This window comes from Phyllobates terribilis, unplaced genomic scaffold (genome assembly GCF_046119375.1).
Source record: "Phyllobates terribilis strain yellow unplaced genomic scaffold, ASM4611937v1 Scaffold_1__5_contigs__length_1240528914, whole genome shotgun sequence".
In the NCBI taxonomy this organism is placed as follows: Eukaryota; Metazoa; Chordata; class Amphibia; order Anura; family Dendrobatidae; genus Phyllobates; species Phyllobates terribilis.
Window position 1 is genome coordinate 501,938,102 of NW_027362761.1, and position 576,716 is coordinate 502,514,817.

The 576,716-nt window shown below is 44.5% G+C and overlaps 1 long non-coding RNA gene across 1 annotated transcript; it reads right to left on the minus strand.

Annotated features, from left to right (window-relative positions):
• Positions 1-93,017: 93,017 nt before the first annotated feature.
• On the minus strand, positions 93,018-448,598 carry LOC141168376 (uncharacterized). The gene is made up of 5 exons (XR_012252118.1): positions 448,478-448,598; positions 354,474-354,785; positions 351,370-351,523; positions 348,295-348,494; positions 93,018-93,528 (listed from the first exon to the last, which is right to left on the minus strand). It is a non-coding gene; the product is annotated as an uncharacterized lncRNA (long non-coding RNA).
• Positions 448,599-576,716: the final 128,118 nt, after the last annotated feature.

Sequence of the window (576,716 nt, forward strand, 5' to 3'; positions counted from 1 at the left end):
CGTCTGCTCCTTTCTGCTGCTTGGCGCCAAAGACCCCTCAGGTTTGGCGCGCTGGCTTCTTATCTCCCGGAACTCCTTCCTGGAAGTCACCTGATCGGGTCCAGCGTCTAAATCTGCTCTCCCTTCAACTTCCCTTGCATATCTTGGTTCCGCTTGACTGTGTCTGGCCAGCAGATGGCAGCCTCTCTCCATCTTTGAAGCATCATGTAGGAGTTCCCTTACAAGCTCTATCGCCTTTGCTACACATGCTGGGCCCTATCTGCCTTCCAGACAGGAAACTGTCTCTGTCCCTTAACTTTAGTCCTTCCCACTCTGGGATAGTCCCAACTATTAACCCTAACTGTCCCTAATAGCTCCCTACTGATGGGCAGAATGCAATCTATCACTAATACCTTGTCACAAAACACATTACACATTGAAACGCATTATGACAATACACGTTTCTTTCAGGGGAAACATGGGCAGCACTTCCATCTTCTTACATTTCCCCCTTCTTTAATGATGGCTGTCATGCACGCAGGTGGTGCACGTGGTTCAAGGACTTACTGTGGTTCGAGAACTTTCCTAGGAGGGGCATAGCTAAACGGCTACCTGGTGTTCGCTGGACCTCCTGATGGTGGATTCAGACTTGAACTACAGGCAGCCGCCAGGTACCAGTCCTATGCAGTCCCTGGTGATGGAGCTGCGGACCCAAAGGGTCATGTACGCTGACATGGACTGGGCTCGGAGTAACTTGGCCAGACAGGATATGGACTCTGTTTAGACTGTACAGTTTCTGGATCCTCGAGCAGAATGGATATTGACGCAGAGTCACAGACAGGCTGGATTAGGATTCTGGAACAGGCTCCAACAGTACGGACTCTGGAACTCTAACTAGGACTGACACATGTGCAGGTTTTAGTACTGACATAACGGCTACAGGTTCAGATACCCCCGATGTGGCTTCAGACTTCAGGTATTGCCGGAGCAGCTTCAGGGTTCAGGTACCACTGGATGTGGTTTCAAGATTCAGCTACCGCCGGATGTGATTTTAGGTTCAGGCCATGGCCACACAAGGACCTGTGGTTCGAGTTCAGGCTCGAGCCACAAAAGGACTAGGGGATTCAGGTATAGGGACTGGGACCTGGCAACTAACTAGCTGCACAAACACTTACTAATAGGAGAACGTGGGTTGCGGGTTGCAAACCAGGCCGGTGTAAGAGGTTCAGCACTCCGCGCCATCCACACAGCTCATCGGTCTTCTAGGACCCGGGTGGCCTTCTCCGCCAGACCACTTGGCATTCCACCGCGATGAGGTCTCAAGCCTCTGGTATCTCCAGTTCTGCGGCTTTCGGAACCTAGGATAGTATTCCTCCTGGCAATATCGACTTGTCGCTCAGGTGGTTCCTCCTCTCCTTGCTGCACCTTCTCGATCAACTGGCGCTGACGCCCACATCCTACTCGAACACTGGATGACGGGCCTACATCCATCCTCTCTGCTCCCGAGTCGCTTTCAGATGCCATGATAATACCAGGGTCTTCCTGCTGCTATCTCTCTGGCCTTCCTCCATCATCATCAAACCGCTCATAGACACAGGACCGCACACTTCACTCTCCATTCCCTAAGAAGCTAATGGCGTCTGCTTCCTCGTCGCTGCACTCTCTCCGTCACTGCTCAACCTTTCACTGGGTGCTGTTTCCTTGTATGCACCATCCCGTTTTCCTGGCGTCTCCACCCGTTTTGCTTCATCATACCTTGATGGGTGGGTCTTTTCCATCCACTTCACTCTCTTTAGGCAGGCATCTTTCACTGTAGGCTGGCATTTCCTGTTATGACACACCCTTCTGTAGGCGTAACCTCTGGGGGGCTCGACGGTTCTTTCTTGTCTTCTACGCCCATGATAGTCCTTCTTGTTGTGCTGTGCCACTAACCGCCATCTTAGAGTTCGTGCTTGGCACCATTTTAGACCACATCGTGGTTGCCAACTTCCATGTGACTCGAGTCTTCCCCACATTCTTTCGTTCTTCTGGTTGCTAGACTTGATTCTGCTGACTACACCAAGTGTAACGTGGTGTGGGTTGGTAGCCATGGGTGAGGTACTCATCTTCCATGCCCTGGCACTCTACATGAAAATGGGGGTCCTGGCTGGGTGTATGGACTTTAACTCTTGAGGCGCTAAACCCTTGCAGGCCGCATGATGCCGGTAACTTTGGCTGGCCAGGACCAGATGTTGAAAAAGTTCAATGAGGGAGACCACCACTTAAAAATAAACTGTCTTTTACTGAACCATTACATGGGAAAGAGTATGTACAGTGGATAGCGAGTACAAATCTTCATGGACGTTTATCTTAATGCACGAAACATCTTTATACACATTCTTTCTTTACTTCCTAAATTCACACAATTCTACCTCAGTTAGTTCCTCTGACTTCACCACAACCCAGCACAGTGCTTTGGGAGCTTCCCATGTCCCCAGTAATGGCACTACAGTTCAGTAAGCAGGAGTCCTATTTCTCAACCCGCGGTTCTGAGTCCTTTCCCCTTAGGGGAGCAACTTCTGCCACTGTTAACAGGTAGACGGATGGAACAGCACAGACAATGAGGAGACAGTGGTACTTAAACAATCAAACACAATCAAAGGGAGTGCCTTTGGCACAATAACAGGGGATAGCGCAAATGGGGTGGCTGAGGGCTGGTCTTATTAGGCTAGAAAGGGGCAAATATCCATAGACCTTCCCAGGCTATTAATATCAGCCCACAGCTGTATGCTTTGCCTTAGCTGGTTATTAAAAATAGGAGGGACTCCACATCATTTTTTGGGGGGTTCCCCCATTTTTATTAACCAGCAAAGGCAAAGCAGACAGCTGGGGGGCTTATTTTAATAGGCTGGGAAGGTCCATGGATATTGGCCCTTTCCCAGCATAATAAGGCCAGCTCACAGCTGTCTGCTTTCCCTTGGATGGTTATTAAAAATAGGAGGTACCTCAATTCTTTTTTTCATTTATTTATTAACAAATACAGTAAACTACATATGCAAGGCACAGCTCCACTCCTCCACTTGGACCTCCGCCTCCTGGTTGAAGAGCATTATTATTAATTTTTTGTTAATCTATGTTATTTTAAGTAAATTCCCTATCTACATTTGTTTTCAGGGCAATTGTCCTGCTCTTACCCTCATTTTGCTTCCTTTTGAAGCCCCTATCCCTTACTATGACCATTTTACAGCCATTTTACAGCACCAATGTTCGGGTCCCCATTGACTTATATGAGGTTCGGGGTCAAGTTCTGGTACTCGAACCGATCTTTGGAGTAAAGAATGGCTGAACCAGAGCTTCCACTGGTCCGCTCATCCCTGCTGTAAATCCGCATGAAGTCAGCAGTCATGGCCTATTGACAGAGCAACCTGGAAGAAGAGTTGTTTATTGACGTGGAGCAGCTGCATAGCCGGCAGAAGTGGTCGGTGACCGCTCTCAGGTGGCGCCGGGTAGAACAGTCGGTAGTTGCCTTTGTTACCAACTGCCTACCTACCTGTTAGTTTTTAGACCCATAGTAAAAAAAAAAAAATGACCACAATTTGGTCCCATCCATAAGCACAAGTGTTATTCCTTGGGATATAGTAAAGTAATAATTGTCATATTTGTTTGGCACTGTTGTATTATTATTCAGATGCACTCCCTTGGGTGGTGTAGACCATGAACTTTATGAGTGGCCAGTGTAAAACGTAACTCCTATTAAGCCGTCCCTTCCTTCAGTTTCCATCAGCTGTGAGTTATACGCCTCTTAGAAAGCTATTAATAATTCAGTTTCCCTTGGGAAGACCTCTACAGCTCTGCCTTAATGGATGAAGGAAAGATTAAGAATAAATCATCAACATAACGATATCAAGCGGTGGAACTTTTATATAGAAGTGGAAGTAGGGAAGACTAGATTATGATTAAATTACCTTTCTTTCAAAGGTCATGCCCGCAAAATTAACTCCAGCATGTGAAAAGTCTCAAGGACCTTTCAAATAATGATGTCATTTTACTAAAATCAGTGATGGGATACAGTTATTTAACTCCAGGTAAAGATGATTATGTAATTAATTCCAAAAAAGTCTGTCTAATAATCTAAAAAAACCCAAACATTTTATAGTTGTTTTCTCAAAATCATAAAATATAATAAAAAAAATCAAATCAACTGCTGTATCAGTGGTAGATGAAATTAACAATTAAAGGAAATCTGTCACCAGGCTTTTGCTCCCTCATCTGAGAGCAGCATGATGTAGGGACAGAGACCCTAATTACAGCGATGTATCACTTACTGGGATGCTTGCTGCAGTTTTGATTAAAAATTGTTTTATCTGCTGCAGATCTCCAGTTCTCCTGAATGCTGAGCTCTGTATAACTCCGTCCACACCACTGATTGGCATATTTCTGCCTATGCTCAGTGTATGCAGAAAGCTGCCAATCAGTGGTGGGGGCGAGGTTGGACTACATGGCAGCAGGCCAAGTAGTCCTCCAGTGATAATCTCCTGCTTATAAAATACTGTTTTTATAAAACCTACAACAAGCAGCCCAATAAGTGATACATCGCTATAATCAAGGTCCCTGTCTCTACATTATGCTGCTTTCAGATTATGTAGCAAAAACCTGGTGACAGATTCCTTTAAAGAAGTTGTTTAGGGATCTAATATTAATGATTTATCCTTAGAATATATCATCAGTATCAAATGTTTGGGGGTCCAACACCAGGCATCCCCATGATTAGCTATTATTAGCTCTGGTTGCCACAGAATTGACACCTTTAACGGAGACGTACAGCGCAGTATCTGTGTAGCGTCTGCTGACAAGACATGTATATCAGCTCCTATTCTCTTAGATATGCCTACAAATATCCCCAGTCTATAGGTGGCTTGAAAATTAAATTAGCCATAAACATTAGACTGACCATTAAATCTGCTTATTTGGACTTTTTATATATTTTTGGTATAGGGGTATAAGCTACTGTCACATGACAGATTTCGGGGGACTGTTAGGCTGCCCCCGTGTACATAGAGACCATGGACCTTTGATGCTGACATTGCTAGGTCCAGCTGACTTTAACATGTATGACCAGCGGTACAGAATGTATAGTCCTGACCTTCTCTTTCACACATCTCCAAAACATGATCCTCCTTAACCACTCCACACACAAACCTCATCCCGATGATTACAATATCCTCCTGTCTGCGCTTTTCTCAACAGACTTTCACCGTTACAATATTTATATTCGGTAAATTGTACTCAGTGATCTGTACCCAACTTTACAACTCTACGTCTTCTGTTCTGCCTGGCAGTTTCTTCATTAGAATCTATTTAAAGGGCTTATCTGGAACTATTTTAGTTTTCTCTTATGGATCTAAGAGCTTACAGACAGGTAGCTAATAACGACTTGCCTGTTGAGCCCGGCATCGATCTCTTCAGCTTCCAGTGATGTGATGTCAGAGCAGATGCTTATCTTCACCTCTGCTTTGTTAACGTGGTATGACTTCCGATGTCATGCTGATTGTCAGCCGGCTCCCTACTGCATAACTGTGGGGAGCCGAATGTCAATCAGGATGATGTATGTAGTCACGCCCAGTCAATGGAGCAGACCAGAAGAGCTGCTCTGTTGATGTGAAGCAGCAGAATCGCCAGCAAGAGTGGTCTGTGAATACTCTGAGCCGGCAGAACAGGCAGGTAGTTAGCAACTGGAAGTTTCCTGTAAGTTCTTAGACCCATAAGACAAAAATAATATAGTCCTAGATAACCCCTTTAACCTAAGAATAAAAATAGACTATTGTGCTATACCTTTAAATCATTTATGCCATTCCCTACATGTTTCTCCTCCTCCATAAATAATCCCCAATGGACCTATCATAATTTCCCCCCATTCATAATTTCAGAGGTTCTCTTGTGCTGATCTAACCTTTTTTTTCTCACATTGTTATACTAGATCTATCACCAGATCATAAGCGGACAGTTTCTTTTTTTTAAATTCCTGCCGGTCCCTTGAGTTTCTTTTTTTTTTGTTTGTGTTTTTAACTCTTCTATATGGTTCCAAATATATGGGCATTTTTATTTAATTTTACCATCTTTTATGATCTTTACCAAAGAGGCATTGTCCTCAATAATGTAGAGCAGCCTGGAGTCACACCCCCGAGGAGTCATGAGTGCCACTTCCTGTTGGAAAAGAGCAGACCATACAAATTAGCACTAAGCAAAAAAGCCCATATGCTTAGAACAATATGGTGGATTTACAAAAAATGTGGATTATTCAGGGGAGCAGGAATAAAAGATGAGTGAGTTTCCCTTTTTATTGCACCACTGAATGAAGTTGACCTATTTTAATAAATATTTCTTGGATCTCCTATCTACTTTATTTTTAAACAACTGTCCACTTTTGACTTGATGACAGATCCATTTTAAACTTCTTTAACTGTTCCATGCTCTACTCTCAGATACTTGTTAAATCTTGTAGTCCCCTCTCAATCTGCATTTACTGTGTCCCCTGGTGAAGCAAAGGAAAGTTGAAACGTAACAGTCCAGTATACTTGTTGAAATTGGGGGTTCAGCTCATATTTTTGAAGGGTTATTCTCATGATATATACTTGGGAGCTCAGTGCTGCCCAGCTTCCTGGCTTCCTGGCTTCCTAATTCACAGTTCAAGATGGCGGCATTGTGGAGCAGCTAACCTGAAGTGTGTGCACTCTGATGCTACAAGCTGAGACACTTTTGTCTTTGCAGCATACAAGGACTGCAATGGAACTAAAATTGGCTGGATCCAGTGATCTAGACAGTTTAAGAACAATCCTAGGAGACCACTGATAAACTGCAGCTAGGCAACAAGCAGTAAACTATATCATTAAAAATCTCTCTATTCTTGAGACCAAACAGGATTTTTAAGAAAAGTAAATTGTGTTTACACGCACTTTGCATTGTACCCATACAAGAAGTTGAGACAACTCCTTTAAATCAGGTTTTTTCTGTTAATTTTTTTGTATTTTTGTTGTTTTTCTTTTTTTCTATCAGTCACTATCACTATGTATATTTAAAAAACATTCCGAAATCTTGCACTGTTCACACTGGCCAGTAAACAAATTCCTGCTTCTTGTAAAAGAATAGGTAATTTTGGATGACACATTTTTTTTAAGACTCTTATGGTTTTTGTTACTCTGGGCCTTTTTCCTGTGCTTGAGTACATTAAAGGGAACTTGCGAGGCAGTTTATGCTGCCAAAACTACAGGCAGTATGAATCAGAGCCTGGCAGCACTATTGCAGCCAGGTATAATATTCTCCAAATATTCTGGTGTTTCAGAGAAAATATACTTTGAAGATCCAGCCTGAGACCACAGCCAGAGACTGCACTAGTCCGACTCCGCCCTTGGCTCTTCTCAGGAATGCTGCAGGTGACTGACAGGTCTCTCCCAATGCACCAACAATGGAGAAACCTGTCAATTACCTACAACAGTGCTGGAAAGACCCGCCTGGTGGCAGTGCTGGACTAGTCTGGTTTCTGGCTGTGGTCCCTGGCCGATTCCTGCTTTCTGCGATATGAGCATGAATTACTTGACAGGTTCCCTTTAGCTACTATTAGGTAAAGTGCAGCACAATGTTATATATGAAATAATAAAAATATTAACACTTATTAGCACATATTTTGGGGGGAAAAATGTAAAATGTTATGTAATGTAAGAGAGAACTTAACCCCTTAAGCCCCGCGGGTGGTTTGCACGTTAATGACCGGGCCAATTTTTACAATTCTGACCACTGTCACTTTATGAGGTAATTACTCTGGAACGCTTCAACGGATCCCCCTGATTCTGAGATTGTTTTTTCGTGACATATTGTACTTCATGATTGTGGAAAAATTTATTCGATATCACTTGCGTTTATTTGTGAAAAAAACAGAAATTTGGCGAAAATTTTGAAAATTTTGCAATTTTCAAAATTTGAATTTTTAAGCCCTGAAATCAGAGAGATATGTCACACAAAAGAGTTAATAAATAACATTTCCCACATGTCTACTTTACATCAGCACAATTTTGGAACCAAAATTTTTTTTTGTTAGGGAGCTATAAGGGTTAAACTTTGACCAGCGATTTCTCATTTTTCCAACAAAATTTACAAAACCATTTTTTTAGGGACCACATCATATTTGAAGTCACTTGGAGAGGTCTTTTTGACAGAAAATACCCCAAAGTGACACCATTCTAAAAACTGCACCCCTCAAGGTGCTCAAAACCACATTCAAGAACTTTATTAACCCTTCAGGTGCTTCACAGGAATTTTTTGAATGTGGAAGAAAAAAATGAACATTTAACTTTTTTCACAAAAATGTTACTTTAGACCCAATTTTTTTTATTTTCACAGGGGTAACAAGAAAAAATGGACCCCAAAATTTGTTGTGCAATTTCCCCTGGGCACGCAGATACCCAATATTTGGGGAAAAAACACTGTTTGGGCGCACGGCAGGGCTCGGAAGGGAAGGAGCGCCATGTGACTTTTTGATTGTAAAATTTGCTTGAATAATTAGCGGACGCCATGTTGTGTTTGGAGAGCCCCTGTGTGCCCCAACTTTGGAGCTCCCCCACAAGTGACCCCATTTTGGAAACTAGACCCCCCCAAGGCACCTTTATAGATGCATAGTGAGCACTTGGAACCCCCAGGTGCTTCACAAATTGATTCGTAAAAATGAAAAAGTGAAAAAAAAAACACTTTTTCATTTTTACGAATCAATTTGTGAAGCACCTAGGGGTTCCAAGTGCTCACTATGCATCTAGATAGGTGCCTTGGAGGCTCTAGTTTCCAAAATGGGGTCACTTGTGGGGGAGCTCCAATGTTTGGGCACACAGGGACTCTCTAAATGCAACATGGTATCCGCTAACAAATTGAATGGAAAATCGGCTCAAATTGTTAGCGGACACCACATTGCGTTTGGAGAGCCCCTCTGTGCCCAAACTTTGGAGCTCCCCCACAAGTGACCCCATTTTGGAAACTAGACCCCCCAAGGCACCTTTATAGATGCATAGTGAGCACTTGGAACCCCCAGGTGCTTCACAAATTGATTCGTAAAAATGAAAAAGTGAAAAAAAAAACACTTTTTCATTTTTATGAATCAATTTGTGAAACACCTGGGGTTCCAAGTGCTCACTATGCATCTAGATAGGTGCCTTGGGGGGTCTAGTTTCCAAAATGGGGTCACTTGTGGGGGAGCTCCAATGTTTGGGCACACAGGGGCTCTCCAAACGCAACATGGCATCCGCTAACAATTTGAGCCGATTTTCCATTCAATTTGTTAGCGGACACCATGTCGCGTTTGGAGAGCCCGTGATGTGCCTAAACAGTGGAGCTCCCCCACAAGTGTCCCCATTTTGGAAACTATACCCCTCAAGGATTTTATTAAGGTGTATAGTGAACATTTTGAACCCAGAGGTACGGCACAGAATTTGTTTACATTAGGTCATCATATTGAATAAGTTGTCATTATTCTTGAGCGCAAGTGCTCGCTACTTGAGTTTGCATCGGGTACTCAGGTATGCACCATGTACAACGTGTGCTTGAGTGACATGCTCGAGTCTCTGCTCCGCATGTTTCACGGTTATTAGACACCCAAAAAAAACATGCGGGGATCGCTCATGCATGGCAGGCAATCCCCGTAAAGTTTTTTGGCCGTGAAGCATATGGGGCAGAGACTCGAGCATGTCACTCAAATACCCACGATACTCAATGCATACCAGAGCACCCGATGCAAACTCAAGTAGCGAGCACTTGCTCTCAACACTAGTCGCCATATCGTCATCTTTTTTTCTTACTTTTGAAAAAAATCCCAACCCCAGCCCTAACCCTAGCACAACCCTAGCCCTAGCACAACGCTAGCCCCAGCACAACCCTAGCCCCAGCACAGCCCTAGCCCCAGCACAACCCTAGCCCCAGCACAACCCTAGCCCCAAACCCAGCCCTAACCCTAGCCCAATCCTAACCCAAGAGTTTATTTTTGACGCCGTTCCTTGTGCGGTATAAGTGACTAGACGACTTTATTCTTCGGGTCGGTGTGATTACAGCAATGCCAGAATCATATGGGGTTTTTATGACTGACAGCTGTCACACACTAAAAGACGCATTTTTTGTAAAATCTAGTTTTTGCATCGCCATATTTTGAGAACCTTAATTTTTCCAGATTTTGGCAGACAGTCATGTGACGGCTCGTTTTTTGCGGGATGACTTGTCGTTGTTATTGGTGCCATTTTCAGGCACGTGACATTTTTTGATCGATTTCTATTCCGATTTTTGGGAGGCAGAATAAACAAAAACCAACAATTCAGGAATTGTTTTTTTTTTTTTTTTATTCTGTTCCGCGTGTGGTAAAATTGATGAGGTAGCTTTATTCTTCGGGTCAGTACGTTTACAGCGGTACCACATTTGTATCATTTTTCTATGTTTTGGCGCTTATACACAATAAAAGCTATTTTATAGAAAAAAATATTTTTTAGCATCGCTTTATTCTGAGAGCTATAACTTTTATATTTTTCGGCTGATGGAGCTGTATGGCAGCTTGTTTTTTGCGGGACGAGATGACGTTTTCAGCGGTATCATTTTTATTTATATGCGTCTTTTTGATCGCGTGTTATTCCACTTTTTGTTTGGCGGTATGGTGATAAAGCATTGTTTTTTGCTTCGTTTTTTTTTTTTTACCGTGTTCACTGAAGGGGATAACTAGTGGGACAGTTTTATAGGTCAGGTTGTTCCGGACGCGGCGATACCAAATATGTGTACTTTTATTGTTTTTTTTTTATAATAATATTTATTGATGGGTACATTATATTTTTATTTTTGGTGTATTATTTTTTTTATTTTTTTATAATATTTTTGCACATTTTTTTTTTTTTTTCCCCACTTTCACACAGTTTATACACTTTATTACTTTGTCCCACTCTGGGACTTTCACTTTTTTTTTTCTGATCGCCTGCATGGCACAGGAATGAAGCACCATCCCTATGCCATGAAGGCTGTCAGAAGTGCACAGTGTGAAGATTGCTTGGAGATGCACTGCGCATGCCCAAGCAATCTTCCTGCTCTCTGGTGACCCGGATGTTGTCATGACGACATCGGGTCGTCATGGCAACACCCGGGAAGCCTTTGCAGACTGCGCTGGAAGCTGGAAGAGGAGGTGAGTATCGCCGATCACCTCCCCTTGCCCCCGCAATGCCGACTTCGATCGCAGCATCGCGGGGGTTAATGTGCTGGGAGCGGTGCAGGACCGCTCCCTGCACATAGTACCGGGTGTCAGCTGTGACAATCAGCTGACACCCGGCGGCGATCGCGCCCGCACAGCCTGTGTGCGCGCGCGATCGCCATGACGTACTAATACGGGTCTGGCTCTTAAGTCCCAGGGCACAGACGCGTATTAGTACGTCAGATGTTATTAAGGGGTTAAAGGGGTATTTCCACCTCCAAGATCCTATCCCAATATGTAGTAGGTGTAATAATAATAATATTGGCAAATACCTCCGATTAGTAATGTAGTCTAGTTCTTCTGATTCGCTATGTCTCTTACCAGATGTGCAGGGCATTGCAGTAGCTTAGGCTAGGCTTAGTGGCTTTTTGTAATGGCTAAATGCAAAAGCCTTCATCTAACTTGATGATTAGATACAGTCCACGTTGATTACAAAGTACAATCATTCTAGTTCTAACACAATAATTATAAACAGAGAACTTTTGCCCACTCACTCATGTGTCTACTCGTAGCATTAACACATCTAGGTCAGTACCTAATTCACAGCTGGAATATTTAACTCTTAGTGAAATACTGTAGGGTTATCGAAATATTTCCAAAATGGAGAATGAATCTCACTGTATTACTGCAGATAGTAACTGCTTGTGTCATCTTGGGTCCGAGAATCATGGAAAGGAAATCTCAGATCACCAACAAAAGGAATCGTTTAGGAGAACCAAAAATACTTAATACAGTAATTAAAGAGGTTGTCTCATGATAGACATTTGACAAGACAAAAGTTGCTGAGCTTTTCTTCATCGTAAGCCCACACATGCATGGATACGGCTTAATTATAAAGAGGAATTTCAGCGTCTTGTTTTTGAGATTGCTGGGGGTCCCACTGGTCGTACCCTCCAGTGAACTGCAAGTTATTACCTAACCTATTGATAGGTAATAACTTTCCAACTTAGGTATAACATCTTGAATGGGTTGTCCAGTGTTTCAATATTGCTGACCTATCCTTAGAATAGGTCATCAATATAAGATCGGTGGTGGTCCAAGATCCGGTACACTCACCGATCAGTTGTTTTCACCGTCAATGGCTGCCGGAGATAAATAGTGCACGGAGCAGAGCATCAGAGCTCTCTATATTGTGTAGTGGCTGTTGCTGGGTACTGCAGATTGGCTCATATTCAAGAGAAGAGATTACGGAGTGATCTGCAGTGGCCCCTAAACAGTGTATAGAGCTGTTCCAATGCGTATTCTGTTAACTTCCTGCCACCACCTGAGGTGATGCCAGCAGATGTGTGGTTGTAGCTGGTGTTGGACCATCACCGATCTTATATTCATGACCTACAGTGTCCTAAGGATAGGCCATCAATATAAAAGTAGTGGACAACCCTTTTTTTACAATAGAAATGAGAGTGGTTGCTGAGGGGAAACATACATGTGTCTGAGGGATACATGTAACTCGCAACCTAATGCCATGATATGCCCGAATGGGGAAGGTCAAACTGGTGTGACCTCCACTGATTTCGAGATTGAACCATTCAGGTGCTCTAGGAATGACCAGAGACCACACAATCAGCTCATTATTTTCCAAGCATCACTGCCACTTCAATTCAAGCAATCGATGCGAGTCTTGGCACTTGCCCCAACCCCCACTAATGGGACTTTAATTGCATTTATTTCTTATTATAGTGTAATAAAAACAGAACAAAATAAGAAGCTATATATTCTAAATAATTACTGTTAGATAATAATAAAAAACTTGATGCTACAAATTGATAGATTCTTCTTTATTTATCACGTTACATTGAGCGAACACTGTTTTAGATTATCATGTTAGGACGAGGTGTTTGCATTTTCTGTTGAGTTGTTTTAGTCTTGTTTTTTTCCCTTTGTGGTTTACCCAGAAAAGCACCTGGCACTAGGTATCTTGCATTCCAGCCATGCTGGTATTTAGCTGCTTAATTTCTATTTTTCTGTGTGATCCTGTACCCCCTAACCCTCCTAATGATTCAATTATTTCTGGCCGAGATGCACTGTATTGTGAATATGCATCCAAACAATGTGGTTATTAAACACTAGAACTACTGATGGAGTCATTTTGACTCCTTTCGTTTTTTATTTCTCTTCTGTGACTACATTTTTCAGAATTCCGGCTTGAAACTCGGTGACTTTTCCTCAAATATGATGTGAAAAAAGATTTTGTGAGAATAAATAATTTTGGTGAAAAATTTGCGCGTTTTTTTCAAAATTTACCAAGAACTACTGAAGGGAGTCATTTTGACTCCCTACTATATTTTGAGGTCCTTTTGTCACTAAATGTTGCTATAAAGTTTTGTGCATAATTTTTTCACTCTGTTTTATTTACCCTGATGTTCATATAGATGTAGTTCAATTTACATGTCAACTTTTCACATTTTCCTTGTGTTTTACCTGCTTGTATTACTGTGTAATGCTGAACAAAATAGCTTGTTTACTCTAGGCTCTTATCTTATGCTAATGAAGGGTGGTGTTTTTCTAAGGTCCTAGCAGGAGACAGTATTCTGGATAGTAACTTTACTTTCAGTTCAGCTGAAGAGACAAAGAGAACAGACGCAGACATACGAGCTCTGAAGACTGATACAGGTATGAATTGTTATGAAATAGTTTAGCTGTCTGTCAGCTGATTCAGCCCACCTACTTTTGAAGGTGGCAGAACAGTTATTATTTCTTTTAGTTTTCATTTCATTTCTATTTTTCAGCAGGGAACTATATAGAATTATGGAATTTGTGAGGAATATGGAGAGAAGACGTTTGATAAAGCCTCAGGATATTCTGGCTACTTTGCAATCCATACCGGAGGATGAATCGGAATCCGAATTGCAGGAACATGTATTTGATTCTGACAGTGATGAAGATTTCATTCCTCAGAACATATCAAGTGAATCTGAAGACTCAGAAGGAACAAATCCAGAAGGTAAGTAGTTATGTGTATTTATTTGTTCTTCCACACACTGAGTTAGGGCCTGTGCACACTAGCAGAATTCTGGCTGAATAGCCATCTGGATATTCTTGCCGCAATACAGGCCGTACCTGCCCGCTCATGCCTGAAGCTCCGCTCCGAACCCCGGGCTGGAGCCGCTGTCAGGGACAGAGCAGCGCTTGCTTACGCGCGAGCACGGCTCCGTCCCAGACAGCGGCTCCAGCCCGGGGTTCGGAGCGGAGCTTCAGGTATGAAACTCCGCTCTGTACCTGAGCGGGCAGGTACGGGCCGGATTGTGGTGAGAATATCCGGTCGGATATTCCGCCGCTAATCCAGCCAGTGTGCACGGACCCTTACAAAACAAAAATTCTAAATATTCATCAACTTTTTTCCAGATATTCCAAGCACATCAACTGGGGATCGGGCTCATGCAGTTATGTTGCCTCGTGACCATCCTCCTGGTCGTGGACAGAAAAAATCAGCAAAACGTCCCAGAAATGAAAGAACAACAGATAACGATGGCGGCGAAGGTAATGCAACAACAAACACCAGAGAAGGCGAATCTGAAGGAATACTAGTTTCAGCGGATGGTATTCAATGGAAACCTGTTGAAATTGGAGAACACTTGCCTGGTAGGCGTGACAGCCAAAATATTCTTCGAGAAGCACCTGGCCCTACAGGATACGCCAGAAGAAATATCATTATCGATAGTCCTTTGAGCGCATGGCGTTTATTTTTTGATTCATATATATTGACACATATAAAGAACTGTACGCTTGCAGAAGCATGCAGGAACAATAATTTACAGTTTACTCTATCTGATGAGGAGCTAGATGCATTCATTGCGATATTCTATGCTCGTAGAATATCTGGCACGAACCGTCACTCGATTAGCAGTATTTGGTGTAATGACTGGGGAATACCGTTTTGCAAAGCGACAATGTCTAGGGACCGCTTTGTTGAAATTATGAGGTTTCTCAGATTTGATGAGAAATCTACTCGATCGGAGAGACTGCAAACGGACAAGTTTGCTCTATTTTCTACTGTGTGGGACAGGTTTATTGAAAATTGTATTGCGTGTTACAAACCTGGCCCATACATAACGGTGGATGAGCAACTTTTCCCAAGCAAAACTAGGTGTCCATTCACGCAGTACATGCCTTCCAAACCAGATAAATATGGCCACAAATATTGGCTAGCTGTTGATAAGGAGAGCAAATATCTGGCAAATGGCTTCCCTTATCTAGGCAAAGATGACACACGCCGTGCTGAGGACCGTTTAGCTGACCATGTGGTAATGAAGTTATTGGACCCGTTTTTGAAAAAAGGTCGCAATGTTACAACCGATAATTATTTTACTTCAGTAAAATTAGCTAAACAGCTAAAAAGCAAAGGAACAACCATCGTGGGAACACTGAACAAGATAAGGCGAGAAGTGCCTAAAGAAATAAAATCCATGAAAGAGGAATTGTACAACACTAAAGTGTTTAGAAATGAAGACAATTTTACACTTACAGTATATCAAGGAAAGCCCAACAAAAATGTTGTCATTTTGAGTTCCGTCCATCCAGATGTTGTTGTTGCGTCTGATTCCGCTAAAAAAACTCCAGAAACGGTAAAGTTTTACAATGAAACAAAATATGGAGTAGATGTAGTGGATCAGATGGCACGAAAATATACCACACGAACATGCACAAGGAGATGGCCTGTTCATGCATTTGAAAATGCCTTAGACTTTGCGGGTATAAATGCATGGATAATATTCAAGGAGATTACCCACCAAAAAATGTCACGCAAGGCATTTTTGCAAACGCTTGTGAGAGAGTTGAGTGGTCCTTATGTCACAGATAAGGAAAAGGGTTCCACGTCCCAAGTTTCTACATGCTCAGAAGTGATGATTCAAACAAAATTTTGCCAGATCAAAGAAAAGTGCAAGAAAAATAGATCTGTCGGCAATTGTAAGACTTGTGGTAAGTCTTTGTGTGGGCAATGTACTGCCATAAATCAAAGGCAATGCCTAAAATGCGAAACACCAAATGTTTAGAAGGTGAATTCTGCGCCATATTTTCATTTTTATGCTCCTCCACCTACATTTTCTCTGCTTTTTGTTCTTCAGTTGTTGTTTATATGTGTGCACTTGAATAAAAAAAAATGTTTGAAAAACGTCTATTATAATTATTGTTATTTTCTGTAGAAAAATAAGAAAAGCAGAAAAAAAACAATCAAAAGCATTACTGTTGGATCTCACAATAATAATACATTACAAAAAATATAATTATTAATAAATAACCACAAATGAAACTCTAAAAATAAACGAAAACAAGCAAGGAGTCAAAATGACTCCTTTCAGTAGTTCTAGGCGGGGTCACGAGTCCAGTAGTCCTAGTGTTAATCAGTAGATTGTTTTCTTTTGTATTCTAATGTATTTAGCCAGTCAAACTTAATCCAACCCCCCCCCCCATCATAATTGGACTGTACCCTGTGAAGAAGCCACTGCTGGGGCATAACACGTGGGTTTATGCTGCCCTTTGCCTCCATGTATTATATTGGTTTTCTGTTTGTATTCACTTGCTGTGATGGAGTTACAGTCAAGTTTCCTGAAATTCACACTTGAAAGCCTAATTGCGATTAGCCCAATATAAAGAAAAACTTGCCCGGCACCATCACTGCCCTGCAGACTTATAGGATTTTCATACCTTGAACTTTGGTGAGCAGAGGTCAGCGTTCCCAGTTGGCAGTGCTCGCTCCCCAATAATACCCTGCAGACTAAGTTTGCATCACGAAATACCTCAATTCCGCAGGTAAGTGGAATATATATCTATCATATTGAACGTCACTGGAATTCAGTCCCTCTTGCCCCTCTCCATCGCTGAGCCGTCTAATGTGGTTTTGCGTGACTGTGTTCGGTTTCCAGCAATACTTATCTCTCTCTCGCCCCTTTTCCTGTATTGAAAATTGTGTGAATTTCAAATTAAAATTTTGGGGAAAATTCTTCGAACCCCAGAAATTTGAATTACAAAGGATCTGCTCATCTCTAATTACTTTGCCTTAGGGCAGGTGTAGATGACTGTGTATTTTCTCATCCAAGAGAATTGGGCCAATTATGCAAATCACACTCTGATCAAACTCTGCTCAGCTCAGCATAGTGCAATCCGAGCAATCCGATTCTCTCAGACGAGGATAAGATGGAGAAAAAAAATTCTCCATCTTCTCTATTCTGTCAGTGCGTGGAAATCAGAATGCATTCAGATGTCATCCGAGTGCGGTCCAATGTTTTCCATGCACTTATTGACTTACATGGCGGAATGCGATCTGAATATCAGATCAAACTCTGGCATATGCACAGCTCCATAGACTAACATTGGTCCGACTGCAATCCAATATTTTGTTGGATCACACTCATACTGAAAATAAGCTCATCTGCATCTGCCCTTAGGTATACTTATATGCTATTTTTTGCTATCTTATTAACTATACAGCTTTAGGGGGTCTCATGCTTCATATTGCACGTGTATGGGAAGAAGAATGTCAGCACAGTGCACTTATCAGGTTGTAACCCCATCCATATCACTGAAGCTTATACACAATTTTTGTATTTATCTCACAGTTTGTGTAGTGTACTCCTTTTGCCTGTGTTCATATCACACATCTCTAAAATTCAACTTTTTCTTACCTTTAACTCTGCAAAAACTCTTACTGTTGCTCTTATTCATCCTGGACTATTGCAACTCTACTAATTGGCCTCCCTCTTACTAATCTCTCCCCTCTCCAATCCGTCCTGAATGCAGCAGCCAGGATCATATTCCTTTCCAACCACTACACCGATGCCTCTTCCCCGTGCCAGTCATTGCACTGGTTGCACATCCGCTACAGAGTTCAATATAAACTTCTCACTCTCACCCACAAAGCGCTCCATGGTTCAACACCACCCTGCTTCTCCTCCCTTCACTCATTCTACCACCCTTCCTGTGCCCTCTATTCTGCTAAAGACTAACATCCTCAATAATTCAAAGCTCAGACTCCTGCCTCCAAGACTTTTATGTTGGCGCTATGGAAATAAAAATTATTATTATTATTATATTATATATATCACACACCCATTTTTTTCTCTAGTTTTGGCTCTTTAAACTCTGCAGACAAGTCGTGGCTTGAAGAAGTCTTCATGACGGTCTAGGCCAGATGATAGAGATGGGAGAAATGAATGACTATAATCAGAAAGAACATTTCCTTTGAGTCCATGGATTTACCTATACTTTTATGATCTGTAGAACTGGTATTTACTACTATATAGTGGTAATATTTGTCTTGGCATTTTTGTAGTAGTTTTATTAAACTCCCACTGGGGTGCTTATAACCACTTTCTTTAGGATTTTCAGTTGTAGATGTTGTGCTACCAGATTTGGGGGAACACTGAGATGCGTTTTGCTTCCCCCTGAGCTAAAGCCCTTGCATACGCCTCTGACCGAGTTTATTTGCTATTAATGAAGCTTTTTTTTTCAGCAAAACCTAGAATTTAAGGTGTAAATCTGTTTTCTAGTTTCAGCTATGAGTACAAAAACATGTTCTTTATGGAATAATGAAATCAATGTCTTCTTAGCACCAATATTTTGGAAAATGTGATATTAGATTTCTCATCTTGGGTCAGTCACCTTAGATTTGGCAGAAGAGGAAGCAAATATGCATTTATAATGTTCCAACTCACCCTGATAAGTTGTTAGTGAGTGAGATATTCGGGAATGTGACTGCTGCTCTGTCCATATCTTACACCAGGCGTGTTTATACTCACATCTAGCAGCTCTCCGTCTGTTCGTGGAATTTCTTCTAAATATGCCCAGTTAAAAAAAAAAAAAAATTAGGAATTTGTGAGTTTCTGTAACAGAATGCAACTTTTCATTTTGCAGGCTTTCAGCATTAAAACCTCTGAGCAGTTCTGCAGTGGACTTTTTGTTAATACTACGGCGCCATAGACAATTATCGTGCCTCTGTATAGCATCATACAATGAATATTTGTTTCCCTAAAGGCTCATTCACATGTCACTTTTTCCCGTACAAATGTTATCTGTTTTTTTTTCACAGATAGGGCTAGTACCTGTGACAGTCTAAGGAGTATTTCACATGTCTTATTTTTTCCTTGGACCGAGTTTCCATGCAAAATTGCAGGGATATAAAAGATATTGATCCGGTGTCCGATCAAAATTTGCATTGTGAGTTTATGAGTCCGTGACAAACTCCGACAGCACTCAGATGGCATCCACGTGCTGTCTGTTTTTCACTGACTGTTAAATAGAATAAGATGGAAAAAACTTTTATTTTCATCAGTGAAAAAAACTATTGAAACTTTGACCAAACTCTGATGAAACTGACATTCTGTTGAAAATAACGAACGAAACTAGGTCCGTTTTTCTCGTACGACAAAATAACTAATGTCTGAATGATGCCTAAATGTGGTATTCTGCTCTCGGAGATTGGATTTTAGAGCTTATGTAGACATCTTTTTTTTTAATGTATGAGAAAAAGGGACCATCACTTATGAGAAAAAAAAAGTTTCCCCACCTTCTCCCATCTACTGTATCAATCAGTGAAAAACGAATAGCACATGGGTGGCCTCCGAGTGCTGTCCAACTTTTTCACGGACACATAAACTTTCATTACCCAGTTTGATATGACACTCAGATCAATATCAGACATGTCTCCGCTATTTTGCATGGATCACTCAGTCCAAAAAAAATCACGGACATGTGAACAGTCCCATAGATTGGCATAGGTACCGGAAAAACATGAACATTGTGATGTAGCAGACATCCCTTTAATGGTTCAGTGTGTTTGAAGGACCATGTACCTTCCCCTTTAACTGACTGGTCACATGACCGTGACATCACACAGGTCCTTATGCACACAGTTAAGGTCCTATCTGTGTGTGTGTGTGCGCTGCAGGATATATAAACCCTGTGTGTTCCGGTGTGTAGGAGTTCCTGTGTGTTGGGAGCTCCTGTGTGGGCACCGTGGGAGAGGCACGAGGCTGTTCCCTGTGTGTGTGGGGGAACACCGCTTGTGTGAGGCCTGGAGTGGCCTGGTGGCGTATGAAATGGACTATTACAGCTGAAGCCGGCAAAAGGTAATACTCTTGCGTTATGGACATTTACATGGACATTGTTTAGTACTACCTTGCGGAAGGCTGTAATAAGAGCCAAGTGGGCTGGTCTGCCACTTGGGCTCGTGGACTTTATCAGTGTGTCGGCGGGTCACGGAGTTGGACCCGGAAATAAGCTGTTTATGATGTATAATAAACTGCTGAGAATTGTTGGAAAACGGAAAGCTTATCATATGTGAGTTGATTGACGCAGCGAAGCGAGTATCCCCCAGGATAATAAGTAGCGCTGCCTTACATGTGGTTTGAGAGTGCGGGCAGCTGCAGTCTGGTTGCTAGGGGCACTCTGCAGTCTGGTTGCTGGGAGCAATTGCAGTCTGGTTGCTAGGGGCAATTGCAGTCTGGTTGCTGGGAGCAACTGTACAGGTCGACGAGTGTGGTGGAGCATCTGGCTGCAACTCGGCGGGGTTGTGAAGGTCGTCGTCGCACTCAAACCTGGTTTACTGTGGCTCGGCGGGGCTCACGAAGTTCAAAGCATCTTGCTGCAACTCGGTGGGGTTGTGAAGATTGACATCGCACTCAAATCCTGTTTTGCGGTGGCTCGGCGGGGCCACGAAAATTTTTCGGGGAGAGCGGTGAAGTTCAAGTGTGAACAGTGTACCGTGATGGCTGTGAGCAAAGCAACAGAGGTGTCTGGAGCTATTGAGCGTTTGAAGGGCCGGTTGGGACCGGAGCAGGTATTTGAGAAACTCTTACAGGACATGGTGCGGGAACCGCAGGAGCTGTGGGCACCGTATAGAATGGTGGCCGTGGACCATTCTATGGACTCTCCGGGGGCGCCCGTGTTGTCCCAGAGTGCCCGGGGAGGTGGTAAGAGATCTTGTGAACTGAGTCCTTGGACAGTCGCTGATGTTTTGTGTAAAAATTCCCTTACAGGTGTGGTTGTTAAAAAGGGGGCGGAGTCTAAAAAGGGGGCGGATTTTCACAAGAGTGTGGAGTGTAAAAAACTGGAAATTGTTGATGATTGTGGGTGGGTACCTCCTAAAAATGACAAGGTGACCATTGATAACGGGGTAGCTCCAGTGGAAGGGGGTGAAGTCAAAGGGGGAGGTGACCTGGTAGTCCACAACATCATGGGGAGTGACACAGACCCCATAGCTGATGGTGACACTACGGAAGTAGAAGGAGAGGTCAGTCAGGAGGGGAAAGATGAGGTGAGAAAGTCAACCTCGCGTAGACGGCGCAAGGGCCACAAAAAGGTTGCTCCTGTAGTCTTGACTAAAAGTGAAAATAAAGAAAATGTAATGGTGTGTGCCGTTGTTACAAGGGTGGATCCTCCTTCAGAGGCAGAAGAGGAGGTGACGTACCTGGAGAACGTGTCCTCAGACCAGCGGAGCCTGGTGTCTGAACGGCAGAGGGTATACCAGGTTGTGAAGAACTTACAGCGAGATCTAAAGGGAAGCAACGAGGAAGTTGTCCAGTGGAAGGAGATGTTCCACGCAATTAAGGAGGACCGCCGCAAAATCAAGGAAGAGGTTTTGCAGTTGAAGCTTGAGAAGGAGGCGCGGCAGGATGGTGTTTCTGGACGTGAACAAATCTTAGAACGACTGCGCAAACAGCTCAGCCAGGAGCTGTGTGACTCCAAGAAGGAGTGTGATGAACTCATGAGGGAGCTGCAGCAGTTCCAGGACCAAGTAAAGCCTCTAATGCAGGAGAAGGAGCGGCTGGAGGACTCTCTGTACCAGCGAGACCAGGAGCTATCCACCCTGAAAGAGGCAATAAAAGTTGAAGTGTCTGCTCATGACCATGAGGCAGAAAAGAGGTATGGAAAGTTCAATGAGGAACTGCAACAGAGTAAGAGAGATTATGAGGATCTCCTCAAGGTGAAGGAAAAACTAGAGGAGGATAAGGTGGATGCAGAGCAAGAGCGCCAAGTGGTTGAGACCACTCTGCAAGATATCCGTGAGGAGAATGATGATCTCCGGGGAAAGACCCTAGATCAGGAAGCTCAGGTGAAGGAGCTACAGATGTCCTGTGATACTCTCCAGAAGGCGGAGACATACCTTAAGGAAACAGTCAGCAAGATGGAAGCTGAGCGAGAGAAGATGGAGGAGTCCATCGGAAAAGCCACAGACCAGGGCCAGGAGTTGACCGCTGGTGATGAGAGGTATGAAGCAGATACCTCCTCGAGTGATGTGGGCTCTGAGGATTCGGTGGATGTCGGAGCCGAGATCAAGCAGCTCAAGGAGTTGCTACAAGCCCAGTGGACGCAAGAGAAGCGTGAGAGACTGGCTATTGAGAGCCGAGCGGGCGCATTGGAGACGGAGAGGTCTGAGAGAGCTCTGCTGCTGGAAGAGCAGTTGAAGCAGGAAGAGCTTCAGAGATGGACTGCTGAGAGGCGAGTAACTGAGCTGGAAGGAGAAGTTTTAGAGCTTAAAGGTCGCCTAGCTAAGTGTCACGTGGTGAACGAGGTCTCCTTGGAGAAGGGAAGAGGCAAACAAGTTGCACTTACTCCCTTAGACCATGAGAAGGTGGACCTGAGGAGAGCTAAGAGTATGGTGTTGGAAGATAAAGGTGAAGTGGAGGTGGTCAAGACGAAAAGTTGTGACACCATTCATTTTATCATATCATGTACTGGAATGCAATAAAAAAATTCCAAGCGAGATAAAATTGTGAAAAAAAAATAAAATTTCCATATTGATTTTCAGGTTTCGTTTTTACGGTAAAAACCTACAAGAAGCAAAATGAACATAAACCCTTCTGTAAATAAATAAAAAGTAAAAGTGCATATAAATAACTTAGGGTTCTTAGTACACACTGCCTTTGATCAAAAATAGCACAAAAGCCATCCCACCATGGCAAGGCGACCCTATTCGGGATGGTCCTACTCTGTCTAAATCTGAAATTTGTGAAAAAGTAATTTGTGTCGCCATTTTCTGAGACCTATAACATTTTTTACTTTTCCATTCACGTAGCCATATTACAGCTTATTTCTTATAGGTCGACCTTTTGGGTACATATCATATAATGATCAAATTTTGAGGGGCAACTGTGGTGACAGGAAAACAGGCTTTTTGACTTTTTGGAGTTTTTGGTGCTCAACATATCTTTTAAATAATTTAATATTTTGATAGATCGGACTTTTATGGACACAGTGATACCAATGATATGTGTTATTATATTTTGTTTCTTTATTTTCAAACTGTGAAATTTATATTTTTTTATAGATCTTTTAAAAAGATGTATCTTATTTTTTTAGTTCCCCTAGAGGACTTAAACCTGAGATCTTTTATACTATATACTGCAATACTTCAGAGAAGTAACAAGATGGCAGTGATGAGGTCTTTCAGAAGGCTTCTGGCTGTCATGTTAACCCATCAGTTTCCCATGATCGCGTAATGGAGGGGAGGTGGGTGCTAATGAACATGTGCATTGGTAATTGCGCTATTTATGTGGCTGTCAGTTATTGACAGCAGCATTTAAATCGTTAAACTGACGTGATCGTAGCAAGTGACGACTGCTGCTGCTGCTGTTACTGGTAGATGCCGGCTATGTATTACAGCCAGCATCTGCCCTGTATGGAGCGGGCACAGCTCCTGAGCCTGCTCCATTCTGACCATGACATACATGCATGGTAGGGTGCCCAAAAGAATTACTCTCCATATGAAACTGTAGACATTTAAAGTTACTGTATGGGTACAGAGACTTCATGTCTGCAGTAATCCAGCTGATCATATGTGCAAATATTTACCATGGATTCTGCAGACTTTTTTAAGATCTATATACATTATATATATATATATATATATATATATATATATATATATATATATATATATATATATATATATATATATATATATATATATATATATATAGTGGGTACAGTATATATATATCATTCTTGGGAATGATGCAACAAGTTTTTCACACCTGGATTTGGGGATCCTCTGCCATTCTTCCTTGCAGATCCTCTCCAGTTCCATCAGGTTTGATGGTGAACGTTGGTGGACAGCAATTTTCTGGTCTCTCCAGATGGGGTGCAGAGTGTACTTTAATGAGAAAAAAATGAACTTTTTAGAATTTACCAAATGGCTGCAATAAAACAGAGTGAAAAATTTAAAGGGGTCTGAATACTTTCTGTACCCACTGTATATATATATATATATATATATATATATATATATATATATATATACAGTACAGACCAAAAGTTTGGACACACCTTCGCATTTAAAGATTTTTTTGTATTTTCATGACTACCTCTTGAAGCTCATCAAGAGAATGCCAAGAGTGTGCAAAGCAGTCATCAGAGCAAAAGGTGGCTACTTTGAAGAACCTAGAATATAAGACATACTTTCAGTTGTTTCACACTTTTTTGTTAAGTATATAATTCCACATGTGTTAATTCATAGTTTTGATGCCCTCAGTGTGAATGTACAATTTTCATAGTCATGAAAATACAGAAAAATCCTTAAATGAGAAGGTGTGTCCAAACTTTTGGTCTGTACTGTGTGTGTATATATATATATATATATATATATATATATATATATATATATATATATATATATATATACACTGCTCAAAAAAATAAATGGAACACTCAAATAGCCCATCCTAGATCTGAATGAATTAAGTATTCTCATTGAATACTTTGTTCTGTAGAAAGTTGAATGTTCTGACAACAAAATCACACAAAAATCATCAATGGAAATAAAATTTATTAACCAATGGAACCCTGGATTTGGAGTCACCCCCGAAATTAAAGTAGAAAAGCACACTACAGGCTGATCCAACTTGATGTAATGTCCTTTAAAACAAGTCAAAATGAGGCTCAGTATTGTGTGTGACCTCCACGTGCCTGTATGACCTCCCTACAACGCCTGGGCATGCTCCTGATGAGGTTGCGGATGGTCTCCTGTGGGATCTCCTCCCAGACCTGGACTAAAGCATCCGCCAACTCCTGGACAGTCTGTTGTGCAACGTTGGTGAATGGAGCTAGACATGATGTCCCAGATGTGCTCAATCGGATTCAGGTCTTTGGAACGGTCGGGCCAGTCCATAGCTTCAATGCCTTCATCTTGCAGAAACTGCTGACTCCAGCCACATGAGGTCTGGCATTGTCCTGCATTAGGAGGAACCCAGAGCCAACGTACCAGCATATGGTCTCACAAGGGGTCTGAGGATCTCATCTTGGTACCTAATGGCAGTCAGGCTACCTCTGGCGAGCTCATGGAGGGCTGTGCGGCCCTCCAAAGAAATGCCACCCCACACCATTACTGACCCACTGCCAAACCGGTCATGCTGAAGGATGTTGCAGGCAGCAGATCGCTTTCCACGGCATCTCCAGACTCTGTCACATCTGTCACATGTGCTCAGTGTGAACCTGCTTTCATCTGTGAAGAGCACAGGGCGCCAGTGGCGACTTTGCCAATCCTGGTGTTCTGTGGCAAATGCCAAGCATCCTGCACGGTGTTGGGCTGTGAGCACAACCCCCATCTGTGGACGTCGGGCCCTCATACCACCCTCATGGAGTCGGTTTCTAACCGCTTGTGCAGACACATGCACATTTGTGGCCTGCTGGAGGTCATTTTGCAGGGCTCTGGCAGTGCTCCTCCTGTTCCTCCTTGAACAAAGGCGGAGGTAGCGGTCCTGCTGCTGGGTTGTTGCCCTCCTACGGCCCCCTCCACGTCTCCTGGTGTACTGGCCTGTCTCCTGGTAGTGCCTCCAGCCTCTGGACACTACGCTGACAGACACAGCAAACCTTCTTGCCACAGCTCGCATTGATGTGCCATCCTGGATGATTTGCACTACTTGGGCAACTTCTGTGGATTTTAGAGTCCGTCTCATGCTACCATGAATGTGAAAGCACAACCAACATTCAAAAGTGACCACAACATCAGCCAGAAAGCATTGGTACTGAGATGTGGTCTGTGGTCCCCACCTGCAGAACCACTCTTTTATTGAGGGTGTCTTGATAATTGGCAATAATTTCCATCTATTGTCTATTCCATTTGCACAACAGCATGTGAAATTGATTGTCAATCAGTGTTGCTTCCTAAGTGGACAGTTTGATTTCATCGAAGTTTGATTTACTTGGAGTTATATTCTGTTGTTTAAGTGTTCCCTTTATTTTTTTGAGCAGTGTATATTATATTATATATTTATATACTGCATGTATATAATTATATATATACACATGCAGTATATAAAGCTTGCAACATGAAAACTTAATTTTGGAACCATTGTTCCTCAAAGGTTTTAGGTCAATTACCCCCTGTCCACACAAAGTCCAGGTCCATCAGTAGCTGTGCTCATGTGCTTTGCTATTTAAAGCGCAGTGCAGAGACAGTGTGAATACCCCCCAGAGACATTTCATGAACACCCTGGAGTTCACATACCACAGCCGGAGACGCTGATGTCTAGACTACAAGTGTGGATAATACACGAAGAGTGACAGATGGTTATTACTTAGCACTTACTAATTTTGGTTAATGAAGGTAGAAGAAACATTATACACGCAATACAGAGGTGAAATGGGTGATCTAAATGGTTAAAAAAAATCTGCTTTATATGATAAATAATATATACAAATATTGGATCGAAGTTTGAAAAAAATAGATACAATTTTGATCATCTACGCTGCCTTATGTTTTATGTGTAATATCAGAAGTGTATCTAGGTTTTCTGGCACCCCGAACAGTAATTCAGTTTGGTGCCCCCCCCAAGCGGTTTGTGTAATCATCATGCAACTGCTCATTCATATGCGATTTGCACACTTACAGTCATGTGCAGGTGAGCTGCTCTTCCTAATTCTCTCAATGTTCAGTGAAAAACTGAGAGAAGCAGGAAGAAAAGCTAGTTGTCACAAGACCTTAAGTATGAAAATCACATATGAGTGAAGTGGCCATGTGATGATTGCTGAAACCAGCAAACAGAGCTGAATCCTGACAGTGAGTATATTACACACTGTTAGGATTGGGCATATTACAGTGCTTCATTTTATAATTAAAAGACTTGTCCAGGTTTTAGAATAAAGTCTGCACACATTTAGGACTCTCACTTGACGGTGGCAAGAGTGGACGGTCATGTCAGCACAAGTTTGAGATGTGTATACTTCTGGCCACATTCCGACTAGATGTGTTCGGCCTCACTCAAATAATTTTCATTGAGTGAGGCCACACATATCTAGTCGGCATGTGACCATATGTATGCAAATCACATATTTGCGGTTTCATGACCTCCCACTCTCCGCGGCCGGCACGAGAGAATCCTGACAGCGTGCAATGCATGCTGTGAGAATTCAGAAGTCTGCAGTCACATAGAATGACAAACTTGGACAACCCCTTTAATGCTCCTAACATTTATAAAAACATAGTAACCTTTAACTTGTCAGATGGCACAACACTAGAGGTGAGCGAACCTAAACTGTAAAGTTCGGGGTTCGTACCAGAACTTAGTGTCCAGTGCTGAACTCCGAACACGGACTTCTCCTGGAAGTCCGTTTTACAGTTCAGGAGCCAAGGGGGATAGAGAGAGTTTTTTTTTTTCCAGCTCCAAAGTTCGGGTCCCCATTGATTTCTATTGGGTTCGGGTTCAGGTTCATGTTCAGGTACTGCTCTGATACCCGAACCGAACTTTGGTCTGAAGTTTGGTCGAACCAGACAACCCGAACTCTGACGGGTCCGCTCATCTCTATACAACACTTTATTAACATAGCCATGTATCACATTATTATTATTTTTTATTACTATAGCGCCATTTATTCCATGGTGCTTTACATGTGAAATTTACATAATAAAAACAAGTGCAATAATCTTTAACAATAGAAGTCACCAGGAGGAGAGAGGACCCTGCCCGCGAGGGCTCACAGTCTACAAGGGATGGGTGAAGATACAGTAGGTGAGGGTAGAGCTGATCGTGCAGCAGGATGGTGGAACGAGGGTTACTGTAGGTTGTAGGCTTGTCGGAAGAGGTAGGTCTTCAGGTTCCTTTTGAAGGCTCCACGGTAGGCGAGAGTCTGATGTGTTGGGGTAGAGAGTTCCAGAGAGGGGAGGATGCATAGGAGAAATCTTGTATGCGATTGTGGGAAGAGGAAATAATGGGGGAGTAGAGAAGGAGATCTTGTGAGGATCGGAGGCTGCGTGCAGGAAAGTACCGGGAGACTAGGTCACAGATGTATGGAGGAGACAGGTTGTGGATGGCTTTGTATGCCATGGTTAGGTTTTTGAACTGGAGTAATTGTCACAATTCCTCTGCACAGTGTGTCTTGGACACAGTGAGTGAAAGCTCAATCATCCAATCTAGTGCAGAGACGTGCTGAGCTGTCGATATTTTGATAGACAGCTCAGCCATCCAATCTGAGACTAGGAGGTGCTGAGCTTCCTTCAGGTGTTCCCTGTTCTTAGTGATTACCTAGCTACTTAGCTAAGCTGTCAGTCTCAGATCTCTGCCAATCATAGCATTTGCTCGGTGGTGCACATTTGTATTGTATTCCTGTGCTCTGTTTGTTGATCTATTGCTGCCTAACCTTGGACCATCTGTTTGCCTAGACCCTTTGCTCTGATACTCCTGGTATTGTGACCTCGATCCGTGACCTGACTACGCCTTTGCCTTTCCCTTTTAGTTTAAATGTACTGTCTTTGTATCTGACCCCAGAACGTTTGACTACCCAGTCTCACGGATTGTCCCTGAATAGTGACTAGCGGCACAGTAATATTACAAGCTCTGGATTGTTACATGTGTACAGAATCAGAACCAATAAAAGCACAAGAATCCATCACTAGAATGCCCAGCAGTACAGAAATACATCCCTAGAACTCCCATAAGTACAGAAACACAGCATCACAACCCTCATTGTTGCAGAATTATATCACCAGAACCACCAGCAGTATAGAAATTCATAATGAGAGCCACCAGCAGTACATGAATTCATCATCAAAACCACAAGCAGTACATAAATACATGTGTATAACCCACATCAGTACAGAAACACAGCATCAAAATGCTCATCAGTACAGGAATACATCACAAGAACCACCATCAGTACAGGAATACCTCATCAGGACCACCTTCAGTACGGGAATACATCACCAGGACCACCATCAGTACAGGGATACATCACTAGGACGACCATCAGTACATGAATATATCACCAGGATCACCATCAATACATGACTACATCACTAGGACCACCATCAGTACATGAATTCAGCACCAGACCCACCATCGGTACATGGTACATCAATTGTAATATCCAGTCAGACCCAAATACAGTACATTTGTATCACGTGAATCTACAAGTTCCAGTACATCCTTAACAATGGTAAGGAGATACTGGCAGTTATTGCTATTTGTTATCATCAGGCTGCGGACCATACAGAAATCACAGTACTGATGAGAATTAGTCAGTATCACTGAAAGACATTTACATCCAGGTACCTTATAGATGACGTTGTCTCTAATTTGAGTCGTTCCCTTTGTTTTCTTACTCTTGTCCAAAGTACAGATGCCATGATGACTTTTCACAGCCATAGCTCATCTCTGCAGACTTCAAAATTATCCTGTCTTGTGCAGCACATCCCCACATGATACCCTTAAAAATAGCAGTGTCATTATAATGCTTCTGAATAAAAATATCTGCCCTATTCTGTGTCCCTGAATGAATTGCTCCTCATTGTGTTCCCTATACAAAATATGACCCACACACCGTCATAATTCCTGTTGTCCTTCTACAGTTTGACCACTAGCGGCTGCTATTGTTCACCTTAATTGTGCTGCAATCCCACTCATTACCACTGGAGGCTGCTGTTGTGCAATTGCCCTTTACTAAGATGGCAGATTATGAACCTGTGGAATCCATCTTGTTTCCTGTTTGGGCCTACTTAAAGCCACATGGATTTCTCACTTATTGCTTGAGTATTGTGTCTAGCTGTTAGCCTAGTTCCAGTCTCCAGCTCCTGGACTGTCTTACCCAAACTGTTCTCACCTATCTACGGATTGTTTCTTACAACTCCTCTGTTATATCCAAGTACATATATAACCGCTTGCTGTTCCTGTTCGTGCGTCTTCAGCCACTGGTTTTCAGCAGTATTATGCCAGTATCGTAACACACTGTCGCTCATATGGTACACACCCCCCTCTCGCTGCCCATACTGTATACTAATACAATTTCCCCACCCTCTCTCCTTATACTATGTACTCAAATTTCTTTCCCCTTCCCCTAATTATAATAAATCTTTGGTGTCTTCAACTCCATTGGAGTACTTACCACTCCAAACTTCTGCCACCTATATGGCAATGAGGAGTGTCTGCAGTGTGATCACATGACCTGATCTTTCTGCTGACATTGCCTTGACCTGGAAGTGGGGGCAGTAAGGACTTCAATTGTACTCACACCTGAAAAACACGAATACAATTGATCACTGGGAGCAGACGAGCTACACCTTCTCTGAGCTGGCTGTCAGCTTGACAGCTGGCTCAGAGAACGGCCGACTCCCACATAGGGCGGCAAAATGTAGCCCCCGGGAGGCACCTTGGACCGCTGCATCAGGCTGCCTAACGGCGCCCCCCCATGCCCAAGGATAATGACAACCTGCCACCCCTAGTTACGCCCCTGGTAATATAGCCAATATATTAAATGAGATTCCAGAAAATATTTCACCAGGGGTTTGAGGCTGATAAAAGAGACCATACACATCAGATGACTGTGAGCCATATGCTTGTTTGACCTAACCAACAGATACCTCTCTTGACCTCTATACATGTGTGCTATGATCAGCCGAGTGTTCATGTGGTCTACATGGGGAAAGGAAGTGACCCACGGCCAAATACGTCCTATCACTAGGGAGATTAAATTGATCAAGGGGCGATTCGATTTAAGGTGTTTACAGCAGAATCCTGTGCAGGAGTAAGAATGAATTAGGCGCAACTTACTCCTGCACACCCCTTTATTAAGACTGTGGTGTATAACAGTGGTCTTAATGAATCAGCCCCTAGATATGTACATTTAAGATGACCAATTCTTATTTCCTCTGCCTTCATCAATGACAGAAATCGGGAAGCCCTCATACACATTAGATGGTTGACAATCGTTATTAAAATTGGTGAATTTACTTATTTATGGAGGATTGAAGAATGCATGGATGACATGGTCCATAAAAAGGCAGCTAGCTCGTGAATGTTAGAAGCCGGCACCATTAATATTCTCCCTATTAGTTTGCAAAAAAGAAATGTTTATTGCAATATAACAAAAAAATAATTTTTCCATAGCCCCCAACTCTTATAACTGCAGATGCATATCCTAATCATAGTTGTTCTAAGCTCCCAATGGTCAGTGAAACCAGAAGATTCTACTAAGACCAAGGCCAATATTACATCCACATTTGTAGATAACAGTCCTGCAGATCATATAGGAGATTACAGTGTAGTTAAATGCAAAGACTTGGGTGACATTCTCTCAGATTGTAGTCATTAATTTTTCCCATCTTTTCCATCTTAATCAGACAGCAATGAAGATTTGTTCCAACCATGACTTTTCTGCAGAGTTTTTAACACAGACACATTTGACTCTTCATATTTCTAGCACTTTATCTTTTATCAACCAAAACAAACTCTCCACCCTACTGCTATCCACCATTTCTGTTCCTTTTCCACTTGCCCCTATTTTTGCACCTGTTGTGTGGCATGGTGCTCCCCAATTACTGCACCTCTGAAATACTCATGTAATTATTATAATAACCCCCCAAAAAATAGCAAACAAACAGAACCACTAAAAACAATAGTGTCCCAAAAAGTGACCCATGTTTCTACTCAGAAGCGCACATCAGGGTCACGTTCCTGAGATCAAAGCACATCTCAGTGGTGAGATCCACATTTGCAGTTGTGCCCAATAGTTTTGAGACTGACACACTTTGGTTTCACACAGTTTACTGCTTCTGTGTTTTTAGATCTTTTAGTCAGATGTTTCTATGGTTAATAAAGTACAAATATCAGCATTTCATACATTTTAAACATTTATTGACAAATCTATTAAGGTTATATATCAAGTCCCAAACAAATAACTTTAACTCAGTCTTCTGCAGTTCAATCCCTGTATTACCTGCAAAGGGTTTTCTCTGATGAAGCCCCCTTCAGGCTGTTTGGGACATCTGGAAGAATGATTGTCCGGAGAAGAAAAGGTGAGCTCTGCTATGAGTCCTGTGTCATGCCAACTGGAGCATTCATGTGTAGGGTTATTTTTATCTATGGAGGAAGTTCACTCAGAATTTTACTTAAGAAAACTGCTATGAATAAACAATGTATCTAAACATCCTCCAAGAGTAACTTCTCCCTACCATCCATGAGCAATTTGTTGATGAACAATGCTTTTTCCGGCATGATGGAGTACCGAAATATAAGGCAAGAATCATACCAAAGTGGCTCGGAGAACAAAACATTAAGCTTTTAAGTCCATGACCATGAAAATCCAAAGATCTTAATCCCATTGAGAACTAGCAGTCAATACTCAAAAAGTGGGTGAGCAAACAAAAACATCAAAATCACGATAAACTCCAAGCACTGATTAGGCAAGAAGAATGGGCAGTCATTAGTCAGGATTTGGCCCAGAAGCTGATATCCAGCTGCCACGGTGAAGGGCAGAAAGATTGAAAAATAAGAGTCAAGCACTGTAAATATTGAGTGTTTGGCATCAGTCTGTGGCTGGATTTGAAATGGGTCCAGGACCTTCTATGGTCTCCCATTTTGGTCCAGCTGGGGCTGAAGCTGCTCAGCATCATCATCAGCCCCAACGCCTAGCTGGTCCACAAGACGTACAGATTGTCTCCTGTATTTTGGTTCCTAGCAATCTTAAGCATAGGTTGCAGAGGGAGACAGGGTGCTTAGAATCTAAGTCCAGGATTCGTCGCACTGAGTATGCCCGTGACCTGGCAGATCGTGATTGGTGGCTTGGCACCCACCTGACCCGGTAACCTGCACCGCCTGATTGGTCCACGGGTGGCGTCACCAATGGCGCGTTGGTGGGCAGGGCTTAGTCTTTAAAAGGCCCGCCCAGAAACATGGCGGCGCGCTCTGATCATTTGAGCAAGTGATGCTGCTTTGTGGACAACTGTGTTCCACGTCCTCCCTAGCTGTTCGCTCTGTGACCTGCCGATGCCAGAGTTCGCTCGGCTAATTAGCACAGGTTGCTTAGGCAGGCTAGTTCCATAGAGGCAGGTAGTTTTGTCTAGCAGTCTGGCTCTGCCAAAGGGGTCGCCTAACACCCTGAGCAGCCTGCAGACGTCCTATCCTCGGCTATCGCCTGTCAGCCACGTGGAGTAGTACCCTTCAGTCCAGTAGCACGCCGGCTGGAGGCACGTGTACCCGTTGGCGTAGTCACACACGCATCCTAGCGCCGCCACTGTAGTCCCTGTGCTGTAACAGGACTACAGATAGGTTTTTCTCCGCCTATCTCCCGTGCTGTTAACGGAGATAGTGCGATTTGCTATACCCGTTCCAGTGTGCAGAAACACGGAAAGGTTTTACATTTAAGTTAGTTGCTTTCCTTTCCACCCGGAAAGTGTTCGGCAGCAGTCCACCAGGCTGCACCGCGGACCCCGGGGTCGGTTGCGTTCCATTATATTAAAGTTGTCTGCAACCGCCCTCCTAACAGTTTGCATAAATGTGATGTATTTTTCAATAAAAGTAAAAAATTTATGAAATGCTGATAAATTGTACCTTGGTAATGATAGAAACATCTTACTAAAAGATCTAAAAACACTCAATCAGCAAACTGTGTGATAAACAAAATTTATGTCAGTAATGTATCAAAACTTTTGGCTAAAGCTACATTTAATATACATCCCTTTAAATATAAGCCTACAAATCCTGAGCTTTCCAATAAAACTGCAATTCAGCGTATCTCGAGCTTGTAGAAAAACAACTAGACGTCCAACAACTACAACAATGTGATAATTTTTAGTAAAAGTAAACTATATTTTGTTTAAATTGAATGCAATATTAAATATTTACACCCAAACTCTCTGTACTGTGATTCGCTCTACTCTGCTATGTATCAATGTCATATTCTGCAGTAATATATTTAGAAAAAGTCTCATTTCAATGACAGTTTTGGTCATCAAAAATTTTAATAAAAAAAAAATGCCAAATCCAGAAATGTGTCCCAGCTAAAAAAATAAATGAAATGTTGTCTTCTCTCTAAAGAACCACTTTACAATGTAAATATTAATCTAAGTTTTAATTTCCTGGCTAATGGCTTTTTACTGCACATAATGTTGAATGCGCTTTATAAATTAGACTAATTCTTGTGGCTTGTTAACTCATCTCCCAAACTGAAAACTGTCAGCCCCCGAGAGAAAAAGCAAGAAAAATAACAAATATACACAAAGAAGCTCAAAGTTTTTAACACAAAACCTTAGAAAAGCATTGTACTGATTTCTTTATCACCAACAGTCAGTTAAACCTGCATTGGTTTCAGGAAATGTCCCAATTCTCATTCTCTTTCTTTATCTCTGAGTGCATAGTTCCTCTTCATCAATATTCTGTGAGGACTATATGTACTGGAACTTTCTTTCCTTCGATTCTTGTCACTGCGCTCACTACTGCCTTTAACTAGCTTGCCCAAACTAAAAGCCCACCTCTCTGTTATGGCTGTATGAAATTTGACAGACTGGAGAGCAGGAGCAGATAATAATCTGAGTGGGTGTCTCTGCTGCTAGAGACTGATTGCACTTGACAACAGGCAGTGAACACAAAGTTTAACAGAAGGGAGACACCTTGATACTTTGGAGTATTTTTTTTTTAAGAAACTATATTATAAAAATGTCTTACTATATGGCAGAAGGGCTGTAGGCCCCTCAGGCACCAGGTTACAGATGCCATTACTACTCCTTCTCCCCTTATGTATATACCCATCATACATTGTTTAGTTTTTGTATTATATTTCTGTTATGTTTCTTTAATTATCTCCATCATGTTGACTTTAATCTTTGTTGCATTTGATTAGTTTTTCTCTGTGTTCTTCTTTTCTTCACTGCATCTGAAACAAACATAAATGTGTCTTGGAAGAAACTCGAGAATGTTAATGAAGTGTTAAATACAGAGGTGAGAGTCTTTGCATTCACCACAAGATGCAGAATTAACTCACACATAACCTCTGAGCCCTTCTGGCATTTTAAAGAAATGCGGGGGTCTTACACAATGAATACTAGGGCCATAAATTTGCCTGGTTTCTCAGAGGAGTGGATGCTTTTTGATGGAGTCAGACTGGCTGGAGCTAATGCAGTTATCTTAAGTCACTCTTCAACTATTATACGAGCCTTCAGAGATTTCAGGGCTATGATATCAAGGCTTGTTGATTTGTCATAGTTTATAGATCGAAACAAAGTGACCTATGATTTACTTGGTCAAGTAACAGCAATAAAGATATCAGGCCTGAAGAAGTCTCTGGATCAGTTACAAGAGTGTATCTGATGCGTCTGTATCGGTATTATTGGGTATTGCTCATTACATCATCATATTGGCCATATGTCCTTAGCGCTGCTCAGAAATCATCTGTTTCAGTAGTTGAGTCACTACTTGCCTCATTATTTTCCGATTTCTGCACATCTTTACAGAGAGCTAATTAAATAAGGGGATTGAACATATTTTCGGTGACATCTGCTGCATTTAATTTGGGAATAGAAAATCTTGTCTATATTGATAAACGATGTAAAGAAAGGCAGTAATTCAGAAGCAAAAATAAACAGTGTTATATTATCAGTTAATTACAATGGGACATATTGTAGGAGATGGGGGAGGGGTGCCAGGACAAATGGCTTGTTGTATATTCACTGTTTCGTGTAATTGAACATATGGAGCCGGAAGGTCAGTGCTGAAGTGCAGACTAATCTGTAAATGTAAAACGGAACATGGGAAGAAAGGTATACCATTTACCCAAATCCTAACTCACAATTCATTGAAAGCATGAATTACAATAAAATTAACCCCTTCATTACCGGATGATTTTCCGTTTTGTTTTTTATCGTTTTTGTTTTTTCCTCCCCATCTTCCTACAGCCATATATTTTTTCCATCCACATAACTGTATGAGGGCTTATTTTTTGGAGGATGTGTTGTACTTTTGAATACCTCCAGTATTTTTCAGACTATAAGATGCACTGGACCATATGACGCACCTAGCTTTTAGAGGAGGAAAATAGAAAAAAAAATTTAAGCAAAAAATGTGGTCACGATGCCCTGTTAAGGGGGAGGGGCTCTGCTGCTGACACTGTTATAGGGGTAATGTCCCCCAATTCTGTATCTATATCTCCTATCCTGGTATATATGGCCCCCTCCTTCCTGTTATACTTAGCCCTCATCCCCATCCTGATATGCATGGCACCCCAATCCACCATCCTGGTAGGCATGGTTCCCCTTATCCCTCTTCCTGGTATGTATGGCACCCTTCATCCTGGTATGTATGCCCCACTCATACCAATCCTGGTATGTATGGCACCTTCATTCCTCTTCCTGGTATGTATGGCACCTTCATTCCTCTTCCTGGTATGTATGGCACCTTCATTCCTCTTCCTGGTATGTATGGCACTCTTCATCCCTGTATGTAAGGCACCCCTCATCCTGGTATGTATGGCACCCTTCATCCCTGTATGTATGGCCCCCCTCATGCCTCATCCCTGTATGTATGGCCCCCCTCACCCCTCTTCCTGGTATGTATGGCACCTTCATCCCTCTTCCTGGTATGTATGGCACCTTCATCCCTCTTCCTGGTATGTATGGCACCATCATTCCTCTTCCTGGTATGTATGGCACCTTCATTCCTCTTCCTGGTATGTATGGCACTCTTCATCCCTGTATGTATGGCCCCCCTCATCCCTGTAGGTAATGCGCCCTTCATCCCTGTATGTATGGCCCCCCTCATGCCTCATCCCTGTATGTATGGCCCCCCTCATCCCGGTATGTATGGTCCCCCTCTTCCCTCTTCCTGGTATGTATGGCACCTTCATCCCTCTTCCTGGTATATATGGCACCTTCATTCCTCTTCCTGGTTTGTATGGCACTCTTCATCCCTGTATGTATGGCCTCCCTCATCCTGGTATGTAAGGCACCCTTCATCCCTGTATGTATGCCCCCCTCATCCTTCATCCTTGTATGTATGGCCCCCCTCATCCTTCTTCCTGGTATTCATGGCATCCCTCATCCCTGTATGTATGGCACCCCTCCATCCTGGTAAGTATGGCACCCCTCATCCCTCTTCCTGGTATGCATGGCACCCCTCATCCCTCTTCCTGGTATGTATATTGCCCCCCTCATCCCTCTTCCTGGTATGCTTGGCCCCCGTCATCCTGGTATGCTTGGCCCCCTGATTCCTGTCACGTTGCACAGAAAAAAATAAGCAAATATACTCACCTCCTCTCTCCTCCAGCACTGTGTCCCTCTGCTGCCTACAGGGTTAACACTGTGTGAGCCACGCATGGCATAACTGCCTTGCGCCCTCAAACAGAGAGATGCTGTGCTGGAATAGTCACTGCTTGCGTGGTAAGCAGTGACCATTCATTCTCCCTAATATCACGCACACTGTAGCCACAGCACGGCTCTTGCTGCACTCAGCTGTCAGCGTGCCCGCTATTAAAGTCCATGAATATTCACAACACCCTTGAGTATAATTGTTTATTTTCTTCTCTGCAGCACGGGGATCAGGGGGTGCCAAGAATACCAGGATGAGGGGGGGCATACATACAGGGATGAAGGGTACCATACATACCAGGAAGATGGATGATGGGGCCCTACATACCAGGAAGAGGGATGAGGGGGGTCCTATTATATAGGGATGAAGGGTGGCATAAATACCAGGAGCCGCGCTGCTATTAAGGAAAATGAATAATCACTGCTCCCCAATCCCATGTGCGTGGGGAGAAGTGAATATTCATTTTCTTTAGTAGCGAGCACAGTGTAGGCTGCAGCAGGCTGCTGCTGCCTCCTGTGCCCCGCTACTCCCCAGCTGTCGCTTCTCCCACATCCTCCACCACCCACAGCCACAGTATTTATGTATATCAGGCTATAAGATGCACCCCCCACTATCCTCCAAAATTTTGGAGGAAAAAAGTGCGTCTTATAGTCCGAAAAATACGGTATGTGATGGTTTTGAAAGCATGAAAAAAATTCCAAGTGCTTTGAAATTGCAAAAAAAGGGCAATTCCACAATTGTTTTTTTTTTTTTTTATTTATCATGTTCACTATATGGTAAAACTGATCTGGCAATTTGATTCTACAGGTCAGTACGATTATACAGATACCAAACATGTATAGGTTTTTTTGTTTTTATTTAAGTGGTAAAAAATTTTGGGGGGAAATTTGTAAAAAAAAATAATTTTGCTTGTGTTGCTATTTTCCAAGACCTGTAATGTTTTCGTTTTTCGGGATTTAGGGCTGTGTGATGGTTTATTTTTTGTGCCCTGAGCGGACATCTTTAATTATACCATTTTGGAGTAGATACGATGTTTAAATAAAATAGGGTACTTGCATTTTTCGAAAATACGCAGAGTAAAAAACTCACCGAAAACTCATCATAGGAAAGCAGCCTTTTTATTTTATTGCAATTTTGCAACAACCAAAGATTTGTAATTCTGACGTTTCGATTTTTTTCTTGTTATGCTGTTTACCGATCGGATTAATTTATTTTACAATTTCATAGTTCAGACTTTTAGGAACTCAGCAATACCAAATATGTGTATATTTTTTGTTTTTTTTAATTGTACTATTTTTAATGGGGCAAAAGGGGTGTGTGATTTTTTTCATACTTTTACAAATATTTTTTTTAACTTTTTACTGTATTTAATAATTCCCTTAGGAGACTTGAAGCTGCGATCGTCTGATCGCTTGTGCTACACATAGCAGGGCTTCAGCACTACTATGTATTGCAGAAATCATGATGTCCTATGAACGCCAGCTACAGGCATAAACAGTGCGGTTAGTCTCACAGCATGGTGGTACCGTCCTTGACACAAACAAGATAACCTTGATGAAGGCCTAGGTGGCTGAAACGCTGGTTTTTGTTTTCACCAATGGTCGTAAATTAATAAGCTGTCACTTGAGCAAGCATTAGTTTTCATCTCTTCAGTGCCGAGGTTATCCTTCTACATTTTTGAATTTACGTCATTCTTCTGGCACAAACTCTAAACAGTCAAGCAGAACAATATCTTCTTTAACATATTTTCACAGGAGTATTGTCATGACAAGCACAAAGGTCTTCAGCTGACTCCTAGCTGTGATGGCAGCCTCACGGAGCCCAGTGATCACGTTAAGGTTGCATTGGGTGCGTTGGTGGGCAGGTAGAATGACCCAACTCCCTGTCGGCGCATGTTAAATGCCACTATCCCACTGTCAGAGATTGACAGCGGAATTTAACAGGTTAACAGTCATCGGTAAGGAACGCGTTCTGCTCCACCTGAAGCTGTTAGAGGGATATGCCGGGAAAGCTGTGGGCTTGGAGTGCAAGAAGGCAATCAAAGTCAGCGAAACAACATAGAGTATGACGTAAATATATGTCATATGTCGTGAAAGGGTTAAAATCCGTGTACTACCAAATCCAACCCATACAGTATATCCCTATTAGAAAACCGACTGTCGCTTTTAAAGAAATTTTCCCATAAACAACATTTATTCCCTCTTTAGAGGACAGTTAATAAATTTATGATTGTTGTGGGTCCAAACAATGGTACAGCGACAATCTCTGGAATAGGAAACTTAAATGTATGGAACAATAATGCACTTCTTTATCAGTCCTAAAGAAGTAAATGGAGCAGTGTCCATGCCTGCAAACTCTGACTAATGTCTGCCGAACCCCTCGATATCATAGACTTAAACTTCAGCCTTAAAAACTATGAAACTATCAGGTTCAACCTATAGCCTAACATACGGCAATCAGACGAGGTCCCTTGATCAATGTTCCTTGGATCAAAGTATTATATATATATGTGTATGGAAATGTTGGTTAACTGATCGTTGGGGGACATATCGATTGGCATGACTAATTTCGGACCACCAATCTCTTAATTCTCCCATAGATAGGCTGATGGCAGAGATGTCTGAGGGCTGATTTTTTTTTTATATAGAGAACACAGGAGTGGTTGGCAGAGAATACGCTCCTGTGTATGGGAGAGATGCCGAGAAGACTACCAGACAATTGATCGGTCGGACAACTGTTTACTCTATTTTATGTATGGAGTACGTAAGTAACCCTTTTCAAATGTACAGCACCCTGGAATTAATGGTGCTTTAAAAATAAATAATAATAACAGAGATGAGCTGATTGATCTGTGGGACAGTGATGATCAGTGGCATCTGGCAGCTAGACTAGAGGCCCGTGAATCTCTTACCGTCTGAATTCCCCGGCGCAGCATTTAATCTGTCAGGGATGACATGACATCAACTGTGCGACATGATGCATAGATGACATCACACCAGCCCTGACTAATCAAAAGCCACATTGAGGACACCAGAAGGTAAGAGATTCCCACAAATTGACCAGCTCATTTATAATAATAAAAATAGTAATAATAATATGGTGTTTTTTTCCTCTAATCGCCAGAAAAATGTTCAAAATATTACAAAATATTAAATGTCACAAAAACAATTATAAAACATCCATAAACAGAGCTACAAACTGTTGGTTACAGTGTGGCATTGCTGTATTTATGACCTTAACAGCATACATTTTTGGCTAAAAATCGTTATAGAGTTTTATAAGAAATGTGACATAGCAGAATAAGATAACAGTGAATCTGTCAATTAGCCTAATGGCAGGTACTATAATCTAATCTCTCTTCTTCTGAACAATCTTCTAAGCTGATTTATGATCAAATCAAAGATCAGTTGCAATTTGATGTGATCATAAATCAGTTTTGATGAATTTAAAAAGAATATGAGAGAGAGTTACAGACACTGTCACTAGAACAACCCACTGACTGATTCACTGTTAACTCATTCTTTTGTCATTCTGCACACATTGTAGAAGCCAAGCAGTCCAAAAATTTGAAAGAAACACTATTGCAAAAATTATTTTAGCCAAAATACACTGAAGATGTCCATATCTTCTAAAGATAAAGTGCTACAGTCACAGTAAATATTTTGAAGGTGGCTTTTTGTGTAATTTTTTGAAGTTTTGAAAACCCTTAAATGCATAATTTTTGCGGGGACTTGCATTGAGACGCATAGAATCCGTGTCTGTACATTTGTACAAGCGGATAACATGCGTCTCAATGTGTGGATGGTAACCAGTTCTGAAGGAGAGGAGACTCTCATCCAGACCTGGGTACCATTGTACCGGTAAAAAAAAGAATAAAATAAAAAATAAAGTTTATATTCACCTGTCCGGCGGCTTCTCTCTGCTTGCCGGCAGCGCTTCTCCTTCCAGGACCTGAGATGACGTCGCAGTCATGTGACCGCAGGCTGTCTCACGATGTGCCGGCAACCCGGAAGAAGCCAGGACGTGCGCTACAGCACACGCCGGGGCATTGGGGGTGAGTATAGCTTTATTTTTTTTATTTTTACGGTCACACTGTTTAAATCCATGCCGTTTGCATGGATTTATATAGTGTGACCTAGTTTTCAAGCACTTTCCAAGTGATGCTATCGCCTGGAAAGTGCTTGTCAGTCCACATGCGGAAACACATGCGTTAACACATATGGATATGCATGTGAATCCGCATGTATTCTGCAGAAAAAACGCATACACAATCTGCATGCGTTTTTTCTGCCAGGGAGATGCAGAAATGCTGCAGAAATTTTTTGCTTCATTTCTGCATCGTGGGCACATAGCCTAACATCCTTTAAAGATACAGTACTAGTAGACGCTATTAAAATATCAACCTCAAAAAACTACCCATAGCTAGTGTTGAGAGAATTTGTTTGGCATTTCAAATTCATGTTCGTGTTCGGGGTTCCGGCTTGTTCGCGCCAAAAAAAAAGGCTCCGCCCACGAACATCCTTGATTTGCCATGCTGTTATGCAGATGTTATCACTCAACACTACCCATAGCGTACAATGTAAATAAAAAAATAATGCCAATATTAAGTGAATAAAATATAAAAACTTCACAGCTGTTCCTATTTTGTAAAATTGCTTTCTTAAAATAAATAGCAAAAATGTTCTGAAAGAAAAACCAGCTGGAAATAAAATACAGTGGGTACGGAAAGTATTCAGACCCCTTTACATTTTTCACTCTTTCTTTCATTGCAGCCATTTGATAAATTCTAAAAAGTTCATTTTTTTCTCACTAAAGTACACTCTGCACCCCATCTTGACTGAAAAAAACAAGAAATGTAGAAATTTTTGCAAATTTATTAAAAAAGAAAAACTAAAATATCCCATAGTCATAAGTATTCAGACCCTTTGCTCAGACACTCATATTTAAGTCACATGCTGTCCATTTCCTTGTTATCCTCCTTGAGATGGTTCTACTCCTTCATTGGAGTCCAGCTGTGTTTAATTAAACTGATAGGACTTGATTTGGAAAGGCACACACCTGTCTATATAAGACCTCACAGCTCACAGTGCATATCAGATCAAATGAGAATCAGGAGCTCATAGGAACTGCCCAAGGAGCTCAGAGACCGAATTGTGGCAAGGCACAAATCTGGCCAAGGTTACAAAAGAATTTCTGCATTACTCAAGGTTCCTAAGAGCACAGTGACCTCCATAATTCTTAAATGGAATAAGTTTGGGACCACCAGAAGTCTTCCTAGACCTGGCTATCCAGCCAAACTGAGCAATCATGGGAGAAGAGCCTTGATGAGAGAGGTAAAGAAGAACCCCAAGATCACTGTGGCTGAGCTCCAGAGATGCAGTAGGGAGATGAGAGAAAATTCCACAAATTCAACTATCACTGCAGCCCTCCACCAGTTGGGCCTTTATGGCACAGTGGCCCGACGGAAGCCTCTCCTAAGTGCAAGACATATGAACGCCTGCATAGAGTTTGCTCAAAAACACATGAAGGACTCCCAGACTATGAGAAATAAAATTCTCTGGTCTGATGAGACGAAGATAGAACTTTTTGGCAATAATTCTAAACGGTATGTGTGGAGGAAACCAGACACTGTTCATCACCTGCCCAATACAATCCCAACAGTGAAACATGGTGGTGGCAGCATCATGCCATGGGGGTGTTTTTCAGCTGCAGGGACAGGACGACTGGTTGCAATTGAAGGAAACATGAATGCGGCCAAGTACAGAGATATCCTGGATGAAAACCTCTTCCAGAGTGCTCTGGACCTCAGACTTGGCTGATGGGTCACTTTCCAACAAGACAATGACCCTAAGCACACAGCTAAAATAACAAAGGAGTGGCTTTAGAACAACTCTGTGACCATTCTTGACTGGCCCAGCCAGAGCCCTGACCTAAACCCAATTAAACATCTCTGGAGAGACCAGAAAATGGCTGTCCACCTACGCTCACCATCCAACCTGATGGTACTGGAGAGGGTCTGCAAGGAAGAATGGCAGAGGATCCCCAAATCCAGGTGTGATAAACTTGTTGCATCATTCCCAAGAAGACTCATGGCTGTACTAGCTCAAAAGGGTGCTTCTACTCAATACTGAGCAAAGGGTCTGAATACTTATGACCATGTGATATTTCAGTTTTTCTTTTTTAATAAATTTGCAAAAATTTCTATATTTATGTTTCTTTTCAGTCAAGATGGGGTGCAGAGTAAATTTTAATGAGAAAAAAAAATTAACTTTTTAGAATTTACCAAATGGCTGCAATGAAAGAAAGAGTGAAAAATTCAAAAGGGTCTGAATACTTTCCGTACCCACTGTAGCTGTAGAAAATGTAAGAAGAATTATTACCTTCAGTTTAAAAGCATTTTTCTTAAGACAGTGCCAGGGAAATGATATTGGTGTGCAGTATATGCAAAAGGGTAATTAAATTAATGATATCTGATTACAATCTAGGTCATTTTCTGGCTCCAGGCTTTGTTACTACTCTTCTTTTGCAAGTCAAACATTTACAATCCCAGTGTAAACAGCACAGCAGTGTTATTAGGAATAGGCTGTTATTATAATTATAAACTTTAATGCTTTGGATGAATTGTGTTTTGATTGCTTGAGTTTATGTAATACTCATTATTATAATGTTGGCAGCAAAAAACTGAAATAAGGAAGATTTGTGGTTATTATTAATCATGGAGTCAATTAAGGGTGCAGTGTGGTGTAAATATTTAACATAGCATTATTTGGGGAAAGTTTCATTTCTTTTAACTCTCCTGCAATAAATATTCCACAATATCAAAACTGTTCCAAGAATTGTGCTCAATCTTACGTTTGTGAAGCCTTTTTTTTATTAGAAATATGAGTTGTACTTTAAAGAAGTTTGTTCACAGCTATGATATTGATGGATATTGATTAATAACATATCGTTGGGAGTCTGAGACCTGGCGTCCTCACCGGTAAGTTCCTTTCAGCTCCTGTGGTGGCCAAATGTAAACAGTGTACAGAGCGTGAAACCACAGCTCCATATACTGTAAGGCTATGTGCCCACGATGCAGAAATGTTCTGGATTTTTCCTGAACGTTTCTGCATCTCCCTGGCAGAAAAAACGCATGCGGATTGTACATGCGGTTTTTCTGCCAGGGACAAGCATATGTCACGCGTTTTGCACACGCGATTTCGCATACGGGTTGACAAGCGCTTTTCCAAGCGATTTTAGCATCACTTGGAAAGTGCTTGACAACTTGGTCACACTATATAAATCCATACAAACGGCATGGATTTATGTTGCGTGACCAAGTTAATAGTTACAAAAAGAATAAAAATGGTAAAAAATAAAAAAAACCATTATACTCACCTTCCGATGGCCCCCGGTCTCCTTCTCCGGTGTGTTCGGTGTCTTGGGCGGCTCACGGTGGTGTAAAAGGACCTTCCATGACATCATTTAGTCATGTGACAAGTCACGCGACCGCCGACGTCAGTAGGATTAACCCTCCTAAGCTGTCTATATGGGCATGTGATCCGATGTCTTGTTCCAGAGAAAGCAACATTTTTCTTAATATGTAAATGAGCTGTTCAGATCTATTGGCCGGACATAGATCTCCCTGAGAATCTACTTCCAGCGATTATTTTTTCAAAAAGAGGGCGTTACCAGTGTGAGGCACGTTAGTTAGGAGAGCAGACTGTCAGTCATTACATGTCTCACACTGATAAAGCCCACTTTCATTTAAAATAATCTCTGGAGGCAGATTCTCCGGGAGATCTACTGTATGCCCGGACCATAGATCTTAACAGCTCATTTACATATTAAGAAAAACGTGGATTTCTCTGGAATAAGACATCGGAATTCAGATATCACAATATCATTTTATTCACCTTTCCATGACCTGCAGGTCATTGCTATAAATCTACGGAAGCACTAAGGCCATAAGGTGATGTTTGGGGATGAGGAAAAGGGTGTTAAAAGTAGTTTTTATATTCATATTACTTCTATCCCGAAATCTGTGATCAAGAGATACAAATGAAAGTCAGGAGAAGAACTACAGGAACCCAATGCCTGAAGAAGGAGACACGGTCATATGCCAGGAAAGAGGCCAAGGTCAGGATGGGAGTCAGTGCAATTGGTAGGAACAATAGGAGCACATATTGACATAATTCATATTATGACATATGGGGTTGTACAGTTGATGCACAGGAAAGTCAGATATTTACACTGCCGCATTTTATTAGTTGCTAATAGTGTTTTTTTCCCCTGATATATTGTTATCAATGTTACTCCTTTACTTGACCTTTTTTGTAGCTATCATGTCTCACTGCAGAAAATATGGTTGTTATATTTCAGAACAAATGGATATAATAATAAATTGACTGAGAAATGAAGAAAAGTAGGTCTGAATATGGAGAAGAATAATGACCGGTAAATCTGGAGCTGCCTCTTAATCTCAATGACATTGTAATTACTATAATTATTAATGTGCTTATTGATGGTAATTGGTGGCGTAGAACTAACATCTTCATTATCACCAGACAGAGTGACAGATAGTACAGAGATTACATACAATTAACATTTAGAAGTAGGGATAAGGAGGATCCCAGAAGAGATCTAATACACCACAGGAATGCTGGCTGGGCAAGTAACAAATGTAGGTTAGTGCCGTACTCCATGATGACCCACAGAAGATTCCAATTGACTTAATTTTCTTACCTCGGAAGCAGTAATAAAAGTGTATAACATGCTGATGGTCAACTAGCAAGATGCTCATTCATTAGGTGACCAGATCTTTTATGACAGCCAAAAAGTCATTATTTGATTCACTAAACAGTCCAATAGTAAATTCATATGCACCATTGACCAATTTTTGGTAAACTGGGAGGGGCCTCCGACCAAGTCCCAAGGCAATATAGAAATTCAGGAAAGTTGATCCACCAAACAGCAGGATCTTGATAAAAAGATTGTTTTTTATTCCATGTCAATTAAAAAAACATAATAGGAAGACACAGCATGTGTCTTGGCTTTCCAAAATTTCTCGATTCACTAAACAAGTACAAGGATAATATAACTTTACAAGTTATGGGCACTAGATTGTGTAATGGGATGTTGATACATATGTGGAGTTGATAAATAATTTTTCCCTTAAAATAGGACATACAGTATTAGCATTTGCCTAATGGGGTTTTTGCTTCTTTCTAAATCAACAAAGAATTAAAGGTTGAATTCAATGGACTTCTGTCTTCTTTCAACCTGAAAACTATGAAGGATGATGAGGTGCTGATAAAAATTCAAAGCATGGCGATTACATAAGTCACAGAAGTTTATCAGTCCAGACACTGTTGTACCATAAATAGTATGGCCCAGTCAAGGGAAGGCTATCAGATAGAAATATACACTCCTCAAAATCGAAATTGAAACACCAAGAAGGAAAAGTCATGGAATTATGGAAATCACAGGATGGATAGGCATGATAGTGATAAGCAAATGATTAAAAATTGGAAACATTTTAAAATCGTCTGAATATATTCAGTATCAAGTATGAGCATCAAATGGAGAAAACCCTGCACTTACTAGCCTTCGCTGCTATCTATGAGGTTATTAATGCTTGTCTGAGGAATGTTTTGCCACGCTTAATGCATTTGGGAAAATCATCAAGATCTGCTGCTGGCAGTGTTATGATCTGCAACATAAACTAAGGAAAGATAGGGGAAAGCTGTCCCTACAGTAAGACTAAGCTGAATCCCTACGATGTAGCGGGCTGCCTGTTCCTTGTGAACAGACCCGCCTAGTCCTCGGCTAGTCTGAACGAAGACCTATAGAGTTAAGGGAGGGGTCCCTAAAAGAACTAAGGACTGGGACAAAAATGGGACACTTCCTAAACAGAAGTAGATGCAGAGCACAAAAGACAAACAGACAAAACGTACTAGAGGTCCCAGAGGACCAAGCGAACTAGACAGAGATAGGCACCGAAGCACCTGGCTAGAGAGACAGTCAAACAACACTGAAGTCCAGCAAAGCCAGAAGGGCGGAGCTGGAATAAATAGGCAGATGGTCACGTGACCGCAAAACACAAGACAGCAAAAACTAACAGGAGGGTTCTAACAGTACCCCCTCTTCTATGAGGATACTCCGGATCCTCCAGGCCCAGGCCTATCAGGAAACCTCCTGTGGAAAGAATTAACAAGCCTAGGAGCAGAGACATCATCCGTCCTTACCCAGGAGTTGTCTTCGGGACCGAAACCCTTCCAGGAGACAAGATACTGCAATCTCCCTCTATGCCATCTAGAATTCAAAATACGAAAAATTTCATATTCGCCGTCTTCCACCACAGGAGGAACTGTGACAGTGGCGTCCCTATTAGATACGTCAGCCTTTTTCAACAAGGAAACATGAAACACAGGGTTAATCTTCCAGGAAGTAGGGACATCCAACCTAACAGCAGACTGGTTAACAACCTGAAGCACTTTAAATGGACCCACAAACATAGGACCCAGTTTTTTAGAGGGAATCCTCAACCACAGGTTCTTCGAGGACAACCAAACCATGTCACCCACAGTAAACAAAACCTCTTTACGTTTCCTGTCAAAATACTTCTTGGACTTCTTGTTAGCCTCTTGCAGGTTACAATGTACATTAGTCCAAATTCTCTCCAAATCACCGGAATTCTCCTCCTACTGCACCGCCGACCCCAATTTGGAGAACGAACCAAAAGACGGATGTCTCCCAGTACAACAAAAAAAAGGAGAACACCCAGCAGAGGAGGATGTATGATTGTTAAGAGCAAATTCTGCGAGCGGCAGAAACTCAGACCACACCTCTTGATTGTCCACCACAAAACAACGCAAAAAATGTTCTACATCCTGGTTCTTTCTTTCAGTCTGTCGATTCGACTCAGAATGATAACCAGACGAAAATGACAAATGGACTCCCAACCTGTCACAAAAAGCACGCCAAAAGCGAGCCACAAACTGAGGTCCTCTATCAGAAACAATATCCGTGGGAACGCCATGGAGCTTGACAATCTCCTTAACAAACGCCTTAGCGAGTGTCTTGGTGCAGGGCAACTTAATGAATGGAACCAAATGACACATCTTACTAAAACGGTCCACGACCACCCAGATGACAGTAAAACCCTCGGACACAGGAAGATCAGTAATAAAATCCATTGTGAGATGCGTCCAAGGTGCACTAGGAACCTCCAGAGGGCAAAGCAACCCCGCAGCAGGAGTATGCGAAGCCTTTGACCTTGCACACACAGTACACTGACGCACCCACTTGATGACTTCCTTCTGCCATCCAGGCCACCAAAAACTGCGACTGATAAGTCTTTTAGTCTCCGAAACTCCTGGATGACCTGCCAACCGAGAGTCATGACACTCCACAAACAAATCTCTCCTAAAGGCTCTAGGCACGAACAATCTCCCATGGGGAGTGTTAGATGGAGCATCATCTTGAGCATTCAGAATCCCATTCTCTAAAACGGAGTCCAAAGCTGCCACCCCAACTCCTTTCTGCAAAATGCTCTCCTCCTCCTCGGCACCGACCGTAGGAGAGAAGCGGCGAGATAAAGCATCGGCTTTAACATTCTTAGTACCAGGGATATAGGTAACAGAAAAATGAAACCGAGAAAAAAAAGTGCCCACCTAGCTTGACGGGCATTCAAACGCTTGGCAGCATCCAGATAGATCAAATTCTTATGATCTGTGAAAACCTGAATAGGAAATCTAGCGCCTTCCAAAAAATGACGCCAGTGTTCAAACGCAAGTTTAATAGCCAGCAACTCCCGATTTCCAACATCATAATTCAGTTCGGTTTCCGAAAAATTTTTCGAAGAAAAGGCACAAGGATGTACTCCACCCTTGTTCTCTTGAGACAAAACTGCTCCGACCCCCACTGATGAAGCATCGACCTTTGACCAAAAAAGGCTTGGTCTCATCAGGCTGCATAAGCGTAGGGGCAGAACTGAAACTCTCTTTGAGATACTCAAATGCTTCAATGGCCTCAATAGTCCACTGGGCCGTATTCGCACATTTCCTGGTGAGATCGGTTAGAGGTTTAACAATTACAGAAAAAATCTTAATGAATTTCCTGTAATAATTGGCAAAACCCCAAAATCTCTGTATAGATTTCAAACCAATAGGCCTAGGCCATTCCTGCACAGCCTGAACCTTCACAGGGTCCATCTCAAAGCTCTCGCTGGAGACAATGTAGCCCAAAAAACTAATTTTCTACACAGCGAATTCACATTTCTCCAGCTTAGCAAAGAGTGAATTATCACTCAATAACTGCAAAACTTCAAGTACACTCTGCCAATGGGACTCGAGATCTGGTGAATAAATCAAAATGTCATCCAAATACACAACCAAATTCTTTCCAATCAAAGGTCTCAGGATGTCATTAATAAAGTTCTGAAAAAAATGCAGGTGCATTGGTAAGACCAAAAGGCATCACCAGATTCTCAAAATGACCTACAGGAGTGTTAAAAGCAGTTTTCCATTCATCACCCTCCTTCACACGTAACAAATTGTATGCCCCCCAGAGATCAAGTTTGGAGAACCACTTGGCCCCCACTAACTGGTTAAACAAGTCAGGAATTAACGGCAATGGGTAGGAATTGCGTACGGTAATCTTATTAATTTCACAAAAATCCAGACATGGACGTAAACCGCCGTCCTTTTTTTTAACAAAGAAGAATCCAACTGCCACAGGTAATTTAGAAGGTCTAATGTGACCAGCAGCCAGGCTAGTCTGTATGTACTCCTCCAAGGCCTTTCTTTCAGGGATAGTCAGATTAAACAAGCGACTTTTGGGAAGAGTAGCACCCGGAACAAACTCAATGGCGCAATCATAATCCCTATGAGGAGGTAAAACTTGCGACTCCTCCTCCGAAAAAGATCTCCAAAAATCTTGAATTGGTACAGGTAATTCCATTTTTTCCACAGCCGCAATTCGACCATTACAACATTTATCATAGCACTTCGGACTCCAAGACTTAATCACATTAGCAGACCAGTCCAATAAAGGATTGTGCAGTCTTAACCAAGGCAATCCTAGAACAACTGGAGAGGGCAAATTATCCAAACAACCAAGTCCAAAATTTCTTGGTGCTCTCCATTGATAGTAAGAGGAAATGCAGCAGTCTTGTGAGGAATACATTTCAAGGGAGTGTTATCAATTGCAACCACAGAAATAGGTGATGACAAAGGTTTGGATTTCAATTTAAGGTTTTCCAAAAACCCTTTATCAATCACATTAAGTGTTGAACCACAATCCACAAATACCTGAAATTCAATCAAATCTCCCTGCAGAGTAGTACTCCCAGAAAGAAACATTCCAGCAGAGCGTAAACAAGCTATACGGGCGTAACTGACCTTTTTTTTTTTCTTTACTTAAACGACGCTCCCAATACTTAATCAAATGATCATCTTTACCACAATAAAGACATAAACCTTCGGCGAATCTCCGATCTCTTTCCTGAGAGCGGAGTGACATCGCCCCAACCTCCATTGGTTCTCCGCTGTCAGAGCAGATTTTCTGGGAACTAGAACCTGAAGTTAAAGGAGTTTTTACATCATTAACCCTGGACCTCTGTCTCCTGTCCACACGAACAGCTAACTGCATAGCTTCCTGCAGAGTCTCAGGTGCAGGAAATGCAATTAGCAAATCCTTAACCCTTTCACTCAGACCAGCAAGAAATAAACATCTTAGCGCAGAATCATTCCATTTAACTTTTGAAGCCCATCTCCTGAAGTGTGTGCGATAATTTTCAACATAATCTGACCCCTGATTCAAACGTCTAAGTTCTGATTCAGCAGATGAGATTCGATCAGGATTGTCATATAATAGCCCCATAGCAGAAAAAAATTCTTCAACAGAACTTAAACACGTATCATTAGGCTGGAGAGAAAAGGCCAAACCCTGTGGTTCTTTGCGCAAAAGTGACATAATAAAACCAATGTGCTGATTCATTCCCATAGGATCTTGTCTCAAATGAAAATATAACAAACAAGCATTTTTAAAAGGAAAAAAAATCTTGCTGTTTACCATAAAAAAAAATCAGCCAGTTCTACCTTGGGTTCAACAAAATGCGCTCCAGGACAGCTACTCACGTGTTGCTGAAGCTCGGCTACATCCAGAGACAATCCCTGCAGGCGTTGAGCCAACTCATGGACAGAAACCATACTGATCCCCGAATTTCATTCCTTTTAGTTTTTTGTTTTTTTTTTGGGCTGGACTTACTGTTATGATCTGCAACATAAACTAAGGAAAGATAGGGGAAAGCTGTCCCTACAGTAAGACTAAGCTGAATCCCTATGATGTAGAGGGCTGCCTGTTCCTTGTGAACAGACCCGCCTAGTCCTCGGCTAGTCTGAACGAAGACCTATAGTGTTAAGGGAGGGGTCCCTAAAAGAACTAAGGACTGGGACAAAAATGGGACAACTCCTAAACAGAAGTAGATGCAGAGCACAAAAGACAAACAGACAAAACGTACTAGAGGTCCCAGAGGACCAAGCGAACTAGACAGAGATAGGCACCGAAGCACCTGGCTAGAGAGACAGTTAAACAACACTGAAGTCCAGCAAAGTCAGAAGGACGGAGCTGGAATAAATAGGCAGATGGTCACGTGACCGCAAAACACAAGATAGCAAAAACTAACAGGAGGGTTCTAACAGGCAGCACCCTTTTAATTGCCGACCAATGATATCCCAGATGTATTCGATGGAAGACAGGTCTCGAGATGCTGCAGGCCATGGTAGCACCTTAAGGCAACGCAGGCTGCTCTCAGTACCATGAGCAACATGTGGCCTGGTGTTGTGTTGAAAAACAACACTTTGGAGAAATGTCCAACTCACTAGTTTCACCACCAAATCAATGTAATGCAGAGCTGTTAATGCACCAGGAATGAACACTAGATGATACTGTACATTATGCCACCCTACACAATAATCTCAGGAGCAGAACTAGTGTGAGGTTCCCTCATAAAGGCCTTTTCTTTCCAGAGGCTGGAATGGAGCAAGTGAGGTCTATCCTCTTCTCCTATGAGTTCCCCTTTTGTCTTGGATGCAATGATAGCCGGAGATTGGAAGAAATGGTAAGAACAAAAAACATATCACAAAGTACAATGCAATAAAATATATATTCCTTTAGTAATATAACAGGAGAAACAGCTCAGATGAACCATAATTTGCACAGACCACAGTGAAAAGTTAGGTGACCAATGTAGACATCTCTATTATGTTGAAAACATCGAAGAGTTTTGTTGAGCAACTTGAGTCGTTGATAGGTGTGTCAAGAACACAACCAGCAGGGACCAGGTAAGTGCTAGAACGAGACCAACACAGGATTGGTGAGGATGAGTATTGATTCTTTTATTATTTTGAGCCAATTTAATAACTACAGGAACTCATTATTATTTTTAGTTCTTGCACTTGTCTCCCCCCTTAACAAAGGTTGATTACATTGTTCAAGAAGCCCCAATATTTTATATTGCTCATTTATTTACAGTAGCACCATTAATGCCACAGTGTTTTACAGACATGATCATCATCACTATCCCAAAGAGGCTCACATTCTAAATTCCCTATCAGTATGTGTTTGGAGTGTGGGAGGAAACCAGAGAACCTGGAGGAAACCCATACAGACTCCTTGCAGATGTTGTCCTTGTTAGGATTTGAACCCAGGACCCCAGTGCTGCAAAGCAACAGCACTAACCACTGAGCCACCATGCTGACTTTGTGTTTTCATTGGCTGTAAGCCATAATCATTAACATTAACAGAAATAAACACTTGAAATAGATCACTGTTTGTAATAACTCTATATAATATATGAGTTTCACTTTTTTTTTTTTTACTGCCCAAATATTCACTACATAACATATATTTAAGAGTATTTTATCTTCATGACTGCAGTGCGTACAACTATATTTACTAAAAATCATAATACCTGACCATCAAGCATGTGAAATGTGAAGAAACAAAGACTAATTATTATTGTCCATTTGCGCATTAATGAACAAATTGCTTTGCATGAACCGTCCATGAGGCGCAATGGGAGACCTCTTTCCTAGAGCTGTGATTTGCTCATAAGTAAAATGCTCAGACAATCCTTATCAGTGTGACTGAAGTCATAATTGAGTGTCTGTGCCATGAAATCCTTGCGTCTCAAGCTGCTGCAGATGATCTTGAAAGAGCTTAAGTGAAATTAACACCCTCAGTCCAGACACCCTGTTATAATAATCTGTAAAACTGCTTCTCATGATTCACATAAGGTCACTGATTATAATGTCTTTTCTGAGCTTCCAATCTAGAAGGCAATTACTGAGAGACGACCAGCGGAGAGCAGAGAGTATAAAAACAATGATAGTGACGGCACTTTTAGGGAAATTGAAGTCAAAGCTGATATTAACGTTACCAGGGCCATAAACGTTTTAAGATTATTGGCCAGGAAAAAATCTAATAGATATAACTATTAGTATTAATTGTTTTTTTTTTATTCAAAATGCAATTGCAATGATATTTTGGGGTCATGCACTGAGCTGAGCCATATACATGGGGACTATGTAGCACCATAGGAAGTTCCTATCGTTCCTTAGAATTCACCCACACTACTATTCCATAAGACAATATTATTGACATATCTGTATATCATGTTTGTTTACAAAAAATTGTATTTCTCCAACTGGGAAGCAAATTTTATGCAGAAAACTTCTGCTACAGATTCAAAATGATAAGTGTTAATGGGGTTGTCCCCTTGATGCAAAAGCTCAGGGGTGCAAAAACCCCAAATAGAGTTCTTACTTTTCTTTCCATGGGTCTAGCGCTGCCTGATCTTTGTCAATTGGCTGCAGCGGTAACATCACATGACCAGCACTGCTGCTATCAGTCTTTTTGCATACTAGAACAACTGATGAAATCTGATTGTATGAACTGGTAAACGGACCAAACTCTGATGGAACTCTGATAAAAAAAAATTCTGCTGAAACTTGGTGGAGAAAAATCACTAACGTCTGAATGAGGCCTAACGCGCTGGCCAAACATCTCTGATGATTGTTTTTCACATGTGACATATGTACCATGTGATACCATCAGTTTTTTTCAGAACTTATATTATCTTTGTGGATAGATCAAAGACCCATTACAATGAATGTGCCTTTTCATGTGTCCTATTTTTTTGCAGACCAATTGTCTGAAAAAAGAAAAAACAGCAACAACAAAAAAATAAACGACAAAGACATGTTCAATTTAAATCTGCTTTGTAGGTTAAACTCGCCTATCCAAGCCAATGTCATCCATGCACTGTACGGATTTTACTGTTTAAAAGGGTTGTCCACTACTCAGACAATCCCTTCTCATTCCCTATGGCTTCCATCCAGTAAAATAATAACACTTATGCTCACCTCCGGTGCTGGCGCCGTTCCAGCAATTTCAGCACTGGCTCTCCCAGGGCTCGCGTGACACTGTTAAGTCATGCTATCCCTGCACCCAATCAGCTTCACTCTTCTATGGACATAATTGACATCTGGAGGAAGTGAGAGTAGCCACAGCTCTGACTTCTTCCGGGAGAGCCAAAAAAAAGCTGTCTAATCAACTCTGACAGTGCCAGATTACATAGGGACACACCCCTTTGACAGGAAAAATAGTACTGCCCAAATGTTAATTTACTTGTAAATATTCAGGGGGAATCTCTTTCATGGATGATGTTTTTTTGGAAGAGGGTATGACATCACAGAAAAGCACTCAGAAATAAGTCAATGATGTTACATTGATTAATTGTAGGGTATTATAAAATATTTATAATGTTATGATTATTTATTTTGCAATAAAATTCATTTTTAAGTGCAAATAATATGTTACTTAACTGCACTTATTGATCTTTATAGTGATTGGAGCTCCTGTTTTCTTATACAGAGCTCTAAATACATTACATAAATTTGGCTGCTGGTGGCCACCACTAGAGAGAGCTTAGCAGACAACTGCATACATTGTACTTTAGGACCCTTTGTTTTCAGAAATGATGGCTGCAGGCCAGGCAGTATTTTCTCATTTAAAGTGAATCTGTCAGTAAAATCAACCCTCCTCAGTCGTCTATATTAGCATGGAGGTCATAGAAAGTTGAATAAAATGATACCTTGATTTATGCGATCTGTTGTCTTTTTATAGAGAAATGTTTGTTAATCTGTGAATGAGATGTTAAGATTTATGGGCCGGACACAGGTCTCCCCGAGAATCTGCCACCAGAGCTTATTTTAAATGAAAGGAGGCGTTACAAGTGTGAGATATGTAGATCAGGAGAGAAGACTGTCAGTCATTACATGTCTCACATTGGTAATGTCCTCTTTAATTTATGATAAGCTCTGGAGGCAGATTCTCAGGTAGATCTATGTTCAACCCATAGATCATAACAGCTCATTTACATATAAAAAAATGTGAGTTTAACTGGAATAAGACATCAGATCGAAGATATCAAAGTATCATTTCATTCAGTCATTCAGCTTCCTATGACCCATATGCCCATATAGATGGCTTAGGAGGGTTGTTCCTACTGACAGATTCCCTTTAATTCTTTGTAGTGAATATAAAAATAGATCTCTAACTTCTTCAACAATTTATTAAGAAAAGTAACAGAATGCTAAACTGAAATAGTGTTAACTTCTTTTTGGAGGGATAACCTTTTTAGCTGCTATCTATGAACTATCTATGACAACTCTGTTGTCGGATTATCTGGGGCCAGGGGCTCCTGCCCTGTCCCTAACGCTAGGGTCACCGTAGCTACCCTTGTTCCCAGGATTACTTCTGATGGTGAAGACGCCAGGGCCATGTACCTTGCTGAGCTCCTGAATGCACCCTATATCTGTCCCCTCCCCCACCCAGGGAAGTGAGGAGTAATAGTGTGTTAATATACACAAACCAGACTAACAAGGGAGGACATAAAGGGATAAATGAAAATACCAATCATACAAATATGAACTCCAAGCAATAGTCACAGATCAACACTCCAAACACTTCTACTAACAACCAACACCTCCACTCCACACCAGGCTGTATGAAACTAATGCTGGCAGTCCAGATTTCCAGAGGCGAGTATATACAGTGGAGGAAATAAGTATTTGATCCCTTTCTGTTTTTGAAAGTTTAACCACTGACAAAGACATGAACAGTCTATAATTTTAAGGGTAGGTTAATTTTAACACTGGGAGATAGAATATCCCAAAAAAATCAAGAAAATCACATTGTATAAATTAGATAATTTTTTTTTGCATTTTGCAGTGAGAAATACGTATTTGATCCCCTACAAACCATTAAGAGTTCTGGCTCCTACAGACTAGTTATACGCTCCTAATCAACTCGTTACCTGCATTAAAGACAGCTGTCTTACATAGTCACCTGTATAAAAGACTCCTGTCCACAGACTCAATTAATCAGTCAGACTCTAACCTCTACAACATGGGCAAGACCAAAGAGCTTTCTAAGGATGCAAGAGGCAAGATCATAGACCTACACAAAGCTGGAATGGGCTACAAAACCATAAGCAAGACGCTGGATGAGGAGACAACTGTTGGTGCAATAGTAAGAAAATGGAAGAAATACAAAATGACTGTTAATCGACATCGATCTGGGGCACCATGCAAAATCTCACCTCATAGGGCATCCTTGATCATGAGGAAGGTGAGAGATCTGAATAAAACTACACGGGGGGAACTTGTTAATGATCTCAAGTCATCTGGGACCACAGTCACCAAGAAACCCATTGGTAACACATTACGCCTTAAAGGTTTAAAATCCTGCAGTGCCCACAAGGACCCCCTGCTCAAGAAGGCACATGTGTAGGCCCGTCTGAAGTTTGCCATTGAGCACCTGGATGATTCTGTGAGTTATTTGGAGAAGGTGCTGTGGTTAGATGAGACAAAGATTGAGCTCTTTGGCATTAACTCAACTCACCGTGTTTGGAGGAAGAAGAAGGATGAGTACAACCCTAAAAACATCGTCGCAGCCGTGAAGCATGGTGGGGGAAACATTATACTTTGGGGGTGCTTTTCCGCAAAGGGGACATGACGACTGCACTGTACTGAAGGGAAGATGGATGGGGTCATATATCGTGAGATTTTGGCCAACAACCTCCTTCCCTCAGTAAGAGCATTGCAGATGGGACGTGGCTGGGTCTTCCAGCAAGACAATGACCCAACATACAGCCAAGGCAACAAAGGTTCAAAAAGAAACACAGTAAGGTCATGGAGTGGCCTAGCCAGTCTCGAGAGCTTAATCCCATAGAAAACTTATAGATGGAGTTGAAGCTCCAAGTTGCCAAGTGACAGTCTCAAAATCTTAATGATTTAGAGGTGATCTGCAAAGAAGAGTGGACCAAAATTCCACCCAACATGTGAGCAAACCTCATCATCAACTACAAAAAACGTCTGACTGCTGTGCTTGCCAACAAGTTTTGCCACTAAGTATTAAGTGTTCTTTGCCAGAGGGATCAAATACTTATTTCACTGCAAAATGCAAAAAAATATCTAATTTATACAATGTGATTTTCTTTATTCTTTTTGTATATTCTATCTCTCAATGTTAAAATTAACCTACCCTTAAAATTATAGACTGTTCATGTCTTTGTCAGTTGGTAAACTTACAAAAACAGCAAGGGATCAAATACTTATTTCCCCCAATGTATAGGAGAGGGGAGTGGCCAACACTGAACAGCTGAGATCAACCAAGCATGGAAGCTTCAGAGACTCTAAGCTGAACAGTTTAACCCCTGCACTGTTTAATATGATGTTGAAGTGCTTCTGACAGTGCAAGAGTATGTGAAATCAGACACTGCAGTCTTCTGGCCCCTCTCTATCGTGGTAAACCCATGACAACGGGGCTTTAAAGCTGTGTCTTGAGGTGCGCACTCTCGATCTCCAGCATTAGACTGGTGAAGAAAGATAAATGCTGTACTCAGCTATTTCTGGCATTCCCATTAATAAAAAATGGAGTGCAATCTGAAGTGGTCAGATCCTCAGCAATCAGTAAGTTATCCCCTATCCTATGGGGAGAACTTATTTTTTCATATATTTTTTTTATAACTCTTTAAAAGTGGACATTCACTTTAAGGGTACACTAAGTGCTATGCATCTATAATTATATTTTTTAGAAATAGCATTTCCATTACAAACAAATAGCTATTTTTAATCATTATTACATCAAAAAAATGTTGATTTATTTTGGCTGCTGCATTATAACTGCTAAATGCTGATACTAATGCATTTGGACACCTGGCTCGATTTACAGGGTCACATTAAATTGGAAGCCCCCTCACGGAAGCTTAGAACATCGCTCATTCATAATGCATGTGCTGCTTGGGTTTTTTTTAGCATTCACTTCATGCTATAAAGGCTAATGTGCAGGGAAGCTTCTGTGGCACTGTGCTGTCGCTGCTCAGCCAAGCGTAAAGCTGTCCAGAAGATGTAAGGGACGTACATCAGTCTTCTGCTCTGGGACCATTTCTCTGATTTGTATATTCCTTTCATTCCAAAAGAAATCTACAAAGTAATATATTCAAAGTATTTACTTATCTTCTACAGAAAGTCAATAAACACAGGGATGGGAGGATGCATATGTGTGTAGCCATTACCATCAAGTCTTGCTGTGAATACTTGTCAATCACAGCCAAGTTCTGTCGTGGAGAAAGATTTCATTATTAAATACAATATAATATTAATTAACTTTGTAATAGGATCAGCCATTACAACAGACCGGCATCGAAGCTTTGACATCTTATTCACTCAGGAATATAAAGAAGAAATAATTGAACTTTATTGGAATTTTTTTTAGAGCATTTTATAAATACAAGCTGCAGACAACCTGGGAGAGGAGCGGCTATGCCTGTGACGTCTGACAATACCTTATCATAAAGAAACTGGACTTCAAGACAACCAGGATTTTATTCTAGTTTTTTAACAATTGCTTGTAAATAAAAAGACAAATTTATTAAGATACAAACTTTAAGGCTATGTTTACACATTGAGTTTTTGCTGCGTTAATTTACGCAAATTTAAAGCTGCTCTTTACAGTACCAGAAAAAGCTATGAGATATCAGAAATCTCATGCACACACTTGCTTTTTTTTTTCTTGACTGAATTGGAAAACTGCTTCTTTTTTAAAATCTGCAGCATGTCAATTCATTCGGTGTTTTTTTTTAGTGTTTTTTCACCCATAGAAAGCAATGAGTAAATGCAAAAACGCAAACCTGCATTTTTGTTGAATTTTTACTGTGTTTTTGGTGAATAAAACTAACTTTTATTAAACAAGTACTGTAGACTAAGTAATTAAATATGTAATCTGCACCAAAAAAATGCAGCAAAAAAAAGCACAAAAAAGCAGCAGAAGTGCACTAAAACCTGCTTTTTGTAAGAAGCTTCTGTACTGCCAAGAGAGCAGATTTTGACTGAAAAAAAAATGCAACGTGTGAACATAGCCTTATCAAGGATTTAATATTTTCCAACCAAATTATTTCTCACTAAAGTCCCCCTATGCTAAAGAGAATCCGTCAGCAGGTTTAGAGACCCCAAACCAACGTCATTCATCTAAATTGCCTGTAGTGTTGATGACATCCATTCCATCGTTTTACAGAAATCCATTGGCAAATTTTCATGCAAATGAGCCGCACGTGCAGCTTTCCAGTCACTCTCCCTTTTTCTATCTTCGGCCTCCTGTCAATGGTTGAAGGGCACTCTTTTTTGCAACCTGCTCTCCACCCGAGATTTTGCATAAGTGACGTCAATCCCATGGGCAGCGAATGAGCAGATCGATAGTCTGACTCTCTCGTACATCATCAGGATGTTACTGTGCATACTGCCAACAGGAATGAAGGCGCTTGTGCATGATCTTGAGTGGGAAGCAGAGTGGCCTGTCAGTCAATGACAGGAGGCCATCAGCAGGCAGGGGAAAGACGGAATGAGTCCAGAAAGCTGGAAGTGCAAGGCAAAGCCCCCTGTATTTTCGGACTGTTTACATGAAAATTCACCAATGAATTTCTATAAAACGGAGGCATGAACTTGTAAAGTAAATGTATGGATGTCATAACATCATAGGGACTTTACCTTGATGATGATATTCTGGGGTCTACAAAGCTGCTGACAGGTTCCGTTTTAAAGTATATTGTTGGTTAAAAGATTGTTAAAGCGTATATTTGGTCCAAGCGCTGTCCATGGAAAAAAGTGACATCATATGGGCAGCACTAGGACAGAGGTTATTTTATTTGCCTGTTCAAATGACATTTTTTTACATGGATGGATATCTGGGTAAAAAAAAAATGGCAGCATGCCCTAGTGTTTTCCATATTTCAGATAAGACTCACCTATTTAAGTCCATTCAATTCACATGGATCCCATATGGATCAATAGCATCTGATTTATACTGATACATTGCAATTCTTCACATAAGAAACTTTATTGGTCTGGTATAGTGATGAGCGAATGCGCTCGTCACTGCTCAGTACTCGCCTGAGCATCACTGTGCTCAGCGAGCTCGGCAAGTATTTCCGGGTTGCTCGGTCGGGAACTCGGGTCCCCTCCCTGCATGTTTGGCGCTCTTTAGAGAGCCAATGAACATCCAGGGATTGCCTGCTACACACTGTAATGCCGTAGTCATGTTTGTTGGTGGCATTACAGTGATTGGCTGGCTGCACAGCGTCATCAGGTGTATATAAGACCGGGCGCTGCCATGCTTGTCACAGTCTACCCCGGAATCAGGCTGAGTAGGGAGAGCTGCTGCTGAGTCAGGGAGAGATTTGCGTGTTAGTAGTTAGTATAGGTATTCCACAACATAAATCTATATCCATCTGAACCAACAGTCCTTCTGGGGACTAATCCAGCTGCATATAATCAGTGCTAGGCAGGCAGTGAGTGTAGGTAGCGGACGGCAGTGTATAATACAGCACAAGAGGGTCCATTGAATGTCCTGTCTGCTGATGCTGTAATAATTACAGATATTTCTAGACACCTCCAGATATCAGGGGTGAGGGCAAATTTTTTTATTTTATCTTAACCCTGGTTATTTGCTTAAAAAGCAATCCAGAGTACATATTTCTTTCATCTTCATTCCGTTGCAGTGTGTCGGTGAAGCTATTCACACTAGGTCTCCGTGTAGAATAATATTTGCAAATTACAGGCCTACAATTTAAAGCCGTGGTTCTCTGTCAGACATATCACCAAAAAAAGCTTCTAAAAATGTACATTTCTCCCATTTTCATTCTGTTGCAGTGTGTCGGTGAAGCTATTCACACTAGGTCTCCGTGTAGAATAATATTAGTAAATTACAGGCCTACAATTTAAAGCCATGGTTTTCTGTGAGATATATCACTGAAAAGACTTCTAAAATCATACATTTTTTCTATTTTCATTCTGTTGCAGTGTGACGGTGAAGCTATTCACACTAGATCCCCGTGTAGAATAATATTAGTAAATTACATGCCTACAAAATAAAGCCGTGGGTTCTCTGTCAGACATATCACCAAAAAAAGCTTCTAAAATCGTACATTTCTCCCATTTTCATTCCGTTGCAGTGTGTCGGTGAAGCTATTCACACTAGGTCTCCGTGCAGAATAATATTGGTAAATTACAGGCCTACAATTTAAAGCCGTGGTTCTCTGTGAGACGTATCACTGAAAAGATTTCTAAAATCATACATTTCTTCCATTTTCATTCCGTTGCAGTGTGTCGGTGAAGCTATTCACACTAGGTCTCCGTGTAGAATAATATTAGTAAATTACAGGCCTACAATTTAAAGCCGTGGTTCTCTGTCAGACATATCACCAAAAAAAAGCTTCTAAAATCATACATTTCTTCCATCTTCATTCCGTTGCAGTGTGTCGGTGAAGCTATTCACACTAGATCTCCATGTAGAATAATATTAGTAAATTACAGACCTACAATTTAAAGCCGTGGTTCTCTGTCAGACATATCACCGAAAAGACTACTAAAATCGTACATTTCTTCAATTTTCATTCTGTTGCAGTGTGTCGGTGAAGCTATTCACACTTGGTCTCCGTGTAGAATAATATTAGTAAATTACAGGCCTACAATATAAAGCCGTGGTTTTCTGTGAGACATATCACTGAAAAGACTTCTAAAATCATACATTTCTTCCATTTTAATTCCGTTGCAGTGTGTCGGTGAAACTATTCACACTAGGTCTCCGTGTAGAATAATATTAGTAAATTACAGGCCTACAATTTAAAGCCGTGGTTCTCTGTCAGACCTATCACCAAAAAGACTTCTAAAATCATACATTTCTTCCATTTTCACTACGTTGCAGTGTGTCGGTGAAGCTATTCACACTAGGTCTCCGTGTAGAATAATATTAGTAAATTACAGGCCTACAATTTAAAGACGTGGTTCTCTGTCAGACATATCACCAAAAAAAAGCTTCTAAAATCATACATTTCTTCCATCTTCATTCCGTTGCAGTGTGTCGGTGAAGCTATTCACACTAGGTCTCCGTGTAGAATAATATGAGTAAATTACAGGCCTACAATTTAAAGCCTTAGTTCTCTGTCAGACATATCACCGAAAAGACTTCTAAAATCATACATTTCTTCCATTTTCATTCCATTGCAGTGTGTCGATGAAGCTATTCACACTAGGTCTCCGTGTAGAATAATATTAGTAAATTACAGGCGTACAATTTAAAGCCGTGGTTCTCTGTCAGACATATCACCAAAAAAAGCTTCTAAAAATGTACATTTCTCCCATTTTCATTCTGTTGCAGTGTGTCGGTGAAGCTATTCACACTAGGTCTCCGTGTAGAATAATATTAGTAAATTACAGGCCTACAATTTAAAGCCATGTTTTTCTGTGAGATATATCACTGAAAAGACTTCTAAAATCATACATTTCTTCTATTTTCATTCTGTTGCAGTGTGTCGGTGAAGCTATTCACACTAGATCTCCGTGTAGAATAATATTAGTAAATTACATGCCTATAAAATAAAGCCGTGGTTCTCTGTCAGACATATCACCAAAAAAAGCTTCTAAAATCGTACATTTCTCCCATTTTCATTCCGTTGCAGTGTGTCGGTGAAGCTATTCACACTAGGTCTCCGTGCAGAATAATATTAGTAAATTACAGGCCCACAATTTAAAGCCGTGGTTTTCTGTGAGACGTATCACTGAAAAGACTTCTAAAATCATACATTTCTTCCATTTTCATTCCGTTGCATTGTGTCGGTGAAGCTATTCACACTAGGTCTCCGTGTAGAATAATATTAGTAAATTACAGGCCTACAATTTAAAGCCGTGGTTCTCTGTCAGACATATCACCAAAAAAAAGCTTCTAAAATCATACATTTCTTCCATCTTCATTCCGTTGCAGTGTGTCGGTGAAGCTATTCACACTAGGTCTCCGTGTAGAATAATATTTGCAAATTACAGGCCTACAATTTAAAGCCGTGGTTCTCTGTCAGACATATCACCAAAAAAAGCTTCTAAAAATGTACATTTCTCCCATTTTCATTCTGTTGCAGTGTGTCGGTGAAGCTATTCACACTAGGTCTCCGTGTAGAATAATATTAGTAAATTACAGGCCTACAATATAAAGCCGTGGTTTTCTGTGAGACATATCACTGAAAAGACTTCTAAAATCATACATTTCTTCCATTTTAATTCCGTTGCAGTGTGTCGGTGAAACTATTCACACTAGGTCTCCGTGTAGAATAATATTAGTAAATTACAGGCCTACAATTTAAAGCCGTGGTTCTCTGTCAGACCTATCACCAAAAAGACTTCTAAAATCATACATTTCTTCCATTTTCACTACGTTGCAGTGTGTCGGTGAAGCTATTCACACTAGGTCTCCGTGTAGAATAATATGAGTAAATTACAGGCCTACAATTTAAAGCCTTAGTTCTCTGTCAGACATATCACCGAAAAGACTTCTAAAATCATACATTTCTTCCATTTTCATTCCATTGCAGTGTGTCGATGAAGCTATTCACACTAGGTCTCCGTGTAGAATAATATTAGTAAATTACAGGCGTACAATTTAAAGACGTGGTTCTCTGTCAGACATATCACCAAAAAAAAGCTTCTAAAATCATACATTTCTTCCATCTTCATTCCGTTGCAGTGTGTCGGTGAAGCTATTCACACTAGGTCTCCGTGTAGAATAATATGAGTAAATTACAGGCCTACAATTTAAAGCCTTAGTTCTCTGTCAGACATATCACCGAAAAGACTTCTAAAATCATACATTTCTTCCATTTTCATTCCATTGCAGTGTGTCGATGAAGCTATTCACACTAGGTCTCCGTGTAGAATAATATTAGTAAATTACAGGCGTACAATTTAAAGCCGTGGTTCTCTGTCAGACATATCACCAAAAAAAGCTTCTAAAAATGTACATTTCTCCCATTTTCATTCTGTTGCAGTGTGTCGGTGAAGCTATTCACACTAGGTCTCCGTGTAGAATAATATTAGTAAATTACAGGCCTACAATTTAAAGCCATGTTTTTCTGTGAGATATATCACTGAAAAGACTTCTAAAATCATACATTTCTTCTATTTTCATTCTGTTGCAGTGTGTCGGTGAAGCTATTCACACTAGATCTCCGTGTAGAATAATATTAGTAAATTACATGCCTACAAAATAAAGCCGTGGTTCTCTGTCAGACATATCACCAAAAAAAGCTTCTAAAATCGTACATTTCTCCCATTTTCATTCCGTTGCAGTGTGTCGGTGAAGCTATTCACACTAGGTCTCCGTGCAGAATAATATTAGTAAATTACAGGCCTACAATTTAAAGCCGTGGTTTTCTGTGAGACGTATCACTGAAAAGACTTCTAAAATCATACATTTCTTCCATTTTCATTCCGTTGCATTGTGTCGGTGAAGCTATTCACACTAGGTCTCCGTGTAGAATAATATTAGTAAATTACAGGCCTACAATTTAAAGCCGTGGTTCTCTGTCAGACATATCACCAAAAAAAAGCTTCTAAAATCATACATTTCTTCCATCTTCATTCCGTTGCAGTGTGTCGGTGAAGCTATTCACACTAGGTCTCCGTGTAGAATAATATTTGCAAATTATAGGCCTACAATTTAAAGCCGTGGTTCTCTGTCAGACATATCACCAAAAAAAGCTTCTAAAAATGTACATTTCTCCCATTTTCATTCTGTTGCAGTGTGTCGGTGAAGCTATTCACACTAGGTCTCCGTGTAGAATAATATTAGTAAATTACAGGCCTACAATTTAAAGCCATGGTTTTCTGTGAGATATATCACTGAAAAGACTTCTAAAATCATACATTTCTTCTATTTTCATTCTGTTGCAGTGTGTCGGTGAAGCTATTCACACTAGATCCCCGTGTAGAATAATATTAGTAAATTACATGCCTACAAAATAAAGCCGTGGGTTCTCTGTCAGACATATCACCAAAAAAAGCTTCTAAAATCGTACATTTCTCCCATTTTCATTCCGTTGCAGTGTGTCGGTGAAGCTATTCACACTAGGTCTCCGTGCAGAATAATATTAGTAAATTACAGGCCTACAATTTAAAGCCGTGGTTCTCTGTGAGACGTATCACTGAAAAGATTTCTAAAATCATACATTTCTTCCATTTTCATTCCGTTGCAGTGTGTCGGTGAAGCTATTCACACTAGGTCTCCGTGTAGAATAATATTAGTAAATTACAGGCCTACAATTTAAAGCCGTGGTTCTCTGTCAGACATATCACCAAAAAAAAGCTTCTAAAATCATACATTTCTTCCATCTTCATTCCGTTGCAGTGTGTCGGTGAAGCTATTCACACTAGATCTCCATGTAGAATAATATTAGTAAATTACAGACCTACAATTTAAAGCCGTGGTTCTCTGTCAGACATATCACCGAAAAGACTACTAAAATCGTACATTTCTTCAATTTTCATTCTGTTGCAGTGTGTCGGTGAAGCTATTCACACTTGGTCTCCGTGTAGAATAATATTAGTAAATTACAGGCCTACAATATAAAGCCGTGGTTTTCTGTGAGACATATCACTGAAAAGACTTCTAAAATCATACATTTCTTCCATTTTAATTCCGTTGCAGTGTGTCGGTGAAACTATTCACACTAGGTCTCCGTGTAGAATAATATGAGTAAATTACAGGCCTACAATTTAAAGCCGTGGTTCTCTGTCAGACCTATCACCAAAAAGACTTCTAAAATCATACATTTCTTCCATTTTCACTACGTTGCAGTGTGTCGGTGAAGCTATTCACACTAGGTCTCCGTGTAGAATAATATTAGTAAATTACAGGCCTACAATTTAAAGACGTGGTTCTCTGTCAGACATATCACCAAAAAAAAGCTTCTAAAATCATACATTTCTTCCATCTTCATTCCGTTGCAGTGTGTCGGTGAAGCTATTCACACTAGGTCTCCGTGTAGAATAATATGAGTAAATTACAGGCCTACAATTTAAAGCCGTAGTTCTCTGTCAGACATATCACCGAAAAGACTTCTAAAATCATACATTTCTTCCATTTTCAGTCCATTGCAGTGTGTCGATGAAGCTATTCACACTAGGTCTCCGTGTAGAATAATATTAGTAAATTACAGGCCAGCTATTTAAAATCGTGGTTCTCTGTAAGACATATCACATATAACTGCATTCCAAAATCAGCCATTTCTCGTGAACGTGGAAAATATTGTCCTCTATTTAAAATGGGCAAGGTGCGTGGCAAGGGACGGGGAAGTGGACATGATGGTGATGGTGCAGGCAGAGGACGTGGCCGTGGGCAAGGTGAAATTGTGCCACAACAAACACCCACATTGTCTCGCTTGACCTTCCTGTCCCAATTACTAGGGGACCGCAGAGAACCACTATTGAACATAGAGCAGTGTGAAAAGGTTATTGGTTGGATAGCAGATAATGCTTCCAGTCACTTGGCCACCACAACCTCCACCCTGTCTTTCACACGGTCAAGTCTCAGTAGCCGTGAGTCTGGACTGCATATTCCTCACCCTAATCCTCCTTCCTCCCACCATGCCGAGTGCCCGGAGACAACTGATCCCCACACTTGGACACACAGAAGAGCTGTTCACTTTTCCATTTGTAGGCTTGGGCCTCTTGCCCGGCCAGCTTCAAGCGAGTCAAGAGGAGAACGCGTGTAGCGATGCCCAAATATTGGAGCAGCCATGGTCACATGAAGGTGATGGTGGTAAAGTGCAATTACTGTCGCAAGAGGTGGATGATGATGATGAGACACAATTGCCAGAAAGTCAGGAGGAGGACCAGGGTGCGGAAGTGGAAGATGAGGTTGTAGATGATATAGTAACTGATCCAACCTGGCAGGGGGACACACAGAGCGAGGACAGCAGCACACAGGGGGAGGGAGGCGTAGCACCACAACAGGCAGGAAAAAGCAATGTGGTGGCCTTATACATAAGGCGGGAAAGCGTTCCTCGTAATGCCAACAAGACGGAAGTTGCCAGTACAACTGTTAGGTCTTCCCGAGTCTGGTTATTTTTTAAAGACTCTGCAGATAACCCCAAAAAGGCCATTTGCACCACCTGCCAGGTCAGCATCAGCAGGGGTAGCAAAACTAGCAGCCTGACCACCACCAGCATGATCAGGCACATGGCGGCAAAGCAACCGACTAAGTGGGCCGAACCCCAGGGTCCAGGAACAGTGTCTGCGGGTGACACCACTGCTTGTTCCGCTGTTGTGTGTACACATCAATCCCCTGTCCATGGCGCATGTCAAGATGCCTCCTGCCGTGCACCTGTCGTTGCACACTCTCAAGTAGCACCATCAGCAAGCACATCCATGTCCTTCTCCCAGTGTAGCATTCAATTCTCCCTACCCCAGTCCTTGAAACGCAAGCGCAAATATGCAGCTTGCGCCCCACAGTCCACACTACTAAATTTACACATTTCACGAATGCTTGCTTTCGAAATGTTGCCTTTTAGGCTCGTGGAGACAGAAGCTTAATAAAGCGAACAACAAAGCATAGCTGATGGCTCTCTACCAACCGATGACCCTATAAAAACAGGATTTGTGACTTTCAGTGTCCCTCCATAATAAATGAAAACAGGATGTGTCTGGTTATGTGTCACACACCACATGGCCAGATAAGGTTGTAAAATGTTAAAATGACATTTCCCGGTGAATGCAAAAAAATAAATAAAAACACAGTAGGATATTTGTTTTGTATAAAAACCAGACTCGCCAATGTAACCTCAATGTAATCACATTGTTCAGCTCCTGAACCTCCTCCTCCAGTTCAGCCTCCATCTCTGAAATGACCACATCAGTCACAAGCTGAAAGCACTGCAGCACTGCCTTGGCCAAGCGGCAACAGGCTGTGCTGAAGATAACAACATGCTTAATGCTTAGGTGTCAAACCGCCCACCGCTCCAGAGTTGTTAAAAGCTGTAACACATCAGCCTGATGAGGGCTCACCTTTCTCACCCGCTCAAGAGCCCCATAGCTGCTGCAAGGTTTGCGCTATCATGAACTCTCCTGATGGAGAAGCCAGTCCTGGCTAAGAAAAGTGTGTGGGAAGGTTCCTGGACACTCTATGACTCCTTTTTTACTGAGGTGGAAACCCATGCAAACACGGGGAGAACATACAAAATCGTTGCAGATGTTGTCATTGCTGGGATTTGAACGGTATGGACACCCGGCCGCCGCCTCCATGAGGTTGTGAAAAGCTTCCGCCTCCACGAGCCTAAAAGGCCACATTTCCAGTGTAAGCAGCTGCGAAATATGGAAGTTTACTATTGTGGCCTGTGGGTGGGTGGCTGGCTGCATATTTGCGCTTGCATTCCAAGTAACAGAAAACTAAGCAAATGGTGGCCTCTATCATCATCATGGCCTCACCGAATCTCTGTTTTTCTGGTGGGCCTGTCCAAGCCTGCCGAGAAACAGCCCTGGCAAAGAAAAGTGTGGGGGAAGGTTCCCAGACACTCTATGGCGGCATTTTTAATGTGGACTAACTCCAAACCATCCCTGGTCTCATTCACCTGTCCACGTGTTTGTTGATAGGCGGTCCTTCCCAGTAAGTGCACTAGGGAGGGCACGGGTAATGTTCTGGGACCCGCGCTTGTGGAAGGGGGAGACGACACCGGGAGAAATTGTGGCGGCTGGGGACCGAGTATGGACAACCGGCTGCCGCCGCCATGAGGTTGTTTAAAAGCTTCTGCCTGCACGAGCCTAAAAGTCCACATTTCAAGTGCAAGCAGCTGCCCATAAATCTGGCAGCTTAGTATTGCGGCCTGTGGGTGCGTGACTGGCTGCATACTTGCGCTTGCATTCCAAGTAACAGAAAATTAAGCACATGGTGGCCTCTATCATCATCATGGCCTCACCTCGGCACTATGAACTCTCCCAATGGAGAAGCCAAGGCCCACTGGAGGAGTCTCCGGTTCTCTGGTGGGTCCATCCAACCCTGCCGAGAAGCAGCCCTGGCTAAGAAAAGTGTGTGGGAAGGTTTCCGGACACTCTATCTTCCACCGATCTAAAGAATATGGCTGTCGTTAAATACAACTCTCACCGTCAAGCTGTGGACTGACTCCGTACCGTCCCTGACCACATTCACTTGTCCATGTGTTTGTGGCTAGGCGGTCCTTCCCAGAAAGTGCACTGTGGAGGGCACAGGTAATGTTGTGGGACCCCTGCTTGTGGAAGGCAGAGATGACACCGGGAGAAATAGTGGTGGCTGGGGACCGAGTATGGACACCCAGCCGCCGCCTTGAGGTTGTGGACAGCTTCCGCCTCCACGAGCCTAAAGGGCCACATTTCAAGTACAAGCAGCTGTAAAAAAATTTACAGTATAGTATTGCAGCCTGTGGGTGGGTGGGTGGCTGGCTGCATACTTGCGCTTGCATTCCAAGGAATGGAGTAGGGACAACTGAACGCTGTGCTTTGACAAGAACGTGGATAGTGATTGTTGCAAGTCTGCAACGACAGAGGCATCTTCGCATGCGCCAAGGATCACTTGTGATAGGCACACTTATAGGCAGTGACCTGGGAGTCAGAGATGCTTCCAGGGGTCTTCCAAATGCTGTTCCCATATCTTTTCAGCACTGTATGCATGTGTCTGATAATGTCTCACACACCACATGGCCAGATAAGGTTGTAAAATTTTAAATGACATTTCCCAGTGAATGCATTTGTCTTGGTTGAAAGCAATGCAAAAGTGCAAAAACGCATCAAAAATGCTACATGTGAACATAGTCCAAGGTGTGGAGGAGCATTTTTGTTTTTGGTTATTTATTTTGCCTTATATACAAGTCATTACCCTGGAAAGGATGTTCCTGAATATTTTACCCAGGAAAATCCATTTGGGTTTCGTTTTTGCATGTTTTATTGTGAGTCCGTAAAAGTGGCATAATACCTCTGACAGCATTGTTGACAGCAGTGACCTGGGCATCCGAAATGCTTCCAGGGGTCTTCCCCATGCTGATCCCATGTCGTTTGAGCACTGTTCCCATTGATTTGGGCAATTTTTAGGCCCTCTGCAAACCGCCGGGGGAGCCGCTGGAAAAATGCTCTAGTTTCCCATAGGGCTCATTACTTGGTCTCAAGCATTCCAATTTACTCAACCCGAACGAGTACCCGATCATTTTAGTGCTCGCTCATCACTAGTCTTGTACATTTTTTTCACTGCTGATAAATAAAAATTAATGTCATGTAACATGTTAAGTCCATATATTGACTGGTTTATTCATTCAACATGGCCACACATGGTCAATACACTGGGCAACAAACGAACAATCCTCCTAAAAATATATTTCAATGAAAGCCCTTTTGTCTAACGTTTATCTAAAAAAATCAAAACGCAAACAACTTACGGTAATTTCAAGCGATGACAGTCTGTGAATATTCAGTAAAGATGATTGCTTGTTCTGATCTCTTCAAACCACAGAGATTGGCTGATTGCCTGGCTTACATAGGAAGGGCAAATGTATAATGTATACACTACCGTTCAAAAGTTTGGGGTCATTTAGAAATTTCATTATTTTTGAAAGAAAGGCACATTTTTTTTCAATGAAGCTAACATTAAATTAATCAGAAATACACTCTATACATTGTTAATGTGGTTAATGACTATTCTAGCTGCAAACGTCTTGTTTTTATTGCAATATCTACATAGGTGTATAGAGGCCCATTTCCAACAACCACCACTCCAGTGTTTTAATGGTACATTGTGTTTGTTAACTGTGTAATAAGGCTAATGGATGATTAGAAAACCCTAGAAAACCCTTGCACAAGTAAGTTAGCCCAGCTGAAAACGGTTTGGCTGATTTGAGAAGCTATAAAATTGACCTTCCTATGAGCTAGTTGAGAATCTGGAACATTACATTTGTTTGTTCTATGAAACTCTCAAAATGGCCAGAAAAAGAGAACTTTCATGTGAAACTCAACAGTGTATTCTTGTTCTTAGAAATGAAGGCTATTCTATGCGAGAGATTGCCAAGAAACTGAAGATTTCCTACAACGGTGTGTACTACTCCCTTCGGAGGAGAGCACAAACAGGCTCTAACCAGAGCAGAAGGAGAAATGGGAGGCCCCGCTGCACAACTGAGCAACAAGACAAGTACATTAGAGTCTCTAGTTTGAGAAATCGACGCCTCACAGCTCCTCAACTGGCAGCTTCATTAAATAGTACACGCAAAACGCCAGTGTCAACATCTACAGTGAAGAGACAACTCCGGGATGCTGGCCTTCAGGGCAAAGTGGCAAAGAAAAAGCCATATCTGAGACTGGCTAATAAAAGGAAAAGATTAATATGGGCAAAAGAACTCAGCCATTGGACAGGCGAAGATTGGAAAAAAGTTTTATGGACAGACGAATCAAAGTTTGAGGTGTTTGGATCACACAGAAGAGCATTTGTGAGACGCAGAACAACTGAAAAGATGCTGGAAGAGTGCCTGACGCCATCTGTCAAGCATGGTGGAGGTAATGTGATAGTCTGGGGTTGCTTTGGTGCTGGGATTTTGAATAAGGAAGGCTATCACTCCATTTTGCAATGCCATGCCATACCCTGTGGACAGCGCTTGATTGGAGCCAATTTCACCCTACAACAGGACAATGATCCAAAGCACACCTCCAAATTATGCATGAACTATTTAGGGAAGAAGCAGACAGCTGGTATTCTATCTGTAATGGAGTGGCCAGCGCAGTCACCAGATCTCAACCCCATTGAGCTGTTGTGGGAGCAGCTTGACCGTATGGTGCGCAAAAAGTGCCCATCAAGCCAATCCAACTTGTGGGAGGGGCTTCAGGAAGCATGGGGGGAAATTTCTCAAGATTACCTCAGCAAATTAACAGCTAGAATGCCAAAGGTCTGCAATGCTGTACGTGCTGCAAAGGGAGCATTCTTTGACGAAAGCAAAGTTTGAAGGAGAAAATTATTCTTTCAAATAAAAATCATTATTTCTAACCTTGTCAATGTCTGGACTATATTTTCTAATCATTTTGCAACTCATTTGATAAATAAAAGTATGAGTTTTCATGGAAAACACAAAATTATCTGGGTGACCCGAAACTTTTGAACGGTAGTGTATATAAAAGGGCAAATATTGGAGAATTTTTATTTAAAAGGGTTAATGTAGGAAAATTTTTGTAAATCCTTTAAGACAAGTTATTCAATTTTGGGCACCTACACTATGATGTAGTATAATAAGTTCACTGAAAAAAGTCCAATCCTGCACCTCTACATTTATATGCCTATATGATTTGGACATAAATAGTATATTTAAAGAGTCCCTGACACTTAAAAAATGTAGTCAAATACACTGTAAAAAAACTGATTCTGCTGTTGTTTTCTATTTTGCACTGCGTCACTCCTTTGCAGAGATATTGACATTTTTTACTTTTGGTGTGCAGTATGTGAAATCTCTGCTATTAGTGCAACTGGGTGTTTCTTTACAGTCTTCTCGGGGTTTGTGCATTCACCACTTCCTTCCAGACATTGCCATTCACAGCTCAGCAACTGTGCAGACAGTCTATCAGGCTCAGATGCTGCTGAGCTGTGATTGGCAGTGTCTGGGAGGGAAGGGGGAAAGTGCACGCCCCCAGGGAAGACTATGAAGAAATGCCTAGATACAGTACAAGCAGAGATTTCACATACTGAGCTCTAGAAAAAAGAAATGTGAATATTTCTGCAATAGAGCGACACAGCACAAAATGGAAAACAGCGGCCGAATTGGGGGAGCTCAGGGATTCTTTTTTACAAGGTATTTAAGTGACAGGTCCTCTTGATTACAGATTTAAAGAAAAATTCTGTACTGACCATTCAATGTATGCCTGTAATTTGCTGATGTTACATTCTTTTATAACTAATTAGCTGTTTTTTTATTATTGCATTAATAGCACATATTATAAAACTTTGTCTATATTAATTTTAATATTTGAAGAAGAAATTATCCACTTGTGTCGCAGTTCTGTCAGCAGTGCCGAGAACTAATCAGTAACAGACTATTTGCTGTGTGTCTCTAATACTGTGTGCAAAAATCACTGACCAAGAAAATTAGCTTGGAGAGGCAGAGAAAACCTATCACAACCTATCCAATCCATAATGCGCTCATTGTTTGCTTTGTCCACAAGATGGCTGGTATTAGCCCCAAAAAAAAGGAATTTTTCAAGATTCCGTGGGAAATTTTACATAAAATATCTTCTTTTCTTGAAAATTCATCTGTACAGAAATGTGAATATGTACAGGAATTCTTGACTACGGGAAGGATATAACAATACATTATTGTAGAATGGAAACAGTTGTTTCCGACCATTTCTAATCTATCTGATAAGGTACAAGGTACAAAATCACTCAACCTTCAATATACCTTGACAAATCTTCACAAGTCTCAACACCTTATATACAAGGATATGAAAAGGGTTTCACCTCTTAAAACGTATTCTATCACTGCGCGTTGATCACATTGAATGGATAAATTGAGAACATACAGTAACTGGCACCATGACTTCCATGTTTACCGTCTTATGAGGTACTGTTTCTTCTTGTAGGAAGCAGGCTTACAAACAAGGAAAATCTCTATGGTACAATATATGCAAATTAGCAGTCACCCAAAAAGAAGATATGACTAAGGGCGCTTCTGTTGCACCAGAAATGCATCAGGCGTCTTTTAAGTTTTTAGCATGATTTTTGAATAAAAATTTGTAATTTTACCTGAACGGTTGCTGCCGGATTGTATCCTCCCTTGCTTTTCCTCACTATGGCTGTGCTCACCAGCTAGATCGGCACCCACCAGTGACACATCTTCCAACCACAGCTCTGCATAGGACGTTACGTGGAGCTCCCAGCCCTCCTCTCCTCCCTAATAGAAGATAGTTGGCTCTCTAGTGCTACTTATTGTAGATAACCACCCTATAAGTCAAAGTCTGATTCTCTAAAAGGCAAGGCCACATAACTTAATATGTGTAGCCAAACCAGAGCATACTTCAAAGCAAAAAGACATCTCTTTTTGGAAAAGACTCTGGTTTGGAAAGTATTTTAAATCATGTGAATGTGAGAAGGCCTAGAGTGGGACATTGACTTTAAGTGCATAGGTCACGAGTTTCAAAGTAGGCAGTTTTTACAAATATTTTATTCTTTCTGAATTCTTGAGTATTCTTTTTTTATTATTTTTAAAATCCGTCTGTCACGGGTGTGTCGCCACGAAGATCGTCACGATTACACAGCCTGACTTCTCGCAGCTGACTTTTTGGTGCTTTGTGTTTTTCGGCAGTGAGGGAGTTAATTCTCTCTCTCTCTGTGCTAGACGAGGTCCAGCCTCGCCCAGCTGCAATCAATGCTGCTGTAGTGAGACTCCTTCAAATGCCTGCTGGTCTGTTAGGGAAGTGTCAGTGAAAGCATTTCATGCAGACTAACAGAGCGGATCGTGGTATTTGGAGTTTCAGAGATAAGTGTATTTGGAGTGTTTTTTCCCTTCCTCGCTTTATCATTTATCTCCTTTCCCGTTGGTGTTCCCTCTGTTGTAGTTGTGTAGTTTTTGTATGCAAGGTGGTTTTGGTTTTTCCCTTGTACTGTCTCGTTCGTCTAAGTACTGTGTGTGGGCATATTATTACTTGTCCCCTTTTGTTGTGATCGGGGTCCTTCTCAGGACTAGATTACTTAGGTGCAGGGATCCTCAGGAGGTAGGGGTTACGCTGGCGGCCTGGACCTCTGTACCTTTAACAGTACCTTCAGGTTGAGGGATTAGTCAGGGCCCCAGCTTAGGGTCAGCTTAGGCCCCCTACCTCCAGTATACAGAGACAGCGTGACATTTTCACCGACCACTTAGTTTTTCTCCAGCTACCATGGATCCAGTAGCCGGTCTAGCTCGGCAGTTGCAGAGTTTGTCCATGGAGCTGGCGGACGTTAGGTCCAAGGTTTTGTATCCTCAGGAGCAAGCCGGACCAGAACCTAAAGTAGCTCTCCCTGACAGGTTCACTTGGGGGCGGGACAAGTTTTTTGTTTTCCGGGAGGCATGCAAGTTGTACTTTCGGCTGCGGCCTCGGTCATCGGGGAGTGAAGAACAAAGGGTGGGAATTGTCATCTCGCTCCTACAAGGGGACCCACAATCTTGGGCGTTCTCTCTTCCCCCGGGCTCCCCAGCTCTCCAGTCAGTGGATAGGTTTTTCGCTGCTCTGGGACTCGTATATGATGACCCAGATTGGATCTCCCTTGCTGAATCTAAGTTACGTAGGATCCAGCAGGGAGATCGTCCGGCGGAGGAATTCTGTTCGGAGTTCCGTAGGTGGGCCACGGACACCCAGTGGAATGACCCGGCTCTTAGGAGACAGTTTTGTCAAGGTTTATCCGACAAATTACAGGATGTGTTGGCACAGTATGACTCTCCCGCGTCACTGGAAGCCGCTATGGCCCTTGCTATTCGCGTTGACAGACGGCTTCAGGAGAGGTGCGGGATAACTCTACCCCCTGTGATGACTCCACCTCCTACAAGGTCCCCTCATATGGTGGTTCCCCTGGTCAGTCCAGAGGAGCCTATGCAATTAGGAGGGACATCATTTCGGGGGAGGGGACCAGTGGTGCGCCATAAGACAGGAAGGTGTTTCTTCTGCGGGAGAAAGGGACATTTTATTGGGGGGTGTCCATCCCGTCCCTTGCAGAGTGAAGAGTCGTCGGAAAACTGTTTATCCCAGGTTGTGTGGTGGACGGCAATCTGGGAGTAGGTATTTCGTCCCTAGGTTCGTCTCAGTTTCTCGTACCGGCGGAGGTGGTGGTGGGTACGAGAACTGAGAGGATATCTGTTCTTCTGGATAGTGGGGCCGGGGCTAATCTGGTTGATGCTCGGTTTGCCCGGGTTCAAGGTATGCGATTGAGTGAGTTGGCTAAACCCATCCCCATATTCTCGATCGATGCCAGGCCTCTCGGTCAGGGAAGCTTTTTGCAAGCTGTGCATGACGTAAAACTTCAAGTGGGGGCGATACATAAAGAACTGTTGTCTTGCTACGTGTTGGAGGGTCTTCCCACTCCTATAGTGTTGGGCCTTCCTTGGTTAACTAAGCATAACCCGGTTATTAATTGGCAAACCAGAGAGATAAGCCAATGGAGTAAATTCTGTAATAAAAACTGCATGAACACGGTCATCGGTGCGGTTACTCCTTGGGTCTTACCTCCATTTCTGGCGGACTTTGAGGATGTATTCTCGGAGAAAGGGTGCCAGGAACTACCTCCTCATCGCGAGTATGACTGTTCTGTAAAACTGCTCCCTGAGGCCAAGTTACCTAAAGCTAGGTTGTATAACCTTTCTGGTCCTGAGAGGCAGGCCATGAAGGATTATATTTCAGAAAGTCTGGCTAAGGGGCATATTAGACCTTCATCTTCACCGGTGGCTGCGGGGTTCTTCTTTGTTAAGAAGAAAGATGGAGGCCTACGCCCTTGCCTGGATTTCCGTGAACTTAATCGGATTACGGTCCGAGATCCGTATCCGCTCCCACTTATTCCCGATCTCTTTAATCAGATCGTGGGCGCCAAATGGTTCTCTAAGTTGGATCTCAGGGGGGCGTACAATCTGATTAGGATGAAGGAGGGGGATGAGTGGAAGACGGCGTTTAACACTCCGGAGGGGCATTATGAGAACCTTGTCATGCCATTCGGTCTGACTAATGCCCCGGCGGTGTTCCAACACTTTGTTAATGACATTTTTCGCCGCCTGGTGGGACAGTTTGTTGTCATATATCTGGATGATATCTTAATTTACTCGCCGGATCTGGTGTCTCATCAGGAGCACGTTAGGCAGGTGTTACAGATCTTGCGGGATAATAAACTGTATGCCAAATGGGAAAAGTGTGTGTTCGCCGTACAGGAACTCCAGTTTTTAGGCTTCCTGGTTTCAGCGTCCGGTTTTCGTATGGACCCTGGGAAAGTGCGGGCAGTTCTTGAGTGGGATCGGCCTGAGAATCTTAAGGCACTACAACGTTTCCTGGGGTTTGCTAATTATTACCGGAAGTTCATTCGTAATTTCTCATCCATGGTTAAGCCTCTCACAGACATGACTAAAAAGGGGACGGATTTTTCTAGGTGGTCTGATAAGGCTTGTCAAGCATTCTCCTCCTTGAAAAAATGTTTTGCCTCGGCACCCATACTCATTCAAACTGATGCGTCACAGCCATTCATTGTAGAGGTAGACGCTTCCGAGGTAGGGGTGGGAGCAGTATTGTCACAAGGTTCGTCCCCTGGTAAGTGGCATCCGTGCGCCTTTTTCTCTAAAAAATTGTCATCCGCTGAGAGGAATTACGATGTCGGCAATAGGGAACTCTTGGCCATTAAGTTAGCTTTTGAGGAGTGGCGCCATTTTTTGGAGGGGGCAGTCGATCCGGTCACCGTCATCACTGATCACAAGAACCTGCTATATCTGGAGTCCGCGAAACGTCTGAATCCCAGACAAGCTAGGTGGTCATTGTTTTTTACCAGGTTTAATTTTGTCGTTACATATCGTCCTGGGTCAAAAAATGTAAAGGCGGATGCCTTATCTCGTAGTTTCCCTGGGGCCGGGAATACGGACGACCCGATTCCTATCCTTCAGGAGGGGGTGGTGGTTTCGGCAGTATGCTCTGAGCTGGAGGAGGAGGTATTGGAGGCTCAGGGGGACGCCCCTGTTGGACCTCCGGGGAGACTGTTTGTTCCAGATCAGTTGCGACAAAAGGTGATCGAGGCACACCATAACTCAGTTTTTGCAGGACACCCGGGGAGTAGAGCAACTGTGGATCTCCTCTCGCGTTGGTTTTGGTGGCCTAACTTACATAAGGAGGTGGTAACTTTTGTCGCGTCCTGTGGGGTTTGTGCGCGCTCTAAGACCTCACATACCCGTCCGTCTGGGGCCCTCTTACCTTTGAAGATCCCGGAGCGTCCTTGGACTCATCTGTCTATGGACTTTATTACGGACCTCCCTCCGTCTTCGGGTAAAACGGTCATACTCGTTGTAGTGGACAGGTTCAGCAAGATGGCACATTTTATCGCTCTTCCGGCTCTCCCTAATGCTAAAACTCTTGCGCAGGTGTTCATTGGGGAGATTGTGAGGCTTCACGGGGTACCCTCCGAGGTGGTGTCTGATCGGGGGTCTCAGTTTGTGTCCAAGTTCTGGAAGGCGTTTTGTGCACGGCGGGGGATGCATTTGTCGTTCTCATCGGCTTTTCATCCTCAGACCAATGGTCAGACGGAACGTATGAACCAGAGCTTGGAGACATATCTCCGGTGTTTTGTGTCGGAGAACCAGGAGGACTGGGCTTCTTTCTTAACTCTGGCAGAGTTTGCTCTTAATAATAGGCGGAGCGAGTCCACTGGTAAGTCCCCATTTTTTGGGGCATATGGTTTTCACCCCCAGTTTTGTACTTTCAGTAGGGGGGGCTCTTCGGGGGTTCCTGAGGAGGAACGATTTTCCTCATCACTCGCTTCAGTATGGAGAGGGGTGCTGAAGAATCTCAATACTATGGGGAACCGATACAAACGTATGGCTGATAGGAGGAGAGTGTCTGGTCCGGACCTAAGTGTGAACGATCGGGTATGGTTGTCTACCAGGAATATAAAACTTAAGGTTCCCTCCTGGAAACTGGGTCCCAGGTTCATCGGGCCGTACAGAATCAGTTCTATTATTAATCCGGTGGCATTCCGTCTTGACCTCCCCCCTACGTTTAAAATTCACAACGTGTTCCACAGATCGTTGCTTAAGAGGTATGTGGCACCGGTGGTACCGTCACCTTTACCTCCCCCTCCAGTGGTGGTCAAGGGTAACTTGGAGTTCCAGGTATCGAGGGTCATCGATTCACGCTTTAATCGCCGGTCCCTTCAGTACCTGGTTCATTGGAAAGGGTATGGTCCTGAGGAGAGGATGTGGGTTCCTGCGTCGGATATTAACGCAGACTGATTAGTTCGGGCCTTCCACACAACTCACCCGGATAAACCTGGCCCTGAGGGTCCGGAGGCCCCTCGTAGAAGGGGGGTACTGTCACGGGTGTGTCGCCACGAAGATCGTCACGATTACACAGCCTGACTTCTCGCAGCTGACTTTTTGGTGCTTTGTGTTTTTCGGCAGTGAGGGAGTTAATTCTCTCTCTCTCTGTGCTAGACGAGGTCCAGCCTCGCCCAGCTGCAATCAATGCTGCTGTAGTGAGACTCCTTCAAATGCCTGCTGGTCTGTTAGGGAAGTGTCGGTGAAAGCATTTCATGCAGACTAACAGAGCGGATCGTGGTATTTGGAGTTTCAGAGATAAGTGTATTTGGAGTGTTTTTTCCCTTCCTCGCTTTATCATTTATCTCCTTTCCCGTTGGTGTTCCCTCTGTTGTAGTTGTGTAGTTTTTGTATGCAAGGTGGTTTTGGTTTTTCCCTTGTACTGTCTCGTTCGTCTAAGTACTGTGTGTGGGCATATTATTACTTGTCCCCTTTTGTTGTGATCGGGGTCCTTCTCAGGACTAGATTACTTAGGTGCAGGGATCCTCAGGAGGTAGGGGTTACGCTGGCGGCCTGGACCTCTGTACCTTTAACAGTACCTTCAGGTTGAGGGATTAGTCAGGGCCCCAGCTTAGGGTCAGCTTAGGCCCCCTACCTCCAGTATACAGAGACAGCGTGACACCGTCATACGGTTCCAGAGATGTGGGCTGCTTTTTATTTAGTGTTAACTATAATGGCCTTTCATAAGAAGGCATGGCTCACATGATCCTCTGGGGCAGGTCTATAGGCTGCTTTGCATAAATACCCTGTGAGACACACCCCCTTGAAAAATGCCATAAACATTTGTACTATATTAAAAAAGCCCATATCTCTTGAACCATTTGGCAGACTTAAAAACAATAAAAAAAAGAAAAAAAAAAGAAAACCCAGGCATAGTGGGTATAAAATGAAATAAAAAACTTCTCTCTTTTGACTTCGTGACAGGGTCCTTTGTAAGGGGTTGCTATATCCTAATGGTGGCACTAGTGAGCCCATGATCTTCTTGTAGAATGAGAGCTGACATGGCAAACTCTTCACAAGGCAAATATAGAGTTATTTGGTCACAGTACCAGAGGGACTTTAGCTATGAATTGTAAAGAATGGTGGAAAAATGTGGAGGTGGCTGGGCTACCCACATTTATCAAATCTGCCATGATTTTTTTTTATCAGAGGGGTCTGGAGGATAATGAGAGACCATCTGTCAGAAGATTTGAGCTCAGTCAACAGCTGACCTTGTAACATGTCCCTAAACTTACCAGTAAATCCAAGTCAAAGCTCCAATTCAAATCCCACAGAAAAAGCTTTAGGAAGATTTAAAGTGACTGTGAATGTAAGAAACCTCTGAAACATCTCTTTATGGCAAAAATTGTCTCCTAGGCGATGTGTTAACAAAAACACCTGTTGGAGGCTGTTTTACCCAAAATACCAAAAATTACAGCCATAAAAGGTAACGGCAATACTGTGTTGTTTTTTTGTTAAATAAATGATTACAAAGTGAATGTTCAGTTTTTTTTTCCATCTGTGGTGTTTTACCTAAAGCATCCTATTTGGAGCATTCTGGGTAAATCTTGCGGCAGATTTTCCGCCAATGTCTTTTGTAACTGTATATAAACACTACATTTCACACAGAAGCCAAATAAAGGATGGTCAGGTCACTTTTTTTAGCCGCTTTATTGCTTTCGAGGCATGAAGCAGTTAAAAAGAGCTAAAGAAAGAATGAACATGTGCACAGCAAATCGTTTTGACATTGCAGTGCAAATGTTAATTCTTTTTACCATTTTTTAAATGCTCTTTTTCATGTGGATTTGAGATGGAATCAAAATCATCCCATAAAATGAACATCATGTACAGCAATGTCAAAACAACATTGCTGTGCACATATTCAGTTTAATGTCACTTCTTTTAAACAGTTTAGCAGTTAAGAGAAGTGAAGTGCTCGTTCTTTGGGTGGCCTCTCATAGAAAGTTCCCTGCTCTCTATACTAAACAGTACAAAGTTAAAGACGCCGACAGCTGAGCCACCGCAAGAACATCTGCAAAGTTACTGGAGAAGCCACCTCAGGAAGGCAACTGCCAGCATTCTCTTGAAGTGGCTTAGCCCCGGCCTAGGACAATTCTGCCACTGTGTTGGCATTTAACCCTCCGTCACATACAATATCGGTTCTAACGAGTTCACATACAATGTGACTGTCAGGCGCAGGTTAGAAAAATACCTATAATATCTAATATTTGCAATTTCAGTGCTCTAAAAGTGATCAGTGACCTTCATAGGGATGTAATAAAAGAGACTACACATAATCAGGTGCAAAAAAAAACCATTTACTTAACATAAAACTAATAACTCTGAAATACAAACATTTCAAAACTCCCGCCAAATAGTCCCCAGTTCGACTGTCAAAAAACTCTACAAAGAAAATTTATGGAAACAAACTTAATTTTAAGGTACCTTAAGTACTATTAAATGCATATTCAATCAGAATTAGATCCTGAAGTTTCCCCAGAAAAATTACACTTGCAGAGCAAAGAGCAAGAATTACACATCATTTTTGCATGTGTCAGGCAGATTGCATTATGACATTTGTGACATTCATAATTAGAAAGCCTTCTGATTCTGCTTTCCGTGGTGCATCTCCTTCTTTTGGGAGGTGGTGCAGGTGGTGAATTTTCACTATCATCTTCTGGGCGGAATCTTTTGAGCTGAACTTGAAGGCGAGAGGGGATACCGATTGTTTTCATACTTCTCCTGCGTAGCTCTCCAAGCACTAGTTCATGGGCCAATTTTTTCAGATAGAATCGTCTACGGAGTGGTTCAAGCTTGTTTTCAAGGTAAATGACTTGTGAATTTATACCACCCAAATTCAACATAGCAAAAAATATGACCATTGGCCAGCGTTTGGTGTTTCTGCTGACGTTGAAAGTTGAGCACATCTGATCAGCTGTATCAACACCCCCTTTGGTTGTGACGCGCCCCTGGGCCTGCTGTGTCACGCAGCGTCTCGCGCTCGGGGGCTTACCCGGAACCGGATCAGATGAGGGTTGTAGTCTCCGAGTGGCGGGGACCCGGTCCGTGCCCAGGGAGTCAAACTCAGTGTGTGGCAGTCTTGATAGGTGTTATTTGAGTGTCGACTACGCCACCCGTTGATTTGCAGCTATGGAGCTGCCGCTGCAGGGCAGACCGCTGAGGCCGATGTAGAATTGTGCAGCGTGATAGTATAACCCCCAACGGGAAGGGTATGGCCTCAGGGCAGCCGACGTGGAAGATGGGGGTAGCAGGAACCACTCAGAGACGGTGCGGTGTAATTCAGGGTCTTTACTGGTAGCAACGATAGACCCTCCCGGAGTACTTGCTAGCGAACGGGGCCTGGTCAGTCCTTGAGCAGATGGGATCTCCCCTGGCCAGGCGGAGTTGTAGGCCTCCCAAACTAACTGTACTCTTCTGGCTACCTTGCTAGAAGCGGATATAAGTATCCCACGTCCCTGAGTGTGCCGTGTGGTGCTCACCCGTATGGCCGGTGACTCGGGGCCTTCTAATGGCTTCCGCTCCACGATGGCGGTGCTGGTCCCACGTGTGTGACCTGGCCTTCGGGTTTCTGGGCCTGAGGACCTGAAATCCCCTGCCGGTCGGCTTCTGCTGCTGGGTAAGAGTTAGTCCCCACAGCCTCGGACGCCGGGTCCGGTAAGAAAGCTTCTCAGTCAGGGCGAGCTCTGCAGCTGCCAGCCCCTGACTCGTAGTAGTATTGCTCCCACTGAGCTTCTGCTGTTTCTTCCTATGACTGTTTCTTGTCTCTGCTTCTTCTCTACTCCTAACCCTGCCTCAGCCCCGGGTTTATATAGGGGAAGTTCTTCCCCTCCCAAGACTGGGCAGGAGGTGTGGCATGCACAGGATCCCTGACCAAAGGACCTCCCACCTGCTCTCAGACATAACATTACATTACTGTGGAAACCAGACCCCTGGGGTGCCACATTCCCCCCTAGTGAAATTTAGTACTCCGGGACTAAACATATTTTAGAAAAACATAACAAGATATAACAACAATAATAGTACAATAAGAAGAAACACATAAAGGTGGTCACGGATATCCGTAACCGGGTGCAGTCTTTGAAGAAAGCAAGGTGTCCATTTCACCAAAACAGGGAGACGTAACCAGGTAGGGGTCTGTTCTGCCCCGAGTCCTTAACAGTCTTTAGTCCGTCCTGGGTTACGCTCCAACTATGTACACAGGATTCCCGGTAAATCCACCAAAGACTCCGCCGGAGAGTTCCACCTGTTGCCGTCGCATCAGTGCCCGGATCTCTTTCTGGAGCACTCGCTGCTCGCGGAGCTGGCGTTCTTGGCAACCTGTTGTAAAAGGAAAATCACCTCTGCAAGACAATTTTCAATTACATTAGTTCCTAGCGTTATCTTTGGGTGACTCTCGTGTTTGTCAATATCTACAATAATCAGTCCCTGTGCTGCCAGTTCGACTCTACCAATTTTAATGGTCGCCTCTTTCAATCCGATCTGTGGCACGGGCTGACCATTGCTGGCGATGATACTCAAGTCGTCGTCAGGGTAGCGGGTTATATCCGAGTCATTCCAGTACTGCTTGAAAAGCACGTACGGGATGGTGGTGACCTGTGACCCGGTGTCCAGTAGGGCACTCATAGGGATGCCATCCAGTACCACAGGCAAGACTGGACGCCCTCCGACATATTTGTCGCGCCAGTTCGATGGGCCTTGTGGTCTTTTTCCTGGGGGTTGGCCCTCTACCCCCAGGTTGTGCCAGTTTAAAGGACAGTACCTTGCCATATGTCCGGGTTGATTGCAGCGGCGGCAGATGGGTCATCCGTCCTCGTTGTACCGGTCACTGGGTCTTCCTCTGGCCGGTGGGGTCCTCCTTGGTCGACGCCACGGGATGTTCTCCGGTCCGGATGCCAGCTGGATCTTCCCTGGAGTGGAAGCCTGTAAAGACTGCACAGTTCGGGTTAACGCAGCAACGCTTTTAGCTAGCTCTTGGACCTGATGGTGCAGGTCTGGAGCCGGGTCATTGTTCAAAGCCTGCGCATCAGCCCCTACAGGCCCTGCCGACAAGGGCGCCGCCTCCTGGTGGTAAGTGATAGCTGGGCGCCTGTGGGTCACAACGCCATCCGGTGCCGGTTCTCGGAGCACCCGGATGGCTCTGTCCTTGAACTGTGCAAATCCCAGATGAGGGTCCTGTAGGGCCATTGCCCGCAACTGGGTTCGGTGGGCATTGCAATATAAACCCTCTATAAATTGTTCAGTCAACAGCCTGTCCTCGTCTCCCACGCCGTCAGGGTCGGTCTGCTTAACGGCTCTCAGGGCCTCTTGTAGGTTCAGGGCATAGTCCCTTATACTCTCATGGGCCCGCTGTTTGCACCCGTAGAATCTAAGCTTGATCTCGGCTGAGGTGCGGGTATCAAAGGTGTCCCTCAGCCGGGTTAGTATCCCTGCGACAGTCCTCTCCCCAGGTGGCCAGGACTTTACCTCCCTTCGGGCTGCTCCGGTTAATTGGGCCACCAGGATGCTCACTTTTTGCTCTTCTGTGAGGGGGTACACCTGGAAGAGGCTATCCAGCCTTTCTCTAAAGTCCTGCAGGGTATGTGACTCCCCTGAGTACTGGGGTAGCCAGGCTGCCCCCGGGATATAGGGCATGGTGAAAGGCATGACCGCGACAGCGGTGGCGCTGGCGGGGGTTGAAGCGGTGAAGCTCTCCTCCGTATCCGACATCCTTCTCCCCCCTAGTGGACCGTGGCCTACCTTGCGATGATCCTCTTCTGTAGGCCGCGGCTCCGCAGTGGATCGTCAGGGTTGAGAACCTTCCGTCGCGCTCCGGTGACGTCGGCGTCTGCTGGGCTCCTTCCAGGACCTTACGCAACGTCCGGACGTGAGGCGGGGCTTCAGTTCTCGCGGGCTTTTCGGAGTCCACGCCCCTCTTCTTCCCGCGCGGCGTCCTCAAGATGGCGTCCAACGGCGGGAAAACTCCACGGATGGCGGGAAGAAGGCTGAAGATGGCGCCGGATGGCGGGAGTCTTCACAGATGGCGGGAAGAAGGCTGAAAATGGCGCCGGATGGCGGGAATCTTCACCACAGGTGAGTTTGAAAGTCTCTTTTTCAGGCACGCAGTACCCGGTGGTTGCGGGCACGAAATCCTGCCGACTACGCCAAAGTTGACGCGCCCCTGGGCCTGCTGTGTCACGCAGCGTCTCGCGCTCGGGGGCTTACCCGGAACCGGATCAGATGAGGGTTGTAGTCTCCGAGTGGCGGGGACCCGGTCCGTGCCCAGGGAGTCAAACTCAGTGTGTGGCAGTCTTGATAGGTGTTATTTGAGTGTCGACTACGCCACCCGTTGATTTGCAGCTATGGAGCTGCCGCTGCAGGGCAGACCGCTGAGGCCGATGTAGAATTGTGCAGCATGATAGTATAACCCCCAACGGGAGGGGTATGGCCTCAGGGCAGCCGACGTGGAAGATGGGGGTAGCAGGAACCACTCAGAGACGGTGCGGTGTAATTCAGGGTCTTTACTGGTAGCAACGATAGACCCTCCCGGAGTACTTGCTAGCGAACGGGGCCTGGTCAGTCCTTGAGCAGATGGGATCTCCCCTGGCCAGGCGGAGTTGTAGGCCTCCCAAACTAACTGTACTCTTCTGGCTACCTTGCTAGAAGCGGATATAAGTAGCCCACGTCCCTGAGTGTGCCGTGTGGTGCTCACCCGTATGGCCGGTGACTCGGGGCCTTCTAATGGCTTCCGCTCCACGATGGCAGTGCTGGTCCCACGTGTGTGACCTGGCCTTCGGGTTTCTGGGCCTGAGGACCTGAAATCCCCTGCCGGTCGGCTTCTGCTGCTGGGTAAGAGTTAGTCCCCACAGCCTCGGACGCCGGGTCCGGTAAGAAAGCTTCTCAGTCAGGGCGAGCTCTGCAGCTGCCAGCCCCTGACTCGTAGTAGTATTGCTCCCACTGAGCTTCTGCTGTTTCTTCCTATGACTGTTTCTTGTCTCTGCTTCTTCTCTACTCCTAACCCTGCCTCAGCCCCGGGTTTATATAGGGGAAGTTCTTCCCCTCCCAAGACTGGGCAGGAGGTGTGGCATGCACAGGATCCCTGACCAAAGGACCTCCCACCTGCTCTCAGACATAACATTACATTACTGTGGAAACCAGACCCCTGGGGTGCCACAGTTGCATTATAAAATGTAATTATCTCCGGGTTTTTTTGTGCCTCAGTCCCAGGATCGATGGCGTCATCATCATGAAGTGTTGATAGAAGACGTACAATTTTTTTTGCTTGTGGTACATAGGAAACCAAAACCTTTCCATTATGGAATGCAAACATACTGCTGTACTGTTGTCTCCCTTTCACACTTACAAACTGTGTAGGCAATTCTTTTTTATTTTTTCTTACAGTTCCGACATATGAAAGCTTCTGCATTTTCAGATAATCAATCAGATCACAATTTGAAAACCAATTCTCAGCTGTTATATTGCGACCCGATCCAAATAAGGGCTCAGCCAGTCTTTTTACAACATCACTGGGTTTGTTGCTGACACAGTAAGGACCTTCTGGTTGTTTTCCTGCATAAACTTCCAGGTTGTAAGTGTAGGTCTTGCTGGCATCAACAAGGGCATACATTTTTATTCCATATTTGTTAGGCTTTGATGGAATATATTGACGAAAGGCACATTTACCACGAAAACCAGGGAGCATTTCGTCAATAGTGAGAATCTCCCCAGGGCAATAGCTTTTTTTACAGTTTTCAACAAATTTTTGGAATATATCACGAATTGGAGCAAGTCGGTCATGTGTTTTACGTTCGGTTCGGGTAGTTCTGTCGTCAAACCGAAGGCAACGAATTAGAAGCTTGAATCTGTTTATGGACATAACAAGGCCAAATTTTACAACTCCATCCCCATCTTTACTCCAAAAAAAGCACGCAGTTCTATTTCATTTGTGGCCTTGATGGTTCTGTTGCAGATGAACTTGTCCTTTATAATGTCTATATATTGGTTGGTATATGTGACAATAGAGTCCAGAATGTCATCTGTGAATAAACTATTCCAGCATTCAACTGCAGTTTTTGCATTACTTGCAGTTCCTATAACTGCAGGAAGGTGAGTAATAATTGTTAGAACCTTGCTCTTAGTTTTTTTTTCCTTTGCTGGTCACATGACCTTGTTGGCCTATTTAATCCTGCTCCGCCCTTCTGGCTTTGCTGGACTTCATTGTATATCTACTTTCTAGCTAGCCTGTGCTCTGTGTCTTGCTCTGTTAGTTTGCTTGGTCTACTGACCTCTATGTTCTATATATTTTGTTTGTTCGTCTGTCTGCTACTATTTCTGTTAGGAGGTGTCCCATATTCCTCCCAGTCCTTAGTACTTGTAGGGATTCCTTCCCCACATCTATAGGTCTCCGTACAGACTAGCTTAGGACTTTAGCAGGTCTGATCGCAGGATCAGGTTCCCTGTTACATCGTAGGGATTAAGCTGAGTTCTATCGTAGGGACAGATCTCCTCTCTTTCCTTAGCTCTGGTAGCAGAACATAACAGTAAGTCCAGCCAGCAAATTCTCTAAGGAAAGATTTTTCTGTTCCATCATGGTGTCGGTTCAGGATTTGGTTCATCGCCTGCAGGGACTCTCTCTGGAGGTAGCCGAGCTCCGTCAGCACGTGAGTAACTGTCCTGGAGCACATGTCTTGGAGCCTAAGGTATGTTTGCCGGATTTATTTTTTGGTGAACACCGAGAATTTTTTTTCATTCAAAAATGCTTGCTTATTGTATTTTCGTTTGAGACCTAAGTCCTCTGGGGATGAATCCCAGCGCGTAGGGTTCATAATGTCACTTTTGCGCAAAGAGCCTCAGGAGTGGGCCTTTTCTTTGCAACCTAGTGATACATGCTTCAGATCAGTGGATAGTTTTTTTTCTGCTTTGGGACTATTATATGATGATCCTGACCGTGTCGCATCAGCTGAGACTGAATTGAGACGTTTAAAACAAGGATCAGGTAATGTGGAAAAATATTGTACTCATTTCCGTCGTTGGTCTACTCAAACAGGGTGGAACGATTCTGCTCTGAAAGTCTATTTCTTGCTGGGCTCAGTGAAAGGGTTAAAGACCTGCTAATTGCTTATCCTACACCTGAAGATTTGCAACAGGCTATGCAATTAGCTATACGGGTGGATAGAAGACTGCGTGCAAGGGTTAATGAGAGCAAATTCTCTGCTATGTCAGTTTCTGGTTATGAGAATGTATGTACTAACAGTGGTGAACCGATGGAGATTGGATCGGTGGCACCTCGCTCTCAAGAAAAAGACCGTCGATTTTTTGAAGGCTTGTGTTTCTATTGCGGAAAATCTGGTCATTTGATTAAAGGCTGTGAGCTTCGTATGAAGAAAGAAAAAAAAATGGTCAGTCATGCCCGTATTGCCTGTTTAAATTCCAAGGGTGTATTTTTAGCTGCTTCCACGATTGCTCAGGAAAAATTAATGGAATTTCGGGTGTTTGTCGATTGTGGGTCTACTCTGAATGTTATTGATGGGGGATTCGTGGAAAGACTCAATTTAAAACCTGAACCTTTATCATCCCCCATTGCTGTGGTTTCTGTGGATGGTTCCCCTTTGAAGAATATTACTCTCAAGGTCTGTGAATTTCCTCTCACTATTAATGGTGTTCACCATGAGAAATTGGATTTGGTAGTGTTGAATAACTTGCCTTCTCCAGTAATATTGGGATTGCTCTGGTTAAAATTTCACAATCCTGTACTGGATTGGTCTACCAGTGAAATTAAATCCTGGAGCCATAAATGTTATGACAAGTGTTGTAATGGGCGTATTTCAGCTTTGGATAGGGGAGAATTGCCTGTTCCTATTCAGGATTTTTGGAGAGTTTTTTCTGAGAAGGAATCGCAGGTTTTGCCTCCCCATAGAGACTATGATTGTTCTATTGAATTTGTCCCTGGAGCGACTCTTCCTAAAAGTCGTTTATTTAACCTTACTATTCCTGAGAGGAAGGCTTTGGAGGAATACATACAGACAAGTTTGGCCGCCGGTCACATTAGGCCCTCTAAGTCTCCTGTGGCGGTTGGATTTTTTTTTGTAAAAAAAAAGGACGGCGGTTTACGTCCTTGTCTGGATTTTCGTGAGATTAACAAAATTACTGTACGCAATCCTTACCCACTGCCATTGATTCCTGATCTGTTTAACCAGTTAATGGGGGCCAAGTGGTTCTCTAAAATTGACCTTAAGGGGGCATACAATCTGTTGCGCATGAAGGAGGGTGACGAATGGAAGACTGCTTTTAACACTCCTGTGGGTCATTTTGAGAATCTGGTTATGCCTTTTGGTCTTACTAATGCTCCTGCATTTTTTCAGAATCTGATTAATGACATCCTTAGACCTTTGATCGGTAAAAATGTGGTTGTGTATTTGGATGACATTTTGATTTATTCGCCGGATCTGGAGTCTCATTGGCGGAGCGTGCGTGAGGTATTACAGTTATTAATGGACAATTCGCTTTTTGCTAAGCTGGAGAAATGTGAGTTCGCTGTACAGAGAATTAGTTTTTTGGGCTACATTATCTCCAGCAAAGGTTTTGAGATGGATCCGGTTAAGGTTCAGGCTGTGCAGGAATGGCCTAGGCCTATTGGTTTGAAATCGATACAGAGGTTTTTGGGTTTCGCCAATTACTATAAAAAATTCATAAAAATTTTTTCTAGTATTGTCAAACCTCTGACTGATCTCACCAGGAAAGGTGCTGATGCGGTTCAGTGGTCTTCTGAGGCCATTGAAGCTTTTGTGTATCTCAAGGAGAGGTTCACCTCTGCTCCCATCCTTATGCAGCCTGATGTTACTAGGCCGTTTTTGGTTGAGGTTGATGCTTCCTCTGTGGGGGTTGGCGCAGTATTGTCTCAGGATAACGGGGATGGATTACATCCCTGTGCCTTTTTTTCAAAAAATTTTTCGGAGACTGAACTGAATTACGATATTGGTAATCGGGAATTATTGGCTATTAAACTCGCATTTGAACACTGGCGCCACTTCTTGGAAGGTGCGGAATTTCCCGTTCAGGTTCTTACGGATCATAAAAATCTGATATATCTTGATGCTGCCAAACGCCTGAATGCCCGTCAGGCTAGGTGGGCACTGTTTTTCTCGCGGTTTAATTTCTCCGTTACTTACATCCCTGGTACTAAGAATGTTAAGGCGGATGCCTTGTCTCGCAGTTTTTCTCCCATAGTCGGTGCTGAGAAAGAGGAGAACATTTTACAAGAAGGTGTTGTGATAGCTGCTTTGGACTCCGTTTTGGAAAATGAGATTCTTAAAGCACAGGAGAATGCCCCTTCTAACACTCCTCATGGGAGGTTGTTTGTGCCTGGGACCTTTAGGAGAGATTTGTTTGTTGAGTGTCACGAATCTCGGTTGGCAGGTCATCCCGGAATCTCTGAGACCAAGAGACTGGTGGGTCGCAGTTTTTGGTGGCCTGGATGGCAGAAGGAAGTCATTAAGTGGGTGCGTCAATGTACTATATGTGCTAGATCTAAGTCCTCACATACTCCTGCTGCGGGGTTGCTTTGTCCTTTGGAGGTTCCCAGTGCTCCTTGGACACATTTGGCTATGGACTTTATAACTGACCTTCCCCCCTCTGAGGGTTTTACTGTCATCTGGGTGGTCGTGGACTGTTTTAGCAAGATGTGTCACTTGGTTCCTTTCGTCAAACTGCCCTGCGCTAAAACTCTCGCTAAGGCCTTTGTCAAGGAAATTGTCAGACTTCATGGCGTTCCTACTGACATTGTTTCTGATAGGGGTCCTCAGTTCGTGGCTCGTTTTTGGCGTGCCTTTTGTGATAGGTTGGGAGTTCATTTGTCGTTCTCGTCCGGATATCATCCTGAATCTAATGGCCAGACAGAAAGGAAAAACCAGGATGTTGAGCAGTTCTTGCGTTGTTTTGTGGCAGACAATCAAGAGGGGTGGTCTGAGTTTCTGCCACTTGCTGAATTTGCTCTGAACAATCATACATCTTCTTCTGCTGGTTGTTCGCCTTTTTTTTGTTGTTCTGGGAGACATCCGTCGTTTGGGTCGTTCTCCAAGTTGGGATCTGCCGTGCCTGAGGAGGAGAATTTTTCCGGTGATTTGGAGAGAGTTTGGACGGATGTGCGTGGTAATCTTCAGGAGGCCAACAGAAAATCTAAAGACTACTTTGATAGGAAACGACAGGAGGTTTTGTTCGCTGTTGGTGATATGGTTTGGTTGTCCTCTAGGAATCTGCGGTTGAGGATTCCTTCAAAGAAATTGGGTCCCAAGTTTGTAGGGCCCTTTAAGGTGCTTCAGGTTGTCAACCAATCTGCTGTTAGGTTGGAGGTTCCTACCTTCTGGAGAATTAATCCGGTATTTCATGTCTCTCTGGTGAAAAAAGCTGTTGTATCGGATTGTGACGCCTCTGCCTCTGTTCCTCCGGTGGTGGAGGACGGGGAATATGAAATTTCTCGCATCCTTAACTCTAGACGGTATAGAGGTAGTTTGCAGTATCTTGTGGCCTGGAAAGGTTTCGGTCCCGAGGATAACTCTTGGGTGAGGTCGGATGATGTTTCCGCGTCCAGACTTATCAGAGCGTTTCACAGGAGATTTCCTGATAAGCCTGGTCCTAGGGGATCCGGAGGATCCTCTTAGAAGGGGGGGTACTGTTAGAACCTTGCTCTTAGTTTTTTTTTCCTTTGCTGGTCACATGACCTTGTTGGCCTATTTAATCCTGCTCCGCCCTTCTGGCTTTGCTGGACTTCATTGTATATCTACTTTCTAGCTAGCCTGTGCTCTGTGTCTTGCTCTGTTAGTTTGCTTGGTCTACTGACCTCTATGTTCTATATATTTTGTTTGTTTGTCTGTCTGCTACTATTTCTGTTAGGAGGTGTCCCATATTCCTCCCAGTCCTTAGTACTTGTAGGGATTCCTTCCCCACATCTATAGGTCTCCGTACAGACTAGCTTAGGACTTTAGCAGGTCTGATCGCAGGATCAGGTTCCCTGTTACATCGTAGGGATTAAGCTGAGTTCTATCGTAGGGACAGATCTCCTCTCTTTCCTTAGCTCTGGTAGCAGAACATAACAATAATGTTTTGAGGTTCCCTACGATTTTTCTGGAGTGGCTTCTTGTTCCATTGTTTTTTTTTTATCTTTTCCCATATAATAAGATTCTACATCTTCATCCTCATCACTCTCACCATCTTGCTCGGTTTCAGAATCCACTTCACATACTTCCACCTCATCATGCGAATCAATCTCACTTTCCTCTCCTAAATCCTCATTCAGTGTGGGGTCTGCATCATCTAACAGCATGTTTGTTACTTCCTCAACATCAAGGTTTTTTGATAAATTGTACATTTTTCTCTCCATTTCAGCAGATAATCTGAAGCAAGAGAAGGAATATGTGTTAGGGAACTACTGTATATGCCTGAGCAGCACACTTTCTTTTTTAATCTGCCTTATTTCTATGAAATATCCTCACACTTTGTGCTATACATTCATAAAACAAACTAAATAAACAATTGTGATGAATAAAAACATAAAATACCAACCTTATTGAGTGTGACGTGTTCACATACAATGAGCCTGAGAGATTAGCGCAGTTATATCTGTCCTCCTGAAGCTCTGCATTCCAACTGTGGTATGAGGTTTCACAGAGCTGCTAGAGACAGGAGACTACCTGGAGGGAGGGGATTTCCTCACAATCTGGTGAGGAAGGAGAAATGAAAGTAAAAGAGATGTGCCTGTCAGGCCTATTGTATGTGATGGAGGGCTAAGAGACACATATTCAAAAACGCTTTTCCCGTGCCAGAGCTAATTTTCGGCAGCACTGTATCATGCCAAATTTTAGCAGTGTGTAATAAACATAATGTGCCTGATTCATTAAAATTGGTGTTGTGCATGCCAGTCTTATTAAAAGTTGTTGACTACTCGGACAACTCCTTCTGAATCCCAATGTTTTTCCTTTGTAAAATGATTACACCTATATCCACCTCTGGTGCTGTCACCATTCCAGCGCGTTGTGGGCACTGGCTCTAAGTCACACAATCCCTGCAGCAAATCAGCGCTGGCTTCACCTTCTTCGCCTTCGGACAAATCACATGAAAATGAGAACTCTCCCCAGGAGAGACAGTGCCGGCACCACTGGAACGGCGCCGGCATCGGTGGTGAGTAAAGGTGTTATTATTTTACAAGGGGGAAACAGGGATTGAGAAGGGGTTGTCTGAGTAGTGGAGAACCCATTTAAAGGCATCACTGGAGTAAGAAAATGAATTTAGGCACATGTTACAACCACCATGCTCCTCCTTCAGGGACTGGAGTTCATTTCTGGTTCCATTTACGCAGCTAAAGCGGAGTGAATTTTGATGAATTTGCAAGTGGACAAGCTTCGTCAAGCCACGTACTGCCCAAGTTCCATCATATTTGGTGTAGTTGGCCAGGGCCACACAAAAAGGCGTAATATATTTGCCCAACTTTGAGTTCTGCAAACATTTTGCAACATTTCATGTTGTTTTATGACATAAAAGTTGCCAAAATATTGATGAATCGGTGCCAATGTTTATTGAACTAGTAGAAAGAAAAGCTAGCCGGTACATGTCTGCAAGTATGCAGATCGTATATGAGCGACCACGTGATGACCACTTGAACTGGTAAGACAAGCGGAAACCTAATATTATGTACCCAAAATGCTGTTAGGATTCGGCATGATACAATTCCTGCAGAACATAAGACCGGGTCTGGAAACACCCCTTTAATTGTCCAAGGCAAAGGGCCTAAATATAGGAAAGTGGGGAGCTTTCTAGCTAGCACAAGACAGTATGTAAAAAAAATAGCTCCTAAGTATTTTGGTCCCCAAGGTCACATCTTGAAATCCTTATTTCAATCAATGTTTTATCACCAGAGTTTTATGATCTTGCAGACTTACAGAAGAGCTCCTATAATACAGACTTGTAAAAAAGAGAGAGAACAGGGCGCAATGGGTGACTCAGTAATAAAATTTGTAGGGGTGTGTGGGAATGGCTACTAACCTTATGGAGTTGTGCACCTCTGCAGCCTGCTGCCAAATAGTCCTCCTTCAATGTATAACCAAGCCCCCACCACTGATTTTCAGCTTTCTGCCTATGCACAGTTTACACAGAAAGCTGCCAATTAGTGGTGTGGACGGGGTTATATGAGCTAAGCATTCAGAGAACCGATAGATCTGCAGCTGAGAAAACTATCAAAACTGGATTGTTTTTTCACCAGTTAAATAAAAAAGAACCTATACATGTTTGATATCTTCGAATTCGTAAATTTGTAATGACCCGTAGAATCATAATGGAAGGTCAGTTTTAGCATATAGTGAACATGGTAAAAAATAAAAAAATAATTGTGGAATTGCACTTTTTATGCAATTTCACCACACTTTGAATTATTTTCTCATTTTCCTGTACACGATATGGTAAAACCATGGTGTCGTCATTAGTGTTGAGCCACCCCCGTAGTGTTCGAGTTCGGTTCGGTTCGTCGAACACACGTGTGTTCGCCGAACTGTTCGTCGAACTGTTCATCGAACACCTTCGAACACCGTTAAAACCAATGGCAGGCAAACAAAAACACATAGAAACACATAGAAAACACCTTCAAAGGTGTCCAAAAGCTGACAAACTGCTCAGAAGACACAACTAACACATGGAAAAGTGACAAGTACATATAGTCATGCGAAAATAAAAGAGGTGGAGGAGTAAAAGGAGGGGGAGACACAGATATAGGCATGTCATGCCCTTCTAAAATCCAAAAAGTGAGAAGCCGACACGGCCAGTCCGCTCCTGCCCGTGCCACCTCCGTGTCGCCGGGTTTGTGCCAGAGCCGCGGTGAACCCTGATGGCCAGCCCCCCTCTCCCAATACTGGTGCCTGTCCGCTGGTGGGTCGAGCGAGCCCCCCTGTGGTGGAGGCAGCTCTAAGCTTTTTAATTTAAATTGTCTCTCTAATTTGAATGAATACACTTTAAATCCATTTACAAGGATCTATTGGAGGGCAAGTCTCATGCCAGCAGCCACGTAATTCCAGCTCCAGTAGCGTCCACTAAAGCTGCTGCAGTTAAAAAGCTTTTATAAGGATCGAGCTCGGCTGTCCACCGCAAGGCATCCTACTGCCAGTCCCAGCCCCTATGCCTTGGGGTGCCTCCTGATGCTCTTCACTAAGTATCCCATGGTCCCGAAGCATTTCCTTTGAAAAAATTAAGTGTCTAAACTACAGGTGGTGCAGCTTGCTTAACAGCCGGGATAATCCGCTCACTAGCAGACACTGCTACTAGGCACAAAGTATTTCCTGGGCTAGATGCAGTTAAAAATTTGTAATTAGATACTCTCGTTGGATGCTGAGAAAGCATTCCATAGAGTCTCCTGGCACGCCATATATGATTCTCTTAAAAAGCTTGGGGTAGGGGTCTAGGGGACCCTTTTATAGCCAAAATCACGGCCCTGTATCGCAATACGTCACCTAGGCTGAAGATAAATGGAACTGTAGCACCCTGAGGGCTCGGTTGCTACAGACGTATTGCACCTCACCCAGAGGTGTGATATCTCACTCTCAGGTAAGGATGGAGTGTGGATCAGGACCCGACACCTGCATGCATTACACCACATTGCCGTGGGGCAGGGCGACCAATATGCCCCTGAGATGGGCACGACAGTCCCTGTCCCTGGCTGGAGTGGGGGGAGGGAACACTGAGGAAGGGGAACCCTGTAGTGCAGGAGCAGGGAGGAAGCAGTTCCTGGGTGCATTGAGAAGGGAGTATAAAAGGTGGGCACCATCTTAGTTCAGTGCAGAGAAGTCTGAGCAGAAGTGGCAGGGAGCAGGGGCTCTGCATGAGCTCTGCTCCGGAGGCGGGCCTAGTAACAGAGGCCCAGGCCTGGAAGAGGGAGAAGGAAGGAAGAGGAGCGGAGAAGGCTCCAGGAACGAGGAATGAAGGGATCCCAGGGGTGCGGACGGGCGAGTCGCCACCGCACGCCCGAATCCACCTGCGTGGAGGGGTCAGGCCAAAGGGGGAGACCGGTCCCCGAACTAGTGGAGGCAGGAAACGACCCTCAGCTAGAAACCGGAGGCTGTGACATTTTATGTGGCGCAGCCCCTCGCTACACCCGCTAGGAAGGCACCACATAGGGTCAGGGAAACTGGCGCCAAGTTTACCAAGAGGAGGCCCGAGGCAGCCGGACAGAAGTGTTGGTAAGAAAGGCCAGACAAAGGACACACAAAGGGGGTCCTGTGAAGTGCTCCAAAGTTATCTGGGAGTTGTCTGAGCCCCTCACCTGGTGAGCACAGTACGACGTGGGCAGCCGTTACCTGCAGACGTGGTCTGGATAATAAGAACTGTGAGTAAAGGCCCTGAACTGCATCACTGACTCCGTGTCGTTACTGCTGCTGCCCTGCACCATCACCCCCATCCTCCGCATACACTGCCCTGAGGCTATACTCCTCCCGTGGGGAGTTATGCTACGCTCTGCTGCACCCACAACACCAGCCTCAGTGGTCTGCCCTGTAGCGGCGGTTCACTCTGACCGCAATCCACGGGTGGCGTAGTCGGACATTTAAACATGAAAACCACATAAATAGTTCCGCCACTGGTTTGACCGCCCTGAGCCACGGAACTGGGTCGCCGCCACGAAGACTACAACCACCAGCATCCACCAAAAAGGGTCCGGCTCCGGGTGTCCCAAGGCCCAGGGGGTGCGTCAGAACATTTTCATCACCTTTCACAATCACCAATGGGACAAGGCAGTGATGTCCTCTGTCCCCTCTCTTATACATCCTAGTGACGGAGCACCTGCTCTCATCAATTCGCCATAACCCCAATATTAGGTGGATTGAGGTGGGAGGCACCGAGTACAAGTGCTCTCTATTTGCTGATGATGTCCTAGTATATATCACTCAATCACATATATCCATCCATGCTGTTATGGCTGAAATAGATCACTTTGTTACATGGTAAAATTTTAAAATCAATGCAGCGAAGTCTGAGGCCCTCGATGTCTCCCTCCCCAAATCCATATAGGATTCCATCCAGTCCAACTTTCCCTTTGCCTGGCCCTCACAGGGTATCAAATACTTAGGAATTCCTATTCATAGAGACCTCTCCCATCTATGTTATCTTAATTTTGGGCCCTTTATTGAACAACTCCATACAGACCACGGTTGGCAAGTTAGAACTGTAAGATTCACTACGTGAACCACTGGTGTTTTGTGGAAAAGCACATGTACACTGCGTTCCAAATTATTATACAAAAAGTGTTTAGGAGTGATAAGGGAAGAATTTGTTTGTTTGTCAGTTAAACTCATTGATGGTGATGTGTGTCAGGGCTCTTTATATCACTGTAAGCAATTGCAGACACCTGTGCTAATTAGTTTGGCAGGTGTGTCCAATGAAAGGCAAGACTACTTAAGAAGGCTCTCTCACATTATTAAGCAGCCTACATTTTCTGCCAAAATGGGAAAGAAAAAGGATGTGTCGGCTGCTGAGAAGCAACAAATTGTGGAGTGTTTAGGTCAAGGCATGACTACAATCAACATTGTGCGATGATCAGGATGAAGTGTCTTGGCAATCAAGAAGTATGTAGCTGATTCACAGTACACACGTGTGCGTGCTGATAAGGGCAAATTGAGGACTCTTTCCTACAGGCAATTACGTCAGGTTGAAAGAGCAGCGGCAAAAAAGCCTTGTCATAGCAGCAGACAAGTTTTTGAAGCTGCTTGTGCCTCCAACGTCCCCCGAACAACAAGATGCAGGGTCCTTCAGAGGTTTGCAGCTGTGCATGCGCCATCCTGTCGACCTCCTCTATCCACTTCACACAAGCAGAAACGGCTCCAGTGGGCCAAACATTACATGAAGACTGATTTCAAAACTGTTTTGTTCACGGATGAGTGCCGTGCAGCGCTCGATGGTCCAGATGGATGGAGTGGAGGATGGCTGGTTGATGGACACCCCACGCAAACACGGCTACAGCGCCAACAAGGAGGAGGTGGAGTAATGTTTTGGGCTGGAATCATGGGGAGAGAGATTGTCGGCCCCTTTAGGATCCCTGAAGGCGCTAAAGATGAACTCCATAATGTATGTGGATTTTCTCAAACAGCACTTCCTGCCATGGTTCAAGAAGAAGAACCGTGTATTTCACAGCAAGATCATTTTTCTGCATGATAATGCACCATCTCATGCTGCACATAAAACATCTGCATCTCTGGCTGATATGGGCATAAAAGGGGACAAACTTATGGTGTGACCCCCATGCTCCCCTGACCTCTACCCCATTCAGAACCTTTGGAGCATCATTAAAAGGAGTGTCTATGATGGCGGGAGGCAGTTCACATCTAAGCAACAGCTCTCTGAGGGTATTCTGTCCTCATGCAAAACAATTGAAGCAGAAACCATCCAAAACCTGACAAATTCAATGGACGAGAGAGTTCAGAAGCTCCTTTCGAACAAGGGGTCCTATGTGAAAATGTAACATCACCTAGAATAAAGTTTTGAGTTGAAAACTGTTTGATTTCAGTTTCTAACAACCTGCTAATGCTTATAATTTCAAAAATGACCATTTTTTTGGTCTTTATTAAAATGAAAAGGTTGATCGAAAAGTTTGGGGGATCTAAGAGTGTGGCAACCCAGTAGTCATGATTACTTCGAATTCTGACAATATGAGGGTCATGCTGCAGGTAGTGCAGCAAGAAGGCACTTATGTGCCTTGCGCATCTCGGAGCCCCAAAATTATTTTCCGGGCTAGATGCAGCTAAAAATTATTTTTAATTTTAAATCTGGTGAAGCTTTAGTATAGATGGCCTAATAGGATCAGTGCTGCACACTGCTACAAAGCCCAAATTATTTTCCAGTCAAGATACAGATAAACATGATTAGTAATTTGAAAGCTTAAAACGGTTGGTAGGGTGATTTTAACCAATCATCAAGCTTTTACTCTCCCCAGGATGACACAGGGGTAGAAAAGTCGTTTCGGATCCATGATTTGTTCATCTTTATGAACGTGAGTCTGTCTACATTATCAGTGGAGAGCCACGTGCGCTTATCTGTCAGCACACCACCAGCAGCGCTGAACACACGTTCAGACAGAACGCTGGCTGCGGGGCATGACAAGATCTCCAAGGCGTAAGTGGCTAGCTCCGGCCATTTATCCAGATTGGAAGCCCAAAAAGAGCAAGGGTCCAGTGACACAGTCGTGGCTTCAATGTTTACTTGGAGATACTCCTGTACCATCGTCTCTAGGCGTTGACTATGTGTCAGACTTCTTGTCTCCTGTGGCCTTGCAGAGGATGGGCTAAAAAAGTGGTGAAATGATTCCGCAAAATTGATGTTACCAGCAGATACTGTGGTTCTGTTACGGTTTGAGTGCTGAACACTTGACGGTCCCACGGTTGGCAAGTTGGAACTTTGAGATTCACTACGTGCACCACTGGTATTTTGTGGAAAAGCACATGTAAGATTCTGCAACAGTCTCTGCTGATACTCCTGCATGCGTGCATCCCTTTCTATGGCAGGAATAATTTCTGCAAATTTACTTTTGTACCGGGGATCTAACAGTGTGGCAACCCAGTAGTCAGGATTATTTCTAATTCTCACAATTCGAGGGTCATGTTGCAGGTAGTGCAGCAAGAAGGCACTCATGTGTGTTGCGCATCCAGTAGCACCAAGTCCCTGTTGTGTTGGTGGCGAGGTAACAATCATGCTTCCTTCCTCTGTCCTCTCCCCCCAACCTCGCACAACAGAAATGTGATCAAGGTCTCCCTCATCTGATGAGTCTTCCATCAGTTCGTCCTCCACTTCTTCCTGGGCTCCTGCACCTTCCTCACTAGTTTGGCTGCTACCATGCGCCCTGGTAAAACCATCTCCCCCACCCTCACATGCCTGCCACCTTGGTGCTGCCGACCGTCTGGACCTTGCAGATGTTAGCCCTTCCGCATACAACTCCTCCTCCTCTACTTCCTCCACCTCCTCTTGTGCCACCACCTGACTCCGAATTCTGTTTAACATGTGCTCCAGCATGTAAATCACCGGAATAGTCATGCTGATAATGGCATCGTCAGCACTAAACATCTTCGTCGCCATTTCAAAACTGTGCAGAAGGGTGCATAGGTCCCTGATCTGAGACCACTCCTCCAGCGTGATTTGCCCCACCTCTGAATCTCGTTGGCCCAGGCTATACGTCAGAACGTATTGCACCAGGGCTTGTCGGTGCTGCCACAGTCGCTGCAACATGTGCAGAGTTGAATTCCACCGGGTAGGCACATCGCATTTTAGCCGGTGAAGTGGCAGGCCCAACGACTTCTGTAGAGATGTAAGTCGCTGAGCTGCGGAATGCGAACGGCGGAAGTGAGCACACAGCGACCGTGCCCTCTGCAGAAGGCCATCTAGTCTGGGATAGTGGGCTAAAAATTGCTGGACAACCAGGTTCAACACGTGAGCCATACAAGGCACGTGTGTGACATTGCCCCGGCGAAGGGCCGCACCCAGGTTTGCAGCATTGTCGCACACGGCCTTCCCTGGTTTCAGGTCCAGTGGAGACAACCATTCATGAAATTGGTTCTCCAGAGCTGACCACAACTCCTCAGCTGTGTGACTCACATTTCCCAGACATTTCAATGTAAAAACCGCCTGATGACGTTGAGCCCTACTGCCAGCATAGTAAGGAGGTGTGCAGGATCCCTTCTGCGCAGTTAGAAAGCTTGTGGCATGACCAGACAGGCTTTGGGTGCAGGTGGAAGACCGAGAGGAGGTTGAGGAGGCAGAAGCAGTGGAGGAACTTTGACATAAAGAGGATTGACGCACAACTCGTGGGGACGGCAAGACTTGGACAGCAGCCCCTTGTCCTGCTGTCACCATAGTTACCCAGTGCCCAGTCAGCGACATGTAACACCCCTGTCCATGCCTACTCGTCCAAGTGTCTGTGGTGAAATGCACCCTGTCACACACAGAGTTTCTCAAAGAAGCGGTGATGTTGTGTGCGACATGCTGGTGGAGCGCAGGCACACCTTTCTTTGAGAAGTAGTGCCGACTGGGCATCTGGTACTGGGGCACTACGACGGACATAAGGTCTCGAAAATCCTCTGTGTCCACCAGGCGGAAAGGCAGCATTTCTGTAGCCAAGAGCTTGCCGATGGTGAAATTCAACCTCTTAGCTTTCTCATGGCTAGGAGGAAATGGTCTTTTACTTGTCCACATCTGAGGGACCGAGGGCTGGCTATTGTGCTTAGACGGGGTTGATAAGGGTGTCTCCGGCAAACTGCCGGTCTGTGAGGAAGATGCAGGCGGACATGTTAGGTTGCCTTGATCCAAAGGTGGTGCTATCGATGTCGGACAGCGCTCAACACCAGCTGGTGTTACCACCTCCAAAGAAAATGATGACCTGCCAATCACGCTGGCTGTTGCGGGTAAAGAGGTGGCAGGTCTGCGCCCCAAAACAGGTGTGACTGCTGTCCCCCCAGTCACAGAGGATGAAGAGGCCGCGGATGCACAAGATATGGCAGACGGTGATTGGCCCGGCCGGCTAGGCCGCATTGTAGCACACTGAGCTTCCCACTGCAACTTATGCTTCATGTCCATGTGCCGGTTCATGCATGAAGTACTCAAACTATGTATTTTTTGGCCTCTACTTAGCTTTTGCTGACAAATGTTACAGATAACACGAGTTGGGTCATCTTTATCGATCTGAAAAAATGCCCAGGCTATGCAAGGCTTAGCACCCATGCGACCTGAAGAGCCACCACGACTTGTGGTGAGAGGCAGAGTTGTGTTTGAGGATGCAGTTGTTGACGTGCTTCCAGTACTACGTCTCTGTCCAGGAAGGCGCAACCTGACCTCGTCGTCACTAGCATCTTCCTCCACCTCCTCTGCTGACCTCATCTCTTGGCTGACTGTGGGTTGACAGTAAGTGGGATCTCCGACCTCATCATCATCACCCTGTGCGTTATCACACCCGTCGTCCTCAGAGCCAACCTGTTCCTGCCCTGACAAAAAACTAAAGTTGTCGCTCCAATCAGGTATTTGAGTCTTATCATCGTCTTCCTCATTGTCTCCACCAACAGGAGTTACAGTTTGGGAATGAGGGTCTACATTATGGTCAGAACCTTCTGCGTCTGGTCCTGGATCCGACTCATAAAGATTCTGGGCATCAGTGCAGATCATTTCCTCGTCTGGATTCACAGAAGCGCTGGAGTCGACCTCTGATTCCCAGGCTATAGTATGAGTAAACAGCTCTGCAGACTCAACCATCTGTTCTACCTCATACTCAGACGGGCAGCTGGAGATTTGGGAGCTGTGAGGAAGCAAGTGCGATTTGGGTGACACCTTTGAGGACTGGAGTATTTGTGATGTTGAAGTTGATGTGGAGGAGAGCCCACTTAAAGGAGCACTTGATATCCGTTGAAGCACCTGCTGTTTTTGTGCCTCATCTGGAATTTGTAGCGATTGGCGTGGCCGTAAGAAAGGGATCTTATCACATTGTCCGCTAAAAGAAGTAGACATTTTAGTTTGGCTGGAAGATGGTCTTTCTTCTGCAGATGTTACTGTTGCTTTAACACCTACCCCATGGACACAACCTTTTTTCCCCTTCCCAACACGCCTATTCCCCTTTCCACCAGCAGCAGGCCTTTTTCCACTCATTTTGGTGGTTAACTAATTCACAACTCTGGAGTTGTTTGCACAAAAAAACAATGGATGGTAACCGAGCAGAGCTGAGTGGCCAAACTGTGGTATTAGGCCAAAACTATTGGCTGGGTTAGATGCAGAAAAAAATTATTTTGAATTTGCAACCTGATGGAGGTCAGTATAGATGGACTAATACAAATAGTCCCACACACTGCTAGAAGCCCAAATATTTTTTCAGAGGTACTGTAGATGCAGATAAAAATTATTTTTAATTTGCAACCTGATGGAGGTCAGTATAGATGGACTAATAGACCAAGTCCCACACACTGCTAGAAGCCCAAATATTTTTTCAGAGCTAGATGCAGAAAAAAATTATTTTTAATTTGCAACCTGATGGAGGTCAGTATAGATGGACTAATAGACCAAGTCCCACACACCGCTAGAAGCCCAACTATTTTTTCAGAGCTAGATGCAGAAAAAAATTATATTCAATTTGCAACCTGCTGGAGGTCAGTATAGAAGGACTAATAGAACAAGTCCCACACACTGCTAGAAGCCCAAATATTTTTTCAGAGCTAAATGAAGAAAAAAATTATTTTTAATTTGCAACCTGATGGAGGTCAGTATAGATGGACTAATAGACCAAGTCCCACACACTGCTAGAAGCCCAAATATTTTTTCAGAGCTAGATGCAGAAAAAAATTATTTTTAATTTGCAACCTGATGGAGGTCAGTATAGATGGACTAATAGACCAAGTCCCACACACCGCTAGAAGCCCAAATATTTTTTCAGAGCTAGATGCAGAAAAAAATTATTTTTAATTTGCAACCTGATGGAGGTCAGTATAGATGGACTAATAGACCAAGTCCCACACACTGCTAGAAGCCCAAAATATTTTTTCAGAGCTAGATGCAGAAAAAAATTATTTTTAATTTGCAACCTGATGGAGGTCAGTATAGATGGACTAATAGACCAAGTCCCACACACCGCTAGAAGCCCAAATATTTTTTCAGAGCTAGATGCAGAAAAAAATTATTTTTAATTTGCAACCTGATGGAGGTCAGTATAGATGGACTAATAGACCAAGTCCCACACACTGCTAGAAGCCCAAATATTTTTTCAGAGCTAGATGCAGAAAAAAATTATTTTTAATTTGCAACCTGATGGAGGTCAGTATAGATGGACTAATAGACCAAGTCCCACACACCGCTAGAAGCCCAACTATCTTTTCAGAGCTAGATGCAGAAAAAAATTATATTCAATTTGCAACCTGCTGGAGGTCAGTATAGAAGGACTAATAGAACAAGTCCCACACACTGCTAGAAGCCCAAATATTTTTTCAGAGCTAAATGAAGAAAAAAATTATTTTTAATTTGCAACCTGATGGAGGTCAGTATAGATGGACTAATAGACCAAGTCCCACACACTGCTAGAAGCCCAAATATTTTTTCAGAGCTAGATGCAGAAAAAAATTATTTTTAATTTGCAACCTGATGGAGGTCAGTATAGATGGACTAATAGACCAAGTCCCACACACTGCTAGAAGCCCAAATATTTTTTCAGAGCTAGATGCAGAAAAAAATTATTTTTAATTTGCAACCTGATGGAGGTCAGTATAGATGGACTAATAGACCAAGTCCCACACACTGCTAGAAGCCCAAATATTTTTTCAGAGCTAGATGCAGAAAAAAATTATTTTTAATTTGCAACCTGATGGAGGTCAGTATAGATGGACTAATAGACCAAGTCCCACACACCGCTAGAAGCCCAACTATTTTTTCAGAGCTAGATGCAGAAAAAAATTATATTCAATTTGCAACCTGCTGGAGGTCAGTATAGAAGGACTAATAGAACAAGTCCCACACACTGCTAGAAGCCCAAATATTTTTTCAGAGCTAAATGAAGAAAAAAATTATTTTTAATTTGCAACCTGATGGAGGTCAGTATAGATGGACTAATAGACCAAGTCCCACACACTGCTAGAAGCCCAAATATTTTTTCAGAGCTAGATGCAGAAAAAAATTATATTCAGTTTGCAACCTGATGGAGGTCAGTATAGATGGACTAATAGAATGATGCTATGCCCAAAAGATTTTACTTCACTAGGTGCAGTAAAAAAATTGGTATTCTATACACAGGTGGTATATCTTGCAACACAGATAGGCTACTCCACTGACTAACACACTCTGCAATAGGCCAAAAAGGATTAGCTTTGCTAGATTCAGCCAAATGCTGTGAAAAAAACTTGCACAGCACTGGCACAGACCTGCCTGGCAAAAACTGATAGGAACTCATGTAACCTAGTCCTGAAAAGGACTCCAATTACAAATAGTCTTTACTCCCACAACCTATCTATTTAAGAGCACAGACCTCCCTGATAACAGTCGTAGGAAATGCTGTAACCTAGTCCTTAAAAGGACTGCAATCACAACTATTCCCTACTCCCAAGCTATCTGTATATTTGTGCAAAAATTGGCTTGAAATTAACAAGGTATAGCGCACACAGCAACAGCGGTGCCGTCTAACACGCAGCTGCAGCAGTGAGAAAATGGTGGCGACGGGGAAAATGGCTTGGTCTTATAGGGCAAGGACATGTGACATACACTGCCAATGACACATGCCCTTGCTTGTGTGAAAAAAAGCACTTCGCTCCGTGTGTGCGCTGCTGATAGGCTGACAGATTGCACCTCCCCACTGCAAATGCGGGAAAGAGAAAAAAAAATGGAGATCTTCATTGTTCCTGCAGAGATCCATCCCCTGCCCCTCCCCCCACCCCGCTGTACACTCAAACTGCGTATTAACATTAATTTTCATCATTACTGAGAAAAAATCCAGTTATGATTTTGGTGCACGAACAGTTATCGAACATAACCTCGAACAGCCGAATTTTTCTCAAATTGTTCGTGTTCGCCGAACGGCTCGAACACCGCCCAAAACAGCTCGAATTTGAGATTGGCGAACAGTTCGAGTAGAACAACGCTCATCTCTAGTCGTCATGCAAAAAACAAGCCTTTTATGGCCATATTGATGGAAAAATAAAAAAGTTATGGCTCTGGGAAGAAGGGGAGTAAAAAATGAAAGCACAAAAACGGCTGCGGCGTGAAGGGCTTAATTGAAATGGTGGAGATTCGGGTAGATGAGTTTTTATTTTTTCCTTATTACAAAGACATCAGGTGCAAATGTAGGTTTGTGATTTTGGAAATGGAAATAAAATGTTTGTGAAGGAACTCCAGTTTCCTGGATGCTCAGATCCAGGGAAGGCTAGTTAGGTCAATGATGCTAGAGGCGGGATATTCTTGCTCTAGCAGACCTTGGCCGAGACCTACTGTATAAGGATCATCAAATACTGAAGTCCAAGGACCTTTTCTTTCCTTCAAAGAAATAAATGAAACAAATTGCTAATTTTTAAAAATGTGGGCAAAAGAAAGGCTTGGGGAGAGGAGAGAAGGCGAGAAGAGGGAGAGAGCCATAAAAGAAAAGTGAGGAAGAGGAGGGAAGAAAAGTGCATAATTGATTCCTATTGCTTGGTTTTGGCAAAGAGAAAAAGATCTCTGATGCAAGTTGCTGATTTGGAAGCATGGTAACTAGTGATGAGCGAGCATACTACTTGGTGCTCACTGTTACGCAAACGCCCGGATTGACTGGAGTGAGCATGGTTAGTGATCCCACTGGACAATGAACCGAGGAGTGCCTGGAGGGGCGTGACTAAGTATCAACTCGGTCCGACCAAGGTCGCACGGCGGCTCAGTTGACTCCGTGAACCAGAGAGGAACCTAGCAGAGGGACCAAGTGCTACTCCATGTCAGACCCCAGTCACAGCTGTTGTTAGGCTGGCATACTGACAGGTGGGTACTGGCAGGCACGGTTGCTATGCAGACAAGTGGGTACTGGCAGGCAAGGCTGGTATGCAGACAGGTGGGTACTGGCAGGCACGGCTGGTATGCAGACAGGTGGGTACTGCAAGTAGGAACGCAGGCAGGATAGGAACCAGTACAGACTGGGATACAGGAACAGAGCTGCAGGTGCGTCAGACAAGCAGAGCAGAGCAAAACCCGCAGGTGCGGTAAACGAGCAGAGCAGAGCAAAACCCGCAGGTGCAGTAGACAAGCAGAGCAGAGTAAAACCCGCAAGTGCGGTAGACAAGCAGAGCAGAGCAAAACCCGCAGGTGCGGTAGACAAGCAGAGCAGAACAAAACCCGCAGGTGCGGTAGACAAGCAGAGCAGAGCAAAACCCTCAGGAGCGGTAGACAAGCAAAGAGGAGCAAAACCCACAAGTGCGGTAGACAAGCAGAGCAGAGCAAAACCCGCAGGTGCGGTAGACAAGCAGAGCAAAACCCGCAGGTCCGGTAGACAAGCAGAGCAGAGCAAAACTCGCAGATGCGGTAGACAAGCAGAGCAGAGCAAAACCCGCAAGTGCGGTAGACAAGCAGAGCAGAGCAAAACCCGCAGGTGCGGTAGACAAGCAAAGCAAAGCAAAACCCGCAAGTGCGGTAGACAAGCAGAGCAGAGCAAAATCTGCAGGTCAGAAGGTGCAGGCAGACAGGACAGGGTTCTGTTCTCATGGAACAGACTGGGAAACACAGGAAGATAGTTAGAACACAGGAGGCAGATATGGAGGCAGGGAAATGGGATAAGCAGAACCAAATACACACAAGGTACTTACAATGAAGTAGCGAGTAGACACAAAACTCACAAACAGAAGTACAGAGACAACGAGTTGGAGTTAGGTGCAGGTTCAGACACTGCAGGTACGGACATAGAGACAAACAGGTAATGGGCTAGGACACAGTTCAGACAGGAACTGAACCCGGAACAAGATACAGGAACGAGCCTGGGAACTCAGCCACCAGGGTGGCGGAAACAGACTAGAAGTCACAGATACAGGTAACGGGCCTAGGTATACAGCCCCCAGGGTGGCGGAACAGACTAGAAGTCACAGATACAGGAAAAAGGACAGGGTATACAGCCCCCAAGGTGGTGGAAACAGACAAGGTACAGGACAGGACCTGGCAACTCAGTTGCACAGAACACACTGAAAGAAAGTGTTGCTCAGGCACCTCCTACTGGGTGGAGGGGGTTTAAGTATCCAGTAACTCACAACAATAGGCTGGGGACGCATTAGGAGTGTGCACACAGTAACTACAAGAATCAGACAGTAACCGTGCCGCCGCCCTAAGCAATCAGACAAGAGACATGCACACAGCAGATACTCGAGAAAAGTGTGCAGCCAGGACTGATAGGTAAGATGGCGGTCTTGCATGGTGGGAGGTGGTAAGCCATGCCAGCATGCTGCCAGGGATGTTACACTCGCCCGAGCATCTCTCTGCTCAAGATGCTTGGCGCTCGCCAAATATTTCCGGGGTTGCTCGGTGGCAGCTCGGGTCCCCTCCCTGCATGTTTGGTGTTCTTTACAGAGTCAATGAACATGCAGGAATTGTCTGCCACACACTGTAATGCTGTAGCCATGTTGGTTGTGACATTAAAGTGATTGGCTGGTTGCACAGAGTCATCAGTTCTATATCAGACCTGGAGCCACAGTGCTAGTCACAGTCTGCTCCGGAATCAGGCAGTGTAGGGAGAGGTGCTAATGAGCTAGGGAGACATTTGCTTGTTTCTCAGTTAGTGTAGGTGTACTAAACTATATTAGAGACACATATCCATCTCATCAAACAGTCCTTCTGAGGACTAATCTAGCTGCACAGATATGAGTGCTAGGCAGGCAGGCAGTGTATGTAGCAGACTGCAGTGCATATAGCAAGAGAGTCCATTCCAGTTCTGTCTGCTGCTGGTGCTTTTACAGATATTTCTAGAAATAGCCCCAGGTATCAGGGGCCAAGAATATTTTTTTTTATCTTAATCCTGATTATTTGCTTAAAAAGCAATCCAGACAACACCGTATTTCTGGTCCATTTGCTTGTTGGCACTGCAGAATACAGCCAGGTCCTTTCAATATTACAGGGCTAAAAATCCATCTATTTAAAACGTTGGCTAGTCCGTAACATGGATCACATATAAGTGCGCTGAAAATTCTTCCATTTCTGGCCTCCATTGAAATTTTGTTGCAGTGTGTTAGCGAAGTTATTGACAACAGTTTGCTGTTAAAAATTGTTACCTACAGGCCAGCTATTTAAAACTGTGCTTTGTCCGTCACACGGATCACATATAAGTGGGCTGAAAATTCTGCCATTTCTGGCGTCCATTGAAATTTTGTTGCAGTGTGTCAGTGAAGTTATTGACTCGAGGTCGCTGTTAAAAATAGTTACCTACAGGCCAGCTATTTAAAACTGTGGTTTGTCTGTCACACGGATCACATATAAGTGCGCTGAAAATTCTGCCATTTCTGGCCTCTATTGAAATTTTGTTGCAGTGTGTCAGTGAAGTTATTGACATGAGGTCGCTGTTAAAAATAGTTACCTACAGGACAGCTATTTAAAACTGGTTGGTCCATCACACGGATCACATATAAGTGCCCTGAAAATTCTGCTATCTCTGGCCTCCATTGAAATTTTGTTGCAGTGTGACAGTGAAGTTATTGACACGAGGTCGCTGTTAAAAATAGTTACCTACAGGCCAGCTATTTAAAACTGTGGTTTGTTCGTCACACGGATCACATATAAGTGCGCTGAAAATTCTGCCATTTCTGGCCTCCACTGAATTTTTTTTGCAGTGTGTCAGTGAAGTTATTGATACGAGGTCGCTATTAAAAATAGTTACCTACAGGCCAGCTATTTAAAACTGTGATTTTCCATCACACGTATCACATATCACTACGGTTCAAATCCAGCCATTTGTAATGAACGTGGAAAATATTGTCCTCCATTTAAAATGGGCAAGGCTCGTGGCAAGGGATGGGAAAGTGGACGTGATGGTGATGAAGGTGCATGCAGAGGACAAGGCCGAGGCCGTGGGCTAGCTGAAATTGTGCCACAAAAATTGTGCCACTGCATAGACAAACACTATTGGGGACCCACTTCCTAATAATGGGAACATTTTTTCATGAAGCCCTCTATGTCTCTTGCAAGGGGCATTGGAGTTTCTCCAAATTTTTGGCAGCTTTTGCATTCATTGCATAGGCTAACACAATGGGAGAACCACTTCCTAATAATGGGAACATTGCTTTTAGGAGGCTCTCCGACGTTTACGTCTCTTCTAATGGGCATTGGAGTGTCTCCAAATTTTTGGCATCTTTTGCATTCAGCGCATAGGCAAACACTATGGGAGTCCCACTTCCTAATAATGGGAACATTGTTTTTAGGATGCTCTCCGACCTCTACGTCTCTTGCAAGGGGAATTGGAGTTCCTCCAAATTTTGGGCAGTTTCTGCATTCATTGCATAGGCAAACACTATGGGAGACCCACTTCCTTATAATGGGAACATTGTTTTTAGGAGGCTCTCCGACCTCTACGTCTCTTGCAAGGCGCATTGGAGTTCCTCCAAATTTTTGGCAGTTTCTGCATTCATTGCATAGGCAAACACTATGGGAGACCCACTTCCTTATAATGGGAACATTGTTTTTAGGAGGCTCTCCGACCTCTACGTCTCTTGCAAGGCGCATTGGAGTTCCTCCAAATTTTTGGCAGCCGTTGCTTCACTGCATAGGCAAACACTATGGAAGTCCCACTTCCTAATAATGGGAACATTGTTTTTAGGAGGCTCTCTGACCTCTATGTCTCTTGAAAGGGGCATTGGAGTGCCTCCATATTTCTGGCAGCCCTTGCAGTCACTGCATACGCATTAATAGTATAGGAGACCCACTCGTTAATAATGGAAACAACAAAGCATAGCCGGCTGATGGCTCTCTAACAATAGCGAGGGCCGACTGCTGGCCCTTTAAGAATAGTAAGGGCTGCTTGATGGCGCTATAAAAACAGGCTTTATGACTTTCAGAGTCCCTCCTTCATAAATGAAACATTATGTGTCTGATGATGCGTCACACACCACATGACCAGGTAAAATGTTAAAATGACATTTACCAGTGAATGCATTTGTCTTGGTTGAAAGCAATGCAAAAGTGCAAAAACGCATCAAAAACGCTACGTGTGAACATAGCTCAAGGTGTGGAATATTTTTGGTTTTGGTTATTTATTTTGCCTTATATATAAGTCATTACCCTGGAAAGGATGATCCTTAGCATATTTACCAGGAAAATCCATTTTGGTTTCATTTTTGCATGTTTTATTGTGAGTCCGTAAAAGTGGCGTAATACTCTGACAATGTTGATCACAGCAATGACCTGGGAGTCAAAAATGCTTCCAGTGGTCTTCCTCATGCTTTTCCCCTGTCATTTGATCACTGTTCCCATCGATTTGGGCAATTTTTAGGCCCTCTGCAGACCGCCGGGAAAAGCCGCCTGAAAAATGCTCGAGTTTCCCATAGACTTACATTGGGCTCGTTGCTCGGGTCGAGCACCCGAGTATTCCAATTTGCTCGACCCGAGCATCGAGCACCCGAGCATTTTAGTGCTTGCCCATCACTAATGGTGACATTTCTGTTAGGGTATATGACAAATTTAATTTACTTTGCAATGAAAACATAGTTGCAAGAAAGGAAACAAGGTATTTAATGTATACATTATTTAGTCTGCCATCTAGCAACATGAAGTCATTCTCTTGTTAGCTGGGGAGCTTAATGGCATGCACAATTCTTTGTAAGTTGAAAAGCAATAACTGAATATGATGGGTTAGATTCAGGCTGTCCACAATACGTAGCAGCATCGTGCGGCTGACAGTGGGCGTACATCTCATTTACCAGCTAGCGTCTTCTCTTAGAACAAAAGGTTATACAGAGCGCTCTGGAAATGAGACTCCGGGTGTGTCAGAAATACATCTATTATGGGAAAAATGCGAAATTATCCATCTAGTAACAGCTTGTCAATGGTTACAGGACAATCTGATGCTGCAGGTGACTCTTATACCATTACATTGTATAGCAGGGGATGATTACATTGTAGAAAAATCACCACAGCCATATGAAAAGTTGGTCTCGGGGAACAGTGAACATGAGAATAGCCCAAACTATAGGGAATGTGGTGCCTTATGGACAGCAAAAAACAGTCTCAGGCAATTGATATAATTCCTCATATTTAGCAACTGTTGGAAATGAATTAAAGGTTTGATAAGAAATTATTTTGAGCAAAAGCCATGCTCATTTTTGAAAACCACATGTCTTTTTACCAACTTTTTTTGGGTTCCTCACATTTGAAAGAAATCCACACATTATGTCCTCTGGATATAATTCCACCACTCCAAAATAACAACCTAATTAATTTTTTTCGCAAACTCCAGTCCTCACAGCCCCCAACAGTTCATGTTTTCAGGATTTCCTTAGTATTGTACAGGTGATGGAAGTATCATCAAGGCATTAGGAATTCTCTCATCTCTGCAACACTTTGGAGATCCTAAAAACATGACCTGTTGGGGCCCTTGGGGACTGGAGCTTGGGAAACATTGCCCTAATTAGAGACTAGCTTCATGCTGCAACCACTGAACAAAGAAATTAGTCATACTGCTCCCAGACTGTATGACCATGGCATGTAAGAGATTGAAAATAGGGGGTCATGTCCCTGCTGACACCATCGACCCTCCACAATATGATTTCTGTTATGATCTGCAACAAGTACTAAGGAAAGATAGGGGAAAGCTGTCCCTACAGTAAGACTAAGCTGAATCCCTACGATGTAGCGGGCTGCCTGATCTTAGCGAACAGACCCGCCTTAGTCCTCGGCTAGTCTGAACGAAGACCTATAGCATAAGGAGAGGGGTCCCTAAAAGAACTAAGGACTGGGACAAAAATGTGACACCTCCTAAACAGAGAAGTTGTTGCAGAACACAAAAAGACAAACAGACAAAAAGGTACTAGAGGTCCAGAAGGACTAAACGAATTGACAGAGAAAGGCACAGAAGCACAAACACTGAAGTCCAGCACAGCCAGGAGGGCGGAGCTGGAATATAAAGGCAGGTGGTCACGTGACCGCAAAACACAAGATGGAAAAACAAACAGGAGGGTTCTAACAGTACCCCCTCTTTTATGAGGATCCTCCGGATCCTCCAGGCTCAGGCCTATCCGGAAACCTCCTGTGGAAAGCTCTAACAAGCCTAGGAGCAGAGACATCATCTGCCCTTACCCAGGAGTTATCTTCGGGACCGAAACCCTTCCAGGAGACAAGATACTGTAATCTCCCTCTATGCCATCTAGAATTCAGGATATGAGAAATTTCATATTTGTCGTCTTCCACCACAGGAGGAACTGTGACAGTGGAATCCCTATCTGATACATCAGCCTTTTTCAATAAGGAAACATGAAACACAGGATTAATCTTCCAGGAAGTAGGGATATCCAACCTAACCGCAGACGGGTGAACAACCTGAAGCACTTTAAATGGACCCACAAACTTAGGACCCAGCTTTTTAGAGGGAATCCTCAACCGCAGGTTCTTTGAGGACAACCAAACCATGTCACCCACAGTAAACAAAACCTCCTTACGTTTCCTGTCAAAATACTTCTTGGACTTCTTGTTAGCCTCTTGAAGGTTGCAACGTACATTAGTCCAAACTCTCTCCAAATCACCGGAAAAATTCTCCTCCTCCGGCACCGCCGACCCCAATTTGGAGAACGAACCAAAAGACGGATGTCTCCCAGTACAACAAAAAAAAGGAGAACACCCAGCAGAGGAGGATGTATGATTGTTAAGAGCAAATTCTGTGAGAGGCAGAAACTCAGACCACTCCTCTTGATTGTCCACCACAAAACAATGCAAAAACTGTTCTACATCCTGGTTCTTTCTTTCAGTCTGTCCATTAGACTTAGGATGATACCCAGACGAAAATGACAAATGGACTCCCAACCTGTCACAAAAAGCACGCCAAAAGCGAGCCACAAACTGAGGTCCTCTATCAGAAATAATGTCCGTGGGAACTCCATAAAGCTTGACAATCTCCTTAACAAACGCCTTAGCAAGTGTCTTGGCGCAGGGCAACTTAATGAATGGAACCAAATGACACATCTTACTAAAACGGTCCACGACCACCCAGATGACAGTAAAACCCTCGGACACAGGAAGATCAGTAATAAAATCCATTGTGAGATGCGTCGAAGGTGCACTAGGAACCTCCAGAGGGCAAAGCAACCCCACAGCAGGAGTGTGTGAAGCCTTTGACCTAGCACACACAGTACATTGATGCACCCACTTGATGACTTCCTACTGCCATCCAGGCCACTAAAAACTGTGACTGATAAGTCTCTTAGTCTCCGAAATATCTGGATGACCTGCCAACCGAGACTCATGACACTCCACAAACAAATCTCTCCTAAAGGCTCTAGGCACGAACAACCTCCCATGGGGAGTGTTAGATGGAGCATCATCTTGAGCTTTCAAATCCCATTCTCCAAAACGAAGTCCAATGCCGCCACCACAACTCCTTTCTGTAAAATGCTCTCCTCCTCCTCGGCACTGACCGTAGGAGAGAAGCTGCGAGATAAAGCATCGGCTTTAACATTCTTAGTACCAGGGATATAGGTAACAGAAAAATGAAACCGAGAAAAAAAAGGTGCCCACCTAGCTTGACGGGCAATCAAGCGCTTGGCAGCATCCAGATAGATCAAATTCTTATGATCTGTGATCTGAATAGAAAATCTAGCGCCTTCCAAAAAATGACGCCAATGTTCAAACGCGAGCAACTCCCGATTTCCAACATCATAATTCAGTTCGGTTTCCTAACATTTTTTCGAAAAGAAGGCACAAGAATGTACTCCATCCTTGTTCTCCTGAGACAAAACTGCTCCGACCCCCACCGATGAAGCATCGACCTCGACCACAAAAGGCTTGGTCTCATCAGGCTGCATAAGGATAGGGGCAGAACTGAACCTCTCTTTGAGATACTCAAACGGTTCAATGGTCTCAGTAGTCCACTGGACCGTATTCGCACCTTTCCTGGTGAGATTGGTCAGAGGCTTAACAATTACAGAAAAATTCTTAATGAATTTCCTGTATTAATTGGCAAAACCCCAAAATCTCTGTATAGATTTCAAACCAATAGGCCTAGGCCATTCCTGCACAGCCTGAACCTTCACGGGGTCCATCTCAAAGCCCTCGCTGGAGACAATGTAGCCCAAAAAACTAGTTTTTTGCACAGTGAACTCACATTTCTCCAGCTTAGCAAAGAGTGAATTATCACTCAATAACTGCAAAACTTCACGTACACTCTGCCAATGGGACTCTAGATCTGGTGAATAAATCAAAATGTCATCCAAATACACAACCACATTCTTACCAATCAAAGGTCTCAAGATGTCATTAATAAGGTTCTGAAAAAATGCAGGTGCATTGGTAAGACCCAAAGGCATCACCAGATTCTCAAAATGACCTACCGGAGTGTTAAAAGCAGTTTTCCTTTCATCCATTCATCACCCTCCTTCACTCGCAACAAATTGTATGCCCCCCGGAGAGCAATTTTAGAGAACCACTTGGCCCCCACCAACTGGTTAAACAAGTCAGGAATTAACGGCAATGGGTAGGAATTGCGTACGGTAATCTTATTAATTTCACAAAAATACAGACATGGACGTAAACCCCCGTCCTTTTTTTTAAAAAAGAAAAATCCAACTGCCACAGGCGACTTAGAAGGTCTAATGTGACCAGCAGCCAGGCTAGTCTGTATGTACTCCTCCAAGGGCAGTGGCGTACTGCCAATGGCGGCAGACCACGCGCCTGCTATGGGGCCCGTGAGCCGGGGGGGGGCCCCATAGCAGTCCAGGGTCGGACATACCGCCGGTGCAGCTGCACCGGGGCCTGGAGGGTCAGGGGGGCCCTTGCCGGGCGGCTAATATTGAGCGGTGGGCAGGGAGCAATCCATGCAGCTCCACTGTGGAGCTGGAGGGATCCGTCCTCTGCTTCCTGCCTGGCGCTTCCTCCCTGACACAGACACGCGCAGCTTGATGACGTCGTCATGCAGCGCGCACCTGGGTCAGGGAGAAAGTTGCCCGGAACGAGGAGGATGCTGCAGGGGAGTGGGCTGAGAGGTAAGTTGTATTTATTTTTTACTGAAATGCTGGGGAGAGTAACAGGAGAATGAGGGGAGGTGGGGGACAGCAATGATGGGGCTGGTGGCAATGGGGACAGCAATGATGAGGCTGGTGGCAATGGGGACAGCAATGATGGGGCTGGTGGCAATGGGGACAGAGCAATGACGGGGCTGGTGGCAATGGGGACAGAGCAATGACGGGGCTGGTGGCAACGGGGACAGCAATGATGGGGCTGGTGGCAATGGGGACAGAGCAATAATGGGGCTGGTGGCAATGGAGACAGAGCAATGACGGGGCTGGTGGCAATGGGGACAGAGCAATGACGGGGCTGGTGACAATGGGGACAGAGCAATGATGGGGCTGGTGGCAATGGGGACAGAGCAATGATGGGGGTGGTGGGACAGAGCAATGATGGGGGTGGTGGGACAGAGCAATGATGGGGGTGCTGGGACTGAGCAATGATGGGGGTGCTGGGAGAGTGCAATGATGGGGGTGCTGGGACAGAGCAATGATGCGGGTGCTGGGACAGAGCAATGATGGGGGTGCTGGGACAGAGCAATGATGGGGGTGCTGGGAGAGTGCAATGATGGGGGTGCTGGGACAGAGCAATGATGGGGTGCTGGAGCAGAGCAATGATGGGGTGCTGGGACAGAGCAATAATTTGGGTGCTGGGAGAGAGCAATCATGGGGGTGCTGGGAGCGAGCAATCATGGGGGTGCTGGGACAGAGCAATTATGGGGGTTTCACTTTGCTTGTACTGTAAAGCCTTGTATGTTTTCAGTGTGCACATAGCCTTACAGTTAATTGGGGAGAGTCACAGAGACTGAATAATTTATATTATTGGCCGGAGGAGATTATAGTTAATGGGGGGCAAAGTGCTGCTTATCACTTTACATTTTGATTGCTAAGTTTTTAATAGTATATTAATCGTGGGGGGTACATATCTCTATTCAAGGGCGCAGTGTGGGGGAGATACATGTATATATACAATATATGTGACCTTGTTATTTGCTAGGCTGGAGATCATCGTGACAAGACGAGTCGTGGCTGGAAGATGTCGACATGAAGGTCTGACCAGACGGAGAAGAAACAGCAGAAACCGTCTCTGATCAGATGAGACATCAGTGGTAAGTTCCTGGATGGAAATATTATTCTGTATCTGCACTGTGTGACTTGGAGTGATAATGCTGTCTGTAAAATCCCTTAGGCTGAATTCTCACATTTGTGTGAGAAATGTCCAGATTTTTTTATCGAATGGCCCATGGACTCGTAGAGTTTTATAGATCCATTCACACATCCATGAAAATCATGGATCTGAGAATGAGATCTGTGAGGGTCAGAGAATGTCCTGTTCTGATCCGATTTTGAGGATTAGAATAGGACATGCTCAATATGTCTGTAAAACAGGGCAGCACACCAACACTGCACACAGATACAAGAATGTAGCCTTATTATGTATAGCACAGTCCCTTAGAATATAGTAACATAGTTTTTAAGGTTGAAGGAAGACTAAGTCCATCTAGTTCAACCCATAGCCTAACATGTTGATCCAGAGGAAGGCAAAAAAAAACCATGTGGCGAACACTAAGCTCCACATTGGGGAAAAAAATTCCTTCCCGACTCCATACGACAATCAGACTAGTTCCCTGGATCAACGCCCTATCAAGGAATCTAGTATATATAACCTGTAATATTATACTTTTCAAGAAAGGCATCCATGCCCTTCTTAAATTTTAATAGTGAATCACTCATTACAACATCATGCGGCATAGAGTTCCATAGTCTCACTGCTCTTACAGTAAAGAATCCCCGTCTGTGATTATGATTAAACCTTCTTTACTCCAGACGTAGAAGATGCCCCCTTGTCCCCGTCTCTGGGCTCAGAGTAAAAAGATCAGTAGAAAGGTCTTTGTACTGTCCCCTCATATACTTGTACATAGTAATAAGATCACCCCTAAGCCTTCTTTTTTCCGCACTAAATAACCCCAAGTGTAATAACCAGTCTTGGTATTGCAGACCCCCCAGTCCTCTAATAACATTGGTCGCTCTTCTCTGCACCCTCTCTAGTTCAGCTATGTCTTTCTTATACACCGGAGACCAAAACTGTACACAGTATTCTAAGTGTGGTCGCACTAATGACTTGTATAGAGGTAAAATTAAGTTCTCCTCATGAGTATCTATGCCTCTTTTAATGCATCCCATTATTTTATTTGCCTTTGCAGCAGCTGCCTGACACTGGCCACCAAACGTGAGCTTTTCGTCCACCAATACACCCAGGTCTTTTTCAGTTACACTTTTGCCCAGTGTTTTACAATTAAGCATATAATTATACATTTTATTTCCTCTGCCCAAGTGCATTACCTTATATTTATCCCCATTAAAGCTCATTTGCCATTTATCAGCCCAAGCTTCTAGTTTACATAGATCCTCCTGTAATATAAAATTGTCTTCCTCTGTATTGATTACCCGATTACCCTGCAGAGTTTAGTGTCATCAGCAAATATTGAAATATTACTTTGCATGCCCCCTACAAGGTCATTAATAAATATGTTAAAAAGAAGGGGGCCCAATACTGACCCCTGTGGTACCCCACTGTTAACTGAGACCCAGTCAGAGTGTTTTCCATTAATAACCACCCTTTGTTTCCTATCACTGAGCCAATTCTTAACCCACATACATATATTTTCCCCTATCCCCATTGTTCTCATTTTATGTATCAACCTTTTGTGTGGAACCGTATCAAAAGCTTTTGAAAAGTCCATATACACAACATCCACTGCATTTCCTTGGTCCAGTCCAGAACTTGCCTCCTCATAAAAATTGATCAGATTAGTTTGACAGGAACGGCCCCTCGTAAACCCATGTTGATATTGGGTCATGAGGTTATTCTTCTTCAGATACTCCAGTATAGCATCTCTTAGGAAACCCTCCAGGATTTTACCCACAGTAGAGGTTAAGCTTACTGGTTTTTGTCCCCTTTTTGAATATTGGCACCACATTTGCTATATGCCAGTCATGTGGTACAGACCCTGTTATTATGGAATCTTTAAAGATTAAAAATAATGGTCTATCTATGACGTTACTTAATTCCTGCAGTACTCGCGGTTGTATCCCATCCGGGCCCGGGGATTTGTCAACTTTAGTGGTTTTTAGACACCGCCGTACTTCCTGCTGGGTTAAGCAAGTGACATTTAATGGAGAATTTTTGTTGTCACTGATCATGTTTTCTGTCATGCGATTTTCTTGTGTAAATATTGTTGAAAAAAAAATAATTTAGCATACTTGCTTTTTCCTCATCCTCATCCACCATTTCACCCAGACTATTTTTAAGGGGGCCAACACAATCATTTTTTAGTTTTTTACTATTTATGTAGTTAAAGAATATTTTGGGATTATTTTTACTTTCTCTGGCAATGATTCTCTCTGCTTCAATCTTTGCTGCCTTGATTTGGTTTTTACAGAATTTATTTCATTTTCTATATTTATTTAATGCCTCATCACTACCTACTTGCTTTAGTTCTCTAAATGCTTTCTTTTTGTCACTTATTGCGCCCCTTACAGCTCTATTTAGCCATAGTGGTTTCCTCCTATTTCTAGCATGTTTATTCCCAAAGGGTATATATTGTGCACAGGTCCTATTCAGGATGTTAATAAATGTCTCCCATTTGCTTTGTGTAGCTTTATGTCTCAGGATATCGTCCCAGTTTATTGCACTAAGATCATCTCTCAACCGTTGGAAATTTGCCCTCCTGAAGTTTAGTGTCCTTGTAACCCCTCTACTACACATCTTATTAAAGGTTACATGAAAACTTTTTATATTGTGATCACTATTACCCAAGTGACCCCCAACTAGTATATTTGATATGCGGTCTGGCCTATTGGTTAATATTAGGTCTAGCAGTGCCCCCCTTCTTGTTGGGTACTGAACCAGTTGTGAAAGGTAATTGTCTCTCATAGTTGTCAAAAACCTATTACCTTTGCTTGAACTACATGTTTCTGTCCCCCAATGTATTTCAGGGTAGTTGAAGTCTCCCACAATAATGACTTCTCCTTGAGTCGCTGCTTCATCTATTTGCTTTACGAGGATATTCTCCGCTACTTCCATTATTTTTGGAGACTTATAACAAACCCCTATCGGTAATTTATTATTTTTTCCCCCTCCCCTTATCTCCACCCACAGGGACTCTACATTTTCATTAGATTCACCTATATCCTCCCGCAAGATGGGTTTTAAGGATGATTTTACATATAAACACCCCCCCCTCGCTTGTTTGTACGGTCATTTCTGAACAGACTATAGCCCTGTAAATTAACTGCCCATTCATGGCTCTCATCCAGCCACGTCTCAGATATCCCTACCATGTCATAATTATTTTCCAACAAAATTAATTCTAATTCCTCCATTTTGTTGGTGAGGCTTCTGGCATTAGTGTACATGCATTTTATGTATCTCTCTGTACCTCTATTCCGTCTTACTTTATTGACTGTTCTAACCCCACCCCCAATTTCTTTATTTGTGCCCCAGGTCACTATCTGCACTATCTTCCCCACCTAGAAAATGAATACCCCCCCCCCAATCTCTAGTTTAAACACTCCTCCAACCTTCTAGCCATTTTCTCCCCCATCACAGCTGCACCCTCCCCATTGAGGTGCAGCCGGTCCCTAGCGTTGAGTCTGTAGCCAACTGAGAAGTCGGCCCAGTTCTCCAGGAACCCAAATCCCTCCTTCCTACACCAGTACTTGAGCCACTTATTTATCTCCCTAATCTCCCGTTGCCTCTCTGGCATGGCACGTGGTACCGGTAGTATTTCAGAGAATACCACCTTGGAGGTCCTTGCTTTCAGCTTGCAGCCTAATTCCCTGAAATCATCTGTAAGGACCTTCCACCTACCTCTAACTTTGTCATTTGTGCCAATGTGCACCATGACCGCTGGGTCCTCACCAGCCCCTCCCAGTAATCTGTCAACCCGATCAGTGATGTGCCGGACTCGAGCACCAGGTAGGCAGCACACTGTTCGACGATCCCTGTCTTTGTGACAGATTGCCCTATCTGTTCCCCTAATAATTGAGTCCCCCACTACCAGCACCTGCCTGGCCTGCCCTGCTCTCCTATTTCCCTCTTTACTGGAGCTGACACTCCTCCGGCTTTCAGAGGACATGCCTTGCTGCAGCAGTGCTACCCCTGTACCGTCACTCCCCTCATCTGCCAACTTTGCAAACTTATTGGGGTGTGCCAAATCAGGACTAGCCTCCCTGGCACTCTTCCCTCTACCCCCCCTTCTAACTGTCACCCAACTAATGGCCTCACTGTCCTGCAGCTCCCGACTACCACCCTCCCTCACATCTACCCCAGTGAGCTGCTGCTCAGTGAGCAGCAGACTCCTTTCCATATTGTCAATGGATCTCAGTGTTGCCAGCTGCTCATTTAGATCCAGTACCTGGGCTTCCAAACGCACAACGTGCACACATCTCGCACAGCAGTAAGCAACCCCGACCGGCTGTTCAAGGAATGCATACATGTGGCAAGATGTACACTGGATAGCATTGTCAATAATGGAGCTCATTTCCTAATGGGGATTGCAATAGACAGAATGTTAAGTAAAAAGAAAAGTAAAGAATTAATAAAATACAGACAGCAATTCAGTCCAGAGTCCTCCCTTCCAAACTCCCTGAATCCAAAGTCACTGAAAAACAAGTCACACATTTACTTTCGCTCGCACTTACGCTCCGGTCACACTCAGCTCGTTCACACTCGCAAACTAAGATTTAAAGAGGTTTTTTTTTTTTTTCCCCTTTTCCAGCAATGCACCCTACAGCTCAATGCACTTCCAAAAGGCAAGTGTACTCACTTATTATGTATAGCACAGTCCCTTAGTATATAGTGTACTCACTTATTATGTATAGCACAGTCCCTTAGTCTATAGTGTACTCACTTATTATGTATAGCACAGTCCCTTAGTATATAGTGTACTCACTCATTATGTATAGCGTTGTCCTTACTTATTTAGTTTCATCTTTTATTATGTATAACACCCTCCCTTATTACCTTATTATGTATAGCACAGTCCCTTAGAATATAGTGGACTCACTTATTATATATAGCACAGTCCCTTAGTATATAGTGTACTCACTTATTATGTATAGCACAGTCCCTTAGTATATAGTGTACTCACTTATTATGCATAGCACAGTCCCTTAGTCTATAGTGTACTCACTTATTATGTATAGCACAGCCCCTTAGTATATAGTGTACTCACTCATTATGTATAGCGTTGTCCTTAATTATTTAGTTTCATCTTTTATTATGTATAACATCCTCCCTTATTACCTTATTATGTATAGCACAGTCCCTTAGAATATAGTGGACTCACTTATTATGTATAGCATAGTCCCTTAGTATTTAGTGTACTCACTTATTATGTATAGCACAGTCCCTTAGTATATAGTGTACTCACTTATTATGTATAGCACAGTCCCTTAGTCTATAGTGTACTCACTTATTATGTATAGCACAGTCCCTTAGTATGTAGTGCACTCACTCATTATGTATAGCGTTGTCCTTAATTATTTAGTTTCATCTTTTATTATGTATAACACCCTCCCTTATTACCCACCATCCTCTCTAGCTCTAGGGGGTCACAGTTAGGGGATCATACTGTGTTGGGGACAGCATACTTTGCCCTGGGAGTTGAGATGGGGTACAGTAGGGTCATTATACTGCGCATGTGGAGCAATTCAACCTGGGCGTATTACTGTGTTTGGGGGGGGGGCACTTTTGTTGGCATCATACCTTATGGAGGGATTTTTTTTTTTTTAGGGGGTGGCCCAATTAGAACTTCTGCTATGGGGCCCCATGATTCCTATGTACGCCCCTGTCCAAGGGCTTTCTTTCAGGGATAGTCAGATTAAACAAGTGACTCTTGGGAAGAGTAGCTCCAGGAACAAACTCAATGGTGCAATCATAATCCCTATGAGGAGGTAAAATTTGCGACTTCTCCTCTGAAAAAACCCTCCAAAAATCTTGAATAGGTACAGGTAATTCCCCTTTTTACACAGCCGCAATGTGACCATTACAACATTTATCATAGCACTTCGGACTCCAAGACTTAATCACATTAGTAGACCAGTCTAGCAAAGGATTGTGCAGTTTTAACCAAGGCAAACCTAAAATGACCGGAGAGGGTAAATTATCTAATACAACCAAGTCCAAAATTTCTTGGTGAACTCCATTGATAGTGAGGGGAAATGCAGCAACTTTGTGAGTAATGCATTTTAAAGGAGTGTTATCAATTGTAATCACAGAAATAGGTGATGACAAAGGTTTGGATTTCAATTTAAGTTTTTCCAAAAACCCTTTATCAATCATATTAAGTGTTGAACCACAATACACAAATACCGGAAATTCAATCAAATTTTCCTGCAAAGTAGTACTCCCAGAAAGAAATACTCCTGCAGAGCGTAAACAAGCTATACGGGCGTACCTGACCTTTTATTTTTCTTTACTTAAACGAAGCTCACAATACTTAATCAAATGGTCAGCTTTACCACAATAAAGACACAATCCCTCGGCGAACCTCTGGTCTCTTTCATGAGAGGGGAGTGACTTCGCCCCAACCTCCATCGGTTCTCCGCCGTCAGAGCAGATTTTCTGGGGACTAGGACCTGGCATTACAGGAGTCTTTACCTCATTCTGTCTAAATCTCAGTCTCCTATCCACACGAACAGCTAATTGCATGGCATTCTGCAGAGTCTCAGGTGCGGGGAATGCAATTAGCAAATCATTAACCCTTTCACTCAGACCAGCAAGAAATAGACATTTCAGAGCAGGATCATTCCATCTAACTTCCGAGGCCCATCTTCTGAAGTGTGTGCAATAATTTTCAACATCACCTGACCCCTGATTCAAACGCCTGAGTTCTGCCTCAGCAGATGAGACTCGGTCAGCATCATCATATAATAGCCCCATAGCAGAAAGAAATTCTTCTGCAGACCTTAAATATGGATCATTAGGTTGGAGAGAAAATGCTCACCCCTGTGGTTCTTTGCGCAAAAGTGACATAATAAAACCAATGCGCTGTGATTTATTCCCAGAGGACATTGGTCTCAAACGAAAATATAACAAACAAGCATTTTTAAAGGAAAAAAAATCTTGCTGTTTACCATAAAAAACATAAGGCAGTCCTACCTTTGGTTCCACAAAATGCGCTTTAGAACAGCTACTCACGTGTTGCTGGAACTTGGCTACCTCCAGAGACAATCCCTGCAGGCGTTGAGCCAAATCCTGGACGAAAACCATACTGATCCCCAAATTTCTTTCCTTTTAGTTTTTTTTGGGCTGGACGACTTACTGTTATGATTGGCAACAAGTACTAAGGAAAGATAGGGAAAGCTGTCCCTACAGTAAGACTAAGCTAAATCCCTACGATGTAGCGGGCTGCCTGTTCCTAGCGAACATACCCGCCTTAGTCCTCAGCTAGTCTGAACAAAGACCTATAGCATAAGGGGAGGGGTCCTTAAAAGAACTGAGGACTGGGACAAAAATGGGACACCTCCTAAACAGATAAGTTGTTGCAGAACACAAAAAGACAAACAGACAAAAGGGTACTAGAGGTCCCTGAAGGACCAGACGAACTGACAGAGAAAGGCACAGAAGCACCTGGCTAGAGAAACAGTCAAACATGGAAGTCCAGCACAGCCAGGAGGGCGGAGCTGGAATATAAAGGCAGGTGGTTACGTGACCGCAAAACACAAGATGGAAAAACAAACAGGAGGGTTCTAACAATTGCAGGTTGTCAATGGCATTGTCATAGCAGCAAGGAGCCTGCTGAAAGGAAATCTGTCAGCAGTTTTTTTGCACCTAATCTGAGAGAAGCCTGATCTAGGCAAAGAGACCCTGAATCCAACAATGTATCACTTATATTACTGGGTGCAGTGGTTCTGACACAATGAGAGTTTTTAGATTTAGCAATACAGCAGAGCTGAGAAAGCTGCCCTGCCCACATTGCAGCTGACCTAACCCACACCAGGCTCTGCATATACAATGGCTATAGACAGTGAGCTGCTTATCACAGGAGGGGGCGGAGTCAGACTACCAGGCATGCACTGCTGTGTCCCAATAATGATAAGCTCCTGGTGCTAAAACAAGCATTACAAGTAAACAACACCATGGAGCTTGATAAGTGAGGCATCACTGAAATCTGTATTTTAAGCAATATAGCATTACACAACAAAACCCTGCTGGCAGATTCACCTGAAGTGTCTGCTATATTTGTACATAGAAGACTGGTAATTTTACTATCCACTGCATTACAGTATTGCAGATTATTTTACCAACAATCAAGTGATCTCACAGTCAAGTCCCTTATAGGGACTAATAAAAATGAGTAAAAATATATATATATACATACAGTACAGACCAAAAGTTTGGACACACCTTCTCATTTAAAGATTTTTCTGTATTTTTATGACTATGAAAATTGTACATTCACACTGAAGGCATCAAAACAATAAATTAACACATGTGGAATTATATACTTAACAAAAAAGTGTGAAACAATTGAAAATATGTCTTATATTTTAGGTTCTTCAAAGTAGCCACCTTTTGCTTTGATGACTGCTTTGCACACTCTTGGCATTCTCTTGATGAGCTTCAAGAGGTAGTCATCGGAAATGTGTGTCCAAACTTTTGGTCTGTATTGTATATGCGAACCCGAACTGTAAAGAGAGAGAGCATTTTACAGCCCTCTTACAGCACCAAAGCTCCGGTCCCCATTGACTTCTATGGGGATCCGGCTCAAGTTTGAGTAGAGTTCTGGTACCCGAAGAGAACTTTGGACAAATGTTTGGTCAAACCTGACGAACCCGAACATCCATGGGTCCGCTTGTCCCTATATACAGTGGGGGAAATAAGTATTTAATACACTGCTGATTTTGCAAGTTTTCCCACCTACAAAGAATGGAGAGGTCTGTAATTTTTATCATAGGTACACTTCACCTGTGAGAGACAGAATCTAAAAATAAAAACCAGAAAATCACATCGTATGATTTTTAAATAAGTAAATTGGATTTTATTCATGAAATAAGTATTTGATCACCTTCCAACTAGCAAGAATTCTGTCTCTCACAAACTTGTTCGTTTTTCTTTGAGAAGCCCTCCTACTTTGCACTCATTACCTGTATTAATTATTTGAACTTGTTACCTGTATAAAAGACACCTGGCCACACACCCAATCAATCACACTCCAACCTCTCCACCATAGCTAAGACTAAAGAGCTGTCTAAGGACACCACGGACCTGCATACGCTTTGGATGGGCTACAGGACAATAGGCAAGCAGCTTGGTGAGAAGGCAACCACTGTTGGCACAATTATTAGAAAATGGAAGTAACACAAGATGAAAAAAAGTTGAAGAAACCAGCTTCCAAAAGTGCAAATATTTATTGAAGCAAATCCACGCAGTTTAAAAATTTCCAAATTACATCGGGGAATCTCACAAGGAAAAAACGTAACGTGTTTCGAACACAGAGCTGTGTTCTTTGTCAAAGCTGGAAATTTGGAAATTTGGAAATTTTTAAACTGCGTGGATTTGCTTCAATAAATATTTGCACTTTTGGAAGCTGGTTTCTTCAACTTTTTTTCATGCAAACACGTGAGGCCACATGTACCCGTGCTTCCTTCCAAAGCCTTCAAAGCAATCAGGTGAGCTGAATCTACTTTTCTCTTTTTTCACTTTGAAACACAAGATGACTGTCAATCTTCCTCGGTTTGGGGATCCATTCAAGATTTCGCCTTGTGGGGTAAGGATGATTCTGAGAAAAATCAGGAATCAGCCCAGAAATACACAGGATGACCTGGTAAATGATTTGAAGAGAGAAGAGACCACAGTCTCAAACATTACCATGAGTAACACACTACGCCGGCATGGATTAAAATCCTGCAGGACACGCAAGGTTCCCCTGCTCACGCCAGCACATATCCAGGCCAGTTTCAAGTTCTGGATGATTCAGAGGAGGCATGGGAGAAGGTCATGTGGTCAGATAAGACCAAAATAGAACTTTTTGGTATCAACTCCACTCGAGGTGTTTGGAGGAAGAAGAAGGATGAGTACAACCTCAAAAACACCATCCTGATTGTGAAGCATGGTGGGAGAACATCATATTTTGGGGGTACTTTTCTGCAAAGGGGACAGGATGACTGCACCATATTGAAGGGAGGATTGATGGTGTCTTGTATCCCAATATTTTGGCCAAGGAGTGGCTCCATAAGAAGCATTTCAAGGTCCTGGAGCGGCCTTGCCAGTCTCCAGACCTGAACCCAATAGAATATCTTTGGAGGCAGCTGAAACTCAATATTGCCAAGTGACAGCCCCGAAACCTGAAAGATCTGGTGAAGATCTGTATGAAGGAGTGCGCCAAAATCCCTGCTGTAGTGTGTGCAAACTTGGTCAAGAACTACAGGAAACGTCTGACCTCAAGAGAAATGTGCTTTCTTCCAGGTGCAAAAATTAAAGATGTGTCTGACAGGATATCAAGACTCTTCAGACCTACAGATCACTACCCATTCCTGCTAATACATGTGGGGACAAATGACACAGCAAGAAAGGACCTGGAAACCATCTGCAGTGACTTTGAAAACTTAGGCAAGAAAGTGAAAGAATTGGGAGCGCAGGTGGTCTTCTCATCCATCCTCCCAGTGGATGGCCATGGAACAATGAGGTGCAATAAGATTCTACAGGTGAACAACTGGCTACGTTGATGGTGCCGTCAACAAGGATTTGGATTTCTGGATCACAGAATGAATTACCTATATGATGGACTACTTGCTAGAGATGGGGTGCACCTTACGAAGACTAGAAAACGTGTATTTGGAAGTCACCTTGCTACACTCATCATGAGAGCTTTAAACTAGAACAATGTGGGAAGGGAAGCAAAAGGCCAGAAAAAGCTATACAGCTGACAAATACTATTGAGATCTCTGCTATTGGAAGTGGAAAGAAAGAACAAAGAAAAGAAAATCTAAATAATAAAAATATCGGAGGAAGAGAAACCAATCACAAACTAAAATGTTTTTATACAAATGCACAAAGCATGGGCAACAAACAATGAGAATTGGAACTACTAACGCAGGAAAAGAAATATGATGTCATTGGAATCACTGAAACTTGGTGGGACGATACACATGATTGGAATACAAGGCTAAAAGAATACAACTTATTTGCAAGAAACAGACTTGATAAACGAGGAGGAGGTGTCGCATTGTATGTTAGAAAAGCCTATATCTGCACAGAGATTGAAGCTTCAGAGACTGGGAGTTCTGTGCAAACTGTTTGGTCAAGAATACAAGGAGAGAACAACGGAAAGGACACCATTGTAGGTATTTACTACAGGCCACCTGGGCAAACTGAAGATATGGATGAACTCTTTATGTATCAAATGACCAAGTTCTCTCTCAAGTAAAACTAACATGTCAAGCAAATTCTTATCCTCTCTTGCTGACAACTTCATCTTCCAAAAGGCAGGGGAGAAAACAAGGGGATCTGCTACTTTGGATCTAATCCTTATAAACTGCAGGAAATGGTTGAGGAGGTAAAAGTGGCTGGGATGCTAGGAGGCAACGATCATGCTATTATAGAATTTTGGATAACTAGAGGAGGAAGACATGTGAAGACTCAAACTTCAAGGTTAGATTTCATAAAGGCAGATTTTAAGCGACTCAGAAAGAGAATAGGAGGGATCCAATGGCTGGATGTCCTTAAGGACAAAAATGTCCAGGAAGGATGGGAAATTTTTAAAACTGAGATTCTCAAAGCACAATCGTTAACAATTCCAAAAAAGTAGGAAAAATGGGAAGCATTTAAAGAAACCAGGATGGATGAACACAGAACTTAAACACATGCTAAAAAGAAATAAATAAATGTTTATCAAATGGAAAGATGGAGGCATAGCTAAAGAAGATTATAATGCAGTCTTCAGAACCTGTAGGGCACTAATTAGGTTAGCTAAAGCTGACAATGAATTAAGGCTTGCAAGAGATGTCAAAAGCAATAAAAGACGATTTTGGGGGTATGTCAAAAGTAAAAGAAAAGTCAAAGATGCTATATTATTTTTACAGGATGAAAATGGTGAAATGGTAAGAAAGGATGTTGAGAAGGCAGAACTTTTTAATTCCTATTTTGCATCAGTTTTCTCTCAGAAAGAAAATGTAACATCAACTGATGTTCACTGTCCTATTAAAGGAATATAAGAATCCAGGTTATCTGTAAACAGAAAGATTGTGAGGGAATATTTAGCTAACATAAATGAGTTCAAGTCTCCAGGTCCAGATGAATTACACCCCAGAGTACTGAAGGAGATTGTAGAAGAAATTTAAGAACCACTCTCCATAATCTTTGAAAATTCTTGAAGAACAGGAGAAGTCCCAGAAGACTGGAGAAGAGCAAATGTTGTTCCTATCTTCAAAAAGGGGAAGAAGGTGGACCCAGGGAACTATAGGCCGGTGAGTCTGACTTCTATACCAGGAAATATATTTGAACAAATTATTAAACAACATGTATGTAAATACCTGGATAAGAATGAAGTGATTAACCAGAGTCAGCATTGGTTATGTAACTAACAAGTCATGTCAGACTAACTTAATTTCCTTCTATGACAGAATCACTGACTGGGTGGATCAGGGAAATGCTGTAGATATAGTATATCTTGACTTCGGCAAAGCATTTGACAAAGTATCTCACACCATCCTTATTGAAAAAATGACCAAGTATGGAATGGACAAGGCAACTGTTAGGTGGATTCATAACTGGCTTAGTGATCGGACTCAAAGAGTGGTCGTAAATGGCTTCACATCAAGTTGGATGAATGTCTCAAGTGGGGTACCACAGGGCTCTATCCTGGGACCTGTATTGTTCAACATCTCTATCAATGATTTAGATGAAGGAATTGAGGGTAAACTGATTAAATTTGCTGATTACACAAAGCTAGGAGGGATAGCTAACACCAGAGAAGAGAGAGAGATGATTCAAAAAGACCTAAATAAACTGGAGCAGTGGGCAGCAACTAACAGAATGTTTTTTTAACAGGGAAAAATGCAAAGTACTACATCTTTGCAATAAAAATGAAAAAAGCATATACAGAATAGGAGGAATAGAGCTAAGCAACAGTACATGTGAAAAAGACTTAGGTATACTAATAACTCATAGACTGAACATGAGTCAACAGTGTTTTGCAGCAGCAAAAAAAGCAACTACAATTCTGGGATGTATTAACAGAAGCATACAGTCCAGATCACGTGAACTCATTATCGCACTTTACTCCTTTTTGGTCAGACCTCATCTGGAATACTGTGTTCAGTTTTGGGCACCACGTTTTAAAAAAGACATCGACAAACTGGAGCAAGTTCAGAGAAGAGCGACCAGAATGGTGACCGGTCTGCAAACCATGTCCTATGAGGAAAGGTTATAGGATTTGGGAATGTTTAGCTTGCAAAAAAGAAGACTGAGAGGAGACTTAATAGCTGTCTACAAATATCTTAAGGGATGTCACATTGTAGAAGGATCATCTTTATTCTCATTTGCACAAGGAAAGACTAGAAGCAATGGGATGAAACTGAATGGGAGGAGACACAGATTAGATATTAGAAAAAACTTGTTGACAGGGTGATCAATGAGTGGAACAGGCTGCCACGAGAGGTGGTGAGTTCCCCTTCAATGGACGTCTTCAAACAGAAGCTGGACAAACATCTGTCTGAGATGATTTAGTGAATCCAGCTTTGAGCAGGGGGTTGGACCAGATGACCCAGGAGGTCCCTTCCGACTCTACCATTCTATGATTCTATGATTCTGTAATTGCAAACGAAGGTTTCTGTACCAAATATTAAGTTCTGTTTTTCTATTGTATCAAATACTTATTTCATACAATAAAATGCAAATTAATTATGTGAAAATCATATAATGTGATTTTCTAGATTTTTTTTTAAGATTCTGTCTCTCACAGGTGAAGTGTAGGTGGGAAAACTTGCAAAATCGGCAGTGTATCGAATACTTATTTTCCCCAGTGTGTGTTTATATATATATATATAGTACAGACCAAAAGTTTGGACACACCTTCTCATTTAAAGATTTTTCTGTATTTTCTTGACTATGAAAATTGTACATTCACACTGAAGGCATCAAAACTATGAATTAACACATGTGGAATTATATAGTTAACAAAAAAGTGTGAAACAACTGAAAATATGTCTTATATTCTAGGTTCTTCAAAGTAGCCACCTTTTGCTTTGATGACTGCTTTGCACACTCTTGGCATTCTCTTGATGAGCTTCAAAAGGTAGTCACCGGAAATGGTCTTCCAACAATCTTGAAGGAGTTCCCAGAGATGCTTAGCACTTGTTGGCCCTTTTGCCTTCACTCTGCGGTCCAGCTCAACCCAAACCATCTCAATTGGGTTCAGGTCTGGTGACTGTGGAGGCCAGGTCATCTCGTGTAGCACCCCATCACTCTCCTTCTTGGTCAAATAGCCCCTACACATCCTGGAGGTGTGCTTTAGGTCATTGTCCTGTTGAAAAATAAATGATGGTCCAACTAAACGCAAACCGGATGGAATAGCATGCCGCTGCAAGATGCTGTGGTAGCCATGCTGGTTCAGTATGCCTTAAATTTTGAATAAATCCCCAACAGTGTCACCAGCAAATCACCCCCATACCATCACACATCCTCCTCCATGCTTTACGGTGGGAACCAGGCATGTAGAGTCTATCCGTTCACCTTTTCTGCGTCGCACAAAGACACGGTGGTTGGAACCATAGATCTCAAATTTGGACTCATCAGACCAAAGCACAGATTTCCACTGGTCTAATGTCCATTCCTTGTGTTCTTTAGCCCAAACAAGTCTCTTCTGCTTGTTGCCTGTCCTTAGCAGTGGCTTCCTAGCAGCTATTTTACCATGAAGGCCTGCTGCACAAAGTCACCTCTTAACAGTTGTTGAAGAGATGTGTCTGCTGCTAGAACTTTGTGTGGCATTGACCTGGTCTCTAATCTGAGCTGCTGTTAACCTGTGATTTTTGAGGCTGGTGACTCGGATAAACTTATCCTCAGAAGCAGAGGTGACTCTTGGTCTTCCTTTCCTGGGGTGGTCCTCATGTGAGCCAGTTTCTTTGTAGCGCTTGACGGTTTTTGCAACTGCACTTGGGGACACTTTCAAAGTTTTCCCAATTTTTCCGACTGAGTGACCTACATTTCTTAAAGTAATGATGGCCACTTGTTTTTCTTTACTTAGCTGCTTTTCTCTTGCCATAATACAAATTCTAACAGTCTATTCAGTAGGGCTATCAGCTGTGTATCTACCAGACTTCTGCACAACACAACTGATGGTTCCAACCCCATTTATAAGGCAAGAAATCCCACTTATTAAACCTGACAGGGCACACCTGTGAAGTGAAAACCATTTCCGGTGACTACCTCTTGAAGCTCATCAAGAGAATGCCAAGAGTGTGCAAAGCAGTGATCAAAGCAAAAGGTGGCTACTTTGAAGAACCTAGAATATAAGACATATTTTCAGTTGTTTCACACTTTTTTGTTAACTATATAATTCCACATGTGTTAATTCATAGTTTTGATGCCTTCAGTGTGAATGTACAATTTTCATAGTCATGAAAATACAGAAAAATCTTTAAATGAGAAGGTGTGTCCAAACTTTTGGTCTGTACTGTATATATATATATATATATATATATTTTTTTTTTAACATATATAGTTAAAAACAAATAAAATGAAACATCAAAGTTCATATCACACCCTCTTTTCCTTGAACATGAATAATTGCTAAAAAGATATGAGAAAGTCATATGGATGAGCCCCAAAATTGTAATCCATAAAAAATAAGCACTCATAAAATTCTATCTACTGAAAAATAAAGAAGTTTTAGATCTTGGACGTTGTGGAGGAGAAATAGAAAACTAACAGGGGCTCACTGGGACTCTGTCAACCAAGGTCCCGCATAATCCTGGAGCCGGCCCTTCCTGCCATATTAATATTTGTACCCGTGTCTTAAAGAAGTTGTTCACTATTTTCACATTGATGCCCGTCAATGTATGATCGGCCGGGGTCCCGCACCTGGCATCCCTGCCGATCAGCTGTTATTGGTGCCGGCAGCGAGAGCCGCCGGCCGGAAGTCCTTACCTGCAGTGCTTGGCTGTCCATCTGTAGTGGCCGCCTCGGGTACTGCACATCGGCCTTCCATTGAGTTGAATAGGAGGCGGATGTCCAGTAACAAGCACCGGCCACAGGCAAGCACCGCAGGTAAGTGACGTGCCCCCTGGGCCGTGTGTGGGGGAATACCCGGAGCCGGGTCTCTGTGTAATGCTGGGGGTTTGTAGTCTCCGTGGTGGCGACCCGTTCCCGTGGCTCAGGTTGGTCAAACCAGTGGCGGATCTGTTTATTTGGTTTTTAATGTTTAAATGTCCGACTACGCCACCCGTGGATTGTGGTCACTGAGAACCGCCGCTGCAGAGCAGACCGCTGAGGCTGATGTTGTGTGCGCAGCAGAGGGTAGTATAACTCCCCACGGGAGGAGTATAGCCTCAGGGCAGTGATTGCAGATGATGGGGGTGATGATACGCGGGAGCAACAGTAATGACTCAGAGTCCAGTGATGCAGTCCAGGGTCTTTACTCACAGTTTTACACTCCAAGCCACTTCTGCAGGTAATGGCTGCCCACGTCGTGCTGTGCTCACCAGGTGAGGAGCTCGGCCAACTCCCAGGTACCTTTGGAATGCTTTTCAGGACCCGCTTCGTGTGTCCTTTCTCTGGCCCGTCGCACCCCACAATTGACCACGTTTCTGTCCAGCTGCCTCGGGCCTTGGCGGGCAAACGTTTGCTCCGTTTCCCTGGGCCCTATATGGTGCCTTCCTAACGGGTGTAGTGAGGGGCCGTAACACGTGCAATGCCACGGTCTCCGGTTACTAGCTGAGGGTAGTTGCTCTCCTCCACTAGATGAGGGATCCAGTTCCCTTTCTTGGCCTGACCCCCCTACTCTGGTAGCGGCGGGCGTACGGTGGCGACTGGCCGGTCCGCACCCCTGGGGTCCCTTCACTCCACTCCTGGAGCCTCCTCCGTTCCTCTCCTCTCCTTTCTTCTCCTCCAGGCCCAGGCCTTGTGACTTGGCCTGCCCGCGGAGCAGAGCTCGTACAGAGCCCCTGCTCCCAGTCTTCTTCTCTCTTCTCCCTAACTCTAACTCTCAGACTCCAAGATGGTGCCCACCTTATATACTCCTCCTTTCCAGTGCACCCTAGATCTACTCTCCCCACCCACACACTACCGGGTTCCCCCTTTCTAGGTGTTCCCTCTCCCCACTCCAGCCAGGGACAGGGGCAGTTGTGCTCACTCTTGGGAGCATTGTCGCCCTGCCCCCCGGAAATGTGGTGTAGTGCATGTGGGTGTTAGGGTCCTGAGCCACACTCCATCCTTACCTGGAAGTGAGATTTCACACCTCTGGATGAGATGAAATACCTCTGTAGCGACCGAACCCTCGGAGCGCTACATAAGCACCGATAACAGCTGGTCTGCGGGGGTGCCGGGTGGGGGCGGGGGTGATCAGACATTGATGCCCTATCCTATGGATAGGGCATCAATGTGAAAGTAGTGGACAACCCCTTTAAGTACATGGGTACAATTGATTACAGAGAAGATGCGCTGCAGATATTCTTGTGGAACCAGGAATAAATACTTTAATAAATAAGAGCCATGCACCAGGCAAGCATTATACATGAGGAGAAGGAATGAATTATGGTGTGATCACTCTGTATGATAGATTGTGACTTTATTTAGCCATGTGTCAGTGCAATGTTATTTTTCCTTATTTTGCCAACATTTGGAGAAGATTTTCAGGAAGTTGAATATCTGCACGCCCCGTAGTGCCCATTCATATAGTCTCCAGTTATATTAACACTGAGATAAATGCACTCAGAGAAGCAAAGCAGTGGAAATTAAACTGAGTCTATCATTTTCATGCGTTGCACTGAGGGATACTTTCAGTTTTAGAGAATTTGCTGAGGAATGAAAGCCAGCAGCTCTATCTCAGGCTGTGAAAAACGCCAGTCAGCATAGGGACATAATGGTTTACAAAACTCAGCTGTTCGCTTAAGCCACTGGATTTCTGTACAAGCATAATAGCCTGGATAATCAAGCATTCCTGGATAGTACCATTATCCCTCCGCAACCCCAAATACTTGAATTCCCAACAAGGAGCCTCACTGTGCGAACATGTGCAAGGAAGTATCTGCACACGCTCCTTAAAGGATTCTGTTTTTGTTAAAATGCAGATGCTCCGAGATTTTCTCTGCAGATATTCTACATTTATTCGCATAAAAATGTTATTTTAACATTATTATTTTTCTCATCATGGAGAAAAAAAGTTATATCTCAGCAGAAAAGAAGTTATGTCTCTGCAGTATACCTATTCACGATAAAGCACTGAACTGTTTAAAGGGTGAGTAGTTCTAAAACTTCATTTTAAAGTGGAGGAATTCTTAAAAAAAATTACTGTGCCCTGTAGCAAATATAGGGCACCTTCAATATTGCCTCCATTTTACCCAGAAGAAGAAAAATGTACTTTGCTGTTCAGTGAGTACAGCGATTGCAGTCACACCTGGGCCCGGAAGGTATGATTGACCCTTATGAGAAGGCCAATACTATTAAAGACCCGTAATAGTTGGCTACCATGTTACAGATTGGATTTGCATTGGGCTGAGAAATTTCAAGTTACACCACTGCTTTTGCTGTAGGCAAGACAGAGGTTGGCGTGGAGGTGTGGAGGTGAAATGTGGGCAGCAATAATCACCAAGAGACATTTCTTCCTTTAGGGGAGAGTCAGACGGGTGTATAAAGCGAACGAGGATCGCAATGCAATGCTCGGACTGGCCTTCTGCTCTCCCGACCGGAGAGTGACAGCATGTATTTCTATTCAGCTATCCCAATTCGATTTAGAGAGCCGACTGCCAGTCTGAGCATTACGTTGCGATCCTCGTCCAAATTATACATCCATGTGACTCTCCCCTTTCGAGGAGCTACGGAGCCAGGAGGATCCAAAAATAAATGTCTCTTACTCAAATAAAGGCTTATGGGTGGTCTTCTTACAATATTCAAAACATGAATGGACACTATGGAGAACTGATGATCTACACCAGTGTTCCTCAAGTCCAGTCCTCAAAAGCCACCAACAGATCATATTTTCAGTATTTCCTTCGTATTGCACAGGAGATGGAATTATCACCTGGGAAATGCTAAGGAAATTCTGAAAACATGGACTGTTTGTGGCTCTTAATGACTGGAGTTGGATAACATTAATCTACACCTATGTATGCAATGATGACCACAATGACACTACGTCTAGAAGAAATAAGGTTTAATCATCATCACAGATGGCAATCTTTTACTCTGAGAGCAGTGAAACTATAGAAATATCTGCCACATGTTGTTGTAATGGTGGACACAAAGAACAGTTTGGATCAAGTTGGATGCCTTTCTTGTTAAATATATAACAGGTTATGGATACTAGATTCTGTGATGGGACGTTGATCCAGATAACTAGTCTGATTGTCGTATGCGTAGTTGAGAATGAATTTTTCCCAAAATGTGGGGCAATGAGCCTCTGCTTCATGGGGTTTTAGCCTTCCTCTGGATCAACAATTTAGGATATTAGTGGAGCTTGATGGTCTTGTATCTACTTTCAACCTAATAACTATAAAAGAGTGGCTTGCAGGTAGATGTGGGGACAAGCATAGTTCACACTGGTCTGTCCTTACCTATCTGCAGTGATTATGTGGGGTCTTGGTCAATCAATGGCCATAACAATCTTATGTCGTATACAGTGGCATCACTGCTGTAGCCACTATAGAAGACCATTGTTATTATTCTGATAAATAACATTTTTAGTGTATCCATAGAGAATAATCTCATTAATGAGGTCCCAAAGGTGCAACAGTATCAGGCAAAAATGTCAATGGTGGCTGAAAAAAAGAACAGAATCAGGTTAAAGTCATAGCAGTGGCCATGTTGGCCTCAACTAAAATGCTACCTGGGTTCTCCTAATTGCTCCTATTCATCAAATTTATGACATCTGAGAGCAGCATAGTATAGAGAAAGAGACCCTGATTCCAGAGATGTATCACTTAGTTTACTGGGTGAAGCAGTTGTGATGCAATCAGAGTTTTTAGATGTAGCAGAGCTCAGAAAGCTAACCCCGCCACACCCCTGATTAGCAGCTTTCTATGTACATTGTATATTGACAGTTAGCTGCCAATCAGTGCTGAGGGCGTGCTTGGACCAGGAAGCACACAGACACCTTGTCTGGTAGTGATAATCTCCTGCTGATAAAACTCTCATTGTATTGAAACATCAGCACTGGGCCTAATAAGTGACACATCGCTTAATTGATGTCTCAGCCCCTACCTCATGCTATTCTCAGATAATATAGCAAAAACCTGCTGACAGATTCCCTTTAAGACTAATTATGTAAAGTAAGCCACACCCCAATAAGCCATTTCTCCTCCTGTTCCATGAACATTTTCCGCCTCGCTGACACTTCAGCCCCTCCCCCCACCCCTTTCCAAGAACTTGGGAAGACTGCGCTGTGTTAACGAGGTCTCATCCAGAAGTGACCCGATTTCTAGAATCTTTCTAATTGAACTGATCTCCCTTGCGACATATCAGCAGCACATTTATTTGCTTGTAGGACACATTATATTACATCAAGTCACATTGGCTATTGACTACTTCACCAATAATTTTCCATGCACTTTTCCTTCTGATGTGCTGAAGTTCAACGCAAGATGCAAAGTACTTGACATGAGACAGCGAGTAAAAAAAAAAAATTATTATGAATAACTCATGAGAACTTCGATAAATATTTTATAAATGCTGCAATGTTCTTTGAATTCCAGAACAACCTCCGAGGAGAAATATGGAAACAACCAAGTTGGATATTCTCCTGCGAAATGTGCAAGAATAAATAAATCCAAATGGGACATTTGTTATCTATAATTCACCAGATCGATGACAGCTTTATGATGTCTGTTTAGAAAGTTCTGCAATTAATTTATTTTCGTAACATTTAGTAAGTATTACTGCCTGAGAGTCAAGCTGTCAGATCTAGCAGTGCTGGCAGATATTATAAAATCACCATCTATAATTGAAGCACTAAAATGCTCTGGGTCTACAGTAACCTCATTACAACTTCTTCATTTGTAATGAATGTTAAAATGAATAAAATTACATGTCAATCACTTCCTATTTCATAGTACAGTGACATAAAAACAGAGATGAACATTCAGGTAAGGTCCCATGACATCGCACGGCTCCATACTGCTTCTAGGGGCAGAAAGATCCGTAATGCAACATCCCATGCAACATGCCTTGATTTATGTTAGCTATATAATGATTTGTATTAGATCGGAGGCAACAAATCTGTTTCAAGTGACTATAAACATATCCATACTGGATACAAAGTGTCCCCCCTCCCATCCCTGCTTGCCAAGAGTAACCTTCATTTTAATTTTTATTTCATAAATTAATAGTACATATGAAGATAACAAACTTTGTATTATATCTTATTAGAGAAATCTGCTTCTTTGTCCTGGTGCTAAAGTTCTATGGAGAACCGTAGGCGTATGTTCACACGTTGCATTTTTTTGCAGAGTTTTTTTTATGTGTTTAGTACCAGCAAAACCAATCAGATTTCAGAAAACTCATGCACACGATCGTTTTTTTTCCTGATTAAATTGGAAAACTGTCTTTTTTTTAAAAACTGCCGTAAGTCAATTCTTTTAGCGTTTTTGCTGTATTTGTAAGCCAAAATCAGGAATGCAAAAATCAGAGGAAAAATAGAATAGAAACATGTGCACCACTACTGTACTGTCTGCTATTTTTTTGGTGTATCCGAGAACAGGCTTTGAACACAAGACTAAACAAATAAAAAAGTTTCCATAAACTAAAACTCTGCTAGCAAAACTACATGTAACATAATAATAACAATAATCTTTATTTCTATAGCACCAACATATTCTGCAGCACTTTACAATTCAGAGGGGACTTGTACAAACAACAAGTTGTGTGAAGGATTTCAATGTGGGAGTATCATACTATGTGTGGAGGCATTTTGGTGGACATTGTACTGGCCATGAAAGGGGTACCGTAATGGTTGAGAACACTAAGGCCGGCGTCACACTACCGTATAAAAAATCGGTCCGATGTTGATCCAGAACAGTAAGACGAGTGTAATGCGAGTACAATGTGATTTTTCTCAACTAGCATACGTATGACATCCGTATGCAATGTGTTTTTAACATCATCTTTTACATACTGTAATTCTCTATGTAATTTAAAGCTAGTTTTAAAACTAATAAAGCAATCTTATATACATATATAGATAGATATAGATATCCTGTAGACATATAATTTCACAAGCCCCCTACATATAATAAACTTCCACCCTTTAGTGCCTTTCATGTGGCACTAAAGGGTGTTTAGCCTTATTTAACCTATTAAATAAATTTTAAAAAAAAGTATGGTCCCCCCTATTTTTGATAATCAGCCAAGGTAAAGCAGACAGCTGCAGGCTTGTATTATAAGCCTGGGAAGGTCCCTGGCAATTGGGCCCTTCCCAGCCTAAAAATACAAGCCTGCAGCCACCCCAGAATTGGCGCATCAGAGATGAGCCAATTCTGGGACTTCGCTGTGGCTCTTCCTGATTGCCCTGGTGTGGTGTCAATCGGGGTAATGGTTTATGGGGCTAATGTCAGCTTTGTAATGTCAGCTGGAATCAAGCCCAGGGGTTAGTAATGGAGAGGTGCCCACCCCCATTGCTAACCCAGTAACTTAATAAAAAACACTCAGAAAAAAAAAATATTAAAAAAAACACCCCCCTTACCTCATTCACCAATTTATTAAAAAAAAATCATGAAGATCTGACCTAGTCCCCCAAATCCGAAGTAGTCCGAAAATGGAAACCTGAAAGGCACAAAAAGAGGTAAAGAATTAAAAACAAGAAACACTCCCTCATTCACCAATTTATTAACAAAAAAAATCCTCTCAGCTTCGATATAATCCATGGCGTTCCCACGACGTCCAGCGATTCAGTACTGCAACCTATGGAGAGTCATTCTGAGAACGTCTTTTCATAGGTCACCCTGGTCATGTCTCATGCTTGATGACGTCAGTAATGTAGTAGCGTGAGACATGACCGGGAGTAACCTATGAAGCGTCGATCTAAGAACAGCGCTCCATAGGTGCAAGGATTTTTTTTTTCTTAATAAATTGGTGAAAGTTTATTATATGTAGGGGGCTTGTGGCATTAAATATCTACCGGACATCTAGCGATTCTATATATTCTTTCAATCTATCTATTCTATTCATCTATTCTGACAGTTTGGGCTGTGAATTTACTCTACTTGGCTGATGAAATGTCAGGTTTCCTTTGAGATGTGTGATGCAGTTCATGCTGTGCAATTTTTTTCTCGCACCCATTGACTTGCATTGGCGAGTGTGATCCCAATATAGCATCCACTCGGAGCATGCTGTGATTTTTTTCCTCAGTACGACTAGAGCGGAGGAGATGAGCACCTCCTCATTTACTAACATTGGTCAGAGTGCAATGCGATGTTTTCTTGCATTGCACTCGTCCGATTTATACTCTAAGGGGCTTCAGTTTAGGCACTATTTCTGTCAATATGTGCGGCATTACATGTCATTCTCTCTGTAAAAGTTGGGAGGAATGCCCTCTTGTGACTGCGACTATGCACCATGACCCCACCTTCTATGCCAAATATTTTTTTTGGGGGGAAGGGTCAATTAGCCTTTTGCTATAGGGCCCCACAATTTCTATGTACACCCCTATAGTGCATAACAGTATATGTAGGTAACAGCTGGTGAGCTACATACAAGGGGCACAAGAATCACATGTGGCCCCCAACTAGTTGAGGATCACTGGCCTAAAGGCCTATACCATGTTCAGATTTTTTGGTCTCTAATCTGACATCTTGTGTGATAGTGTGGAGCAGAACTTAGATCATCAAGTTTCTTGCTAAGAGAAGCACATAATTCTTGTGAAAAATAGAGCTGATGTCATAACAGAAGCACTAGACCCTTTACCAAAAATTTTCTATGGGTAAAATTTTCCTGCATTTCTCTGATGAGAACAGCTACGGTATTTGAAAATAGACACTTTGAAATTTTTCTAGATCTCCAAATCCAGTGGTAAATCTGGATATTCAGATAATTACTATGCACACAGGCATGGGGCATATCACAGTTCAATTTGGCCTGTAAGGGCCCATTTAGACAGGCCGATAATTGTGACCGAATGGTCTTAACAAAGAACTCCTTCATTGGGTGAAATGAAGCGATTGACGATGCATGGAAGTGCGGTCGGCCAATCTAAACAGATCATTAAACGAATGCCGATTAGCATGTAGCTGATCAGTGGTCATTTAACGGTCTCAGTTGTCCTATCTAATTGGGCCCTAAGTTTAAAGGTTAGTATCAATTTGATAAGTTTTTGACCTATCCTGATAACTTTGTGTCCAACTGCTCAGGACCCATACAATCTTCAGAGTACCGTCTGAATAAAGCAAAGATCAAGCATGCCCACCATGGCTCCATTCACTGTCTACAGGACTCTGGAAGATCTCTGGCAGTCCCAAAGACAGTAGATGGAGTGGTGGTGCCCAAGCTACACCTCTGTTTCCTTCAGAAGAGACTCTGTGGAGCCTCTTTCTTGAGGATCAGCAGCTGCCCCAGCAGTTGAATCTTCAACAATCAGTGTCGAGTAGTGTTGAGCGAGAATACTCGACACTGCTCGGTACTTGCCCGAGCATCTCACTACTCAGGATGTTTGGCATTTTTGGGTTACTCGGGCGGGAGCTCGGGTGTCCGCCCTGCATGTTTGGCACTCTTTACAGAGCCAATGAACATGCAGGGATTGCCAGCCAGTCACTGTAATGCCGCAGCCATGTTGGTTGTGGGCATTACAGTGATTGGCTGGCCGCACAGCGTCACCTCAAGTATTTAAAACCGGGCGTCGCCATCTTGTACACAGTCGCTCCGGATCAGACAGAGTAGGGAGAGTGCTGCTGAGCTAGGGAGAGATTTATACTGCGAAATAGGTAGTGTAGGGTCTCTAAAGTTTGCAAAATCAAACAAACAGTCATTCTGAGGACTAATATCCATCCCGGATATCAGACAGGCAGGCAGGCAGGCTGTATAGGAGACGCAGTGGTTATACCAACAAACACTGCATTACAGTCCTGTGTGCTGCTGCTGCTTCTCAAATTGCTAGACTTAGCCCCAGGTCTCAGGGGCAAGGAAAAATCTTTTTTTTTTAATCTAAATCCTCTTTTTTTTTTTCCCTCAGTCAGACTGTACAAATAACCGTCTTATTTTGGCATCCCCACCAAAAAAAAAATTTGTGTGTCTGTGAGTGTTCAGACACAAATATATCTGTTTAAAAGAGTCTGGATTCGGCCAGATAACTAGAACTGTGGTTTTGCATTTCCGAGGTTCAAATCTCTGTAATATCCACTTTTTTGCCTTTTTTCCATAAAAAAAAAACAGTTTGAGTGTCTCGCTGACTGTTCAGACACAAATATATCTGTTTAAAAGATTCTGGTGTAGGCCAGAGAACTATAACTGTGGTTTTCCTCTTCCACGGTTCAAATCTGGGTGTAATCCACCTTTTTGCCTTTTTTACATAAAAAAAAACAGTTTGAGTGTCTCGCTGACTGTTCAGACACAAATATATCTGTTTAAAAGATACTAGTGTAGGCCAGAGAACTAGAACTGTGGTTTTCCTCTTCCACGGTTCAAATCTGGGTGTAATCCACCTTTTTGCCTTTTTTACATAAAAAAAAAACAGTTTGAGTGTCTCGCTGACTGTTCAGACACAAATATATCTGTTTAAAAGATTCTGGTGTAGGCCAGAGAAATAGAACTGTGGTTTTCCTCTTCCACGGTTCTAATTTCCTTTTAATTACCATTTTGCCATTGATAGTGCGAGTGTAAGCTATTTTACTTCATTTACAATGGGCAAGGCGCGTCGCAAGGGACGTGGAACTGGACGTTCTGGTGATGGTACGTGCAGAGGACGGGGCCGTGGCCAAGGTGAAAATGTGCCACAACCAACAGCTACATCTTCTCGCTCCCAGTTCTTGACCGAATTACTAGGGAAGCACGGAACAACACCACTATTGTGAACTGATCAGTGTGAACAGGTTATTAATTGGATAGCAGATAATACTTCCAGTCACCTGGGCACCACCACCTCCGGTCTGTCTTCCACACGGTCAAGTCTTAGTAGCCATGAGTCTCGGCCGCATACTCCTCCTCACCCTGATGCTCCTTCCTCCCACCACGTCGAGTGTCGTCAGACAGCAACTGATCCCACACTTGGACACTCTGAAGAGCTGTTCACTGGTCCATTTCTATATTTGGGCAAGTCGCCTGCTCCGCTTGAAGTGGTGGAAGAGGAGATCCCATGTAGCGATGGCCAAATATTTGAACAGCCACGGCCACAGGAAGGCGACGCTGGCAATTTGTCACAAGAGGTGGACGATGACGAGACACAATTGCCACAAAGTGAGGAGGAGGACCGTGGTGCAGAAGTGGAAGAGGAGGAGGTGGTGGATGATCTAGTAACTGACCCAACGTGGCAGGAGGACACGCAGAGCGAGGCCAGCAGCACACAGGGGGAGGGAGGAGAGTACCCCAACAGGCAGGAAGAAGCAGTGTGGTGGCCGCAGACAGAAGATGGGCAAGTGTTCCCCGTAACACCAACACGTAGGACGTTGCCAGTACAACCTGTAGGTCTTCCAGAGTCTGGAATTTTTTAAAGACTCTGCTGATAACCCCAAAAGGCCAATTTTACCACCAGCCAGGCCAGGATCAGCAGGGGTGACAAAACTACCAACCTGACCACCACCAGCATGATCAGGCACATGGCAGCAAAGCACCCGACTTTGTGGGGCGAACCCCAGGGTCCACGACCAGTGTCAGCGGGTGTCACCACTGCTTCTTCCGCTGTTGTGCGTGTAAGAGAACCCCCTGTTGTGCATGCAAGGCAATCCCCTGTCCATACTGCATGCAAAGATGCCCATCTCAGTCTTCACTTGTTATGGCAGTTTCTCAAGAAACAGCATCAACGTCCACGTCCACGTCCCACCGCAGCGTTCAATTGTCCATATCCCAGACCTTTGAACAAAAACACAAATTCGCAGCCAACGCCCCACAGGCCACAGTCCTAAATTCGCACATTTCACGACTGCTTGCGTTGGAAATGCAGCCTTTTAGGCTGGTGGAGTCTAAATCCTTCCGCAACCTAATGGCAGTGGCCGTCCCTCGGTCCCCAGCCGACACTTTTTTGCCCGGTGTGTCATCCCCACACTACACAAGCACGTGTCCCAAAACATCTGCCGTGCCCTCAACAATGCAGTTACTGGGACAGTCCACCTGACAACGGACACATGGACAAGTTCTTGTGGCCAGGGACGGTACATCTCCCTGACGGTACACTGGGTAAATATATTGGAAGCCTGGACCCAATCGGACCTTGGGACGGAACACATCCTCCGCACACTGAGGATTGCGGGCCCTATGTCAGTCAGAGTTGCCTCCACAGTGTACAGCTCCTGTGCATCATCCTTCTCCTCCTCCTCATGTTCAGCCTCCATCTCAGATATCACCACATCAGTAACAAGATGGAAGCACTGTAGTACTGCCTCAGCCAAGCGGCAACAGGCTGTGCTGAAACTCATAAGCTTAGGTGATAAACCTCACACTGCTTGTGAGTTGTGGGCAGCTGTGAAAGAGCAGGCAGATCTGTGGCTGAGACCGCTGAACCTACATCCAGGCTTGGTCGTGTGTGACAATGGCCGTAACCTGGTGGCGGCTCTGAGGAGAGGCGAGATCACACACCTACCATGCCTGGCTCATGTGCTTAACCTTGTAATTCAGCGGTTTCTTAAATCGTACCCTGAGTTGCCAAATCTGCTTGTCAAAGTACGCCGCCTGTCAGCTCATTTTCGGAAGTCTGCTACCGCTTCTGCCGCCCTTGCTGTGTTGCAGCTGCGTTTGCAGCTTCCGGCACACTGGTGTGTTATGTCCCCACACATTGGAACTATACCCTCCACATGTTGCAAAGGATTTGTGAGCAGAAGAGAGCAGTTGTGGAGTACCAGCTGCAACAAGGTCGTTGATATTCAGGTCAGACTCCACACATAAGACTTCAGGAGTGGACCTGGATGTCTGACATATGTACCATCCTGACAAACTTTGAGGAGTCCACCAAGATGGTGAGTGGCGATGACGCCATCATTAGCATCAGCATCCCACTTGTCTGTCTTTTGCAACGCTCTCTGCAGAGAATTAAAGAGGAGGCAATGCAGCCAGAGCATGATGAGATGGATCAAGAAGCCATAGTGGGCGATTACACACAGCCCAGCCTCATCTCACCCCAACGTGCATTGGAGGACAATGAGGGAGAGGAGGAGGAGGAAGAACAGGAGCTGGTATCATGCGCTGTAGACGGTAGTATCTGTACACCTGTCATACCGTCGGTTCAGCGTGGGTGGCCTGAGGACAGGGGGGAGGAGGAGGAGGAGAGCATGGTCAGTTGTCATCTTGGTGTGGACACGGAAGTCTTGTCCGTTACCAGTCTGGCACGCATGGCTGACTTTATGTTACGCTGCCTTAACCGTGACCCTCGCGTTGTCAAAATGTTGGGTGACAGTCATTACTGGTTGGTGACACTTTTAGACCCCCGCTACAAGGAGAACTTTCACTCTCTTATTCCTGAGGTGAAGAGGTCTACAAAAATGGGGCAGTACCAGAAGGCCCTTGCTGCAGAACTGTTAAAAAAATTCCCATCTGAACACGCTAGCGGCAGAGGTCACAGTTCGTTGCCCAACCAAGGCGTACAGGTGAGAGAGATGCAACTCCAATCCAGCAGAGGCAGGGGAAAAATGTCAATGTTCAGGGACAGTTTTCTGAGACCCGCCCAGCTTACAGGCCCTGAGGCGCGGGGTACTCTCACAAGGAGTGGAAAGTTTCAAAAGATGGTGAGGGAGTACCTTGCCGACCGTACCAGCGTCCTCCTTGATTCCTCTGTGCCTTTTAATTATTGGGTATCCAACCTGGACACTTGGAATGAACTCGCTCTATATGCCTTGGAAGTCCTGGCCTGCCCTGCCCCTAGCGTGTTATCGGAGCGTGTTTTTAGTGCCGCTGGGGGAATTATAACTGATAAGCGCACTCGCCTGTCAACTGACAATGTTGAGAAGCTGAACCTTATCAAAATGAACAAGGGCTGGATTGGGCCAGACTTCTCATCACCACCAAATGACAGCAGAGTAACATAAAGTCAAATCCACTGTGTTATTTCGGAAGGTGTATTCCCATGCACCGCTTCACACCCACACATTGGTATACGCTTCCTCATTTCGGCTGTTTTTTGCTCTTCTCCTTATCCTCAGCCTCCACCACCACTATACCACCAGTGTGACCATGGTCCATGTTGCCAGCATTGCAAGTTCCTCCGTCCTAATTTTTGGCAGCTTTTGCTTGGAAGGCATAGGCAAAGACTATGGGAGACCCACTCCCCAATAATGGGAATAATGTTTTTAATATGCTGTACTGCATGGCTGTTGTAAGGGGCATTGCAAGTTCCTCCATCCTAATTTTTGGAAGCTTTTGCTTGGAAGGCATAGGCAAAGACTATGGGAGACCCACTCCCCAATAATGGGAATAATGTTTTTAATATGCTGTACTGCATGGCTCTTGTAAGGGGCATTAAAATCGTCTTGTTAAGCTACTGTGACCTCCACGTCTCTTCCAAGGGTCATTGATATTGTCTTTTTATTCCACTGTAACCTCCAGCACTCTTCCAAGGGGCATTGATATTGTCTTTTTATTCCACTGGGACCTCCACCACTCTTCCAAGGGGCATTGATATTGTATTTTTATTCCACTGCAACCTCCACCACTCTGCCAAGGGGCATTGATATTGTCTTTTTATTCCACTGGGACCTCCACGTCTCTTCCAAGGGGCATTAAAACTGTCTTGCTAAGCTACTGTGACCTCCACGTCTCTTCCAAGGGGCATTAAAACCATCTTGTTAAACCACTCTGAACTCCACGTCTCTTCCAAGTGGCATTAAAACCGTCTTGTTAAACCACTCAGTACTCCACAGCTCTTCCAAGGGGCATTGAAATGTTGTTTTTAATTACCTCTAACCTCCACGACTCTTCCAACGGGCATTGTATTTTCTCCTAATTTTAGTCAGCTTTTGCATTTCAATGCATAGGCGAACACTAAGGGAGACCCACTCCCCAATAATCGGTAGAAGGTTTTTAGTACGCTGTAATCCACGTCTGTTTCAAGAGGCATTGCAGTTCCTCATTATTTTTGGAAAGCCTTCCATTCACTGCTTAGGCCAACAGTGTACAGGAGACCCAGTTGCTATAAATGGAAAAAAAGGTTTAGTTAAGGCCCTCTGACCTCCATGTCACTTCCAAGGGGCAGTGGAGTGCCTCAAAATTTTTGGTAGGCATTGCACTCACTGTATGCCCTATAACTGTGTAGCCGAACCGCTCCTTTTGGTGCAGAAACATATCCTACAAGACATGTGTGGTTGACTAGCCTGATATTGATGTGAATGGTCCCTGTTCCTCCTGGTCTTTCTCCTTTGCCACCACCTCATCCATCATTCATCACCTGAAGCTTTGTTTTAACTGAAGTCATAGAACTGGGATAGTAGCAGGAAAACATCCAACAATCCTCGGAGGAGGTAGGATATGCGCCAAAACGCTGACCACCTCAGGCCTAGCAGCTACTACATACATGCACTTGCATTCCAAGGAACAGAAAGCTAAGGAGATGGATGGCCTCATGATCATGAATAATTTACTCGTTGTGTAGGAGGCCGACCACTGCTGCTGTCTACCTTCTGAACTTCGTGTTGAAGCCTGATTGACCCAGGAACCGCAATCCTCTATGTCTGGAGGACGTGTTGCATCCCAGTGTCCAACTGTGTCCCGGCTTCCACAATATTCACCCAGTGTGAAGGCATCAGTGAGATGGACCATCCCTGGCCACATTCACTTGTCCACGTGTTTGTGGTTAGGCTGTCTTTCCCACTAAATGCACTGAGGAGGGCACAGGTAATGTTTTGGTATGCTCGCTTGTGTATAAGACGCACCGGGACAAATATGGGCGGCTGGGGACCGTTTATGGACACCCGGCCGCGGGGCGGCTGAGGACCGAGTATGGACACCCGGCCGACCCCTGGCGGCTGAGGACCAAGCATGGACACCCAGTCGCCGGGCGGCTGGGGACTGAGTATGGATACAAGGCCGCCGACGCAGCCATGACGTGGTGGCCAGATTCTGCCTCCACATGCCTAAAAGGCCCAATTTCAAGAGCAAGCAAGCAAGCAGTATGGTATTGCAGCCTGGGGGTGGGTGGGTGGCAGGCTGCATACTTGTGCTTGCATTAAAAGGAATGGGGGAGGTACAATTGAACACTGCCCTGGGACAAGGACTTGCACGGAGATAGTTGCAAGTCGGCATCTTCTGATGCGGAAAGGATCACTTCTGATGGGCACACTTTTACACAGTGACCTGGGTATCAGAGATGCTTCCAGGGGTTTTCCCCATGCTGTTCCCATGTCTTTTCAGCACTGTATGCATGTGTCACACAGCACATTGCCAGATAAGGTTGTAAAATGTTAAAATGACATTTCCCGGTGAATGCATTTGTCATGGTTGAAAGCAATACAAAAGTGCAAAAATGCATAAAAAATGCCACTTGTGAACATAGCCCAAGGTCTGGAGGAGTATTTTTGTTTTGGGTTATTTATTTTACCTTATACACAAGTCTTTACCCTGGAACGGAAATTCCTTAACATATTTCACAGGAAAACAGTTTCAGTTTTGTTTTTGAACGTTTTATTGTGAGCCCGTAAAAGTGGCTTAATACCTCTGACCATGTTGTTGACAGCAGTGACCTGAGGGTCAGAAATGCTTCCTGGGGCGATCCCCATGCTGTCCCCATGTCATTTGAGCACTGTCACTATCGTTTTGGGCACTTTTTAGGCTTTCTACAGACTGCCGGGGGTGCCGCCGCAAAAATGCTCCGGTCTCCCATAGACTAACATTGGGCTCGTTGCTCGGGTCGAGCACCCGAATATCACGGTGAGCTCGGCCCGAGCTTCGAGCACCCGAGCATTTTAGTGCTCGATCAACACTAGTGTCGAGTTATCATCTATCTTAAGAAACCCTTTAAACTAGGAATCTTTAGGGACTTTGCGTGCATAAGGTTACTTTCACACAGGAGTAATTTGGTCAGTATTTTAAAACAGTATTTTAAGCCAAAACCTGGAGTGGAGCATACACAGATAAAAAGACTAATGGATGGATTTGCAACTTTTATGTGTTTTACACCCACTCTTGGCTTTCACTTACAATTACACTGCCATGTGTAAGAGACCTAAAGAAAAGTTTTATGTCTTTTTTGGCAAACAATACAAATTTTGGCTAAAGAAATGATGCAAAATCTGTACTTGGGTGAAAACACCTAATTGATTTCAGACAGCTTGGCAGCATTGAGTAAGGCATAACCATCTCTAAAGGAGTCGATAATGAGACAGTTGTAAAATTCATCTTTCATCTATGAAACCTCTTAACACGTGTTGCCAATGATCACCACTGGGAATAGGAGATACGTCACTGCAACAATTACTTATCTTGCCATGAAGTTATAAGTTTATAAAAATACTATAAAAGTCATCTATGAAGAATGCAGCAGGCAGGATATCACAGCTTTTTGTTTATGAATATGGAGGAAAGTTAATCAGCTTATAATTGAAGTTTGCGTTCACCAAGCTCACTATTTGGTTTTGGATTGTTTAAAGCAGATAATGGTGAAATGATGGAAAGAGTGACTTAGTCCAAACTTGATCTGAGTTTACTGGAACTTAACTTTAGGTTGATTGTGTATATCTGTCTATTTTTTTTCTAGGAATGTGGCCAGATACATAATGAGAAGAAACTGTAGTGATGGCTGATGGGATAAACAATGAAATATGACAAGAATATAACCCATTCTCCCTAAGGGAAATTCAACTATACTGGTGCCTAAAATAAAGGATAATTCTGAGTGTCGGAGAAATGTTGTTCTACGCTGCATGGTCACCAGAGTTGACATAGCTATAGAACACAGGGCATAGTGTGCTTGGCTTTGACGTGACAGTGGTTGTTGCCAGATGGCTTGTTGAACCCATGTTAAGGAATTTATGGTGGTTTGCTTAAAAGAGAAACCCAAGGCTGGTGAAGTCTATAACAATATGCCTAAAGATGAAAGGATTGATTTGCAGAGTTTCATTCAAATTTCCTGAAATTCATGTTAATGTAAACACTTTGAGGTTCGATTTGCAGCACCATTTCCAACACTCCAGAAGCATCAGAGAGCAGGCAAATTTCTTTTTTTGTGGCTGTTCTGGCTTCTCCATAATGCCCTGCAGTTATGATAGCTAGCAGATTATCATATTTTGTACAGTGGTGGTCAGTGCCTGGGATATCACAGATCAGCGGTTCCCAGTGGAGAACAGTTTGTACCGCAAAGTCGTTTTCCATCTCCAAAGTGACTGGGCATGTCTCTCTCGTCTGTATGCTCTTATGATCAGCGGGGTCCTCTCTCTCTTGACTGTAGAGTGTAAGCTCTTATGATCAGCAGTGATGTCTCTCTCTCTCTACTGTAGAGTGTAATCTCTCTCCCACTCTCCTCTCTTTCCTATGTGTATTTTCCAAGCAATTCCAAGCTTTCTAATGTTGAGATTCGTGTGAATTTATTCGCTGCAAAACTAATTTTTGGGGAAAATTTGTCAAACTTGGTGAATTCATATTTCAAAAGATCTGCTCATCTCTATAAGTTCCCATTATGTTGGTTAGGGTATTGTGTGGAAGTTTATTTTGATGCTTGCTTATATAACACCAAAATATTCTTCAGCACTTTATAAACATTGCCCCCATTGGGGCTCACAATTGAAATTCTCTATCAATATGTCTTTGTCAATATGTTCTCTAGGAAATCCCTGCAAACACAAGTAGAGAATACAAACATCATTCAGATGTTGCCCTTGATGGAACAAAAATGAAACAATGCAACCACTGAACCACCATAACATATATGTAAATCTAGAGAATTAGGATGCATCACAGACCCTCAAGAATGGACTGGTGGCCAGTGCCACGCATTCTTGGTTCTCTCCATTTGCTTCTATGGAAGTTCAGAAATTTGGCAAGTTAGCCTGCATTGGGACCAACATCTATTGGACTTTTATTGTACATCCTAAGATATGCTATAATGTCTGAGATGGACCAACTGTGACGATACCGCCTGTAATCTTAATAAGCCAGACGATTAGATTTGTTAATCCAATAAAAATACAATATTATCATTGTGTGGACTTCTATTGGTCTGTGGAACAATGAATGTTTACTAATTATGTTGATTAACCTTTGTGGATCCTGTGACTTATTGACTCACAAGACAGGAGGACAAACTAAGCAAATGCATTAAATGCTCAAACAATGAGACATGAGGCTGCCCTTTCCCCTCAACCCGTGGATGTATACTTAAAAAGGACATGTGCTTCTGTAGCAAGGGAGACATGAAACAGAGATTGAAAAGAGACTTTATAAGGAGAATCAAAGATCAGACTCTTTTCACACCATCAGCTTGGTAGTATGGCTATACTGAAAGAGACACTGATTTGGATTCTACATGATTCCAGCCCCAGGGTATGGCCCTGACTGGAAAGATACGAATCTGCTCCACTGACCATTAGAGAGCCCATGGATATGTTTGGGGAGACCAGGTTGGGACGATGAAGTCACCTGGCCCGATGGATATGTTATTTGGGGTTGCCAGGAGGGACCGTCCGATTGCCTGGAACCCATGGAGACATTCGGAGAAGCCAGGTTCGGACCAGCCGGTCATCTGGCCCCATGGAAACTCTTGGAGAGTCCAGGGTGGGATCATTGGGTCTCCTGGCCTTGTACCTTGATGGAAAGCTAGCGTCCTAAACTTGCCACTACCTTCTCCCTGTGGGGGCCTGCCAGAAGCGGGGGGCCACTGGTTGAGGAAGTTGGCCCTGGAAGTCCCAAAGTCGCAGCTGTTCTATCCCAGGCAAGTGGAGTGGAAGTGTGAGAACTGTGTAATGTTGTACCATCTTGGGTATTTTCTGGGACTTTTCTGTATATTTATTGTCTGCTTTGTGATTCAATAAAGTATTTCCATGCTGTTTTACCATCACCCGGTGTTGTCTGAGTAATGGTATGCCCACGGAAGACCCCGGGTCTTCACACCAACCCCTTTAATTTCATGTACACCCTGCTATGTTTTAGAATGAGATCAAGAGTTGTCATACTTTAAAGGGAATCTGTCAGCAGGATTTCACCCTTAAAACTATTTCTATGTGCATGTCGCTCTTTCAAAATCATTCCTACGTCAAATCAGTGTTTGAATTGATATGTAAATGGATATTTTAAATCCGAAGCCTCTGTCACTCCAGCTCTATTCCCGACCCTGCGCAGTCTCCTTCTTCTTGACTCACAGCCTCTATGCTGTGTGACTTCAGGCAAAGGACACATTAGTCAAGCAGGAGGAGGTGGTGCTCGGTTGGGAATAGAGCTGGAGTGACAGAGGCTTTCGATCGTATTTGCATATGAATTCAAACTCTGACTTCTCAGTAAAAGAGGAATGGACCGGCCATGTAAAGGTATTGCTTGACTTGTCTTTGAAAGAGTTACAAGCGCATCTACAAAGTTTGAGGGGTGAAATTCTGCTGACAGATTCTCTGTAATTGGCAAACCAAAATCCATAAGAACACTGGTCAGTCATTAAATATTCATTATTAATAAAACATCTCTCCATGTAAACAGGGGATGTGCTGCCGACAACATGCATACTATATGGGGACAGAACAATTGTGTTAACACTCACCTTTACAGTGGTCTCTTCCCCATGTGGACAAGCCATAAACTAGCACAGACCTACTTGTACGCAGTTGATCTACGCTTGTTTATGGGCAGAAATTTGCCTGGGTTAAATGGCTTTACGTAGTTCTAGAAGCCCTTTGACATGTAGGTATGAAATTAGTAATCGCAATTGCACTGTGTTTTGAGTCAACATCTCAACACCCATTACAGGTCGAGAAAAGGAACAGTAGTAAGGCAGGGGTATAACAACAGTTTAACTATAATCAGTAAATGGTGGAGGTGTAGTCAATACCGATTGACTAAAGTCCAAAAACAGAAGAAGTATAGTTCACAACTAGTGATGAGCGAGCATACTCGTTACTCGAGATTTATGAGCATACTCGGGTGTTTTCCGATTATCTTCAGCGTGCTCGGCTGTTATGTTTGAGTCACGCCATGCGCATGATTTGCGACTGTTTGACAGCTTTAATACATGTGAAGAATGCCTGTTTCTTAGCCATTCCTCATATGTATTAAAGCTGTCAAACAGTCGCAAATCATGCGCACAAAGTGACTAAAACATAACAGCCGAGCACGCTGAAGATACTCGGCGAGCACTCGAGCATGCTCGCCGAAAGGGTTAACAGAGCATACTCGCTCATCGCTATTCACAACCTTTCAGCTAATACATAATAAAGGAGTAATCCATGGCAGATGATAAACTGCAACTATCTTCAATACAAAAAGGGCTTACATTTACAGTAAATCAGTGAGAAAAGAGTTAAACTGTAATTCATGGCATAAAATAATCTGTAACTAACCAGAGTTAAGAGGATTAAATGGTAATCCATGGCAGATGATGACTATTGCAATCCACAGCAAAGACAATACGGGGTGACTTTTGCCATATAGTGACCCTTATCCCATGTTATTTACGTTGTCTTTGAAAAAAATAAAAGAAGCTAACCAGCACCTCCTAAAACAACAATCCAAGTGTGAACAGGAGCAAATTATTAGGTCTGCATTATATACAAACAGAAGAATACAGCAGACAGATTATTTGCAAAATGTATACAATCACTTAATATACAAAATCTAAACTGTATAGAATATACTTATAAAATTTTACATACTTCGTTTTATAAGTATATTTTATATATCAGTAATGCAGTTTACATTTCATATATTTAATGCTTGCATCCTTTTTAGCATATACAGAGGGCTGCTGTATTCTTATGTGTGCTCACTTTGCAGCACTGTATAATCACGCCACTGGCACCTATGGGCAGCTTTCTGTGTACCCTGTGCATAGGCAGAAACTTGCCAATCAGTGATGTGGGCGGGGTTATACAGAGCTAACCATTCAGAGAATTGCTAGATCTGCAGCAAAGAAAACAAGGATTTTATCAAAACTAGAGCAAGCAGCTCAGTAAGTGACATATCGCTGGAATCAGGGTCTCTGCTCCTACATTATGCTGCTCTCATATTAAATAACAAAAACCTGGTGAGAGATTCCCTTTAAACATGTTGTGTATATAAGTTTCTACAACTGAATCACCTCCGATGATGACAAGAGTAGGTTTTGTGGGGGCTGTAGTAGGGCAGACATAGATCACATTTTATGAGTTATTTTTCCTGTGTTGACTAGATCTGCACAGTATCTTCCTGCATGGAAAATTAACATACTAAGCGTTTTACAAGCAATGAGGGTGCATTTTCATATGAGCTTCTGGCAACCTCCCAAAAAGGACTGAAAAGCATCCTATGATACGATGGCATGCTCACAGGACCTCTTCTCAGCTGAAATGTTTTTAATTAGCATATTTTATGCCAAAATAATTCACATTGCCTAGTATAGAACAGTGTTCCTCTGCCTGTGATTCCTAAAATGTTGCATAATGAACATTCCCATCCTTCGGCCTTCAGAGTATGCTGCAAGTTACTTTTTTGAAACAGCCTGAGATCCACATATTGGGCATCACTAGAATCGATGATTAAATAAGTAGATAGTAGTTAAATCATTTATTAGTAAAAATTAAGAAAAAATATTTGATTAATTTAACACATAAAATAAACAGCCCTACTTGCTGGGGATGACCATTGCTAAGTGAGGTCCTATTTTTCTTTTTTTTTTTTTTTTGCTTCGAGGCCCCATTATCAGGTTACCCCCTGCACATTAAATCCCAGAATATCTGGCCCCTTTAAGAACACGAGCAGCAAATCTAATTTCTCCTCTGCGTGTGTTTACGAGTCAGAAGTTGAAAGCTTTTAGCAGGGAAGTATATACATCTGTATGCCAATACCATTCACTGCTTGAGGTGGGAGTGAAATTCTTTATGACATTTTTTTTGCCCAGTCCAATAGTTCATCCCACTCACTGACATTTCCAAACACTGCTCTTAAGTCTGCTTGCCAGTTCTTGTTTGCAGCCTCTACTGATTAGAAATACATTTTCTGTTCTGATTAAATGCACATTAAATATAGCGCTCATAAACAGGCAGAAAACCTTTCCAGAAGTGTTTAAACTTGTGCAATGCTCTATCCTCATAATCTAAGCAAAGAGGTTTGACTTTTTATTTTTTTTAGCTTCAGGTCAGGTTTACACACGTATCTCAAAAAACTGCAATACGAAAATAATGTAACTGAAATGTACTCCTTGTAGCATAATTGTGCTGTTTAGTTTGGTACTAGTGTTTTTGTGACATGTTTTTAACATACCAAGACCAAGAGGGAGAGTGATGGGGTGCTATGCCAGATGACCTGGCCTCCACAGTCACCAGACCTGAACCCAATCGAGATGGTTTGGGGTGAGCTGGACCGCAGAGTGAAGGCAAAAGGGCCAACAAGTGCTAAGCATCTCTGGGAACTCCTTCAAGATTGTTGGAAGACCATTTCCGGTGACTACCTCTTGAAGCTCATCAAGAGAATGCCAAGAGTGTGCAAAGCAGTCATCAAAGCAAAAGGTGGCTACTTTGAAGAACCTAGAATATAAGACATATTTTCAGTTGTTTAACACTTTTTTGTTAACTATATAATTCCACATGTGTTAATTCATAGTTTTGATGCCTTCAGTGTGAATGTACAATTTTCATAGTCATGAAAATACAGAAAAATCTTTAAATGAGAAGGTGTGTCCAAACTTTTGGTCTGTACTGTACATTGTTAAATCTGAGTTCCACATTTATATACATGTACACTGGGGAAAATAAGTATGTGATACACTGCAAGTTTTCCCACCTACAAAGAATGGAAAGGTCTGTAATTTTTATCGTAGGTACACTTCAACTGTGAGAGACAGAATCTAAAAATAAAAACCAGAAAATCACATTGTATGATTTTTAAATAAGTAAATTGCATTTTATTGCATGAAATAAGTATTTGATCACCTACCAACCAGCAAGAATTCTGGCTCTCAAACCTGTTAGTTTTTCTTTAAGAAGCCCTCCTACTCTGCACTCATTATCTCTATTAATTGCACCTGTTTGAACTCATTGTCTGTATAAAAGACACCTGTCCACAGACTCAATCACACTCCAACCTCTCCACCATGGCCAAGACCAAAGAACTATCTAAGGACACCAGGGACAAAATTGTAGACCTGCACAAGGCTGGGATGGACTACAGGACAATAGGCAAGCAACTTGTTGAAAAGACAACCACTGTTGGCACAAGTATTAGAAAATGGAAGAAACACAAGAAGACTGACAATTTTCCTCGGTCTGTGGCTCCATGCAAGATCTAGTCTTGTGGGGTAAGGATGATTCTGAGAAAGGTCAGGAATCACCCCATTACTACATGGGAGGACCTGGTCAATGACCTGAAAAGACCTGGGACCACAGTCTCAAACATTACCGTTAGTAACACACTACGACGTCATGGATTAAAATCCTACAGGGCATGCAAGGACCCCCTGCTTATGCCAGCACATGTCCAGGCCCATTTGAAGCTCGCCAATGACCATCTGGATGATCCAGAGGAGGCATGAGAGAAGGTCATGTGGTCAGATGAGACCAAAATAGAACTTTTTGGTATCAGCAAGACTCGCCGTGTTTGGAGGAAGAAGAAAGATGAGTAAAACCCTAAGAATGCCATCCCAACTGTGGAGCATGGTGGGGGAAACATCATACTTTGGGGGTGCTTTTCTGCAAAGGGGCAGGACGACTGCACCGTATTGAAGGGAGGATGGACGGAGTCATGTATCGCAAGATCTTGCCCAACAACCACCTTCCCTCAATAAGAGCATTGATGATGGGTCGTGGCTAGGTCTTCCAGCATGACAATGTCACAAAACACACAGCCAGGGCAACTAAGGAGTGGCTTCATAAGAAGCATTTCAAGGTCCTGAAATGGCCTAGCCAGTCTCCAGACATGAACCCAATAGAAAATCTTTGGAGGGAGCTGAAACTCAATGTTGCCCAGTGACAGCCCCGAAACCTGAAAGATCTGGAGAAGATCTGTATGGAGATTTAGGCCAAAATCCCTGCTGCAGTGTATGCAAACTTGGTCAAGAACTACAGGAAACGTCTGACCTCTGTAATTGCAAACAAAGGTTCCTGTACCAAATATTAAGTTCTGTTTTTCTATTGTATCAAATACTTATTTCATGCAATAAAATGCAAATTAATTATTTAAAAATCATACAATGTGATTTTCTGGTTTTTATTTTTAGATTTTGTCTCTCACAGGTGAAGTGTACCTACGATAAAAATTACAGACCTCTTTATTCTTTGTAAGTGGGAAAATTTGCAAAATCGGCAGTGTATCAAATACTTATTTTCCCCACTGTATATATACAGTACAGGCCAAAAGTTTGGAGACACCTTCTCATTTAAAGATTTTTCTGTACTTTCATGACTATGAAAGTTGTACATTCACACTGAAAGCATCAAAACTATGAATTAACACATGTGGAATTATATACTTAACAAAAAAGTGTGAAACAACTGAAAATATGTCTTATATTCTAGGTCCTTCAAAGTAGCCACTTTTTGCTTTGATGACTGCTTTGCACACTCTTGGCATTCTCTTGATGAGCTTCAAGAGGTAGTCACCAGAAATGGTTTTCACTTCACAGGTGTGCCCTGTCAGGCTTAATAAGTGTGATTTCTTGCCTTATAAATGGGGTTGGGACCATCAGTTGTGTTGTGCAGAAGTCTGGTGGATACACAGCTGATAGTCCTACTGAATAGACTGTTAGAATTTGTATTATGGCAAGAAAAACGCAGCTAAATAAAGAAAAACAAGTGGCCATCATTACTTTAAGAAATGAAGGTCAGACAGTGCGAAAAACTGGGAAAACTTTGAAAGTGTCCCCAAGTGCAGTTGCAAAAACCATCAAGCGCTACAAAGACACTGGCTCACATGAGGACAGACCCAGGAAAGGAAGACCGAAAGTCACCTCTGCTTCTGAGGATAAGTTTATCCGAGTCACCAGCCTCAGAAATCGCAGGTTAACAGCAGCTCAGATTAGAGACCAGGTCAATGCCACACAGAGTTCTAGCAGCAAAGACATCTCTTCAATAACCGTTAAGAGGAGACTTTGTGCAGCAGGCCTTCATGGTAAAATAGCTGCTAGGAAACCACTGCTAAGGACAGGCAACAAGCAGAAGAGACTTGTTTGGGCTAAAGAACACAAGGAATGGACATTAGACCAGTGGAAATCTGTGCTTTGGTCTGATGAGTCCAAATTTGAGATCTTTGGTTCCAACCACTGTGTCTTTGTGCGACGCAGAATAGGTGAACGGGTGGACTGTATATGCCTGGTTCCCACTGTGAAGCATGGAGGAGGAGGTGTGATGGTGTGGGGGTGCTTTGCTGGTGACACTATTGGGGATGTATTCAAAATTGAAGGCATACTGAACCAGCATGGTTACCACAGCATCTAGCAGCGGCATGCTATTCCATCCTGTTTGCGTTTAGTTGGACCCTCATTTATTTTTCAACAGGACAATGAGCCCAAACACACCTCCAGGCTGTGTAAGAGCTATTTGACCAAGAAGGAGAGTGATGGGGTGCTACACCAGATGACCTGGCCTTCACAGTCACCAGACCTGAACCCAATCGAGATGGTTTGGGGTGAGCTGGACCACAGAGTGAAGGCAAAAGGGCCAACAAGTGCTAAGCATCTCTGGGAACTCCTTCAAGATTGTTGGAAGACCATTTCCGGTGACTACCTCTTGAAGCTCATCAAGAGAATACCTAGAGTGTGCAAAGCAGTCATCAAAGCAAAAGGTGGCTACTTTGAAGAACCTAGAATATAAGACATATTTTCAGTTGTTTCACACTTTTTTGTTAAGTATATAATTCCACATGTGTTAATTCAAAGTTTTGATGCCTTCAGTGTGAATGTACAATTTTCATAGTCAAGAAAATACAGAAAAATCTTTAAATGAGAAGGTGTGTCCAAACTTTTGGTCTGTACTGTATATACTGTATATATATACATATATATATGTGTGTAACATATATACATATATATATATAAATATATGTGTTTTAACATATTATAATAAATAATTTTATTTTTATGCATTTATGTGGTTACTATGACTCCAATTAATAATTTGGGATTTTTTTTCCACTTTATTTCTTAAATGTAATACTGAGACGTAGTAATAATATTTTTTTTCCTAGCCCAAATAACTACTTGGGGTCTTGTGAATATGGTGATTGATTAAAGAGAACCTGTCAACAGATCAAAAGTGATCAGTTTCTGCTCTTATTTTATTACATTCGCTTCCCTGTGACGCGCCCCCTGGGCCGTGTGCGCAAGCGTGTGGGCTACCCGGAGCCGGGTCTCCGGGGCTGTAGTCTCCGCGGCGGCGACCCGGCCCCGTGGCTCAGGGTGGTCAAACCAGTGGCAGTCTTTATAGGGTTTTTTATGGTTTTAATGTCCGACTACGCCACCCGTGGATTGCGGTCAAGGTGTACCGCCGCTGCGAAGCAGGCCGCTGAGGCTGGTGTTGTGTGCGCAGCAGAGAATGGGATAACTCCCCACGGGAGGAGTATAGCCTCAGGGCAGTAAGTGTAGATGATGGGAGTGATGGCGCGAGCGTCCCAGCACTAGTAGTGCTGGCGCGGCGATGAAGCACAGAGACGTGGGATCGCAGCTCAAAGGCTTTACTCACAGTTCTTTATATTTCAAATCACTTCGGCACCGGTAGTGACTGCCCAAGTCGTGCCGCGTACACCAGGCAAGGGGCTCGGTCAACCCCCTGGCAATTCCAGAGTGTGGCACAGGACTCCCTTCGATTTCTTTCTCTGGCCATGCCCCACCAGTGACACTACTTTTGTCCAGCTGCCTCGGGCCTTCTCTTGGGATGTTGGATGTCCACTTCCCTGACCCTATGTGGTGTGCCTTTCTAGTAGGTGTAGTGAGGGGTCGCACCAAGATGTGATCACGACCGCCGGTCCTTGGCTGAGGATTAGTCGCCTCCACCAACTTGAGATCCGGTACCCTGTTCTGCCAACCCGTCACCCGCAATCTCCTGGGCCTTTGGGGTTCCTTCTGCCTTCGTGTCTCTGGGCCTCTCTTAGTGTTCCGTTACTTTCTTCCTTTCCTTTCTGTTCCTCTCTGCTGGTCCTGTCCTCTCTGCTGTTTCTAGCCTTCACTCCAGGCCTTCCTCGTGGAGCTGGGCCCAGACTGAGTCACAGCTCCCTGTCAGCCCTCTCTGGCTGAGCTCCTTCTCTCACTCCTCCTGACTGAACTTCTCCTCTCTTCCAGTGCTGGCTGGGCCTCACAGGCTAGGCCCGCCTCCGGAGCAGAGCTCCACAGAGGCCCTGCTCTGTCACTTCCTCTCTCAGACTGAACACTGATCTAAGATGGTGCCCACCTTTTATACCTCCCTCTCTGTGTATGAGCCCAGGTGACTTGCAACCAATGGGCTCCTACCTATGCCCAGAAACCGTCCCCTCTTGCTCCTACATCACTGGGTTTTCCTCCCCCCTCCCCACTCCAGCCAGGGACATGTTCTGTTGTGCCTGCATTACTGTACTAATGGGAGCACCGTTGAACTGTCCCCCGGAAATGGGGTGTGTGTGATGCATGCAGCTAACTGAGTCTCGGTCCACACACCATCCTTACACGGGAGAGGGATATCACACCTCTGGTTGAGGTGCAATACCCGTGTAGCGGCCGAACACTCGGGGCGCTACACCTGAGTATGCAGGTTTTTTTTTTTTTAAACCGCCATACGGTTCCATAGATTATTATTTTTTGTATCTAGTGCTACCTTTCATTGCTGCTCAGCATTATTACCCTGTGAGCCACCCTTCTTTAGTAAAGAGCATAAAAATTAGCACTAAGTAAAAAGGTCCATACTTCTAGAACCATACGGCAGATTTTTTATTTATTTATTTTTAAATCTGATTATTCAGGGGAGCAGTTGGAGTAAAATAAGAGTGAAAACTATTCACTTTTGATCTGGTGACTTTTGTTTCTAATTCTAAGAATGAAGATAATAGGGATAACCTCTTAATAAATTTTGCTCTTTTGAAACTTTCTGAAAATAACAAAATTAAATCTATATCTGCCATTTTTTGACAAGATATATGTATATTTTTGGCTTTACTGAACTTGGAGACCATGTTTGCTTTCACATTATTTTGTTATTTCACATCACATTTACGGTGCCTTAAAAAAATGCTGTAAAGTGTCCTTTGTGAACACAGACTAATGCTTCATGCATATGCCTGTATTACGTCTATAATTTGTACAGAAAAAATTGAGATGTTGCCCATTCAAATCAATATTTGGGAAGAAAAAGACAGCATGTGGATTTGTTTTGTTTTTTTCATTTGAGAAGAGCAGATGCGACACTGAATGTAAAATGGACGCACTGACCAAAAAAGGATGAAAATCGGATCCAAAATATATAAAACAAACCCCCCCACGTCTGAGTGAGGTGTAATTTTGTATGATGGGTACAGATATAATTCCCTCGAAAAGACAAGCAATACACATATCTGACGCATGAAATCAGACAGAGCCGGAATGGCAGTCTACAAAGTTGGTGCGGAGTTTTAAGGCCTCCGTGCGCTGCCCATCAGTGTACGTGCCTGTCTGCATGAACCTTACATACCTATGTAATAGCTGTCATTATAATATTATCCAATGATTAATCAGGGGAACCTGTAATGTTTATTGCCATAACAAGTGTGCTTTTGATGAATATTAGTGTGCAGCGTTACATAAACTGTGAAGGAGTAATCAACAGAACTGAACATGTCACTGAAATGTGTTGGGAACCTCAGATATACAGTATAAAAAAACCAGACAATTGATTCCAAAAAATACATCAGTAACAAGGCATATTTTTAATGACTGTCAATCATATTTACCCCCTGTAGTTTGAAGTACTTTTATGATGTTTGTTTAACATGCTAATTTTGTTGTGACATTTTGTGTAATAATTTATTTTAGGTTTTTTATAGTTATGTTGATAAGCCTATGGAGAGTGCAACAGAACAAACTGAAGCATACAGAGGTCCAGTTGAGGGCTCATAGACTTTTTATGGGAAAGCCTACAAAAGGATTATTTCCATAATCACCATATGGTCATACATATATATTTATTCAGTTGTGCCAATATAACTTATTTTTAAATCAGCTTCGGTTTGCACATACCACCCCTAAAGATTATCTCTCCAGACTCTCCATTTGCCGTTGCATCCGTCCTGCTGTAGCTCCAGTGCTCCTGGCTGATCATGCAGGGTACAGTGTCTCCCAGATGATGTCCTTGTCTGAGCTCCTCAATCCGCCCTCAGTCTGTTCCCTTCACCCACCCAGGGAAGAGGTGAGTAGTAGTGTATCGCAATACACCAACCAGACTAACAAGGTAATACAAACAGGGCCAAAGGAAAATACCAATCAGACAAATATTTGCACACAAACAACAGAGGATAACACCAGGGAGTGGAGGATTGTGAAAAACCAAAGTAAGAGAAGCAGGGGATTAACACACAACCAAAACCACACAACAGTCTTAGCTAAATCCACCAATTGCCTTCTCAAATAGCAAACCACCAAACTCCTGGAACCATGCAGCATGAAGCTAGCTCTGGCTATGACTGCTAACCCAAGCCCAGTAAATATAGGAGCGGGGAGTGGCTAACAGAGAACAGCTGTGAGTGCATTAAGGAAGGTAAGCCTCCAGGAGCTCTCAACTGAGCAGATTGACCCCTGCACTGCTAAAATAAACCTGCACCATTTAAAACGAAGGTGAAAGACTTCTAATGAGTGCAGGAGTAGGAAAAATCAGACGCTGCGGTCTTCTGACTCCTCTCTGTAGCAGTAAACCCATGACTAGCTGCCTGTGTGTTTTACATTATTGCTCTGTTAGCTTGTTTCCAGTAGAGCTCAACTCTTCTTCACTCCGCTCTGCTATGCCTGCACAACAAAGTTTGTGTTAACTAGGCAGCGCAGAGCTGTGACACAAAAGCAGAGCTGAGTTGTGTTTGATGTCTGCAGCAGATGGATCAGTGATGTAAAACTGCAATTGCAGTTCCATTATTGAATATGAAGACAAAAGAGCAATGATGTAAAAACACACAGGCAGCCATACTGATGTGCTTGGGAGATGGCAAAATAAGTCAGACAAAGTTGTGCACAGAGCCATACAGTGTACAGAAGAACAGAATCAATATATCTTGATAATATGTCACATATTTGTCAACAGAAGCATAATTAGAGTAAGCCCCCCATAAAAAAGAATACAGATAAAATATATAAATTACACAGAAAACACGGCAATAAGATCATTTTCTAAGTAATTCTTCTAAATAGTAGTCATACAGTTACCAAATAAGAAATATCACCATATTGTTACTGAACAAGTCCGTTATACCAAAACTAATATACCAGTAATAAACCACATAAGGAGAAAATAACACACACAATAACCATATATTTTCACCACATAGTGTCTGAGTATAACACCAACCTGACACTGAACAAAATCCATTATGGCTATAATGTTCCATATCCTATAATAATGTCTTCTGTCCTGGCCCCCATCATGTTATAATGTCCCCTATATTGCAATAATGCCCAATATCAAATGATAATGTCATCCATCCTGTAATAATATCCATCATCATTTTCCCCATTCTGTAGTAATGTCCTCCATCCTGTAATAATGTCCCCTATCCTATAATAATGTCCTCCGTCCTGTAATAATATCCCCCATCCTGCCCCCTATCCTGTAATAATGTTCTCAGTCCTAGTCCCTATATTGTAGTCATATTCTCTCTCCTGGCCCCATTCTGTAATGATGCCCCCCATACTGGCCCCCATCTTGTAATAATTTCCTCTGTCCTATAACAATGTCCTGTCCTGGGTCCTATCCTGTACAATGTCCTTTATCCTGTAATGATGTCCTCTGCCCTGTCCTCTATCCTGTAACAATACCCCCCAATTCTGCAATAATTTCCCCTTCCTGTAATGAAAAGGCAGCCCATTCAGCGCGATAAACAGAAGGGCAGATAGAGATAAATGAGGCACAAAAGTGTAAGAAACATTATGTTGGGCTTAGTCTGTATATTAAAAATAAGTACACAGTTACTGTACTTTATGAAAAATAATGCAATTGTGGGAATAAACCTTTAAAGGGGTTGTCCAGTCTCAATCGATAAGTCTGCAGTCATTCTATGTGACTGCAGATTTATGACTCACCCCCCATCTCTCACACTGTGCTGCGGGGATTTGCCAGTTTCTGAGCCAGGACCGTCCACGCCCCGTCTAGTTACACAGTCCTATGGATGTGGCTGATTAGAGGGCACGGCCTCGCTCCATACAAGTGTATGAAAGCGAGGCAGCGCCCACTGGACGAGCTCTGGCCGGGAATATGTATAACTCATACATACCCTCCAGCCCCAACTCAGAAACCGCCGAATCCCCGCAGTGCACAGTGCGTGCGCTTAGAGGATTCATAAGTCTGCAGTCACACAGAGTGACTGCAGACTTATCGATTTGGATCAGACAACCCCTTTAAGGCTTTGTACAAAGCAAAGACCTAGGTGGCCATGTGCAAAAAACACTTTTACACTGCCTATTTTTGACAAAATTATGCTTCCAATACACTCCACCATCACTAACTGTTGTTATGATTTATGCTTGAATCCCACCAGCTTCCAGTGTATTATTTCTGTTTTCCCAGCCCACTGTACATCTGTTGTTTTTCAGCTTGAACTACCCTAGCGTGCCTAGAGTGCTGTACATCAGTAATTCCGCCAGTCTGCATTAAGCTACCTTACATGTTTAATCCCCTTCATCCATTGTATTATCGTCATAATTCATTATACAGATTGTGCTGCAGACAAACATATCCCACCAGATCAATGTAATAAAACACACAGACTTCACCCTTGAACTCCTTTTTTACTTTAACATGTTTCTATATTCTATATTTAGTTATGTATATTTTTTTAACCTTTCTTCCATTTACAATTTCTATCTTTCTTTCACATTTTCCTTACATCTCTACTATCTCTGTTCTCCGAATCTTTCCTTTCTTTGACCTTTTCCTTTCCTTTCCCTTTCTTTTTTTGCCTCACTAGGACCTTAAAGGATTTGACTTCTTCTGGGGCAATTTTTTTATATATACGTGCATGTATTTTAGAATAAAAAGAACATTTTGCAATTGGGTTTCATTCAAAATGTTGCAGTGTGGCTTTTACAGGCTGTTTGTTTTCCCACTACGTTGCTGGCTGCAGAATGAGTTAACTGAGAATTCATCACTGACTTCTTCGGACAGAGAGATTGCAATGCTTTAATATGTCTCTTGAGCTCCTATGAGCTGATATCTGACCACATCAAAGCACAGTTGAACTTTGATGTGGTCTGAGGTCAAAAATCAGCACAGGAGGTAGATAAAGGACAGATAAGCATGGTGGCTCAGTGGTTAGCATTATTATCTTTCAGCACTGGGGTCCTGGGTTCAAATCCCATCAAGGACAACATCTGCAAGGAGTTTGTATATTCTCTGTGTTTGCATAGGGGTTCTCTGGTTTCCTCCCACACTACAAAGACATACTGATAGGGAATTTAGATTGTGCCCACAATGTCTGTGAAGTGCTGTGTAACTATTGGCGCTATATAAGTGAGTAAAATAAATAAATGATCCCCATCCAATGGAGCTGACTGACAGATGCTCAATCTGCTGACAGCACTGTGCAGGGAAGCAAAGAGCCTGTTAATCTTAGGTAGTGCAAAAATTTTCATGAAACCAAAATTGTAAAAAGAAATATATTCAAAATTACATGCATTAGAAAAAATGCATTGCCCCTGAAGATCTCCATATCATTTAAGAGGGCATATGTGCTTTTAGTCATGTGCAGTCTACTTGCAATAAAACTCTGTTTTCGATTCCCCTGTTCAGTTTAAGTGCAGCTTTTGATGCATTTTTTTTTTAGCCAAGCCAATATTTGATCCACAAAGACATACATGTGCAATATTGCTATGAGCTGCATAAAGTGACAACTTATCTCTGCTGCTTACATCAAAATCCTTGATACTACTTCTACATTTTCTTAATGCCTCAGTATGTTGGTGTTTAGTGTGTAATGTGCACGTAGGTGGTCCCCTTTAGGACGATTGGGCTCCAAAAATTGAAATGACAACAATTCGCAGCACCAGAAATTCAAGGTTACTCAGGAATTGTAGGTGGTGAGCCTTCTGGAACAAGAGAAGACCGGACTTTTTTTTGACGATCAACACAATTGTCTCCTATAGCGAGGCAATGCTTGTTAATGTTGCAAACGCTGTACAGCTAATGAAGGTGCAACATAACAATTGCTCCATAATATCCTTTATGTAGTTAAAGCCGCTTACTCCCATTTGGCTATAATTTAACACATGACTCCTGTAAAGATTGACGAGTGCCCTGTATAACCTTTGAGGGTCACCTATGGGGAACCTTTTGATACCTTCTAGCACTTTTTGCACCTCCTACATGTTTTGCCAAAATAACTACCCCTTTCTTTCTTATAGTCATGGCAAACATGGTCTGTTGCCAATCCTGAGCGTATGAAAAGCAAAACATACAAAAACAATTTGGATTTTAAAAACAATACAAACTTTTAAAAAATCAGGCACCCATTAATTAGGACGAACTCTCCGCTCCTTGCAAGAACATATGCAATTGTGGTGCATGTGGAAATGTGAGTTGTTCTAGTTTCAAGCTATCAACTAATATCCTTTAATCTACCCACTCCCATAATAAACAGCTTGACCTCACACATGAGAAAGTAATAAAATATGAGTTTAACAAGGTAATAACAAAGTTCAATGCAACTCTCTTATTAAGATCTATCAATATACAGAAGTGATATCAACATATTTACTACTGCGCCTCTTAGGTTTGGATCATCTAGTTGAAAGCTGAATGTTTGAATTATTGTTTTGTAGTTATAGTTGTATGTACTAACATGAAATGTCCAGCTTCTGAAACCTCCCCCAAAATCAATGGAGTAGATGAGTGAGAACTACCATTAGGCTACGGCCCCACTATCCTTATTTGGTTAGTACTCGGTCAGTATTTTTTCTCAGGAGTGGGAGCCAAAACCAGGTGAGGAACAATCAGAGAAAAGGTATAAAAGAAACAAGTCACCAACTCTGCATTTATCACCCACTCCTGGTTTCGGATCCCACTCCTGAAAAAATGCTGACTGAATACTGACCAAATACTGATAGTGGGGCTGTGGCCTTACAGTGTGAACAACCCTCTTTACCTTCGTTACTGGAAGGTGGTACACCCATCTATGATACCAAAATATTAATTCATTACCATATTTTAAAGAGAGCTTGTCACTTGCCATGAATATATAGTATGTTACCTGATGTAAATGCCACTGTTCTCCTGGATCTAGCATTATTTTTCTTTGTTGTTGCACCTCCCCATTCCTGAAATATGGCCCCCTCTTCCCTGTTTATTAAGCTAGTAATTTTATCTAAGTGGGTGTGGTCCTCAACTCCTCTCTACAGGAATTTCCTTGATGATTATGCCCAGTTGGCTAAAAAGCTCAGATTTATGTAGAGAAGAAAGGGCAATATCTTAGGAATGGAGAAGAGCAGGAACAAAAAATAAACAATGCTAAATTCATAAGAACAGTGGCAATTATATCAGATAAAAATACATATTTATGGAAAGTGACAGGCCCTACTTACATTGTCAGAATAAAGCTAAGTCAGAAAATGCCCGATTGGCATTTAAGGAATAATACTTTAAGCATGCTCTGTGACTCATTCACAAGTTACCGTTAAAGGGAATCTGTTAGTAGGATTTCACCCCCAAACTATTTAGATGTGCATGTAGCTCTTTCGAAGACAAGTCCAGCAATACCTTTATATGGCTGGTCTGTTTCTCCATTACAGAGAAATCAACTTTTAAATTGATGTGCAGATGAGACTGTGAATCTGAAGCCTCTGTCACTTCAGCTTTATTTGCTGCCCATCACCGTCTTCTTCTGCTCGACTGACGATTCATTTGCCTGAAGTCACACAGCATAGAGGCAGTCAGCCAAGCAGGAGGCGTCAGTGCTGATGGGGAATAGAGTTGGAGTGACGGAAGCTTCAAATCTAAAATAGTCCTTCAGCCTGTAACATCCCTGGCGGTGTGCTTGCATAGTGCACCACCTCTCATTATGCAAGACCGCAATCTTACCCATCAGTCCAGCCTACAAACCTTGCTCCAGTTCATGCTGTGTGCATGACTCTTGTCTGATTGCTTAGGGCGGCGGCCCGGTTACCTCCTGATTCCTATAGCTGCTGTGGGCGCGCTCCTAATGCGTCCCCAGCCTATTGCTGTGAGTCACTGGATTTTTAAACCCCCTCCTCCCAGAAGGAGGTGCCTGAGCAACACCTTCACTCAGTTTGTCTTTGCAACTGAATTGCCAGGTCCTGTCCTGTATCTTGTCTGTTTCTGCCACTCTGGGGGCTGCATACCCATACCTGTTACCTGTGACTTCTAGTCTGTCTATGCCACCCTGGGGGCTGCATACCCAGGCCTGTTATCTCTGACTTCTAGTCTGTTTCTGCCACTCTGGGGGCTGCATACCCAGACCTGTTATCTCTGACTTCTAGTCTGTTTCCGCCACTCTGGGGGCTGTATACCCAGGCCTGTTACCTGTGACTTCTAGTCTGTTTCTGCCACCCTGGGGGCTGTATACCCAGGCTCGTTCTTGTATCTCGTTGCAGTATCAGTTCCTGTCTGAACTGTCTCCTAGCCTGTTACCTGTTTGTCTCTATGTCCATACCTTCCCTTTTCTTGCAGTGTCTGAACCTGCACCTAACTCCAACTCGTTGTCTCTGTACTTCTGTTTGTGAGTTTTGTGTCCACTCGCTACTTCATAGTAAGTACCTTGTGTGCATCTGGTTCTGCTTATCCCTTTTCCCTTCCTCTATATCTACCTCCTGTGTTCTAGCCATCTTCTTGTATTTTCCAGTCTGTTCCATGTGAACAGAGTCCTGTCCTCTCTGCCTGCACCTTCAGCCCTGTTCGGCTCTGCTTGTCCACCGCACCTGCGGTTTCGGTCTGCTCTGCCTTGTCCACCGCACCTGCGGTTTCGCTCTGCTCTGCCTTGTCCACCGCACCTGCGGTTTCGCTCTGCTCTGCCTTGTCCACTGCTACAGCAGTTCCGCTATGCTGTGCCTTGACCACCGCTCCGGAGGTTCCTCTCTGCTCTGCCTTGACCACCGCTCCGGCGGTTCCTCTCTGCTCTGCCTTGTCCACTGCTCCGGCGGTTCCGCTCTGCTCTGCCTTGCCCACCGCACCAGCGGTTCCTCTCTGCTCAGCCTTGTCCTCTGCTCCGGCAGTTTCGCTTTACTCTGCTTGTCTGCCGCATCTGTGGCTCTGTTTCTGTCTCCAAGTCTGTACTGGACCCTATCCAGCCTGCGCTCCAACCTGCTAGTACCTCCCTGTCTGCACTCCAGCAGTGCTTGCCAGTATCTCCCTGTCTGCACTCCAGCCGTGCTTGCCAGTATCTCCCTGTCTGCATACCAGCTGTGCTTGCCAGTGCCCACCCGTCTGCATACCAGCCGTGCTTGCCAGTGCCCACCTGTCTGCATACCAGCCGTGCCTGCCAATACCCACCTGCCTGTATGCCAGTCTAACCTGCCTATTCCTGCATTCCCCGGTGTGGGTCAACAGCTGTGACCGGGGTCTGACCTGGAGTAGCACCTGGTCCCTCTGCTCGGTTCCTCCTTGGTTCACGGAGTCGACTGAGCCGCCGTGCGACCTTGGTCGGATCGGGTTGATACTTAGTTACCCCCCTCCAAGCACTCCTCGGTTCATGGTACAGTGGGATCACTAATCACGCTCACGCCAGTCAGTCCGGGCGCGAGCGTAGCACAACCTCATTTGCATATGAATTCAAAAGCTGATTTCTCAAAAACAGAGGAACGGACTGTCCATATAAAGGTATTGCTGGGTTTGTTTTTGAAAGAGCGGTATGTGCATGTAAATAGTTTGATGGTGAAATCCTTCTGACAGATTCCCTTTATGTCACGCAAGGTGTAGGAAAGACTAAGTGCAACACAAAGGGAAGGAGGAAAAGGGGACCCAGACTCTGTGGAAAGTGGGTAGTGGAGACCTCCTAGGCTGACCTTATATCAACCTGTCTTCCCTAACATCCCTATATGGGTTCAGTACCAATCGCCAGACAGGAACCTCGCCCTGTCTTTTCCTGGCTTTTTGGCCCTGGCTATGGAAGGAAGGGGATGAGCGCTAGTCGATCAAAGAGATTTCCTGCAACCAACTGCAGGGTGACTGTCTGTCACTTATGACACACCCGTGCCGTTCACCCCCCTCTACGAGTGGCCTCCGAACACACAGGACCTGGTTTCTCAGGATAAGAGGTGTGGAATAAACGAACCAACCTGGGTGTGTTCATCTCTGATGCTGAAACCCACATCCTCTCCTCTGGACCATAATCCTTCCAGTGCACTAAGTATTGTAGAGAATGACGTTGGAGACGAGAATCTACAATCCTCGAAATCTGGAACTTCAGATTACCATCAAAAATTACTGGGGGCAGTGGTAGAGGTGAGGGCTCAAGAGGTTCCACATACTTCTTGAGTAAGGACCTGTGGAACACGTTATAAACCTTAAGGGCCTGAGGAAGTTCAAGACGGAGCGCTGCTGGGTTAATGACGGCGGTTATTTTATAGGGACCAATAAACCTAGGTCTCAGCTTCCAAGAAGAAAGTTTCAATCTTATATTCTTGGTAGACAACCATACAAATTCATTCACAATCAGGTCTGGACCTGGCAAACGTTTTCTGTCAGCCATACGTTTATACCTGTCTCCCATGATTTTTAAATTACTCAGAACATCCCGCCATACCGAGGAGAGCGACGAAGCAAACCGTTCCTCCTCAGGAACTCCCGAAGCTCCTCCCCCAAGTAAAGATACCAAACTGTGGGTGGTAACCATATGCACCAAAGAACGGTGACCTGCCAGTGGATTCTTGTCGATGATTATTAATGGCAAATTTTGCCAGCGGTAAGTAGGATGCCCAATCCTCCTGATTTTCAGAGACGAAACACCTGAGGTAGGTCTCCAAATTCTGATTGACATGATCGATCTGTCCATTTGACTGAGGGTGGAAGGTAGAGGAAAAGGACATCTGCACCCCCAGTCGAGAACAGAATGCCTTCCAGAACTTGGAAACAAATTGGGTTCCCCGTTCTGACACCACATCGGAGGGAATCCTGTGAAGCTTCACGATCTCATTTATGAACATCTGAGCAAGTGTCTTGGCATTTGGAAATGCAGGTAATGCGACGAAGTGAACCATTTTACTGAACCTATCTACAACCACCAAAACCATAATTTTGCCTGCAGAAACCGGTAGGTCATTAATAAAATCCATGGACAAGTGTGTCCATGACCCACTGGGGATAGGTAGCGGAAGAAGAGTACCAGACGGACAGGTATGCGAAACCTTAGAACGCGTGCAAATACTACAAGCAGATACGTGTTCAATAACATACCGATGCAACCCCGGCCACCAAAAACTACGAAAGAGGAGGTCTGCGGTTGCCTTACCACCTGGATGACCAGGAAGCACAGAGTTATGATGTTCTTTAATAACCTTACTGGGCAGATTGAATGGTACAAATAACTTTCCTGGAGGGCAGGAGGCAGGGGCGTACCCCTGAGCCTCCAACATCTCATCCTTCAGTTCAGGATATAATGTCAAAATGACTACCCCCTTCTGTAATATCGGGGCAGGGTTCTCATGGTCACCGCCACCAGGGAAGCTTCGGGACAAAGCATCAGCCTTGACATTATTGACCCCTGGATGAAAAGTGACAACAAAACTGAACCTAGTAAAAAACAGGGACCATCTGGCTTGCCTAGGGTTGAGATGTTTAGCTGACTGGAGATATGACAGGTTCTTATGGTCAATAATAACAGTAATAGGATGGACAGCCCCCTCCAAACAATGTCGCCATTCTCCGAACGCCAATTTGATCGCCAAGAGTTCCCTATTATCCATGTCATAATTTCTCTCAGTCTAAGACAATTTTTTAGAAAAGAAGGCGCATGGACACAATTTACCTGGGGACGGACCCTGAGACAAAACAGCCCTAACCCCGCAACCAAATAAAATAAAATAAAAAAGCGGTCTATAGGGCGCTAAAATAATAAACACTAGAGGCGGCTAAAAAATAAATTTAATGAGCCCTTTCCACAACGCATTTCGATAGTAAACTATCTTCCTCAGGTGGTACCTGAGGTGTTTATTCTTTTAGCGCCCTATAGACCACTTTTTTATTTTATTTAATTTGGACCACTTTCAGTCCCCCTTTGGGGGTTAGCGGCAGGAGCAGCTTCTAGTTAAACATTCTTAAATCCCCCCACTTTAAAATTTCCCTTTGGCTGCTCAACTCAGGACCTGCGGTTGGGGGCTGCACTCTCCTAACTTTCAGGACCTGTGGTGATGTACATCTGATCCTGAGTCACGTGATCTGTGGGCGGACACGTGGCCTGTAATTTTGGAACCTGGAAGCGGTGAGCACGTGCGGCGGTCTGCAGCACACGGCACGTGGTGTGCGAAACTACCTGTACCTTGCGGTGAGACGAGCCTGCTCCTTCCATCCTCACACTAACACTGGAGTTGTGCAGGGGTGCACAACTCCAATAGGTGAGTGGCCTTTTGGCTGTTTCCTTCACATCTACCTATCAGGTCCTTCACATAGCGCGCTTTTTCTCCCTTTCTCTTCCAACCCCACAACCGACGCATCAACTTCCACAATAAAAGGCTTTGAAACATCGGGTTGACTGAATATAGGTGCAGTAGAAAAATGATTCTTTAAGGAAGAAAAAATTTTACCTCTTCTTAGTCATTTCAGTAAGGGGTTTCACGAATTTCCGATAAAAATTAGTAAAGCCCAGAAAACGTTGTAGAACCTTCAGGTTCTCAGGGTGGTCCCAATCAAGGACTGCATGGATTTTCTCTGGATCCATCCGAAAGCCCAAAGATGACAACAAGTACCCCAAAAACTGCACCTCCTGAACGGCAAAAACACATTTTTCCAGTTTGGCATAGAGTTTATTATCCCTTAATATCTGGAGCATCTGTCTAACATGCCCCCGATGTGTCTCAAAATCAGGTGAATAAACCAAAATATCGTCCAGATAAACCACCAAAAACCTCCCCACCAAATGATGGAAAATATAATTTATGAAATGCTGGAATACCGCAAGTGCGTTGGTCAAACCAAAAGGCATAACCAGACTCTCAAAAGGTCCTTCAGAGATATTGAATTCTGTTTTCCATGTGTCCCCTTCTCTGATTCTAACCAGATTGTAGGCTCCCCTTAAATCCAATTTGGAGAATACCTTTGCTCCTACAACCTGGCTGAACAAATCAGGAATCAAAAGAAGAGGGTATGGACCTTGGATGGCAATCTGATTTAATTCCCGGAAATCGAAAACAGAGACGTAGGCTGCCATTTATTTTCTTCACGAAGAAGAACCCTGCCACCACGAGGGAAGATGAGGGTCTGATATGTCCCTTCTCCAGACCTTCCGCAATGAAATCCTTCATGGCTTGTCTCTCAGGGTCAGAAAGATTATACAGTCTGGACTTCGGTAGTTTAGCTCCGGGGGTCAGGTTAATAGGACAGTCATATCCACGATGAGGAGGCAATTCCTGACACCCCTTCTCAGAAAAAACGTCCTCAACCAAACAGAAAAGCAGGTAATATTTCCGTAGAGTCAGTAGCAAGGGAAATATCTAAACAGTTCTCATGGTAGTAATCTCCCCATTCAATGATTTCCATGGCTTGCCAATCCACCAACAGATTATATTTCACCAGCCAGGAGAGACCTAAAACGATTGGGGTGGGATGACTGTCCAGGACATAGCAAGCGATTATTTCACAATGAACCGACCCCACTCTCAGGTTTACTTTATGTACAATGTGAGTAAATGCTTTCTGTGCAAGTGGTGCCGAGTCAATGGTGAAGATGGAAATATGTTTAGCTAAAGTACAGCAAGCAAGACCATGAGTTTTCACAAACTCAGCATCAACCATGCTGACTCTGGCTCCACTGTCAACAAACACAGAAATTTTCTCGGTTTTGCTCTCTAGCACCACCTCTGCTGTCAGGACTAACCGGGAACTGCAGATTGGCAACAAATGCACCCCTTGCTTACTCAACTCCAGACTACCAAGAGTTAATTGAGTTTCCTTTTGTTTAGGAATTGAAGGACACACAAAAAAACATACACCTTTTTTCTTGCGAATCTCCGGGGAAATGTATGATGTAAAGGCCCCCCCTAACTGCATGGGTTCATCCACCTCCCCCAGTACTGGTTCATCACCAGACCGCTCCCCAGGCAGAAGTACATAACCCCAACAAGAAGGCCTGGAGGAGTTGGTCTCACCTGCCTATCCTGAAGACGTCTATCAAGACGTATGGCCAATGACATGGCAGTCTCCAAGGACTGAGGGGTTTTGTATACTGCCAAGGCATCTTTCAACCTTTCAGTAAGACCCTCACAAAATTGGCTTGCAAGGGTTGAGTCTTTCCATTTAGAATCCGTTGCTCATCTATGGAATTCAGAACTATACATCTCCACTGACCGATTCCCCTGCTGAAGGCGACGTAGCCTAGACTCAGCCAAGAGGACTTGATCAGGATCATCATAAATTAGGGCCAGAGCCCCAAAAAAACCCTCCACAGACTGGAGACAAACCAAATTCTGCGGTAAAGAAAACACCCACGACTGAGGATCTCCCTGCAGTAGAGAGATCACAATTCCGTTGCTCCTCATTTCTGGAGGAGTAAGGATGAAGTTTAAAATACAGTTTGCAGGCCTCCTTGAATACAAAAAACTTGTCCCTTCCTCCTGAAAACCTGTCTGGGAGGGCAACCTTGGGTGCAAGCTGGACAGGCCTACCTGCAGAAAGCCCCACATTGGCGACCTGATGCTTTTGCAGAACCTCACAGCAGAGGTCATTCACCTCCAGAGACAGACTGCGCAGCCACTCTGCGAGCTTTGAAACTGAACCCATACCAAGGGAGAAAAGAAAAAAAAAAAATCCACGCCCAAAAAACACCCACAATAAAAAAAAACCAAAGTGTTATTTATTTTTTTTCTTTTCAAAATGTGCACGGCCAGTGATAATGTCACGCCAGGTGTAGGAAAGACTAAGTGCAACACAAAGGCAAGGGAGAAAAGGGGGCCCATACTCTAGGGAAAGGGGGTAGTGGAGACCTCCTAGGTTGACCTTATATCACGCTGTCTCCCCTAATGTCCCTATATTGGTTCCACACCAATCGCCGCACAGGAACCTCGCCCTGTCTTTCCCTGACTTTTTGGCCCTGGCTATGGAAGGGAGGGGATCAACGCTAGTCGATCCCTACTGACAACTAAAACCAACAAGGGGGAACAAACAAGGGAAGAAAGCTTAGCTTTAGTCGACTTCAGAGAGATGAACACACGTGCTCTTAGTACCAGAGAGGAAGAAGTAATGCACTTGCTCCAAGCCTTGAACAAGGGGTCATGTGAGTATCGCCGGCACCTCCCTCTAGCAAACAGCAGGTATTTATATACCCAGGCCAGGGTGTTAATTAGCAAGAGGAAGGTAGTCGCTGGGTCCTAGAGAGACAGCTTCTAAGAAGGTGTCTGTAATGCCAAACGAAGAGATCTCCTGCAACGAACTGCAGGGCAACTGTCTGCACACTTTTGACACACCCGTGACACTTTAAGAAGGTGAAAAAGGGAGGAGGAACGAATATATATATTTTTAAAGTTAAGTGTGCCTGTCTACTCACACAGAACCCGTAGAAAAGAATAGTCTTGCTGCTCTCATTTCCCACATGTTAAAACTTTTTCAGTGCACATAACAGTGAATTATGTCCAGGAACTGTCCTGATTCTCATGACCTGTAACTTGCCATCTTTCGAGTGGATAGTTCCTCTTAACTAGCATTTTGTCAGCACTATAGGAGCTGGAACTTCCTTCCACTCACTTCCCAGCATACATTTCACCTGTCTAATAATGGCTTTCCTGCCTGAAATTAAAAGTCGTGGCTACCTTGTGGTCAGAACTTTGGGAAGATTTTTTTTTGGTGGGGGAGAGGGGAGAGAGGAGACAAAACATATTTTTTAAATAAGTTATCTGTAACTTGTCTATTTATCACATTATCTATGAAATTGGTTCCAGCTGTTCAATAGTGGGATGACCATAAAAAGAAATAATGAAGATTACAAAAATTAACCAAAAATGCACAATTTAAACCAAATGGGATTTCCTCCACTTTATTTTGTTTCTGTTTAATATCAGTAAAGAGGAATTTTCTATTTTTTTTTTCCTAGACCATAGGATTTTTGACTTGAAGCAAAATGAATAATTGTGCACTGACTTGCATGTGACTGTGTTTAACAAAATAATACATATACAGGATCCATGTGCAATGCTTTAAAGAGAAATAAAAGGGAGCGAGATTAACAAACTATAGCATTTATTAAATATTAATATGCTTGTCTAGACATGCTGAAATAAAGAGCACATTATAGTCACGGGTTGAGGATTATAATACATAATCTATGCAGGTCAGAGCTGTAGAGAGGCTTGACATATGTCCAATATGATTCTGGTACATATTCGTTGACAAAGGCGGATTGTAATCTGTGTTTAATCAGTGGAAAGTAAATATTACGGGTGAGGCAAGACTCAGCAATATTCAGACTTAAGAAATGTGTGAGAAGAGCTTGTAAAGACGGGAAATTAGGAATGGTACGCATATACTTTTGTGGTTTCTGGTGAGTATGCAGACAATCCATGGTGGTGGCTCAGTGGTTAGCACTACAGCCTTGCGTCTCGGGGGACTTGGGTCAAATATCAATAAGGACAACATCTCCAAGGAGTTTGTATGTTCTCCCCGTGTTTGTGTGGGTTTCCTCTAGATTCTCCGGTTTCCTCCCACACTCCAAAGAAATACTGATAGGGAATGTAGATTGTGAGCCCCAATGGGGACAGTGCTGAAAATATCTGTTAAGTGCTGTGGAATTAATGGCGCTATGTTAGTGAGTGAAATAAATCAATAAATCCATAGATAATTCAGTGTTTTCTGAGAAAGAAAACACTCCGAATAATGTTGCTGAACCCATGATATGGCCCCTTTAGCCCATCATTTTATAAAGGAGAGAATAAATCATAGAATGCATTTGTTATGCTAAGTAGTCACATTAACAGTATTTTTTTATTCTGGTTTTCTTTACATGGTTATGGCCAAGCCATTTTCCATGAGCTGCACTGCCAGTGATATGCTTTCCAGTAGCCTCATGGATGTGTAAACTAAATCAGAATACGACTCACTGACTTCTACGGGAAAGTGTTGTAGGGGGGCATACACCGTCCGTGACCTATGCAGAAGTGAATGGAGACTCTTGTTTTATCAGCCTCAAGCTTTATAAAAGATCTGCTAATGTTTATTGTAACCCTGTCTGTGCTGATTGCTAATGAGTTGACTATGTGATCACCACAGAACCGGAAGTCTCAGTCTGATACGAGGCTCAGTGGTTATTGTGAAAATTGCAAAATTTCAGAATTGTTGAAATCATGGAAAAGTAAAAGATAATAAAAAAATGTTTTAAAAATGGCCTTAAAGGGAACCTGTTATATAAAAAAAAGCTATTATCATGCAGATGTGGGGTTAATGTGCAGGTTAGTAGCGTTCTGAAGCTGGCCAGAACTTGCACTGAGAGCCCCACTGCCAGGAGGAAATTAACTAGCCTAGGGCTTTCAGTCATAGAGGCGCAGTCGGCACGGCTTCAGTCACCGCTCTGTGCTGTCACCATGACTGACAGCTGATTCAGCATTATCAGCATGCACCAATATAGCTAAGCTCTGCGGTAGTGCGGGGAGACATCTCCCTGCACTACCACTTTCCGTTCTGTAGACCACAGGTCTCTTTAAGTCTGTGGTCTACAGAGCAGCCGGTCGATGCACTGGATGAGGTCGGGATGGTGCAGCGTGGTGATGACGTCACTACGCCGGGACTCTGATGTTGTGTGCATATGCTGACAAGATGACATCAACGCGTTGGTCGGCCCACCTTTTGCAGGTCGACTTCTCAGGATCCTGGATTAGGTGAGTATATGATGTTATTTATTTTAAGTAATTCTTGTGGTGTGACTGTTGCAGTAAAAAAATTATGTGCCAGTTGTTGCTCAGGATAGATCACACATTGATGACCTATCCTTAGAATAGATCATCAATGTGAAAGTAGTGGAGAACCCATTTAAATTAGATTCATACCACAAGAAAAAGTGAAAAGATTACATTTCCCGTATGTCTACTTTTCATCAGTATCATTTTTCGAACCTCCTTTTATTTTGTTAGGATGTTATAAAGGTTTAAAGTTAAACAAACATTTTTCATATTTTTACAAGGAAATGTACAAATCCTGTAAATTTTTTACGAATCTATTCAGTTTTTAATTGATTTTGAGGGGTTTATATTTTGGAAAACCCAAAACACAATATCATTTTAAAAACGGTACCATTCATATTATTCAAAACTGTTATCACTAAGTTTGTTAACTATTCGAGTGCATCTCAGTGATGAATGCAAAGTTGAATGAAAAAAATAAAAATTACATTTTTTTTTCTACTAAAATATTGCTGTAGCCAAAAATGTTTGATTTTCACAAGAGTTAATAGGTTAAAATGGACCCGCAGTTTGCTATGCAATTTTTAACGAACGCAAAAATTCCCTAAATGTGGCCAAAACTGCTGTTTGGGTACTCGGCAAGGCTTGGAAAAGGAGCACTGTTTGATTTTTGGAGTACAGATTTGGTTGGAAGATATTGCGGACGTCATGTTGTATTTGCAGAGCTACTGAGGTGCAAAAGCAGGAGAAGCCTCATCCGTCTTCCCCAAGTGACCCCGTTTTGAAAACTAGACCTCTCAAGGAATTCATCTAGGGGTAGGGTGAGAATTTTGAATGAACAAGTGGTTCACATGAGTTTATAACATTTAACCTTGAAAACAAAAAGTTTGTGTTTTTCCATTACATTTTTATTTTTTGCAACAAATTTGTCATTTTACAGAGGATAATAGTATCAAATGTAATTTCTCCTGAACTTGGTGACATTCTACAGTATGTCTGGTCGAAAACTACTGATTAGGCACAGGTGCAAATTTGGCTGGAATAGATTGCGGACACCATGTTGCATTTGTAGAGCTTCTGAGCTGCCAAAATAGCAGAACTCCCTCACCTCTATTCCACTTTTGAAAACTACATAACTTAAGGAGCTGTTTGTTCTAGAGGTGTGGTATGAATTTTGAATCCACGGGTGCTTCATAGAATTTTATAACACCGGGCAACGAAAACAAAATTTTTTAATAAGGGGTAATAAGAGAAAATGGAACATATGTGGTTGTATCATCATTTGACTTTTGGAATGCAGATATTGTTGGAATAGATTGTAGGTGATAATAACAAAGTCCCTGAGCTCCAACAAGCAAAATAATGGACCTCTTTATAGGTCGGGATGTCCCATATGTGGCGATACCACATTCAACTCTGAGTGGTGTGGGGTGCGGCGCATCCTCTCCCGACACTGGGATATATTGGGTACGGAGCCCTCCCTGAGGGAATATATTGGGGAGTCTCCATGCATGACACCTCGATGATCCAACACCCTAGCTGATCTTCTGGTTTCCAGTCACTACCTTCCTTTGGGGAGAAACCCGTTTGGCTCCCGTGGTCCCACCTTGGGGACCTTTCCTTGCGGCCATTGTGCCGACTGCACTAATGTCCCACGCACTACCATGTTCGCGAACTCTGATGGCTCCCATAACTTTAACATCCGCCACCATATTTCTTGTAGCACTACACATGTGATCTACCATGCTACATGTGGCTGCGGACTTATATATGTAGGTCTTACATCTCGGGAGCTGAGAGTCAGAGTTCGCGAACATGTTAGGGACATTATTGCGGCTAGGGTGACCCCTGATCCCCGGGAGCTCAAGACCTTGCCACGACATTTTAAATCTGCCCATAACTGTGACCCTCGATCTTTGAGGGTTTGTGGCATTGACGTGGTGCATATGGGCTCCCGGGGAGGGAGCGCCAAACGCCTTTTGGCGGAAAAGGAAGCCAGGTGGATCACTACCCACTCTTGATACTCTTTCACCGCGGGGGCTCAACGAACATCTTGGTTTCTCCTCATTCCTATGATTTTTCCTTATTATTTTCTCTTATTACTTTAGTTTTGAATAGATGTTCATTTATCCTTGTGGAGTCGATCCATTTGGGTAATTTACGTTTTCTATGCTCTGGCCTTCACGTGTTCGTTTTCTGCGCCTGACTTGACCCTGGGCTATGTCTCGCTCCCGGTGTCCTGGGGCATCCTTCCTTTCCCCCTAGAGGTTTATTCCTAGGGGCTAAATATCCTCCTTTTTGGTTTTATTCAACTTTTAATTGTCCGTGTGATCTGTTATTTATTTTTGCTTTTGTCTCTATGTTTAGATTTCCTGACCGTTATCTTCAGCACCTTGTATATCTCTGATGTGATCAGCCGCTCTGCATATCTTCATATGACGACGGAATGGGAATTGAGTATTTCCCCCAAGAAGATTGTTACATATTACTTTCTTGTAATGTATGGGGGGAAAATTAGTTTCTCTCTATATATAAATCTCATGTTCATTTATATTTGATTTTGTATTTTGTTCTATTTATATGTATTGTAATCACTCTTCTTATTAGTGATTCCTGTCTCTATATTTCCCTTTCCTTCTTGTCTATGTTGCTTGGCTATTCTCTCTCTCCCCCCCTTTTTTCTTTAATACTGGTCGCATTATGGATATCCTATAAACTAGTAAGGGACACATTGTGGCGCTGTGGCGGTGGCCGGCGGTGCGCATGCGCTGGGTAATCGCGGCCGGCACCCGCGAGTGTCCATCTCCATGGCAACTTCGCACCCCCGGATGTTGTCAGTGACACTTCCGGCATGTGCGCGTGCTATGATGGATGACGCGCGACTGCTGTTGCCGCTGTGATCCTGGCGCATGCGCCGTAACGGCCGGCCCTCGTCACAGCTACATGAAAGCGATCACATGATCGCTCACGTGACTGTGTAAGGTGACGCGCCCCCTGGGCCAGTGCTGTTAGGGGGATACCCGGAGCCGGATCAGATGGGGGTTGTAGTCTCCGAGTGGCTGTGACCCGGTCCGTGCCCAGGGTGTCAAGCTCAGTGTGTGGCAGTCCTTATGATGTTACTAGATGTTCTTTTGTGTCGACTACGCCACCCGTTGAATTGCGGTCAATACGGCCGCCGCTGCAGCAGGGTCCGCTGAGGCTGGTGATGTATGTGCAGCTCAGGTAGTACAACCCCCAACGGGAGGGGTATAGCCTCAGGGGGTCAGTTGCAGAGGATGGGGGTTGTGGTGGTGCAGCGAGGATGGAAATGAGACTCAGAGTCGGGCTGTGCAGTTCAGGGTTTGTTTACTTACTGCAGTTGTTCTGGTCACTCCGGCCTTAAGTGACCACCCGAGCCGTGCTGCGTCCACCAGGTCCTGGACTCAGCCAACCCCCAGGTGATTCTGGAGCGTGGTCCTGAGCTCCCTTTCTGTCCTGTCCTCTTCTCTGGCCTTCCCCACCAGGGATCCACCTATGTCCGGCTCCCTCGGGCCTCTTGGTGGTAAACCCTTGTCTCTGGGTTCCCTGACCCTATTCCTGGTCTGCCTTCCGGGTGGATTTAGTGGGTGATCGTGGCAGATCGGTCCTGCCCACGACCTCCGGTTCCTGGCTAAGGTGTGCTGTAGCCTCTGCCAGCTTGGGATCCGGTACCCTGTTGCCAACTCTTCACCCTCTGGTCTAATTTGGGCTCTTGGAGTTCCTTCTTTCTCCCCCTCTGGGTCTTTCTTTCTCCTCTCTCTCTCTCTTGGCCTTGGAGCTGCTCTTCTCCTCTGCTCTGCTTCTCTGACTCAACTCTGACAGACTGACCTCACTCTGCAAAAGACCCTGTCCTAAGATGGTGCCCACCTTATATACTCCCTCTATGTGTGAGCTCAGGTGACCAGCACCCAATGAGCTCCTAGCACTACCCAGACTGCTCCCCCTATCTGCCCCTACACTACTGGGATGTTCCACCCCCCTCCCACTCCAGCCAGGAACAGACACTGTCGTACCTGCACATTTCTCTAGTGGGAGTACCGTCGGTCTGTTCCTCGGAAATGGGATGTGTGTAGTGCATGCAGCTAACTGAGCTCAGTTCCACACTCCATCCTTACCCGGGAGTGGAATACCACACCTCTGGCTTGAGGTGTAATACCCCTGTAGCAGCCGAATCCTCAGGGTGCTACATTCCCCCCTGGTAAATCACAGCACGTCCTCGGGCTGTAAGATATAAACATCCACAAACATACATTTTTTTTTTCATAAAACATAAACATATAAAACATCATATATTATCAGCATAAACTTTTCATATAAAACTTATCATAAATAACACTCTTGTTCCTCCGGCCACGGTGCAACTTGTGACCGGGTAAAGTGCGACAGTCTCTCTTGGAATAAAACAGTTCCCTATAAAACCGGTAGGGGGCGCTTTAGGAAGCGCAACTATATACAAGGGAATATGGCCGCTCTCAGTCCTCGGCCAGGTATTAGGAACTAGGGACACACGGGGTTAACAGTTCACTCTTGGCTGGTCCCAACGGGGAACATATTTTAAATAAGTAACAGTTCTTGGTACCCCGACGGGCAACTTTATACAGTCTCTCTCTACCGTACTTCAACGACGGCGTCCTCCTGCTCCTTCTTTAGATTCTTCAGACCCGTCCGGGTCCTCTTGCTCCTCCTCACACCGCAGCTCCTCCTCCGTCAGGCGATGCACATGGAGGGCGTAGGGTCCTTTGGCACATTTGTGCCGGGTGAAGGTGACCTCGTCCCCTACATACAGGTCACGACCTCTGTGTCCCTCCGGCAGATGGCTTTCTACGTCTCTGCGGGTCACAAAGACGTCGCCGGGGGTATGATGGTCTCTAATAAAGCCCCATCCGTGCTGCATGTTGAATTTTATCACAGTCCCGGTGGAAGGGGGACCATGAGCTGCACGGGGATTCCTCCTGGTCCGGCTCTTCTGCTCCGCGCTCCTTACCTGCGCTTGCTGTTCCCGGACCCGCCTCTCTCCGCTCCCTCTCGAAGACCTCGAGCTGCTGCCGGCAGCACTCTGCACGCTCTGCTGCGGCCGCCCGAGTCTCCTGAGTGAACCCCATGAGGTCTTCTCCGGTGGGGTCCCACTCGAACTGTGCCTCCTCCAGCGGGGGCGAGGTCCTCTTTACGGGCTTCGGAGCCGGAATCAGGGGCTCGCACATGGGCCTTGCTCTCTGGAGTTCCAGCTGAATGTACTCCTGGGGCCATACAAAGGGCTGCCCATCCGGGCACGTATGCTGGGCGAATAGATCTTCACCCAGGTGCGGCACTCTAGATGCTGAGGGCGCGTTGATGGTAGCGGCGCCCGGGTTAACCAGGCCTTGCGACCAGGCCAGGGGCACCTTAAAGGCAAAGGGCACCGTAAGAACGGCGGCGCCCTGGGTTATTCGGCCCTGCGACCAGGCCGGTGGCTCCGCGGAGGTAGGGGGCGCTGTTGGTATTGCGGCGCCCTGGGGTACTAGGCCTTGCGACCAGGCCGGTGGTATTTCCTGCTTGGCCACGCTCGAGGTCGAGGCGTGTGACGTCACAGGGGTCGCGGCCGCGGTTTCCGGTTGAGGCCTAGTCTGCGGCGGTGACGATGCAGCGACGGGCACGGCAGGGGAAATTTCGGGCTCTGCGACGGGGAGCTGGGGCAGGCACGCGGTTTCCCGGTTCGGGGTAGAGACGTCCCCTTTACCTGCCTCCGTCCGTTCGGCTCCCTTCTCGGCGCCGTCTCCTGCCTTCATTCCTCCTGCGCCATCCTCAGAGGCGGTCTGTCTCCTCGTCTCGGGCGGCGTGCTCCGCTGACGGGTTTCGGTCTGCTGGGCCATCTCTCGGCTCCACTCCGCCAACGTCTCTTGCTGCACCCGGGCCATCCTCCGTGCGAGGCCCTCCAGCGGGGTCTGTGCACACTCCCGGTCTCGGGGGAGCTGTGCTAGGATCTCCAGCAGGCCTTCTGGAGTGGCGACCTGCAACAGGCTCCTGACCACTGGGTCGGTGCTGCCTGACTCTCCCTCCATCTCCGGGTACGCTCTCTCTGGACTCTCTTCCAGACGTCTTGTCTCCGGGTGCGCTCTCTCCAGACTGCTCCAGGCTGCACCCATCTTCGTTCTCTTCTTCTGTCTCCGCCCACATCGAGGGTGGTCCCGGGGCAACTTCAGTTCCAGGGGCAGTTCTCTCACGCTGATGGACACTTCCAGCATCACAGTCTCTGTTGGTGGGCGCGGTTTCCGCTTTTGGCGCCATTCTTCGACCTGGCCCACGATGGGAGGTGGCCTCTTGCCACCCTCTGGCACGCCCATAATGGCGTCCGCTCTTCCAAGGCGGGAAATCTTCGGAAATGGCGGGAATCGTCTCCCAGTGGCGGGAAACTCCATGGATGGCGGGAAAAAGCTGCAAATGGCGGACAACCGGCGGGAAACGACCTGTGATGGGGCCCGATGGCGGGGACCCTCCGGAACCGGCAGGAGACTTCTTTTTGAGGTAACGGTGTACTTTTCTTCAGGCACGCAGTACCCGGTTGTTGCGGGCACGTTATCCTGCCGACTACGCCAAAGTTGACGCGCCCCCTGGGCCAGTGCTGTTAGGAGGATACCCGGAGCCGGATCAGATGGGGGTTGTAGTCTCCGAGTGGCTGTGACCCGGTCCGTGCCCAGGGTGTCAAGCTCAGTGTGTGGCAGTCCTTATGATGTTACTAGATGTTCTTTTGTGTCGACTACGCCACCAGTTGAATTGCGGTCAATACGGCCGCCGCTGCAGCAGGGTCCGCTGAGGCTGGTGATGTATGTGCAGCTCAGGTAGTACAACCCCCAACGGGAGGGGTATAGCCTCAGGGGGTCAGTTGCAGAGGATGGGGGTTGTGGTGGTGCAGCGAGGATGGAAATGAGACTCAGAGTCGGGCTGTGCAGTTCAGGGTTTGTTTACTTACTGCAGTTGTTCTGGTCACTCCGGCCTTAAGTCACCACCCGAGCCGTGCTGCGTCCACCAGGTCCTGGACTCAGCCAACCCCCAGGTGATTCTGGAGCGTGGTCCTGAGCTCCCTTTCTGTCCTGTCCTCTTCTCTGGCCTTCCCCACCAGGGATCCACCTATGTCCGGCTCCCTCGGGCCTCTTGGTGGTAAACCCTTGTCTCTGGGTTCCCTGACCCTATTCCTGGTCTGCCTTCCGGGTGGATTTAGTGGGTGATCGTGGCAGATCGGTCCTGCCCACGACCTCCGGTTCCTGGCTAAGGTGTGCTGTAGCCTCTGCCAGCTTGGGATCCGGTACCCTGTTGCCAACTCTTCACCCTCTGGTCTAATTTGGGCTCTTGGAGTTCCTTCTTTCTCCCCCTCTGGGTCTTTCTTTCTCCTCTCTCTCTCTCTTGGCCTTGGAGCTGCTCTTCTCCTCTGCTCTGCTTCTCTGACTCAACTCTGACAGACTGACCTCACTCTGCAAAAGACCCTGTCCTAAGATGGTGCCCACCTTATATACTCCCTCTATGTGTCAGCTCAGGTGACCAGCACCCAAACAGCTCCTAGCACTACCCAGACTGCTCCCCCTATCTGCCCCTACACCACTGGGACGTTCCACCCCCCTCCCACACCAGCCAGGAACAGACACTGTCGTACCTGCACATTTCTCTAGTGGGAGTACCGTCGGTCTGTTCCTCGGAAATGGGATGTGTGTAGTGCATGCAACTAACTGAGCTCAGTTCCACACTCCATCCTTACCCGGGAGTGGAATACCACACCTCTGGCTTGAGGTGTAATACCCCTGTAGCAGCCGAATCCTCAGGGTGCTACAAAGGTCCTATATATCTAGGTCCTTGTCTACCACATACTACGTTTCTCTTGATAAAGCTCAACGCGAAACGCGCGTCGAGGCCCCTAGTGGATGTCTACTGTTTGCCTCCCTGTGCCCTATACATCTGTGAGAGCTATCAATCAGCTTGGTGAGTGCCCTGATTCACTTTCAACTCCGGTATCTCGGAATTACATGTAAGGGGTATTATACTCCAGTTATCTGATTGTGACTATATGCTCTCCCTCTGATTCCACCTTTCTTATGCTCTCTCTTCTGCTTTATCCCCTTTTCTCTTTTCTCCCTCTCTCCCCCTGTGGACTTTATCTGCACACAGAGCACTTTGTAATACAGTCTTATGAGGGGTTTTGAAGATGTTATGGGGTTTTCTTTTCTTTGTGATCCAATATTCACCTATTGTCTATATATTTATATATGTCTATCCATTTTGCATTATCATTTTTGTACAATTTTTAATTGACTAATAAACTTTAACATTTTTATGCCATCTATACTCATTTTCGCGGTTTTTCACCATGTTGCATTTGTAGAGCTTCTGAGCTGCCAAAATAGCAGAACTCCCTCACCTCTATTCCACTTTTGAAAACTACATAACTTAAGGAGCTGTTTGTTCTAGAGGTGTGGTATGAATTTTGAATCCACGTGTGCTTCATAGAATTTTATAACACCGGGCAACGAAAACAAATTTTTTTAATAAGGAGTAATAAGAGAAAATGGAACATATGTGGTTGTATCATCATTTGACTTTTGGAAAGTAGATATTGTTGGAATAGATTGTAGGCGACAATAACAAAGTCCCTGAGCTCCAACAAGCAAAATAATGGACCTCTTTATAGGTCGAGATGTCCCATATGTGACGATACCAGTTATGTGTACTGGGTTTCTTTACATATAAAACGTGCATTTTTAGAGGTGAAACAGTTTTTCCTGATTTTTTTCCTACTTTTTTGTGTATTTTTTATATTTTTACAAATTTCATTAATCTTTTTTTTTTCTTTTTCACTTATTCCCACTTTCTCCAGACAGTGCAGGACTCCGCATGTCTCATGCTGGGGAGGCCCAATGATCACTGTTCCCCTCATCTGTTTTAAGCCCTCCTCCAGTGCATTCTCTGATGAATCCATGTAATAGCAGAAGAAACATCCAGAAGGTCATTTGGGTACTGAATGACGTTACTGGCAGTCCTACACTTAGGGACTGTCCTTGTAAGGTGGGAGCAAACATATGGGGCACAACTGGAATGTTTAGAAAATGTATAGACCAGTATTAACCTTCTAGATTCCTTCTAGATTCCCTATGTGTTCCTGGACGTCACAGATCTATTCCAGGAAATCGTGGGCAATCAAACCATTTATTATCATGCACTGTTTTTCATGAGCACCTTTTTGCATATTGTTGGACTGCAACTAGTAGCTGCAATTTATTATGTGAATCAACCCCTTCTGGATATTCTGGTTGAATAACTTTTAAAGAAGCAAGCTCATCAAAGATTCCTCTTAATATATTGCAATCATCCTGTTATACAGCACTGTGTACTAACATTTGCTCATTTTGCCTTTCTACCCAGTTAATTCTTCTCTTTTCTCTGCTCTATGTAGAAACATGAAGTGTCTTTTCCCTACATGAATCATCTCCCTCTTCAAATTCTGACCTAACTGCTCCTCCTCCCTTCTGCCAGGTACTTTTGCAGTGATGACTCATCCAGGGTAAATTGACCTCCTGTTTCTACATAGAGCTTAGAAGGATTCAGCTAGTCTGTAATCATGTGATGTCATAGACTTAATGGAAAAAAGAGAGGTATTAACTGGGTAGAAAGTACACAGTGCTGTATAATATGACTGCAATAGAGGATACACATTTTGATGGGAGTGCTTTAACTATTTCGGTATCTCTTAATAGGCTTTTGTAGTTTTATTTTTATCCTACAATAAAAGTTATATTTTTAAAGAGAATCTGTCACAAGGTGTTTACCACCCAATCTAAGAGCAGCATGATATACTGTAAGGGAAGAGACTCTGATTCCAGCTATATGTCACTTACTGGACTGCTTGTTATCATTTTGAAATAACCCCTGTTTTATCAGCTGCAGATTTAGCAGATCTCTGAATGCTGAGCTCTGTATAACCCTGTCCACATCACTTATTGACAGCTTTCTGTGTATACTTTACTTGGAAAGAGTGCTGCCAATCCGTGGTGGATGTGGGGTTATGCAGAGCTCAGGAATAAGGAGGACTACATGGCAGCAGGTTTGCTAGGCCTTTAATAACAATCTCCTGCTGATAAAACAGTGATTGTATCAAAACTACACTAATCAGCCCAATAAGTGACACATCAATGGAATTAGGGTCTGTGCTGATGATATTAGATTAGGTGGCAAAAACCTGGTAACAGATTCCCTTTAATCCTTCTCTCTTGCTACATTTACACTCCCAAAATGTGACATATACTTTACACTTTGATTGTTGGTTTGATACATTGCAATACTTTTATACCTCAGTGTGTCAGATCTGTCAGTTTTACACTGACTCTTGGCCTGTTAGTCCTTGCCCGTGGCAGGGCCTAAAAGGTTATCAACTAATTTGATATTGACAGCCTGTCCCAATGATCTCCATGTACATTAGACTAAATTCTGCTGAACCCACTGATGTTGTATGGTGTATATCAGGGCTTCCCAACTTACCCCTAACAGGAGATGTCAGAGGAGAGAAAAATCCAACACACCGGATTTCTAACAACTGATCCTTTTGTTTCCAGGTAAGCCGCTGCCAGAGAGAATACAGGAGCGCTCGGCCGAGCCTAGCATCCCCATCTAGGGGGGACTTGGGAGAGATAGCTGTCCACAGCTATCTAAGATGTATGGAGGGACTTAAGAGTAAGCCGTCAATTTTTTAGTCCGGGAAAACTCCTGTAAGTTTAGGAAAACTAACAGGGACACTTACAGTTCTCTGGTGGAAAAACAATAATGCTGTCCTGAGAAAACCAGGACATATGGGACCTCGAGATAAGACTCAATGTAATCTCCTGGTTTACTACAGATGCACCTGAGATTCTCTTACTAAGATCAAGTTTCAAGAACACAATGATATTCATCTACAGAGCAGGTGCTTTGAGGGCAGATTGTCATAGTAACCTGGAAACATTCAGGGCCTGATCTACTCATTTCATGTATTTGTATAATTCATAATTGTGTGTTTTTACTGCACGGCAGGTGTTTGTTACTTGCGGTGTAATAATAGTTGTGTCCAGTGTATTCTCACTACTCTATGTCAAATGCTGTCCTTAGTCATTATCTATATACATATTACAGGAGGCTAAATACAGAGACAAACAAAAGACACAGATGGATGACTGTTGTGTACCAGTAGCCACTCACCCTTTTTTGAGCAGAAAATAATTTTCACAACTGCAAATCGCCTAATGGTTGAATAATACATTTGGGAAACATAACTTGATAATTTTCATTTTCATAACAGTTTATTGGAATTAAAGGGGTTTACTCACTTTGTTAAATGGATAAAAGTGGAAACTGCTTGTCAAAAAAGCATCTGTGTAATTTCCTGCTTATTAACCCCTTGTCTCTGCAGCCAGTTCTTGATTTCACACTTTAATTTTTCATTTTTCACTCCCCAATATATGATATTTTGATCACTGTTTATTGTATTTAGGAAAGTGTAATGACCGAGCCACAGTTCTGGATTTTTTAAATATATTTTTCTCTTTACAGTGTTTACCGTATGGCTGCCACAGTAACTAGTGATGAGAGAGCGTGCTTGCAACTGCTTGGTACTCGCCCGAGCATCTCACTGCTTGAGATGCTCGGTGAGTACTTCCGGGTTGCTCGGGTGGGAGCTTGGGTCCCCGCCCCGCATGTTTGGCTCTCCTTAGACAGCGAACAAACATGCAGTCATTGCCTGCCACTCACTGTAATGCCATAGCCATGTTGATTGTGGTATTACAGTGACTGGCTGGCCGCATAGCGTCATCGGGTCAAAGTCTACCTCGAAACAGGAGAGGTGCTGCTGAGTGAGCGAGAGAATTGGCGGTTTATTAGTTAGGTATAGGTATTCCATAGCAAGATTTATATCCATCTGAACTAACAGTCCTTCTAAGGACTAATCCAGCTGCATTTATTACTGGTGATAGCAGGAGTTAGGCAGGCAGAGTTTGTGGACACTGTATACAGCAGTTTATGTTCATTTCGCTTCTTGTAGGTTTTACTGTATACAGCTCAATAGAGTCCATTGCACGTTCTGTCTGCTGTTACAGATATCCATAGCCCTAGATATCAGGGCTATTTTTTTTTTGCTCTTAAGTCTTAATCCTGATTATTTGCTTAAAAAGCAATACAGTACACCATTTTACTGCTACATTTGCTTGTTAGCAGAATACAGCCAGATTTTTTTGATTTTACTCCAATTGCTGCATTGTGGAAGCAGAGAAACTTGTCCATCATCAGATGTGATCCCATATTACAGCTGTAATAATCGTGACATTTTTTGGAGCGTGCCACATATTACACTCCAGTTAAAGTCTGCCAGTTGTGTATTGTTCAACCTATTCACACTTAGTCACTGACCAATACCATATCTGTAATGCCACTGTCTAAAACCATGGTAATCAGACGGGATCAGATATTATTGCGCTAATAATCCAGAAGTTTTGGTAGCTTGACAGACATTACACTCCATTTAAAGTCTGGCAGTTGTGTGTTGTTCAAACTTATTTACAGTTGGTCACTGACCAATAGCATATCTATGAACAATGTTGTCAGAGTATTACGCCACTTTTACGGACTGACAATGAAACATACAAAAACGAAGCTAAAATGGATTTTCCTGGAAGAAATGTTAAGAAACATTCTTTGCAGGGTCATGACTTATGTATAAGGCCAAATAAATAAATAAATAAAAAGTTATGGACTGTGGAAGAGATTTATGCTACCAGAATGAACAGTCATCTCGAGTTATGATACCAGCGAGCAGCACCTGTCCCTATTGTAAATGCACCTAACAGCAGTATTGATAGGGAATAGAATAGATTTGTATTTTTTTTCTGCAGCACCAGCAGCACACAGTATAAGGCAATAATACCTGGCTGGATCAGTGTAATATGCTATCCATACTGCGATCGCTCACCGGTAAATGAATTTCAGATAAGACAGGTAATATTCTAGAGTATAAAATGTATTTAAATTGTCCTTCCCATTATTGAGGAGTGGGTCTCCTATACTGTTATTGTGTATTCAGCAATTTCAAAGGGCTGCCGAAAATTAGGATGCACTTCAATACACATTTGAAGAGACGTAAAAAAAACTATAAAAACACAGCAGAATCTTTAGTATAAAAACAAGACTCACCAATGTAACCTCAATGTAATCACATTCTACAGCATAATGTTTTTTTTTCCTGTTTTTATGTTATATCACATAGCCCTGTTTCAGAAATTGACTTTATGGTTTCTTGGTGACATTAGAGATTTTACAAAGAAAAATAAAATTTCCTATATTACCTTTGTGCAGCCAAATGTAATACAAATGTAATACATTAATGTATTAAAGTAGTAGATTAGGCAGATGGAAATTATTGAGTTATATCACTGGTACATTAATTATGTACATTCCTCAGAGTTTGGCAGTTTTATGGTACTTATATTGGATGCACTTTATCACCAAGGCCAGATGAATCAGCTGCAATATGTGCAAAGTACCAGGAGTTTTACATTAATCATACATAGCAAGGCCTTTTTAAAGCATTAGATTTTTTTAACTTATTTTTCCTGGAAGAAAGCAGGCATGTTCTCTAATGCCTTATCATTATTATTAAAGTCCCCAATTCATCAAGACCCGTGATTTTAAAACCAGTCTTGATTATGGGGTGGAGTAGAGTCTAACACTTCTGATTTATTAAGAGGCACATACCTCTTAATGAAGTAGGTGCATCTGACAAGTAGTGTCCATGCACTGCACCACATATCTTACTCCAGTCAGTGATTGGAATAAGATTTATGACATATGGAACATCACAGGTCATCATGAATTAAACGAATTGTGTCATCATGCCCTAGCACACCATTTTGGCAGAGCAGGGCAAAACTTTCAGAAAAAATGGTTTTGGCTTACAAATACTGATGTAAAATACTGACCAAATATTGAATGTGTGAATATGCCTTAGACTAGTGAAGTAATTTGATAAACCTTCCTGAACAGATATGTTTTTAGGTGCCCAGATTTAAATCTGTGGACATTGGGAGCTAGACTACGGCCCCACTATCAGTATTTGGTCAGTATTTTTCCTCAGCATTTGTAAGCCAAAACCAGGCGAGGAACAATCAGAGAAAAGGTATATTAGAAACAAGTGCACCAATCCTGCATTTTTGACCCATTCCTGGTTTTGCCGTACAAATGCTGAGGAAAAATACTGACCAAATACTGATAGTGGGGCCGTAGCCTTAACCTAATTGTCTGGAGTGGTGCATCCCAAAGAAATGGTTCAGCACAAGTAAAGTCTTAGAAATGGAAGAGGAAGGTTTATATTATGGAGGATGCTAGTCTTACATTATTATCAGAACAGAGAGCATGGGAAGGGTGGTAGATGGATATGTGGAGGCATTTTAGGGTGGTGGAGCATGGAGAGCTTTGAGGGCAAGAGTAAATTGTATTCTGTAGTGGATAGGGAAACAGTGCAATGACTGGCACTGGGAGGGAGCATCTGTGTAGCTGTTGGACTGAAATAGAAATCTGACTGCTGCATTCAGGTTAGCTTGGTAAGGGGAGAGTTTACTGAGAGGAAGACCGATGTGTTGCAATAATCAAGACGAGAAGGAATTAGAATGACAATAAGAGTTTTTGTAGTTTCCACAGTAGGAAAAGGTTGGATTCTGGAGATGTGTTTAACATATAGGGGACATTAGTGTGCCAGCAATTAGAAATACTAAGTGAAAGAAAAGATCTGTAACCCAAAGACAGCCAGCCTAGGAGATTTGGTAGTGCCTCACACTAAAATGAGAATATCAGGTTTAGTTAAAGTTAGTAGAAGGACGATTCACAAGAAGTTTCATTTTGGATAGATTCATTTTAGATGGAAAACTTAATGGTATAGACAGTGAACAGACAATCCATGGTGTTTTGTAATAGTATGACGGTTATGTCAAAAGAAGTGTAGAATTGGGTCTTATCAACAGAGAGATGGCAATGGAAGCCAAAATCTGCTGATAGATTGTCCAGTAGCTGTTGTATAGAGATAAGAAAACAGGTGACCTAGGATTGAACTTTGAGGAAGCCCAACAGTAAGGCTTGGTTCACAGAACATTTTTCTCTATGTATAGTGGCCTTGTCAGGGCTTACGTCCGAATCCCCTGCAAAATGGGATTCAGGCGTACGAATCGATGAGGCTATTGACTATAATGATGTAGACAGAGTTGTAATGACCGGAGGTCCGAGACAGATCCAGTGAGTCACAAACTGAGACAGAAATAAACAACACTTTCTTTACTAAAACAGGGATTAGACTAAAATTCAGTATTGCATGAATCAGTCTCAGGTTCTACCTGGGACACTGTCTCTACTAAATACACACAATCAGCAAGCTTTCCAGTTTATGTGAATTATTCTAAAGATCTGGAACAATTTTACCTAAACACTGTGTCAATCTAGTGAGGGTGTTCTATAGGGACCCCTGAGATGGCACACTGAGTACAATCCTACCACTATTAACAATAACAATGCATGAAACTATACCAATTGCTCTTATTCCACTAGTATAGGGATACCCGGGTATCTTAAAGTTACGGTACCGTTAACCTCAGATGTGGTCTATCACAGGCCTGTGAATCGCGGTGGCTGCAGCTAGTCCTGGGAAAACTTTGGCGTCAAATAAAAAGCAGCGTTCACAAAAACAGCAAAGGTTTCTTGTCTTGTCGGCCGATGCCGAGCCCACACACCAGGGACTTTAGTCCTGTAGCCTCAGGTTAAGGTCTGGGAAGAACTCTTCACAAGGCTTGTCAGTATCCTCTCAATGTGAATGGCACCGGACCCATTCTCTCCTCTCCAGTCACTCACTGTTTTCCAGACCACCGACCACGCGCTCCGTCACAGAGATGATATCTTCAGTCTCTTTCACTCTCCCTTGACACTTGGCTCATTCAGCACAAAGTCTCTAGTCCACTCAGCATGGACTTCCACAAAACTCCAAAGAGCCACACAGCTTTCCCCAGCTCAGCACTTGTTCTTAAGCAGGGACACAGCTTCACCAGGGCCAGGGGTTATCAACCCCCACAGGAAAGCTTGTAGAGAGAGAGTCTTGTTGCAGTTCAGTCCTTGCAGTTCTCCTAAGATGCCCCGTCCAGCGTCTCACACAGCAGACCCCCTCAGAACACACAGGGTCTCCTGCTCTGCCCCTGCTCTGAGCTCAGCCAGGCAAAACACACAGCGTCCTATTGCTCTCCTGCTGCTGACTCGCCCCCAGGGGCCGGTGGCAGATCACTGGGGTTATCACGGTGGCTGGCCCGGGGCGGTCAGGGCACAAAAGGGGCTACCTATTATTAGTTAATGTTCAAAGAGTTCGTGACGCCACCTGTGGTGTCTGGTGAGGACCACCAGTGCTGCAACAGTCCTCTGAGGCAGATGTCAGGGCAGCTAAAGATAGTACAGCTCCTCACAGGCGGAGCGGGCCTCAGGGCCATGTAAAGATAGATGAAAGGTGCGCTGGGCGTTGTGGTGCGGTGAGGATTAATGGCGCAGGTGAAGAAACAGACAGAGGCTGTTCGATGCATTCGTCCAAGGTTTTACTTACAATTCTCAGGCAATTCACAAGTGCACTTTACAGGTGAAGGCCTCCCTCGTCGCGCTGCATTCACAGGGCAGGGGTTCAGTCCTTCTTCAAGCAGCTTAGGAATGCCTGGCGGAACCCCACTTTCTCGTGTTCCTACTTTGACCGTCTTCACACTTGGTCCTTCTCACCGCTGCCCTACGCTGCCCACTCTCAATCCCACTCGGGTATGCTGAAGTCCTTCCTGTACGTCGGATCCGGGACCAACCTGACCCCCTGGAAATTAGAATGAAGCAACCGATCCCTCCTGACACCTGGCAGGAGCGGGGCGTACGGGTGCCGTCCTGCACGCGCCGTATCCCCTGGGATCCTTTCCTTAGAACGGAGACTACTCCCTGCTCCCCATCGGGGCCTCTATCCTAGGCCCTAACTTGTGGAGCAGAGCTCTGACTGAGCCTCTGCACCCGGACTGTTCTCCAACTACTGGACCACCACCCTAAGATGGATTCTCTATTTTATATCTACTGTATCAGTGCTTCCTGTATCTGCTTCCTCCACCCACACCCACTATTGGTTCCCCCTACCTCTGGGTTCCCCCCCACTCCAGCCAGGGACAGGGCTCAGCAGCTGCGCTCTGCATGTTGCCCCTCCAGCCAGCCTGGAGCAGTGTGGTGTTGGATGCAGGTGTTTTGGGGTTCCGTGCAGCACTCCCATCTTACCTGAGAGAAGGGAGACACCACACCTCTGGGTGAGGTGCAGCATCTCTGTGGCGACTGAACCCTCAGGGGCGCCACATTCCAAAGAGCCACACAGCTTTCCCCAGCTCAGCACTTGTTCTTAAGCAGGGACACAGCTTCACCAGGGCCAAGGGTTATCAACCCCCACAGGAAAGCTTGTAGAGAGAAAGTCTTGTTGCAGTTCAGTCCTTGCAGTTCTCCTCAGATGCCCCGTCCAGCGTCTCACACAGCAGACCCCCTCAGAACACACAGGGTCTCCTGCTCTGCCCCTGCTCTGAGCTCAGCCAGGCAAAACACACAGGGTCCTAATGCTCTCCTGCTGCTATCACAGTTTACACTCTCACAGAGTCACCATGTTCTCAGTCATGCATATTTTCGGACAGAAAGATGTAGTAGACTACTAGGAAGAAACACTGTGTGAACCCAACTGAAGGGGAGAAAGAGGATGTTAATTTATATACTGAAAGACCAGTCAGCAAGGTAGGAAGAGTAAGTACCAAGACTGAGTTATATATTAAAGTCCGAGAGTTTGCAGCATACTGAGTAGGAGTAGTGATCAATGGTGTCAAATGCCTCAGAGAGATCCAGAGGAATCAGAGGAGAATTTGCAATATGATTTACTGTTAGTAGATCATTTGAGATTTTAGTAAGGGCAGTTTCTGTACAGTAAGATAACCAGACTGTAAAGGGTCAGGAAGAGATTTATTACAAGGGATGGTGGATATAAATATTTTAGTTTTGTGAGTAGTAAAAGCGTTGAAGAGGGACTGGAGCTTATGATAGAGAATAGTACAGGTATCAGGCCAAGAAGAGAAGAGGAGCCTTCAGATTTCCTCTGTAACTGGGTCAAAGGATGAAAATGAACGAGATGATGCACATGGGTGATTTCAAGATTTTTATTCTGAAAAATACTGCATATTGGCAACAGTTATTAAGATTTTCTTCTTCCTTAACCCCATACGGACATAAGACATACTTGTACATCATATGCCGGCTCCCTAATGTTAACCTGTTAAATCCTGCTGTCAATCTCTGACAGCGGCATTAAATACATAGGCGGGGCTGGGGGGCACGTCATTCCACCCGCTCAACGGTACTCCCGTGACGTGTTTGCGGGACGCATTGTCATGACAGCTGGGTGTCTGTCTGCTGAAGACCCCCATTCCTGTCATTCTGTTCCTCCTGTAGAAACCAGTCTGTGGCTGGCTTTAATAGTTGATCGTGATTTGGCTTACGCACTGCTATGTATAGTACAAGTGATCAGACAGTCACAGCTTGAAGTCCCCCTAAAATAACTATTGAATACTATAAAAAAAAAAGTTTTTAAAAATATGAAAATTTTTTAGAAAATACGAAAGTTCAAATCACCCACTTTTGCCCCTTTAAAAAACATACAAAAAAAATACGCATATTTGGTATCGTTGCATTCGTTAAAGTCCAATTTACCAGAATACAAAATAAATTAATCCTATCGGTAAATGACATAATGAGAAAGAAAATCGAAAAAACGCCAGAATTAGATTTTTTTGACTGCCGCAACATTGGAATGAAATCCAATAATAGACTATTAAAACACCATATGTACCCCAAAACGGTATCAGTAAAAACATCATCACAGGGTGCAAAAAGTAAGCCCTCACATAGCCCTATGTCCACAAATTAGAAGCGCTACGGGTCTTGGAAAATGGCGACACAATACATTTTTTTTGCAAAGTTCCGAATTTTTTTCACTACTTACAGTATATAAAAGAAAAACATGCATATTTGGTATCTGCGGACTCGTACTCACCTGGATAATCATATTGCTTGGTCAGTTTTACTGTATGGGGAACATGGTGAATATAAATAAATAAATACATTTTGAAATTGCACTTTTTTTGCAATTTCAACGCACCTGGAATTATTATCCCGCTTTCCAATGCATCACATGATAAAATGGAAGGTGTCATTCAAATGTACAAATTGTCTGGCAAAAAACAAGCCCTCATACGGGTATATTGACAGAAAATTTTAAATCAGTGCATGAAAAAAATTGCAGCATGTACTAGCTTCTTCCATGTGATGGTTGAAATTCACCTATTCAAGTCTATAAAAGCATAGAATAATTCAGACTGAGCCACCGTATAGCATCTGAATTTTATGGATATATGACAATTTAACATAGGAAACTGCATATATCCTTGTAAAATTTAATTATTGCTGCTGTAAAAAATGGATTGCATACAGAATGGGCTGGTTTTAGACAAAGAGGGGCCCTAGGCAAAAGTTTAAAGTGGGGCCCCAAATGCTCACATATTGCAGCATCACACAGAAACATTTTGGTTGTATTTACATGTTGAATTCAGGTCGTTAAACGAGCGTGATCGACAGTATTGAAGTCGTTCAGCGCTCGTTTTCCGGCTTCTTTAGACCAGCTGAGGAAGAATGATGGGGACAGAATAATCACTAATAGATCAATCTGTCCCCATACAGTATTATGTTGTCAGCAGCATAGCTGCAGTTTTCACCGGGCGATGTGCTGCTGAGAACAATCATTTTTGTTCTGGCATAAACAATACAATCACCCAATGAATGAGCAGCATTTTGCTAGTTTAGTATAATGCACACCATAGTCCTCCATATAGTAAATGCACCCCATAGTCCTCTATATAGTATAATGTGCCCCATAGTCCTCCATCTAGCATAATGCACCCCCGTAGTTCTCAATATAGTATAATGCACTCCCCATAGTCCTCCATATAGTGTAATGCACTCCTCCATATTGTATAATGAACCCCCATAGTCCTCCATGCAGTATAATACACTCCCCTAGTCCTCAATACAGTATAATGCAACTGTGGCGCCCCTGAGGGTTCAGTCGCCACAGAGGTACTGCACCTCACCCAGAGGTGTGGTATCTCCTTCTCTCAGGTAAGGAGGGAGTGCTGCCCGGAACCCTAACACCCGCATTCAACACTACACTGCTCCAGGCTGGCTGGAAGGGCAAGATGCATGCGCAGTGCTGAGCCCTGTCCCTGGCTGGAATGGGGGGAACCCAAAGGTAGGGGGAACCAGTAGTGGGTGTGGGTGGAGGAAGCAGTTTAGGGGAACACTTTGACAGTAGGTATAAAAAGGGAAGCCATTTTAGGGTGGCAGGAGTTCAGTCAGTGAGAGGAGAGAGTGAAGACAGTCTGGGAGCAGAGTCTCTTTAGGAGCTCTGCTCCACAAGTAGGGCCTAGTGCTAGAGGCCCAGGAGGGGAGCAGAGGAGTAAGCTCCGTTCTGTTGAAGGGGTCCCAGGGGGTACGGCGAGTGCAGGACGGCACCCGTACACCCCAAATCTGTCAGAAGACAGAGGGATCAGGCCGCAAGAAGGGGACCAGCCCCTGGACCAGCCGTGTTACTCCAGGTCTAGGCTGGAAAAACCGGAGGCTTCTGGCTTTTATAGTTCAGTTGCCAAAACCTCATTCTAATCACCGTGAGGGTCAAGCAGCTCTGGGAACTCCAGTTTGACAGGAGGGACTTCAGAGCACCCGAGCGGGACTGTAAGTGGGGAAGCGCAGGGCAGGAGGGAGAAGACCCAGCGTGAAGTCGGTCTAGAGAGGAACATAAGAAAGCGGGGTTCCGTCTGGTGCTCCTAACCTATTTGAGGACGAGCTGAACCCCCAGTCTGGTGAACGCAGTGCGACGTGGGAGGCTGGCACCCGCGCAGTGTATCAGTGGAACGTACATGAGAACTGTGAGTAAAGACTCGGATGACTGCACCGCACTGCCTCCGTCCATTATTTCAGCTGCGTCATCTTTCCCCCTGCACTACAATGCCCAGCACAACCAACAACCCCTACACTGCCCTGGAGCTAGCTCTTCCTGTGGGGAGCCATACCATCCCTGCTGCAGTAACATCAGTTTCAGAGGACTGCTCCGCAGCGGCGGCTTCCTTTAGCCGCATTCCACAGGTGGCGTCACGAACACTTCCTAAAACTACAAACCCCTTACAAATAACATTCCCCTTTTTGTTGACCGCCCTGGGCCACGGACCGGGCCAGCCACCGTGATATCCCCCACCAGCATCCATAGGCCCGGCTGCCGAGTACCCCACGGCTCTGGGGGCGTCACATCCCATAGTCCTCCATATTGTATAATGCACTTCCGGTAGTATATTGCATCTCCTTAGTCCTCCATACAGTATAATGCACTCCCCTTAGTCCTCCATACAGTATAATGCACCCCAAATTCCTCAATACAATATAATGCAGCCTCCATAGAGTATAATGCAGTCCCAATACTGTATAATGCAGCCCCATACAGTATAATATAGCGCCTCCATACAGTATAATGCAGCCATATAGAGTATAATGCAGCCATATAGAGAATAATGTAGCCCCCACACACTATAATGCAGCCATATAGAGTAAAATGCAGCCATTAAGGGTATAATGCAGCCCCCATACAGTATAATGCAGCCATATAGAGTATAATGCAGCCATATAGAGAATAATGCAGCCCCCATACATTATAATGCAGCCATATAGAGTAAAATGCAGCCATATAGAGTATAATGCAGCCCCCATACAGTATAATGCAACCTCTTGAAGCTCATTAAGAGAATGCCAAGAGTGTGTAAAGCAGTCATCAAAGCAAAAGGTGGCTACTTTCAAGAACCTAGACTATAAGACATATTTTCGGTTGTTTCACACTTTTTTGTTAAGTATATAACTCCACATGTGTTAATTCATAGTTTTGATGCCTTCAGTGTGAATGTACAATTTTCAAAGTCATGAAAATATAGAAAAATCTTTAAATGAGAAGGTGTGTCCAAACTTTTGGTCTGTACTGTACATTAATATCACCTACACTCACCTCCGGTGATGGTGCTGTTGCGGTGTCGGCACTATCACTCCAGGGGATCACGTAACATTGTTATGTCACACAATTCCTGCAGCCAATCAGCAGCTGCATCACTTTCCCCGCCTTCAGATTAAATACATATGTGGCACCCCAGGGGTCTGGTTGCCACAGTAATAGAAATATTATGTCTGAGAGCAAGTGGGAAGTTTCTCTGGTCAGGAGCCCTAAGCATGCAACACTGCCCACCCAGACCTGGGAGGGGAGGAATCTGCCCTCATAAACTGGGTCTGGGGTGGGATTAGAGAGTCAGAGCTTGGAGAGGGAAAGATACAGCAGGAGCTCTGTAGGAGCAAGAGTGAGAGCCAGAGGCTGGAAGCTAGATAGCTCGCCTTGGCTGAAGACACTAAACCCGGACACGGAGTCCGAGGCTGTGGGGACATCCAGGTCCAGCAGTAGAATCCAACCGGCAGGGGATTCCAGGTCCTCTGGCCTTAGAAGCCCGGAGGCACGGTCACAAGCAAGGGACCAGCACCGCCGTCGTGGAGCGGAGGCTAACAGAAGGCCCCAAGTCACCGGCCATACGGGTGAGCACCACACGGTATACTCAGGGATGTGGGCTACTTCTACCCGCATAGAGCAAGGTAGCTAGGAAAGAGTGCAGATAGACGGGGAGGCCTACAACTCCACCTGGCCAGGGGGAGATCCTGCTTGCTCACAGACTGACCAGGCCTCTACTGCTAACCATAACTCCTGGGAGGGTCTGCTTTATACCATCAGTAAAGACCCTGAACTGCACCACACGTCTCTGTGTTTCATCGCCGCACCAGCACCATTAGTACTGGGACGCTCACACCATCACTCCCATCATCCACACTAGCTGCCCTGAGGCAATACTTCTCCCGTGGGGAGTTATCCCATACTTGGCTGCGCTTACAACATCAGCCTCAGTGGCCTGCAGCGCAGCGGCGGTCCCCACTGACCGCAATCCACGGGTGGCGTAGTCAGACATTTGTTATTACACTAAGACTGCCACTGGTTTGACCACCCTGAGCCACGGACCGGGTTGCCGCCACACTGAGACTACCACCTCCAGCATCCCACCAGAGGCCCGGTTCCGGGTTCCCCACGCGGCCCAGGGGGCAAGTCAACTTTGGCGTAGTCGGCAGGATTTCGTGCCCGCAACCACCGGGTACTGCGTGCCTGAAAAAGACTTTTGTACTTACCTGTGGCGAAGTTTCCCGCCGTCCGGAGTCGTTTCCCGCCATCGGACGCCATCTTGGGTCGTCTCCCGCCATCTTCTGCCGTCTTCCCGCCATCCGCAGCCGCTTCCCGCCATCGGACGCCATCTTCAGGACGCCGCACGGGAAGAAGAGGGGCGTGGACGCCAAAAGCGCGCAAGATCCGAAGCTCCGCCCCACGCACTGACGCTGCGCAAGGTCCTGGAAGGGAGGAAGAGCGACGCTGACGTCATCGGAGCTCGACGCCAGGTCCTCTACCCCGACGATTGACTGCGGAGCCGCGGCCTATGGAAGAAGAGCATCGCAAGGTAGGCCACGGTCCACTAGGGGGGTAGAAGGATGTCGGATACCGAGGGGAGCTCCACCGCCACACCGGCCGCCAGCGCAACCGCTGCAGCGGTCATGCCATTCACCATGCCCTATATCCCGGGGGCAACTTGGCTACCCCAGTACTCAGGGGAGTCACATACCCTAAGTGACTTTAGGGAAAGACTAGATAGCCTCTTCCAGGTATACCCCCTCACGGAAGAGCAAAAAGTGAGCATCCTGGTGGCCCAGTTAATCGGGGCAGCCCAAAGGGAGGTAAAGTCCTGGCCACCTAGGAAGAAGAGGACTGTCAGAGAAATACTAGCCCGGCTGAAAGACACATTTGATACCCGAACCTCAGCCGAAATAAAGCTCAGCTTTTACGGGTGCAAACAACGGGCACATGAAAGTATAAGAGACTATGCTCTAAACCTACAAGAGGCCCTGAGAGCCATTAAGCAGGCAGACCCTGACAGTGTGGGAAATGAAGACAAGCTGTTGACCGAACAATTTATTGAGGGTTTACTGTGCAATGCCCACCGAACCCAGTTGCGGGCAATGGCCTTACAGGACCCTGACCTGGACTTTGCACAGTTCAAGGACAGAGCCATCCGGGTGCTCCGAGAACCGGCACCAGGTGGCGCTGTGACCCACAGGCGCCCTGCTATCACTTATCACCAGGACGCGGCACCCTTGTCTGCAGGGCCTGTGGGAGCTGATGCGCAGGCTTTGAACAATAACCCGGTTACAGACCTGCACCATCAGGTCCAAGAGCTAACTAAGAGCGTTGCCACGCTAACCAGAACTGTGCAGTCTTTACAGGTCTCTTCTCCAGGAAAGATCCAGCTGGCATCTGGACCGGAGGACGTCCCGTGGCGCCGACTGAGGAGGACCCCACCGGCCAGAGGAGGACCCAGCGACCGATACAACGAGGACGGACAACCCATCTGCCACCGCTGCAATCAACCCGGACATATGGCAAGGTACTGTCATTTAAACGGGCACAACCTGGGGTAGAGGGCCAACCCCCAGGCATAAGATCATCAGGCCCATCGAACTGGCATGATAAATACGTAGGGGGACGTCCGGTCTTGCCTGTGGTACTGGATGGCATTCCTATGAGTGCCCTACTAGACACTGGGTCACAGGTGACTACCATCCCGTACGTGCTCTTCAAGCGGTACTGGAATGACTCGGACATAACCCGCTACCCAGATGACGACCTGAGCATTATTGCCAGCAATGGTCAGCCCGTGCCACAGATAGGATTTAAAGAGGTGACCATCACGGTTGGTAAGGTTGAACTGCCGGCACAAGGACTGATCATTGTGGACATTGACCGTCGCGAGAGTCACCCAAAAATAACCCTAGGTACTAACGTAATTGAAAACTGTCTTGCAGAGGTGATTCTTATTTTGCAGCAGGTTGCCAAGAACGCCAGTTCCAGCCAGCAGCGTGTGCTCCAAAAAGAGATCCGGGCACTGATGAAGCGGCAACAAGTGGAACTATTTGGTGGTGAGATAGGCAGTGTGAGAATGTGTGACCCGTTCCCTATTGCCATGCCCCCAAAAAGTGAGATGATGATTTGGTGCCGGGCAGCTATTGGTCTAAGAGGTAGAGACTACCAAGCAATGGTAGAACCCGTCTACTCAGACAGTAGGCCCACCATTTTGACAGCACGGGGGGTGGTCGATGTAAGTCATGGGAGGGTGTCCGTCCGCATCATAAATATCGGGGAGAGAGAAGTATACCTGCCCCGGTATGCCACGCTAGCCAAATTGTTCACCATAAACCAGAACTCTGTACAGGCCGTGGAACCCTTGCCTCCATCTCAACCAGAGGAAGGTAACGGCTCTAAGAAACCAATGGAGGACTGGTGTCAGCAACTGCATTTGGGTACTGACTCCACTCCCTCACACCAAAAACAGGGAGTCTACCGGGTGGTTCAAGAGTACGAGAGAGTGTTTAGCAAACACCCGCTAGACTTTGGGCGAGTGAAGGGGGTGGAACATCACATCCCAACGGGAGACCATCCTCCCATAAAGGAGAGATACCGACCCGTACCCCCTGCACACTATCAGCACGCCAAGGGGATGTTAAAGGACATGAAGGAGGCTGGGGTAATTAGGGACAGCTGTAGCCCCTGGGCAGCTCCACTAGTCTTAGTGAAAAAGAAAGACAACACCATGAGAATGTGTGTAGACTATAGGAAGGTCAACCGTATCACACACAAAGATGCGTACCCGTTACCAAGGATAGAAGAGTCCTTAGCTGCATTAAAATCTGCTAACTTCTTCTCTACTTTGGACCTCACTAGCGGGTACTGGCAGGTTCCTGTAGCAGAGTCGTACCGGGAGAAGACCGCATTCACCACCCCGATGGGACTCAGCGAATTTAACTGTATGCCGTTCGGGCTCTGCAACGCACCAGGAACCTTCCAACGGTTGATGGAATGCTGTCTGGGACACCGGAATTTCGAGACGGTCCTGTTATACCTGGACGATGTCATCGTTTATTCCAAGACTTACGAGGACCACCTGAAACACCTGGCAGAAGTGTTTGACGCCCTGGCAAGCTACGGGCTAAGGGGTGAAACCCTCCAAGTGTCATCTCCTGAAACCAAAGGTGCAATACCTGGGACACGTGGTGAGTGCTGACGGAGTGGCTCCCGACCCCGATAAGATCACCGTGATTAAAGACTGGCCAAGACCCTACAGCATAAAGGAAGTGCGGCAGTTCCTTGGGTTGGTAGGCTACTACCGAAGATTCATTCCCGGTTTCACCAAAATGGCAGCCCCTATGCAGGTCCTCCTGATAGGTCAATCTCGGAAAGCTAAAAACCAGAAGCCGCCCTTCAGGTGGGAAAAGCTGGAAGAGGAGTCCTTCTGCCAGCTGAAGATGGCCCTCACGGGGGATGAAATCCTGGCATACCCTGATTACAGCCAGCCCTTTATCCTCCACACGGACGCAAGCAACATCGGGCTAGGAGCCCTACTGTCCCAGATCCAGCAGGGGAAAGAACGGGTAATCGCTTACGCCAGCCGAAAGCTACGGCCCACGGAGAGGAACCCTGAGATTTATAGCTCATTCAAGCTGGAGTTCCTGGCAGTGGTGTGGGCAGTGACCGAACGTTTCAAGCATTACCTTGCCTCTTCCAAGTTCACCGTGTACACGGATAACAACCCGTTGACACAACTGGACACTGCAAGGCTCGGTGCCCTGGAGCAGAGATGGATGGCCCGCCTGTCCAACTATGAATTCACCATCAAATACCGGTCGGGACGCTCAAATGCCAACGCGGATGCCCTGTCTAGAATGCCAAACTTACCGGATGTAGGGGAAGATCCAGAAGATCTGGAAGAAGTCGAGCTCCCTGCGTTCCACCGTCATGGGATTACCCTGTATTCCCACCGTGTGAAGGACAGGCGCTCTGTGACGTTCAATCCCTTGCCCCACTACAGCTGGGCGGAAACGCAAGACAGTGATCCTGCAGTCCGTCTGGTGAAGGAAATGCTGACAAAGGCCGATGCCCGTCTTGACCCAGACGCTCCGGAGGAGACCAAGCAACTGTGGAAGGAGAAAAGTAAACTGTTCCTCTACAGGGAGAAGCTGTGCCGGAGAATGGTTAACTCTCGAACACATGAGTTGACCTGGCAGGTAGTGGTCCCAAGACGAGACGCGGCTATGGTTCTGGAGGCATACCACAACGGAGCAGGACATTTTGTATGGAAGAAGCTGGAGTACTTGTTGCGTGAACGGTTCTACTGGGTAGGCATGAGAGGAGCCATCGAGAGGTGGTGCAGAGACTATGGCCCGTGCAACCTAAGAAGAAAGGACCGTGCCAGCCAGAAGACTCCCCTGCAGCCCATCATCACCAGACAGCCACTGGAACTGGTAGCCCTGGACCATGTGAAACTGGCTCCGAGCAGATCTGGGTATGTCTATGCCCTCACAATCGTAGATCACAACTCCCGGTTCCTGGTAGTGGTTCCCGTCAAGGACTTAACGGCTCAAACAGCAGCTAGAGCCTTCCAGCAGCACTTCTGCCATCCTCACGGGTACCCAGAGCAAGTGTTGACAGACCAAGGACCAGCCTTCGAAGCAGAGGTCTTCCAGGAGTTCTGCAACGTGTATGGCTGCAAGAAGATAAGAACAACGCCCTATCACCCGCAGACCAACGGACTCTGCGAAAAGATGAACCAGGTGGTGATAGATCTGCTAAAAACAGTGCCCCTGGAAGAACGCAGCCTGTGGCCTGAGAAACTGCCCGATCTGGTGGACCTGTACAACCACATCCCGGTAGGTTCCACCAACTGTACCCCGGCTTACCTAATGAGAGCAAGACCTGGTAAGCTGCCTATTGACCTGGATATGGGAGTCCTGACACCTGAGGACACCTCGCCAGAGGCAGACTGGGATACAGAACGGCAGCAGCAGTACCGGAAAGTACAGGAGAGCGTCGAGCGAAGTCTCTGTCAATCAAGAGAAAGGCAGGAGAAGACTTATAACCAACATGCTCCCGCTGTTCCCCTGGTACCTGGAGAGCAGGTCTTGAAAAGAAAAAGGCGGCTCCATAAGTTGGACGACCAGTGGGAAAAGGACCCGTACACCGTACTGCCCTCAAGCCACAATAATCCAAAGGTGTACGTCATCAGCAAGGATGGAGGAGAGACCACAGCCACTGTCTCCAGAGACCACCTGAAAAAGTGCCCCGAGAAGTTGCAAAGCATGGATGAAGATCAAGAAGACCCTCAACCCGTAGAGGAAAAGGAGGAAATGATCAGCACCGTACTCGGAGACTTTCCCCGGTCCTGGACACAAGTAAACAACGCTATCGTGGTGCCCATCCTCACCTTTCTCCAGCCAGCCCCTCAAGTGCCTACAGAAGACCAGGTAGAGCTGGAAGAGCAGCCGACCCAGGAGGCAGAAGAGTCCACACCAGCAGCGCAGGAGGATCAACCCTCTGCTAGTAGTGAGCCTGCCGTGCCCCTAGTGAGCCAAAGAGTACGTAGACAGCTGCCCAGCTTACCCATAACACCTCCTACACTCTGTAGTGCAGGACCAGTTAGTGAGCTCCGTAGGTCCACTAGAGTCACTAGAGGTCAGATGCCCGCTGGAAAATATAAAGTAATGCACTGTAAATTTACCTGTTTCTTGAAAATGTTTATGGTTTTTGTTGTTGCCTGTTATTAATTATGTTTCTCAGTTACCCTGCAGATTTATTTGGACTAACAGGTTATGGACGCTGGATAACCAGAACAATCTTGTAGATAGTTGCACACTGTGCCTCTTGCGAAGATGGCCGCAGAAGAGAAAACCTGTCTGGCGTGGCCTCCTTGCGGCCCAAAGTAGCTAGCTTCAGCCTTGCAGTCACGCCCAAGGCCAACGCAAGGGGTTTGCTTTGGACAGGTCCCCTACTTCGCTTAAAGCTTCACCTTGGGTGACTTGGACGCCCTCTTGTTTCACAAACTTCACCTTGGGTGATATGGACACCCGGTTGCGGACACGCCGTGACCTTTAAAGAACTAAAGCTTCTTGTAAATATGATATTGTATTATCGTTTATACCCTTGTATTTATGTTTCTTTAAAAATATGTTTAGTCCCAGAGTAGTAAAATTTATTAGGGGGGAATGTGGCACCCCAGGGGTCTGGTTGCCACAGTAATAGAAATATTATGTCTGAGAGCAAGTGGGAGGTTTCTCTGGTCAGGAGCCCTAAGCATGCAACACTGCCCGCCCAGACCTGGGAGGGGAGGAATCTGCCCATATAAACTGGGTCTGGGGCGGGATTAGAGAGTCAGAGCTTGGAGAGGGAAAGATACAGCAGGAGCTCTGTAGGAGCAGGAGTGAGAGCCAGAGGCTGGAAGCTAGATAGCTCGCCTTGGCTGAAGACACTAAACCCGCACACGGAGTCCGAGGCTGTGGGGACATCCAGGTCCAGCAGCAGAATCCAACTGGCAGGGGATTCCAGGTCCTCTGGCCTTAGAAGCCCGGAGGCACGGTCACAAGCAAGGGACCAGCACCGCCGTCGTGGAGCGGAGGCTAACAGAAGGCCCCAAGTCACCGGCCATACGGGTGAGCACCACACGGTATACTCAGGGACGTGGGCTACTTCTACCCGCATAGAGCAAGGTAGCCAGGAAAGAGTGCAGATAGACGGGGAGGCCTACAAATCCACCTGGCCTGGGGGAGATCCTGCTTGCTCACAGACTGACCAGGCCTCTACTTCTAACCAGTACTCCCGGGAGGGTCTGCTTTATACCATCAGTAAAGACCCTGAACTGCACCACACGTCTCTGTGTTTCATCGCCGCACCAGCACCATTAGTACTGGGACGCTCACACCATCACTCTCATCATCCACACTAGCTGCCCTGAGGCAATACTTCTCCCATGGGGAGTTATCCCATACTTGGCTGCGCTTACAACATCAGCCTCAGCGGCCTGCAGCGCAGCGGCGGTCCCCACTGACCGCAATCCACGGGTGGCGTAGTCGGACATTTGTTATTACACTAAGACTGCCACTGGTTTGACCACCCTGAGCCACGGACCGGGTCGCCGCCACACTGAGACTACCACCCCCAGCATCCCACCAGAGGCCCGGTTCCGGGTTCCCCACGCGGCCCAGGGGGCGAGTCACATACATCCAGAAGAACTGTGCTCTGCTGCTCTCTTACTCTCTCAGGATGTATGTGATACATGCAAAGGAAGGCAGAGTAAAGCCAGTGCTGATTGGCCGCAGAGATTGTGTGACATAACAATGTTAGGCAATCCCCGGGAGAGACAATGCCGAATGGAACAGGGCGGACACGAAGGTGAGCATAGATTATATTAATTCATAAGGGGGAAACATATGGATTGAGAAGGGGTTGTCCTAGTAGTGGACAACCCCTTTAAAATTGCTCATCTGAATAAGACCATGGACTACAATATGGTCAGTGTGGAGTCTGGATTTACAGAGGTTGCATATACAATATGGACTGAAATCCTGTAAAATCCCCTTCAAATTATGGCCGATTAGAATACAGGACTGTTAGCGCATATTGATAGGCATGTACTATTTGTCTAATCCTATATAACAATATAAGAGCAAAATCATTTAAAAAAAACCCCAAAAAACAAAACATAAAATTGATTTTTTTAAGTGATTATTTGATATATTAAAAGAGTAAAAAACATCCAATGCCAACTGGTCCCCGGACTCCTGTGTGAATATATAATTGACCTCTGTGTGCTCTCCGAATATGTCTGTCCTAGAAGATGCTTGCATTCTACATGTGAAAAATTACTACAGTTGACCTTTTCTTGGAAATTTACTTTGTGCCATTCTTCTGTTATATTTCTATTCCTCTTGTTAAAGGTCCATGTCTCTACATATTCCTACTCTATCCAATCAGTGCTGACAGGATCAAAAAGTGTAAAAAATCTGCAGTGAACTGATCATTGAAATCTGTGGCCAAATGCACATGGATTTTGTTCCAGATATTGTGCTCCCTTCCCAGGAATTATTCCAAATTTACTGAAAGTGGTGTATATTATGTTAGTCTAAGCTAAGAAGATAGGTGCGGTTATTTGCAGAAAATGTTCAGTAATGCACACACTTCTCTATAAATTAGAACAGAAAATACAGTTTGCGTCTGCAATATTTGAATTATTTTCAGGATTTCTTTAATGAATTTGACTAAAACTGCACCTCCTTTGAAAAAACACACTTTCCTGATCACATTACAAATTTGGAAACAAAACAAAAAAATTGCAATTTTACAAATTTTTGGGTGATCGGCAGCCTGTTTACACTGCAAGATAAACGTGAAACGAGCATTTTTACCAATGCTCAGTCACAATTATCTTTCATTGTAAATGCCCCTTTAGACTACAAATGAAGAGCACTTGAAAAATGAATGCATTCATGTTTGTTGTTTGCTTTATTCCTTCTCTTACATTTCCCTTATTCCTGTTCTGTGACATCATGGCATTATATTTTTCGCTTTTTTTTTTTACTGTGCTATGATGTCATGGTGTGCATTATCCCTGTACTGTAACATTTTTGAATAATTCCTGTTCTATAATTTCACTGAGTACATTTTCCATATACTGTGACATCACTGTGAATATTAAAGAGTTAGTCCCATCTTTTGAAGTTATCATCTATCCATAGAATAGGTGATAATTTGCTAATTGATGGGGGACTGATTGAACTCCCACTAATCAATGAATATAGGGCACTGACATGCTCCAAATGAATGGAATGATGCGCACATTTAGTTCTCTATGGGACTACCACAAAAAGCCAAGAGTTGTACTCAACTACTATTTCATTGTGTCTAGGCATTTCTGAGTCCTGCTCTCGGGATTGGTGGGAGTCTCGCCAGTTGGAACCTCACTCATCAGCAAGTTACCATCTGTCTATGGATAGGTGATGACTTCTAAAGATGGGAAAACCCTTTAATCCTGTGCTGTATTTCTAATATGCACATCTTCCCACTATTGTGACATCACTGTGTGCAATACCCTGATATTCTGACATGGGAGAAAAAGGAATTGATGGCACATCCACTGAAGGATATAAAAAATTTAATCACCATTGATTGCAGGCTTATGCATTTCTGGCCTACACAGCACCCTTATAATCATGATTTAGCCTTTATTTATTAAATTTCATAGTACTCGTCTATTTCTTTTTTTATAAATGTACCCATATTTGTCTAACGAATTTTGTATTATTTTGTATATATTATGTCTTGTTAATTAAGGGGTTAATATATGCTTTAATACCATTGGATAGTGTTTGTTCTAAATTGTTTCCCATGGTTCAGTGTGTGAAACTATGACTAAGAGAAGTAAAAAAACTGACCAGCACCTTCAAACAGTATAAGACAAGTGCAAGCAGTCACGACTATTCAATAGAACCAAAAAAATGCAGCTGCACTCTGAAATGCTATTACATGCAAATATTTCATATATGAAATTGGACCTGCAATACTGCTATAGAAAATATGTTAAAAAATGAAGGTACTTAGCTTACAAATTACAAATTGGCAAATTCATGAGAGCCCATCAGCTGCAACAAGGCGTACCCCTATGATGGGACCCTAACCTTATATGCCTCTCCTGGGCTGAAAGCTTACAATTTAAGGGCAAGCAGGATCCAGCTCTAATTAAAATAGGGTATGACTTGTCGCAGCTGATGGGCTCCCATGAATTGGCCAATTTGTGTGCTAAGTACCTTCATTTTTTAACATATTTTCTATAGCAGTAATGCAGTTCCAATTTCATATATTCAAGGTTTGCATATTATAGCATTTCAGAGTGCAGCTGTATTTTCTTGGTTAGACTTTGACTAAGGGCACTGTGTACACCAGAAATGTGTAAGTCTGTAACCAATGGTGATTACATTTTTTATAGCCTTTTAATGGATTTATAATAAATAAACTTTTGTATTTTCAGTGGTTGTGCTGTCAATTACTTTTTCTTCTATTGTTTAATGTTGCTGGACTGCAATGGAACTGGCACTAATGATTACAGAGGGTTGTTTTTATATGGACTGTTTTTGATAACGTGGCTGTTTTCTGAATATTTCTATTCTGAAATGGCTTTGTGCATTATGTGCAGGCGTGCAGCTGAAAACTGCTGAAGGTACCTTGATGCAGTGGCCCGTATTCCACATCTTTCTGTTGGACTCTATGATTGCTTATTACTCCACTGTTAAAGAAGCACCCCTCCAATCAAAGTTTTTATCCTCTTAATATATTGCAGCCATCATATTCTATATCACTGTGTACTTACAATTGCTCATTTTGCCTTTCTACCCAGTTAATTCTTCTCTTTTCCATTAGCTCTATGACATCACGTGATTAAAAACTGACTAGATGAATCCTTCTAAGATCTATGTAGAAACAGGAGGTCAATTTTCCCTGTATGAGTTATGAGTTAATGCAAAAGTCCCTGGCAGGAGGAGGAGGGAGCATCTGGATCAGGAGTTGAAGAGGGAAATGACAAATACAGGGACAAGAGACTTCCTGTTTCTACATGGAGCACAGAAAAGGAAAGAATTAGCTGTGTAGAAAGGCAAAATGAGCAATTGTAAGTACACAGTGGTATGTAATATGATGATTGCAATATACTAGAATAAAACTTTGATTGGAGTGCTTTTTTAAAGTTGTATATATCTTCTGTTTTTAGAAGGTCTTGCTTTAGTTTTCAGCATTAATTTGTTTTTTAACTTTTGTCACTTTCAGTCCTACTTATTCTAGCTGTACATTTCCAATGACATGTAACTATACGCTGGCTTATAGAAATGCCGAGAGCTATAAACCAGTAATTATGCCGTAATAGTTTTATGCAATTGTAGTTTTACGGCTTCTCTTTTACTCTGATAGTGATTGTTAAATACACGGACCTAAGACTTCATTGTTTACAATGTGACGTCAAAGACGTTTATAATGAGTTTTTCTATTAAAGCTCTCGTCTGTGAAGTAAATGGGAACTCCGGAAAAGGTAGGTCTAGTTAAAATGATAAAGTTAACAACCTTTTTATACAGCTAACTATGCATTTCCTATTCATTCTATGTCATTATGGGTTTGTTCATCAGGAAAACTACCACTGGTAAAGTCATGGTGAATGGTTTGCCAATATTGTACCGTATTATTATCTAGGAATAGAAAACAAAATCATATATATTTTAGGAAAGTTCAAATGAAAATGTAGAGTGTTGCAGCTACAGGATATTACTTATAAACAAGCTCTTTAGAAGCCCATATTTATATGTAATTTCACTACATTAACTTTATGTTCTGTACGTATGTGTTTAATTTATTCAAAATATGTCATTTAATTTTAGTTTGGTATGAAAAATGAATTAATGATTTACTATTCATTTTTTTAAAGAAATGTCCATTGTCGGCCATATTGCACTTTCCTCCTGATTTTTTTGTATAAAGAATATGTACTTTATGGCAGCTGCAATAAATAAGAATTAATGGTTCGGAAAGAGTCAAAAGACTAAAAGAGTCTTCTCTTCAGTAAAACACAGAGTACATCCACTTTTCTCAGAGACCAGAGGAGATATTTGTAGATCCCTATATGAGTATGTATATTGTAAATATTTCTGATATCTTGCCTTAGCTTGACATCCAGCAGTACATTTCAGCCATTAAAGCCCTCCAATGATAAAGAGATGACTCTGATGACCCTGCCAATCAGTACATCTAAGCACAAAGTGAGCTGCAGAAAACAATAAATGTTAGGAAATTGAGTGTTCTTCATGGGCTATTGTGATTTCTAAAATATTTTCATTTTTCTATAAATATTTACATAAAAAATGAAAAAACACTATTTTTTCTCGAATATGTTTAAAGGGCACCTGTCACTACGAAAATGCATCCAATCTACAGGCAGTATGTTATAGAGCTGGGAGAGCTGAGCAGATTGATATACAGTTTTGTAAGAAAACACTTAGTATAAGGCTGTGTGCCCACGATGCATTTTTTAAGCGTTTCCACAGCAGCAAAAACGCTGCAAGAAACGCTTAAAAAATGCATGGTAGAAGGCCTGCGATGTTCCCCAATGATAATACGCATGTGCTGTGCACATGCTGCGGAAATTTCCGCTGCGGATTATCATTGCGGAAAAAAACGCAGCATTACCAATTATTTTGCGGAAGCGCGGCGTTTTCGCCGCCATTGACTTTCATTGGAACGCATGGAATCCGCATCACTGGATCTGTAGATGCGGAATCCAAACGTTTCAATGTGGGAATGGTACCCGGGTGTGGAGGACAGGAGACTCTCCTCCAGACCCGGGTACCATAGAACCTGTAAAAAAAAGAATAAAATAAAAAATAAATATTATATTTACCTTCTGATGTACCCCTGTCTCCTTGTCTTAACTTGCCGGCAGATCGCGGTAGACTGAAGGACCTGCGCTGACGTCATAGTCATGTGACGGCAGGTCCTTCAGTGTATGCGAGCTGCCGGCAAGCCAGGACGGAGCGAAGCAAGACTGCGGGGGCCATCAGAAGGTAAGTATAAATTTATTTTTTATTTTTTAGCATTCTTTAAGGTCACACTATATAAATCCATGCCGGTTGCGGAAAAGTATGTGAAGAACGCTTCACATCCGCATGTACAATCCGCATGCGTTTTTTCTGCCAGGGAGATGCATAAACGCTCAGGAAAAAATCCTGGCATTTCTGCATCGTGGGCACATAGCCTAACATGTTTTTCATCATTTAAACCTCTGGTCTTTCTGGGATTTTTTTTTTTCAATGGGCGTTCCTATCAGTGACTGACAGCCATCTCTATATGCACAGCTAAATAAAGAAAGCTGTCATTCACTGATAGGACCGCCCACTGAAATCAAAATCCCAGAAACAGCAGAAGTTTAAATTAGTAAAACACAGGTTATACATCTAGTTTTATTGGATGGAATTTAGACTATCTGGCCTTTTTGGGGGAGAACTGATCTGTGTTCTTTAGGCCTCATCTGGGAACACCTTTTTCATAATGCTGTCCTTGCCTCTTCTCTTTATGCTTCTTCTTCTGCTGTTCTTCTTTTCTGCTTTTCTCTTTATTCTTCTTTCTTCTATGTTTACTTTTATTTCTGATTTGCTACAATCAGCTTAAGCAATTTTTAACCATGTATTTCCATAGCCTGCTCTTTAATGCTCGAATGGTGTTTTTACTTACATTTAACTGTGTTGGTTGTTATTTCCATATCTCAGTAATTGTTTCTTTGTATATATCTCGGCATGGTTTATGCCTTATGATTGTATGTTTTTTTTATCTCTCTGTATATTCAATAAATAAACAAAGTAAAAAAAAAAAAACAGGTTATACTAAATGTTTTCTTACAAGACTATATATCAATCTACTCTGCTCCCAATGCTTTAAAAGATGGTGTCTGCCAGTTGGGTTGTATTTTCACGGTGACAGGGTTCACTTATCATGTATATATAGTGTACTTATTTCTGTGCAATTCAAACCCCTGTTTTCTTCTGTTCAGACATTATCTTAAATATCAGATTACACTCTGCTTCTCTTTCCTCTGTGCTCTGCTATCAATCTCATGATGGATGAGCACAGCATCACATGACCAGCTAGAGCCAGTATCATCATTTCTACCTGCTGTGTTAAGAGAAATGTATCAAGTTCTTAAATTGTTACAATTGCAAAGTACTTCTTAAAACAAAAAAAATGTACAATTTGTCTATTATCAAAATCCTTTCCATTATCAATAATGAGAGAGTTTTCAGTTCGGACCAGGGGAGCAACCATGTCACTGGTCCGAACTGTCAATCTTCAGGACCGGAACTCCACTGGCAACTATGAAGCTGGGGAGCGGTGCACCCCCTGATTTTTCCCGTCTAACTGCACACAAGATGATATAGTGGCTGCAAAGCAGAATAAAATGTGTTCGTTTTTTTTTATTTCGCCTCTCTGTTCTGGAAATATTAGCAATCAAAGTATATGGCACCTAATTAATTACTCCAATAAAACTGACCAAAGACCAAGTAGACTACAACAAATAATCTGCATTGAAACATATATAAGAAATGTAAAAACATGTAAAAAATGAGGCAGCAAACAGTGAGGCTGGAGGTGGGAATACCTGTACATCTATATGTATATCCCTCATCATTCCACAAAATATATCATATATTGTGAGGCATATAGTGACATCCATCTGAATAATAAAATGAGCTAAGAGCAATAATAGTAATAAGTATAAATGCCACAGAGGGAATAATCAAATATAAAACTAAACAGCAAGGAGATTTGTGCCTAAAAGAAGTAAAAAAGACAAGGCTGTGGAGGAGAATGCTGGGGAACCCACCCCTCCTGACGCACGTTTCTGCAGCTGTTGATTGGCTGCAGCGGTCATGTGACACAACGTCATGTGACACACCAGGAATAGTGACGTAAAAACTGAGCCACTGTGAAAGGTGAGTATAGATTATTTTTATTTTAAATGGGACCATGAAGGAGCTAAGTAGGGGTTGTCCAGTGATGGATAACCTGTAGACCTGAGAGCTCTCGCGGGCAGGGTCCTTTCTCCTGTGACTCTTTTTTGTTCAACATTACTGTACTTGTTTTTTTATTATGTATACCCCCTTTCACATGTAAAGCGCCATGGAATAAAAGGCGCTATAGTAATAATAAATAATAATAACTCCTTTAACTGTAGCAGATGTCCAGTTTAGAGCTGGAGGCAGTGTTTAATTAAAGTCTATGGAAAGCATGTGTTGCATGCAGTGGTGAAATATGGTATTACAGCTAAATTGCAAGAAGAAATAAAATAATCATGTTAACAAATACCATTGTACACAATGTAATACATGTAAAACGTGAGCATTTTCATTAGAAAACCAAATATAGATACAGTATGTGTATAGATGCGGTATTTTACAGTATACAATTCCTTTGATATTCATATGTTAATTTCTAATCCTATCACAACAGTATGGTTGTTATTACTATTATTATTATTATTATTATTATTATCTAGTTTGTTGTTTTGGAGCTGAGTTTTTTCTCATTATTATTGAAATGCTGCAATACAGCCAACAGTCCCACACAAAAACAAGGATAAAATTTATGAAATTACTGATAATGCATTGAATAGATAAGATTGTGGGAGGACTGTACTAGCATTTCCAAGAAATACTGCTTGTGGGAAATGTTACAGAGGCAAAGCAGAATTTAGCTATTGTGCTTCCACATTTGTAAACTTGTTGATACATTACATAAAACAATTTAGACTACTGATTTTCATTTATTAAATACATTTTCACTTCAGATTTATAAGTCATAACTTCTGTTCAGTGGCATAGCAAAAAGTTTGCAGAGGCTGAAGTTACATTTACCAAGCACAGAAGACTCTATTAACTATTATAGGAAAGCAAAATATGAAAAGCAGCAGAGACAAAATGATCTATAATGTTTATTGACAAATATAAAAATATTTTGCCACTATGCAAGAAAAAAAGTGTAATTGGGTGTCTACTACGTGATGTACAGTTACTAGAGCTATTATACTTCAGACATCTGGGGGTGAAGACATAACATTCTTTTTTTTTTTTTTTTTCATCATTTCTGCAGCTGATTTTCAGGTCTTTTGCTTTTAAAGAGACCTGCTAATTACCTCTAGTAGGGCTGGAAGAAGACGGCAGGGGTGGAGCCAGAATAGTCTCACCTCTGGCTGTGGCGCCTCTATGGATCTTTAAAGTATGAGTGTTTCAGAGAAAATATGACTAACTGCAATGGTGCATCCAAGCTTTGATTCATAGCTTGCGGATTTGGCAACATGAACCAGGTGACAGGCTCCCCTTAAAGTGAGTGAGCTATGGATATAGCTTTTGTGGCAGCATAAATGTGTAAGGTGCCCCAGCGAGGTATTCGTGGGTGAGCTGTAGCCCCCTCTCGCTCTGGCACCCTACAGACAATTCGTGTCCTCCCTCTGATGTGTGGCTGTGTTTGTGGGGCTCTCCACTTACTTCAAAGGATGCACCAATTCTGGCACTTAGCCTCGCTCTTTCCACTGCCCTGTAGCGGTGGCAGTGGGGTAATAGGGTTGGGGTTGATGTCAGCTTATAATACAAGCTGACATCAAGCCCAGGTTAGTAATGGAGAGGCGTCTATAAGACACCCCCATTACTAACCCCATAGTCAAAGTAAAAAAAAAACACAAACACCCAGAATAAATTCCTTTAATTGAAATAAACGCACAATTCTTTATTGTTCTAAATTAAACCATACTTACCGTCACGCCCATTCCAGCTGAAGCCAACGATCTCCTGCAATAAAAGAAAAATAATAAAGAAACATCATCCTTACCTTTCCATGGTTCCCAGGACAGCTCCAGCTCTGCTACATCGAGATGACAGGCTGGACCGCAGCAGAAAGCTGCCATCCAGCCTGTCATCCCGCAGACACTGAGAAGCGCAGGCTTGCTTGCGCTCCTCAGTGTCAGGCTGTGACGGCATTCAGATGAGCCGAGGTCAAGTCCAATGAACTCAGCTCACCTCATGCACGTCACTGACAGCGTGGGAAAATTCTCACGCTGAAGCGCTGAGTGCAGGAGAATTCTCCCACGCTGTCAGTGACGTGCATGAGGTGAGCTCATGTCCAATGAACTCAGCTCACTTCATGCACGTCACTGACAGCGTGGGAAAATTCTCCTGCACTCAGCGCTTCAGCGTGAGAATTTTCCCACGCTGTCAGTGACGTGCATGAGGTGAGTTCATGTCCAATGATCTCAGCTCACCTCATGCACGTCACTGACAGCGTGGGAGAATTCTCACGCTGAAGCGCTGAGCGCAGGAGAATTTTCCCACGCTGTCAGTGACGTGCATGAGGTGAGCCGAGTTCATTGGACATGACCTCGGCTCATCTTTATGCCGTCACAGCGAGACACTGAGGAGCGCAAGCATGCCTGCGCTTCTCAGTGTGTGCGGCATAACAGGCTGGATGGCAGCTTTCTGCTGCAATCCAGCCTGTCATGTGAATGTAGCAGAGCTGGAGCTGTCCTGGGAACCATGGAAAGGTAAGGATGAGGTTGCTTTATTATTTTATTTTTATTGCATAATACATTGGCTTCAGCTGGAATGGGCTTGATGGTAAGTATGGTTTAATTTAGAACAATAAAGAATTGTGTGTTTATTTCAATTAAAAGACTTTATTCTGGGTGTTTGTGTTTTTTTTTAACTTTGACTATGGGGTTAGTAATGGGGGTGTCTTATAGACGCCTCTCCATTAGTAACCTGGGCTTGATGTCAGCTGGCATTATAAGCTGACATCAACCCCTGCCCTATTACCCCACTGCCACCGCTACAGGGCAGTGGGAAGAGCGAGGCTAAGTGCCAGAATTGGCACATCCTATGGATGCGCCATTTCTGGGACGGCTGACGGCTGGTGTTTCTAGCCTGGGAGGGGGCCAATATTCATGGCAGCCTTCCTGGGCTATTAATATAAGCCCCCAGCTGTCAGCCTAGCCTTTGCTAGCTATTAAAATAGGGGGGACCCCACATCATTTTTTTTGGGGGGTCCCCCATTTTAATAGCTAGTAAAGGCTAGGTATTCAGCTGGGGGCTGATATTAGTAGCCTGGGAAGCTCCGTGGGTATTACCCCCTTCCCAGGCTTCAAACATCTGCCCCAGCCGTCTGGTTGACCTCCGCTAGAGACTAAAATTACGGGGAACCCCACACCAATTTTTTTTTAAATAAATCCTTTATTTTAACACTAAATGACAAGTACAGTAATCAACACTATCACTGTACTTCTTATATATGTGACTGACATGTTTCTATCTATCTAATCTATGTGTGATTCTCTATTCCTTCTATTCTAAATTGTCGGGTACCGCTGCTGAATTTCCGGCCGGCTTTTTTAAAGAGACGGTGCATGAAAACACTATTATTTTTTTTAATAAATCCTTTACACTAAATGACAAGTACAGTAAGCAACACTGTCACTGTACTTCATATATATGTGACTGACATGTTTCTATGTATCTAATCTATGTGTGAAGCTCTATTCTTTCTGTTCTAAATTATCGGGTACCGGTGTATGCCGCTGATGAATTGCCGGCTTTTCATGTTTCACTGTGAGCACTGTTCCCATCGATTTTGGCAATCACTGTAATGCCACAACCACCATGGCTGTGGCATTACAGTGAGTGGCAGACAATCCCTGCATGATTGGTGCTCTAAATAGCGTCAGACATGCAGGACACGCTTTTGGTGCACGAACAGTTATCGAACATAACCTCGAACAGCCGAATTTTTTGCAAATCGTTCGCGTTCGTCGAACGGCTGGAACACCGCCCAAAACAGCTCGAATTTGAGATTGGCGAACAGTTCTAGTCGAACACCGAACTAAATCCAGGACAATTGGGAGTTGTGGAAAAAACACTTTAAGTCAGCTGTCAACTGTATACCTTGTTTACTTGATAATTAATTAATTAGCCAGCAGTTATGTTTTTTAATACAAAATTTTCTTAATCAATCAATCGGGTCCTTACTGTTTTGTAGATATCACTTTTGGTGATGGTGAGATTATTCCCATTATCATCACAGGCAGGATTGCAATGAATGGTATCAGCCAGGGCCAGACATATCATTGGTGCAACCTGTGCAGACACACAGTGGCTCAAGAGGTAATGGGGCCCATTTCCATCTCCAAAGCAGGTGGAATTGTGCATTATGATGAGCTTTTGAACTACAGAGGGCCCATATACTGTTATTACACAGGGGCCATCTGATGACTGTCTCTGCCAGTGGAATCACGTATATACACATGACGCTGGATCCACCATTCATAAATGCTCACACATCACGCTCGCAATTATCTTTATGACGCGCCCCCTGGGCCAGTGCTGTTAGGGATACCCGGAGCCGGATCAGATGGGGGTTGTAGTCTCCGAGTGGCTGTGACCCGGTCCGTGCCCAGGGTGTCAAGCTCAGTGTGTGGCAGTCCTTATGATGTTACTAGATGTTCTTTTGTGTCGACTACGCCACCCGTTGAATTGCGGTCAATACGGCCGCCGCTGCAGCAGGGTCCGCTGAGGCTGGTGATGTATGTGCAGCTCAGGTAGTATAACCCCCAACGGGAGGGGTATAGCCTCAGGGGGTCAGTTGCAGAGGATGGGGGTTGTGGTGGTGCAGCGGGGATGGAAATGAGACTCAGAGTCGGGCTGTGCAGTTCAGGGTTTGTTTACTTACTGCAGTTGTTCTGGTCACTCCGGCCTTAAGTGACCACCCGAGCCGTGCTGCGTCCACCAGGTCCTGGACTCAGCCAACCCCCAGGTGATTCTGGAGCGTGGTCCTGAGCTCCCTTTCTGTCCTGTCCTCTTCTCTGGCCTTCCCCACCAGGGATCCACCTATGTCCGGCTCCCTCGGGCCTCTTGGTGGTAAACCCTTGTCTCTGGGTTCCCTGACCCTATTCCTGGTCTGCCTTCCGGGTGGATTTAGTGGGTGATCGTGGCAGATCCTGCCCACGACCTCCGGTTCCTGGCTAAGGTGTGCTGTAGCCTCTGCCAGCTTGGGATCCGGTACCCTGTTGCCAACTCTTCACCCTCTGGTCTAATTTGGGCTCTTGGAGTTCCTTCTTTCTCCCCCTCTGGGTCTTTCTTTCTCCTCTCTCTGGGTCTTTCTGACTCAACTCTGACAGACTGACCTCACTCTGCAAAAGACCCTGTCCCAAGATGGTGCCCACCTTATATACTCCCTCTATGTGTGAGCTCAGGTGACCAGCACCCAATGAGCTCCTAGCACTACCCAGACTGCTCCCCCTATCTGCCCCTACACTACTGGGATGTTCCACCCCCCTCCCACTCCAGCCAGGAACAGACACTGTCGTACCTGCACATTTCTCTAGTGGGAGTACCATCGGTCTGTTCCCCGGAAATGGGATGTGTGTAGTGCATGCAGCCTACTAGCTCAGTTCCACACTCCATCCTTACCCGGGAGTGGAATACCACACCTCTGGCTTGAGGTGTAATACCCCTGTAGCAGCCGAATCCTCAGGGTGCTACATTTACATAGGTCATGCCCACAACGCTCTGTCATGGAAGTTAATAAGCAACTCCAGACTATCGCTTTGTATTGTCCGTGTGGCTGCTGTAAAACGTATCTAGAAATACTTTTGACAGCACTTAGGTAAGATAGTCTTTATAATAGTCATGTAAAGAAAATAAAAAAATTACAATCTGAAAATAAAGTCATGTTCTACCAAGAATATGTATCAGTATCTAGTTTTAATTATTCAAAATAACATGGGTGAAACATTTCCTGTAAGCTTCTTGCTACAATGTTCACAAGTGAGGGAGATGAAAGCTGGTTATAGACTGACAACCAATTAAACAATGATTAATTAACGTGATTTGCAATGCTTCTAATTGGACAATAAATTGTTGAATAAACAAAGTAATGAGAGAAAAGATAAGTACCAGGTGTGGACTAATGCCATGAGCAAAACTGGCACACGTTGCTCTTCTGCCCACATACTGTATGCTACAAGGTTAATATTGATTTGAGTTAATGACCTAATGAACAATCCAGGTTCTAGCCGGGCAGCGTGCGAGACAGGCTGGTTGAGCGTAAGACTCAGACACTGTAAGGGCTTCCAGGGGTTAAATCCACACTTGCATCATTTTCTCATAAGGAAACATCAGTGCTAATTCCCTGTGCTGTGATATCACTGTTTAATATTCCTGTACTCTGACATCATAGTGTGCATCATCATTTAGCTTTCATGTTTCTTACCCTAGTGCTGTGACATCAGTCCAATAATCACTCCTGTACTGTGACATACCTGTGAGTAATAACAATTTCTTATGATCTCAGCAGAGGAGGCTACAGAGAGAGGAAGGCCCCTGTGCAAGAACAATAATGGCCCCCCTTACCTCTTGTGCCCCTAAGCAGTTACACCAATGTCCACATGGGCCTCAGAATATTAAAGAAACCCTCCTGCCATCAAAATTTTGATCCTCTTAATATATTGCAATCATCACATGATATAGCACTGTGTACATACAATTGCTCATTTTGCCTTTCTACCCAGTTAATTCTTCTCTTTTCCATAAAGTCTATAACATCACGTGATTAAAAACTGACTAGCTGAATCCTTGTAAGCTCTATGTAGAAACAGGAAGTCTCGTTTCATGCATGAGTCATCACTGCAAAGTCCCAGGCAGTGGGGCAGAGAGGAGCAACTATGTCAGGAGGTGAAGAGGAGGTGAAGAGGAGGTGAAGCTGGGCTGTCAGGGACTTTGTAGTGATGTAGAATTGTAGTTCTAATAATGATTCATGCACGAAAAAGAGACTTCCTTTTACTACATCATGCTTAGAAGGATTCAGCTAGTCAGTTTTTAATCATGTGATGTTATAGACCTAATGGAAAAGAGAATAACTGGGTAGAAAGGCAAAATGAGCAATTGTAAGTACACAGTGCTATATAATATGATGATTTCAATATATTAAAAGGTTGAAAACCTTGATGGGAGGAGGAGGGCTTCATTAATGTTGACCTGTCATCAGGTCAAAAATGGACAGTTTTTGCTTTGATCTTCTTCCCGCTGCTGCCCTCAGTATTCCATCTTTAAAAAAAAAATTGCAATACATTTACAGAGAGCTGAACTTTTATATTTAGTGCTAAGTTTCATGGTCTTTACAAAGAGGCAGTGCTTATAGGATTCTCTGGGGGTGGGGGGGTGGGTGTCTTTAGGCTCCCCTGCTTTATTACCCTATGAGCAACGCCCCTTTGGTAAAGACTATAAAATTTATCCACAGATGTGGAAAGCAGAATAATTTTCAAAAACAGTTTTTCATTATGCAAAACACACAGGAAAATAGCTACATTTCAGTACAGGTACTTGACACCTATAGTATTCCTGTATGGGGGGTCTGCATGTCTGTTCGTGCATAATAAGGAGGTTTTGAAAAGGATAGTTCTGCTATCACTATCTGTGGATATATATGGTGGGGATTGAGTGTTACACCATTTTTTGCATAGTTGCATCCTCTAGACCAGGGATGTCAAAATTAAACACACAGAGGGCCAAAATGAAAAACGTGGACAAAGTCGCGGGCCAACCAGTATACAGTATAATGGGCACCACAAAGTCCTCCATAAAGAATAATGGGCCACATATAGTCTGTCATACAGAATAATAATAATAATTTTATTTTTTTATAGCGCCAACATATTCCGCAGCACTTTACAATTTTAGGGGGGCTTGAACAGACAAAAGACGTTACAGAATAAGTATAACTCAGATATTAATAGGAGTGAAGGCCCTGCTCGCAAGCTTACAATCTATAAGGAAATAGGGGAGACACAAAAGGTAAAATGTACATATATTGTATAATACAGCCATAATATGCTAAATAGGGTAAGTACATTATACTACATGAACATGTCGCCAGGCAGTATGTGTACAGTCCAGACAGAGGCTATTCAGTGCATGGATGGTATGAGCATGAATTTGAAGAAAATTTTAATATGGGCCAAACTTTGACAGATAAGTGTGTTGAGGTGATAGGCCAGTCTAAAGAAATTGGTTTTTATGGCACGCTTAAAACTGTGGGTATTGGGAATTAATCGAATTGTCCTGGGTAGTGCATTCCAAAGAATTGGTGCAGCATGCAAGAAATCTTTGAGACGTGAGTGGGAGGTTCGGATTATAGAGGATTTAGTTTTAAGTCATTAGCAGAACAGAGGGCATGGGAAGGGTGGTAGACTGAGATGAGGGAGGAGATGTAGAGTGGTGCTGAATCGTGGAGAGCTTTGTGGGTGAGAGTGATAAGTTTATATTGAACTCTGTATTGCATGGGTAACCAGTGCAATGACTGGCACAGGGTAGAGGCATCGGTGTAGCGGTTGGCGAGGAATATAATTCTGGCTGCTGTGTTCAGGATGGATTGGAGATGGGATAGTTTAGAAATAGGGAGACCGATGAATAAAGAGTTGCAATAGTCCAGACGAGAATGAATAAGAGCTACAGTAAGAGTTTTTGCTGAGTCAAAGGTAAGAAAAGTTATGACTCTAGAGATATTTTTGAGGTGTAGATAACACGAGCAAGCAAGCGAGTGATTTGATGTGAGGAGTGGGGCCCTAATATTAAGCTCCACATAGTCCTCCATACAGTATAATGGGCCCACATAGTTTCTCCTTACAATATAATGGGCCCCACATAGTTCTCCATACAGAATAATGGGCCCCACATACAGTGTGTACGGAAAGTATTCAGACCCCTTTAAAATTTTCACTCTTTGTTTCATTGTAGCTATTTGGTAAATTCTAAAAAGTTCATTTTTTTTCATTAAAATACACTCTGCACCCCATCGTGACTTAAAAAAACAGAAATGTAGAAATTTTTGCAAATTTATTAAAAAAGAAAAGCTGAAATATTACATGGTGATAAGTATTCAGACCCTTTGCTCAGACACTCATATTTAAGTCACATGCTGTCCATTTCCTTGTAATCCTCCTTGAGATGGTTCTACTCCTTCATTGGAGTCCAGCTGTGTTTAATTAAACTGATAGGACATGATTTGGAAAGGCACACACCTGTATATATAAGACCTCACAGCTCACAGTGCATGTCAGACCAAATGAGAATCATGAGCTCAAAGGAACTGTCCAAGGAGCTCAGAGACAGAATTGTGGCAAGGCACAGATCTGGCAAAGATTACAAAAGAAGTTCTGCATTACTCAAGGTTCCTAAGAGCACCGTGGCCTCCATAATCCTTAAATGGGAGAAGTTTGGGACCACCAGAAGTCTTCCTAGACCTGGCCGTCCAGCCAAACTGAGCAATCGTGGGAGAAGAGCCTTAGTGAGAGAGGTAAAGAAGAACCCCAAGATCACTGTGGCTGAGCTCCAGAGATGCAGTAGGGAGATGGGAGAAACTTCCACAAAGTCAACTATCACTGCAGCCCTCCACCAGTTGGGCCTTTATGACAGAGTGGCCCGACGGAAGCCTCTCCTCAGTGCAAGACATATGAAAGCCCCCATACAGTTTGCTCAAAAACACATGAAGGACTCCCAGACTATGAGAAAGAAGATTCTCTGGTCTGATGAGAAGAAGATAGAACTTTTTGGTGATAATTCTAAGCGGTATGTGTGGAGAAAACCAGGCACTGCTCATCACCTGCCCAATACAATCCCAACAGTGAAACATGGTGGTGGCAGCATCAAGTTATAGGGGTGTTTTTCAGCTGCAGGGACAAGACGACCGGTTTCAATTGAAGGAAACATGAATGCGGCCAAGTATAGAGATACCCTGGATGAAAACCTCTTCCAGAGAACTCAGACTTGGCCGAAGGTTCACCTTCCAACAAGACAATGACCCTAAGCACAAAGCTAAAATAACAAAGGAGTGGCTTCAGAACATCTCTGTGACCATCCTTGACTGGCCCAGCCAGAGCCCTGACCTAAACCCAATTGAGCATCTCTGGAGATACCTGAAAATTACTGTCCACCAACGTTCACCATCCAACCTGATGGAACTGGAGAGGATCAGCAAGGAAGAATGGCAGAGGATCCCCAAAATCCAGGTGTGAAATACTTGTTGCATCATTCCCAAGAAGACTCATGGCTGTTCTCAGGGGTGGATTAAGAGTAGCCAGGGCTCCGGGCAATTTAGAAGCAGTTTATGTACCTGATGTGTCACGTCGTGACATGTCACATGATCCTCTTTGATAAATCATGTGATAGGTCATGTGAGCAACACACAGGTGGTTTGGTGCATATCTGTAGATGGAAAAAAAGCAGATAGCGCAAATTTTTCTCTTGTGTACAGCATTATACATAACATAGCGTTATATAAAATAGAGCAGGAGTGGGAAATCAATTTTCCCAAGGAGCCACATGAGAGACTGTGACTGTTGTGGAAATTCATTGTGCTCAATATTAATATTAACATATTAATTATAATTATTTGTTTACATTAATTGTATAACTTAATATTGAGCACTATTAAGTGTTCTGACATCCCCCTATATACAGTATGAACCCCCCATAGCTGGTTATATACAGTATGAGCCCCCATAGCTGGTTATATACAGTATGAGCCCTCATAGCTGGTTATATACAGTATGAGCCTCCATAGCGGGTTATATACAGCATGAGCCCCCATAGCTGGTTATACAGTACAGACCAAATATTTGGACACACCTTCTCATTTAAAAATTTTTTCTGTATTTTCATGACTTTGAAAATTGTACATTCATACTGAAGGCATCAAAACTATGAATTAACACATGTGGAATTATATACTTAACAAAAAAAAGTGAAACAACTGAAAATATGTCTTATATTCTAGGTTCTTCAAAGTAACCACCTTTTGCTTTGATGACTGCTTTGCACACTCTTGGCATTATCTTTATGAGCTTCAAGAGGTAGTCACCGGAAATGGTCTTCCAACAATCTTGAAGGAGTTCCGAGAGATGCTTAGCACTTGTTGGCCCTTTTGCCTTCACTCTGCGATCCAACTCACCCCAAACCATCTCGATTGGGTTCAGGTCTGGTGACTGTTGAGGCCAGGTCATCTGGCGTAGCACCCCATCACTCTCCTCCTTGGTCAACTAGCCCTTACACAGCCTGGAGGTGTGTTTGGGGTCATTGTCCTGTTGAAAAATAAATGATGGTCCAACTAAACGCAAACCGGATGGAATAGCATGCTGATGCAAGATGCTGTGGTAGCCATGCTGGTTCAGTATGCCTTCAATTTTGAATAAATCCCCAACAGTGTCACCAGCAAAGCACCCCCACACCATCACACCTCCTCCTCCATGCTTCACGGTGGGAACCAGGCATGTAGAGTCCATCCGTTTACCTTTTCTATGTCGCACAAAGACACGGTGGTTGGAACCAAAGATCTCAAATTTGGACTCATCAGACCAAAGCACAGATTTCCACTGGTCTAATGTCCATTCCTTGTGTTCTTTAGCCAAAACAAGTCTCTTCTGCTTGTTGCCAGTCCTTAGCACTGGTTTCCTAGCAGCTATTTTACCATGAAGGCCTGCTGCACAAAGTCTCCTCTTAACAGTTGTTGTAGAGATGTGTCTGCTGCTAGAACTTCGTGTGGCATTGACCTGGTCTCTAATCTGAGCTGCTGTTAACCTGCGATTTCTGAGCCTGGTGACTTGGATAAACTTATCCTCAGAAGCAGAGGTGACTCTTGGTCTTCATTTCCTGGGGCGGTCCTCATGTGAGTCAATTTCTTTGTAACGCTTGATGGTTTTTGCAACTGCACTTGGGGACACATTCAAAGTTTGCCCAGTTTTTCGGACTGACTGACCTTCATTTCTTAAAGTAATGATGGCTACTCGTTTTTCTTTACTTAGCTGCTTTTTTCTTGCCATAATACAAATTCTAACAGTCTATTCAGTAGGACTATAAGCTGTGTATCCACCAGACTTCTGCACAACACAACTGATGGTCCCAACCCCATTTATAAGGCAAGAAATCCCACTTATTAAACCTGACAGGGCACACCTGTGAAGTGAAAACCATTTCCAGTGACTACCTCTTGAAGCTCATCAAGAGAATGCCAAGAGTGTGCAAAGCAGTCATCAAAGCAAAAGGTGGCTACTTTGAAGAACCTAGAATATAAGACATATTTTCAGTTGTTTCACACTTTTTTGATAAGTATATAATTCCACATGTGTTAATTCATAGTTTTGATGGCTTCAGTGTGAATGTACAATTTTCAAAGTCATGAAAATACAGAAAAATCTTTAAATGAGGTGTGTCCAAACTTTTGGTCTGTACTGTAAACAGTATGAGCCCCCATAGCTGGTTATATACAGTATGAGCCCCAATAGCTGGTTATATACAGTATGAGCCTCTATAGCTGTTTATATACAGTATGAGCCCCCATAGCTGGTTATATACAATATGAGCCTCCATAGCTGGTTATATACAGTATGAGCCTCCATAGCTGGTTATATATACTATGAGCCCCCATATCTGGTTATATACAGCATGAGCCTCCATAGCTGTTTATATACATTATGAGCCCCCATAGCTGGTTATATACAGTATGAGCCTCCATAGCTGGTTATATACTGTATGAGCCTCCATAGCTGGTTATATACAGTATGAGCCCCCATAGCTGGTTATATACAGTATGAGCCTCTATAGCTGGTTATATACAGTATGAGCCCCCATAGCTGGTTATATACAGTATGAGTCTCCATAGCTGGTTATATACAGTATGAGCCTCCCATAGCTGGTTATATACAGTATGAGCCCCCATAGCTAGTTATATACAGCATGAGCCGCCATAGCTGGTTATATACAGTATGAGCCTCCATAGCTGTTTATATAAAGTATGAGCCACCATAGCTGGTTATATACAGTATGAGCCGCCATAGCTGGTTATATACAGTATGAGCCTCCATAGCTGGTTATATACAGTATGAGCCCCCATAGCTGGTTATATACAGTATGAGCCTCCATAGCTGGTTATATACAGTATGAGCCCCATAGCTGGTTATATACAGTATGAGCCTCCATAGCTGGTTATAAACAGTATGAGCCCCATAGCTGGTTATATACAGTATGAGCCTCCATAGCTGATTATATACAGTATGAGCCTCCATAGCTGGTTATATACAGTATGAGCCTCCATAGCTGGTTATATACATTATGAGCCCCCATAGCTGGTTATATACAGTATGAGCCTCCATAGCTGGTTATATACAGTATGAGCTTCCATAGCTAGTTATATACAGTATAAGCCCCCATAGCTGGTTTTATACAGTATGAGCCTCCATAGCTGGTTATATACAGTATGCGCCCCCATAGGTGGTTATATACAGTATAAGCCTCCATAGCTGGTTATATACAGTATGAACCCCCATAGCTGGATATATATATATTTATAATTAAGAAAATAAACACAACACATACTCACCTCGCTCCCATACCCCCGACGCTGTGCTCCAGATGGTACTCCGGGCCATTCCCGCCTTTGCCTGATGTCATGAGGCAGGGCGGGCCCAGCATCTGCACGCGATGGAGACAACATGAGGCCGTGGTGGCCGGCTAGGAGAGGCCGCGTCGTGACGTGAGTGGGCATAACTGTTAAATAGACGCGCCCAGCCGCCCGCGCTGTGTATGCTGGGTCCGCTCTGCCTGACGTCATGCGGCAAGGCGGGCTCAGCATCATTCAAGCCGCCCGCGGTGACAACACATGGGATTGCGAATTATAATGGGAGCAATTCATGGGCCCCCTGAAGTCTCGGGCCCCGGGCGGTAGCCCAGATTGCCCTCATTATAATCCGCCTATGGCTGTTCTAGCTCAAAAGGGTGCTTCTACTCAATACTGAGCAAAGAGTCTGAATAATTATGACCATGTGATATTTCAGTTTTTCTTTTTTAATAAATTTGCGAAAATTTCTACATTTCTGTTTTTTTCAGTCAAGATGGGGTGCAAAGTGTACTTTAATCAGAAAAAAATGAACTTTTTAGAATTTACCAAACGGCTGCAATGAAACAAAGAGTGAAAAATTTAAAGGGGTCTGAATACTTTCCGTTCCCACTGTAGTCCTCCATACAACTTAATCCTCCACTAAGTATGACAAATCTAACCCAAGCTGGGGTACAGAAACGCCTCAGTAGCATTAAAATAAACAAATCACCAGGACCTGATGGCATACACCCACGGGTACTAAGGGAACTAAGTAATGTGATAGACAGACCGTTATATCTTATATTTAAGGACTCTGTTGAGACTGGGTCTGTGCCACTTGATTGGCGACAGGTGAATGTAGTGCCAATATTCAAAAAGGGAGCGAAAAGTGACGCCGGAAACTATCGGCCGGTGAGTCTGACGTCCGTTGTGGGCAAAATTTTTGAAAGCTTCATTAAAGAGGCAATTACGGAGCATCTTGATGCTAATAATCTTTTAATCCCGAACCAACATGGATTCATGAGCAATCGCTCCTGCCAAACAAACCTGATTGACTTCTACGAGGAGGTTAGCTCTCGAGTAGATCAGGGGGAACCAGTGGATGTTGTGTATCTCGACTTCTCAAAAGCGTTCGATAGCATGCCACATAATAGGTTGGTATACAAAATGAGAATGATGGGGCTGGGGGAAAATGTCTGCAAGTGGGTAGCTAACTGGCTAAAGGATAGAAGGCAGAGGGTGGTTATAAATGGAATATACTCAGATTGGGTAAGCGTCACTAGTGGGGTACCACAGGGGTCTGTACTAGGCCCAATGTTATTTAATATCTTTATTAACGACATAGTCAACAGGATAAATAGTAAAATATCAATATTTGCAGATGACACAAAGTTATGTAAAACAATTAATACAAAAGAGGACAGTGCAGACCTACAGAGGGATTTGGATAAGCTGGGTAGGTGGAGAATTAAATGACAAATGAGGTTTAACGAGGAGAAATGTAAGGTCATACATATGGGAAGGAAAAATGGAAGTCACCAGTACTCACTGAATGGGAAATCATTGGGGAATTCAGAGATGGAGAAGGACTTGGGCATCTTGATTGATAGCAAACTAAATTGGAGTGCCCAAAGTCAGGCCGCTGCTGTAAGGGCAAACAGGGTAATGGGATGTATCAGAAGAGGTATAGCTGCAAAGGATGAGAACATTGTTCTTCCACTGTACAAAGCACTGGTCAGACCACACTTGGAATACTGTGCTCAGTTATGGGCCCCAATATATAGAAAGGATATAAATGAGCTTGAAAAGGTACAAAGGAGGGCAACAAAATTAATAAAGGGAATGGAGGGACTGCAATACCCAGAGAGGTTGGCAAAACTAGAACTATTCAGCCTGGAAAAGAGAAGGTTGAGGGGGGACATAATAAATGTGTACAAATATGTTAGGGGACAGTATAGAGATCTTGCCCGGGATTTGTTCAAAAGGAGGGATATTACGGTAACAAGAGGGCACTCACTAAGACTGGAAGAGAAAAGGTTTCAGCACCAGCATAGGAAGGGGTTCTTTACGGTAAGAGCAGTGAGAATATGGAATTCACTGAGTGAGGAGACGGTAATGTCGGATTCACTACACCAGTTCAAGCGGGGACTGGATGCATTTCTAGATACCAGGCAGATTTCAGCATATACTTAAAAATAAAATAAAATAGTAGGTTGATACAGGGATTTATTCTGACTGCTGGTTTCAGAGTCGGGAGGGAATTTTTCCTCAGGTGAAGATTGGCCAAATCATTTGGGGTTTTTGCCCTCCTCTGGATCAACTTTAGCAATTACAGAACTAACAGGTCGAACTTGATGGACGCAAGTCTTTATTCGGCTTTACAAACTATGTTACTATGTTACTATGTTACAATATAATAGGCCTCTCATAGTCCTCCATGCAGAATAATGGGCCCCACATAGTATATAGTCCTCCATACAGAATAATGGGACCCACATAGTCTTGTATACAGACTAATGGTCCCACATGGGTGTGACGGTTCTGGTGTTGCGGGCCAAATATAACCACCCAGCGGGCCAGATTTTGCCCCCGGGCCGGAGTTTGACACATATCCTCTAGACCATATAAGGAAGTCTGTAATCAAAAAATGACTGTTCTGTTCAAACCTTGCACAACAAATTGCAGGGGACATTGCACTAAGAAAAAATTCTTCTTTTAGTTGCCAAATCTGTTTCTGCATTAATAATAATTAATAATATGCGCCAACATATTCCACAGCACTTTACAATTAGTATTAGGTAGGAATATTTGCTAAACTTGCTCAACCATGCAAAGGGCACAATTACCAAAAGATTTGGGCAGTAAAGGTACAATTTTATTAGGACTATGACTTACAAGGTGCTGTGCTTAGTTTGAACAGTCATTTTCTGCAGACTCCCTTTAAAGGCTGTTGCTTTCTCAATTGGTTGTTTATGCTGTGTTTATGCTGCACTGTTACTTAATTTTGACATGAGCAATCAAATCAATGCAAATTTAATTATTTCAATTGCATTTTTTTTTGATTCTTCATGCACAAGAAAGCAGCAGCAAGGCAGCTCAATGATTTTTTCAGAAAAAAATTATCTGAAATGAGTGTCAGTTAAATATGTTGTGCTTGCTTATTATAAGTGACTTTACTGCATTTCTTGTGCAATCCTTTTTGCGAAGTGGAGAACATTTGTTTTTCAAAAATCCGAAAAAAAGTTCCCCCAAACTCAGACATTTAACAGACATTAACAATTTTTTTTTATACATCTGTTTTGCAAATTTTACATCCATACAGCCACAACAGTACACTGCAGGGTTTTGGATGTTGAAGTTTTGGACTAGTACCTACCTAGCATTTCTAATAACGAAATTTTTTGAAGGAAGTGTGGAGCTTAGTGTTTGCCACATGTTTTTTTTTTGCCTTCCTCTGGATCAACATGTTAGGCTATGGGTTGAACTAGATGGACTTAGTCTTCCTTCAACCTTAAAAACTATGTTACTATGTTACTTACTATGCTGAATTTTGTTACATAGAATTTTTTTGTTTGTTTTAAAAAGGGGGGATTTCCACTGTTTAGGCACATCAGGGGCTCTGCAAATGCGACACGACGTCCGCTATGTATTCCAAGCTATTTTGCGCCCCAAAAGTCAAATGCCGCTCCTTGCCTACCAAGCTGTGCCATGCACCCAATTAGTAGTTTTCCACCACATATGGGGTATCTGTGTACACAGGAGAAATTGGACATCAAATTGTATGGTCCAATGTCTCCTGTTACTCTTGTGAAAATGCAAAATTTGGGACTAAAGTAACATTTTTGTGGGAAAAAGTAAAATTTTCATTTTTTCTTTTCACGTTGCTGTAATTTCTGTGAAGCACCTGAAGGATTAATAAACTTCTTGAATGTGGTTTTTAGGACTTTTAGAGGTGCAGTTTTTAAAATGGTGTCACTTTTTGGTACTTTCAAATGTAATATGCTCCCTAAAAAAATTGGTTTTGTAAATTTTGTTGGAAAAATGAGAAATTGCTGATTGCTGAACTTTTAACCATTCTAACTTCCTAACAAAAAATATATTTCAAAACATATGATGATGGGAAATGTTATTTGTTAACTATTTTGTGTGATACTAATATCTGGTTTAAGGGCATAAAAATTGAAAGTTGAAATTTTACGAAATTTTCTCCAAAATTCCGATATTTTCACAAATAAACGCAAAAAATATTGAACTACATTTAACACTAACATGAAGTACAATATCTCATGAAAAAAACAATCTCGGAATCTCTGGGATACATTGAAACGTTCCAGAATTATTATCTCATAAAGTGACACTGGTCAGAATTAAAAAAAACTTGGCCTGGTTAGAAAAGTGAATATAGGCTCTGGCGCAAAAGGGTTAAATAGATGGCTCTGGCACATACTAAATATGATTGGTAAATGAATGGTTATGCTAGGGTACTTATAAAATCCTATAAACAGCAAAATCATCATCGGAGACTTGGTAAATGCTGCACTACAGTATAGTACAATAAATATTATATAGGAATAATTTTCCTTAAAATTGTTACATTTTCTTTGTCATATATTTAAAAATATTTCAGGATTATTTTAACATTTCAGAATGATAAGTTACTGGATGTGAAGTAATGTAGAGGGCAAATACACAATTTTTCCTAATGACATTGAAATTCATAGCACTCAGAGAGGGATAAGATACAGTTCTACATTTAGCCTAATAGTCTGTTACTTGCATTAATTATTACTGTTTACTGATTCTGACATTTCTGCACATAATTTGGCTCCCAGGCAACTGAGTTGACTCAAAGATAAAGTAGTCGTGTTTATATAAGGCAGACATTTCATCCAGACGTCATCTTACGTGTGTAGTTCATTAAATTGATGCAAGACCTTAATCACTTTAATTTTCCACTCTTAAGGTGAAATAACGGATAAAATGTACAGTACAACAAGACATAAGTTTTACATTACTTCAAAAGATTTTGTTCTTCAGATCTTTGATAAATTAAAGCTATGACTTTTTGATGCAGACATCTTAACATCTTCACCCCAACCCTGTTTTCACCAGTGTCACTTTATTAGGTAATAACTCTGGAACGCTTCAACATATCCAAGTGATTCTGAGATTGTTTTTTCGGTATACATTGTACATAAAAAAAGTGAAAATTTCACAATTTTCAAACTTTGAATTTTTATGTCCTTAGACCAGATAGTTATACCACACAAAATAGTTAATAAATAACATTTATCAGATGTCTACATTACATCAGCATCATTTTAAAGATAATTAAAGATAATCTATTTTTATTATGAAGTTAGAATGGTTAAAAGTTAATCAGTAATTTTTCATTTTTCCCACAAAATTTACAAAACCAATTGTTTTAGGGACTACATCACATTTGAAGTGACTTTGTGGGGTCTATGTGCCAGAAAATACCCCAAGATAACACTATTGTATAAACTTCACCCCCACTGTGTTCAAAACCACATTCAAGAAGTTTATTAACCCTTTAGGTGCTTCACAGGAATTAAAGCAATATGGAAGGAAAAATTGAACATTTTAATATTTTCCACAAAAATGTTGCCTTTGCCTCAAATTTTTCATTTTCCCAAGAGTAACAGGAGAAAATGGACCTCCTATTTGTTGTTTAATTTCTCCTGAGTATACTGATACCCAAAATGTGGTGTTAAACTGCTGGGTGCACGGCAAGGTACAGAAGAGAAGGAGCACTATTTGAATTTTCAAGCACAAAATTGGCTGGAATAGATAGCGGATGTCATGTCGTGTTTGGAGAGCCCCTGATATGCCTAAACAGTGGAAACTTCCCACAAGTGACCCCATTATGGAAATTACACTCCTCAAGGAATTTATCTAGATGTGTGGTGAACACCTTGAACCTGCAGGTGCTTCACAGAATTTTATAATGTTGAGCCGTGAAAATGAAAAAAAATCTAATTTTTCTCCAGTGTTGCTTTAACCCCAAATTTTTCATTTTCACAAGGGTAACAAGAGAAAATGGACCATATGTGGTGGAAAACTACTGTTTGGGCACACGGCAGGGCTCAGAAGGGAAAAAGTGGCAATTGAATTCTAGAAAGCAATTTTGTCTGGAATAGATTGCGGTTACCATTTTACATTTGAAGAGCCCCTGGCATGCCAAAAGAGCAGAAAGTGACTCCATTTTGGAAACTACACCTCTCGAGGAATTCATCTAGGCATGTAGCGAGCATTTTTAACCTTCAAGTGATTCACAGAATTGTATAACATTGGGCTGAGTAAATGAAAAATTACCATGTTTTTCCACTAAAATGTTGCTTTGGCACCAAGTTTTTAATTTTAAAAAAAGATAATAGGAGAAAATGAACTGTACAATTTGTTACACCAAAATCCCATATGTGGTTGAAAACTACTTTTGAGGCACTGTGCAAAGCTATGAAAGGAAGCAGTGTAATCTTGTAGTGAAGATTTTGCTGTTATGGTTTGTGGGTGCCATGACCCACTGGATGTAACATACCTGGCGGCGTCCTTGCATGGTGGTCCATCTCCCACTGTGCAAGAGCGCGCACTTGATCTCCAGTCCAGAATGTCTCTCTGGCTTCCCTCCTTGCTGTCTGTTTGTCTGTTTTGGCTGCATAGGGCGACGCCCGCTGAACTTCCTGTTTCTTGTACCTTCTGCGGACACGCCCCTGTTGCACCTTCAGCCTATTGCTGTCCATCTTTGGGTATTTATACCACCTTCTTCCTCAAGATGGCGCCTGAGCATTGTGTCCTGTCAGTCGGCTTTTTGTCTCTGACATGCCAGGTCCTATCCTGTTTTCCTGCCTGTTTTCCAGTTCTGTGTCTGAACTGTGGTCTGTTCTTGTGAACACGCTTCTTGCCTGTTCTTTCGCCTTCTAGGGGCCGTATTCCTAGATCTGCCTGTCTGTGCCTTGCGGTATCTGTTCCCGTCTGAACAGAGTCCTGTTTGTGTCCCTGCCTTGCGGTATCTGTTCCTGTCTGAACTGAGTCCTGTCTATTTCTCCTGTCTTGCAGTATCTGTTCCCGTGTCTGAACTGAGTCCTGTCTATGTCTCCTGCCTTGCGGTATCAGTTCCCGTGTCTGAACTGAGTCCTGTCTGTGTACTCTTGCCTGCTGCCTTTCCTGGAGGCTGTATTTCCAGGCCTGTCTGAACACGCTCCTAGCCTGTTCCTCCCGCCTTCTAGGGGCCGATTACCTAGATCCGTTCCTGTATCTTGTCTGTCCTGTCTGAACACGCTCCTTGCCTGTTCGTCCCGCCTCTCTGGGGGCCGTATTCCCAGACCCGCTCCTGTATCCCGCTGCAGTGTCGGTCTCTTCCGTACACTCAGTTCCAGTCTGAACTCTCTCCTATCCTTTACCTGTTTTGCCTCTATGTCCGTTCCTTTCCTTTTTCTGCAGAGTCTGAACTCGTACCTAACTCCTGCTTGTTGTCTCTGTACTCCCGTTTGTGAGTTTGTGGTCCCCTCGCTACTTCACTGCAAGTACCCTGTGGGTATCTGGCTCTGCCTTTCCCTTCCTGTCTGTTCCGTGTGAACAGAGCCCTGTCCGTCCTGCTCTGACTCCTTGCTCACTGCTCCGGCAGCCTTGCTCCGCTCTTACCCTTTTGCTCACTGCTCCGGCAGTCCTGTCCTGCCCTGCTTCTGCCCGCTGCTCCGGCAGTCCTGTCCTGCCCTGCTTCTGCCCGCTGCTCCGGCAGTCCTGTCCTGCCCTGCTTCTGCCCGCTGCTCCGGCAGTCCTGTCCTGCCCTGCTTCTGCCCTCTGCTCCGGCAGTCCTGTCCTGCCCTGCTTCTGCCCGCTGCTCCGGCAGTCCTGTCCTGCCCTGCTTCTGCCCGCTGCTCCGGCAGTCCTGTCCTGCCCTGCTTCTGCCCGCTGCTCCGGCAGTCCTGTCCTGCCCTGCTTCTGCCCGCTGCTCCGGCAGTCCTGTCCTGCCCTGCTTGTGCTCGCTGCTCCTGCAGCCCCGTCCTGCTCTGTTCTTGCCCACCGCTTTGGGCGTTCCCTCTCTGCTGTGGTTGTCTACCGCATCTGCCGTTCTGTGACCCAGTCTGTACTGGGTCTTAACCTTTCTGTGCTCCAGCCCGTCCTTTCGGCCAGTACCTCCCTGCCTGCATACTCGCCTGTATCCACCCCTCTGCATACCTGCCGTGTTTGCTTACATCCACCAGTCTGTGCCAGCCTAACCTGCCTGTTCCAGTAATTCCAGTGTGGGTCAACCCCCGTGTCCGGAGTTTGACCTGGAGTAGCACCTGGTTCCTCTGCCCGGTTTCTCCCTGGTGCACTGGCGTCGTATGCCGTCGTGCCACCTTGGTCGGATCGGCCAGATACTTAGTCACGCCCCTCCAGGCACTCTCCGGTCCATGGTCCAGTGGAACCACAACACCCGCACACGCCAGTCAGTCCGGGCGTGTGCATAACAGCATGCTCAGGCCATGGTTCCCGTTGAGCCCCACGGCCTTCGCTCTCTGAGAAGTTTTCCAGCGAATACATGCATTAAAAATAAATAAATTTTTTTTTTTTTTCTCTCAGCTGAGTTCCAGGCGAATTACGCACCTGTCCAGATGGATCTATCTGCTCTCGTTCCTGCGGATCCGCCACGTTACTATGGGGATCCAAGACAAAGTCGTGCATTTGTGGAGCAATGCATGCTACACTTCAAGTTCTACCCTCTATGTTTTCCCACCGATCGGGTTAAGGTGGCATTCATTATGTCTTACCTGGCGGGTGATGCCTTGGAATGGATCAACCCCCTATATGAAACACAGGATCCGATCCTCCTGGACCTAATGGCCTTCCTGGTGGCCTTTCTAATGGTCTTCGATGATCCTAACCCGGAGGCTCCTGCTGAAGCTTCACCTCCCAATATCCCGGAGCAGCCCCGATGGGTAATGTGTGTGGGTAGCGCAATAGTCCTCCAGCCCAATGAGACTACTGCCCACCCAGAATCCTCACAGGGTGACTACGCTTTCCGGAATACTTCTCCCAACCTCAAGAGGCAGTCCAGACGTGCTAGACGTAGAGGCAAGCCGTCACGCCAGGGTCTGTCCTCCCTGAGACCTCCTGACCCCAACCTTGAAGTCCCTACTGAAGCTTCATCTCCCTGTATCCCGGAGAAGCCCCAATGGGTAATGTGCATGGGTAGTGCTCCGGTTCTCCTGCCCGAAGAGACTTCTGCCCATCCAGACTCCACACAGGAGAACTTCCTGCACCCGGCATCAGATGCTTCACCCACTTTAACCGGTGTGCATGTCCAAGGATGCTCCAAAGCTGTGGTTACCTCTGAGTCTGTGCACCTCTACTACCTGGCGGAGGACCCCCTGTTGCCTCCTGAATCCTCCGGGATACCACTCGATGACAAATGGAGAGAGACTTCTCTACACTCGGTACTCGATACTTTGTCCGCTTCGTCCTGTGAGCCTGACAATCGGTACCCCAAAGTGGTAGTTACCCCCGAGTCTCTACACCCCTCCGACCAGGTGGAGGACCTCCAGTTGTCTACAGAACCCTTCGGGGTGCTACCTGGTAGCGAAAGGACAGAGACTCTCCTATACTCTGTACCTGATACCTCGCTCGCTTCGTCCAGTGAGTCCAACCTAGTGTACTCCGAAGCAGAGGTTACTCCCGAGCCTCTACACCCCTCCGACCAGGCGGAGGACCTCCAGTTGTCTCCAGAACCCTTCGGGGTGCTACCTGGTAGCGAAAGGACAGAGACTCTCCTTTACTCTGTACCTGATGCCTCGCTCGCTTCGTCCAGTGAGTCCAACCTAGTGTACTCCGAAGCAGAGGTTACTCCCGAGTCTCTACACCCCTCCGACCAGGCGGAGGACCTCCAGTTGTCTCCAGAACCCTTCGGGGTGCCACCTGGTGGTGAATGGACAGAGACTTTCCTATACTCGGTACCCGATACCTCGCCTGCTTCCTCCAGTGAGTCCGACCTAGTGTACTCTGAAGCAGAGGTTTTCTCTGAGCCTCTGCACTCTTCTGACCCGGCGGAGGACCTCCAGTTGTTTCCTGAATTCTCCGGGGTACCACCAGATAACAAAGAGACAGTGACTTTTCCTCATTATGTACCTGATAACCCGTCTATTTCTTCCTGTGAGTTTGACAAGATGTACCTCGAAGCAGAGATTACCCCCAAGTCTCTGTCCCCCTCCAACCTGGTGAAGGACTTCCAGTTGTCTCCTGTACCCTCTGGGGTGCCACCTGAAAATATGTGGAGAGAGACTTCCTTGTGTGCTGTTCCTGGTACTCCACCCGTTTCGTCTGTTGCTGAGGATGGCTGGATAGGAGGTAGCATCCTAGCTAACCAGATGAGATCAATTTTTCCTGTGGACAGTGGAAGTGATCTCCTTGAAGTGAACGACTGGTCCTCGAATTCCCTGCGGAAGATTCTGGCAGGCCTGAAGAAGAGGGGGCGTAAGGGGGGGGGTACTGTAACATACCTGGCGGCGTCGTTGCATGGTGGTCCATCTCCCACTGTGCAAGAGCGCGCACTTGATCTCCAGTCCAGAATGTCTCTCTGGCTTCCCTCCTTGCTGTCTGTTTGTCTGTTTTGGCTGCATAGGGCGATGCCCGCTGAACTTCCTGTTTCTTGTACCTTCTGCGGACACGCCCCTGTTGCACCTTCAGCCTATTGCTGTCCATCTTTGGGTATTTATACCACCTTCTTCCTCAAGATGGCGCCTGAGCATTGTGTCCTGTCAGTCGGCTTTTTGTCTCTGACATGCCAGGTCCTATCCTGTTTTCCTGCCTGTTTTCCAGTTCTGTGTCTGAACTGTGGTCTGTTCTTGTGAACACGCTTCTTGCCTGTTCTTTCGCCTTCTAGGGGCCGTATTCCTAGATCTGCCTGTCTGTGCCTTGCGGTATCTGTTCCCGTCTGAACAGAGTCCTGTTTGTGTCCCTGCCTTGCGGTATCTGTTCCTGTCTGAACTGAGTCCTGTCTATTTCTCCTGTCTTGCAGTATCTGTTCCCGTGTCTGAACTGAGTCCTGTCTATGTCTCCTGCCTTGCGGTATCAGTTCCCGTGTCTGAACTGAGTCCTGTCTGTGTACTCTTGCCTGCTGCCTTTCCTGGAGGCTGTATTTCCAGGCCTGTCTGAACACGCTCCTAGCCTGTTCCTCCCGCCTTCTAGGGGCCGATTACCTAGATCCGTTCCTGTATCTTGTCTGTCCTGTCTGAACACGCTCCTTGCCTGTTCGTCCCGCCTCTCTGGGGGCCGTATTCTCAGACCCGCTCCTGTATCCCGCTGCAGTGTCGGTCTCTTCCGTACACTCAGTTCCAGTCTGAACTCTCTCCTATCCTTTACCTGTTTTGCCTCTATGTCCGTTCCTTTCCTTTTTCTGCAGAGTCTGAACTCGTACCTAACTCCTGCTTGTTGTCTCTGTACTCCCGTTTGTGAGTTTGTGGTCCCCTCGCTACTTCACTGCAAGTACCCTGTGGGTATCTGGCTCTGCCTTTCCCTTCCTGTCTGTTCCGTGTGAACAGAGCCCTGTCCGTCCTGCTCTGACTCCTTGCTCACTGCTCCGGCAGCCTTGCTCCGCTCTTACCCTTTTGCTCACTGCTCCGGCAGTCCTGTCCTGCCCTGCTTCTGCCCGCTGCTCCGGCAGTCCTGTCCTGCCCTGCTTCTGCCCGCTGCTCCGGCAGTCCTGTCCTGCCCTGCTTCTGCCCGCTGCTCCGGCAGTCCTGTCCTGCCCTGCTTCTGCCCGCTGCTCCGGCAGTCCTGTCCTGCCCTGCTTCTGCCCGCTGCTCCGGCAGTCCTGTCCTGCCCTGCTTCTGCCTGCTGCTCCGGCAGTCCTGTCCTGCCCTGCTTCTGCCCGCTGCTCCGGCAGTCCTGTCCTGCCCTGCTTCTGCCCGCTGCTCCGGCAGTCCTGTCCTGCCCTGCTTGTGCTCGCTGCTCCTGCAGCCCCGTCCTGCTCTGTTCTTGCCCACCGCTTTTGGCGTTCCCTCTCTGCTGTGGTTGTCTACCGCATCTGCGGTTCTGTGACCCAGTCTGTACTGGGTCTTAACCTTTCTGTGCTCCAGCCCGTCCTTTCGGCCAGTACCTCCCTGCCTGCATACTCGCCTGTATCCACCCCTCTGCATACCTGCCGTGTTTGCTTACATCCACCAGTCTGTGCCAGCCTAACCTGCCTGTTCCAGTAATTCCAGTGTGGGTCAACCCCCGTGTCCGGAGTTTGACCTGGAGTAGCACCTGGTCCCTCTGCCCGGTTTCTCCCTGGTGCACTGGCGTCGTATGCTGTCGTGCCACCTTGGTCGGATCGGCCAGATACTTAGTCACGCCCCTCCAGGCACTCTCCGGTCCATGGTCCAGTGGAACCACAACACCCGCACACGCCAGTCAGTCCGGGCGTGTGCATAACACTGGAAGAGCCCCTGAGGTGCCAGAACAGCAGATTCCCTCCATAAGTGACCTCATTTTACAAACTACACACCCAAATGAATTCATCTAGGGGTGCAGTGAGCACATTGACAATACATGTGCCTCACAGAACTTTATACTATTGGATGGTGAAGAAAGAACAATTACATTTTTACCACTAAAATGTTGTTTTAGTTTCAAGTTTTAAATATTTATAAGGGCTGACAAGAAAAAATGGGCATTACATTTTGTAATGCCATTTCTCCTGAGTGGGCTAATATCCTACGTATAATCGGGAAATACTTTTCAGGCACAGTGGAAAGCTTAAAAGCTAAGGAGCGCCATATTGTAGTGCAGATTTTACTTTTATGGTTTGCGGTTGCTATGACCCACTGGTAGAGCCCCTGAGGTGCCAGAACAGCAGAACCTCCCCATAATTAACCCAGTTTTACAAGCTACACCTTTCAATAAGTTCATCTAAGGGTGAATTCATCATATTGACACCACTGGTTTGTCACAGAATTTTATACAATTGGGTAATAAAGATAAAATAATTATGTTCTATCACAAAAATTTAGTTTTAGCCCTAAATGTTACATTTCCACATGGGGAAATCAGTATTAATGGCACCAAAATATGTCACTCAATTTCTGCTGAACATGGTAAAACCCCATACAGTATGTGGCTGTACAGTACTGCTTAGCCACACGGCGAGACTCGGTAGGGAAGGAGCACTAAATGACTCTTGGAGAACACATTTTTGTAGAATAGTTTGCAGACTCCATATACACAGCTCTTATGTGCAAGAAGAGCAGAAATTCCCCTCAAATGACCCCATTTTGGAAATTACACCCCTCTGGAAATTTATCTACAGGTGTGGTGAGGATTTTGACTCCATGGGAGTTTTCCAGAAACAAGCAGCAGTGGATGTTGGTGCGCGAAAATTGAAAATCTGCCAGTGTAGTACCCAGTACACTGTAGTGCAAATACATTATGCTTGGCTTGTGCTTCGGGAGAAACGCACCCGTAAATTAATTGGGCTCTCATCGCTAAAAAAATGCCAAACGTGGACCCTAAATGTGGTTTAGGCACATTGTGGGGCTCAGAAGGGAGGGTAAGTGTTTGGATTTGGGAGCGCAGAATTCGTTGGATTTCTTTTGAGTGGTGAGGAGCCATAGCGCTTTCCCAGAGCCTTTGTGGTACTAGTAACAGGGAAGTTACTTATATTTCCATTGACAGATGATGGACCTGAGTGGGAGCTTTTTTGTGGATTAAGTTGAAGCTTTTATTGGGAATATCTTACATAACATTTGGTATCACATTTATCCTGTGCTTTACCATCAGGACTTACATCAGGGTTTCTATCTCTGAATGACGTGATTCAGATGAAACCCCTCACAGGTTCATTCACTATAATGAGTTAGCAGAATTACTCTTGGCTACATCTGGCCTCTGTTCAGCATTGTTCTTCTTTTCAGAGGTGCACAAAACTGTGGCCGACTGTGTTTTTATGCACGCCTGAAAAGACGGACATGGCCAAATCACAGGTCAGACAGTGTCCACCGTGCCTCCATCTTCCTCATTATAGGGAACCTTCCATCAAGGATTCTGTCTGAATCGCGTATTTCAGAGATTTACACAGAAACCCCAGTGTAAGTGCTCAGTTTAGAGTGCAGGATAAATGTGAGCCGAGTCTTACCGTGATCTTTGGGAGGCAGAATGAACAATTTAACAGCAGGTCAAGAATTTGTTTGATTTATTTTTTATGCCATTCACTTTACAATATATGTAATTAGATGGCTTTAGTCTTCAGGTCGGTGCGTTCACAGCGATATCAGATTTATATAGTTATTTTATGTTTGGCTGCTGTCACAGAAAAGAAGTTTTTGGATCGCCATATTTTGAAAGCTATAATTTTTCTATATTTTGTCCGACAGAGTCATGTGAGGGCTTGTTTTTTGCGGGACGAGTTTATCTTTTTATTGGTACCATTTTTGGGCACATGACTTTTTTTGATCGCTTTCTATTCTGATTTTGAGAGGTCAAATGAACAAAAAACAGCAATTCAGGATTTTTTTCTTGTTTTTTTTATGCTGTACACCTTGGGGTAAAAGTGATATGACAGGGGTCTGTGCATGTTTGGGAGCTATCGCAACATGTTCTTTGCTCTCCCACCAGGCGTAGACTACCTTGATATCCAAGGGCTTGGTATAATATTTTTTTAAATTTATTTTGTGATAATTTTGTTAAATATTTTTATCATTTTTTTTAACTTTGTTTAACTATTTTACTTCCTCCCTCTATGGGACTTTAGCTTTTATTAGTCTGATTACTGGTATAATGCATTGCAATGCACATGTACTGCAATGCATTATACCTGTCAGTGTTACACTGACAGAACACCGTTTAGACCATGCTTCCTGCATGGTCTAAAAGGCCCCTCCATCTCCCCATAGCTGGCTGACCCAAAGGTCATCATTTGACCTCTGGCTGCCATGACTACCATGGGCAGCCCTTGATTACATTGCTGGGGTGCTGATCGCATGGGAGAGTAACCGCTGCTATCGCTATTGATCACAGCATTTAGCAGATCAGTTATCACTTAAGCCAAGCTCCCCGAGGCGATCGTGTGGGCTTAACTCCTAGGCCCCACACAATCGCCATGACGTAACTCTACGTTATTGGGCGGTAACCCCTTCCCGACCATGACGTATAGGTATGTCAAAGGTCATTGAGTGGTAAATAAAATGGTGGAATTCTCACAATCTCTGCTGTTCACTGCAGATGAAAGATACAATAATAATAATTTCTGTAATGTCAACATATTCCGCAGCACTTTACAATTCAGAGGGGACATGTACATACAATATCAGACATTACAGACTAACATATAATTCAAAAGATATGAAGAGGAGTGAGAGCCCTGCTCATAAGCTTAGAATTGATGAGGAAATATGGGAGACACAAAAGGTAAATGGTAAGAAGTTTTTGTATTTTATGGTCCAGCCATCAATATAATAAATAGAGTATTTAAAAAATGCTGCATGAACCAGTCACAAGCCAGTATGTGTGCAAGTACAGACACATAGGGCTATTAAGTGCATGGAGGGTGTGTAAACAGATGCTACAAGGGAGTAGATTCAAGGCAAAATTTAGGAAGGGCAAAATAAGAATAGTTCGATTACTGAGGTGAGGTGATAGGCCAGTCTAAAGAAATGCATTTTTAGTGCACACTTAAAACTGTACTGATACTGGGAATTAATTGAATTTTCCAGGGTAGTGCATTCCAGAGAACTCGTGCAGCACTAGAGAAGTCTTGGAGATGGAAATGGAAGGTTTGGATTATTGAGGATGTTAGTCTTAGGTCATTAGCGAAATGGAGGCCACAGGAAGGGTGGTAGGTAGAAATGAGGGAGGAGTTGTAGGGCGGTGGAGAACTCTGGAGAGCTTTGTGGGTGAGAGAAGTTTATATTGGACTATGTTGCAGATGGGAAACCAGTGCAATGACTGGTACAGGGTGGAGGCAGGGACGGATTAATAGTAGCCAGAGCTCCGGGCAGTTTACAAGGCTTGGGCCCCCCATCCCCCAATGTATCATGTGATATGTCACATGGTCCCCTTTGATAGATAATGTGATAAGTCACGTAATTAACACACAGGTGCTCTGGTGCGCATCTGTAGATGCAAAAGAAAAGAGATAGCAGCACGCTATTTGCATCACGCAAATTTTTTCCTTTATGTACAGCACAATAAATAATATATCACTATACATATTAGAGTAGAGGTGGGAAATTAATTTTCCCAAGGGGCCACATGAGAGATCATGACTGTTGAAAAGGGCTGAACCAATAGGCTGGAATGAATTCTGCTCTATATTAATATTGACATATTAATTCTAATAATTATTTTAAATTAATATTAATTCAACTGCTTAATATTGAGCAGAAATAAGTTTGCTGATATCCTCCTATATAATGTATGAGCCTACACACAGCCCCCCTATATACTATATGAGCCCACATACAGCCTCACTATATACAGTACAAGCTCACACACAGCCCCCTATATACAGCATGAACCCCCACCTAGCTTCCTATATACAGGATGAGCTCCCACATAACTCCCTATATACCGGATGAGCCCCCACATAGCCTCCTATATACAATACGAGCCCCCACATAGCCTCCTATATACACTGATGAGTAAAAGAGTAACAATGTTTTGAACTTTTGACTTTCCGGCTCCAAATCTCACCATCCACTACTGCTTCGAACGTGAGACTACCATCATTTTATAGACAATCATCTTGGCTATCTCATACTAGTTGGAATCTAGGAGCAAGCATAAAGAAGATTTCCCAAGAAAAGAGAAACAGCATCATCCAGCTCATCAATAGTGGTCTCTCGGCCATGAAAACTGTCAAGCTGCATCATGTGAGTGCCATGATAGTTGGACAAATATGAAATGAAGTCCGTTCATCCATTCAAAAGCACAGAGGTGGACGTCCAGGCAAAATATCGCAGTCACCAAGTTGGCTCATCACAAGGTATATCAGTTCGGACATGACAAAGACGGCAGTGGAGGTGGCTCGTATGCTTCGTAATTGTGAGATCATAGATGTCCATGCAAGCACTGTGCGACGCACGTTACACAAGTCTGCAATGGTGGCTCAAAAAAAAGTGACTAAACATTTTGATTAAAATTATGTTAACTAAGTACCCTGTATTATTATTTTCATACACTATTGATATCTATTTATTTACTGCAGGGTATTTGCTTATTTTGTTTTTATCTTAGGTTTGTCCATTTAGTTGCCAGTGTGAACATCAACCTACATGCTGCATGCACTAAAACCTATATTCCAGTTAATCTCTTGTGACAGAATCTCTTGTGTCACTCCGGCTGCTAGCTTGTGTGAACTGAAACCTACAAACTTTCCTCCAGCATGTTATATGTTGGGGGTTTAATTCCCTAAAGGGTGTGGTTTTATGTGAATGCCAAAGAGGCTGGGAAGTCATTCACCCTAACTCCCCTCAGGGTGTGGCTGAGTAAGTTTAAATGCTCAGTCACTATTTTTTTTCTGTTGTTGTGTTTGGAGAGGTAAGGTCTCCAGACTGGGAGGCCATAGCTCAGGAAGAAGCTGAAAGCTGTGATACAACCAGTGTGGGCGAACCCCACAATCCTATGGACTGTGCTATCATTTACCTTTTGTTTTGTTGTTTTGCCAGTAAGGCCGTGTTTGTTTTTGCTGGAGCTGCAGAGCTTTATGCCACATAATAAAGCCTGCAGAGAAAACCAGGTTCCTGAGTCTACTTCCAAAAGCAACCGAGTGGGTTGTCTTACCACACTCTTTAGATTTTTGTTTCAGGTTTTTTGCACTCTGTGCAAATAAGAGTGTGGCCTCCCTTTTCCTTGAGCTGGACATTACATTCAAATAGTTCACCATGGCTGGGTGTCCATTAGACAGGTCTCAGTCTGTCTCAGCCCTTATTCACATTACATCACTTTTCATATGGTAAGATTTTAATACTAGAGCTTAGGACCATCCCGAAAAGGGTCACCTTGACGTGGTAAGATGGCTTTTACATTTTTTTGATCAAAATTATGTTTACTAAGTACTAGTGATGAGCAAGCATGCTCGCAACTGCTCAGTACTTGCCCAAGCATCTCACTGCAAGAGATGCTAAGAGCAGGGTGAGTACTTCCAGGATGCTTGGGCGGGAGCTCGGGTCCCCGCCTCACATGTTTGGTGCTCTTTAGACAGCGAATAAACATGCGGGAATTGCCTGCCACTCACTGTCATACCATAGCCATGCTGGTTGTGGCATTACAGTGATTGGCTGGCCATATAGTGTCATCGGCTCTATATAAGACCCGGGACCCTATACTCATCACAGTCTAACCTTCAGACAGGCAGAATAGGGATAGCTGCAACTGAGTGAGGGAGAGAATTGGTGGTTTATTAGTTATGTATAGGTATTCCACAGCATATATATCCATCTGAACTAACAGTCCTTCAGACTAATCCAGCTGCATATATTAATCCTGGTGATAGCAGGAGTTAGGCAGGCAGAGTTTGTGGAAAGTGTATACAATACAACAGAATAGAGTCCATTGCACGTTCTGTCTGCTGCAGCTGTTACAGATATCCATAGCCCTCGATATCAGGGCTAATGTTCTTTTTGCTCTTAATCCTGTTTGTTTGTTTAAAAAGCAATATAATACATCATTTTAACTGCTCCATTTGCTTGTTAGCAGAATACAGCCAGATTTGGTTGATTTTATTCGCATTGCTATATTGTAGAAACAGAGAAACTTGTCCATCATCAGACGTGATCCGATATTACTGCCATAATAATACAGACATTTTGTGGAGCATGACAAATATTATACTCCATTTAAAGTCTGCCAGCTGTGTGTTGTTGAACCTATTCACACTTGGTCGCTGATTCGAGATGAGCGAATTTTTTCATGTTTGGGTTTGGCGAATAAACTTGAACATCAAAAAAAGTTTGTGCTCGGGCTCCTGATCATGAACCCGAACACGAACATGGCCCCGAACATCCCTGGTTTCCCATACTGTCATCTGCGTGACAACACGGGAATCAGCGGCAGTGACCCGCGGTAATATAGCTACCGCCGGTAACAGCGCTGCGGGGACAATACTGACAGCTGTCAGCATGATCCCCGCAGCTGTGACAGTGTGACAGTGACCAGCAGTAATATAGCTCCTGCCAGTTACAGGACTGTGGGGACCATACTGACAGCTGTCAGCGTGATCCTCGCAGCTGTAACAGTGACCCGCGGTAATATAACTACCGCTGGTCACATCACTGCGGGGACCATACTGACAGGAGCTGTGACAGTCACCCGGGAATCATGTGCTGTGACCAGCGGTAAATCACTACTGCCGGTCACAGCGCTGTGGGGATGATACTGACAGCTGTAAGTGTGATCCCGCAGCTGTGACAGTGACCCACGGTAAAAAGCTTACCCAAGGACACAGGCACCAGCTGATGGGACTACTAGCCCCATCATCCGGAGCCTCCTGTCACTGTACACAAGCGCAGCTGATGGGAGAAGTAATCTCTCATCAGCGCGCTTGCTCAGTAAAAGTGAAAGTAAACAAAAAAAAAGTGAAAATAAAAATTTAATTAAAAATAATAAACAAATCATACTCACCTATCACTTACCTGCCCCTTCACGCCGATGTTCTCGTCCACTGTACAAAAATAAAAAATAAAAAAAACTAAATACTCACCTTACAGCTAATCCCCGAAGCCCATGATCACCTGTAATAAAGGTAAAATAATAAAGCAGCCTCATCCTCACCTGTCCGCCGCAGTCCATATAGCAACGGTCCCACGACGATCCCATGAATAGAATGGACACTTTGTGAAATGTGACCATCCTCTCCGGCAGCCGGCGATACACTGATAGGAGCTATGGCTCCCGCAGTATATTGCGAGAAGCTGCTGGGGTCACCGGAGTTCAAACAGCTGATGATCAGCTGAGCTCTCCGGGACCTGATTTACGCCGTTAGTGCTGTGTGGGAATTTTTCCCAGCAGCACTACCATAAGTGACGTCACTGGAGCTCTCAGCTGATGTTCAGCTGTTTGAACTCAAGTGACCTCACTGCAGCACAGCCCTATACACTGACAGGAGTGATTACACTCCTGTCAGTGTATACTGTGCTGTCTTCTACTGCAGTGACATCACTGATTGCTTATGTCACTGCTGTAGAAGTGACCCGGATCACCGTGGGACACTTGGATTACGTCATGATGGTGGACAGGTGAGGGATATGGTTGTTTTTTATTTTTGTTCTTTTACAGAAGATCGAGGGCTTCAGGGACTGAGTGAACAATAAATATATTATTAAAACTGTGTGGAATTTTATTTAAATAAAATACTTTATTCTGGCAGTGTCTTATTGAAAAAGTGTCGTAAACCTTTACTATGGGGTTAGTAATGGGGGCGTCTAATAGACGCCTCTCTATTACTAACCTGGGCTTCATGTCACAAGGCTGACATGAACCCCAGCCCTTTTACACATATTAGAAATAATGGGTGGTGAAAAAAGCTGGAAAAAAATCACCAAAAATGCAGGTGTCAGTTTTTTCAGCGTTTTTTGTGCCAAAACCTGAAAAAAACGCACAAAAACTCTGCAGCAAAAAGCAAGTAAAATCCTGAACAAACTTTCCTGGCAAGACATCAGGATTTGCTGCAGAAAAAAAATGCAGCAAGAATGCAATGTGTGAACATAGACCTATTCTGCCAAAAAACATGCAAAGCACAAAATCCTGATAAAAAAAAACAAGATGTGTCCATGAGATTTCTGGAATCTCAGACTTTGCTGGTACTGTAAAACGCAGCAGTAAATTAGCATAAAAAAAAGCATACAAAAATGCTGAAAAAATGCAATGTGGGAACATGTCACTTCTTCCAGTGTTTTTTTTAGTGTTTTTCACCCATTGTAAGTAATGGGTGGTGAAAAAAAGCTGGAAAAAAAGCACCAAAAATGAAGATGTCAGTTTTTCAACGTTTTTTGTGCCAAAACCTGATGAGATTTTTTTTTCCCACTTCTACGTCCTTGTCCCACTGCAGCATTCAGTTGTCCCTACCCCAGTCCGCAGCCAACGCCCCACAGACCACAATACTAAACTCCCACATTTCTCGAATGCTTGCACTTGAAATCTTTCGGAATCTTTCCGCAACCTGATGGCAGCGGCCGTCTCTCAGTACTCGGTCCCCAGCCTCCACTATTTCTCCCGGTGTGCCGTCCCCGCCTTACGCATGCACGTGTCCCGGAACATTAAATGTGCCCTCAACAACGCAGTTCCTGGGAACCTAACCACGGACAAATGGAGAAGAGCTTGTGGCCAGGGACGGTACATCTCGCTGATGGCACTCTGGGTTAATATAGTGGAAGCCGGGACCCAGTCGGACCCTGGAACGGAACACGTCCTCCTGATGCCAAAGATTGAGGGCCCTGGGTCAATCAGGGTTGCCCCCACATTCTACAGCTCTTGCACCTCCTCCTCCTCAGCCTCCATCTCTGAAATGACCACATCAGTCGGAAGCTGGAAGCACTGCAGCATTGCCTCGGCCAAGCGGCAACAGGCTGTGCTGAAGCTAATGTGTTTAGGGGACAAACTGCACAACGCTGAAGAGTTGTTGACAGGTATGAAAGAACAGACAAATCTGTGGCTCTCACCTCTGAATCTACAGCCAGGCATAGTCATGTGTGACAAATTGCCAGAACCTGGTGGCGGCTCTGAAGCTAGACAAGCTCACACACGTACCATGCCTGGTCCATGTGCTCAACCTAGTAGTTCAGAGGTTTCTAAAAACCTACCCGGATCTGCCTGAGCTGCTTGTCAACGTACGCCGCGTGTCTGCCCATTTTAGAAAGTCACTTACAGCTTCGGCCGCCCTCGACGTGTTTTAGCAGCATTTGCGTTTTCCAGCTCACTGACTGGTGAGCGATGTCACCATGCATTGGAACTCAACATTGCAGATGTTAGGGAGGATTTGTGAGCAGCAGAGGACAGTTGTTGAGTACTAGCTTCAACACGCCCGTCATTATTCAGGTCAGCCTTTTCACATTAGAGCTGATGAGTGGGCATGGATGTCAGACATCTGTGCCGTCCTCCAAGACTTGAGGACTTCACCAAGATGGTGAGAAACGATGACGCCATAATTAGCGTCACCATCCCGCTTCTTTGTCTACTGAAACGCTCGCTGCTCACAATTAAAGCGGAGGCATTGCAGGCGGAGCACGATGAGATGGAGCCAGGAACCATACAGGGTGATGCCACACAACCCAGCCTTATCTTATCCCAACGCGGATTGGGTGATAATGGGGAGGAGAAAGAGGAGAAGGAAGAAAAGGAACTGGTTTCCAGCGCTACAGACGGTACTACCCACACAACTGTCATACCGTCTGTTCAGCGTGGATGGCCTGAGGAGAGGGAGAATGAAGAGAAAGACCAGGAGAAGCATGAGGATGAGGGCATGGACAGTCATCCTCTTGGTCATGATAGGGAAGACTTGGCTGTTGGCAGTCTGGCACACATGGCTTACTTTATGTTCCTCTGCCTTTCCCGTGACCCTCGCGTTGTACACATTTTGGCTGACAGTAATTACTGGTTGGTCTTCTAGACCCACGCTACAAGGAGAACTTTCTATCTCTCCTTCCCGTGGCAGAGAGGTCTAGTAAAATGTTGCAGTACCAGAAGGCCCTTGTTGAGGAATTATTAAAAAAATTCCCAACTGAAAACGCTAGCAGCAGAGGTCACAGTTCCTTGGACAACCAGGGAGTACAGTTTAGGGAGACACAAATACGATGAAGCAGAGGCAAGGAAACACTGTTAAAGGTGTGGGACAGTTTTCTCAGATCTTCCCAGCGCCCAGGCCCTGATGCATGGGGTACTCTGACAAGGAGGGAAAAGTTTTGGAATATGCTGGAGTACCTTGCCGACCGTACCAACGTCCTCTGTGATTCCTCTGTGCCTTATAACAATTGGGTATCCAAGCTGGACACGAGGCATGAACTGGCCCTCTACACCTTGGAGGTCCTGGCCTGCCCTGCTGCTAGCGTTTTGTCAAAGTGGGTTTTTAGTGCCGTCGGGGGCATTATAACTGATAAGCGCATCCGCTTGTCAACTGAAAATGCTGACAGGCTGACTGGGCCAGATTTCTCAACACCTCTGGATGATAGCAGCGGAACATAAAGTCAAATCCAGTGGCTTTTTTTGAGGGAGGGGGTCTATTCCCATGCACCTCTTCACACCCAGATATGGGTATACGCTTCCTAATTTTGTCTGTTTTCTGTTGTCCTTCTCCTCATCTTCCATGACCATATCACCAGGGTGACTGTGATGCAACAACCACATAATTGAGTGTTTATGATGCCCTCTGGAAATATTTTTAGGAGCCTACCTCTAACATTCTGTATGTTATACAGTATGTTCATGTATACCCCCCAGGGGTAAATGTTTTTCAGCCCATGCACTTAGTGTATGGGCATTACCACTATAGGAGGCTCACTCCTTAATAATGGGAACAATTTTTTCAATGAGGACCTCCTCTACATCTATTCAAAGGGGTATTGGAGTGCGTCCAAATTTTTGGCAGCCCTTGCAGTCACTGCATGTAATGGGAAACATTTTTTTACTGAGGTTCTCCTCTATGTCTCTTCAAAGGGGTATTGGGGTGCGTCCAAATTTTTGGCAGCCATTGCAGTCACTGCATATGCAATAACAGTATAGGAGACCCAATCAATTATAATGGGAACAACAAAGCATAGCCAGCTGATGGCCCTTTAACAACAGTAAGGGCCACCTGATGACCCTGTAAAAATAGGCATTTTGACTTTCAGAGTCCCTCTTTCATAAATGAAACAGGATGTGTCTGATCATGTCTCACACACCACATGGCGAGATAAGGTAGTAAAATGTTAAAATGACATTTACTGGATGATATATTTTTCACAGTTGAAAACAATGCAAAAGTGCAAAAACTCATCAAAAATGCTACATATGAACATAGCCCAAGGTGTGGAAGAACATTTTTTTTGCCTTATATGCAAGTCATTACCCTGGAAAGAATGTTCCTTAACGTGTTTTCCAGGAAAATCCATTTTGACTTTGTTTTGTATGTTTTATTGTGAGTCCGTAAAAGAGGCGTAATACTCTGACAACATTGTTCACAGCAGTGACCTGGGAGTCAGAGATGCTGCTAGGGGTCTTCCCATTCTGTTCCCATGTCATTTTAGCACTGCTCCCATCGATTTGGGTAATTTTAATCCCCCCTCCAGACCTCCGGGAGGGGCCGCGGGAAAAATGCTTGAGTTTTCCATTGACTTACATTGGGCTCGTTGCTCTGGTCGAGCACCCGAGCATTACGATTTGCTCGACCTGAGCACCCAAGCATTTTAGTGCTCGCTCATTACTACTAAGTACCCTATATTATTTTCATGCACTATTGCTACCGTATTTATTTATTTACTGGAATATGAAATATGAAATATGGCCATGGGCCCCCTGGAGACCCGGGCCCCAGGCGGTAGCCCAAATTGACCTCATCATAATCCGTATATTGATGGAAACATCGGTGTAGCGGTTGGAGACGAATATGATCCTGGCTGCTGCATGCAGGACGGGCTGGAGAGGGGAGGGTTTAGTAAGAGGGGACCGATGAGTTGCAATAGTCCATACGAGAATGAATAATAGCATCAGTAAGAGTTTTTGCAGGGTCAAAAGGAAGAAAAAGTTATATTCTAAAGATGTTTTTGAGGTGAATGACATGAGCGTGCAACTAATCGAATGTAAGGAGTAATGGAGAGATCTGAGTCTAGTATATCCCCAAGGCAGGGAGCATGCTGCAGGGAGTGATGGTAGTACACACAGAAGTGGCAATATTGGATTTATGTTTATTAGTGGAGGGAGGAAACATAAGGAGTTCAGTTTTTGACACATTCCGTTTCAGATAGAAGGGGGACATGATGTTACAGACAGTGGACAATCACTGCTATTTTGTTTTAAGGTGGGAATTGTGTCAGGAGAAGATGTGTATAATTGAGTGTCATAAACATATACAAGTGCATCTCACTAAATTAGAATATCATCAAAAAGTAAATTTATTTTAGTTCAATTTCAGTTTCAATACAAAAACACTTAAAATAGATCACTCTGTTTGTAATTACTTTATATAATATATGAGTTTCACTTTATTTCTGTTAATGTTGATGATTATGGCTTACAGCCAATGAAAACACAAAAGTAATTATCTCAGTAAATTAGAATTATTAACAAAAAACACCTGCAAAGGCTTGCTAAGCGTTTAAAAAGGTCCCTTAGTCTGTTTCAGTAGGCTCCACAATCATGGGGAAGACTTCTGACTTGACAGATATCCAGAAGGCAGTCATTGTCACTAAGTAAATGCAAAATAAATTTTGCATTACATTTGGAAATCAAGGTCCCAGAGTCTGGAGGAAGAGTGGAGAGGCCACAATCCAAGCTGCTTGAGGTCTAGTGTGAAGTTTCCACAATCAGTGATGATTTGTGGAGCCATGTCATCTGCTGGTGTAGGTCCACTGTGTTTTATGAAGACCAAAGTCAGCGCAGCCGTCTAACAGAAAATTTTATGCTTCCCTCTACCGACAAACTTTGTTTCTATTATACCTTTGTCTGATTTTTCCTCACTGGGTTTTGGCTCCCACTCCTGAGAGAAAATAGGCCGCCCCGAAGCACGAGCATCTCATTATGTGAGAAATGAAAATAAAGATTATATAAGAACCACTGGATGGATTTCATCAACAAAGGTATCATTTTACTCAGTGTAACGGTGCCCACCTGACAGTGTATGTGGTTACTATGCACAATCTTGCAGACAGGTGCGCTTTAAAGTGATGCATTTGGCTCAAAATACTGTATGTGCAATAATTATCTAATGCTCTTCTTTTTCTCACTGGTGGATCAGTAAAATTTTTGCCATTGCCTTAATTGAAATTTGGATTTTATGTAGTGATTTATTGGTGAGATTGTAATGGGACAGCGGCCAATCTCAGGAGGGAAAGTGCAGCACATTTTAAGTTATATCAGATAATTTTACCACCTGGATTCATAAATCTGTTAATACTTTACTAAGTTTTATGACCTGTAGATGTAGTTGATACATATAGTGATACAAATCTGGATGCTGACTAGTTTAGAGAACAGAACACCTGCTATATGATTCTGCTTCTGGGGAGCAAAGTATCTCCATGAGGACACAGCCAAGTCAGCATACAGAGACTTATACTACAGGCAATGCTCGCTGGGGAAAAAAGTGTGCAAATAGCCTCTTTAGAGAGGAAAAGAACAGGGTCTCTAGTGCCACTTATTGAAGGTAGAAATCATACAAAGTAAATATTGACCTTTTAAAGGAACTTGCAACATGACTTAGGTTAAGAAGCCAAATCAGAAACTCCACTTCCAGACACGGTTTGATGTGATTTCCCCTCATCAATATAAAGCAGGAGAGCTTATTTGACTCAGTGAGAGGCCTCTGACAGGGTCTAAGTGGTAAAGTTTCTCATTGTGGACAGTGCCAAGTCAGAGTAGAGAGCCTTATAGGTCATGCAATGCTCCCCTGAGTATAGGATAGGATATAAAGCTAAAACTAAACCTCTACAAAAGGAAAAGATCCCAATTGGCAGTCAGCTGTAGGGATGAGCGAACCCGAACGGTAAAGTTCTGGGTTCGTGCCAGACACTTAGTATCCGATATCTAACCCCGAACACAGACTTTTTACCGGAACTCCTGTTTACTGTTTAGGTTCGGATGCCGAATAAAGTTTGTTGAAAAGCTGCACTTCCAGAGCCATCACAGCCATGCCAAATATTGGCATAGCTGTGATTGGGTGGCGCATCGTATGACCCGGACTGTATAAATGCTGGATCACGCATGCCACCGCCATTCTGCTCTGCCTAGCGTAGAGACAGGACGTAGCTGGAGTGAGGGACAGTATTAGGTGTGTATGCACAGTTTTCCACAAAGCCTGCAATTCTGCAAAAGTGTCTGTGGGAGTAGTGTGCCTACAACCAATTTTTTTCTACTCTGCACGCATGCCTGTGGAAGTTGTGTGCCTAATTATTTTTTTCTACTCTGCACCTGTGTCAGTGGGAATAGTGTGCATAAAAATATTTTTTTCTAATCTGCACCCATGTCTGTGGGAGCAATGTGCCTAAAACAAATTTTTCAACTGTGTACCCATGTTTGTGGTAGTAATGAGCCTAAAAATGTTTTTTTCTACTCTGCACCCTCGTCTGTGGTGTTAATGCGCTTAAAAACAAATTTTGATACTCTGCACCCGTGTCTGCGGGAGTAATGCGCCTAAACAAAAATTTGCTACTCTGCACCCGAGTCTATGGGAATAATGTGAGTAAATTTTTTTGTTTTTTAATCTGCACCCTAAAACATTTTTTTTTATACTGCATCTGTGTCTGTGGGAGTAATGTGCCTTAAAACAAATTTTGATACTCAGCATCCGTATTTGTGGGAGTAATGCGCCTAAATACAAATTTTGCTACTCTGCACCCGAGTCTATGAGAATAATATGAGTATAATTTTTTTTTCTAATCTGCACCCGTGTTTGTGGATGTAATGTGCATAAAAACATTTTTTTTACTCTGCACCCATGTCTGTGGTAGTACTCTGAAAAAGCCTCTGTGGGGGTGCTCTGCAAAAAAGCCTTTGTAGGGGTACTCTGCAAAAGAGCATCAGTGGGGTTAGTCTGCAAAACAGCCTCTGTAGGAGTACTCTGAAAAAAGAATCTGTGGTGGTACTCTGCAAAAAATCCCTGTGTGGGGGTACTCTGAAAAACAGCATCTATGGGGTTACTCTGAAAAACAGCCTTGTTGGGGGTACTCTGAAAACAGCCTGTGTGGGTGTACTCTGCATACCAACTTCATTGTTTTTTTTGTTTTTTCATTTTAATTTTGGGAGGCCCCAAACTGTGTGAATTTTGGGAATGGCAAACTGGTGTAGTGTAACATTGGCTGGGTGTGGCTGGTATACAAGTCCTGTGGGACAGATGCCTGGTTCATTTTATTGAATGGGAGTTTGTCCATATTGGCTGTTGGCTGATCACACCACCTGCCGTGCTAAACACACTTTCCAGCTGTACACTTGCCCCAGGGCAGGCCAGCACCTCCAAGGCGTAAAGAGCATGTTTAGGACATGTGTCCTATTTGGAAACCCAGATGTTAAATGGGGCAGACCTATCATACAGCATGTGGAGACGTGTGGACATATACTCTTCCACCTTGTTGTTGAAACTGTCTTGCTCCTGGATTTGGTCCCTTGAGCTTGTATTCTGTGGTCGACTTCTCTTTCTACTACTCCACAGGAGAAACACCCTTTCTCTTGGTGTTTGGGTTCTGTTTTCTGGCTGCAGTCTGTCTAGCTTACCACAGGTGTTTTCATTTGTCCGCCTATCACCTTTTGGGTGCAGCTTTATATTCTGTCTCACAGCGGGCATTTCCTGCTTGTAATAAATTTATTTAGATGTTCCGACATTCTATTTATGTTTGGAGCCAGTCTGTGAGCTTTCAACTAAAGATTTCTGCCTTGCTGCTTCTTTGCTATGACGCGCCCCCTGGGCCTGTGCTGTGCAGGGGGATACCCGGAGTCGGATCGCTGGGGGTTGTAGTCTCAGTGTGGCGGTGACCCGGTCCGTGCCCAGGGCGGTCAAACCAGTGGCAGTCTTAGGTAATAACAATGTCCGACTACGCCACCCGTGGATTGCGGTCAGTGGGGACCGCCGCTGCGCTGCAGACCACTGAGGCTGATGTTGTTTACGCAGCCGAGTATGGGATAACTCCCCACGGGAGAAGTATTGCCTCAGGGCAGCTAGTGTGGAAGATGGGAGTGATGGTGTGAGCGTCCCAGTAGTAATGGTGCTGGTGCTGCGATGAAACACAGAGATGTGTGGTGCAGTTCAGGGTCTTTACTGATGGTATAACGCAGACCCTCCCGGGAGTACTGGTTAGCAGTAGGGGCCTGGTCAGTCTGTGAGCAAGCAGGATCTCCCCTGGCCAGGTGGAGTTGTAGGCCTCCCCGACTATCTGCACTCTTTCCTGGCTACCTTGCTCTATGCGGGTAGAAGTAGCCCACGTCCCTGAGTATACCGTGTGGTGCTCACCCGTATGGCCGGTGACTTGGGGCCTTCCGTTAGCCTCTGCTTCACGATGGCGGTGCTGGTCCCTTGCTTGTGACCGTGCCTTCGGGTTTCTAAGGCCAGAGGACATGGAATCCCCTGCCGGTTGGATTCTGCTGCTGGACCTGGATGTCCCCACAGCCTCGGACTCCGTGTCCGGTATTAGTGTCTTCAACCTGGGCGAACTCTGCTCAGCTCCAGCCCCTGGTATTCAGCTACTGTTCCTACAGAGCTCCTGGTTCTTCCTTTCCCTGTGTCTGCTGTCCTCCAGACCAGACTGCGTCTCTGTCTGGGACTTCACTCACTAATCCCGCCCCAGACCCAGTTTATAAGGGCAGATTCCTCCCCTCCCATGTCTGGGTGGGCCGTGTTGCATGCCTAGGGCTCCTGACCAGAGAAACTTCCCACTTGCTCTCAGACATAATATCTCTATTACTGTGGTAACCAGACCCCTGGGGTGCCACATTCCCCCCTAGTAAATTTTAGTACTCCGGGACTAAACACATTTTTTAAAGAAACATAAATGCAGGGTATAACAATAATACAATAACATATTTACAAGAAGTTTTAGTTCTTTAAAGGTCACGCCGTGTCTGCAACCGGGTGTCCATATCACCCAAGGTGAAGTTTTAAGCGAAGTAGGGGACCTGTCCAAAGCAAACCCCTTGCGTTAGCCCTGGGCGTGGCTGCAAGGCTGGAGCTAGCTACTTTGGGCCGCAAGTAGGCCACACCAGACAGGTTTTCTCTTCCGCGGCCGTCTTCGCAAGAGGCACCAAGGTGCAACTATCTACAAGAATTGTTCCGGTTATCCAGTGTCCATAACCTGTTAGTCCATAGAAATCTGCAGGGTAACTGAGAAACATAATTAATAACAGGCAACAAACATAAACCATAAACATTTTCAAGAAACAGGTGAATTCACAGTGCATTAGTTATATTCTCCAGCGAGCGGGCATCTGACCTCTAGTGACTCTAGTGGACCTACGGAGCTCACTAACTGGTCCTGCACTACAGGGTGTAGGAGGTGTTATGGGCAAGCTGGGCAGCTGTCTGCGCACTCTTTGGCTCACTAGAGGCACGGCAGACTCACTACTAGCAGAGGGTTGATTCTCCTGTGCTGCTGGTGTGGATTCTTCTGCCTCCTGGGCCGGCTGCTCTTCCAGCTCTACCTGGTCTTCTGTAGGCACTTGAGGGGCTGGCTGGAGAAAGGTGAGGACGGGCACCACGATAGCGTTGTTTACTTGTGTCCAGGACCGGGGAAAGTCTCCGAGTACGGTGCTGCTCATTTCCTCCTTTTCCTCTACGGGTTGAGGGTCTTCCTGATCTTCATCCGTGCTTTGCAACTTCTCGGGGCACTTTTTCAGGTGGTCTCTGGAGACAGTGGCTGTGGTCTCTCGTCCATCCTTGCTGATGACGTACACCTTTGGATTATTGTGGTTTGAGGGCAGTACGGTGTACGGCTCCTTTTCCCACTGGTCGTCCAACTTATGGAGCCGCCTTTTTCTTTTCAAGACCTGCTCTCCAGGTACCAGGGGAACAGTGGGAGCATATTGGTTATAAGTCCTCTCCTGCCTTTCTCTTGATTGACAGAGACTTCGCTCGACGCTCTCCTGTACTTTCCGGTACTGTTGCTGCCGTTCTGTATCCCAGTCTGTCTCTGGCGAGGTGTCCTCGGGTATCAGGACTCCCATATCCAGGTCAACAGGCTGCTTACCAGGTCTTGCTCGCATTAGGTAAGCCGGGGTACAGTTGGTGGAACCTACCGGGATGTGGTTATACAGGTCCACCAGATCGGGCAGTTTCTCAGGCCACAGACTGCGTTCTTCCAGGGGCAATGTTTTTAGCAGATCTATCACCACCTGGTTCATCTTCTCGCAGAGTCCATTGGTTTGGGGGTGATAGGGCGTTGTTCTTATCTTCTTGCAGCCATACAGGTTGCAGAACTCCTGGAAGACCTCCGCTTCGAAGGCTGGTCCTTGGTCCGTCAGCACTTGGTCCGGGTACCCGTGTGGGTGGCAGAAGTGCAGCTGGAAGGCTTTGGCTGCTGTCTGAGCCGTCAGGTCTTTGACAGGGACCACCACCACTAACCGGGAGTAGTGATCCACGATGGTTAGGGCGTAGACATGCCCGCTTCTGCTTGGAGCCAGTTTAACATGGTCCAGGGCGACCAGTTCCAGCGGCTGCCTGGTGATGATGGGCTACAGGGGAGTCCTCTGGCTGGCACGGTCCCTTCTTCTTAGATTGCACGGGCCACAGTCTCTACACCACCTCTCAATGGCTCCTCTCATGCCTATCCAGTAGAACCGTTCACGCAGCAGGAACTCCAGCTTCTTCCATCCGAAGTGCCCCGCCCCATTGTGGTAGGCCTCCAGCACCATAGCTGCGTCCCGTCTCGGTACCACCACCTGCCAGATCAGCTCATGTGTCCGGGAGTTGACCATTCTGCGGCACAACTTCTCCTTGTAGAGAAACAGTCTGCTCTTTTCCGTCCACAGTTGCTTGGTCTCTTCCGGAGCGTCTGGGTCCAGGCGGGCGTCAGCCTGGGTCAGCATCTCCTTCACCAGACGGACTGCAGGGTCACTGTCTTCCGTCACCGCCCAGTTGTAGTGGGGTAAGGGGTTGAACGTAGTGGATCGCTGGCCCCTCACATGGTGGGAATACTGGGTAATCCCATGATGGTGAAACGCAGGGAGTTCGATCTCTTCCAATTCTTCTGGATCCCCCCCTTCGTCCGGTAGGTTTGGCATCCTGGACAGGGCGTCCACGTTGGTATTGGAGCGTCCTGCCCGGTATTTGATCGTGAACTCGAAATTGGACAGGCGGGCCATCCATCTCTGCTCCAGGGCACCCAGTCTTGCAGTGTCCAGGTGTGTCAACGGGCTGTTGTCCGTGTACACAGTGAACCTGGAAGAGGCAAGGTAATGCTTAAAACGTTCGGTTACTACCCACACCACTGCCAGGAACTCTAGCTTGAACGAGCTGTAATTCTCAGGGTTTCTTTCCGTGGGTCGCAGTTTTCGGCTGGCGTAAGCAATTACCCGTTCTCTCCCCTGCTGGATCTGGGACAGTAGGACTCCTAGCCCGATGTTGCTTGCGTCCGTGTAGAGGATAAAGGGCTGGCTGTAATCAGGGTACGCCACGATTTCATCCCCCGTGAGGGCCATCTTCAGCTGGCGGAAGGACTCCTCTTCCAGCTTTTCCCATTTGAAGGGTGGCTTCTGGTTTTTGGCCTTCCTGGACGGGCCTATCAGGAGGTCCTGCATAGGAGCTGCCTTCTTGGTAAAACCGGGAATGAATCTTCGGTAGTAGCCTACCAACCCGAGGAACTGCCGCACTTCCTTTATGCTGGATGGTCTTGGCCAGTCCTTAATCACGGTGATCTTGTCAGGGTCGGGGGCCACTCCGTCAGCACTCACCACGTGTCCCAGGTACTGTACCTTTGGCTTCAGTAGATGACACTTTGAGGGTTTTACCTTTAGGCCATAGTTCGCCAGGGCTTCAAACACTTCTGCCAGGTGTTCCAGATGGTCCTCATAGGTCTTGGAATAGACGATGACGTCATCCAGGTATAGTAGGACCGTCTCGAAGTTCCGATGTCCCAGACAGCATTCCATCAACCGTTGGAAGGTTCCTGGTGCGTTGCAGAGCCCGAACGGCATACAGTTAAATTCGCTGAGTCCCATCGGGGTGGTGAATGCGGTCTTCTCCCGGTCCGCCTCTGCTACAGGAACCTGTCAGTACCCGCTAGTGAGATCCAAAGTAGAGAAGAAGTTAGCAGATTTTAATGCAGCTAAGGACTCTTCTATCCTTAGTAACGGGTACGCATCTTTGTGTGTGATACGGTTGACCTTCCTGTAGTCTACACACATTCTCATGGTGTTGTCTTTCTTTTTCACTAAGACTAGTGGAGCTGCACGGGGGCTACAGCTGTCCCTAATTACCCCAGCCTCCTTCATGTCTTTTAGCATCCCCTTGGCGTGTTGATAGTGTGCAGGGGGTACGGGTCGGTATCTCTCCTTTATGGGAGGATGGTCTCCCGTGAGGATGTGATGTTCTACCCCCTTTACTCGCCCGAAGTCTAGCGGGTGTTTACTAAACACTCTCTCGTACTCTTGAACCACCCGATAGACTCCCTGTTTTTGGTGTGAGGGAGTGGAGTCAGTACCCAAATGCAGTTGCTGACACCAGTCCTCCATTGGTTTCTTAGAGCGGTTACCTTCCTCTGGTTGAGATGGAGGCAAGGGTTCCACGGCCTGTACAGAGTTCTGGTTGATGGTAAACAATTTGGCTAGCGTGGCATACCGGGGCAGGTGTACTTCTCTATCCCCGATATTTATGATACGGACTGGTACCCTCCCGTGGCGTACATCGACCACCCCCCGTGCTGTCAAAATGGTGGGCCTACTGTCTGAGTAGACGGGTTCTACCATTGCTTGGTAGTCTCTACCTCTTAGACCAATAGCTGCCCGGCATCAAATCATCATCTCACTTTTTGGGGGCATGGCAATAGGGAACAGGTCACACATTCTCACGCTACCTATCTCACCACCAGATAGTTCCACCTGTTGCCGCTGCATCAGTGCCCGGATCTCTTTTTGAAGCACACGCTGCTGGCTGGAACTGGTGTTCTTGGCAACCTGTTGTAAAATAAGAATCACCTCTGCAAGACAGTTTTCGATTACATTAGTACCTAGGGTTATTTTTGGGTGACTCTCGCGACGGTCAATGTCCACAATGATAAGTCCTTGTGCCGGCAGTTCAACTTTACCGACCTTGATGGTCACTTCCTTAAATCCTATCTGTGGCACGGGCTGACCATTGCTGGCTATAATGCTCAGGTCGTCATCTGGGTAGCGGGTTATGTCCGAGTCATTCCAGTACCGCTTGAAGAGCACGTACGGGATGGTGGTGACCTGTGACCCTGTGTCTAGTAGGGCACTCATAGGAATGCCATCCAGTACCACAGGCAAGACCGGACGTCCCCCTACGTATTTGTCACGCCAGTTTGATGGGCCTGATGATCTTATGCCTGGGGGTTGGCCCTCTACCCCAGGTTGTGCCCGTTTAAATGACAGTACCTTGCCATATGTCCGGGTTGATTGCAGCGGCGGCAGATGGGTCGTCCGTCCTCATTGTATCGGTCGCTGGGTCTTCCTCTGGCCGGTGGGGTCCTCCTCAGTCGGCGCCACGGGACGTCCTCCGGTCCGGATGCCAGCTGGATCTTTCCTGGAGAAGAGACCTGTAAAGACTGCACAGTTCTGGTTAGCGCGGCAACGCTCTTAGTCAGCTCTTGGACCTGATGGTGCAGGTCTGTAGCCGGGTCATTGTTCAAAGCCTGCGCATCAGCTCCCACAGGCCCTGCAGACAAGGGCGCCGTCTCCTGGTGATAAGTGATAGCAGGGCGCCTGTGGGCCGCAGCGTCACCTGGTGCCGGTTCTCGGAGCACCCGGATGGCTCTGTCCTTGAACTGTGTAAAGTCCAGGTCAGGGTCCTGTAAGGCCATTGCCCGCAACTGGGTTCGGTGGGCATTGCACAGTAGACCCTCAATAAATTGTTCGGTCAACAGCTTGTCTTCATTTCCCACGCTGTCAGGGTCTGCCTGCTTAATGGCTCTTAGGGCCTCTTGTAGGTTTAGAGCATAGTCTCTTATACTTTCATGTGCCCGTTGTTTGCACCCGTAAAATCTGAGCTTTATTTCGGCTGAGGTGCGGGTGTCAAATGTGTCTTTCAGCTGGGCTAGTATTTCTCTGACAGTCCTCTTCTTCCCAGGTGACCAGGACTTTACCTCCCTTTGGGCTGCCCTGATTAGCTGGGCCACCAGGATGCTCACTTTTTGCTCTTCTGTGAGGGGGTATACCTGGAAGAGGCTATCAAGTCTTTCCCTAAAGTCACTCAGGGTATGTGACTCCCCTGAGTACTGGGGTAGCCAGGTTGCCCCCGGGATATAGGGCATGGTGAATGGCATGACCGCTGCAGCGGTTGCGCTGGCGGCCGGTGTGGCGCTGGAGCTCCCCTCGGTGTCCAACATCCTCCTTCCCCCCTAGTGGACCGTGGCCTACCTTGCGATGCTCTTCTTCCGTAGGCCGCGGCTCTGCAGTCGATCGTCGGGGTTGAGGACCTGGCGTCGCGCTCCGATGACGTCAGCGTCGCTCTTCTTTCCTTCCAGGACCTTGCGCAGCGTCGGAGCGTGGGGCGGAGCTTCGGATCTCGCGCTCTTTTGGCGACCACGCCCCTCTTCTTCTCGCGCGGCGTCCCGAAGATGGCGTCCGAAGGCGGGAAGCAGCTGCGGATGGCGGGAAGAAGGCAGAAGACGGCGGGAAACGGTCCAAGATGGCGTCCGATGGCGGGAAACGGCTCCGGACGGCGGGAAACTTCACCACAGGTAAGTATAAAAGTCTCTTTTTCAGGCACGCAGTACCCGGTGGTTGCGGGCACGAAATCCTGCCGACTACGCCAAAGTTGACGCGCCCCCTGGGCCTGTGCTGTGCAAGGGGATACCCAGAGCCGGATCGCTGGGGGTTGTAGTCTCAGTGTGGCGGTGACCCGGTCCGTGCCCAGGGCGGTCAAACCAGTGGCAGTCTTAGGTAATAACAATGTCCGACTACGCCACCTGTGGATTGCGGTCAGTGGGGACCGCCGCTGCGCTGCAGACCACTGAGGCTGATGTTGTTTGCGCAGCCGAGTATGGGATAACTCCCCACGGGAGAAGTATTGCCTCAGGGCAGCTAGTGTGGAAGATGGGAGTGATGGTGTGAGCGTCCCAGTAGTAATGGTGCTGGTGCGGCGATGAAACACAGAGACGTGTGGTGCAGTTCAGGGTCTTTACTGATGGTATAACGCAGACCCTCCCGGGAGTACTGGTTAGCAGTAGGGGCCTGGTCAGTCTGTGAGCAAGCAGGATCTCCCCTGGCCAGGTGGAGTTGTAGGCCTCCCCGACTATCTGCACTCTTTCCTGGCTACCTTGCTCTATGCGGGTAGAAGTAGCCCACGTCCCTGAGTATACCGTGTGGTGCTCACCCGTATGGCCGGTGACTTGGGGCCTTCCGTTAGCCTCTGCTTCACGATGACGGTGCTGGTCCCTTGCTTGTGACCGTGCCTTCGGGTTTCTAAGGCCAGAGGACATGGAATCCCCTGCCGGTTGGATTCTGCTGCTGGACCTGGATGTCCCCAAAGCCTCGGACTCCATGTCCGGTATTAGTGTCTTCAACCTGGGCGAACTCTGCTCAGCTCCAGCCCCTGGTATTCAGCTACTGTTCCTACAGAGCTCCTGGTTCTTCCTTTCCCTGTGTCTGCTGTCCTCCAGACCAGACTGCGTCTCTGTCTGGGACTTCACTCACTAATCCCGCCCCAGACCCAATTTATAAGGGCAGATTCCTCCCCTCCCAGGTCTGGGTGGGCCGTGTTGCATGCTTAGGGCTCCTGACCAGAGAAACCTCCCACTTGCTCTCAGGCATAATATTTCTATTACTGTGGTAACCAGACCCCTGGGGTGCCACAGCTATACTTTGTACTTATCTTTTTTTTTATTTTTAGTAAGTAGGCTGTATATTTGTTAACAGTAATTGCTTTATTCTTTGTTTGGTATTTCATTATTTACTTTATTCACTGTAAGGTCTTTTCTTTGTTCAGTACACTTCTCCTGTGGTAGTTAATTCAAACTCTGCTCTACCCTCCAGTTCTTTAGGAGGGACGTGAAGCAACTCGACGGCCTTTCAGTCAGGTTAGGTCCGAGTTGCCATCTCCTAGTTCTGTGGTTAGGGCTATCTCAGTACCCGCAGGCACCACTAAGGACTGCAGTGTCAGGATATCTAATCTGTACAGGAGTTAGCTGGGTCAGTTGCAGTTTTTTGGTGTGTAACCTAATAATCTTGAGTGAGTTACTGTACAGTCATAACAGAAACACTGCCTCCTGCTATTACGGAGTGTATCAGAATGTGGCGCTGCATGTTGGGGCATGCTGCAGAAGGTTTTCCACATTTTGGCCATGCTTACCCTTTCTTCTGAAGTGGTGGCAACTTCCTCCTCCTCTGTCGTGTGCTTTCACTGAGCCCCCGCTGTCAAGTGAGGATGCCGTCTTCTAGCATGCGCTTGTATTCCTGCATTTTCTGATCACGCTCCAGTAATTCTATCACTTTGCTCTCCCCACTGCCCTGTGGCGGTGGAAAATGGTGCAATATTTGTGGGGTTGATATCACCTTTGTATTGTCCAGTGACATCAACCCTACGGGTTAGTAATGGAGAGGTGTCTATAAGATGCCTATCCCTTACTAATCCTATAGTTATATTGTAAATAAAGACAAACACCCACAATAAAGTATTTTATTTGAAATAAAATGCACAGTTTCACTTTTTTATTTAAAAATAACAGACACAATTATACTTACTTAACACTCATTCCACTGAAGCCAATATCACCTGTAAAAAAAAAAAATCAAAAACAGAAAGCAACAACAACCATCACCTGGCCAAAGTTCTGTCCCATGCCATATTTCATGTCTGGGATACGGGCACAGTTGACATAAGGGAGAGCATTTCCTGTTTTTGGATAGATAGGGAGAGATATAGATAAAGTTGGAGATGGTACTGAATGGAGCAAGATAAGAAATAATACAGGAGGAGTTCAGGACCAGTGCACTGAAAGTCACTCAGGACACCAAGAAAGCAAAAGAAGGAAAAGCAGCAACAGGAGAACGGCAGCGACCAATTTCAGTGAATCATCCCTTAACATCCAAAGCCTACAGCCTGGAAAAGGTATGGAGAAGCCAGCCTTGCTTTTGTTCCCTAGGGGAAAAACGGCCAGGGGTTCACAGGCAGAAGTCAGGTCAGCGGTGTGGGAGGTAGCGGTGCCTTGTGAGATATCCCAGGGGCAAGAAGTGCCAGGAGAGAAAGGGATAACGGAGGTGTCAGAAACTGTTACCCCTGTAACATGCTGTACGGTGTCCATAACTAAAACTGAACTGAACGCTTTAAGTAAAGTTGGATTGCTGGAAACGGATAAAATGTCTGGTGTGAACTGTGTGGCTGGATCCGCGACTGTGGAAGAGACGCAGCGCCCAAGAGAAACCGTGAGTGTTATCCAAAACACAGGTCACATGAAGGACAAGACATTATTTTTTATTTGTGGGAAGCCAGGGTGTGGGAGAACAGCAGCCCCTCACCACAACTACCACTCTGTGCTCCTCACACTAGTCTGATTGCCGTATGTGGAGATGGGAAGGAATTTTCCCCCTATATAGCGCTATTAGTGTCTGCTTCATGGAGTTTTTGCCTTTCTCTTGATCAACAAGATAGGCTATAGGTTGAACTCGATGGATTTATGTTTACATTTAACCTTAACCCCTTAATGGCCTAGGGCGTATTAGTATGCCACAGGCCATCACCCTCGGTTCAGCGGGGGCTCCGGCGCTGAGCCCGCACTGAACCGGGCACATGTCAGCTGATTCTTACAGCGACATGTGCCCGCAACAGCTGCGGGTGGAATCGTGATCCACCCGTGGCTGTTAACCAGTTAAATGCCGCTGTCAATCTCTGACAGCGGCATTTAAATGCACCGCACCTGAAGCGCAGCATTAGCCCCGCTGATCGGTGACCCCGTCACGTGATCGCAAGTCACCGATGTGTGGGCATGACAACCCGAGGTCTGCAGCAGACCCATGTGGTTGTCATGTCTCGCTTGCTATGAGCGCCACCCAGTGGTCGGCGCTCATAGCAACTGAGCATTTCTGCTACACAAAGGCGATCTGCTCATCGCCTCGTAACAGAAACGATCAGATAACTGCAGCTTCTAGTCTCCTATAGAGACTATAGAAGCATGCAGAAAGTGGGAAAAAAATGTTTTAAAAATTAAAAAAAAACCATAAAAGTTTAAATCACCCCCCTTTCGCCCCATTCAAATTAAAGTAATAAAAAAAAAACACATACACATCTTTGGTATCGCCGCGTTCAGAATCGCCCGATCTATCAATATAAAAGAAGAATTAATCTGATCGATAAACGGTGTAACGAGAAAAAAATTCTAAACGCCAGAATTACGTTTTTTTGGTCATCGCAACATTGAAATAAAATGCAATAACGGGAGATCAAAACATCACATCAGCCCCAAAATAGTATCAATAAAAACATCAGCACGACGCGCAAAAAATAAGCCTCATCCGGCCCCAGATCCAGAAAAATGGAGACGCTACTGGTCTTGGAAAATGGCGCCATTTTTTTTTTTTTAGCAAACTTTGGATTTTTTTTCACCGCTTAAATAAAAAAGAACCTATACATGTTTGGTGTCTGCAAACTCGTAATGACCTGGAGAATAATAATGGCAGGTCAATTTTAGCATTCAGTAAACGTGGTAAAAAAAAAACAACAACGGTCGAATTGGATTTTTTTTGCAATTTCACCGCACTTGGAATTTTTTTCCCCGTTTTCCAGTACATGATATGGTAAAATCAGTGATGGTGTGCAAATGTACAACTTGTCCCGCAAAAAATAAGCCCTCACACGGCCATATTGACCGAAAAATAAAAAGGCTATGGCTTTGGGAGGAAGGGGAGCAAAAAATGAAAACGCAAAAACGAAAAAACCCAAGGTCGTTAAGGGGTTACCTGCTGAAGTGTATTGCTCAAACCTCAGGTCCATGATGGTGCAAGATCAGTGATGAGAATGAATAACTGGCTAGTCACTACACTGTGCCTTCCACTTGGTCTCATTCACATGACCCTACTATGGCTCTGTCCATTGCATTGAGCTTTATTAAGGCACTCAATTAGGAAGATGCATTGGGATTATTTTTTGTCTTAAATTCTGTATTCCTCTCTTTGTGTAATATGGTACTGTTTGTGCTAGGGGAGAAGAGTCTTCGCAAAAAACCCAAAGGTGCATTACATGGCAGTACATGGAGCTGAAGGGGTTCCGTGCGATGATGAACAAGCCCATGCACATGGGAGTCATCCTCATATTACAAGGAAAAACATTTATCAGAATGGCTGGCATGTAATAATGTTCCCTCCAGTAAAATTAGCCAGGAGCAGTAAAAACGGAGAGTAGTTGATTGCCCCGGTAGCTGCATTTTGAAAGCGGATGCCTCTGATGAATCAACCCCTTTAAATACGCATAAAAAAAGTGGAAAAGAACAAACGCATCTTTATGGAAAAAGCATAGGACTCTACAAATATAGGTGAGCGTAAGACGCCAAGCTCACATACATAATCCATTTTAACTTAAAGCAAGTTCTGCAGAAAGACTCACTTGTTTGAAGTTGGAACTGCAGGAAATTACATTCTCAGCCAGTAATATTTTGACAGATGGATGAAAAAGAAAGAAAACTTGTAATTCTTTTAAGAGAAACAAGAGATTTTCAGCTTAAATGTGAAGTGAATAAAATGTTGCTTTTCCAAAGGAACTCCGCTTTAAGGAAAAGGTAGTAAAATATGTTTTCTGTACATAATTGTAGTCACTGATCCACACAAGTTGCCCTTTCAACCTGCATCCAAGAGGAGTAACCAACCTCCAAACCACATATGTGCAGTTCATCTACAGGGCAGGACAAAATGCTGTAGCCTCTGGGTACACTCTACCAACCCAAGCTGCAGTGATTCAAGCCTGTAACATGATACAAGCTTATATAATAAATCAGCCACAAAATAAATTAACTTCAGCTGGCTAAGGTGAATCATCAAAATAATTTGAATGATTACTGTGGTTAATTTTACTTTTTTTTTTAAGAAATCCACATTCTGGCAATGTTAATGTAACAAAGGGGCACTATATGTTAATTTTCTGTCTTCACAGTTTTCTACCTATTTATACTACATATACAGTATATTTGGATCCAGAAATTTCTGGACAGTGACCCAATCTCCATGATTTGGGTTCTGCATGGCATTACTTTTTATTTTAAATTTTATTTTAAATTAAACAACTGAGATGCAATTGATGTGTAAACTTCTAGGTTTAATTAAAGGGGTTGAACAAAAATATCCTGTGAAACATTTAGGAAATGCAACCATTTTTCTACAAGCTTCTTCACTTCCGGGGCTCAAAGTAATTGGACAAATTAACTTTACCATCTATAATATAATCATTAGTGTTGAGCGAGTATGTTCTTTTAACCCTTTTGCCGAGTATGCTCGGGCCGAGCTCTGAGTATTTATAGCTGCTCGGTGATATGGTTGAATCGCTCCCGTGTGCATGATTTGCGACTGTTTGACAGTTTTATTACATGGGAGGAATGTCTATTTCTTACACATTCCTCACATGTAATAAAGCAGTTGCAAATCATGCACACGGGAGCGATTCAACCATATCACCGAGCAGCTATAAATACTCGAAGCTGGGCCCGAGCATACTCGGACAGAACATACTCGCTGAAAACTAATAATCATACAAGCGTCCCTCTGTCTGAAGCCTCTATAGACTAGGCAAGCGCAACACGCCTGCACAGTCTGGACCCCACAGAGGAATGCAACCACATCCTAAACGAGGAGTACGCGGTATGCGTAAGCACTGAACGCATACCGCGATCTCCGGACCCCTAACTACTCACCTATCGGGGAGACCGCGCTGTGTCTTCAGGCCGGTAGCCGGGAGAGGAATGCGCCATTGGAATCGGCACATGCGCATAGCGCTATCCGACGCCATTTTACTGAACACACATTTGCAGTGTGTCCTCAGCAAAATGGCACTGTACAGCATGGTATGGGTGCGCGCGTACTCCGGCGCTACACTCCTCCCCCGGCCTCCGGCAGAACAGGACACCGCAGAGCTGGAGCACAGGGTAGAAAGGTGAGTATAAGTGTTTGTTTTTTTTTGCATGTGTGCAGCGTGAAAGGGATGAGAGGGGCACACATACCAGGTTGATTGGGGGATGAGGGGGTCACACATACCAGGGTTGGGGATGAGGGGGCCACACATACCAGGATTGGGGGTGAGGGGGCCACACAAGTCAGGATTGGGGGGTGAGGGGGTCACACATACCAGGATTGGGGGATGAGGGGGCCACACATACCAGGATTAGGGGATGAGGGGGCCACACATACCAGGATTGGGGGATGCGGGGGCCACACATACCAGGATTGAGGGATGGGGGGCCACACATACCAGGATTAGGGGATGAGGGGGCCACACATACCAGGATTGGGGGATGAGGGTCCACACATACCAGGATTGGGGGATGAGGGGTACCATACATACCAGGATTGAGGGGTGAGGGGACCATGCATACCAGAATTGGGGGATGAGGGGTACCATACATACCAGGATTGGGGGATGAGGGGTACCATACATACCAGGATTGGGGGTGAGGAGTACCATACATGCCAGGATTGAGGGTTGAGGGGTACCATGCATGCCAGGATTGGGGGATGAGGGGTGCCATGCATACCAGGATTGGGGATGAGGGGTGCCATGCATAACAGGATTGGGGATGAGGGGTGCCACAGGCCCCTCCCACTACTGTCCTGGGCATTGCGGTGGTGAAAGTGCGTGCGCGCACCCTTAAATGGCCCGCGACCACTGTTTTTTTTTTTTAATTCTCCTCTGTCTCCTCTGCAGGGGGCCCGGGGCCCACTGGGAAATTTCCCAGAACCCCGCCAGACCAGTCCAAGCCTGGTCACACTTTACGTGGCACTGATCCCCTTTGGCCCCATGATACGGAAACCTCACTAGCTCAAGAAAACAAAGTCCTTTTTACTGATAACCAAGCTTATATATAGAGAGTAGCAGGAAGTTAGCTCGCCATGTTCTTCTTTACAACAGAGAGGCACATTCCCAATGGTTATGGACAGCCTCACAGTTGGTGAAGTAAAGGTTACTGTAGAATTGCAGGGTAAGTTGAGGACTTCCATCCTTCCCCAGTGTGCACCATTTTAAGCAGTGCTGTTCACTGTGACCACTATATTCCTGCTACACTTCTCGAGAATCATACAAGGATGCACCTCCGGCTGTCATCTTACTAAACGTGCACCAGCTTTGCTGACTGTCTCTCTGACCGCAGCGTCCAAGGTATGGCCAACACTAAGACATTCCCAAAAGGTTCTTGGTTCTTGCTGTAGGTCCCTTGACTTGCCTGTTTAGAGAAGCACACTGCCACCACTGGAATTCTCTTGCCCTGGCTCCCTCTTCATGATTTTTTCACACACACACACACACACACACACACACACAGTTATGATCACCTTTCTCTCTGGGTGTCCTTTCTTCTTCCTCTCCTGCTAACAACCAACTAGCAAAAGCAGGAACTGACACACAGGTCCCAATCCTCCTCCCTAACTATGGGCTGGTCCTACAGTTAACCACGTCACCCCTGACTAACAAGAACTGCAGCCTACCTGAGGATAATGCATACAACACAATACATTTTCATACATTAAAATTCAGAGGGGTGCAATGTCATCCTCTCCACCCCTACACTTCTCTCATCTGAGAGAATCTGATCACACTAAGCTGACACTCTGATCAAACTGTAATCAGAGTTTGATTGGAGTGTCATACCATAATGAATCAGATTCTCTCAGAGGAGAGAATCTATGCTCGTGTGACCCTACCCTTAATAAAATAATCATACCTTGGCCACAAGTAATGATGTATTTAATGTCAAACCCACTGCACAAGAAATTCTCAAAGCCCATAAAATTGGGAGCAAAAGGTTTAGTGTTCCCATGCCTTTTGGAAGTGCATTGAGCTGTAGGGTGCATTGCTGGAAAAGGGAAAAAAAACAAAAACAAAACTCTTTAAATCTCTTAGTTTGCGAGTGTGAACGAGCTGAGTGTGACCGGAGCGTAAGTGCGAATGAAAGTAAGTGTGTGACTTGTTTTTCAGTGACTTTGGACTCAGGGAGTTTGGAAGGGAGGACTTTGGACTGAATTGCTGTCTGTATTTTATTAATTCTTTACTTTTCTTTTTACTTAACATTCTGTCTATTGCAATCCCCATTAGGAAATGAGCTCCATTATTGACAATGCTATCCAGTGTACATCTTGCCACATGTATGCATTCCTTGAACAGCCGGTCGGGGTTGCTTACTGCTGCGCGAGATGTGTGCGCGTTGTGCGTTTGGAAGCCCAGTACTGGATCTAAATGAGCAGCTGGCAACACTGAGATCCATTGACAATATGGAAAGGAGTCTGCTGCTCACTGAGCAGCAGCTCACTGGGGTAGATGTGGGGGAGGGTGGAAGTCGGGAGCTGCAGGACAGTGAGGCCGCTAGTTGGGTGACAGTTAGAAGGGGGGGTAGAGAGAAGAGTGCCAGGGAGGCTAGTCCTGATCTGGCACACCCCACTAAGTTTGCAAAGTTGGCAGATGAGGGGAGTGACGGTACAGGGGTAGCACTGCTGCAGCAAGGCATGTCTCCTGAAAGCCAGAGGAGTGTCAGCTCCAGTAAAGAGGGAAATAGGAGAGCAGGGCAGGCCAGGCAGGTGCTGGTAGTGGGGGACTCAATTATTAGGGGAACAGATAGGGCAATCTGTCACAAAGACAGGGATCGTCGAACAGTGTGTTGCCTACCTGGCGCTCGAGTCCGGCACATCTCTGATCGTGTTGACAGATTACTGGGAGGGGCTGGTGAGGACCCAGCGGTCATTGTGCACATTGGCACAAATGACAAAGTTAGAGGTAGGTGGAAGGTCCTTAAAGATGATTTCAGGGAATTAGGCTGCAAGCTGAAGGCAAGGACCTCCAAAGTGGTATTCTCTGAAATACTACCGGTACCACGTGCCACGCCAGAGAGGCAACGGGAGATTAGGGAGATAAATAAGTGGCTCAAGTACTAGTGTAGGAAGGAGGGATTTGGGTTCCTGGAGAACTGGGCCGACTTCTCAGTTGGCTACAGACTCTACGCTAGGGACCAGCTGCACCTCAATGGGGAGGGTGCAGCTGTGCTGGGGAGAAAATGGCTAGAAGGTTGGAGGAGTGTTTAAACTAGGGATTGGGGGGGAGGGTATTCATTTTATAGGTGGGGAAGATAGTGCAGATAGTGACCTGGGCACAAACAAAGAAATTGGGGGTGGGGTTAGAAAAGTCAATAAAGTAAGAAGGAATAGAGGTACAGAGAGATACATAAAATACATGTACACTAATGCCAGAAGCCTCACCAACAAAATGGAGGAATTAGAATTAATTTTGTTGGAAAATAATTATGACATGGTAGGGATATCTGAGACGTGGCTGGACGAGAGCCATGACTGGGCAGTTAATTTACAGGGCTATAGTCTGTTCAGAAATGACCGTACAAACAAGAACAAACAAGCGAGGGGGGGTGTGTGTTTATATGTAAAATCATCCTTAAAACCTGTCTTGCGGGAGGATATATGTGAATCTAATGAAAATGTACAGTCCCTGTGGGTGTAGATAAGGGGAGGAGGAAAAAATAATAAATTACTGATAGGGGTTTGTTATAAGTCTCCAAAAATAATGGAAGTAGCGGAGAATATCCTCGTAAAGCAAATAGATGAAGCAGCGACTCAAGGAGAAGTCATTATTATGGGAGACTTCAACTACCCTGAAATACATTGGGGGACAGAAACATGTAGTTCAAGAAAAGGTAATAGGTTTTTGACAACTATGAGAGACAATTACCTTTCACAACTGGTTCAGGACCCAACAAGAAGGGGGCCACTGCTAGACCTAATATTAACCAATAGGCCAGACCGCATATCAAATATACGAGTTGGGGGTCACTTGGGTAATAGTGATCACAAAATAATAAATTTTCATGTAACCTTTAATAAGATGTGTAGTAGAGGGGTTACAAGGACACTAAACTTCAGGAAGGCAAATTTCCAACGGTTGAGAGATGATCTTAGTGCAATAAACTGGGACGATATCCTGAGACATAAAGCTGCACAAAGCAAATGGGAGACATTTATTAACATCCTGAATAGGATCTGTGCACAATATATACCCTATGGGAATAAACATGCTAGAAATAGGAGGAAACCACTATGGCTAAACAGAGCTGTAAGGGGCGCAATAAGTGACAAAAAGAAAGCATTTAGAGAACTAAAGCAAGTAGGTAGTGATGAGGCATTAAATAAATATAGAAAATTAAATAAATTATGTTAAAAACAAATCAAGGCAGCAAAGATTGAGGCAGAGAGAATCATTGCCAGAGAAAGTAAAAATAACCACAAAATATTCTTTAACTACATAAATAGTAAAAAACTAAAAAATGATAGTGTTGGCCCCCTTAAAAATAGTCTGGGTGAAATGGTGGATGAGGATGAGGAAAAAGCCAATATGCTAAATGATTTTTTTTCAAGCGTATTTACACAAGAAAATCGCATGACAGAAAACATGATTAGTGATAACAAAAATTCTCCATTAAATGTCACTTGCTTAACCCAGCAGGAAGTATGGCGGCGTCTAAAAATCACTAAAGTTGACAAATCCCCGGGCCCGGATGGGATACACCCGCGAGTACTGCAGGAATTAAGTAACGTCATAGAAAGACCATTATTTTTAATCTTTAAAGATTTCATAATAACAGGGTCTGTACCACACGACTGGCGTATAGCAAATGTGGTGCCAATATTCAAAAAGGGGACAAAAACTGAACTTGGAAATTATAGGCCAGTAAGCTTAACCTCTACTGTGGGTAAAATCCTGGAGGGTTTCCTAAGAGATGCTATAATAGAGTATCTGAAGAAGAATAACCTCATGACCCAATATCAACATGGGTTTACGAGGGACCGTTCCTGTCAAACTAATCTGATCAGTTTTTATGAGGAGGCAAGTTCTGGACTGGACCAAGGAAATGCAGTGGATGTTGTGAATATGGACTTTTCAAAAGCTTTTGATACGGTTCTACGCAAAAGGTTGATACATAAAATGAGAACAATGGGGATAGGGGAAAATATATGTATGTGGGTTAAGAATTGGCTCAGTGATAGGAAACAAAGGGTGATTATTAATGGAAAACACTCAGACTGGGTCTCAGTTAACAGTGGGGTACCACAGGGGTCAGTATTGGGCCCCCTTCTTTTTAACATATTTATTAATGACCTTGAAGGGGGCATACAGAGAAAAAAATTTCAATATTTGCAGATGACACTAAACTCTGCAGGGTAATCAATACAGAGGAGGACAATTTTATATTACAGGAGGATCTATGTAAACTAGAAGCTTGGGCTGATAAATGGCAAATGAGCTTTAATAGGGATAAATGTAAGTTAATGCACTTGGGCAGAGGAAATAAAATGTATAATTATATGCTTAATTGTAAAACACTGGGCAAAACTGTAACTGAAAAAGACCTGGGTGTATTGGTGGACGACAAGCTAACGTTTAGTGGCCAGGCCAATGTCAGGCAACTGCTGCAAAGGCAAATAAAATAATGGGATGCATTAAAAGAGACATAGATGCTCACGAGGAGAACATAATTTTACCTCTATACAAGTCATTAGTGCGACCACACTTAGAATACTGTGTACAGTTCGGGTCTCTGGTGTATAAGAAAGACATAGCTGAACTAGAGAGGGTGCAGAGAAGAGCGACCAAGGTTATTAGAGGACTGGGGGGTCTGCAATACCAAGACAGGTTATTACACTTGAGGTTATTTACTTTGGAAAAAAGAAGGCTTAGGGGTGATCTTATTACTATGTACAAATATATGAGGGGACAGTACAAAGACCTTTCTACTGATCTTTTTACTCTGAGGCCTGAGACGGGGACAAGGAGGCATCTTCTACGTCTGGAGGAAAGAAGGTTTAATCATAATCACAGACGTGGATTCTTTACTGTTAGAGCAGTGAGACTATGGAACTCTCTGCCGCATGATGTTGTAATGAGTGATTCACTATTAAAATTTAAGAAGGGCCTGGATGCCTTTCTTGAAAAGTATAACATTACAGGTTATAAATACTAGATTCCTTGATAGGGCGTTGATCCAGGGAACTAGTCTGATTGCCGTATGGAGTCAGGAAGGAATTTTTTTCCCCAATGTGGAGCTTAGTGTTTGCCACATGGTTTTTTTTTTGCCTTCCTCTGGATCAACATGTTGGGCTATGGGTTGAACTAGATGGATTTAGTCTTCTTTCAATCTTAAAAACTATGTTACTATGTTACAAATAAATGATACCGCTTAGGTCTAGCCAATTAAACAAAACAAGAGCTCCAAATATGATATGATAATTAATGTCACAATCCACCACCCCCATAAAAATGAAATAAAAGATCAGAGCTCACTCAGCTCAACAATAAAAACAGATGCATAACAAAGTCTAATTTTTAATGAATTTGGCGTATCTTTCAGCTCCAGGGCCTTGAAAACATTTTTATCATCATTTACACAGTGTAAATTATGATGAATTTTTCAGCTCACGCTTTACCAACCCCTTTTTTCTCCCTTCTGTTAAGCTTTGCATATTTTTCAAAAAATGATGAAACTAGTGTAAAAATGCCAAAAGTTGCAAAATAATTTTATAATTGTGAAATTTTTGGTACAAACTGTTTGATGAATGGGTTCCTATGTGCTAATGCATGCTTAGATAGAGTACTGACAGTCTTTATACTGATTAAAGGGAATCTGTCAGCCAGATTTTGCTATGTAATACTGCAGAACCATGAGGTAGGGACAGAGACTCTGATTCCAGCAACGTATCACTTAGTCTACTAGATGCAGCAGTTATGATAGTCACAGTTTTTTCTGCTCCAGATCTCAGTGCTAATCAGTGCTGGCATTGAGATTGGACTAGAAGGCACGAGGCCAGTTGTCCTGTAGGGATAATCCCTTGCTGGTAAAATACTGATTATATAGAAACAGCAAAAAAAGTCCAGTAAGTGACGCATTGCTGGATTCAGGGTCTCTGCTCCTACATTATGGTACTTTTAGATTACATAGCAAAAACCAGGTGACACATTCTCTTCAATGAGATAGTTAATGAACTACTTTAATTGCAGTCAAACAGTGGCATTCTACAGTATTAGGTTACTTTAAGGGTTACAAAAAGAGAGAGTGTCCAAACTTGGTTAGACCCATGCACTTTAATACTGGATGGCAAGAACTTCCTCTCTAGAGGAATTTCAAGGCTAACAAACAATGAGGTGGGCAATTGGCCTCAGTGTTATGGTAAATATCAGGCTTAAAGGGGTTGGCCACTAAATTTTTATTGATGCTTTCTAGTGAAGAGTGAGCATGCTCGCTACTGCTCGGTGCTCGCCCGAGAATCTCACTGCTCGGGATGTTCGGCGCTTGCTGAGTATTTCCGGGGTTGCTTGGACGGGAACTCAGGTCCCCTCCCTGCATGTTTGGCCCTCTTTAGAGAGCCAATGAACATGCAGGGATTGCCTGCCATGCACTGTAATTCCGTAGCCATGTTTGTTGTGGCATTACAGTGATTGGCTGGCCGCACAGCGTCATCAGGTCTATATCAGACCTGGCTCCGCTGTGCTCGTCACAGTCACTCCGGATCAGACAGTGTAGGGAGAGCTGCTGCTGTGTCAGGGAGAGATTTGATCGTGCATTAGGTAGTGTAGGGAGAAAAAGCGTACATTACACATATCCATCTTAACAAAGAGTCCTTCTGAGGATTAATCCATCTGCAGAGATATCAGGCAGGCAGTGCATATAGGCAGGCAGTGTATATAGCAGACTGCAGTGCATATAGCACAAGAGGCTTCATTCCAATTCTGCCTTCTGCTGCTGTTAGACATTTCTATACAAAGGCCCAGGTCTCAGGGGCCTGGAATACTTTTTTTTTGGATCTTAATCCAACAATTCACCGCAGTTTGCTGTTCAAACTACTTACCTACAGGCCATGTATTTAAAACTCTGTTTTCTCCGTCAAACGGATCACATATAAGTTGTCAGAAAATACTGCCATTTCTGGCCTCCATTAAAAATTTCCTTTAGCATGTCATTGAAGCAATTCACCGCAGTTTGCAGTTCAAACTACTTACCTACAGGCCAGGTATTTAAAACTCTGTTTTCTCTATCACACGGATCACATATAAGTTCGCTCCAAACTCAGTCATTTGTAGTGAGCGTGGAAGATACTGTGCTCTATTTAAAATGGGCAAGGCACGTGGCAAGGGACGGGGAACTGGACGTGATGGTAATGGTGCATGCAGTGGCCGAGGACAAGGCCGTGGGCAAGCAGAAATTGTGCCACAACAAACACCCACATCTTCTCGCCTGACCTTCCTGTCCCAATTTCTAGGGGACCACAGCACACCACTATTGAACCCAGAGCAGTGTCAAAAGGTTTTTGGTTGGATAGCGGATAGTACTTCCAGTCACTTAGCCACCACCACCCTGTCTTCCACACGGTCAAGTCTCAGTAGCCATGAGTCTGGACCGCATATTCCTCGCCCTGATCCTCCTTCCTCCCACCATGCCGAGTACCCAGAGACAACTGATCCCACACTTGGACCCTCTGAAGAGCTGTTCACTTTTCCATTTATAGTTTCGGGCCTCCACCCGGTCCACTTGAAGCGGTGTAATAGTGGGGAAGGACGTAGCCTTCCCTAGGCACTGAAGTAGTTAAGGAAAGTGTTCCCTTAATTAATCCTCTCTGAACTGTGGTAGACCAAGCTAAGGGGTTAGATCTGGCATAGTTCCTTGTGGGCTGCAGTACCTGTAATCAGCCACAAGATGCCACTGTCCTAGGTGCAGATGTCAGGTTGAGTTTGCCAGCAGTGTTACAGACAGTGATGGGTTAATACTGAGTGATGACAGCTCACAGAGGGTGGGCACTTTAGGAAAATCCCTGCTTAGTTTCCAGAAGCAGGAAGAGAAGTTCAGTTAGAGATAGGACAGTGACCATTACGGGCAGCCTGAATATTTGTGGCTGCTAGGGTAGACGGGAGCTCCATACCCTCAGACACTGGGATCAATAGTGCAAAAGTCTACCTACGCAAGAGCAAGAGTCCTGTTAGCCGGCCGCAGAAACTCAAAGGAAGTGTTGAGGACCCGGGGCACTTCTAGTCTGCAGGAAGCAGAAGAAGATAAATAGGACTCCAGGCTAAGACGTGGGGGAAAGATTGGATCCAGATCACTGTTAGTATTTCAGAAGAGTCTCTTGGGCTAGAGATAGAGTCACAGAGATGCTTCACTCAAAGAGGGAACCAGGGCTGAAGATGTTGCCAGCGCCAGTGAGAGAGATGATAACCTGTCGGGCCTTATCCATTATATCTGCCTGTAAATATTGTATATATTCCTCTTCCCCAAGTAAAGTTCAAGTTCTGGTTAAGAACCTCGTGTCCTCTGAATTTATTGCTGCCCTGGTCCCAGAAGAGAAATGCCTGGAGACAGCCGCGATCGGATGTCTTGAAGTAAGTGAAGAGCACCACATACACAGCCACACGTCAGAGGAAGGACACGTATTGTCTGTAGGGTGCCAGAGCGAGAGGGGGCTACAGCTCGTCCACGACCACCTCGCTGGGGCACCTTACAGCGGGGCAAGAGGAGATCGCGTGTAGCGATGCCCAAATATTTGAGCAGCTACGGGTCACATGAAGGCGACGGTGGGAAAGTGTCACAAGAGGTGGACGATGATGAGACACAATTGCCAGAAAGTCAGGAGGAGGACCAGGGTGCGGAAGTGGAAGACGAGGTGGTGGATGACATAGTAACTGACCCAACCTGGCAGGAGGACATGCAGAGCGAGGACAGCAGCACAGAGGAGGAGGGAGGCAGAGCACCCCAACAGGCAGGAAGAAGCAGTGTGGTGGCCGAAGACAGAAGGCAGGCAACCATTCCCCGTAACACCAACACGAAGGAAGTTTCCAGTACAACTGTTAGGTCTTCCCGAGTCTGGTTGTTTTTTAAAGACTCTGTCGATAACCCCAAAAAGGCCATTTGCCTCACCTGCCAGGCCAGCATCAGCAGGGGTGGCAAAACGACCAGCCTGACCACCACCAGCATGATCAGGCACATGGCAGCAAAGCACACGACTTTGTGGGCCGAACACCAGGGTCCAGGAACAGTGTCTGCGGGTGGCACCATTGCTTTTTCCGCTGTTGTGCATGCAAGCCTATCCCCTGTCCATGGTGCATGCGAAGATGCCTCCTGCCCTGCACCTGTCGTTGCACACTCTCAAGTAGCAGCATCAGGAAGCACGTTCATGTCCTTGTCCCAGCGCAGCGTTCAGTTGTCCATACCCCAGTCCTTGGAACTCAAGCACAAATATGCAGCCAATGTCCCACAGGCCACACTACTAAATTCCCACATTTCATGACTGCTTGAGCTCGAAATGTTGCCTTTTAGGCTCGTGGAGACAGAAGCATTCGGCAACCTGATGGTGGCGGCCGTCCCTCGGTACTCGGTCCCCAGCCGCCAAGATTTCTCCCGGTGTGCCGTCCCCGCATTACACAAGCACGTGTCCCAAAACATTAGCCGTGCTCTCAACAACGCAGTTACCGGTAAAGTCCACCTAACCACGGACACGTGGACAAGTGCTAGTGTGCAGGGACGGTACATCTCGCTGATGGCACACTGGGTTAACATAGTGGAAGCCGGGACCCAGTCGGAACTTGAGACGGAACACGTCCTCCCGGCGTCAAGGATTGCGGGCCTTAGGTCAATCAGGGTTGCACCCACGATCTACAGCTCCTGCACCTGATCCTCCTCAGCCTCCTCTTCCTCTTCAGCCTTCATCTCCAAAATGTCCACATCAGTCACAAGCTGGAAGCAATGCAGCACCGCCTCGGCCAAGTGGCAACAGGCTGTGCTGAAGCTAATATGCTTAGATGAAAAAACGCACAATGCTGAAGAGTTGAGGACAGCTCTGAAAGAGCAGGCAGATCTGTGGCTCACACCGCTGAACCTACAGCCAGGCATGGTTGTGTGTGACAATGGCCGAAACCTGGTGGCGGCTCTGAGGCGAGCTTACACATGTACCATGCCTGGCCCATGTGCTTAACCTCGTGGTTCAGCGGTTTCTCAAATCCTACCCGGAGCTGCCGGATCTGCTTGTTAAAGTACGCCGCCATTGTGCCCATTTTAGAAAGTCAGCTACAGCCTCCGCCGCCCTTGTAGTGTTTTAGCAGCGTTTGCAGCTTCCGGCTCACAGACTGGTGTGTGATGTCCCCACGCATTGGAACTCTGCACTGCAGATGTTGGGAAGTATTTGTGAGCAGAAGAGGGCAGTTGTTGAGTACCAGCATCAACAAGGCCATCGGCATTCAGTTCAGACTCCACACATAAGACCCCAGGAGTGGACATGGATGTCAGACATATGTATCATCCTCCAAAACTTTGAGGACTCCACCAAGATAGTGAGCGGCGATGACACCATAATTAGCGTCACCATCCCGCTTCTCTGTCTTCTGAAACGCTCTCTGCTCACAATCAAAGAGGATGCATTGAAGGTGGAGCACGATGAGATGGAGCAAGGAACCATACAGGGTGAATACACACAGCCAAGCCTCATCTCATCCCAACGTGGATTGGGTGACAATGAGGAAGAGCAGGAGGAGGAGGAAGGACAGGAGCTAGTTTCATGCACTATAGACGGTACTACCTGCACAGCTGTCATACTGTCTGTTCAGCAACGATGGCCAGAGGACAGAGAGGAGGAGGAGGAGAGCATGGTCAGTCATCCTCTTGGTGAGGACACGGAAATCTTGCCTGTTAGTAGTCTGGCACGCATGGCTGAGTTTATGTTACGCTGCCTTTCCCATGACCCTCGCGTTCTCAAAATTTTGGGTGACTGTCATTACTGGTTGGTGACACTTCTAGACCCACGCTACAAGGAGAACTTTATATCTCTTATTCCTGAGGCGGACAGTTCTACAAAAATGGGGCTGTACCAGAAGGCCCTTGTTGCGTAACTTTTAAAAAAATTCCCATCTGAAAACGCTGGTGCAGAGGGCACACTTCGTTGGACAACCAAGGAGTACAGGCGAGAGAAACACAACTTCAATCCAGCAGAGGCAGTGGAACACTGTCAAATTTCTGGGAGAGTTTTCTCAGACCCTCCCATCGCACAGACCCTGAGGCGCGGGGTACTCTCACAAGGAGTGCAAAGTTTGGGAAGATGCTGAGGGAGTACCTTGCCGACCGTACCAACGTCCTCCGTGATTCCTCTGTGCCTTATAATTATTGGGTATCCAAGCTGGATACGTGGAATGAACTGTCTCTCTATGCCTTGGAGGTCCTGGCCTGCCCTGCCACAAGCTTTTTATCAGAGTGGGTTTTTAGTGCCGCTGGTGGAATTATAACTGATAAGCGCATCCGCCTGTCAACTGAAAATGCTGACAGGCTGACTCTTATAAAAATGAACAAGGGCTGGATTGGGCCAGACTTCTCAACACCACAGAATGATAGCAGCGTAACATAAACTCAAATCCAGTGTCTTTTCTTGGGAGGTGTATTCCCATGCACCTTTTCACACCCACACATGGGTATACGCTTCCTGATTTTGTCTATTTGCTCTTGTCCTCCTCCTTCTCCTCATTCTCCACCACCATATCACCAGGGTGGCCGTGGTCCGTGATGCAACACTCACATAATTTTTTAAAGGGTGTTTACGATGCCCGTAAAAAAATTTTTTTATACACTATGTTCATGTATACCCCCCACAGGTAAATGTTTGTCAGCCCATACATTTAGTGCATGGGCATTACAAGTATAGGAGGCCCGATCCTTTCTAATGGGAACATTTTTTTATGAGGCCCTCCTCCACGTCTCTTCCAAGGGGCATTGAAGTGCCTCCAAATTTATGTCAGCCCTTGCATTCACTGCATAGGCCAACCCTATGGGAGACTCTCTCCTTTCTAATGGGAATTTGTTGTTACTGTGGCCCTGCTCTGTGTGTCTTTAAATATTGGTCAGCCGTTGGACTCATTGCATACCCTATAACTGTATAGTAGACCCTCTCCTTTCTAATGGGAACATGTCGTAACTTGTTACTGTGGCCCTGCTCCATGTGTCTTTAAATTCTTAGTGGGGTTTTTCGTAAAATTAGTCAGCTGTTGGACTCACTGCATACCCTATAACTGTATAGCAGACTCTCTCCTTTCTAATGGGAACATGTCGTACTTGTTACTGTGGCCCTGCTCTGTGTGTCTTTAAATTCTTAGTGGGGTTTTTCCTAAAATTGGTCAGACGTTGAACTCACTGCATACCCTATAACTGTATAGTAGACCCTCTCCTTTCTAATGGGAACATGTCGTACTTGTTACTGTGGCCCTGCTCTGTGTGTCTTTAAATTCTTAGTGGGGTTTTTCCTAAAATTGGTCAGCCGTTGGACTCACTGCATACCCTATAACTGTATAGCAGACCCTCTCCTTTCTAATGGGAACATGTCGTATTTGTTACTGTGGCCCTGCTCTGTGTGTCTTTAAATTCTTAGTGGGTTTTTTCTAAAATTGGTCAGCCGTTGGACTTACTGCATACCCTATAACTGTATAGCAGGCCCTCTCCTTTCTAATGGGAACATGTCGTACTTGTTACTGTGGCCCTGCTCTGTGTGTCTTTAAATTTTTAGCGGGGTTTTTCCTAAAATTGGTCAGCCGTTGGACTCACTGCATACCCTATAACTGTATAGCATACCCTCTCCTTTCTAATGGGAACATATCGTATTTGTTACTGTGGCCCTGCTCTGTGTGTCTTTAAATTCTTAGTGGGGTTTTTTCTAAAATTGGTCAGCCGGTGGACTTACTGCATACCCTATAACTGTATAGCAGGCCCTCTCCTTTCTAATGGGAACATGTCGTACTTGTTACTGTGGCCCTGCTCTGTGTGTCTTTAAATTCTTAGTGGGGTTTTTCCTAAAATTGGTCAGCTGTTGGACTCACTGCATGCCCTATAACTGTATAGCAGACTCTCTCCTTTCTAATGGGAACATGTCGTACTTGTTACTGTGGCCCTGCTCTGTGTGTCTTTAAATTCTTAGTGGGGTTTTTCCTAAAATTGGTCAGCCGTTGGACTCACTGCATACCCTATAACTGTATAGCAGACCCTCTCCTTTCTAATGGGAACATGTCGTACCTTGTTACTGTGGCCCTGCTCTGTGTGTCTTTAAATTCTTAGTGGGTTTTTTCTAAAATTGGTCAGCCGTTGGACTTACTGCATACCCTATAACTGTATAGCAGGCCCTCTCCTTTCTAATGGGAACATGTCGTACTTGTTACTGTGGCCCTGCTCTGTGTGTCTTTAAATTTTTAGCGGGGTTTTTCCTAAAATTGGTCAGCTGTTGGACTCACTGCATACCCTATAACTGTATAGCAGACTCTCTCCTTTCTAATGGGAACATGTCGTACTTGTTACTGTGGCCCTGCTCTGTGTGTCTTTAAATTCTTAGTGGGGTTTTTCCTAAAATTGGTCAGCCGTTGGACTCACTGCATACCCTATAACTGTATAGCAGACCCTCTCCTTTCTAATGGGAACATGTCATATTTGTTACTGTGGCCCTGCTCTGTGTGTCTTTAAATTCTTAGTGGGTTTTTTCTAAAATTGGTCAGCCGTTGGACTTACTGCATACCCTATAACTGTATAGCAGGCCCTCTCCTTTCTAATGGGAACATGTCGTACTTGTTACTGTGGCCCTGCTCTGTGTGTCTTTAAATTTTTAGCGGGGTTTTTCCTAAAATTGGTCAGCCGTTGGACTCACTGCATACCCTATAACTGTATAGCATACCCTCTCCTTTCTAATGGGAACATATCGTATTTGTTACTGTGGCCCTGCTCTGTGTGTCTTTAAATTCTTAGTGGGGTTTTTTCTAAAATTGGTCAGCCGGTGGACTTACTGCATACCCTATAACTGTATAGCAGGCCCTCTCCTTTCTAATGGGAACATGTCGTACTTGTTACTGTGGCCCTTCTCTGTGTGTCTTTAAATTCTTAGTGGGGTTTTTCCTAAAATTGGTCAGCTGTTGGACTCACTGCATGCCCTATAACTGTATAGCAGACTCTCTCCTTTCTAATGGGAACATGTCGTACTTGTTACTGTGGCCCTGCTCTGTGTGTCTTTAAATTCTTAGTAGGGTTTTTCCTAAAATTGGTCAGCCGTAGGACTCACTGCATACCCTATAACTGTATAGCAGACCCTCTCCTTTCTAATGGGAACATGTCGTACCTTGTTAATGTGGCCCTGCTCTGTGTGTCTTTAAATTCTTAGTGGAGTTTTTCCTAAAATTGTCAGCCGTTGGACTCACTGCATACCCTATAACTGTATAGCAGACCCTCTCCTTTCTAATGGGAACATGTCATACCTTGTTATTGTGGCCCTGCTCTATGTGTCTTTGTATTCTCTGTGGGGTTTTTCCCAAATTTTGGCAGCCCTTGCAGTCACAGCATGGGCATTACCACTATAGGAGACCCGCTCCTTTATAATGGGAACATTTTTTTACTGAGACCCTCCTCTATGTCTCTTCAAAGGGGTATTGGGTTGTGTCCAAATTTTTGTCAGCCCTTGCAGTCACTGAATACATAATAACAGTATAGGAGACCCAATTGTTAATAATGGGAACAACAAAGCATAGCCGGCTGATGGCTCTCTAACAATAGCTTGGGCCGACTGCTGGCCTTTTAAGAATAGTAAGGGCCGTCTGATGGCCCTATAAAAATAGGCTTTATGACTTTCAGAGGCCCTCCATCATAAATAAAAAAGGATGTGTCTGATGATGTGTCACACACCGCATTGCCAGATAAGGTTGTAAAATGTTAAAATGACATTTCCCGGTGAATGCATTTGTCTTAAAAAATAACGTAAAAAACCCCAAAACAATAAGATCTTTTCTTAGTATAAAAAACAGCGTCACCAGTTTAACCTCAATGTAATCACATTGTTCAGCTCATGCACCTCCTCTTCCATTTCCGAAATGACCACATCAGTCACAAGCTGACAGCACTGCAGCACTGCCTTGTCCAAGTGGCAACAGGCTGTGCTGAAGATAACATGCTTAATTGACAAACCGCTCAGCGCTGCAGAGTTGTTGGAAGCTGTAACACAGCAGCCTGATCTGTGGCTCTCACCGCTGAACATACTGCCAGGCATGGTCGTGTGTGACAATGGGCGGAACCTGGTGACGGAGAAATGACAGCCAGGGTAGATATGGTTTCCCTCTATGCCAGTCCTTTCACTGAGCTAAAGAATATGGCTGTGGTGAAATACAACTCCCACTGAGAAGCTGTTTCAGATTGAAAAACATTGTGTCCACCAGAGGATTTGATTCTGAGGGCTAACCTTTCTCACCCACTCAAAAGCCCTCTAGCACCTGCAAAGTTAGTGCTATCACGAACTCTCCTGAGGTAGAAGCCAAGGCACACCAGAGGATTCTCTGGTAGGACCGTTCAACCCTGCCGAGAAGCAGTCCTGGCTAAGAAAAGTGTGTGGGAAGGTTCTCGGACACTTTATGGCTGCTTTTTTACTGAGGAGGAAACACACGCAAACACGGGAAGAACATACAAAGCCAGATATTGCAGATGTTGTCCTTGCTGGGATTTGAACTCAGGATCCCAGTGCTGCAAGGCTTCAGTGCTAACCACTGATCCAATGTGCTGCCGTTCACCCTCTAATATCTAACAGGCTGGAGAAACTTGCACCTACTGCCACTCTATCTTCAGCTCCTTTGTGAGAAAATGTGTTTGGGCAGCCACACAGTCTACCAAATAAAATTCCTGAGAAGGAAATTGGGGATGGCTTCGCTGCTGGTACTGGGGGCAGTGCTAATACCATGGCTTCGTACCATAGTTTGCTGGAAATATTCCAGGCTGGTAGGAGGCCAGCAAATTCCCACAGAAAAGTACCAGCAGTAATGTTCAGGCCACATTTCAAGTGCAAGCAGCTTTAGAGGACTTCCTGGGAGAAATGACACGCAGGGTAGATACGGTTTCCCTCTATGCCAGTCCTTTCACCGAGCTAAATACTACTCTCAGCAAAAAAAGTTGTAGACTGGCTTCGTACCGTCCCTGGCCACATTCACCTGTTCACATGTTTGTGGTTAGGCGGTCCTTCCCAGTAAGTGCACTGGGGAGGACACGGGTAATGTTGTGGGACCCGTGCTAGTGGAAGGCAGAGGTGATACCGGGAAATATAGTGGCGGCTGGAGAGCGAGTATGGACACCCGGCTGCCGCCGGCCTGAGGTTGTGAAAAGCTTCCGCCTCCACAAGCTTAAAAAGCCATATTTCAAGTGCAAAGAGCTGCCCAGAAATCTGACAGTTTAGTGTAGCGGCCTGTGGGTGGCTGGCTGGCTGCATACTTGCACTTGCATTCCAAGCAAACAGAAAACTAAGCAGATGGTGGCCTCTATAATCATCATGGCCTCACCTGGGCACTATGAACTCCCCTGAAGGAGAAGCCAGGGCCCACCGGAGGGGTCTCCGGTTCTCTGGTGGGCCCGTCCAACCCTGCCGAAAAGCAGCCCTGGCTAAGAAAAGTGTGTGGGAAGGTTTCCGGACACTCTATGGCTGCTTTTTTAATGTGGATCGGCCATGCTTATGCATTTTATTTCTCAAAGCGCATTACAGATCAGGCCATTGTCAGAGCACGGGTAATGTTGTGGGACCCGTGCTTGTGGAAGGCGGAGGCGATACCCGGAAATATAGTGGCGCCTGGGGACCGAGTATGGACACCCGGCCACCGCCGGCATGAGGTTGTGAAAAGCTTCTGCCTCCATGAGCCTAAAAGGCCACATTTCAAGTGCAAGCAGCTGTCAAAAATTTGGCAGTATAGTATTGCAGCCTGTGGGTGGGTGGGTGGCTGGCTGCATACTACTTGTGTGTCACCCTGACCTGGATGCCACAAGTGTAATTAAAGCTGTGTCTGAGAGCAAGGGGGAGGTTCTCTGGTCAGGGGAACATTAGCATGCAATGCCTCCTGTCTCAGGCCAGTAGGGGGAGCTGGCTGCCCCTATAAAAGCTGGTACTGAGGGCAGGGTTAGAGAGAACTGGACGACCTGCCTCAGCACTGAGAGGTGTCCCAGAGCAGGGACAGAAAGTTGCACTGCACCTAAGAGGAAGTGTGGCAGTAGGAGAGCCACAAGCCAGAGACAAGAGGCGAAGAGAGCCTGTCTTGGCAGAAATAGGACTTAATCTACCAGACTTTGGTGTCTGAGGCTGGAAGGATTCCACATCCCCCAGCAGAGAACCAGTCCGCAAGGTACTGTACATTCCTTGGCCTAAGAAGCCTGGAGGCCCTGCCACAACCGAAGGGACCAGTAAAGCCGTACAAGGCTGGGAGCAGAAAGGAACCCACGTCGCAGGCCACACAGGCGAGAATACACGGAAAGCTTGGAAACGTGGGCTGTTACCTTATAAAGAGGAGATAGCCAGAAGGAGCGCAGAAAGCACGGTAGGCCTACACCCTCACCCTGACCAGGGCCAATTTCCCCGTTGCTCTCAGACATCCAGGTCCCCTCCTAGCTGGAACTGTTTGTGGGTCAGTTTGCCTGTTTAGTAAAGACCCTGGACTGCAACCTGTTGTCTGTGTGCTTCTTGCTCCTCCAGCACTATCAGCACTGGGACTCTCACTACCATCACTCCCACCATCCACTATACTGCCCTGGGGCCACACTACCATAGCTGCACACCTCATCAGCCCCAGCGGTCTGCATGCAGCGGCGGTTCCTAATAACCGCAAATCAATGGGTGGCGGAGTCGGACATAATCAACAACACATAACGGACTACCACTGGCCTGACCACCCTGAGCCACGGAACCGGGTTGCCACTACTACTCCCATCGTTTCCCTAATTGCCCGGATCCGAGTGCCCCACGGCCCAGGGGGCGAGTCACTTGCACTTGCATTCCAAGGAATGGGGTAGGGACAACTGAACGCTGCAGTGTGACAAGGACTTGGATGGTGATTGTTGCAAGTCTGCAACGACAGGTGCATGGCGGGAGGCATCTTCGCATGCGCCAAGGATCACTTATGATGGGCACACTTTTAGGCAGTGACCTGGGAGTCAGATATGCTTCCAGAGGTCTTACCCATGCTGTTCTCATGTCTTTTCAGCACTGTATGCATGTGTCTGATGATGTGTCACACACCACATGGCCAGATAAGGTTGTAAAATGTTAAAATGACATTTCCCGGTGAATGCATTTGTCACGGTTGAAAGCAATTAAAAAGTGCAAAAACGCATCAAAAACGCTACGGGTGAACATAGCCCAAGTTGTGGAGGAGTATTTTTGTTTTTAGTTATTTATTTTGCCTTATATACAAGTCATTACCCTGAAAAGGATGTTCCTTAACATATTTCCCAGGAAAATCCATTTTGTTTTTGTTTTTGTATGTTTTATTGTGAGTCCGTAAAAGTGGTGTAATACTCTGACCACGTTGCTGACAGCAGTGACCTGGGAGCCAGAAATGCTTCCAGGAGTCTTCCTCATGCTGATCCCATGTCATTTGAGCACTGTTTAAATCGATTTGGGCAATTTTTAGGCCCTCTGCCGACCGCTCGTTGCTCGTTGCTCGGGTCGAGCACCCGAGTATTCCAATTTGCTCGACCCAAGCAACGAGTACCCGAGAATTTTAGTGCTCGCTCATCACTAATGCTAACCAATATCTAATAGGTGGGGGTGCGTCACCTGGCACCCCTGTCAACTAGCTGTTACCAGGATTGTTGGCGGTCGGCAGGTCTCGAATGCTGCCGTAACACAGCAGCTTCATGAAATAAATAGGGGATTTATCTGCAGTACCCGGCCTCGGCCATTATAGTCTTAAAGAGCTGCAGTGTTTCAGCAGCATTCAAGAACTTCAGCTGATTGACCAGAGTACCGGGTGTCGCACCCCCACCGGTCAGATATTGATAGCCTATCCCAAGGATAGTCAATCACTAAAAAAAGTAGGGCCAACCTTTTTAATGATGGTGGCCTCTCCCCTCTCACTCCTATGTACTCCTCCACAGTCTATGACTTTCCATTTTGTTACTTAGAATCACCCCTACATGCAAACTTAGCTTTTATTTTATGTTTTCTCCCAACGTTTTGTAACATTAAATGGAAACAGATACCTGAAATGTGTTTAATAGCGGCAGACGTGCTCATGTTCATGAAACTCCCATGAGATATAATCAGGAATTGCTCATAGCTTTGGCTTCCAGTACATTGATTCCTGAAGTGCTGTAACATTATGTAATTGATCAGATATATGCAAAACACAGTGGAAACAACCAGGTAAATTTATTCTGAAATTATTCTATTTTCAAGAGCATATTTAGGTTTAACCCATGAAAATATGATTAGTGCTTACTGATCTAATCTTCATATTTCCAGTCTTTGTAGGTTACAACTAAATCTGTGTACAGCTCAGTAATATATACTTGGTCATCAGTATTAAAGGGATTTAGCAGTGGATAAAAATTACTTTTAAAGGAATCTGTCAGTAGGATCAACCTTCGTAAGCCATCTGTAATGATATGCAGGTCACTGAAAGTTCAATAAAATGATTCATTGATATTTGTGATCCTATTTTTTCTTATATATAAATAAGCTCTTAAGATTTATGGAACAAACACTGATCACCCTGAGAATCTGCCTCCAGAGCTTATTTTAAAAGAAAGGAGGCATTGTGAGACATGTAATGACTGACACTTTATTCTCATAACCGCAACTCTGCAGTGGGATCAGAGCTTTTACAGTACAACAGAGCTAACACAGTATAGCAGAGCTAACACAGTACAGCAGAGTATAGTAGAATTAACACAGTGTAGCAGAGCCAACATAGTACAGCAGAGCTAACACAGTATAGCAGAGCTAACACAGTCAGCAGAGCTAAGACAGTATAGCAGCGCTAACACAGTATAGCCGAGACAATATAGTAAAGCAGACCTAACAGAGTATAGCAGAGCTAACACAGTACAGCAGAGATAACACAGTATAGCAGAACTATCATAGTACAGCAAAAGGGAAGTTTGTCTCATTACAAACATTTTCAGCAGCATTTGTCCTCTAACAGTGCTGCAGACTCTGCTGTAAAGCTGTGTCTGACTATAATTAACAAAGTACAGCAGAATCAAACTTTGTCTCATTACAAACACAATGAGCACATTTGCAGTTGTCTTCTCACAGAGCTGTCAGCTCTGCTGTACTGCTTTTATCCCACACTGACTGCCTGTTTGATGGAAGCTGGAGCACTGTGAGAGGACAATTGCGAATGTCCTTGCTGTGTTTGTAATGAGGCAAAATTCAACTCTGCTGTACTGTGTTGGTTGTAATCAAGCACAGTTCTGCAACAGAGCTGAAAGCACTATGAGAGGACAACTGCAAATGTGTTTTTAATGAGACACTTCTGTACTATTTTAGCTCTGCTGTACTGTCTTAGTTCTGATCTCACTGCAGAGCTGAGTGTGATTATGAGAGGAAAGTGTTAGTCATTACATGTCTCCGATTGGTAACACCCCACTTTATTTAAAATAACCTTTAGGCTATGTGCCCACGATGCAGAAATGCTCTGGATTTTTCCTGAACGTTTCTGCATCTCCCTGGCAGAAAAAACGCATGCGGATTGTACATGCGGATTGTACATGCGTTTTTCCTGCCAGGGACATGTGGATGTAAAGCGTTCTTCACATGCATTTCCGCATGCGGGTTGACAAGCACTTTCCAAGCTTGGAAAGTGCTTGTCAACTTGGTCACACTATATAAATCCATGCAAACGGCATGGATTTATATAGTGTGACCCCAAAGAATGGTTAAAAATAAAAAAATTAAATCTATACTTACCTTCCGATGGCCCCCGGAGTCTTGCTTCTCTCCGTCCTGGCTGCCGGCAGATCGCGGTACACTGCCGTCACATGACTATGACGTCAGCGCAGATCCTTCAGTCCATCGCGAGCTAGCGGCATGAGAGGACGAGCACAGCGGGGGGCCATCAGAAGGTAAACATAACATTTATTTTTTATTTTATTCTTTTTTTCACAGGTTCTATGGTACCCAGGTCCGGAGGAGAGTCTCCTGTCCTCCAGACCCGGGTACCATCCACATATTGGAACGCTTGGATTCCGCATGTACAGATGCAGTGATGCGTAATCCATGCGTTCCAATGCAAGTCAATGGCGTCGAAAACGCAGCGCTTCCGCTAAATTAATGGACATGCTGCGTTTTTTTCCGCAATGATAATCCGTAGCAGAAATTTCCGCAGTATGTGCACAGCACATGCGGATTATCATTGGGGAACATGGCAGGCCTTCTACCATGCATTTTTTAAGTGTTTCTGCAGCGTTTTTGCCGCTGCGGAAACGCTTAAAAAACGCATCGTGGGCACACAGCCTAAGGCTACGTTCCTACGATGAGCTTTAGGTGCGTTTTTGATGTTGCAGAATTTCTGCACCATTTCTGCAACTGTTATTTTAATTAGATCACTTGCTTTTTTTCATTGCGTTTTTGATGCTGCATTTTTTGTCTCTGGTGTGTCATACTATAAATAAAACTGCTTTGTTTTTGATACTTGCTGTTTTTTTGCTTTGACAAAACTTCATGGACATACTTAAATGCAGATTACATGCTTTTGATGGAAACGCACTAAAAACACATGTGCGTGTATTACCTGCGGAATTTCCGCACCTTATGCAAGTCAATGGTGAAATTCCACACAGAAAACTCACAAGAGAAATTGACATGCTGCGGATTTGAAAAATGCACCGCAAGTCAGTTTACACAGCGATAAAAAGAAGCACATGGGCAGGAGATTTCTATAAATCCCATTTACTTTGCTAGAACTGTAAGATGCTGCATTTGTACTCAGCAAAAACACGCAGCGTCAAAAACGCACCCAAAGATCATCATGAGAACGTAGCCTTAGATGCAGATTCGCATGCAGATCTACAGTATGTCCAGCCCATAGATCTTAACAGCTTATTTGCACATAAGAAAAATGAGGATTTCTCTGAAATAAGACAATCGGATCGCAGATATCAAGGTATCATTTTATTCAGCTTCCTATGACCTACATGCCCATATGAATGGCTTAGGAAGGTGGATCCTACTCATGGATGCTCAGAAGACTAGTATTGAAAAATAAAATAAAAAATATTCACCCATATAGTCTGCTGGACAGCCCCTTTGAAGTAGTTTTTACTCCCTTTAAGTATCAGAGTTGAGTTTGCATGGACACCAGGAGCTATCAGTCTTTGGTCAGATCACCCACTTGTTGGAACCCTGGATACTCCAGTCTGATAACACTTTAAGAATCTATAGCTCAAGAATCTCTATGAAACCTATGATTAAATGAACACAAAGAGGTCTCATCAGCTCTTCTGACATTTGATAAACACTGGCATTCGCCCAACAAATTCTTGAGCATCTTTTCTTAGAACTTGGCACTGTGTTATTTCTTTTGGCATTGTCATTCTCCTTGTCAATGGTAACTGTTCATACAAACCTGAAACTTCCAGCACTGATTATAAGGTGCCAGGTTATATCAAGGTTATGCTTTAGTGATAAGTTGCCAATCGATGGTAAGACACAGTTGCCAATGTATTCATCCATTTCCCGGAGCAATAACAGAGGGATAGCAAAACAGTTCTATGAAAAAGATTATCATTATCAAGAAGTGATATTTTATAAAGAGTACAACTATTGGCTGAAATAGAAATATCAGGAGAGCTATGTTTTCCCATAAATAGTAATAAAAGTCAAAATGATGACTCCTTAGAGTTCAAATCAGGGCTACAGATTTAGTCTAGACCTACCCATATAAGAAGTTGTGCATATTTGACCAGATGCTAACATTATAACTTTATGTAGCTAGAGAACAAAACAGGAGACCGAAACACAGGTGCAACCAGAGAATGTGGGATCATGGAATTGTCATGTCTGCTGGTAGCCACCATCCATTGCCCATCATGCTACACTAAGAAAATAATAAGGTAGGTCCATCTGTAAGGAAGACTACCCTCAATTTTCTCCCTTGTTTTAAGCTTTGTGGATATTACTGTAAAAGTTTATTGTTCACCTGTTGTGTGCCACATTGTTCTTCACATTGGTTGTCCTTGTTTCTGAAGTCACTAGCCTCCCTTCAACCTTCCCTCTGCCATTTGCAATCTGAGCTGACACTTAGATGTAAGATTGTACAATAAAATGAAAGTAGGAAATTCAATAGTGAATAGCTGAAGATGTTAGAAAAGATTTCACTGCAAATTCTTTTAGAAAAAACTTCTACTATGTAAATGATGATGATTGGACTATTAAAAAAATTATCTTATTTTGTAGCTTCTGAAGAGCACCATTCCTGTTCCCCAGCTTCCTCTTTTGCCGGGGGGCGGTGCACTCAAAAAGATTGAAAGTTCAGACCAGCAGTATGGTCATGCTACTGGTCCAAACAGTGATCTCTCCCAGGGTGCTAGTAGAGGTTGCCTTAGCTCTGCAGCATGGGAGAAGTGTAGGGGGATCCAGCTTCAGCTTCAGAGAGGCATGAACAGGCTATAAAGCATTTAGCTTGCTTACTCCTTATGTAGGTGACCAGCCAGGCTAGAACTGCAGAGCTGTTGGCAACCTAAGCAATGAACCCACTATAAAATTAAAAATTTCTCTTTCTTGAGAACAGAGAGGAATTTTAATATGAAGTTAATGAAAAGTTGCTTGTTTTTACAAGCACTTTGCAATTTTACCCATTTACGATTTTGAGTTAATCTCAAATTGCCTCTTCAGAGAAAAAGAGGACTTGAACTCTACAGCGTCACCTATTGGAAGCAGCAATCCTACAAGTCACAAACAACCCTTTAACGAGTTGTGCAATATGACTTAGGATAAAAGCCAAATCAGAATCTCAATTTGCAGACACGGTGTTTCAGGCTGTTAGCCCTCATCAGTGCAAAGCATGAGATCTGATTTGGCTAGGTGAGAGACTCTGGACTGAGGTCTAAGGGATAACGTTTCTCCTTGTGGAGAGTGACACACCAGCTTTGGCATGCCAATGTAAGGAGGCTTATTCGCCGTGCAATGCTCCTCTGGGAAATTTAATATGCAAATTGCCTCTTCCTGTTTCCATTCTGCACCCAATGTGCCACATTCTTCCTCCATGTTTCCATTCTGCCCCAATGTGTCACATTGTGCCTCCATGTTTCCATTCTGCACCCAATGTGTCACATTCTGCCTCCATGTTTCCATTCCGCCCCCAATGTGTCACATTCTGCCTCCATGTTTCCATTCTGCCCCCAGTGTGTCACATTCTGCCTCCATGTCTCCATCCTGCCCCCTTTCTCTCCATAATTAGCCCCTACAGTAATAATGTCCCACATGCTGCCCCCATGTCTCCATCCTGCCCCCCATGTCTCCATTCTGCCCCCCATGTTTCTCCCATTCTGCTCCCATGTCTTCATTCTGCCCCCAATGTCTCACATTCTGCCCCTATGTTTCCATTCTGTCCCCAATGTCTCACATTCTGCCTCCATGTTTCCATTCTGCCCCCAATGTGTCACATTCTGCCTCCATGTTTCTATTCTGCCCCCAATGTGTCACATTCTGCCTCCATGTTTCCATTCTGCCCCCAATGTGTCACATTCTGCCTCCATGTTTCCATTCTACCCCCAATGTGTCACATTCTGCCTCCATGTTTCCATTCTGCATCCAATGTGTCACATTCTGCCTCCATGTTTCCATTCTGCCCCCAATGTGTCACATTCTGCCTCCATGTTTCCATTCTGCACCCAATGTTTCACATTCTGCCTCCATGTTTCCATTCTGCACCAAATGTGTCACATTCTGCCTCCATGTTTCCATTCTGCCCCCAGTGTGTCACATTGTGCCTCCATGTTTCCATTCTGCACCCAATGTGTCACATTCTGCTTCCATGTCTCCATCCTGCCCCCATTCTCTCCATAATTAGCCCCTACAGTAATAATGTCCCACATCCTGCCCCCATGTTTCCATCCTGCCCCCCATGTCTCCATTCTGCCCCCCATGTTTCTCCCATTCTGCTCCCATGTCTTCATTCTGCCCCCAATGTCTCACATTCTGCCTCCATGTTTCCATTCTGCCCCCAATGTCTCACATTCTGCCTCCATGTTTCCATTCTGCCCCCAATGTCTCACATTCTGCCTCCATGTTTCTATTCTGCCCCCAATGTGTCACATTCTGCCTCCATGTTTCCAATCTGCACCCAATGTGTCACATTCTGCCTCCATGTTTCCATTCTGCCCCCAATGTGTCACATTCTGCCTCCATGTTTCCATTCTACCCCCAATGTGTCACATTCTGCCTCCATGTTTCCATTCTGCACCCAATGTGTCACATTCTGCCTCCATGTTTCCATTCTGCCCCCAATGTGTCACATTCTGCCTCCATGTTTCCATTCTGCACCCAATGTTTCACATTCTGCCTCCATGTTTCCATTCTGCACCCAATGTGTCACATTCTGCCTCCATGTTTCCATTCTGCCCCCAATGTGTCACATTCTGCCTCCATGTTTCCATTCTGCCCCCAATGTGTCACATTCTGCCTCCATGTTTCCATTCCGCCCCCATGTTTTCTGCCCCCAATGTCCCCCATGTTTTCATCATGCCCTCATGTTTTCTGCCCCCAATATCCCGCATGTTTTCATCCTGCCCCCATGTTTTCTGCCCCCAATGTCCCCCATGTTTTCATCCTGCCCCCAATGTTCCCCATCCTGTCCTGGTGCGGCTTTAGAAAAAAAATCAAAATCCTCTGCTGAATGAGGGAACCCCAGTGTGTGTAATATATGGTGGGGGGTGGACGATAGGATGGATCTAAAGGATAAGGGGAAAAGCACTTATAGGGAGCCATTGTGATAGATGGGTACTGACAAGGGCACCAGGAGGCCCCTTGCCAGTCGTGCTCACCTTAAGGGGTCGCATGGGGAGTAAGGTGATCGTGGCAGTGGATGGGAACCCTGCAGCCGGCTGTGCTGCCATTTCCCCTGGGGCGTATGATCACATACATATCACAGATGCTGCAGACACCAGGATAACCTGACCGGGGGCCGTGGACACCATGCACCCTCACATGTATTAGCACAGATATAGATAATATTTCGGAATCCAGCACAGTCAAGTCCATATTCATCATGGAGCATGGGAGCCCCGTCTGCAGTGGCGACAGCCGGCAGGCGCCCCATAACATAGCATAGGTCCCCCACAGAGCAACCTCTCCTGATTGGTGGGATTAGTCTGATGACATCATCTCTGGCCCAATCCTCAGGTGTTCTCCTGCCTTATCATTAACCCCGAAGCCCTCTGCACTCACCTTCCCTGGGGCAGTGCGGCACATGAACAGCAACATAAGGGGTTTTCCGATCACGAAATATTTAGACCGACCCTTTAAAAAGCTGAAATGGTCCATTAAAGGGATCCTTATGTATAAATATGTCCTGCTGGGGTGGCGAGGAGGGGAGTGATCGCTGGGAGCTGTAGTTTCCCCTGCACAGTACTGAGGATTAGATCTGGAGATCCTTCTAGCCAGAGGTCTGATAATCTGGCACATATGATCCCACCCTGGACTACTAGTGACCATGCTGGACTCTGGGTCCATCCCCCTCTGCAGAGGGGTCCTGCAGGCTGGGCCCCCACTGGGCACTATATGTGGACTGCCCCCAGGATCTGCTGGAACTTGTTGTCCTACAAGCCGGTGCCTCACCCTGCCGTGCCCGGGAGGTGACCAGCAAGAAGGACATGTACGTGCTGCGGTGCAGGGAGAGGACACTCACCAGGTTCAGTGGGCTTTCCATCACTTCCATACAGCCCGGCAGGACGAGTGTGCGCGGGGCCCGGGGGAGAGCTAGGCCAGAGTGCGCGCTGACGTCAGCCGCCAGGGAATCACTGTGATTGACCGGCGGCTGTTAACTATTGCCATGCGGGAAGCTTCCTGCACGGTAAAAGATTTAAAGTGAACCTGCGTTCGAGGACGCAGGTTCACTGAACTGGCAGAATGATGCCGCTCGGGCCCAGTGAGCAGAAGAACGGGGCCCCGACCGGGCCTTCTCTGCTCACCGAGCCCCATAAGCCAGTAAGGGCAGTAATGCCCTGATGGCTGCCTTGGGTATCATCACACACAGCTCTGCAGTGAGATCAGGAGAGCAGAGAGCGGCCATTACACATCATACTGGTAACCATTACACATACTTTCCAACTTTTGAAGAACAGAAAGAGGGACTAATTATGCGGCAAATTTTGGCCACGCCCCTGGCCACACCCCAATCCATGCCCATTTACCATTATCTTTCTCTGCTGGCAGGAGGAGTTGTCAGAGGAGTGCTGGTAGTGAGGGAAATTCAGCAGATTCGAGACTGCAGGGCGCAGACCCAAATCCAGGACTGTCTGCTGTATCCGGGACAGTTGGGACTAGAGATGAGCGGATGGATTCCCGGGTCTCTGGTCCAGCTTCCAGATCAGTGCTACCTGGCAGCTGGACGGAAGGCCGCGGATCTCTTATCTTTCAGGGCAGCGTGACTGTCTTCCTGCTCATCTCTTGTTGGGACCTGTAGATTATTTTTTGTTCCTCATTCACAGTCGGAGCCGCCAGAACTTTCTCATCATTATGTAGCCGTGTTCACACATTGCAGAAATACTGTGTTCTTTGTTTTCTGCAGATGTCTGCATCAAACTACACGATAACAATCTTCTTCCCCTTATTTGATGCGTTTTTGATGCAGATGTGATGTCGCATTTTTATGGTGCTTTTTATAGTACAGAAAAGCTTTGATTTTTCACTTAATGAAGTATCTGCATTTTTTTAGGCTCCACATAGAAGCATCTAAAGAAGCTGCTGAACTCTGCGGTAGTGATGAGCGAGCATGTGTTGTTGACCCTTTCAGCAAGCACGCTCGGCATTTATGTTAGTGTCGCCGCGGCTGCATGTGTCACGGCTGTTGGGCAATCCCTGCATGTGTCACAGCTGTCTAACAGCCGCGACACATATAGCCACCGTGGCACAAACATAGATGCCGAGCATGCAGAAAATACTCGGCGAACACCCAAGTGTTCTTGCCGAAAGGGTTATCAATACACGCTCGCTCATCACTACTCTGCGGTTTTGGCGCATTTTCTCTGTATAGGCTTCTTCTGAAAAAAACACATGGAGAAAAAAAATCGGCTGCATTTTTAAGTGCAGAATCAAAGCTTTTCTGTACTATTAAAAAGAGTTAAAAACTCTGCATCATATCTGCCCCAAAATCGCATAAAATAAGCAGGAAAATGCATAAAAGAAACGCAGCAAACACACAATAGTCAGAGAAGATTGTTACTGCGTTGTCTGGTGCTGCAGGAAAAAGCAGCAGAAAGAACGCAGAATTTACGGTGCGTGTGAACACGGCCTCAGCGGTACCGTTTTATTACATTTTTTATGGGTGTAATAAAGAAATAATATCAATTACTCCATTTTTTTTTACACCATTTACCGATCCTCATAAATAATCTGATAGCTGTGTTGTGCGGGTCATTACGATTAAAGGGACACCAAATATGTCCTTGTTATTTGCTGATTTGTGATGTTCATTATTTTTTACAAAACGCATTAAAAATTACAATCTTTTTTTCATTATGAAATGTTTTTCTTTATTATTTTTTGGAAATTTTATAGGTTGAAAAAATCTTGTTCTCCATGTAGAATAAAAATACATAGAAATACACTGCTGTGTACTATGTATCAGTGTATTTGTAGCCTAGGCAGATCCTGCAGTACAGATCAAGTAGACAGAATTCTAGCAGCTACTTCAGTACAGCTTGTGGCTCTGCAGGTTAACTGTCTGTATCAGCAATGTTTTAAGGTTGTGGGTTGAAGACCATGGATTCACAGAAAGAAAAAATGTTGTAATTGCTCACAAATTTACTCCTTTTATTTATAAGAACACAAAAATAATTTTCTTATGCTCAGTATACAGTCACCATAAAAACACATTTCTATACACAATGTATTTCTATGGAGATATTTACTATGCTTCTGGAGTCATGGACTGCATTGTAGAGTCAAGACAACTAAATCCTCCTATGTTTACCATTGAGAACTGTAGCTCAGTGGTTAGAGCTGCAGCCTTGGGATACTGAGTTCCCAGCTTGAGTCTGGGCAGATGTGGTCACAGGATAAAGAAGAGGTGAGTAATATAATTTAATTTATTAACTGACCAGTGAGCAGTCCTGTCCCCCCCCCCCCGAGGAGGAGGAGCTACGGAGTGTCCTCGGAGAGGTGAGTATAAATAGTACCCGGGAGAACAGCTGAAATGGGACAGTCCTGCAGAATACGGGATGGTTGGGAGCTATGCCATTACACATCACACTGGTAACTCCCCTTTCATGTTAAACAAGCTCTGGAGGCTGAATTATCTTCCAGGCAACGTCCTCCCCATAGCCTGGAAGAGGTCATTTACATAAAGTGAGAAAAGATGATTTCTCATCAATAAGGCATCTGATATGAGGAATACGGTTAAAACTTTTTTTTAGCATTCTATAGCCTGTATGCCCATATTAACCCCTGGTGCATACTATTACTGACCAGGTCGGAAAGGCTGGTTCAGCGGGGGCTCCGGCGCTGAGCCCGCACTGAACTGGGCACATGTCAGCTGATTCTTACAGCTGACATGTGCCCGCAACAGCCGCGGGTGGAATCGCGATCCACCCGCGGCTGTTAATTAGTTAAATACCGCTGTAAATTTCTGACAGCGTCATTTAACTCGCGCTTCCGGGAAGCGCATCCTAGGTCCCGCCCATCGGTGACCCCGTCATGTGATCGCGGGTCACCAATGGGTGGGCATGACTACCCAGGATCTGCAGCAGACCCCTGTGGTTGTCGTGCCTCAATTGCTATGAGCGCCACCCAGTGGTCAGCGCTCATAGCAAGTGAGCATTTCTCCTGCATACAGGCGATCTGCTCATCGCCTGTATGCAGTAGAAGCAATCAGACAATTGCTGCTTTTAGTCTCCTATGGAGACTATTGAAGCATGCAGTAAGTGTAAAAAAATGTTTTTAAAAATATTAAAAAATAAAAATAGTCTAAAAGTTTAAATCACACCCCTTTCGCCCCATTCAAAATAAAATAATTAAAAAAAAAAAACCACACACATATTTGGTATCGCCGCATTCAGAATCGCCCGATCTATCAATATAAAAAAAGAATTAATCCAATCGGTAAACAGCGTAACGAGAAAAAAATTCTAAACGCCAGAATTACATTTTTTTGGTCGCCACAACATTGCAATAAAATGCAATAACGGGCGATCAAAACATCGGATCTACCCCAAAATAGTATCAATGAAAACGTCAGCTCAGCGCGAAAAAAATAAGCCCTCACCCGGCCCCAGATCCCAAAAAATGGAGACGCAACGGTTCTCGGAAAATGGCGCCATTTTATTGTTTTTTTTTTTTTTTTTTAAGCAAACTTTGGGTTTTTTTTCACCACTTAAATAAAAAAGAACCTATACATGTTTGGTTTCTACAAACTCGTAATAACCTGGAGATTAATAATGGCAGGTCAGTTTTAGCAATCAGTGAACGTGGTAAAAAAAGGACCCAAAAAACAACTGTGGAATGGCATTTTTTTTGCAATGTCACCGCACTTGGAATTTTTTTTCCGTTTTCAAGCACACGATATGGTAAAACCAGTGATGTCGTTCTAAAGTACAACTCATCCCGCAAAAAATAAGCACTCACATGGCCATATTGACCAAAAAATAAAAACGCTATGGATCTGGGAAGAAGGGGAGCAAAAAATGAAAACGCAAAAACAGAAAAACCTAAGGTCGTTAAGGGGTTAATAGTTTAGATAGATGAAATTTGGTGACAAATTCCCTGTAACCAAAGATGGAACTCTACTTCCTCCAAATCAGATAATGAGGACTGAAATGTAGTATTTCATCACGTCAACCGTTATTGTCCTATATACAGAACTGTAATAGGAAATTTGAAACTGGGTGAAAAGCTGTAGAGATAGTTTTCAATATTTATTTTCTCTTATAGTGAACATAAAATGTAGGAAAGTTTTACATCTTATATAGTTTAATATTACTTCATATCTCTGCGAATTACTCACTGTTGCCTTTTCCAAAGACAATTTCAATGATGCAGCAGGCTGTGTGGGAGTTGTTATTTTGTGCATCTCTTCATTAGTCTGTAGAGGGTATCTAAGGAAAAATATCTCAGTACTTTGCTAGTAAGGAGATAGAAAGGATAACCTTAGAGTCCCACTCCCTAGTAGTTGATAACTTTTAATGGCTAACTAAAAAGAAGAGACAAGACTACTTAGGTCTCTTCTTGAAGCTTTTCTTACTAAACTCCTGAAAGTTTCTTTTTTGGCATAAAAGTGTTTACATAAATTTCGGAATAAAATCTTCTGCTCTCACAGATGGAGAAAATGAGGGACGTTAAGGGAATTTGTCAACTATAGTGGTAATCTGCAAGTAAATAGTGTTTTTAACCCCTTCACGCCGCGGCCCTTTTCCATTTTGCATCTTCATTTTTTGCTCATCTTCTTCCCAGAGCCATAACTTTTATATTTTCAGTCAATATGATCGTGTAAGGCTGTGTGCCCACTATGCATTTTTTAAGCGTTTCCGCAGCGGCAATTCTGCTGCAGAAACGCTTAAAAAAACGCTTGGTAGAAGGTCTGCCATGTTCCCCAATGATAATCCGCATGTACTGTGCACATGCTGTGGAAATTTCCACTGCGGATTATCATTGCGAAAAAATCCGCAGCACTACCAATTATTTTGCGGAAGCGCGGCGTTTTCGCCGCCATTGACTTGCATTGAAACGCATGGAATCCGCATCACTGCATCTGTACATGTGGAATCCATGCGTTCCAATGTGCGGATGGTACCCGGGTGTGGAGGACAGGAGACTCTCATGCAGACCCAGGTACCATAGTACCTGTAAAATAAAGAATAAAATAAAAATATACATTATACTTTCCTTCCGATGGCCCCCGGTGTCTTTATCCGATGCGTCTCGGCTTGCCGGGAGCTCGCAGTGGACTCAAGGACCTGCCATGACGTCATTTAGTCATGTGATGGGTCACGCGACCGCTGACATCGGCAGGTCCTTTAGTGTACTGCGAGCTGCCGGCAAGCCGAGACGCATCAGATATAGACACCGGGGGCAATCAGAAGGTAAGTATAATGTATATTTTTTATTTTTTACCATTCTTTCGGTCACACTATATAAATCCATGCCTGTTGCATGGATTTATATAGTGTGATCAAGTTGTCAAGCACTTTCCAAGTGATGCTAAAATCGCTTGGAAAAGCGCTTGATAACCCACATGCGGAAATGCATGTGAAGAACGCTTCACATCCGCATGTCCCTGGCAGGAAACGCATATACAATCCACATGTACAATCCACATGCGTTTTTTTCTGCCAGGGAGATGCAGAAACGCTCAGGAAAAATCCAGAGCATTTCTGCATCGTGGGCACATTGTACTTTTGAATGACACTATTGATTTTACCATATCATGAACTGGAAAACAGGGAAAAAAATGTGCGGTAAAATTGTAAAAAAAAGTGCAATTCCACAGTTGTTGTTTTTTTTTACCAAGGTCACTAAATGCTAAATCTGACCTACCATTATTATTCTCCAGGTCATTACGAGTTTGCAGATACCAAACATGTACAGGTTCTTTTTTATTTAAGTGGTGAAAAAAAAATCAAAGTTTGTTAAAAAGAAAAATATGTCGCCATATTCCGAGACCCGTAGCGTCTCCATTTTTTGGAATCTGGGGCTAGATGAGGGCTCATTTTTTGTGTGCCAAACTGACGTTTTTATTGTTAGCATTTTGGTATAGATACAATGTTTTGATCACCCATTACTGCATTTTATTGCAATGTTACGGCGACCAAAAAACTGTAATTCTGGCATTTTGATTTTTATTATTGCGACGTTTACCAATCAGATTCATTCTTTTTATGTATTGATAGGGCGATTCTGAAACGCGGCGATACCAAATATGTGTATATTTAATTTTTTTTTATTGTTTTATTTTGAATGGGGCGAAAGGGGGGTGATTTGAACTTTTATATTTTTTTTATATTTTTAAAAACCTTTTTTTTTCTTTTCACATGCTTCAATAGTGTCCATGGGAGAATAGAATCTGCGATCACCCAATCGCCTGTGCTACACACAGCAGGGCATCAGTTCTGCTGTATGTAGCACAAATGCTCACTTGCTATGAGCGCCGACTGCTCGGCGCGCTCATAGCATCCCAGCAATGACAACCGCAGGGGTTGTCATGCCAACTCATCGGCAACCCGCGGTCATGGGACACGGATGCTGATGGGCGGGATTAGTGATGCGCTTCCGGCGACGTGGATCACGATCTCACCCCCGGCTCTTAGGGGCACATGACAGCTGATCAGATCAACTGTCATGTGCCGGGAAAGATGCGGACTCAGTGCCGGAACCCTCATCAAACTGGAAGACACCCCATGCGCCGTACATGTACGGCACATGTCATGAAAGGGATAATGCTGAATAGTGTAACTGGAACAGTGGCTACAGGGAGAAAACAAAGTTATCGTCTCCCTCCAGTCATTGAGGCTGTGCAGGGAGCTGTAAGTCACCACTTAGTACACAGTGAGTACACTGTAATCAGTCCCCCAGCACCGCGACTAACAGCTTCCTCTGCTCACATACACTGGATACAGGGTGAGAAATAACACACGCTCGGTGTGTATTGAGAGGCGACTAATACACCTCCCTGCACCGCCCCGATGACTGGAACCGAGCAGCTTCAGGGAGTAGGGACGGATTCACATATTTCTACACCCTAGACAAAAGCACATAATTCTGAAGCCCCTCTTAAAAAGTTGATTAGAACTGTATTGATTCTAAAGTTGTCACGCTTATTTAAACTTCACCATCACGTGTCTCATCAGATTGAAGTTTCCTGAGAATCGAACGCTTTTCACCACCCTCATATACTTTCTTTTCAGAAATATTGAGAACTTTTTTCTTATATAAATGAAACTGTTCTCGCAGTTCCATACTAGTGATTGGAAAACTCCAGCCACTTCCAAAACATCAAATTCCACACGTTGCATATACTTCTTCATTTGGTGTAATCTGAGCACCACTGGTCTCTAAAACTGTGCCATGAACGCCGTTTCAAGTCTTTGCAGCTTGATAAGTATACCTTTAGTTTCTGCCCGAGTTCTTGATTTTTGGGTATCATCATTTTCAAGATATTTTAGAGCATCTATGATGGCAGTAAATATGTAGAAGTCAAACGAAATGAGTGTAATGAATCACTTGGAATCACTATTGTAACGCCAAATCTGGAATTTTCCTTTAACACATGTTGTACGCTGAACGCGTGAGAGAGAGATGGCAAATGCTCTTTGCCCGTGACTGAGCAAGACAGCGCAAGCTGTAGATATGGGCAATGTAAATGTACCGCTCAATTTATTTAATGTATATGAGTGTAAATTTAAAAACAGCATTTTATATGGCTTTTTCAAAATAATACTGAAAAATGTGTAAATATTTGGTTGTTATTTCTTCTGTATATACGCCCCCCTGACTGTTGCACCCTAGACCATGGTCTAGATTAGCCTTATGGGAAATCCGACCCTGGCAGGGAGCTGTAACAGTAACCACCCAGTGCACAGTGAGTGTGCTGTAATCTGTCCCCATACACATTGACTAACAGCTTCCTCTGCTCACATACACTGCAAATCAGGCTGTCAGTCAGGGTGAGAAATAACAGGCACTCAGTGTGTATTAAGAGGTAACTATTACAGCTCCCTGCACCACCCTGATGACTGGAAGCGGGCAGCTGAAGGGAGAATAAAACTTCATATCCTCCCTGTAGCCACTATTCCAGTTACAATGCTAATCATGATAAAATTGCTATTTACTTTGCAGATTAAAAATTTTGTATATCTGTAGGTTATTAGCATTATAAAGGTGACAAGTTCCCTTTAAATTAGGCAAAGTCTCTCAAACAAGTTCTTATCTATTATAACAGAATATTTCCTCCGAGCGGTAAACATTACTGACAGAAACCCGGAGGAGGATTGGCTGTTTGCAAAAGCTGTGTAAGCAGGTATATTTTTGGAATTTGTGGTATTGTACCACTTTAACCACAGCTGTTAGTGCCATAATGACCATTTCATTCCCTGAATAGGGGCTGTAAATATAAATTTCTATATACAAAGCAAACAGCCTATAAAATGTATCCAGCCAGCATTCCAACGTACACATACTGTGTGATTTACGTGAATTCTATGCAGTATCTGGGGTCATGCTCTCACACTGGCAAGCAAAGAAGTCAAACAGTATGCGTTGTGCTGAGCCAGGAACCACGCTGCCACTCTCATATACCGTAAGCCGCAGTCTAATTGAAGGTGCTTTAAACCAATTAACCTTAGTCTATGTTTTTCATACTTTAAAGTGAAGAACTAGAGTACACTTTGTGCACTGTTTAGTGATGTTTGACTGCGCTATAATTATTGTATTGCACTGACTGGCATTATTTTACTGCTGTTTCATAGATATAAAATAAACTATACAATATTTACGTATCACATAATAGAGTATTAATGATGATCTGCTCCTGTCTAAGGTGAATTAGTTCACATCAGTATAACTGTCAATTAGGTACAGTATTAGTGAATATTGTGGTAGTAGTTTTTAAAGTTTATCTAGTATTACTGCATTAATTAAATATGGATAATTTCTAATAAGTAGACCTTTCTAGTTGACACGATATGAATGTCAATAACATGACCATTTTATCGTACAGTAGTATTACCATTTACCTACAGTATGCTGGTATTCAAGTGGTATTCTGATGACAAACAGCGGTATTAGACCACTGGTGTGTCAAATCTTGGGGCCCAACACATCAGGCTTAGGCCGGTTTCACATGTCCGGATATTTCCAGTACCAGAAAAACCCATATTGGAGATATCCGTGTCCGTGTGCACCTGTGTGGCACACACGTGCTACCCGTGTGTCGCATCAGGAGCATACATACTGGTGCTTGGGAATCAGCGGTACAGTTAGTGCTGTTCCCAAGCGCTGGGTACTGAACGCTGCCCTCATCATAGTGCCCTGCCGGCGCTGCGATCAGCACCAGCAGGGGACCATGATGAGAGTAGTAGTCTGCTCCCTGTGTGTCCACCTTTAAAAATAAGACTAAAATAAAAAATACTCCATATACTCACTTGTCCTAAGTGTCCCTCGCTGTAATCCATGCGACCGCTCAGAAGAGGAGAATGATTACTGCAGCAAGTGGCCCCGGACCTCCACTGTTCTCAGTGAGTGACAGGACACTTCTTGCTGGGCGCAACTCAGGTGCCACTCGCTGCAGGAGTCATTCTCCCCGGCTCTTCTGATGAGCGGTGACATGGATTACAGCGGGGGACACTTAGGACAGGTGAGTATATGGATTTTTTTTATTTTATTTTTATAGGTGCAGACACTGGGAGCAGAATGCTACTCTCATCATTGTCCCTTGCTTGCCCCGATCACAGCATCGGCAGGGGACTATGATGAGGACAGCGATCAGCACCCGGCGCTTGGAAACAGCGCTAGCTGTACTGCTGATTCCCAAGCGCCGGTACGTGTCACACGGATGGCATCCGTGTGTGGTACGTGTTTATACTGACCCATTGTGACAGTGTGATCCGTGCTGCCGGCCAAAAATGGACAAGTCTACATGTGGATCACACGGACACACAGTCCATGGAAACACACTGACATGGGTAGCCTGGGAAGCTCCGTGGGTATTACCCCCTTCCCAGGCTTCAAACATCTGCCCCAGCCATCTGCTTAACCTCCGCTAGAGACTAGAATTATGGGGGACCCTACACCAATTTTTTTTTTAATAAATCCTTTATTTTAACACTAAATGACAAGTACAGTAACCAACACTGTCACTGTATTTATTATATAAGTGACTGACATGTTTCTATCTATCTAATCTATGTGTGATGCTCTATTCTTTCTGTTCTAAATTGTCGGGTACCGATGTCTGCCGCTGATGAATTGCCGGCTTTTCATGTTTCACTGAGCACTGTTCCCATCGATTTGGGCAATCACTGTAATGCCACAACCAACAAGGCTGCGGCATTACAGTGAGTTGCAGACAATCCCTGCATGATTGGTGCTCTAAATAGCGCCAAACATGCAGGACGGGGACCCGAGCATCCGCCCGAGCATCGCGCAAGTACTCGGCGAGCTCCGAGCATCTCGAATACTGAGATCCTGGGGCGAGTACCGAGCAGTGGCGAGCATGCTCGGTCATCACTAATCAGCATCAAAATTACAGCTGTGTCATTTGTTTCTTCCCAGGTCAGTTGAATCCATACATTTTGGACTTTGATCAGAAACCCATATGATAGAAAAATATAAAACATATAATTTTATTGAGTACCGAAATAATATTAACAGCATCAAAAATTAAAAACAATTTGGTTCAGAAGATATCCTATTTTAGCTTTCCCTATGCAAGAAGTGACTATCATGACGTGACCATTTTGCTTCTCCACTCATGGACATCTCCTTGTGTGTCTTTTTTTTTATGTTGTTATTATGTAAATATTTTCTTCTTTTTATTTTTTTGTATCTTCCATATATGATAATTTTCTGTATTATTGATACACACTTATATATATATTATAATGTATTAATTAACTGTTAGTGACGAGCGAACGTGTTCACCACTGCTCGGTACTCGCCCGAGCATCACTGTGCTCGACGAACTCGGCGCTCGGCGAGTATTTCTGGGTTGCTCGGGCGGGAACTCGGGTCCCCTCCCTGCATGTTTGCCTCTTTTTAAAGAGCCAATGAACATGCAGGGATTGCCTGCTATGCACTGTAATGCCATAGCCATGTTGGTTGTGGGCATTACACATCAGGTGTATATAAGACCGGGCGCTGCTATGCTCATCACAGTCTACTCCGGAACAGGCAGGAGTAGGAAGAGCTGCTGCTGTGTCAGGGAGAGATTTGCTTATTCGTAGTTAGTATAGGTATTCACAAAATATATATAGAGTAGAAAATGAACTTTGGCACTCCAATCATGGAATTTTCAAATGCTTTATTAAATAAATCATATACCCCTTCTGTTAACAGAGCTTGAGCCCAGAGCATGTACCAATGTTTCGACCGTTTTACCAGTCTTTTTCAATGCAAATTTATCTCTATCGTGGCCACAGGGAATCCTAAGTGGAACAGGGTAGAGACCACAGAAATCATGAAAGGAGCTCTGTTGCGTCCTGTGCGCGGGGTGATGGAGGAAGGTGTGTGGTATATCACCTTTCATGATTTCTGTGGTATCCACCCTGTTCCACTTAGGATTCCCTGTGGCAGCATTAAAGATTAATTTGCCTTGAAAAAAACTGGTAAAATGGTTGAAACGTTGGTACATGCTCTGGGCTCATGCTCTGTTAACAGAAGGGGTATATGATTTATTTAATAAAACATTTGAACATTTCTTGATTGGAGTGCCAAAGTTCATTTTCTACTCTGAAGTTTGTATTTCTTCTGAGCACCTGACTAGCAGTGAGCGACCCCTCATTTGAGTAGCACAATATATATATATATATATATATATATATATATCCAACTGAATTAACAGTCCTTCTGAGGACTAATCCAGATGCATATATTCAGTGGTGTTATCAGGAGTTAGGCAGGCAGGCAGTGTATATGGCGGACTGCAGTGCATGATACAGCACAAGAGGGACCATTGAACGTCCTGTTAGTATGAGTACTCCACAACATATACAGTATATATATCCATCTGCGTCCATGGCGCATGCCAAGATGCCTCCAACCCTGCACCTGTCGTTGCACACTCTCAACTAGCACCATCAGCAAACACGTCCACGTCCTTGTCCCAGCGCAGCGTTCAGTTGTCCCTACCCCAGTCCTTGGAACGCAAGCGCAAGTACACAGACAACGCCCCACAGGCCACACTACTAAATTCACACATTTCGCGAATGCTTGCGCTCAAAATGTTGCCTTTTAGGCTTGTGGAGACAGAAGATTTCCCCAACCTGATGGCGGCTGTCCCTCGGTACTCGGTCTCCAGCAGCCACTATTTCTCCCAGTGTGCCGTCCCCGCATTACACAAGCCCATGTCCCACAACATTAGACACGCCCTCAACAACATCGTTACTGGGAAAGTCCACCTAACCACGGACACGTGGACAAGTGCTAGTGGGCAGGCTCTGGTGCATCTTGCTGATGGCACACTGTGTTAATATAGTGGAAGCCGGGACCCAGTTTGACCTTGAGATGGAACACGTCCTCCCGACGCCGAGGATTGCGGGCTCTGGGTCAATCAGGGTTGCCCCCACATTCTACAGCTCCTGCACCTCCCCCTCTTCTGCCTCCATCTCCGAAACGACCACATCAGTCGCAAGCTGGAAGCACTGCATCACTGCCTCGGCCAAGTGGCAACAGGCTGTGCTGAAGCTAATATGCTTAGGTGACAAACCGCACAATGCTGAAGAGTTGTGGACAGCTCTGAAAAAGCCGGCAGATCTGTGGCTGACACCGCTGAACCTACAGCCAGGCATGGTCGTGTGTCACAATGGCTGGAAACTGCTGGCGGCTCTGAGGCGAGGCGAGCTCACACATGTACCATGCCTGGCCCATGTGCTTAACCTCGTGGTTCAGCGGTTTCTCAAAACCTACCCAGATCTGCCGGATCTGCTTGTCAAAGTATGCTGCCTGTGTGCCCATTTGTGCCCAGTGCTACAGCTTCCGCTGCCCTTGCCGTGCTTCACCAGCGTTTGCATCTTCCAGCTCACCGACTGATCTGCGATGTCCCCACTCATTGGAACTCTGCATTGCAGATGTTGGGAAGGATTTGTGAGCAGAAGAGGGCAGTTGTTGACTACCAGCACCAACAAGGCCGTCGATATTCAGATCAGACTCCACACATAAGACCTCAGGAGTGGACATGGATGTCGGATATATGTACCATCCTCCAAAACTTTGAGGACTTCACCAAGATAGTGAGCGGCGATGACACCATAATTAGCGTCACCATCCCAATTCTCTGTCTTCTGAAACACTCTCTGCTCACAATTAAAGAGGATGCATTGCAAGCGGAGCACGATGAGTTGGAGCAAGGAAACATACAGGGTGATTCCACACAGCCCAGCCTCATCTCTTCGCAACGTAGATTGGGTGACAGTGAGGAAGAGGAGGAAGAACAGGAGCTAGTTTCCTGCGCTGTAGACGGTACTACCTGCACAACTGTCATACCGTCTGTTCAGCGTGGATAGCCTGAAGACAGGGAGGAGAAGGAAGCAGAGGAGAAGAGCATGGTCAGTCGTCCTCTTGGTGAGGACACAAAAGTCTTGCCTCTTTGCAGTCTGGCACACATAGCTGAGTTTATGTTGCACTGCTTTTCCCGTGACCCTCGTGTTCTCCAAATTTTGGGTGACAGTCATTATTGGTTGGTGACACTTCTAGAACCATGCTACAAGGAGAACTTTCTGTCTCTTTTTCCCTTGCAGGACAGGCCTAATAAAATCGTGCAGTATGAGAAGGCCCTCGTTGCGGAATTATAAAAAAAATTCCCATCTGTAAACGCTGGCGGCAGAGGTCACAGTTCGTTGGACAACCAATGAGTACAGGCGAGAGAGACACAAATGCAATTGAGCAGAGGCAGAGGAACACTGTCAAAGTTCTGGGACAGTTTTCTCAGACCCTCCCATCACACAAGCCCTGATGTGCGGGGTACTCTGTCATGGATGAAAAAGTTGAGGAAGATGCTGAAGGAGTAGCTTGCCGACCGTACCAACGTTCTCCGTGATTCCTCTGTGCCTTATAATTATTGGGTATCCAAGCTGGACACGTGGCATGAACTGGCTCTCTATACCTTGGAGGTCCTGGCCTGTCCTGCTTCTAGCGTTTTGTCAGAGCGGATTTTTAGTGCCGCCGGTGGAATTATAACCGATAGGCGCATCCGCCTGTCAACTGAAAATGCTGACAGGCTGACTCTTATAAAAATGAACAAGGGCTGGATTGGGCCAGACTTCTCAACACCACCAAATGATAGCAGCATAACATAAACTCAAATACAGTGTCTTTTTTTTGAGAGGTCTAACTCTATTCCCATGCACCTCTGTCTTCACACCCAGATATGGGTATACGTTTCCTGATTTTGTCTACTTGCTCTTGTCCTCCTCCTTCTCCGCATCCTCCACCACCATATCACCACCATATGTACCATATCAACATATCTACGTCTCTTGCAAGGGACATTGGAGTTCCTCCAAATTTTTGGCAGCTGTTGCTTCACTGCATAGGCAAATTGTATGGGAAACCCACTTCCAAATAGTGGGAAAATAGTTTTCAGGAGGCTCTCTGACCTTTACGTCTCTTGCAAGGGGCATTGGAGTTCCTCCAAATGTTTGGCAGCCGTGGCTTCACTGCATAGGCAAACAGTATGGGAAACACACTTCCTAATAATGGGAACATTGTTTTCAGGAGGCCCTCCGACCTCTACGTCTCTTGCAAGGGGCATTGGAGTTCCTCCAAATTTTTGGCAGCTCTTGCAGTCACTGCATACGCAATAACAGTATAGGAGATCCACTCGTTAATAATGGGAACAATAAAGCATAGACGACTGCTGGCCCTTTAAGAATAGTAAGGGCCGCCTGATGGCCCTATAAAAATAGTCTTTGTGACTTTCAGAGTGCCTCCATCATAGATTAAACAGGATATGTCTGATGATGTCTCATACACCACATGGCCAGATAAGGTAGTAAAATTGTAAAATGACATTTCCTGGTGAATGCACTTGTCTTGGTTGAAAGCAATGCAAAAGTGCAAAAACGCATCAAACACGACGCTATGTGTGAACATAGCCCAAGGTGTGGAGGAGCATTTTTGTTTTAGGTTATTTATTTTGCCTTATATACAAGTCATTACCCTGGAAAGGATGTTCCTTAACATATTTCCCAGGAAAATCCATTTTGGTTTGGTTTTTGTATGTTTTATTGTCCGTAAAAGTGGAGTAATTCCTCTGACAACGTTGTTGACAGAAGTGACCTGGGAGTCAGAAATGCTTCCAGGGGTCTTCCTCATGCTGTTCCCATGTCTGAGCACTGTTCCCATCGATTTGGGCAATTTTTAGGCCCTCTGCAGACCGAAAGGGGGGAGCCGCCGGGAAAATGCTCGAGTTTCCCATAGACTTACATTCGGCTCGTTACTCGGACCGAGCACTCGAGCATTCCAATTTGCTCGACCCGAGCAACGAGTACCCGAGCATTTTAGTGCTCGCTCATCACTATTAACTGTCACTATCTGAATTTCGCTCTGTGATAGATTATTCCATATACACTTTTATCCATTATTTATATCTCTTTATTTTTTATATATATATATATATATATATATATATATATATATATATATTCACACATATTCATGTATTGAGGAGTAATTGTATATATGTGAATTATCACTTTTTATTCATGGGTATTTGTAGTCCTTCACACACACATACCTCCTGTCACACCTTTTTCACTGCTCTAATTGGTTGTCCTTATATCTAATGCGGATGTCTGTCCTTTTACTTATACTGCCATTTATTTGACCTTATTATAGATGGCCATCACATGTGTTCATGCTCATCAGGGCATGTCTGCCCTGTGCATCACTTTTGGCATTCTTCAGGTAGATAGGTGGGTCTATGATATCATAGGAAACTTTTCTTCTGACCCACGGAGTCACCCGCACTGCCAGAAGTGATGCACGCTGAGCACAGGAGCTGGAAAGCATGGGCCCACTTTGTGCAGATTATTCTCAGCTGTGGGGTAGGATATATTAGGCTGGCTCACATGTCTCTGAACACAGCCCCCTGAGGAAGCCCACGCTAAATTTGCATGATTATGCTCTGGTGCATTTTAATGTTTTATATTTAGAATATTTATCACACCCTATCAATATGGCTGTTGCCTCTCTGTACCAGGTGTCTCTATGAGCCCTGTACATACCTGAGCCCTCATTGCTGAACCAAATTGTTTTTAATTTTTGATGTTGTTAATATTATTTTGGTACTCAATAAAATATGTGTTTCTGACTCTAACTTTCTATAGGATCTATATTTACTTTGGAGTAGTTTCCCCTACCTGTGAATGATTTCCCTTAGGGCACATGGCCCCTTACTACACTACTCAAAAAAATAAAGGGAACACTCAAATAACACATCCTAGATCTGAATGAATGAAATATTCTCATTGAATACTTTGTTCTGTACAAAGTTGAATATGCTGATGACGCGCCCCCTGGGCCGTGGGGATACCCGGAGCCGGGCCTGTAGATGCTGGGAGTTGTAGTCACCGTGGCGGCGACCCGGTCCGTGACCCAGGGTGGTCAAACCATGGTAGTCTGTGTGTATAGGTTATATATAGTCCGATTACGCCACCTGTGGAATGCGGTTATTGGGAACCGCTGCTGCGGAGCAATCCGCTGAAGCTGGTGGTATGTGCAGCTGTAGCACCCCGAGGGCTCGGCTGCTACAGGGGTATTGCACCTCAGACCAGAGGTGTGATATTCCACTCCCGGGTAAGGATGGAGTGTGGACCAGGACTCGTTTAGCTGCATGCACCACACACACCCCATTTCCGAGGGACAGCTCAACGGTGCTCCCACAGAAGTGCAGGCACGACAGCTTCTGTCCCTGGCTGGAGTGGGGCGGGGAAAGGAATACCCAGTGGTGTAGGAGCAGATAGGGGTGGGTCTCTGGGCATAGATAGGAGCCCATTGGTTGCTAGTCACCTGGGCTCGGGTGTCAGAAGGAGGTATATAAGGTGGGCACCATCTTAGAACAGAGTTCAGTCCAGTCCAGTTCAGTTCAGTGGAGACAGTCTGAGGAGAAGACGGGAAGCAGAGCCCCTGCATGGGCTCTGCTCTGCAGGCAGGCCTTGTCAGGAGGCTGGAGCCTGAGAGAGAGAGAGAGAAGAAGGAAGAGAAAGGAAAGTAGGAAAGGAACTGGAACAGAGGAGAAAGGAAGCAAGGAACACAGAGAAAGGCCCAGAGACACGAAGGCAGAAGGAACCCCATATGCCCAGGAGATACAGGGTGAAGGGTTGGCAGAGCAGGGTACCGGAACCCGAATTGGTGGAGGCGACTAATTGTCAGCCAAAACCGGAGGTTGTGACCACATCTTGGTGCGACCCCTCACTACATCCACCAGAAAGGCATACCGTATAGGGTCAGGGAAACCGGAGAGAGGTTTCGCCAACAGAAGGCCCGAGGAAGCTGGACAAAGGTGGGTCCCTGGTGGGGACGGCCAGTAGAAAGGAAGAGAGGGGAGCTCTGAACCACACTCTGGAATTGCCTGGGAGTTGACCGAGTCCCTTGCCTGGTGAACGCAGCACGGCTCAGGCGAGCCCTCATGTGCACAAGTGACCAGAATAACAACCGTGAGTAAAGCTTTGAAAACTGCAATTACAAGTCTCTGTGATTCCTCGCCGCACCAGCACCATAAGTACTGGGACGCTCACACCATCACCACCATCATCCACATTAGCTGCCCTGAGGCAATACTCCTCCCGTGGGGAGTCATCCCATACTCAGCTGCGCAAACAACATCAGCCTCAGCGGTCTGCAGCGCAGCGGCGGTCCCCACTGACCGCAATCCACGGGTGGCGTAGTCGGACACTTATTACCATACAAATAGACTGCCACTGGTTTGACCGCCCTGGGCACGGACCGGGTCACCGCCACGGAGAACTACAACCCCCAGCGATCCGGCTCCGGGTATTCCCCCTGCACAGCACAGGCCCAGGGGGCGCGTCAACTTTGGCGTAGTCGGCAGGATCATTACCAACCCGCCACAAGCAGGTATTGCGTGCCTGAAGAAAACTGCACATGTACCTTAAAAGGAAGTCTCCCGCCATTTCCAGAAGTTTCCCACCGTCCGGAGTCGTTTCCCGCCATCCGGAGCCGATTCCCGCCATCAGACGCCATTTTGGACCGTTTCCCGCCATCTTCATCAGTTTTTCCCGCCCTGGCAGAGCGGACGCCATTATGTGCGCACCAAAAGACAGCAGGAAGCCGCCTCCCATCGTGGGCCAGGTCCCAGAATGGCGCCAAAGGAGGAGCCCGCCCCCACCAGCAATGAATGCAGCAGTGGGGATGTCCATCAACGTGGGGGGCTGCCCCTGAAGGTGATTGTCAGCAGATGCCCCCAAGACCAACCCCCATGGGGGCGGATAGAAAAGAAAACTGAGGGGCTGGGTGCGGCCTGGATCAGTCTGGACCTGCTGCACCCGGAGATGGAGGGAGCAGAGAACTCCACCAGCACCCTGGCCCGCAGCCTGCTGCAAGCGGAGCCACCTTGCAGCCTGACAGAATTGCTGGCCCAGCTGCCTAGAGACCCGGACAGTGCGCGCGCAGCGCTGGAAGATTTGAACAGACGGATGGTCCAGGCGCAGCGGAATGTGTTTGCCGGGTGGAGAGAGGAGATGGCCCGGCAGCACGAAGGCAGCCAGTGGAGGACCCCGCCGGGACCGGGCAGCGCACTTACCGCTGGGCGCGGAGAAGAGGGACCGGCAGCTGCAGACGACGCCGCGGAGGAGGCCACGGAGACCGAGGCAGGTAATGGGGACGCCACCACCCCAAGCCCTGGGAACACCAGCCTGCCCTCACCCTCCGTTGCGGGACCCGAAGCCCCGGGGACCGTCCCTGACACCACGCCTCCACCGCCGCTAGCTAGGCCTCAGGCAGCAAGAACCGTCATCACGTCCCGCCCCGCGCTGTGCCCTCTGAACCCGGGCGCCGTAAAGCAGGAGACGTCACAGGCCGGGACGCAAGGCCCAGCACACCCGGGCGCCGCTGCCTCACCAGCGCCCCCTACCTTGGCGGTGCCACCCCCGGGCGCGACCAACAAGCGACCACCGGCCTGGTCGCAAGGCCGAGTGCCAAGAGGGCCCGGACGGGTCTGAAGACTATGAGGAAGGAGCATCAGGAGGACACCGTTACCAGTGAATGGAAAAGTGGAACTGTATATAGTTACCCGTAAGGGTATGAGAACTTGCTGAAACTGTTAAATGATTGAAGTGTGGTCCCCGTTGGGACTAGTGTGGAGTTATTAAAGGGACTGTTACCTGTGTGCCCCTAATCCCTAACCAGGCTGAGGACTGTGAGCAGCCATTCCCCTATCCCCACTGGCCGAGGACTGAGAGCGGCCATCCCTTGTATATAGTTGCACTTCTTAAAGCGCCCCCTACTGGTTTTATACAAGAACTGCAACGCCTACCTCGGAATTAAATGGACTGTTGCACCTTTACCTGGTCGCAAGTTGCACAGTGGCCAGTGAAGAAGAGAATCTACTAAAATGTTTTACCAGAAAAAGTTTGATATGCTGAATAGTTTTATATGCTGCTAGAAAATGTTATATGACAAAAGAGTTCCAGTAATATTAAAAGTGCAGTATAATGTCTAGTAAAGAGAAAGTGTTTCCCATAAAGGGAAGTTGAATAATGCCGGCCGATTTCTAATGTGAAAAGTTTTGAAAAAGTATTGCATGTTTTTGAATTGTCTTTGCTCTTTTCCAGCCCGAGGACATGCTGTGATTTACCAGGGGGGAATGTAGCACCCCGAGGGCTCGGCTGCTACAGGGGTATTGCACCTCAGACCAGAGGTGTGATATTCCACTCCCGGGTAAGGATGGAGTGTGGACCAGGACTCGTTTAGCTGCATGCACCACACATACCTCATTTCCGAGGGACAGCTCAACGGTGCTCCCACAGAAGTGCAGGCACGACAGCTTCTGTCCCTGGCTGGAGTGGGGGGGGGAAAGGAATACCCAGTGGTGTAGGAGCAGATAGGGGTGGGTCTCTGGGCATAGATAGGAGCCCATTGGTTGCTAGTCACCTGGGCTCGGGTGTCAGAAGGAGGTATATAAGGTGGGTACCATCTTAGAACAGAGTTCAGTCCAGTCCAGTTCAGTTCAGTGGAGACAGTCTGAGGAGAAGACGGGAAGCAGAGCCCCTGCATGGGCTCTGCTCTGCAGGCAGGTCTTGTCAGGAGGCTGGAGCCTGAGAGAGAGAGAGAGAAGAAGGAAGCGAAAGCAAAGTAGGAAAGGAACTGGAACAGAGGAGAAAGGAAGCAAGGAACACAGAGAAAGGCCCAGAGACACGAAGGCAGAAGGAACCCCATATGCCCAGGAGATACAGGGTGAAGGGTTGGCAGAGCAGGGTACCGGAACCCGAATTGGTGGAGGCGACTAATCCTCAGCCAAAACCGGAGGTTGTGACCACATCTTGGTGCGACCCCTCACTACATCCACCAGAAAGGCATACCGTATAGGGTCAGGGAAACCGGAGAGAGGTTTCGCCAACAGAAGGCCCGAGGAAGCTGGACAAAGGTGGGTCCCTGGTGGGGACGGCCAGTAGAAAGGAAGAGAGGGGAGCTCTGAACCACACTCTGGAATTGCCTGGGAGTTGACCGAGTCCCTTGCCTGGTGAACGCAGCACGGCTCAGGCGAGCCCTCATGTGCACAAGTGACCAGAATAACAACCGTGAGTAAAGCTTTGAAAACTGCAATTACAAGTCTCTGTGATTCCTCGCCGCACCAGCACCATAAGTACTGGGACGCTCACACCATCACCACCATCATCCAGATTAGCTGCCCTGAGGCAATACTCCTCCCGTGGGGAGTCATCCCATACTCAGCTGCGCAAACAACATCAGCCTCAGCGGTCTGCAGCGCAGCGGCGGTCCCCACTGACCGCAATCCACGGGTGGCGTAGTCGGACACTTATTACCATACAAATAGACTGCCACTGGTTTGACCGCCCTGGGCACGGACCGGGTCACCGCCACGGAGAACTACAACCCCCAGCGATCCGGCTCCGGGTATTCCCCCTGCACAGCACAGGCCCAGGGGGCGCGTCACAGCAAGGTAGTGTAACTCCCCACAGGAAGAGTGTAGCTTCAGGGCAGCGTGTATAGATGATGGTGGTGATAGTGCCTGGATCAGTAATGATAACACGGAGTCTTTGCAGTGCAGTCCTAGGGTCTTTACTGGTGGTAATTATAGAGGCCCCAACGGGAGTGCTTGCTAGGGATGAGGGCCTGGTCAGTCTGGGAGCAATCCTAGAATTCCCCTGGCCAGGTGGAGTTGTAGGCCTGCCTTTCTGACTGTACTTTTGGCTATCCCACTTGTAGTCGTGTTGTAGCCCACGTCCCTGAGTGTGACGTGCTGTGCTCACCCGTATGGCTGGCGACTCAGATCCCGTGTATTCCTCGCTCCTCTGTGGCGGTACTGGTCCTTTCGTGTGGCTGAGCCTCTGGGCTTCTGTGGGCCAGCACACCTGCAATCTCCTGCCCTGCGGTATCTGCTGCTGGGCTTGAAGGGTCCCACAGCCTCGGACTCCAGTGTCCGGTCCTCTGTGTGCGGTCCAGGACGAGCTATCTCCAGCTCCAGTCCCTGGCTTCTTACTCCTGTGTCCTCAACTCGACTACTGGCCCTGTCTGAGCTAACCCCGCCTCCAGATCCAGTTATATAGGGCAGGATCCTCCCCTTTTCTGGTCTGGAGCAGGAGGTGTTGCATGTAGTGTGTTCCCTGACCAGGAAACTCCTGTTTTGCTCCCAGACATGGTATTACTACCACTGTGGCAACCAGACCCTCTGGGGTGCCACACTGACAACAAAATCACACAAAAATCATCAATGGAAATCAAATTTATTAACCAATGGAGGCCTGGATTTGGAGTCACCCCAAAAATTAAAGTGGAAAAACACACTACAGGCTGACCCAACTTTGATGTAATGTCCTTAAAACAAGTCAAAATGAGGCTCAGTATTGTGTGTGGCCTCCACGTGCCTGTATTACCTCCCTACCATGCCTGGGCATGCTCCTGATGAGGTTGCAAATGGTCTCCTGTGGGATCTGCTCCCAGACCTGGACTAAAGCATCCGCCAACTCCTGGACAGTCTGTGGTGCAACGTGACGTTGGTGGATGTGTGGCGCCCCTGTGGGTTCAGTCGCCACAGAGGTACTGCATCTCACCCAGAGGTGTGGTATCTCACTCTCAGGTAAGGATAGAGTGCTGCCCGGGATCCTAACTCCTGCATCCAACACTACACTACTCCAGACCAGCAGGAGGGGCAAGATGCGTCGCTTTCCTGCTGAGCCCTGTCCCTGGCTGGAGTGGGGGGAAGCAAAGAGAGGGGGAACCATGTAGTGGGTGTGAGTGGAGGAAGTAAATCAGGGTAGCATTGGAAGAAGTGATATAAAAAGAGGGTGGAACATTCTAGAGGAGTTCAGTCAGAGCAGTCTGAGAGGAGAAGTAGACAAAGCAGGAGCTCTGCTCAGGTGGAGGAGAGGAGAGCCGAATCTGCCAGGCGGTGGAGTGATCGAGCCGCAGAGGGGACCGGCCCCAATCAGTGAGAATTACAAAGTTCAACTGGAAACCGGAGGCTTTTGTACTTTCAGGGTACAGTTGCCACATCCGCACTCAAGTCGCCAAAAAGGTAACCACATAGGATCCAGGGAACTCCAGGTTGCCCAGAAAGATCCAAGGATACCAGCTTGGGACATTGTTTGGCAAGGTGCAAGGCAAGAAGGGTGAGGGCCAGCGCAGGAAGAAGGCTGAGAAGGGCATATAGAACGGGGTTCTGTCAGGCACTTTTGAAACACCTGGGAGTTTGCTGAACCCCTGCCTGGTGAACGCAGCGCGACGTGGGAGGTCGTAATCCATAAAGTGGAACCTGAGGAACTTAACAACTGTGAGTAAACTCTGAAGACTGCACCCCACTGTCTCTGTCAATTATTACTGCGCCATCAGCCCCTGCACTACACTGCATCACAAGTGCTTCTTCCATAACAGCAACATCTACACTGCCCTGGAGCTAAGCTATACCTGTGGAGAGCTAAACCAACTCTGCTGCATTAACAACAGCTCCAGAGGACGTGCTCCACAGTGGCGGCTCCCTTTAGCCGCATACCACAGGTGGCGTCACAAACTGTATATAAAAACTATAAATCCCCTGTAAATATTCCCCTTTTGATTGACCGCCCTGGGTCACGGACCGGGTCACCGCCACTGTGACATCTCCCCTAGCAACGACCGGCCCGGCACTGACTACCCCACGGCCCAGGGGGCGAGTCATCTTTGGCGTCATGAACAGGATATGAACTCACCCGTTATCACCGGGTATTGTGCGCCTAGAGACTGTGTTCTATACTGAATGTGGCGCCCGCCCCAGGAGAACGGGCGCCATTATGTGCGAGACAAAAGACAACAAGAAACCGCCTCCCATCATGGGCCGGGTTCCAGAATGGCACCAAAAGCAGGGCCCGCCCCGAGAATCAGTGACCATGCATGTAGATGTGTCCATCAAGCTGGAGGGGCCGCCCCAAGGTGTGTCCGACAGCAAACTGCCATGGAGAGGAGAGAAGAAACCTGGGAGACAGGGCGAAGTCTCCAGCAGTCTAGACAGACCACACCCGGCAGGCAACATGGAGGAGAGTCCGGAGCAAGCTCCCGTCCATGGCCTGCAGCTATCAGAAATGCCTCTCACCCCGGAGAAGGCAATGGCGAAATTATCCCTGAAGGATACCGAGTTCCATGCCGAATTCCAGGATCTATGCCGGAGGATGGAGAGGGCCCAGCAGGATGCCATCGCCATCTGGAAGGAGGAGCTGTTGGGGAAGATCGTGACCCGGCAGCAGCCAGCGCTGCAGTCCACCAGCAGCGCCCCAGCCCCGGAGGAGCCTGAACAGAGCCAAGAGGCAGAGGACGGCACAGGCATGGCCACGGGAGCAGCTAAGAGGAGACTCCCTGTCCCGGGCGCTGAGAGTGCAGACCCGCTCCTGGGCTCCCCGGCAGAGCCTCCGATCCCGGGAGCCTGCTCCGCCGACCTGCTCCTAGGCCCCCTACCAGAACCACCTGTCCCCGCACCCGAGTGGGTGTACGGAAGCCCCGTCTACGACTGGTCCACTAAGTTCGAGGACCAGCAGGGACTCCCCCTGACGCCCACACCTGCACCCCCTGTTACCTGCCAAGGAGGAGAGGAGTTTCGGTGGGCAACCGGGAGGGGGATCTCATGGGGTTCCCGTTGGAGATCCAGGCCCTCAGGAGGGAGGAGCACTGCAGACGGGAGCTCCTGCAGCTAGAGAAGGAGCGGCACGACCGGCAGGTGCGATGGGAACAGATGGAGGCCCGGAACATGGCTGCCAAAACCCGGGCCCGCAAGGCGAGGTCTACCACATCCAGTCCCCGTCTAGTGGGGATAGTGGTGAAGTTCGACCTGGACGCCTTGTGGGGCTTCGTCAGAGAGCCGCAGATGGATCGGGACGTCTTTGTCAATCGGCGGGACGTAGAGGCCCATCTCCAACAGGGGCATCCCGGCCGAGACCTCTACCCCGGTGACCGTGTCACCTTTACCCGCCACAAGGGCGAGTGCAGGTGGTATGCCCTCCAGGTATACAGAGTGGTGAAGGAGAGGAGGGACATTCCCCCGCAGTACAAGGCTGATGCCCCGGCTGGGTCAGCCTGTAGAAACCAGGAGTTCCCCCGGAGGGAGCCCCACTGTTAAACTGTTTTAGTGAACTGAACTGTATATAGTTATCCGGAAGGGTACAACACTGCTGCAAGTTTAAAAAGTTCTGTGTGTGTGCATAATTACCCGGTAAGGGTACCAAAAACTGTCAGGCTGAGGACTGTGAGCAGCCAAAAACTTTACTGTAAATAGTTGCACTTCTTAAAGTGCCCCTTATTGGTTTTATACAACAAGACTGACCTCAGAACAAAAACCCGTTTGGCATGGCCGAAGACGTGGTCCAACACCTGGATCACCTATGCCCTGCAGCCACGCCCAGGGCCTACGTTGAGGGTTTTCGGACGGGTCCCTCATGTTGCTCAAAGTGCACCTTACCAATGAAAAGGACATTCGGCAGTAAAATTTCACTGTATTTGATTGAAAATGTTTTGATATGAGAAGTGTTTTACCTGCGTGAAAAATGTTTTATGAGTATAAAGAAAAATGTGTTCTTTAAAAAGTTTTATATAGTAACCTGCAACGTACCTCCCATAAAGGGAAGAAAAGTTGTTTGAAAATTCTTCTATTTGATGCATCTAAAAATTGTATGTCTAAAAATGTGGTTTTTACTCTATTCCAGCCCGCGGACGTGCTGTCTTTTACCAGGGGAGTATGTGGAGCCCCTGCGGGTTCAGTCGCCACAGAGGTACTGCATCTCACCCAGAGGTGTGATATCTCACTCTCGACTAAGGATAAAGTGCTGCCCGGGACCCTAACACCTGCATCCAACACTTCACTACTCCAGACCAGCAGGAGGGGTAAGATGTGTCGCTTTCCTGCTGAGCCCTCTCCCTGGCTGGAGTGGGGGGAAGCAAAGAGAGGGGGAACCATGTAGTGGGTGTGGGTGGAGGAAATAAATCAGGGGAGCATTGGAAGAAGTGATATAAAAAGAGGGTGGAACATTCTAGAGGAGTACAATCAGAGCAGTCTGAGAGGAGAAGTAGACGGAGCAGGAGCTCTGCAGGAGCTCTGCTCAGGAGGAGGAGGGCCTAGCCAGAGAGGCCCAGGACAGACTGAGGAGAGGAGCAGGAGGAAGGCTCCAGGAACGAAGAAGGGATCCCAAGGGTACGGGCAGTGCTGGAGGCCACCCGTACGCCCGAATCTGCCAGGCGGTGGAGGGATCGAGCCGCAGAGGGGACTGGCCCCTAATCAGTGAGAATTACAAAGTTCAACTGGAAACCGGAGGCTTCTGTACTTTCAAGGTGCAGTTGGCACATCCGCACTCAAGTCGCCAAAAAGGTAACCACATAGGATCCAGGGAACTCCAGGTTGCCCAGAAAGATCCGAGGATACCAGCTTGGGACATTGTTTGGCAAGGTGCAGGGCAAGAAGGGTGAGGGCCAGCGCAGGAAGAAGGCTGAGAAGGGCATATTGAACAGGATCCTGTCAGGCACTCTTGAAACACCTTGGAGTTTGCTGAACCCCTGCCTGGTGAACGCAGCGCGACGTGGGAGGTCGTAATCCGGAAAGTGCAACCTGAGGAACTTAACAACTGTGAGTAAACTCTGAAGACTGCACCACACTGTCTCTGTCAATCATTACTGCTGCACCATCACCCCCTGCACTACACTGCACCACGAGTGCTACTTCCATAACAGCAACAGCTACACTGCCCTGGAGCTAAGCTCTACCTGTGGAGAGCTAAACCAACTCTGCTGCATTAAGGCTATGTGCCCATGATGCAGAAATGAAGCAGAAAATTTCTGCAGCATTTCTGCATCTCCCTGGCAGAAAAAACGCATGCAGATTGTGCATGCGTTTTTCCTGCAGAATACATGCGGATTCACATGTGTATCCACATGCGTTAACGCAGGTGTTTCCGCATGCGGACTGACAAGCACTTTCCAGGCGATAGCATCACTTGGAAAGTGCTTGACAACTAGGTCACACTGTATAAATACATGCAAACGGCATGGATTTATACAGTGTGACCGTAAAAATTAAAAAAATAAAGCTATACTTACCTCCGATGCCGCCGCGTGTGCTGTCGCGCTCCTTCCTGGTTCCTTCCTGGCTTGCCGGCATCTCGCGAGACAGGCTGCTCATCTCAGGTCCTGGAAGGAGAAGCACTGCAGGGGCCGCCGGACAGGTGAATATAAACTTTATTTTTTATTTCATTCTTTTTTTACAGGTACAATGGTACCCAGGTCAGAATGAGAGTCTTCTCTCCTCCAGAACTGGGTACCATCCGCACATTGAAACGCATATTATCCGCTTGTACAAATGTACAGACACGGATTCTATGCGTCTCAATGCAAGTCAATGGCGGCACTTCCGCAAAATTAATGAACATGCTGCGGATTTATGAGCGCTGCAGAAACGCTGCGGAAAAATCCGCAGCATGTGCATTGACATTGCGGAATGCCATTGGGGACCATGGGGTGCGGATTACCATGCGTTTTTGATGCGTTTCCGCTACGGAAATTCCGCAGCGGAAACGCATGAAAAACGCATTGTGTGCACGCAGCCTAACAACAACTCCAGAGGACCTGCTCTGCAGCGGCTCACCTTTACCGGAAACCACAGGTGGCATCACGAACTGTATATAAAAACTATAAATCCCCTGTAAATATTCCCCTTTTGATTGACCGCCCTGGGTCACGGACCGGGTCACCGCCACTGTGACATCTCCCCTAGCAACGACCGGCCCGGCACCGACTACCCCACGGCCCAGGGGGCGCGTCAGATGGAGAGAGACATGATGTCCCTGATGTGCTCAATCGGATTCAGGTCTGGGGAACAAGTGGGCCAGTCCATAGCTTCAAAGCCTTCATCTTGCTGGAACTGCTGACACACTCCAGCCAGATGAGGTCTGGCATTGTCCTGCATTAGGAGGAACCCAGGGCCAACCGCACCAGCATATGGTCTCACAAGGGGTCTGAGGATCTCATCTCGGTACCTAATGGCAGTCAGGCTACCTCTGGCGATCACATGGAGGGCTGTGTGGCCCTCCAAAGAAATACCACCCCACACCATTACTGACCCACTGCCAAACCAGTCATGCTGAAGGATGTTGCAGGCAGCAGATTGCTCTCCATGGCGTCTCCAGACTCTGTCACGTCTGTCACATGTGCTCAGTGTGAACCTGCTTTCATCTGTGAAGAGCACAGGGCGCCAGTGGCGACTTTGCCAATCCTGGTGTTCTGTGGCAAATGCCAAGCGTCTTGCACGGTGTTGGGCTGTCAGCAAAACCCCATCTGTGGACGTCAGGCCCTCATACCACCCTCATTGAGTCGATTTCTAACCATTTGTGCAGACACATGCACATTTGTGGCCTGCTGGAGGTCATTTTGCAGGGCTCTGGCAGTGCTCCTCCTGTTCCTCCCTGCACAAAGGCAAAGGTAGCGGTCCTGCTGCTGGGTTGTTGCCCTCCTACGGCCCCCTCCACATCTCCTGGTGTACTGGCCTGTCTCCTGGTAGCGCCTCCAGTCTCTGGACACTACGCTGACAGACACAGCAAACCTTCTTGCCAAAGCTCGCATTGATGTGCCATTCTGGATGAGCTGCACTACCTGAGCAACTTCTGTGGGTTGTAGAGTCCGTCTCATGCTACCACGAGTGTGAAAGCACAACCAACATTCAAAAGTGACCAAAAAATCAGCCAGAAAGCATTGGTACTGAGATGTGGTCTGTGGTCCCCACCTGCAGAACCACTCCTTTATTGAGGATGTCTTGATAATTGCCAAAAATTTCCATCTATTGTCTATTCCATTTGCACAACAGCATGTGAAATTGATTGTCAATCAGTGTTTCTTCCTAAGTGGACAGTTTGATTTCACAGAAGTTTGATTTACTTGGAGTTATATTCTGTTGTTTAAGTGTTCCCTTTATTTTTTTTAGCAGTGTATATACATAATATTACCTATGTTCGGATAATTGGTTTTTATCAGTTGTGTCAAGCGATCCCATTGTGACAACGAGTCCATTGTACGCTCTTTTGTACAGACTCTGACTTTCTGTGAACTATGGGATGAGATAATTCTCCATCAAACCCCTCCTAGTAGCTCTCAGACCACTCTTCTCTGCATTCAGCTTTACATTCCTTATTTTTCTTTATGTCCTCCATGCAGATGAAAATATAATTTCTGCTTTATAGAAGATGGCAGTGAGAATAGTAAGTGAGCTCATTTTAAGGGTAAATGTAATTTCTAGTAGTTTATCAGAATAAACAGTCCTGTGTCTGTACATGAAGAATAATACTTTTTCTATCCGTAATATGACTTAGAGCTTACATGGGATAAAACTGGTGAAAACGCACAATATCTCTCTTGATTTGCAGCTGATTCTGGGTTGGAGGGAGGAGAGTAGCTCACAGCACCCAAGTAATCTTGCTCCTTGTTCCTTATTTAACACACATGTAGAAGCAGTAGAGGCACTGAGAAAATTATCTAGCAGTACTAAGCAGTGTAGATGTGAATCCAGGCTTGGTATAAGATAACTGACCTGTTAGGAATCTCAGCACCATCTTTCTGATTCTCCCTTTGTTTGTTTTCTTAAATACTCCTCCCCCCTCTCCTCCTAATAGCTTACTATGTGAAGCATAACCTGACATCTCACTGTGCTAGTCGTCTGCCTGTACTAAGTTGAGCTGTTTGTCAGAGGGGATGATAAATTTAGGAGACAAGACAAATGGGAACATGTGGCTTATAAGTGACTCTGATAATATATATGAAAAAGTTTCCTATATACACCTGTGTCTTTGATTTATTCAAGTTTATTGAAAATACAGTCCCCATTTATTGATTAGCTGCAGTTATAAAACATCCCTGATTACACTACCTGTCTCTGTGTGGTGCTGTGAGTGCTGTGAGTGCTGTGTTCTCCAGTGTATCCTATGAGGTGGAGATTTGTTTTGTGTCCCTTGTCGTCTGCTTGCAACAGCTGACATGACACAAAGTTATCACAAGGAGGAGCCAGGGAAGACTGGCCTAAGCTGTATCGCAAATGAACACAAAGATTCTCTAACATCATATAGGATACACATAAAATAGGACAAATATGCATTAATCATACAAAAAAACCTCTTTATTGTTCTTTATTACTAGCCTAATATCGACTACATAATAAAAAATAATGCTAGAGTGTTGCTTTAATTCTGATTATAATGTTTATTTAACCAGTTCAAGACCAGGCCATTTCCCCCCAATTTGGACCAGGCACATTTTCCATATTTTCAAATCTGCAGTTTTAACCCCTTTACGACCTTGTCAGTAATAGTACGTAGCTGTGCCCTGGGACTTATGGACCAGCTACGTACTATCACACAAGCTGCGATCGCGCCCTCACACAAGCGGTGCGGGGTGATTGCCGCCGGGTGTCAGCTGATTGTTACAGCTGACACCTGGTGCTATGTGCAGGGAGCAGTCCCTGCACATTAACCCCCGCAATGCTGCAATCGAAGTCGATCACAGCCTTGCGGTGGCAAGGGGAGGTGATCGCTATACTCACCTCTCCTGCCGGCGTCCAGCAACATGACATGACAACATCTGGGTCACAAGGAGGCAGGACATTACTTTCGTCATGTGCAGTGCATGACCAAAGTAATGTCTCCCTGTGTGCAGCGCTGACAGGCTGCATGGCATAGGGAGCTGCTGCTAAAAACAAATTTAAAAAAAGAATCCACAAAAAATAAAAATATATTGAACCCATAATATTTATTTATTATGAAAAAAAAGCAAAAAAACAATAAAAGTACACATATTTAATATCGTCGCATCCGGAACAACCTGACCTATAAAACTCTCCCACTAGTTAACCCCTTTAGTGAACATGGTAAAAAAAAAAGAAAAAAAGAAGCAAAAAACAATGCTTTATCATCATACCGCCAAACAAAAACAGGAAAAACACGCAATCAAAAACACGAATGTAAATAAAAATGGTACCGCTGAAAACGTCATCTTTTCCCACAAAAAACAAGCCACCACACAGCTCCATCATCCGAAAAATAAAAAAGTTATCGCTCTCAGAATAAAGCGATACAAAAAAATAATTTTTTCTAGAAAATAGTTTTTCTTGTGCAAAAGTGTCAAAACATAAACAACTATATAAATGTGGTACCGCTGTAAATGTACTGACCCGAAGAATAACGCTGCATTATCAATTTTACCACATGCGGAACGGAATGAAACCCCCCCCAAAAAAAATTCCTGAATTGTTGCTTTTTGTTTATTCTGCCTCCCAAAAATCGGAATAGAAAGTAATCAAAAAATGTCACATGCCCTAAAATGGCACCAATAAAAACGTCAACTTGTCCCGCAAAAAACAAGCCATCACATGACTCTGTCGGCCAAAATATGGAAAAATTATAGCTCTCAAAATATGGCAATGCAAAAACTAGTCTTTGCAAAAAAAGCGTCATTTCGTGTGTGACAGCTGTCAATCATAAAAACCCGATATAAATCTGGTATCTCTGTAATCGCACCGACCAGAAGAATAAAGTCGTCTAATCACTTATACCACATGAGGAACAGTGTAAAAAATAAACTCTAGGGTTAGGGTTGGCCTAGGGTTAGGGTTGGGGTTAGGGTTGGGCTAGGGTTAGGGTTGGGCTAGGGTTAGAGTTGGGCTAGGGTTAGCGTTGGGGTAAGGGTTGGGTTAGGGTTGGGGTTGGGGTTAGAGTAGGGGTAGGGTTAGGGTTAGGGTTGGGCTAGGGTTAGGGTTGGGCTAGGGTTAGGCTTGGGGTTGGGGTTAGGGTTGGGGTTGTATTAGGGTTGGGGTTAGGGTTGGGATTTTTTCAAAAGTAAAGGAAAAAAAATGATGACAATATGGCGACCAGTGTTGAGGCAAGTGCTCGCTACTTGAGTTTGCATCGGGTGCTCGGGTATGCACTGAGTATCGCGGGTGTCCGAGTGACATGCTCAAGTCTTTGCCCCATATGCTTCGCGGCCAAAAAAAACGTTGCTGGGATCACCTGCCATGCACGAGCTATCCCCTCATGGTTTTTTTTGGGTGTCTAACAACCGTGAAATATGCGGGGCAAGGACTCGAGCATATCACTAGAGCACTCGTGATACATGGTGCATACCCGAGTACCCAATGCAAACTCAAGTAGCGAGCACTTGCGCTCAAGATTAATGACAACTTATTCAATATGATGACCTAATGTTAGCAAATTCTGTCGTACCTCTGGGTTCAAAATGTACACTATACTCCTTGATAAAATCCTTGAGGGGTTTAGTCTCCAAAATGGAGTCAATTGTGGGGGGGTTCCACTATTTAGGTACATCAGGAGCTCCCGAATTGCGACATGGCATCCGCTCTTGATTCCAGCCAGTTTTGCGTTCAAAAAGTCATACAGTGCTCCTTCCCTTCTGAACCCTGACGTGCATCCAAACAGTGTATTTTCACCACATATGGGGTATTGGCGTACTCAGGAGAAATTGCACAACAGTTTTTAGGCTCCATTTTCTCCTCTTACCCTTGTGAAACTAAAAAATTTGGGGCTAAAAGATCATTTTTGTGGAAAAAGTTAGATTTTTTTATTTTCATGGCTTCATGTTCTAAACTTCTGTGAAGCATCTGGGGGTTAAGGGTGCTCACCACACATCTAGATAAGTTCCCTGAGAGGTCTAATTTCCAAAATGGTGTCACTTGTGGGGGTTTTCCACTGTTTAGGCACATCACGGGCACATCCGCTAATTATTCAAGCAAATTTTACATTCAAAAAGTCAAATGACACTCCTTCCCTTCCGAACCCTGCTGTGCTTCCAAGCAGTGTTTTTTACTCACATATGGAGTGTCGGCTTACTCAGGAGAGATTGCACAACAAGTTGCATTGTGCAATTTCTCCTGTTACCCTTATGAAAATGCAAAACTGGGGGCTGAAAAACATTTTTGTGGGAAAAATGTGAAAATTTTATTTTCACAGATCCATGTTATAAACTTGTGTGAAGCATCTGGGGGTTCAAGGTGCTCACCAAACATCTAGATAAGTTCCCTGAGGGGTCTAGTTTCCAAAATGGTATCACTTATGGGGGGTTTCCACTGGTTAGGCACATCAGGGGCTCTCTAAACGCAACATGGCGTCCGCTAATTATTCAAGCAAATTTTACATTCAAAAAGTCAAATGGCTCTCCTTCCCTTCTGAGCCCTGCCATGCGCCCAAACAGTGTTTTTTCCCCACGTATGGGGTATCTGCATGCTCAGGGCGAATTGCACAACAAATTTTGGGGTCCATTTTTTCCTGTTACCCCTGCAAAAATAAAATAATTGGGGTCTAAAGTAACATTTTTGTGAAAAAAGTTAAATGTTCATTTTTCTCTTCCCCATTCCAAAAATTCCTGTGAAACACAGGAATGGTGTCACTTTTGGGTATTTTCTGTCATAAAGGCCCCTCAAAGTCACTTCAAATGTGATGTGGTCCCTAAAAAAATGGTTTTGTAAATTTTGTTGGAAAAATGAGAAATCGCTGATCAACTTTTAACCCTTATAGCGCACTAATAAAAAAAACTTTTGGTTCCAAAATTGTGCTGATGTAAAGTAGACATGTGGGAAATGTTATTTATGAACTATTTTGTGTAACATATCTCTCTGATTTAACGGAATAAAAATTCAAATTTTGAAAATGAAGCACAATATGTCATGAAAAAACAATGCCAGAATCAGGGGGATCCGTTGAAGCGCTTCAGAGTAATTACCTCATAAAGTGACAGTGGTCAGAATTGTAAAAATTGGCCTGGTCATTGACGTGCAAACCACCCTGGGAGGTAAAGGGGTTAAATAGCTGTTAAAATGTTTTAAACATTCAAATAATTTTTACATCTATTTTTCATAACATTTGGGCAATATTGGTGTGAAAATAAAAGGAAATATATCTGGTTTTCACATTTTTTTAAAATTTTTCATGATCACAATGGATCACTTAAATACATTTTAAACTTTGTTCTCCTTTCCGTAACAATTATTTTTATATATCAAACATGTTTCTTTTTTTGTTGTTTTTTTTTTAAACGGGCGGAACTAGTAACAACAATTTGGATTGGTGGGAGCTTTTACCGGCTTTTTATTTAGTTTTCATTTCTTTCACACATTTTGCTCCCCATTAAGTTATAAAAGACTATTAGAGGACATTTCAACATTTAAATATTTTTATATTGGTATGGTATATTAGCCCCAGTAACAAGACAAATTCATCCTCATGCCCCCAAACCAAAGCTGATCTGAGTCTGTTAGGTCTAACAGCATCTGTTTTTTCCCTATACCCAGTGATCAGTGCTGTCAGCACCTCCTATACTGTATACACAGCATTTGTTCCACGCTGTGTATACAGTGATCAGGAAGGCAGGTACAGTAATGATTCCTCTCTGCCTTCTCTATAGGGAATTTAGTTGTGTCCGACAGCTGGCTCCCTGGTGGATACACAGCTGATAGTCCTACTGAATAGACTGTAAGAATTTGTATTATGGCAAGAAAAAAGCAGCTAAGTAAAGAAAAATGAGTGGCCATCATTACTTTAAGAAATGAAGGTCAGTCAGTCCGAAAAATTGGGCAAACTTTGAAAGTGTCCCCAAGTGCAGTTGCAAAAACCATCAAGCGCTACAAAGAAACTGGCTCACATGAGGACCGCCCCAGGAAAGGAAGACCAAGAGTCACCTCTGCTTCTGAGGATAGGTTTATCCGAGTCACCAGCCTCAGAAATCGCAGGTTAACAGCAGCTCAGATTAGAGACCAGGTCAATGCCACACAGAGTTCTAGCAGCAGACACATCTCTACAACTGTTAAGAGGAGACTTTGTGCAGCAGGCCTTCATGGTAAAATAGCTGCTAGGAAACCACTGCTAAGGACAGGCAACAAGCAGAAGAGCCTTGTTTGGGCTAAAGAACACAAGGAATGGACATTAGACCAGTGGAAATCTGTGCTTCGGTCTGATGAGTCCAAATTTGAGATCTTTGGTTCCAACCACCTTGTCTTTGTGCGACGCACAAAAGGTGAACGGATGGACTCTACTTGCCTGGTTCCCACCGTGAAGCATGGAGAAGGAGGTGTGATGGTGTGGGGGTGCTTTGCTGGTGAAACTGTTGGGGATTTATTCAAAATTGAAGGCATACTGAACCAGCATGGCTACCACAGCATCTTGCAGCGGCATGCTATTCCATCCGGTTTGCGTTTAGTTGGACCATCATTTATTTTTTAACAGGACAATGACCCCAAACACACCTCCAGGCTGTGTAAGGGCTATTTGACAAAGAAGGAGAGTGATGGGGTGCTAAGCCAGATGACCTGGCCTCCACAGTCACCAGACCTGAACCCAATCGAGATGGTTTAGGGTGAGCTGGACCGCAGAGTGAAGGCAAAAGGGCCAACAAGTGCTAAGCATCTCTGGGAACTCCTTCAAGATTGTTGGAAGACCATTTCCGGTGACTACCTCTTGAAGCTCATCAAAAGAATGCCAAGAGTGTGCAAAGCAGCCATCAAAGCAAAGGGTGGCTACTTTGAAAAACCTAGAATATAAGACATATTTTCAGTTGTTTCACACTTTTTTGTTAAGTATATAATTCCACATGTGTTAATTCATAGTTTTGATGCCTTCAGTGTGAATGTACAATTTTCATAGTCAAGAAAATACAGAAAAATCTTTAAATGAGAACGTGTGTCCAAACTTTTGGTCTGTACTGTATGCTTGAATAAGATCTTGAATTTAAGAAGAGATAAATAAGAATATGAGAAGGCGAGAAGTAATGCAAATAATGTAATATATCTTTTCATCGCAGCATGTACTTTATGAATGTGCTTTTCAGCCACGCTAGGATGACATTATTAGCTGGAGGCTTTGCCATAAGAGCTGAACAGCAGAGAAATAAGTTGTGTATTCACTTTAGGACTGGCAGTATGATGACCTGTCCAACAAGCCTTAACATGAAGAACACTTAACACATATTTCTAGCATTCTAGGAAACTAAAGTCTTGATAGATACTTAGAAATATACCTGATTTATTGCACAAGTGTAATGACAATGGTGTTTAAAACATATGGGTAATAAAAAGAATCTATCATCAAAAAATGGGCAATTGTTTAACACCACAATAACAAAGCCAACTTCATGCCTAGAGGCTTCAAAACTCAGGTCCCCATTCATCAAAAAGTTTTTGCCAGAATTCTGGTGTGAAACTCATTGAAATACAGCATCATTCTGTGCATCTAGTAATTGTGCAAACATATTCTGTTTTTTGGGGGTTTTTACACCACAGTGAGAGGAGGTGGGGAGAGATGGATTGTATTGAAGCCCACTTGATCATAATTTACACTACAAGAGAGGTGTAAATTATACCAGAAATGTATGCCAGCCTCTAGCTGGAGTAACATTTTTGGTAGAGGAACAAGCCAGTTGTAAAATGTGCCAAACTCATTAAGAAGCAAAGGGCTCTTAAATGAATTTGAAGCATCTTACTCCAGAGCTATTTTCACTAAGAACTCATGTTCTGTTCATCATAACTACGTATTTTATGTCTGTATACTGGTGTAGCAACCACCAATATAATGACAATGCAAAGTTTAGCGAAAGTGTACAGCTATTTTTGTAGTATTCTGCTCATTCAAAGATAATGAGAATGGCTGAACTCCACAAATGGCAAAGTGTTGTACTACACTATTACTGTATGATGTCCATGGTCATGTTGACGGGTGCTACATCTATAACTGTAGTACTACCTAAAACTTTTGGCCTCCTTTAACTACTTTAAGTGAATTAGTGGGAAGGAAGTGAACAGCGTTATGAAATATAAGGCAAATTACTCATCTCAGTCACATCAGGGTGATATTACCTCTGACAGCGACACCATCATTTCAAGTCAGTGTTCTGCAAAGAAAGGTCACTAAAAAATGCAGTAAAAAGTGAAAAAGAAGTTTTTAAAAACGTGAAAAAATTAAAAAAGCAAGTTCAAGTAACACCCCTTTTGCCCCATTAAAAATAAAACAATTGCTGCATTCATAAAAGTCAAATCTAAAAAAATATAAAAATAAATTAATCCAATCAGTAAATTGCGTAAAGAAAATAAATTCTAACTGCCAAAATTCAGATTTTTTTCGCTCATAACATTGCAATAAAATCCAATAAGAGGTGATAAAAACATCATATCTACCCCAAAATGGTATCAATAAAAACGTCAGTTCAGGGCACAAAAAATAAGCAATCACACAGCCCAATATTCTGAAAAATGAAACCCTCATAGTTCTTGGAAAGTGGCAGCAAAAAAGAAATACTTTTTAGAAATTTCCAATTTTTTTTCCACCACTTAAATAATGGAAGACTATACATGTCTGGTATCTGGGTACTCGAACTGACCTGGAGATTCATATTGTCAGGTCAGTTTTACCATATAGTGAACATGATAAATAAAACCCCCCCAAAAAAATTGTGGAATTCCAGTGCATCACATGATAAAATTAATGATGTCATTCAAAAGTACACCTTGTCCCACAAAAAACAAGCCCTCATAGAGCTATGTGAACGGGAAAATTAAAAGGTTATGGCTCTTGGATTAAGGGAAGGAAAAAACAAAGACAAGAAAGACGGAAAATCGCCCGGGGGTGAAGAGGTTTAAGGGAATCTGACAGTAGGATCAATCGTCCTAAGCCATCTGAAGCTGAATAAAATTATACCTTGATACCTGCTATTCGATGTCTTATTCCAGAGAAATCTATGTTTTTCTTACATATAAATGAGCTGTTCAAGGCTATGGGCCGGACACTGATCTGCATGAGACTCTACCTCCAAAGTTCATTTTAAATAAAAGAGGCTGGCAGATTTCTTTTAAGAATGGGTTGTCCGAGTACTGGACAACTCATTTAATTTGCTGCCGTAGTATGACCTAAACATAGAGCACACATGTCAAACTCTGGCCGGTGGGCCAAATCTCGCCCGCAGGGTGGCTATATTTGGCCCCCGACAAGAGAACCACCACCCCTATGTGGGGCTATTATTCTGTATGGAGGACTATGTGAGGCCCATTATACTGTATGAAGAACTCTGTGGGGCCTATTATTCTGTATGGAGGACTATGTGAGGCCCATTATACTGTATGGAGAATTATGTTTATTCTGTATGGAGGACTATGTGGGGCCCATTATTCTGTATGGAGGACTCTGTGGGGTTCATTATTCTGTAAGAAGGACTATGTGGGGCCCATTATTCTGTATAGAGCACTATGTGAAGCCCATTATACTGTATGAAAAACTACGTGGGACCTATTATTCTGTAAGGAGGACTATGTGGGACCTATTATTCTGTAAGGAGGACTATGGGAGGCCCACTATTCTGTATGGAGGACTATGTGGGGCCCATTATACTGTATGAAGAACTATGTGGGGACTATTAATCTGTATGGAGGACTATGTGAGGCCCATTATACTGTAAGGAGAACTATGTTTATTCTGTATGGAGGACTATGTGGGGCCCATTATTCTGTATGGAGGACTATATGGGGCTCATTATTCTGTAAGGAGGACTATGGGGACCCATTATTCTGTATGGAGGACTATGTGGGGCCCATTATTCTGTATGGAGGACTATGTGGGGCCCATTATTCTGTATGGAGGACTATATGGGGCTCATTATTCTGTAAGGAGGACTATGGGGGCCCATTATTCTGTATAGAGCACTATATGAGGCCCATTATACTGTATGAAAAACTATGTGGGACCTATTATTCTGTAAGGAGGACTATGTGGGACCTATTATTCTGTAAGGAGGACTATGTGGGGGCCATTATACTGTATACTGGTTGGGCCACAACTTTTTCCAAGTTTTTCATTTTGGCCCTCTGTGTGTTTAAGTTTGACATCCCCGGCATAGAGGTTTGTTGCTGGCACCCCCAAAGTCAGCCAGTGCCTGTAGTGATATTGCAGACACTTTTTTTTTGTTGCCTTGCACCTATTTATCTCAGCAGACATATGACATTCTGACAGTAGCCTGGTGCAGTTCTACTTTATGCCCCTTTATTTTTAGCATCCAAAAAACTACAGATGCTATTTTTTTTTCCATTAAAAGCTGTTTAAATCATCATGATTCTGCAATGTTGGCTTCAGGAACTCTCCAAGCTCTTTGATAAATAAAACCTGACACCTGGATGTCGAGATCAGGACTGATCACGGTGTGAGTTAGCGAGTAGTGTTGAGCCACCCCCGTAGTGTTCGGGTTCGGTTCGGTTCGTCGAACACCGGGATGTTCGAGGAACTGTTCGTCGAACTGTTCGTCGAACACCTTAGAACACCGTCGAACACCGTTAAAACCAATGGCAGGCAAACAAAAACACATAGAAACACATAGAAAACACCTGCAAAGGTGTCCAAAAGCTGACAAACTGCTCAGAAGACACTCTCTTTAAAAAAGCCGGCCGGCAAATTCAGCAGCGGCATACACCGGTACCCGACAATTTAGACAAGAAGGAATAGAGCATCACACATAGATTAGATAGATAGAAACATGTCAGTCACACATATAAGAAGCACAGTGACAGTGTTGGTTACTGCACTTGTCATTTAGTGTAAAGGATTTATTAAAAAAAATATTAGCGTTTTCATGCACCGTCTCTTTAAAAAAGCCGGCCGGCAATTCAGCATCTGTACCCGACAATTTAGAACAGAAAGAATAGAGCTTCACACATAGATTAGATAGATAGAAACATGTCAGTCACATATATAATAAGTACAGTGATAGTGTTGCTTACTGTACTTGTCATTTAGTGTAAAGGATTTATTTAAAAAAATAATAGTGTTTTCATGCACTGTCTCTTTAAAAAAGCCGGCCGGCAATTCAGCAGCGGTACCCGACAATTTATAACAGACAGAATAGAGCTTCACACATAGATTAGATAGATAGAAACATGTCAGTCACATATATATGAAGTACAGTGATAGTGTTGGTTACTGTACTTGTCATTTAGTATTAAAATAAAGGATTTATTATTAAAAAAATTGGCGTGGGGTTCCCCTTAATTTTAGGCTCTAGCGGAGGTTAAGCAGACGGCTGGGGCAGATGTTTGAAGCCTGGGAAGGGGGTAATACCCACGGAGCTTCCCAGGCTACTAATATCAGCCCCCAGCTGAATACATAGCCTTTACTAGCTATTAAAATGGGGAACCCCCCCAAAAAAATGACGTGGGGTCCCCCCTAATTTAATAGCTAGCAAAGGCTAGGCAGACAGCTGGGGGCTGATATTAATAGCCCAGGAAGGGAGCCATGAATATTGGCCCCCTCCCAGGCTAGAAACACCAGCCGTCAGCCGCCCCAGAAATGGCGCATTCATAGGATGCGCCAATTCTGGCACTTAGCCTCGCTCTTCCACGCTGCCCTGGTGCGGTGGCAGGGGGTAATAGGGTTGGGGTTGATGTCAGCTTATAATGCCAGCTGACATCAAGCCCAGGTTAGTAATGGAGAGGCGTCTATAAGACACCCCCATTACTAACCCCATAGTCAAAGTTAAAAAAAACACAAACACCCAGAATAAAGTCCTTTAATTGAAATAAAGACACAATCCTTTATTGTTCTAAATTAAACCATACTTACCGTCACGCCCATTCCAGCTGAAGCCAACGATCTCCTGCAATAAAAGAAAAATAATAAAGCAACCTCATCCTTACCTTTCCATGGTTCCCACGACAGCTTCAGCTCTGCTACATCGAGATGACAGGCTGGACCGCAGCAGAACGCTGCCATCCAGTCTCTCATCCCGCAGACACTGAGAAGCGCAGGCTTTTTTGCGCTGCTCAGCGTCTCTCTGTGACGACATCCAGATGAGCCGAGTTCATGTCCAATGAACTCGGCTCACCTCATGCACGTCACTGACAGCGTGGGAAAATTCTCACGCTGAAGCGGTGAGTGCAGGAGAATTCTCCCACGCTGTCAGTGACGTGCATAAGGTGAGCTCATGTCCAATGAACTCAGCTCACCTCCTGCACGTCACTGACAGCGTGGGAGAATTCTCCTGCACTCAGCGCTTCAGCGTGAGAATTCTCCCACGCTGAAGCGCTGAGTGCAGGAGAATTTTCCCACGCTGTCAGTGACGTGCATAAGGTGAGCTCATGTCCAATGAACTCAGCTCACCTCCTGCACGTCACTGACAGCGTGGGAGAATTCTCCTGCACTCAGCGCTTCAGTGTGAGAATTCTCCCACGCTGAAGCGCTGAGTGCAGGAGAATTTTCCCACGCTGTCAGTGACGTGCATGAGGTGAGCCGAGTTCATTGGACATTAACTCGGCTCATCTGGATGCCCTCACAGAGAGACACTGTGGAGCGCAAGCAAGCCTGCGCTTCTCAGTGTCTGCGGGATGACAGGCTGGATGGCAGCGTTCTGCTGCGGTCCAGCCTGTCATCTCGATGTAGCAGAGCTGAAGCTGTCATGGGAAACATGGAAAGGTAAGGATGATGTTGCTTTATTATTTTTCTTTTATTTCAGGAGATCGTTGGCTTCAGCTGGAATGGGCGTGATGGTAAGTATGGTTTAATTTAGAACAATAAAGAATTGTGTGTTTATTTCAATTAAAGGACTTTTTTCTGGGTGTTGTGTTTTTTTTAAATACTTTACTAGAAATTCATGGTGGTCATGTCTAATATTGGCGTGACCCCATGAATTTCGGGCTTAGGGCCAGCTGATAATGCCAAGCTGGCCCTAACCCCTTTATTACCCAGTGAGCCACCGCATCAGGGCCCTGGATGAGTTGGGTACAGCGCCAGAAGATGGCGCTTCTATGAATGCGCCATTTTCCGGGGTGGCTGCGGACTGCAATTTGCAGCGGGGGTGGCCCAGAAAGCTTGGGCCTCCCTGCGCTGCGGATTCCAGCCCCCAGCTGCCTAGTTGTACCTGGCTGGACACAAAAACAGGGCGAAGCCCCACGTCAATTTTCTTTAAATTATTTCATGAAATAATTAAGAAAAAAAGGGCTTCCCTATATTGTTGTGTCCGGCCAGGTACAAATAGGCAGCTGGTGGTTGGGGGCAGCCCGTTCCTGCCTGCTGCACCTGACTGGACACAAATATAGTGCGAAGCCCCACGTCAATTTTTTTTTAATTATTTCATGAATTTCCTGAAATAATTTAAAAAAATTGAAGTGGGGCTTCGCACTATATTTGTGTCCAGCCAGGTACAGCAGGCAGGAACGGGCTGCCCCCATCCACCAGCTGCCTATTTGTACCTGACCGGACACAACAATATAGGGAAGGCCTTTTTTTCTTAATTATTTCATGAATTTCATGAAATAATTTAAAAAAAAGTACGTGGGGCTTCGCCCTATTTTTGTGTCCAGCCAGGTACAACTAGGCAGCTGGGGGCTGGAATCTGCAGCGCAGGGAGGCCCAAGCTTTCTGGGCCCCCCCCCGCTACAAATTGCAGTCCGCAGCCACCCCGGAAAATGGCGCGTTCATAGAAGCGCCATCTTCTGGCGCTGTACCCAACTCATCCAGGGCCCTGGTGCGGTGGCTCACTGGGTAATAAAGGGGTTAGGGCCAGCTTGGTATTATCAGCTGGCCCCAAGCCCAAAATTCATGGGGTCACGCCAGTATTAGACATGACCGCCATGAATTTCTAGTAAAGTATTTAAAAAAAACACAACACCCAGAATAAAGTCCTTTAATTGAAATAAAGACACAATTCTTTATTGTTCTAAATTAAACCATACTTACCATCACACCCATTCCAGCTGAAGCCAACGATCTCCTGCAATAAAAGAAAAATAATAAACCAACCTCATCCTTACCTTTCCATGGTTCCCACGACAGCTTCAGCTCTGCTACATCGAGATGACTGGCTGGACCGCAGCAGAACGCTGCCATCCAGTCTGTCATCCCGCAGACACTGAGAAGCGCAGGCATGCTTGCGCTCCTCACTGTCTCGCTGTGACGGCATCCAGATGAGCCGAGGTCATGTCCAATGAACTCGGCTCACCTCATGCACGTCACTGACAGCGTGGGAAAATTCTCACGCTGAAGTGCTGAGTGCAGGAGAATTCTCCCACGCTGTCAGTGATGTGCATGAGGTGAGCTCATGTCCAATGAACTCAGCTCACCTCCTGCACGTCACTGACAGCGTGGGAAAATTCTCCTGCAATCAGCGCTTCAGCGTGAGAATTTTCCCACGCTGTCAGTGACGTGCATGAGGTGAGCCGAGTTCATTGGACATGAACTCGGCTCATCTGGATGTCGTCACAGAGAGACGCTGAGCAGCGCAAGCAAGCCTGCGCTTCTCAGTGTCTGCGGGATGACAGGCTGGATGGCAGCGTTCTGCTGCGGTCCAGCCTGTCATCTCGATGTAGCAGAGCTGAAGCTGTCGTGGGAACCATGGAAAGGTAAGGATGAGGTTGCTTTAATATTTTTCTTTTATTGCAGGAGATCGTTGGCTTCAGCTGGAATGGGCGTGATGGTAAGTATGGTTTAATTTAGAACAATAAAGGATTGTGTCTTTATTTCAATTAAAGGACTTTATTCTGGGTGTTTGTGTTTTTTTTAACTTTGACTATGGGGTTAGTAATGGGGGTGTCTTATAGACGCCTCTCCATTACTAACCTGTGCTTGATGTCAGCTGGCATTATAAGCTGACATCAACCCCAACCCTATTACCCCCTGCCACCGCACCAGGGCAGCGTGGAAGAGCGAGGCTAAGTGCCAGAATTGGCGCATCCTATGAATGCGCCATTTCTGGGGCGGCTGACGGCTGGTGTTTCTAGCCTGGGAGGGGGCCAATATTCATGGCTCCCTTCCTGGGCTATTAATATCAGCCCCCAGCTGTCTGCCTAGCCTTTGCTAGCTATTAAATTAGGGGGGACCCCACGTCATTTTTTTGGGGGGGTCCCCCATTTTAATAGCTAGTAAAGGCTATGTATTCAGCTGGGGGCTGATATTAGTAGCCTGGGAAGCTCCGTGGGTATTACCCCCTTCCCAGGCTTCAAACATCTGCCCCAGCCGTCTGCTTAACCTCCGCTAGAGCCTAAAATTAAGGGGAACCCCACGCCAATTTTTTTAATAATAAATCCTTTATTTTAATACTAAATGACAAGTACAGTAACCAACACTATCACTGTACTTCATATATATGTGACTGACATGTTTCTATCTATCTAATCTATGTGTGATGCTCTATCTTTCTGTTCTAAATTGTCGGGTACCGCTGCTGAATTGCCGGCCGGCTTTTTTAAAGAGACAGTGCATGAAAACACTATTATTTTTTTAAATAAATCCTTTACACTAAATGACAAGTACAGTAAGCAACACTATCACTGTACTTATTATATATGTGACTGACATGTTTCTATCTATCTAATCTATGTGTGAAGCTCTATTCTTTCTGTTCTAAATTGTCGGGTACAGATGCTGAATTGCCGGCCGGCTTTTTTAAAGAGACGGTGCATGAAAACACTATTATTTTTTTTAATAAATCCTTTACACTAAATGACAAGTGCAGTAACCAACACTGTCACTGTGCTTCTTATATGTGTGACTGACATGTTTCTATCTATCTAATCTATGTGTGATGCTCTATTCCTTCTTGTCTAAATTGTCGGGTACCGGTGTATGCCGCTGCTGAATTTGCCGGCCGGCTTTTTTAAAGAGAGTGTCTTCTGAGCAGTTTGTCAGCTTTTGGACACCTTTGCAGGTGTTTTCTATGTGTTTCTATGTGTTTTTGTTTGCCTGCCATTGGTTTTAACGGTGTTCGACGGTGTTCTAAGGTGTTCGACGAACAGTTCCTCGAACATCCCGGTGTTCGACGAACCGAACCGAACCCGAACACTACGGGGGTGGCTCAACACTATTAGCGAGCAAAGATCTAATGAAGGAATTTCAGTTTGGCAGACTCACTGAAAACTCATGCACTGTATTTCAAACACTGCAGACAAGTCAGCAAAGATTTAAAATGTTTTACTAACCCCTGTTAAAGGCATATGTAAGCAAAGCAATGCCCAACACATAACTTATGGCTTTTCTTCTAGACGGGAGTGTTGTAGAAAATATTTTGGCATCACTTTTTTTTACATCAAAAGGTTTTTCTGGTTTCATTTAAACAAACATTAATCATTGTGAAATGAAATGAGTTTTTCCTTCTCTCTAATATACCCGCCATTTTCAAGATATCCTATTGCTTTCTATGAGTGAGAACATTCATGTTTAGTTTTTTCTTGATCATGACTAACTGACACAAGCACACACATTTATAAATGGCAGAGCTCCTACCTCCTCCTGTCTACACATAATCTTATCATTAGAGCTTGTGGCTCAGCGCAATAAAGCTCCCATCTATCTGTAATGGGAAGGTTGTGGGTTCAAGACCTGGGTAGACTTGTAGAAGCTGCCATCTCTTATCTCAGTGATGGGAAAATCTGTCTTCACTGAATACAGATTTTACCTCAGAATTGAGAATTTTGATAATGGCTGATCAACTCTGTCAGAGAAAGAAGCAGATTTCTCTGATAAGATATATTGCAAAGTTGCTTATTTTCATGTGTACTATATTGATTTATGAAATAAAGATTAAAACATTACGCTTTAAAGTTATAATTTTGCAATGATTGAAGATTTGGTTGGAGATCACTGCTATGGACCACAACCTCTGCAGCCATCAGCAATTACAAAAGCAAGGGACCACCAAGTTTTATTAACATTTACCTCCCATATAAGTAACATTCATGTGCATAACGCTAATAGAATAATTTGGTGTTTCTCTTGCTTCACATACACAGAACTTGTGGTGTTGGGGTACATGGCTGAAAAGCATGGATGGTCCAAAGCAATGAGGTTTGCTTTATACATGTTTATGTCTTAGTGGTTTGTCCTACATTAAACTGATTTAGATATTTATAATGTGTAAAATTGTTATTACATGTTGCTTGTATACTGCCTTAGAAAAAGTCTTTATGCCCCGTGAACTTTTCCACATTTTTTCATGCTACACCTACACATTTAAATCTATTATTGTGGGATTTTATGTCATATACCAACAAAAAATAGCATGTATCTGTGAAGTATAAAGGAAATGATACATGGTTTTCTAAATATTTTAGAAATATAAATCTGAAAATTATGATGTGCTTTTGTTTTCAGCCCCCCTGAGTCAATACTTTGTAGGAACATCATTTGCTGCAATTACTGCTACAAGTCTTTTGGGGTATGTCTCTACCTGCTTTGCACATCTAGAGCCTGAAATTTTTGCCCATTCATCTTTGCACACTCGCTTTTGCTCAGTGAGATTGGATGGAGAGCATTGTAGGGATTCACTCTCTCTGGTAGGCATTTGGCTGTCGGTGTTAGGTGGCTTTCACACAGACAATGCAGTTTTGGTCCAAGCATTTGCAGTTTATTTGCTTTTCACAGGTTGCACAGCACCAAAACAGACATGAACATAAATTCCTAGCTTTGTCCAGGTGCTAACTAAACAAAACAGACCCTGGTTACTCATACATGGCTTAGCTGGTCCCAATTCAGTCAAGCACAACAGCTATAGTCCATAGCAACCACTGATACCTGCAATTCTCTGCACACGACCTGTTAAGAGTCTTCTCAGAGAGGGATTCAGTCTTGCCTCTCTCTTAAACTCCAAGACACATCCAGTGTGGTCAGCTTACCTACCTAGCTTGTTTATATGCAGAGCTAGCCAGGTGCACTGATCAAAGTCTGCAGAGTTAGAATTTAACCTTAGCCTACCTGGCATTGCTACATACCCTCCCACTCTGCCCAAAGCAGAGGGCTTGGACCATCTGCCAACCCCGCAGGTGCTTACAAGGGGCCACTTTAACAAATCTGATTTTGTGAAGAGGCATGGACAGTTTTTTATTGCCTCCTCTGAGACTACCTCTTAATGGGCCTGAGGAGTTCTACAGGGCTTTAAATTGACCCAAGTGGGAGACTCATGTTTGATGACATGGGTGTGGCATGGTGACTCCAAGACTCTGTCCTTATTTTTGGGTACCAATTTCTGGGCATGTTTTCTTTGGGAAGGTGACAAATTTCCTTCTAGTTTGACATTTGGAATGTTGGCTTCTGATTGGGTCAACAAGCAAAGGGTTTCTAGTGAGTTCCTATCAATCCAAGGTTTTAGTAGGTTGCCATAATATATGAAAAAGGCTTCCTTTTCTCTGGTCAGTGTACTTTATAGTTGACATTTCCCACCTTTTCTGCCACATTATAGGGACCCTTCCACTGGTTAAGGAACCTGTCCTCCCCTGCAGGCAATAACAAAAGTACCCAATCCCCAGGCGTAAATTGACTCACTCAAGCAAACCAATTATACCCCCTGGATTGTGCCCCTTGTGCCCTGAGGAGGCACCCTTTTGTCTAGCTCTTCTAGCCCCTCACTTTACCTTGACAGATCATTATACCTAGCACATTACGGAAAATGATTATCGGCTCTCTGCTCCCGGGGAACACCATTTAACACACTTACATTTTCCCAAGTACCGTTTACCGTTAAGTCTCTGAGCTGGGTAGTCCCGAGTTGTTTTGAGACTCTTCCAGGTTAGGGACATTGGCTTCAAGGGATGCTTCCTCCACCTCTCTAACCAGTACAGTGAAAGGGATTTCACTGTTTACCACATGCGATCATGCTCCTAGCAGCATGAATACACCTTTTCTCAACTCCTTACTCAGGGACTAGCACATGCGGAAGTGTGGCCCTTGTGAGGGTCACCAAACTCCCTGAGTCCAGAAGTCCCGTCATTTGGACAATGTTCACAGTCACCTGGAATTCCAGAGACCCCTCACCAGGATGAGGAACAGCACTGCAGTCAAGGTAAGCGAAGTAGGAGTAGCACCAGCCTACACTGCAGTCCATCAGCTCCAAGGTCAAGGAGCAAATGACTGACATATGACCAGGGATTCGACACCTCTAACAGACAGTTGTATGAGATATAACCTTTGTACCTGGCATTAACCCCTCCTGGGCCTTTGTGCGCCCCTCAGATGTGGCCTTGGACCCCTTCTTTTGGGTCTCCCAGAAATGTGACCACAGGATACCTTGGTTTCTCAGGGAGTTATCCATAGCCAACTATCTTTCCATGAGGCCCAGAGGTCATACGCATTCTGGGGATCTCCTTGGGCAACCCAGCTTTGCATTGACTTAGGCAGTGAGTGGATAAATTGGTCTACTACCACTTTTTCCACCATCTGTGCTGGAGGGCAGGTCTCAGGCTGCTGCCATTTTTGCACCAGATGTAACAAGTCAAACACCTGGGACCAAGAAAGTTTGACCTTTTGGTAGCACCAGAGGTGCAACCATTGTGCCCGGACTTTAGCTTGTCGTTGTTATGATAGTGTAGCAACTCACTCGGGAAAATAGATAAGTCACTAAAAACTCCAACTGACCTTGCCGGTTCCTGTACAGACTAGAGATCCTGACCCACAGTCCCTAGTGGTTCCTTTGTGAGATGAGATAGCCTTAACCACTAGACCAGACAATGGCAACTCGGAGCTATGCTGCCTGAAAGGCCGTCGAGTGCTTCATGTTTCTCCTAAAGAGCCGGAGGGCAGAGCAGAGTGCAAATAACTACAGAATGGAAAGTGTGCTGAAATAGAAAGAGATCCCAGAGTTAGTAAAACAAATCACAAAATACAAAATAAAGGATTTAGTATGTACTCTTAGAAAATGTGCCGGCTACTTCCCAAAAAGAAACAGAAGATATGTACAGGGTAAAGAACATAAACAGCATAGAGATAATCTCGAACTGGTCATTCATTGACTGGTTTAAATTACAGCAGTATAGCTGGACATCCAAATGACACTATCACCAGCAGGAAATACCAGCAGGGGAAAATAATATAAAGCAGCACCCGAAAGATGATAGGGCAGACAAATGAATAAATAAAAACACCTGTTAACCTAAAAAAACTGAAGCAAGGATAACAGAAACTAAAGACCCTGATAAAAGATTTACAGTTGTGCTCAAAAGTTTACACACCCTGGCCGAATTTTTCCTTTCTTTGCCTTGTTTCAGAGAATATGAATAATAGCAAAAAAACTTTTCACCACTCATGGTTATTGGTTGGGTGAAGCCATTTATTGTCAAACTACTGTGTTTTCTCTTTTTAGATCTTAATGACAACCAAAAACATTCAAATGACCCTGATCAAAAGTTCACATACCCCAGTTCTTAACACAGTGTATTGCCCCCTCTAAGATTAATGACAGCTTCAAGTCTTTTGTGGTAGTTGTGGATGAGGTTCTTTATTTTCACAGATGGTAAAGCTGCCCATTCTTCTTGGCAAAAAGTCTCCAGTTCCTGTAAATTCTTGGGCTGTCTAGCATGAACTGCGCGCTTGAGATCTCCCCAGAGTGGCTCAATGATATTGAGGTCAGGAGACTGAGATGGCCACTCCAGAACATTCACTTTGCTCTGCTGTAGCCAATGACAGGTCGACTTTGCCTTGTGTTTTGGATCATTGTCATGTTGGAACGTCCAAGTATGTCCCATGCACAGCTTCCGGGCTGAGTGAAAATTTGCTCCAGTATTTGCTGTTAATGTGCTGCATTGATCTTTCCTTCAACTTTTACCAAGGTTCCTGTGCCTTTGTAGCTCACACATCCCCAAAACATCAGCGATCCACCTCCGTGCTTTACTGTAGGAATGATGTTCCTTTCATCATAGGCCTTGTTGACCTCTCTCCAAATGTAACGTTTATGGTTGTGGCCAAAAAATTCCACTTTGGTCTCATCACTCCAAATTACCTTGTTCCAGAAGTTTTGAGGCTTGTCTCTGTGCTGTTTGGTGTATTGTAGGCGAGATACTTTGTGGCATTTGCGCAGTAATGGCTTTCTTCTGGTGACTCGACCATGCAGCCCATTTTTCTTCAAGTGCCTCCTTATTGTACATCTTGAAACAGCCACACCACTAGTTTTCAGAGAGTCCTGAATTTCAACTGATGTTATTTGTGGGTTTTTCTTTGCATCCCGAATAATTTTCCTGGCAGTTGTGGCCGAAATTTTTGTTGCTCTACCTGGCCGTCATTTGTTTTTTAAAGAGCCCCTGATTTTCCATTTGTTAATCACAGTTTAAACGCTGCTGACTGGCATTATCAATTCCTTGGATATTTTTTTGTATCCCTTTCCTGTGTTATACAGTTCAACTACCTTTTCCCGTATATCCATTAACAATTCTTTTGCTTTCCCCATGACTCACAATCCAGAAATGTCAGTGGCTGGATGAAAAATGCAACAGTCTGTCTGGATCCCAGAAACTCACTCAGCTTTTATGCACACACACTGATTACAAGCAAACAGGTCACAGGTGAGGATGTTACCTTTAGTAGCCATTCAAACCCATTTGTGTCAAATTCTGTGCATGTTATCAGGCCAAAATCACCTGGGTATGTGAACTTTTGATCAGGGTTATTTGGATGTTTTTGGTTGTCATTAAGATTTAAAAAGAGAAAACACAGTAGTTTGACAATAAATTGCTTCACCCAACCAATAACCATGAGTGGAGGAAAAGTTTTTTCATTCATATTCTCTGAAACAAAGCCAAGAAAGGAAAAAATCTGCCGGGATATGTAAACTTTTGAGCACAACTGTATCTGCTGTGGCTCGGCGGACAGAGAAGCCGGCCACAAAGCACAGGCTCAAGGGTCCTAACCCAGATGCATGACAGTCATACTCCTTGGCATCTTCAGGGCAAGGTCGTAGTACGCTTTCTGTGGTTCCCCTGTAAGGTATGGAGCTAGGACCTCTGCCCATTGCTCCAAGGGCAGTTTCTTTCTGTTTGCCATCTTCTCAAACATAGTTAGGAAAGCCTCAATGTCATCCTCCAGAGTCATCTTCTGTACGGCCTCCTGTACCATCACATTGACAGGTGGGTGATGTCACTTCTCGGGCCGGACAGTTTCTGCCAGGAGAGCCATCTGCTGCTGTTGAACCTGCTGTAACTGTAGCTGTTGCTGATACTGAAACTGCTGCTGTTGCAAAAGCTGTTGCTTTAACTCCTGCTGCTGCTGTTGATACTGTGGGATCAGAAGTTTGTTGGTCTGCTGCTGCTGTATCTGCGGCTGCTACACCTGGACTAATTGCTTAATAAGCTCCTCCATGGTTTCAGACTATGTTTGCAATGCTGTAGCTGAATTTACCCAGGACATTCAATCTTTACACTGCAATCGCAAGTGCTCTCTGGGACTTCATGCTCGCATTCTCCACCAATTCTAGGGATTCACTCCCTTTGGTAGGCATTAGGCATTTGGTCTTAAGTAGCATTCAAAGAGATAATGTAGTTTTTAGCCAAACTCATGCAGTTTTTATTGCTTTCCACACGTTGCACAGCACCAAAACAAACTCATAAACATAAATCCCTAGCCTTGTCCAGGTGCTATGTAAACTGAACGAACCCTGGCAACTCATACATGGCTGAGATAGTCCCAATGAAGTCAAACGCAACAGTTATTTTCCATACCAACCATTGATACTTGCGGTTCTCAGCACATGACCTTTGCAGATTCATCTCAGACAGGGATTCTCTTTTGCATCTCTCTTAAGCTCCAAACCACTTCCAGTCTGGTGGCAGCATCATCAAGCTGTGGGGATGCTTTTTTTCAGAGGGCAGATGAGCTTCTGAAGAAAGATGATACAGTATAATAGCTCCTTCAAGTTTTACTAGTCACATCAATTGGTTGGTCACCATTGCTGTTCCCAGTGTTTCATTGTGGATGGAGATACCCATGGCATGGCCAATCAGTAAGCCAAGTGCTGGCTGATGTATTTTAATTTTCCCATATATCTAATTCATATATACTGTATCACATTATGGAATTTTGAACTAATTGAGGTAGGTCCCCAGCTTACCACTCTCATGTATTAACTACTACAAAATTTGGTCATTAAAGCAAATCCTGTCCCTTGCTTTGAAAGACCAGGTATTTCCGAGTATTGTACAGCAAAACAGTTCATTCCAACTGTATAATACCTTATTTCCCTTGCCTTGACAATGCTGGAAAATTGAACACTGGCTGGCAGTTTCCATCACAGATCTTGCTTAAAAGAAATGTCAGTAGGTTTTTGCTACTTAATCTAAGAGCACCAGAATTTAGGGGTAGAGAGTCTTATTCAAGAGATATGTCACTTATTAGGCTGTGTGCTGTCATTTTAATACAATCAGTGTGTTATCGACAGTAGATTGTCACTAGGTGTCACATGCAAGACAGTCAGGTTAATCTCACCACTGATTGACAGCTTGCTGACTATGCACACTGTACACAGGAAGCTGCCAATCAGTGGTATGAGGGAGTTATACATGGCTCAGCATTCTGAGCACTGCTACATCTACAGCATAGAAAACAGTGATTCTATCAAAACTGCACCAAACAGCCTAGTAAGTGATGCATCGCTGGAATTAGGGTATCTGCCCCTACATTATGCTGCTCTCAGATTTCAAAGCAAAACCTGCTGCAAAATTCCCTTTAAAATGTAAAATAGTATATCAGAATATCATTACTATATAACCACAACAGCAATATCAACAACAGCAAGTGCAGTAAAAAAAAAGTTACCTTTCCTTTAAAAATAAGTTCTTGCTGTTATCTTATTTCTTCAACTTTAAGAGCTGAGACTTTGCCGGTTTGTACAAGTATGGAATTAAAATAAAATCAGAGTCAAACACATACTGCACATCTTAAATGTGTACAGTCAAACGCCTGACCGATTTCATAATGATAAATCTGAGAATAACTACTGGCTAAATTATTCTACTGTGTTCACCACATGATACTCTGTTGCAAAATATTTCTGGGAAAATACATAGATCCTGTATTGTTTCATCCTGAGTACTGTAACACATTGACTGGGTCAATTTTTATTACATGCTTTTCAACCATATTAGGGAGGAAACACAAGTTCTGTGGATGTGAAGCTTCTCCAAGGAAGTTGTGTTTTTATTCGTGTATACATATTTGTATTTTTTTTACTTTTATTGTGGTCTTTATTACACAAGTTTTTAAGACGAAAACAATGATTAGCTATCATTAAGATAGACCACTGATGTTTGATCGGTATGGGGGGACACTTGGCTTATCTGAGCATGCACCCTTGTCTAGTACTACAGATCATCTGATTAATGGCTACTGTAATGATAGCTCTTTCTCTTTGTATTTAATGTTATGCTAAATAGGTATGAAAACCTACTATTTCTCACTGTACTATTCTCTTGTATTGATGATAAGCCATTTTAAAAAAACTGTGCAGTGGATCCTGAATTACCCTTAAAGAAATCAGTGACTACTGATTACTGGATTTCCTGAATACCAGCAAGTATCCCATTCAATGATGCTTTTAGATAAAATAAAACTGCAATTCCAAAAAAGTCAGGACACTGTATAAAATCGGCATGAGAAAAAAAGCACTAGTCAGCACTGCCCCATAGTATAATATTAAGCCGAGTACTATCTGATAAAACATCGCATAACACTTGTACGAGTTATATGCCAGTGTGAGCGAGCCCTAATAAGTATATACAGACAAAATATAACATACAGGTCAGTTGTATGTAGTAACATATCTCTGTTGGTCATTATATTGGTTATAAGTCTTGACGAACATTAGGCTTTCTAGGATCGGTGAAATACCTATAATGCCCTTTATAAATATCTATCTCTACTCTCAAATAACTTTTGTAATTTGCTATATTATAAAATTCCCTACCATTCTTCCTATGCAGCTTATCCCTATGTCTGTTTTTTCTACTTTATTTCCTGTAATGTTTCATTTTAGGGAAGACTCAAACAGGATGTTACAGTAGGATGGCTCTGCAATCACTTTCCCACAGAATCTATCATCTCCCCGAAACAGCATGTCTGATGATGTCCTGTTTTAGGGGGTTGGGTGATGGAGGAGAGACCGCAGCTGCAGTGTCATCAGGGGGCAAAGCGTCATCAGGAGGTGGCACTAGTGTCACTCACACTTCATCTATCACCACCCCCTGATGATATCACATTTCAAGGAAAGAGACGGTGGTGATAGAAGCAAGGACTGTGGCGGCAACCAGTTGAAAATTTCTACATCGGGCACCAATGAAGTATGGGAGTGGCCATTGAAGCTGCTGTCACTCGCCATCACCCTCCCCCTCAAAACAGGACATCATTGGGGAACGACGGGAACAGAAGCTGTGGTAAATGACCACAGTACTGCCCCCAGATGAAGTGCTGTTTCAAGGGGATGATGGAAGCTGTGCAGAAATGACTGCAGGGCCATCCTTCTGTGATGTCCTATTTGAGGGCATTATAGATATCAGACGACCCCTTCAAGCCCTTGGATCTCACTTGTTTTTGCAGCCTATACCACAGATGTTTGATTAGGATCTAAGAAATCACACTTTTGAACTCTGACGTGTTCTTCAAACCATTTCTAAACAATTTTTGCAGTGAGACAGGGTGAATTGTTTTACTTGAAAGGCCACTTCTGTAACAGAATATCTTTGGTTGCCAACGTCACTTCGGTAGATAATATGTATTAAAGTAATTCATCAACACAAATGCTGGGGTCAAAAGTTTCCCAGCAAAATGTTACTCACGTCTCCTAACTCCACAACCGTGGACTCTATCCTTCTTCCTCTTTGGCCGGGTCTCTCTGCTCCTTTGCGCACCAGGTTGCAGGGTTCTCTATTCTTTGTTTAGTTTTCTTTTTGAATTTTTAATGCTTCAGTCCACTTGTTACTACATCCTTGATCTTATAGACAGCTACATTTATCACACATTGATAGTCTTACAAGTTTCTAGTCTGGAAGACAATTTTCTTTTCTGTCCTGTTCTGTTGTTCCGGGCTCTTTATTTATTTAAATACAGGTTTTATATTGATTTTACATTTTTCTGTGTTTTTCAAGCATCTACAAAAAAAATTACGAAAATTGATTTACCTCTTATGTTCCTGCTAACCACAATTAAAATCATTGAAAATATTGATTTACAATTTTAGCCCAGGCTAACTAGAAGAATATTCTAGAGAATACACTTAGTGGAAGTTTTATAGTGTTGCAGGTATATAAATATATACTTGGAGACTTCACGGTCACAGTAAATTAAAAAAGACATCAACCTAACCTCTTCTAAACAAAGTCGCATGTGCTGAAACAATGATGTAGCCGATGTTGTGGAGAAGGATAAGTAATAAATTCAGGTTCAAAGTAAGGGCAGCCATGTCACCATTACTCCCGATGGGATGGGGTCATGGTAGAATGAAATTATACTTTTCTTAAAAATACAAAGAATCAGTACAGAAAATGTAACTAGTTTAATTTAGTTTAACTAAATAAAATATTTTTTTCACTGATGCTTTAGTTGTCAGTAGTAGAGATGAGAGAATATATTTCAATGGCATTGAATTTTACAAAAATCTGCATTTGCCAAAGCGCAATTTTTTTTTAATTTGCTTCCTGCGCGAATCCAGTGGCTGTCATTTTGCTAAGCTGTACAGGCCATTCAGAAGGTTAAAAAATAAAAAAAATACTTATTCATCTTACCACTCACCTCTACGGTCCCTCTGCTCCTCACCGTCACCTGTCCAATCCTCATTGTATCTACTTATAACCGCCATCAACGCTGAATCTCCGGGCTTCCTCACACAAGGCCAGGACTTCCAGTTCTAATATTTTCCGGAATGTTTCTGGGTATAATTGTGCAAAGTGTTAATGCACGTCGTCATGTATGATGTTATGATATTTCATGAGCTTGCGTAGAACCGTCCTGGGCCTCATCAGAGTCATAAGTTCTGGCATAGTGTGAGGAGGCCCAAGGATTCGGCTCTCGCGGCAGTGATAAGAAGAAGTGTCGAGGACCAGACAGGTGATGGTGAAGAAAGGAGTGGCTGGAAAGGTGAGCGGTGAAGTGAGTAGAACAATTTTTTTTATCATTTTTGATATCTTAAGTTTATTATGCTCTGGGATTTGGAGAGACCCCAGAGCTTAAAGAGGGGCATTGAATTTGAGAAGAATAACTTCTCTGCAAATCAAATTTCCTAGGAAAATCCGATCGCAGAGGCGAATTTGAATTTTGCTTGAGCTGCTCATCTCTAGTGAATAGTTTATAGTTATTGTTTTCTAATAAGAATTAATGAAGAATGACTTAAGTTTATGCTGAGCTTGTGCTTATAAATAGAAGCCAATCTGAAGAGGCTGAGCTGCAGTGGGCCAGTGATTAGACAGAAGGTAGATTTCTGCCTCTTTTAAAGAACTGTGGCTATGACACAGATTACAGCTCTTTTCTAACAAATCATTGTTTTATGACCTCTGTTAATGTATGCTGAGATTGCAAAAGTGGGTCTGAGCTTTCATCCTTGGATGACCATTGTCTGACATCAAATCCATTGACACCCTTGAGTATTTCTAACTCAGTAAGGTAAGGGAAATTAATTGCATCAGCTGAGGATTTGAGGATGAGCAATGGGGCTCCCTTAACTTTCTGTTATTTGAATGCATAATGTTTTCTTGGTGTTGCAGATTTCAGCTTTCAGCAGAATCATAAGAACTCAGACATTATTGGAAAGTGAACTGTCAAGAATAATCTGCATCAACACAACATGGAGGATTATATGAGGAGCCGACAAAAACAAGGCAGCTGAGATATCATGCAATACAGACTAAATAAAATCCAACAGCTCACACGGCACCATCTACTGTACGATCAACACAGTCTCTCCAACATAAGCCTGCAGCTGTTATATACACCAGCTCCTAATAAATCGGAAATTCTTGGGTCTTTTTTTTATTGGGTAACAATGTTAATTATCATTGATAATAAATATAAAGTCAGTGTTAGGAAATTAAAAGGGAAGTATTAGCAATGAATTGCTTGTCACTAACATAAACATCAGAGCAGCTGTTTATTATATTTTAGTGGCACTCTGTAAGTAAAAGAAATGTTATATGTTCATTATTACTAGAACACTGTCCATGACATATAATTGCTGAAATAATTAATGCAACTTTTATTTTTTTTCCTGTGACTTATTCACTCTTGGGAAGATCAGCAGTGAAGCCAAGTTCAAATTAGATATGTATTTTCCAAACCCTTTACTGTTTCTTTTTCTCAACTTGGCAGGAACACTCTGAACTGGAAAACATGTGGCATTATCTTTTTTGCCAATCTGGCAAACATTGAAATAAGGAATGAACTATCCAAGCAGAAGGCATGATTTCGAGATATGGCATACTTCAGGTGCCTTAGTATAATAAGTGAAAAAAAAAAAGGTTACAGGAGCCAAGAAAAATAAAAAGCTGTTTAGAAACTTCTTTCTTCGCGTCTGTCAACTGTCAAAAAATAATCACTTAGGATGTAATGTTCATTAACTTGCATTTATTTACGGTAATCACTTTTTCTATGTTTATCTTCATGTTAGAAATAATTACCGTAGTTGTTTTCTATACATGAAATCTATTAATTACAAATATTTAATATAATTTTTATGTTGAGGTACAAATCATTGCATCGGGACTAGTGTTGAGCGAGTATGTTCTATTAACCCTTTCGCCGAGTATGCTCGGGCCCAGCTCCGAGTATTTACAGCTGCTCAGTGATATGGTTGAATCGCTCCCGTATGCATGATTTGCGACTGTTTGACAGTTTTATTACATGGGAGGAATGTCTATTTCTTACACATTCCTCACATGTAATAAAGCTGCCAAACAGTCGCAAATCATGCACACGGGAGCGATTCAACCATATCACCGAGCAGCTGTAAATACTCAGAGCTCGGCCCGAGCATACTCGGACAGAACATACTCGCTCAACACTAATCGGGACTCATAAACCTGGCTGTATTAGCATGACTAAATTTTAGAGCGAAAACAAGGAATCCATAAGCCTCCAGTACCTTGGGTATTTTGAGGATCCAGCCATCCATCAATTCATCCATTGATCCATCCATCTATCTAATTTTCTATTCTCATACACCCTAGAAGTCTCTTTTGTTATTACCTCACAAGTTTCTCATCCACCTTTCATAATAATAGGAGCACGGTGGTGCAGTGGTTAGCACTGTAGCTTTGCAGCACTGGGGTCCTGGGTTCAAATCTCACCAAGGACAACATCTGCAAGGAGTTTGTATGTTCTCCCCGTGTTTGTGTGGGTGTCCTCCCACACTCCAAAGACATACTGATAGGGAATATAGTTTGTGAGCCCCAATGGGGACAGTGATGATAATGTCTGTAAAGTGCTGTGGAATTAATGGTGCTATGTAAGTGAGTAAAATAAATAAATAAATCCCTCCCTTGGCTATCCCCATTACTCAAATTGACCTTAGTGGAGAAGGATACACATTAGCACTGTCACCAGACCATCTTCCATAAGGGATCAAATGGTCTGGTTTACATAGGTGGCCTCCACCAGATTTTTGCACATATTATCTCGCCAGATATCATGGAATTCTGAAATGCATGTCATTTTACAGAGGTAATCTATATCTATAGGGGAGGTAGTATATTTTGTCATAGGGAGTAAGGACCTTTCTCGAAGAATAACTACTTCCATTTTAAAAATAAAATAAGTTTAAAAAACTTTTGAGGAAACTGCTGATGAGCTGGGAGGAAGATTTCTGCTTCAGCAAGCTGTCATCCAGCCAGACGCGAAGAGCTCGATTCATCAAAGCGTTTAAGCCAGTATTCAAGCGTAAAAAGCTTTTAAGAGTTGCATAATTTTGGTGCAACATGAGGCTGCACTAAAATTATGTGACTTTTGTCATTCTTATACCATTTTTGCCAAGCACTAACAAAATGGGCAGAGCTGGAGCTAGACAGGGGCATGGCGCCGCTTGTTAAGTTCATGACAAACAGCGGCATTGCTACACCACAAATCTTTCTCTAGCATGGAACTATACTTTTAGGGGCATGCAGGTCTTTGAACTATAAATCCATTGACACCTTTATCTCTTTTATCTGTTGCTGCATTCCCAGTAAATTATTGTTTCAATTCATATGCAAATGTGGTATTAAGTTCTCTGTGTGTGACAGAGCAATTAACTCTCCTATGCCTCCCAAGGGTGTTTCCCAGCCTAGCACAACCTCTTTAGCTTGATTTGATAGATCAGGCAGTGAGTTTGCAATCAAGATAAAGAGGCTGGTGCTGCTAAAACAGCCTTGAGAGGCAGAGGAGAGTTAAGTGCGCCCAGAGTACTTAGCACCTCCTTTGCATATGAATTAATTTCTCCAGAATTCTCCAAGAGATATATGTAAAGGTGCCAATAGATTTACATTTCAAAGACCTTCATGCCCTTATGTGCAATTTGGGAGGTTGTTCTAACTGACAGATTCCCAATAAAGATGTAATTTGCCTCTACTCACTTCCGCAATGGTCAGAGGAGCTGTTCATGGCACAAATACAGATACTTCTAGGTCAGGAGCGCAAGGAACAGGTTCATGCAATTATCGTATTCATTACCCTATTCCTATCCTAACAGGCACAATACCGGCTGATTGAGCATACGACCTGGCAAGTATCTGTAGGTGTGAAATCACCAGCTCCGCTCACCTCCTGATGTGGAAGTGAATTGAGCTAAATTACCCTTTTAACGTTATATTTGCAATAATGAGTAATTTGCATACCATGTTTTATAACATTTTATTAGCGTCAAGTTCACCTGAGCATTATTGTTTTTCCTTAAAGTAAAACCTGAGTAATATTCTAAAGTACGTTCATATATTACATTCTGGTGTGCCATTTACAATACTCTTAGGATAAGCACCCACGATGCACAAATGCTCTGGATTTTTCCTGAGCGTTTCTGCATCTCCCTGGCAGAAAAAACGCATGTGGATTGTACATGAAGATTGTACATGCGGATTGTACATGCGTTTTTCCTGCCAGGGACAAGCGGTAGTGAAGCGTTCTTCACATGCATTTCCGCATGCGGGTTGTCAAGCGCTTTTCAAGCGATTTTAGCATCACTTGGGAAGTGCTTGACAACTTGGTCACACTACAGTATATAAATCCATGCAACCGGCGTGACCTGTCACATGACTAAATGATGTCATGGCAGGTCCTTTTAGACCATCGCGAGCCGCCGGGGAGCCAGGACGCATCGTACAGGAGACCAGGGGCCATCGGAAGGTGAGTATAATGTTTATGTTTTATTTTAAATTCTTTTTTTTTTCAGGTACTATGGTACCTGGGTCTGGATGAGAGTCTCCTCTTCTCCAGACCCGGGTACCATCCGCACATTGAATCGCTTAGTATCCGCATGTGCACATGTAGTGATGTGGATATTATGAGATTCAATGCAAGTCAATGGCGGCAAAAACACCACGATTATGCAAAATTAATGGTAGTGCTGCAGATTTTTCCGCAATAATAATCCACAGTGGAAATTTCCGCAGCATGTGCACATGCGGATCATTGGGGAACATGGCAGACCTTCTACCAAGTGTTTTTTAAGCGTTTCAGCGGCGGAATTGCCGTTGCGGAAACGCTTAGAAAACGCATCGTGGGCACACAGCCTTAGATGCAAGTGGCTCCTACAATGTAATAGTTTTCTGCAAGATTACTGTGCACTTCTGAGAATGCAAAGCCCAAGAGCACCACTCCAGCGTTTTTTTATTGCAGCATTGGAGTGGTGCTACTAATCTAAAATCCCTGCCCCTAGTCTTATACTTACCAGTCCCCATCTTCATATATTATCAGTGTGACTACTGTTGGTCTCCAGCAGTTTGTAACCTGCCGAATCGCTGCAGTGTTTGCTGGGTGAGGCGAAAGTCTCAACTCAATACAAGTCTATGAGAGCAAGAACGAGCCTCTCTTAGACTGACATTGAGATCTTGTGACTGTTACCTTTGACTTCCGGTCAGTCAGAAGTTGCAGTCACAATATTCTGCCGTGGGACTGTAACGATACCTGAAACAGCTGAAGATGGCACCTGATAAGTATAATACTAGGGCAGGGAACTTAGATTAGTAGCAGAACTCCAGTGCTGAAATAAAAAAAATGCTGGAAAGGTCCTTTAAGCTAGCTAGGAATTATTTGAGATTTCAGCTCAGAAGCCAGCAGAATTTTGAATGCAGCACTCAAGTTCTGTAGGATACAGGCTATTGCCCACCACAAGGTAAATAATGTAATAAATAATGTATTTATAGAGTTAGTTATCTTTTTAGTACTGATTATACCTTTAAATAACCTGCAAACTGTTTTCAAAGGTGAACAATGGCTTTCAATATTTAACGAATCCTAATTGTGATTCTAAACATGTAACAAAACAATGCAGAGGAATTACAAAGCCCCTTTGTTACTTTGTAAGAAAAATAAACTGTTAATCTCCAAAACCACAAACCTCAAAATCAATTCCAAGTGATATCAATCACACTAGAACTGACACTTGTATATAGTTAACATTGGCCATGTGGAACGTGATCATGAGACCGATCTTCTGAAGAAAGTACCGTAATATTTCTAGACATGTATAATGTGCTTCTCTGCTTAAATCAACAAATGATCTATGCCAGATAAGAAGAGAGGGTTTAAAGAGGCAAGGATATCGCAGACTTTTTGGTGATGGCTGTGTGGTGCACGTTGAGAAAAACGCTTTTTAAATGCAGACATTTAGGCACGTAATTTGACATGCTTTTATGGTGTCTGCAGAAGCTTAAGGTACACTCTCACATTGTACATGTCGTCCGATCAGTGCACCATGGTATAGAGAAGGAGAAGCTGAGCAGAATGATGTATAGGTCTGTTGGAAAAGATTCAGGATAACTTGCATTTTATTCATTGAAATCCCTGGTGTTTGTATCCATATTAGTCTGGTGGGAGGTGCTACTCAGTGATTGACAGTTATCTATGCATGCACAATCATACAGGGAAGACTGTCGATCACTGAATAGGACCGCCCACTGGACTCATGCATACAGTCACCAGGGATTTCAATGGCTAAAATATAAAGTTTACTGAAACTTTTCCCACCAAAATGTACATCAATCTGATCAGCCCCTCCTGCTCTATAACATACTGCCTGCAGATCAGATACCACTTTTGACATGTTAGGATTCCTGTCTTTTTATAATAAACCTATAGTAAAGCATAATCTTGGTGACATAACCCTCACATGATGTCACCATTTTTAGAACACATGTCCAGGAACCATCTTTTCTCTTATGCTCTGTAACTTGTCATCCACTTTTTTTTTCAGTAGGCATCAGCATTCTTCCAGAACTTTAGGTGCTGGAACATCCTCTTCCTCAATCACCTTCTTGCATTACCACTACCATTGACTAGCATTTTGCCAAACCTCAACTAGCAGCCTTCCTCTCAGTTATGTCTGAATGTTTTATGGCACACAGGAGAGAAGGCAAAAATCTGTCCACACTTCCTGTGATACTTTCTCGGCATCTCTGCTGCTAGAGATGAATTACATTGGACAACACATAGTGAACAGGAAGTTCCATAGAATTATCTAAGCACATTTTTTGAGTAATATCAGATATAAGAAATGTGTAATGTTTCATCTCTCCTATGGTGGCGCTGTAGTGCAGTTGAACACACTGTCAGATTTGGTTTTAGATTACATCTGGTCACTGGGGGTCACAACATTACCACATCCCATCCTTACTTTATTACCAGGTGACCTTTCCAACAAAAATGATTTACATTTTTATATTAAATCTATAGTCAATTGTGACTGACAAGAACACAGAAAGAGAAAAACCTAAAAGCAAAGTAAGACAGTAAGAAAAAGAGAGGAGATGGATCAAAATAATTAAAAAAAAAAAAGAAAAAGCTTAAACGGAAATACAATCTATCAAATTGTGAATTCTAACTTCACCTTTCATGAAAATATTTACATATTACTGTATATACATACTCCTACAGTGTTACAATGTATATGGCCTATATAATCAATATTATATATACATCCTGCTTGGTAGAAGCCTATGCATAATAGAACAGTTAAATCAATGCAAGTTCTTATAACGCTGAAGATAAAAAGTCCACTTCATTTTTATAGAAACCTACCAATCTGCAGATAAACCTACAGTACAGACCAAAAGTTTGGACACACCTTCTCATTTAAAGATTTTTCTGTATTTTCATGACTATGAAAATTGTACATTCATACTGAAGGCATCAAAACTATGAATTAACACATGTGGAATTATATACTTAACCAAAAAGTGTGAAACAACTGAAAATATGTCTTATATTCTAGGTTCTTCAAAGTAGCCACCTTTTGCTTTGATGACTGCTTTGCACACTCTTGGCATTCTCTTGATGAGCTTCAAGAGGTAGTCACCGGAAATGGTTTTCACTTCACAGGTGTGCCCTGTCAGATTTAATAAGTGGGATTTCTTGCCTTATAAATGGGGTTGAGACCATCAGTTGTGTTGTGGAGAAGTCTGGTGGATACACAGCTGATAGTCCTACTGAATAGACTGTTAGAATTTGTATTATGGCAAGAAAAAAGCAGCTAAGTAAAGAAAAATGAGTGGCCATCATTGCTTTCAGAAATGAAGGTCAGTCAGTGCGAAAAATTGGGAAAACTTTGAAAGTGTCCACAAATGCAGTTGCAAAAACCATCAAGCGCTACAAAGAAACTGTCTCACATGAGGAAAGGAAGACCAAAAGTCACCTCTGCTTCTGAGGATAAGTTTATCCGAGTCACCAGCCTCAGAAATCGCAGGTTAACAGCAGCTCAGATTAGAGACCAGGTCAATGCCACACAGAGTTCTAGGAGCAGACACATCTCTACAACAACTGTTAAGAGGAGACTTTGTGCAGCAGGCCTTCATGGTAAAATAGCTGCTAGGAAACCACTGCTAAGGACAGGCAACAAGCAGAAGAGACTTGTTTGGGCTAAAGAACACAAGGAATGGACATTAGACCAGTGGAAATCTGTGCTTTTGTCTGATGAGTCCAAATTTGAGATCTTTGGTTCCAACCACCGTGTCTTTGTGCGACGCAAAAATGGTGAACGGATGGACTCTACATGGCTGGTTCCCACCGTGAAGCATGGAGGAGGAGGTGTGATGGTGTGGGGGTGCTTTGCTGGTGACACTGTTGGGGATTTATTCAAAATTGAAGGCATACTCAACCAGCATGGCTACCACAGCATCTTGCAGCGGCATGCTATTCCATCCGGTTTGCGTTTAGTTGGACCATCATTTATTTTTCAACAGGACAATGACCCCAAACACACCTCCAGGCTGTGTAAGGACTATTTGACCAAGAAGGAGAGTGATGGGGTGCTACGCCAGATGACCTGGCCTCCACAGTCACCAGACCTGAACCCAATCGAGATGGTTTGGGGTGAGCTGGACCGCAGAGTGAACGCAAAAGGGCCAACAAGTGCTAAGCATCTCTGGGAACTCCTTCAAGATTGTTGGAAGACCATTTCCGGTGACTACCTCTTGAAGCTCATCAATAAAATGCCAAGACTGTGCAAAGCAGTCATCAAAGCAAAAGGTGGCTACTTTGAAGAACCTAGAATTGAAGACATATTTTCAGTTGTTTCACACTTTTTTGTTAAGTATATAATTCCACATGTGTTAATTCATAGTTTTGATGCCTTCAGTGTGAATGTACAATATTCATAGTCAAGAAAATACAGAAAAATCTTTAAATGAGAAGGTGTGTCCAAACTTTTGGTCTGTACTGTACATATATGCAAAAACCACAGAGCTGCAATTATTAATATCCCATATGCTTATATAGAACATACTGAGTAGCAAAATGTAGCATGGTTGTTATTTCAGAAGTGATGTCATGAGTAGTGATGAGCGAACGCGCTCGCCACTACTCGGTACTCGCCCGAGCATCATGGTGCTCAACAAGCTCGACGCTCGACGAGTATTTCCGGGTTGCTCGGGTGGGAGCTCGGGTCCCCTCCCTGCATGTTTGGCGCTCTTTAGAGAGCCAGTGAACATGCAGGGGTTGCCTGCCATGCACTGTAATGCCGTAGCCATGTTGGTTGTGGGCATTACAGTGATTGGCTGGCCGCACAGAGTCATCGGGTCTATATCAGACATGAGGCCGCCATGCTCGTCACAGTCTCTCCGGATCAGACAGTGTAGGGAGAGCTGCTGCTGTGTCATGGAGAGATTTGCTTGTGTATTAGGTAGAGCTGCTGCTGTGTCATGGAGAGATTTGCTTGTGTATTAGGTAGTGTAGGGAGAAAAACGATACATTACACATATCCATCTTAACAAACAGTCCTTTTGAGGACTAACTAATCCATCTGCAGAGATATCAGGAAGGCAGTGTATATAGCAGACTGCAGTGCACATAGCACAAGGGGATCCATTCCAGTTCTGCCTTCTGCTGCTGTTACATATTTCTGGAAATAGGCCCAGGTCTCAGGGGCCAGAAATAATTTTTTTTGCATCTTAATCCTCATTATTTGCTTAAAAAGCAATCCAGAGAACACGGTTTTTCTGCGCCATTTGCTTGTTGGCACTGCAGAATACAGCCAGGTCCTTTCCATATTACAGCACTAAAAATCCAGCTATTTAAAACTGTGTTTCCTCCGTCACACGGATTACATATACGTTTTCAGAAAATGCTGCCATTTCTGGCTTCCATTAAAAACATTTTTCAGTGTGTCAGTGAAGCAATTGACACCAGATTGCTGTTCAAAATAGTTACCTACAGGCCAGGTATGTAAAACTGTGTTTTCTCCATCACACGGATCACATATACGTTGTCAGAAAATACTGCCATTTCTGGCCTCCATTAAATTTTTTTCAGTGTGTCAGCAAAGTTTTTGACACTGGTTTGCTGTTCAAAACAGTTACCTACAGGCCAGGTATTTAAAACTGTGTTTTCTCCGTCACACGGATTACATATACGTTTTCAGAAAATACTGCCATTTCTGGCCTCCATTAAAAAAAAATTCAGTGTTTCAGTGAAGCAATTGACACCAGATTGCTGTTCAAAATAGTTACCTACAGGCAAGGTATTTAAAAATGTGTTTTCTCCATCACACGGCTCACATAATACGTTGTCAGAAAATACTGCCATGTCTGGCCTCCATTAAATTTTCTTTCAGTGTGTCAGTGAAGCAATTCACAGCAGTTTGCTGGTCAAACTACTTACCTACAGGCCAGGTATTTAAAACTCTGTTTTCTCCGTCACACGGATCACATATAAATTCGTTCCAAACTCAGTCATTTGTAGTGAGCATGGAAGATACTGTCCTCCATTTAAAATAGGCAAGGCACGTGGCAAGGGACAGGGAACTGGACGTGATGGCAATGGTGCATGCAGAGGCCGAGGACAAAAAACCCCAAAACAATAGGATCTTTCTTTAGTAGAAAAAACAGCGTCACCAATTTAACAACAATGTAATCACATTGTTCAGCTCATAAACCTCCTCCTCCATCTCCGAAATGACCACATCAGTCACAAGCTGACAGCACTGCTGCACTGCCTTGGCCAAGCGGCAACAGGCTGTGCTGAAGATAACATGCTTAATGCCTAATTGACAAACTGCCCAGCGCTGCAGAGTTGTTGAAAGCTGTAACACAGCAGCCTGATCTGTGGCTCTCACCGCTGAACATACAGCCAGGCGTGGTCATGTGTGACAATGGGCGGAACCTGGTGACGGAGAAATGACAGCCGAGGTAGATACAGTTTCCATCTATGCCAGTCCTTTCACCGAGCTAAAGAATATGGCTGTGGTGAAATACAACTCCCACTGAGAAGCTGTTTCAGATTGAAAAACATTGTGCCCACCAGAGGATTTGATTCTGAGGGCTAACCTTTCTCCACCGCTCAAGAGCCCCATAGCAGCTGCAAAGTTAGCGCTATCATGAACTCTCCTGAGGTAGAAGCCAAGGCACACCAGAGAATTCTCTGGTGGGACCGTCCAACCCTGCCAAAAAGCAGTCCTGGCTAAGAAAAGTGTGTGGAAAGGTTCCTGGACACTCTATGGCTGCTGAGGAGGAAACACACGCAAACACGGGGAGAACATACAAAGTCCTTGCAGATGTTGTCCTTGCTGGGATTTGAACCAAGGATCCCAGCGCTGCAAGTCTTCAGTGCTAACCACTGATCCAATGTGCTGCCGTTCACAGTCTAATATCTAACAGGCTGGAGAAACTTGCACCTACTCCCACTCTATCTTCAGCTCCTTTGTGAGAAAATGTATTTGGGCAGCCACTCAGTCTACTAAATAAAATTCCTGAGAAGGAAATTGGGGATGGCTACACTACTGGTACTGGGGCAGTGCTAATACCATGGCGTCGTACCATAGTTTGCTGGAAATATTGCAGGCTGGTAGGAGGCAAGCAAATTCCCACAGAAAATTACCAGCAGTAATGTTCAGGGACCCGCGCTTGTAGAAGACGGAGACAACACTGGGAGAAATAGTGACGGCTGGGGACCGAGTATGGACATGAGGCATGAGGCAAGTTGTTGTGAAAAGCTTCCGCCTCCACTAGCCTAAAAGGCCACATTTCAAGTGAAAGCAGCTTTACAGGACTTCCTGTGAGAAATGACAAGCAGGGTAGATAGGGTTTCCCTCTATGCCAGTCCTTTCACCGAGCTAAATACAACTGTCAGCAAAAAAAGTTGTGGACTGGCTCCGTACCGTCCCTGGCCATATTCACCTGTCCACGTGTTTGTGTTTAGGCGGTCCTTTCCAGTAAGTGCACTGGGGAGGGCACGGGTAATGTTGTGGGACCCGTGCTTGAGGAAGGCGGAAGCGATACCAGGAAATATAGTGGCGGCTGGGGACCAAGTATGGACACCCGGCTGCCGCCGGCATGAGGTTATGAAAAGCTTCTGCCTCCACGAGCTTAAAAGGCCACATTTAAATTTGCAAAAAGCTGCCCAGAAATCTGGCAATTTAGTGTTGCGGCCTGTGGGTGGGTGGGTGGCTGGCTGCATACTTGCACTTGAATTCCAAGTAACAGAAAACTAAGCAGATGGTGGCCTCTATCATCATCATGGCCTCACCTCGACACTATGAACTCTCCTGAAGGAGAAGCCAAGGCCCGCCGGAAGAGTCTCCGCTTCCCTGGTGGGCCCGTCCAACCCTGACGAAAAGTATCCCTGGCTAAGAAAAGTGTGGGGGAAGGTTCCCGGATACTCTATGGCTGCTTTTTAAAGTGGATCGGCCATGCTTATGCATGTTATTTCTCAAACCGCATTACAGATCAGGCCATTGTCCAACTCTGTATTCAAGAAATTAAATGCGCAAAGAAAGATGTGTGTGTCAAAGCACCACCGACAAGGGCGAGTTGATGTTGGACGGGCTGCCATTGCTTCTGCAACAAGCTGCATTATGGGACTTCCTGTGAGAAATGACATGCAGGGTAGAAAGGGTTTCCCTCTATGCCAGTCCTTTCACCGAGCTAAATACAACTGTCAGCAAAAAAAGTTCTGGACTGGCTCAGTACCGTCCCTGGCCACATTCACCTGTCCACGTGTATGTGGTTAGGCGGTCCTTCCCAGTAAGTGCACTGGGGAGGGCACTGGAAATGTTGTGGGACCCGTGCTTGTGGAAGGCGGAGGCGATACCGGGAAATATAGTGGTGGCTGGGGACCGAGTATGGACACCCGCCTGCCGCCGGCAAGAGGCTGTGAAAAGCTTCCGCCTCCACGAGCCTAAAAGGCCACATTTCAAGTGCAAGCAGCTGTTAAAAATTTGGCACTATAGTATTGCAGCCTGTGGGTGGGTGGGTGGCTGCCTGCATACTTACGCTTGCATTCCAATGGAGTAGGGATAACTGAACGCTGCAGTGGGACAAGGACGTGGATGGTGATTGTTGCAAGTCTGCAATGACAGGTTCATGGCGGGAGGCATCTTCGCATGCAGCAAGGATCACTTATGATGGACACAATTTTAGGCAGTGACCTGGGAGTCAGAGATGCTTCCAGAGGTCTTCCCCATGCTGTTCCCATGACTTTTCAGCACTGTATGCATGTGTCTGATGATGTGTCACACACCACATGGCCAGATAAGGTTGTAAAATGTTAAAATGAAATTTTCTGGTGAATGAATTTGTCTTGGTTGAAAGCAATGCAAAAGTGCAAAAACGCGTCAAAAACGCTACGTGTGAACATAGCCCAAGGTGTGGAGGAGTATTTTTGTTTTTGGTTATTTATTTTGCTTTATATACATTGTACATGTCATGGAAAGGATGTTCCTTAACATATTTCCCAGGAAAATGCATTTTGGTTTCGTTTTGGTATGTTTTATTGTGAGTCCGTAAAAGTGGCGTAATACCTCTGACAACGTTGTTGACAGAAGTGACCTGGGAGTCATAAATGCTTCCAGGGGTCTTCCCCATGCTGTCCCCATGTCATTTGAGCACTGTTCCCATCGATTTGGGCAATTTTTAGGCCCTCTGCAGACCGCCGAGGGGAGCCGCTTGAAAAATGCTTGCGTTTCCCATGGACTTACATTGGACTCGTTGCTCGGGTCGAGCACCCGAGTATTCCAATTTGCTCAACCCGCGCAACGAGTACCTGAGCATTTTAGTGCTCGCTCATCACTAGCCATGAGTGCTCTTAAAGTAATAAGGCTTTGTTCACACGTTGTGGCTGCATTGCTTATTTTTCTGCAAATTGGACAAAAACAAATTGGCCCCAATTCATCAAATTGTTTAAGCTGTGCCAGATGTTAAAGGTGTTGTTTGCAACTGGACCGTTGGGAAAAGTTGCTCTTGAAGGATGCTCAGATCCCTTTCTTTATTCATGGCAGTGTTCTTAGGCAAAATTGTGAGTTAGCCCACTCACTTGTACAAAAAGCCCCCACACATGAATCATCTCCGAAGGCTTTACATTGGCATGATTCAGGACTCATGGTAGTGCTCACCATTTATTTTCTATTCTTTATTTTTTTCTTGTAGATATCAAATAGCTTGAAGGGGGCAGATTGTCCTGTACAGTCCAATCCCTGTATTTCCTGCAAAGTTATTTTCTCTGATTAAGCCTTGTTCAGAATGTTTGGGACATCTTGAAGAATGATTGGAGAAGAAAAGATAAGCGCTGCCATGAGACCTTTGTCATGTCAACTGTAACTTTGAAATTTGGGTCCATGAACAGGAAAATCCCCAGATCTCAATCTCAATAAGAAGCTGTGGTCAATCCTCAAAACATTTATTATTTGATAATCAATCTTTGTGATAAAAATTAGTAAGTGGTATAAGTATTTGACTATTTGTACACTTTATTAAAGGGTTTCTCTGGTCCAAATCAATAAATCTGTAGTCACTCTGTGTGACTGCAGACTTATGAATCCCCCCTGCGCACGCCCTGTGCACTGCCGTGATTTGCCAGTTTCTGCCAGTATGCATTATACATACTCCCAGCCAAAGCCCATCCAGTGGGCGTGGCTTCACGCCATACACTTGTATGGAGCGAGGCGGCACCCTTTATTTGGCCCCACTCACTGGACAGCCGAATTACAAGTGTATTGAGTTAGGCTGCGCCCACTGGACGGGCTCTGGTAGGGAGTATGTATAATGCATGCATACCCTATGGCCCGGCTCAGAAACCAGCGAATACATGTGTGCGCTGGGGGTGATTTATAAGTCTGCAGTCACACAGAGTGACTGCAGATTTATCGATTTTGACCGGACAACCCCTTTAAAGTCTACTATAAGGGTTATTAACAGAAAGTAGTACATGAGGCATCATCCAGCATAAGGCATTCCTTGGTGTGTACAAGCAATCAATTTTACTTTTAATGGTGGCAGTCACAATGTATTTATTGCTAAAATAATATAACTTTCCCCCAACTTTTTACTTATATTACAAGGTACTGTAACGAATGGTCACTAATGCAAAATCTGCAACATCTATATTTATAATCTTAGCATTTGGCAGAGAGGCTTTTGGACCTCTTCAGAAACTAGGGCTTAGGTGGAACTGCTATCTCTACACTCTTTATAGAAACCCTCCTACAGAGAAAATTCTAGCTTTTCTGCTACCTAAGGCAAAAATAGAAATAGAGCCCCTATCCGCAGTGCAATTTCAACCTGCAGTGAACAAACGTTACTCCTTCACTTTTTTTTTGTTTTGCTTTTATGGTAGTCATTTATTCTTATTTAGTCCCTTTCAGTGACTTGATTCTGCAAAAGTCTGATTGCCCATACTATATACTTCAAAATCACAGTATTGCAATATATAGATCAAATCACTGTTTTGCATGAAAAAATACAGCACCAGAACCATCATCACTTAAGAAACACAGCACCAGAACCACTATTAACACAGGAATACAGTATCAGAACCACCATCTGTACAGGAATACAGCACCAGAACTACCAACAGTACTTGAATACATGACCAGAACATCATCAATTAATTTGCCCATGAATAATAATTGCCCCTTAGTGTACTTCTTGCACAAAATATGACTCAAACACTGTTCCTGTTAAGATGCACAGCCTCCCCACTGCTCTTATGAACACATCATCACCTCTTATGATCTATTACTACCTCACCTTCCATCTTTAACAACTATAACCTATACACTGTCTGCCCTTTTTCAGTATGGCTTTCTCATCGCCCCCCATGACCTAATAACTTTACTCCATCCATCCTCCATCTGTATAACCACAACACTTTCCTTACCTCAAGCTGTCCCCTTTCTACAGTTTCCCACAAAGCTGTTCCTATCCCTAAATGCCCCTCATGCTGCTCCCCCTACTTGGTCCCCATCTTTAGTGTATTCCAATTTATACTATGCCCTCTCTCTATTTTATCCCATCTATATACTATGCCCTGTCTATACTGTGCCCAATCTCCATAATGACTCCTCTCTATCCTATGACTCCTCTCTAATTCCAATCATTTTATTAAAGTTTTAATAATAATAATAATCTTTTTATTTATATAGCGGCAACATATTCCGCAGCGCTTTACAATTCAGACAATTTACAGACATTTTTGGCACTGTCCCCATTGGGGCTCACAATCTACATTCCCTATCAGTATGTCTTTGGAGTGTGGGAGGAAACCCACGCAAACATGGGGAGAACATACAAACTCCTTGCAGATGTTGTCCTTGGTGGGATTTGAACCCAGGACCCCAGTGCTGCAAGGCTGGGGTCCTGGGTTCACTGAGCCACTGTGCTGCCCCTGAGCCACCGTGCTGCTCCTTTAAAACTGGAAGTTTTATAAACGGTTTAGAAGGGGGAAGGGTAAGGTTTTTTTTTTAATTCCAGTAATTTTATTAAAGTTTTATAAACGGTTATGATCCTCTCTAAAGCATTTCCACCTCCCATATACAGCATGATGGCCCGCACAGTCCCCTATACACAGTGTGATGGACCCTCCAAGATTTTATACTCTCCTAATTCAGGCTCCACCTTGGACTTTGTCTTCTCTTCCGGCTTGGCTCACGTGGTGCAATACAGTGACATAACTGTGACACCTGACGTTCCCTGTGTGGAGACAGCCTCCAGCATGCTGCAGACCAGACATAGTCTGCGGTCTGCTGGTATAAGTGACGGAGCAGGGATCTGTTGACTTTCTACCCCACTGCAGCTGTTAAACGTTTTGCGGCTGATGCAGTCCAGTGCTGGACCAGTCCTGCTGTCAGGTGATGGAAAAATGCTGCCCCCTGAGAGTCGCCTCAGACCTCTGCCAAAGGCGAGACGCTCATCCCACCTTATGTCAGAAGCAGGCCTGCGCTCCTGCTAAAATAATTAAAGAGTTATAGACTACTTTTATAAAAGTATGCACATATTTAAACAATATCTCCACATTTCTGAGAACACCTTGAAATGTGATCCATCAGACCATGGATTAGTACAGTATTTTTTTATGTAAGTATAAGCACTGATCTTCACACACAGCTCTTTTCATCTTGGGTGGAGATTGACTTTAATGTAAACTGTATTTTAAAGCCCTTTCAAACAGTTGTAAATGCCATTCTCTATTACATAAACTTCTATACTTAAAATATCACACTAAATATTGCGGTTTCTTGTAGATAGAGGGGAATTGTGAAGGTCGCATTCCATTCTCTGCTGACCCTGAGGAAATCTGGGAGATTTCCAAAGAACTCTAATTATTAATTATATCATTCATGTCTATGAAGAAAGAATAGAAGATTGTATTCACTTAAATTATACACTGTCAGGGAAACTTTCAGGCTTGGGTAGAAATCAATATGCGGTTTAACCTTCCTAAAGTGATGCTTATAGTATATGGGGTCCATAAAAGATGGCAATATCTTTTCCAGGGGTAATTACAGTATATGCAACTAATGGTGACTAAACCATAGTATGACAGCTATTAATAAGGAAAGTATGGTCTTAGTTGTACAAAACATTTTTCAGAATGCACCTTTCCTCTGGGTGTCTCACAAGCATTTGCTTAAAGTCCTGCAAAAGGGCCATAAAAATATTACATATCATGACACTTGCTTTTCCTACCACAAGATATGATATCACAAAATGCATGAAATGGTCATCAAACAGGAGGCCAAACTAAAGGAGGCAAATGGTGGGGAAACAAAAATAAATTTTAAAGATATACTTTAGATTTCAGGTCCACGCAACGTGGAAATCCTCTTAGGGTATGTTCAGAATGAACTTTTTCTGACGTTTTTTACGAGGAAAATGCATGAAAAACAGCTGACAAAATACTAAAAAGAATGGACCTATTAATTTCTGTGTAAAGACGACTTGCTCTTTATATGTTTAGGCTTAAGAGGCGATTCATCAAAGTGTTTTTGACAGAAAATTTGAGCAAAACACCTTAAAAAATTGCTACATTTTTCTGCAACACAAAGTCTCACGCCAATTTGAAGCAACTCTGTCAAAATAGGCAGATCTGGGGAGGAGGATCCGTGGCTAGTCGAAGCGTGACTGTCTATGCCCACCCTTTAAATTCATTGTCAGCATTTCTTACCCCAGAAGTGCACAGAGGGGCACGTCACAGAGAAGATGTACTTAATTCATTAAATGGTATGCGCCACTTAATGAATTCGGTGCATTGTACCCCTGCAAGCCCTTCATGAAAGCTGGCATGCGCAAAGCCAGTCTTAATGAATCGACCCCTTAGGCTTTTAAAGGTGCCAAGAGTTTAAAAGAAGTAACGTACATTCTTCTGACATTTTCTGCTAAGAAGACACTCAATACAATAGAAGTAAGAAAATGTCTGCAATAATACGCACCAAAAAATAAATATAAAAAAAACATTAAAAAGATGCTTCAGGTTTTCGAAACGCCAGAGAAATGGAGCAATTCCTAAAGTGTATTGTGCTTCAAAAAAGGTCTATTTTGACTGCTGGAAAAAGACATAGGCTCCAATTCATCAAAACTGGCATTTTCCACTCCAGTTTTTATGAGGGGGTGGGGTGGAGTCTGAGGGTCGATCCTGATTCATTAAAGGGCACACGCCAAGGGAGATGTGAAGTGGCATGCGCCTCCATATGCGCCTCAATACAAATCTTACTACAGACATATACTGGAGTGAAATTTGTGGCATAAGCAACACCACTGCTCGTCATGAATTTTATGAACAGGGGTCGGCATGGACCTGCAGTTGCTTTATCCACTTTGTCGGAGCTGGGCGTAAATGGCTTGAAAACATGAAAAGTTGCCAAATTTGGTAACTTTACAAAGCTTTAATGCAAAAATTCTGGTACAAAAAGTTTCACGAATTAGGGCCGTAGTGTGTAAAGGGAATCTGTTGGTTGTTTTTTGCTATGTAATCTGAGGCCATCATGAAGTAGTGGTTAAAACACAGAATTCAATGATGTGTCACATGTCCAGCTTTGTGGTGTTGTTTACTTAGACTGAAGCTTTAATCACCTGGTGATTATCATTGCTGGACTACAGCAGAGTGTGCATGCTAGTCTGACTCCGCCCCCTTCTGTGATAAGCAGCTCACTGTCTATAGCTTTGTACACAGAGAGCCTGATGTGGGTGGGGTTAGCTGTGGTGTGGGTGGGGTTAGCTTTCTCAACTCTGCTGCTTTGCTAAATCTAAAACTCTGATTACCTCAGAACGGCTGCACCCAGTAATCTAAGTGATACATCATTGGATTCAGCTTCTCTTTGCCTACATCATGTTTCTCTCAGATGAGGTAGCAAAAACTTGCTGACAGATTCCCCTTAATCCTCCTCAGTGCACACACATCTCCACTGGTCTACTGACAGACAATACTGTACATGGACTTTTCATGGTTTCTCATCAATATTTTAATATTAGGTTTGGAGGCAGACCCTAAAATTCTGTATTACAAGGCAGTTTTTTTTCTAATTTTTTGTTATACACCCTCCACTATTACCTAAATTCCCTTTTCGGTTTTGTGTGAGTGGTGAGGGTTATATTGATATTTATATCCAATTCTGTTAAGCTCTGTTCATATATGTTTTACTTCCTTTCAATTAAAGTTTTCATTTTTTTGGATGGCAGGTGTATTGCCATTTTTCCCGTCAAAAACTGGAACCCCGAAAAACTAAGAGAACTGATGAATTCTGAATGTAGGATTTTTGGAATACCGATGTATTGCTGTCATGGCTCAACAAAGACTGGAAGTTGTAATAACAGAATTAATTCAGTAACTGGTTAGAGATAAGGGTCATTTAAACAACATTTCAATTTGTTCAGTATTGAGTATGAGCACCATGCACTGAAATACACGCACTTACCTGCCTTGGCATGCTATCAGTAAAGTGATTCATGGTTGGGCACAGAAATCATCAAGATTCACTGCTGGCAGCTCCCTTTGCAATTACAGACCAATGATATCCAGATAATAAATTCCAAAGACATTGCAGGCCATGATAGTTTTGATTTCAAAGCTGTTAGAGTGGATGTTTTGAAATTTAAATTCACCAGCTTCACAAAGTTTTCCCTAAAACTTCAATTTACACTGAATAAATTTGTGGGTGGCGAATCTCAATACAACAAAGTCTATAATTGCCTAGAAAATACATGTCTAACACACTGAAGTCTCCTAGAACCGTATTTATCCCCTTCTGAGCACGTTAATGCAAATACAGCCTTTTTAATGTACAAGTTACCTTAACCTATCTGGCTAGGAAAAAACAGATGGTAACAAGTGGTAACCTACAGTTGTATTTGGGTGGCATGTATGCGTCTAATATTTAATTACTACAATAAGGAATTGTGCATAGCAATAATATATTTTTTACAATACATAAACTTTCTGCAGGCAGTTATGTTTAAATTTCTGTATTTTGGAGATTTATCATTTGTCTTTAAAAAAAATGTCCATCTCACGATCCAAGACACACACTTTCTGTGACATAGAATTCTTGGTTTCATAGGGGCCCAATTAGTACCAAATCCAGCTCTAGCAGTCTTAAACATTGGAATAGATGTAATCCCACAAAAGCTTAGATGGATAGTAATCCATATATTAATTCCTGCCAGACAATGCATAGCACTGAAATGGAAATCTTCCTTTGTTCATGCAATGGAAAATCTGATAGGGAAAATGAATACCTACTGTCATTAAGAATATATGCTAGCATCTTCGCGGCGAAATAGTAACAAAATTATGGATTGAAATCGTGGACTCTATCCCCGTGGCCTATTCCTATTAACACATAATGTCGCAAGTAAATTTATGCTGTTTCGTAAGGTGATGTTATGTTAAATGTTGCACATTTTTTCTTTTTTTTTATGATCATGTCCATGTCTAATGTTAAATGTATATTTCTAAGGTTGATGTATATAATTTTATTTTTGTTTTGTTTTTAATTTAATAAAATGTAATTTTTTTTTAATTTAATAAAGAATATTGATAAAAAAAAAGAATTCTGGGTTACAGAAATTTTTCATAGCAAAATTAAGACAGAGGGGTTTTAAACTGCCCTCCTTGTTCTCAGCGTGTGAAGAATAAAAAAATGCTGTCTTTAAGGTGCTGTTACTGCAGTATATGACAGATTATTCATTTCACAGTCACACTGACTCTGCAGGTACAGCACCTCCCTATCATTTGACAATAGAGTTACTATAGATATAATTAGAATTATGACAACATCTACAGTAATATATAATCAGGGGTGATTACAGCTGGAAAAATGCAGATTTTTCACATAAAACCATCTGATATTGGTTATCAGGTTGGAAGAAGAGGCAATGTAAACTAATATACTAGTCAATTAGAAATTGGGGAATCGCTGATATGCTAGAAAAATGTATTTGCTACTAGAACCGTGTACTTTATTTCACAAACTGTTTCTGAACTTAAAAACATGTTCTGGAAAGCTGGAACCTTAACTGTTTGTCACGATCGATCTTAAGATTATATTCTTCCATAGTAAGACCCACAGCAGAAGTAGTAATTATGAATTATATCTGTCTTCAAAAAATGAAATCCAGATACCCCCCAATTACATTCACATGCAGTAGTTGATGCTTCTTCATTCTTTACATTTCTAAATATGCTAATCATAAAGCTAAAAAACAACTGCTTATTTAACCCCTTAATCTCGGGACCCCACTAAAGCATTTAACAGACTCAAGGGGGTCATCAGATACTCTCATCAGCAGTTGTGAGGACCCGGTGTCTTTTGTGAGCATACTACTACTCTGACAACACAGGGGTGAGGGTAAAACAGCGTGGCAATACTTTATTGAACCACCAAATGGACAATAAACACAAAGAACAGTCCCAGCAAATACCCAAGATGGTACAAAATTATTCAGTCTCAACCTTCTGCTGGCCCGCCTTGGATAGAACAGCTGCAACTTAGGGACTTCCAGGGCCAACAACCTCAACCAGTGGTAGACAAGCTTAGGAAGCTGACAGTCCATCGAGGTACAAGGCCAGGAGACCTGAGGGCCCCACGCTGGCCTCTCCGAGAGTTTCCATGGGGCCAGATGACCGGCTGGTCCCAATCTGGTGTCTCCGAATGTCTCCATGGGTTCCAGGAGACTGGAGGGTCCCACCTGGCAACCCCAAACAACATATCCATGGGGCCAGGTGACTTCATCATCCCAACCTGGTCTCCCCAAATGTATCCATGGGCTCTCTGGTGGTCAGTGGAGCAGATCCATATCTTTCCAGTCAGGGCCATACATTTTTAGGCTGGAATCATGTAGAATCCAAATCTGTGTCTCTTTGGATAAAGCCATGATACCAAGCTGATGGTCTGAAGAGAGTCTGATCTTTGATTCTCTTTGTAAAGTCTCTTTCCATTCTCCTTGTAAAGTCTCTTTCAATTCTCTTTTCAGCAGGATAGAAAAACCCTTTTTTATATTTACATATGTGGCTAATTAATCAACTTACATAGTTGATATAGCAGGGGGACTCTTTAAATCACCATCTAGCTTGGTTTAGTACAATATGGAATTTACATAGTAACAAACATCATTGTTTTAGAATATAGTTTTGTCACAGCAGTATTCCCTCTTTTCAAGGAAAAAGAGTCTAAATTCCTTAAAAGTTTTCATAACTTTTTGGAGAAGTACTTAAATACTTGAAAAAGAAAAACTACAAACATAACCCAAAGCCTGGACTACAGGTTTGAATTACTTTTTCACTACCCTAGAACATCAGAGAACCCAAGGTGGCTTAGTAGCATTAATACATTTACCCACATAGATCACATGGATAAAATACCTTTCCTGTAGGTGACTTAAAGGGAGTGGACAGCTGTTACATGCTGCCCGATCCATGGGCAGCCTATATCAAACACTGAATGCATGATTTCAGTCATATATGTCTAACTCTGAAACACTGCAGAGTTTTAAAATTTAAAAGCCACCAGGGACCAAACCACGCAGAAGAATTTTCAGACAGGTGGATCCCTGGCAGCTTCCTCCCACAAGCAGACAGTGACTGATAAGTCTACCCTGAGTGAACTTGTAGGGAGAGACCAGTCACACCAGGGGAGCAGGCGAGAAGAAGCTGCCAGGGTCCTGCCTTTCAAACAAATCATCCATGTGGCTTAGCGGCTTAGTGGCTTTTAAACTATGTTTTTCTGTGAAAAAGCGTTATGTGTGGCTGAAATCATACAGCCATGTTCTGATACATGCTGCCTGTGAATCGTGTAACATGTATCAGCTGTCAAGTTCCCTTCAAGGTTTTTTTTTTTATTATTCTCATTATTTTAGTAGTTTTCCAAGTTGTTTTTTACTCCATTCTGTCACTCATCCCTATATTATGTACAGGCTTGGACTGGCCCACAGGAGAACAGGAGAATCCTCTGGTGGGTCCCTGTACACGAGTGGGCCACCACCATCTTATACAGTCCTGCTCATCATTATTGGCACCCATAACATTTAAGTACATAATGTGGAATATCTCCTGAAAACAATGAATCACGTGAAACAGTATTTTTTGTATAGAGACTCGTGTTAAATACAAAGAGCAAATGATAAACAATAATTTAAAACAAAAAACAATGGGAGGGGAAAATAGACAATCCTAAAGCTTGCTGTGTCACTGGTATTGGCACCCTTTACCTTTATTTAGTATGGAAACACATTTTGACTCACCTGGGGTAAATCACAAAAGACATTCATGTGACATGAATTAGCCAATGAATGATGACTTCAGTGTTTTAAAAAGCCACATGGTAGGGCCTGTTCCTTTGTCACAATGATGGAGACAACAGAGTTGTCTGAGGACATCCGAACTGCTATTATTAGCAAACACAAGACTTCGAAAGGGTATAAGCCATCTCCAAAGACCTTGTTATCCTAGTTTCAACAATGTGCAATGTTATTAAGAATTGCCAAAAAACTGCAACAAATCCCTGGTATATATATGATGTCCCAAAGGGCATATTTATGTATAAGTAAATGTGTGTCACCCCAGGCCTGGATGCCACAAATAATAAAGGCTGTGTCTGAGAGCAGGAGGGAGGTTCCCTGGTTAGGGACAATTAGCATACAGCACCTCCTGTCCCAGGCCAGTAGGGGGAGCTGGCTGCCCCTATAAAAGCTGGAACTGGGGGCAGGGTTAGAGAGAACTGGACGACCTAGCTCAGGAGTGAGACTAGTCCCAGAGAAGGAGGGACAGTTCAGCTGTAGCTGAGGAGGTCGTGAGGCAGTGGAGGAACTGCTAGCCAGGGACGTACAGCGCCGAGAGCCTGTCCTGACAGAAAGGGAGAATAATCTACCGGACATTGGGGTCCGAGGCTGTAAAGACTCTAAGTCCAGCAGCAGAGAACCAATCCGCGAGGGATTTCATGTCCTTTGGCCTAAAAAGCCCGGAGGCTCCGCCACAACAGGAGGGACCAGCAAAGCCAAGAGAGGCCAGAGGTAAAAGGAGCCCAAGTTGCAAGACATACGGGTGAGAATACACGGCACGCTCAGGGACGTGGGCTATTTTACCACCAAAGGGGGGGAAATAGTCAGAAAGAGCTTAGAGAGCACGGTAGGCCTACACCCTCACCCTGACAAGAGGAGCTTCCCGAGTGTTCTCAGACATCCAGGCCCCCTTCTAGCCAGTACTGTTGTTGGGTCATTATCATCTGTTATATTAAAGACCCTGAACTGTTTAAGCGGACTCTGCATTCTGACCGTCGCGGACGGAACTATCACCCCCAACATCCACCTACACTACCCTGGGGCTACACTCCTCCCGTGGGGAGTTATTCTACCTCTGTGCTGCACATCCAACACCAGCCCCGGTGGCCTGCCCTGCAGCGGCGGTTATCCCTGACCACAATCCACGGGTGGCGTAGTCAGACATTTAAAACACTGATAAATAGACTGCCACAATTTGGTCTGACCACCCTGAGCCACGGGATCGGGTTGCCACTACTACCCCCAGCATCGTACAGAAGCCCGGTTCCGGGTACCCCACGGCCCAGGGGGCGAGTCAAATGCAATAAAGAAAAAATGCCAGGACCAAATGTACAACAAGATTCTTAAAAATTTATAAATTTATTGCGATAAAAATAGATACTGCTGTAAAAGATCCAATATACAGACAGAGTAATGCACACAGATGAGTAAGCGACTGAAGGAGCCCTCAATTCATATAATTAAAGTGATATAGTACTTGTAAATCATAAAGAATATATATATATATATGTATATATATATATATATATATATATATATATATATCAACCATATGTAATAAATACATGCATTTTCAATGTGAAAATAGCTAATTATCAAAATTTATAAACCAACATGAGGGACTTTATCTGATCATGTATTTTCTCTGTAATAATGTTGGTTTATGAATTTTGATAATTATCTATTTTCATATTGAAAATGCATGTATTTATTACATATGCTTGATATATATATATATTCTTCATGATTTACAGGCACTATATCATTTTAATTATATGAATTGAGGGCTCCCTCAGTCCCTCACTCATCTATGTGCATTACTCTGTCTGTATATTGGATCTTTTACAGCAGTATCTATTTTTAACTCAAAAAATGTATACCTTTTTAAGAATACTTTTGGTCCTGGCATTTTTTCTTTACTGGATTTACTTAATGTTATTAAGAAGTTTGCCAAGCATGGAATCGTCAAGAACCTCCCTGGATGTGGGGGAAAGAGGAAAATTGACAAGAAATGTCTTCGAAGGTTGGTGCAATTGGTGGAAAAAAACATCACGTCAAAGATCCAAAGACCTGAAGGCCAACCTGGAACAGTCTGGGGTCATGGTTGCAACAAGTACCATATGCCGCACACTAAACCAAGCAGAGCTTTATGGGCAAAGGCCTAGGAAGAAACCATTGCTGAAGAAAAGACATAAAAAGGAACAACTGATCTTTGACAAAGAGTACCTTGACAAACCACAATCCTTCTAGGAAAATGTTATGAGGACAGATGAAGCAAAAATAAAGCTTTTTGGCAACGCAAAGCAACAGTTTGTTTACAGACGGCACAATGAAGCTGATAAGGAAAAGAACACCTTACCAACAGTTAAGCATGGTGGACAATCCTTAATGCTGTGGGGTTGCTTTGCTGCGTCTGGTACTGGAGGCCTTGACCGCATCACAGGAACCATGAAATCAGAACAATATCAAGAGATTTTATAGCGAAATGTCCTAGCCAGTGTAAGAAAACTTGGTTTGATCATGGGTCCTCCAGCAAGACAATGACCCAAAGCACACATCCAAAAGTACACAAGAATAATTGAAAAAGAATAAATGGACTGTTTTAAAATGGCCAGCAATGAGTCCTGACCTCAATCCCATTGAAAATCTTTGGGGTGAGCTGAAATCTGCCATTGGGAAAAAGAACCCTGCAAACATTCAACAGCTTGAAAAAACTGCAAAGGAAGAGTGGGAAAAAATCCAGCTGAGAAGTACAAGAAGTTTATATTATAGTATTAATTAGGGGTGCCTTTATTGCTGCACATGCTGTTTATTCTGTTTTGTCTTTGAAATTGCAACATGGAAGTTGAAAAACAATGTTTTATTGTTGTTTTACTTTGGACCACTAATTAAAAAATCCTGAATCTATAACTTTAGTACATTTCCATTTTTTACTGAAGATATTGTACAGTCTATGAAAAAAGTGAAGGGGTACCAATAATGGTATGCAGCACTTTGTGAGCAGTATTTGGCACAATATACTTGAATCACTATGTACAGACAAAGGCAGCATCTTATTCATGTAACAATCTACCCATTTCAGTTTTATATAAATTTGTGATTGAGGATAATGTCACATTTGCATGTAACTGGAAAGTGGTGCCCAAGAATTGCTTACTGGTGGGGCCTTGGCACACCAGTCCGAAACTGATTGTGTATTTAATTCAGCAAGTGTTACTTTATGTAGTTATTCCTTTCTAGCTGAAAATGAATGTTATACTTCTATTCAGGTAGGTCATGTGATCAAATGGTGACGCCCCCACTCCTTTGAATATCATAATAATAATAATATTTTTTTATTTTTATAGTGCCAACACATTCTGCAGCACTTTACAATTTTAAGGGGGACTTATACAGACAATGCAGATGTTACATAATAAGCACAACTCATATCAAAAGGAGTGAGGGCCCTGTTCGCAAGCTTACAGTCTATGAGGAAATAGGGGGGATACAAAAGGTAACATGTACATATGCTGTATAATATAGCCTTAATAAACTAAATCGAGTATGTACCTAACACTGCATGAACTGGTCGCCAGCCAGTATGTGTACAGTACAGACAGAGGCTATTAAGTGCATGGATGGTATGAACATAAATTTTAACAAAATGTTAATATGGGCCAAACTAGGACAGTTAGATAAGTATGTTGAGGCGATAGGCCAGTCTAAATAAATGGGTTTTTAGGGCACGCTTAAAACTGTGGGTATTGGGAATTCATCAAACTGTCCTGGGTAGTGCATTCCAAAGAATTGGCGAAGCACGTGAGAAATCATGGAGACGGGAGTGTGAAGTTCGTATTATGGAGGATTTTAGTTTTAAATCATTGGCAGAACGGAGGGCACTGGTAGGGTGGTGAACTGAGGTGAGGGAGGAGATGTAGGGGGATGCTGAAGCATGGAAACTTTGTGGGCAAGAGTGATAACTTTATATTGAACTCTGTATTGGATGGGCAACCAGTGCAATGGCTGGCACAGGGAAGAGGCATCGGTGTAGCGGTTGGTGAGGAATATGATCCTGGCTGCTGCATTCAGGATGGATTGGATAGGGGAAAGTTTAGAAAGAGGGAGCCCGATTAGTAGAGAGTTGCAGTAGTCCAGAAGAGAATAAATAAGAGCTACAGTAAGAGTTTTTGCCTAATCAAAGGTAAGAAAAGTTCTGATTCTTGAGATGTTTTTGAGGTGTAGATGACATGAACAAGCGAGTGATTTGATGTGAAGAGTGAAGGAAAGATCTGAATCAAATATGACCCCAAGACAGCGGGCGTGTTGCTGGGTACCACAGACTAAACTGATACTAGTTGGTTATGTGATGTTATGTTGAACCAATATGGAAATGATAGCAGAGACCAGAGGAGAAAGAAGCAGAGCGCGATCTGAAATTCAAGATGGAGTCTGAAGAGAAGAAAATAGACTTATGAAGTACGTGTAACTAAGTACACCATAAATAAGAGAATTGTAGAGAGTGATAACAAATAAGATGGGGATGCAGGGCTGCAAAAAAAAACTAACAGAGCACTTTTTTGAACCCAAAGTTACCCTATGAGTATCGCAGTGCTTAGCGACTGATACTACTTGTTACAAAAAATATTAGAAGCTCCTCAATACAAGGCCAGAAGCAACATAAAAGGAATGCGAAGACTTAGTGTTCGTGAAGAAATAACAGCACAGAGCAGCATAGACATAGAAAAGCTTTGTTACATTTTCGCTACAGTTTTGTTTTGACCTTGCTTAGGCTGCAATGATTTGTGATTTATTTGACCTAGTTTTCTAAGTATAACACCAGTACCTAAACCCATTGCAAATCAGAAATGTGTGTCAGAATATATTTCCGAGCAAATTATGATATAGGATGGGGATGGTCACAAGGATGGCAAACAATAAACTCACTTGTATAACTATATTTTCAACTAACAAACCTACATAACCTCAGCTTTTCCCTACTGATTGTCAAGTTAAGGAGTGGGAGAAATCAACTCCTATATTTAATTTATGCTGTGAGCTTCTCTATTCAGTTCATACCATTGGTGGCAGTATAATTTTATATATATATATATATATATATATATATATATATATACGGTATATACAGTTGAAACTAGAAGTTTACATACGCTATATAAAAAGACACATATGTATGTTTCTCTCAATATCTGCCATGAAATCAGAATAAACCTTCCCTGTTTTAGGTCAAATAGGATTACCATAATTTTTAATATTTGACAAATGCCAGAATAATGAGAGAGAGAATGTTTTAAGGCATTTTTATTACTTACTGCAAAGTCAAAAGTTTACATATGTTTCATTAGCATTTGGTACCATTGCCCTTACACTGAATGACTTGGGTGAAACATTTGGGATATCTTTCCACAAGCTTCTCACAATAGTTGGTCAGAATTTGGGCCCATTCCTCCTGACAGAACTGGTGTAACTGATCCAGGTTTGTAGGTCGCCTTGCTCACACCTGCCTTTTCAGCTTTGCCCATAAATTTTCAATAGGATTGAGATCAGGGCTTTGTGATGGTCACTCCAAAACATTGACTTTGCTATCCTTAAACCACTTTGTTACCATTCTGACATTATGCTTTGGGTCACTGTTCATTTGGAAGACCCATTTCCTCCCAAGCTTTAACTTCCTGGCTGATGTCTTGAGATGTTGCTTCAGTATTGCCACATAATCTTTTTTTCTCATGATGCCATCTAGTTTATGAAGTGCACCAGTTCCTCCTGCAGCAAAACAACCCCACAACATGATGCTGCCCCCGTGTTTCACAGTTGGGATGGTGTTCTTAGGCTTCCAAGCTTCTCCCTTTTTCCTCCAAACGTAACGATGGTCATTATGCCCAAAAAGTTCAAATTTAGTTTCATCAGACCATAGGACATGTCTCCAAAAATTAAGGTCTTTGTTCCTGTGTGCATTTGCATACATTAATCTGGCATTTTTATGTTTCTTTTGGAGTAATGGCTTCTTCCTGGCAGAGTGGCCTTTCAGCCCATGTTGATACAGTACTTGTTTTACTGTGGGTGCTGACACAGTCTTACCAGCTTCCGCCATCATCTTCACAAGGTCTTTTGCTTTTGTCCTTGGGTTGATATACACATGTTGGACCAAAGCATGTTCATCTCTGGGACACAGAACCCATCTCCTTCCTGAGCGGTATGACTGCTGGGCATTCCCATCTTGTTTATACTTGCGTATAATGTTTGTACAAATGAACAAGGCACCTTCAAGCATCTTGAATTTGTACACAGGGATGAGCCAGACTTGTGGAAGTCCACAATTCTCTTCCTGATATCTTGGCTGATTTCTTTAGACTTTCCCATGATGGTGTGCATTAAAATACATCCACAGGTGTGTCTCTAATTAAAGTTACATGAAAAAGTTTGGGCACCCCTATTAGTCTTAAGCTTAATGTTTTATAAAAATTGGTGTTTTTGCAACAGCTATTTCAGTTTGATATATGTAATAACTGTTGGACACAGTAATGTTTCTGCCTTGAAATGAGGTTTATTGTAATAACAGAAAATGTGCAATCTGCATTCAAACAAAATTTGACAGGTGCATAAGTATGAGCACCCTTATCATTTTCTTGTTTTAAATACTCCTACCTACTTTTTACTGACTTACTAAAGCACTTTTTTTGGTTTTGTAACCTCATTGAGCTTTGAACTTCATAGCCAGGTGTATGCAATCATGAGAAAAGCTACTTAAAGTGGCCACTTGCAAGTTGTTCTCCTGTTTGAATCTCCTCTGAAAAGTAGCATCATGGGCTCCTCAAAACAACTGTCAAATGATCTGAAAACAAAGATTATTCAACATAGTTGTTCAGGGGAAGGATACAAAAAGCTGTCTCAGAAATTTAACCAGTCAGTTTCCACTGTGAGGAACATAGTAAGGAAATGGAAGAACACAGGGACAGTTCTTGTTAAGGCCAGAAGTGGCAGGCCAAGAAAAACATCAGAAAGGCAGAGAAGAAGAATGGTGAGATCAGTCAAGGACAATCCTCAGACCACCTCCAGAGAGCTGCAGCATCAACTTGCTGCAGATGGTGTCACTGTGCATCGGTCAACTATACAACGCACTTTGCACAAGGAGAAGCTGTATGGGAGAGTGATGCGAAAGAAGCCGTTTCTGCAAGCACGCCACAAACAGAGTCAGCTGAGGTATGCAAAAGCACATTTGGAGAAGCCAATTTCTTTTTGGAAGAAGGTCCTGTGGACTGATGAAGCCAAGATTGAGTTGTTTGGTCATACAAAAAGGCATTATGCATGGCGGCAAAAAAACACAGCATTCCAAGAAAAACACTTGCTACCCACAGTAAAATTTGGTGGAGGTTCCATCATGCTTTGGGGCTGTGTGGCCAATGCTGGCACCAGGAATCTTGTTAAAGTTGAGGAACGCATGGATTCCACTCAGTATCAGCAGATTCTTGACAATAATTTTCAAGAATCAGTGACAAAGTTGAAGTTACGCAGGGGATGGATCTTTCAGCAAGACAATGATCCAAAACACCGCTCCAAATCTACTCAGGCATTCATGCAGAGGAACAATTACAATGTTCTGGAATGGCCATCCCAGTCCCCAGACCTGAATATCATTGAACATCTGTGGGATCATTTTAAGAGGGCTGTCCATGCTCGGCGACCATCAAACTTAACTGAACTGTAATTGTTTTGTAAAGAGGAATGGTCCAAAATACCTTCGTCCAGGATCCAGGAAATCATTAAAAGCTACAGGAAGCGACTAGAGGCTGTTATTTTTGCAAAAGAAGGATCTACTAAATATTAATGTCACTTTTCTGGTGAGGTGCCCATACTTATGCACCTGTCAAATTTTGTTTGAATGCAGATTGCACATTTTCTGTTAGTACAATAAACCTTATTTCAAGGCAGAAACATTACTGTGTCCAACAGTTATTACATATATCAAACTGAAATAGCTGTTGCAAAAACACAAACTTTTATAAAACATTAAGCTTAAGATTAATAGGGGTGCCCAAACTTTTTCATATAACTGTAACTCAAATGTTGCCAAAAAAAACTATCAGAAGCTTCCAAACACATGACATCATCATATGGGGAGTCCAGAATTGTTTAAATGCATAGTAATCTTATTGTATGTAAATTTTTGAGTTTGTAGTAAGTAACAAAAATGCCTTAAAGCATTCTCTCTCTCTCATTATTCTGGCATTTGGCAAATATTAAAAATTATGATAATCCTAATGGAACTAAAACGGGAAAGATTTATTCTGATTTCATGTCAGATATTGAGAAAAACATGCATCTGTGTCTTTTTATGTATCGCATGTAAACTTCTGGTTTCAACTGTATATACATATATATATATTATGTATATATATATATATATATATATATATATATATATATATATATAGTATATATATATATATATATATATACAGTACAGACCAAAAGTTTGGACACACCTTCTCATTTAAAGATTTTTCTGAATTTTCATGACTATGAAAATTGTACATTCACACTGAAGGCATCACAACTATGAATTAACACATGTGGAATTATATACTTAACAAAAAAGTGTCAAACAACTGAAAATATGTCTTATATTCTAGGTTCTTGAAAGTAGCCACCTTTTGCTTTGATGACTGCTTTTCAAACTCTTGGCATTCTCTTGATGAGCTTCAAGAGGTAGTCACCGGAAATGGTCTTCCAACAATCTTGAAGGAGTTCCCAGAGATGCTTAGCACTTGTTGGCCCTTTTGCCTTCACTCTGCGGTCCAGCTCACCCCAAACCATCTCGATTGGGTTCAGGTCTGGTGACTGTGGAGGCCAGGTCATCTGGCGTAGCACCCCATCACTCTCCTTCTTGGTCAAATAGCCCTTACACAGCCTGGAGGTGTGTTTGGGGTCATTGTCCTGTTGAAAAATAAATGAAAAAAAAAATTATGGTCCAACTAAACGCAAACATGATGGAATAGCATGCCGCTGCAAGATGCTGTGGTAGCCATGCTGGTTCAGTATGCCTTCAATTTTGAATAAATCCCCAACAGTGTCACCAGCAAAGCACCCCCACACCATCACACCTCCTCCTCCATGCTTCACGGTGGGAACCAGGCATGTAGAGTCCATCCGTTCACCTTTTCTGCGTCGCACAAAGACACAGTGGTTGGAACCAAAGATCTCAAATTTGGACTCATCAGACCAAAGCACAGATTTCCACTGGTCTAATGTCCATTCCTTGTGTTCTTTAGCCCAAACAAGTCTCTTCTGCTTGTTGCCTGTCCTTAGCAGTGGTTTCCTAGCAGCTATTTTACCATGAAGGCCTGCTGCACAAAGTCGCCTCTTAGTTGTTGTAGAAATGTGTCTGCTGCTAGAACTCTGTGTCCCATTGACCTGGTCTCTAATCTGAGCTGCTGTTAACCTGCGATTTCTGAGGCTGGTGACTCGGATAAACTTATCCTCAGAAGCAGAGGTGACTCTTGGTCTTCCTTTCCTGGGGCGGTCCTCATGTGAGCCAGTTTCTTTGTAGCGCTTGATGGTTTTTGCAACTGCACTTGGGGACACTTTCAAAGTTTGCCCAATTTTTCGGACTGACTGACCTTCATTTCTTAAAGTAATGATGGCCACTCGTTTTTCTTTCCTTAGCTGCTTTTTTCTTGCCATAATACGAATTCTAACAGTCTATTCAGTAGGACTATCAGCTGTGTATCCAACTGACTTCTGCACAACACAACTGATGGTTCCAACCCCATTTATAAGGCAAGAGATCCCACTTATTAAACCTGACAGAGCACACTTGTGAAGTAAAAACCATTTCCGGTGACTACCTCTTGAAGCTCATCAAGAGAATGCCAAGAGTGTGCAAAGCAGTCATCAAAGCAAAAGGTGGCTACTTTGAAGAACCTAGAATATAAGACATATTTTCAGTTGTTTCGCACTTTTTTGTTAAGTATATAATTCCACATGTGTTAATTCATAGTTTTGATGCCTTCAGTGTGAATGTACAATTTTCAAAGTCACGAAAATACAGAAAAATCTTTAAATGAGAAGGTGTGTCCAAACTTTTGGTCTGTACTGTATATATATATATATATATATATATATATATATATATATATATATATATATATATATAGAGTGGGTGGAGAAAACAAGTATTTGATGCACTGCCGATTTTGCAAGTTTTCCCACCTACAAAGAATGGAGAGGTCTGTCATTTTTATCGTAGGTACACTTCAACTGTGAGAGTCAAAATCTTAAAAATAAATACAGAAAATCACATTGTATGTTTTTTACATAATTAATTTGCATTTTATTGCATGAAATAAGTATTTGATACAATAGAAAACAGAACTTAATATTTGCTAGCAAGAAAAATACAGAGAGAAAGTTAGCTTTTCCTCGCATCTCCTGGGTAATTTAATTACCTACTCACAGAGGAGATGCTGCAGTTTTCCCGTGATATTGAATTTTTATTTATCTAATCCATAACACAATCCATAACAATTAAGTTCTCATTCCAATTTTGATCAGCACAGTACAATCAGACGTGTGTAGAACTGTGAGTAGAAAGAGTTTCCTCTCATGTTTTATCTCTACCTTCCCTATTAGCCATCAAGTGCCTTGAAAAAGTATTCATATTCTGTGAACTTTTGCACATTTTTTTCACCATTTAACCTACAAACTTAAATGTATTTGACGCGCCCCTGGGCCTGTGTCGCGCTGCGTTGCGCACGCGGGAGCTTACCCGGAGCCGGATCTCTTGAGGGTTGTAGTCTCGTGGCGGTGACCCGGTCCGTGCCCAGGGAGTCAAACTGAGCGGCGATGTAACAGCGGTAGATGTAGGACAACTACGCCACCCGTTGAATGCAGCTATGGAGCTGCCGCTGCAGGACAGTCCGCTGAGGCCAGTGGATGGATGGTGCAGCGTAGATGGTATAACCCCCAACGGGAGGGGTATGGCCTCAGGGCAGCAGATGTGGATGATGGGGGTAGCAGGAACCACTCAGAGACGGTGCGGTGTAATTCAGGGTCTTTACTGGTAACAACGATAGACCCTCCCGGAGTACTTGCTAGTGAACGGGGCCTGGTCAGTCCTTGAGCAGATGGGATCTCCCCTGGCCAGGCGGAGTTGTAGGCCTCCCAAACTGACTGTACTCTTCTGGCTACCTTGCTAGAAGCGGATATAAGTAGCCCACGTCCCTGAGTGTGCCGTGTGGTGCTCACCCGTATGGCCGGTGACTCGGGGCCTTCTATTGGCTTCCGCTCCACGATGGCGGTGCTGGTCCCACACGTGTGACCGTGCCTTCGGGTTTCTGGGCCTGAGGACCTGAAATCCCCTGCCGGTCGGCTTCTGCTGCTGGGTAAGAGTTAGTCCCCACAGCCTCGGACGCCGGGTCCGGTAAGAAAGCTTCTCAGTCAGGGCGAGCTCTGCAGCTGCCAGCCCCTGACTCGTAGTAGTATTGCTCCCACTGAGCTCCAGCTGTTTCTTCCTATGACTGTTTCTCGTCTCTACTCTCCTTGACTCCTAACCCTGCTTCAGCCCCGGGTTTATATAGGGGAAGTTCTTCCCCTCCCAAGACTGGGCAGGAGGTGTGGCATGCACAGGATCCCTGACCAAAGGACGTCCCACCTGCTCTCAGACATAACATCTCTATCACTGTGGCAACCAGACCCCTGGGGTGTCACATTCCCCCCTAGTAAAATTTAGTACTCCGGGACTAAACACACTTTTGTAAACATAACAGGGTATAACAATATCCATAAAATACAATAAGGAAACACAATAAGATGGTCACGGCGTGTCCGCAACCGGGTGCAGTCTTTGAAGAAAAGCAAAGGTGTCCATTTCACCAAAACAGGGAGACGTAACCAGGTAGGGGTCTGTCCTACCCCGAGTCCTTAACAGTCTCTAGTCCATCCTGGGTTACGCTCCAACTATGTACAAGGATTCCCGGTAAATCCACCAAGGATTCCTAAAAACAACTGGAAACACAAAATTATACACAAGCAACAATACACAGATAAACATAAATAAAACAATTTATACACTTCAAATCCTCCAGCGTGCGGGTAACTGGCCTCTAGTGGCCCTAGTGGACCTACGGAGCTGACTGTCTGGCCCTGAACTACAGGGTGTAGGAGCTGTCAAGGGTAAACTGGGCAGCTGTCTACCGGCTCTTTGTCTCACTAGGGGTACGGCAGGCTCACTATAAGCAGAGGGTTGATCCTCCTGTTCTGCTCGTGTGGAGTCTTCTGCCTCCTGGACCGGCTGTTCTTCCAGCTCTACCTGTTGCTCCGTAGGTGCGTCCAAGACCGAGGGAAGTCCCCGAACACAGTACTAACCATATCTTCCCTTTCCTCTACGGGTCGATGGTATTCTTGTTCCTCTTCAGGGTTCCTCAGTTGTTCGGGACACTTCTTCAGGTGGTCCCGGGATACAATGGCTGTGGTTTCCCCTCCGTCTTTACTGATGGTACAAACCTTCGGGTTTTCGTGGCTTGAGGGCAGTACGGTGTACGGGTCCTTCTCCCACTGGTCGTCCAACTTGTGGAGCCGTCTCTTCCTCTTCAAGACCTGCTCTCCGGGTACCAGGGGAACAGCGGGAGCATACTGGTTGTAAGTTTTCTCTTGTCTTTCCCTAGCCTGACAGAGACTTCGCTCCACGCTCTCCTGTACTCTCCGGTACTGCTGCTGCCTCTCTGTGTCCCAGTCTGTTTCTGGTGAAGTGTCCTCGGGTGTCAGGACTCCCATTTCCAGGTCAACAGGTAACTTACCAGGTCTTGCCCTCATTAGGTAAGCCGGGGTACAGTTGGTGGAACCTACCGGGATGTGGTTGTATAGGTCCACCAGATCGGGCAACTTCTCAGGCCACAGACTGCGTTCTTCCAGGGGCAACGTTTTTAGAAGATCCATTACCACCTGGTTCATTTTTTCACAGAGTCCATTAGTTTGCGGATGGTAGGGTGTCGTCCTTATCTTCCGGCAGCCATACAGATTGCAAAATTCCTGGAAGACCTCCGCTTCAAAGGCAGGTCCCTGGTCCGTCAGCACTTGGTCCGGGTACCCGTGTGGACGGCAGAAGTGCTGCTGGAAGGCTCTAGCTACTGTTTGAGCCGTTAAGTCCTTGACGGGGACGACAACCAGGAATCGGGAGTAATGATCCACGATGGTTAACGCGTAGACGTAGCCACGTCTGCTTGGGGTCAGTTTTACATGATCCAAGGCTACCAGTTCCAACGGTTGCCGGGTGACGATGGACTGCAGGGGAGTCTTCTGGCTGGCACGGTCCTTCCTTCTCAGGTTGCACGGGCCACAGTCTCTGCACCACTTCTCGATGGTTCCCCTCATGCCTACCCAGTGGAACCGCTCGCGCAGCAGGAACTCCAGCTTCTTCCACCCGAAGTGTCCAGCTCCGTCGTGGTATGCCTCCATCACCATGGCTGCGTCTCTTCGTGGCACCACTACTTGCCAGAGTAATTCATGCGTCCGGGAGTTAACCATTCTGCGGCACAACTTCCCTTTGTAAAGGAACAGTCGACTCTTCTCTGCCCATAGTTGTTTGGCTTCCTCCGGAGCGTCTGGTTCAAGGCGAGCCTCCGGCCGAGTCAGCATCTCCTTCACCAGTCGGACGGCAGGGTCGCTGTCTTGCGTTTCCGCCCAGTTGTAGTGGGGTAAGGGGTTCAACGTAGCAGCCTGCTTACTCCTTACCCGGTGGGAATACTGGATAGTCCCATGACGGTGGAACGCAGGGAGTTCAACTTCTTCCAGTCCCTCCGGATCTTCTCCTCCGTCCGGCAGGTTGGGCATCCTGGAAAGGGCGTCCGCGTTGGTATTGGAGCGTCCTGCCCGGTATTTGATTGTGAACTCGTAGTTGGACAGACGGGCCATCCACCTCTGCTCCAGGGCACCGAGTCTTGCCGTGTCCAGGTGTGTCAACGGGTTGTTATCCGTGTACACGGTGAACCGGGAAGAAGCGAGGTAATGCTTAAAGCGCTCGGTGACTGCCCATACTACGGCCAGGAACTCTAGCTTAAATGAGCTGTAATTCTCGGGGTTCCTTTCGGTGGGTCGCAGTTTTCGGCTGGCGTAGGCGATTACTCGTTCCTTCCCCTGCTGGATCTGGGACAGTACGGCTCATAGCCCGATGTTACTGGCGTCGGTGTAGAGGATAAAGGGCTGGCTATAATCCGGGTACGCCAGGATTTCGTCCCCCGTGAGGGCCATCTTCAGCTGGCGGAAGGACTCTTCTTCCAGCTCCTCCCATTTGAAGGGCGGCTTCTGGTTCTTGGCCTTCCGGGACTGGCCTATCAGGAGGTCCTGCATAGGTGCTGCCTTTTTGGTGAAACCGGGAATAAACCTTCGGTAGTAGCCTACCAACCCGAGGAACTGCCGCACTTCTTTTACGCTGGAGGGGCTTGGCCATTCCTTAATTGCGGTGATCTTATCAGGGTCGGGAGCCACTCCGTCAGCGCTCACCACGTGTCCCAGGTACTGCACCTTCGGTTTCAGGAGGTGACACTTGGAGGGTTTCACCTTTAGGCCGTAACTCGCCAGAGCTTCGAACACTTCCGCCAGGTGTTTCAGGTGGTCCTCATACGTCTTGGAATATACGATGACATCGTTCAGGTACAACAGGACCGTCTCGAAGTTTCTGTGGCCCAGACAACACTCCATTAGTCGTTGGAAGGTTCCCGGTGCGTTGCAGAGTCCGAACGGCATGCAGGTGAACTCGCTAAGTCCCATCGGGGTGGTGAATGCGGTCTTCTCCCGGTCCGCCTCTGCTACAGGAACCTGCCAGTACCCGCTAGTGAGATCCAAGGTAGAGAAGAAGTTAGCAGATCTTAAAGCAGCCAATGACTCCTCTATCCTTGGTAAGGGGTACGCATCCTTGTGTGTGATACGATTGATTTTCCGGTAATCTACACACATCCTCATGGTGTTGTCTTTCTTTCGGACTAAGACTAGTGGAGCTGCCCAGGGGCTACAGCTATCCCTGATCACCCCAGCCTCCTTCATGTCTCTAAGCATCCCCTTGGCGTGTTGGTAGTGGGCAGGGGGTACGGGTCGATACCTCTCTTTTATAGGAGGATGGTCTCCCGTGGGGATGTGGTGTTCTACCCCCTTGACTCGCCCGAAGTCTAACGGGTGTTTACTGAACACTCTCTCGTACTCCTGAACCACCCGATAGACTCCTTGTTTCTGGTGTGCGGGAGTGGAGTCAGTACCCAGATGTAGTTGCTGACACCAGTCCTCCATGTTTTTCTTAGAGCCGTTACCTTCCTCCGGGTGAGATGGAGGCAAGGGTTCCACAGATTGTATAGAATTTTGGTTAATGGTATATAATTTGGCTAGCGTGGCATACCGGGGCAGGTACACTTCCCTCTCCCCGATATTTATTATGCGAACGGGCACCCTCCCATGGCGTACATCAACCACCCCCCGTGCTGTCAAAATGGTGGGCCTACTGTCCGAGTAAACTGGTTCTACCATTGCCTGGTAATCTCTACCTCTCAGACCAATAGCTGCCCGGCACCAAATCATCATTTCACTTTTTGGGGGCATGGCAATAGGAAAAGGGTCACACACTCTTACGCTACCAATCTCACCGCCGGAGAGTTCCACCTGTTGCCATCGCATCAGTGCCCGGATCTCTTTCTGGAGCACCCGCTGCTCGCCGGAGCTGGCGTTCTTGGCAACCTGCTGTAAAAGGAAAATCACCTCTGCAAGACAATTTTCAATTACATTAGTTCCTAGAGTTATTTTTGGGTGACTCTCATGTTTGTCAATAACTACAATGATCAGTCCCTGTGCTGCCAGTTCGACTCTACCGATTTTGATGGTCACCTCTTTAAATCCGATCTGTGGCACGGGCTGGCCATTGCTGGCGATGATACTCAAGTCGTCGTCAGGGTAGCGGGTAATATCCGAGTCATTCCAGTACTGCTTAAAGAGCACGTACGGGATGGTGGTGACCTGTGACCCGGTGTCCAGTAGGGCACTCATGGGAATGCCATCCAGTACCACAGGCAAGACTGGACGTCCTCCCACATATCTGTCGCGCCAGTTCGATGGGCCTGGTGATCTTTTTCCTGGGGGTTGGCCCTCTACCCCAGGTTGTGCCCGTTTAAAGAACAGTACCTTGCCATATGTCCAGGTTGATTGCAGCGGCGGCAGATGGGTCGTCCGTCCTCGCTGTATCGGTCACTGGGTCTTCCTCTGGCCGGTGGGGTCCTCCTTGGTCGACGCCACGGGATGTCCTCCGGTCCAGATGCCAGCTGGATCTTCCCTGGGGTGGAAGCCTGTAAAGACTGCACAGTTCGGGTTAGCGCAGCAACGCTCTTAGCTAGCTCTTGGACCTGATGGTGTAGGTCTGGAGCCGGGTCATTGTCCAAAGCCTGCGCATCAGCTCCCACAGGCCCTGCCGACAAGGGCGCCGCCTCCTGGTGGTAAGTGATAGCAGGGCGCTTGTGGGTCACAACGCCACCCAGTGCCGGTTCTCGGAGCACCCGGATGGCTCTGTCCTTGAACTGTGCAAAGCCCAGATGGGGATCCTGTAAGGCCATTGCCCGCAACTGGGTTCGGTGGGTATTACAATACAGTCCCTCTATAAACTGTTCGGTCAACAGCCTGTCCTCGTTTCCCACTCCATCAGGGTCGGTCTGCTTAATGGCCCTCAGGGCCTCTTGTAAGTTTAGTGCATAGTCCCTTATACTCTCATGCGCTCGCTGCTTGCACCCGTAGAATCTAAGCTTAATCTCGGCTGAGGTGCGGGTATCAAAGGTGTCCTTCAGCTGGGTTAGTATCCCTGCGACAGTCTTCCTCCCAGGTGGCCAGGATTTTACTTCCCTTTTGGCTGCCCCGGTTAGTTGGGCCACAAGGATGCTCACTTTTTGCTCTTCTGTGAGGGGGTACACCTGGAAAAGGCTATCCAGCTTTTCTCTAAAGTCATGCAGGGTATGTGACTCTCCTGAGTACTGGGGTAGCCAAGCTGCTCCCGGGATATAGGGCATGGTGAAGGGCATAACTGCAGCAGCGGTAGCGCTGGCGGGGGTTGAGGCAGTGAAGCTCTCCTCCGTATCCGACATCTTCCTCCCCCCTAGTGGACCGTGGCCTACCTTGCGATGATCCTCTTCCGTAGGCCGTGGCTCCGCAGTGGATCGTCAGGGTTGAGGACCTTCCGTCGCGCTCCTCTGACGTCGGCGTCTGCTGGGCTCCTTCCAGGACCTTACGCAACGTCCGGACGTGAGGCGGGGCTTCAGTTCTCGCGCGCTTTCGGAGTCCACGCCCCTCTTCTTCCCGCGCGGTGTCCTCAAGATGGCGTCCAATGGCGGGAAAACTCCACGGATGGCGGGAAGAAGGCAGAAGATGGCGCCGGATGGCGGGAAACTTCACCGATGGCGGGAAGAAGGCTGAAGATGGCGCCGGATGGCGGGAATCTTCACCACAGGTAAGTTTGAAAAGTCTCTTTTTTCAGGCACGCAGTACCCGGTGGTAGCGGGCACGAAATCCTGCTGACTACGCCAAAGTTGACGCGCCCCTGGGCCTGTGTCGCGCTGCGTTGCGCACGCGAGAGCTTACCCGGAGCCGGATCTCTTGAGGGTTGTAGTCTCGTGGCGGTGACCCGGTTCGTGCCCAGGGAGTCAAACTGAGCGGCGATGTAACAGCGGTAGATGTAGGACGACTACGCCACCCGTTGAATGCAGCTATGGAGCTGCCGCTGCAGGACAGTCCGCTGAGGCCGGTGGATGGATGGTGCAGCGTAGATGGTATAACCCCCAACGGGAGGGGTATGGCCTCAGGGCAGCAGATGTGGATGATGGGGGTAGCAGGAACCACTCAGAGACGGTGCGGTGTAATTCTGGGTCTTTACTGGTAACAACGATAGACCCTCCCGGAGTACTTGCTAGTGAACGGGGCCTGGTCAGTCCTTGAGCAGATGGGATCTCCCCTGGCCAGGCGGAGTTGTAGGCCTCCCAAACTGACTGTACTCTTCTGGCTACCTTGCTAGAAGCGGATATAAGTAGCCCACGTCCCTGAGTGTGCCGTGTGGTGCTCACCCGTATGGCCGGTGACTCGGGGCCTTCTATTGGCTTCCGCTCCATGATGGCGGTGCTGGTCCCACACGTGTGACCGTGCCTTTGGGTTTCTGGGCCTGAGGACCTGAAATCCCCTGCCGGTCGGCTTCTGCTGCTGGGTAAGAGTTAGTCCCCACAGCCTCGGACGCCGGGTCCGGTAAGAAAGCTTCTCAGTCAGGGCGAGCTCTGCAGCTGCCAGCCCCTGACTCGTAGTAGTATTGCTCCCACTGAGCTCCAGCTGTTTCTTCCTATGACTGTTTCTCGTCTCTACTCTCCTTGACTCCTAACCCTGCTTCAGCCCCGGGTTTATATAGGGGAAGTTCTTCCCCTCCCAAGACTGGGCAGGAGGTGTGGCATGCACAGGATCCCTGACCAAAGGACCTCCCACCTGCTCTCAGACATAACATCTCTATCACTGTGGCAACCAGACCCCTGGGGTGTCACATATTTTATTGGGATTTTATGTGACATGCCATCACAATGTAGCAAGTATTTGTGACGTGTAATGGAAATGATACATGGTTTACTAAATATTTTAAAAATGTAAATCTGAAAATTGTGATGTGCATTTATATTCAGTCCCCCTCAGTCAATACTTTGTCAGACGACCTTTCGCTGTATTTACTTCTACAAGTCTTTGGGGGTATGTCTCTACCAGCTTTGTACATCTAGAGGCTTAATATTTTACCAATTTTTCTTTGTAGACTAGCTCTAACTCAGTGAGATTGGATGGAGGGTGTCTGTGAACAGCAATTTTCAATCTTGTCACAGATTCTCAATGGGATTCAGGTCTGGAATGTGACTGGGCCATTCACACACATGAATGTGCTTTGATCTAAGCTATTCCATTGTAGCTCTGGCAGTATGTTTAGGGTCATTCTTCTGGAATTCCAGTCTCAAGTATTTTGAAACCTCTAATGCGTTTTCCTCCAGGATTGCCCTGAATTTAGCTTTATCCATCCTCCCATCAAATCTAACCAGCTTTCCTGTCCCTGCTAAAGAAAAGCATCCCACAGCATGATGCTGCCACCACCATGTTTGATGGTGGGGGTGGTATTTTCAGGGTGATGTGCAGTGTTGGTTTTCTGCCACCCATAGCATTTTGCATTTAACCCCATAAGTTCTATAGTGGACAACCTCTATAAGCAAGCTGTGGGTATTGTGTTTCCTCAGTCCTACGGTCCACCTGCACCTTTCCTGTGTGCAGGTCTATCTTTCACAGTATCCGTAGAGTGATAGGGCCAAGAAAACGGAATTATATGATCACTAATCATGAATGCGGAGATTTTCAGTTTGTGACTAGCACAAATACTGAATTAATTGCTGAAAAAAAAACATTATTCAGAAATAATTTTTCTAGTTTGTATTTTTGATGCACAACATTTTTAAAAGTGTATTAAAATGTAAATTCCTTAAAAAGTTTTTAAACAGGACTTTTCACTGGATTTTTTTCCATTTAAACTGAGTATCTCCCCTAATTGACGTTGCTCCGCTAATTTTGAAGCAGTTTTCCTTTTTCTTCTGTGCTCCTCCGTTCCAAGGTTTTGTCCGCTGGAGATAAAGATGCAAATTTTCCCTTCAATCACCTGGGCATATACCACAGATCTTCTCTGATGGTGGTAGCATTTCTCCTCTGACATTGGCCACTCAAAACACAGTCACGCCCAAAGACCAGAAACCACTATAAGCCTTGATTTTTTTTCTGACCATGTTTCGATTTTTATCTTCTTCATTGACCATCTATAGCTTCACTTGAAAAAATCTATATAACACTAATGCTGGATATAGAACTTTGCTTAGTAATCCATTTTTATGTGATAATAGTTTTAGTTAGATCTATGGCAGTAAAATAATTGGGAAAAATAGGAAATAGTAACTTACTTTTTATTATGTGATCGTTACATGTGTTTTGTCTCTACCTGTGCTCTCTGACATCAATCATGAACACAAATAATAAACTTTAATTTTTAGTGGGAAGCGTAGAATATGTAAATAATAATTGTAGCGTTCAAAGAATTGTTATCACAATGCAAATGTTTTAAAACCTAAAAGTAAAGTATTTAGGGGTAAGAAGGATTATGTTCTCCACACCAGTCTGATTTCTTCAGTCCATTTCACTGCTGCGAATAAAAGGTCAGATTTACAAACATGATCAACGTGCCAAAGTTTTAAGACAACAAACAAATACACAGCATGAAAGATCAGCAGGAACGAAAACCCATGGTTTGTTTATAAAGAATAACATGCAATCTATCACATCTCGATCCAAGACAGAGTTTATATGCTGGAGCCATCAGAAGATGGACAGGGGTCCTTTCAAGGTCACACTGAGCATACTGAAGTGAAAATTGAGGGGTTTTAAAAAGGACGTATAGTATGGATGTGTATGGTCAGCATTCTGCCTGGCAGTACTATTGCACTTATTGTTTAGTAATCCAAAATAGCCTGCCTGCTTTATAAATAAAATAAACTCTAGCGCGTGCATCCATCATATGCAGGGTAATTTGCGAGATACATGTTGTCAAAGACTAGGATCAATGAATAAATGTTTTATATATTTTTTTCCTGTCCCCTTTTTATGAAATTTCATCAGATCAATTTTGTCTATTCAAAAATCACCTTAGTTGAGACAATAGATAATGCACGGAGCGAAGCATGTGCACCGCCGTTATATTTGCAGAGCCTAGTTCTTCGTATCCAGACACCTATTACTGGGATTCCTGGGGGTCACAATAGTTTGTTTATTATCCCCTCTCCTTTGGAAACAGTTTTTGTTTAATTAAATAGGCAAAATTCTCTAGAAGAGAAAAAATTTGCCTGGGTTGGCCATATTGAAAACTCACACTTGCAGAACCAAATGTGTGATATATATACGCACCAAGGAATGCAAGTTACCAGACAGAGAAATCTCGAGAAATATTATAGTATTGTAGTAGACAGCTTCCAAAAAATAGGTGATGAAGGTTCAAAACATCGGTGGCTCAGTGGTTACCACTACAGCCTTGCAGCAATGGGGTCCTGGGTTCAAATCCCACCAAGGACAACATCTGCAAGGAGTTTGTATGTTCTTTGTGTGTTTGCATGGGTTTCCTCCGGGTTCTCCGCTTTCTTCCCACACTCCACAGGTCAAAATGTTGCATCCTGTGTATGGCAGAATAAAGGTATTTTGAACCTTCATCACCAGTTTTTGGATGCTGTCTGCTAGAATCTTATGCATGTCATTTCCAACCGGGTTTCTTGGGATTTTGGATTTTGGACTCCCTATATAGGGGAAAATCCTGATCTGCCTATTGGTCCTCTCAAGAGTGTTGAAAGCCAATCTATGCTTTTGAGGAAAATTATAGTGTCCAGGAAGTGTACAGAGCCTGGCCCAGAGACCAGGGAATGATGTAGCACCCCGAGGGTTCGGTTGCTACAGGGGTATTGCACCTCATCCAGAGGTGTGATATTCCACTGCCAGGTAAGGATGGAGTGTGGACCAGGGCTCAGTTAGCTGCACACACATACACCCCATTTCCGGGGGACAGCTCGACGGTGCTCCCAGCTGTGGGCACAACTGACCATGTCCCTGGCTGGAGTGGGGAGGGGGAAGAGAACCCTGTGGTGTAGGAGCAGAAAGGGGGCAGTTTCTGGGAGCACAGGAAGGAGCTCATTGGGTGCAGGTCATCTGAGCTCAGACACAGAGAAGCAGATAAAAGGTGGGGGCCATCTTAGGAGGGAAGTCAGTCAGAGCAGAAGGGAGAGAGAGCTGACAAGGAGCAGCGGCTCAGGCTGAGTTCAGCTCCAGGAGGCAGGCCTAGAGAAAAGGCCGGGGCCGGAGAGGAGAAGAGGAGAAGGAAGGAAGGAGGAGAGACAGAGGAGTGGAAAGGCTCCAGAAACAAGAAGGCAGAAGGGACCCTAAGAGTGCAGAACGGCCAGCAACCGTTGCATAACCGCATTCTACTGGGTGGAAGGGTCAGGCCGTGGAAGGCTACCGGATCCCTAAGTTGGTGGAGGCGAATCTACCCTCAGCCAAGAACCGGAGGTTGTGACCATTTATTGGTGCGACCCCCCACTAAACCTGCTAGGAAGGCACCATATAGGATAGCGGGAAGTGAAGGCCAACGCTTACCCGACACGATCCGCGGTAGCCGGACAGAAGTCAGGACACTGGTGGGGCACGAGAGGCCAGAGAAAGGACAGAAGGGGGTCCTGTGACATACTTCTTAATTGCCTGGGGGTTGACCGAGCTCCTCACCTGGTGGACGCAGCACGGCTCGGGCAGTCCTTGCTGACAGAAGTGACTTGGATAACAACTGTGAGTAAAAGACCCTGGACTGCATCATTGGACTCTGTGTGATTTCTGCTGCTCCTGCACCATCACCCCCAGCATCCACCTACACTGCCCTGAGGCTACACTCCTCCCTTGGGGAGTTATCCTACCCCTCTGCTGCACACCAACACCAGCCTCAGGGGTCTGCCTCGCAGCGGCGGTTATCCCTGACCGCAATCCACGGGTGGCGTAGTCGGACATTAATAACCACCATAAACATAGACTGCACGTGGTTTGACCACCCTGAGCCACGGGACCGGGTTGCCACTACTACTCCCCAGCGACACACAGAGACCCGGTTCCGGGTACCCCACGGCCCAGGGGGCGAGTCAATGACATGTACACAAGTATACAGTACTGAGTACGTGTGAATAGTGTCACTATACTGTCTCTTCTATTTATCCAATGGAGTTGTCATTAAAGAAGTGTCCCCATCAATTTAAACTTGGTAAGTACCATATTTTTTGGACTATAAGACGCACCGGACGATAAGATGCAAAAAATGTGTTCATGACTCACTGTTATGGGGGGAGTCTGCTGCTGACATTGTTATAGGGGTAATGTCCACCAATTCTGTACTAGTATCCCCCATCCTCGTATACATGGCCCCATCCTTGTACAGTCCTGCTCATCATTATTGGCACCCATGAAGTTTAAGTACATAATGGGGAATATCTCCTGAAAAAAATGAATTAAGTGAAACAGTTTTTTTGTATAGAGACTCGTGTTAAATACAAAAGAACAAACGATGAACAATAATTTAAAACCAAAAAAGAATGGGAGGGAAAAATAGAAAAAATTAAAGCTTGCTGTGTCACTGGTATTGGCACCTTTTACATTAATTTAGTATGGAAACACATTTTGACTCGCCTGTGGTAAATCACTAAAAATATTCATCTGTGATTAATTGTTGGTGAGAATGTGACATGAATCAATGTTGACTTCAGTGTTTTAAAAAGCCACGTGGTAGGCCCTATTCATTTGTCACCCTGGTGAAGACAAAGTGACTGTTTGAGAACATCAGAACTGCTATTAGCAAAAACAAGACTTCCAAAGGGTATAAAGCCATCTCCAAAGACCTTGGTATCCCAGTTTCAACAATGCGCAATGTTATTAAAAAGTTTGCAAAGCATGGAACCCTCAAGAACCTCCCTGGATGTGGAGGAAAGAGGAAAATTGACAAGAGATGTCTTTGAAGGTTGGTGCGAATGGTGGGAAAAAACACCACGTCAAACATCCAAAGACAGTCACCCTGCAGTTAGTTGCAGAAGATCTCTTCGTTTGGCATTACAGACACCTTCTTAGAGCAGTCTCACTCTAGGACCCAGCGGCTACCTCATTCCTGCTAATTGACACCCAGGCTTGGGTATTTAAATACTTTCTGTTTGCTACTGGGAGGTGATATTCACATGTTCCCTTGTGAAGGCTTGGAACTAGTGCAGTCTGCTTACTTCCTCTCTGGACTCCCTTTTTGTCTTTAGTTGTTATTGGGGACTGACTAGTGCTCATCTCCACTTCCCTATCCAGGGCCAAGCTCTAGGGAAATAAAGGGTTAAGGTCCTGTGCGGCGATTAGTGAGGAGTCAATATAGGTATGATAGGGGAGACAGGGTGATATCAGATCAGCCTGGGAGGTCTTCACTTCCCCTTTCCCTAGTGTCTGAGCTCCCTTCCCCTCCTCCCTTCGTGTTGCACTTAGTCTTTCCCACACCTTGTGTGACACCTGAAGGCCAACCTGGTACAACAAACTGGCCAACAAGTACCATACGCCTCACACTAAACCAAGCAGAGCTTTATGGGCAAAGGCTAAGGAAGAAACTATTGCTGTAGAAAAGACATAACAAGAAATGACTGATCTTTGACAAAGAGTACCTTGACAAACCACAATCCTTTGGGGAAAAAGTTCTGTGGACAGATGAAACAAAAATAGAGCTTTTTGGCAATGAAAACAACAGTTTGTTTACAGATGGCACATTGAAGCTTATAAGGAAAAGAACACCTTACCAACTGTTAAGCATGGTGGAAGATTCATAATGCTGTGGGGTTGCTTTGCTGTGTCTTGTACTGAAGGCCTTGACCATATCACAGGAATCATGAAATCAAAGAATTATCAACAGATTTTAGAGCAGAATATCCTACCCAGTGTAAGGAAACTTGGTTTGAGTTGAAGATCATGAGTCCTCCAGCAATACAATGACCCAAAGCACACATCCAAAAGTACACAGGAATGGTTGCAAAAAAAGAAAAAAATGGACAGTTCTAAAATGGCCAGCAATGAATCTTGACTAGTGTTGAGCCACCCCCGTAGTGTTCGAGTTCGGTTCGGTTCGTCGAACACCCGTGTGTTCGCCGAACTGTTCGTCGAACTGTTCGTCGAACACCTTCGAACACCGTTAAAACCAATGGCAGGCAAACAAAAACACATAGAAACACATAGAAAACACCTTCAAAGGTGTCCAAAAGCTGACAAACTGCTCAGAAGACATAACTAACACATGGAAAAGTGACAAGTACATATAGTCATGCGAAAATAAAAGAGGTGGAGGAGTAAAAGGAGGGGGAGACACAAATATAGGCATGTCATGCCCTTCTAAAATCCAAAAAGAGAGAAGCCGACACGGCCAGTCCGCTCCTGCCCGTGCCACCTCCGTGTCGCCGGGTTTGTGCCAGAGCCGCGGTGAACCCTGATGGCCAGCCCCCCTCTCCCAATACTGGTGCCTGTCCGCTGGTGGGTCGAGCGAGCCCCCCTGTGGTGGAGGCAGCTCTAAGCTTTTTAATTTAAATTGTTTCTCTAATTTGAATGAATACACTTTAAATCCATTTACAAGGATCTATTGGAGGGCAAGTCTCATGCCAGCAGCCGCGTAATTCCAGCTCCAGTAGCGTCCACTAAAGCTGCTGCAGTTAAAAAGCTTTTATAAGGATCGAGCTCGGCTGTCCACCGCAAGACATCCTACTGCCAGTCCCAGCCCCTATGCCTTGGGGTGCCTCCTGATGCTCTTCACTAAGTATCCCATGGTCCCGAAGCATTTCCTTTGAAAAAATTAAGTGTCTAAACTACAGGTGGTGTAGCTTGCTTAACAGCCGGGATAATCCGCTGACTAGCAGACACTGCTACTAGGCACAAAGTATTTCCTGGGCTAGATGCAGTTAAAAATTTGTAATTAGATACTCTCGTTGGATGCTGAGAAAGCATTCCATAGAGTCTCCTGGCACGCCATATATGATTCTCTTAAAAAGCTTGGGGTAGGGGTCTAGGGGACCCTTTTATAGCCAAAATCACGGCCCTGTATCACAATACATCACCTAGGCTGAAGATAAATGGAACTGTAGCACCCTGAGGGCTCGGTTGCTACAGACGTATTGCACCTCACCCAGAGGTGTGATATCTCACTCCCAGGTAAGGATGGAGTGTGGATCAGGACCCGACACCTGCATGCATTACACCACATTGCCGTGGGGCAGGGCGACCAATATGCCCCTGAGATGGGCACGACAGTCCCTGTCCCTGGCTGGAGTGGGGGGAGGGAACACTGAGGAAGGGGAACCCTGTAGTGCAGGAGCAGGGAGGAAGCAGTTCCTGGGTGCATTGAGAAGGGAGTATAAAAGGTGGGCACCATCTTAGTTCAGTGCAGAGAAGTCTGAGCAGAAGTGGCAGGGAGCAGGGGCTCTGCATGAGCTCTGCTCCGGAGGCGGGCCTAGTAACAGAGGCCCAGGCCTGGAAGAGGGAGAAGGAAGGAAGAGGAGCGGAGAAGGCTCCAGGAACGAGGAATGAAGGGATCCCAGGGGTGCGAACGGGCGAGTCGCCACCGCACGCCCGAATCCACCTGCGTGGAGGGGTCAGGCCAAAGGGGGAGACCGGTCCCCGAACTAGTGGAGGCAGGAAACGACCCTCAGCTAGAAACCGGAGGCTCTGACATTTTATGTGGCGCAGCCCCTCGCTACACCCGCTAGGAAGGCACCACATAGGGTCAGGGAAACTGGCGCCAAGTTTACCAAGAGGAGGCCCGAGGCAGCCGGACAGAAGTGTTGGTAAGAAAGGCCAGACAAAGGACACACAAAGGGGGTCCTGTGAAGTGCTCCAAAGTTATCTGGGAGTTGTCTGAGCCCCTCACCTGGTGAGCACAGTACGACGTGGGCAGCCGTTACCTGTAGACGTGGTCTGGATAATAAGAACTGTGAGTAAAGGCCCTGAACTGCATCACTGACTCCGTGTCGTTACTGCTGCTGCCCTGCACCATCACCCCCATCCTCCGCATACACTGCCCTGAGGCTATACTCCTCCCGTGGGGAGTTATGCTACGCTCTGCTGCACCCACAACACCAGCCTCAGCGGTCTGCCCTATAGCGGCGGTTCACTCTGACCGCAATCCACGGGTGGCGTAGTCGTACATTTAAACATCAAAACCACATAAATAGTTCCGCCACTGGTTTGACCGCCCTGAGCCACGGAACTGGGTCGCCGCCACGAAGACTACAACCACCAGCATCCACCAAAAAGGGTCCGGCTCCGGGTGTCCCAAGGCCCAGGGGGTGCGTCAGAACATTTTCATCACCTTTCACAATCACCAATGGGACAAGGCAGGGATGTCCTCTGTCCCCTCTCTTATACATCCTAGTGACGGAGCACCTGCTCTCATCAATTCGCCATAACCCCAATATTAGGTGGATTGAGGTGGGAGGCACCGAGTACAAGTGCTCTCTATTTGCTGATGATGTCCTAGTATATATCACTCAATCACATATATCCATCCATGCTGTTATGGCTGAAATAGATCACTTTGTTACATGGTCAAATTTTAAAATCAATGCAGCGAAGTCTGAGGCCCTCGATGTCTCCCTCCCCAAATCCATATAGGATTCCATCCAGTCCAACTTTCCCTTTGCCTGGCCCTCACAGGGTATCAAATACTTAGGAATTCCTATTCATAGAGACCTCTCCCATCTATGTTATCTTAATTTTGGGCCCTTTATTGAACAACTCCATACAGACCACGGTTGGCAAGTTAGAACTGTAAGATTCACTACGTGAACCGCTGGTGTTTTGTGGAAAAGCACATGTACACTGCGTTCCAAATTATTATGCAAAAAGTGTTTAGGAGTGATAAGGGAAGAATTTGTTTGTTTGGTTTGTCAGTTAAACTCATTGATGGTGATGTGTGTCAGGGCTCTTTATATCACTGTAAGCAATTGCAGACACCTGTGCTAATTAGTTTGGCAGGTGTGTCCAATGAAAGGCAAGACTACTTAAGAAGGCTCTCTCACATTATTAAGCAGCCTACATTTTCTGCCAAAATGGGAAAGAAAAAGGATGTGTCGGCTGCTGAGAAGCAACAAATTGTGGAGTGTTTAGGTCAAGGCATGACTACAATCAACATTGTGCGATGATCAGGATGAAGTGTCTTGGCAATCAAGAAGTATGTAGCTGATTCACAGTACACACGTGTGCGTGCTGATAAGGGCAAATTGAGGACTCTTTCCTACAGGCAATTACGTCAGGTTGAAAGAGCAGCGGCAAAAAAGCCTTGTCATAGCAGCAGACAAGTTTTTGAAGCTGCTTGTGCCTCCAACGTCCCCCGAACAACAAGATGCAGGGTCCTTCAGAGGTTTGCAGCTGTGCATACGCCATCCTGTCGACCTCCTCTATCCACTTCACAAAAGCAGAAACGGCTCCAGTGGGCCAAACATTACATGAAGACTGATTACAAAACAGTTTTGTTCACGGATGAGTGCTGTGCAGCGCTCGATGGTCCAGATGGATGGAGTGGAGGATGGCTGGTTGATGGACACCCCACGCAAACACGGCTACAGCGCCAACAAGGAGGAGGTGGAGTAATGTTTTGGGCTGGAATCATGGGGAGAGAGATTGTCAGCCCCTTTAGGATCCCTGAAGGCACTAAAGATGAACTCCATAATGTATGTGGATTTTCTCAAACAGCACTTCCTGCCATGGTTCAAGAAGAAGAACCGTGTATTTCACAGCAAGATCATTTTTCTGCATGATAATGCACCATCTCATGCTGCACATAAAACATCTGCATCTCTGGCTGATATGGGCATAAAAGGGGACAAACTTATGGTGTGACCCCCATGCTCCCCTGACCTCTACCCCATTCAGAACCTTTGGAGCATCATTAAAAGGAGTGTCTATGATGGCGGGAGGCAGTTCACATCTAAGCAACAGCTCTGAGAGGGTATTCTGTCCTCATGCAAAACAATTGAAGCAGAAACCATCCAAAACCTGACAAATTCAATGGACGAGAGAGTTCAGAAGCTCCTTTCAAACAAGGGGTCCTATGTGAAAATGTAACATCACCTAGAATAAAGTTTTGAGTTGAAAACTGTTTGATTTCAGTTTCTAACAACCTGCTAATGCTTATAATTTCAAAAATGACCATTTTTTTGGTCTTTATTAAAATGAAAAGGTTGATCGAAAAGTTTGGGGGATCTAAGAGTGTGGCAACCCAGTAGTCATGATTACTTCGAATTCTGACAATATGAGGGTCATGCTGCAGGTAGTGCAGCAAGAAGGCACTTATGTGTCTTGCGCATCTCGGAGCCCCAAAATTATTTTCCGGGCTAGATGCAGCTAAAAATTATTTTTAATTTTAAATCTGGTGAAGCTTTAGTATAGATGGCCTAATAGGATCAGTGCTGCACACTGCTACAAAGCCCAAATTATTTTCCAGTCAAGATACAGATAAACATGATTAGTAATTTGAAAGCTTAAAACGGTTGGTAGGGTGATTTTAACCAATCATCAAGCTTTTACTCTCCCCAGGATGACACAGGGGTAGAAAAGTCGTTTCGGATCCATGATTTGTTCATCTTTATGAACGTGAGTCTATCTACATTATCAGTGGAGAGCCGCGTGCGCTTATCTGTCAGCACACCACCAGCAGCGCTGAACACACGTTCAGACAGAACGCTGGCTGCGGGGCATGACAAGATCTCCAAGGCGTAAGTGGCTAGCTCCGGCCATTTATCCAGATTGGAAGCCCAAAAAGAGCAAGGGTCCAGTGACACAGTCGTGGCTTCAATGTTTACTTGGAGATACTCCTGTACCATCGTCTCTAGGCGTTGACTATGTGTCAGACTTCTTGTCTCCTGTGGCCTTGCAAAGGATGGGCTAAAAAAGTGGTGAAATGATTCCGCAAAATTGATGTTACCAGCAGATACTGTGGTTCTGTTACGGTTTGAGTGCTGAACACTTGACGGTCCCACGGTTGGCAAGTTGGAACTGTGAGATTCACTACGTGCACCACTGGTATTTTGTGGAAAAGCACATGTAAGATTCTGCAACAGTCTCTGCTGATACTCCTGCATGCGTGCATCCCTTTCTATGGCAGGAATAATTTCTTCAAATTTACTTTTGTACCGGGGATCTAACAGTGTGGCAACCCAGTAGTCAGGATTATTTCTAATTCTCACAATTTGAGGGTCATGTTGCAGGTAGTGCAGCAAGAAGGCACTCATGTGTGTTGCGCATCCAGGAGCACCAAGTCCCTGTTGTGTTGGTGGCGAGGTAACAATCATGCTTCCTTCCTCTGTCCTCTCCCCCCAACCTCGCACAACAGAGATGTGATCAACGTCTCCCTCATCTGATGAGTCTTCCATCAGTTCGTCCTCCACTTCTTCCTGGGCTCCTGCACCTTCCTCACTAGTTTGGCTGCTACCATGCGCCCTGGTAAAACCATCTCCCCCACCCTCACATGCCTGCCGCCTTGGTGCTGCCGACCGTCTGGACCTTGCAGATGTTAGCCCTTCCGCATACAACTCCTCCTCCTCTACTTCCTCCACCTCCTCTTGTGCCACCACCTGACTCCGAATTCTGTTTAACATGTGCTCCAGCATGTAAATCACCGGAATAGTCAAGCTGATAATGGCATCGTCAGCACTAAACATCTTCGTCGCCATTTCAAAACTGTGCAGAAGGGTGCATAGGTCCCTGATCTGAGACCACTCCTCCAGCGTGATTTGCCCCACCTCTGAATCTCGTTGGCCCAGGCTATACGTCAGAACGTATTGCACCAGGGCTTGTCGGTGCTGCCACAGTCGCTGCAACATGTGCAGAGTTGAATTCCACCGGGTAGGCACATCGCATTTTAGCCGGTGAAGTGGCAGGCCCAACGACTTCTGTAGAGATGTAAGTCGCTGAGCTGCGGGATGCGAACGGCGGAAGTGAGCACACAGCGACCGTGCCCTCTGCAGAAGGCCATCTAGTCTGGGATAGTGGGCTAAAAATTGCTGGACAACCAGGTTCAACACGTGAGCCATACAAGGCACGTGTGTGACATTGCCCCGGCGAAGGGCCGCACCCAGGTTTGCAGCATTGTCGCACACGGCCTTCCCTGGTTTCAGGTCCAGTGGAGACAACCATTCATGAAATTGGTTCTCCAGAGCTGACCACAACTCCTCAGCTGTGTGACTCACATTTCCCAGACATTTCAATGTAAAAACCGCCTGATGACGTTGAGCCCTACTGCCATTATAGTAAGGAGGTGTGCAGGATCCCTTCTGCGCAGTTAGAAAGCTTGTGGCATGACCAGACAGGCTTTAGGTGCAGGTGGAAGACCGAGAGGAGGTTGAGGAGGCAGAAGCAGTGGAGGAACTTTGACATAAAGAGGATTGACGCACAACTCGTGGGGACGGCAAGACTTGGACAGCAGCCCCTTGTCCTGCTGTCACCATAGTTACCCAGTGCCCAGTCAGCGACATGTAACGCCCCTGTCCATGCCTACTCGTCCAAGTGTCTGTGGTGAAATGCACCCTGTCACACACAGAGTTTCTCAAAGAAGCGGTGATGTTGTGTGCGACATGCTGGTGGAGCGCAGGCAAACCTTTCTTTGAGAAGTAGTGCCGACTGGGCATCTGGTACTGGGGCACTGCGACGGACATAAGGTCTCGAAAATCCTCTGTGTCCACCAGGCGGAAAGGCAGCATTTCTGTAGCCAAGAGCTTGCAGATGGTGAAATTCAACCTCTTAGCTTTTTCATGGCTAGGAGGAAATGGTCTTTTACTTGTCCACATCTGAGGGACCGAGGGCTGGCTATTGTGCTTAGACAGGGTTGATAAGTGATAAGGGTGTCCCCGGCAAACTGCCGGTCTGTGAGGAAGATGCAGGCAGACATGTTAGGTTGCCTTGATCCAAAGGTGGTGCTATCGATGTCGGACAGCGCTCAACACCAGCTGGTGTTCCCACCTCCAAAGAAAATGATGACCTGCCAATCACGCTGGCTGTTGCGGGTAAAGAGGTGGCAGGTCTGCGCCCCAAAACAGGTGTGACTGCTGTCCCCCCAGTCACAGAGGATGAAGAGGCCGCAGATGCACAATATATGGCAGACGGTGGTTGGCCCGGCCGGCTAGGCCGCATTGTAGCACACTGAGCTTCCCACTGCAACTTATGCTTCATGTCCATGTGCCGGTTCATGCATGAAGTACTCAAACTATGTATTTTTTGGCCTCTACTTAGCTTTTGCTGACAAATGTTACAGATAACACGAGTTGGGTCATCTTTATCGATCTGAAAAAATGCCCAGGCTATGCAAGGCTTAGCACCCATGCGACCTGAAGAGCCACCACGACTTGTGGTGAGAGGCAGAGTTGTGTTTGAGGATGCAGTTGTTGACGTGCTTCCAGTACTACGTCTCTGTCCAGGAAGGCGCAACCTGACCTCGTCGTCACTAGCATCTTCCTCCACCTCCTCTGCTGACCTCATCTCTTGGCTGACTGTGGGTTGACAGTAAGTGGGATCTCCAACCTCATCATCATCACCCTGTGCGTTATCACACCCGTCGTCCTCAGAGCCAACCTGTTCCTGCCCTGACAAAAAACTAAAGTTGTCGCTCCAATCAGGTATTTGAGTCTTATCATCGTCTTCCTCATTGTCTCCACCAACAGGAGTTACAGTTTGGGAATGAGGGTCTACATTATGGTCAGAACCTTCTGCGTCTGGTCCTGGATCCGACTCATAAAGATTCTGGGCATCAGTGCAGATCATTTCCTCGTCTGGATTCACAGAAGCGCTGGAGTCGACCTCTGATTCCCAGGCTATAGTATGAGTAAACAGCTCTGCAGACTCAACCATCTGTTCTACCTCATACTCAGACGGGCAGCTGGAGATTTGGGAGCTGTGAGGAAGCAAGTGCGATTGGGGTGACACCTTTGAGGACTGGAGTATTTGTGATGTTGAAGTTGATGTGGAGGAGAGCCCACTTAAAGGAGCACTTGATATCCGTTGAAGCACCTGCTGTTTTTGTGCCTCATCTGGAATTTGTAGCGATTGGCGTGGCCGTAAGAAAGGGATCTTATCACATTGTCCGCTAAAAGAAGTAGACATTTTAGTTTGGCTGGAAGATGGTCTTTCTTCTGCAGATGTTACTGTTGCTTTAACACCTACCCCACGGACACAACCTTTTTTTCCCTTCCCAACACGCCTATTCCCCTTTCCACCAGCAGCAGGCCTTTTTCCACTCATTTTGGTGGTTAACTAATTCACAACTCTGGAGTTGTTTGCACAAAAAAACAATGGATGGTAACCGAGCAGAGCTGAGTGGCCAAACTGTGGTATTAGGCCAAAACTATTGGCTGGGTTAGATGCAGAAAAAAATTATATTCAATTTGCAACCTGATGGAGGTCAGTATAGATGGACTAATACAACAAGTCCCACACACAGCTAGAAGCCCAATATTTTTTCAGAGGTAGATGCAGAAAAAAATTATATTCAGTTTGCAACCTGATGGAGGTCTGTATAGATGGATTAATAGAACAAGACCCACACACAGCAAGAAGCCCAATATTTTTTCAGAGGTAGATGCAGAAAAAAATATATTCAGTTTGCAACCTGATGGAGGTCTGTATAGATGGATTAATAGAACAAGACCCACACACAACTAGAAGCCCAATATTTTTTCAGAGGTAGATGCAGAAAAAAATTATATTCAGTTTGCAACCTGATGGAGGTCTGTATAGATGGATTAATAGAACAAGACCCACACACAGCTAGAAGCCCAATATTTTTTCAGAGGTAGATGCAGAAAAAAATATATTCAGTTTGCAACCTGATGGAGGTCTGTATAGATGGACTAATACAACAAGTCCCACACACAGCTAGAAGCCCAATATTTTTTCAGAGGTAGATGCAGAAAAAAATATATTCAGTTTGCAACCTGGAGGTCAGTATAGATGGACTAATACAACAAGTCCCACACACAGCTAGAAGCCCAATATTTTTTCAGAGGTAGATGCAGAAAAAAATATATTCAGTTTGCAACCTGATGGAGGTCAGTATAGATGGACTAATACAACAAGTCCCACACACAGCTAGAAGCCCAAATATTTTTTCAGAGGTACTGTAGATGCAGATAAAAATTATTTTTAATTTGCAACCTGATGGAGGTCAGTATAGATGGACTAATAGAGAAAGTCCGACACACTGCTAGAAGGCCAAATATTTTTTCAGAGCTAGATGCAGAAAAAAATTATATTCAGTTTGCAACCTGATGGAGGTCAGTATAGATGGACTAACAGAGAAAGTCCCACACACTGCTAGAAGGCCAAATATTTTTTCAGAGGTAGATGCAGAAAAAAATTATATTCAGTTTGCAACCTGATGGAGGTCTGTATAGATGGATTAATAGAACAAGACCCACACACAGCTAGAAGCCCAATATTTTTTCAGAGGTAGATGCAGAAAAAAATATATTCAGTTTGCAACCTGATGGAGGTCTGTATAGATGGACTAATACAACAAGTCCCACACACAGCTAGAAGCCCAATATTTTTTCAGAGGTAGATGCAGAAAAAAATATATTCAGTTTGCAACCTGGAGGTCAGTATAGATGGACTAATACAACAAGTCCCACACACAGCTAGAAGCCCAATATTTTTTCAGATGTAGATGCAGAAAAAAATATATTCAGTTTGCAACCTGATGGAGGTCAGTATAGATGGACTAATACAACAAGTCCCACACACAGCTAGAAGCCCAAATATTTTTTCAGAGGTACTGTAGATGCAGATAAAAATTATTTTTAATTTGCAACCTGATGGAGGTCAGTATAGATGGACTAATAGAGAAAGTCCGACACACTGCTAGAAGGCCAAATATTTTTTCAGAGCTAGATGCAGAAAAAAATTATATTCAGTTTGCAACCTGATGGAGGTCAGTATAGATGGACTAACAGAGAAAGTCCCACACACTGCTAGAAGGCCAAATATTTTTTCAGAGCTAGATGCAGAAAAAAATTATATTCAGTTTGCAACCTGATGGAGGTCTGTATAGATGGATTAATAGAACAAGACCCACACACAGCTAGAAGCCCAATATTTTTTCAGAGGTAGATGCAGAAAAAAATATATTCAGTTTGCAACCTGATGGAGGTCAGTATAGATGGACTAATACAACAAGTCCCACACACAGCTAGAAGCCCAATATTTTTTCAGAGGTAGATGCAGAAAAAAATATATTCAGTTTGCAACCTGATGGAGGTCAGTATAGATGGACTAATACAACAAGTCCCACACACAGCTAGAAGCCCAATATTTTTTCAGAGGTAGATGCAGAAAAAAATATATTCAGTTTGCAACCTGATGGAGGTCAGTATAGATGGACTAATACAACAAGTCCCACACACAGCTAGAAGCCCAAATATTTTTTCAGAGGTACTGTAGATGCAGATAAAAATTATTTTTAATTTGCAACCTGATGGAGGTCAGTATAGATGGACTAATAGAGAAAGTCCGACACACTGCTAGAAGGCCAAATATTTTTTCAGAGCTAGATGCAGAAAAAAATTATATTCAGTTTGCAACCTGATGGAGGTCTGTATAGATGGATTAATAGAACAAGACCCACACACAGCTAGAAGCCCAATATTTTTTCAGAGGTAGATGCAGAAAAAAATATATTCAGTTTGCAACCTGATGGAGGTCAGTATAGATGGACTAATACAACAAGTCCCACACACAGCTAGAAGCCCAATATTTTTTCAGAGGTAGATGCAGAAAAAAATATATTCAGTTTGTAACCTGATGGAGGTCAGTATAGATGGACTAATACAACAAGTCCCACACACAGCTAGAAGCCCAATATTTTTTCAGAGGTAGATGCAGAAAAAAATATATTCAGTTTGCAACCTGATAGAGGTCAGTATAGATGGACTAATACAACAAGTCCCACACACAGCTAGAAGCCCAAATATTTTTTCAGAGGTACTGTAGATGCAGATAAAAATTATTTTTAATTTGCAACCTGATGGAGGTCAGTATAGATGGACTAATAGAGAAAGTCCGCCACACTGCTAGAAGGCCAAATATTTTTTCAGAGCTAGATGCAGAAAAAAATTATATTCAGTTTGCAACCTGATGGAGGTCAGTATAGATGGACTAATAGAATGATGCTATGCCCAAAAGATTTTACTTCACTAGGTGCAGTAAAAAAATTGGTATTCTATACACAGTTGGTATATCTTGCAACACAGATAGGCTACTCCACTGACTAACACACTCTGCAATAGGCCAAAAAGGATTAGCTTTGCTAGATTCAGCCAAATGCTGTGAAAAAAACTTGCACAGCACTGGCACAGACCTGCCTGGCAAAAACTGATAGGAACTGATGTAACCTAGTCCTGAAAAGGACTCCAATTACAATTAGTCTTTACTCCCACAATCTATCTATTTAAGAGCACAGACCTCCCTGATAAAAGTCGTAGGAAATGCTGTAACCTAGTCCTTAAAAGGACTGCAATCACAACTATTCCCTACTCCCAAGCTATCTGTATATTTGTGCGAAAATTGGCTTGAAATTAACAAGGTATAGCGCACACAGCAACAGCGGTGCCGTCTAACACGCAGCTGCAGCAGTGAGAAAATGGTGGCGACGGGGAAAATGGCTTGGTCTTATAGGGCAAGGACATGTGACATACACTGCCAAAGACACATGCCCTTGCTTGTGTGAAAATAAGCACTTCGCTCCGTGTGTGCGCTGCTGATAGGCTGACAGATTGCACCTCCCCACTGCAAATGCGGGAAAGAGAAAAAAAAATGGAGATCTTCATTGTTCCTGCAGAGATCCATCCCCTGCCCCTCCCCCCACCCCGCTGTACACTCAAACTGCGTATTAACATTAATTTTCATCATTACTGAGAAAAAATCCAGTTATGATTTTGGTGCACGAACAGTTATCGAACATAACCTCGAACAGCCGAATTTTTCTCAAATTGTTCGTGTTCGCCGAACGGCTCGAACACCGCCCAAAACAGCTCGAATTTGAGATTGGCGAACAGTTCGAGTAGAACAACGCTCATCTCTAATCTTGACCTCAATCCCATTGAAAATCTTTGGGATGAGCTAAAATATGCCATCTGGAAAAAGAACCCTGCAAACATTCAAGAGCTTGAACAAACTACAAAGGAAGAGTGGGAGAAAATTCCAGCTGAGAAGTGCAACAAGCTTATAGATGGCTATTAGTGATGAGCGAGTATGTTCTGTTAACCCTTTCGGCGAGCATGCTCGGGTGCTTGCCAAGTATCGTCAGCGTGCTCGGTTGATATGTTAGAGTCACGTCCGTGTGGATGATCTGTGACTGTTTGACAGCTTTAATACATGTGAGAAATGCCTAAGAAACAGGCATTCCTCACATGTATTAAAGCTGTCAAACAGTCGCAAATCATGCGCACCCGAGTATGCTCGTAAATATCGAATAACGACCATGCTCACTCATCACTAATGGCTACAAGAAATGTTTGGAAGCCATCAGCAACGCCAAAGGGTGTGCAACCAAGTATTAATTAGGGGTGCCTTTATTGCTGCACATGCTGTGTATTCTGTTTTTTCTTTGAAATTGCAAAATGGAAGTTGAAAAACAATGTTTTACTGTTGTATTACTTTGTACCACTAATTAAAAAATCCTGAGGATCTAACTTTGGTACATTTCCATTTGTTTCTGAAGATATTGTATAGTCTATGAAAAAAATAAAAGGGTGCCAATAATGGTGAGGAGCACTGTATATATGTCCCCCATCCTGGTATGTACTGTATGTCCCCATCAAGGTATACATGGCCCCCCTTCCTGGCATACATGGGCCCCCTTCTAATATACATGGCCCCCCTTCCTGGTATACATGGCCCCCATCCTGGTATACATGACCCCCCCATCCTGGTAAACATGGCCCCCCATCCTGGTATACATGGCCCCCATCACGCTGCACACTTAAAACAATAAATTATTCTACTCACCTTTCCTCTGCTCCCTTGCAGCGCGGCATCTTATTCTGACGCCAGCAGCTGATTTCAGTGTGTAAGCGGCGCATGACGTCACTGCCATGCGTCCCCACATGCCTAGGTCAGCTGCCGGAATATTCACTGCTCCCCACGCCAAGGACTATGGGCATGTGCAGCAATGAATATTCATTTTTTTTAATAGTGGGCACACTGTTAGCCACAGCCGCCGGCTCCTGCAGTGGCTGGGCTATCATGTGTGCCAGCTATTAAAGAGCATGCATTTTCACTGCTCCACACTCCCATAGTCCCTCCCACCTCTGGGCGCCTTCTTCAGTGCATAGAGGTGGGATGAACTATGGACCTCTGTGACTCGCTTCTCTGCCGCTCCCCCCACCCATCCACAGCCGGAATGTAAGATACATCCAGACTATAAGATGCACCCCCCGCTTTCCTCCAACATTTTGGAGGAAAAATGTGCGTCTTATCGTCCGAAAAATATGGTCTTTTTTTAAATACCTTCTGCTTCCATATGTGCCTGTGAGTCCACATCATGTGACCCAGGCTGCTGATGGATACTGGGCTGTGACGTGTGGTGAAACTCCACCCACAGCCAGGTCAATCAGGGGGATGCACCACGCCTTGAGGAATCCAGGAAATCTGGAACTTGACGTGACATCAGCAGATGTCAGCGGCGACTGCAGCCGGGGTCACGTGATAGGGATGAGCGGACAGCAAAAGCGCCGCTTACAGGTGTAAGCCGCAGAGGTACTGCATCTCACCCAGAGGTGTGATATCTCACTCTCAGGTAAGGAAGGAGTACTGTCCGGGACCCTAACACCTGCATCCAACACTACACTACTCCAGACCAGCAGGAGGGGCAAGATGCGTCGCTTCCCTACTGAGCCCTGTCCCTGGCTGGAGTGGGGGGAACCAAAGTAGGGGTAACCATGTAGTGCGTGTGGGTGGAGGAAGAAGTTCAGGGGAGCATTGAAAGAAGTGATATAAAAAGAGGGTAGAACATTCTAGTTGGGTCTTCAGTGAGAGGAAGAGTTGGGAGCAGGAGCTCTGTAGGATCTCTGCTCAGGAGGAGGGCCTAGCCAGAGAGGCTCAAGATTGAAGAGAGAGAGGAGCAGGAGAAAGGCTCCAGGAACGAGAAAGGGACCCCAGGGGTACGGGTAGTGCTGGAGGCCACAAGTATGCCCGAATCTACCAGGAGGTGGAGGCGTCAGGTCGTACAGAGGGGACCAGTCCCTAAACTAACAGAGTTCTTTAAGCCTCAACTAGGAAACCGGAGGCTGCAGTATTTCAGGTACTGTAGCCACAAGCCACATCTAATCACCAGAAAGGTGGCCATAGAGGACCCAGGGGACAAAGAAGACGTCGCCCGGCAAGGTCCGTGGCCACTGGCCTGAGACACTGGGTGTGAGGTGCAGGGAGATGGCCAGAAGGAACACACAGAAGGGGGTCCCATTACATACTCCGGAGAGACCTGGGAGTTTGCTGAACCCCTCCCTGAGTAAGCACAGGACGCCGTGGGAAGTTACTCTAGTACTGGTAACTGGAAGTCTAAGAAACCGTGAGTAAACCCTGAGGACTGCACCTTACTGTCTCTGTGATCATTATCTGCGCCATCCTCTGCACTACACCATAACAGCAACATCTACACTGCCCTGGAGCTAAGCTCTACCTGTGGAGACCTAAACCAACTCTGCTGCATTCACACCAGCTCCAGAGGACCTGCTCCGCAGCGGCGGCTCCATAAAGCTGCATACCACAGGTGGCATCACGAACTGTATATAAGAACTATAAATCCCCTGTAAATAATATTCCCCTTTTGATTGATCGTCCTGGGTCACGGACCGGGTCACCGCCACTGTGACATCTCCCCTAGCAACGACCGGCCCGGCACCGAGTACCCCACGGTCCAGGGGGTGCATCACAGGCACAAATGGAAAGAAGAAGTATTTAAAAAACTACTCATTAACAAGGTTTAAATCGATGGGCGAGTTATATATTGTAGTGGACAACCTCTTTAAATTCATTGCTCTCTGTTAACCCTGTACCAGCTGTGGCAAGATGACTCACTCGGTTTCTTTCAGAAGTAGACTCAGGAACTTTTTCATCTGCAAGTTTATTTAAAATGGCATAAAGCACTGCAGGTTCAGCAAAAAAAAAACTCAGCCTTGCTGGTATAACAGCAAAATAAAAGATAAACAATAGCCCAATCCATATGTGTGCGGGATTCGCCCGCTTCAGTTGAAGTACACTTCAGCTCGTCCTGAACTGAAGTTCCACAGTTTAGAGACTTGCCTCTCCAAACTCACAAAAGAGAAAAAAAACGACTGAGCATTTAACTTGCGTAGCCTCACCCTGAGGTGGAGATATGGTGAATGACCTCCCGCAGTGAAACATATCTCCCCTCACATATAACACCAGTGACTCCTTCAGACACTAGACAGGGGATTCTACAGAGGGCATCCGCGTTACCGTGTAACTTCCCTGGCCTATGCTCCATTTGTCCATTGGTTTAGCGGACAAATGGCACCGAGTGGCTATGTGTATGACAATGCCAACAGACCACATTCTTAACAACAGTCTTTGCAGGGCCCTCAGCGGGATTGGTATGACCCCTGTTCACCCAGTGTGCCGTCAGGGAAATGTAGCGTCCCTGGCTACAAGCGCTTGTCCACGTGTCAGTTGTTAAGCTAGACTGGGACAAGCCAGTCATCTGGTTCCATGGAAACTCTCGGAGAAGCCATGGTGGGACCCTTGGGTCTCCTGGCCTTGTACCTCGATGGACTGTCAGCTTCCTAAGCTTGCCGCTACCTCCTCTCTGTGGGGGCCCTCCAAAAGTGTGGGGGGGGGCATTGGTTGAGGTAGTTGGCCCTTGAAGTTCCAAAGTCGCAGCTCCTCTACTGCCATTGGGCCAGAGAAAGGGTGAGACTGTGTAATTTGGCAGCATCTTGGGTATTTGCTGGAATGTTCTACGTGTTTATTGTCCGTTTGGTGGTTCAATAAAGTATTGCCACCCTCACCATGTGTTGTCTGAGTAGTATTATGCCCACGGAAGACCCCGGGTCTTCATACCCATACAACCTTCGTGGCATCTCTCCTACGTGGATGGGCTGAGGAGGAGAGAGAGTCATCATCATGGTGGGGGCAGGAAAGTGTTGGCTGTAGGGCACTTGGCACATATGCCCGATATATGTACCGCTACCTTGCTCGTGACCTTCGCGTTACATTCATCTTGGCCAAAAAATAATACTGGCTGTTCACCCTACTAGACTCACACTACAAGAAGAACTTTGCATCTCTTCGTCCTGTGGCAGAGAGGTCTTCTAAAATGGTGCTATACCAGAAGGCCATTGTGGAAAATATGTGGAAAAAATTCCCATTGGACAACGCTAGCGGCAGGGGGCAAGCTTCCTTGCCCAACCAAGGAGGAGAGGCAAGGGAGACACACAGAAGAGGCAGGGGTACACTGGCAAAGGCCTGGGCTGATTTCATGACACCCTATTTTGACACAGAGGGAAAAGTTTTAAAAGATCGTCAAGCAATACCTAGCTGACCAAACCAGTGAACTCCCGAATTCCTCTATGACCTTCAGTTATTAGGTCTCAAAGGTGGACACCTGGCATGAGTTTTCCCTCTATGCCTTGGAGGTGTTGTGCTTACCTGCCGCTAGAATCTTGTCTGAGTGGATTTTTAGTGCCACAGGGGGCATCATAACAGACAGGCCCTTTCGCCTATCAACAGAAAGTGCTGACATCCTCATTCTGCTAAAATTAGACCTGACTTTTCCACACAACCAGATGACAGCAGCACATAAAGTGTTTTTAATGTTCTATGTTTGAATGAGGCCCGCCAGTTGCTGCCATCTAGGGTCTATGGATAACCCTACTTATAATTTTTTTCTGGCTTTGCACGTTGAGTGTAGGAGTACCACAACTACATTTTGTTAACAATATTTGAATGAGGCACTACAGTTTGTACCTTCAAGAGTGTATGGATGACCCTGTTTGTAATTTTTGGGCAGGATTTGCACTTAGTGCATAGCCTTTATGAGTCTAAGAGTACCACTACATGACAATTTGAATATAATGTGTATGAGGTCCTCCTTTATGTTTAATACAGGGTGTATCGCAGTCCCTCTGAGTCCATCAATTTTTGACAGTTCTTGCTTCCTTCATAAATTACACTGAAATTTCCTATTTTTTCATGAAAAATTCAATTTTGGTTTTCTTAAATTATATATATTTTTAAATCTTTTTTAAATTTTGCCTTATACAAGTCATTATACAGGAAAAAATGTTTCTTAACCTTTTTTTTTTCCTGTAAACTGCAATTTCTTGTCTATTTGGAATTTTTATTGTCAATCCTTAAAGTGTAGTAAAAGTGTAACAGCAGTGATCTGGAAGTCAGAGATGCTTTCAGGGGTCTTCCGGAAAAATGCTCAGATTTCCCATTGACTCCCATTATACTCATTACTCGAAAAGAGCACCCGAGCATTAAGAATTGCTCGGTCCGAGTAACGAGCATCCGAGCATTTTAGTGCTCGCTCATTTCTAGGCAACACAAATCAATTTTTTTTACAGCATTAAGAATTTTTAAGCCACTAAAATATAAAAAAATATATAATTTTGGTATAACTGTGATAGTACTTAACAGAAAAATTATCTCTCTGAGTCATTTTTACACAATGAACGCCATAAAGATGAAACCCAAAAAACAATGATGTAATTGCATTTTTCACTATTTTACCTTGCTTGGAAATTTGTTTCCTGTTTTTCTGCATATTATATTGTGAAATGAATGATGACATTAAAAACTACAACTCGTCCTGAAAAAAAACAATCCCTCATATGGCTATGTTGGAAGAAGAGGAGGTAAAAAATGAAAGAGAAAAAAACTAAAATTAGCTGCATCCTTAAAGGGGTCTTCCCACAAAAAAAAGTTAATTTTAAATAACATTTTAATTAATAGATCTTTGAATAATAAAAAATTCCACAATTGGATGTGCTTGAAAAAAATGTCCCTGTGCTGAGATAATCTTATAAATGTGGCTCTGCTGTATATTGTGTAATGGCTGTGTCTGACCGATCTGATCATACCACATATCCTGGGCTGGGGAGGAAGCAAAAGAGTATACAGACAGGACAGCATGGGATCACAGCTAATTCCTTCTGTGAGTCAAAAAATTGCTTAAAAGCAGTGAAATGTTTTGCCTCACAAAAAGAATCATGTGTGATCCCATGGTGTCCTGTCTATGTACTCTCTTTTGCTTCCTCAACTGCCCAGGATACAACTGGAGGGAAAATGTCATACACAATGCACAATCAAATTAATGAGTAACTATGTGATATATGATCATGCAGAGTGTCTCTACAGTCTATCTAATAAGGGGTGTCCAAAAGGGTGGGGGTGACATCCATATACTCTGGCAGGCTTTAAAGGCTAATTTCATGCAAATTTAATTTAAATGGTATATTCTATCAATTTTTCTTTAACACGCAAGCCCCCTTAAATGGGTTGTGTGAAGTATGCAAAGTAAATATGATAGGAGATAACTTAAAGGGAACCTGTCATCAGGATTGTGCTAAGTAAACTATATGCAGTGTCAGTTTGGCGCTGTTACGTTGATTAAAATGATACCTTGGTTGATGAAATCCGTCCTGTTGTTGTTGTTTAATCTTTATTTGCAGCTTGGAGATAGATTCTCGTGCTTCGCGGGGGGCTTTGGGCGGGGCTTTCTTTGGTGCTCTGGCATTAGCTTCATCATTGTGGCTTAAATGACAAGTCACTGATCCTTCAGTGACATTTCTTCTATTTTAAATACTGCGCTCGCACAGCTCAATTTGTAGTCTTTTAAAAAAAAAATGTTACCTCCCTCAAAAATGGCACCGACGGCCACACATTCGCAGTAGCATCTATCACCTGCCAAAAGATGCTACTGCGCATGCCCCGCGGCCATTTTGTTAGAACAAAAAAAAATATTTGGGTCCAGCAAAATGGTTGCAGCTCATGCTCAGTAGCATCTATTGGCAAGTGATAGATGCTACTGCGAATGCGCGGGCGCCATCACCATTTTGTTGTAGCAATGCCGACCTCCACTCCATTTATTCTCTATTCATTTGCTATGAGATAGCCGAATACTACATTTGCCATATTTATGGTAGTTCCAAAAAGAATGAGAAGAATGGAGGTGTGTATGGTCGACCTCTGCTTTATTCATGTGAGACTCTCAGAATCGGTCGGGGTCTCAGAAGTCAGACCTCCAGTGATTTTTAAGTTATCCTCTATCCAATTGATAGGAGATGACTTTTATACTTGGCACAACACCTTTAATATCATTTCAGCATTTATGTCCTATATTTACAAATACATATAGGAATTGTTACCTGTGATTTACTATTATTTTGCACACAGATGAAATTTATTTTTTCCATCTCAGCCTCTATGGCTGGTGAAATGGTTACCATAGTATCTGTGAAACCTTGCCATGGGTAATGTAATGTGTTAGGTAACAAGGCATCAAGCAGAAAAATATAGCTAAACGTGTTGTGTAATCTGCTAAATTTAGAGACGAATGCTAAACTTTATCATGTTGTATCAAAGCAATAAAAGAAATCAAAAGAGCCGATACATATAAAAAGTAATAATAGTTAAACTTTGAGCAATGTACAAATACAATTATCTATGAATGGTAATTAACAGAAAGGTTAAATGAGGCCACTTTACCATTTTTGCGCTGTAACATATTTCTTAATTTTCTGCAGGGAAGGTAAAAAAGTATTAAGGCCCCATACACATTACACTATCATCTGTCGAACCCATAGATTTTGTCAGGCTCATTCTCCTGGCTCTTCCCCGACAAATGATTTCGGGAGCGATATTGTAGTATATAAAATAATTGATTGGATTATTGCAGGTTCAAGTCCCCTAAGGACTAAAAAATAAAGTAAAAAAAGTATTTAAAAAAGAAAATAAATATAATAGCTCAAATCACATCCTCTTACCTCATTAAAAATAAAGAAATAAAAAAATAGACATTTGGTATCTCCTTGTTTATAAAAGTCCCATCAATCAAAATATAAAATGCAGCATTGCATCCGATAATTCGATCGCACTCGATCATTCATGTCTATGGGTCAGTGGAAAAAATCGGACCCCACTAGGATGACAAAGGGAGAATATGGAGTATTTTTATTTTTTATTCTCCACATCCGAGAAAATCGGTTCTCACTGATTAAACTCTGAGCAAACTTTGGAAACCCAAGGAAAACAAAACAAAATGAGCAAATACCCTGTAGTGAGTAAATAAGTAAATAGTAAATGTAAATAAAATAGGGTTTGCTTCTTTTTTGATCAAAAAAACTTAAAATGTATACCCAATCGGGATGGTTTTATCTGTAGCATTAAAACCTCCAATTTTCTTGGATAGTTCTTTTATTATTTTATAACAGTTTTTTTTTTAACTCTTGTGCAACCTTTTTAGGTAAGCTTTATAAATTACATGAAATAAAGAATCTGGCACTCTCAAATGTGCAGAAAAAAAGAAAAATGCTTAATTAGGGATTCAATCCAAGATATTGTGTAATACTGCAGTCTAAAACCCAGACCTTCATCAGATGGATTGCTAAATAGACAGGGAACCGGGAAAAGTGCTATATAAGTTACATATATAGCGTTTTTTCTCAGTTCCCTATCTAATTTGCAATCTGATTGATGCAGGTCTGATTTTTAGACCAAAACGTTACACAGTTTTTTAGATTGCATCCCTAGTAAAGCATTTTTCTTTTTTCTGCACATCTGAGAGTGCCGGATTCTTCATCGCACCCATCGAGCACCCATCTACACAGGGTGACGTACTGCTGGTGAAATAAGTATTGAACACGTCACCAATTTTCTAAAAAAAATATATTTCTAAAGATGCTATTGACATGAAATTCTCACCAGATATTGGTAACAACCCACCCAATCCACACAGGCAAAGAAATCAAACCATACAGTACATATCCATAAATTAAAGAGAACCTGTCACCAGTTTTGTCATATAACAACTAAAACTATGACCTTATTCAGCACCTGTGCTGCATTCCATAAATGCTTATATAACCCCTTGACTCTACCTGTAAACCTCACAAAAAAACTTTTTAAGTTGTCCAGCGCTGTAAGGAAATCAGGTCGGTCCGGTCCGATGGGCCTCTCCATCCCTCCCCCCAGCTGCTGTTCGCCGTCCTCCTTCTTTAATTGACGTGGATGAAGCCTCGTGTCATTCACATTGATGGGTGAAATCTTGCACATGCACACAGAAATTGTGGCTTGCGCCTGAGCACTATGCTTTGCATAGTAGGGCAGAGCATAGTGCTCAGGCGCGAGCTGTGATTTCTGGGCGCAGGCACAAGAATTCGCCCGGCCTTGTGGATAACATGAGGCGTCATCCATGTCAATTAAAGAAGGAGGACGGCGAACAGCAGCTGGGGGGAGGGATGGAGAGGCCCGAAACCACGTCCATCAGACCGGATCAACCCGATTTCCATACAGCGCGGGAGAGCTTAAAAAGGTTTCTGGGGCAGTTACAGGGGGAGTCAGGGGGTTATATAAGCATTTGTGAAATGCAGCACAGGCACTGAATAATGTCAAAGTTTTAGTTGTTATATAATAAAACTGGTGACAGGTTCCCTTTAAGTTACGTGTAATAATGAGAAATGACACAGGAAAAAATTGAACACAAGAAGAAACAAAAAGCCATGGAAAGTCATGTCAATAGTACCTTTAGGCTATGTTCACACATTGTGTTTCTTCAACTTTTTTTTATGCAAATTTTCAGCTGTGTTTTACAGTACCAGAAAAGTCTGAGATTCCAGAAATCTCATGCACACAGCTTGGTTTTTATTTGATCACTATTTTATGCTTTGCATATTTTTTGCAGAATAAAGCATGTCACTTCTTTCAGCATTTTTTTCAGCTTTTTTTCACCTATTGGTAGTAATGGGTGTTTTTTTTGTGCCAAAACCAGAATGAGATTTTTTTTTCACTGAATTTTATGTATATGCATAAAGAGAATGCACCAAAAAACAAGCAAAAAAGCAAGAAAAATCCTGAACAAATCTCCTGCCAAGAGATCAGCTTTTGCTTAAAAAAAAAAGATGAAAAAAACGCTATGTGTGAACATAGCCTTAGAGATATATTTACTTAGAAAATTGGTGACGTGTTGAATACTTATTACACGTGTTGTATATCTTTGTTCCTTTATAAATTACACATACTACCCCCTCCACTATACACAGTCTCTTATGATACAGTTCTTATTTTCTTTTAATCAAAAATTGCTAAATATAAACATGATATCAACACATGTTTAAAAAATGTGTGGGGAAAAACACAATAAAAAAAATGGTCTTGGATCTTTCAATGCATGGGTTTTATTAAGAAGAAGGAAATGTATTGGCTCCAGTGTTGGAATGCACTGGCTTACATATTTCTATCTTTACGCATTACACATATGTTGAATGTTCTTGTGACTTGGATGAAGCCTTACACTTTCTTCCCACACAAACAACCTTCCATTTATTTACATAAGATTATTTTGATTTACTACAACTTTGCAAATTAAGTGTCTCTTTTTCTATTTGTAATGCTACACAAGAACATTGTATTGATTTTAGAATATAGGTAAAGGTATAAGTTACAATTTGATTTGGCAAGCATCACACTCCAGCAATTCATCTCAAAATTTCTACACATAAGATGGAAGTGGTTAAGAACAATCATGAGATCCAACCAACTAAAATATAAATATACCCCTGTTTTGTCAGTGTAATAACTCAAAACATTTCCATTCCTATTTCCAAATTTCGGTAGTGCGCTGCACAATACAATACTATAAATTTTGTTCAATAAACTGTACAATAAAAAGCACATAAACCTTGTGGCTTGTGGCTTCCTTCTGGTAACAGTGATTTAAAGCCTTAAGATCCTTGAACTGTTAGTGACTGTATGCCTCCCACCTGGTACTGGGTGTACACAATGTTCTATGTAATAGCTTAGCCTTATAACAAAGCAGACAAATGTTATTTCATATATTAAGCTTTCACACGAGCATTGGATTAGAGAAAAAGTATACAATCTCCTTTTTTCAAAATTCTTTACTGCTTTTATATGTTGTTAAGTTTTTTTTTTTTTTTTAAAGCATACCTGATGTTTCAGGTAACTTTTCAGAATAAGCTGTCATGTGTGTGCATATGAAGAATAACATTATTTCTGGCCATTATATGACTTGCCCTTTTGCGTTTTTCATCAGCTTTCTCCTCTGCTGTCTTTATTAGTGATGGGCGAGCACTAAAATGCTCGGGTGCTCGTTGCTCGGGTCGAGCACATTGGAATACTCGGGTGCTCGACCCGAGCAACGAGCCCAATGTAAGTCTATAGGAAAATCGAGCATTTTTCAGGCGGCTCCCCCTGGCGATATGCAGAGGGCCTAAAAATTGCCCAAATCGATGGGAACAGTGCTCAAATGACATGGGAACAGCATGGGAAAGACCCCTGGAAGCATTTCTGACTCCCAGGTCACTGCTGTGAACAACGATGTCAGAGGTATTACGCCACTTTTACGTACTCACAATAAAACATACAAAAGCTAAACCAAAATGGATTTTCCTGGGAAATATGTTAAGGAACATCCTTTCCAGGGTAATGACTTGTATATAAGGCAAAATAAATAGCCAAAAACAAAAATACTCCTCCACACCTTGGGCTATGTTCACACTGTAGCGCTGGCGTCCCTGCCCTCTGCTAGGCAGGGACGCTGCTCCCCTCACCGCTCTGCTCCGTGCCCGGCGTCCTCTCCCCGCTCTGCTGTCAGCGCGCGCTCCTTCCCGGCGTCCTCCTCCCGCTCTGCTCTCTGCGCGCGCTCCTTCCCGGCCCCTGTGCTTAGGGCGCGCGCGCGCGCGCTCCCCTCCTCTTAAAGGGGCCGCGCGCGCCGTCCTAAGGAGTCCCCGGCCAATGGCCGGAGGACTTCATCATATATAAGGCACCTCCTCCAAAATGGAGGTGCCCGAGCAATGTTGTTTGCACCTGTGTCTCACCTGTGCTTCAGCCCTCAGGTCCCGTTGCCAGTTACCTGCCAGTTTCCTGCCAGTTTCCTGCTAGTTACCTGCCAGTTACCTGCCTGATTCCTGCCTGAATACTTGTTACCTGTCTGCCAGTCTGAGGTCCGACGGTCTGCCTTACTACTCCTGTCAGTCTGTCTAAAGGACCAGCCTGCCCGCTCACCTGGGAGCGCATATCAGCTACCTGCCTGCTTGCCTGAGGTCCGACGGTCTGCCTTATTACTCCGGTCAGTCTGTCTATGGACCAGCTTGCCCGCTCACCTGGGAGCGCTTCTCCGTTATCTGCCTGCTTGCCAGCCCGGAGGCTCCGTTGTCACGTGCTGTGACCACCAGCTATCTCAGAGACTCTTGCCCGCTCACCTGGGAGCGCATCTCCGTTACCTGCCTGCTTGCCAGCCCGGAGGTCCCGTTGTCACGTGCGGTGACCACCAGCTATTCCAGAGACTCTTGCCCGCTCACCTGGGAGCGCTTCTCCGTTACCTACCTGCCTGCCAGCCCGGAGGTTCCGCCGTCACGTGCCGTGACCACCTGCTATTCCAGAGACTCTCGCTTGCTCACCTGGGAGCACACATCTTCCATCTGCCTGCTAGCCTACCCGGAGGCTCTGCCATCACAGGTCGTACCTACCCCTTACCCAGAGACTGCCCTGATCACTTGCCGTAACTCCCTGTCCGTTCACCCAGAGACTGCCACCCGCTCCCTTACAAGGGCCGCCCCCTTGTATAGTAGCTCAGAGGTTCCGCCTCCCGGACCCGTTACAGTTTGCTCGGGCCATGGAACCCGGTGGCACCCAAGCTCCCTCGCTCACGGACCTGTGTCATGAACTGTCCCGTCAAAGGTCCCAACAGTAGTCCATCCTGGGTCACCTGCGGAATGTCAATACTCGCCTGGACACTCTGACTGCACCACCTGCAGCCACTGCCAGTACCATGACTCGCAACCCGGCAGCTCCGCTACCCACTAATACCATGGTAACCTATCCCGGTCCCCGGCTGTCTGCACCTCCTCGCTTCGGAGGCGACTCCGTCCAGGCTCGGGGCTTCATAAATCAGTGCACCCTGCACTTTGAACTTTTGTCCCATCAGTTCAATTCCGACCGGGCCAAAATTGCCTTTATCATGTCCCATCTCACCGGGGAGGCCCTGGCCTGGCTAAATCCTCTATGGGAGAGAGGAGACCCCCTGGTGTCCAACTTGCCTGCTTTTCTCTCGGCTTTCCGGAAAGTCTTCGACGAACCCGGACGGAAGACCTCATCCGCATCCTCTCTGCTACGCCTCCGTCAGGAGGGTCTCACCGTGGGCCAATATGCCATACGGTTCCGCACCCTTGCCTCGGAGCTGGCCTGGGATAACGACGCTCTGGTATCCGTCTTCTGGGAGGGTCTGTCCGGTCGTATTAAAGATGAACTTGCTGGTCGGGACATTCCTACCTCTCTCGATGATCTAATAACCCTTGCCACCCGGATTGACCTACGGTTCCAGGAGCGTGCCAAAGAGGTCACCCGTGAGAGAAGGATTCCACGTTTAGCTCCTACTTTCCAGAAACCCGTCATTCCCTCCATCTCTTCCCAGGTACACTCTCCTGAGCCTATGCAGGTCGACCAGACCAAGATGGTCAAAACCCGTCAGGACTCACGCCGTGCCGAGGGGAGCTGCTTCTACTGTGGCAGTAAGGAGCACCGGATCCGTGCCTGCCCGGAGAGGTCGGGAAACGCCTGTGTCTAGGTTCGCTCAGAGAGGTCCACCTAGACAAGAATAAATCCTCTCCATCCCTGCTGTTGTCAGTTTCGATCATCTACGGGGAGAACCGTTATTTCGAACTAGCCCAACTTGACTCTGGAGCAGCCGGGAACCTTATTTCACAGTCCCTGGTTGAGAAATACCGCATCCCCACCAAACCTCTGGCTGTACCCTTGTCTGTCGCTGCCGTGGATGGGGGCCTCTTACCTCGCCCCATTCAACTCATCACCGAATCCATTACCCTGCAGGTGGGAATGCTGCATTCTGAAAGTATCTCCTTTCATGTTCTGCCTGGACTCTCTCACGCCCTCTTGCTAGGTCTGCCCTGGCTCCAGAGACATGCACCCGTGCTAGACTGGCAAACCGGAGAGGTCCTTCGCTGGGGACAAGACTGTCATAAAACCTGCCTGGTTCCCGTCCATCCCGTCCGTCCCTCTCCTACCCCAGCTAATCTACCTGGACTTCCGATTCCTTATTGGTCTTATGCAGATGTCTTTAATAAAAAGGAGGCAGAGACATTACCACCACATAGACCATACGACTGTCCCATCGATCTGCTACCCGGTACTACTCCTCCCCGTGGGCGTATCTATCCTTTATCCGCTGCTGAGACCCGGTCAATGTCCGAATATATTGAGGAGAATCTGGCCAGAGGATTCATCCGGAAATCTACCTCCCCGGCGGGAGCAGGCTTCTTTTTCGTCAAAAAGAAGGACGGCTCTCTCCGTCCCTGTATAGACTATAGAGGCCTAAACCTGATCACGGTGAAGAATAAGTACCCCCTTCCGCTCATTCCAGAATTATTTGATCGCCTGAGGGGGGCTAGGATCTTCACCAAACTGGACCTTCGTGGGGCGTACAACCTGGTTCGTATTCGTCAGGGGGATGAATGGAAGACGGCATTCAACACCCGGGACGGCCACTATGAATACCTGGTAATGCCCTTTGGTCTCTGTAACGCTCCTGCCGTCTTTCAAGAGTTGGTCAATGACATCTTCCGGGACCTTCTCTACTCCTGCGTAGTGGTGTACCTGGACGACATCTTGGTCTTCTCTCCGGATCTCCAGACTCACCGGAGGGACGTTCGTCAGGTCCTGCTCAGGCTAAGGCAGAACCATCTCTACGCTAAATTTGAGAAGTGCCTCTTTGAGCAGACCTCGCTTCCGTTTCTGGGCTACATTATCTCTCAGACCGGCCTACAAATGGATCCTGAGAAACTGTCTGCCATCGAGAAATGGCCCCGACCGGAGGGGTTGAAGGCCATTCAGCGATTCCTGGGCTTCGCCAACTACTACCGCCTCTTCATACCACACTTCTCTTCCCGGACGGCCCCAATTTCTGCGCTCACCCGTAAAGGTACTAATCCCAAAGAGTGGCCACCCGAAGCAGAGGAGGCCTTTCTTTCCCTTAAACAGGCCTTCTCTTCCGCCCCGGTGCTGCATCGCCCAGATGGCAACAAGCAGTTCTTCCTGGAAGTTGACGCCTCCTCCTCTGGTGCCGGAGCGGTACTTACTCAAAAATCATCTTCCGGGAGGATGGTAACTTGTGGCTTCTTCTCTAAACTCTTCTCCTCCTCTGAGCGCAACTATTCCATAGGAGACCGAGAGTTATTGGCCATCAAACTGGCATTGGAGGAGTGGCGTTACCTGCTCGAGGGGGCTCTTCACCCGGTAATAATTTACACTGACCACAAGAACTTGGCTTACCTCCAGCATGCCCAGAGACTTAACCCGCGCCAAGCCCGGTGGTCCTTGTTTTTTGCTCGTTTTGATTTTGTCCTTCATTTTCGCCCGGCTGACAAAAACGTCAAGGCGGACGCCTTGTCTCGGTCCTTTCTGGTGTCTGATCTCGAGGAGGATCCGAAACATATCATCGATCCCGCCAGAGTAATGCAGGTGGCTCCCGTGAGTCTAAATCGTCTTCCTCCTGGTAAGACGTTCGTACCAGTACCTGATCGGGAGAAGATCCTACACTGGGGTCATTCGTCTAAACTAGCTGGCCACGCCAGTCAGAAAAAGACCCTCCAGCTTATTACCCGGCACTACTGGTGGCCTAACCTGCACAAGGATGTAATAGACTTTGTTTCTGCCTGTGTGTCCTGCGCCCGCAACAAAGTTCCGAGACACCTGCCGGCCGGCCGCCTCCTACCTCTGCCAGTACCTGCTGCCCCCTGGCAGCATATAGCGATGGACTTCATTACTGATCTACCCGTCTCTGCCGGTTGTACGGTCATTTGGGTGGTCGCTGACCGCTTCTCCAAGATGGCTCACTTCATTCCACTGCCAGGTCTTCCGTCTGCACCCGAGCTGGCTAAAGACTTTATCCGCCACATCTTCCGTCTTCATGGCCTGCCCCGTCACATCGTGTCGGATCGTGGGGTACAGTTCACTTCCCGTTTCTGGAGAGCCACTTGTAAATTGCTGGACGTCACCCTGGACTTCTCCTCCGCTTACCACCCACAGTCTAATGGTCAAGTGGAGCGGATCAATCAGAACCTGACCAGTTACCTTCGGCACTTCGTTAATGCCCACCATTCTGACTGGGTGGATCTCCTGCCATGGGCCGAATTCTCGTACAACAATCACGAGAGCGAGTCTTCCTCCAAATCCCCGTTTTTTGTAGTCTACGGTCAGCATCCTCGGATCCCGTTTCCCGTCTCCACCTCGGCGGACAATCCGGCTGCGGAATCTCTTGTTAACAAATTTTCCTCCATATGGGAGAGTACCCGGTCCGCACTCCTTCTGTCATCCGAGCGTATGAAAAGACACGCTGACAAAAAACGTCTGGACCCTCCTCAATTCCGCCCTGGGGATAAAGTCTGGCTCTCGTCCAAATATGTCCGGCTCAAGATCCCTTCCTATAAGTTAGGGCCTCGGTTCATCGGCCCACTGGAGGTCATCAGTCAGATCAACCCGGTGGCCTATAAATTGAAACTCCCGGCCAACTTACGGATCCCTAACTCCTTCCATGTATCTCTCCTCAAACCTGTGGTACTTAACTCTTTTTCCAAGTCTACAGGTACGCCTCCTGCTCCGGTTTCTGCTGAGGACGAGTTTGAGGTAGAGAACATTCTTGCCACCAAAAGGGTAAGAGGAAAGACCTTTTTTCTGGTAGATTGGAAGGGGTTTGGTCCTGAGGAGAGAACGTGGGAGCCCCGGGAGAACATCCATGCCCCTCTCATCCTAGCTAAATTTCTGTCTGGCCTAAAAAAGGGGGGGCCTAAAGGGGGGGGTACTGTAGCGCTGGCGTCCCTGCCCTCTGCTAGGCAGGGACGCTGCTCCCCTCACCGCTCTGCTCCGTGCCCGGCGTCCTCTCCCCGCTCTGCTGTCAGCGCGCGCTCCTTCCCGGCGTCCTCCTCCCGCTCTGCTCTCTGCGCGCGCTCCTTCCCGGCCCCTGTGCTTAGGGCGCGCGCGCGCGCGCTCCCCTCCTCTTAAAGGGGCCGCGCGCGCCGTCCTAAGGAGTCCCCGGCCAATGGCCGGAGGACTTCATCATATATAAGGCACCTCCTCCAAAATGGAGGTGCCCGAGCAATGTTGTTTGCACCTGTGTCTCACCTGTGCTTCAGCCCTCAGGTCCCGTTGCCAGTTACCTGCCAGTTTCCTGCCAGTTTCCTGCTAGTTACCTGCCAGTTACCTGCCTGATTCCTGCCTGAATACTTGTTACCTGTCTGCCAGTCTGAGGTCCGACGGTCTGCCTTACTACTCCTGTCAGTCTGTCTAAAGGACCAGCCTGCCCGCTCACCTGGGAGCGCATATCAGCTACCTGCCTGCTTGCCTGAGGTCCGACGGTCTGCCTTACTACTCCGGTCAGTCTGTCTATGGACCAGCTTGCCCGCTCACCTGGGAGCGCTTCTCCGTTATCTGCCTGCTTGCCAGCCCGGAGGCTCCGTTGTCACGTGCTGTGACCACCAGCTATCTCAGAGACTCTTGCCCGCTCACCTGGGAGCGCATCTCCGTTACCTGCCTGCTTGCCAGCCCGGAGGTCCCGTTGTCACGTGCGGTGACCACCAGCTATTCCAGAGACTCTTGCCCGCTCACCTGGGAGCGCTTCTCCGTTACCTACCTGCCTGCCAGCCCGGAGGTTCCGCCGTCACGTGCCGTGACCACCTGCTATTCCAGAGACTCTCGCTTGCTCACCTGGGAGCACACATCTTCCATCTGCCTGCTAGCCTACCCGGAGGCTCTGCCATCACAGGTCGTACCTACCCCTTACCCAGAGACTGCCCTGATCACTTGCCGTAACTCCCTGTCCGTTCACCCAGAGACTGCCACCCGCTCCCTTACAAGGGCCGCCCCCTTGTATAGTAGCTCAGAGGTTCCGCCTCCCGGACCCGTTACACACACTTAGCGTTTTTGATGCGTTTTTGCACTTTTGCATTGCTTTCAACCGTGACAAATGCATTCACCGGGAAATGTCATTTTAACATTTTACAACCTTATCTGGCCATGTGGTGTGTGAGACATGATCAGACACATCCTGTTTAATTTATGAAGGAGGAACTCTGAAAGCCACAAAGCCTATTTTTATAGGGTCATCAGGCGGTCTTTACTATACTTAAAGGGCCAGCAATCGGCCCTCACTATCCTTAGAGAGCCATCAGCTGGCTATGCTTTGTTATTCCCATTACTAAAGATTGGGTCTCCTATACTGTTATTGCGTATGCAGTGAGTGGCAGGGCTGCCCAAAATTTGGACGCACCCCAGCACCCCTTTGAAAATTTGGACGCGCCCCAATACCCCTTTGAAGAGACTTAGAGGAGGGCCTCCTGAAAACAATGTTCCCATTATTAGGAAGTGGGTCTCCCATATTGTTTGCCTATGCAGTGAATGCAAGGGCTGCCAAAAATTTGGACCTACTCCAATGCCCCTTGGAAGAGACGTAGAGGAGGGCCTCCTGAAAAAAAATGATCCCATTATTAGGAAGTGGGTCTACCATTGTGTTTGCCTATGCAGTGAATGCAATGGTTGCTAAAAATTTGGAGGCACTCCAATGCCCCTTGGAAGAGATGTGGAGGTCAGAGGGCCTCCTGAAAACAATGTTTCCATTATTAGGAAGTGAGTCTCCCATTGTGTTTGCCTATGCAGTGAATGCAAGGATTGCCAAAAATTGGGAGGCACTCCAATGCCCCTTGGAAGAGAAATGCTCCGGATTTTTCCTGAGCGTTTCTGCATCTCCCCTGGCAGAAAAAACGCATGCGGATTGTACATGCGTTTTTCCTGCCAGGGACATGCGGATGTGAAGCGTTCTTCACATGCATTTCCGCATGCGGGTTGTCAAGCGCTTTCCAAGCGATTTTAGCATCACTTGGAAAGTGCTTGACAACTTGGTCACACTATATAAATCTATGCAAACAGCATGGATTTATATAGTGTGACCCGAGAGAATGTCAAAAAATAAAAAATAAATCTATACTTATCTTCCGATGGCCCCCAGTGTCTTGCATCGCTCAGTCCCGGCTGCTGGCAGATCGCGGTACACTGAAGGACCTGCCGACGTCAGCGTCACGTGACCCGTCATGACTATGACGTCAGCGCAGGTCCTCCAGTCCATCGCGATCTGCCGGCATGAGAGGAGGAGCGCACCACGGGCCGTCAGAAGGTAAGTATATATTTATTTTTTATTTTATTCTTTTTTTTTACAGTTTTCTATGGTTCCCAGGTCCGGAGGAGAGTCTCCTCTTCTCCAGACCTGGGTACCATCCGCACATTGAACCCATGTATTTCGAATGTGCTTATTTAGTGAAGCGGAATGCATGCGTTCTAATGCAAGTCAATGGCGGCGAAAATGCAGCACTTCCACAAAATAATTGGTAGTGCTGCGTTTTTTTCCGCAATGATAATCCGCAGCACATGCGGATTATCATTGGGGAACATGGCAGGCCTTCTACCATGCGTTTCTGCAGCGTTTTTGCCTCTGCGGAAACGCTTAAAAAACGCATCGTGGGCACACAGCCTTAAAAAAATTATGTGGGTGTTGCATCATGGACCACGGTCACCCTGGTGATATGTTGGTGGAAGACGAGGATGAGAAGAAGGAGGAGGACAAGAGCAAATGGCCAAAATCAGGAAGCGTATACCCATGTGTGGGTGTGAAAAGGTGCATGGGAATACACCTCCAAAAAAAAGACACTGGATTTGAGTTTATGTTACGCTGCTATCATTCGGTGGTGTTGAGAAGTCTGGCCCAATCCAGCCCTTGTTCATTTTAAGGCGAATGTGCTTATCAGTTATAATTCCACCAACGGCACTAAAAACCAGCTCTGATAAAACGGTAGCAGCAGGCCAAGCCAGGACCTCCAAGGCGTAGAGAGCCAGTTCATTCCACGTGTCCAGCTTGGATACCCAATAATTATAAGGCACAGCGGAATCACGGAGGACATTTCTACGGTCAGCAAGGTACTCCCTCAGCATTTTCTGAAACTTTGCACTCCTTGGGAGATTACCCCGCGCTTCAGGGCCTGTGCGATGGGAGGGGCTGAGAAAACTCTCCCAGAACTTTGACAGTGTTCCCCTGCCTCTGCTGGATTGGACTTGTGTCTCTCTAGCCTGTAGTCCTTGGTTGTCCAAAGAACTGTGACCTCTGCCGCCAGAATTTTCAAATAGGAATTTTTTTAATAGTTCTGCAACAAGGGCCTTCTGGCACTGCCCTATTTTTGGAGACCTGTCCACCTCAGGAATAAGAGATATAAAGTTCTCCTTGTAGCGTGGATCTAGAAGTGTCACCAACTAGTAAAACTGTCACCCAAAATTTTGAGAACGCAATGGTCATGGGAAAGGCAGCGTAACATAAACTCAGAAATGCTTGCCCCACTGCTAACAGGCAAGACTTCTGTGTCCTCACCAAGAGGATGACTGACCATGCTTTCCTCCTCCTCCCTGTCCTCAGGCCATCCACACTGAATAGACGGTATGACAGTTGTGCAGGTAGTACCATCGATAGCACATGAAACTAGCTCCTGTTCTTCCTCCTCCTCCTCTTCCTCATTGTCACCCAATCGTTGGGATGAGATGAGGCTTGGCTGTGTGTAATCACCCTGTATGGTTCCTTGCTCCATCTCATCGTGCTCCGCCTGCAATGCATCCTCTTTGATTGTGAGCAGAGAGCATTTCAGAAGACAGAGGAGCGGGATGGTGATGCTAATTATTGCGTCATCGCCGCTCACCATCTTGGTGGAGTCCTCAAAATTTTGGAGGATTGGTACAATGTCTGACATCCATTTCCACTCCTGTTGTCTTATGTGTGGAGTCTGAACTGAATACCGATGGCCTTGTTTATGCTGGTATTCAACAACTGCCCTCTTCTGCTCACAAATCCTTCCCAACATCTGCAGTGTAGCGTTCCAATGCGTGGGGACATCACACACCAGTCGGTGAGCCTGAAGCTGCAAACGTTGCTGAAGCATGGCAAGGGTGGCGGAAGCTGTAGCTGACTTTCTAAAATGGGCACACAGGCGGCGTACTCTGACAAGCAGATGCAGCAGCTCTGGGTAAATTTTGAGAAACTGCTGAACCACAAGGTTAGTTAAGCACATGGGCCAGGCATGGTACATGTGTGACCTCACCTCGCCTCAGAGCCGCCACCGGATCCGGCCATTGTCACACACGACCATGCCTGGCTGTAGGTTCAGCGGTGTCAGCTACAGATATGCCTGCTCTTTCAGAGCTGTCCAGAACTCTTCTGCATTGTGCGGTTTGTCACCTAAGCATATTAGCTTCAGCACAGCCTGTTGCCGCTTGGCTGAGGCAGTGCTGCAGTGCTTTCAGTTTGTGTCTGATGTGGTCATTTTGGAGATGGAGGCTGAAGAGGAGGAGGAGGCTGAGGAGGATGAGGCGTTGGGGCTATAGACTGTGGGGGCCACCCTGATTGACCTAGGGCCCGCAATCCTCGGTGTTGGGAGTATGTGACTATGTTAACCCAGTGTGCCATCAGCGAGATGTACCGTCCCTGCCCACAAGCACTTGTCCATGTGTCCATGGTTAGGTGAACTTTCCCAGTAACTGCATTGTTGAGGGCACGGCTAATATTGTGGGACACAATGGGAGAAATAGTGGCGGTTGGGGACCGAGTACTGAGGGACGGCCGCCGCCATCAGGTTGCGGAAAGCTTCCGTCTCCAAGAGCTTAAAAGGAAACATTTCGAGCGCCAGCAATCGCAAAATGTGGGAATTTAGTAGTGTGGCCTGTGGGGCGCTGGCTGCATATTTGCACTTGCGCTCCAAAGACTGAGGTATGGACAACTGAACGATGCGCTGGGATAACGACGTGCTTGCTGATGGTGCTAGTTGAGAGTGTGCAACGATAGGTGCAGGGCAGGAGGCACCTTCGCATGCACTATGGACAGGGGATTGGCTTGCACGCACAACAGCGGTAGAAGCAGTGGTTTCACCCGCAGACACTGTTCCTGGACCCTGAGGATTTGCCCACAAAGTCGGGTGCTTTGCTGCCATGTGCCTGATCATGCTGGTGGTGGTCAGGCTGGTAGTTTTGCTACCCCTGCTGATGCTGGCCTGGCAGGTGGTGCAAATGGCCTTTTTGGGGTTATCGGCAGAGTCTTTAAAAAACAACCGGACTCGGGAAGACCTAACAGTTGTACTGGCAACTTCCGTCGTGTTGATGTTACGGGGAGCGGTTGCCCGCCTTCTGTCTGCGGCCGCTACACTGCTTCTTCCTGCCTGTTGGGGTGCTCTGCCTCCCTCTCCGTGTGCTGCTGTCCTCGCTCTGCATGTCCTCCTGCCAGGTTGGGTCAGTTACTATATTATCCACCTCCTCGTCTTCCACTTCCGCACCCTGGTCCTACTCTTGACTTTCTGGCAATTGTGTCTCATCATCGTCCACCTCTTGTGACACTTTCCCACCGTCGCCTTTGTTGACCATGGCTGCTCAAATATTTGGGCATCGCTACATGCGATCTCCTCTTGCCCCGCTTCAAGTGAACAATGGCGAGAGGCCCGAATCTATAAATGGAAAAGTAAACAGCTCTTCGGAGTGTCCAAGTGTGGGATCAGCTGTCACTCTGGGCACTCGACATGGTGGGAGGAAGGAGGATCAGGGTAAGGAATATGCAGTCCAGACTCACGGCTACTGAGACTTGACGGTGTGGAAGACAGGGTGGTGGTGGTAGCTAAGTGACTGGAAGCATTATCTGCTATCCAACCAATAACCTTTTCACACTGCTCTGTGTTCAATAGTGGTGTTCTGCAGTCTCCTATTAATTGGGACAGGAAGGTCGAGTGAGAAGATGTGGGTGTTTGTTGTAGCACAATTTCAGCTTGCCCACGGCCTCGGCTTCTGCATGCACCCTCACATCACATCCAATTCCCTGTCGCTTGCCACGTGCCTTGCCCATTTTAAATGGAGAACAATATCTTCCACGCTCACTACAAATGGCTGAATTTGGAGCAAACTTATATGTGATCCGTGTGACGGACAAACCACAGTTTTAATTAGCTGGCCTGTAGGTAACTATTTTTAACAGCAAACTGGTGTCAATAGCTTCACTGACACACTGAAACAAAATTTTAATGGAGGCCAGAAATGGCAGAATTTTCAGCACAATTATATGTGATCCGTGTGACGGACAAACCAGAGTTTTAAATAGCTGGCCTGTAGGTAACTATTTTTAACAGTGACCTCGTGTCAATAAGTTCTCTGACACACTGCAACAACATTTCAATGGAGGCCAGAAATGGCAGAATTTTCAGCGCAATTATATGTGATCCGTGTGACGGACAAACCACAGTTTTAAATAGCTGGATTGTTAGCGCTGTAACAGGGAAAGGACCTCGCTGTATTCTGAAGTGCCAACAAGCAAATGGCGCAGAAAAACATTTTTCTCTGGATTACTTTTTAAGCAAATAATCAGGATTAAAATTAAAAAAAATATATTCCTTGCCCCTGATACCTGGGGCTATTTCTACAAATATCTGTAAAAGCACCAGCAGACAGAACGGGAATGAACCCTCTTGCTATATGCACTGCAGTCTGTTATATACCCTGCCTGCCTGCCTAGCACTGATATCTCTGCAGCTGGATTAGTCCTCAGAAGGACTGTTAGTTGAGATGGATATGTGTTTTGAATCTTGTGGAATACCTACACTAACTAATAAACAACCAAATCCCTCCCTAGCTCAGCAGAACCTCTCCCTACACTGCCTGTTTGTGGAATAGACTGACGAGCATGGCGGCGCCAGGTCTGATATAGACCTGATGATGCTGTGCGGCCAGCCAATCACTGTAATGCCACAACCAACATGGCTGCGGCATTATAGTGTGTGGCAGACAATCTCTGCATGTTGATTATCGCTGTAAAGAACGCCAAACATGCAGGGAGGGGACCCGAGCATCCGCCCGAGCATCTCGGAAGTACTTGGCAAGCTCCGAGCAGCTCGAGTATTGAGATGCTCGGGCGAGTACCGAGTACTTGCGAGTATGCTCGCTCATCACTAGTCTTTATCTCTAATTTTCAGATCCCTCTGAGCTAGTGGGTGGAAACTAGTTAATTTGATGTCTCCTTTACACAGCACACTCAGAGACAAGTATTCCTGCTCTTCTTTATTTGTAGCACAAAGATAGAAGCATCAGCATGAAATACATTGTATAGGACTACTGAGTTGTGTGGCTGTGAATCCAGCCATGGAGTGAGATAAAACAGTTGCTTGAAGCTGCCACATGATCTGTCTGTGTCTGCCTGTTCTGTCCAGTGAGTGCTCCTCACTTGTCTTCCCTTAAACATTCTATAAAATATAAATGAAGTGTAACCTCACATTACTGTACTGGCAGTTTGTCTTGCTTTGACCAAGACGCAATTGAGTTGGTTTTCTTTTCAGAGTGGATGGTGAGTTCTGGAAGCATGAGGGAGGGGTATAAATGTCTTAAAACTGGATAAAGACATACATGTTTTTTATAGATACATTATAAAGTTTCTTATATTTGCATTTGCTATTGATTCATACAAAGTTTGTTGATCAATTAATTCTAAATAATCAGTTCCAATCAACAAATTACTGAAATGTAAGGCCACAAAAACAAAAAAACACTTCTACTGGTGTACATCTATGACAGGGCTTTGCTAATGTCCCCTACTAGACTGGCCAATTGCCACCTCTCTAAGATCACTTTTTAGGATTTGTACTGCCAATCTTGGTGGAGCATGGGAGATGGGATGGAATAGTGACTTGCAACCAAATGCTCATTACTACATTTTAAATCTACACTAGTTTCCCTCATCTAAAAGCTGACATAATAATAATGAATATGACGCGTCCCCTGGGCTGTGGAGTACTCAGTAGCCGGGCCGGTAGATGCTGGGGGATGTCACGGTGGCAGTGACCCGGTCCATGACCCAGGGCAGTCAATTAAAGGAAAAGGTAAAAGGGGAATACACTGTGTTCCAAATTATTATGCAAATAATATTTTCTCAGATTTTCCCAAATTACCTATATGAATTGCAGTCATTGTAATTTTCCAGTCAAATAACTATTAGAGTACAATTGAAAGGTTTTTGTACAAACTGCCTATGATAACAGTATATTTTTAAAAAAATAAAAAACTCAAACTGCACTCAAAATGCATGTTCCAAATTATTATGCACAGCAGAGTTTTCAACCTTTTCATTTTAATAAAGAACAAATAAATGGTCATTTTTTAAATTATAAGCATTAGCAGGTTATTACAAACTGAAATCAAACAGTTTTCAACTCAAAACTTTATTCTAGGTGATGTTACATTTGCACATAGGACCGCTTGTTCGAAAGGAGCTTCTGAACTCTCTCGTCCATTGAATTTGTCAGGGTTTGGATGGTTTCTGCTTCAATTGTTTTGCATGAGGACAGAATACCCTCCCAGAGCTGTTGCTTAGATGTGAACTGCCTCCCGCCATCATAGACACTCCTTTTGATGATGCTCCAGAGGTTCTCAATAGGGTTGAGGTCATGGGAGCATGGGGGTCACACCATAAGTTTGTCCCCTTTTATGCCCATAGCAGCCAGAGATGCAGATGTGTTATGTACAGCATTTCAACAACAGCAACAGACCGATGCCTAACAGAGTTCTAGTCAAATTTTGAAAAATTTGTGGTTTCATGTAAATTCGAACATTTTTAAATTCGATTCGCGATTTGTAAATAAAAAAATTTGTCCGGCACCATTTTGCACACTGCTGAAGCATCAGAGAGCAGGCAAACGTCATTTTGCATTGCCAAGTGGGACTTACCATTATTCCCTGCAGCTACGTCACCGGTGTGTCAGATGTGACAGACAGTCGCCCAGCAGTTCGCTGCAGGAAATCTCTTTGTTTGGCATTACAGACACCTTCTTAGAAGATGTCTCACTCTAGGACCCAGGGGCTACCTCCCTCCTGCTCTAATTGACATGCTGACCAGGGTGTTTAAATACTTTCATTCTGCTATAGGGCGGCGCCAGTGATATTCATTTGTTCTCTGTGAAAGTTTGAAGCGAGTGCAGCCTATTTAATTCCTCTCTGGTGCTAAGAGGACGTGTGTGTTATCTCTCTGAAGTCGGCACAAGCTAAGTTATACTTCCCCCATGTCTGTCCACCTTGTTGTCTTTAGTTGTCAGTGGGGATCAACTAGTGCTCATTCCCCTCCTTCCCTAGCCAGGGCCAAGCGCTAAGGAGATACAGGGATAGGTTCCTGTGCGGCGATTGGTGAAGAACCAATATAGGGACAGTAGGGGAGACAGGGTGATATCAGATCAGCCTAGGAGGTCTCCACTTCCCCCTTTCCTTAGAGTCTGGGCTCCCTTCCCCTCTTCCCTTTGTGTTGCACTTAGTCTTTCCCACACCTTTTGTGACAAGCTATGATGTCTAGCGGATCATCACACCTTGTATAGTGGTGATCAGTACCTGGGCCATCAGAGATCAGCAGTTACCAGTGGAGCACAGTTTTTACAGTAGAGTCATTTTCCATTTTCAGATTCACTGAGTAAGTTCCTCTCTTCTTTAGATTGTAAGCTCCTATGGTCAGAGGGATCCTCTCTCTCATGTAAAGTGTAAGCTGTTATGGTCAGTGGGGTACTTTCTCTCTCTCTTCTGTAGAGTGTGAGCTCTTATGATTAGGAAGGTCCTCACTCTCCTGTAAAGTGTAAGCAGTTATGGTTAGTGGGGTCCTCTCTATCTCCTGTAGAGTGTAAACTTTTATGATCAGCAGGGACCTATCTCTCTCTCTCCTGAAGAGTGTGAACTTTTATGGTCAGCAGGGTCCTCTCGCTCCATCTCTCTTTATCTCTCTCCGGTAGAGTGTAAGCTCCTATGGTCAGCCAGGTTCTTTCTCTCCTCTCCCCCATATATGTTTTAAGAGCAATTACAAGCTTTCCAGTATTGAAATTCGTGCAATATTATTTGCCACAGCTATATTTTTGGGAAAATTTGTCAAAGAGGGTGAATTTGAATTTCAAAATATTTACTCATCTCTATTGCTTATCGTATGCTATGGTTACAATTCTCCCTTTCCTGTTGCTGTACAGCCACCACAGCCTCCATTGTTCTATATAGATCTCCCTGCTGCACCATCATCTGTCCATGCAACATTACGGCTGCTCATCTGGACCAAGACCTTCAAGGATCCATCTCACCAGACGAGACATAACCTTCCCATTATTTTTCAACCCATATGGAATCTATTACAATTCATCCACTTAGATATACTTAGATATACTGCCTATGGGTTAGCATGGATGAATGAATATGAAATGTTTGAATAATGTTTGAAATGTTTGATAATTCAATTAAGATTATTTATTCTATGTCTTATCTCTTTTGCAAAAACATACGGGGATTTTTTGATTTAGTTGCCATTTACAAATACAAAGTTAAAATTTGTATAGTGATAATTATTTAGTACCACAGAGGAATATCCCTTGAGCAATGGAACATGAATTATAATTCGCTGCACTGAAAGAGTTTAACTTTAGAATTCGCCTGGACAATATTTGTTAAGATGTTTGTTTTCTAAGGCATGCCACTCGCTTTCACCAAAATATTTAACTTACAACACATGTACATTAATTGAAAATTATATGACAATATATGTTTTTTCGGTTCAAGATAAATTTATAGTTATGAGAAGTAAGGAGTAGTGTTGAGTGAATTTGTTCGGCATTTTAATTTCAAATTTGGGTTCGTGTTTGGGGTTCCGGCTTGTTTGCGCCAAAAAATCAGCTCCGCCCATGAACATCCCTGATTTGCCACACTGTCACGCTGCGTGGACTGCATGTGACTTAAATATGAGTGTCTGAGCAAAGGGTCTGAATACTTATGACCATGTGATATTTCAGTTTTTCTTTTTTAATAAATTTGCAAAAATTTCTACATTTCTGTTTTTTTTAAGTCAAGATGGGGTGCAGAGTGTACTTTAATGAGAAAAAAATGAATTTTTAGAATTTACCAAATAGCTGCAATGAAACAAAGAGTGAAAAATTTAAAGGGGTCTGAATACTTTCCGTACCCACTGTATCTTTCTGAGTAGCAATTAATATGAATTTCTGCAGGAGCATGAACTGGGCGGGGTATTGAAACAGCACTGCAGTATAGTGTCTGGAGGAGAAAGAATCAAAATAGGGTTATGAAGGACAGGAGCAAAAGTAACTGTGGAAAAAATGCTGCAAGGTGATAATGATTTAAAATACAAAAGTATTAATAGTTTGTTTTTATTTATTAACAAAGTTTGAAGAGCATGAGCAAAAGAGAAATCAAAATCAAATCAGTATTTGTGGTGACCACTCTTTGCCTTCCAAACATCAAAAGCATAAATTATAGGTTCACTTGCACACAATACTTTTGCAGAAGAGCTAGATGTTTAGACAACGTATTGTGAAGATATTTTACTCTAGATTCTTTGATTAAAGGGGTTGTCCAGGATTGTGACGAAAGTATGCAGTCACTGTATGTGACTGCAGACTTTTGAATATTAATAGTGCACAAACTGCGTTCTCAGGATTCTCCAATGACCACAAGTATGTGAAATATGCATACTTCAGCCACATTCCGACTAGACGTGTGCAGACTCACTTAAAGCAAGTGAACTGAGAGAGGCCTGCACATCTAGTGGGAATGTGGCTGAAAGTATTCATATCACATACTTGCAGACACTTGACCAGCCGCTCTCACCAGTGGCACCAGAAAATTGTGACAGGGCATGATTTGCAAACTGTGAAGATTTATAAGTCTGAAGACACAACTGAAGAGCAACTACAGATTTTCATCACAAAGATAGACAACAGGGAGCGGGGGTTTGTGCCATCACATAGTCTCCATGCAACAGATCTGCCATTTACATAACACTTAATGTAAAACAGCATATTTTTAAAGAATATGTACCCCACGAGTTACATGTTTTTTGCAGCTTTGTTGAAATGTTTATTTATTAATACATTTATTATTTTTTTTATCATTTTTGATCTGACACAACACACCACTATTGTTATACACACATACACAAAGCTGGGACAAATACTGCTTACTTTACACAGTTCTCCTCTGTGACTTTCATGGCATTAACCAATATTTGGTTTGTTCACAAGTCTTTCGTCAGCTGCATTGTTTTTCCAAAGATTTTTATCCAATTAATAACAGAGAACATATTTCTCCATCTCATTGTTCTCCTCCAGTCATGTGCTACACAGAAATCCTCCAACTCGCAGCAACAAGCCTTTGATGCTACATAATGATGATGTTTGAATTCGACCGCTAATAACATCCACTAGACTCCTGAAGTTTCATCATTTATAAAAAAAAAAATGCAACAGTCATGGTACCAAGAAAAATACCACCCGCGTCGTTCGTATATCTAAAATAAATGTTTTGTAGCAGGAAAAAACTGGACAAAAGAGGCTGGGGCTGGTGTAAATGATTTAGTTATAAAATTATTTCAGCCGACATGTAGCCTATTGGCCGTCATCTACCTTTTCATCTAAATGAAATACATACAGTTTAAGATGAAAAATATATGGTATCTTCTACTAAGTTCCACTGATAAAACCTAAGATAAAAATAACTATTAAATAGTAAATAACTAAATAGTAACAGTACCTGTAAAGAACAGAGGGAATTTGGATGACACTATTTTGATTAAAAAAAAGCATAAGAGCCATCCCACCGCGACAAGGTGAACCCAATCAGGATGGTCCTATCTCTAGTATTTTACCTCTCTATGTGCCAGTAGGCCTCAATAGATAGGGGCAAAGCAAGATCCAGGCCCGACTGTTAAATTCATCTGCTCGTGGAAAGATATATAGACAAGATAGAAAGTGTGAATATGCACCCACACATTGCACTTATACCAACTGGTGTGCTGGCCCATTTCTTCAGCTTTGCTTAAGTTACACTGGTAGTCCAGTTACCCCTTCAGGCAGCCTGGAAGCGTACCATGATATTTTCGGTTTAGGAAAACAGGCCGAACTTTGACAATTGTTAACTCGTATATCACACAGTTTATAGATTTTTCTTTTTGATGTGGCAAAAAATGGATTAAAAATGTACTAATTTTAGGTTGCTTTGGGGAATATGTGAAATATATGGTTGAAAAACGGATACATGTTTTGTTCAGTTATTTCAGGTTTGTTGACAGGGAAGCTGGACCATAAAAAGCAATAACTTCTCTTGTACAGAATGAAGGTTCATTTGAAGCCCTATGACACAAACTAAAACATATCAATCCCATATGCTGTTCTAGAGCAAGTCCTACCTTGAATGGTGGCCCAGCTCTCCTCCAACATGCCAAGTAATTCTTCTATGAATATATTAGACATAATTTCACAGATGAAACTGCATGCTACATAATCCTGTAATAAATATAAGTATGCACTGAATTGCACGGTTGCTCAGTGGTTAGCACTGCAGCCTTGTGGCGCTGGGGTCCTGGGTTCAAAATCTATCAAGACAACATCTGCACAGAGTTTGTATGTTCTCCCCGTGTTTGTGTGGGTTTCCTCCGGCTTCTCTGGTTTCCTCCCACACTCCAAAGACATACTGATAGGGAACCTGGATTGTGAGCCCCAATGGGGACAGTGATGATAATGTCTGTAAAGCGCTGTGGAATTACTGGCCCTATATAAGTGAATCAAATTAATAAGAAGAAATCTGCATAGATTCTTTATGTTGGATGTGCACCTTTGAAAACCCCGTCTAGATGTATTTTATAATAATATATTGTGGATTTTGGATACGTATTTCATACTGAAAATCTACAGACAATTTGACAATGCCTGGAAAAAAAACTATAGATGCAAAATTGGCACTCACTATTCAGATTATTTGAAAGAAAACCCATGAGGAAATCTTACATAAATATAACATCACAGCCATTTTCTTAAAATGATTTGTAAATGTAGCAGTTACTGGCTTCACCTCTCTACTTCACCTTTCTACCACCATGATATATTTGTTGTTTTTTTATCTTCTATAGATGGTATAATTGTTATGTTCAGCTTTACTATATTTAGACTGTATTTTCTCCTACATGTTTCCTTACGCTATCTCTGTACGTCTCTTAAACTTTACATGATTCAACAAGGTACAGCGTGTTCCTAAGGCACGACGCCAAAGATATGGACGATAATGAACTCCTACACAAGGCTCTCTGATGATCTTCATTAGGCTTTGAGCACAGCAAATAAATTGCTACAGGCTATTTAAAAAACCTGAACATGTCTTCAAAACATCTATTATCAATCCAAGACCAAAATATATTTATATAGCTTACAATATTATATAGCAATATAGGAAGAAATATATTCCATAGCACTTCACAAGAAGCAAGTTAATGACAAATGTTAGAAAAAAAATTGCTAACAAAGAGTAAAAAGGAAAAATGAGCCTGCATGTAAGACTAAAGTAAATGAGGGTAAAACTAATTGGAATTTGAGTGAAATGTGAGTGTCCCCAGCTTCAACCAAGCCTATGAGACTGCTCATGCTTCAATATCTACTCTACGTGACATCAGAAGACAGAGTGTTCACATGTTGTTCAGAGAAATGCTAATGTAGCCTTTTCACTCATGTGTATTCCATGAAAATTCAGGATTATTTTCTATGACCTCTGTACTCTGCATTCTTCTACCTCAATGACCTCTCCATCAAACACGAAGCTTACAGCAGCAGAGGACTTCATGGCCACTTGAACCTGAAAGTGGTTCATCTTATAAATATCCTCAAGGAGGAAGTTACTGTATTGAGCCTCTCTTCCTGAATGAGCGGTTGTACATTTTCAATGATAGCAACCGCACAATTGATAAAACAAACAAGAAATTAACATAAACCATGGAAGAACATCATCATGAAAAATGAAAAGTAAAATAACAAAACAAGTAGAATAACAATTCTCATAACTTAAATGGTCAAGGTTGTGGCAACAAACTTTGCCTAAATCCATAGTACAAGTGAATATAAGAAACTTTGTAATATATTTTATCAGAGAAATATACTTCTTTCTCCACTAACGAGCCACTTCTTAATCTCCAACCTGCCTCCTAACTGATCATTCACTTTGGAAAAATTGATCAGATCTGTCTTGCTCAACACTGGCTGACATAGACAGAAAAGGGCCCCTATGCAAGAACAATATATGGGCCCTTTGTAGCCCAAGAGCTCCTAAAAATGCCAAATTGCACCTGCTTTAGAGGTATAAATGGGCCCCCTTACCTTCTGGACCCATGTGCAGCTGCACAGGTTGCACCAATGATATGTCCGCCCCTGTTGCTCAAGGTAAGTCAGATTGCAAGCTCACAGAGATGTCAAGTTACAGCTGCTCACTGAAGTTTATGGAGAGCGGAGGGGGAGGGAGGATGAATAGAGTGCTGCTTTCTAGGAAGTGGTTATCTCTGGATCTACAGCTAAACTGCTCAGTGCTCCTATATAATGTCCTATAAAGTACATAGAGATAGTAGTGCAGGAATACATCATGTCTCTGTGTGCTGTGCACTGGAGACATCATAGCAGCTAGCCTCCTACCACTAGGTAAGAGACAACTGAAAAATCTAAATAAAGCCTGCAGAGAAGAAAACTGGTTAAAAATGTAGTCTACAAGTCATTAGAGATAAACGGATCATGAAAAATTCGAATTCACCTGTTCGCTCATATTTTTACAGGAAATTCCATTTGTGGAGAAGTTATTCTCTGTGAATTAATGTTGCTTATAATGCTCTGGGATCTCTCCAGACCCTAGAACGTAATAAATGTAATGTGTAATAAAATAAAAAATATTGTTATACTCTCCCTTTGCTCACCACTCCGGCCCTTCCGCTACTCACCGCTAACCGTCTGGTCCTCGCCGCATCGTCTGATCCCCTGCTCCTCGTATTTGAATTTTTATGCCTCTCACACTGTGCTGGACTTTCGGGTGTCACGGAGCCTGGGACGGTTCTGCTCAGGCACATGAAAAGTCAACAACATCAAGACATCATGACGTGCTCTGAACTTCGCGGCACATGAGCAGAACCCTCCCTGGTGCCATGACACCTTGAAGTCCTGCATAGTGTGAGAGGCCTGAAGATTCCACCATGGGAGGAATTAGAAGATGCTGTGAGGACCCATTACATGGCGGTGAGGAGCGAAGGAGCAGAAGAGGTGAGTGGTGAGGTGAGTATAACACTTTTTTTTTTTTTATGTCCCAGTATGGTTCAGGAAGATAGCGACCAGCGGCCGCCATTTTGCTGAAGCAAATTACAAAAAATCTGCATTTTGACAAATGCAGAATAGATTCACACGACAACTTATTCAAAAAAGTTACCTGATATGACAGGTATGCTCTAAGTTCATACCACATATATACAGTACTTTCTATGCAATTGAGAACAGCCGGGAACAATCTATATCCTTCCCATCAGACTGAAAATGTTTGTGAATGTGGGCATGGCCTGGAACAGGTGTTTCTACCCTTAAGGTATTTTTTTAAAAACCAAAGCATACAGCAGGCAGTGAAATAAATTACAAAAAAGTATTCTCACATTATTATCAATTCCCACTGCTCCTCTTCTATCAGTGCCTAAATCCCTCAATAGTCACCTTGGTTCTTCTTCCATGGGTCAGGTTCCATTTTTTTAAACGTTATACTTATTACAATTTTATATATCACTACTATTATTTTTTTATGAGACAATTGCAAAAAACTTGGTTGCCAAGGGGTTTCAGCAGTACTAATTGCTTTGTCTTTCCGAATTATATTTTAAGGCCTTGAGAGAAATCATGTCTTAGCTTTATAAATTGCTGCTCTCGATGAATGATATATTTTGAAGTATCATATTAAAATTGACTACATTAAAGGATGTGGCAGGAAACCAGTGTTGTGAAAATGTTGTTGAATGGAGGCCAATATACAGTAATAAATTATCTTTCTGGCACCAAACATATTGGTATCTCTGCTGTTTCTTTGCAGAGCTCCCTAAAATAACATGGCCCCCCTCAGAACTTGACCTGCAGTAAGTCCCCGGAGCCATGTGCTTTATATTTTCTAAGAAATGAGAATGTTTTATCAGTAAACAGAAATAAATTCATGACTGTTAAACTGCGTTATTCTTTCGAACTGTAATATTAAATAGTGTCTCCTTCATGCAGTCTGAGTGTCCTCTAAAGCAACAAAAAAACCTAGAAGACTTCATATATAATAACTTACAAAAAGTTATTTGTCCCAAACAAAAAAGGATCCAATCCCTTCCACCACCACTGATAGAGAGAAAAAAAGTTTTACAAATTTTGGGCACTGGGCATTTTTCAAAAACATATATTTATTTTACTAATGCCATATTTTTCTGACTATAAGATGCAAATTACTATAATGCACATCATAGTTTTAGGCAACAGAAAATAAGATATCATATTTTGCGGATTATAAAACGCACGAGATTATAAGACACACCTCAAATTTTGAGGTAGAAAATAGGAAAAAAACATTTTAAAATAAAATGGTGGTGCCCCTTATAATTCATTTTAATGGTAGCTTACCTGGGGCCATCTCCCAAGACCTTAATGTGCACATACGCCACCTCCGGCGGCCATTTTCTCAAAGCCCAGTGCAGGGATATGTACGGGAGAAGGGACCTCCGCGCACCGGCACCGACATCTTATGAAACGACAGGGCCTGCAGCATCGCCCCACTCCATCTGTTACCGCCGACCTCCTCAATCAACAACCCTGGCTCCTGTGACCCCGCTCCACCGACGCCACCCCCCAAGTCAGATACCTTTGGATTGTAAGACGCACCTCCTTTTTCCTTCCAAATTTGGGGTGGGAAGTGCGGTTTATAATCCGAAAAATAGGGTAAATATTTTTCCTACTAATTAAAACCTCACTGGTAGAAATGAGCGAATCGATCAGTTCTGGGTTGACTTTGAGTTGAACTTTTGACTCGCCCAGGGCGATATGGGGGGGACTCGGTACCCGGGCTTTTACCTTCTTGGGATGTCACGGCGGTGGACTCCCGGGCCCGTACCCTGGGGTCACTCTTAAAAGGGGGTTGTTGCTTGAAGGGATGATAAACGGTTTTGTCTCGTGACGCCACCTGTGGTTCCTGGTAATCGGTACCAGCGCTGCTGCAGACCTCTGGAGCAGATGTTAGGGCAGCTGGGTTGGTGCGGCTCTCCACAGGCAGAGCTCAGCTCCAGGGCAGCGTAGGTGCAGACGGTGATGCTGGGCGTTGTAGTGCAGGAGCGATAACGCAGCAGCAATAACTGACAGAGACAGTGGGGTGCAGTCATCCGAGTTTACTCACAGTTATTGGGTTCCTCAGGTTGCACTGTACAGGTGACAGCCTCCCACGTCGCGCTGCGTTTACCAGGCAGGGGTTCAGCACTCCCTCAAGTATCTCAAGAGCACTGAACGGGACCCCTCTCTGTATGTTCCTTTCTTAGCCGACTTCCCGCGCTGGGTCTCTCCCTCCTGCCCTGCGCCCCGCCACACAAAGTCTCGATCAGGTACCTTTGGATCCCTCTGGGCAACCTGGAGTTCCCGGACCTTGCTTGGTGACCTTTTCGGCGGCTTAGGTGCGGATGTGGCAACTGCACCTTGAAAGTGCAGAAGCCTCCGGTTTTCTAGCTGAGACCTAAAGTAACTCGGCTAGTCCAGGGACCGGTTCCCTTCTTGCGGCCTGATCCCTCTACCGCCTGGCAGACTCGGGCGTACAGGTGCCGTCCTGCACTCACCGTACCCCCTAGGATCCCTTCAGTTCCTGGAGCCTTCCTCCTGCTCCCACTCCTCTCTCAATCTTGGGCATGACAGGCCAAACCTGCCTCCCGAGCGGAGCTCCTGAAGAGCCTCCGCTCCTCACGTCCTCTCACTCCCTCTCCGTCTGACTCTCTCCCTTCAACTCCCAAAAAGATGGCTTCCCATATATATATGTATCTTCTTTAAGTGCTCCCCTGGTCTGCGTCCTCCACCCACACCCACTACATGGTTCCCCCTCACTTTGGTTCCCCCCACTCCAGTCAGGGATGGGGCCAGCAGAAAGCAGTGCATAATGCCCTTCCAGCCGGCCTGGAGTAGTGTAGTGTTGAGTGCAGGTGTTAGGGTCCCGGGCAGCACTCCATCCTTACCTGAGAGAAGGAGATGCCACACCTCTGGGTGAGGTGCAGTACCTCTGTGGCGACTGAACCCTCAGGGGCGCCACACTTCCTCAAATTTGCAGGTCCTTGAAAATTCAAGCTGTTTTCATCTCTACCCACAGCTGTTAAACTGTTAAATGCCACTGTCAATATGTGATGATTGATCTCTTGCCGACGATAAATGGTTATGAGAGCCAGAAGTTTGCTAAAGACCCCTATGTCTGTCATGAGGGTATTCCTATGAAAGCCAGCCGGTGTTCATAGAAGACTGTAATTTTTGCTATATACTACATTACTAAGGATTTGCTTTATATACCACAAGCAATCAAAGGATCACAGGTTCTAGTCCCCTAAAGGGAACTACAAAATACAGTACAAAAATATTTATGACACCTGTTTCTGCCCTATAATCCCCTTACCCACAGCATGCCTGGAGCTAAGAAAGGTACTATACCAGAATAACTACTTCCAGTTGATTTATTGGAAGAAATGAACACTCAACCTTTGTACTCGGATGGGGCCAGAGAAAATGGAGGACACGATTCTAATGCCAAACTATGTTGCTGGGTCTTCGAGCCACGGTGGAAGGGGCCCTGGCAGTGGGAGTAGCAGTCTGAACCAGGGCAAATCTTGACGTAGGAATCATGCAGGGTGGCAAGGTATTCAGGACATTTTCCACATAAAGACAATTGTCAGCTAAATCAGGGATAACAATAATGATGGTATGGTAGACAAGAACCAGACAGCGGTGCCAAGGACGTGAAGTAATGAGAGGAGGAGGGTGTTGGCCTCAACATACTCAGCCAGACAAGGAGCAGCTAAGAGATTCTTTGGGGCAAAATCTGCTTGCTCTGTGGTCATCTCTAGAAAAGGTGATGCCACACGTTCTGTTGGTAAAGGAGGCTTAACAGCGCCTGAAAGTTGTGATGGTGGTGGCGATTTCTATATGCTGGTTTCTCAGGTGTGGGAATTCTTTTTCATATTGCTGGAGGATCAATCTATTTCAGTGTCTAGACGGTCCTTTTCGAAATTAAGCCATGTACATACTGGGACACATTGACTAGGAACTATGTTACTTCATCAGCACATGAAGCAGCATTTCATGTGGAGAAAGCAAACAGACCAGCAAGATGAGGAAGGCTCAAGCTGTCCTGCTTCACCTCATGATCATCTTTCTGGTAACCACTCCACATCCACAAGTAATTCATTTTCATTGTCATCAGCCTCATTATTATCATCATCTACTGCTTCCCGTACTCTTCCTCCTCCCCCTTTCCATTGCATTGCCAGTTAGCCTTTTGTGTGCCCAAGAAACATGTATCCAGTCATCTGTTTTTAGTAGAAACTGAAATCCCACATATTCAAATACAAATATAGTGCCCATTGTAAAATTATTTCCTCTTGTCCACACAATGATCAGGTTCCTTTCAAGCTACTTCAAGACATGTGACTGATAAAATACCCTACAGTATCATGAACTCTACTGTTGTTTTGTGTTTTTCTGTTTCATGACCTGCCGTATCTGTATTTCTCTACATTTTATGAAGTTATCAGCAATATGCAGTTCTCAATCAGCTTCCTCTCCTGTCTTGAACTTATCAGATAAATCAGTGTCCACCTGGCAGAACAAGAACTGTGCAAAGCCGACTTTTATTTATTTTGTAGAACTTTTAAGACTGAACTCCAATAACACCAAATTTATGCACAGCACCACCTAATATAAATTAACTCGCAATTGATAACATCAAGGGCATCTTGAGTTAAAGGGGTTCTCTGGCCTTAGGCTACATGGCTGTAGTCACTCTGCAGACTTGTGGATCCTCACATCACTTGTGGTGTGAGGATTCTCCGGCGCTGGGAGCGGTCATTTGCATACGCCAAAGCCACATTCCGACTACACTGTATCTGGCCTCACCCAATAATTTGCATTGAGCAAGGTCACACCCATCTAGTTGGCACGTCTGTGGGTGGTAAGCAGATGAAATGGAAAATTCTACTGTTACGCACCTCTCTCGGATCCGTGTTCTGCTTCTCTCACCCCAGTCCGCTAAACTCTATGGTGCTCCACGTTGGGCTGTGCAGATGGCCCTGCGTGCTCCCATGTGAGCATCAGCCCAGGCCTATGTAAGGCTCACTGAGACTTGGTATTGCATTAAGTCGTCTGTGTTGCTGCAACGTGACTTGCTACTCAGCTTCTTCTGAACTCCACCTGCGGTTTCCTGATGTCCTCCACCAGCCTGCGGGGCCTGCACTCCATCTGCTGCCTGCTGTTTCCTGATATCCCCCACTTGCCTGCAGTTTCCTGACATCTGCCTGCTTGCCTGTGGTTTCCTACATCCTGCCTACCTGCCTGCGGTCTCCTTTTCTTTGAGTGTCCATGTTCAGTGTGCCCCACTTAGCTGCTGCACCAACGACGGTGGCCCGTGAGCCCACCCGGAACATGGGCTTGGTTGATCCGCCTCACCAAGTGAGCCTAACAGAATGCCAAGACTTGATCCCAAAGGTGCAGCAAAACCAACACCATTGCCTTGGGTGTGATACGGATGACTTAACTGCAATTGTTTGTAACTTGCTGCAAGTCAACAGGAGCTTGTCCAGACTGCGCAAAATCTCACAGTCCATGTGGACGCTCTGTCCCTAATTCTTGCAACTTCACTGACAGCTCCTCAACACCTGTACCAACTTAATAACCACTTGAGACATCTCCAAATTCTCTCACTCCTGCACATTTTGATGGTGACATTAAGGTCTGCGGGATTTTGTGAATCAGTGCACTGTACTCTTTGAGCTGTGCCTAGTAATTTTTTTTTCTGAAAGTAGCCTACATTTGTTCTTTGTTGTATGGTGATATTTTGGTGTAGGTCGCGCCATTGTGTGAACGAGAAAACCCCATGATGCATTCCCTACCATATTTCCTGTCTGCGTCCAGAAATTGTTTGATAAACCGGGTCGTGTTCACTTCATAGCCGATTCCATTCTGCTGCTCAGACAAGGGGCTCCCTCTGTGGAACATTATGCCACCCAGTTCCGCACTCTGCTGAGTTGACATGGAACAATTACTGTTTTCTGGCCATCTTCTATGCCGGCCTACTCAGTTGTGTCAAAGATGAACTTGAGAAAACTCTTTATTCTTCTCTCTCTCCTCCAAGTCTTTAACATCCCCTTCCAGACCGGCCGCACTGGGACCTATGGAGATCGGCCAGAGCAGATTAAATCCGGCTGAAAGATCCTGTCAACTTTCACAAGGTCTCTGTTTGTATAGTGGTGAAGGAGATCATTAATGCTCCAACTGTTCCAAACTGAAGGCCAAACAGGGAGGAGGAAGGTATCGCTCTAGGATTAACTATTTCTTCCACTAAAAATAAATTTCTCCTACCTATGACTGTTTCTTACAGTTTCTCAGTGTTTTTGGGACAAACACCTATTGATTCCAGAGCAGCTGAGAATTTTATGGACAGCTCTCTAGTAAAAAGGCTGAAAATCCCTTTGGTTTCTTTGCAGTTACCCCATAAGTTAACCTCTGTGAATGGCACTACAATTTCAGGTGGTCAAATCCAATTCGAACAGTGAAGGTAACACTCCAGATTGGTTGCACTATGCATAGAAAACATTTATTTTTTAGTTTTGCCACTCTCTGATGTACTGGTGCTTTTGGGACTTCCCTGGCTACGGCTTCATGCTCCAGTCATTGACTAGTGGTCCAACCGGATCACCCAGTTGAGTCCATCTTGTTTTTGAAATGGTCTCAAAATTCTACCTCAACCTCCTCCTGTGAAACTCTGCTCAGCATCTACTGCATTTATAGCTCCTAATGTTCCTGCCTCCTATCAGGACCCTGCAAAAGTCTTCTGTAGGCATGGGACCAAAGAGAATCCCTGGGATCACATGACTGAGCCTTAGTGTGTCCTTGCTTCTATGGTTACAGACTTATTTGGGAGGGGTCCTAAGAGGGGGGGTACTGTTATGCACCTGTCCAGGATCTGTGCTTTGCCTCCCTCACTCCGGTCTGCCGAACTCTGTCGTGCTCCACGTCGGGCTTTGCAGATGGCACAGTATGCTCCCATGTGAGCATCAGCCAAGGCCTATTTAAGGCTCACTGAGACACACCTTTGTGTCTTGGTATTGCTTTAAGACTTTTGTGTTGCTGAACCTTGGCTTGCTCCCCTGCATTCCAACTGCCTGTGGTTTCCTGATGTCCCCTGCCTGCCTGTGGTTTCCTAACATCCTCCGCCTGCTTGCGGTTTCCTGGCGTCTGCCTGCCTGCAGTTTCCCACATCCTGCCTACCTGCCGGTGGTCTTCTGTGAATTGGCTGTCCGTTTTTTTGCGAGACTCACCTAGTTGCTGCACAGACGCCCATGGCCTGTGTGCCCACCCGGACCTTGGGCTTGGTGGGACCACCTCATCTAGTGAGCCTAACATCTACATTGATCTTATTACAGAAAGACCTCAAGAATTTGAAAACAAATTAATTCCCACGGTTGGAAACTATATTTTCCAGAATACCATGTAAACATACAATGTTTTTAATGAATAACTTACTTAAGGTTTGAGAGTTAGATAACCTAAACAGAGGGACAAAATGATACTGGTTACTGAATCTGAAAACAACCACCCATTTAACAGTCCACAAGCAGGATAAATGCAGGATAAATCCACAAGCAGGATAAATAAAAACCAGGGGAGGAGTCCTGAGGAGATAATTTGCATATTCCCACTGCATTTTGGGGTAAGTGAAGAGTCTCCGCGAGCTCAAAGAACACTGGATTTTGGCTGTTGGAGCTGAAAAGAGGACATCGGTAAACCAGGGGAGGAGTCCTGAGGAGATAATTTGCATATTCCCACTGCATTTTGGGGTAAGTGAAGAGTCTCCGCGAGCTCAAAGAACACTGGATTTTGGCTGTTGGAGCTGAAAAGAGTACATTGGTAAACCAGGGGAGGAGTCCTGAGGAGATAATTTGCATATTCCCACTGCATTTTGGGGTAAGTGAAGAGTCTCCGCGAGCTCAAAGAACACTGGATTTTGGCTGTTGGAGCTGAAAAGAGGACATCGGTAAACCAGGGGAGGAGTCCTGAGGAGATAATTTGCATATTCCCACTGCATTTTGGGGTAAGTGAAGAGTCTCCGCGAGCTCAAAGAACACTGGATTTTGGCTGTTGGAGCTGAAAAGAGGACATCGGTAAACCAGGGGAGGAGTCCTGAGGAGATAATTTGCATATTCCCACTGCATTTTGGGGTAAGTGAAGAGTCTCCGCGAGCTCAAAGAACACTGGATTTTGGCTGTTGGAGCTGAAAAGAGGACATCGGTAAACCAGGGGAGGAGTCCTGAGGAGATAATTTGCATATTCCCACTGCATTTTGGGGTAAGTGAAGAGTCTCCGCGAGCTCAAAGAACACTGGATTTTGGCTGTTGGAGCTGAAAAGAGGACATCGGTAAACCAGGGGAGGAGTCCTGAGGAGATAATTTGCATATTCCCACTGTATTTTTGGGTAAGTGAAGAGTCTACGCGAGCTCAAAGAACACTGGATTTTGGCTGTTGGAGCCGAAAAGAGGACATCGGTAAACCGCGCGCCTACTGGCGCGCTCATTTTGAAGCTTTTTTTTTACGCTTTTTTCACTGTTTTCAGAACATTAACAATAAGAACATGGAAGAGTCCAGGAGCCATTTGGTGAGCTGCATATCCTGCTACATGTTCACAGACTTGCCAGTGGAAAAGCCAAACTTCACATGCCAGAAATGCAAGCTTGTGTCCCTGTTGGAGGAAAAGTTGCGAAATCTAGAAGAGAGGTTAACTACCTTGAAAATCATTAAGGAAGGTGAAGAGTTCTTAGACAGAGCAGAATTATCTCTTCATGATTCAGAAAGAGAAGAAATTCGAACTGCACCTGACGAAACAGAGGAATGGAAGCATGTGACCCACAGAAGCAGGAGGATCGAGAGGCAGTCAGCACCCATACTGCTCAGGAACCAGTACCAGGCTCTCACGCAGGAGAACCATGAAGAAATACAGCAAAATAAGACTTTGCCAGCAATGAATAACCTTGTAAGCCCTCAGAATCCTCCTGGATGGAGAAAGAAGAATGTTGTGAAGAAAAAACGGAGAGTGGTGGTCATGGGGGATTCCCTGTTAAGAGGAACAGAGGCCGCTATCTGCAGACCAGACATAACCTCAAGAGAAATGTGCTTTCTTCCAGGAGCAAAAATTAAAGATGTGTCTGACAGGATATCAAGACTCTTCAGACCTACAGATCACTACCCATTCCTGCTAATACATGTGGGGACAAATGACACCGCAAGAAAGGACCTGGATACCATCTGCAGTGACTTTGAAGACTTAGGCAAGAAAGTGAAAGAATTGGGAGCGCAGGTGGTCTTCTCATCCATCCTCCCAGTGGATGGCCATGTAACAATGAGGTGGAATAAGATTCTACAGGTGAACAACTGGCTACATCGATGGTGCCGTCAACAAGGATTTGGATTTCTGGATCACGGAATGAATTACCTATACGATGGACTACTTGCTAGAGATGGGGTGCACCTTACGAAGACTGGAAAACATGTATTTGGAAGTCGCCTTGCTACACTCATCAGAAGAGCTTTAAACTAGAACAATGTGGGAAGGGAAGCAAAAGGCCAGAAAAAGCCATACAGCTGACAAATACTATTGAGATCTATGCTACTGGAAGTGGAAAAGAAGAACAAAGACAAAACAATTTAAATAATAAAAATATGGGAGGAAGAGAAACCAATCACAAACTAAAATGTTTTTATACAAATGCACAAAGCATGGGCAACAAACAAGGAGAATTGGAACTACTAATGCAGGAAAAGGAATATGATGTCATTGGAATCACTGAAACTTGGTGGGACGATACACATGATTGGAATAAAAGACTAAAAGGATACAACTTATTTGCAAGAAACAGACTTGATAAACGAGGAGGAGGTGTTGCATTGTATGTTAGAAAAGCGTATATCTGCACAGAGATTGAAGCTTCAGAGACTGGGAGTTCTGTGGAAACTGTTTGGGTAAGAATACAAGGAGAGAACAACGGAAAGGACACCATTGTAGGCATTTACTACAGGCCACCTGGGCAAGCTGAAGATATGGATGAACTCTTTATGTATCAAATGACCAAGTTCTCCAAAAAATATGATGTAGTGGTCATGGGAGATTTCAACTATCCAGACATTTGTTGGGAATCTCTCTCAAGTAAAACTAACAGGTCAAGCAAATTCTTATCCTCTCTTGCTGACAACTTTATCTTCCAAAAGGTAGGGGAGAAAACAAGGGGATCTGCTACTTTGGATCTAATCCTTATAAACAGGGAGGAAATGGTTGAGGAGGTAAAGGTGGCTGGGACCCTAGGAGGCAGCGATCATGCTATTATAGAATTTTGGATAACTAGAGGAGGAAGACATGTGAAGACTCAAACTTCAAGGTTAGATTTTAGAAAGGCAGATTTTAAGAGACTCAGAAAGAGAATAGGAGGGATCCAATGGCTGGATGTCCTTAAGGACAAAAATGTCCAGGAAGGATGGGAAATTTTTAAAAATGAGATTCTCAAAGCACAATCGTTAACAATCCCGAAAAGTAGGAAGAATGGGAAGCATTTAAGGAAACCAGGATGGATGAACACAGAACTTAAACACATGCTAAAAAGAAAGAAAGAAATGTTTATTAAATGGAAAGAGGGAGGCATATCTAAAGAAGATTATAATGCAGTCTGCAGATCCTGCAGGGCACGTATCAGGTTAGCTAAAGCTGACAATGAATTAAGGCTTGCAAGAGATGTCAAAAGCAATAAAAAAGGATTTTGGGGGTATGTCAAAAGTAAAAGAAAAGTCAAAGATGCTATAGGATTTTTACAGGATGAAAATGGAGAAATGGTAAGAGAGGATGTTGAGAAGGCCGAACTTTTTAATTCCTATTTTGCATCTGTTTTCTCTCAGAAAGAAAATGTAACATCAACTGATCTTCACTGTCCTTTTAAAGGAATAGAGGAATCCAAGTTATCTGTAAACAGAAAGATTGTGAGGGAATATTTAGCTAACATAAATGAGTTCAAGTCTCCAGGTCCAGATGAATTACACCCCAGAGTACTGAAGGAGATCGTAGAAGAAATTTTAGAACCACTCTCCATAATCTTTGAAAATTCTTGGAGAACAGGAGAAGTCCCAGAAGACTGGAGAAGAGCAAATGTTGTTCCTATCTTCAAAAAGGGGAAGAAGGTGGACCCAGGGAACTATAGGTCGGTGAGTCTGACTTCTATACCAGGAAAGATCTTTGAACAAATTATTAAACAACATGTATGTAAGTACATGGATAAGAATGAAGTGATTAACCAGAGTCAGCATGGGTTTGTAACTAACAAGTCATGTCAGACTAACTTAATTTCCTTCTATGACAGAATCACTGACTGGGTGGATCAGGGAAATGCTGTAGATATAGTATATGTTGACTTCAGTAAAGCATTTGACAAAGTATCTCACACCATCCTTATTGAAAAAATGACCAAGTATGCAATGGACCAGGCAACTGTTAGGTGGATTCATAACTGGCTTAGTGATCGGACTCAAAGGGTGGTTGTAAATGGCTTCACATCCAGCTGGATGAATGTCTCAAGTGGGGTACCACAGGGCTCCGTCCTGGGACCTGTATTGTTCAACATCTTTATCAATGATTTAGATGAAGGAATTAAGGGTAAACTGATTAAATTTGCTGATGACACAAAGCTAGGAGGGATAGCTAACACTAGAGAAGAGAGAGAGAGGATTCAAAAAGACCTAAACTGGAGCAGTGGGCAGCAACCAACAGAATGGTTTTTAACAGGGAAAAATGCAAAGTACTACATCTGGGCAATAAAAATGAAAAAAGCATATACAGAATGGGAGGAATAGAGCTAAGCAACAGTACATGTGAAAAAGACTTAGGTATACTAATAGATCATAGACTGAACATGAGTCAACAGTGTGATGCAGCAGCAAAAAAGGCAAATACAATTCTGGGATGTATTAACAGAAGCATACAGTCTAGATCACGTAAAGTCATTATCGGTCTTTACTCCTCTTTGGTCAGACCTCATCTGGAATACTGTGTACAGTTTTGGGCACCACATTTTAAAAAAGACATAGACAAACTGGAGCAAGTTCAGAGAAGAGCGACCAGAATGGTGACTGGTCTGCAAACCATGTCCTATGAGGAACGGTTGCAGGATTTGGGAATGTTTAGCTTGCAAAAAAGAAGACTGAGAGGAGACTTAATAGCTGTCTACAAATATGTCAAGGGCTGTCACATTGTAGAAGGATCATCTTTATTCTCATTTGCACAAGGAAAGACTAGAAGCAATGGGATGAAACTAAATGGGAGGAGACACAGATTAGATATTAGAAAAAACTTTTTGACAGTTAGGGTGATTAATGAGTGGAACAGGCTGCCACGAGAGGTGGTGAGTTCCCCTTCAATGGACGTCTTCAAACAGAGGCTGGACAGACATCTGTCTGAGATGATCTAGTGAATCCTGCTTTGAGCAGGGGGTTGGACCAGATGACCCAGGAGGTCCCTTCCAACTCTACCATTCTATGATTCTATGATTCTAGACCAACATATATGTACCAGGTCTAAGAGAACTAGAACTGGCAATACAAAAGAGGTGCAACACAGCCCAGCAACAGAAGCAAAAAGAGAGGAGGTGGCACTGACATAGATGTCACACTATCTCTAACATTTTCCAAATTTAAATTCCACTGTACGTCAATTATTTAATCAAACTCCTTCTCCTATTTGCATTGACTACTAAAAATCTTTACCCGAGTAAACATTAAGTAAATAATTATTTAATTAGGACAAAGCATTTGCGTTTTTGTAAAAAATCAGAAATCTGATTAAATTAATCTAGATATTGATTTATATTCATCTGGAACAAACATTAAAATTTCCTTCACTCATACTCTGCCTCATGTCACTTAATTTAGAAACTTCTTAATGATTTTAAACCCTAACGCTATGTGCCCACGTAGCAGATTTGATGCAGAGCATTTTTGACTCTCTCTGGCAGAAAAAAACACATGCAGATTTACATGCGTTTTTTCTGCCAGAGAGAAGCGTTTTTTCAGCGTTTTCGCATGCGTTTTTTCAAGCAGTTTTTCAAGCGATTTTGAGCATCACTTGGAAAAGTGCTTGACAAGTTGGTCACACAATATAAATCCATGCAACCGGCATGGATTTATAATGTGTGAACAACTGATGCTTTAAATGCAGCATCTATAGTAAAAAAAAAAGAGAATTAAAACGTTAAAGATAAAAAAAAACCTGTATACTCACCTCTCCGGTCTCCTCCAGTCTGCTCCCGGCCGCGTCCTCTCTCTTCGGCGTCTCGCGGTGTACTGTCAGAACCTGCTGTGACGTCATTTAGTCAGCTGATGGTCACGCGACCATCACCTGACCACGTGACCATCAGGTGACTAAATTACATCACCGCAGGTCCTGACAGTACACCGCGGGACGCCAAGGAGAGAGGACGTGGCCGGGAGCAGACCGGGGGGCCGCCGGAGAGGTGAATATACAGGTTTTGTTTATTTTTAACTTTTTTATTTAGCTGGGATGAAGAGGAGTTGTAGTCTCCTCTTCATCCCGGGTACCACACACACCGCGATTACGCTGCAAATTCACGGACATTGAATTTAATTGAAACGCAGCAAATCCACATATACCTGCGGGTTTGCTGCATTTCAATGTTCCTCAATGGCCGCGAATTTGCAGCGTAATCACGGTAGAAACGGTCATGCTGCGCTTTGCAACGCAATGCGAATTCGGCCCGCAAATTAGCGCATCATGTGCACAGCACATCCGAATTCACATTGCTTTGCATGGCAGACTGTTTTACAAGCGTTTTCGCAGCCGTAAAAACGCCGCAAAAACGTAACAAAAACACTACGTGGGCACTTAACCTTAATGTCAGAGTCAATTAAGATCTTAATGACAAAGCCAAATTTTACAACTCTGGAACGCTTCAATGGATTCCACTGATTCTGTGATTGTTTTTTCGTGACATATTGTACTTCATAATAGTGGTAAAATTTGATCAATATGACTTGTATTTATTTGTGGAAAAAAATGGAAATTTGGCAAAAATTTCACAATTTTCAAACTTTCAATTTTTATGTCCTTAATAGTGATGAACGAGTATGTTCTGTTAACCCTTTCGCCGAGTATGCTTGGGTGAGCACCGAGTAGTTACAGCTGCTCGGTGTTATGTTTGAATCACTCCCATGTGCATGATTTGCGACTGTTTGACAGTTTTAATACATGCGAGGAATGTCTATTTCTTACACATTCCTCACATGTATTAAAACTGTCAAACAGTTGCAAATCATGCACACGGGAGTGATTCAAACTTAACACCGAGTAGCTGTAACTATTCGGTGCTCCCCCGAGCTTACTCGGCGAAAGGGTTAACAGAACATACTCGCTCATCACTAGTCCTTAAACCAGAGAGTTATGTCACACAAAATAGTTAATAAATAATAGTGATGAGCGAGTATGTTCTGTTAACCCTTTCGCCGAGTATGCTCGGGCGAGCCCCGAGTAGTTACAGTTGCTCGGTGATATGTTTGAATCACTCCCGTGTGCATGATTTGCGACTGTTTGACAGCTTTAGCACATGTGAGGAATGTCTATTTCTTACACATTCCTCACATGTGATAAAGCTGTCAAACAGTCACAAATCATGCACACGGAAGTGATTCAAACATATCACCGAGCAGCTGTAACTACTCGGGTCTCGCCCGAGCATACTCGGCGAAAGTGTTAACAGAACATACTTGCTCATCACTAATAAATAACATTTCCCACATGTCTATTTTACATCAGTACAAATTTTGAAACATAATTTTTTTTTTTTGTTAGGAAGTTATAAGGGTTAAAAGTTGACCAGCGATTTCTCAATTTTTCAACAAAATTTACAAAACTATTTTTTTACGGACCACATCACATTTGAAGTGACTTTTGGGGGTCTATATGACAGAAAATACCCAAAAATGACACTATTATAAAAACTGCACCCCTCAAGATGCTCAAAACCACATTCAAGAAGTTTATTAACCCTTCAGGTGCTTCACAGGAACTGAAGCAATGTGGAAGGAAAAAATTAACATTTAACTTTTTTTCACAAAAAAATTTCTTTAGTCCCAAAGGGTAACAAGAGAAAATGGACCACAAAATTTGTTGTATAATTTGTCCAGAGCATGTCGACACCACATACGCTCGTATGTGGCAGAAAACCACTGTTTGGGCGCAGGGCATGGCTTGGAAGGCAAGGAGCACCATGTGACTATTTGAAAGCGAAATTGCCTGGAGTCGAGAGCGGATGCCATGTCGCGTTTGGAGAATTCCTGATATGCCTAAACAGTGGAAACCCTGCACAAGTGACCCCATTTTGGAAACTACTCCCCTCAAGGATTTTATCAAGGGGTATAGTGATATTTTTGAATGCAGGGGTATGACACAGAATTTGATAACATTAGGTCGTCATATTGAATACTTCATCATTAGTGTTGAGCGCAAGTGCTCGCTACTTAAGTTTGCATCGGGTGCTTGGGTATACACCGAATATCGCGAGTGCAGCAGCGATACTCAGTGCATATCCGAGCACCTGGTGCAAACTCGAGTAGTGAGCACTTTCACTCAGCACTGGTCGTCATATCATCATCATAACCACAACCCTAACACAACCCTAACCCCAACACTAACACAACCCTAACCCTAGCACAACTCTAAAAAAAACCTAACAAAACGGCAAAGAATGGAAAAATATTTTCATAATTTGTTATCGTTGCCGGGTATCGGCCGGCAGATCTCGGCGGGCACACTGCGCATGCGCCCATTTTTTACAGGAAGACGATGCGGAGGACCTGGGAGACGGAGCATGAGGGACCAGGGGATAGTAGAGGTACCGGGGGGGTTGGGGACATCGTTTCTCTCTCCTCTGACCTGTATACCATGTCAGAAGAGAGAGAAATCATTCTAACAGTGGGCACAGTTTTTTTTTTATCGCTGCTATTCACTGAATAATGGCAATCACGTGATCGGGGACTGGAAAATCTGGCCCTGATCATGTTCTCCAGGGTCTCAGCTAGCCCCGGAAGCTGAGACCTAGGAGATTTGCTGACTCTGGGGGGCACTACATTTTAATTCCCGATCGCTGTTTTAAAACGGCAATGAGGAAATAAAGCCCCTTAATGGCAGCCTTTTTAATGTGTATCGGCAGTTGTTAAGGGGTTAAATAATTTTTGATCTATCCAGCCTGGACGTGTACAAAAACAATAAAGATATTGAGGCAAAATAATCATCTTTATCAAGAACATCCTATCAGCCAGAAGGTAAGGGAAGTTTGAGCCAATTTCTAATTTTAACCCTTGAACTATGAATGAATAGGAGTAAAGAAGGAACTAAAATGTATTCAAATCATCAGTAGGTATTCAAAATGATCTTTAAACAAAACACTTTAAATAACCTCAGGGTCTTCTTCATTATCTTGACAGTGTCAAGCCATCGTGTTGCTGGTCTTCCTCTTGGCCTTGTTACTTCTATTCTTCCGACCATGATGTTCTTTTCCAATCATTGCTCTCTCCATATGATGTGTCCAAAGTAGGCAAGTTGTTGATCCTTGATTCGAGTGACATGTCCACCTTGATTTATTCCAAGATTGATTTTTTTTTCTTCTTGCCATCCATGGTGCTGATAACATCCTTCTTCAGCACCACATTTTGAAGGCATTGATTCTTCTTCTACTCTTGTTTCTTTTTCGTCCAGGATTTACGCCTGTATGTTACCACAAAAAAGATCAAACTATGTACGAGCCGTGTCTTCATCGGCAGGGAAATGTTCCTTGATTTGATGACCTTGTCCAGTGACTTCATTGCTGATTTGCCCATAGCAATTCTCCTATTGACTTCTGGTGTCATTGCTGCATCTTGAATGATCATTGATTCGAGTAGATTGAAATCCTTTACAACTTCTAGTTCATCTCCATCCATATCAAATGTGTTCCGGTCATACCTGGCAATAGTCAATATCTTTGTCTTCTTTTTGTTGAGTAGAAGTCCCATGTTTGAGCTTTCCATCTTGACACTCCATAATAGGTCCTTAATTCCATCTATGCTTGTTGTCATCAATATTGTATCGTCTGCGTATTTAAGATTGTTGATGATTCGTCCACCAATTATGATTCTTTTTTCTTTTTCAGCAAGTACAGCCTTACTGAAAATTTCTTCTGCTTTAAAATTGAAGAGAAATGGTGATAGGATCCAGCCTTGTCTAACACCTCACTCTAATTTGAACCATGCTGTGTCGCTGTGATCCATTCAGACTTTTGTTAAAATAAGTGACCTAATCTTCACTATACAAATGGAATAAAGCCAACTGATGCTTCGGTCTAAAAATGTTTGTTTTGTGCAATCCAGGTAAATCAATACATACTGTAGAGTAGCTATTATATATACTAATTTTATTTTGAATTTAACATTTTTTATAGTATATTCTTATCCTCCTGAATTAAAATTGCCAATCATTAAATAAATATGGCAAATAAAAAAGGTTGAGTACCTCTAGATAATGAAAATGAGTTTGTTAATACAGATTTGTGCAGAAGGACTAACATATAAAAGTTTTACCCAATTGATAAAGTTAGATCCAGTGCTAAATTTCTCCATAATCTGATTGAGGCCCATTTAAGAAGCATCTTTGAGCCTATATCGTAGCTGCAACACCTGGAGCTAAAGAAAAATACTTAGATATTCATACCCAAAAATGCAAGTTCATTAAGCCCATCTGGAACGGATTGTTGCAAATGAGGAATCTCATGCATAGAACAACATGTTAAAGGTTGTACATGTTTTTTTTTCAAGGATGTTTATTTTTCATTATTTTGTTAGGGGTATCGTGATATGTCTTAAAGATTCCTCTTTGAACATTATACAGTATATTGCACAGTCCTATGAGGATGTGACTTAAAATTTATGGGTGCCCATTTGGATTTAATGAGCATTTAAGCCCGAAAAACATTGTCTGCACAGAATTCCCTGTGTTTGATAATCCTTTCTTAGTATAAATTGTAGCATCCTCTGATTGACTGACCTGGAACTGAAAGGAGTAGACCACCAATACACTCCAGACGTCAGGAGGACCACCTACGCAGCAGTAGCACAGTTGCCCTTTTTATGTTCCTAGTCTTTAATAATATTATCCTTAGCTGTAGCCACTTTTTCATTTTATTGATTTGCCATAAGAAATCTCAGTTTTTTAGAGCTGGAAACTGCTGACTATTTCCTTAACTGTAGTAGTATCATACGTGTGGTCATGTTTCATGGGTATTGTGGGGATGGCACTAATTTTTCCATGTTTAGATTCCTTGACATTCTTTTTCATTTCAGCACAACAGCAAATGTAGTTATTCCCATAGGAAAGCAGCAGTTACAGAGAATTCCAAGAAACAGGAGATGCACATGAATACTATGTAACAATCAGCAATATTACTTTATATTGGTTCTTGCTAGGTTTATGTCAATTTACATAAAGTTAAACAAAATCAATTAATTTCTCCAGTAAAGGTCTTTAAGTATTAAGAAAAAAATATTTTTTTTCATGTAAAAATCGTATTTGTATTTGTTCTTACGAAAATGGACACGATCAGTAATCTACATTTACTCAAAGTATGCCCAAGTATTTTAAAAAGGTCAAGTATCTAGGAAAGTCAGCTGACATCCACTGTTGGCCAACAACAACCTTTTTGAAATATATATATATATATACACTGCTCAAAAAAATAAAGGGAACACTCAAATAACACATCCTAGATCTGAATGAATGAAATATTCTCATTGAATACTTTGTTCTGTACAAAGTTGAATGTGCTGACTAGAGATGAGCGTTGTTCTACTCGAACTGTTCGCCAATCTCAAATTCGAGCTGTTTTGGGCGGTGTTCGAGCCGGTCGGCGAACACGAACAATTTGAGAAAAATTCGGCTGTTCGAGGTTATGTTCGATAACTGTTCGTGCACCAAAATCATAACTGGATTTTTTCTCAGTAATGATGAAAATTAATGTTAATACGCAGTTTGAGTGTACAGCGGGGCGGGGGGAGGGGCAGGGGATGGATCTCTGCAGGAACAATGAAGATCTCCATTTTTTTTTCTCTTTCCCGCATTTGCAGTGGGGAGGTGCAATCTGTCAGCCTATCAGCAGCGCACACACGGAGCGAAGTGCTTTTTTTCACACAAGCAAGGGCATGTGTGATTGGCAGTGTATGTCACATGTCCTTGCCCTATAAGACCAAGCCATTTTCCCCGTCGCCACCATTTTCTCACTGCTGCAGCTGCGTGTTAGACGGCACCGCTGTTGCTGTGTGTGCTATACCTTGTTAATTTCAAGCCAATTTTCGCACAAATATACAGATAGCTTGGGAGTAGGGAATAGTTGTGATTGCAGTCCTTTTAAGGACTAGGTTACAGCATTTCCTACGACTTTTATCAGGCAGGTCTGTGCTCTTAAATAGATAGATTGTGGGAGTAAAGACTAATTGTAATTGGAGTCCTTTTCAGGACTAGGTTACATGAGTTCCTATCAGTTTTTGCCAGGCAGGTCTGTGCCAGTGCTGTGCAAGTTTTTTTCACAGCATTTGGCTGAATCTAGCAAAGCTAATCCTTTTTGGCCTATTGCAGAGTGTGTTAGTCAGTGGAGTAGCCTATCTGTGTTGCAAGATATACCACCTGTGTATAGAATACCAATTTTTTTACTGCACCTAGTGAAGTAAAATCTTTTGGGCATAGCATCATTCTATTAGTCCATCTATACTGACCTCCATCAGGTTGCAAACTGAATATAATTTTTTTCTGCATCTAGCTCTGAAAAAATATTTGGGCTTCTAGCAGTGTGTGGGACTTGGTCTATTAGTCCATCTATACTGACCTCCATCAGGTTGCAAATTAAAAATAATTTTTTTCTTCATTTAGCTCTGAAAAAATATTTGGGCTTCTAGCAGTGTGTGGGACTTGTTCTATTAGTCCTTCTATACTGACCTCCAGCAGGTTGCAAATTGAATATAATTTTTTTCTGCATCTAGCTCTGAAAAAATATTTGGGCTTCTAGCGGTGTGTGGGACTTGGTCTATTAGTCCATCTATACTGACCTCCATCAGGTTGCAAATTAAAAATAATTTTTTTCTGCATCTAGCTCTGAAAAAATATTTGGGCTTCTAGCAGTGTGTGGGACTTGGTCTATTAGTCCATCTATACTGACCTCCATCAGGTTGCAAATTAAAAATAATTTTTTTCTTCATTTATCTCTGAAAAAATATTTGGGCTTCTAGCAGCGTGTGGGACTTGGTCTATTAGTCCATCTATACTGACCTCCATCGGGTTGCAAATTAAAAATATTTTTTTTCTGCATCTAGCTCTGAAAAAATATTTGGGCTTCTAGCAGTGTGTGGGACTTGGTCTATTAGTCCATCTATACTGACCTCCATCAGGTTGCAAATTAAAAATAATTTTTTTCTGCATCTAGCTCTGAAAAAATATTTGGGCTTCTAGCAGTGTGTGGGACTTGGTCTATTAGTCCATCTATACTGACCTCCATCAGGTTGCAAATTAAAAATAATTTTTTTCTTCATTTATCTCTGAAAAAATATTTGGGCTTCTAGCAGCGTGTGGGACTTGTTCTATTAGTCCATCTATACTGACCTCCATCAGGTTGCAAATTAAAAATAATTTTTTTCTGCATCTAGCTCTGAAAAAATATTTGGGCTTCTAGCAGTGTGTGGGACTTGGTCTATTAGTCCATCTATACTGACCTCCATCAGGTTGCAAATTAAAAATAATTTTTTTCTGCATCTAGCTCTGAAAAAATATTTGGGCTTCTAGCAGTGTGTGGGACTTGGTCTATTAGTCCATCTATACTGACCTCCATCAGGTTGCAAATTGAATAAAAAAAATTTCTGCATCTAGCTCTGAAAAAATATTTGGGCTTCTAGCGGTGTGTGGGACTTGGTCTATTAGTCCATCTATACTGACCTCCATCAGGTTGCAAATTAAAAATAATTTTTTTCTGCATCTAGCTCTGAAAAAATATTTGGGCTTCTAGCAGTGTGTGGGACTTGGTCTATTAGTCCATCTATACTGACCTCCATCAGGTTGCAAATTAAAAATAATTTTTTTCTTCATTTATCTCTGAAAAAATATTTGGGCTTCTAGCAGCGTGTGGGACTTGGTCTATTAGTCCATCTATACTGACCTCCATCAGGTTGCAAATTAAAAATAATTTTTTTCTGCATCTAGCTCTGAAAAAATATTTGGGCTTCTAGCAGTGTGTGGGACTTGGTCTATTAGTCCATCTATACTGACCTCCATCAGGTTGCAAATTAAAAATAATTTTTTTCTGCATCTAGCTCTGAAAAAATATTTGGGCTTCTAGCAGTGTGTGGGACTTGGTCTATTAGTCCATCTATACTGACCTCCATCAGGTTGCAAATTAAAAATAATTTTTTTCTTCATTTATCTCTGAAAAAATATTTGGGCTTCTAGCAGCGTGTGGGACTTGTTCTATTAGTCCATCTATACTGACCTCCATCAGGTTGCAAATTAAAAATAATTTTTTTCTGCATCTAGCTCTGAAAAAATATTTGGGCTTCTAGCAGTGTGTGGGACTTGGTCTATTAGTCCATCTATACTGACCTCCATCAGGTTGCAAATTAAAAATAATTTTTTTCTGCATCTAGCTCTGAAAAAATATTTGGGCTTCTAGCAGTGTGTGGGACTTGGTCTATTAGTCCATCTATACTGACCTCCATCAGGTTGCAAATTGAATAAAAAAAATTTCTGCATCTAGCTCTGAAAAAATATTTGGGCTTCTAGCGGTGTGTGGGACTTGGTCTATTAGTCCATCTATACTGACCTCCATCAGGTTGCAAATTAAAAATAATTTTTTTCTGCATCTAACCCAGCCAATAGTTTTGGCCTAATACCACAGTTTGGCCACTCAGCTCTGCTCGGTTACCATCCATTGTTTTTTTGTGCAAACAACTCCAGAGTTGTGAATTAGTTAACCACCAAAATGAGTGGAAAAAGGCCTGCTGCTGGTGGAAAGGGGAATAGGCGTGTTGGGAAGGGGAAAAAAGGTTGTGTCCGTGGGGTAGGTGCAGAAGAAAGACCATCTTCCAGCCAAACTAAAATGTCTACTTCTTTTAGCGGACAATGTGATAAGATCCCTTTCTTACGGCCACGCCAATCGCTACAAATTCCAGATGAGGCACAAAAACAGCAGGTGCTTCAACGGATATCAAGTGCTCCTTTAAGTGGGCTCTCCTCCACATCAACTTCAACATCACAAATACTCCAGTCCTCAAAGGTGTCACCCAAATCGCACTTGCTTCCTCACAGCTCCCAAATCTCCAGCTGCCCGTCTGAGTATGAGGTAGAACAGATGGTTGAGTCTGCAGAGCTGTTTACTCATACTATAGCCTGGGAATCAGAGGTCGACTCCAGCGCTTCTGTGAATCCAGACGAGGAAATGATCTGCACTGATGCCCAGAATCTTTATGAGTCGGATCCAGGACCAGACGCAGAAGGTTCTGACCATAATGTAGACCCTCATTCCCAAACTGTAACTCCTGTTGGTGGAGACAATGAGGAAGACGATGATAAGACTCAAATACCTGATTGGAGCGACAACTTTAGTTTTTTGTCAGGGCAGGAACAGGTTGGCTCTGAGGACGACGGGTGTGATAACGCACAGGGTGATGATGATGAGGTCGGAGATCCCACTTACTGTCAACCCACAGTCAGCCAAGAGATGAGGTCAGCAGAGGAGGTGGAGGAAGATGCTAGTGACGACGAGGTCAGGTTGCGCCTTCCTGGACAGAGACGTAGTACTGGAAGCACGTCAACAACTGCATCCTCAAACACAACTCTGCCTCTCACCACAAGTCGTGGTGGCTCTTCAGGTCGCATGGGTGCTAAGCCTTGCATAGCCTGGGCATTTTTTCAGATCGATAAAGATGACCCAACTCGTGTTATCTGTAACATTTGTCAGCAAAAGCTAAGTAGAGGCCAAAAAATACATAGTTTGAGTACTTCATGCATGAACCGGCACATGGACATGAAGCATAAGTTGCAGTGGGAAGCTCAGTGTGCTACAATGCGGTCTAGCCGGCCGGGCCAACCACCGTCTGCCATATCTTGTGCATCCGCGGCCTCTTCATCCTCTGTGACTGGGGGGACAGCAGTCACACCTGTTTTGGGGCGCAGACCTGCCACCTCTTTACCCGCAACAGCCAGCGTGATTGGCAGGTCATCATTTTCTTTGGAGGTGGTAACACCAGCTGGTCTTGAGCGCTGTCCGACATCGATAGCACCACCTTTGGATCAAGGCAACCTAACATGTCCGCCTGCATCTTCCTCACAGACCGGCAGTTTGCCGGGGACACCCTTATCAACCCCGTCTAAGCACAATAGCCAGCCCTCGGTCCCTCAGATGTGGACAAGTAAAAGACCATTTCCTCCTAGCCATGAGAAAGCTAAGAGGTTGAATTTCACCATCTGCAAGCTCTTGGCTACAGAAATGCTGCCTTTCCGCCTGGTGGACACAGAGGATTTTCGAGACCTTATGTCCGTCGCAGTGCCCCAGTACCAGATGCCCAGTCGGCACTGCTTCTCAAAGAAAGGTGTGCCTGCGCTCCACCAGCATGTCGCACACAACATCACCGCTTCTTTGAGAAACTCTGTGTGTGACAGGGTGCATTTCACCACAGACACTTGGACGAGTAGGCATGGACAGGGGCGTTACATGTCGCTGACTGGGCACTGGGTAACTATGGTGACAGCAGGACAAGGGGCTGCTGTCCAAGTCTTGCCGTCCCCACGAGTTGTGCGTCAATCCTCTTTATGTCAAAGTTCCACCACTGCTTCTGCCTCCTCAACCTCCTCTCGGTCTTCCACCTGCACCCAAAGCCTGTCTGGTCATGCCACAAGCTTTCTAACTGCGCAGAAGGGATCCTGCACACCTCCTTACTATGCTGGCAGTAGGGCTCAACGTCATCAGGCGGTTTTTACATTGAAATGTCTGGGAAATGTGAGTCACACAGCTGAGGAGTTGTGGTCAGCTCTGGAGAACCAATTTCATGAATGGTTGTCTCCACTGGACCTGAAACCAGGGAAGGCCGTGTGCGACAATGCTGCAAACCTGGGTGCGGCCCTTCGCCGGGGCAATGTCACACACGTGCCTTGTATGGCTCACGTGTTGAACCTGGTTGTCCAGCAATTTTTAGCCCACTATCCCAGACTAGATGGCCATCTGCAGAGGGCACGGTCGCTGTGTGCTCACTTCCGCCGTTCGCATCCCGCAGCTCAGCGACTTACATCTCTACAGAAGTCGTTGGGCCTGCCACTTCACCGGCTAAAATGCGATGTGCCTACCCGGTGGAATTCAACTCTGCACATGTTGCAGCGACTGTGGCAGCACCGACAAGCCCTGGTGCAATACGTTCTGACGTATAGCCTGGGCCAACGAGATTCAGAGGTGGGGCAAATCACGCTGGAGGAGTGGTCTCAGATCAGGGACCTATGCACCCTTCTGCACAGTTTTGAAATGGCGACGAAGATGTTTAGTGCTGACGATGCCATTATCAGAATGACTATTCCGGTGATTTACATGCTGGAGCACATGTTAAACAGAATTCGGAGTCAGGTGGTGGCACAAGAGGAGGTGGAGGAAGTAGAGGAGGAGGAGTTGTATGCGGAAGGGCTAACATCTGCAAGGTCCAGACGGTCGGCAGCACCAAGGCGGCAGGCATGTGAGGGTGGGGGAGATGGTTTTACCAGGGCGCATGGTAGCAGCCAAACTAGTGAGGAAGGTGCAGGAGCCCAGGAAGAAGTGGAGGACGAACTGATGGAAGACTCATCAGATGAGGGAGACCTTGATCACATTTCTGTTGTGCGAGGTTGTGGGGAGAGGACAGAGGAAGGAAGCATGATTGTTACCTCGCCACCAACACAACAGGGACTTGGTGCTCCTGGATGCGCAACACACATGAGTGCCTTCTTGCTGCACTACCTGCAACATGACCCTCGAATTGTGAGAATTAGAAATAATCCTGACTACTGGGTTGCCACACTGTTAGATCCCCGGTACAAAAGTAAATTTGCAGAAATTATTCCTGCCATAGAAAGGGATGCACGCATGCAGGAGTATCAGCAGAGACTGTTGCAGAATCTTACATGTGCTTTTCCACAAAATACCAGTGGTGCACGTAGTGAATCTCACAGTTCCAACTTGCCAACCGTGGGACCGTCAAGTGTTCAGCACTCAAACCGTGACAGAACCACAGTATCTGCTGGTAACATCAATTTTGCGGAATCATTTCACCACTTTTTTAGCCCATCCTTTGCAAGGCCACAGGAGACAAGAAGTCTGACACATAGTCAACGCCTAGAGACGATGGTACAGGAGTATCTCCAAGTAAACATTGAAGCCACGACTGTGTCACTGGACCCTTGCTCTTTTTGGGCTTCCAATCTGGATAAATGGCCGGAGCTAGCCACTTACGCCTTGGAGATCTTGTCATGCCCCGCAGCCAGCGTTCTGTCTGAACGTGTGTTCAGCGCTGCTGGTGGTGTGCTGACAGATAAGCGCACGCGGCTCTCCACTGATAATGTAGACAGACTCACGTTCATAAAGATGAACAAATCATGGATCCGAAACGACTTTTCTACCCCTGTGTCATCCTGGGGAGAGTAAAAGCTTGATGATTGGTTAAAATCACCCTACCAACCGTTTTAAGCTTTCAAATTACTAATCATGTTTATCTGTATCTTGACTGGAAAATAATTTGGGCTTTGTAGCAGTGTGCAGCACTGATCCTATTAGGCCATCTATACTAAAGCTTCACCAGATTTAAAATTAAAAATAATTTTTAGCTGCATCTAGCCCGGAAAATAATTTTGGGGCTCCGAGATGCGCAAGGCACATAAGTGCCTTCTTGCTGCACTACCTGCAGCATGACCCTCATATTGTCAGAATTCGAAGTAATCATGACTACTGGGTTGCCACACTCTTAGATCCCCCAAACTTTTCGATCAACCTTTTCATTTTAATAAAGACCAAAAAAATGGTCATTTTTGAAATTATAAGCATTAGCAGGTTGTTAGAAACTGAAATCAAACAGTTTTCAACTCAAAACTTTATTCTAGGTGATGTTACATTTTCACATAGGACCCCTTGTTCGAAAGGAGCTTCTGAACTCTCTCGTCCATTGAATTTGTCAGGTTTTGGATGGTTTCTGCTTCAATTGTTTTGCATGAGGACAAAATACCCTCCCAGAGCTGTTGCTTAGATGTGAACTGCCTCCCGCCATCATAGACACTTCTTTTAATGATGCTCCAAAGGTTCTGAATGGGGTAGAGGTCAGGGGAGCATGGGGGTCACACCATAAATTTGTCCCCTTTTATGCCCATATCAGCCAGAGATGCAGATGTTTTATGTGCAGCATGAGATGGTGCATTATCATGCAGAAAAATGATCTTGCTGTGAAATACACGGTTCTTCTTCTTGAACCATGGCAGGAAGTGCTGTTTGAGAAAATCCACATACATTATGGAGTTCATCTTTAGCGCCTTCAGGGATCCTAAAGGGGCCGACAATCTCTCTCCCCATGATTCCAGCCCAAAACATTACTCCACCTCCTCCTTGTTGGCGCTGTAGCCGTGTTTGCGTGGGGTGTCCATCAACCAGCCATCCTCCACTCCATCCATCTGGACCATCGAGCGCTGCACGGCACTCATCCGTGAACAAAACAGTTTTGAAATCAGTCTTCATGTAATGTTTGGCCCACTGGAGCCGTTTCTGCTTGTGTGAAGTGGATAGAGGAGGTCGACAGGATGGCGCATGCACAGCTGCAAACCTCTGAAGGACCCTGCATCTTGTTGTTCGGGGGACGTTGGAGGCACAAGCAGCTTCAAAAACTTGTCTGCTGCTATGACAAGGCTTTTTTGCCGCTGCTCTTTCAACCTGACGTAATTGCCTGTAGGAAAGAGTCCTCAATTTGCCCTTATCAGCACGCACACGTGTGTACTGTGAATCAGCTACATACTTCTTGATTGCCAAGACACTTCATCCTGATCATCGCACAATGTTGATTGTAGTCATGCCTTGACCTAAACACTCCACAATTTGTTGCTTCTCAGCAGCCGACACATCCTTTTTCTTTCCCATTTTGGCAGAAAATGTAGGCTGCTTAATAATGTGAGAGAGCCTTCTTAAGTAGTCTTGCCTTTCATTGGACACACCTGCCAAACTAATTAGCACAGGTGTCTGCAATTGCTTACAGTGATATAAAGAGCCCTGACACACATCACCATCAATGAGTTTAACTGACAAACAAACAAATTCTTCCCTTATCACTCCTAAACACTTTTTGTATAATAATTTGGAACGCAGTGTACATGTGCTTTTCCACAAAACACCAGTGGTTCACGTAGTGAATCTTACAGTTCTAACTTGCCAACCGTGGTCTGTATGGAGTTGTTCAATAAAGGGCCCAAAATTAAGATAACATAGATGGGAGAGGTCTCTATGAATAGGAATTCCTAAGTATTTGATACCCTGTGAGGGCCAGGCAAAGGGAAAGTTGGACTGGATGGAATCCTATATGGATTTGGGGAGGGAGACATCGAGGGCCTCAGACTTCGCTGCATTGATTTTAAAATTTTACCATGTAACAAAGTGATCTATTTCAGCCATAACAGCATGGATGGATATATGTGATTGAGTGATATATACTAGGACATCATCAGCAAATAGAGAGCACTTGTACTCGGTGCCTCCCACCTCAATCCACCTAATATTGGGGTTATGGCGAATTGATGAGAGCAGGTGCTCCGTCACTAGGATGTATAAGAGAGGGGACAGAGGACATCACTGCCTTGTCCCATTGGTGATTGTGAAAGGTGATGAAAATGTTCTGACGCACCCCCTGGGCCTTGGGACACCCGGAGCCGGACCCTTTTTGGTGGATGCTGGTGGTTGTAGTCTTCGTGGCGGCGACCCAGTTCCGTGGCTCAGGGCGGTCAAACCAGTGGCGGAACTATTTATGTGGTTTTCATGTTTAAATGTCCGACTACGCCACCCGTGGATTGCGGTCAGAGTAAACCGCCGCTACAGGGCAGACCACTGAGGCTGGTGTTGTGGGTGCAGCAGAGCGTAGCATAACTCCCCACGGGAGGAGTATAGCCTCAGGGCAGTGTATGCGGAGGATGGGGGTGATGGTGCAGGGCAGCAGCAGTAACGACACGGAGTCAGTGATGCAGTTCAGGGCCTTTACTCACAGTTCTTATTATCCAGACCACGTCTGCAGGTAACGGCTGCCCACGTCGTACTGTGCTCACCAGGTGAGGGGCTCAGACAACTCCCAGATAACTTTGGAGCACTTCACAGGACCCCCTTTGTGTGTCCTTTGTCTGGCCTTTCTTACCAACACTTCTGTCCGGCTGCCTCGGGCCTCCTCTTGGTAAACTTGGCGCCAGTTTCCCTGACCCTATGTGGTGCCTTCCTAGCGGGTGTAGCGAGGGGCTGCGCCACATAAAATGTCAGAGCCTCCGGTTTCTAGCTGAGGGTCGTTTCCTGCCTCCACTAGTTCGGGGACCGGTCTCCCCATTTGGCCTGACCCCTCCACGCAGGTGGATTCGGGCGTGCGGTGGCGACTCGCCCGTCCGCACCCCTGGGATCCCTTCATTCCTCGTTCCTGGAGCCTTCTCCGCTCCTCTTCCTTCCTTCTCCCTCTTCCAGGCCTGGGCCTCTGTTACTAGGCCCGCCTCCGGAGCAGAGCCCATGCAGAGCCCCTGCTCCCTGCCACTTCTGCTCAGACTTCTCTGCACTGAACTAAGATGGTGCCCACCTTTTATACTCCCTTCTCAATGCACCCAGGAACTGCTTCCTCCCTGCTCCTGCACTACAGGGTTCCCCTTCCTCAGTGTTCCCTCCCCCCACTCCAGCCAGGGACAGGGACTGTCGTGCCCATCTCAGGGGCATATTGGTCGCCCTGCCCCACGGCAATGTGGTGTAATGCATGCAGGTGTCGGGTCCTGATCCACACTCCATCCTTACCTGAGAGTGAGATATCACACCTCTGGGTGAGGTGCAATACGTCTTTAGCAACCGAGCCCTCAGGGTGCTACAGTTCCATTTATCTTCAGCCTAGGTGACGTATTGCGATACAGGGCCGTGATTTTGGCTATAAAAGGGTCCCCTAGACCCCTACCCCAAGCTTTTTAAGAGAATCATATATGGCGTGCCAGGAGACTCTATGGAATGCTTTCTCAGCATCCAACGAGAGTATCTAATTACAAATTTTTAACTGCATCTAGCCCAGGAAATACTTTGTGCCTAGTAGCAGTGTCTGCTAGTAAGCGGATTATCCCGGCTGTTAAGCAAGCTGCACCACCTGTAGTTTAGACACTTAATTTTTTCAAAGGAAATGCTTCGGGACCATGGGATACTTAGTGAAGAGCATCAGGAGGCACCCCAAGGCATAGGGGCTGGGACTGGCAGTAGGATGCCTTGCGGTGGACAGCCGAGCTCGATCCTTATAAAAGCTTTTTAACTGCAGCAGCTTTAGTGGACGCTACTGGAGCTGGAATTACCGCGGCTGCTGGCATGAGACTTGCCCTCCAATAGATCCTTGTAAATGGATTTAAAGTGTATTCATTCAAATTAGAGAGACAATTTAAATTAAAAAGCTTAGAGCTGCCTCCACCACAGGGGGGCTCGCTCGACCCACCAGCGGACAGGCACCAGTATTGGGAGAGGGGGGCTGGCCGTCAGGGTTCACCGCGGCTCTGGCACAAACCCGGCAACACGGAGGTGGCACGGGCAGGAGCGGACTGGCCATGTCGGATTCTCACTTTTTGGATTTTAGAAGGGCATGACATGCCTATATCTGTGTCTCCCCCTCCTTTTACTCCTCCACCTCTTTTATTTTCGCATGACTATATGTACTTGTCACTTTTCCATGTGTTAGTTATGTCTTCTGAGCAGTTTGTCAGCTTTTGGACACCTTTGAAGGTGTTTTCTATGTGTTTCTATGTGTTTTTGTTTGCCTGCCATTGGTTTTAACGGTGTTCGAAGGTGTTCGACGAACAGTTCGACGAACAGTTCGGCGAACACACGGGTGTTCGACGAACCGAACCGAACTCGAACACTACGGGGGTGGCTCAACACTAGTGCTGACAACGAAATCACACAAAAATCATCAATGGAAATCAAATTTATTAACCAATGGAGGCCTGGATTTGGAGTCACCCCAACTTTGATGTAATGTCCTTAAAACAAGTCAAAATGAGGCTCAATATTGTGTGTGGCCTCCATGTGCCTTTATGACGTCCCTACAACGCCTGGGCATGCTCCTGACGAGGTTGCGGATGGTCTCCTGTGAGATCTCCTCCCAGACCTGGATTAAAGCATCCGCCAACTCCTGGACAGTCTGTGGTGCAACGTGACGTTGGTGGATGGAGCGAGACATGATGTCCCAGATGTGCTCAATCGGATTCAGGTCTGGGGAATGGGCGGGCCAGTCCATAGCTTCAATGCCTTCATCTTGCAGGAACTGCTGACACACTCCAGCCACATGAGGTCTGGCATTGTCCTGCATTAGGAGGAACCCAGGGCCAACCGCACCAGCATAGGGTCTCACAAGGGGCCTAATGATCTCATCTCAGTACCTAATGGCAATCAGGCTACCTCTGGCGAACACATGGAGGGCTGTGCGGCCCTCCAAAGAAATGCCACCTCACACCATTACTGACCCACTGCCAAACCGGTCATGCTGAAGGATGTTGCAGGCAGCAGATCGCTCTCCACGGCGTCTCCAGACTCTGTAATGTCTGTCACATGTGCTCAGTGTGAACCTGCTTTCATCTGTGAAGAGCACAGGGTGCCAGTGGTGACTTTGTCAATCCTGGTGTTCTGTGGCAAATGCCAACCGTCCTGCACGGTGTTGGGCTGTGAGCACAACCCCCATCTGTGGACATCGGGCCCTCATACCACCCCCATGGAGTCGGTTTCTAACCGTTTGTGCACACACATGCACATTTGTGGCCTGCTGGAGGTCATTTTGCAGGGCTCTGGCAGTGCTCCTCCTGTTCCTCCTTGCACAAAGGCGGAGGTAGCGGTCCTGCTGCTGGGTTGTTGCCCTCCAACGGCCCCCTCCACATCTCCTGGTGTACTGGCCTGTCTCCTGGTAGCGCCTCCAGCCTCTAGACACTACGCTGACAGACACAGCAAACCTTCTTGCCACAGCTCGCATTGATGTGCCATCCTGGATGAGCTGCACTTCCTGAGCAACTTCTGTGGGTTGTAGAGTCCGTCTCATGCTACCACGAGTGTGAAAGCACAACTAACATACAAAAGTGACCAAAACATCAGCCAGAAAGCATTGGTACTGAGATGTGGTCTGTGGTCCCCACCTGCAGAACCACTCCTTTATTGAGTGTGTCTTGATAATTGCCAATGATTTCAATCTATTGTCTATTCCATTGCACAACAGCATGTGAAATTGATTGTCAATCAGTGTTGCTTCCTAAATGGACAGTTTGATTTCACAGAAGTTTGATTTACTTGGAGTTATATTCTTTAAGTGTTCCCTTTATTTTTTTGAGCAGTGTATTTATATGTATATATATATATATATATGTATATATATATATATATATATATATACCGTACAACAAAGCACCACCACACCATCACACTTCCTCCTCCATGCTTCACGGTGGGAACCAGGCATGTAGAATCCATCCATTTACCTTTTCTGCGTCGCACAAAGACACGGCGGTTGGAACCAAAGATCTCAAATTTGGACTCATCAGACCAAAGTACAGATTTCCACTGGTCTAATGTCCATTCCTTGTGTTCTTTAGCCCAAACAAGTCTCTTCTGCTTGTTACCTGTCCTTAGCAGTGGTTTCCTAGCAGCTATTTTACCATGAAGGCCTGCTGCACAAAGTCTCCTCTTAACAGTTGTTGTAGAGATGTGTCTGCTGCTACAACTGTGTGTGGCATTGACCTGGTCTCTAATCTGAGCTGCTGTTAACCTGCAATTTCTGAGGCTAGTGACTCGGATAAACTTATCCTCAGAAGCAGAGGAGACTCTTGGTCTTCCTTTCCTGGGGCGGTCCTCATGTGAGCCAGCTTCTTTGTAGCGCTTGATGGTTTTTGCAACTGCACTTGGGGACACTTTCAAAGTTTTCCCAATTTTTCGCAATGACTGACCTTCATTTCTTAAAGTAATGATGGCCACTCGTTTTTCTTTATTTAGCTGCTTTTTTCTTGCCATAATACAAATTCTAACAGTCTATTCAGTAGGACTATCAGCTGTGTAGCCACCAGACTTCTGCAAAACACAACTGATGGTCCCAACCGCATTTATAAGGCAAGAAATCCCACTTATTAAACCTGACAGAGCACACCTGTGAAGTGAAAACCATTTCCGGTGACTACCTCTTGAAGCTCATCAAGAGAATGCCAAGAGTGTGCAAAGCAGTCATCAAAGCAAAAGGTGGCTACTTTGAAGAACCTAGAATATAAGACATATTTTCAGTTGTTTCACACTTTTTTGTTAAGTATATAATTCCATATGTGTAAATTCATAGTTTTGATGCCTTCAGTGTGAATGTACAAGTCATCAAAATACAGAAAAATCTTTAAATGAGAAGGTGTGCCCGAACTTTTGGTCTGTACTGTATATATATACAGTTAGGTCCATATATATTTGGACACAGACAACATTTTTCTAATTTTGGTTCTAGACATTACCACAATGAATTTTAAACAAAACAATTCAGATGCAGTTGAAGTTCAGACTTTCAGCTTTCATTTGAGGGTATCCACATTAAAATTGGATGAAGGGTTTAGGAGTTTCAGCTCCTTAACATGTGCCACCCTGTTTTTAAAGGGACCAAAAGTAATTGGACAATTGACTCCAAGGCTATTTCATGGACAGGTGTGGGCATTCCCTTGATTATGTCATTCTCAATTAAGCAAATAAAAGGCCTGGAGTTGATTTGAGGTGTGGTGCTTGCATTTTGAATGTTTTGCTGTGAAGTAAACATGCGGTCAAAGGAGCTCTCCATGCAGGTGAAACAAGCCTTCCTTAAGCTGCAAAAACAGAAAAAACCCATCCGAGAAATTGCTACAATATTAGGAGTGGCAAAATCTACAGTTTGGTACATCCTGAGAAAGAAAGAAAGCACTGGTGAACTCAATGCAAAAAGACCTGGGCGCCCACGGAAGACAACAGTGGTGGATGATCGCAGAATAATCTCCATGGTGAAGAGAAAACCCTTCACAACCGCCAACCAAGTGAACAACACTCTCCAGGAGGTAGGCGTATCAATATCCAAATCTACCATAAAGAGAAGACTGCATGAAAGTAAATACAGAGGGTTCACTGCACGGTGCAAGCCACTCATAAGCATCAAGAAGAAAAAGGCTAGACTGGACATTGCTAAAAAACATCTAAAAAAGCCAGCACAGTTCTGGAAGAACATTCTTTGGACAGATGAAACCAAGATCAACCTCTACCAGAATGATGGAAAGAGAAAAGTATGGCGAAGGCGTGGTACAGCTCATGATCCAAAGCATACCACATCATCTGTAAAACACGGCGGAGGTAGTGTGATGGCTTGGGCATGCATGGCTGCCAGTGGCACTGGGTCACTAGTGTTTATTGATGATGTGACACAGGACAGAAGCAGCTGAATGTATTCTGATGTATTCAGAGCCATACTGTGTGCTCAGATCCAGCCAAATGCAGCCAAACTGATTGGTCGTCGTTTCATACTACAGATGGACAATGACTCAAAACATAAAGCCAAAGGAACCCAGGAGTTTATTAAAGCAAAGAAGTGGAATATTCTTGAATGGCCAAGTCAGTCTCCTGATCTCAACCCAATTGAGCATGCATTTCACTTGTTAAAGACTAAACTTCAGACAGAAAGGCCCACAAACAAACAGCAACTGAAAACCACCGCAGTGAAGGCCTGGCAGAGCATCAAAAAGGAGGAAACACAGCGTCTGGTGATGTCCATGAGTCCAAGACTTCAGGCAGTCATTGTCAACAAAGGGTTTTCAACCAAGTACTAGAAATGAACATTTTATTTACAATTATTTAATCTGTCCAATTACTTTTGGTCCCTTTAAAAACAGGGTGGCACATGTTAAGGAGCTGAAACTCCTAAACCCTTCATCCAATTTTGATGTGGATACCCTCAAATGAAAGCTGAAAGTCTGAACTTCAACTGCATCTGAATTGTTTTGTTTAAAATTCATTGTGGTAATGTCTAGAACCAAAATTAGAAAAATGTTGTCTCTGTCCAAATATATATGGACCTAACTGTGTTTATATATATATATATATATATATATATATACAGTGTGTTTTAAAAAATTTAAATTAGATACAGAAGCATAATATTTTATTTTTTATTTTCATTTTTTTTTTCTGGTTGTATATTTTTTTATTATATTTTCTTTGCACGAGTAGAGGAACTCCATTTCATCTTGGCTGCAACAGCAGCAGTTCCACAATAGACTTTAAAACAGGCATCTAAATATAGGAAAACTACTGTAATCATCCATGGCTATACACATTACATAGCAGTTGACCAAATAGTAGCTGTTTGACCAACAGTTATCTCTTCTGGCTTCCCATACACAACCAGTTTGTTCAAGTGTGTATTAAAGAAGCCCTTTCATCAAAATTTTTATCCTCTTAATATATTGCAGTCATCATATTACATAGCACTGTGTACTTACAATTGCTAATTTTGCCTTGTTACCTAGCTACCCAGCTAATTCTTCTCTTTTACTTTAGGTTAGGTCTATGACATAATGGAATTAAAAACTGACTAACTGAATGCTTCTAAGTAGTGATGGACGGCCCCGTAGATGTTCGAGTATGGCTGATTCGGCCGAACATGTATTAAAAGTTTGGGTTGGGGTACCAGAACAATACCCAAACCCGGACCCCATTCATATGAATGGGGGGCCCGAACATCTGTGTCATCTGCGTGACAGCACGGGAAACAGGGTCTCTGCAGGATCAGAGCATTGTGGGATCACACTGTGAAATGTCAGCATGATCCCGCAGCTATGACTGTGACCCACAGTAAAAAACTTGCAACGGGTACAAGCGTCGGCTACTTAGACTATCTCCCCCATCAGTTGACACGTGCTGTCACTGTTAACAGTGAGCACAGGCGCCGCTGATGGGAATATTCATCAGCTGACGCCTGTGCTCAAAGTAAAAAGTAAAAAGTTAGAATAAATAAATCTTGAAATAAAAATAGAAAACACATTATACTCACCTACACCTAATCCCTGAAGCCCTTGTCCCATGTAAAAAAATAAAAAAGCACTAGAATACTCACCTTAATAAAAATCCCCAAAGTCTATGTCACCTGTAAAAGAAAAAAAAAATTAAACCAGCATAATACTCACCTATCTGCCGTAATCCACATAATCCATACTGTCCCATGGCAATCTCACTTGTAGAACAGTCACATTAGCTGATGTGATTGTTCTACCCGGCAGCCGGCTACACACTGACAGGAAAGTAATCACTCTCGTAGTGTATAGCACTTAGCTGCCGTGACAGAGGTCACAGGAGTTCATCAGCTGATGTGCTCCGGTGATTTCACTGCATTGCTGCGTGATAAATTTCTCACACACCTGGAGACTGTGAACTAAGGTTACCTTGGGTGTGTATTTTACGGTACTTGTTAATAAAAAAAAACAGGAAAAAAATGTGTGGGATTCCCTGTAATTTTCATAATCAGAAGAGGGAAAGCTGGGGGCTGATGTTAATAATCTGGGAATGGGCCAATATCCCTAAAGGTTCCCAAGCTATTAATATCAGCTGATAGCTGTTTGCTTAGCCTTTACTGGTGGTTTATAATTTTTTCTCTTTTACAGGTGACATGGGATTCGGTGATTAGGTATTAATCAAGGTGAGTATTATGGTGTTTTTTTATTTTTTATTTTTCACAGTGGGCAAGGGCTTCAGGGATTAGGTGTAGGTGAGTATAATGTGTTTTTTATTTTTATTTCAAGATTTATTTATTTTTTTAAACTTTTATTTTTTACTTTGAGCACAGGCACTGGCTGATGAATACTCCCATCAGTGGTGCCTGTGCTTGCTGTTAACAGTGACAGGAGGCATCGACTGATGGGGATAGTAGTCTCATTAGCCGACGCTTGTGACAATGGTAAGCTTTTTGCCGCGGTTTACAGTCACAGCTTCAGTATCACACTGACATCTGACAGCGTGATCCCGCAGCTCTCTTACCAGCAGTAATGATCTTACCGCTGAGCAGAGACCCTGATTCCCATGCTGTCACGCAGATGACAGAGGGGGTAACACTCAAACAGTAACACGGACTTCCTGTGTAGAGGGACTGTGCCTCTTGTTGCAGAGTGAAGACAGACTGCTAGACAGGAATCAGGTGACTGGGAAGCTGGGGGTGTGTCCAGAGAGAGAGCTGAGGAGCCAGGTGACCGGGGAGCTGAGCTCGTGTCTAGGAAGAGGGTGGAAAAGCAGTTTTTGCACGGGAAAAGCGGTAGTGGACAGTGGGAGTCCAGCCCGACTAGAGGGAGAAGAGAAGCAGGATCCCTGGAGCCGAGCAATTGAGGTGCACTGTTATGAACTAGGGGCTCAGCAGGTCAAACCGGAGACCGCCCGCTACCGCCAGAAGAAGGAGCATTGTTTAGGCGGGGAAGCCGGAAGAAAGCAACACCGGCATCAGCCAGCAACTGCCTTGTGAGGAGCAAGAGTCAGCTAAGTGTAAAAACTGCCGATTACAACCGTGTTGACTCTGCTACATCTAGCCCAACTGTGGATTGTCAGTTATAGCATATTACCTGCTACTTCCCTTGTTGTCCCCATATTTCCCCTGTTACTTCCTGCGTGGAGATTGACCCTGTTACAGTAAATCCCCCTTGTTTGTTAACCCTGTACTGGCTGCTCTGTGTTTCTGTGTCACTGCATCTAAAGTACCTGTGTTACATTCCTGCGGAAGTCCGTGTTTGGGGTCCGTGCCTGAACAGTAGGTGTTCGGTACAGACCCTGAACTTTACTGTTAGGGTTCGCCCTTCTCTACTTCTAAGCTCCATGTAGAAACAAGAGGTCTATTTTCCTTGTCATGAGTCACTGCAAAAGTCCCTGGTAAGGGGGAGGAGGGAGCAGCTGTGTCAGAAGTTGAAGAGGGGAATGATTCATGCAGGGAAAAGAGACTTCCTGTTTCTATATAAAGCTGAGAAATAAGATGAATTAGCTGGGTAGAAAGGTAACATGAGCAATTGTAAGTACACAGTGCTATATAATATGATGACAGCAATATATTAAGAGGATAAAAACTTTGATAGGAGTGCTTCTTTAACAAACCCTAACAATTAACATAGTAGCATCTGCTGTCTGCTGAAAACAGTCATCTCTGGCACAAGTCTGCAGCTCTTGAAGATTCCAAGTCCGATAATATATTGGTAGGTTACTATATGTATGATAATTAGATAAATAACAAATAAATAAACATTTTTTTCTAATTCTGGTAAATGACACAAAATGCTGAAGGCTGATGTTTCTGATTATATAAGGTGACCATGATGACATTTATCCAGGCAGTACAGGATTGTTTTTAATTATAATAAGAGGTATATTTAGTGCATTCAGTTCAATTTCTCAGTTTTCTGGGACAGGTTGTTCTGACCTTTAATTTTTATTTTATGCCGCTACATCCCTGGGCTTTCCAGTGTGTTACGTGGTGCACAATCCCTCTAATCTGAATCTATGCATGATAAACACTGGTCACAAGGCCTTTACGTCTTTCTGTTTGCTTTGCCTGCTGTTATAACATATAATATGCTGGGTATCGAAAGTTTATGAAAGAGAATATTTACCCTAGATTTAGTACTAGTGAAATTGTAAAATAGAGGAGTTGATCATAACAACCAATCAAATTCCAGTAAAGATAATATTTAAAGGGCTTGTCTGGGTATATAAACCCAAGGATATGTCATCAATATTAGATTCGATTGGGGACTGACAAATGAAACCCTTACTGATTATGATTATCTGTTATTAGCTCTGTACAATTTGAACTGCTCCTTCCAAGTACTGCAGATCAAGATGATTCTGGGTGTTCTCGGTAGAAGCTGCTACACATTACTCAGAGCTGGGCTATTCAGCTCCATGGAGTGTTCAAATATGGTCACCATTGGAGCTATTAAAATCTGATCAGTGGTGGTGCCGTATGTCAGCCCTGGCAACTGATCTGATGTTACATGCCTGTACAACCCCTGAAATTAAACTCAGTGCAACACCCTGATTCTGCAATTTCCCTGATTTTTCACTGTTCAAATTCTAATAAATCTAAAGTCTGAAAGACATTCCACATTGGCATACTCAGAAAGACTGCTGTTATTCATTTATGAACACTTGCTGCCTGATTTCACCAAAGTTTATACAGTATATCTTTGAAGGCTTGAACATTCTTTGTCGGATTACACTGTTCTACATATTTTCAAAAGTTGTCAGGTTTAGTTATGAAATGAGACATTTCTTAAAGATTTTGACTAGTGTTGAGCGAACATGCTCATCACTGCTCGTTACTCGGCCGAGCATCTCACTACTCGGGATGTTCGGCGAGCACCGAGCATTTCCGGGTTACTCGGGCGGGAGCTCGGGTCTCCGCCCTGCACGTTTGGCGCTCTTTACAGAGCCAATGAACATGCAGGGATTGCCAGCAAGTCACTGGAATGCCGCAGCTATGTTGTTTGTGGGCATCACAGTGATTGGCTGGCCGCACAGCATCACCTCGAGTATTTAAAACCGGGCGCCGCCATCTTGGACACAGTCGCTCTGGATCAGACAATGTAGAGAGGGTGCTGCTGAGTTAGGGAGAGATATATAGTGCAAAATAGGCAGTGTAGGGTCTCTAAAGCCTGCCAAATGAAACAAACAGTCCTTCTCAGGACTAATATCCATCCCAGATATCAGGCAGGCAGGCAGGCTGTATAGGAGATGCAGTGGTTATACCAGCAAACGCTGCATTACAGTCCTGTGTGCTCCTGTTGGTCAAATTGCTAGACTTATCCCCCGGTCTCCGGGGCAAGGAAAAATCCTTTTTTTTTTCATCTAAATCCTGTATTTTTTCTTTCCTCAGTCAGACTGTACAAATACGCGTCTTATTAACCTTTTGGTATCCCCCCCCCCCCAAAAAAAATAAAAAATTGAGTGTTTCTGTGATTGTTCAGACACCAATATATCTGTTTAAAAGAGTCTGGTGTAGGCCAGAAAAATAGAACTGTGGTTTTGCAGTTCCACGGGTCAAATCTCTGTATTATCCTGCTTTTGGCAATTTTTGCCATAAAAAAAAACTGTAATAGTGTCTCCCTGATTGTTCAGACACCAATATATCTGTTTAAAAGAGTCTGGTGTAGGCCAGAGAGATAGAACTGTGGTTTTGCAGTTCCACGGGTCAAATTTCTGTATTATCCTGCTTTTGGCATTTTTTGCCTTAAAAAAAACTGTAATAGTGTCTCCCTGACTGTTCAGACACAAATATATCTTTTTGAAAGATTCTGGTGTACGCCACATAACTATAACTGTGGTTTTGCAGTTCCACGGGTCAAATCTCTGTATTATCCTGCTTTTGGCATTTTTTGCCGTAAAAAAAAATGTAATAGTGTCTCCCTGACTGTTCAGACACAAATATATCTGTTTGAAAGATTTTGGTGTATGCCACATAACTATAACTGTGGTTTTGCAGTTCCACGGGTCAAATCTCTGTATTATCCTGCTTTTGGCATTTTTTGCCATAAAAAAAAATGTAATAGTGTCTCCCTGACTGTTCAGACACAAATATATCTGTTTGAAAGATTTTGGTGTATGCCACATAACTATAACTGTGGTTTTGCAGTTCCACGGGTCAAATATCTGTATTATACACTTTTGGGTCTTTTTTACATTAAAAAAACAGTTTGAGTGTGTCGCTGACTGTTCAGCCCCAAATATATCTATTTAAAAAAGGCCTGTTTTACGTAAAAAAAAAACAGTAATAGTGTCTCCCTGTCTGTTCAGTCACAAATACAGTTATATGAAAAAGTTTGGGCACCCCTATTTATCTTAAGCTTAATGTTTTATAAAAATTGGTGTTTTTGCAACAGCTATTTCAGTTTGATATATGTAATAACTGTTGGACACAGTAATGTTTCTGCCTTGAAATGAGGTTTATTGTACTAACAGAAAATGTGCAATCTGCATTCAAGCAAAATTTGACATGTGCATAAATATGGGCACCCTTATAATTTTCTTGTTTTAAATACTCCTACCTACTTTTTACTGACTTACTAAAGCACTTTTTTTGGTTTTGTAACCTCATTGAGCTTTGAACTTCAGAGCCAGGTGTATGCAATCATGAGAAAAGCTACTTAAAGTGGCCACTTGCAAGTTGTTCTCCTGTTTGAATCTCCTCTGAATAGTGGCATCATGGGCTCCTCAAAACAACTGTCAAATGATCTGAAAACAAAGATTATTCAACATAGTTGTTCAGGGGAAGGATACAAAAAGCTGTCTCAGAGATTTAACCTGTCAGTTTCCACTGTGAGGAACATAGTAAGGAAATGGAAGAACACAGGGACAGTTCTTGTTAAGGCCAGAAGTGGCAGGCCAAGAAAAACATCAGAAAGGCAGAGAAGAAGAATGGTGAGATCAGTCAAGGACAATCCTCAGACCACCTCCAGAGAGCTGCAGCATCAACTTGCTGCAGATGGTGTCACTGTGCATCGGTCAACTATACAACGCACTTTGCACAAGGAGAAGCTGTATGGGAGAGTGATGCGAAAGAAGCCGTTTCTGCAAGCACGCCACAAACAGAGTCGGCTGAGGTATGCAAAAGCACATTTGGAGAAGCCAATTTCTTTTTGGAAGAAGGTCCTGTGGACTGATGAAACCAAGATTGAGTTGTTTGGTCATGCAAAAAGGCGTTATGCATGGCGGCAAAAAAACACAGCATTCCAAGAAAAACACTTGCTACCCACAGTAAAATTTGGTGGAGGTTCCATCATGCTTTGGGGCTGTGTGGCCAATGCCGGCACCGGGAATCTTGTTAAAGTTGAGGGACGCATGGATTCCACTCAGTATCAGCAGATTCTTGACAATAATCTTCAAGAATCAGTAATAAAGTTGAAGTTACGCAGGGGATGGATCTTTCAACAAGACAATGATCCAAAACACCGCTCCAAATCTACTCAGGCATTCATACAGAGGAACAATTACAATGTTCTGGAATGGCCATCCCAGTCCCCAGACCTGAATATCATTGAACATCTGTGGGATCATTTGAAGAGGGCTGTCCTTGCTCGGCGACCATCAAACTTAACTGAACTGGAATTGTTTTGTAAAGAGGAATGGTCAAAAATACCTTCATCCAGGATCCAGGAACTCATTAAAAGCTACAGGAAGCGACTAGAGGCTGTTATTTTTGCAAAAGGAGGATCTACTAAATATTAATGTCACTTTTCTGGTGAGGTGCCCATACTTATGCACCTGTCAAATTTTGTTTGAATGCAGATTGCACATTTTCTGTTAGTACAATAAACCTCATTTCAAGGCAGAAACATTACTGTGTCCAACAGTTATTACATATATCAAACTGAAATAGCTGTTGCAAAAACACCAATTTTTATAAAACAATAAGCTTAAGATTAATAGGGGTGCCCAAACTTTTTTCATATAACTGTATATCTGTTTAAAAGATTCAAATAGAACTGTGGTTTTCCTCTTCCACGGTTCTAATCTCCTTGTTATTACCCTTTTTCCATTGATAGTGCGAGTGTAAGCTATTTTACTTCATTTACAATGGGCAAGGCGCGTGGCAAGGGACGTGGAACTGGACGTTCTGGTGATGGTGCGTGTAGAGGACGGGTCGTGGCCAAGGTGAAAATGTGCCACAACCAACAGCCACATCTTCTCGCTCCCACTTCTTGACCGAATTACTAGGGAAGCACACTACAACACCAGTATTGCGAACTGATCAGTATGAACAGGTTATTAATTGGATAGCAGATAATACTTCCAGTTAACTGGGCACCACCACCTCTGGTCTGTCTTCCACACGGTCAAGTTTTAGTAGCCGTGAGTCTCGACCGCATACTCCTCCTCACCCTGATGCTCCTTCCTCCCACCATGTCGAGTGTCGTCAGACAGCAACTGATCCAACACTTGGACACTCTGAAGAGCTGTTCACTGGTCCATTTCCATATTTGTGCCCCTCGCCTGCTCCGCTTGAAGTGGTGGAAGAGGAGATCCCATGTAGCGATGCCAAAATATTTGAACAGCCACGGCCACAGGAAGTCGACGCTGGCAATTTGTCACAAGAGGTGGACGATGACGAGCCACAATTGCCACGAAGTGAGGAGGAGGATTGTGGTGCGCAAGTGGAAGAGGAGGAGGTGGTGGATGATCTAGTAACTGACCCAAGGTGGCAGGAGGACACGCAGAGCGAGGCCAGCAGCACACAGGGGGAGGGAGGCAGAGTACCCCAACAGGCAGGAAGAAGCAGTGTGGTGGCCGCAGACAGAAGGCGGGCAACAGATCCCCGTAACACCAACACGAGCGACGTTGCCAGTACGACTGGTAGGTCTTCCAGAGTCTGGTATTTTTTTAAAGACTCTGCTGATAACCCCAAAAAGGCCATTTGTACCACCTGCCATGCCAGCATCAGCAGGGGTGACAAAACTACCAGCCTGACCACCACCAGCATGATCAGGCACATGGCAGCAAAGCACCCAACTTTGTGGGGTGAACCCCAGGGTCCACGACCAGTGTCAGCGGGTGTCACCACTGCTTCTTCCGGTGTTGTGCGTGTAATAGAACCCCCTGCTGTGCGTGCAAGGCAATCCCCTGTCCATACTGCATGCAAAGATGCCCCCTCCTCTCAGTCTTCACTTGTTATGGCAGTTTCTCCAGAAACAGCATCAACGTCCACGTCCCACCGCAACGTTTAATTGTCCATATCCCAGACCTTTGAACGAAAGCGCAAATTTGCAGCCAACGCCCCACCGGCCACAGTCCTAAATTCGCACATTTCACGACTGCTTGCACTGGAAATGCTGCCTTTTAGGCTGGTGGAGACGGAATCCTTCTGCAACCTTATGGCGGTGGCCGTCCTTCGGTACTCGGTCCCCAGCCGACACTATTGTGACATCCCCGCACTACACAAGCAGGTGTCCCAAAACATCTGCCGGGCCCTCAACAACGCAGTTACTGGGAGAGTCCACCTGACAACGGACACGTGGACAAGTGCTTGTGGACAGGGACGGTACATCTCCCTGATGGCACACTGGGTAAACATAGTGGAATCCGGGACCCAGTCGGACCTTGGGACGGAACACATCCTCCCCACACCGAGGATTGCGGGCCCTATGTCAGTCAGAGTTGCCCCCACAGTGTACAGCTCCTGCGCATCATCCTCCTCCTCCTCCTCATGTTCAGCCTCCATCTCAGATATCACCACATCAGTTACAAGCTGGAAGCACTGCAGTACTGCCTCAGCCAAGCGGCAACAAGCTGTGCTGAAACTCATAAGCTTAGGTGATAAACCTCACACTGCTTGTGAGTTGTGGACAGCTGTGAAAGAGCAGGCAGATCTGTGGCTGAGACCGCTGAACCTACATCCAGGCATGGTCGTGTGTGACAATGGCCATAATCTGGTGGCGGCTCTGAGGCGAGGCGAGATCACACACGTACCATGCGTGGCTCATGTGCTTAACCTCGTGGTTCAGCGGTTTCTTAAATCGTACTCCGAGTTGCCAGATCTGCTCGTCAAAGTACACCGCCTGTCAGCTCAATTTCGCAAGTCGGCTACAGCTTCCGCCGCCCTTGCTGTGTTGCAGCAGCTTTTGCAGCTTCCGGCACACCGACTGGTGTGTGATGTCCCCACATGTTGGAACTCTACCCTCCACATGTTGCAAAGGATTTGTGAGCAGAAGAGAGCAGTTTTTGAGTACCAGCTGCAACAAGGCTGTCGATATTCAGGTCAGACTCCACACATAAGACCTCAGGAGTGGACCTGGATGTCTGACATATGTACCATCCTGACAAACTTTGAGGAGTCCACCAAGATGGTGAGTGGCGATGACGCCATCATTAGCGTCAGCATCCCACTTGTCTGTCTTTTGCAACTCTCTCTGCAGAGAATTAAAGAGGAGGCATTGTAGCCAGAGTAAGATGAGATGGATCAAGAAGCCGTAATGGGCGATTACACACAGCCCAGCCTCATCTCATCCCAACGTGCATTGGGGGACAATGAGGGAGAGGAGGAGGAGGAAGAACAGGAGCTGGTATCATGCGCTGTAGACGGTAGTACCTGTACAACAGTCATACCGTCGGTCCAGCGTGGGTGGCCCGAGGACAGGGGGGAGAAGGAGGAGGAGAGCATGGTCAGTCGTCATCTTGGTGAGGACACGGAAGTCTTGCCGTTACCAGTCTGGCACTCATGGCTGACTTTATGTTACGCTGCCTTAGCCATGACCCTCGCGTTGTCAAAATGTTGGGAGACAGTCATTACTGGTTGATGACACTTTTAGACCCCCGCTACAAAGAGAACTTTCACTCTCTTATTCCTGATGTGGAGAGGTCTACAAAAATGGGGCAGTACCAGAAGGCCCTTGCTGCAGAACTGTTAAAAAAATTCCCATCTGAACACGATACCAGCAGAGGTCACAGTTCGTTGACCAACCAAGGAGTACAGGCGAGAGAGACGCAACTCCAATCCAGCAGAGGCAGCGGAATGCTGTCAACATTATGGGACAGTTTTCTGAGACCCACCCAGCTTACAGGCCCTGAGTCGCGGGGTACTCTCACAAGGAGTGGAAAGTTTAAAAAAATGGTGAGGGAGTACCTTGCCGACCGTAACAGCATCCTCCGTGATTCCTCTGTGCCTTTTAATTATTGGGTATCCAAGCTGGACATTTTGAATGAACTCGCTCTGTACGCCTTGGAGGTCCTGGCTTGCCCTGCCGCCAGAGTGTTATCGGAGCGTTTTTTCCCCCAGTGCCGCTGGGGGAATTATAACTGATAAGCGCACTCACCTGTCAACTGACAATGCTGACAAGCTGACCCTTATCAAAATGAACAAGGGCTGGATTGGGAGAGACTTCTCATCACCACCAAATGACAGCAGAGTAACATAAAGTCAAATCCACTGTGTTATTTCGGGAGGTGTATTCCCATGCACCGCTTCAAACCCACACATGGGTATACACTTCCTCATTTTGGCTGTATTTTGTTCTTCTCCTTATCCTCAGCCTCCACCACCAATATACCACCAGGGTGACCGTGGTCCGTCTTGCCAGCATTGCAAGCTCTTCCATCCTAATTTTTGGCAGCTTTTGCTTGGAAGGCATAGGCAAAGACTATGGGAGACCCACTCCCCAATAATGGGAATAATGTTTTTAATATGCTGTACTGCATGGCTCTTGTAAGGGGCATGAAAACCGTATTGTTAAGCTACTGAGACCTCCACTACTTTTCCCAGGAGCATTGATATTGTCTTTTTATTCCACTGCGACCTCCACGTCTCTTCCAAGGGGCATTAAAACCATCTTGTTAAGCTACTGCAACATCCACGTCTCTTCCAAGGGGCATTAAAACCGTCTTTTTAAGCTACTGCGACCTCCACAACTTTTCCAAGGGACATTAAAACCATCTTGTTAAGCTACTGCGACCTCCACCACTTTTCCAAGGGGCATTAATATTGTCTTCTTATTCCACTACAATCACCACCATTCTTCCAAGGGGCATTAAAACCGCCTTATTAAGCTACTGCGACATCTACATCTCTTCCAAGGGGCATTAAAACCGTCTTGTTAAGCTACTGCGACCTCCACCACTTTTCCAAGGGGCATTGATATTGTCTTTTTAATTCCACTGCGACCTCCACGTCTCTCCCAAGGGGCATTAAAACCATCTTATTAAGCTACTGCGACCTCCACATCTCTTCCAAGGGGCATTAAAACCGTCTTGTTAAGCTACTGCGACCTCCACGTCTCTTCCAAGGGGCATTAAAACCGTCTTGTTAAGCTACTGCGACCTCCACCATTTTTCCAAGGGGCATTGATATTGTCCTTTTATTCCACTGCGACATACACGATTCTACCAAGGGGCATAAAAACTGTCTTGTTAAGCTACTGCGACCTCCACCACTTTTCCAAGTGGCATTGATATTGTTTTTTTATTCCACTGCGACCTCCACGTCTCTTCCAAGGGGCATTAAAATCATCTTGTTAAGCTACTGCGACCTCCACGTCTCTTCCAAGGGGCATTAAAACCGTCTTGTTAAGCTACTGCGACCTCCACCTATTTTCCAAGGGGCATTGATATTGTCTTTTTATTCCACTGTGACCCCCACCATTCTTCCAAGGGGCATTAAAACCGTCTTGTTAAGCTACTGCGACCTCCACCACTTTTCCAAGGGGCATTGATATTGTCTTTTTATTCCTCTGCGACCTCCACGGCTCTTCCAAGGGGCATTAAAACGGTCTTGTTAAGCTAGTGCGTCCTCCACGTCTCTTCCAAGGGGCATTAAAACAGTCTTCTTAAGCTACTGCGACCTCCACCACTTTTCCAAGGGGAATTAAAACCGTCTAGTTAAGCTACTGCGACCTCCACCACTTTTCCCAGGGGCATTGATATTGTCTTTTTATTCCACTGCAACCTCCACGTCTCTTCCAAGGGGCATTAAACCGTGTTGTTAAGCTACTGCGACCTCCATGTCTCTTCCAAGGGGCATTAAAACCGTCTTGTTAAGCTACTGCGACCTCCACCACTTTCCAAGAGGCATTGATATTGTCTTTTTTTCCACTGCTACCTCCACGTCTCTTCCAAAGGGCATTAAAACCGTCTAGTTAAGCTACTGCGACCTCCACCACTTTTCCTAGGGGCATTGATATTGTCTTTTTATTCCACTGCGACCTCCACGTCTCTTTCAAGGGACATTAAAACCGTCTTGTTAAGCTACGGCGACCTCCACATCTCTTCCAAGGGGCATTAAACCGTCTTGTTAAGCTGCTGCGACCTCCACCACTTTTCGAAGAGGCATTGATATTGTCTTTTTATTCCACTGCTACCTCAAAGTCTCTTCCAAGGGGCATTAAAACCGTCTAGTTAAGCTACAGCGACCTCCACGTCTCTTCCAAGGGGCATTAAAACTGTCTTGTTAAGCTATTGCGACCTCTACGTCTCTTCCCAGGGGCATTAAAACCGTCTTGTTAAGCTACTGCGACCTCCACCACTCTTCCAAGGGGCATTGATATTGTCTTTTTATTCCACTGCGACCTCCATATCTCTTCCAAGGGGCATTAAAACCATCTTGTTAAGCTACTGCGACCTCCACGTCACTTCCACGGGACATTAAAACCATCTAGTTAAGCTACTGCGACCTCCACCACTTTTCCAAGGGGCATTGATATTGTCTTTTTATTCCACTGCGACTTCCACGTCTCTTCCAAGGGGCAATAAAACCGTATTGTTTAGCTACAGCGACCTCCACGTCTCTTCCAAGGGGCATTAAAACCGTCTTGTTAAGCTACTGCGATCTCCACGTCTCTTCCAAGGGGCATTAAAACCGACTTGTTAAGCTACTGCGACCTCCATGTCTCTTCCAAGGGACATTAAAACCGTCTTGTTAAGCTACTGCGACCTCCACCACTTTCCCAAGGGGCATCGATATTGTCTTTTTATTCCTCCGCGACCTCCACGTCTCTTCCAACGGGCATTAAAACCGTCTTGTTAAGCTACTGCGACCTCCACGTCTCTTCCAAGGGGCATTAAAACAGTCTTGTTAAGCTATTGCAACCTCCACCACTTTTCCAAGGGGCATTAAAACCGTCTAGTTAAACTACTGCAACCTCCACCACTTTTCCCAGGGGCATTGATATTGTCTTTTTATTCCACTGCAACCTCCATGTCTCTTCCAAGGGGAATTAAAACCGTATTGTTAAGCTACTGCGACCTCCACGTCTCTTCCAACGGGCATTAAAACCGTCTTGTTAAGCTACTGCGACCTCCACGTCTCTTCCAAGGGGCATTAAAAGCATCTTGTTAAGCTACTGCGACCTCCACCACTTTTCCAAGGGGCATTAATATTGTCTTTTTATTCCACTGCAACCTCCACGTCTCTTCCATGGGGCATTAAAACCGTGTTGTTAAGCTACTGCGACCTCCACGTCTCTTCCAAGGGGCATTAAGACCGTCTTGTTAAGCTACTGCGACCTCCACGTCTCTTCCAAGGGGCATTAAAACGATCTTGTTAAGCTACTGCGACCTCCACCACTTTTCCAAGGGGCATTGATATTGTCTTTTTAGTCCACTGCAACCTCCAATTCTCTTCCAAGGGGCATTAAAACCGTCTTGTTAAGCTACTGCGACCTCCACATCTCTTCCAAGGGGGATTAAAACCGTCTTGTTAAGCTACTGCGACCTCCACCACTTTTCCAAGAGGCATTGATATTGTCTTTTTTTTCCATTGCTACCTCCACGTCTCTTCCAATGGGCATTAAAACTGTCTTGTTAAGCTACTGCGACCTCCACGTCTCTTCCAAGGGGCATTAAAACCATCTTGTTAAGCTATTGCGACCTCCACATCTCTTCCAAGGGGCATTAAAACCGTCTTGATAAGCTACTGTGACCTGCACCACTCTTCCAAGGGGCATTGATATTTTCTTTTTATTTCACTGCGACCTCCACGTCTCTTCCAAGGGGCTTTAAAACCATCTTGTTTAGCTACTGCGACCTCCACGTCTCTTCCAAGGGGCATTAAAACCGTCTTGTTAAGCTACTGCGATCTCCACGTCTCTTCCAAGGGGCATTAAAACCATCTTGTTAAGCTACTGCGACCTCCATGTCTCTTCCAAGGGGCATTAAAACCGTCTTGTTAAGCTACTGCGACCTCCACCACTTTCCCAAGGGGCATTGATATTGTCTTTTTATTCCTCTGCGACCTCCACGTCTCTTCCAAGGGGCATTAAAACCGTCTTGTTAAGCTACTGCGACCTCCACGTCTCTTCCAAGGGGCATTAGAACAGTCTTTTTAAGCTACTGCAACCTCCACCACTTTTCCAAGGGGCATTAAAACCATCTAGTTAAGCTACTGCGACCTCCACCACTTTTCCCAGGGGCATTGATATTGTCTTATTATTCCACTGCAACCTCCATGTCTCTTCCAAGGGGAATTAAAACCGTATTGTTAAGCTACTGCGACCTCCACGTCTCTTCCAAGGGGCATTAAAACAATCTTGTTAAGCTACTGCGACCTCCACGTCGCTTCCAAGGGGAATTAAAAGCATCTTGTTAAGCTAATGCGACCTCCACCACTTTTCCAAGGGGCATTGATATTATCTTTTTATTCCACTGCAACCTCCACGTCTATTCCATGGGGCATTAAAACCGTGTTGTTAAGCTACTGCGACCTCCACGTCTCTTCCAAGGGGCATTAAGACCGTCTTGTTAAGCTACTGCGACCTCCACGTCTCTTCCAAGGGGCATTAAAACGATCTAGTAAAGCTACTGCGACCTCCACCACTTTTCCTAGGCGCATTGATATTGTCTTTTTATTCCACTGCGACCTCCATGTCTCTTTCAAGGGACATTAAAACCGTCTTGTTAAGCTTCTGCGACCTCCACATCTCTTCCAAGGGGCATTAAACCGTCTTGTTAAGCTACTGCGACCTCCACCACTTTTCCAAGAGGCATTGATATTGTCTTTTTATTCCACTGCTACCTCCAAGTCTCTTCCAAGGGGCATTAAAACCGTCTAGTTAAGCTACTGCGAACTCCACGTCTCTTCCAAGGGGCATTAAAACCGTCTTGTTAAGCTATTGCGACCTCTACGTCTCTTCCAAGGGGCATTAAAACCGTCTTGTTAAGCTACTGCGACCTCCACCACTTTTCCCAGGGGCATTGATATTGTCTTATTATTCCACTGCAACCTCCATGTCTCTTCCAAGGGGAATTAAAACCGTATTGTTAAGCTACTGCGACCTCCACGTCTCTTCCAAGGGGCATTAAAGCCGTCTTGTTAAGCTACTGCGACCTCCACGTCGCTTCCAAGGGGAATTAAAAGCATCTTGTTAAGCTAATGCGACCTCCACCACTTTTCCAAGGGGCATTCATATTGTCTTTTTATTCCACTGCAACCTCCACGTCTCTTCCATGGGGCATTAAAACCGTGTTGTTAAGCTACTGCGACCTCCACGTCTCTTCCAAGGGGCATTGAGACCATCTTGTTAAGCTACTGCGACCTCCACGTCTCTTCCAAGGGGCATTAAAACGATCTAGAAAAGCTACTGCGACCTCCACCACTTTTCCTAGGCGCATTGATATGGTCTTTTTATTCCACTGCGACCTCCACGTCTCTTTCAAGGGACATTAAAACCGTCTTGTTAAGCTACTGCGACCTTCACATCTCTTCCAAGGGGCATTAACCCGTCTTGTTAAGCTGCTGCGACCTCCACCACTTTTCGAAGAGGCATTGATATTGTCTTTTTATTCCACTGCTACCTCCAAGTCTCTTCCAAGGGGCATTAAAACCGTCTAGTTAAGCTACTGCGACCTCCACGTCTCTTCCAAGGGGCATTAAAACCGTCTTGTTAAGCTATTGCGACCTCTACGTCTCTTCCCAGGGACATTAAAACCGTCTTGTTAAGCTACTGCGACCTCCACCACTCTTCCAAGGGGCATTGATATTGTCTTTTTATTCCACTGCGACCTCCATGTCTCTTCCAAGGGGCATTAAAACCATCTTGTTAAGCTACTGCGACCTCCACGTCTCTTCCAAGGGGCATTAAAACCATCTAGTTAAGCTACTGCGACCTCCACCACTTTTCCAAGGGGCATTGATATTGTCTTTTTATTCCACTGCGACCTCCACGTCTCTTCCAAGGGGCATTAATACCGTCTTGTTAAGCTACTGCGACCTCCATGTCTCTTCCAAGGGGCATTAAAACCATCTTGTTTTGCTACTGCTTCCTCCACCACTTTTCCAAGGGGCATTGATACTGTCTTTTTATTCCACTGCAACCTCCACGTCTCTTCCATGGGGCATTAAAACCGTGTTGTTAAGCTACTGCGACCTCCACGTCTCTTCCAAGGGGCATTAAGACCGTCTTGTTAAGTAGAGATGAGCGTTGTTCTACTCGAACTGTTCGCCAATCTCAAATTCGAGCTGTTTTGGGCGGTGTTCGAGCCAGTCGGCGAACACGAAAAATTTGAGAAAAATTCGGCTGTTCGAGGTTATGTTCGATAACTGTTCGTGCACCAAAATCATAACTGGATTTTTTCTCAGTAATGATGAAAATAAATGTTAATACGCAGTTTGAGTGTACAGCGGGGCGGGGGGAGGGGCAGGGGATGGATCTCTGCAGGAACAATGAAGATCTCCATTTTTTTTTCTCTTTCCCGCATTTGCAGTGGGGAGGTGCAATCTGTCAGCCTATCAGCAGCGCACACACGGAGCGAAGTGCTTTTTTTCACACAAGCAAGGACATGTGTGATTGGCAGTGTATGTCACATGTCCTTGCACTATAAGACCAAGCCATTTTCCCCGTCGCCACCATTTTCTCACTGCTGCAGCTGCGTGTTAGACGGCACCGCTGTTGCTGTGTGCGCTATACCTTGTTAATTTCAAGCCAATTTTCGCACAAATATACAGATAGCTTGGGAGTAGGGAATAGTTGTGATTACAGTCCTTTTAAGGACTAGGTTACAGCATTTCCTACGACTTTTATCAAGCAGGTCTGTGCTCTTAAATAGATAGATTGTGGGAGTAAAGACTAATTGTAATTGGAGTCCTTTTCAGGACTAGATTACATCAGTTCCTATCAGTTTTTGCCAGGCAGGTCTGTGACAGTGCTGTGCAAGTTTTTTTCACAGCATTTGGCTGAATCTAGCAAAGCTAATCCTTTTTGGCCTATTGCAGAGTGTGTTAGTCAGTGGAGTAGCCTATCTGTGTTGCAAGATATACCACCTGTGTATAGAATACCAATTTTTTTACTGCACCTAGTGAAGTAAAATCTTTTGGGCATAGCATCATTCTATTAGTCCATCTATACTGACCTCCATCAGGTTGCAAACTGAATATAATTTTTTTCTGCATCTAGCTCTGAAAAAATATTTGGGCTTTTAGCAGTGTGTGGGACTTGGTCTATTAGTCCATCTATACTGACCTCCATCAGGTTGCAAATTAAAAATAATTTTTTTCTTCATTTAGCTCTGAAAAAATATTTGGGCTTCTAGCAGTGTGTGGGACTTGTTCTATTAGTCCTTCTATACTGACCTCCAGTAGGTTGCAAATTGAATATAATTTTTTTCTGCATCTAGCTCTGAAAAAATATTTGGGCTTCTAGCGGTGTGTGGGACTTGGTCTATTAGTCCATCTATACTGACCTCCATCAGGTTGCAAATTAAAAATAATTTTTTTCTGCATCTAGCTCTGAAAAAATATTTGGGCTTCTAGCAGTGTGTGGGACTTGGTCTATTAGTCCATCTATACTGACCTCCATCAGGTTGCAAATTGAATAAAAAAATTTTCTGCATCTAGCTCTGAAAAAATATTTGGGCTTCTAGCGGTGTGTGGGACTTGGTCTATTAGTCCATCTATACTGACCTCCATCAGGTTGCAAATTAAAAATATTTTTTTTCTGCATCTAGCTCTGAAAAAATATTTGGGCTTCTAGCAGTGTGTGGGACTTGGTCTATTAGTCCACCTATACTGACCTCCATCAGGTTGCAAATTAAAAATAATTTTTTTCTTCATTTAGCTCTGAAAAAATATTTGGGCTTCTAGCAGTGTGTGGGACTTGTTCTATTAGTCCTTCTATACTGACCTCCAGCAGGTTGCAAATTGAATATAATTTTTTTCTGCATCTAGCTCTGAAAAAATATTTGGGCTTCTAGCGGTGTGTGGGACTTGGTCTATTAGTCCATCTATACTGACCTCCATCAGGTTGCAACTTAAAAATAATTTTTTTCTGCATCTAGCTCTGAAAAAATATTTGGGCTTCTAGCAGTTTGTGGGACTTGGTCTATTAGTCCATTTATACTGACCTCCATCAGGTTGCAAATTGAATAAAAAAATTTTCTGCATCTAGCTCTGAAAAAATATTTGGGCTTCTAGCGGTGTGTGGGACTTGGTCTATTAGTCCATCTATACTGACCTCCATCAGGTTGCAAATTAAAAATAATTTTTTTCTGCATCTAACCCAGCCAATAGTTTTGGCCTAATACCACAGTTTGGCCACTCAGCTCTGCTCGGTTACCATCCATTGTTTTTTTGTGCAAACAACTCCAGAGTTGTGAATTAGTTAACCACCAAAATGAGTGGAAAAAGGCCTGCTGCTGGTGGAAAGGGGAATAGGCGTGTTGGGAAGGGGAAAAAAGGTTGTGTCCGTGGGGTAGGTGCAGAAGAAAGACCATCTTCCAGCCAAACTAAAATGTCTACTTCTTTTAGCGGACAATGTGATAAGATCCCTTTCTTACGGCCACGCCAATCGCTACAAATTCCAGATGAGGCACAAAAACAGCAGGTGCTTCAACGGATATCAAGTGCTCCTTTAAGTGGGCTCTCCTCCACATCAACTTCAACATCACAAATACTCCAGTCCTCAAAGGTGTCACCCAAATCGCACTTGCTTCCTCACAGCTCCCAAATCTCCAGCTGCCCGTCTGAGTATGAGGTAGAACAGATGGTTGAGTCTGCAGAGCTGTTTACTCATACTATAGCCTGGGAATCAGAGGTCGACTCCAGCGCTTCTGTGAATCCAGACGAGGAAATGATCTGCACTGATGCCCAGAATCTTTATGAGTCGGATCCAGGACCAGACGCAGAAGGTTCTGACCATAATGTAGACCCTCATTCCCAAACTGTAACTCCTGTTGGTGGAGACAATGAGGAAGACGATGATAAGACTCAAATACCTGATTGGAGCGACAACTTTAGTTTTTTGTCAGGGCAGGAACAGGTTGGCTCTGAGGACGACGGGTGTGATAACGCACAGGGTGATGATGATGAGGTCGGAGATCCCACTTACTGTCAACCCACAGTCAGCCAAGAGATGAGGTCAGCAGAGGAGGTGGAGGAAGATGCTAGTGACGACGAGGTCAGGTTGCGGCTTCCTGGACAGAGACGTAGTACTGGAAGCACGTCAACAACTGCATCCTCAAACACAACTCTGCCTCTCACCACAAGTCGAGGTGGCTCTTCAGGTCGCATGGGTGCTAAGCCTTGCATAGCCTGGGCATTTTTTCAGATCGATAAAGATGACCCAACTCGTGTTATCTGTAACATTTGTCAGCAAAATCTAAGTAGAGGCCAAAAAATACATAGTTTGAGTACTTCATGCATGAACCGGCACATGGACATGAAGCATAAGTTGCAGTGGGAAGCTCAGCGTGCTACAATGCGGCCTAGCCGGCCGGGCCAACCACCGTCTGCCATATCTTGTGCATCCGCGGCCTCTTCATCCTCTGTGACTGGGGGGACAGCAGTCACACCTGTTTTGGGGCGCAGACCTGCCACCTCTTTACCCGCAACAGCCAGCGTGATTGGCAGGTCATCATTTTCTTTGGAGGTGGTAACACCAGCTGGTCTTGAGCGCTGTCCGACATCGATAGCACCACCTTTGGATCAAGGCAACCTAACATGTCCGCCTGCATCTTCCTCACAGACCGGCAGTTTGCCGGGGACACCCTTATCAACCCCGTCTAAGCACAATAGCCAGCCCTCGGTCCCTCAGATGTGGACAAGTAAAAGACCATTTCCTCCTAGCCATGAGAAAGCTAAGAGGTCGAATTTCACCATCTGCAAGCTCTTGGCTACAGAAATGCTGCCTTTCCGCCTGGTGGACACAGAGGATTTTCGAGACCTTATGTCCGTCGCAGTGCCCCAGTACCAGATGCCCAGTCGGCACTACTTCTCAAAGAAAGGTGTGCCTGCGCTCCACCAGCATGTCGCACCCAACATCACCGCTTCTTTGAGAAACTCTGTGTGTGACAGGGTGCATTTCACCACAGACACTTGGACGAGTAGGCATGGACAGGGGCGTTACATGTCGCTGACTGGGCACTGGGTAACTATGGTGACAGCAGGACAAGGGGCTGCTGTCCAAGTCTTGCCGTCCCCACGAGTTGTGCGTCAATCCTCTTTATGTCAAAGTTCCTCCACTGCTTCTGCCTCCTCAACCTCCTCTCGGTCTTCCACCTGCACCCAAAGCCTGTCTGGTCGTGCCACAAGCTTTCTAACTGCGCAGAAGGGATCCTGCACACCTCCTTACTATGCTGGCAGTAGGGCTCAACGTCATCAGGCGGTTTTTACATTGAAATGTCTGGGAAATGTGAGTCACACAGCTGAGGAGTTGTGGTCAGCTCTGGAGAACCAATTTCATGAATGGTTGTCTCCACTGGACCTGAAACCAGGGAAGGCCGTGTGCGACAATGCTGCAAACCTGGGTGCGGCCCTTCGCCGGGGCAATGTCACACACGTGCCTTGTATGGCTCACGTGTTGAACCTGGTTGTCCAGCAATTTTTAGCCCACTATCCCAGACTAGATGGCCTTCTGCAGAGGGCACGGTCGCTGTGTGCTCACTTCCGCCGTTCGCATCCCGCAGCTCAGCGACTTACATCTCTACAGAAGTCGTTGGGCCTGCCACTTCACCGGCTAAAATGCGATGTGCCTACCCGGTGGAATTCAACTCTGCACATGTTGCAGCGACTGTGGCAGCACCGACAAGCCCTGGTGCAATACATTCTGACGTATAGCCTGGGCCAACGAGATTCAGAGGTGGGGCAAATCACGCTGGAGGAGTGGTCTCAGATCAGGGACCTATGCACCCTTCTGCACAGTTTTGAAATGGCGACGAAGATGTTTAGTGCTGACGATGCCATTATCAGCATGACTATTCCGGTGATTTACATGCTGGAGCACATGTTAAACAGAATTCGGAGTCAGGTGGTGGTACAAGAGGAGGTGGAGGAAGTAGAGGAGGAGGAGTTGTATGCGGAAGGGCTAACATCTGCAAGGTCCAGACGGTCGGCAGCACCAAGGCGGCAGGCATGTGAGGGTGGGGGAGATGATTTTACCAGGGCGCATGGTAGCAGCCAAACTAGTGAGGAAGGTGCAGGAGCCCAGGAAGAAGTGGAGGACGAACTGATGGAAGACTCATCAGATGAGGGAGACCTTGATCACATTTCTGTTGTGCGAGGTTGGGGGGAGAGGACAGAGGAAGGAAGCATGATTGTTACCTCGCCACCAACACAACAGGGACTTGGTGCTCCTGGATGCGCAACACACATGAGTGCCTTCTTGCTGCACTACCTGCAACATGACCCTCGAATTGTGAGAATTATAAATAATCCTGACTACTGGGTTGCCACACTGTTAGATCCCCGGTACAAAAGTAAATTTGCAGAAATTATTCCTGCCATAGAAAGGGATGCACGCATGCAGGAGTATCAGCAGAGACTGTTGCAGAATCTTACATGTGCTTTTCCACAAAATACCAGTGGTGCACGTAGTGAATCTCACAGTTCCAACTTGCCAACCGTGGGACCGTCAAGTGTTCAGCACTCAAACCCTAACAGAACCACAGTATCTGCTGGTAACATCAATTTTGCGGAATCATTTCACCACTTTTTTAGCCCATCCTTTGCAAGGCCACAGGAGACAAGAAGTCTGACACATAGTCAACGCCTAGAGACGATGGTACAGGAGTATCTCCAAGTAAACATTGAAGCCACGACTGTGTCACTGGACCCTTGCTCTTTTTGGGCTTCCAATCTGGATAAATGGCCGGAGCTAGCCACTTACGCCTTGGAGATCTTGTCATGCCCCGCAGCCAGCGTTCTGTCTGAACGTGTGTTCAGCGCTGCTGGTGGTGTGCTGACAGATAAGCGCACGCGGCTCTCCACTGATAATGTAGACAGACTCACGTTCATAAAGATGAACAAATCATGGATCCGAAACGACTTTTCTACCCCTGTGTCATCCTGGGGAGAGTAAAAGCTTGATGATTGGTTAAAATCACCCTACCAACCGTTTTAAGCTTTCAAATTACTAATCATGTTTATCTGTATCTTGACTGGAAAATAATTTGGGCTTTGTAGCAGTGTGCAGCACTGATCCTATTAGGCCATCTATAATAAGCTTCACCAGATTTAAAATTAAAAATAATTTTTAGCTGCATCTAGCCCGGAAAATAATTTTGGGGCTCCGAGATGCGCAAGACACATAAGTGCCTTCTTGCTGCACTACCTGCAGCATGACCCTCATATTGTCAGAATTCGAAGTAATCATGACTACTGGGTTGCCACACTCTTAGATCCCCCAAACTTTTCGATCAACCTTTTCATTTTAATAAAGACCAAAAAAATGGTCATTTTTGAAATTATAAGCATTAGCAGGTTGTTAGAAACTGAAATCAAACAGTTTTCAACTCAAAACTTTATTCTAGGTGATGTTACATTTTCACATAGGACCCCTTGTTCGAAAGGAGCTTCTGAACTCTCTCGTCCATTGAATTTGTCAGGTTTTGGATGGTTTCTGCTTCAATTGTTTTGCATGAGGACAGAATACCCTCCCAGAGCTGTTGCTTAGATGTGAACTGCCTCCCGCCATCATAGACACTCCTTTTAATGATGCTCCAAAGGTTCTGAATGGGGTAGAGGTCAGGGGAGCATGGGGGTCACACCATAAGTTTGTCCCCTTTTATGCCCATATCAGCCAGAGATGCAGATGTTTTATGTGCAGCATGAGATGGTGCATTATCATGCAGAAAAATGATCTTGCTGTGAAATACACGGTTCTTCTTCTTGAACCATGGCAGGAAGTGCTGTTTGAGAAAATCCACATACATTATGGAGTTCATCTTTAGCACCTTCAGGGATCCTAAAGGGGCCGACAATCTCTCTCCCCATGATTCCAGCCCAAAACATTACTCCACCTCCTCCTTGTTGGCGCTGTAGCCGTGTTTGCGTGGGGTGTCCATCAACCAGCCATCCTCCACTCCATTCATCTGGACCATCGAGCGCTGCACGGCACTCATCCGTGAACAAAACAGTTTTGAAATCAGTCTTCATGTAATGTTTGGCCCACTGGAGCCGTTTCTGCTTGTGTGAAGTGGATAGAGGAGGTCGACAGGATGGCGTATGCACAGCTGCAAACCTCTGAAGGACCCTGCATCTTGTTGTTCGGGGGACGTTGGAGGCACAAGCAGCTTCAAAAACTTGTCTGCTGCTATGACAAGGCTTTTTTGCCGCTGCTCTTTCAACCTGACGTAATTGCCTGTAGGAAAGAGTCCTCAATTTGCCCTTATCAGCACGCACACGTGTGTACTGTGAATCAGCTACATACTTCTTGATTGCCAAGACACTTCATCCTGATCATCGCACAATGTTGATTGTAGTCATGCCTTGACCTAAACACTCCACAATTTGTTGCTTCTCAGCAGCCGACACATCCTTTTTCTTTCCCATTTTGGCAGAAAATGTAGGCTGCTTAATAATGTGAGAGAGCCTTCTTAAGTAGTCTTGCCTTTCATTGGACACACCTGCCAAACTAATTAGCACAGGTGTCTGCAATTGCTTACAGTGATATAAAGAGCCCTGACACACATCACCATCAATGAGTTTAACTGACAAACAAACAAATTCTTCCCTTATCACTCCTAAACACTTTTTGCATAATAATTTGGAACGCGGTGTACATGTGCTTTTCCACAAAACACCAGTGGTTCACGTAGTGAATCTTACAGTTCTAACTTGCCAACCGTGGTCTGTATGGAATTGTTCAATAAAGGGCCCAAAATTAAGATAACATAGATGGGAGAGGTCTCTATGAATAGGAATTCCTAAGTATTTGATACCCTGTGAGGGCCAGGCAAAGGGAAAGTTGGATTGGATGGAATCCTATATGGATTTAGGGAGGGAGACATCGGGGGCCTCAGACTTCGCTGCATTGATTTTAAAATTTTACCATGTAACAAAGTGATCTATTTCAGCCATAACAGCAGGGATGGATATATGTGATTGAGTGATATATACTAGGACATCATCAGCAAATAGAGAGCACTTGTACTCGGTGCCTCCCACCTCAATCCACCTAATATTGGGGTTATGGCGAATTGATGAGAGCAGGTGCTCCGTCACTAGGATGTATAAGAGAGGGGACAGAGGACATCCCTGCCTTGTCCCATTGGTGATTGTGAAAGGTGATGAAAATGTTCTGCCGCACCCCCTGGGCCTTGGGACACCCGGAGCCGGACCCTTTTTGGTGGATGCTGGTGGTTGTAGTCTTCGTGGCGGCAATCCGGTTCCGTGGCTCAGGGCGGTCAAACCAGTGGCGGAACTATTTATGTGGTTTTGATGTTTAAATGTCTGACTACGCCACCCGTGGATTGCGGTCAGAGTGAACCGCCGCTACAGGGCAGACCGCTAAGGCTGGTGTTGTGGGTGCAGCAGAGCGTAGCATAACTCCCCACGGGAGGAGTATAGCCTCAGGGCAGTGTATGCGGAGGATGGGGGTGATGGTGCAGGGCAGCAGCAGTAACGACACGGAGTCAGTGATGCAGTTCAGGGCCTTTACTCACAGTTCTTATTATCCAGACCACGTCTGCAGGTAACGGCTGCCCACGTCGTACTGTGCTCACCAGGTGAGGGGCTCAGACAACTCCCAGATAACTTTGGAGCGCTTCACAGGACCCCCTTTGTGTGTCCTTTGTCTGGCCTTTCTTACCAACACTTCTGTCCGGCTGCCTCGGGCCTCCTCTTGGTAAACTTGGCGCCAGTTTCCCTGACCCTATGTGGTGCCTTCCTAGCGGGTGGAGCAAGGGGCTGCGCCACATAAAATGTCAGAGCCTCCGGTTTCTAGCTGAGGGTCGTTTCCTGCCTCCACTAGTTCGGGGACCGGTCTCCCCCTTTGGCCTGACCCCTCCACGCAGGTGGATTCGGGCGTGCGGTGGCGACTCGCCCGTCCGCACCCCTGGGATCCCTTCATTCCTCGTTCCTGGAGCCTTCTCCGCTCCTCTTCCTTCCTTCTCCCTCTTGCAGGCCTGGGCCTCTGTTACTAGGCCCGCCTCCGGAGCAGAGCTCATGCAGAGCCCCTGCTCCCTGCCACTTCTGCTCAGACTTCTCTGCACTGAACTAAGATGGTGCCCACCTTTTATACTCCCTTCTCAATGCACCCAGGAACTGCTTCCTCCCTGCTCCTGCACTACAGGGTTCCCCTTCCTCAGTGTTCCCTCCCCCCACTCCAGCCAGGGACAGGGACTGTCGTGCCCATCTCAGGGGCATATTGGTCGCCCTGCCCCACGGCAATGTGGTGTAATGCATGCAGGTGTCGGGTCCTGATCCACACTCCATCCTTACCTGAGAGTGAGATATCACACCTCTGGGTGAGGTGCAATACGTCTGTAGCAACCGAGCCCTCAGGGTGCTACAGTTCCATTTATCTTCAGCCTAGGTGACGTATTGCGATACAGGGCCGTGATTTTGGCTATAAAAGGGTCCCCTAGACCCCTACCCCAAGCTCTTTAAGAGAATCATATATGGCGTGCCAGGAGACTCTATGGAATGCTTTCTCAGCATCCAACGAGAGTATCTAATTACAAATTTTTAACTGCATCTAGCCCAGGAAATACTTTGTGCCTAGTAGCAGTGTCTGCTAGTCAGCGGATTATCCCGGCTGTTAAGCAAGCTACACCACCTGTAGTTTAGACACTTAATTTTTTCAAAGGAAATGCTTCGGGACCATGGGATACTTAGTGAAGAGCATCAGGAGGCACCCCAAGGCATAGGGGCTGGGACTGGCAGTAGGATGCCTTGCGGTGGACAGCCGAGCTCGATCCTTATAAAAGCTTTTTAACTGCAGCAGCTTTAGTGGACGCTACTGGAGCTGGAATTACCGCGGCTGCTGGCATGAGACTTGCCCTCCAATAGATCCTTGTAAATGGATTTAAAGTGTATTCATTCAAATTAGAGAGACAATTTAAATTAAAAAGCTTAGAGCTGCCTCCACCACAGGGGGGCTCGCTCGACCCACCAGCGGACAGGCACCAGTATTGGGAGAGGGGGGCTGGCCGTCAGGGTTCACCGCGGCTCTGGCACAAACCCGGCGACACGGAGGTGGCACGGGCAGGAGCGGACTGGCCGTCTCGGCTTCTCACTTTTTGGATTTTAGAAGGGCATGACATGCCTATATCTGTGTCTCCCCCTCCTTTTACTCCTCCACCTCTTTTATTTTCGCATGACTATATGTACTTGTCACTTTTCCATGTGTTAGTTATGTCTTCTGAGCAGTTTGTCAGCTTTTGGACACCTTTGAAGGTGTTTTCTATGTGTTTCTATGTGTTTTTGTTTGCCTGCCATTGGTTTTAACGGTGTTCGAAGGTGTTCGACGAACAGTTCGACGAACAGTTCGGCGAACACACGGGTGTTCGACGAACCGAACTCGAACACTACGGGGGTGGCTCAACACTATTGTTAAGCTACTGCGACCTTCACGTCTCTTCCAAGGGGCATTAAAACGATCTAGTAAAGCTACTGCGACCTCCACCACTTTTCCTAGGCGCATTGATATTGTCTTTTTATTCCACTGCGACCTCCACGTCTCTTTCAAGGGACATTAAAACCGTCTTGTTAAGCTACTGCGACCTCCACATCTCTTCCAAGGGGCATTAAACCGTCTTGTTAAGCTGCTGCGACCTCCACCACTTTTCCAAGGGGCATTGATATTGTCTTTTTATTCCACTGCTACCTCCAAGTCTCTTCCAAGGGGCATTAAAACCTTCTAGTTAAGCTACTGCGACCTCCACGTCTCTTCCAAGGGGCATTAAAACCGTCTTGTTAAGCTATTGCGACCTCTACGTCTCTTCCCAGGGGCATTAAAACCGTCTTGTTAAGCTACTGCGACCTCCACCACTCTTCCAAGGGGCATTGATATTGTCTTTTTATTCCACTGCGACCTCCATGTCTCTTCCAAGGAGCATTAAAACCATCTTGTTAAGCTACTGCGACCTCCACGTCTCTTCCAAGGGGCATTAAAACCATCTAGTTAAGCTACTGCGACCTCCACCACTTTTCCAAGTGGCATTGATATTGTCTTTTTATTCCACTGCGACCTCCACGTTTCTTCCAAGGGGCATTAATACCGTCTTGTTAAGCTACTGCGACCTCCATGTCTCTTCCAAGGGGCATTAAAACCATCTTGTCTTGCTACTGCTTCCTCCACCACTTTTCCAAGGGGCATTGATACTGTCTTTTTATTCCACTGCGACCTCCACGTCTCTTCCAAGGGGCATTAAACCGTGTTGTTAAGCTACTGCGACCTACACATCTCTTCCAAACTTCCAAGGGCATTAAAACTGTCTTTTTAAGCTACTGCGACCTCCACCACTTTTCCAAGGGGCATTAATACCGTCTTGTTAAGCTACTGCGGCCTCCACCAATTTTCCAAGGGGCATTGATATCGTCTTTTTATTCCACTGCGACCTCAACGTCTCTCACAAGGGGCATTAAAACCATCTTGTTAAGCAACTGCGACCTCCACGTCTCTTCCAAGGGGCATTAAAACCATCTTGTTAAGCTACTGCGACCTCCACCACTTTTCCAAGGGGCATTGATATTGTCTTTTTATTCCACTGCAAACTCCACGTCTCTTCCAAAGGGCATTAAAACCGTTTTGTTAAGCTACTGCTACCTCCACGTCTCTTCCAAGGGGCATTAAAACCATCTTGTTAAGCTACTGCGATCTCCACCACTTTTAAAGGGGCATTGATATCGTCTTTTTATTCCACTGCGATCTCCACGTCTCTTCCAAGGTGCATTAAAACCGTCTTGTTAAGCTACTGCGACCTCCACGTCTAGTCCAAGGGGCATTAAAACCTTCTTGTTAAGCTACTGCGACCTCCATGTCTCTTCCAAGGGGCATTAAAACCGTCTTGTTAAGCTAATGCGACCTCCACCACTTTCCCAAGGGGCATTGATATTGTCTTTTTATTCCTCTGCGACCTCCACATCTCTTCCAAGGAGCATTAAAACCGTCCTGTTAAGCTACTGCAACCTCCACCACTTTTTCAAGGGTCATTAAAACCGTCTAGTTAAGCTATTGCGACCTCCACCACTTTTCCCAGGGGCATTGATATTGTCTTTTTATTCCACTGCAACCTCCATGTCTCTTCCAAGGGGAATTAAAACCGTATTGTTAATCTACTGCGACCTCCACGTCTCTTCCAAGGAGCATTAAAACCATCTCGTTGAGCTACTGCGACCTCCACGTCTCTTTCAAGGGGCATTAAAAGCATCTTGTTAAGCTACTGCGACCTCCACCACTCTTCCAAGGGGCATTGATATTGTCTTTTTATTCCACTGCAACCTCCAAGTCTCTTCCATGGGGCATTAAAACCATGTTGTTAAGCTACTGCGACCTCCACGTCTCTTCCAAGGGGCATTAAGACCGTCTTGTTAAGCTACTGCGACCTCCACGTCTCTTCCAAGGGGCATTAAAACGATCTTGTTAAGCTACTGCGACCTCCACCACTTTTGCTAGGGGCATTGATATTGTCTTTTTATTCCACTGCGACCTCCACGTCTCTTTCAAGGGACATTAAAACCATTTTGTTAAGCTACTGCGACCTCCACATCTCTTCCAAGGGGCACTAAAACCGTCTTGTTAAGCTACTGCGACCTCCACCACTTTTCCAAGAGGCATTGATATTGTCTTTTTATTCCACTGCTACCTCCAAGTCTCTTCCAAGGGGCATTAAAACTGTCTAGTTAAGCTACTGCGACCTCCACGTCTCTTCCAAGGGGCATTAAAACCGTCTTGTTAAGCTTCTGCGATCTCCACATCTCTTCCAAGGGGCATTAAAACCGTCTAGTTAAGCTACTGCGACCTCCACCACTTTTCCAAGGGGCATTGATATTGTCTTTTTATTCCACTGCGACCTCCACGTCTCTTCCAAGGGGCATTAAAACCGTCTTGTTAAGCTACTGCGACCTCCATGTCTCTTCCAAGGGGCATAAAAACCATCTTGTTTTGCTACTGCAGCCTCCACCACTTTTCCAAGGGGCATTGATATTGTATTTTTATTCCACTGCGACCTCCACGTCTCTTCCAAGGGGCATTAAAACCATCTTGTTAAGCTACTGCGACCTCCATGTCTCTTCCAAGGGGCATTAAAACCGTCTTTTTTTGCTACTCCGGCCCCACCACTTTTCCAAGGGGCATTGATATTGTCTTTTTATTCCTCTGCGACCTCCACTTCTCTTCTAAGGGGCATTAAAACCATCTTGTTAAGCTACTGCGACCTCCATGTCTCCTCCAAGGGGCATTAAAACCATTTTGTTTAGCTACTTTGGCCTCCATCACTTTTCCAAGGGGCATTGATATTGTCTTTTTATTCCACTGCGACCTCCACCATTCTTCCAAGGGGCATTAAAACCGTCTTGTTAAGCTACTGCGACCTCCACCACTTTTCCAAGGGTCATTGAAATTGTCTTTTTATTCCACTGCGACCTCCACGTCTCTTCCAAGAGGCATTAAAACCGTCTTGTTAAGCTACTGCGACCTCCACGTCTCTTCCAAGGGGCATTAAAACCGTCTTGTTAAGCTACTGCGACCTCCACCACTTTTCCAAGGGGCATTGATATTGTCTTTTTATTCCACTGCGACCTCCACGTCTCTTCCAAGGGGCATTAAAACTGTCTTGTTAAGCTACTGCGACCTCGACGTCTCTTCCAAGGGGCATTAAATCCATCTTGTTAAGCTACTGCGACCTCCACGTCTCTTCCAAGGGGCATTAAAACCGTCTTGTTAAGCTACTGCGACCTCCACCACTTTTCCAAGGGGCATTGATATTGTCTTTTTATTCCACTGCGACCCCCACCATTCTTCCAAGGGGCATTAAAACCATCTTGTTAAGCTACTGCGACCTCCACATCTCTTCCAAGGGGAATTAAAACTGTCTTATTAAGCTACTGCGACCTCCACCACTTTTCCAAGGGGCATTGATATTGTCTTTTTATTCCACTGCGACCTCCACGTCTCTTCCAAGGGGCATTAAAACTGTCTTGTTAAGCTACTGCGACCTCGACGTCTCTTCCAAGGGGCATTAAAACCATCTTGTTAAGCTACTGCGACCTCCACGTCTCTTCCAAGGGGCATTAAAATCGTCTTGTTAAGCTACTGCGACCTCCACCACTTTTCCAAGGGGCATTGATATTGTCTTTTTATTCCACTGCGACCCCCACCATTCTTCCAAGGGGCATTAAAACCGTCTTGTTAAGCTACTGCGACCTCCACGTCTCTTCCAAGGGGCATTAAAACCGTCTTGTTAAGCTACTGCAACCTCCACCATTTTTCCAAGGGGCATTGATATTGTCTTTTTATTCCACTGCGACCTCCACGTCTCTTCCAAGGGGCATTAAAACAGTCTTGTTAAGCTACTGCGACCTCCACCACTTTTCCAAGGGGCATTGATATTGTCTTTTTATTCCACTGCGACCTCCACCATTCTTCCTACAGGCATTGCATTTCCTCCTAATTTTAGTCAGATTTTGCTTTTCAAAGCATAGGCGAACACTAAGGGAGACTCACTGTTATGTTCTGCTACCAGAGCTAAGGAAAGAGAGGAGATCTGTCCCTACGATAGAACTCAGCTGAATCCCTACGATGTAACAGGGAACCTGATCCTGCGATCAGACCTGCTAAAGTCCTAAGCTAGTCTGTACGCAGACCTATAGATGTGGGGAAGGAATCCCTACAAGTACTAAGGACTGGGAGGAATATGGGACACCTCCTAACAGAAATAGTAGCAGACAGACGAACAAACAAAATATATAGAACATAGAGGTCCGTAGACCAAGCAAACTAACAGAGTAAGATACAGAGCACAGGCTAGCTAGAAAGTAGTTATACAATGAAGTCCAGCAAAGCCAGAAGGGCGGAGCAGGCTTAAATAGGCCAACAAGGTCATGTGACCAGCAAAGGAAAAAAAACCTAAGAGCAAGGTTCTAACACTCACTCCTCAAAAATGGGTTGAAGGTTTTTAGTATGCTGTAATCCACATCTGTTTCAAGGGGCATTGCAGTCCCTCATAATTTTTGGAAAGCCTTCCATTCACTGCTTAGGCCAACAGTGCACAGGAGACCCAGTTGCTATAAATGGAAAAAACGGTTTAGTTTAGGCCCTGTGACCTCCATGTCACTTCCAAGGGGCATTGGACTGCCTCGAAATTTTTGGTAGGCATTGCACTCACTGCATGCCCTATAACTGTGTAGCCGAACCGCTCCTTTTGGTACATAAACATATCATACAAGACATGTGTGGTTGACTGGCCTGATATTGATGTGAATGGTCCCTGTTCCTCCTGCTCTTTCTCCTTTGCCACCACCTCATCCATCATTCATCACCTGAAGCTTTGTTTTAACGGGAGTCATAGAACTGGGATAGTAGCAGGAAAACATCCAGCTATCCTCGGAGGAGGTAGGATATGCGCCAAAACGCTGACCACCTTAGGCCTAGCCACTACTACATACATGCGCTTGCATTCCAAGAAAACAAAGCAGATGCTAACTTCTATCATCATCATCATGCTCCTCACCTTGGCACTCTCAACTCCCCTAATGGAGAAGCCAGGGCCCACCGGAGGAGTCTGGTTCTCTGGTGGGCTCGTCCAATGCTGCCCTAAAGCAGGCCAGGCTAAGAAAAGTGTGGGGGAACTTCCAAGGAGAAATAGGGGCAGCTGGGGACCGTTTATGGACACCCGGCCGCGGGTCGGCTGGGGACTGAGTATGGACACCTGGCCGCCCCCTGGCGGCTGGGGACCGAGCGTGGACACCCGGCCGCCAGGTGGCTGGGGACTGAGTATGGATACTTTGCTGCCGAAGCAGCCATGAGGTAGTGGCCAGCTTCGGCCTCCTCCAAACTAAAAGGCCCCATTTCAAGTTCAATCTAGCAGTATGGTATTGCAGCCTGGGGGTGGGTGGGTGGCATATTGCACACTTACGCTTGCATTCCAAGAAAACAAAGCAGACGCTAACTTCTATCATCATCATCATGCTCCTCACCTTGGCACTCTCAACTCCCCTGATGGAGAAGCCAGGGCCCACCGGAGGATTCTGGTTCTCTGGTGGGCTCGTCCAATGCTGCCCTAAAGCAGGCCAGGCTAAGAAAAGTGTGGGGGAACTTCCAAGGAGAAATAGGGGCGGCTGGGGACCGTTTATGGACACCCGGCCGCCCCCAGGCGGCTGGGGACCGTGTGTGGACACCAGGCCGCGGGGCGGCTGGGGACCGAGTATGGACACCCGGCCGCTCCCTGGTGGCTGGGGACCGAGCGTGGACACCCGGCCACCAGGCGGCTGGGGACTGAGTATGGATGCCTCGCTGCCGAAGCAGCCATGAGGTAGTTGCCAGCTTTGGTCTCCTGCAAACCAAAAGGCCCCATTTCAAGTGCAAGCTAGCAGTATGGTATTGCAGCCTGGGGGTGGGTGGGTGGCAGGCTACATACTTGCGCTTGCATTGCAAGGAATGGGGGCGGTACAATTGAACACTGCCCTGGGACAAGGACTTGCACGGGGATAGTTGCAAGTCTGCATCTTCTGATGCGGAAAGGATCACTTCTGATGGGCACACTTTTAGGCAGTGACCTGGGTGTCAGAGATGCTTCCAGGGGTCTTCCCCATGCTGTTCCCATGTCTTTTCAGCACTGTATGCATGTGTCACACAGCACATGGCCAGATAAGATTGTAAAATGTTAAAATGACATTTCCCGGTGAATGCATTTGTCATGGTTGAAAGCAATACAAAAGTGCAAAAACGCATAAAAAATGCTACTTGTGAACATAGCCCAAGGTGTGGAGGAGTATTTTTGTTTTTTGTTATTTATTTTACCTTATACACAAGTCTTTACCCTGGAAAGGAAGTTCCTTAACATATTTCACAGGAAAACTGTTTCAGTTTAGTTTTTGAACGTTTTATTGTGATCCCGTAAAAGTGGCTTAATACCTCTGACCACGTTGTTGACAGCAGTGACCTGGGGGTCAGAAATGCTTCCTGGGGCGATGCCCATGCTGTCCCCATGTCTTTTGAGCACTGTGACTATCGTTTTGGGCACTTTTTAGGCTTTCTACAGACTGCCGGGGGTGCCGCCGCAAAAATGCTTGGGTCTCCCATAGACTAACATTGGGCTCGTTGCTCGTGTCGAGCACCCGAGTATCACGGTGAGCTCGGCCCGAGCTTCGAGCACCCGAGCATTTTAGTGCTCGCTCAACACTAATTTTGACCTTTTGAATTCAAGTCTGACAGTGAAAATTTTTAGGTGGCCCTTGTTTCTATGATATCAAAGAGTTTTCCTTTTACAGCTACATATAATTAATGCAATGAAACTTCATTATTTTGGTAAATATAAAGATGCAGAATATTTTATTATGCCAATAATTTTTAGATATTTATTTAGAGGAAACTTAGCAACAATTTTAATAACTAAAACATGTCTAAACACTATTGAGAATTACAAACAGTTACAGAAATTATACTACAAAATTTTCCTCATACAGTGACAACTCTTTTTTGCTTGTCTCTTGTACTCCTGCATTGGAACATCTCTTACAATTGTCCAACAATAATCTACAAACATTGATGGATTCCATTTTCCTTAATATCTTTTCTCCATTGCTTCAATCTTGGTGAAATCTCTTACCATGCTCGTCTCTCACTGCTCCACAGTTTGGTGGAAAAAAAGTCTATATGCAAATCTAAGAAATTAATCGTTACGGATATGTTACAGCCAAGATCCTTATATGTTTTGAGGAGATTTTCAACCAACTCTTCGTTTGCTGCTCTTGAGATTCCTCAAAAAATAGTTACCACTAATGCAAAAGCTACTCATGCAGCATTTTCTTTATCCTTCAACAAACTGAGAAATTCCTCATCTTGAAGAAGCTTACGAAGCTGAGGTCCAATAAAGACTCCTTCCTTTAGCTTGCTTAGCTCAACTTTGGAAATTTATCAATGAGATACTTGCATGTTTTTGCATTTTTATCCATTGCCTTTAAAAAGTTCTTCATTAGGCCCAACTTGATATGCAATGGTGGTAACAAAATCTTATGTGGGTCAACAAGTGCTGGATGCAGGACATTTTTACTCCCTGGCTGATGTGAATATCAGAGAGGCTAGTCTCTTTTATTGTAATGATATTCTTTTGCATGACTATCCCACTCACTCAGAAAGCAGCAGTACTTTGTGTATCTACCCTGGAGACCAAGTAACAGGGCAACCACCTTTAAGTCACCACTGAGGGGCCACAAATGTTGGTCATAGTTCAGGCACCTCAACAGCTGTTTCATGTTGTCATCGGTTTGTTTAATGTGGGCTGCATAACAAACTACAAAGTAGCACATTGTCATTATGCATCAAGACGGCTTTAAGGCTTTTTTTTTGGACGAATCGATGAAAAGACTCCATTCCTCTGGATTATGACTTATCTTCCATTAAACTGTTGATGTTGTTGCATTCCACAAGATCGCCCTCCATGAAGAAGTATTGGACAAGATCTTTATTACTGTTGTAGAACAAAGGAATCTGAACATCGTCCGCTAGGAGATTCCACTGCTGTAGCCTGGAACCTAAGAGCTCAGCCTTACTCTTGGGCAGATCCAAATCTCTAACAAGATTGTTCAGTTCACATTTGGTTATAAGGTGTGGTTCAGTTGAGGTTGATCACAGAAAGTCTGGGTCATGAAAGGAAGATGCTTCCTAACACCAAGCGCCCTCTTCTTCCTTAATTGACTCGACTGAAAATATTTCTGGTGCTTTTGGAACCAGCAGTTCATTTGTATGTGGTAATGGGCATATTGCAGATGGAATGTTTGGATACTGTAAGGTCCACTTCTTCCTTGAAACTCCTTTCCTAATGGGGAGCATCATGCAGAAATAGCAATTGGTAGTGTGATTGGTTGGCTCTCTCCAGATCATTGGTATTGTAAAATGCATGTATTGCCTATTCCCATGCAACCACTGAGTAAGATGTGATGTACATCTATTGCAGCATATGTGTGGAGCCCAACTCTTGTCCTGATCTCTGCAACCAAAATACAGGTTGTAGACTTTCCTTATCATGGTAGTCAGGTTTCACCTTTGTGATGCAAAAGTGACTTCTTCGCATATGCGGCAAAAACTACAGTATCCGCTTTGTTAATTCAAGAATGAAGCATATCTGAAAAAACATGTAGAAACATGTCAATATGCTAAGAAATTAAGTTAAGAAATCCTAAAATGCTATACCTTACACAGAGAGCATTTATGAAAGTAGGTGATGCAACTGTAATTAGGATTAAGTCATTGGAGCTGAGTTGGCGTTTCATGATTGGTCACCCTAAGATGATAGAATACTGAAGGCTCAATAGGCTACCAAGATGATATAATAGACTAGCTACAAACAATGTAATAATTATGATGAAATAATACAAATGCAATTTTTCTACAAGCCTTTATGAAACTTGCCATAACTAATTACAACCTCCTCTGGATCTTGAAAATTAGAGCCAATCAGCAAATTTAAGCATTATATTCGTTTTCAGCACCATAAAATTAGTTAAGTTCAAATGTTTTAACCCCTTCGCAACCCTGGGATTTTCCGTTTTTGCATTTTCGTTTTTTGCTCCCCTTGTTCCCAGAGCCATAGCGTTTTTATTTTTTGGTCAATATGGCCGTGTGAGGGCTTATTTTTTGCGGGATGAGTTGTACTTTTGAACAACATTACTGGTTTTACCATATCATGTACGGGAAAACAGGAAAAAAATTCCAAGTGCGGTGAAATTGCAAAAAAAGTGCAATACCGCAGATGTTTTTTTTTTTTTTTTTTTACCACGTTCACAGAATGCTAAAACTGACCTCCAATTATTATTCTCCAGGTCATTACGAGTTCGTAGACACCAAACATGTATAGGTTCTTTTTTATTTAAGAGGGGAAAAAAATTCCAAAGTTTGCTATATATATTAAAAAAAAAATGGTGCCATTTTCAAAGACCCGTAGCGTCTCCATTTTTCGTGATCTGGAGACAGGTGAGGGCTTATTTTTTTGCACGCCGAGCTGAAGTTTTTATTGATACCATTTTGGGGTAGATCTGATGTTTTTATCGCCCGTTATTGCATTTTATTGCAATGTTACAGCAATCAAAAAACGTAATTCTGGAGCTTAGAATTTTTTTCTCGTTACGCCGTTTACCGAATGGATTAATTCTTTTTTTAAATTGATAGATCAGGCGATTCTGAACGCGACGATACCAAATATGTGTATGTGGTTTTTTTTTATATTATTTTATTTTGAATGGGGCGAAAGGGGGGTGATTTAAACTTTTATATTTTTTCAATTTTTTAAATATTTTTAAAAACTTTTTTTTTTCTTCACTTTTTGCATGCTTCTATAGTCTCCATAGAAGACTAGAAGCAGCACTTGTCTGATCACCTCTGCTACATAGAGGTGATGAGCAGACCTATCTGATTTTTCCAAATCAGTAACTAATTAGGCTGCCCAGAAATACCAGTGTAAAAATGGATGACCAAGCATCCTACTGACTCAGACTTCAGAAAATATTTTATTTTTATTCACAACCTCTTTCAATTCCAAATCAGGTTGCTTGAAAGTGTTTCTATTAATTAAAAAATTCTCACATTCACCCATATTAGGCAGACACTTAAGATATATAGAACTAGATGCGAGAGACCATCATCCTAATAAGGGCGCTCCACACTGGATAACGACAACTTAAACCACACTAAAATCTTCTGTCTTAATTTCCTAATTAATGATATATTGTTAAGTGATACAAAACTAAATAATCCCCTGTGATAATCCCTAAATTTTCAAAGCTATCTTTTTTTTACTAAAATCTATAAATCTCCCCAAATTTCTCTAAGTTTTTCATTATGTGGTAGCAAAACCCATTTACTCCAGTTGATATCCAAGTCAGAGTTGGCACCAAAAGACCTAATCATCTCCATGGTCCACGGGAGGGATTTTTCCCATCTCTGTTAAACACAATAGAGTATCATCTGCATGGATACTTTTTTATCTGCAATTTCACCGCTGCCAAAGCCCCTAATTTCCTCATCTTGCCTGATTTTAAAAAAGGCAAAATTAACAAACAAAATACATTGAGGAACGAGGGCCTCCATGTCTAGCCCCTTTGACTTAGGGGGTTGAATGATATAATGCTGTATATACATAAATACACCACAGTTATGCAGTTATGTGTGCTCAGCCGTCAGCACTGAATTTGAATCAAATTAATGCAAAATCAACGTAACAAATGCATATTAATACTGAAATGTTCTACTGAAAATGTTCAACTAAGAAGAGGTGGTTTCTTTAGCTGCCAAAATAGTGCCATAATGCTCAAACACGTGCCTTCTAGAAGCTACTCCTCTGCAGTCCTTCACTTACAGGAAGTTACAGGGACACCACTGAACAGGACAGAAAACAGAAGTCTGTCTAGGAATAGTCATCTATTACTGATCTCCTCTGCCATTAAATTATAGCGTGTCTTGGGACAATGCCAGAAGTGTGGGACTGTCCTGCTGAATCCAGGTGTCTGGTTTCTTTTAGACTCTTCTTAGAATTCACAATATTATTATCATGTATTAGACCATTAGATATGCCCCCTCTACAGATGTCTAGCTAGTCACTGACACAGAGAACCTTTCGCCAACTTATTATGCTTAACCAGACACACAATGTAATAGTGGCTACAGAGTGGAATAAAACGTCATTTGTTTTTTAAATTTCGCCTCTCTGTTGTGGAGATATTAGCAGTCAAAGTATTTGGCACCTAACACCCACTTGGACTTAACAAAAGTTATCTGATAGTTTTCACTGAGGATGTGTACTTCTGCCCTCCTGTATGATGTCGCCCAATCATAAGCAGGCAGCAACACACTGGAGAAAGAAGAACCCACTCCCACCATAGCTTAGAGCAGGTTTCTCAGTGTTTGAGATATAAGAATACAGCCCTGATCTCTTGGCCTAGCCTCCTGCATGATTAGAAAGTGCTGGGTGTATGAGCAGGGCAGGCTGTCAGTACAGCTGAGACATCAGTAGTAGCCTGCTCTTTTCTCACTGCAGCACTATTACAAGTTACTTTGAGCATAGCAGACATAAGTGTGAAACATCTACAGACAGGCACTATAGGAGAGGGGAAGTACAGCAGAGGTGACAGTGGTATGAGAGAAGGAAAGCTGAAATGGTTTGTAATGTGACACAGCTAATCTCAGCTGTGCTGTCTCTTTCCCTACACTGACTGCAGGAATCTTATATAAAAGGGGTAAGTTACCTGTGCTTTACTCCCAGCACTTTCTAATCAGGCAGGAAGTTAGACAACACATCTCACACACTGAGAAACCTAACCTATGGTGGGGGCATGTTCTTTTTATGCTGTGTTGCTGCCTGCTTATGATTGTGCAACTCAAACAGGGAGAAGAACTACATTGAAGTGAAAACTATCTGAAAACAGCCACTTTGGGTTAACAAAAGTTAACCAATTAGGTGCCAAATACTTTGATTGCAAATATCTCCGCAATGGAGATGCAAAATAAATAAAAAAATTAAAAAAACATTTTATTCTTCTCTGCAGCCACTTTTACATTATGTGTACAGTTCAACATGAAAAATCTGGTGAAACATCCTCTTTAATGAACATTATAATATATAAATATTTTATTCTAGTTTGGTAGATCGCTCACTCGGCTGCACACGAAGGTAGACACAGGTACGCAGTGTCTTTAAATCTTTGGTTGGTTTATTATAATGTGGCATAAACCCACCTTTAGTCCATGAAAATAAACACAGCCCTCTGGGCAAAACAGGAAAACCAAAGCAAAAATGGTAACACTAAGAACACAGTCCTTGTAGTAGCAGGGATTCTCCTGCTGAGAGTTCAGTAACTCCACATGGTTCAGGAATAAACACAAGCACCCTTCTGGAGCTTACTTCTCCAGACATTGAAATCTGAATGCCTCAGCTGGCCGACTATTTAAACTCCCCCAGACCACACCCTGAGGCGGAGATATGGTGAATGACCTCCCACCCTTCACAATGGCCATTCACAAAAACCACTCCCTTTACAAATGGACTTAACCCCTCTCAACAAATACCATGCTGGAGGAAACTTACTGGTTTTAGTTCACTGAGGCTAACAGCCTCAGGGAAACATATCTCCCCTCCAGCACTTTAGCAATTGGCTAATATACTTTTTATTGCAATTTACAATATATATGGTTTTGATTCCTGTCACTTGAAGAACACAATAATTGCAGCCACACTAGGAGAGCAGCATTTCCAGTACTACAATTAATTAGAAGCATTGTGCAAGTCACTACAGACCACCTTATACATTAGCTGTCAAACGATTAATTGACTGACAAATATCTTTCCCAACTCCCACAACTCTCTATGAAAAGCCTACAGCCAAACTCCTCTGGTGGCTTACCTTATCAAGAACAAAGGGTTCAGCCATCGGAAAGTGGGCCTGCCAGATCCTTATCTCCCCCAACACTATCTGTCAGAAGAGAGTCATGAAGCCCCCACACACATTAGACTGTGCCCAAGCCGCAATCAGTGGAATCGTCCAATTTTAGTTTAATGTATATAGTGGTTCTAACTAGTGTTGAGCCACCCCCGTAGTGTTCGAGTTCGGTTCGGTTCGTCGAACACCCGTGTGTTCGCCGAACTGTTCGTCGAACTGTTCGTCGAACACCTTCGAACACCGTTAAAACCAATGGCAGGCAAACAAAAACACATAGAAACACATAGAAAACACCTTCAAAGGTGTCCAAAAGCTGACAAACTGCTCAGAAGACACAACTAACACATGGAAAAGTGACAAGTACATATAGTCATGCGAAAAGAAAAGAGGTGGAGGAGTAAAAGGAGGGGGAGACACAGATATAGGCATGTCATGCCCTTCTAAAATCCAAAAAGTGAGAAGCCGAGACGGCCAGTCCGCTCCTGCCCGTGCCACCTCCGTGTCGCCGGGTTTGTGCCAGAGCCGCGGTGAACCCTGACGGCCAGCCCCCCTCTCCCAATACTGGTGCCTGTCCGCTGGTGGGTCGAGAGAGCCCCCCTGTGGTGGAGGCAGCTCTAAGCTTTTTAATTTAAATTGTCCCTCTAATTTGAATGAATACACTTTAAATCCATTTACAAGGATCTATTGGAGAGCAAGTCTCATGCCAGCAGCCGCGTAATTCCAGCTCCAGTAGCGTCCACTAAAGCTGCTGCAGTTAAAAAGCTTTTATAAGGATCGAGCTCGGCTGTCCACCGCAAGGCATCCTAGTGCCAGTCCCAGCCCCTATGCCTTGGGGTGCCTCCTGATGCTCTTCACTAAGTATCCCGTGGTCCCGAAGCATTTCCTTTGAAAAAATTAAGTGTCCAAACTACAGGTGGTGTAGCTTGCTTAACAGCCGGGATAATCCGCTGACTAGCAGACACTGCTACTAGGCACAAAGTATTTCCTGGGCTAGATGCAGTTAAAAATTTGTAAGTAGATACTCTCGTTGGATGCTGAGAAAGCATTCCATAGAGTCTCCTGGCACGCCATATATGATTCTCTTAAAAAGCTTGGGGTAGGGGTCTAGGGGACCCTTTTATAGCCAAAATCACGGCCCTGTATGACAATACGTCACCTAGGCTGAAGATAAATGGAACTGTAGCACCGAGGGCTCGGTTGCTACAGACGTATTGCACCTCACCCAGAGGTGTGATATCTCACTCTCAGATAAGGATGGAGTGTGGATCAGGACTAGTGTTGAGCCACCCCCGTAGTGTTCGAGTTCGGTTCGGTTCGTCGAACACCCGTGTGTTCGCCGAACTGTTCGTCGAACTGTTCGTCGAACACCTTCGAACACCGTTAAAACCAATGGCAGGCAAACAAAAACACATAGAAACACATAGAAAACACCTTCAAAGGTGTCCAAAAGCTGACAAACTGCTCAGAAGACACAACTAACACATGGAAAAGTGACAAGTACATATAGTCATGCGAAAAGAAAAGAGGTGGAGGAGTAAAAGGAGGGGGAGACACAGATATAGGCATGTCATGCCCTTCTAAAATCCAAAAAGTGAGAAGCCGAGACGGCCAGTCCGCTCCTGCCCGTGCCACCTCCGTGTCGCCGGGTTTGTGCCAGAGCCGCGGTGAACCCTGACGGCCAGCCCCCCTCTCCCAATACTGGTGCCTGTCCGCTGGTGGGTCGAGAGAGCCCCCCTGTGGTGGAGGCAGCTCTAAGCTTTTTAATTTAAATTGTCCCTCTAATTTGAATGAATACACTTTAAATCCATTTACAAGGATCTATTGGAGGGCAAGTCTCATGCCAGCAGCCGCGTAATTCCAGCTCCAGTAGCGTCCACTAAAGCTGCTGCAGTTAAAAAGCTTTTATAAGGATCGAGCTCGGCTGTCCACCGCAAGGCATCCTAGTGCCAGTCCCAGCCCCTATGCCTTGGGGTGCCTCCTGATGCTCTTCACTAAGTATCCCGTGGTCCCGAAGCATTTCCTTTGAAAAAATTAAGTGTCCAAACTACAGGTGGTGTAGCTTGCTTAACAGCCGGGATAATCCGCTGACTAGCAGACACTGCTACTAGGCACAAAGTATTTCCTGGGCTAGATGCAGTTAAAAATTTGTAAGTAGATACTCTCGTTGGATGCTGAGAAAGCATTCCATAGAGTCTCCTGGCACGCCATATATGATTCTCTTAAAAAGCTTGGGGTAGGGGTCTAGGGGACCCTTTTATAGCCAAAATCACGGCCCTGTATCACAATACGTCACCTAGGCTGAAGATAAATGGAACTGTAGCACCGAGGGCTCGGTTGCTACAGACGTATTGCACCTCACCCAGAGGTGTGATATCTCACTCTCAGATAAGGATGGAGTGTGGATCAGGACCCGACACCTGCATGCATTACACCACATTGCCGTGGGGCAGGGCGACCAATATGCCCCTGAGATGGGCACGACAGTCCCTGTCCCTGGCTGGAGTGGGGGGAGGGAACACTGAGGAAGGGGAACCCTGCAGTGCAGGAGCAGGGAGGAAGCAGTTCCTGGGTGCATTGAGAAGGGAGTATAAAAGGTGGGCACCATCTTAGTTCAGTGCAGAGAAGTCTGAGCAGAAGTGGCAGGGAGCAGGGGCTCTGCATGAGCTCTGCTCCGGAGGCGGGCCTAGTAACAGAGGCCCAGGCCTGCAAGAGGGAGAAGGAAGGAAGAGGAGCGGAGAAGGCTCCAGGAACGAGGAATGAAGGGATCCCAGGGGTGCGGACGGGCGAGTCGCCACTGCACGCCCGAATCCACCTGCGTGGAGGGGTCAGGCCAAAGGGGGAGACCGGTCCCCGAACTAGTGGAGGCAGGAAACGACCCTCAGCTAGAAACCGGAGGCTCTGACATTTTATGTGGCGCAGCCCCTTGCTCCACCCGCTAGGAAGGCACCACATAGGGTCAGGGAAACTGGCGCCAAGTTTACCAAGAGGAGGCCCGAGGCAGCCGGACAGAAGTGTTGGTAAGAAAGGCCAGACAAAGGACACACAAAGGGGGTCCTGTGAAGCGCTCCAAAGTTATCTGGGAGTTGTCTGAGCCCCTCACCTGGTGAGCACAGTACGACGTGGGCAGCCGTTACCTGCAGACGTGGTCTGGATAATAAGAACTGTGAGTAAAGGCCCTGAACTGCATCACTGACTCCGTGTCGTTACTGCTGCTGCCCTGCACCATCACCCCCATCCTCCGCATACACTGCCCTGAGGCTATACTCCTCCCGTGGGGAGTTATGCTACGCTCTGCTGCACCCACAACACCAGCCTTAGCGGTCTGCCCTGTAGCGGCGGTTCACTCTGACCGCAATCCACGGGTGGCGTAGTCGGACATTTAAACATCAAAACCACATAAATAGTTCCGCCACTGGTTTGACCGCCCTGAGCCACGGAACCGGATCGCCGCCACGAAGACTACAACCACCAGCATCCACCAAAAAGGGTCCGGCTCCGGGTGTCCCAAGGCCCAGGGGGTGCGTCAGAACATTTTCATCACCTTTCACAATCACCAATGGGACAAGGCAGGGATGTCCTCTGTCCCCTCTCTTATACATCCTAGTGACGGAGCACCTGCTCTCATCAATTCGCCATAACCCCAATATTAGGTGGATTGAGGTGGGAGGCACCGAGTACAAGTGCTCTCTATTTGCTGATGATGTCCTAGTATATATCACTCAATCACATATATCCATCCCTGCTGTTATGGCTGAAATAGATCACTTTGTTACATGGTAAAATTTTAAAATCAATGCAGCGAAGTCTGAGGCCCTCGATGTCTCCCTCCCTAAATCCATATAGGATTCCATCCAGTCCAACTTTCCCTTTGCCTGGCCCTCACAGGGTATCAAATACTTAGGAATTCCTATTCATAGAGACCTCTCCCATCTATGTTATCTTAATTTTGGGCCCTTTATTGAACAATTCCATACAGACCACGGTTGGCAAGTTGGAACTGTGAGATTCACTATGTGCACCACTGGTATTTTGTGGAAAAGCACATGTAAGATTCTGCAACAGTCTCTGCTGATACTCCTGCATGCGTGCATCCCTTTCTATGGCAGGAATAATTTCTGCAAATTTACTTTTGTACCGGGGATCTAACAGTGTGGCAACCCAGTAGTCAGGATTATTTCTAATTCTCACAATTCGAGGGTCATGTTGCAGGTAGTGCAGCAAGAAGGCACTCATGTGTGTTGCGCATCCAGGAGCACCAAGTCCCTGTTGTGTTGGTGGCGAGGTAACAATCATGCTTCCTTCCTCTGTCCTCTCCCCCCAACCTCGCACAACAGAAATGTGATCAAGGTCTCCCTCATCTGATGAGTCTTCCATCAGTTCGTCCTCCACTTCTTCCTGGGCTCCTGCACCTTCCTCACTAGTTTGGCTGCTACCATGCGCCCTGGTAAAATCATCTCCCCCACCCTCACATGCCTGCCGCCCTGGTGCTGCCGACCGTCTGGACCTTGCAGATGTTAGCCCTTCCGCATACAACTCCTCCTCCTCTACTTCCTCCACCTCCTCTTGTGCCACCACCTGACTCCGAATTCTGTTTAACATGTGCTCCAGCATGTAAATCACCGGAATAGTCATGCTGATAATGGCATCGTCAGCACTAAACATCTTCGTCGCCATTTCAAAACTGTGCAGAAGGGTGCATAGGTCCCTGATCTGAGACCACTCCTCCAGCGTGATTTGCCCCACCTCTGAATCTCGTTGGCCCAGGCTATACGTCAGAACATATTGCACCAGGGCTTGTCGGTGCTGCCACAGTCGCTGCAACATGTGCAGAGTTGAATTCCACCGGGTAGGCACATCGCATTTTAGCCGGTGAAGTGGCAGGCCCAACGACTTCTGTAGAGATGTAAGTCGCTGAGCTGCGGGATGCGAACGGCGGAAGTGAGCACACAGCGACCGTGCCCTCTGCAGAAGGCCATCTAGTCTGGGATAGTGGGCTAAAAATTGCTGGACAACCAGGTTCAACACGTGAGCCATACAAGGCACGTGTGTGACATTGCCCCGGCGAAGGGCCGCACCCAGGTTTGCAGCATTGTCGCACACGGCCTTCCCTGGTTTCAGGTCCAGTGGAGACAACCATTCATGAAATTGGTTCTCCAGAGCTGACCACAACTCCTCAGCTGTGTGACTCACATTTCCCAGACATTTCAATGTAAAAACCGCCTGATGACGTTGAGCCCTACTGCCAGCATAGTAAGGAGGTGTGCAGGATCCCTTCTGCGCAGTTAGAAAGCTTGTGGCATGACCAGACAGGCTTTGGGTGCAGGTGGAAGACCGAGAGGAGGTTGAGGAGGCAGAAGCAGTGGAGGAAAAATGACATAAAGAGGATTGACGCACAACTCGTGGGGACGGCAAGACTTGGACAGCAGCCCCTTGTCCTGCTGTCACCATAGTTACCCAGTGCCCAGTCAGCGACATGTAACGCCCCTGTCCATGCCTACTCGTCCAAGTGTCTGTGGTGAAATGCACCCTGTCACACACAGAGTTTCTCAAAGAAGCGGTGATGTTGTGTGCGACATGCTGGTGGAGCGCAGGCACACCTTTCTTTGAGAAGTAGTGCCGACTGGGCATCTGGTACTGGGGCACTGCGACGGACATAAGGTCTCGAAAATCCTCTGTGTCCACCAGGCGGAAAGGCAGCATTTCTGTAGCCAAGAGCTTGCAGATGGTGAAATTCAACCTCTTAGCTTTCTCATGGCTAGGAGGAAATGGTCTTTTACTTGTCCACATCTGAGGGACCGAGGGCTGGCTATTGTGCTTAGACGGGGTTGATAAGGGTGTCCCCGGCAAACTGCCGGTCTGTGAGGAAGATGCAGGCGGACATGTTAGGTTGCCTTGATCCAAAGGTGGTGCTATCGATGTCGGACAGCGCTCAAGACCAGCTGGTGTTACCACCTCCAAAGAAAATGATGACCTGCCAATCACGCTGGCTGTTGCGGGCAAAGAGGTGGCAGGTCTGCGCCCCAAAACAGGTGTGACTGCTGTCCTCCCAGTCACAGAGGATGAAGAGGCCGCGGATGCACAAGATATGGCAGACGGTGGTTGGCCCGGCCGGCTAGACCGCATTGTAGCACACTGAGCTTCCCACTGCAACTTATGCTTCATGTCCATGTGCCGGTTCATGCATGAAGTACTCAAACTATGTATTTTTTGGCCTCTACTTAGCTTTTGCTGACAAATGTTACAGATAACACGAGTTGGGTCATCTTTATCGATCTGAAAAAATGCCCAGGCTATGCAAGGCTTAGCACCCATGCGACCTGAAGAGCCACCACGACTTGTGGTGAGAGGCAGAGTTGTGTTTGAGGATGCAGTTGTTGACGTGCTTCCAGTACTACGTCTCTGTCCAGGAAGGCGCAACCTGACCTCGTCGTCACTAGCATCTTCCTCCACCTCCTCTGCTGACCTCATCTCTTGGCTGACTGTGGGTTGACAGTAAGTGGGATCTCCGACCTCATCATCATCACCCTGTGCGTTATCACACCCGTCGTCCTCAGAGCCAACCTGTTCCTGCCCTGACAAAAAACTAAAGTTGTCGCTCCAATCAGGTATTTGAGTCTTATCATCGTCTTCCTCATTGTCTCCACCAACAGGAGTTACAGTTTGGGAATGAGGGTCTACATTATGGTCAGAACCTTCTGCGTCTGGTCCTGGATCCGACTCATAAAGATTCTGGGCATCAGTGCAGATCATTTCCTCGTCTGGATTCACAGAAGCGCTGGAGTCGACCTCTGATTCCCAGGCTATAGTATGAGTAAACAGCTCTGCAGACTCAACCATCTGTTCTACCTCATACTCAGACGGGCAGCTGGAGATTTGGGAGCTGTGAGGAAGCAAGTGCGATTTGGGTGACACCTTTGAGGACTGGAGTATTTGTGATGCTGAAGTTGATGTGGAGGAGAGCCCACTTAAAGGAGCACTTGATATCCGTTGAAGCACCTGCTGTTTTTGTGCCTCATCTGGAATTTGTAGCGATTGGCGTGGCCGTAAGAAAGGGATCTTATCACATTGTCCGCTAAAAGAAGTAGACATTTTAGTTTGGCTGGAAGATGGTCTTTCTTCTGCACCTACCCAATGGACACAACCTTTTTTCCCCTTCCCAACACGCCTATTCCCCTTTCCACCAGCAGCAGGCCTTTTTCCACTCATTTTGGTGGTTAACTAATTCACAACTCTGGAGTTGTTTGCACAAAAAAACAATGGATGGTAACCGAGCAGAGCTGAGTGGCCAAACTGTGGTATTAGGCCAAAACTATTGGCTGGGTTAGATGCAGAAAAAAATTATTTTTAATTTGCAACCTGATGGAGGTCAGTATAGATGGACTAATAGACCAAGTCCCACACACCGCTAGAAGCCCAAATATTTTTTCAGAGCTAGATGCAGAAATTTTTTTTATTCAATTTGCAACCTGATGGAGGTCAGTATAGATGGACTAATAGACCAAGTCCCACACACTGCTAGAAGCCCAAATTTTTTTTCAGAGCTAGATGCAGAAAAAAATTATTTTTAATTTGCAACCTGATGGAGGTCAGTATAGATGGACTAATAGACCAAGTCCCACACACTGCTAGAAGCCCAAATATTTTTTCAGAGCTAGATGCAGAAAAAAATTATTTTTAATTTGCAACCTGATGGAGGTCAGTATAGATGGACTAATAGACCAAGTCCCACACACCGCTAGAAGCCCAAATATTTTTTCAGAGCTAGATGCAGAAAAAAATTATATTCAATTTGCAACCTGCTGGACGTCAGTATAGAAGGACTAATAGAACAAGTCCCACACACTGCTAGAAGCCCAAATATTTTTTCAGAGCTAAATGAAGAAAAAAATTATTTTTAATTTGCAACCTGATGGAGGTCAGTATAGATGGACTAATAGACCAAGTCCCACACACTGCTAGAAGCCCAAATATTTTTTCAGAGCTAGATGCAGAAAAAAATTATTTTTAATTTGCAACCTGATGGAGGTCAGTATAGATGGACTAATAGACCAAGTCCCACACACCGCTAGAAGCCCAAATATTTTTTCAGAGCTAGATGCAGAAATTTTTTTTATTCAATTTGCAACCTGATGGAGGTCAGTATAGATGGACTAATAGACCAAGTCCCACACACTGCTAGAAGCCCAAATATTTTTTCAGAGCTAGATGCAGAAAAAAATTATTTTTAATTTGCAACCTGATGGAGGTCAGTGTAGATGGACTAATAGAACAAGTCCCACACGCTGCTAGAAGCCCAAATATTTTTTCAGAGATAAATGAAGAAAAAAATTATTTTTAATTTGCAACCTGATGGAGGTCAGTATAGATGGACTAATAGACCAAGTCCCACACACTGCTAGAAGCCCAAATATTTTTTCAGAGCTAGATGCAGAAAAAAATTATTTTTAATTTGCAACCTGATGGAGGTCAGTATAGATGGACTAATAGACCAAGTCCCACACACCGCTAGAAGCCCAAATATTTTTTCAGAGCTAGATGCAGAAAAAAATTATATTCAATTTGCAACCTGCTGGAGGTCAGTATAGAAGGACTAATAGAACAAGTCCCACACGCTGCTAGAAGCCCAAATATTTTTTCAGAGATAAATGAAGAAAAAAATTATTTTTAATTTGCAACCTGATGGAGGTCAGTATAGATGGACTAATAGACCAAGTCCCACACACTGCTAGAAGCCCAAATATTTTTTCAGAGCTAGATGCAGAAAAAAATTATTTTTAATTTGCAACCTGATGGAGGTCAGTATAGATGGACTAATAGACCAAGTCCCACACACCGCTAGAAGCCCAAATATTTTTTCAGAGCTAGATGCAGAAAAAAATTATATTCAATTTGCAACCTGCTGGAGGTCAGTATAGAAGGACTAATAGAACAAGTCCCACACACTGCTAGAAGCCCAAATATTTTTTCAGAGCTAAATGAAGAAAAAAATTATTTTTAATTTGCAACCTGATGGAGGTCAGTATAGATGGACTAATAGACCAAGTCCCACACACTGCTAGAAGCCCAAATATTTTTTCAGAGCTAGATGCAGAAAAAAATTATATTCAGTTTGCAACCTGATGGAGGTCAGTATAGATGGACTAATAGAATGATGCTATGCCCAAAAGATTTTACTTCACTAGGTGCAGTAAAAAAATTGGTATTCTATACACAGGTGGTATATCTTGCAACACAGATAGGCTACTCCACTGACTAACACACTCTGCAATAGGCCAAAAAGGATTAGCTTTGCTAGATTCAGCCAAATGCTGTGAAAAAAACTTGCACAGCACTGGCACAGACCTGCCTGGCAAAAACTGATAGGAACTGATGTAACCTAGTCCCGAAAAGGACTCCAATTACAATTAGTCTTTACTCCCACAATCTATCTATTTAAGAGCACAGACCTGCCTGATAAAAGTCGTAGGAAATGCTGTAACCTAGTCCTTAAAAGGACTGCAATCACAACTATTCCCTACTCCCAAGCTATCTGTATATTTGTGCGAAAATTGGCTTGAAATTAACAAGGTATAGCGCACACAGCAACAGCGGTGCCGTCTAACACGCAGCTGCAGCAGTGAGAAAATGGTGGCGACGGGGAAAATGGCTTGGTCTTATAGGGCAAGGACATGTGACATACACTGCCAATCACACATGCCCTTGCTTGTGTGAAAAAAAGCACTTCGCTCCGTGTGTGCGCTGCTGATAGGCTGACAGATTGCACCTCCCCACTGCAAATGCGGGAAAGAGAAAAAAAAATGGAGATCTTCATTGTTCCTGCAGAGATCCATCCCCTGCCCCTCCCCCCGCCCCGCTGTACACTCAAACTGCGTATTAACATTAATTTTCATCATTACTGAGAAAAAATCCAGTTATGATTTTGGTGCACGAACAGTTATCGAACATAACCTCGAACAGCCGAATTTTTCTCAAATTGTTCGTGTTCGCCGACCGGCTCGAACACCGCCCAAAACAGCTCGAATTTGAGATTGGCGAACAGTTCGAGTAGAACAACGCTCATCTCTAGTTCTAACCCTATGGTTCTAACATTAGGGTAAGGCCCTGGTCTCTGTCTTTATTGAAAAATCTCATGACACAAATGCGGAATGTGTCCATAGTGTTTAAATCACCCAATGGAGGCTAAAACAGTGTTATTTTGGCCTCCACTGGGGTGAAATATGCCAGTATAGCTTTTTTTTTTTTTAAACTTCTGTTTCCTATACCATGTAAAGACATACCATGGCATTCCAGAATACTCATTCCCAATTATCCTGAGTAAAACGCAAGCAGAAAAATCATTATTATATTCAGCACATCTTCATGTGTAAACAAGACATGTGCTGCCAAATTTAGGGCTCCCATTCAATATGGGATCCCCCCACAGCCCACACACAGTATGATGGCTTCCACAGTCCCTCACACAGTATAATGTTCCTCACAGCACACCATTCAGTATAAGAGCCGCAACAGCCTCTGACACAGTATATAGGCCATCACAGTCCCCTACACAGAATGAGGACCCTCACAGCACACCACTCAATATGTGGGTTACCACTCAGTATGGGGGCCCTCACAGTCCTCCACTCAGTATAATATCCCCCACCACTCCCCCACTCCGTATAACATCCCACTCATTATGAGGGCCCTCACATGGGCTGCCGCTATGGATGGTTCACCCCTGTTCGAGGTTATTTAACAGCCAACTAAATGGGCCAGAAGTAAAGATGAGTGGATTGAAGCAGAGAGGAACAGAGGATCGAATTTGAGCCAAATTTCATGAAATTTGCAGTTCCCTGCATATTCAAACATTTTGAGATTCAATTCATGATTCAGAAATAAAAAAAACTTGCCCGGCACTATTTCCCACACTGGTGAAGCGTCAGAAAGTGGGGTAATGTTTTGTTCAGCCAGCCAAGCTGGCTTGCCTATAATGCCAAACAGCTATGACATCACATCCCAGTTTATCAAGCGGTTTATCATACCTTGTACAGTGGTGGTTAGTACATCACCGGGTCTTCAAAAATCAGTGGTTCCCAGCGGCGCACAGATGAACACATAGTAGTATGTACAAAAGAGTTGAATTCCATCAAATTCACCGGGTAAATAAAAAAATTATTTTTTTCCACAAAAAAATTATTTTTAGCCCCAAATTGTATATTTTCACAAGGGTAATATGAAACAATGGACCGTAATAGTTGTTATGCAATTCATTCTGAGTACGTTGATAACCCATATGTGGGGGAAAATCATTGTTTGGGTGCACGGCAAGGCTTGGAAAGGAAGGAGCACCGTTTGATTTTTTAAGCGCAATATTGTCTGGAATTGAGAGCGGACGCCATGTCGCATTTAGAGAGCCCCTGATGTGCTAAGGAGTGGAAACCCCATACGTGGGGGAAAATCACTGCTTGGGTGCACGGCAGGGCTTGAAATGAAAGGAGTGACGTTTTGGAATGCATACTTTGATGGAATGGTCTGTGGCGTCATGTCGCGTTTGGAGAACAACTGATATGCCTAAACAGTGAAAATCCCCCGGGATGACGACTCCATGTTCTCTGCTTCGAGATGGTGCCGGCACCATGATGCCATCACCATGACTGTGGTCTCAAAAATATGACGTATCTATATGTCCAAGTTCGGTAAGTACCTACCAAACTGAACGCATGGATACGTCCAAGGTCGTAAAGGGGTTAAACAACTTGCTCATCTCTAGTCATAAGACTACGTCATGCGAGAAAGTTGTAACATGAACAATCTAGAATTTTCCCTATTTAAATGGCCAACTATGTGGACACTGTATGGCCATATGTGGCCACAATGTGTCACTATATGATTTGGATTCATGGGGTGCTTTACAAAACTGATGTAAGGAATATGACACTTTAAGCTGGGCACTAACTAACATACATAAAAGATATAGAAGAAACATTAGAAGCTGAAGGGTTGCATTAGGGATAGACTAACAAATAGTGTTGAGCATACTGAAATATCGGGTATCGGCCGATATTCGCTGTATCGGAATTCCGATACTTAATTCCGATACTTTTACAATATCGAATACCGGAATCGGAAGTTCCCATAATGCCTGCGCTCTGCAGTGTCTCTGAAGTATGACAAGCTGGATGGCAGCGCTCAGCTGAGATCCAGCCTGTCATCAGAATGCCATCCCAGCGTGGGAGAATTCTCCTGATTGTTTAAAAGCCGGCGGGCGGTAAAAAGCCGCCGGCTTTTAAACAATCACACAGCCCCATACTGCTCCCCCGCAGCCTCCCACCCCGATCCTCCGCTCCCCTCGCCACCTCCCATCCCGATCGTAAGTTAGGACCGGGCGGGGAGCGCAGCACCAAGGAGCGGGGAGCGAAGGACCTGGGCGAGGAAGCCGGCAGTGAAAAGACTTCACCGCCGGCTTTCCCGTTCTGTGCTGCGCTTTCCCGCCGGTTATTTCAAATGAACAGCTGAGGTATCAGGTGATGCTGATCAGCTTTTCATTTGAAGTAGCCGCGGTGCCCTCAGAGGGTTCATGTGAGTTCATGCTTGACTGCATGAACTCACATGAACTTTCCCACAGCCGCACAGGTCAGCCTCACCTCCCAGACCCGTCATGATTGGTGTGTGTGGGTGTCTGTGCGGGTGTGTGTGCGGTGTCTGCGGGTGTGTGCGTGCAGGCAGACATAGGCCGATGTGACACTACTACTCCCATCGGCCTATGTCTGTCCCCCGTCCACTCGTGCCAGCAGGATCAGCTCGATGGGAGCATAGTTCCCATCAGCCTGATCCTGCTATTTAAATTGCCCTACTGTGTCCCCAATAAATTTTAAATACATGTCATTGGTGGCCAGTGGTTGCCTACAATAAATTAGTTCATACATTACCTGTCCCCGCCGATCGCCACCTAAAATAAAGTAAAAAATAAAAAACTACACCTATACTCACCTAGACACCTAATTCCCCGAAGCCATCGATCTCCTGTAATAAAATATAAAATAATAAACCACAACCTTATCCTTACCCCTCCATAGTAGTTCACGAGTGTCCCACGAAGATCTCCAGTTTAGAGCAGCCACATAGAATGTGACCGCTCTGAACCGCTGCCGCCGCTAGAATGATGGGGCCGTAAAGCAGCCCAGTCATTGCATAAGCGGGTTCGCCGGAGTTCAGGCAGCGCTGCTCCGGTTAGCTCCTTTATGGCCCTGCTGTATCGTGAGAAATTCCCACGGTACAGCAGTGCCGTAAAGGAGGTTTCCGGAGCTGCGCTGCCTGAATGCACTCCGGTGACCTCAGTCAGTGGCTCCCGCTGCCGGGAGCGGACGTGTTCCCGGCAGTGTGAGCTTACAGCAGCCATGCACAGCTGTCACTATCTCCAGATGTGACAGCTGTGCATGGGAGATCAGTGCAGGAACGTGGACAGGTAACTATTTTTTTTTAGTAAACTAAGAATTAAATAAAATGGTGTGTTTTATTTCAAATAAATTATTTTTTTCTGGGTGTAGTGTGTTTTTTCTTTTTAACACTTTGTAGGTTAGTAATGGGGGTGTCTTATAGACGCCCATCATTACTAACCTGGGCTTCATGGCAGCTGGCGCTGACATGAACCCCAGCCCTATTACCTCACTGCCACCGTACCAGGGCAGTGGGAAGAGCGAGGCTAAGTGCCAGAGTTGGTGCATCCTATGGATGCGCCATTTCTGGGGCGGCTGACGGCTGGTGTTTCTAGCCTGGGAGGGTGCGCCAATATTCATGGCACCCTTCCTGGGCTATTAATATCAGCCCCCAGCTGTCTGCCCAGCCTTTGCTAGCTATTAAATAGGGGGTACCCCACGTCATTTTTTTGGGGGGGTCCCCCATTTTAATAGCTAGTAAAGGCTAGGTATTCAGCTGGGGGCTGAAATTAGTAGTCTGGGAAGCTCCGTGGGTATTACCCACTTCCCAGGCTTCAAACATCTGCCCCAGCCGTCTGCTTAACCTCCGCTAGAGCCTAAAATTATGGGGGATCCCACGCCAATTTTTTTTTAAATAAATCCTTTATTTTAACACTAAATGACATTTGAGGAGTTAATAAAGATGCAGTCCCTAAATTATTATTTATTTTTTAATTAATTTTTCCCAAAAATTTTGACGTGGGCTTTGCCATATTTTTGTATGCCAGCCAGGTACAGCATCCAGCTTCTATGAACGCACCATTTTCCGGGGTGGCTGCGGACTGCAATTTGCACCGGGGGGGGGGGCAGAAAGCTTGGGCCTCCCTGCGCTGCAGATTCCATCCCCCAGCTGCCTAGTTGTACCTGGCTGGACACACAAATAGGGCGAAGCCCCACGTATCTTTTTTTTAAATTATTTCATGAAATTCATGAAATAATAAAGAAAAAAAGGGCTTCCCTATATTGTTGTGTCCGGCCAGGTACAAATAGGCAGCTGGTGGTTGGGGGCAGCCCATTCCTGCCTGCTGTACCTGGCTGGACACAAATATAGTGCGAAGCCCCACGTCAATTTTTTTATAATTATTTCAGGAAATTCATGAAATAATTAAAAAAAAATTGATGTGGAGCTTCGCCCTATATTTGTGTCCAGCCAGGTACAGCAGGCAGGAACGGGCTGCGCCCATCCACCAGCTGCCTATTTGTACCTGGCCGGACACAAAAATATAGGGAAGCCCTTTTTTTAAAAAATTATTTCATGAAATAATTTAAAAAAAATTGACGTGGGGCTTCGAACTATATTTGTGTCCAGCCAATACAGCAGGCAGGAACGGGCTGCCCCCAACCACCAGCTGCCTATTTGTACCTGGTTGGACACAACAATATAGGGAAGCCCTTTTTTTCTTAATTATTTCATGAATTTCATGAAATAATTTAAAAAAAAAAATACGTGGGGCTTCGCCCTATTTTTGTGTCCAGCCAGGTACATCTAGGCAGCTGGGGGCTGGAATCCGCAGTGCAGGGAGGCCCAAGCTTTCTGGGCCCCACCCGCTGCAAATTGCAGTCCGCAGCCACCCCGGAAAATGGCGCGTTCATAGAAGCGCCATCTTCTGGCGCTGTACCCAACTCATCCAGGGCCTTGGTGCGGTGGCTCACTGGGTAATAAAGGGGTTAAGGCCAGCTTCGCATTATCAGCTGGCCCTAACCCGAAATTCATGGGGTCACGCCAATATTAGACATGACCACCATGAATTTCTAGTAAAGTATTTAAAAAAAACACAACACCCAGAAAAAAGTCCTTTAATTGAAATAAACACACAATTCTTTATTGTTCTAAATTAAACCCACGACAGCTTCAGCTCTGCTACATCGAGATGACAGGCTGGACCGCAGCAGAACGCTTCCATCCAGCCTGTCATCCCACAGACACTGAGAAGCGCAGGCATGCTTGCGCTCCTCAGTGTCTCTCTGTGACGGCATAAAGATGAGCCGAGGTCATGTCCAATGAACTCGGCTCACCTCATGCACGTCACTGACAGCGTGGGAAAATTCTCCGGCACTCAGCGCTTCAGCGTGAGAATTTTCCCACGCTGTCAGTGACGTGAATGAATTGAGGTCATGTCCAATGAACTCAGCTCACCTCATGCACGTCACTGACAGCGTGGGAAAATTCTCACGCTGAAGCGCTGAGTGCAGGAGAATTCTCCCACGCTGTCAGTGACGTGCATGAGGTGAGCTGAGTTCATTGGACAAGAACTCGGCTCATCTGGATGCCGTCACAGAGAGACACTGAGGAGCGCAAGCATGCCTGCGCTTCTCAGTGTCTGCGGGATGACAGGCTGGATGGCAGCGTTCTGCTGCGGTCCAGCCTGTCATCTCGATGTAGCAGAGCTGAAGCTGTCCTGGGAACCATGGAAAGGTAAGGATGAGTTTGGTTTATTATTTTTCTTTTATTGCAGGAGATCGTTGGCTTCAGCTGGAATGGGCGTGATGGTAAGTAGAGTTTAATTTAGAACAATAAAGAATTGTGTGTTTATTTCAATTAAAGGACTTTATTCTGGGTGTTTGTGGGGTTTTTTTTAACTTTGACTTTGGGGTTAGTAATGGGGGTGTCTTATAGACGCCTCTCCATTACTAACCTGGGCTTGATGTCAGCTGGCATTATAAGCTGACATCAACCCCAACGCTATTACCCCACTGCCACCGCTACAGGGCAGTGGGAAGAGCGAGGCTAAGTGCCAGAATTGGCGCATCCGATGGATGCGCCATTTCTGGGGCAGCTGACGGCTGGTGTTTCTAGCCTGGGAGGGGGCCAATATTCATGGCACCCTTCCTGGGCTATTAATATCAGCCCCCAGCTGTCTGCCTAGCCTTTGCTAGCTATTAAATTAGGGGGGACCCCACGTCATATTTTTGAGGGGGTCCCCCATTTTAATAGCTAGTAAAGGCTAGGTATTCAGCTGGGGGCTCATATTAGTAGCCTGGGAAGCTCCGTGGGTATTACCCCCTTCCCAGGCTTCAAACATCTGCCCCAGCCGTCTGCTTAATGTCCGCTAGAGACTAAAATTAAGGGGAACCCCACGCCAATTTTTTTTAAAATAAATCCTTTATTTTAACACTAAATGACAAGTACAGTAATCAACACTGTCACTGTACTTCATATATATGTGACTGACATGTTTCTATCTATCTAATCTATGTGTGAAGCTCTATTCTGTCTGTTATAAATTGTCGGGTACCGCTGCTGAATTGCCGGCCGGCTTTTTTAAAGAGACAGTGCATGAAAACACAATTATTTTTTTAAATAAATCCTTTACACTAAATGACAAGTACAGTAAGCAACACTGTCACTGTACTTCATATATATGTGACTGACATGTTTCTATCTATCTAATCTATGTGTGAAGCTCTATTCTTTCTGTTGTAAATTGTCGGGTACCGGTGTATGCCGCTGATGAATTGCAGGCTTTTCGTGTAATACATTCTACATTATTCTTAGTTGTTTTACTTCATGTAGAATTAACCTACAAGGAAAGAAAGGGTTTATTTTCATTCCGATATTTGTGTCCCATTGACTTGCATTGGTTTCCGGTATCGGAATCGGCGATATCCGATACTTTTTGGGTATCGGTCCGATCCAATCCGATACGATATTTCCTGATATCGGAAGGTATCGCTCAACACTACTAACAAACTTTGGGGTACTGATTTCTAGATGGCACCTCTAAGTAGCGTATAAGAATAAGCCTCATATGATTCAACATAATCTATATACAGGGGTGATGTAGTAATTAGTGTTGAGCGATACCTTCCGATATCAGGAAATATCGTATCGGATTGGATCGGGCCGATACCCAAAAAGTATCGGATATCGCCGATTCCGATACCGGAAACCAATGCAAGTCAATGGGACACAAATATCGGAATGAAAATAAACCCTTTCTTTCCTTGTAGGTTAATTCTACATGAAGTAAAACAACTAAGAATAATGTAGAATGACATGAAAAGCCGGCAATTCATCAGCGGCATTCACCGGTACCCGACAATTTACAACAGAAAGAATAGAGCTTCACACATAGATTAGATAGATAGAAACATGTCAGTCACATATATATGAAGTACAGTGACAGTGTTGCTTACTGTACTTGTCATTTAGTGTAAAGGATTTATCAAAAAAAATATTAGTGTTTTCGTGCACCGTCTCTTTAAAAAAGCCGGCCGGCAATTCAGCATCTGTACCCGACAATTTATAACAGACAGAATAGAGCTTCACACATAGATTAGATAGATAGAAACATGTCAGTCACATATATAAGAAGTACAGTGACAGTGTTGCTTACAGAACTTGTCATTTAGTGTAAAGGATTTATTTAAAAAAATAATAGTGTTTTCATGCACCGTCTCTTTAAGAAAGCCGGCCGGCAATTCAGCATCTGTACCCGACAATTTAGAATAGAAGGAATAGAGAATCACACATAGATTAGATAGATAGAAACATGTCAGTCACATATATATGAAGTACAGTGACAGTGTTGCTTACTGTACTTGTCATTTAGTGTAAAGGATTTATTAAAAAAAATATTAGTGTTTTCGTGCACCGTCTCTTTAAAAAAGCCGGCCGGCAATTCAGCATCTGTACCCGACAATTTATAACAGACAGAATAGAGCTTCACACATAGATTAGATAGATAGAAACATGTCAGTCACATATATATGAAGTACAGTGACAGTGTTGCTTACAGAACTTGTCATTTAGTGTAAAGGATTTATTTAAAAAAATAATAGTGTTTTCATGCACCGTCTCTTTAAGAAAGCCGGCCGGCAATTCAGCATCTGTACCCGACAATTTAGAATAGAAGGAATAGAGAATCACACATAGATTAGATAGATAGAAACATGTCAGTCACATATATATGAAGTACAGTGACAGTGTTGATTACTGTACTTGTCATTTAGTGTTAAAATAAAGGATTTATTTAAAAAAAAATTGGCGTGGGGTTCCCCTTAATTTTAGGCTCTAGCGGAGGTTAAGCAGACAGCTGGGGCAAATGTTTGAAGCCTGGGAAGGGGGTAATACCCACGGAGCTTCCCAGGCTACTAATATCAGCCCCCAGCTGAATACCTAGCCTTTACTAGCTATTAAAATGGGGGACCCCCCCAAAAAAATGACGTGGGGTCCCCCCTAATTTAATAGCTAGCACAGGCTAGGCAGACAGCTGGGGGCTGATATTAATAGCCCAGGAAGGGTGCCATGAATATTGGCCCCCTCCCAGGCTAGAAACACCAGCCGTCAGCCGCCCCAGAAATGGCGCATCCATAGGATGCGCCAATTCTGGCACTTAGCCTCGCTCTTCCACGCTGCCCTGGTGCGGTGGCAGGGGGTAATAGGGTTGGGGTTGATGTCAGCTTATAATGCCAGCTGACATCAAGCCCAGGTTAGTAATGGAGAGGCGTCTATAAGACACCCCCATTACTAACCCCATAGTCAAAGTTAAAAGAAAACACAAACACCCAGAATAAAGTCCTTTAATTGAAATAAAGACACAATTCTTTATTGTTCTAAATTAAACCATACTTACCATCACGCCCATTCCAGCTGAAGCCAACGATCTCCTGCAATAAAAGAAAAATAATAAAGCAACCTCATCCTTACCTTTCGATGGTTCCCAGGACAGCTCCAGCTCTGCTACATCGAGATGACAGGCTGGACCGCAGCAGAACGCTGCCATCCAGCCTGTCATCCCGCAGACACTGAGAAGCGCAGGCTTGCTTGCGCTCTGCAGTGTCTGGCTGTGACGGCATAAAGATGAGACGAGTTCATGTCCAATGAACTCAGCTCACCTCATGCACGTCACTGACAGCGTGGGAAAATTCTCACGCTGAAGTGCTGAGTGCAGGAGAATTTTCCCACGCTGTCAGTGACGTACATGAAGTGAGCGGAGTTCATTGGACATGACCTCGGCTCATCTGGATGCCGTCACAGCCAGACACTGAGGAGTGGAAGTATGCCTGCGCTTCTCAGTGTCTGCGGGATGACAGGATGGATGGCAGCGTTCTGCTGCGGTCCAGCCTGTCATCTCGATGTAGCAGAGCTGAAGCTGTCGTGGGAGCCATGGAAAGGTAAGGATGAGGTTGCTTTATTATTTTACTTTTATTGCAGGAGATCGTTGGCTTCAGCTGGAATGGGCGTGATGGTAAGTATGGTTTAATTTAGAACAATAAAGAATTGTGTGTTTATTTCAATTAAAGGACTTTTTTCTGGGTGTTGTGTTTTTTTAAATACTTTACTAGAAATTCATGGTGGTCATGTCTAATATTGGCGTGACCCCATGAATTTTGGGCTTAGGGCCAGCTGATAATGCCAAGCTGGCCTTAACCCCTTTATTACCCAGTGAGCCACCGCACCAGGGCCCTGGATGAGTTGGGTACAGCGCCAGAAGATGGCGCTTCTATGAACGCGCCATTTTCTGGGGCGGCTGCGGACTGCAATTTGCAGCGGGGGTGGCCCAGAAAGCTTGGGTCTCCCTGCGCTGCGGATTCCAGCCCCCAGCTGCCTAGTTGTATCTGGCTGGGCACAAAAATAGGGCGAAGCCCCACGCATTTTTTTTTAAAATTATTTCATGAAATTCATGGAATAATTAAGAAAAAAAGGGCTTCCCTATATTGTTGTGTCCAACCAGGTACAAATAGGCAGCTGGTGGTTGGGGGCAGCCCATTCCTGCCTGCTGTACCTGGCTGGACACAAATATAGTGCGAAGCCCCACGTCAATTTTTTTTTAATTATTTCATGAAATAATTTTTTTAAAAAAGGGCTTCCCTATATTGTTGTGTCCGGCCAGGTACAAATAGGCAGCTGGTGGTTGGGGGCAGCCTGTTCCTGCCTGCTGTACCTGGCTGGACACAAACATAGGGCGAAGCCCCACGTCAATTTTTTTTAAAATAAGTCCTTTATTTTAACACTAAATGACATTTGAGGACTTAATAAAGATGCAGTCCCTAAATTATTATTTATTTTTTAATTAATTTTTCCCAAAACTTTTGACGTGGGCTTCGCCATATTTTTGTATGCCAGCCAGGTACAGCATCCAGCTTCTATGAACGCGCCATTTTCCGGGGTGGCTGCGCACTGCAATTTTCAGCGGGGGGAGGGGGGGGCAGAAAGCTTGGGCCTCCCTGCGCTGCAGATTCCATCCCCCAGCTGCCTAGTTGTACCTGGCTGGACACAAAAATAGGGAGAAGCTTCACGTATTTTTTTTTTTTAATTATTTCATGAAATTCATGAAATAATTAAGAAAAAAAGGGCTTCCCTATATTGTTGTGTCCAACCAGGTACAAATAGGCAGCTGGTGGTTGGGGGCAGCCCGTTCCTGCCTGCTGTACCTGGCTGGACACAAATATAGTGCGAAGCCCCACGTCAATTTTTTTTAAATCATTTCAGGAAATTCATGAAATAATTTAAAAAAATTGATGTGGGGCTTCGCCCTATATTTGTGTCCAGTCAGGTACAGCAGGCAGGAACGGGCTGCCCCCAACCACCAGCAGCCTATTTGTACCTAGCCGGACACAACAATATAGGGAAGCCCTTTTTTTCTGAATTATTCCATGAATTTCATGAATTTAAAAAAAAAAAAACGTGGAGCTTCGCCCTATTTTTGTGTCCAGCCAGGTACAACTAGGCAGCTGGGGGCTGGAATCTGCAGCGCAGGGAGGCCCAAGCTTTCTGGGCCCCACCCGCTGCAAATTGCAGTCCGCAGCCGCCCCGGAAAATGGCGCGTTCATAGAAGCGCCATCTTCTGGCGCTGTACCCAACTCATCCAGGGCCCTGATGCGGTGGCTCACTGGGTAATAAAGGGGTTAAGGCCAGCTTGGCATTATCAGCTGGCCCTAAGCCCGAAATTCATGGGGTCACGCCAATATTAGACATGACCACCATGAATTTCTAGTAAAGTATTTAAAAAAAACACAAACACCCAGAAAAAAGTCCTTTAATTGAAATAAACACACAATTCTTTATTGTTCTAAATTAAACCATACTTACCATCACGCCCATTCCAGCTGAAGCCAACGATCTCCTGCAATAAAAGAAAAATAATAAAGCAACCTCATCCTTACCTTTCCATGGCTCCCACGACGGCTCCAGCTCTGCTACATCGAGATGACAGGCTGGACCGCAGCAGAACGCTGCCATCCAGCCTGTCATCCCGCAGACACTGAGAAGCGCAGGCATACTTCCACTCCTCAGTGTCTGGCTGTGACGGCATCCAGATGAGCCGACAATGAACTCGGCTCACCTCATGTACGTCACTGACAGCGTGGGAGAATTCTCCTGCACTCAGCGCTTCAGCGTGAGAATTTTCCCACGCTGTCAGTGACGTGCATGAGGTGAGGTCATGTCCCATGAACTCGGCGCACCTCATGCACGTCACTGACAGCGTGGGAGAATTCTCACGCTGAAGCGCTGAGTGCAGGAGAATTTTCCCACGCTGTCAGTGACGTGCATGAGGTGAGCTGAGTTCATTGGACATGACCTCGGCTCATCTGGATGACGTCACAGAAAGACACTGAGGAGCGCAAGCATGCCTGCGCTTCTCAGTGTCCGCGGGATGACAGGCTGGATGGCAGCGTTCTGCTGCGGTCCAGCCTGTCATCTCGATGTAGCAGAGCTGAAGCTGTCCTGGGAACCATGGAAAGGTAAGGATGAGGTTGCTTTATTATTTTACTTTTATTGCAGGAGATCGTTGGCTTCAGCTGGAATGGGTGTGGCGGTAAGTATGGTTTAATTTAGAACAATAAAGAATTGCGTCTTTATTTCAATTAAAGGACTTTTTTCTGGGTGTTTGTGTTTTTTTTAAATACTTTACTAGAAATTCATGGCGGTCATGTCTAATATTGGCGTGACCCCATGAATTTCGGGCTTAGGGCCAGCTGATAATGCCAAGCTGGCCTTAACCCCTTTATTACCCAGTGAGCCACCGCACCAGGGCCCTGGATGAGTTGGGTACAGCGCCAGAAGATGGCGCTTCTATGAACGCGCCATTTTCCGGGGCGGCTGCGGACTGCAATTTGCAGCGGGTGGGACCCAGAAAGCTTGGGTCTCCCTGCGCTGCAGATTCCAGCCCCCAGTTGCCTAGTTGTACCTGGCTGGACACAAAAATAGGGCGAAGCGCCACACATTTTTTTTTTTAATTATTTCATGAAATTCATGGAATAATTAAGAAAAAAAGGGCTTCCCTATATTGTTGTGTCCGGCTAGGTACAAATAGGCAGCTGGTGGTTGGGGGCAGCCCGTTCCTGCCTGCTGTACCTGGCTGGACACAATTATAGGGCGAAGCCCCACATAATTTTTTTTTAATTATTTCATGAATTTCCTGAAATAATTAAAAAAAAATTGACGTGGGGCTTCACACTATATTTGTGTCCAGCCAGGTACAGCAGGCAGGAATGGGCTGCCCCCAACCACCAGCTGCCTATTTGTACCTAGCCGGACACAACAATATAGGGAAGCCCTTTTTTTCTTAATTATTCCATGAATTTCATGAAATAATTAAAAAAAAAAAAACGTGGAGCTTCTCCTTATTTTTGTGTCCAGCCAGGTACAACTAGGCAGCTGGGGGATGGAATCTGCAGCGCAGGGAGGCCCAAGCTTTTTGCCCTCCCCCCCCCGCTGAAAATTGCAGTCCGCGGCCGCCCCGGAAAATGGCGCGTTCATAGAAGCTGGATGCTGTACCTGGCTGGCATACAAAAATATGGCGAAGCCCACGTCAAAAGTTTTGGGAAAAATTTATTAAAAAATAAATAATAATTTAGGGACTGCATCTTTATTAAGTCCTCAAATGTCATTTAGTGTTAAAATAAAGGATTTATTTAAAAAAAAAATGGCGTGGGATCCCCCATAATTTTAGTCTCTAGCGGAGGTTAAGCAGACGGCTGGGGCAGATGTTTGAAGCCTGGGAAGGGGGTAAAACCCACGGAGCTTCCCAGGCTACTAATATCAGCCCCCAGCTGAATACCTAGCCTTTACTAGCTATTAAAATGGGGGACCCCCCAAAAAAAAATGACGTGGGGTCCCCTCTATTTTAATAGCTAGCAAAGGCTAGGCAGACAGCTGGGGGCTGATATTAATAGCTCAGGAAGGGTGCCATGAATATTGGCCCCCTCCCAGGCTAGAAACACCAGCCGTCAGCCGCCCCAGAAATGGCGCATCCATAGGATGCGCCAATTCTGGCACTTAGCCTCGCTCTTCCACGCTGCCCTGGTGCGGTGGCAGGGGGTAATAGTGGTGGGGTTCATGTCAGCGCCAGCTGCCATGAAGCCCAGGTTAGTAATGATGGCCGTCTATATGACACCCCCATTACTAACCTACAAAGTGTTAAAAAGAAAAAACACACTACACCCAGAAAAAAATAATTTATTTGAAATAAAACACCATTTTATTTAATTCTTAGTTTACTAAAAAAAAAATAGTTACCTGTCCACGTTCCTGCGCTGATCTCCCATGCACAGCTGTCACATCTGGAGATGGTGACAGCTGTGCATGGCTGCTGTAAGCTCACGCTGCCGGGAACACGTCCGCTCCCGGCAGCGGGAGCCACTGACTGAGGTCACCGGAGTGCATTCAGGCAGCGCAGCTCCGGAGACCTCCTTTACGGCAGTGCTGTACCGTGGGAATTTCTCACGATACAGCAGTGCCGTAAAGGAGCTAACCGGAGCAGCGCTGCCTGAACTCCGGTGAACCCTTACGGCCCCGTCATTCTAGCGGCGGCAGCGGTTCAGAGCGGTCACATTCTATGTGGCTGCTCTGAACTGGAGATCTTCGTGGGACACTCGTGGACTGCTACGGAGGGGTAAGGATAAGGTTGTGGTTTATTATTTTATATTTTATTACAGGAGATCGATGGCTTCGGGGAATTAGGTGTCTTGGTGAGTATAGGTGTAGTTTTTTATTTTTTACTTTATTTTAGGTGGCGATCGGCGGGGACAGGTAATGTATGAACTAATTTCTTTTAGGTAACCACTGGCCACCAATGACATGTATCTAACATTTATTGGGGACACAGTAGGGCAATTTAAATAGCAGGATCAGGCTGATGGGAACTACTGCTCCCATCGAGCTGATCCTGCTGGCAGGAGTGGACGGGGGACAGACATAGGCCGATGGGAGTAGTAGTGTCACATCGGCCTATGTCTGCCCGCACACACACCCGCACACATCGCACAGACACCGCGCACACACACCCCGCACACACACCCGCACACACACACACCCGCACACACACACACCCGCACACATCGCACAGACACCCCGCACACACACCCGCACACACACACACCCGCACACACACACACCCGCACACACACCCGCACACACACACACCCGCACACACACACACCCGCACACACACCCGCACACATCGCACAGACACCCCGCACACACACCCCGCACACATCGCACAGACACCCCGCACACACACCCCGCACGCACACACACACCCCGCACACACACACCCCGCACACACACACCCCGCACACACACACCCCGCACACACACTAATCATGACGGGCTGATGGTCTGGGAGGTGAGGCTGACCTGTGCGGCCGTGGGAAAGTTGATGTGAGTTCATGCAGTCAAGCATGAACTCACATGAACCCTCTGAGGGCACCGCGGCTACTTCAAATGAACAGCTGATCGGCATCACCTGATACCTCAGCTGTTCATTTGAAATAACCGGCGGGAAAGCGCAGCACAGAACGGGAAAGCCGGCGGTGAAGTCTTTTCACTGCCGGCTTCCCCGCCCGGGTCCTTCGCTCCTTGGTGCTGTGCTCCCCGCCCGGTCCTAATTTACGATCGGGATGGGAGGTGGCGAGGGGAGCGGAGGATCGGGGTGGGAGGCTGCGGGGAAGCAGTATGGGGCTGCGTGATTGTTTAAAAGCCGGCGGCTTTTTACCGCGCGCCGGCTTTTAAACAATCAGGAGAATTCTCCCACGCTGGGATGGCATTCTGATGACAAGCTGGATCGCAGCTGAGCGCTGCCATCCAGCTTGTCATCCTTCAGAGACACTGCAGAGCGCAGGCATTATGGGAACTTCCGATTCCGGTATTCGATATTATAAAAGTATCGGAATTAAGTATCGGAATTCCGATACACTGAATATCGGCCGATACCCGATATTTCAGTATCGGAATGCTCAACACTAGTAGTAATTAATCACTGTGCATAAACATTTTAAAAAAGGATAGTATATTAAGAAATGCTACTAATGAAATTATACATTTTTAATGTCTGATCATCACAAAATTGTTCTTTCAGCAAAAATGCTAAATATTTGACTTTTGATCAAGTAGCAATATCATTATAAATTCTCTTGCTACAAGTTTGCTTTTATCCATTAATCAAATGAACTCCCTTCACATACACACAGTACAAAACTCTTCAAAACTGCTGGGAACATAAGTTTAGATCAGAGGCTAACATCTAAAAAATGTTCTTTTCTTACCAATTAAAGTTTTGCAAGAAGATATGTAATTTCCTTTCAATCAGTAATATATTGCAGACAGGTGGAGGTTGTCAGTGGTGGTATGGCAGCAACGGCTGCTATTAGTCATGAATAGTGTTGAGCGATACCTTCCGATATCAGGAAATATCGTATCGGATTGGATCGGACCGATACTCAAAAAGTATCGGATATCGCCGATTCCGATACCGGAAACCAATGCAAGTCAATGGGACACTAATATCGGAATGAAAAGAAACCCTTTCTTTCCTTGTAGGTTAATTCTACATGCAGTAAAACAACTAAGAATAATGTAGAATGTATGCGAAAAGCCGGCAATTCATCAGCGCATACACCGGTACCCGACAATTTACAACAGAAAGAATAGAGCTTCACACATAGATTAGATAGATAGAAACATGTCAGTCACATATATATGAAGTACAGGGACAGTGTTGCTTACTGTACTTGTCATTTAGTGTAAAGGATTTATTTAAAAAAATAATAGTGTTTTCATGCACCGTCTCTTTAAAAAAGCCGGCCGGCAATTCAGCAGCGGTACCCGACAATTTATAACAGACAGAATAGAGCTTCACGCATAGATTAGATAGATAGAAACATGTCAGTCACATATATAAGAAGTACAGTGACAGTGTTGGTTACTGTACTTGTCATTTAGTGTAAAGGATTTATTTAAAAAAATAATAGTGTTTTCATGCACCGTCTCTTTAAAAAAGCCGGCCGGCAATTCAGCATCTGTACCCGACAATTTACAACAGAAAGAATAGAGCTTCACGCATAGATTAGATAGATAGAAACATGTCAGTCACATATATATGAAGTACAGTGACAGTGTTGCTTACTGTACTTGTCATTTAGTGTTAAAATAAAGGATTTATTTAAAAAAAATTGGCGTGGGGTTCCCCTTAATTTTAGTCTCTAGCGGAGGTTAAGCAGACAGCTGGGGCAGATGTTTGAAGCCTGGGAAGGGGGTAATACCCACGGAGCTTCCCAGGCTACTAATATCAGTAATATCAGCCCCCAGCTGAATACCTAGCCTTTACTAGCTATTAAAATGGGGGACCCCCCAAAAAAATGACGTGGGGTCCCCCCTATTTTAATAGCTAGCAAAGGCTAGGCAGACAGCTGGGGGCTGATATTAATAGCCCAGGAAGGGAGCCATGAATATTGGCCCCCTCCCAGGCTAGAAACACCAGCCGTCAGCCGCCCCAGAAATGGCGCATCCATAGGATGTGCCAATTCTGGCACTTAGCCTCGCTCTTCCCACTGCCCTGTAGCGGTGGCAGTGGGGTAATAGGGCTGGGGTTGATGTCAGCTTATAATGCCAGCTGACATCAAGCCCAGGTTAGTAATGGAGAGGCGTCTATAAGACACCCCCATTACTAACCTCATAGTGAAAGTTAAAAAAAAAACACAAACACCCAGAATAAAGTCCTTTAATTGAAATAAACACACAATTCTTACCTCATCCTCATCCTTACCTTTCCATGGTTCCCACGACGGCTCCAGCTCTGCTACATCGAGATGACTGGCTGGACCGCAGCAGAACGCTGCCATCCAGCCTGTCATCCCGCAGACACTGAGAAGCGCAGGCATGCTTGCGCTCCTCAGTGTCTCTCTGTGACGGCATCCAGATGAGCCGACAATGAACTCGGCTCACCTCATGCACGTCACTGACAGCGTGGGAGAATTCTCACGCTGAAGCGCTGAGTGCAGGAGAATTTTCCCACGCTGTCAGTGACGTGCATGAGGTGAGCCGAGTTCATTGGACATGAACTCGGCTCATCTTTATGCCGTCACAGAGAGACACTGAGGAGCGCAAGCATGCCTGCGCTTCTCAGTGTCTGCAGGATGACAGGCTGGATGGCAGCGTTCTGCTGCAGTCCAGCCTGTCATCTCGATGTAGCAGAGCTGAAGCTGTCCTGGGAACCATGGAAAGGTAAGGATGAGGTTGCTTTATTATTTTTCTTTTATTGCAGGAGATCGTTGGCTTCAGCTGGAATGGGCGTGATGGTAAGTATAGTTTAATTTAGAACAATAAAGAATTGTGTCTTTATTTCAATTAAAGGACTTTATTCTGGGTTTTGTGTTTTTTTTAAATACTTTACTAGAAATTCATGGTGGTCATGTCTAATATTGGCGTGACCCCATGAATTTCGGGCTTAGGGCCAGCTGATAATGCCAAGCTGGCCTTAACCCCTTTATTACCCAGTGAGCCACCGCACCAGGGCCCTGTGTTAGAACCTTGCTGTTAGGTTTTTTTTCCTTTGCTGGTCACATGACCTTGTTGGCCTATTTAATCCTGCTCCGCCCTTCTGGCTTTGCTGGACTTTATTGTATATCTACTTTCTGGCTAGCCTGTGCTCTGTATCTAACTCTGTTAGTTTGCTTGGTCTACGGACCTCTATGTTCTATCTATTTTGTTTGTTCGTCTGTCTGCTACTATTTCTGTTAGGAGGTGTCCCATATTCCTCCCAGTCCTTAGTACCTGTAGGGATTTCCTCCCCACATCTATAGGTCTTCGTACAGACTAGATTAGGACTTTAGCAGGTCTGATCGCAGGATCAGGTTCCCTGTTACATCGTAGGGATTCAGCTGAGTCTTATAGTAGGGACAGATCTCCTCTCTTTCCTTAGCTTTGGTAGCAGAACATAACAGTAAGTCCAGCCTGCAAATTCTCTAAGGAAAGATTTTTTTTTTTTTTTTGTTCCATCATGGTGTCGGTTCAGGATTTGGCTAAACACCTGCAGGGACTCTCTCTGGAAGTGGCCGAGCTCCGTCAGCACGTGAGTAACTGTCCTGGAGCATATTTCTTGGAGCCTAAGGTATGTTTGCCGGATTTATTTTTTGGTGAACATCGAGAATTTTTTTCATTTAAAAATGCTTGCTTATTGTATTTTCGTTTGAGACCCAAGTCCTCTGGGGATGAATCCCAGCGCGTAGGGTTCATAATGTCACTTTTGCGCAAAGAGCCTCAGGAGTGGGCCTTTTCTTTGCAACCTAGTGATACATGTTTCAGATCAGTGGATAGTTTTTTTTCTGCTTTAGGACTATTATATGATGATCCTGACCGTGTCGCATCAGCTGAGACTGAGTTGAGACGTCTAAAACAAGGATCTGGTACTGTAGAAAAATATTGTACACATTTTCGTCGTTGGTCTACTCAAACAGGGTGGAACGATTCTGCTCTGAAAAGTCTATTTCTTGCTGGGCTCAGTGAAAGGGTTAAAGACCTGCTAATTGCTTATCCTACACCTGAGGATTTACAACAGGCTATGCAATTAGCTATACGGGTGGATAGGAGACTGCGTGCTAGGGTTAATGAGAGCAAATCCTCTGCTATGTCAGTTTCTGGTTATGATAATGTGTGTACTAACAGTGGTGAACCGATGGAGATTGGATCGGTGGCACCTCGCTCTCAAGAAAAAGATCGTCGTTTTTCAGAAGGCTTGTGTTACTATTGCGGAAAATCTGGTCATTTGATTAAAGGCTGTGAGCTTCGTATGAAGAAAGAAAAAAAAATGGTCAGTCACGCCCGTATTGCCTGTTTAAATTCCAAGGGTATATTTTTAGCTGCTTCCACGATTGCTCAGGAAAAATTAATGGAATTTCGGGTGTTTGTTGATTGCGGGTCTACATTGAATGTAATTGATGGGGGATTCGTGGAAAAACTCAATTTAAAACCTGAACCTTTATCATCCCCCATTGCTGTGGTTTCTGTGGATGGCTCCCCTTTGAAGAATATTACTCTCAAGGTCAGTGAATTTCCTCTCACTATTAATGGTGTTCACCATGAGAAATTGGATTTGGTAGTGTTGAATAACTTGCCTTCTCCAGTAATATTGGGTTTGCCCTGGTTAAAATTTCACAATCCTGTACTGGATTGGTCTACCAGTGAAATTAAATCCTGGAGCCATAAATGTTATGACAAGTGTTGTAACGGGCGTATTGCAGCTTTGGATAGGGGAGAATTGCCTGTTCCTATTCAGGATTTTTGGAGAGTTTTTTCTGAGAAGGAATCGCAGGTTTTGCCTCCCCATAGAGACTATGATTGTTCTATTGAATTTGTCCCTGGAGCGACTCTTCCTAAAAGTCGTTTATTTAACCTTACTATTCCTGAGAGGAAGGCTTTGGAGGAATACATACAGACAAGTTTGGCCGCCGGTCACATTAGGCCCTCTAAGTCTCCTGTGGCGGTTGGATTTTTTTTTGTAAAAAAAAAGGACGGTGGTTTACGTCCTTGTCTGGATTTCCGTGAGATTAACAAAATTACGGTACGCAATCCTTACCCACTGCCATTGATTCCTGATCTGTTTAACCAGTTATTGGGGGCCAAGTGGTTCTCTAAAATTGACCTTAAGGGGGCATACAATCTGTTGCGCATGAAGGAGGGTGATGAATGGAAGACTGCTTTTAACACTCCTGTGGGTCATTTTGAGAATCTGGTTATGCCTTTTGGTCTTACTAATGCTCCTGCATTTTTTCAGAATCTGATTAATGACATCCTTAGACCTTTGATTGGTAAAAATGTGGTTGTGTATTTGGATGACATTTTGATTTATTCGCCAGATCTGGAGTCTCATTGGCGGAGCGTGCGTGAGGTATTACAGTTATTAATGGACAATTCGCTTTTTGCTAAGCTGGAGAAATGTGAGTTCGCTGTACAGAGAATTAGTTTTTTGGGCTACATTATCTCCAGCAAAGGTTTTGAGATGGATCCGGTTAAGGTTCAGGCTGTGCAGGAATGGCCTAGGCCTATTGGTTTGAAATCGATACAGAGGTTTTTGGGTTTCGCCAATTACTATAGAAAATTCATAAAAAATTTTTCTAGTATTGTCAAACCTCTGACTGATCTCACCAGGAAAGGTGCTGATGCTGTTCAGTGGTCTTCTGAGGCCATTGAAGCTTTTGTGTATCTCAAGGAGAGGTTCACCTCTGCTCCCATCCTTATGCAGCCTGATGTTACTAGGCCGTTTTTGGTTGAGGTTGATGCTTCCTCTGTGGGGGTTGGCGCAGTATTGTCTCAGGATAACGGGGATGGATTACATCCTTGTGCCTTTTTTTCCAAAAAATTTTCGGAGACTGAATTGAATTACGATATTGGTAATCGGGAATTATTGGCTATTAAACTCGCATTTGAACACTGGCGCCACTTCTTGGAAGGTGCGGAATTTCCCGTTCAGGTTCTTACGGATCATAAAAATCTGATATATCTTGATGCTGCCAAGCGCCTGAATGCCCGTCAGGCTAGGTGGGCACTGTTTTTCTCGCGGTTTAATTTCTCCGTTACTTACATCCCTGGTACTAAGAATGTTAAGGCGGATGCCTTGTCTCGCAGTTTTTCTCCCATAGTCGGTGCTGAGAAAGAGGAAAACATTTTACAAGAAGGTGTTGTGATAGCTGCTTTAGACTCCGTTTTGGAAGATGAGATTCTTAAAGCACAGGAGAATGCCCCATCTAACACTCCTCATGGGAGGTTGTTTGTGCCTGGGACCTTTAGGAGAGATTTGTTTGTTGAGTGTCACGAATCTCGGTTGGCAGGTCATCCCGGAATCTCTGAGACCAAGAGACTGGTGGGTCGCAGTTTTTGGTGGCCTGGATGGCAGAAGGAAGTCATTAAGTGGGTGCGCCAATGTACTATATGTGCTAGATCCAAGTCCTCACATACTCCTGCTGCGGGGTTGCTTTGTCCTTTGGAGGTCCCCAGTGCTCCTTGGACACATTTGGCTATGGACTTTATAACTGACCTTCCCCCCTCTGAGGGTTTTACTGTCATCTGGGTGGTCGTGGACCGTTTTAGCAAGATGTGTCACTTGGTTCCCTTCGTCAAACTGCCCTGCGCTAAAACTCTCGCTAAGGCCTTTGTCAAGGAAATTGTCAGACTTCATGGTGTTCCTACTGACATTGTTTCTGATAGGGGTCCTCAGTTCGTGGCTCGTTTTTGGCGTGCCTTTTGTGACAGGTTGGGAATTCATTTGTCGTTTTCGTCCGGATACCATCCTGAATCTAATGGCCAAACAGAAAGGAAAAACCAGGATGTTGAGCAGTTCTTGCGTTGTTTTGTGGCAGACAATCAAGAGGGGTGGTCTGAGTTTCTGCCACTTGCCGAATTTGCTCTGAACAATCATACATCTTCTTCTGCTGGTTGTTCGCCTTTTTTTTGTTGTTCTGGGAGACATCCGTCGTTTGGGTCGTTCTCCAAGTTGGGATCTGCCGTGCCTGAGGAGGAGAATTTTTCCGGTGATTTGGAAAGAGTTTGGACGGATGTGCGTGGTAATCTTCAGGAGGCCAACAGAAAATCTAAAGACTACTTTGATAGGAAACGACAGGAGGTTTTGTTCGCTGTTGGTGACATGGTTTGGTTGTCCTCTAGGAATCTGCGGTTGAGGATTCCTTCTAAGAAATTGGGTCCCAAGTTTGTAGGGCCCTTTAAGGTGCTTCAGGTTGTCAACCAATCTGCTGTTAGGTTGGAGGTTCCTACCTCCTGGAGAATTAATCCGGTCTTTCATGTCTCTCTGTTAAAAAAAGCTGTCGTGTCGGATGGTGACGCCTCTGCCTCTGTTCCTCCGGTGGTGGAGGACGGGGAATATGAAATTTCTCGCATCCTTGACTCTAGACGGTATAGAGGTAGTTTGCAGTATCTTGTGGCCTGGAAAGGTTTCGGACCCGAGGATAACTCTTGGGTGAGGTCAGATGATGTTTCCGCGTCCAGACTTATCAGAGCGTTTCACAGGAGATTTCCTGATAAGCCTGGTCCTAGGGGATCCGGAGGATCCTCTTAGAAGGGGGGGTACTGTTAGAACCTTGCTGTTAGGTTTTTTTTCCTTTGCTGGTCACATGACCTTGTTGGCCTATTTAATCCTGCTCCGCCCTTCTGGCTTTGCTGGACTTTATTGTATATCTACTTTCTGGCTAGCCTGTGCTCTGTATCTAACTCTGTTAGTTTGCTTGGTCTACGGACCTCTATGTTCTATCTATTTTGTTTGTTCGTCTGTCTGCTACTATTTCTGTTAGGAGGTGTCCCATATTCCTCCCAGTCCTTAGTACCTGTAGGGATTTCCTCCCCACATCTATAGGTCTTCGTACAGACTAGATTAGGACTTTAGCAGGTCTGATCGCAGGATCAGGTTCCCTGTTACATCGTAGGGATTCAGCTGAGTCTTATAGTAGGGACAGATCTCCTCTCTTTCCTTAGCTTTGGTAGCAGAACATAACACCCTGGATGAGTAGGGTACAGCGCCAGAAGATGGCGCTTCTATGAACGCGCCATTTTCAGGGGCGGCTGCGGACTGCATTTTGCAGCGGGGGGGACCCAGAAAGCTTGGGCCTCCCTGCGCTGCAGATTCCAGCCCCCAGCTGCCTAGTTGTACCTGGCTGGACACAAAAATAGGGCGAAGCCCCACGTATTTTTTTTTTAAATTATTTCATGAAATTCATGAAATAATTAAGAAAAAAAGGGCTTCCCTATATTGTTGTGTCCTGCCAGGTACAAATAGGCAGCTGGTGGTTGGGGGCAGCCCGTTCCTGCCTGCTGTACCTGGCTGGACACAAAAATAGGGCGAAGCCCCACGTATTTTTTTTTTTAATTATTTCATGAAATTCATGAAATAATTAAGAAAAAAAGGGCTTCCCTATATTGTTGTGTCCGGCCAGGTACAAATAGGCAGCTCGTGGTTGGGGGCAGCCCGTTCCTGCCTGCTGTACCTGGCTGGACCCAAATATAGTGCGAAGCGCCACGTCAATTTTTTTTTAATTATTTCATGAAATAATTTTTTAAAAAAAGGGCTTCCCTATATTGTTGTGTCCGGCCAGGTACAAATAGGCAGCTGGTAGTTGGGGGCAGCCCTTTCCTGCCTGCTGTACCTGGCTGGACACAAATATAGGACGCAGCCCCACATCAATTTTTTTTTAATTATTTCATGAATTTCCTGAAATAATTATAAAAAAATTGACGTGGGGCTTCGCACTATATTTGTGTCCAGCCAGGTACAGCAGGCAGGAACGGGCTGCCCCCAACCACCAGCTGCCTATTTGTACCTGGCCGGACACAACAATATAGGGAAGCCCTTTTTTTCTTTATTATTTCATGAATTTCATGAAATAATTAAAAAAAAAAAATACGTGGAGCTTCGCCCTATTTTTGTGTCCAGCCAGGTACAACTAGGCAGCTGGGGACTGGAATCTGCAGCGCAGGGAGACCCAAGCAAATTGCAGTCCGCAGCCACCCCGGAAAATGGCGCGTTCATAGAAGCTGGATGCTGTACCTGGCTGGCATACAAAAATATAGCAAAGCCCACGTCAAAATTTTTGGGAAAAATTAATTAAAAAATAAATAATAATTTAGGGACTGCATCTTTATTAACTCCTCAAATGTCATTTAGTGTTAAAATAAAGGATTTATTTAAAAAAAAAATTGGCGTGGGATCCCCCATAATTTTAGTCTCTAGAGGAGGTTAAGCAGACGGCTGGGGCAGATGTTTGAAGCCTGGGAAGGGGGTAATACCCACGGAGCTTCCCAGACTACTAATATCAGCCCCCAGCTGAATACCTAGCCTTTACTAGCTATTAAAATGGGGAACCCCCCCAAAAAAATGACGTGGGGTCCCCCCTATTTTAATAGCTAGCAAAGGCTAGGCAGACAGCTGGGGGCTGATATTAATAGCCCAGGAAGGGTGCCATGAATATTGGCCCCCTCCCAGGCTAGAAACACCAGCCGTCAGCCGCCCCAGAAATGGCGCATCCATAGGATGCACCAATTCTGGTACTTAGCCTCGCTCTTCCACGCTGCCCTGGTGCGGTGGCAGGGGGTAATAGGGCTGGGGTTCATGTCAGCGCCAGCTGCCATGAAGCCCAGGTTAGTAATGATGGGCGTCTATAAGACACCCCCATTACTAACCTACAAAGTGTTAAAAAGAAAAAACACACACTACACCAAGAAAAAAATAATTTATTTGAAATAAAACACACCATTTTATTAAATTCTTAGTTTACTAAAAAAAAATAGTTACCTGTCCACGTTCCTGCGCTGATCTCCCATGCACAGCTGTCACATCTGGAGATGGTGACAGCTGTGCATGGCTGCTGTAAGCTCACACTGCCGGGAACACGTCCGCTCCCGGCAGCGGGAGCCACTGACTGAGGTCACCGGAGTGCATTCAGTCAGCGTAGCTCCGAAGACCTCCTTTACGGCACTGCTGTACCGTGGGAATTTCTCACGATACAGCAGGGCCGTAAAGGAGCTAACCGGAGCAGCGCTGCCTGAACTCCGGTGAACCCGCTTATGCAATGACGGGGCTGCTTTACGGCCCCATCATTCTAGCGGCGGCAGCGGTTCAGAGCGGTCACATTCTATGTGGCTGCTCTGAACTGGAGATCATCGTGGGACACTCGTGGACTACTACGGAGGGGTAAGGATAAGGTTGTGGTTTATTATTTTATATTTTATTACAGGAGATCGATGGCTTCGGGGAATTAGATGTCTAGGTGAGTATAGGTGTAGTTTTTTATTTTTTACTTTATTTTAGGTGGCGATCGGCGGGGACAGGTAATGTATGAACTAATTTATTGTAGGTAACCACTGGCCACCAATGACATGTATTTAACATTTATTGGGGACACAGTAGGGTAATTTATATAGCAGGATCAGGCTGATGGGAACTACTGCTCCCATCGAGCTGATCCTGCTGGCACGAGTGGACGGGGGACAGACATAGGCCGATGGGAGTAGTAGTGTCACATCGGCCTATGTCTGCCTGCACGCACACACCCGCACACATCACACAGACACCGCGCACACCCGCACACACTCGCAGACATCGCACAGACACCGCGCACACCCGCACACATCGCACAGGCACCGCGCACACCCGCACACATCGCACAGACATCGCACAGACACCGCACACACCCGCACACATCGCACAGACACCGCACACACCCGCAGACATCGCACAGACACCGCGCACACCCGCACACATCGCACAGACACCCACACACACCAATCATGACGGGTCTGGGAGGTGAGGCTGACCTGTGCGACCGTGGGAAAGTTCATGTGAGTTCATGCAATGCAGTCAAGCATGAACTCACATGAACCCTCTGAGGGCACCGCGGCGACTTCAAATGAACAGCTGATCAGCATCACCTGATACCTCAGCTGTTCATTTGAAATAACCGGCGGGAAAGCGCAGCACAGAACGGGAAAGCCGGCGGTGAAGTCTTTTCACTGCCGGCTTCCCCGCCCGGGTCCTTCGCTCCCCGCTCCTTGGTGCTGCACTCCCCGCCCGGTCCTAGCTTACGATCGGGATGGGAGGTGGCGAGGGGAGCGGAGGATCGGGGTGGGAGGCTGCGGGGAAGAAGTATGGGGTTGTGTGCTTGCTTAAAAGCCGGCGGCTTTTTACCGCGCGCCGGCTTTTAAACAATCAGGAGAATTCTCCCACGCTGGGATGGCATTCTGATGACAGGCTGGATCGCAGCTGAGCGCTGCCATCCAGCTTGTCATCCTTCAGAGAAACGGCAGAGCGCAGGCATTATGGGAACTTCCGATTCCGGTATTCGATATTGTAAAAGTATCGGAATTAAGTATCGGAATTCCGATACCGCGAATATCGGCCGATACCCGATATTTCAGTATCGGAATGCTCAACACTAGTCATGAATAAAAATGTTAAAAATATATGAGAAATAATAATATCTAAGGGGTGCCTGTACGTGTAATGCTACTGTACCATACAAGTACTTTTAGGTTTACAGGAATCCAAACAGGGTTGGATGTGCTATTGAAGCCATGGTCTCATGAGATAACCCCTCTTTATATCCAGCTAAGGTATATAGACAACATAGAGGAAGGTCCTAGCCTGACAGACCCTAATCACTCTTTCTAGGCTACCTAAATTGTATAAATGGTTTTAAAAATTATTCCATTTGAGGGAGAAGATGCATTCGTAGCTGTTGTTTATAAGCAGATGGTGCAAATGGAAGAAGCCGTGGGATTTTCACAGTTTGGTGGAACAATTATCCCTGTTTGGGGAGTATAAAGAGCTTTGCACTTTGCTAAATGAAGAAGCGATAGCTTTTTCATTAGCCATCCAATAATTATCCCTAGGGAGACCAAACAGGAATTCTGCACTATTTTAAATGTGAAGAAGTAGTTATAGCGTCTCAACTATTAGTGAAAAAATTATCCTTTTTTGGGATCTGCGACAAATTTGCTAATCACCAACTGATTAGGCATTACAAAGGCTTTTTATCAAGCTGACCAAAAACTATCCACTTTTTTCTGGAGACAAAACAGTTCATCTGATTTGAATGTGATGAATTTATGGCTTGTTGCCACCAAACCTTTTCAAAAATGAGCCCTTCTATTAGACCTGTTTCTTGAGCAGACAAAAACATGAGAATATGTTTCCCATCATCAGTAGAACTTCCTAGCACAAGAAAATACAGTGTACAGCTGTCAAGGCCATGCAGTGGCTACGGTTGGTGCAGCATATTATAGAGTTCCGAGCCCCTCGGAAGAAGCAAAGGCGAAACGGCGTCGTCGTGGGACCGCACATTGTCAGACTCTATAGCAATAGTGAGTGTCATTTACCTATATCTTTTTATCTTTGTGCCTTTCCTTATACTCTTGGATACTTCATAGACCTAACAGAATCTGCACCCTGCACTTTGATACTTTATTTATGTTAGTGAATTTTTTTGGCTTGTTGCCTCTTTACCCTCATATTTTTATGCTAGCCATTTACATTTTTTGCACTATGCACTTTACATTTGGCTTTTTCAGGCATTCCTATGATGAGTAGTACTCACCATCTTGTTCTATACTCTATGGTTTTGCTTTAGGCTTTGAACATATATTTTTTCTCTATCAATATCAAAAGGTTGCTTGTGTATGTGGAAGACAAGAACCTGCTGCAATTAAAACCACCTGTGGCCTTTTTTTTTTCTGTTTATATATCTAGGCTTTGACTGAACATTCCGCCTCTAGGCCACAGGCGGGTTTATTGCAGCAGGTTCTTGCCTTCCCATACACAAGCAGACTTTTGTCTCTTAGAGAGGAGTTCAATTAGGCAGGTTCCTGGTATAACGAGAAACGCCTTATCGCGGCTACCAGGTACTCATGAGTTGGCGAATTTATGCGTGAAGATTTCTCATTTATTTCTATTCTCTAGAGCAGTAATGTAAATTAAAAAATGTAATGTTATATACTTATCCTTTTTCTCTTCTCTATTTTTGAACCAAGAATCCAGGTTCAGAATTGTGTTGATTTATGCTCTCAGATGAGGTAGCAAAAACCTGATGACAGATTCCCTTTAACAGGGATTAGATGCCTGGTAGAGTGTGGTTCATCAACACTTGTGGCAGGAGAATGGTGTAGAAGAGAGTCAATGGATAGTTAGGCAGGCGGAGAGATGGTATGGCCCACTTAATCAAAGGCATCAGCTGTCGTTGCATGTCAATTTGGACTCCCTTTTGGCAGCTGTAAAATTTCCCTATTTTGCCTTTATAGCAAGGTTTTATTTCATTTTCATCACTTTCCTTCATAACAATATGACTAGCCTCCCACAAGCATTGCAGGATACATGCTTGCAATGCCCACCAGCATGACTGAGGGCCCCATTGTTTCATTGTCATAAACCCACTGCAACATATGATTGTCATGGCCAGAGTCATGGTCATCATCATTTTCGCTCTAACTGCCTAGTCCCCTGAGTACACCAAGTCTATGTCCTCCTACATTTCCACTTGCGCCTCCTTCTATTCCTCCTTCTTGTAAAACTGTCTAGCAGCGCTTAGCCTTGTATGAGTGACAAGAATGAGGGCGCTGTGTAGAAATAACTATTTGTTCTTTGCTTGTTGGGAATGAGGTCATGTTAGTTGAGCAGGATCTAGAGGAGGTGTAGGAGGAGACAGATAACTGTTGATTGTTGATGGAAATTGACAAAGCTCCCAGTAGCAGAGACCTCACCATCTGTCATTAAAGCGGTGATACATTACTGCCACTGAAAACATTTGCTCACTGAACTCTGAAACTCATGTGTTTTCCCTGCCCACAATTGCTGCTACACGTGTCAATAGTGCAGTGCAATTTGGAGTTCAAAGTCAAATCCAGAGAGGTTTGCCCTGACTCAAAATTCTACTTCGATGAATAGTGTCCCTACCACCTCATCTATTACCACCTAGGATCGTGTTGCCCATTTCCTCTAGCACTTTGTCTTCCAAGAACAAAGACTGATTGTTTATGTCTTCCAAAATATGAGCTGGAGTAATTTTTTTAATATAATATGTTCCTTAGCCAGAGGGTGCTGTGGGTTAGGGGACTTAGGGGCAGAATAGAAATAGATGTCATTGACTAATTGGAAATTCTACAATTTACAATATTAACTGTTATGGCAGCGGAAGAGGTGGACTGAAAAAAATGCTGACTGCAGCTGATGGTGACGCTGTCAGAGGCTATATCATTATGCTGTGATTGATATGAGCACATACACTCGTAACTTCCTAACTGCTTTCTCCCTGATAATACACTTGAAAAACTTTGCAAAGAAGGGAAAATGTGACCTGACTTTGTTACTAAGACTAGTACTAGGCAAAACCGGTGGTGTTAGAGCTGCTACGAGGTGCAGTCACCTTTTTATATACGATATTAGGGTTTTTTCCTATCTCCCTGCCACGTTTGTCGTCCATACCATGTTTGGGTTTAGCATATGTTTTGGACAAAAGTATAACATTTAATTTGTTTGTAAACTTTGTTAACGAACTAAACCAATTTTTTATTTAAAATTATGGTTAAGAAGTTTAACCTTAAATAAAGAAGTTGCTACATAAGTATACATGGAATGTAATTTGCAACAAAAGCCAGCAGAATTCCTGTGGTGCCTACAATTGCTGAATGCGACTAGTCTCATCCAAAATAAAGAGTAGTTTAATGAAATCTAAACTCTAAAGTGCTATCATGTGAAGTTGCTACACATAGGTTCATGACCAGAAACAAATATGCAGCAACAACGGCCCCTATGTTTTGTATGGCCTGTGAAAGCTCCCTGATTGGCTGTACTAAACCATGTGACTGGATTGCTGCAGTGTAGAACATTATGGGGAAGCCCGTGCAGCCACCCCAAATGTCATTGCCCGCTCACTGAGTGTACAGGATGTGTGAAACAGTGCCAGGCTTTTTTTTTGCCAATCTTCTACATCCAATCCAATCACATCGTAGATTGTTCAAATTCGTGTGAAACCACGGATTTAAGGAAATTCAACTTAAATTTGTTCCTCTGAAAATTGATCCGCTTATATTAATGCCTTATGAACTTCTTGATCTCAGAGATGAGTGAATCTTTTGAAATTCAATTTCACCAAATTTTCCCCAAAAAATAGATTCTCAATGATTAAATTTGTGTGAATCATAATACTAGAAAACTTGTATTTGCTTAGTAAATACACAAGCAAGAGAGGATAAAGAGAGAAAGAACCCTGCTGACCATAATAGCATACACTCTACAAGAGCGAGAGAAAAAGAACCCTGCTTACACTAAGCCATAGGATCACTACACTACAGAAGACACTACAGAAGAGAGAGACTTACCCAGTGACTCAGAAGAGGGAAAATGACTCTGCTGTACAAATTGTGCTGAGCTGGGAACTGCTGATCCGTGATGGCCCAGGTACTGACCACAACTGTACGAGGTGTGATAATCCACAAGATGTCATAGCTGCAAGTCATTATGGGAGGCCCACGCCGTAACACAAAATTACTTTAGCCCGCTCTCTGAAGTTTCAGCAGTGTGGGAAATGGTGCCCGGTGTAACAGGCCAAATTAACCCCTGTCCGGATTAAACCCGGGTACAGTTTGGCCCAGGCCAGAGTATACCCCGGGGAATAAACTATCCTAGGCCAAATTAAATCCAGGGGTGTAAAATAGCCTAGGCCAAACTATACCCCTCCAGGCTACAATTTACCCCTCTATTTTAAAAGCCCTTGTAAATGAGATTGATTTTAAATGCCATTTTTTAATAACTTAAAACTGACTTACATGTAGTGGGAAGGTATTTGTGTTGTTAATCACATGATGAAGTTTGATCAATGTAACTGGTAACGGACAACAGTCATTACATCTGAGATTACACTGTTGTCCATTAAGATAAGTGGTTTTACCTTAAGATCAAGTTACAATTGCAATCTATCACTTCACTGGTTATCCTGTCTCTGATTGGTTGAAAAGTGTGCAGATCTCATTCTATCATACTCAGACACACAGCTGCTTTTAATGTGTAACTACTGAGAAGTGCGGTAGGATTCTTTACCTCATTATATCTTTGTGGAAGCTCAATATTTTTACTGATAGACGTTTATTATTATTACTTGAACCAGAAAAACTTCAATGTGTTTAGAATTTTAAGAAGTAAGTCCGTTATCTTCTCACATAACTTACCTGAGAAACCTGAAAACCCAATAAGATGTTGAAAAATTAAGTAACTCTTGTGTATATCACTCACGCTGCTGATATCAAGGGGGGTATAATCTGGCATGAGGGGCTATGAAATGGCCTAGGCCAATTTATACCCTGGAGTATAAATTGGCCTAGGCCATAATATACCCCGGGGTATAATCAAGCCTAGGCCACTTAACCCTGGGTATAGTCTGGACTCAGGGTATACTATGGCCTGTTGCACCGGCAATTTTTTTTTTGCAAACCTGCAAATCGAATATCAAAATGTTCGATTTGTGCGAAACTGCCAATTTCAGGAAATTCAACTCATACTTGGTCCTCCGCAGATCAATGCATTTATCTCTACTCGTAATAAGACACCAATAGATTTGCACAGGGCTTTAATGTATGTACTTTCAATTTCATAGAAAGGAATAATGAGGATTTTTATTTTTTTAGATTCCATATGACTCCAACAGAATTATAAAGTAATTCTTTCCTAGAACAATTGCTGCAAGAGAGAATAACTTCCACATGCAACTTTTGGTGTCATATACTACAATGATACATAGAATTCCTACACATGACAATTTTATACATTTCTTCTAGGAAATCTCCTATATTTCACTGTAAATCCATGGTATGATTCCCAACATCTTCTGCTACTAAGAAATGTAAATGGGTTGTACTATTTTAACTGTTATTAATCCATGGGCTCAGAAACATATAAAATTAAAATCTGTTCTGTTACTCACCCTCCCAAGTGCCACCACTGCTCCAATTTGCAGCAATGACATCCATTTGACAGCACTTATAATGCTGCAGCCAACAAATGAACTCAGTGTCTCTTCCAATATAGACAGCGCAAACCACTGAGCCCAGTGATTGGCTGCAGCGCTGTCAATATGTTGCCATTGTCACCTGTGAAACCATCAAAAAGACTGGAGCAGAGTTCGAGAGGCATCGCTGGACCTGAGAAGGGTGAGTAGCAGAAGTTTAGTATTTTATAAATCTTTGAGCCTAGCGGAGTAGAAAAAAGTTTAAAAAGGACATCTCATTAAAGTAAGGTCTAAATGCTCATCCATTTTGCCTCCATGATATCATTTTCAGTGGGAATTAAGATGAATATTATGAATCACCTATTTATTACAAGAATTCAGCCCTGGGTCATTTACAGAAAGCAGACTCTTCAGTTTGTAAAATAAAAGCAGTATGGAGAGTGTCCTCTATTCATTCTTCTTACATCCTGAGTTCTACATGTTTATATTGGAAAGGATCCTGATCCAGTCCAGTCTTGTCTTATAAAGCTGCAAAAATGTTATTCATAATGTTAAGAGATCTAACTGAGAAATGTAAATTCTGGCTGGGATTCAGTTCACCCCTGCTACTACATTCTTTAAAGGTATTGGCTTTAGGTTTTATGGTTCCCACATTTAGAGCAGCAATTATTGTCCCTTTTTCACCAGATTTTAAATTACTTCATATTCAGCTCAGGCTATAGGTTTGTTAAGATCCTCTGCTCACGGTATGATCACCCACAGAATTACTCCAACTCCATAATACACAACTGTCCAATGCTGCTGCACATGCTTGTATATATGGCACAATCATGGTATGATATTTTCTGTAGGACAAGAGCCATTGTGTTTTGTTCTTCAATCATCTTAGTTGAGTGACCTATTGGGATTGATCCATATTTGTTTCCATTGTGTAAACGCACACATTTTCAGCTCCGCTTAGACCTGTCTATGGACAGCCGACATTCACTTGGTGGATATTGTGATATGCCCTTTTTCATCAAGCAAGCCTTGAAACTTGTTGCGTTAAACAAAATAATTTTCCTTTGAGAAGAATGGCAGTATATCCTTTTCTCTTGTTATGACTGAGCCCTAACACTTGCACGGGGATGAACAAACCAGAGGAGATGTTTAACTTGCTCAACACAGGTTCCTATACAGTCAAGGCAAATCCATAATGTGTCCCTGCCTGACTGCAGAGGTTCCCTCCCTAGAATTAGACAATGACGCTCCAACTCAACGTCCGTCGACTGACCATAAGTGTCCTTAACTGCACCCTCAACAATACACAGAGTGTAACCCAAAACAACAACAACAGAAAATAGTGCACACAGACAGATGGTGAGGCACAGGGCTAAGGACTTGTTCACACAGTCATACATGAAAGACGTAAGAAAAAGAAGGAAACCCAAAAAGACTTTCGGTATACGTGGAAACCCCCAGACCCTAAATGTAGCAAAATGGGAAGATTGCTGGAAAGGGGAACACACAAACAAACCATAGGAGGAGCAATAGCGAAAACTTCAGCAAGATAATGCTTAACTGGGGAGCTGGGACTCCAAACATCCATCTAACTTAGAATATAGCCAGCAAAGACAGCATTTGCCAGAAGAGTATAAATAGCCTCTTGCAAGATGTGATAGGGTAAACCAAACGAGGATGTGAAAACACCTGCACGAGAGCAAAACAGCAAAGACAAGAGCATTATCAGCAGTGGGACAGAGACAACACAGTCTGTGGTCCAATCTAGAGGGAAACCGACCACACAGCCAGTGGTCACCGGATTGAGCCCTAAAGTCGAGCCATGACATCTTTGTTGCGATAGTATATGATTTTGGTTTCTGGATGTAATAAATTCCTCTCTGCTAGTCTAGACGCCAACAATTCTGCTGATTTATTGGGAAATTTAGCTCTCTAGAGCAGTCATTGAGCTCCGGCTGCTTAAAAATTTGTGGCACTGATGAGGTTCCTTCAAAATCACTGGGGTTTGGTACCATATTAGCCAGTTGAAAAAAGATTGCTCTCAGTGGGAAAAACAAGATAATCTTTTAGTTATGATACCTTTTAATGGCTAACAAAAATAAAATAAATGATGTTACAAGGCAAGCTTTCGAGACAACTTAGGTCCCTTCCTCAGGCATAGTATGACAAGATATACAGTTAGGTCCATATATATTTCGACAGAGACAACATTTTTCTAATTTTGGTTCTAGACATTACCATAAAGAATTTTAAACAAAACAATTCAGATGCAGTTGAAGTTCACACTTTCAGCTTTCATTTGAGGGTATCCACACTAAAATTGGATGAAGGGTTTAGGAGTTTCAGCTCCTTAACATGTGCCACCCTGTTTTTAAAGGGACCAAAAGTAATTGGACAATTGACTCCAAAGCTATTTCATGGACAGGTGTGGGCAATCCCTTCATTATGTCATTCTCAATTAAGCAGATAAAAGACCTGGAGTTGATTTGAGGTGTGGTGCTTGCATTTGGAAGGTTTTGCTGTGAAGTAAACATGCGGTCAAAAGAGTTCTCCATGCAGGTGAAACAAGCCATCCTTAAGCTGCAAAAACAGAAAAAACCCATCTGAGAAATTGCTACAATATTAGGAGTGGCAAAATCTACAGTTTGGTACATCCTGAGAAAGAAAGAAAGAACTGGTGAACTCATCAATGCAAAAAGACCTGGGCGCCCACGGAAGACAACAGTGGTGGATGATCGCAGAATAATCTCCATGGTGAAGAGAAACCCCTTCACAACAGCCAACCAAGTGAACAACACTCTCCAGGAGGTAGGCGTATCAATATCCAAATCTACCATAAAGAGAAGACTGCATGAGAGTAAATACAGAGGGTTCACTGCACGGTGCAAGCCACTAATAAGCATCAAGAATAAAAAGGCTAGACTGGACTTTGCTAAAAAACATCTAAAAAAGCCAGCACAGTTCTGGAAGAACATTCTTTGGACAGATGAAACCAAGATCACCCTCTACCAGAATGATGGAAAGAGAAAAGTATTGCGAAGGCGTGGTACAGCTCATGATCCAAAGCATACCACATCATCTGTAAAACACGGTGGAGGCAGTGTGAAGGCTTGGGCATGCATGGCTGCCAGTGGCATTGGATCACTAGTGTTTATTGATGATGTGACACAGGAAACATTATGATCTGAAGTTCAATGCCTTCAGATACACCAAGAGGAACTTTTCCTTGCAATGTGAAGAGCTGCAAAACCTGCACCCATGAAGAGACCAAAGACAGGATACTGATTCCCAACACACAGTAGCACTATAAGATTCCCGGGGTATTCACATGTTCCTCTTCCAATGTGGTGTACTTAATTCTGTGCACTATATGTCCTATTGGGGGTCTCTATCTGGGAGAAACAGGACAGAAACAGAGAGCAAGGATGAGGTCTCATTGCCACACAATTACAGATAAAAAAAACATGTACCGGTGGCCAAACATTTCTGTGGTCCAGGACACAAGATCAACAATATGAAAGTTGTCATATTAAAAGGCAACTTTAAATCGCAAAAACATCGAAGAGTTTAGGAATACAAACTGATTAGGGTCTTTGGCACCCTCCACACAGGAATAAATCTGTCAGGAGGATTTGCGTCTCACTACAAAATCTGAGGAATCTGCTCAGACAGTGAGGGCATCAGGCCTATGATCTTACATGGATATTGGGACCATAAAACTTTCACACCACTAATCTAATCCAATTAAGGACTCACTCTCTAAGATCAGTTTGTTTGTTTATTTAAATGTAAATTTATTATGCCATGCATCTGCTTTTCTTTTCTTTTTTTGTGTGCATATATTTGTGTTTCTTCATATATCTTGTCATACAATGCCTGAGGAAGGGACGTATGTTGTCTCAAAAGCTTGCCTTGTAACATCATTTATTTTATTTTTGTTAGCCATTAAAAGGTATCATAACTACAAGATTATCTTGTTTTTCCCACTGAGAGCAATCTTTTTTCAAAATCACTGTCAGCATGACTACTGTTTATAGGTGAAGAACAAGATTCATCTTCAGGGATTTCGTCTAGCTTATAAAATGATAGGTCACCTGAGTGTAAAATAGGTCATTTTGCCGAGTCTAGGTCAGGGTACATCCATTTACTCCGATTACGTCCATTAATGCCCTTTATGTTAACCACACAGAAGTAACAATCATCTCTGTGATTTCTCGGTTCTCTCCAGACCATAGCTATGCCAAATTTCAGATATTTCCTTGTATCATTTGTCCACTGCCGAAGGTGCTCAATACAAGTTTTACAGACAATATATGGAGCCCAAGACTTTTCTTGGTCCCCTAGTTTTACTTTGAAATATTCCCTTTCCACAAAATCAGAAATGGATTTTCTTTGTTTCCTCAATGTATACTCTCCACAAATGTAGCAAAAGCAATTGGGATGATTCAAGCACCATAAGGAGGTCATGTTATCATCTGCAAGGGTGAAAAATATAAAGATTAGACAAAATAAAAAATAAACTTAACCCCTTAATGACTGAGCCAATTTTAACCTTAATAACCAGCCCAAATTTTTCAAATCTGACCAGTGTTACTTCATGTGGTAATAACTTTAGAATTCTTCAACATATCCCAGTGATTCTGAGATTGCTTATTCGTGACACATTGAGCTTTATGTTAGCGGTAAATTTATATCAATATGTTTTGCATTTATTTGTGAAAAAATTGGAATGTTGGATAAAATTTAGAAAAATTCACAATTTTCAAACTTTCAAAGTTGATATCCTTAAACCAGTCAGGCACGCTGTACAAAATAATTAACAAATAAGATTTTCCATATGTCTACTTTACATCTGCATCATTATTCAAATGTCATTTTATCATGTTAGGATGTTAGAAGGGTTAAAAGTTTAGTAGCAATTTCTTATTTTTTCAAGAAATTTATAAAACCTGTTTCTTTAGGGACCTATTCAGATTTAAATTGAGAATGATATATGTTCCACAAGCGCCCCACAGATAAGGACCACGAAATGGGATGGAAAGAAATGAGAGGAATAAAAGCTGCAGATAGATCAGCAGATCTTGTGTGAGAATCTGTAACAACGGTTTTAAGAATTAAATTGACTTTGAGAGGCCTATATATTGGAAACCATTTTAAAAACCGCACCCCTCAAATACTTTAAAACTGCTGTCAGGAAATTTTTTAACCCTTCAGGTGAATCAGTAAGCAGAACTTCACCTTTGAATTCTAATGTATTCTAGGAAGGAATGCCCCTTTATTTGACTAAAACCGTAATACCTATTTAAATGGGCATTGCGTTTAATAAGTATTCAAGTATGTGTCATATATCTTACTGATCATCTTTGAATAATTCTAATTTAATACCCCTGTTGAGGAAAAAATCCCAAATTCATGTGTGAGCAACTGTACATTATCTCAAAAAGTAGAACTGCTACAAAAAATGAATGACATTCTGTTTCAGTAGACTGAATATACCTAAAATTAAGCCTAATACCCAAGGCACCAAATTTATTTTTCATTTCTTCCCAATGATACAAACATCAGATATTACACCAGTCACATATTATCCTGTATATAACATTGGATGCCTGTACACAAAGTACAGCACATACAGTATATAGGATATACAGTACATAACTGGTATATATATTGTGATACAGATGTCAAATGTCATATACAAAATATGTGATCATATATATTACACTATTGTTGCATGCACGCCAATAGGTATATAGGTCCACATATTTTTAGAAAACGCACCTTGTCTCCCGACCAGAGACTTTGGGATCTTTGGTAATAGTAGTCCCTCTTCACCGAGAGTCTGTTCACAAAGATGTCCAGGCTTTTCCCTTTTCCTGCATGAACCCAAATCCCTTCTTCTGGTCAAAATTGAGGACGGTCCCAAAGATCATTCGTTCCCCCAAACTTTCACCCAGTGGACTCGAAAAATATTCACTCAATAAACTTTTTCTGAGTAACTATTTTGGGTCTTCCTGTGTCTCTTTATGGTGAGACCTGGTTGCCTCAGAGGAATGAAGAAAAGGGGCAGCCTGATCAGAAACAGCAGCAGAGGGAACGGGGGTAGTAGGTACTATTTCAGGTAGTACTGATGGCATTGCAACCTGGACAGGTGATTGTGATTGGGGAGACACGAGGAGTGCTGGCGATAAGGGTAACTAATAAGGCTTCTCTTCTCTCCAAAGCCCCATGCGTTCACTGGTTTGGACAATCCAGTCCATGTCATGGATCTGCCTGATCCATCCCCTAGACCCTCCATACTTGGGCTTGGTGAAATAGGTACTGGGCAGTGAACTGGGCCCTCCTGGAGGCGGCACTATGGCGATCCACATGCTGGAGGGGACTGGGGCTGGTATCTTCAATGAGACACTGACCTGAGAGGCGGCTTGAACTTTAGGTGAGTTCTCAGCATGCAGCAGCGTGGCCTGGTCCCTTTGTGGTTCCACCCCTTTAACTCTCCGTGAGCCAGGATCAGAGTGGACGCCTGTTTTTGTAGCTGAAAACGGCGGTGGGACAGACAGCTTCACGTGGCCTAGCAGCGAAACTGTGGCGGATGATGTACAGACCGTGGCTGAGCTTTGCGGTGGTGGAGCAGACTGCTCCTCTGGGTTGTGCAGTGGTGGTGCTGAGGGTGTCAGACAGACGGTGGTTGGGTACGACCGCAGAGCAGTCTCCTGACCTGTGTGGCCAAGGGATCGCAAGCCTGCATCCTTCTCCGGAGATACAGCGGCAACTTCCATCTTTCTCCTCTTCTGGCTGGCACACTGCTTTTTCCTGGTCTTCCCCTACAGCAAAGGCGTTCCTCCCAAGTGGCATCCCAGTGTTTTCTTTACTCCTCCCATCCAGGGATGGCTCTTTGCATTCCATTGGCTCTTCATCCAGGTGGGCAATATTTCACTTTTTTTTCTTTCCAGAGTACAGCCTCTTCCAGACTGCTCGTCTACAAGGGGTTGGGCTCTGCTTTGCGCATTTCAGAACACAGTCCCACTAAATAGGATGACTTTCTTCTTCCAAACTGCACCACAGGACGCCATATTAGAACATAAAATCGCCATCTTAACTTCTATAAAATGCACACAGACTTCTGTTCTGTATTTTCATATTCATCACTGCCTGGTTCTGCTATTATTTTCTTTTGCACATGCTGGTCCCTTTTACTTGATCTAGCAGAGTTGAGTTGAGGGACTGAGCTGCTGTATATTTCAGTAGTGGTGCCTCTGCTCACTCCAGTCTTATTACCTAGCAGGATTCCCCGTATGGGCCACCAATGTTGCATGCATGGCACTAGGTATATAGAGGCAGTACAAATGAACATAAATTCTTGGAAATCCTGGGAAAATCTTAGTCAGGATGACCAGTATTCAGAGCTTTCACAGTAATGAGATATATCAGCCTCCAGGCACACACAGCTATGACAGGGTCCCAGGCTGAAGTTAATGACAGTGGTTTTATTCAGACTTAATTCCATCACACAGAATCACGTTTCTCCATACAATGTCCATATACCACAGAGTGTACAGTACCTTCTTTGCAGTGAGATGGGGGGAGAACATAAGGTTGAATCTGGCCCTTAGTTGTGGCTTTCATTCTTTTCCTGCTTCAAAACAGATTGCTCCCAACTAGCTCTACACTTTGGACAGTCGCTGCTCCCAACTAGATGGCCGTCATAGCCAGAGAGGCTCAGCACCTCCATTAGCCCGGTGTCCAGATTTGCATCTTCTCTGCAGACCCTCCGCACACACTCTGACTAACTTTCCCAGTATCCCTGGGGCAGGCCTGACCACTCCCTGTCTACTGCAATTATTTAACCCCTCTATGTGCTGTATGATTTTAAATCACCAGTGCAGCTTCAACCTGTCACACTGTGACTACACACATTAGATATTATCCTAGTCACATATTACCCTGTATTTACCATCTAATGTCTGTGATCTAGTATAACACACACAGTATATGGGATAATATGTAACTAGTATATAATACACTCTGACTATGTCATGGGTGTGTCAGATGTAACAGACAGTCGCTCTGGATATGGCTGCAGAAGGTCACTGCGTTTGACACTGCAGACACCTTCTTAATCCTTCTCACTTTTGGACCCAGCGGCAACCTCCCTCCTGCCCTGATTGACACACCCTGGTCTGGGTGTTTATAATGTCTCAGTCTGCTTCAGGGAGTCACCAGTGATATTATCATTTTCCCTTGTGTAGGCTTGGAGCAATAGCAGTCGGCTAGCTTCCTCTCTTTTGCCCTTGGAGGACGTTTGGTGTTATCTCTCTGGTGTCTGCTCAAGCTAAGTTTTCCCCCTCCCCTCATCCCTTCGTATTGCACTTAGTCTTTCCCACACTGTGTGTGACAGACTACAGACATCAGATATTACACCAGTCACATATTATCCTGTGTATAGCATTGGATGTCTGTGCACACAGTATATTATATCCAATATACAGGATAATATGTGGCAGTATATAATATACTGTGATACAGGCATCAGATATTATACTATTTGCCTATTGTCCCATATATAACATTGGATATCTGTGTATAAAGTATAATATGGAATTAGTATATATTATATTATGAGTACAGAACATCAGATACCCATCCTGGTATATATGTCCCTTACACTGGACCCCATCTTGGTATATATGCCCCATCCTGGTATATATGTCCCTTATCCTGGGCCACTTCCTGGTATATATCTCCCATCCCGGGATTTACAGTATGTTCCTTATCCTGGGCCTTATCCTGGCATATATGTCCCTTATGCTGGGATATATATCCCCCATACTGGTATGTATGCTTGACATCCTGGTATATATATATATCCCCCATCCTGGGCCCCATCCAGGTATATATGTCCCCTGTGCTGGTATATATATATATATATATATATATATATATATATACCCCCCATCCTAGTATGTAAGTTCCCCATCTTGGTATATGTCCCCCGTTCTTCCGCTGTTATTCAATGCATAGAAAAAAAAAAGATCCTACTCACCTTCCCTCCGCTTCCCCCCACGCGGCGTCGTCTTCTGAAGCTGGCAGTTGACTTCCACATGCAAGCGAAGGGAGCGCATGACATAATTGCTATGCGCCCCCAATTTTGTGCACGTCAACATCAGCTACTGACCTCCGATTGGCCTGCAGCATGTATTGCAGTGCTCAGAATTGGCGGGTCTCTGCACCGCAATACACTACAGCTAAATGGGCATCAGAGGACGCACATCCAGTTGAAGTTTGCGCTGCCGTTAGCGGGCCCTTCAACTGCAGGGGCCCAGCCGTGACCTCTGCGACCACGATCGTTACACCCCTGATCAGATGTCTGTGCATATAATATGTAATTAGTATATAACACACCATGAGTACAGCACATCAGATATTACATGATTCACATATTATCCTGTATATAAAATCTCAATGTCTGTGCACACAGTATATTGCATCCAGTATACAGGAAAATGTGTAGCTAGTAGTGTTGAGCATTCCGATACTGAAATATCGGGTATCGGCCGATATTCACTGTATCGGAATTCCGATACTTAATTCCGATACTTTTATAATATCGAATACCGGAATCGGAAGTTCCCATAATGCCTGCGCTCTGCAGTGTCTGTGAAGGATGACAAGCTGGATGGCAGCGCTCAGCTGCGATCCAGCTTGTCATCAGAATGCCATCCCAGCGTGGGAGAATTCTCCTGATTGTTTAAAAGCCGGCGGGCGGTAAAAAGCCGCCGGCTTTTAAACAATCACACAGCCCCATACCGCTTCCCCGCAGCCTCCCACCCCGATCCTCCGCTCCCCTCGCCACCTCCAATCCCAATCGTAAATTAGGACCGGGCGGGGAGCGCAGCACCAAGGAGCGAAGGACCCGGGCGGGGAAGCCGGCAGTGAAAAGACTTCACCGCCGGCTTTCCCGCCGGTTATTTCAAATGAACAGCTGAGGTATCAGGTGATGCCGATCAGCTGTTCATTTGAAGTAGCCGCGGTGCCCTCAGAGGGTTCATGTGAGTTCATGCTTGACTGCATGAACTCACATGAACTTTCCCACGGCCGCACAGGTCAGCCTCACCTCCCAGACCCGTCATGATTAGTGTGTGCGGGGTGTGTGTGTGCGGGGTGTGTGTGTGTGCGGGGTGTGTGTGTGCGGGGTGTGTGTGTGTGCGGGGTGTGTGTGCGGGGTGTCTGTGCGTGCAGGCAGACATAGGCCGATGTGACACTACTACTCCCATCGGCCTATGTCTGTCCCCCGTCCACTCGTGCCAGCAGGATCAGCTCGATGGGAGCAGTAGTTCCCATCAGCCTGATCCTGCTATATAAATTGCCCTACTGTGTCCCCAATAAATGTTAGATACATGTCATTGGTGGCCAGTGGTTACCTAAAAGAAATTAGTTTATACATTACCTGTCCCCGCCGATCGTCACCTAAAATAAAGTAAAAAATAAAAAACTACACCTATACTCACCTAGAC